The sequence below is a fragment of the Pezoporus wallicus genome, unplaced genomic scaffold (genome assembly GCF_028554395.1).
Source record: "Pezoporus wallicus isolate ANWC-B61680 ecotype Strahan unplaced genomic scaffold, APGP_CSIRO_Pwel_v1 contig_1181, whole genome shotgun sequence".
Classification (NCBI taxonomy): Eukaryota; Metazoa; Chordata; class Aves; order Psittaciformes; family Psittacidae; genus Pezoporus; species Pezoporus wallicus.
Genome location: NW_026641428.1, coordinates 989,498 through 1,497,751, shown reverse-complemented (window position 1 = coordinate 1,497,751; position 508,254 = coordinate 989,498). Strand labels below are relative to the sequence as shown.

At 37.7% G+C, this 508,254-nt stretch overlaps 8 protein-coding genes across 27 annotated transcripts; 4 read left to right on the top strand and 4 right to left on the bottom strand.

Moving 5' to 3' along the window:
• Positions 1-11,694: 11,694 nt before the first annotated feature.
• IFIH1 (interferon induced with helicase C domain 1) lies at positions 11,695-39,798 on the top strand. The gene is given in 18 exon segments (XM_057423714.1): positions 11,695-11,865; positions 11,868-12,168; positions 14,482-14,667; positions 16,625-16,801; positions 22,328-22,408; positions 25,805-26,019; positions 26,889-27,099; positions 29,473-29,655; positions 29,658-29,686; positions 31,200-31,316; positions 31,785-31,908; positions 31,998-32,228; positions 34,253-34,509; positions 35,975-36,124; positions 36,780-36,941; positions 37,263-37,453; positions 39,280-39,373; positions 39,484-39,798. Coding segments are annotated over 18 exon segments (3,045 nt in total). The 5' UTR covers positions 11,695-11,712; the 3' UTR covers positions 39,667-39,798.
• Positions 39,799-45,699: 5,901 nt separating this feature from the next.
• LOC130606965 (prolyl endopeptidase FAP-like) lies at positions 45,700-83,855 on the top strand. 6 transcript variants are annotated; one of them, XM_057423614.1, is made up of 26 exons: positions 45,734-46,050; positions 46,328-46,412; positions 54,044-54,139; positions 55,944-56,038; positions 56,174-56,248; positions 56,432-56,484; positions 57,572-57,644; positions 59,233-59,353; positions 59,913-60,067; positions 61,156-61,259; positions 61,596-61,731; positions 64,253-64,297; positions 64,996-65,100; positions 65,191-65,261; positions 65,850-65,903; positions 66,239-66,363; positions 67,509-67,556; positions 70,404-70,502; positions 71,235-71,304; positions 72,492-72,686; positions 75,268-75,322; positions 77,365-77,464; positions 80,849-80,913; positions 81,778-81,850; positions 82,105-82,178; positions 82,481-82,750. In XM_057423614.1, exons 1-26 carry the CDS (start codon positions 46,045-46,047, stop codon positions 82,490-82,492), a joined length of 2,190 nt encoding a protein of 729 aa, XP_057279597.1. In that variant the 5' UTR covers positions 45,734-46,044; the 3' UTR covers positions 82,493-82,750. The 6 variants fall into 6 exon arrangements, 4 of the variants coding, with proteins under 4 accessions (XP_057279597.1, XP_057279596.1, XP_057279595.1 ...); XM_057423612.1 differs by lacking the exon at positions 82,481-82,750 and adding an exon at positions 83,525-83,855 and having other exon boundaries at positions 45,753-46,050; XR_008974119.1 differs by lacking the exon at positions 80,849-80,913 and having other exon boundaries at positions 45,700-46,050; positions 82,481-82,501.
• Positions 83,856-91,576: 7,721 nt separating this feature from the next.
• GCG (glucagon) lies at positions 91,577-102,970 on the top strand. Of its 4 annotated transcripts, XM_057423616.1 has the most exons (8): positions 91,664-91,732; positions 94,646-94,721; positions 96,253-96,353; positions 96,737-96,898; positions 97,704-97,757; positions 99,018-99,155; positions 101,322-101,465; positions 102,475-102,970. In XM_057423616.1, exons 2-8 carry the CDS (start codon positions 94,677-94,679, stop codon positions 102,497-102,499), a joined length of 669 nt encoding a protein of 222 aa, XP_057279599.1. In that variant the 5' UTR covers positions 91,664-91,732; positions 94,646-94,676; the 3' UTR covers positions 102,500-102,970. The 4 variants fall into 4 exon arrangements, with proteins under 4 accessions (XP_057279600.1, XP_057279602.1, XP_057279599.1 ...); XM_057423617.1 differs by lacking the exon at positions 94,646-94,721 and having other exon boundaries at positions 91,577-91,732; XM_057423619.1 differs by lacking the exon at positions 97,704-97,757 and having other exon boundaries at positions 91,642-91,732.
• Positions 102,971-105,159: 2,189 nt separating this feature from the next.
• Positions 105,160-147,328, top strand: LOC130607053 (dipeptidyl peptidase 4-like). The gene is made up of 27 exons (XM_057423812.1): positions 105,160-105,217; positions 106,954-107,187; positions 107,270-107,362; positions 115,086-115,184; positions 115,751-115,845; positions 115,967-116,041; positions 117,962-118,014; positions 118,114-118,186; positions 119,307-119,427; positions 119,868-120,028; positions 121,922-122,025; positions 125,523-125,658; positions 125,797-125,841; positions 128,594-128,698; positions 128,801-128,868; positions 129,063-129,113; positions 129,649-129,773; positions 130,731-130,778; positions 131,257-131,355; positions 133,363-133,432; positions 134,907-135,101; positions 136,025-136,079; positions 138,111-138,210; positions 139,883-139,947; positions 145,183-145,255; positions 145,506-145,579; positions 146,412-147,328. The coding sequence occupies exons 1-27, from the start codon at positions 105,160-105,162 to the stop codon at positions 146,508-146,510; spliced, it is 2,574 nt and encodes an 857-aa protein (XP_057279795.1). The 3' UTR covers positions 146,511-147,328.
• Positions 147,329-149,703: 2,375 nt separating this feature from the next.
• On the bottom strand, positions 149,704-300,302 carry SLC4A10 (solute carrier family 4 member 10). 8 transcript variants are annotated; one of them, XR_008974121.1, is made up of 27 exons: positions 265,384-265,822; positions 241,609-241,690; positions 230,383-230,529; positions 221,240-221,378; positions 215,991-216,151; positions 205,001-205,189; positions 193,366-193,457; positions 188,728-188,885; positions 187,985-188,072; positions 187,332-187,478; positions 186,685-186,785; positions 185,146-185,320; positions 184,828-184,961; positions 183,469-183,714; positions 172,173-172,278; positions 169,185-169,346; positions 168,825-168,938; positions 168,170-168,331; positions 165,119-165,370; positions 163,777-163,845; positions 161,297-161,470; positions 160,546-160,668; positions 156,918-156,985; positions 155,251-155,367; positions 154,521-154,559; positions 151,680-151,705; positions 149,704-150,826 (listed from the first exon to the last, which is right to left on the bottom strand). XR_008974121.1 is itself a non-coding variant. In XM_057423655.1 (26 exons), the coding sequence occupies exons 2-26, from the start codon at positions 244,519-244,521 to the stop codon at positions 150,760-150,762; spliced, it is 3,300 nt and encodes a 1,099-aa protein (XP_057279638.1). In that variant the 5' UTR covers positions 244,522-244,684; positions 300,144-300,302; the 3' UTR covers positions 149,704-150,759. The 8 variants fall into 8 exon arrangements, 6 of the variants coding, with proteins under 6 accessions (XP_057279638.1, XP_057279637.1, XP_057279639.1 ...); XR_008974120.1 differs by lacking the exons at positions 151,680-151,705; positions 154,521-154,559 and having other exon boundaries at positions 149,704-150,366; positions 150,653-150,826; XM_057423655.1 differs by lacking the exons at positions 151,680-151,705; positions 154,521-154,559; positions 265,384-265,822 and adding exons at positions 244,495-244,684; positions 300,144-300,302.
• A 37,835-nt stretch (positions 300,303-338,137) lies between these two features.
• On the bottom strand, positions 338,138-345,788 carry TBR1 (T-box brain transcription factor 1). Of its 2 annotated transcripts, XM_057423772.1 has the most exons (7): positions 344,944-345,787; positions 344,398-344,552; positions 343,955-344,076; positions 343,451-343,609; positions 342,585-342,646; positions 340,450-340,567; positions 338,138-340,344 (listed from the first exon to the last, which is right to left on the bottom strand). In XM_057423772.1, exons 1-7 carry the CDS (start codon positions 345,633-345,635, stop codon positions 339,724-339,726), a joined length of 1,929 nt encoding a protein of 642 aa, XP_057279755.1. In that variant the 5' UTR covers positions 345,636-345,787; the 3' UTR covers positions 338,138-339,723. The 2 variants fall into 2 exon arrangements, with proteins under 2 accessions (XP_057279755.1, XP_057279754.1); XM_057423771.1 differs by having other exon boundaries at positions 338,138-340,567; positions 344,944-345,788.
• A 3,938-nt stretch (positions 345,789-349,726) lies between these two features.
• PSMD14 (proteasome 26S subunit, non-ATPase 14) lies at positions 349,727-397,899 on the bottom strand. Its single transcript, XM_057423675.1, has 12 exons — positions 397,754-397,899; positions 392,746-392,833; positions 389,779-389,830; positions 374,747-374,818; positions 374,312-374,431; positions 373,249-373,319; positions 372,139-372,289; positions 359,509-359,616; positions 356,517-356,591; positions 353,632-353,757; positions 352,327-352,389; positions 349,727-350,160 (listed from the first exon to the last, which is right to left on the bottom strand). Exons 3-12 carry the CDS (start codon positions 389,824-389,826, stop codon positions 350,062-350,064), a joined length of 933 nt encoding a protein of 310 aa, XP_057279658.1. The 5' UTR covers positions 389,827-389,830; positions 392,746-392,833; positions 397,754-397,899; the 3' UTR covers positions 349,727-350,061.
• A 32,639-nt stretch (positions 397,900-430,538) lies between these two features.
• TANK (TRAF family member associated NFKB activator) lies at positions 430,539-457,757 on the bottom strand. 4 transcript variants are annotated; one of them, XM_057423664.1, is made up of 11 exons: positions 457,639-457,757; positions 456,898-457,031; positions 453,341-453,514; positions 452,644-452,717; positions 450,220-450,328; positions 449,261-449,373; positions 440,948-441,127; positions 440,008-440,084; positions 437,737-437,855; positions 435,250-435,833; positions 430,539-430,970 (listed from the first exon to the last, which is right to left on the bottom strand). In XM_057423664.1, the coding sequence occupies exons 4-11, from the start codon at positions 452,713-452,715 to the stop codon at positions 430,803-430,805; spliced, it is 1,422 nt and encodes a 473-aa protein (XP_057279647.1). In that variant the 5' UTR covers positions 452,716-452,717; positions 453,341-453,514; positions 456,898-457,031; positions 457,639-457,757; the 3' UTR covers positions 430,539-430,802. The 4 variants fall into 4 exon arrangements, with proteins under 4 accessions (XP_057279647.1, XP_057279650.1, XP_057279648.1 ...); XM_057423667.1 differs by lacking the exon at positions 452,644-452,717; XM_057423665.1 differs by lacking the exon at positions 456,898-457,031 and having other exon boundaries at positions 457,639-457,740.
• Between the last annotated feature and the right edge of the window lie 50,497 nt (positions 457,758-508,254).

Here is a 508,254-nt window from a genome sequence, read left to right as displayed (position 1 = left end):
ACCTACACTTACATGTAGGAGTATAGATATATAGAGATATATATATGTATATATGTAAAATCACTTTCAGGAACAACTGTAAACTTTCTTATTACAAAATGAGTAAGCTTAGCTTGTGTCCAAAGCTGACTACATTAGAATAAAATGATTTAAGGTCCATAGGCTTTGAATACAGTATGTACCGTATGTGCATAATGCTTTGTGAATACTTAGATTTAATTTTATTAAAATATTATTCTGCTTCAGATGTTGTGTTTATTTTAGAAGGAATTGAACTTTCTATTACTATTTTCAAATATTTGAAAATGTTCACATGATTTTCTATTCCTAAAGCTTTAATGTGAAATTCCTCTAGGAAAAGAACTGGTTTCAGAAAAGCATGTTAGTGGGGGAGCAGTGAAATTTTAGCTAAAACCAAATTAAACTCTGTTCTAAACCAGTGCTACAGAGTAATGCAATAGTAGTTGACCCTCACGTTAATAGATACGTATATTGCATGTTGGGGTCAGAATGATACATAACACTTTCAGTCATACACAGCCGGTAGATAAATCCAAGGTGGCTGAGCCTTCTGTCATTTAAAATCAGCGTGAGTGTTGAGCTACTAAGGAAGGCTCTGCTTTACCTTTCATATAAATATACAAAAATGAATTAACTGAATACCTTTGTAAGCGAAAAGATAAACCAATCCTTCCCATACAAGATCAAATTTCCTATTGCCTCATACTACTGTTGATTGTTGAAAGTTCCAAATGCTGCAGTGGGCTGATGGCTCTTACTTCTACCATGATGACTGGAGGTCTGCACTGCTTAGTGTTTTGCAGGATGACATCCTAGGTGACAGCGACATTGGGCCAGTCAGAATCTGTCTGCATAGACTCCATTGAAACAGGAGTGCTGCATAACACAGTGAAATAGTTTCTGCTTTTATTTTATTTTTTTAAATAGCAAGCATTAAGAACTTCTGCTTTATCTCAGTCTAGTAACTAATATTAATGGCTGTTACAAAGAATAAGCTAGCACATTTTTTCTAGAAAAGTATTTGTGGTTATGCTACATTTTAAAAAGCCTGGTATAAATTAAAAATAAAATTCATAAAAAAGTATAATGCATGAGCATTGCTTTACAAAATGCCTTTTGTACAGTTTTGTCACTTGGTCATTAATCCAAAGAGACTGAGCAAAACAGGTGGACTGGGAAAGGAGTGCTGGGAAAGAGGAAAAAGCATCAACTATTTCTATTACTCCGAGTGAAGGAAAAGCTCCATCCCTTACTCCTTTTCTTGGCTCAGAGAGACTTTGTTCCTTCACTTCTCTTTGTCTGTATTTATCAAGAAGAAAAATCACAGATGGGGGCAACTAAGGGAGACTTTGCAAATTTACAGAGATTCTAAGTTCCCCAGACATCTGCCAATGAATGAAGAAACAAAACATGAAAGATGACAACTTGGTTGGCTGCCTTGGTTGGCTGGCTGTCCCTACCCTACCAAAGAAACATCTCAGATACCTTCTTTTCTTGTTGAGATACAGTGAAGCACATGAAGACCCACTGCTTAAAAGTTTATTTTTTTCTAGAGACAGGTACAAACAATTGTTTTTTAAAAAGTGTTAATTTTCTAAACAGTAAAAATTGTCTCTAATTTTTGGTTTGTTCTTTTGGGAGAAGGCAAAGAGAAGAAGAGGGCAGAGCTCCCTTTAAGCCCAGTCTGTTTCTGACTTGATAGAAATGGGTCTGTGTTAACCAAATCAGGCTGGGAATGGTAAAAGTGCTACATACCCACACACCACAATACACTGCTATAGAGGCTTGCAGGACTGTAGGAGATAGATACGTTTTGGTCTTACCTGAGCTTAGGAATACCCATCTTGGCTATTTACATTTAAAACCTGTGGCTAAAAATATATATAAATTATAAGCTCTTGATACAGAGAACTATCCTGGAAATTCAAGAATAGCTAATGTAGCTGAAGAATCAAAACAATTGGGACAATCGCTCCAAATGTGAGAGGTGAGATTGTGCAAATCAGCAGAGGTCTTTATGAAATTCATCATCTTCCACCACCAATGGGTCTAGTTCAGCATTTAAAGCAAATGATAGATTGTCATGCTTTTCAATATTTAAACTGTGCAGCAAGCTACACCATGCACATGTTCATCCACATGCACAAATTTACGGTAATACGTGTAAGACCTGTGTCTTGACCTGCATAACACTGTTGTTTCCAGGAAGTCTTTGACCAAGCATGTCTTTCCTGTCACACTCCCACTCTGCTCAGTGAACATATTTTCTGGTCTCCCATTAAACAGCTGCTGCCCATGGATGAACCTGTTTTCCCTTTTCCTGCTGCAGATTGTGTCCTAGCAATCTCTGTGGTGAGCACAGGTCACTCATCAGAGACTCTGCTTGACTCAATACAAGTAACACACAAAAAAACTGGTAAGAACTGCTTTGCATGGCCTTGGGCTGTCTGCTTAGGTGAAGCAACCTGAGCTTTGCCCACAGAGGAACTGTGTGTCCTCCTGTTTGAGAGCTGCTGAGCTAGCCTGGTCATAAACAGGACAATGGAAAACTGGAATAGCGGCACAGCAGAAGGCATGATTCTTCTAATGACCGTTGTATGTAACGCCACTGTCCTGGGTTTACTGCTACTGCTAAACCCAGGACAGTCACACCTGCAGATTAGAAGCTTTGATGTTTCTATTCTCTTCTATTAAATATTCTTACACAGTGAATAGATGTTTATGCAAGTATTTAAGGTTAGTCTCTTCATATGTTGGCTTAAATCAGAAATAATTAATTCCAATGGAGCCAAGAGTTAGATGTTCTCACATTTTTAATCAGACTGGGAACTGGGTCCGGTGGCCACTTCCTCTCCATTCACCTACAGGCTCTCTCTGTATTTATACACAGAATTTTTGTGCCATCAGCAGTACAGTGACATTTTCAGTACTGCTGAAGAATTAAAAATATTATTTTATTAATGAAAAACTAAGAATCTTTCTCCACAAAAACAAATGCACAGACTCCACAAATGTACCACTTAAGTGCAGTATATTTTGATCTAGTTGTACCAGGAAATTACACCTAGCAGTTTGTAATTCATTGCTACCTTGACAACTTTACATACTTGTCATTAAATAATTTTTACATTTTGGGGCACTATTATAGACATTATTTTCCTTCCTCTTACATTTTGCAGAGTCTCAAATTGATGTTATTTGTCACAGCAAAAATAAAAAAGGCTACAATTCCTAGAGTTCTTGGTTCCTGTAGGGCAATATAATCATCTTCAGTCACCTAGAATTGACTAAAATCAAGTAAAATTTTGACAATGAGAGAAATTATGGAACTGAACAGATGATGTATTTTAAAAAGCATTATTAATTATGCTGACATTGTACACAATGTTAGCATCTTCTGATTGTTACAGATACGTTCTGCTGTGTTTTGTTAATTAAGACATTAGGCACAATCAGTTTCTAGCTAGCAAAACTTAACTGATCAAAACCCAAAAAACTGTTAAAGCTGCTGCTTCCAACAAATCTCACTGTTTCTAATAAGTTACTGTAAGACAGTCTCCTTTGGAAAAGATGTTAGATTAATTTCATCTGTGGACACTCCAAGCACAACTCACACTTTCTACTTATGTAAGGTTAAAAAAATCCCTGCATATTTAAACTGACATCAAATGTGATGCATGGAGCAGAAAAATCTGTTCTGCTCAACACAAACAGTTTTTTCTGGTTTTTGTTCAGACAGGCTTTCAGCATTCTTTGAGCCTACATGAAACCAAACCATTACAATATAGGACACCCACAAGAGCTCACGGACAAGCCTCATAGCCAGAAATAAACAGTAGATATCAAAATTTAGTATCTTTTAACATCCTAATCCTTCACAGAGGTTAGAGAAGACATGAGGCAAGCCTAATGGAAGATAACTGCATTTCAAACATTGCCATTTACTCCCCATTTAGAGCCACTAGTTGCCAGCTATTTCCAAGAATGAGAAAGTGGTGGCCCAGCAGATGAGACAGCAGAACTCACACAGCAGGTTTTATATTCAAGGAGGAAATTTTAAGCAACCAACCACACCTCTTCAGTTCTGATTCTCAGTTTGATCTTCTCTTTGACCAATGCTGACATTTCTGAGGCCCAGCACCCTAGCACCAAGCTCTTCCGAGAAGGAAGCAAAGCTTGTCACTGAGCCCTCTTAGTATTCAGGCTATACGTTCACTGCACTACATCTGTTGCAGAATAATGAACTTTCCTTGTAGGAAATTTCTGCCAAATTAATCTTGTGCTGTCATTGGTAGAGCCCAGGTTAATTCAGGTAGCCTTCCCTCCCCTTTTGACAAAGAGCAGTACCGGATTCAGTAGGAGTTAACAGCAGTGTACTAAAAGCATTACAACGACCAACAAACACTGAGCTGGTGCTTATGTTCACCAACAGAAACAACTACAAAGTAAATTGAAATGGGTCTAATAAGCAAGGTCCATGTGCTGAGGCTACTGGTTTGTGGGTTCAGGTTTTTCTGCTTTCTGGCTGTGTTGGGTTTTTTTATTATTTTGGATTGTTCTGAAACTTATTAAATTATTCAAAATTATTAATTTTTCAATTTTTAATTATTATTAAACTTATTAATTATTCAAATATTCGAATTATTCAATAATTATTCAATTATTCAAACCCACATCATTACTTGCAGCTACTCCAAACTGTTGCAATCATGCATTTAATAAATTTCCAGAGTTGGGTGAAGGCATCTTACTCTCCTTATTTGCACATAAGCAGAAATGCAACCTCAATGCTCCCTATTAGTTTACTCTTACCTTATTATCACAAATGCAAACCTCACTAAAATACAGGGGGATGTACTTGTTTGATCTGTAGTATTAGCAGCCGTGCACAAACAGCAAGGGACCTAATCTCATTTTTAAATTTAACACCATTTTTTTAATGAAAATTGTAAAATTGATTCAGAATGGAGGCAGATTTGGTGTGCAGCCATTGCTGTCTTTTCAACGGATGCTCAGACAGAACTAATTTTTAAGTAGCTTCTTACTCAGAATAAAAAAAGAGCATGCAAAAAGTTTTTTAACATGATTACTCTGAACCTAGAGTTTCCTTCAGTTTTATTAGGAAAGATATGTACTTATACAGCTGTCCCAGTGTCACTTATATACTACATCTACTCAATACACCACTTTTGGAAAATACACTTAAAAAAGAGTGTATTAGAAGTTGAACAGCAAATAGCTTAATGGGAGAAAAGCAAACAAGATCCACAGAGTAGATCACGTATGAAAATCAAGACAACACTGAGTTTTATGAATGATATTAAAGGAGCATGTTCAAGAGTTTGTACCTGCCTGCAGCTTCCCTTCTCTCCTTCTGCCTCTTCATACGAGTAGTAGATAGAACTGCATTATTAATAAAGAAACATTTTTCTTCATTTAGCTATTTGGGTGTGTTTTTTTTAATGCCCACGTGGGACATTCTTTGATTACTAATGAATGCAGAATATGGCTATTCTCTTTGGAATGCAAATTAGATGGACCAAATTAAAGCCTCCCACAGGAAGCAGTTTATGCATTATTTACATTTCCTATACTGAAACTTTATGATATTGTAAAGCTGGAAATACAAAGAAAGTTTTGAAAACTTAGTCTACATAAATACTCCAATACTATGAATTGTAGCAAATCCTGTTTGAAGAATGCAGTTAAAGTTATTATTTTGCTTTCAGAAAAGATCGCCTGGAAAACTGTTTACTGTACAAATGAAAGCGCTTGTACACTGTACATATATTTTGTATTTTATGTCACCATGAAAACTTACTTGCAAGAAATCTAAATATGCACAAATAAATGCAATGCACTCATTTCCACCCTAAGCAACAAATGTGAACATTTAATTTGTGACCTACTTGAATTTAGTTATTATGATGCAAACATCACTAACAGGGATTCAAAGAGGCTGAACATAAATCTCTAGCAAAAACGGTGAGAAAAAAAATAATATTTAGTATACTCATAACATCATGGGAATAAACACACAGGATTACATAGGACAGCACGCACTGGCCTGAAGCACGCAGGCTAGAGACACTAAACTAGACCTTTTCAGAAAATCCTATGCACACAGCAATCTCCAGGTATCACATTGATCTCCACCCCTCAAGCAGAACTGGAAGTTATATCCATGTCTATTCCCTCTACCTTCACCGACTGAGGAATTCAAAAATCTAAGATAGCTTCTATTTACAAAATCTGAGTATTAAAGCTAATAATTGCTTCCATTGAAGCCCAGATTTTCCCAAAATATTTTGATCAAAGCTGCTGTCTAAATATCTGTCTTCAAGCCAGACAAATCCATTGCTTGAATCATTTTCTTTTAAAGAATTTAGAGTGAATCATACAACAGGTTTACCAAGCAAGACCTATTCAGCAAGGGATTCTACTGATCCAGATGAATAGTCATTGAAAGGTTTTGAGACAAGATGAGCTCCCTGGGGAAAAGACTTAGGTGGGATTAAACAAACACAAGCAGTTGAAGGCCATTCCACCTGTATTCAAATAGTATTATCTGAGATTGCCTCACCAAAAAAGGCATGACCTATTATGTATGACCATAAGCTTTCACTTTTCATCAAGCTCTTAACACAGAAATTTACTTGTCTGGAATCGTACAGATGAAAAAAAAAAAAAAGCTATCTTCTAAATATAGGAAAATGCAAAAAACTTTTATTGCTTTGAATCATGCACTTAAAAACAAAAGCATTCAACATGCTCTGTCTTATCGAGCAGGAAGTTTAACAATTCTACAACAGCTTCCATTCACAGCAGTTCTTCCAAGCATGAACTCTGACAGGTTGGTGATCCTCTTTTTTCTCCAGCAGTTCAGCATTCCTAATGCCATGGTGCACTGCAAGAACTAGAAGAGGCAGTAACAGGCAAGTCAGTGTTTGGGGATTTTGGAAGTATGACAAATACTATTACAGTAACCGTCCGTGAGATTCAAAAGAAATGGCCCACTTCCATCCTGACAGATGGAGGGACCCACAAGTTTAAATATTAGATGCTACTGCTTCTGGATTTTTAGCAAGAAAACTGATGCCTCAATCTCATTTCATAGTATTAGAGCATGTTCAAAAATTATTTAGTCAACTGATCAGTTCACATCTTGCTACCTATATTCTACCAATAACTCCCACAGTCTACTGCAGTGATCCAGCAACAACTTCCATAATAATAAAGTAACAACACTACTAACAAGCAGGACTATGCACAGTGATAATCTGCAATGGAATAGAAGAGCAGTGATTATCAACGGAAGAATTATGCTTTCAATACTGAGATTCAAATTGAATTATATGTTAATACTAAGGTAAATTATTTCTATAGATGTTTTGACAATTTCATCACAGTTGCATGCATTAAGCTAAACCCACCTTCAGGAATGATAAGCATCCCTTTATGTTCATTTTCCTTTTGAGAAACTACTGAAATTTAATGGAAGCTCCAATTACTAATGCTCATACTGATGGTGGTCAGCTTAACATGAATGAGACCACTCTGTAAAATTACATAGTGCAAGACATGCAAATCAAATAAAGCAGTTATACAGATAATACATCTCCATAACCAGTATCTACACCTCGTTATAAATGCTCAAACAAAACTAGTATCAAAAGTTACCAGTTTAAGAGAATTTAAAATTCAAGTTTCCCGTAATTATCAACAGGTTCAAAGCGATACCAAGATTACACTGAAGTCCTAGTAAGTACAAGGATACGTCTTACATGGATATCATCAGTCTGCAAGTTTTCAATCTGAATGTTGAAAGGGTAATTAATAAAACAATCAGAAGTTTGTAACTGATATGATTTTTAATAGTTTCAGCAATGACAGCAATCAATTGCCTTTTAAAAGAAACCAAAAACATTCAAGTAGCCTGATATTAAACACACATCCCCCCCTTTTTTCTTATTTAAATCTGCCTACTACAGAACCAACAAGTACATTACACTAACTTGCTATCTTGGAGTAGCCTCCTTAACATCATAATTTAATTTTAAAGGGTGTCAGAGTTAGATTAGGCATAAAAGCCTAGTCCTTTCCTCTTTGCACCTCAACTCTTACATACTTTATAACAGTCTTCTAGTACCTAAAGGTGGCCTACAACAAATCTGGAGATGGACTTTTTACAAGAGCATGTGATGACAAGACAAGGGGGAATGGCTTTAACGTGACAGAGATATTCAGGTCAGATATAAGGAAGAAATTCTTTGCGTGAGGGTGGTGAGGCACTGAATAGGTTGCCCTGAGAAGCTGTCGCTGTCCCATCACTGGCAGTGTTCAAGGCCAGGCTGGACAGGGGGCGCTTGTAGCAACCTGGTCTGGTGGAAGATGCCCCTGCCCATGGGAGGGGGTTGAAACTAGATAACCTTTGCCACCCCTGCCATCCCACACCATTCAATGATTCTACGATTCTCCCTCTGAGTTGTATTTTTAAGTGCTTTCACATTTGCTGATGACTCCTACTAGTGTTTCTAGATGTACTGTCAGTCTGTCCTAGAATACTACTTTTACAAAAGATAGCGCAGTGTACGTAAGCATTGTAGTCCCGACCCTGGGCACAAGAAACACCAAATATGATACATTTTACCATCAGGGCAATGACCACGTTACCGGATGCAGGCAGTCCATAAGCAGTGACCCCGCTGCTGCCGCGCTGGGTTTATTCATCACAGGACCCCCGCTCTGCCCACTGGCACAGGGCCCACAGACACCACCGGTCGTTCGGCTGCCATAGTGCAGCCGCTCGCCTCTCCTCGCAGGCCTCCTCCGGCACTGCTCCGCCGGGTAAGCAGCCCGGTTCCGCAGCTGGCGCCGGGAGGAACCCCGCCCCTCCGTCATCCCTAACGGGTGCGCGGCAGAGAGGGGCGGAGAGCCGGGACGGAGCTGGGATGAGCGGGCCCGGCTTCACCGGAACCGCACCGCGAGGGCGGCGCTGCCGAGCCCCGGGGGCAAGTCCCCGAAGAGGGAGGCGACACCCGCCCCTTCTGCGCCGGGCCGGCAGCAACCGCAGCGGCGCCGTCTCCAAGGCAACGCCGCGCCGTCCCCGCGCCTGCTATCGACACAGGCGAAACCGCACCCACCGGCGGCTCCCGCGAGCCCAGAGAGCCCTTTGGGCTGCCTCAGCCGCCCAGCACGTAACCGCGGTGTGTGTGGCGGTTACTGCGTTACCTTGGCGTGCGCTCCACCCGCCGCGTCCGAGCAGTGTGCCCGGCTGCACGCCCGGACTGCTACCGTGCGGGGACGGGAGCTGGCGCCGCGCCTCTGCACAGCCACGGCCGCCCGGTGGGGCAGGCCTGCTGCTCCTCCCGGCCCCTGAACCCGGGGGCTAACCTCGGCCTTACCTGAAAGGGACAAAGGCCTCAGAAATCAGTGGGTTTATGGGGGTTTGTATCCAGCGAGAGCACGGCCATAGTCGGGATATGTGAGTGATAGGACAAACGGTTTTAAACTAAAAGAGGTGAGATTCAGGCTGGACATGAGGAAAAAGTTCTTCACGATGAGGGTGGTAAAGCCCTGGCACAGGTTGCCCAGAGAGGTGGTGGATGTACCATCCCTGGAGACACTCAAGGCCAGGCTGGCTGTGGTTCTGGGCAACCTGATCTAGTTGAAGATGTCCCTGCTCATTGCAGGGGGATTGGACCTGATGAGCTTTGAAAGTCCCTTCCAACCCAGACTGTCCTATGATATTTGTGTCACCAGTGCACAGAGCAGGAGCTCAGCCATCTGTGCAACCTAGCAGCACCTGGAATAAGTACTGATTGGGGTATAAATAACACTGGGCCTGGTTTACCACTGCTACATACATAACTTGGTAAATGAAGCAAAAAACCAACCTATCTACACACACTACACCCAAGTAACCCATGCAGGCTCCTGAGGCCTGACTAGAAAGACTGACATGTCATCCAAATTAAGTGCTGAAGACAGATGGAGGGGGTGAGGTGGAAAGTAGTGAGACTTTCTTTAGAAAGCATTCAAAGGAAAGTTGCATAAAGCAGTATGATGAAATGAGAGTGAAACTAATAAGGAGAAAGCGCAACAATGAAGTGAAAGTAAAACAAATTAAGTTCTTTTACAAGAGAAGCTTCTAACTGAAGCAAGCTCCACCGAGAGCACAATGCTGTAGCACGACAAGCAGCTGAGGGCATGATTTGAGTTACAGGAATGAGGCTGGGAAAGGACCTCTGGAGATACCTGGCTTCCTTCTAAAAGCATGGCATTAAATCAAGGCCCCTGTCAAGTTCTGAATATTTTTTTTGAGGAAACTCCCAATACTGCTCTGGCCAATATATTCCAGTGTCTAATTGTTTTCACAGTGGAGAATATTTTCTCTTTTACCTGGATAGAATTTCTCCAGAAGAAACTTAATCCAGTTGCCGCTTGTGCCGTGTATCCCTGTGAAGAGGGATGCAACTTTTAGGAGTCCGAATGGACCTCCCAAGACTTCTTTTCTCTAGGCTGAATAAACCCAGTTTCTTCAAATACATGTAAGCATTGTGCTGGCTCTTCTCTGGGTCCTTTTCAGTTTTTTACTCTCTCTCTCTCTTGAGCTGTCCAGGTCTGAAACTGAAGACAGTAATCCTGTGTGTTCTCTGTTTACTCTATCATCATGCTACAAACCATGAAATTGAGTCATGAAATTGAGTTACCTCGGAATCACACTGAAGTTCCCTAAAAGCTCACAATATAAACCAAGCCTGCTTCTGAAGCTCAGTGACATCTACCATATGGGGGAAACCACATCTCAATGGGAGACTGTTCCAACAATCTCAGACTATCCAACAAACTCCTCTAGGAAGTTTATCATGTGCCTCCTGCTTTGTATGCAAGGTGAAATCCTTCAAACAAACAAACAAAAAAAAGGCACAAAAATGTAAAAATCTCTTTAAGACATGCCCGAAGTAAACCATTAGCGCATACAAGTAAGCTTTACTTCCTTGATGGCTTCTTGTGGGTGTGTATTCTGCAAAAAGGCTTAACCTGCAAACGATCGAAGACACTCCTGCACCCAAGCGCCTCATTTCCCTGTGGGTGCATACCTGGAGAGGCACCCTGTGGGGACCCCTGACATGCCAGTGACCGGCCTGAGAAACTCATGAGTGATAGTACTCTTGGTTTATGTTTGGTTGTTTTGTTTACCACTGCTACACACACGATTTGACAAATGAAGCAAACATACAAACAACCTGTCTACACACACTGCACCCAAGTAACCTACGCAGGCTTCTGAGGCCTGACAAGAAAAACTGATGTATCGTCCAAATAGGTTAGCTTATGTTTGGTTGGTTTGGTTTTAAACTCGCGGCTTCTGTTAAAGGTTTCCAGGTAAACGCTCAGCAGTAGCAGCACTGCCATGTGCCCGGCCCTGCAGCTGCCGGGAGAGGCAGGCCGGTGCCGTCACATGCCGAACTGGCAAGCGAAACCGAAAGCGGCGCCGGGGTTGGGATAAACCGGGGGTGGCCAGGCGGCAGCCTGAGGAGCCGTGGAACGAAACGGGGCCGCGCTCCTCGCTGACGCCGAGCCGGACCGCCGCCTCCAAAGACCCGTGTCGGAGCAGCAGCAGGCACCTCCCCGCCCCTCCGTCCCCGGTGTCCTGTAGCAGCGCCCCTGGGAGCCGCCAGCGCGGCGATGGCAGCGGAATTGAGAGACGAGCGTTTCCTCTACATGACCTCGTGCTTCAGGCCGCGGCTGAAGCAGTTCATCCGGGTGCAGCCGGTGCTGGACCGGCTCCCTTCGCTTAGCGCGGAGGACAGGGAGAAGGTGCGCGCTGCTGCGCTGCTGGGCTGCAGCGGGACGAGGTGGAAGGGGCGGAGGAGCTGCTGCGGGCCGTGGAGCGGGGACCGCGCGGGTGTGGCTGATTCCACGAGTTCTTGCAGGCGCTTGAGCATGGCGGCTGCAGCATGGCCGCCTGCTACGTGAACCCCAGCCTCAGCCGGCTGCCCTCGCCGGCCGAGGAGGCCGACCACGACCTCTGCGTGCAATTGGTGCAGCTGCTTCACAGCACTCTCGTGGATAGTATGCGGACCGTGCAGGTGGCCGAGAAGTGCCTGCAGATGGGCATCTTCCAGGATGAGGACCTGGATGGTGTAAGTGGCCTGCCCACCAGGCCAGGTACCAAACAGTGCCACAGACACAGGCAGTTCCCAGGAGCTTTGAGGCAGATAAGAAGCCACAACTAGAAATGGCGTTGCAAGTGTAAAAAGAAAAGGGGAGTGCCCAAACTTGAGGTAAAAGATGGTGCTCCAGGTAAGCCAGTGAAGACTTGTGAGCAGCAAGTAGGATGCCAGGTAAGAGCCAGGCCACTGTCAAAGGAATATGGCTGGCTTTGCTGTTATTTACCATTTTCCACAGACTATAGGCTCAAAATATCAGTATCTTCCAGCCCCTGAACCATACCAGAAGTAGTGATGGCCTGTAAAGTCATACAGACTGTTTGAGTTAAAATAATGCAAGTTTCCTTTCCCTTTTTCTGCCATAGTTTCATTAAGGAGTATCATACTAGACACTGAAGCTGAGCAGAAATACCAGTTTGACAAGAAAGCAAAACCATAATGAAAATATTTGCTGGTGTTTACCCCATTTGGCTAAGAATGACTGTCCTGGACTAGTGTGAAACTTAAAAAATGATACCCCAAAAAACTAATACCATGAAACAGAGCTAGAAAAAGAAATTAAAGTAATACTTGCTGTAGCAATAAGGGAGAAACTAGCAGACTAAGCGTGGATTACATCATATTTGCACTCAGCTTTTGCATCCGCTTTTTAGGTAGTTCAGTGCTCCATCTCAGTTAAATAACAGTCATATACGTAACTGGCTGGTGACTGCCGGGTAGCAGCAAGGGCCGGCTGCACCCTAGTGGATGAGGAGCCAAGCATGGTAATGTAGCAGGCAGAGGTAAGGTCCTTTTTGGAGGTTACTGGCTCCATTCCCTGGTAGTGGGTTCACCTGTTCCCTCCAGGGTTGTAATTTTTCTGCTGCTATTTCCATTAAGCCCTTTACAATCCTGCTGGTTTCAACAACAGTGGCACCTAGGCCTTCTTAATATGCTTCTATATTCCTTTTTGTTTACTTCTCCCTGCTCCCAATTCCCATGCACTTTCTCATAGTATTCAGTCTCAGTCAGGGCTTCCCACTGCTGTGCCTGCCTGTTGTCTTGCTAATCAGGATGGGTGATTCTTAAGCCTCAAGAAAATTGCCCTTGAGGACTGAACACCTCTCTCAGGCTGCTTTGTTTTTGGGGTGGTCATTTTGTTTCTCATGTGATCACATGTCAATTCCTGCTCTTGACAACCTTGGAACACTTTTCCATAGCTTCTTTGAAGGTAATAGCCGCTTTCTAGGGGCTTACCTGTTGTACCTTTAAGTGGGAATTGAGGTGATAAAGTCAGTTTAAGAAGGAAAATGTTCCATCTTATGTTTGAGGTCGTGTTAGCAGATTAAGTCTGAGCGCTGCTAAGATATGCAACATCATTTCTCCTTAATCAGGATTGTCTGTTCCTTAAACCAATGTGAACACCAATTATTATTCCATATTAATAATTATTATGTAATAGTTATTTTTATAACAATTGTCCAAAACTATCAGTCTCTCCGGTTACATTTCAGCTCTAATAAGTTTTATATTTCCTATCTGAAACCATATGGGATAAATACAAGGTTGGACAAAACTGTAGTATCTGTCTTCTGATAAATGGCAAGCCCACTTTATACCTTTATTAAGTATGTGTTGTAGTTTAACCCCAGTTGGCAACTAAGCACCACACAGCCACTCGCTCACTCCCCCCTCATGGGATGTGGGAGAGATCTGGAAGAGTGAAAGTGAGAAAAATTGTGGATTAAGATAAAGACAGTTTAATAGGTAAATCAAAAGCTGCACTGTAAGCAAAGTAAAACAAGGGATTCAGTCACCACTTCCCTTGGGCATGCAGGTGTTCATCCATTTCTAGGAAAGCAGGGCTCCATCACATGTAATGGTTACTTGGGAAGACAAATGCTGTAACTGTCAGTGTCCCCCAGCCTTCCTCCAATTTTATATGCTGAGCGGGGTGCCATATGGTATGGGATATCCCTTTAGTCAGTTGGGCTCAGTTGTCCCAGCAGTGTCCCCTCCAAACTTCTTGTGCACCCCCAGCCTGCTTGCTGGTGGGGTGGGGTGAGGAGCAGACAAGGCCTGGACTCTGTGGAAGCCCAACTCAGTAGTAACTAAAACGTTCCTGCATTATCAATGCTGTTTTCAAAACAAATCCAAAACATAGCCCCATAATGGCTACTATGAAGAGAATTAACTCCACCCCAGCCTAAACCAGCACAGTATGTTGTAATGATGAGAGGGAAACGCATTTGTACCTCTACAATTCTTACTAACTTCTCTAAACCATTTCCAAAGTCTGTCTCAGGATTGTGTTTGTTTTTTTATTTTTACCACATCCATACTGTTACTGACAGTCGTGGGAACAGAGAAGGTGCAAGGGAGCTATTGAGCAGATTAGTGCAGAAGAAAGATTGGTTCTCTCGTTTTTTGATTGCTCTGCATGAAACCCAACATGGAGGACTTGCAGATGATTCAAGTGGAAATATAGGAGGTAATTTATTTCACTAGCACTAATCTGTGGGTTTTTTTAATACCTCCTTTCTGTTACTCGGGAAACAATGCAGGATTCTCTCTGCATTGAATTCACTATGACATTGAGACTAATGCTTTCACTTGTCTGGGGATTTCAAGATCAAGTTATTTAGCAGCTTATTTGATAGATTCTTAAACACTTAAAATCCTTATAATATCAGAATTACAAGAGTAGGCATGTAGTTGTAATTAAACTGAATCCTTACCTTTTATAACCTATTGGTTTTCAATGTGATGTTTTTATAATAATGAAAAATATCCTGAAGATTAATTTGAACAAACAAAATTAACCTTTTCTATATTTCTCCGTCAACAAAAGGATTAGTGTTTTCCTTTTAGAATGGTTTACAAATATATGCAAGATTTTAAAGTACGCTGCATTATGTCTCCTCGGGGATAAGACAAGTAAGTCTCAAGACATTCTATGAAATTTACTATGAATAACAGAATAATTTAGTAAAGAGATTATTAGCATAAACCTAAAAGAGCTACGACTTTTAATTCTTGTACAATAATTATGATATTGTAAAATGATCCCAGTGCTCCTCTGGATTTTAAAGTATGAAAAAGGAACCAGCCCCCAAATACTCTATCCCTCATTTTTTTTACAGGGCTTCACGTATGTTTTATAAGATTTTTGAGACTAAAGTTTAACAGATTTCCCATTTAGCAGCTTCAGCCTTCTCAAGTTCACCAGAACTATGTACTTTTATTTGCTGTATATGGGACAATGCAGTAAGATTGGGATAAAGAGGGGTGTGAAGGTTCCAGCTGAGGACAAGAATCAACCTGTCTTCTGCCAGATACAAATAAGCAGATAAGATTGAGTTCAGTTGTTCAATGCAATATGTAAATGAATGCATTTATTCCACAGTTTCTCAGTAATCTTGGGCAATGCAGGCCCCAAGATAGTTAATTGCAGATTATTATGTAAAGCATAAATTGTGTTACTCTTACCAGAGGATAAGAAAGTTTCCATGTACACAGTCGTATATGTGTGCAGATATGTAAATTGTCTGATTGCTGTAGCATCCACTGATACAAGGTCATGGAAGGGAACCACTAAGAAAGGTTCATTGGGTACCTTGGAAGGGGAAGAGTGGTGCTACATTTTATCACTCCAGGTTGATTTGTTACAGTGCTGTTAGCAGGCACCTACGTATAGATATAAATTAACTCTATTAAATTCTTTGCACTTAATTTTTAATTGCAGAGTAATTGAATTCCAAATCTGGCAAACCCTGGAATGCAGTCTTAATGCAGTTTGATTTGGTGGTTTTTTTAAAGTTTATGATTTTTTGAACAATTTTTTTTGCCCTTGGAGGATGCCTCGTTCTGCAAGAGCCTAGTAAAAATAAAAGAACAGAGAAGTCAAAGGGAAATTATTCCATAAAAGATAAAAGAAGTGGAAGGAGGCAAAACATTTTGTGAAAGCTTTCTCAGGTATTCTGTTGTGTGGGTAAGTTTTGATGTCCTCTGTAAGATACATCTGTTTGTGAACTTACAAGACCAATGGAATTGAGAAGGTAGCAAACACAGTCTAGTCCACAAATTCAGTTTTCAGATCTTTATCATGACCACAGATATTTGAGATTTATGATCAACAACTTTATTAATAAATATTTATAAAAATATCAAACTTCCAAACTGTCAGTGGAGGTGTTTGAGACCAGGTTGTGTGAGGCTTTGAGCAACCTGATCTAGTGAAAGATGTAGCTGCCCATGGCAGGGGCTTTGGGACTAGTTAATAGTTGAAGGTCCCTTCCTATTCAAACTAGTCTGTGATTCTGTGATGTGTAAATCAAGACTAAGACCACATGTTATGCTATTATGTGTGTGAGGTTTGTTCTATGTTTTCTATGCTCCACACTAAAAGAAATTAGATGGTTTATAGTGCCTTGAAATTTATTTTCTAGGAACAAAGGATAAACAAAATGGGATGAAGAACAGTACAAACGAAGAAACAGAAGTTACAAGCCAACCAGGTTATGCCATAGTGGAGGATTTAAAGCAGCAGGAAAATCTGAATGATAGTTTCAGCAGTGAGAACAATTTATTGGAAACATCTATTGGAAAGAATTCTGTAGTTTCAGGTATGTTTACTTGTGCTGTACCAGTTAAACTTTAGCAACTGAGAGAACGTTCTTGATGCATCAGGAACATATGGTACTGTCAAGGGGAAAAGAATGAATGAAAAAGTAAATCTTGATTTTTTTGGAAGCAGAAAATGCCATATCTTCCTATGAATTAACAGCAGTAGCAATTTCAAGGGCCGGATCTACAAATTTCTTCAGTTCAAAGAGCTGCTGTAGAACAACTATATGTTGTCATACTTGAACTAATTAATCTGAAAAGTAAGAGCTGGTTCAGAAATCAATTTGCTAGCACGGTACTGAATGGCTTAGGAGGACATGGCCCAGAAATCTGATCATGCTATGTACAGCCTTCACGTAGATGTTTTCTGTATCCTGGTTGTAGTGATGACATTTTATATGCTATGGGCTGATTGATTTTCTTATAATTGACCAACATCAGTGATCCTTCCTTTCCTCTTAAATAGCACTTTTAACAACTTTGTATTCTTTTTTTTATTTACTGTGTGAAGAAATTAGTAATTTTCAAACATTTAATATTTTAAATTTAAACTATTTGTATTTTTAAATTCATATTTATATCAAATTATATGAATATATTAAATTAATATCTTATGTCAGATCTATTCATGGTAGGTTTATACTATCCAGTGAAACCATTAGGTTTACATTGACAACTTCCAGTGTAAATCAAGAGGAATGTTTCTGGACCAGTATAACTGCAGCTGTATTGTCATTCATTCTAGAAGTCTTATAATTCTATACTGGAAAACATTTTTGGTTTTGGTCCAACAAGCAATTTTTGTGTTTATTTTAAGTTTTTATATTTACAGAGCATCAAACAACCTTTGTCATTTACATCACATGCTCAGAAGTACATTTTCTAGTACAAATTTTTAGAAATTGTTATGGCCTGTTGTTCATATGGACCCACTTTTAAAAACGTGCCTTGGGAGTTGATTGCGAGCAACAGCAATTATCGGCAACAATTCCCAGACATAGCTGGGAACCAATGTTTCAAACATATGCTGCATGATTAAGGAACCATTCATATGTGTTACAAGTTCAAATGGAGCTCAGACAATAGTTACAACTGAGATAAATCCTGCCTGAAATGATTTTAGTGGGCTTACTCAGCCAAAAGAGTAAGACAGCTAAGGCTGCTCTTTTTTTATCAAACATGAATAAATAAGAAAAAAAAAATTGGCTCTAAAAACTGCAGCCTTTCAGTGTGCAACAGTAGTAGCCTATTTCTCATTTAGCATGATATTAACAGCATATCACAATGTTTTGTAGCAAGTAGTGAATTATTAACTACAGCAAAAATATCTTGGTTTTCCTGGATTAGAACATAATTTGGCAGTATAAAGAAGAGGTGCCAAATATTTAATGATGATATAGAATGGATCAGACTTTTATCCTCACTCTTTCAATCCTTTCAGGGCAAGGGTAAGGCTCTTAATTACAGCCTCACTGAAAGCATGTTGCTGTTAGCCTGACCTTTCACCTGACTCTTGTCAGGTTGAGGGTTACAGATAGCCAGATCTATTCAATATTAACTAACCTGCCACAGGCTAATTCTAGCCTGAAAACTATGGTCTGCTCAACACTGAACTGTGCTTAAATTTAAAAGACAGTGGGTATTAGCAGTTTGTGCAGTTGAGTGGTCAGAGAAATGGTGTTAAGGGCATACATAGTATATGAATTCTAGCAGTTTGGTTCAGGTTGACTTCAGTCTGGTGTGGACTGTATGCCTGCAGGTGGCTGGAACACACCTAATTTCATTTCAGCTGGCAGGAATTCATTTCTTCTGATCCAAACCAGCTCTGTGATATGAACCAGAGTACTATAAGTGGGAACAATTGATAGGTTCACTGTGAGCATGTGCTTTGAAGTCACACTAAGCTGTCAGAATAGATGCAATGTACCAAGGCTGCCAGGAGACAGTGCTGCATGAAGATGGCTGTAGAGGGTCTGGCTCGCATTGAGCCATCCTGAAGTGCAGTAAGCTTTGATCTCTATGCACTCGTACATACAGACTTAACTGCACTCAAATCCTTTTTCCATTTCCATCCTTTCTGGTGATCTCATAAGATTGTATTTTTAGACCAGGCAGCTGAAAATACAACTGGAGCCCAGATTCTACTTCCAAGTAGGCTGGGAACCCACTTAATTTGCAATTTAATGCTGTCAAGTGTTGTCAGTTTTGCAGCACACTCCCACCATTCCTTCATGTATGGAGAAGGACAATTTTCAAGGAGGGCATATTTCAGGGAGAAATTTTTTCAAGCCACTTGGAATTACTGCTGTGTGCATTGTATCTAGTGTCCTCTTACTGGAGTAGCTTAGGCAGAGGGAGTGTGAAGGTATGAGGGCATTGGGGTCATAAAGATGAAACAGAAATAGATTGCTTAACCTAAGTCAAAAATAGAGACATATTGTGCATGCAAAAGCACAGATAAGAAATTGCACACACAGAAACCAACACAAAAGCAGTAGGTTTGCAGGGTCAGAAGTGAAACGAGTTAAAGCCACAGTTACCTGTATAAACAACAATTTAAATAAATAGCAGGTCTGTTTTTCAAGGCCTGATTCATGAAAAAAGTTGACTGGAACCTGGAACAAATAATTACATTGTAAATAAGACTGGAGATTTCAGTAATGTCTCATGAAATGTCTCTTAATTTTTCAGATAGAAAAACTGCCCATTGAATTGAAAGTAGGACAAATTTTAATAGCCTCTTTATATTTTAGTCCTTCATTTATGTTTTCCAGTGTCTGACACTTATTCTGTGACATAATGTAGCACAGGACAGGAAAGAAAGACTTCTTTAATCTTGCAGAGATCCTTTTTTTTTTCCCCCACTGCATTCCCTTGTCTATTCTTACTTAGTGTAAAGTGACTGAAAATCTTCCTGTGGAATATGCTGCGTTACAATGTGTAAGTAGCACTGTAAGGGAAGACTAGTGAAAGTGGTGAAAACAGCTGTTGGAATAATAACTCTTTCATCTTCATTGCTTTAGAAAGGGTTACTGTTGTATTTATTTATTTATTATAAAAAGAAAGTTGCCATAGTTTACAATGACAACATTATTCTATTCACCTTTCGTTTGGAAGATGAGTATTTTATGTTGTACTTCACCACTGACATTTTCTGTTGAGATATTATTTTATAGTTGTCCTAGGTTCAGCAGTAGCAGTCATTTTTTCTCCTTCTTAGTAGCTGGTGAAGTGCTCTGTTTTTGACTGTATCAGCCTGGGAACAGCGCTGATAACACCGATGTTTTTAGTTGCTCCTCAGTCATGTTTACTCTGACCAAGGACTTTCTGAGTCTCATGCTCTGCCCGGGAGGAGGGGAAGCCGGGAGGAAGCAGAGACAGGACACCTGACCCAAGGTAGCCAAAGAGGTATTCCATACCACAGCACATCATGCCCAGTATATAAACTGGGGCCAGTTACCCAGAAGGGTGGGATCACTGCTCAGGTCAGGCTGGGTATCGGTTGGCGGGTGGTGAGCACTTGTATTGTCTTCCCTTGTTATTTCCCTTATCATTATTATTATTATTATTGGCAGCAGCAGTGGGTTTATGTTATACCTTAGTTACTGGAGTGTTCTTATCTCATCCTGTGGGAGTTACGTTTCGATTCTCCTCCCCATCCCTCCAGTAGCGGGGAGGGGGAGCGGGGGTAGGAAGCGAGTGGCTGCGTGGTTCTGAGCTACTGGCTGGGCTTAAACCACGACAGTAGTGCATGCTGAACATTGTAATTCAGATAATTATGTAAAAAACACTTTGTAAATGCATAGCATCTGCTGCACATACATCTTTCAATGTGTCATTTTAGATGGGAGACCACATGGAGTAGATACATAAAATTTTAATGAAGTCCTCTCTTTCCTATCCACATGGATTCCTAGAAAGTGAAACAAGAGATTGCAGTTCTTTATAGTTTGAATTCCCACTACTGCTATTTAGTAGCTTGTCGCAGGTCTTTCAACATAGATTATAGCCGGTGAAGTTTTCTTCATTTTTCCAGGACAATGCTGTCTTTTAATGTGATATTAAATGCATAAGAGGGAAATCTTGTATCATGATTCTGCTGAGAATATATTTTGATTGCATTGATTTCTAGGAGACAAGGGTTTTAATTTAGGTAGAACTTATCTCTAACCTGAACTTCCCCCATTTGAGTTTAAACCCATTCCCCCATGTCCTGTCGCTGCAGTCCCTGATGAAGAGTCCCTCCCCAGCATCCCTATAGCCCCCCTTCAGATACTGGAAGGCTGCTATGAGGTCTCTACACAGCCTTCTCTTCTCCAGGCTGAACAGCCCCAACTTTCTCAGCCTGTCTTCATACAGGAGGTACTCCAGCCCCCTGATCATCCTTGTGGCCCTCCTCTGGACTTGTTCCAACAGCTCCATGTCCTTCTTATGTTGAAGACACTAGAAATGCACACAGTACTCCAAGTAGGCTCTCACAAGGGGAGAGTAGAGGGGCAAGATCACCTCCTTCGACCTGCTGGTCACACTGCTTTTGGTGCAGCCCCATATACAACTTTCTATATGCACTATAAGCTCAGTTGCAGCTGCTGCATGTAAGCTGACAGTGTAGGATGAGGCAGATTTTTCCAGAAGAACTGTGTATCTCTTTAGATACTAAAAGGACTAAGTTTTGGAAAATCCACCTATGCAAGTTACACTTGATACTGAAAAAAGTCTGTGTAATATATTGATTGTCCAGCAGAGGGAGATCTTAACATTAGAATGTGTACAGTAAACCTGCCAGATTTTATGTGAAAGTGTCCCAGTATTCTCTTGGGTGCAATGGGATTGTCAGTCTCTGATTTTACTTGTAAACACTTTGGAAAATTTACTAATTCCCTTCTGCTTTTATTTACTGGGAACTGTGTTTTACTCTTTTCATGTTACATGAAGAAACCCTTTAAAAAAAAAATCGCAGTTATTATTTTGAATTTTCTTTGACTACAGATGTAACTCACTTGGCTTGCAGGGAGCAGAAGACAATGTCTTCAGTTTTCCAGCAGCACAGTGTATCCGGTAGGCTAACATGTTTTTCCTTTTTTTTTTTTTTTTTTTTTTTTTTTTTTTTTTTTATTTTTGGGTTTTTTTGGGTGTGAGGATGTTGGTTCTTCACTCCTCTGAAAAGTTACAGTAAAACAGGACTAGAGGGGATCATGCAGTTGGTCATGTATGGACCCTTGCTTTCAAGCAAACAGAACATAGATGCCTGAAAAAAAATCAACCATGACCCACATTGCCTTACCTCTTCTATGTTTTGTTTTTTCATCTTCCCATCCATATTTTCTTCTATAAGAAAATTCATCATATTGTTCCAGATTTTTTCTTTAACTGAGATAAAGTTTAATAAAGGTAGTTATAGTTCAGACATCTTTGCGAGACATTTGTCTAGCTTATTTTAACAACTTGGGGAGAAAGCAAACAATATGCTTTTGGTGTTTGTATTTGTATAACACATTACTACATTTTTTGTGCTTTTCTTTTAGAGTCAGATGTCTCTATAGGAGCTGGAAGTGTCAGTTACTTGACGGAAAACCTGGGATGGAACTTTACAAGCAGTGATTCAGGTATGTTTCCCTTTTGTTATTTAGTAATTGCAAAAGGAATTTAGAACAAAAATCAAAAGAAGGCTTTCACTGAACTCTAATTCACAGTACGTAGACGCCAGACTTCCTCTTATTTTGTTGGGAAATAGATGCCATTTTTATGGGTCTGGACTTAAGTCCCAGCCCCAAAAGAGCTAATTTACTGAGATCGTCTGAATAAGCCTCTAGGCATCATCATCGCAGAAAATGGTCAGTGATGCAGAATGATAGAAACATATAGACTATAAGGGACTTTCTGAAGTCATCCAGTGCAGTCGGCTGTACAGATACCGATAATGCTGCCACATATATATGCTTCTTTTCCTCTTAGAGAGGAGCTAGATTGTGCCTGGCACCCACATAGGGTGGGAGGAAATAGGACAATGCTTTAGGGGCATCTAAGAGTGAGGAGATGCATTTCCATTGTACTTTCAGAACAGCAATGAAAGTCCACTTTGGACCCAAGTAGTTTAGTAGCCATGTTTGTAAAAGCAACCTAATCAGTGGAGGTTAGTATCTGAAGACATTTGCAAATCTCGCATTTAAACATATTATGCAAGTTCTTGATATAGTTTGAAACTAAATGTTGGGCTGTGTTTACATAATACTGTGCATACAGTTATGAATTTGCTATAAATGTATATATGCACACCCTGAGCCCAATTAAACACTGCTGCTGTAAAAGACATCCCAATTTTAGTTCTTTTTTTTCAGTCTTAGACCTCAGGCAGGCAGAACAAGATTTACAGCTGTCCACTGTGGTGAACAGCCTGAGCATGCCTACGCAGAATTCAAGAGGAACCGCTTACCTTTTGGAGCTTAGCCTTTATAAGGTTTGTGCTGGGACTGTCTTGTACAAGAGCTAGAAACAATCTGGGTATCTTTCAGGCCATCTTTGCCTAATAATGCTAGTATTAGATCAGCAAAGTCAACACAAATATTATAGATCATAATGCCTGCAAAATGTTTATTGTTAATGGTTTTAAAATAGTTTCAAGCTTTTAAAATATTAAAATCCACGTATTTTTTTAAATACACAGAAAATTCAAGATACGTGAAACCTAAACTGCAACCCTCTAGCTAAGATTTTAGCCTATCTATTGCTAACTCTGAAGAATATACCTTGTACTTCTGCATCAACTGGTGACTCATCAGTCACATTGTATTTATTTCCTTACTGTGTCATATGAAATGTCTGAGCACAGAAGTTTCTGTTCTGTGGACAGTCACACTACATTGTCAGGCAGACACAGGCTACTGGTATGGGGCAGCACATAAGTATGTATGGCTTGATCCTTTAAGATTCCTCTTTAAGATTCCTGCAAAAACTCAGTAAACTGGGCATTGCCTATGTCCAGTAGTCCAGCAGTCCAGCAGAAAGAAAAAACTCACTACATTTATGTGAAGAAAGTAGAATAGATTCCCCCCCCCCCCCCCCCCCATGTTTACTCACTATCTGTTCTGTTGCTTACATGTGGGCTTTAAAAATAACTAGTGAAAAAAATCATGCTTTTTAATCATGCCTGGTAAACTCAGTGAGAGCAACTATGAGAAAAAAGCTAAGGAGATACAGATGGACTTTGTGATATTTATGGATTTTATAATTTAAAATTTTGCAGTAAGCCTGTTCTGTTAACAGAAATGTTTGGATAGTGTCTTAATGCACTGACATGATTTGGATTTTAATGCAAAAAATCGTGGATTTAGTTGGAGTCTTCTGTGCAAGGATTATTTTACAGAAAAGAAAAATGGTGGAATTAGGACAATAGAAGAATAATTATCATGCTTCTTTTGTCCCAGAGAGGCAATTCATTTGAGCCTTGTACAAAGGCAGATAACTTCCCTAAAGTTATACTGTGCACAATGAAAGTTCTTTAATGGAATCATATCCTGTGAAAAGATTCCTGTATTAGCCTTTCCCTAAACAGTGGCTGAGGAAGCTAGGAGAGAGCTAAGTTAAATATTCTTTAGGCCTGGACAGTTAATTGAGGATGTTAAGGAGCTGAAATTTAACCAAACAGATGGGTGATAAAGTGCTAGTTTCAGTATGATTGAACTATTGAATTTAGCCAACCAGAAAGCAAACAACCTTCTTCTTCAAAAGAGAGTACTAGAAGTCAGATAAGTAACATCAAGTACTCTCTGGTGTGAATTTCCATGTGTTCCAGGTAGTAGTGCACTCACACTAAAAGGCAAAACAAGCAAAAAACACTTAAGAGTGGCATTCAGATGTTTCCATCAGCAGTATTTTATCAAGCTTCATTACTTTTTGTTAGTTTAATTTTATTTAATGGAATCAGGGACACTAGAAAGATACACTTGCTTTGTGTGTAATGTATCAGTGATAATAAAATCCTCATGATCCTTCACTTAAGGATATCATCAGGAAATGAAACTATAGGGTTTTCCCCCTCATTTTTAGTCTCGTAGAATGAATTGTGCCTTTTCTTCACTGAGGACAGTTAATCCTCGGAGGGTGATGTAAACATATCTGCAGGAGAAAAAAAGCCCCAAGCTCCTTTAAAATAAATCCTTCTGATATTCATATATGCAACTTCTGACTTCCTAAATATTTGTAAACTCGTGAGATCTTTTTACGGCCTGAAATAATGCAACAGCATTTTCTACTTTTAACTTTTGAACATTGTTTGTTTCACCTGTGAGCCACAGATTTGAACTCTCTGCCACTGCATTTTATATGATAGATGGAAGGTTTGGGCCTTCATGTGACACATGTATATGGCTTTTTAGCGAACAGCTCAATCGCATTATCTGTGAGTCAGTCTGGAAGCAGCGCAATTTACCATGAATAGGTGTGATACATTCTGCAGTTAGCTCTATCTTGTATGGGCAATTGAATTTTCTTATCTGTTTGATCTTTATATTTTATAACTCCCTTCATCATTTTTTAAGTGGTCCCTGTCTCTCTTTCTTTCTGTGACTCCATCCTTTCTTTCATCCTCTGGGAAGTATTTAAAAAGGTGGCTCACAATCAAATAAATTTCCGTACTGATGAAAGAGAACGTCACATAAGATTGGCTGGTTTATAAATGCTGCAGCTCTGAACACAACCTTTGTTGGTCCCAGTGCTACTGAACTGTGTCATTTGAATTCATACATGATAATAGTTGTGTCAACAGAGATGGCTGAAGACGTACAGTGGCTTATGCTGCCTACCCTGGTTGGTGACTGAATGTAAGCAGTTCTGATTCAGAATTGCACAGGTCCACAGAGCAGCATTGCCTATGCTAATATGCACTATTTATTCAGAAGATGTTTCTGATAGGAAATTAATAATTTTCCCTTTGACATTTGTTGAATAATCTGATAAATGTTCTATGCCTCTTGTTTGATACTTACATTTCTTTGTACCCTCAGATGAAGAGGAGAGCAGAGCTTCACCTGAGCCAGATCTGGTCCTGAGGGATTACCAGATGGAAGTTGCAAAGCCAGCACTGAATGGGGAGAATATTATAATATGTCTCCCTACAGGCAGTGGTAAAACCAGAGTGGCTGTTTACATTACCAAAGATCATTTGGATAAAAAGAAAAGAGCATCAGAGCCTGGAAAAGTTATAGTCCTTGTTAATAAGGTATGTTTGTCCATTTTTTAAAAAACAGTATTTTTTTTAAACCTCATGCACTATTAATACAGAACTTGTAAAATTAATATAAATGCATAACTTGGCTTCTCCAGATCTGGCTATGTTCAAAGGTATACAGCTCTAGGCTGTCATCTCCATTGCACCATCATCATGCTGCAAGCACAATTGGTTTTAGTTTACCCCAATGCAAATGCAAATCTAGATTTTCCCTAATAACCACATTATTGGAAAAAGTACAATTTCATTTTAGAATGAATAGAACTGAAATAATATTTTAAAAAAAATATTTTTCACGTTCTGTGTTTGGATTTGGTAGTGAAGGCCACCTAATGAGTCTCACAGTAGTTAGGAATATTCTGTCAGATTTTCTGCTAATTACTGTAATTTTTACAGTTAAATTTAGTGCATATAATATAAAGTAATATTCTGTTGTAACACTGAAATATGGAAATATATTTATTTTAAAATTTTATAAAACCAATAAAAGGTATGGATATCCTTTTGTAAGAATAAAATTGGTACCATGTTGTAAATTTGGCTTAAGAGCCAGAGCATTCGTGATTTGTTTGTTCTTTCTAAGGCACAGTTACGCCAAAGCTCTTGGACAAAAAGGTTTTGTAGGAGCAGTTGGAGGGGAGGGATTGCTTTGAAAATTTTTAATGCTTGGTTTTGTTTTTCTGTGTTTGCAGTTTTTTTAAATCCTACCCTGCAGAGAATAAAGGGGATGTTTGCTCTTTTAGCGAGGTACATTTTGTGCAAAGTGTGTGTGTTCACCTAACAGCATATCTGGCAAACAGGCATTTAGTTTTTAATCCTATATATGTTCTGATTTAAATTCTTTGGAAACTTTTATTCAGGTACCATTGGTAGAACAGCATTTACGAAAGGAGTTTAGTCCATTCCTGAAGCGCTGGTACCATGTTATTGGTTTAAGTGGTGATTCTCAGCTGAAAATCTCATTTCCTGAAGTTGTCAGAAAAAATAATGTCATCATCTGTACAGCACAGATCCTTGAGAATTCACTGCTAAATGCAGGCAAAGAAGATGAAGAAGGTGTCCACTTATCAGGCAAGCTTTTAATTCTAAAATACTTACAGAAGGGCTAAAAGTATGTCTCTATTCTAGAAAATATTAGATTTGCAAAAGAAGTACTTGCCTGGGTGTTACAAAAAGCAGCAGAGAAACCTGAGGGATCAGTCTGTGTCAGTGCCTAGAGCTGACTGGAGTATTGCTTGATCCAAACTAACTACTACATACAGAGCTGCTTGGGTACCCCAGAATTGCCTCCCCTTCTTCAGATTGCTTTTTTATTATTCTAGGCAGAGCACCAGAGATTTTCTTATACTTACTTCCTTTCCACTGCACCAAACTTAATAAACCTACCCAAATCTGAATCATTTGGGAATGCTTTATAGAGGCACCTGAACAGGAACTGCTGACCTGATCACAATTGGGCTGAGTCCCAGCCAGCTTGTGTTATGAAGTGGCTTTTTGAATGGGTTTCACACCTTGAAGTTCCCTTCATAAGGAGCTATATTTTCTCCAAACTGAGATGGCCCTGCAAACAGGGCCATGTTTCCTTGCTGTTACACCTATGCTAGAAAGTTCAGCTGGACTAAAGCCAAGCAAGCCTGAACAGAGGCAGCCCCATTATGATGGCTATGATTTTGTTAACTTACAGCCTATATAAACCATCCTAATTAGTTATAAAGTTTTTATTCCTAATTTCTGTTCATGCTTTTTTCATCTGTTTTTACAGAGGTCTGCATATATATAACATGAAATTCCAGCCTCAGTGAAATGGAGGAGGCTCTCTTAGTTGTGTTTTACCAAATGTTTAACCTTTTCACTAAGGGCTGAAGTCACTGTGTGGACTTTCCAAAAGCTGTGTATAATTTCTTAGTAGAAGCGCATCTCTCGGTGGGTTAGGTTCTTCCTGAGTAATAATAGGAATATGCATTGCAAAGATAATGGTCAAGATCAGAGGGAGTAATTTCATGTTGGCAAAATAACTGAGTAACTGCCAGCACTGCTTCTGAAGTCTTGTAAAAGTAGAAATCTTAGAAATAAATAGAAATTTGGATTTGTAACCACATCACTGCAGTCCAACTGCCTTCCTGAACCACCTGTGCAAAGAAAATCAGATTTCCCCAGTGACATGGCGCACTAGTTTGTTTTCCTACTTATAGTTGTTGGTTTAGCCTTTAAATAAAATTTCCATTGTTCAGTCTCCACCTTTCTGTAGGTTCTTCAGAGGTGAAGTTACATGATATTTTCTCCAGTAGAAACATGAACTGGGAATGTTCTAGCTCTACATTAATTTCCAACATCTGCTTCCAGTTTTTACAAACCCATTGGTAGTGATACAATTTGAGCACACTAATGTGTAAACAAGACCATGGAAATTATCAGGATTAAAAAAGAAAATAGGGAAAAAAAAAAGAAAAGAGAGTTTAACCCTGATCATTGCAGTGATCTGCTTTACAGTAATTTCTGCAAACATTTGTTGAATTGTAGGAAACAGCATCAAATTAGTTACTAGCCAGCTATGGGAAGAGTGGGAGCTCTATAAACCAGTTTTGCTGTTCAAGAAACAGAGAAATATTCATAAGTCTGTCAGATCAGAACCTTAAAATACATGTCACTGGCTGCATATGCAGGTAGATTAAAAAAAAAAGTTTTCTATATTTGTAAGAAATTGAAAACAAATGAAAAATAATCTTAATTTTCTTTTTCATATAGTACTCTATTTGTTGCATGTAAATATGATCTGTCTAAAAGCACATAATACCTGGCTGAATCTTCATCAGTTTGCTCCACTACAAAAGAAAGATGATTGGTAGTACTCCCACCATCTGTTTTGTTCTTTCCAGTGACACATCCATAAAGCAATATAAATCTTTTAATTGAACAGGAATATGGACGAAATCTCTGTGTTGCTGTAAAATAGAAGCATATTTTGATCAGGACAGGTCTTTCTAGAATGTCTAAAAGGTTGTAACGTATTAGGTATCTTCTCATAAACAAACAGGATGTAGTTTGTCAGATGCAGTTGTAGATATAAAAGATAGGATTGAGTTAAACTGTAATGTGTTCTTACCACTGTTTACTAAAAATATCTCTCTGAAATTCTTTTTACCATCAGGGTTTTTTTTTTGCAAAAATAGAAAAGCTTTTTGCTCTTCATGAAATGTGAAACTACTTGACGTATCAGCACTGCAGCAAAACGTCCAAAATCTGTTAAATATATACAACCTCCATCCATGCCTTCCTCCAGCACTACAAATTTCTTAGTAAGGTAGGGCTCAAACAAACCAATGGGTTATCTTCAACAGTCTCCTTACCTGTAACCTGATTTAGTCACACAAATTCTACATTTGACAGAAAATTAATAATTTGGGGCTAATTTTTTGGAGTTTTGTTTTGTTGTTTTTTTTCCAGATTTTTCACTCATCATTATTGATGAATGTCATCACACTCAAAAGGAAGGTGTCTACAACAACATAATGCGACGTTACGTAAAAGAAAAAAAGAACAGGAAGTTGGCAAAAGAAAACAAACCACTGATCCCACAGCCTCAGATTCTGGGACTTACAGCCTCACCTGGTGTAGGAGGTACAACATCTATTCCAAAGCTGAAGAACATATTCTGAAAGTAAATAGCCCTCACACTTACAAACCATGAAAGAGATTGTCTGGTTCAATTAAAACTTTCAAAGTCAGTGTTAGTCTCCAAATACATAAACTGATTCATCTTTTTCATGTGTATATGGGAGTTCAGCTCACACTATACAACAAATTGACCCACTACAAAGTAATGAAAATCCATGTGCAAATAAAGATTACTTTACAGGGAAGTAGGATTATTGGAAAGGAAAGTGAAAAGATTGTCTCACTTGAAACAATATTCTCAAGATCAGAGGTAAGAAATGCAAAAAATTGTGAGGCTTTAGTTAATAAAATATTATTTTTCCACTGATGGATTAGGATTTGCTGTGTATTCCTAAATCCTAGAGAGAACACACTGTTTTATATCTGTATATCTAGCATGACTAAACTGGGCTTTGGCTGCAAGAAAGTGAAAAATAAATTTGAATACTTAAGCAGAAACCACTTGTGAGATACAGGTAGTATACAAATGTGTTTCTTTACAGCAGTTAGCTGCTCACTGAGAGGGGAGTACTGTGTACTTTCATAAATACCTGACTGAAGATAATTGGTTATATTCTATACTTAAACTATTTTACTTGAAATTCAATGGATTTATGTTAGTAATACAGAAGTAGAGTTTAGCTCAGTACTTCTGTGAAAACTCCTGACTAGCAGATTGCACAAGAACAGAATGTGATATTGAATAGGTAGGCGTGTAAGAAGCTTTTAGGTTCTATGGGTGTAGATAGAATTGTAAGGTATTTTGAGACAAAAACTTTCTGGCAATGGAAAAAGCAGAATTCCTTTTCATCATCTCTGAAATCTCAATGATAGGATATTGGGGTTTATATTGAAAGAAATTAAATTTGAATACGCAAACTCTAATAGATAACTACTGCTGAAGACATTAAAAGGTTGCCTTCCAGACTTCCTTTTCTGTTTTCTCTGCTCATAACAATTTTAAGGTTTGCCATTATTGCTTTAGACTTAGTGACAGAAATGTATGTATTTACTTCTTGGAAGAGATCAAAAGCAAGAGAAGTCCAGTTTAGTTGTGCAGTTAGCAAAAACATTTCCTCCATCTTTTCCAAGAAGGATAATTCAAAATTATCTTCTACTCTCCTGACCAGCTTTGACTTTTACGATTACTCACTAGCAACATTTTTTTTTCTGTTTCATTATTGATTTTGTTTGGTTTGTACTCCAAAATCTACTCTTCCAAAGTATTGATGGCATGTTTTCTTTTTAAAAAATACCTGGCTTGTACCCTGATCTACAAGCTTTTTTCCTGTGTGCAAGGATCACTTATGGCCTAAAAAGTGACTTGTTCAGCTTATCTCAAATGCTTTTCAAAGACTTGACCTTTCTTATGATGGTAGGGTCTGAATCCAATTTTTGTAAGAAGAAAATAAAGTTATATAAACCCCAATATTTAAATGAGAAGCTCTGCTGCATTAATTCATTAGATGGTTCAGTAGTTTTCATTAAATGTTAAATAACATTGTGTTTTCTCTCAGATCTGTGCCAATCTTGATGCATGTAGAATCATGACTGTTGAGGAGCATGCCTCCCAACTGAAGAATCAGGTGAAGGAACCTTTTAAGAAGACTGTGATTGCAGATGACAAAAAAAGGGTATGGTTTTTTTTCAAATAAATCACTGTTCTATTGCCCTTTAAAAGTGTGTCGTACAGTATTGAAAACTTTTGGCTAATGCTCTTTTTCTATAGATTTATGGTGCTAAAAGTGCTGATTTTAATATATGTGTATTTATCTGCTGCTTTCCTCTGTATGGCAAAGTAAAGTAAAGTCAAATAGAACTAATTTTTTGCTTGTTTGAGTTATATTTTTAAGATATCTGGTCAAAAGACTTTCTGAACCATAGTTGAAATGCTTGCACTGGAGTAATATTACATTCACACAAAAAAAAAAAGTTGTTTCACAGTATCATCTTTGTAATATTCTGAACTATTTATTTCCATAACTCTAAGTGCACACAGCAACCTTAGGTTTAACATTTTAAAAAATTACTCTGTGTGGTACGAACGAGTGTTTTTGTTGCCAGAAGATGCTTACTTACTCTAGTAATCAATGTATTTCTAGGATCCATTTAGAGAGAGAATAACTGAGATCATGACAGAGATTCAAAACTATTGCTAGCTTCATCCAAAATCTGAGTTTGGAACTCAGCCTTATGAACAGTGGGTGATTAAAGAAGAGAAAAAAGGTAACTGCATAGCAAAAATACCCCAGCTTTGGATTTCTTTGGGCCATCCTATACACAGGCATGTTTTTGTATTTTTTGTTCACTTTTAGCTGCAAAAGAAGAAAAACGCAAGGAACGTGTCTGTGCAGAGCACCTGAAGAAATATAATGATGCTCTCCAGATTAATGATACCATCCGAATGGTAGATGCGTACAATCACCTGAATAACTTTTATAAGGATGAGAAAAGTAAGAAGACAGTAAGGAGTGCTGCTGATGATGATGCACCAGCAGTATCAAAACAGGATGAAACAGATTTATTTCTGATAGGTTTATTTCACGGTAAGTTAGACATACATTGTGATATTTAATATTTGAAATCCATAGATTATGCATTAACATGATTTTCACGGGCCCATTAATTATTACATCCTAGAGGTTGCCATGTTGTTTATTATGACAGTATCTGATGTTCCAGTTCATACAGTGTGGAGTACGTTAAACAATATAGTGTGATCATATCCCAACATGTAGTATTCTTCAGCTTTGGCCCAAGGGCACTTTATTTTTGCTGAAAGAGTATTTGCTGATCATAAGTAAAAACTATTCTCTGCTTTTCTCCAGTAAAGTGTCCCTGAGGACACTCTGATAGATACTTCGAACATGTAATCCAGTAGACACTCTAGAGGGGCAAAATGTTGAGTAAATGGAATATAAAAGTAATGAAATGACACCTTTTATCCAGTCCTTTCTGCCAAGCTTTGTTTGTCTATATACTAAGAGACGAGAGTGATGGTCCTGTGTAAGTTTCAGGTAAACAGCAATTAGTGAGAGAATTAAACAGAGGATTAAATTGCAAAGACCAAAATTATTTGCTCTTTGTTCATACCATTCAGACCACTGAACTAGGATTCATTTATTCCTTCACACAGTAATCTTTTTTTGCCTCTATTTTGCCCTTTACTGCATTTTCAAGGAGGAAGAAGTAGACAAGTTTGCTCCCCTTCCCTACAGCTCCTGGGCAGTACACAGGAAAATAGATTTTACTATAGCATGTACCCCAGCTTCATGTATCCTATGAACTACAAATTCAGAATCCCATTGTTAAAAAATTCAGGAAATGTTAAAAAAAATCTTTCTGAAAAATAGATTAGATTAAATAATGTCATCGTGGTTTTTAATGACTCTTCATACCCATCTCAAGGTAGAAAATTAACTGTATCCCAGCTGAAACCAGGGCATTAGATTGATTTCATTTCTGCTGGTAAATGAAATTCAAGGAACCTGATACTGAAATTTATTTTTTTTATTTTTTATTTTTTTTATTTTACCACTGAAGGTGCCAGGAGTAGCTTTTTAGAATATCTAAAACTTCTCTTTCCAGCTTTAGAGTGGATTTAATCTTTGGGTGATAAACTCACTGCAGCCCTTGGTATGTTTAACTAAGGGGGCATCATGGGAATTTGTTATATCTACCTACTTTTTGTATGTATTTGTATGTTTGATTACATTCTAAAATATGATAAGAATATAGTTAGAAAGCCACTGCCTAAGTGGCGTAGTAGTTTGTGATACATTGACTACCACTGCATTGGTACTACACCTTCCACTAGACCAGGTTGCTCAAAGCTCCATCCAACCTGGCGTTAAACACTTCCGATGATGAGGCATCCAACAGTTTCTCTGGGCAACCTGTTCCAGTAATTCACCACCCTCACAATAAAGAATGTCTTCATAATATCTAACCTAAATCTACCCTCCTTCAGTTTGAAGCCATCATTCATTTAACATTTCACTGAGCATATTGAAATGCCTTTAAAAAGTACAGTACCAGTACCAGTGTGCCCATCCTGGTGTCTATTACATTGCATGCTTCTAGTGAGGATTCCCGCTTCAGTGAATGTCCCAAGGAGAATTTATGTCTAAATTTATAAAAACATTATCAGCTCTGAGGGCTGTGCATATTAATCTGTTTCCCCTTGAAAAACTTCCTGTTATTTTAAAACTGCTTTGCAGAAATTGTAAGGTGTGATTTAGCTCTTTAATACAGTACACATAACTCTGTGCCACTTCTGATGTGTAGACAGTGTTTTTTTCTTTTGCTTATTTTTACCATGAAATATAGATCAAGTGTATGTTTAAAAGTTAATGATGATTTATTTTGATTGATTAGTGTATTTTTAATAAATGTAAACGTACTTGGAAAAATAATTGGTGTGCCACTGCTCTTCAAACTGGTTGCGAATTAGCCATGCTGGGAGTTGTATAGAAAGCTGGCCTTTCCCTTGTTGTTCTTTTTTTTTTTTTTCTAGAGCTGTTATTTTACATGGTTACTTTTCCTTAATTTATGTCTGCTATTTTTAAAGCAAAAAAGAAACAGCTGAAAGAGTTGGCTAGAATGCCAGAATATGAAAATGAGAAGCTAACACAGTTGCGAAACACTTTAATGGAGGAGTTCACGAAGACTGAGGCACCTAGAGGAATTATTTTCACAAAGACCCGGCTAAGTGCCTTTGCTCTATTCCAGTGAATTAAGGATAACCCAAAATTTGAAGAAGTGGGAATTAAGGCCCATTATCTTATTGGTGCTGGACATAACAGTGAAATGAAACCCATGACTCAGGTACAGAACTATGCACTACAGCATTAAAATCTTGTACATGATTTGAGAAAAGAACTTAGTTTAGTACTAGAAAGCAGACTGAGGTTTGGAACCCTGGAGAGCTCTGGTTTCATACCTGCCAGCAACTTACTTTCATAATCTTCAGGATAGATCAATAACTGTCAGAACAATTCTCTTTCTACAACAAACAAGTTTTTTGGTTTTGGATTCTGTGGCAATAGGAGTAACAGCCAGCCATTTCCTAGAGGAGTATGTAGTCAAAAAGGACAGGAGTTGTAATGAGGCATGGGAAGAAGTGAACAAAATTACAGTAGCAAAAATGCGATAGCTAAATGAAATTATATTTACCGGGACAACAGTAATTCAAATTATATTTAGTCCCTACATTGAAAAAAATTACAATGTTGATTATGCCTGTCTTTTTCTGATACCATCCCTTAATCAACTTACACAGGTTTATATGCATGCTTTACACTGACACATAACCATTGAAAGAGTATTTGCTAAAATTTTCCATTGAAATATCCCAATTGATCACTCAACAGTCCATCTAGTACCATTGTGTTGACTTCATATACAATATCTCTGTGATGATTTATACCTCCAGATTAAACATTTCCAAAACAAAATATGTCAGTATCCTAAAACCTCTTTACTGTTCTGCTTTTTACTGCACATAAAATTGCAACCTCAGCATTTTAAAAAAAATGGTGTGGTTTACTGCTGGTCCATTTCCTTCAGCTGTTCTCAGTTTAAAAAAGAGTTAAGAATTGTTCTCTCAAAGTTTCTTGTTTTCTATTAAAATTTTATATTTAATTTGTGCACCACATTGCACAAACAAAGCCATAGCCTGTACATTTTGAAATTGAATATAGCAGACAGGAAGTTCCTGTCCTATGCTCAAGCTTCTTTGAAATACCTAACTAATTCAGAAGCCTGTGTTTTGGATGCTTTATTTTTGAAGTGTATAATTTTCTGTGCTTTTTGTGCTGCCCAGATCACCCAAATTACAGTCCCCATTTATTACTGGGAATTTTAAGTACTTTGGAACTTGACTTGAAAATGCTGAAGTCTGTACATCAAACTGAAATTACCGAAGTGTTAGAAATCCAGAACCTCTGAATAAGTACTTAAAGAATTCAAAAATGATAGAGCAACTACATTATCAAAACTCCTAGTGCCTATGAAATAGGATACAAATCTCCAAGTTTGGTTACCTTGGAAAGTTTGACGTCTGCTCCCTTATCCCTCAAAAAAGGAACTGAACACCTATTATATTCATAAGAACTCTGTTTGTGATCTTGAAAGATGCTTAAATGCAGCTGTTGAAGCCACTTGATGTCTGGCACTCCACTCTGAAATGATTGAACTATATTTCTTAAACCTCTTAATTAGAATAAACTGATGACAGAAACTAAAACTGAAAGTTAATGTACTGAGTTTTAGTTTGTTTTTTCATGTACAGAATGAGCAAAGGGAAGTTATTGATAAATTCCAAGGTGGAAATTTGAACTTACTTATTGCTACTACTGTAGCTGAGGAAGGCCTAGACATCAAAGAATGTAACATTGTTATTCGCTACGGCCTCGTCACCAATGAAATTGCTATGGTGCGGGTATGAGTTTACAGATAACTTCTTTTTTTGAAGTGCTTTTCTGCTTGGAATATGCAAGTGGTAAATCATATACCTGGGGTTTGGAGATAACTTGGAAACACTTCCATGCTAAAAGAGAAAATGTTCTTGCAACAAGGTTCATTTCCAGTTGCTATCCTCAGTTTGTATGGAGTATAATATTTGCCTCCACGTGTAAAGGTATAACATCCATTTAAAGCTGTCTCTTAATAGAAAAGCTATGAAAATATGATCAGGAGACTGGTTGATGTAAAAGAAATTTGTACCACCAACAGCAAAAGGAAATAGTTGCATGTCAGAATACCATTTTTTCCATGTTCTCACTAAATTTGTGAACACAAATATTTATACATTTAATATTTAAGTGTATGTTTACTTTTTGGTGAAAAATAGTTTCTGCTTTGCAAAATGCTATGCTAATTACAAACCTCCTGAGTATTATTTTCACAGATATCTTTGATAATGCAGAAACAGTATGTGTTATTCACTGATTCTTTATCTGTCTGAGTGAAGTGGAAGAAAGTCCTCTGTGGGGACACTGCATAAGGAACAGTACATGTCTTGCCTTACAAAACTAGGAAGACATGTTGTGTGGTGGTGGTGTGCTTTTTATGTTGCGTTCCTTGCAAAATTGCAGGCTCGTGGTCGAGCTCGAGCTGATGAGAGCACCTATGCACTTGTGGCTTCCAGTGGCTCAGGAGCTATTGAACGTGAAGATGTTAATATTTTCCGTGAGAAAATGATGTATAAAGCCATTCAGAATGTCCAGAAGATGCCCCAGGAAGAGTATTTAAAGAAGGTATTTACTGCAAGTCTGCACTTTCCCTTTAAAGAAGAGAAAGAAATACTTTCTATTTGAAATCTATTTAGGGGAGGAAAACTTAAAATAATATTAGTTACTACATATTGCCTTGAATTCTTTGCCAGTACTTGTTTTATAATTTATGTTTTCTGGGCCTTTAGAAAAGTAAGCTTTTCCATTGGTAAAGGTGGAAACACGTAAGTCAGGAAAACAGACTAGAAGCCATATTGTTAATGAACTGGGTAAAATAACTGAAAAAGAAAACTGTTACTATTGTTCCAGCAGAATATTACAGTGCTCTCACTGATCTGTTTCTAGATTCAGAATTTCCAGTGTCAAAGTATAGTGGAAAAAGAAATGAAGGCAACGAGACATCAGCACAAGACATACAAGAAAAATCCTTCACAAATAACATTCCTATGCAAAAATTGCCACAAGCTGGTATGTTCTGGGGAAGACATACGAGTTATTGAAAACATGCATCATGTCAGTGTGAAAAGAGATTTCCAGTGAGTGTTTATGAACTACTTCATCTCTTTCCAACAGAAACAGATTTTTCTTTTCAGCAGGGTTGCACAGGGCCTGTAACCCTCTAGGCCCTGTGAGGGAAAAAAAAGATTATTCCCATATTGTCAAGTCCTATGCTCTGTGGAGTTTAAAGTTAATGAGTTTGAAGGAAATGTTCATTCTTACCCCTGATTTCAAGGTTGTCCTGGGTTTGGTTGGGATAGCGTTAATTTTTTTCTTAGGTGGTGCAATGCGGTGTTTTGGATTTAGTATGAGAATAATGCTGACAATGCACTGCTGTTTTAGTTGTTACCAAGTAGTGCTTACTCTGAAGTCAAGGACTTCTCAGTTTCCCGTGCTCTGCCAGTGAGGAGGGGCACAAGAAGCCAGGAGGGAGCACAGCCTTACCTGAACTAACCAAAGGGGTATTACATGCCTTAGAGCATCTTGCTCAGCATATAAACTGGGGGAGTTGGCCAAAAGGGGCAGATCACTGCTTGGGGATGGGCTGGGTATTGGTCAGTGGGTAGTGAACAATTGTATTGTGCACCACTTGCGTTTCTTAGGGTTTATTCCTGCTCTTTTTTCTTATAATAATAATAATTGACTTTATTTCAATTATTAAACTGTTCTTGTCTCAACCCGTATGGTTTGCCTTTTTCCAACTCCCCTCCCCAGCCCACCCGGCACTGGTGGGGCAGTGAGCAAGGGCTGCATGGTACTTAGTTGCCAGCTGGGGTTAAACCACAACAGGTGAGCAGAGTTTGAAACTTTGGAAAAGGATACAGGGTCTGTGGTAATATTAAGTAGGTCACTTATTATATAATATAGTATGTATTTCACAGTGTAACTAACCAAAGATGAGCACCAGTTAACCACACACTTCCACCAGTAACAGGCCCACGATAAGTGTTTGACTATGACCCGTGACTCAAGCAACATATTGGCCACAAGCTGTGCATTGACAGTTGTATTTTTAGAGGATGTGCATACTGGTGACATACCTCTTTTAGTTCTTCCAGTGTTCTTGCTTCTTAGCTCCACTGCAAGAAATGCAGTCTAGTTTGGTAGACATTTGTGCTAAACTGTTTAACTTTTCCGTGCCATGATGGCAGGAGGTGACTTTTCTCTTACCACTTTTAATGGACATTTAGAGTCCAAGAAAATGTTTTAATTCAACTTCAATTGCATTTGCATACTGTGGGAAATTTGTAATGGGTAGTGTACATTACATATCACTCATGCTTAATTGTCTAACAGACATTATCCTACCAAATTACTGCCTCTAAAGTTTTAGTTTCTTTGAGATATAACTGATCTTTTACAAAAATTTGTAAAGATTTTGTGTCTTTGTGAAGAGTTAGGAGAAATTAGTACCCATATGTTGAAAAAAAATAAAGTTGAGCTGCAGCCCTAAACATAAAACTTTTACCAGGTTTTACCATGAAATTGTCTTGCCAGCTTAATGTTGCCCTTCAAAATACAGGGTAATAATTCTTACAGTCTCTCTGCACAGGCTAGTAGTAACTAATTGATGTAAGAATGTGCTAGATCTATCCCTGATTATAACAGCCTGCTGCTCCTATTTGAAGGTGTTTAAGGATGGGTGCAGCTCCTGAAATGCTACGAAAGGAGGCATGGAAGACACCTGTATTTCACTATTACATAGAAGCATGAAAGGACCTTGCATTTTCTCCATCTCCTGAATGTTCACAGCAGTCACAGTTTATGACCTTTTACATTTCAGATCTGACTTCAGCAATTGTAGTCACTGTTTAAGTCTATATGTAGCAGCGTATCTGATGCACGCTGTCTGGCTGTTTTTCAGAAGTCTTTACCATACAAGAGAAAATAAGATGCTGCAAGATAAGAATGCTGATTACCAGACAAATGGAGAAGTTATATGTAAAGATAGTGGACAAGTGAGGGAAAACTTATTTTCATACTTTTATGGTGGTGGTGGTGTCTGTATTTATTTTTGCCTAGTGATCTTGTCTATTTTATCTGAAATGTAATTTTCATATACTTGTAGGCTTGGGGAAATATGATGGTTCACCGAGGTCTTGACCTGCCTTGTCTAAAGATTATAAATTTTGTGATTGTGTTTGAAGATAAGAAGACAAGAAAAGAAATTTTTAAGAGATGGAGAGAGCTGCCCATAGAGTTCCCTGGTTTTGATTATGCAGCTCATTGTCCTTCAAGTGATGAAGATTAAGGACTTAAAATGAAAATTAAAAGCCTTTCGTCAGCTTTTCTCTTCCTGCTGATTAGAAGCTCCTTTGTCCCATAAGAAGTGCTGCATCACATACTGTAAAAGCCCCTGGGCCTGAGGAAACTGTCTTGAAGAGGGAAGAGAAAAAAAAAAAAAAGGAAGGAGAAGGACGAAGTCACAGGGCTGCTGTTTGCACTCGGATTTGCTCTGGTACTCCATGGAACAAATTCCCATTTCTACTCACTACAGTCCATCAAGGGGTGACAACACTGTCAGAAGTGTGTTAGGTGACCTGTTGTCAAGCATAGACCATAGGACAGATATCTTGAGATGTGCCATGGTGGTCATTTTCTGTTTTTCTTCCTGCTATAACCCTTTTGAAGATAAAATGTTTCAAAAGAGAAGCTGTGTTAAAAGATTAGCTGGGTGTTATTTCTGCATCAGTGTTGCTTCATCAGCATTTTCATGACTGAGTTCTTCCCCTCTTATCTTTAGCCGTAAGCTCATAGGTTTTGACAGACTAAAACTAAGTTTCTGTTAAAAGATATTTCAAAAAATCAAGCCCTTAACCTGACTTGAAATTATTTTACTGTCCAAGAAGCACAATGCCAAGTGACTTTGGGTGTTACTTTAATTGGATTGTTAACTATAATGAGGTATGTACTTTTTTCAATAAATTACTATAATGATTAACTTTTGCCAACTGTGATACTATTTATTCTCTTTCACTGTAAGTATTTTGACAATAATACTACTACAGTTTCACCCTAGAAATTTAAAGGATAGTGGTATTCCAAATGTAAAAATAGCATAATGTATCTCCATATTTATTTCATTGACAGATTTCCCTTTCCCCCTATTTGCAAGTAAGATATTGGAGAGTGGAAAGAGGGTCTGTTTGTTGTTATAACAGTCAGCTTTGCAAATTCAGGATAAAATGGTATGTTTATGAGCATGGACATGTAAATGCTTCAGTAGCCCCAGGTAAAATTTCTAAGTTACAACATAGCTGAAAAGTATATCCCAGCAAAAAAGAATCTTATTATGGCTAGATTTGTAATCGCTGTACATTTTTAAAAGGAATAATACTGTGTACACTTTCTTAAAGTCAGATTTCATTTCATGTTTGCAACAGGACCAGATTTTGGGGGTGCGTGGGATTTTCTTTATATTTTTGGCTTTGTTTCGGGGGGGGGGTCTAATTTCTGACTGCAATTCAAAGAGCAGCACATTGCGGATATCACCAATTTGATACAGGCCATTTTGGGATTAGAGACTTATAAATGAATTACAACATTATGAAATGAAATAAATATGCATGCTGATGAGTTTTCACTCTAGCAGTCTTGTAGATTAGAAGTCACTTAAATTACAGAAATAGTGGCTGGTTTATAGGTTGAAATTATTCCACAACAGTGATTTATACCAATAATTACCTTTGGACTGTAAAAAGAAATCAGGTGTGTTGAGAGTTAAGAGATTATATATGCGAAGATGTTTCAAGACACAGCAATTTCACAGATATTTTTGAACAATACAACTAATTCACAAAGGCCACTGGGAGACAAGGAGTGTAAGCAGTTTGTAATGTATGTGTTTTGTATTTGTGTATATCTTTTTATAATGCTCTTCTTACCTTTATGTATTGTGCAGGGCAGAACAAATATGAAATTGTCACCAATTTATTTATTCAGCATTAGATACTTAGGTAAAAAAAAAAACGTTCCCCTCATCTATTTTTCTTAGGAACTAAGTTATTCTCTCTTGTATTGTAACACTTTTGCTTAATACTGGAGCTTTTGGCTCCTTCTGGAATCTGATGATTTTGCATTAAGTTCTGGGCAAATTTTACACCTTTTACACACTGATCTAAGAATCTATTTTAAAATGTCGGAGATCACACATGATTGTTATTCAAGATGTAATTTGCTCATGTGCATAGTCCTATCAAATATACTACAAATTCATTATTAGAATAGTCTCTCTTGGTAAATTATCATCATCCAGATCATCTCTGGATTTCTGTATTAATTAGTTGCTATAGTTATGTAACTTAATCACTGTGCATAGCATTTTCAGGAGTCTGAAGTAATTTCTTCAGCACTTTTAAAGAAGCATAAAACCCTGGTTGAAAGATTCTATTGTTACATAGGTTTCTGCTGGGTCCTCAATCAAATAATTTTCCATGAGGAGTAGATTTTCTGATATCTGAGCTTTTGACACTTCCCTTTATTTGAAGGAACAAGAGCATATGCAGCTGGATTTCTTCTATATTTAAGTGCAACAGGGTTGTATCGCAAACATGCCTAGTCTTCTTGTAGTTCACCAGTGTGCTGCTGGTACACTCCCAGTTCCTAGCGTGACTCAGCCACATTATCACCAAAGCTTAAAGAGTGTTTGCACAATCTCACTTCAGCATAACGCATTATGAACCTCAGATGAATCCTTCTGGTGTGTAGGATAAGGAATTTCCACTTCGAGTTATTGTCTCTGAATGGGGTTGTAAAGCATGCCTATATTGTTCATGCAGGAAGTATGAAGTTGTAAAATACAAGCTAAATTGCCATATTTTATCTGCTAGTTACTTTTGCATTTATTGCATTTATGGACCCAAAGTCCTCCAGGGAGTGTGACAAAACCTGATTGTATTTTCTACTTACAGCTTTTATTTGTTCACAAATGCGGAAAGAAGAAAAACTATTACTTGCTGGGAATTTGTCTAGCTATGTGTATGGCTACTTAAGAACTAGTTAAGCTTTAGTTACATTTTCATTATTTCATCAACTTTTGTTCTGATGTCATGCACAACTTATATCTGTAAATCTTCGTGTCCTCATCTATGAAATGTAAATACTGAGCAACCTTAGAGTAGTTGCATAACTGGTTGGATAGCTGCTGTACAAACTGAGTATGTTTATCTGTTAATGTATGTGTTATCTGTTCCATAATTTTTCCATTTCTCCAACTGATTCACCCTTTTTCTAACTTTGTTACACTTTTATTTCTATCTTACATTATGGAGTTCTAATGTTGCAGGAGTTAGGAAAAGCTTTGGCTGTTGAAAGAATTGCTGTTTCCTTACTCACTGGTGCTAGCATAAGCAGTTCAGAGAAGGGAGTTCAGGTGTTAAGAGCAACAGATACACAGAATTTGCCAGGTAAATTTTGATTTGCTTCTAATGCTGCGACCTTTGTGAATCTTACTACAGCACATGCCCAAATAATTAGACTTCCAAATTAGAAACAACAAAACAAAACAAAAACCAAAACCCACAAACCATAGTATGCAGCATATAGTAAGTAAAGTCTTTTAGATCATGTGAGTTTGAAGCATTTCCTTTGAGGCATTCTTTAAGTATGCATTTATTAGAGGAAGCTGCAGATTTGGAAGTGAAAAAAAGCCTGATCAAAACCTCTGTTTGCAATTTTGTGATGTTCTGGTTGTCAGAAATAACCAATGGTGGTAGGAAAAAAATCTATTTCTCTGAACTGTGTTATTGAAAATACACATGGCAGCACAGAATGCTAGGAAATAAGTAACTGTTTGGAAATATGAATAAGAAGCACGAGTTACATGGGGAAAAATAATTTGTCACAGTCCTTTTCTGTTTTGGGAATTTTGAGTAGCTGTGGTTTATCTTGTTAGGAACCTATTGTTTTTGAGCTCAGTTCTGCTCTTCATATACAGTGTATCAGTAACAATGTATTTTAGCCTTTTCAGCTCTTTTTCCTTGTATGGCTTATGTCAACAGAATGGATCTTACTCAGAAGCTTCATCTGGTATAATTCGTACTTTGTTGTTGTGACAAGAACTAGGGAGAGCAGGAAACAGGGTTTATGGGAAAACAAGACATGTTTCATATCACTTTTTCAGACAGTTGATTTTACTATCTTTTCAAAAATGCCCCCACCAAGGCTAATATAACATAAGGAATGTTGCCAAAACACTGCCCAGATGAGCTGCTGCCTAACCAAGGCTGGTGTAATGGTTAGGGTTCAAATTCCAGCCCATACTGCTAGGCTAAGGTGGTAACTTCACCATCTTTGTTGGTAATACACTGAGATTTATTTCTCTGGAAAACATTAGTCAGACTTCTGCTGGACAGTTTCATGTGACAGGGAACCTATTTAATCTCATTTTTGATTTTCAAAGAAGCCAGAGGGGTCTACTGAATTTCAGTCAGATATGGGTACTTGGTTCCTTGTTAACCTCCTCTGAAAAATCATAGTCCCCGTGTCTGACTTCACACAGAGGCACCACCATTTTGCACTTCCTTCCTCACCCTCTTATTTTTCCCTTTTTGGTGTTAAGCACAGAAGAGAAATATGAAACTAATGCAGGGAGAAAGGTGAGGTCGTTCAGCAGACTCCACATGCAAAATCAAGAATGCTGAAGCCCAACCTGCGACTTCCAATAAGTGGTCTTTAAGTCTCATGTCAAATCTAGTGACTGTTCTGTTGGTTTATGGCAGCCTTTGATGATTGACATTTGCCACGTAGGCTGAGGCAGCAGCAAGAAGGAAGCTGAGCCTGGCCTGGGGGTGCGGTTGGGACTGGCTGCCTGGAGCAGTCTGTGGAGGCCAAGCAGAGGAAGGCCCACCGCCAGGCACTGTGTCTTCTCTGGCATGGGCACCATGTGTAATGGCTGGGAAGCTACAGGCAATAAGTGGACAACAGGCTTTGTGCTGTAGCTTAGTTCAGCTGCTGCCATACCTGATGCCCTTCTGTACATAACACAAAGCCTGAACCCATGGCTGTGGGGCAGAAGACCCTGCACAGGTCCTTGGTTGGTTGGTTGGTTTGTTTGCTGGTCCTTGGTTTCCTGACAGCACATAGTAAGAATGAATACTTTGAAGAGTATGATACTGCCTCCCTTTAGGTTTGGGGGGTTTTGTTTGCTTGTTTGGGGTTTTTTATCGGTAGTTGGTTGGTTGGTTGGTTTTTTCTAATACATCTGAAATGCGTGGCCTAGACTCATCCTCAGGTTAAGTATCTGAAAGAATGATACTGGCTCTGCGGTAGGAGGACTGGAAGGATTTCCTTTTTGAGACCATCCTTCTGAGACCTGGACATCGGTAATAAGCTATTGTGGATTTCAGGGCATTTGCAGATGTGCTAAACAGCATCCAACCTCGCAGAGCAACGCCAGCAAGCCTGAAAGCATGGGCGGTGCTGGGGAAGAGCAACGAGTGGTGAAGGAAGGATCCGACAGCGCAGAGCGCTCCTGAGGGACCCGGCTACCTGCGGGATAAGGGGCTGTGCGGAGCAGGCTCAGCGCCGCTAGTACCCGAAGACATGGTGCCTCCTTTCAGCCGTTTCTGTCTCTTTTCAGCCCGGATTGAGCCGCTACGGTGCGCACTGCCGCTAGGGGGCAGCGTGCCTGCTTCCCGCAGACCGTTAGTCCCCCCTTCCCGCCCGACCGTTGCTGCCCCCTCACAAGCCCCGCGGCCCCGGCTGGGGGGAGCGGCCTCCCCTTCGCCATCGCTCCCCGGAGCGGCTCTAAGTCACACCGGGAGTAAGGAAACGTGGGTAAAGTCACCCTAATGAGCACGGCATGCTGCTGCTTCCCTTCTGGAGCGATTCTTCTCGCTGCAGAAGTATCTCTTATGTAACTTGACACTGCGGTCACGAGAAGTTTCCCGTTTTCAGTTGATCTCATTTCAGTGAGCTAAATAAAATACGTGCAGTTGGTGGTTGAAGCACTGTTTCAGAATTTGCACTAGGCCTGTGGATATTTACTTCTCTGCGTTCTCCTTACATGGCCTAAATAAGTTTATCGTTTTCTGAGAAAAAATGTAATTCTCCTCACATGTGGAAGACATTAAATTATATGTTTCTGCTTCTTGTTTTGCATTCTTACGCCATCATTTATTATTTCAGAAAGTAAATATACATGAATTATATCTAAACAATAAAGCTGTGGGTTTTTCTTTGAACTTTGCTGTAGAGAGCAGAAATAAGGTCATGATTATGTCCTGAGAATGTGAGGATTGCCAAAATACACAGTAGATACTTTTCAGAGAAAAACAGTGCATATCAAGTAACTGTTGAGTCATAAAACCCTCAAGTTAGTGTAAGCAGATGTTGGTTATAGCTCACATTGGTGGGAAGTATATAATCACCACCCATATAGCCACCCACTGTCCATTTCTGGTCCTAAAACTTCCCCAAAAGCGTGTTTCTAATTTTATGGAAACCTTTTGAAATTTGGCATAGTTTTCAAAAGTATGTAGGGGGGAAAAAAAAAAAAAAGGGAAAAAGTCTGCCAGAGGTTTAGCCTCCAACTGTGAAAACCGACACTGCCTTTTCAAACTCCTCTCCTAGATCCACTGACCAACACCCAGAAGAGAGAATTTACATTCTTTTAGAATACAGCAGGAAAATGAAGGTCTGTATGCTGCCGTATTCTGCGTTTGGTAACATTTATATCTGTTGTTCTCAACTGTCAGCTCTGTCACATCAGGCCAGGCTCTGATGTGAAAGTATTTGTTTTAAAGAAAAAGGAAACGAAAGTACTCTCAAATGTTTTGCAGGGACGTTTTTGCTTGTTGCTTGTACGAATTGCAGCGGTTTGAGAGAGTGGAAGGATTTAATTATCTAGAAGCCATAGATGCGTGCTTCAGACGATATTAGAAATGTAATTACTGTTTGTTTCTGTCCTACAGACCCGGCTAAAAATAATTTTTGGCATGGTTATATGCCTTTTGCTTTCCTTATTACTGATGTGTATTATACTGCTTCCATCAAGAGGTAAGGCATTTGTAATGTTATGTAGTGCAAAACACAGTATCTTTAGCTATTATGGTTTCTAAAGTTCACAAAAGTTTGTTAAGTCTTCTGTAGGGTTGTCCTGTCTTTTCAGACTTGTTATGGCTTTATCACTTTACAAAAATGTACTGACAGCTGAATATCCTGAAGGTAGGATTGAAATGCCAGCAGATGCTGAAACAAGGAACTCCTTGTAGTGAAAAGCATCTGAATTAACTTTCTTGTGCATGATATATAATATTCTTGGAAGGACTGCAAAAATAATTCTGAGATCTCATATTTTATTATTTTTTATGTTAGAGGTGAAGAGACTCTCCCAAACTGTTAGTAATTTCCTTTAGCTTGGTGAACTTGTATTTGGTTTTAAATTGTTCTGTAATAATTACAGAGGTTCTCTATCCAGTTACAAGTTGAACATTTTGTTGCAGGTAGGGTATGATTGTGAATATACGTAATATTGCATTTAAAAAATAAAGTCAGTGTTGTATAAAATAGGGATGCGCAGTTTGCTCTGTTTATTATTGTTATATACTGTTTTATATATATTTGCTCTAGTATTATTATGCCAGCTGTAGGAAAATTAGTCCTCTACAAAAGTCTGAAGTGCATGTGGTTTGGAATTTAGAGGTTGAGTGGCACTCTCTTTATGGTAATATTTTCTATGAGAGATGTATTAAGGGCAATATAATTATTTATGTGACCCTTTCACTGTAGCAGATTAATTGAATGCCTAAAATAATTAAAATAATAATAAAAAGCCTTCATTCCACTAACAGTATCTATTTAAGGGGTTTTATTTTTTAATTATTATTCTTTGTTCACATGTTGTCAGTGTGACCAAGATTAAGAAATCAGTTTTGCATTTAGAACTAAGTGGTGCAAAATCAGTTATCTACTTGTCTTATGCAAGTTAGACACTGTAGGTAATATGCAGGGTTTGTGAAAGGTGAAATCTCTTTACTACTTTGTATTTCTGTGGAATATAGTCATCATGGGTTGTTTTGTTGAGAGAAGAGATGGAGGTTTCTGAAGCAGTTATGGTTGATCCTGTTATGCAGCATGTGAATATGAAGATAGATCATATCAAGGATAGATCATGGAAGGTACTGTAGGAGGAAGTGAATGTGTTTTTCCCTTCTGAGGTTATCACATACCAGCTCACTAGTCTTATTCTGAGCCTCTTTGGTACCTGGGCCATTACAAAGAACTCATTTCGTCTGTAGTTTCTTGGAATGGTGACTTTGTGTCATATCAAACATCACGTTTAGATTCAGTAAGATGATAAAGGATTTATCTTTCCTTACTGAATGCTTTTGAAAAAGTATTTTAGACAATTGTGGATTAAACAACAGATGATCTTAAGGTCCTTTTCAACCGTAATGATTCTATGATTCTATGTTGAACACAATTATATCGAACACATCTGATTATGTCCTTATTCACAGGTGGAACTGCAAGTGATGCAGTTACCTGTTAGAATGCCTTTTGAATTCTTTGTAGTGTACTGATCAGTTGTTAATGGAAAAATATGAATTCATTTTGCAGTTATAAATTTTGCAAGTCCAAGACAGGAAATGGCTACAGAAATGGAATGTTGTTTGCACATTCCACCTTTGCTGCTGTTTAACTGAAAGGACGTGGCAATCTAGAAAGACAATTAATTGCATATGATGAATGTATAGACACAGACCAACTAAACTTCTGCGTAAGAAATCAGCAAAGAAACATGTCATATGTAATTCTGAAAGAACTGGAAGAAACATTTAGTTCTGGTTTTGTCTGCTGAGTTTCTAGTAACTTCATATTGCTCAAACATCTCAAGATGTGATAGCTGGTTTTGGTTTACACATGGAAGGGTATAAAACCGTGAAAAATTCTCAAAAGTTGTAGTGGAAAACAATTATCTGTTTGGAGATGACAGTCAGGGGGAAATACTTAGTTACAGTTATACACAGTTTCTGTGGGGCTCAGAAAAGCAAGATGGGCAATCTCAATATAGAGAGTGGCATCTATGCCTAAGAAATTAGTGATGGGGTTTTGACATTTCTTTGAGCTAGGGATGTGCTGAGTGGTTTACCTAACTATGATAACCCAGCTCTAAACTGTTCAGAAAGGTTCTTTTCACTTAAACACTGCCGTATCTAGACCAGTTCTGCAGCATAAACAAGAAAAAAAAATTTGCCTGCAGCTGAAAAGCAATAGCAAAACCATAGGCAGTTACAATTAATTGAATGTATTTCTCAGGCACCAAATTAATCTTTTCTTGTGCTATTTTTAATGAATATTCAGAATCAGAACTGTCATGGTTTAAGCCTAGCTGGCAACTGCGTACCACATAGCCACTTGCTCACTCCCCACCCCGAAACCCAAGTGGGATGGGGAGGAGAATCAAGAAAAAAAAAGGCAAAATCCGTTGGTTGACGTAAGAACAGTTTAATAATTGAAATAAAGTAAAATACAATAATAATAATAGGAAATAAAGAGGGAGAGAACAAACAAAAAAATCATAAAAAACAAGCAAGTGGTGCAAGATACAATTGCTCACCACCTTCTGACCAGTGCCCAGCCTGGCCCCCAGTGGCTATCAGTCCCTTCCTGCCCACTGCCCCCAGTTCATACACTGAGCATGTTGTTCTGTGGTATGGAATGCCTCTTTGGCTAGTTCAGGTCAGGTGTCCTGGCTATGCACCCTCCTGGCTTTTTGTACCCCTCACTGGCAGAGAGCATGAGGCTGGAAAGTCCTTAACTTGGGTAAGCGCTGCTTAATAACAACTAAAACATCAGTGTGTTATCAACATTATTCTTAACTAAAGCCAAAAGAGCACTATACCAGCTACTAGGAAGAAAATTAACTCTATCCCAACCAAAACCAGGATAGTACATGTCAATGTTTCTGTCTCCATTGTACACCTAGACCTGAGACCAAGCCCCTTCCTCTGATGTTGCAGATCAGATCAGAGGCCATGCTTCTTAGTCAGGAAGTGGAGCAGCCAGTTTCTTAGGAACAGGTGGTGTTCTTTGCTACACACCAGCCAAATCCATTTTCAATAAATTCTTCCCTGTGTTCTGTTGCAAAGTCAAGCAGGATTGCTTCCATCATTGTGGAGCGGAAGAAAAATGCTTCCAGTCAGGAATTTGGTTCCTGGCATTAAAGTCAGCTAGAGACAATGCTCTTTGTTCCTGTTTTCTGATTTAAATGGGTGTCAGATATTTAACTTAAAACAGAAATAAAGAGAAATTCTCATCTTCTTGGCCATCTATCAAAATTGGCAAGTGACAATTCGAGATTATAAAGTCTCCACTGTTGCTGAAGTTTCTTGTAACTGAAAATCTGTAGATTACTGTGACAGTGTGCTTCCATAAAGATCTGCTGGTTCAGTTTTAGCTACAAGTTCAGGCTCAGATCTAAGTAAGCCTAGCTGCAGTGATCCGTATGCTGGTGGCAGGGAGCTAGCATAAGGTTGTTAGAACAAAATAATAAAAAACAATATTAAGATGGATTAAATTAATTCATACCTCTTCTGTTTGGTACTTCAGACTGCATTAAAAAAAAAAAGTAGGAATTCATGCTAAAATCTTTCTTGATAAACCCTATATTCTCCATTAGTTTATATTCCCTTAAGAGGGTTCAGTCCGCTATGCTTGTACAGCAGCAGTCTGTGACAATACTCCTAGGACTATGAGGTTGGGTGGGCCTTTTCTTTCCAAGTCTGACTAGTGGTTTGAAGAAACTCTTTGTCACTTAGATTCTTAAATTGGCATGAAGTGCCAAAACTGCCAAAACAGACTCTATTAGTTTTCTGTGCATTAATTTTCACATGCTGGTGGCAGAATAAATACTCTGATTTAGGACTATTTTAAAGAGGTTACTAAAACAATCTTTCCAAGTCTATGCTTAGAAATGCAGTATGATGGCTATGATCCAAGATTAAATTTTTATACTAGCTTTTCTTTATATTTTCTGAAAACATTATTTTCAATAACTGAAAGGGATTATAGTGATTCTTTCTTAGTCTATCATTAGAGAGGAGAGCTTTTTCCCTTCCCTAGACCCTTAGCAGTAGAGAGTTAGAGTCTGTAGTAAACTAAACCATTCTCATTCTAGCATGCTTTAGCTTTCTGTACACACTTTCTGTTCCTAACAAGAGCTGTATCATACTGAGGAACATGACTTGTTCAGACTTCATCTTTTCTTCTCATTCCAAAGGGTGTTTTTGAAGTAGCTTTCACTGGGAAACCAGTGTTACACCTCACAAAAAAATGACTGAATGTGATGTGGGTATAGAAATGCAGACTGAGCTGATGTGGAGCTGAGTGTGATCAGAAGTTCTGGAGCAGGATCAGGAGTGTTGGAATTAATTTCTGATGCTGAACTGAGCTGTGGTCTCCTCAAGTGGAAGGCTGTTTTCCTGTGCATGTTGAAGGAACTTGTGCTTTAGATATTCAGCATCAAACAGCAGATATGAGAATGGACAGTCTAATCCAGAAGCAGAATATAATACTGTGATAACCAGTTTGCATTTGCAAGGCATCTTGCCATGTAGCAGTGGATGCTAAATAAAATACATGTAAAAATACATATATATTAATTGCTTACAAATACATATAAAATACCTATATACAATTACATATATAAAAATAAAAAATACAGAAAACTGAATACTTATTATTATGCATACTTTCTTTAATTTGGCAGCAGTAGACACTATTTATATGGATGCACATTAGACCACATTGTAGAATAAGTCAACAGGGCTTTGAAATCTAATGCAAGGGTTGTATTGGTCTAGTGGTCTTTGAAAGAGAATAATCCTGATAATACAAACAGAATTTCATAGTGATGGATTGCTGTGCATAAAGTTAATCTGAGCTTAATATAACTGAAAGTTCATCCTTTTGTGTTTTATTAAGCTCTCTCACAACAGTGAACTGAACAGTAAAGGAGAAGGTGTCTGTCTAAAGCCAGTAACATTTAGTAGATGCTTACAGGCTTTTATCACCATGATTCACATGTATGTCGAATACACTCAAATGCACAAGTGAATAATTATGATCATGGAATATATAAAGCAAGTTAACTGATTTGGTGCAGAAAGAAATAAGAACTACATGCTGTAAATGGATGCAAATGGACCACAAAGGATTAAAACTGAGACAGTGGGGTGGTGAAGGGAAAAGAGCAAAGCTGAAATTTGGTAAGTTTTCATTTCTTTGGTTTGCTCAGCTATTTGCTTCCTTCTCCCTTGGCATCTTTTTTCATCTTTATTTCATAGAGAAACAAAACACAACAAAAGACTTTACCAGGCTCACCAACAGCCATCCAAATCAGTGTCTGTAGAGTGCTACAGACATGTAAAGTAATCTTCATGTTAGGGTTTATTCTGTGAGCAGTGATTTTGAATACTATTATTGAGCCAGTCTTTAGTTTTAGAAGAAAGAATCAGCAACAACTATAGAAAACTATTAAAAATGGTGCCTTTAATTAAAGCATTTAAAACATTTAAAGATAGCTTCTGTTGCCTAGAAACAAGCATTCAAAATTACAAGTAATCAAGTAAGAAATAGTTGTGTTCACATTTTTTGCAGTCCACTGGTAGAAATTCAGATAGGAGTGGACACATTTTGAAAATCATTAGCAGTCATAATAAATTATCACAGAATATTAAGTATGTATGTGAGATGACTAACAGAGTAAAAGTTTAAATTAGAGCTGTGAAAATTAGACCAGAGAAGAGACATTTGTGATATTGCTTGTCTTTTTAGTAAAAAAATCATCTTAATCTGAGGGAAGGAACCAGGAAATTTTACCAAATTAAGGTATCAAAAAGGACTGCAAATATAAGCCTCCTATACACACAGCCATAGAAATAGATCTTAACGGTGGATTTCTTTTGCAAATAGGCATATTTACATGGGGAATTTAAACTGGAAGCTAGTGATAAGTAATAGTATAAATAAAAGTGAATTCTTGTTTGGAATTATTTTCTATGCATTTTTTTAAGAGCTTGACATCTTCTATGCTTATCATTAACATATCAAAGATCTCGAATATACAGTCACGGCATTAGCTAGAAGAATTAACTTCTTATTGAACTTCTTGAGATATTTTCTGGACATACTGCTAGCTCAGAGTCTATACCAATAGGTTTTTGCCTGTGGATTGGCATTCAGTTTTATTTCTCATGACAGCTTTCTTCTGCATTAGTGCAGATAAGGCTAGTGTCAACAGTCAACCTGACATGTGTATTCTACAGTAAGTAATAGTCACTTACCAGAAGAAAACATGTATTATCATTATAAAGTACTATGGAAGAGAATATGAAGAAACATTTCCCAGGAAGTCACTGTGATCTTAACAGAGGAGGCAGCTGTAATGAGGAAGTGATGGAGCATATGAAACCTGAGGGCAACGAGTCATCTTGATTATCTGGCTGTCACCTCATTGCTCTGAAGGAACAGGGGAAGTGGCAGAGATCTACTCAGCTGCAGTGTGACATCACTATCTCTGAAGACTATGGCAAAAGTCCCCTTGATTTTAAAGGAGGAAAGAATAGAATCCAGAATGCCTAGACTTAAAAGCTGCAATTATTGTGGTACTGAACGTTAAAAAATGGCCTTTATCAGAAATGTTCCTATGTCTTTCAAGGATTAAATATTTTGAGTGCTCTTTCTCTTGTGAGCTGCATAGGTTTTTGCCTTTTTTTTTTTTTTACATTTTTGCAAAGGAATTTTTTCACTTTCATGCACTTAGCAAACCAGCATTTTTAACATTACCCAATTCCCATATAAGTGTTTGACCTTAAACTTGTTTTTTAAATTCTGCCCTAGCTTACGGTGTTTAGCGCTGGGAGGAAATATAGTCAAACAAAGGCCACAAAACCAGACACAATTTTATTCCTTATTTTTATGCAGCTATCCAATATGCTTACAAACAAAAGCCACAAAACCAGACACAATTTTATTCCTTATTTTTATGCAGCTGTCCAATATGCTTACAAATCTAATATCAGAGTACCTTTCTTCTCTCCAGAATCATTGCCAATTTTCTTTTGCAGCATGAAATTAAAAGTTGAAGTTCAGGTTCATTCATTCCTTTTCAGCTTTATCAGCATACCTTCATTTATTATTTTTTCATGTAGCTACTAAGAGAAATATGTGAATGTTGATCATTTTGGAAGCCTTATCTCCATCTTCTAACTCTGGTTGATGAGGTATTTATGAAATTTGGCAGTAGGGGTTTATAAGTACATCCTGCTGTTTGAGTCTGCTGAATATGTGCAAATTCCTATTAAAATAGTTGTCTCTACATACCACACAAGTTCATGAAACCGTGCTTTAAAAAAAAACTTTGATTTGTCTTCTGTGTGGAAAAGGCTCTTCTGGGACTCACAGGGTCTACAAGTAAATATATCTGAGTGAAAAAAATGACTGGGTGAACTAAATTAGTTTGTGGTTTTGTGTGGACCTTACCAGAACAGTAACAGAAAACTTTCTGCTGTGCCTACTTTCTGTGTACTTCCAGGATTATGCTATCCTCACTATTCTCTGGTGCTAAATAGAAAAAAAAAAACACTTCACACCGTTGTAGTAACAGAAACTTTCTATTGTCTTAGTTGTCAACACAGATGATGGACCCAGAGCCCTTACACTGGAGGATTACCTGAGTGGAAACTTCCAATATAAAACATTTTTTCCATATTGGGTGTCAGGTAAGTAAAACCTTTCCTCAAAAGTACATAAGCCTTTTTAATATGTATTTCCAAACTGATTTACACAGACGCAGAAATGTATTTTCCTTCCAGCTTTACTGTGAATGAATGCTAACTATGAAATTAAACAATCTGCTAGTCAAAACTTATGGTTGAAATTTACTATTCTGTCAGTCATTCTAGAAATTCCAGGTATTTGGTGTTTCAACAGACATGTTTGAGTCAAGTATAATTTTGCAGAGGCTTTCAGTGTTTTATTTCTTTACTGTCATATTCATTGCAGTAAGTGAAAGAAATATATCAATGTGTCAGCAATCTTCTTCTTTGTGTTTGTCACAGCCCTTTTTCACTTATCATTTGTAATAATTGAGGTAGCCTATCTTACAGGCCCCATTCTCCTTTGTTTTCATGAGTACTTAGCTCTGCAATGAGCCCAGCCGATTTTGTCTCATCTAACAAAATGCTGATACTGCTGAAATTCCAGAGTTCCAAAGAGCTGCACAGAAAATAAAGTTGAGTTTCTGAGTGAGTGTCTTAAGGTAGAAGATAAAGACATGAAGTTAATTGCTGCTGAGATACGTGTCTGTGCATGGCAAGCACCCAAAGGCTTGAGCTAGGCTGGGTTACATTCTAGTACACACACTACCACTCCATCTATGCACTGCTTCAAGCAATTGTTCCTGACTCAAGACAAGAAACATAGTGCCCATTCAGATGCGGTCTTACCGAGTTAGTTTTTACCCACAATTTTTTAACTTAGCTGAAGCTTTCCAGGGCATTGCTTGCAGCAGTTCAAATTTTACAATTAATAATTTGAAGCATATTGACATCACTTGTATGATATAAAAATTAGGTCACCATTTGTTAGAATTCTGTCTGAATGTTTGAAGTATGTAGGCAGCATATCACCTAAACCTAATATTTTCCTTCCCTCTTTATATCCTTCACACTTAGACTTATCTTTCCTCTTAACAGTCACAAAGCTCACACAAAAGTCATGCCATAGATTCCATAGATAGTCATGCCTACAGCATTCCATATGTCTATTTTTCTTCTGAAGCAAGGAGTTAAAATTGACTATCTCTTCCTAAGAGTGCCTGAGATCACCAAAAATGCTGTTAACACAAATCACAGAAGTGAACTCAAAAGATCCAAGGGTGATCCAATTTCCTAAAAATGAACACCTTATACAATGTTTCAGGCTGCCTGTTAAAGTCTCTCTTTCTTTAGCTACACCATGTAATTCCTTCTCTCTGTTTCTAGCAGCAAAAATAATAATGTGAAATTAAAATTCTGACCTTCATTTTCTATCAAACCATGGCTCAGGTCTTGAGCACAGGTTGGGTTCAATTCCATTTGCTTTGAAGGTCACTCATCCTCACTGTGTGAGTAAGGGGAGTATCATTTACATAGTGTCAGTTACATGATACCGCTGTTATCTGTGGAATCTGTAGAAATGCGAATGTTCTGGTTTTCTTGAAAACAGCTACATTATGATACTGACCTTCTAATGGGTCTGTCAGTGGTATTCTTGATCAATTACTAAAATGTGGCATGTAATCATAAAGTTAACTAGCTGATTCTTTGTTCAGTGTGTCATATTGACAACATACTCAAGAACCCTGAAAGCAGTTTGTTGACAACTCTGTACTTTGGCATCAATAGGAAAAAAAAAAATTATGTAGATGCCAAAAGAGTTTGCTCAAAGCCTATTCATTGACAGGAGTGTGAATACTTTGATAAATGGATCTTTTCTGTAGTATCTTCTGTGCAAGGTAACAGCCCTTTTATCTTGTTTATAAAGACAATGAATATCTTCATCAGTCTGCAGAAGATGACATTATACTCTACAATGTTGAAATGAACTACCCCACTACCATCATGACTAACAGCACAATGGTACGTACCATTCCAATTAATAAAAAGGCAGCAAAATGCCGTTGCATTTCAAGTACCAGTTTAAAAGTGAGTGGATTAAAACTCATCAAATCCTTTTTTTTTTACTAGAATCTAATCTACTTCTGAATCTTTCAGAAACAAGTGAATGCTTCAAATTATGTGTTGTCATCTGACAAATATTTCATAGCTCTGGAAAGCAATTATTCAAAGGTAATTAATATACCACTTCATGAAATGTTTGGTTTCATTTAGTATTTTGTTTGTTGTGGCTGCTACAGATAAACCTTTCTAAGTACTTTCTCAAGAAATGATCAGGCTATGAAAAGACAGCTGATTACTTTTAGATTATCTTGTCCAAGTCAATAATATTATTTTCCTGCTTAATTTTCGCAGCTGTGGAGATACTCCTATACAGCATCATACCACATTTATGATCTCATATATGGGTAAGGCCACATATCTCTTACAGGGAACTATGGTGAATACCTTGTAGTGATGTGCTTGCATTTCCACTGAAAAACTCCACAGTAATGTGACTACCACCTTGCTTTGCTTTTACCTGAATCTATCAGGTTGGTTGCTTGACAAAAATGGCCTTTAAGAAAATCATACAGTCCTTTCATCTACTCATCTAGGTATCTAGATTGAGTTATATTTCATGCCCTAAAACTTTCACTGCTTAAGATTCTCATACATTTTTCTTCTTTGCATAATTTTCTCCCACCCTATCTTGGATGATTGAGTCTACTTCAGCTTCACACCTGATGTCTCCATGTCATTCTGTTGTCTAATTCATCCTTTTTGTGGTTGATCCAATCTTTAGCTTTCCTAGAACTCTCACATTTCCTTTAGTGCTGCAGTGATCTTGTAACAGTCAGTCCTGGGTTCCTCAAAACTTTACAGCTTCTCCCATGGTATTTGGTCTCTTTCCCAAGATCTTCCTCAAGCCACTACTCTTTCCTCCCAAGTTTGAAGGAGGCCACCTGTCTCCCCAGTGACCTTTTATACCTTAAGTAGTAATGTGACCAAATGCTTCTCAGTTCTGAGCAAAAGGGGCTGCACTGAGCTGCTCCACTCATGCGAAACTGTTGGTTCAAGGTGACAGGAAAAGATTGCTGCAAGCTAATGTGAGTAGAGAGGTGCTGCATGTGGGTCCTGATCCTTAACAAATGTTGCAACTGCTGCTGTTATGGTTGCCTTAGCATGCAATATCCTGAAAGCACATTTCCCAGTAACTTGCTGAGGCTGCAGATGGAGCAAATTACTGTAGATGGTTATGCAGTATTTAGAAAGAGGTGAGGCTGGCTTATTCGGCTGTTGAATGTTTTCAAAAGGTTGAGTTGGAAGGCTTTACCAGCACTGGTGCACACCATCACATTACTGCATGTCTCACTGCCTGCCTTGATTTTGCATGGCTCAAAAAACAATCAGCTGTTAGAAAACATAGCCCTCCATGAATTTTATATGAATTACAGTATAATGATCCATTTTCACTGTGTACAAAAAGTCATCTCAAATTCTTTCTTTTTTTAGTGGTTTTGTAACAGAAAATCAGCTTCCACATAAGATTCAGTATATATCCTGGTCACCCATTGGACACAAATTGGTCAGTAAAGATAACAAAGCACTAAAATTATTTTGCTTTGTGTGGCTAAAAAACATTTGTTTGCCTTTGGTTATTATTTTATTAGGCTATATTTTTGACAGGACTGTGTAATAACTTTGGTTGTAAGCAAGACTGACAAATAAAACAGTTTTAGCTTGTTAAAATTTAGCTTGTCTGTGTCTTGATAGAAGGACTGTGTTCTCAGCTACATTGCGTGTTTCAGTATGCTGGCCAATCTCCTATCAAGAATTGACCAACATAATTGTATATCAGCTTGAATGTAGTTTCAGGGCCTGAAAACCAATGTGTTTTCCTTTGACACTGTGTAATACATGTGTTTACTATGGAGATTTAAAGGAGCAGTGTTTAAAATCTTTTCTAAAATTTTCATCCTAGAAAATGGCTGTCAGGTTCTTATTACAAAGAATGTTATTTTCTTTTCCTTTTAATAGCTACTTGATTATCTCAGTAATGATAAAAGACCTATTGCATAGTAATGAGTTTATAAGCTGATTTTATTCTTGGGTCCAAAAGATCAGCCCAATAACAATTAGTGTTTTTTAAGTATTTACCCAGATCGAAAAATATTTGCGCAAAAAAAAAAAATTAAATATCAAACTCATTTCAGAAAATACCCAGGAGTGTGCTACATATGAATGGACAATTTATTAGGAAAATTTCTCCATGTTCTAGGAGAGTATTAATTCTCCCAATTTAGTTAAATATTGTCATTTTGTTATCAAGAATTCTGAAGGCAGTTTCCTATCTTCCTGGTACCAGTAGTCTGTGATGCTTTTATATCCTTGTATCAGATCTGAGAGTTTTAGGAGTTGCTTTTAAATGAAAACATTTAAAGCACAAAGTAGTTAAATGTTACACTGATGTTGCTAACAAATGCTAATAGCTTCAGAAGGCGTGATTTTCTAAGAAAGTGATGTTTCTGTTGCTGGTTTCTTAACTACATGTCCATTCATTTGATTGATTGAAATTTAGAGATATACAAGTCCTGCAAGCATTTCTTGCAAGAACTGTCTTTAATAACTAGTTTATTAGACAAGAACAAAATAACCCAGAGGGAGTAAAACATTTTTTTGTCTCATCTCACATCAGCTAGGCCTTTTGACAGATTTTTAAAAGTCCAATTATATTCATTTTAGTCATTGTGGTTTGGTGGTTTTTTTTTATCTTCTAGTTTTGGTGGAAGCAGATAGAGAAGTCACAAAACACTTTGTCTGGGGGTCATTTATAAAACAGAGCAATTTGAATGAGTTTTTGATTATTTTTTTCTTCCTTATTTTCCAAACCAAAACTTGCCACAAAATCCCCTGAAGTTATTAAATTCAAAGGAGCTGCTAAGGATTTATTCTGACATGGGTGAACATAGAATTTGGCCTGTAATGTAACATTTATTTACTGAGGTACCTACTCTTGCAGAATTTGCAACAGCTTATAGTGTAGCATTTATTTCCCATTTTGTATTCCTTGTGTCTTCTTGTTGGTATAATGTAAGAGCATCGGCTGCAAAAGATCTTACTCTAACCTCTCTTACTGGTGCCTATATTCATAAGAAATACTTTCTTGTCTTTAGGTATATGTATATCAGAATAATATCTATTTGAAACGAAGTCCAAGAGAGGCACCAATTAAAATAACTACTGATGGAAAGCAGAATGAAATATTTAATGGGATTCCTGACTGGGTCTATGAAGGTAAGTAAATCTTGAAGAACGTCAACTAACATGTTAAATGCTTTGTTTAGATTACCTGGTTCTCAAAAAATCCAGTCTAAAATACGTGTGATGATACACTATTTTTGGAGCCCTAAAGATTACTGTATTTCCATATTTTGTTTTCCATACAATGACTGCATTTTGTATTCATAGTGTGTAACCATACTCCTAGGTCTTTTGTTACTGGAACTATATCAGACCTTATATACTGGGCTTCCTTCTGCTGCACAGGTAGTAGTTAGGCATTCAGCTTTAATGGAACTTTTAATTTTGGTAAAAATTTGGCATTTCAGTGCATAAAAAAATAATTTAAGAAACCCCACATACATACAGGAAAAAAAAAAACAACAAGCGAGTTAAATGGGATCTCTGTGCCTTTTTGGGAGTTCTTAAGACCTTTCAGAATTGAGATGCATTGCAATATGTTAAGTGTTATTTATTTAGTATAACTCACTTTATATATCTAAGTGCTAAATGCTAAAATAGATTGGAATGAGAAACAATGATAAACTATTATGATTTGGGTTTTTTTCCTCAGAGGAAATGCTAGCAGCAAAATATGCATTGTGGTGGTCTCCAAGTGGAAAGTATTTAGCATATGTACAATTTAATGATACTGACATACCAGTTATTGAATATTCATATTTTGGTGAGGACCAGTATCCTAGAAAAATAATTATCCCCTACCCAAAGGTATGTTTTATCGTTCTTTTGACTTTCTGTTGATAAATGAGTTATGGGTCATTTGATAAAATTAACTGTGCTTTAAAAATGGTAATATTACAGTGGTTAAATCCATTATGTCCTAAATTTATTCGGCGGGGGGGGGGGGGGAGAAACACAAGGAAAAAAGCAAAAAAACTTAGGCCACGTTCTGAAAAGCTATAGGTACATTCAAAACTGTAGATATTTAATATCAGTGAAATAAATGAAATTACTCATGTAAGTAAAGAGCATGTGTGAGTGTATGCTTGCATGGTCAAGTCTTGTTTTTTCAATTCAGTTTACTTATTGTGATGTGTTAACTATGCTGTTGTTATTTTTCATTACAGTAAATTTTGAAAAATAAAGGCTATAACAGCTTCAGTTTATTTGCACACTTCATAGTGCTTTTTGATCTCAAGGGGATTTGGATTTTAACTGCTTTCAAGTGCCAGATCTAAGGCAAGAAGGTTTTGGTTTGGCATTTCTTCAGCATGTTATTAGCTCTCCTGACTCTTGTCATGCTCATATGATTGCAACTGATCATGTTAATACACCTTAAGAAGTTACTCAACTGTCAGCTGGGTTGCAGTTCTAAAGTAAATCTGGATGTTTTAAACCACACATGGAGGAGAATTAAAAAACTAATAATGTATGCAATGAATAAGCAAGCATGAAATCAGTTTAAGCTAAACCATTTTATTCCACAGCTGGAATGTCAAAGAGCAATTGCAATCATATGAATATACTCCTAGAGTTTTATACCAAAGTAAGCATGTGTGCTGCACAGATCCATAATGGAAATTCAGTGGTGGTTCCCATCAAGTACATTTTCTGTAAGGAAAGGCACTAAATTTGACTGTTTAAAAGGTTTTTGTCTTTGCGTATGAAATGATGCAAAGTACCATAAAACTGTTTTAGTGACATTGTGAGATCTTATAAAACTGTATTTGCCCTGTTATACACAATTGAATATGTATTTTGCACCTTGCCTCCTTTCCTCCAAAAAGTGTTGTTATTTTCCTCATTCTGAATTGTTCAGAGCCTGATTTGAATAACCTGATACATTTTCTTTGAAGGCTGGGGCTAAAAATCCTACTGTTAAAGTGTTTATTGTAGACACTATTAATGCTGAAGCATTTGGTCCTAAGAAGGTGCCAGTTCCTGCAGTCGTAGCATCAAGGTAGTGTGCCCTCAAATATGTCTTTTCTTTAAAAAAAAATAAAATTTTCTATTTGTTTTCAATGTTTGAACTTCTGAGTTGTTTTCTGTTTCTAACAGTGGAGTGCCATATTCATCTCCTAGATGGATCAGAAGCTAACTAGAAATGCATTTTGATTCTCTGTCCAGATGATTCATTGTTGCAAAGGACAAAAAAAAAAAAAAAAAATGCCTAAGACACTGGAAGCTTTGCTGTTGAATCCACAGAACACTATGGGGGATACAATCTGTAGCAGTGCTTCTATATTTTTGTTCTTTAATAACCACTTTTTCTTTCTTTTTTTTAATTATTTTTTAGTGATCACTATTTTACTTGGCTTACTTGGGTAACAGATAGTCGAGTCTGTGTGCAATGGCTAAAGAGAATCCAGAATTTTTCAGTCTTAGCTGTTTGTGACTTCAAAGAGAATTCAAATACATGGGACTGTCCAGAGGTAATATAGTTATAAATATAAGTTTAACATTGCTGAAATTAGCATTTGATTAGGTGGCTTAGCTGTCTATACCTGTATGTAAATCATTACAGATCTCATGTACAGAAGCCTTTCTGAAAAAGCATTTCTTTTAAAGACGTTGTAAAGCCTGGAGACTGTAGACACTGATAAATCCATATAGAACCTGAAGGAAAGAATAACTCTGAATTTCAGTAACTAATACAGAAGTCTCATTTATAGTCTTTTAGTATTGATGGTGTTTGCATATCTTGGTTTTAGAGTTTATGGCACAGAACACTTATAAAAACTAACATTAGGGTGAAACCTGGAACTAATGAGAAGTAAAAGGCAAGAATACTTATAAAAGTGTTCTGTATGATTGATAAATTGTAAATTCAGAGTTGACACAAACTTTCCAAGCTGAAAATAATTTTTATTCCTCTATGATATGACAGTTGTTGTAAATTAATAAAGAAAAAAACAAAAAAACAAACACCCCCCCCCAAAAAAGGGGGATTTTTTTTTTCTAGGATTCTACTACAATCCACCAAAGAACCTTAAAACAAGCTTAACTTTAAGCATGTAAGCAGTTTTATTTATTTCAGTATGTCTATTTATGTGTTTAAGATTAAGCATGTGCTTAATTGCTTTTCTGGAACCAGACCAGAACAATTAACATCTTGCAGGACTGTGTTATTATCCTTGTTTAATTGCATTTCTCCATGAAACCTTATTTATGGAGTCACTACTGACGTTTCTATAACTCTATATTTATACAGTGATACAATGCTTTTATCACATTAAAGTTTGCACAAATGGCCAATTGAAGGAGTGTGAACAGATGGGAGTGCTGCATTAGCTCTATTTGCTGTTAGAAAGTATATCTCTGTGTGTTTCCATTGGCAAAAACAGTTCTCTTGTTGATTTCAGATTAAATTGAGACTAATGCACAATAAATGTGCTAGGCTTTATGTGCTTGAAAATAATAACAAAATGTAATCTACAAGATATTCCTAAAGTGTCGATTCATCAAAAATGTTCACGTTTGAGTCTTGCTCATGTGAATAGACCATCGAAACCAATATGACTTCAGTGGAACTATTCATGTGAGTAAAAGCTAGGCATGTGTTTGTGAAATTGGGATTTCCTATGGAAATGCCAGTTCTCTAATTAAATTCTGTAAATACTTTAATAGACAGAAAAATCCCATAGAGGTCAATTGGACTACTCAAACGAGGGAAGTTAAATATATCCTTAATGGACTATGTCATCAAGATCGGAGCCTTAATTTAAAGAAAGGAAAATAAATTTAGGATGCAGATATAAAACAACATATCCTATTTTTCTTATAAAAGAAATAGAGTCCATCTTCTGAGTTAATAGCTCAGTGGAGCCACTGTGAAGTACTAAGCAGCCCTCTAAGGGGCAAGTACCTGCAACTTTTTCTCAGATAAATCACTTTGCAGGGACTAAGTTTAAAGGGAGAAAGCATGATTCTGAATGTTAATGAGACTACACTGCGAATAATAAACACAAACCATAGTCTTTAGAAAGCAAATTTGTTGAGTTTATTTCAGACAGTGAAGAAATACTGTATTCAATGAACAGCCTAAAGTTTGTAAGATAAAAAAAGAAATACAAATATTAAATCACTCCATCCAACAAACAAGATATTATACTCTTCAATGAAAAAGTCTTAGGAAAGTATTGAAAATGCACTAGAAACTTTAGAAGTAAAGCATAAATAAAAATGTACCTTCAGCTGCAGGAGGTTCTGATCCATTTATGCTCAGCAGAAGTCTTTTTTAAAATCAGCTTTAAGAATGTTACAAGAGCTTGAGACCTGCTAAACTTATATCCATAGTCACAGGGTATGATAACCTGGTTGATTTTTGCTGCCTAACCCTTAATTCATTTTCTAAATACTTTATTTCTGAGATTTTTTTAAACTGTTGAAAATCAGCTCCTTTAATATCTCTAATCTGAGCACCAGGTACAGAGACCCTTGATTTCTATTTACTTAGATAAAGTCTTTGGTTTGTGGTTTTAAGGTTTGTTTAAAAGATGTACCTATTAGTCACATTATCTGTGTTATAAATCAACATTACAGCTTTGAAATGAAAGGAAATATGTCAAATTAACTAGATGAGAATCTAACACAGATTTTTAATATTATTATTCCTGAAATTATTTTACTCAGGCTTTTTTTCTGAAAAATTCATGAGATTAAGTAGTTGTTAATTCTTGCTTTCAGTGAAAATGTTGCATAAGGTTAAAAAAAATTACTTCAGCTTTTATTTAGTTCTGATGACAGCTGTTAAAAAAGAAAATTTTAACATAATGGTATTAATACAGTAATATTATTTACCTCAGGAAATCCTCAAGTCCCTGAACATTCACAGCAAGTGTCCTAAAATACATTTTTACAGGTGGCTGTTGATTTTTTATTTTAAGATTTTGAATCTCCATAAACTCATTCTTGAATTTCTTAAAAGATTGTATATTTGGTTTTGTTTTTCAGAATCAACAGCACATAGAAGAGAGTCAAACGGGATGGGCAGGCGGGGTATGTTTTCTTGTTGTATTCCATTTTGATTTAATGAAAAGCTACAGCTTTCTGCATATTCACAGCAGTGAGTTGAAACATGAAGCACCATTCTGTGTCATACAACACTACTGCTTAAACTTCTTGTACTGTAGGATTGAGACTTTATTGCTGTGCTACGCCTAATATCTGGCTACCTCCTTTCCGAGTTTAAAAACTTTTTCTGTCCCCTTTTGCAAATTTTAGACCAACTGATTAGACACTATACTGAAGGGAGGCAAGTAATGACAAGAGGTAAATTCATACTGCGGTGTAATTCTTAGAAGCATCCTGGAGACAAAAATAGATGTAGAATTTCTCTGATGTCATCCAAGAGGGATCAGACATACCATAGCATTTTAAGAATAAAACCTGTCCATTCAGAACACAGTTTCAGTGCCAAGTGCTGCACAAGCTCAGTTAAAGAAGAGCCTTCAAGGTAAAATATCCCACTTAAAATGGTAGTTGACAGTTCTCTGTAGTTACAGTTTAAGAAGTCTGACATAACAGGTTAGAAGTTGTAGTATGTACTGAGTCCAAGATTGAATATCATAGGTAAACACTTGTGCAAAGTACTTTGTCCTGTCTGATTGAATAGTCTTGTTACTTTTAGTGTATGTACTATAATCTGCTGATCAGCTTGGACAGTCTTACTTACCATTTTCCCTCTATTGTTTCAGTTCTTTGTTTCTGCACCACATTTTACATCAGACAGCAGTTCATATTACAAAATTTTTAGTGACAAAAATGGTTATAAGCATATTCATTACATCAATGGCTCTGTGGTAAGTCAAGCAAAGTGTTCTATATTGATCTACTGTAAATTCCTGCAATAATTCTACAATATTCAGTAACTTGTATGTCTTGCTTCACAGGAGAATGCAATCCAAATTACAAGTGGAGAATGGGAAGCAATATACATTTTCAGAGTCACAAATGATGCAATGTAAGTAGCATGAAGAAGAGAATATGTTGTGAGTGTTGTCAGTAAAAGCAACACTTAATCATTTGAACACCATTTGTTAACTCATGAAGTTTTACCTAGGTATAATTTGTTTCTTATCTGAATGTATCCACAACAAATTTGTATGCAGGCAATGCACAGGTTTGCAAACTTTACTTATGCGATATTCTTTGTAAATTTTCTTCATTTTTCTATTTTCAATCACCAATCTTAGAGATACTTTTTTAGAAATACTTAAATTTAATCATGTGGTGAACCCTTAGACACTGTGCATTTACTTCTCTTTTTATGGTCTCTCAGCTTACTGTATAAGTAGATATAGCTTACATAATTACATAATTGGAGAGATTAGCTTGCGAGAATTAAAATAGAATACCTATATATATGGTTTATTTGTCATCTAATCAGAGTTTGAGCAAGATGTAAGGTATATAAGCTTAACTTACTCTTCCACCACATGCAGAAATCTCAAAAAGTCTAAGTTAACTTCGAAAATGGCTTTCTATCTTGATGCTGGTTCATAGGTCATCACTTTACGGATTGTTTACTAACATATAAATGAATTTACAGTTTCTATTCAAGCAATGAATTTGAAGGCTATCCAGGAAGAAGGAATATTTACAAGTAAGTGTTATCAACATTATCTTAATGATACTAAGTTCATAGAAGATAGCTCTGGATTTGTTAATAATTTAGTTTCAAAACGTTTAAAGTACAATTTCATAGGCTACTTTAACTAAATCTTGACCTCAGATTATATCTGAAAATTTAGGACAAATAGCATCTAAATTTTACATATACTCTTGGGAAAAAAAAAAAAAGAAAGGATAAAAAGGGAAAACATTTATTTTTAAATTGAACTGTTCTGAAAATACAGTGCCTTTGTTCTAAAATGCAAGGCAGGCACATGTGACTTTAGTTGTGGCGAAATAAATATTGTTTTGGGTTTTTTTTCCTAGAATCAGTATTGGAAGTAGACCTATCAGAAAACAATGCATTACTTGCAATTTAAGAAAAGAGAGATGCCAGTATTATACAGCAAGGTTCAGTGAACATTCTAAGTATTACGCCTTGATCTGTTACGGTATGTATAGTATGGGAGCAAACATATAATCAGTTGTTCTTTCTATTTTGTCAGGGTTGTAGATAATACTGATTATCCCAAATGGTATCACAAATTTCACAATAACCAGAAAGAAAGTTTTCCATGTCCGAAACCTTTGCGAAGATGTTTCAGAACACTGAAATATTTTCACTTTTTTTTTTTTTAACAAAAATACTGGGATTTTTGGAATTAAAAACAGATTTTTGAAAGTCCTTCATGGCCCAAAACAGATTTTAATGTGTCTCATCAAAATCATGTTTTTCTTGCAGCAACTAGAGCAGGATTTAGAAACACACATATTTCCAATTTATGTGATCAAAGTTAGCAATTAGAGACTATTACAATATGTTTCCCAACTGGAATTATTAAATTTGTGTCAGCCACAAAATGTTGGATATTTACCTGAGAACATTCTTAAGAACTGAACTAAGAAAAATTCAGCTCATCAAGATGCATGATCATTGAAACTACTTGTAAGTTTTAAATGAAGTCTTAACTCTTTTGAAATAAGTTAGGTGATTTCAGTGGTTCAACATTTTATCCATTACTGTAATCAAATAACAGTGAAGTCTGAAGTCACAATTCGAGAAAAGGAAAGAAAAATATCCATGGTTTTCCTTTTGCATACTTCATCTAAATTTTACTGTTCTTCTGATTTTTTTATTGACTGATCATCTGAAGAGTTCCCAAGAACTTCCACTGAGCAGAGAAGCAAATGTAGCAAATAATAACACCTTTCAATCATTCTTGCACAGAGTAGTCAGTGAGGTCATCACCATATGAAAGCCACTCACCTTCACAAATATGATGTGGCGTGTTCTCAGAAGAATGTTTCACATTGTTAATTCTGCATGCACCTTATATAATCACATCTCAGGTATTAACTAGATGTCAGTTCATCTGTAGAGAGGAAGAGTTTGTTAGTAAATTTAAAGTTGTTTTGATTATGCTTGATAAGCAGCTGTATGTATACCTTATTTATTTCATGTAGCAGGGACTAGTGTGTTTGTGTATCAGCTCTGACCTCTTTAACACCTTTCAGTTACCAATCTTAACGTAATATGAACTCCATCATAAAATTCCAGCTTCAAACTATAAACTGCGTTCTTATCATTCTGTGACAGGTCCTGGGATTCCCATTTCTACTCTTTTTGAGAACTACGGTAATAGAGGTACTGCAAATATCTCGCTTATTTCTAAGCAATTTTTTTTCCCATTGATCTTCACTATGCAGGTCCTCTAATCAATATTTGGATTGTGATCAAGAAGTCTTTCATCTTGTTATCAAAATACCTAGTGTCTTTTTAGATTTCTAATTAGTGAAAGCTAAATATTAGTGAACTCACTAATCCAGCACTTTTATAGCATTCTGATGTTTTTCCTGTTTCTATCCTATGGATGCAACATCATGAACATCAGCAGCTCCTTGTCTCCTAAATATTGAGTCAAACTTTGTAGAAAAGATTGTTTTGATTTCCTAACTATTCCTTTTGACATTTGGATGAACACAAGACTTTCTGAGAGTTTTTTTCATGAAGCAAACCTACCCTGTACAAAATGCAGCAGTGTACTATTTAGATTTTGCAGTTTGAGCTATTGTGCTGTGCTAATTAGAATTTGGATCAGTGACTTGCTCTTCAGCCATCAGCAGAGATGTCAGGGAAGAGCAAATGCTCTTTCAGATGATCAGTTTAAATAACTGCTTCAGACAGGGTGAATTATTGATAAAAGATGGGAACTCCAGCAAGAAACATTCAGAACCCTCATTTTTTAAGTAGCCTTTTAGTGAGGACTGTTTGCAACCAGACCAAGCAGAAACTTGCTAACCATGAAAATATTAATTACTGTGCAGTGACTTTTCTCTCTCTGTCCTTTGTTTTTCCCTAAAAAACAATCTCCAACTTACTCAGTCCTGAAGTGTTATGAAAACTAGCATGGTCCTGTAAAACACCTCAGTGATTTGGCATTCCTCCTTTCTTGCCCAGTAACCAGTAGAAATGCAGTGACATTTCTACTTCCAGGGTCTTTACTGCCAGGTCAGCAAGTATTGATAACCCACTGTTCTCAGTGTTGTCTGACCAGAAGACACATGAGGAAGACAAATGCTGCATTACTGTTAAGCTAAATTAATCAGTGGTGATTCATGTAGAAGTCAGTGAATTGCAATGTAAGATTATTTTGACTACAATAGGAGTTGCTACATCTTAGTTTTTAACCAAACTGTTAAATGTTTGCAGATGGAAAAGATTGGTCAACAGCTGTTGCAATTGTGCTATAAAAACACTATGTTATTCTGGCATTTCTTTTGCAGAAGTTTTAAATAGGTTTAACCATTTAGATACAGCTAATGCATGGATTTTTTTCAGATTTAATCCATTGCCATAGCTCACTGTTTTCTATGATTCATTATGACTTTGTGTATCAAGGGCCCCCACTACTTCCTTATCATGGAGTGCAGCGAAGTGCCCAACTACAGATACCTCTGTTTCTTAACCTCTGTGCAAAAGAGAACAGTTTCATTAATGGATCTTCACCACTGGTTTCATGACGCCTCACTCTGTTGTGCTATTATTCTTCAGGAATAAAAGCAAATTCAGGCTTCTCTTTGACTTTTTTCATGACCTTTTTTGGTTTAATTTTCTTTAAGTCCCTTGCTTTCCTAATCTCTTATGTGATGCAAAAACTATTTTTGGTAGATCCATTCTCATTGCAGTTGGCAGCATTTTGAAAATATATGAATTTTAGTAGGCATGCAGTTAAACTAACATACACTTGTTTGGGAGCTGCTTCTAACATGCCTGCAATTTGTGGCAGTGCACAAGTTTCAGGAGTTTTGAGGGGAAGTATTGAAAAGGTTCAGCTGAGTCTGGGTGAGTATCAAGTGCTAGGATGATTTTTCAGCCATAAAACCCCACTTGAATCTGCAAAACTTGTCAAGATTGAAAGAACAAACTCCAGTGTTGTATTTTTGGCATGTTCTGTATACTGTCTAGCTCAAGAAGTGCTAAGAGAAGTACTTTGAGGGTTTGTTTTTTTTTTCTGCTTTTCCAGAAGCAGGAAGTGGTTGCTATTGAAAAAAAAAAAAAAATTTAGAAAAAGAGGCAAACTAACCAAGAAGGATTTCCATCAGTTCTAAAAGATTCTTTCATTTTTAAATTGAAGTTGAAAGTCACTGATTTCCATTATGTACAATATTCTTCATCCATCACTACTTATGGGAAAGCACATAAACAAACAATACCCAGTAGACTCGTAATACATAATTCTGCAGTCTATGCTGGAAATTATGTAAATTTTAAATAGTAATTTGTAAATCATGTCACTGTAAAATGGGTTTAAAGCAAGTAAAACAAAAATTTAAAATATTTTTTAGATTTTAAAGTAGAAACAACAAACAAAATAATACCCAATAAAACAACAACAGAAGAGGTTCACTAAGTGTGCAGTAATATGAACAGTTGTACATTAAGTTTTGTGTACTGTACAATGGTTAATCAAGGGTTTGCCACAACCCCTTAAGAAACTGAATTTCCTGCATTAGCACAGAAACAAGATATTCCCAAACATCTGTGCACTTCACCATACTGCCCAAGTCTCAGAGGTTAAACTGGTGTTACTGTGGTAAGCAAGGAAGGAAATACAGAACTGTGTTTTACAAGATGGGACAGGTTTTGCATTTACAGCTCCATATTACAAAACTGGGATGAAGGATCTGCAGGAGAAAGGAGTTTATTCATAACATCCAGGACTCTAACACACAGAGGCACCATGTGAAATGATTTGCATTGCAAAATGTACATCCTATTGAAATCTAATGAATATTTGTGTTCTATACATGTGCCTTGCTTTTATTTACCTATGTGGTCAAGCCCAATTAGAAATGTCTGAGTTGATTTCATTGCACTGCTTGTAAAACGCACATATTTCCTTTCTGCTCTAATAACACAAAAAAAAGGAATCTTAAATAAGGAAGAGGAATTAATAAATTAGTTAATAATTCAGTCATCTCTTCTACTTAGAGCTCAGAGTATTGGAAGACAATTGGGAATTGCAGTCTGCTTTGCAAAATATCCAACTGCCAAAAGAAGAAATTAATAAACTTGAAGTGGATGGTATAAGTAAGAATTATATATCATTATTATACTTTTTATTCATACCATTTTAATATTTTGCCTTCATTTTGTTATAGTATCATTTTTCTGTAGAACATTCTTGTTAGCCTGTCAGACTGGGAAGAGGAGGGCTGGTTCTGTCCTGTTTGACAACACCCAATTTGTCTGTGTCTCAGGGCATCTCTCAGTAAAACAGTAGTTAAAATACATCTCTGCTTCACAATGCTTTTCTTAAAAAAAAAAGATATCTTTAATACTATTGTAAATATTGTGTAAAATCATTATAGGATGGTGATAATAAAATGTGAAATGTAAACTGCTGTCATGTGTTATACATTATATTGACTTGCATACACTGTTGTTTCCATAGTGACTTTATAAACAATATTCCATGGTAATGAGTCAGTATAAAGTTTCCAAAACTCATTTCTGATAATCTTCATAACAGTTACATTCCTAGTTGTGTTTTTCTAGGCACCTGGAAAACTGTGAACCTAGAGTTATGTGAAATAATAATTTTATGCATAGCTAAATTAAAATAAAAGTTGGCATTTTATTTCTTCAAAATTGTTCTTCAACAACTCAATACAGTTATTTGCATCAGTTCTGTGATTCACAGTTCACATGTTTTGTAGTTAGTGCTGATTCATTTTCATATACTATTACACCAAACTCTGGATTATGCTTGGATGAATCATTTTAACCATTAACAATATAATTTTAATATGTCTTTTCTAGCTTTGTGGTACAAAATGCTTCTACCCCCCCAGTTTGATAGATCCAAGAAGTACCCTCTGCTTATTCAGGTGTATGTACCATTTCCTTTGATCATTGCTGTTTTGTTAGAAAACATACTTCTTATAATTTAACGAAACCTAAGACTTTTGCCATATTTAACAGAACAAAAGAAAAAAACACTAAGTTCTGTTTTGTTTATTGTGATGGATTTTTTAATATATTTCTGGAACAGTAATTCAATTAATGGAAATCAATAACATTTTTAATGTTAATCTTAGCAGAGCAAGGATTAGTTCCTCAGAGTCAGGAAAAGGATAAAAACATGCAGGGTATTGCTTGGAGTGCTTGGTTCTCTTGCTGTTTCTGTTTACCATGAAGCAGGCTGACATTATTGATTTCAGCTTTGCTAATGCGGAAAATGCAAAAGCCTGCTTCATTTATTAAGAAGAAAAAAAATATCAAACACCCCCTAAACAGTGCGGACTGGCTTCTTTGACCAGATGTTCTTTCTAAAGAACATTTGACACAGATTTAATTTATTGCAGGCAGGAAAGGCAACAAAAATTGCAGTGGTGCTAAAAATTGAGAGCTGAGTGGACATCATTTTTTACTAATCAGTGATGATCCAAAAGTCCAAGAATGCCAAGTATTTTTGACTTAAGTTTAGAATAGACAATTAAGTCAGTTGTGTCTCAAACATATAATTTGCATTAGGCCATTCTCATGAGGAATGTCTCTCCATTGCTCAGCTATGTGGGGTGTGTTCAACTGCAGCTCCAACAGCACATGATACACTCTATTGAAACAAAGGTGGGGATGTCCAGAAAGTGTAAGGAGCTGTACTTTATTCTCCTCTTTCCTCTGGCATTGCTGAGTGCATGTGGGGGTCAAATAGAGAAAAGCAGTGAAAACTGGTGTTACACCTAAGGAATTTGAAGAGAAGAAAAAGGCATGACTATTCCCAGGATTACCCTTGTGACAAGCACCTGATGCTGCACCCCTTGGTCTGAGCTAAAACTAACAATTTGTCTTAGGCATAAGACCTAAAGGATTTTAATAGATTTTAGATGGCAAAATCTCATAAATATATGAAAATGGTAGTTGAACTGCTTGTCTACTGAGCTCTCTGAGCCACAGCCATGTAACAAAATACTTGTGGAGAAAATGTAAGAAGTACCTATAGTTATAGTCCAGTATCCAGTAATCATATATAAATTTAATAATATGAGTTGAAAACATGTGAATTTTCATCCTCAGGTATGGAGGACCCTGCAGTCAGAATGTAAAGGAAACATTTAGCATTAGCTGGATAACGTATCTTGCAAGCAAAGAGGGAATTATTGTTATTCTAGTGGATGGCAGAGGGACAGCTTATCAAGGTGACAAGATTTTGCATGCAGTATATCGAAGACTTGGAGTCTATGAAGTTGAGGACCAAATCTCAGCAGTGAAGTAAGTAGAATATCTCCCTGTATAACTGTTACATTTGCATACCTACAAGGAGTAATGTGAAAAAAAAAACAACTGAATATGCTACTCAGCCTTTCTTCTGGAGAGCTGAGGTCTCCAGGAAATAAGACGAGAAAACTTGTAGAAATAAAATATCATTGAGGTGCTTGATGTCAGTGAGATTTTGTGTGGTATATTAAAGTCATATACTACTAAGTCCACATTTAGACCTCACCACTTCCATTTTATAAGAGCTTCATCAGAGGCTTCAATCCTAAGCCTACAGAAATAAAAGTGTCAGTGGTGAGAGGTAAGCCTACATATTGTCCATTATTCTTAAGTTTTCCCTGTAGAAGAAACCTACCTCAGTGACAACACTTATTAGCCAAAGATCGTAGTGATGTACCACAGTGATTAGCTAAAGGTCAAATGTGAACTTTGGAGAAAAAAAAAACTGAATCCTGAATCAAGCTTCCTGAATGTTGTTTGGCCATACAAACTTGCCTTCCATGCTATTTTAGGATAGTTATGAACAACAGAAAGTGTCTGAGGTCCTCTGATAGTTGTTCCCCAACAGTGCTCCTTTTCATAAAAGTGCTTAAAGTTTTCCAAGAAAAAATAATTCCCTAAGCAGAGGTTTTGGGAGGCAGTGAAAGCTGAGATTTTGTAAAGAAAGGCTGCCTGAGAAGCTTACAGACGCAGTAACACTGCTGAAGTGAGCATTTAAAGAAGTTTGAACTCCAGAGATGAACGCAAAGCAGGAATAAGAAATTTAGTCTAGCCTATGGTCTGGAATTTGGCCAATCAGAGCATGGTTAGATTTCCAGGTGCAAGAGTAAATACACTCTTTCCTTCAATATTAGACCTGACTCTGAGTAGCTTAGCTAGAATTGGGATCTAACAGCAGAGGTTCCATCAGTTTTCTCTACTTGTTTGAGAACACAGCCTGTATTTACAAGTGTGTGTGAGAAAGGTGTCTATTCCTTCCTTTTTCTGCTTTGTGATAATTAATTTCCTCCTCAGTTATATGAACACACCATTTTCCTTTTCTGTGATAAATGAAACGGAATTGCTGTCATGTCAGGTTTTTCTATTCATCTATTATTTGATTTTCTTTTTTAAAACTTTTAGCAGAAATGGCATATTTTAAAATATCACCAGAGAGATAATTTTTTTTATTACTCTGAATTGTCACTCAGACATAAAATGTCAGAGACAGGGAACCTAAGCTGATTCTGCATTTGTAAAATCTGCTGAGACAGGCTGTGAAAAAATTACCTCAGAGTTCACACTTCCCAGTTTTCTGTCAGCACCTAGACTAAGTTTTTATTCCGTTAAATGTACTGCATTCCATCTTCCTGATGTAATTCATGGTTTAAGATGTATGATTTTTAGAGAGCATACTATAGTAAGTTCTTGGAGGGACTTTTGCTGTAGGAGGAACCCCAGGGATTAAGACAGCAATATAACAAACCTGAATCATTTTTTGGCTGTTTGAACTTTGTCCCACCCAGATAGTATCCCATATTTTGGGTGTTGTCAGTTGTTCATGCTTGTTATAGTAAAATAAGACTAACATGTACCCAAACCTATTTTGTTTATCTGTCACTCTCAAACCTTTGTGTTTTGCCTTATCCTCTTTTCTTTGCTGTTGCTAATACAGCTCTGGAAATAGTCTTCAGACTCTGATGTGGGATTTTTGTAGGACACCTAATATTTATGATTCTCTTTGCACAGTTTGACTACTGACTGGATAAGGTGCATCTTTCATCTGTTTAAAGCTTATTACCTACTTGGATTATTAGAAGATGCCTTACTCATTATTATTTTATATTATAATAGCAGTATGTGCTCTTCACTTTTCAGGCACATGAAAAGAAAGCTTATTCATTGCTCCAGGGAATCCCTAATCTCAGAGGTTGATATTGTGCCTCTTGAGGGATCAGAGTATCAACCTATAAAGTGACTATGTTGAGCATCTTGCAGGATAAAGTCTGAATATTAATGGCAATCAGCACCTTTGGCATTAAAACAATGAAAATGATAATAGCCTGAGAGAATGTAGAGCTACAGGAAATGAAATGTGGTTATTAGTAGAAATACACAGTTTGAACTTTTTTTTTCTGCACGTTTGTGAGTGTATGCCCGTACATGTGCATATACACATACATATGCACACGTACAACGTGAGTAGAATGTGTGATGTTTAACATGAGTATCATGTATGGTGTTTAATCTAGCCTGGACTAAATATCCAGATGGCTTCTAAGGATAAAAAAATAGAACTTTTTTGCCAAAAAGCCAGTTGGTCAGAGTCCTTATCCACTGGAACAAAAATTATTATGAAGAAAGTATTAATTTCAGCATTTTTATTCTTTCAAGAAATATTCTTCCTTTGTCTCTGAAATATCAATTAATAGAATAACTCATGCTTTGTAGAAATCAGACATGCTATGCTAATTGTCAATTTGCTTAACTTAGTCTAATGTTTGGAAAAAAGTGAAAGAGAATTATTTTTTACTATTTTGTAATAGCATTATCCTTTGTAATAATGCATTTGTTTCTGTGATTTTCTTTTTCACAGGAAATTTATAGAAATGGGTTTTATTGATGAGAAACGAATAGCAATATGGGGCTGGGTAAGTGGTTGGGTTTTTTCTATCTTTAAATAATTCTGCAATATTTTTTTTTATTATTCCTTATTCTGCCCTAGATCCACATAAAGTTTCTTCTGCCAGTGTCTGATGATATTGCCAAAGGGGATAATTCCTGTTGGTGACTATATCATGCAATTGAAACCGTGCAAGCTTCCAAAAAGGGATCTTTGACAGCTCAAGAGGGCATACTGAGAAGTCTAATACATTGTTTGGACTTAAGGAAAATTGAGATGGTTTAATTACCTTTACTTTTAACTTGGGGACTTGCTAGCATGGTGTCAAAGTTCAAGTATGCTCTTTCTGATCTGAGATTAAACTATTCAGAAAATGAGCGCTTGCATTTGTCTGAATCACTGTATACTTGGCTGGCTTTGAAATAGTCAGTATGGATGAATGTGGGTCTTAGGGGTGTACAACGTTGACAGCTTCACCAAGAAGTAGAAAAAATGAGTCTGTATAGGAGTCATTCAAAATAATCAGCCAATCTATTTATCATCACTGATTTTTTCACACACTTTTCTTTGTAAAACACCCAGAACCTTGTATAGCCAGATGCACTGCAAGTCTTTCTTATTAAATGACCACATTCATGTACCCTAAGGCACTGAGAAATAGAGTAGCATAGCTCAACTACATATTTTAGTATAGCACTGCATTCTAATGGAGAAAAATAAAATTTTGGAATAGTTGGGTTTTTTTTTCCTGTGTTATCGACTTCAAGGTAGGACTATTCATAGAAATGGGATGCAGACATACTAGTGGTGTTATGGGAAAGCTGAAGTCAAAATAACTTAATGTCTAGATCAGTTCAGGTTTTGAACTCTCTGTTATAGTGCATAGATTTATCTGCCTGATCCTAATCCTCTACTGTTTAGCCTTGTGGACTGATTTTTAAAATATCAAATAAGCAATCAAATGAACTGGAAAATATTATTGCTTCTATTAGCATATTTCTCACTGTCATTTCAAGCTGGAATGTCAAGAGGAAGGAGGGACTAACTTATTTTTCTACAAAAAAATGCTTAATAGTCTTTCATGTGCTACTGAAGATGTTGATAATCTGCAGACTTCTTCATGAAACACCCCATATTTTTATCCTTCCATCCATTCCAAAGTAAACAGTAACCCATTATTTTTCAAAGACCTTATACAAGTATTTTCCAACCCCAGTTCCACATCCTATGGTCAGCCAAACAAAATGATTTTTATTTACAGAATTTCCCTGTCTCAGCAACTAGCCCCACACAGTTGCACAAATCTCTTCTCATGTCCAGGTGTACTTACTACTTTCCCTGACTTCCAGCTATGAACTTACTCTTCCTTGCTGGGTCCCAGTTTGAGGAATCAGGGCAGAAAATAACAGGATCAGTGGCAGACAGTAGGCAGGAATTGCTTCAATATCAAGTTCCCAAGTAGCTAGCTGAGCCTATTAGTACTGATGATGGGGTTGGTTCAATATGCCAGTGATTAGCAAAAGCTAGGGAGTTTGTTAAGGGAGGAAAGAACTTGTAAATCTTCTTAGGCATGAAAGGATGGAAGACAATGAAAACAAGTTGCCACAAGGCAAGTTTTCTTTCAGTTTTAGGAAAAAAAAATTAATATGAGAGTGATCAGTGTTGAAACATCTGGTAGAAAGACTGTGTAATGTGGATGTGACTCTGATGAACCTCATTTAAATCTGGTTAGCCCTGTTTTGAGATAGAGGTTGCAGTGATTACCTCAAAGGACCCTACCAACTTAAATTTTTCTATGATTCTAAGCAGTAATGTGAGGAGTATCCTGCGTTAAGCATTGAAGAAGTAATAAAAGAGAAGGGATTCAACGAAATTGTCTAATCTGTCTCACAGGAAATAATATCAGATCCATTTGAAGTAAATAAATGAAAGAAATAAAAAGCTTTTGTTGCTTTGTCTTCCATGAGTTCAAAGCAAAATATTTACTTTGGAATTGATTTGTGTAAGTTCAATTCAGAAAAAAAAAGCCCAAATCTTTACCAACTCTTTTAAACTGTGATTTCTCCCTAGTCCTATGGTGGGTACGTGACTTCTTTGGCACTTGGATCTGGCAGTGGAGTATTTAAATGCGGAATGGCTGTGGCTCCTGTTTCCAGCTGGGAATATTACGGTAGGGAAACTTGTCATAAATACTGACTTGGAAAGCAAGATGTAGCATTTAATGACTTTCTAAATTAAATCATTGCAGGAGACTGGCAATATGAAACTTAAAGCACATTGCAATTACCTAGACATAAAACTCTTAGGACCTTAAGTTTAATGTTTTCCTTGCTGAAAATAACTGACTGCAACTGGCAGTTTGGAACAGACTTTGTCACATAGAAGGTATGCCCAGATAATTCCATATGCACATCTGAAACCCAAAGTGTGTAAAGCCCTCTTGATAAACTGCTATACTCAGGAGTGCTCTCCCTAAAAATCCTGTTAAAACAGTAGTACTGAATTCAGAAACAGCTGAAATGATTTTTCTGCCAGTAATGGAATCACAGTGCACTTCAGCTTCATATACTGCAAATTATCTCTGTCAGGAATGAGTATCTCTGATGATTGAAAAGTTATTTCCCAAAAGCAGTGGAAAAGAAAGGGACTCAGTTGTATCTGATGTAATTTTTTTTTTATTCAATATTTTCCCCTTAGATGTTTCTCAGCCACACTTCCAGTGTTGCTGTGTTATGAAACATATTTTTATTTATGTTTATTGACTTAGGCTCCAAACTGTTCAGAGGAAACAACTCTGGGAGTATACTCCCAGGGCCTTACTGTGTGAATAAAGAAGGCACACACTCATGCTTACTTACAGACCTGTTAAGCTTTTGGCATGGTGTAAAGGAACCTTAGTGTAAAAAAGAATCATGGCATGCATGTTTTCAGTGAGCAAAATGTAGCACTTTGAACACATTTACTTAGCATATGGTCGTTTGCTAAGAAGTCTTGGTTATGAGAAAAAAATTTGGTTAAATGGGAAAGATTCCTTCCCTGACTGCTAGCACAGACATTCCTTGTATTTATGGTGTTTTGCAAACAAAGGGGAAAACATTTGTATGACACAGGAAGCATAGTCTTCGTGTTTTCACTGGCATCAAGATTTTTTTAAGACATTTTTGCTCATGATCACAAAATTATTTCCAGAATGCAGGCATAAAGCACTATTTTTGCAGAAGTCCTTCAATAAAAGATTTGTAAACATTTGTCTGCCGCAGAAAATATATGGACTCAATCAGAGATCAATATGATCAGATAAAAACCGTTTATTACAAAGCCTTAACCCCTTAAATACTGTTTCTTACATGCAGTTACAGTGATTTGGCATATTATGATTGGATACATGTCTTGAAGACCCTTTGCAACTAACATATAATAGGTTAAGCACAGGTGTGGGAACTTGACCTCGAAAGCTTGTCAACAGTCTGCAGTTCTCATTAACTCAGTGAAATCCAGCTTCTTCTTGTCTTGCTTGTTTAGGCTTCCTCGGGCCTCTCATGGCCTTCCTGTATCTTTCAGGATTTTCAGAGTTTATGTACCAATTATCCATTCTCCTGTGAGAACACTGCCTCCACATTTGTCCAAGCATTAAAAATTGAATTAAGTTTTTAGTTAAGGTAAAACTTAATTGTACACCATTGCAATCCTTGCTTTAGATGAATTTTCATGAAGGAGTTAAAGAATCTTGCTAAAAACACATTGTCAAATCAAACAGGCAAATGTACCTCCACTAAGGAAGGAAGGAAACAGAAGGAAGTTGTGAGTCATAAGTTTTGGCAAACAAATCATGTTAACATTAGGGTGAACGGCGTTAGGGGCAAAACCACAGGATGCTACATATTTGAGTCTCTAAGTAGTCAGAGGATGTACTGGCCCCTAGAGCTTCTAAATTCTCTCCCACCCTCTTTTAGATGCACAGATCGGAGTCTGGGCCATAATCTTTTCTCTGAAACCCTCCCACTCACCTCCATTTTGTGTCAGAGTTAATAACAGCTGAACAGTTACAAGATGGCAAGGGAAATTGTGCCGGGGGACAATGTATAGTTAAAAGCATTAGATCTGTGACTGTTTTATTAAAATTTGCAATTTATCTCCTTTTTCTTCCTCAGTAATTGACAAGCCAAATCTTCCACTCAGTCATTATAATGCAATTCTGCTGACCTCTGTGGACTTGTTGTAGCTATACTGGTAGAAGAGTGGAGAATTTGGCTCAGAATACTGTTGAAATGCCAGCCATTCAAAAAGAGTCTTTTTATTGAAGACTTAAGCCCAATATGGTTGTTTGACACTGTGTTGACAACAGATATTGCACATTTTCTGTTTTCATTGAATGATAAAGGATTTTCATAAAATATAGGCTACTTGGATTTTTTTTTGGTACTTAGTTTATTACAAATTATCTTCAGGAGCCTTAGTTCACTAATCTGGGAGACACAGTACACATTGTTAGCACTCAGTAGTAACATATGTAAAGGATACATAATAAACCATGGGAGCATGAGTATATTGAGTCATTTTCCATTTCTGGGAGGATTCTCATTTCTACTTTTTAATAAAATGATTCTAATGCAGTGTACCAAACTGGACAATAAGGTAGACAATTACATTCCTTATGGATTTCAATGGCCATCACTTCTCTTATGGGAGGAAAATATTCCAGCTCTTGTCAGAAATCCTGACTCTGTTAAATAAATAAAATTCTTGCTATACTGTAGCTTGACTGCTCAATATGTGTCAGTTGCTCTTTCAAGGCAAGGTCATAAGGAAACTAATGTTCTGGTAGTGACAGCTGCTGCATCAGTTTTTCCACAAATTTTCATAATGGCTCTTAGATAAATTACAAATACCCAGACAGCTCATAGATAGCTGTTCCTACTGATTTCTTGGTGATACTGCTCAGTTATTCACATTTGTTTTGTCAAATCTGTTAACAGTCTTTGTCATAGTTAAAAAAAGAACTGAACAGAGACCTGAACAGCAATTGCACCACTTTTTTAGTGCAAGCCTGTATCATTTCCTGCTCCTCCTAATTCCTGCGTATATTCATTCAGTAGGAAATGGACAACATATATATCCATGTTTACTGTAGTTACACATACACATCCAAGGCTGGAATTCTGCTCTGCTAAATTCTTTTCAAGGTGGCAAAAAATAGGCTGTATCATCTTTTCATCATGCTCCTTTATTGGCTTCTTGGATCATTCGACTGACCTGGAGTTCAACCCAATAGCATAAAGCAATATCGGATAATTACCTTTATCCACAAAACATTGTGTTGGTTCCACAGATGAGTATCAAACCACTATTTCTGCAAGGACATTTTGGAGGATATTTATTTATTAACCTTCATAGTTTATTTTTTAAAATGTGTTTACATTTGGTGTATTATGGGGAAACCAAGCAGAACAGATAGAGTTAAAATAAACAATATTTCATTTGCTACATGTCACTGAAGGCACAAAAATATCTGTACATTCTCTGCCTATAGCTTTTTTCTCCTTTACTATCACAGCATCTATCTACACAGAACGATTTATGGGTCTGCCTGTAGAGTCCGATAATCTTGAGCACTACAAGGTGAGAATTTTCTCTCTGTGTTGATCTGCCTTAAACTTAAATCACACTTCCATGGACAAGTAGAACTGTGAAGAAAGAAAATGACCTGCCAGGTCTCATGGCAGCAGTCCTGTAGCAGCTAAGCTACAGGAAATTCGTATCTCCATAGTTACTTGCAGTTTTGTATTTATAAATCCTAAATATGCTAAATTGAAGGATCCTTATTTTTGCACTTGGACAAGTCAGGCAGTTCTGCCAATGCAAACCATTAGACTAGAGAAGAATTTGTGAGAGAGGTTAAAATGTTGATAAGGCTTTGGTTGGTACTGTTAGCTGTGGTATGCAAACTGCTTCATGTAAATGTAACTCTCTGACAATAATAAGCATACTAAATGGTCAGAACAGCTTCCCCTATGTGGCACAGGTTGCCTTTCTTCTTTTTTTCACATTGATAGACAGTCTATAGCTTCCTCCAGCAGTGCACATACCAGCTCTGCATACAGAGAGAACTGAATTAATGCCCAAAGAAGTTAAGGGACAGACACCTATTAAAAATTTTGGATCCTGTTCTCAGTTCCTATTCTTCATCCCAACAACAGAAATGCTCAAACTGCCTGGTAGATCTGGTAGATCTGCCTAGGAATTATAACATTCAGGGAATGACACAATGGCTAATGCTGTGCTTTTCATGAACTGGCTCTTAGAAAAGGCACTAAATACATATGGTTTCTATTATAATCTCAGGTTGATATGAAGTCACTGCTGTCATTATTATGCCAGTTCAACTGTTTGATTGTTGTTCTACTAGGTAACGAAAGCCTTTCAGCTCTGTGGTTGAGTGGTTTAAATTGAAGCTGCTGAACTGTTCGTTTTTCCTCTCAACAGAATTCAACTGTGATGGCAAGAGCAAAGAATTTCCAAAATGTAGAGTATCTTCTCATCCATGGAACAGCAGATGGTGAGGTTTGCAAATGCAGTACAAATACAGAGCCAGAATCACTTTGTTTGAAAAACATGAAGCATCTTTCTATGCCTTTGATTAGGGTCAGTACTTAGATCTTTGGTAGATTTCCATATGATATAAGATGCTTACTCATTCTTAGTAATGTCAACTGTATCACTTGATAATTAGTGGACACAACTTAATGCACTATAACTTTATGCTTTGCAGTATTTACACATTTCAACAGCCAATTCCTTTTCCTTTTTCAGATAACGTACATTTTCAGAACTCAGCACAAATTGCAAAAGCTCTGGTTAATGCACAGGTGGATTTCCAGGCAATGGTAAATAACAGACTTTTTCATTTTGAACAGTGTTTTATAGCTTTATCAATAAACTTATCTGATATTTGGCAATGTTCTTAAGAACCCAGTTCTACTGAACATGCACCAAAACCTGTCAATTGCTAGTGCTTCTGTTACTCTTCATAAACAATTTCTTGCTCTAAGGATTTGCCTGCTTTCTCCCACCCCCACCCCCCACCACCTCACCCCACTGCACCCCCATGCTTTTCTTCTTGCCATTTGGATGCTAGCAGGATTTCTCTGTTGTCAAGAATAATGTTGAGGCTTTTAAAATGAGCCAGGGAGAAGAATGATAATCCAGCCTCCTTATGAAAGCTGTGATAGCTAGTAAAAGAAAGATGAAGGAGCTGGCTTCTGGGGGCAAAATCATAACTGCTCTGATGGATTCTATCTTTTACTGGACATACCTACCACAGGCACAAGGCGAAACGCACAAAAAGGGTAGAAGGTATCCAAGTAGTATATCCAGCACCAGAAAATACACCAGTTGTCCACAAAACTTGCTTGCAGTGCAGGCAAACACATAAGCAAGAGGTTAGAGGATATAAATGATGAATTTCACGTGAAGCTTTGCTTCTGCACCTTTTTTCTCATAGCTAATGACCAAAGTGTTTGCCTGCTGTCAAATGTACTGGCCTTCTGCCTGAGTCTACTTTCCCAGGACCATGAACCTCCCAAAAAGGGATCACACAGGGATCCCTCTGTACTTGGGGTTTGTAGGCCGTTTTGTGTATTCCACATTCTCTGCCTCCTTCACTGATACTTAGCAAACCATTGTTATTTCTCAAGTATCTGGAATACTGTATAGAGTTATAGTCATTCCAGTTAAGCTATAGAGGAATGGCAGTTATTTCTAAGAGTCAGCAAAATTCATATGTATTTTATTTGCAGTACACGATTCATAATGTTCATGGCCCTGATGTAATGCAGGGTGTTTCGAACAGAATCCCACAACATCTAGCTGAAAGCTTGTTGCTTAGAGCCCAGTATTCCAAAGCAAGACTGTGACCCTAACTGCCAAGGCCATGCAGCAGGTCAAGGCCATTTCATCCCTAGGGGAATCTCAAAGCTTTTTTGGCTGACTTGATACAACTGACTTGTCAGTACTGAGGCAGTAATGATTACTCCTACATTACAGAAGGTTTAGAAACTTTTTTTCAGCAATATGAACATACTGGAAAGTGCTGAAAAGAAAGAAGAGTAGCAAGTCCCTCAGTTTTCTTGAGGCATCCACTTCTATATGGTAATAAAGTTCTTGTATTGATTAACTATTCCAGAATTGAAAACATAACAGCAGTTTATGGCTTTTCTTTTTTTTTTTCCAGTGGTATACTGACCAGAACCATGGAATTCCAGGCCTTTCCAGCAAACATCTCTACACACATATGACCCACTTCCTCAAACGATGTTTTTCTTTGTCAGAATGAGTAGATTATTCAGAACATGCCAAGGTATCTAACACATCTCTGGGAGTATGCAATGATAACTGCCCAGGTTATATAGTTTTCAGGTGAATTGATGACAGGAACTTTGAAGCTTTAAATTGATGTTTACGTCTACTTTTGATATTGTATATTAGCACATATTATGCTAATACATGTTTTGGTACATTTAACACCTGCTTGATAGAAAAAATAAAATCAGAGTGTAAAACGCCATGTGCATTTCTTGCCATCTTGCTTAAACTTACGGTCTGTAATCCAAAGATAGGTGGTCTATCGCAAAGGCACACTGCCAGATGAATATGCTTGCATTTGTTAACTACAACTGTAAAATGGGAAAGGGCAAAGAAATCAGTGCAAGTACCTAATTAGCATCCTAACAACTGGTTTCACAAAGTTTATTTCCAATTTCTTGGAAAGAATCCAAGCAGGGATAGGAACACACAATATTTAAAGATAAAGTTTGGATAATTATTGAGATTATTGAATGCTGTGTTCAAATTTTATCCAACTCTTATTTGAAATCGTGCTTCTGCAAAACTCAAGTGTTCAGATTTAAACATGAAAGGAGGACATTCATGATAGCTATTTCATCTCAGTATTTTTCTCCCTGTATTCAGAATATGTGAACCATATTAGCCTGTTTTTAATCATCACCTTGGCATTCAAATTAATCTCAGTGTCATTCATCCCAACTGGAGGGGAAGGATCAAAGGATTACACAGGCTTTCTTTGCTTTGTTTTCCAGTGAAACTATTTTAAGGAGTCTTTTAAAAATGCTAGAGGCTAATAGTGATTGGAATACTTGTATTCTTTGGATTAGTAATCAACTCAGTCATGTCACAATATACAAATATGAACAAAATAATTAGCAACAGATCCATTGTAAATGAAATTATTCCCTGGTCACATGTTTAAAAAATTCTGCGTTAACCTGCTGCATAAGAACCGTGGTCTGTTTAAGACAGTAACTGATCTCTGCTATTAGCTGGTGAGAGTACAGAATAACCTGAAAAAGATTGTGGAGCAGCCTTCTCACAAAGCAAGCTGCTTCCTAACTGTCAGCCAGAGACTGGGTGCTGCTGCTTTGTGGAAAAGCAAGGGGTTTCATTTGACCCTCTTGACAAAAACATGGGGTTTAGCCAAAATCATTAAAATGTGGAAGTGATTTGCTATGTAACAGCTTCCTTCATTTTGTTAATGGCAATATCAAATCTCATTTTCCACACATGAGAACATTCCTCAGACACATCTTTATGTAAATGTAGTTGCCAAGCTGTTTGTAATGGTTAAATTATACTTTGATGGGAAGTCTTCAGAAAATACTCAATTAGTTCAGTTTTTTTTTTGGAAATGCTGCCAATTACGTGATGTTAATGAGTTTTTTGTTGGTAATGTAATTAAAATTCAACTGCTATAACGGTTAAAGGAAAAATATAGCTCTAACAAACTTAACATTAAGCAAATATAACATGAAGTGGGGCTAATTAGATGTTGATTATATGGTCCTACATGCATTTGCTGCACACAACAGTAGTCTCAGTAATGTGGTTATTTGACAGTTAAAATTACTGAGATTTAACTCTCTATTTCTTAAAATACCACAAAACCATTGCAAAAATGCAATAAAAGAGAGAAAAGTCAAGCTCTTATCACAAATGCCTAAGTTTAGATACCTGAATATGTCTAAAATTGGAGTCTCGAGCAATTTTCAAAAACATATATCAGCCTCCCAAAAATTTCAATATATTAATTTCTCTTTAAATTTCTGCAGCTTCATTTCTATTTATACTTTTGAAAATCCTACAAATTCTGGAAATTTGGCTAGATAAATTGGCCCTTTGTGGATACTATAACTAATAAAATTATGCAATGTTTTTTTCACACCATGCCCACAGGTCTGTAGTCAGAAGCTTCTGGAAGTATTTGGAATGAGGCACATTTCAGGAAAATGTGTCAAATAAAATAACAGAAGGTACCTCTTTCCCAAGGGATGCATTAGCTGTTTCATTATTAATCTGCCCTTATGTCTGTTTGTTTCCTAAGCAAATCAGAGTACACATCTTCCAAACTGTGCAGCATTTACCTTGGCTTTGAGGAAGCAGTTGTGGGGATAAAGCATGAAAAAAATAAGTACATCATGCTGCTGTCAGTTTTGCTTCATTTTTTTAATGTTTTTAATTTATTTGCCTTACACGGTGCTCTTGCCAAAGAATGGGAATACTTCTTCAGCAGAGTGTGACATTTACACTGACTTGCTGGAGCAGTGTCTAACCTGAAAGCTTTATGATTGAGCAATCATGTATTTTGATGACCTGCAGGAAAATGTCCTAAGATACAGTGAGTGTCAAAAAAAAACAACCCTGTAACAGGTAATGTTGCAGTCATTCATTAGAAATGGTGCAGAGCACTTCAAACATACCACTGCAGTATTGTAGAATCACAGAATGGTTAGGGCTGGAAGGGAACTTTGGAGGTCATTCCATCTCCCTGCTCAAGCAGGGCCACCTACAGCCAGTAGCCTGGGACTATGTCCAGATGGTTTTTGGATATCTAAAAGGTTGGAGACTCCACAACCTCTCTGGGCCACCTCTGCCAGTGCTTGGTCACCCTCATAGTAAAAAAGTGCTTCCTCATGTTAGGACAGAACCTTCTGTGTTTCAGTTTGTGCCTGTTGCCTCTTGTTCTGTCTCTGGCACCACTGAAAAGAGTCTGGCTCCATCTTCTTTACACTGTCCCTTCAGATATTTACATTCAGTGATAAGATCCTCTCGAGCCTTTTCTTATCTAGAAAGAAAACTTTCTGTTCTGCACTGCTGTCTACAATCACCACCCATGTTATAAGCATCACCATCAACTTTCACTGGACAGTTATTTGCCCCATTCCTTTTTAACCTAGCCTACTATATGGGCTCTTCTGTAACAGAGCTTAAACACAGTTCAAGGTGAAAGGGCTTGTCTTAAGAAAACAAGTTGAAGCTGACAAAAATATGTTTAAGGTTTAGCCTTACAGATGAATAAAATGTATATATATCTATACTGCAGACATAGAATATGGCATGTAAGAGTCAACAGTGGGACACAACTTATTATGAAACTAAGAAATTATAGCCTTCATGACAAGATTTTCTAAGCTGATGAATGAATATCCTCAAATTTTGCTTCCTACTGTCAAATATTTTAGAGGATCTGGTTTTCAGAAAATGCTGAGCACTTTCTGCTCCTGTTTTCTCTTTCAAATGAGACTCTCACACTTCAGGTACCCCAAAGACAATGAAACTTAAGTCTTCAAATATCTGCCGCATAAATAAGGTATACAAAGTTCTTAAAACAGGACGTTGTTGTTCTGAATTTAGTAGACAGGCCCTAGATAAATAGCTACAGATCGAGTTCTTTACAAATTTCTTTCCACTATGAATCCTATTTAGCTTTTATAAAATAAAGCTAGAGCTGCAAGGCAAAAACTGCTTTATTCCAGGAACCGAAGTGTACATAAATAGTAGAAAACCAGTGGTTCAACTCCAAACCATTCATTCCCAAACACCTATTTTCATCATCTACCTCAGTCATGCTGTGCAAGTTGTGCGTATCAGTGAACATGCAATCCTCATACCTCAAACATGGAGCTACATGTTTTGCTTCACTCAGGATTACTACAGCTGCAAAGAAAAAAAGGCCTGAAAACAACATTAGTAGAAAACCAAGTATAAGCACAGCCAGGCCCAAGAATATGTTTAGTGTTATACTTATTTTACTCAGATATCAAGTCAAATTCAGACTACATTCAATACTTTGCAGTTTGCCAGTCAGTTCCAATTACAAGGCACAGCTGTTTAGAGCATTTTATAGAGTCATTTGAAGGCTCTATATTTAATCTGAATAATTCATACTATTTGCTAGAGCATTTGGTATTACTTTCAATTATGAACATTGTCTTCTCAGAATGTAAGTAACTAGTACAGACTTGGCCAGCTCTTCTGCTTGCGCAAATTGATGCAGCTCCATTGACTTCAAATGGAGCAATTCCAATTTAGTGAGGAGACAGCGTGGGCTACAGCATAGTTACAATAGCTGTCTTTCCTGAGGTACAAACCCATCTGAATCCACGGCAGTAAGCATGGAGCTGCATGCTGTTGTAAGGCTTAGAGACCGGACCTAACCCTCCATTTCAGAAAGCCATTCTTGCTCTCCAAAGTGTATCCATGGAGTTGTATACATAAATATGCACACATTTGTGTGTGTAATGTATACTCACACATGTATGTATCTAACATGATGCGTGTTTTATATATGTATGTGCTTGCACATATTGTCTTCTTATATATGTTCTCAGAAGGAGAATGCAGGACTCTCTTGATTATCATGTAACAAGGATAGGAAAATAAAACGGGCTGCACAGCCCCTGAACTTAATGGTTGACAAGGTAAGGGAGAGAATGCTTGCTGTGCAGTGTAATAAAGAAAAGGGTGTGGGCCTGTAGTCATACCCCAATTCACATCCTTCTCCTTCACATGTTCTTTAGATATGCAATTTATAATAGCATAATAATATAATAATAACAAATATGAAATGAAGAAATACACAGAAAAATGTGGAGGGTTACTTTTTTGAAAGCATATGCTGGGATTTTTTTTTACTTTTTTACTTTCAAAAGTCAGCAACTTCCTAATTCATTAAACTGTTCAAATCTTGACAATTTAAACTTTTAAAATTATTTTTTTCTTGTACCAATAGTAAAAGAGTTGAGAGAAACTTCCCAGAAAATTATGATATTCGGAGCAGCTAGCCAGTTATTGCTAACACATTGGTCTTATTTTTCTGAAAGGCCATGCCAGAACTGTTACTGCTAAAGCATCAGGTTCAGTGTGCAACTGGTAAGAATTCTGCCCCTCGTTGTACCTCTTCTGTAACTTTTCCCACAGATCTTTTGTCCAGTGAGTGCAGTACACTTTCCTTAATAGCAGCCTTTACCTGGTACTGAGACCATGGTGCAGGAAACTTTGATCAACTCCAAATACAGTGAACTCAAAATAAAGATCTTTTAATGACTCCAAGTGAATCATGAAAAACATTACGATGATACTTTCCTGAAGGCAGGTCAACTTTCAGGTTGTGTCTCTAATCTGACTCAGTTTAAGTACTGTCTCATATGTGAATTATAATACAGAGGAGAGTGAGGTTGCCTTTAAATTTTGTCAAAAGGTGCCATCTACCTATTTTATTTTACAATCTGAGAAAAAAATAGTACGTATTCATATTTCATACACTAGTTACTATTTGCTACTTCTGTTTGGTAGCTTTTGCTTGCTGTGCTCTGGAATGTACTGCTATATATTCGGTTATGGCAACTGAAGGTTGCATTGTTCTTGATGGCAGTTCAGTTTTTTCATGTACTTTTTATTGTCCATGTATCACTTGCAAAACAAGTAATCAGTCTCCTAGATTCTAGATGACCTGCTAGATGATACAGCCTGTTTGACAGGTGACTAAGCTGCTATGTCTCATATACTTTTTTCTGAAATCAAGAAGATAAAACAGAGCTAAACAAAAAGAAGTGCCTTTTCCTGGAGGGGATGATACTGTCTTACAGCCCATGTTGCCTGTTTCAAAGCCACGTATCTTTAACTCAACAAGCAGAGAGATGATTGTAGCAATCCATTCCAACAAGTGTCTGTGAGTCATCCTGGTCTAAAACAAAGTCTACACGGCCCTTTGATCACCATCTGCTGTCCCGTCGGGGTACTGCAGGGCTGGGCAGCCTGCCTTCTCCCGCAGAGCCGCAAAGCTCACCAACTTCACGGAGACAGTGCCTTCAAATAGTTGGTGCTGCGCTTACATTTAAGCCGTGATTTTGCATCCCTTATATATCGCTCATAAAATTTAAATAGAAAGTAGATTAAAAAGTAATTCTGAGGCAAAAAACTGCAAAGTATCTCAGTGAAATTGGCATCTCATGAAAATAAGCAGATTTGGGGTATAAGGTTGTTTCCAGGCTTACTTTGCCTCCTTTGGCACCATCTCTTACAAGTTACACAGTTGTCTGCCTAGGGAAGGTTGGTATATGGAGATGGTAATTCTGGTCATTTCAGAGAAAAAAAAATCTGAAAAGCCAAGTTTGATAAATACCCATAGAAGTTTGTTTAGCCTATGTCAATCAATGACTGGGAACCCATTACTTTGAACAGATGTGAAAAATACAATTAAGAGCAGGAAGAAAGAGAACATAGGGATCAGACCATGTGGAAAAGAAGCAGTAACTAAAAAGTAATAAAAAGGCAAAAGAAGGCTCTCAGAAGTGACTGAAGGTACAAACAGAAGTCAATGTTGAGAGGAACAGAAACTGTGCTCTTATGTTTTCAGCAGCAGCATTAGTAGACGCTTGCATTATAGATAGAAATGACAAAAATGCACCATGAATCTCAGTAGATGGATCCAAGAGCAGAAAAAAAATTATTACACTAACACAAGAGAAAAAAATATTTAAAAATTATTTGTTGGACTGTGTAGTGAGACAGTGTCTCCCTAAACAAATATTGTATTACTACAGCGAGGAATTTAGGATAGAGCTATAGGAAGGATCCACTAAATTTTGTTTGCCACTCTACTACTAGGATTATTACATGTACAAGCTGCCTCAATTGCATCATATGCGCTATGCCAATCAGGCTGTGGTAAGCCAGCAGAAAATTCCCTGACTGAATATTCTTTGCTGGCTTCATGGAGCAGTGTTAGGGGAAATAAAAGGGTTTGTTGTAATATGCATGCTTTTTGCCACAACTTAGACTATAGACCACACCAGACTGGAGCACAGGCTGTCATTAACATTCAGGGAGATGTTCACTGTGATTCCAGACCCTTTCCTCTACTGAGCAGGACTGAAGATGGAGTCCTTCATATTTTATCTGTCTCCTGGACTGCCTTACATATGTAATAATAATATTTCAGGGTTTGTGCCCTTTTGCATTTTAAATGTATGAAAAAGTCTGTAAAGGAAAACCTCTCCAGGAATTTCTTGAAGGGGGGTATCTCACTTATTGCTTCATACACAGGATAAAAGACCCGTATTTCTGACTGGCAGATTTTTTCATCTGCCAGAACCATTGACAAATTTTGTGTCAATCTCTCCTCCCTGTGGTCACCACATGACTGAACAGTGCTGCCCCATCACAGCTATGAAATTGTCCCTATGACTGAATGGTTTAGGACCCTGATAATAGTTGCATAGAACCTACACAGCCACAAAGCTCAAATCTGTTTTGGTTTTTAGATATTTTTGTCCTTGTAGAGAATGGAGACTAGAGCAAAAGGCTTGTCTTGCATAAATCTGTAGTATGAAACTCAATTTATAATGAATAATTCTCAAGTGGACATTAATTTTTATACAGTAGAATTTGCGAAATTGGAATTTTACATCTAAGGGTAATCAGACATTTTTGTTAGATTTGACCTGTGCCAGGCTTTGCATAGTGGGTAGACATCACTGCAGTACTTCACATCTCTTCATGTTCGTTATATTTGTATGAGATTACTTGAAGAATCATTCAAGGGCTTTGGGGGAGTTATGTTGGTTATTGTTAACTGTGCATTAAATTTATAAACCTTGATTTAAAATTGATTTAAAAGTTGATGCTATTGATATCAACAGGACTGGGATTCTAAATGTTAAATGTGTCAAATCAGAATTTGGAGAAATTGCTGCCTTAATTCCAGGCACCTTAAGCCTACTGTTTGTCATCCTAATGCCCTTCTGTTTGATATTTATTTCTTTGGACATAGCTACCTCACTCCTTTTGCAAATCCATGTTAGCATTGATGTCATAAAGTAAGCAGAATGAATGTGTGAAATTGCTTGTAAAATTATCAAACGAAATGAATAGCAAATATGATGACTTTTTTTTTAAAGTTGAACAAGGAAACTGTCAGCAATGATGCACTCTCATAATGCTTACTAGAGCTGAACAGTATATATATAAGTCTGTGCAAAAGAGGCAGCTAGGCAGATCTCGGGATCCTCAAGGCTTGTCATAGTTCCAGAAGAGAGAGTAGCAGCTCTTTCTGCAACTGCTACATATCACTTCAAAGTACAAAAAGGTAAGACTGATAAGAACTACCAGTACAATCTGTTTGAGCAGGCTAAGTGCATTATCTGAATTGTATTGCCCAAAGTTTGCAACAGAGGTGCAGGATCTTTCAGCAAACTGGTGTTTTCTTCTTTGGTTATCCTCACTGATGTTTGGAGTTAATGACATCATCATTTTAATCTTTTAATGTATTCAATTAGTTCAACAGAGACTGATCCAAAAAAGAGAAATCTACTGTTTGGGTTGCTGAAGCAATTGAAGAAAGGAAGATTAACCATAACAATATGAAAGACATGCATTGTAGTAAGATTTTAAATTGTGAGATATATAAATTATTGAGTTTTGTATTTTTATCTCCTTTAGCATCTTCTCTAGAAATGTTTAATGCACATGAGTTTAAAAATATTCACTCCTTATATATACTGCCTAAATATGAATCAACAGGGATTAAATTGGCAGAATGCAAACAAATTAAGTGGGTTTGTATAGTCACTGATTAAAAACTGTCCAAGATAGATTGTCACTCCATCACCCTACAGAATGCCACTCCACTGCCCTACTTTTAGATAAGTTTGTCTCAAAGCAACTATTATTTTCTTATCACTAAAATCTGAAAGGAAAATTTTATAACACAAAAGTAAAAATTAAAGCCTTTCAGTAGTTGCTGTGATTACTTTACAAAGTTTAATTAAGTCTTCCATCTTACTATGGAACTCCTTAGACTAGAAGCATTATATTATATAGAAGCTTCCATGAGGCATTATAGCATGCTTAGGTAAATTAGATCTAAAATACATCTACCTGAAAAAAGTGATTTCTTTACAATTAGAAATAACTTGCAGTTTCATGTTGATAGAAATTTATTTTATTAGCAGTATCTACTGGTGACCTGAATAATGTAGAGCAAATAAGATCTTTCTTCTGATCAGGAAGTAACTGATTAGCTAAAATAAACTAAGCATACATTATTTTGCTGATTGTCTTTTTCTCTACAAAACATGTTTGCGTTCCTCAGAATAAAATAACAATTTCTTCTTTAAATACTGTAGCTTCTTTAACTTGTCAAAAAAATGCTGATAGTGGTTTGGTTTACCAATAGCAAGTACTAAACACTGACGAAAATAAACTGATTCTTAATTTTTAAAAGAACATATTTGACAGAAGTTTAATACCTTTTGAAAATGCTTATTTTATTAATAAGGATTCTCTTTCTTGAAATAGTATTGCTTTCAAAAAACATTTATTTATACATCTTTCTTTTTAGTAATCTCCCCAGATTTTGATTTTAAAAAATTTACAAAGAAGCTGAACATGCACTTAATTTTAAACGTGTTTTTAAATCATAGAGTAGCCAGTGGAATTGTTCACACCTGGAAGCTGTATGGGCCTGAGGCATAAGAGTTAGATCCATGATATATTGAAATCACTAAAGATCTGTTTACTGATTACAGTGGGCTTTGAATTTGGTTTATTATAAATTTCTCACAAAATAATAGCTTTGGTATCTGGTATTACTATAAGGAGGCTGGATTAATGACTAGACTTTTCCTTTCATTTCCCCTCAATGACTTAGGTTTATGTCTAACCTGTATCAAGGTTTAACAAAGCTACAGGCAGCTGTAAACTGTTTTTATTTAGTGTTTTAGGTTAAGTAAATTATACCAAACTGCTAACATACTGTTAATCAGGGCAAATTCACTTATTTATGGTGCAATAACCAAACCTTATTTGGTGTCTGAATTAATTCATTGGCAGCCATATCAGCTAGCATGGGGGTCACTACATTACAATCAAACCATTTTATAATCACAGCTGCGTCATCACCCAAAGAACAGAGAGAGCTTTTGTTCCATTGTTGGAAGCCTATGAAATGTGAAATTATGCATTCTTTGGGATAGACATTGGATGTCAGTGTTGCACCACCAAATTAGAGCTCCAAATGAAACAGTGTTTGGTACTACAGTTAGGGATACAATAGGACTAACTATATGGCCACTACAGTATTTTTTGGTACTACAGCAAGATATGCGCAAGTGTAGAAATACAATTTCATATATCAAGACATTACAGAAGGCAGAAAAGAGTCTCCATGCACACTGATGAAAAAACGAGCAACATTGGCAGTGGCTGCTGGTGGAGAGAGGGAAATTGATTCCATTGCTTAATAGTACAATAAACAACAACAAAAAAATATATTCAATTATTTATTTTCCCTGTTTTAAGATTTGATTAATATGTTTTGATTGCTTTAAGTATTTTGATACTGCCACTGAGTTATTCTAGTAAAACATATATTATTCATTAAGATTTCTTTAAAAGTTAGGCCTACCAGAGAACCAGAAGCAATGCACTCTTCCTAACCATTGGTAAAATATCTGCCAACAGTCAAGCTTCGCAGCTCCAACTCTAAGTTATTTTTAAATAGACAGAAGAAACAGATTTCTTGAAAACCTGCTCTGAAGCTGGACAGACTACCAGGGCAGTAAGGTTTTTGATGTAGAAGTTTATTTTTCCAGTGATGCTCATCTACGGCCACCTCTACCCTAAACACCCCCCCCCCCCACACACACATACACACTTTCACTGCTCAGTGCAGAGACAACTCTAAATCTCAAGACAAAGTAATCTGCACCTTCCCTACACATCATTCCTTCATAACTTTCTTATAGTTTCCTCCAGGCCACAGTGTATTTAAATTCAGCCTATTGTGACAACACGTTAAAATACAGAACCGGTATGTTTTTACTCAGACTGCCTTATTTTATACATCATTGAATTTCAGTCAATAACTCCTCCAGGGGAGCTGGAGGGGTTCAGCAGAGATTACATTTAGTGGGGAGGGTGCTTTTTGATTGGGTCTTACTTTGCCATCTATTGCTTTACTTCAATGCACTCATGTTTTCTATCTCCCTTTGTTTTTCAGACTGTACTATAAAATTCCATAGGAAAGTGTCATGGATGGCAGAAGGGCTTTTTCAAATACACAAGTATCAGGCCAAGTACATGATGAAATTATTTCTAGTGACATTTTGCTGATGTGAACTCATTGCAACTTCTGTTGCTTTACAGCTTATTAATATTGTGATCCATACTGCTTTTATAGTTAGAATGAATATTTACTATTCATCACTCAATGAATGTGCATTTGCCATTGAATGAACGGCATATTCAACCTCTTTGTCAAGGTCAAAAGTACCTACCCAAATTTTAAATTCACTTCCTTTTCTGTACATCCATTCCATAAATGTAAGTGATCCAAAATAATTAAAAATTAACAACCTATGCATTTTGTAAGTAGATTTCCTCTCATTTCCTGTTTATTTAAAATATTTTTGAGTATATCAGTCATTAGCTGCTCATAGTCCCTTTTGCACAGGGTTTCTTGACCCTAAAATGAATAGCATTTCTTTTTTCAACAGTTTTTCCTATAGGGCATTATGTGTGAACAGACTAATAATACTACATTAAATAATGAAAATGGTAGCACACATAATTAGGGGATTAGACAATGCCTTATTGGTGACTATTCACTAAAATCTATAACCATACTACTTGCACGAATAAACGAATCGCTAATGCAAGTAAGGGGTAACAGCTTGGCTGTGGATCACAAAAGCATTTGTACAGACTGTAATACTCTAGTTTATTCTGAATAATCTCACATTAATGTCAGTGAAACTACTCAAGTTATTACAGTGCACATGTTGAAAACACATATAATAAGGTAGCCATTTTTCTTACATGGTCGAAGCCAATAGAATGACCTGAAACAGTAAGAATTGCAGCTGGGATACAATATTTTCTGGTACGATTTATGACCATTAATACGATGTATACACCCCATATCTTTTATATCCTATGCAGCTCCATAATGGAAGCCCTTAGGCTGAAATAAAAGTATTATGTCAATAGTGCAAGAAGCAAAACGACATAGCACTGAACACAAGCCAGTGCGTGGCTTGGTAGTTTGTTTTTTAAGAAATCAAACTTATCAATAAGTCATTATTAAGTCTAGAAGCCTAGCACTGCAATTTTTGTTATTTCAAAACAAACTTTTAAAAGGAGAGTGGAGGGCCAGAAGAATGCAGAGCAGCTAATGTGACAGTATTCTTGACAAAGACTTGCTTTGTTTTTCTCTAGTGAATGAGCTGGAAAAAAAATAAAACTAATGCAAATACCCTAGTTTTGAAAAAAAAAACAATATTATTGAAAGAGATTTAATGTTTGCAATCAGCAGAAAACAGAGCAAAGGGGATACAGACCTTTATCCTCATATTGCAAAAGTGAGGATACAATTGCTCTAAGCTCACCTTGCAGTCTAGAATACAGACCAGAACAGAGACTGTATCTTTTGAATGCCTACCCAAGGCACTGCAGTCTCCATCCACTGGACATAGGCCCCATCCTCACAGGGTCTCAATATCTGTAAGTTTAGATCAGCATTAAAGATGTCTCTTTTCAATGTAATTTATTCAGACAGATGTAAAGATGATTACATTTTTCTTTGTTGCCTTATTTCTGTTTTGACAGGCAATGAAAATGAAAAGCATTTATTTTGTTGCTGGGCTCCTTTTAATGATAGTTCAAGGCAGCTGGCAAAATCCTCTTCAGGATACAGAGGAGAAATCAAGGTAAATTCTTTAGATCAAACTCCTAGAAACACTTGGCCTGAACTTTGTTTTCTTATAGTTTTAAGCAAAATATACTATGACTTAAAGATTTTTTTTATACTATTACACAATATTTAAACTACCAGTTTTTAATATTGCGAAGTATAGCACAGAAGTTTACAAACAGGTATTACAAACAATAGCTGCCTTAGTTATCCAAGATGATCTTTTCATTGCGCAGTATCAAATCTGCTATCTTAATTCATTTTACTAGCCAGCTAGTGATTAGTATGTCACTTGCTTTCACTTTGTGAGAGTTTAAAATAGAATTTTTAAGAGAAGTCAACGCACCTGTAGAATGTACTATAACCATTGACAACTAACAATTACTAAACTTTTCACAGACCACTCAAAGCTTCCCAGTCTGAACCATTAGATGAATCGAGACAGCCGAATGAAGTGAAACGTCACTCACAAGGCACATTCACCAGTGATTACAGCAAGTACTTGGACACTAGACGAGCTCAGGACTTTGTGCAATGGTTAATGAGCACTAAAAGAAATGGGTAAGCATTTTGGTCACATTGCTGTAGAAGTCCATATACAGACACAGCTAAAAATCTAGCTGAATTCAATTTCTTGATTTTAACTTCCCATCACAGACCACGTGTAATCCTCAAATAAGTACTTAAGGAAAATTTATATATAATTTTAACATTATGTGCAAAATCATCAAAAGGATTTGGATAAACTGAGTGAATTTTACCTGTGAATTTACACCATCTAAAAAGACTATCTCAGCCTATTCAGGACAGATTGTTTCAGTGACTTAAGTTCATTAGGAATAAGATATGTAAATATCACGTAAAAGTCTGGGCCATTAGGCCTTAATAAAACTTTCCTATCTATGGATTCTCTAATCCTGGAGTTTCACTGTGAAGAGGAAACTGAGGTTTAAGTTTAAGTTGACCACTGGATATTCTACCATTGCCACAAGTATACTCTTAAGGCATGAGTTAGCATGTTTTTAAAATACTCTTTGATTAAACACAAGCTACCAAACTGATAGCAAGAATAATGTAAAAAGATGTAAGTCTATGCCCTCTGTTCTAGAGATCTGCCCACAGAATTAACAAATCTATGACATTAATGCTTTTAAATCTCTGAGGGAGTCTTTAAAGTATAAAGTAACAATTTCTAGATATTGTACTAATTTAAACTCATAAGCCTGAAATTATTTATAATTTTCCTCTATCAGTCACGGTCGTTTATCATAATATTTAAATAATAACCAATAAAATCTCATCAGCTTATGCATGTTCTGCAATGTATTGGTAATAATGATCTAATGATTGTGGAATTCCACTACAGGCAACAAGGACAGGAGGCCAAAGAAAATGACAAATTCCCGGACCAACTCTCAAGGTATTCTAGTCACCACAACTTGTTACACAAATAGATTCTGAGATAATTTTCTGTTAAACAAGAAAGAAAACAACTAGTATTATTTACAGTGTTACCGCAATCTAAGAAATACCTATCAAAGACATCATGGTTTTTAAAAGGAAAGAGGAAATGTCTCTTTGTTATTTATTCCTGTACCTGTGTTCTATAGTTATGTGCAGTGGCTTCAAGGAATACAACACAATGAGAACAGATTCCAGAAAAAGACATTTCAAGTAATAAAAGTGATTTGAGAATAACCTAAAGAGAAAAACTTGGTACAGGAAAGGCTGAAGGAAAAAGAAAAAAATAAAAATCTGTTGAGGAAAAGAAAACATGTGAGAAGATTAATAATAATTAATAATGTTTCAGCTTCAATTGAACAGCATATCTCAACAAAATTAATGTTTCATTTAAAATGTTCCAAACAACTCTAGTTAACATGCTGATAAAAAGTGCAGATGGTACTAAATTAGGAGGAATGGTGAAATCCCAAGAAGAAGAAAAATAATAGACCTAGAGCCCCTGAAAAGTGGATAGAAATTAGCAAATTCTGAAATAGAAATGTTACTTGTGGAAAATATTCCATTATATATCTACTTCTAAGTGGAGCTTGTTCTCCTAAGGGCCAGTGTGACATAATTTGCGCTATGCCAGAGGAAGAAGCACAATGAGGTGTAAGAAAGGCAAAACCAATCATCTTTCTCTATTATGCTGAAGGTGAATAGGCTTGACATTGTTCCAAGATTACCACTTGGCCGGATTGATGATTAAAAGGGTTTTCACAAAACATTCAAAATGTAAATTCGATAGGAATTATGTCTCAACAGACTGGCTAAGAAATAATGAAGATGAAGGTAGGAGTGGCTTAATGAAAATTTTTAGGTTAACACAAGAGATAACAAAAAGTATGTCCGTATAATACAATACAGATTGTTGATCATAGCTAATTAATCTAGCAGATGATCATTACAATGCAGCTATAATTGCTTTCAGTACCTGATTTGATTTGTTCAGAACTAGTTCAGGCATCTCTGCACAAAACTATTGTACAGCACAGGCAATGCCCTCAGAACTGTAATATTACCAAGAAAAAAATAATAAGTAATTTGAGAAGCGAAAAAAAACCCTCTCACTAATAAGAAAGACTAGTCTGGTGGGTGAGAAATATAACTCAATAAAGGTTAAAAGAAAAATTAAGTCCTCATGCAGCCTGCTCCTACAGTATTGCTCTTCTTTCAGCAATGCAATCTCCAAGCGTCATGCTGAATACGAGAGACATGCTGAAGGCACCTATACCAGTGATATCACCTCTTATTTGGAAGGTCAAGCTGCCAAAGAGTTCATTGCTTGGTTAGTGAATGGACGAGGAAGAAGAGAGTAAGAATCCATTCCTATTACTAAATTTTGCTTTGCTTTTGGGGTTAGAAATCAAGTCTGATGAAACCTTGATGTATTTTTGATCATTCTTGCTGTACTTCATGTTCTTTTTTTGTAAAAGAAGATATTCTGTGGGTGTTAGGCTTCCACTTTACATTAAGTTTCAGTACCGATTAAAACAACCTGTTCATTATGCTGTTACAGTCTAAAAGGTAAAGTTATAAAGGTCAACATATCTAAAACTAAATCTCTAACATCCTCTACCTACCACCCTTGCCCCTTCACATAAGGTTGCTTAGAGTCTTCATCTATCACTGAGTTGATTCAAGTCAGCATCATCTTAAATTACTTTCTCTTCCCTTTCACAGTCCATCTTTTCCCCTGTAGTATTTCCAAGATGAAATTTTTACAATGTCATCAGCTATAGTCCATACGCTGCTGATCATTCCCAGCAGTGACTGATGACTTTTTCCCTCTCCCCATGCCCCACAAAGTGTCCCCAAGTTGCTGCTGTGAAAATAACTACAACTTCCTACAACTATGAATTATGTTCTTTTTTAAGACACCTCTACTTCTTCTGCTATAGTTCAGAGCTTCCTGGGTGCAGTGCTCCACAGTTTTGACCTACCCGTGTCTCTGGTTTCTTTCATTAATATCTTATTCTTCCCATACTCACTGCAGATTGCTCAAGCCTATTCACTTCATGTACTCATGGCTTTACACCTTTTTTCATGATAGTCTTACACTTAAAATGTCATCGCCTTCAATCTCATCTGTCTCCAACTCTGCATTTTGGAAGCTACACCATGCACATGACACTCCCCACTTTTTACCTGGTCCATACTTATTTGTGCCTTTAGACTGTAAGCTCTTCGGGGCAAGGATTTCAGTTCATCCTCTGATTATATATTCTACCAGCTGTAAAGTACTATGTAAGTCTCTTGCATTATATAAAAATAATAATAATAACAACAATAAAATACAACCTGTAAGACAAGATTGTGTGTTGTAGTCAAGGAAAACTAAATAGGTAGAAGTAACTTTTGCAAATAATGATGATTTCCTGAAAACACAGAGTTAAATAAATGAGGTCAGCTGTCAGCTATATATAGAGAGAACAGAAAGGCTGGTGCCACTTCATAGTGATGTTGAGATTTGCAGTTCTTTTTCTGTCATGCTTTATTTTCATAAGCAGAAATAGGGTATTTCAGTATCCGTAAGACAGAAATACAACCTAGCTGTGATGAACTGCACTCAGAAACCTAGACAATTAAATGTAGATCATCCTTCTGCTTTCCAATACTTAGTATTTTTTGTGGTCAAACTTGTATATAGCCTTCCCTGAAATTATTGCAGGAAAAGAACCAGTTTGCCTGTCATTGGTTCCAGAGCACAGTGTGCTTCAGCATCAGCACACCTTAATGGAACCCATTAAAATATTTGTATCTTTAATGAGATGAAACAAGAGAGAAAAGTTTCTGAATCAGGTTCTTGGCATAATGGTTTTCCAGTGGTCAAAAAAAGGATAGAGCAAGAATAAGGATCTGATTCCAAATATAAAATGCTTTTGTACAGCATATAGATTTTATACTGGTGTTGTAACTGGGTTATTTTACCCCCCCAAAAAAGTTGCTGTTCTTAATATCTAAACACTTACGCAGTATAATTTTAAGTATATAACTAGGACTAGAATACAATTAAAACAGAAAAAAAAATGGAAAAAAGTCTGAAAATATGACTATAATGCTTTAGTAGTGATATTTCTTAAATAATGATTCTTAGTAAATACACTCTGAATTTTATTGATGCTTAGTCTGCTTGGCACAGGCATTTAAGACACATACATTTTTGCATTGGCATAGGCATTTCAGACACATATATTTTTGCATGTATGGCTTTTTCAGAAATGCAAGAGAGGAATTTAGACTCACCTGAAGTCCTCATACAGTAAAGGGAGACTTCCATGCTTTATTCTATTATGAAAATAATGCCTCAAAAGATGTTCTAATATACATCATTCTACACTGAGCCATAACATCAGGCTCAACACTTAACTCCTTAAAATCAGTGGAAATGTGCAGTGTATTAGAATCCTGTCATAAGGTCCTTTTAAACAGTTTCTTTATTTCGATATGCAAATTGTTTGCTAATTTCTTCCCTTTGAAGTTTCCCAGAAAAAGCTCTTGTGGCTGAAGAAATGGGCCGAAGACATGCAGACGGCACTTTCACAAGTGATATCAACAAAGTCCTTGATGACATGGCTGCCAAAGAATTCCTAAAATGGCTGATTAATGCAAAAGTTACCCAAAGGTACCTAAATTTTGATTGTCATTCATAATATATTGTGGGTTTAAATGTATTTGTTACACATAGAGAAAGTACTGCTATTTTTTCTCTAAACTATTGACATAGTATCTAACTGTGTTACAAACTTTATTACAGACAGTGCTTAACAAGGATAAGACACAGAACTCATTCCAAATATAACTTGCGTTTTCCATCAGTAGTGAACCTATATAATAATTTCCTGTGTAACTTCAGGAGAGGTTTGCCACTGAATATTACCAGAAGTAAGGTCATATTAAATTACTGAAAAACTCTCCTTTGCATGGGCATTATGAAATCAAGGAATATTTATGGGTAAAATTACACCAAATTGATTATTTTTTAAAGACTTTGATATAAAACATTGGCTTAAATTGTGGATTGTCAATGGGGTACTGTAACCTGAGTTCCTGAAAGATAACTAATTAAGAACTCCGCTTTAGTGTGCCTGTGTATAGGCAAAAGCTCTTAGCAAAGCAACATTTTCTACGTGAGGTCTGTGAACAGTTTAATATTTAAGAATTGTTAACATTAACAAAGCATTTCAATGCCAACTTAAGGCACATGTGAGTGCCCAGATCTTTTAAAATGTTGGATATCCACTCTGTAAAAATTAATTACTTTTCATATTTGGACTACTACTGAAGCACCCAAAACAATTAGTTGATCTTCGAAATCTGAAACAACTAATATTGTCTCAAAAAGAAAACCTTTAGAAACTATAGTTAAAATACAGGTTTTATTAATATTTTAATACTTTTTTGTGTGTGTTAATAGATCATCATTGAAATAAACTACAAAAAAAATATATTAGAAACTATCCAAAAGCTTTTCCTTTAGGAATTTTTTTTCAGTCTGTTATTACAGAGAGGCATTGAGGGGTCTGTGCAACTAACATCTGCTAACTCTTAAACAGAAAAAATACGTTCCACACATATTTCATAAATCTTTGGTTGTTTATAATATGCCCTAATTGCTGCTGCTTTTTTTCCAGGGACCTTTTGGGAGAATACCAGTAAAAACGCAGAATAAAAATGGGACAAATGAAGATCTTCATTGCAGCAACTGCCAGTTATTAAGAGATTCTGAAATCTGTATTCTGTCATTTGCATTTGGTGTAACAAAACTATGTCACCTTGCATGCCAGGAAATAATTGTACTATAGTTTAGTGTTGCCAAAGGTTTATATATGGAAAACCTACTGTCTAAGGGATGAGTATCTTAACATCTTAAAATGAAAGTTCCATATCTTTATATTTTCCATTTATTAGGACTGAAGTAACTCCATTTATATTTAATGATAAAATTATTTTTCTAAAAAGTGGACTTCTACACACAAAGGATTCAATCATAAACTGTATGTGTTATTTGTAAGGGGCTGGCAGTTACAAATGCCTGAGAAGTGAATATCCCTCTTAAAACCTTTGTTATAAAAAGGCTAAGCTTTAAGGATATTAAATGATAGCCTTAAATAAATTTTTTCAAGCTTCTCGTCTGTTGACTTTTCATGCGTATATTCCTTGTGCCTCTTTGCACTCCGTTTCATTTTACTCTAATATTTTAGTGTTGCTGAGATCTTGGAAGTGGTTTGTTTGGTATGATAAAACAAACTCAACATTTTGTTTTGTCACATTTTCTCTATAATGATTCCCAGAAAAGAGCTGTGTGAACCTTGAATTATCTTTAGCTAAAAAAGAAATCATATAAGATGAAGCTAGAGGGGGGAAACAAGTCTGCCCAGACAAGTACTCTTCACTAGCATAAATTCTGGTTTCTCAGCAAAATGAGGAGGACAGCCTTGACTTTGATAGTAGTAGAAACTGCCATGTAATTTCTTCAAATTTCATAAGATTGCCAAGTAATGCCAACTCAAATGGCTCTGGGGTCACTTTAACCTGTACTGTATTCTTTTCTTCCTTCTTCCTCTCAGAACTGCTTTGTTCACCATGTATTGTGTTCAGCAACATTGTACAGTAACTTATAAGCACAACATTCCTGTAGCCTGAGCCTTCTTATCATGGTGACAGAACATTTGGCTTGCATCTTAAGTGTTTCCAGCAATCCAAACTATTATACTCCCAGCTGGCCAGGGCATGTTTTTGCAGGTGTATGATAGTAGCTACAGCTCCCAAATAGCCATGGGTGCTGGTACGCGCCTCTTACTTCTGATAACGACCCAAACATCCTTTTCTCCCCTTGCTAGAATAGCATTATGCCAGGTGTCTATATTAAAAGGTCCTAAAGAGCAAGTGGTTTAAGTGAAAGCAATGGGTTTAGCAAGTACCTAGTAGAAGTTGATGTGAAGCAGGAGTGCTGTTGAATAAGAATTAGCACCTGTGTCCATTTGTGTTTTAAAGGCATCTGAAACTTTCACTGAGGTCTAGAATTTCTGGACAAATAAGATTAGATTATTCTCCCAAAGTGCTACAAGAACCAATATTCTGATTTCAGATCAGGGCTGATCATATCCAACTTGGCATCTAGAACAGCTTCTCCACAGCAACAGAAAGCTGTTCTAACATCCCAACTTGAAACAATTAAAACTCAATAGAACCTTGCACTAAAAAAGAACAAAACCAAATATAGCATCCAAAATACCACTGGAAATTAAAAAGGGGGAGAGAAAAATGTACACATATCTGTTATTTATTTAGTCCCACTTTTACTCAGTGGTTTCATTCCAAGTGCTTCTAGAATGGAAAAAAAACTCCAGTTACACAAAGTTGGGTCCACATGGTCAAGGCTCAAATGGTGCAGTTAACTCTTCTATTTCCACAGATTTGAGCAACTGTCTTTAAAATGTCTTATTCCATTATGTCCAGAATATTTAGCGCTATGAAGGACAGGCTTCCTGAGCTACAAATCCATTTACTTGCGATGTCTGTCATCAGTGCCTTTGAGCACCTCCTAAAGATGGCTTTGTCAGCTATGAAAATACTGGTTTCCCACATTTTTACAAATTACATGCTTTTAGGAAGAGAAGAGTATAAATTACTTTCTCAAAGTTATGCAGCTTTTCTGGAACACGGCAAAAATATTTAACCTCTCTAAGTCCCAATCTAGATCACGAATCAAAAGACACCCTTTCTTCACAAATGATATGAAGTTGAGCATGTTCCAGAAGTTCCAAACATGTTTTAGCTCAACAGGACTAGGACTTACACATCCTGAAATCACAGAAAAGTCCATTTGGGATCAAAAACAAGGTATGTGCTGGATATTTCTTATGTGCTACATGAAATTCAGTTAATGTTACAAACATAGGGAAAAAAAAAGTACCAGTCACTTATTTAAAAAGTGTCTTTACTGGACAATAGCTACCCATGTCTGCAGGCTGAGAGCAGAATAGCTGCAGCATTCAAGCCTCTAGAGAATTGCTATTTTATGTCTTAGTTTTAATTTTGTGGTCTGGTAAGGGAGAGATATAATTCTAGGCCTTACATCCATGAATGGTACATTGGTAGAGAAATTCACGAACACTGGCCTGAAGATTCCTTTTAAATAATACATGGTTTTCAAAGTCCTCAGGCAATGGAGCAACAGCTGTCAGTTATCATGTTGAATGCATTGCCTGTGGTGCTGCTGCTTGAATAAGGGGGCTTGAATTTGATTTTGGCAAATAAAGGCAAGCAAGTAGCACTGCTTAAGGGAATCATGTTTCAGTATTACCTATGGGACTATGGTCTCATCCACCGTCAGAAACATTGAACTTTCTTCCAGTCAAGGACCCAAACTTGGTATAACTTTTTAACCTCAAATGCCCTGGTGTGTATGAGGGGTCTTGACTGGAATGCTATAAAAAATGGTACTGCTGCGATGCCCTTCTGCACCTGATGCGAGTTTTACATCTAGAAAAGAGTTAGGTTATGGGTTCCATCTTATTTTAAACATATTGTAAATGTATCATACATGCAGTTTATGGTTCATAAAGAGACAATCTGTCAGAGTACCACAAGCACAACCACTGAAGTCATTTTGGAGACCATGGTTATTTTGATCAGACAGGAGGAACTTGAGTTTTTTTTCAAGATGTAGAGAATTACTGCCAGGAACTATTGCAACTAAATGGAAAACATACTCTGCTAAACTGACTCCTACTGGATCACCCAGGTGGTTCTGAGTACAGAATTAGGTCCCATAAGCCCCTCTGGCACGACCAGAGTCAGAAGAACTGCAGATTATTAGACATTCTGATCTAGGCGCAGGAACTCAGATTTCCAAAGGTACCAAAAACTGTTTGCCCACTGAAACTAGCAGAAGTCAGGCATATGATTTGGCAGTGTAGGGTTTTTTTTTATTATTATTTCTTAGAATTAACCACTGAGAAGGATTAAAACCTTGCATACAATCTCTCAAAACATCAATTATTAAGTAACTTGGCTATGAAAAGCTTGGGAACTTTCAGGTACGTTTTATCATTCCATTTATCACAAGACTGAGATTATAACTTGACTGGTTTATACTTCGAGATGCAGGGATGATCACTACTTAGGTATTTAGAAAATAAAGCAGAGATTGGCTGAATTATGTTGCAATTCCCACTCACTGGGAAAAGGAAAATTCACCCCAAGGCATGGGGAGGTGTTTTTTTTATTGTTGGTAAAATGAGTGAGTGCACAGACTAACAGATAGATATTTAAGAGGGGCTATAAAACAATCTGAAATTCTGGTCATGCATCTCACAGCATATATGGCATACTAGTTTGAAAATTAATGTTGAAGACTTCTATTTCACTGTGATTTTACTTTATAAGAGTGGACTTAACAGTACACAGAAATTACCATTAAGCTAGCTGTGAATTTACACCATGTTACATCTGCCACTGTAAACATACAGAGCTGTATGGAACCACTATCAGGGCAAATTAATGGTATTTCTAAGGTAAATCGCTATAGCTAGCACCATATAAATTTAAAAGTAGTACTAACCACTACCTTCAAGCTGAATGGTACACAATAGTGAGCTGAGCATAACACTACTTAGCGATGCTCAGCTTTTCAAACAAATGCTTTATAGTTTCGATCTCCAGGTTATATTCAGTCTTTCCCACTAATTAGTCCTAATACCTCAACACATACTAAAATTCTCCTTGGAGATGGAATTGGCTGATGTGATAAACCAGGGTCATCTTCAGAGCTAGATTTTAAACTTTTATCCTGCGCTTCCGTTTTTCTGGGCATTTAAAATTCCATTTTGCAGACTTACACATCCACCTCTCTCGTATGCCAACAACCAGTGCCAAATAAATAAATACCAGCCCTTCCTGCAATTTTATTAGTCTTTCCATAACTTGCTTGCCAGAGAAAGTTCAAAGAGCAGAAACTTTACAAGAAATGCTGGTGTTATCAGAGCATTAGGAGCTTTGCCGTTAGCGTTCGAAGGCTTTTCACTTCTGGGATCTCTGTGTGGCCGTTATCTGATTTCCTACAGAAATCTTTTCAGTGTCAAAGGTCCCTCCCTTCTATCGTGCAGCCGTGTCACCGCGCTCCAAGGGTTTGAACCGAAGGAGAAAAAGCAGCTCGCAGAACAACACACGAAGCTGCAAAGCCAGCAGGAAAGCCGAGATCTCGCATAAACCCCCGGCTTCTGGCGGTACTTCCTTCCTGCCAGCGGCTGCCGTCTCCAGCCCCCCCGCAGAAAAGACCCGAGGGCAGCAGCAGAAGCACAAAGGCGTAAGCGTGTGCGATCTCCACACGCACCATGCAGGTGGGTGAGAGGGAAGGGGGTCAGCGGACGGGGTGGTGCTGGGGGTCCTGCGCAGCCGCAGCTGCCGCCTGATGGGACTTCTCCTTGCAGACCTTCCTGAAGTGGTTGCTGGGGATCCTGGGGTTTGCTGTCATCGTCACGGCCATAGCCGTGCCCCTCGCCTTGCTCACCGGCAGTAAGTCAGTCCGCGGCGGGGCCGGGCGGGGAGGGCGGTAGGGCTGGGGGGCGCTCCCTGTGGCTGCCGCGCTCTGGGGATCCGCAGCCGCGACACCCATGCGGTGGGGGCTTTTGCGGAAAGTTTGTGCCGTAGGCGACGGGGCTGATGGAGCTGGAGCTCTAGAGTCCTTGGTCTGGAGCTTGGGTACTTGTTCGAGAAGGTGTCGCACCTGAGGGGGGTGTGTGTGTGTCACTTGATTTCTGTGTAAGTTGGGAAAATACTAGTTCTAAGCATTAAGGTTTTCAGTATTTTTCTTGACTGTTGCAGCTGGAGGCTGTAGAACCAGCAGTAAAATCCCAGTTAGTCAATTTCCTAGGGTGTATTGAAGAGATAAGGTTATATTCCCTCTAATTTGCTTTGTTTGCACAACTTTTTTTTAACGTTGCTGAGTGAAATTATATATACAGCACGGTTCCAGAGGTCAGAAAAGTAGGAAAGATTTGGAATGCACTATTGGACTCTGATCCCTTTACACTTCACAGGTTATCCTTGTAACTCTAGATGTTAATGTGAAACATTGCTCATTAAGCAATGCATTGCTTTCAGCTGGCAGGACAGAGCGCCAGGGTAATCTCTCTTGTTGTGTTCTGGTGAACAGCTGAGCAGCTGCAATATGTAGTACTGCAAACTTATGGAAGCAGAGTTTTCTAGACTAGACCTTTGCTTGTCTTCTGCTTGTGAGGTGCACCCCAAGAAATGTGAAGGTGTGTGTCTTAATCTTGGCAGGGTGTTCAAATGCGGACACAGCAATTCTTTATGTGCACAGAAAGCGCCTCTACATACCTTATGGGCTAATACTTGCATCAGTAGATGCTGACTCCTTTCTGCTATTTTGGGGCAGCTTTTTTCACTTACCTCAATAAATCAAATTTTTGAGGTAATAGAAGATAGTTTCATAAGGTGGGAGAGAAAGAAAAGAGGTCCTGATAATTTACCAGATGTATTTGTGCAGCCTAGTGAAGGTGCGTGTGTCTCACCTAGTTCAGAGGCCTGAACTCTGCTGGAGCTGATGCTTGTCTGCCTTAACACCAATGCCATGTTGTACTGAAAATCACATGTTTTTTCTTCTTTCGTAAGTCGTAGCATAGGAATCTTTTTGCAGTAGAAGTGTCTGCAATTCAGAATCAGTCACTGAGTTATATAGTAAATATATTTTAATTTAACAAAACACTTCTTTTGGATGGCATGCAGAATATCACCATGCTGTCAGCCTTGGCTTGCATATTTTTGCTTGTAAAAGAGTAGGGTACTGTGTCAGCCTCTTTACTGACGTGAAATTAATGCATGGGAAATTACCTGTCACACCCAAGTAGTTTACTAGGTCCCTCTGGATAAAATAAGGATTGAGATGGAGAGGTCCCAGTTAGGAAACTTGAATTCCAGTCTTTTCCCAAATTAGGCCACCAGTAACACCTGGATAACAAATGTGACCATTACAGTTCAGGAACCCCAGGGTGCTTTCGAATTTTTGACTGAAAAATGCTAAACAAATGGGTTTTATTATTAGCAGATGAGCGTATGCAGGTGCTGCACTTACAATTACTCCTTTATATGTCAGAGCACTTAGTCATTAACAAGTTGATTATATGGCTTTTATGAACTCCCTCAGGGTGTGTGAGTCAGCTGAAAATGCCTCCTGTGTCAATACAGGTGCTGGCCTGAGTACAGAATGAAAGGTAGCAAAACTGGGGGGCTTTGGGGAGGAGGAGCACCTCATGTGACTGTGTGAAATCAAGGTCTGCTCTGATAAATGTCATTGTCATTGCAGTCAAGTCTGTTTCATCCGGATGAGTCAAGTATTGTGCAGGGAGTAAAAATAATGCCTATTGATATACACAGATAACTTTGAGTTGAGATTCTTACTTTTGGCCTGCTTAAGGCTCTTACTTAAGCCCAGCTCTTACTTAAGCCCTGCCATGCTTCGCAGTGTACTTAGATTTCATAAGCTTAGACTAATGCATCACAGAATTAGTTTGATAAATGGACTCCAGTGATGTGAAAGACTGAGATTTTGCCACTCCAGAGGAGTTCTGGTTTGTTGGCTGAACTGTAGGCCTGGCACATGGAACTTCTGCTTCTTGTCTTGCAGTATTTAGGGTGGACAAATACTGTAGACTTAAATTTGCAAAGTTTTCGGTGCAGCCCTTCACTAACTACCTTGAGGGTCTTCAGCCAGAACTGTGTAGAAAATTCTATGTTTTTGTTTATACCTACTGCCTATTGTGCCACCTTATTTGTATTTAATAACCACATGGAGCTAGGTGCATCAAATAGTTTAATCTCAAAATAGCCTTGGGGTCGTATTTAAAGTCTGATGAAAGCATTGTTATGCTTTGAGGAGGTATGCAAGTGTTTACCCTTAATCCATGAATATTTTCTGAAAACCTGTGATCTGTCTGATCTTGATTCCATTTATCCCTTTACTTATGTGTCTCCTGTATTTTTTCTTTTTCTCCTGTAAGTTTCCATGCAAAAAGCATATCGAAATGTGCAGTGGCCATACATCTTTATCTCTTGTGTAACAACAGTTCTTGTTCCAGCCAGCTGGGCAGGAAGGCCCAGGGTGAGAGGAAGAGTAGCTAATGCTGACAGCAGGAAGAAGATGGTGCGCTATGCAGTATCATCCTGAGAAAGTCATCAACAGCCTCATAGTGGGAGGTCCTTTACAGTGGTCTGATCACAAAACTGGTTCCTGCATCCACAGGTCTAATTCTCCAAGGGTGAGGTATTCACTAAATGAGAAGGATCATCACCATCATAATTAGGTGATACAATGCTTATGTTTCTATGGTGTGAAGAGGTTGGAAAGGCACAGCAGGTGCTGGGGAACTTACTGATCGTAAGGTGTCTGAGGTTACTTTGTAAGTCTGATGCCTAATTGATGCATTGTGTATTACTAGCAGCTGGTAGAAAGCCACCCTAGAGAGAGGTGTTACTGGCAGCAGAAGACCAGTAAGTTCATGTTGTCATTCTGGACTTGCAGATGAAGAATGTTGGAAGTGCTGAGATGGTTTTGTGCTTCAAGGACTTGGTCAGGTATGTAAGCCTGCTGATTTCCTCACAGTTGTGTTAATGTATAACTGAAAAGAAAAAGAAAGAAAATCTTTAGCTAGCTCTCGTCATTGTTCTGTTGAGGATGGTCATAGCTACAGGCTTCCCTGGCTTACCCTGTTTGCATTCTGTCTTGAACTAAGCAAATTTGTGACTGGGTGGTGTGGAGGAGTATTTCTTGCCAATGTCAACATGCTGCTTGCAACTGAACAGTGTGTTTAAAATAGAGAGAGGCTTCTGGTTGATGCACAGTCCTTGTGTTTGGAGACTTATGCCACAAAATGAATGAATCTGGCAGCTGTGATCTGTCACAGTTTTCTTGGGAGTAAAGGGGTCCTGTATTATTCCAGTTCCTTTAAGTCATTAGGTTTAAAGGTGTTTTAAGCTAGAAAATCTGTAAGGGAATTTAAATCTGTGGATCATAAATTGGTCTTTCAAGTACAATCTCTTTGGCTCTAGGTTCAGTAAGTAAGGTTTAGATAAGAATCTTGAGTTTGTGTGGGATTTTAGGGTTTGGATTTCTTTCTCTTTTTTTTTCCTTTTTTTTTTTTTTTTTTGTAAGAGAACTGTTACATGAAGAGTAAGCAGTAGTTAATTCCATTCAGCTACCTTCAAAGGATTTTAATCAAAATTATGGCTGAAATTCTCCCCAGAGTTGAATGGGGGATATAGAAGATTAATTGCCTTGTGAGTATGCCATAGATTTGTCTGACCAAACAGTCTTTTGGCTTGAATTTAACTGTTCTAACTCTTCTCTTTTCCCTGTGTATTCATGTACCTTGCTCTGCATTACAGGTTTCTTGTAGTCCTCATGTTATGTGGAGGTCTATTACTTTTCTAGTTAGTGAAGGAAAAGACACGGAATGGAAATATTTTCCTGCAGTATGTCCTTGTGTTCTGTAACTGTCATTTAATTCTGGTATGTATCTTATTTCCAATGTTGAGTAATGTAGTATAAAAAACAAATATCTGCAGTGGATTGCTATCTGTAGGACACTTCTGCTATTTTTATTTGCTTGCTTTGCATGACGTGGGGCAAATTTGAGAAGGATTCCAGAGCTATCGATTTCAAAGTTAATGATTACCTCCCTCTGGGGAAGCCTTTGCAGCCCCAGAGTGTGAACTGTGTGAACTGCCCCAGGAGCACTCACCTGTTACAGTGTCTTCTGGGTGTCCCAGTGTCAGCTACTGGATATAGGTGGGATTCTGGGATAAGTGAACCTTGGGAGAGTCATTGTTACTTTCTTTGCGGGAATTCCATTTCTGTGCTGTCACTAACCTTAGGCAGTAACTGGGGGCTTGAGTGCTTTCTTACACACATTGGAAGAGAAACAGGGAAGAAGGGAGGTTTGTAAAAAATAGCCTGAAATGGCACTTACTTTTCTGACTAATTACTGAATCAGGCAGGTTTCCCTTCTTGCATCTCTCACGCTGCTCCTGAATTACATTCTTATATAGCAGATTATTCTTGGTCATGTTCTGCTGTCACTTTAAAACAGCAGTACTAGTTCACCTTTTCTGATTTTTATAATTTCTCTGGCCCTTTCTTTCTTATTGTTGCTGAGCATCATGCTTGTACTTGTCTTTTCTTTGTGGTTCATCTAGACTTTCTTGGTAGCAGTGACCATGTAATAAAGCTTTTGTTATTACTGGTTTTATAGTTTTTTTCCCTTTTAAGTTGGTTATGTAATTTCTTGCCCTTTTTTTATTATATATGGAAATTAGTAAAATATGCCTTGATACTGGGGATTAAGCAATACATATACCAGAAGTAATTTGTCAAGAACTTTAGATTTTGGTATGGTGATATGTCATATAATTAACATTACACAGTAGTTAACATCTTGCTTGCTTTACACCTTCAGAAACCGGCTAAATTTTTCCCTTGAAAAAGGGTGACATTTTCAAAAAGAAATAATCCAAAATGGAAACTAAATTGTTTATCGACCTTAAATGTGTACTATTTACATAAAAGGCTAAGAGCCTTCTTCCCAGAAGGACTTAGGTTTTGCTTCTCTAACAGAGGTGTTAGCACTTAAATATCTCCAGTATATCATTATGACATCGGAAATGTGGATGAGCTGCTGGGGTAGAGATGAGGAGCTAGTTGTTTGGAATTTAGAAAAATAAGTCTGTATCTGGAATAGTGAAAATAGCAAGAAAATTCAGCCTTCGCAGCCTTTCTGAAGAACCTAAGAGTGAAAGAAGCTGTTTTGCTAAAATATGAACACACATTGACCTGTATCCAATATTCAAAGCCAATAAAATGCTCTTGAATGTCAACAACTACTTTATTTTGTCAAAATAAACCTGTTTGACGCTTTTTTTCAAATGGAATCTGAACAAGAAGTAGCAAAATGCAGAATTCGATGTATGCTGAATATCTTCAGTGGGTACCATAGTGTGGTTAAGTAAGAATATACTGGTAATGGCCGATCTTGCAAATGAAGAAAAGATTTCAACTAGAACTTTTATGAGTATACCCTTACAGCTTGGCGTATGTTTTCATATTCAGTTACTATGTGGAAGGTGTTGACAGAAAATGAAATTTTAATTTTATACGCAGCCAACAAATCTTAATAGTGTCCTGATTTTTAGTAATGAGACCTCAGCAAAATATGTATGTCACCAAGGGGAAAAACATTCATCAGTTTGGAAAAATCCCTAAACCTGTTCATCAGCCACCTGTCTTAAATGGCTCCTCCTTTTCCAAGAGAGAATTTTGTTGCTTTCAGAAGCCCCTCTAATTGTAAATGACACTCAATTAAGGAGAGAAGTGATATTCCCAACTAGACAACTGTGCATGAATATCAAATGTACACTTGTTCAAATCCATCAAATTAAGTATTCAGTTAATATACAATAATTAACCTGAGGAATTAATATTCTCACAGAAATTTCAGGAGCATGAAATCTAAACTAGTAAATTTTTAGAGCAGTCAAATTTCAGATTGAATTGAGCAAGCAATTCTTTAAAGCTTTGCTGAGCATCTTAGACTAAAATAATTGTTTGTTATGGCTCTTCTATTGCAGCAATGGCTGTACAGTCTGCACTGTACAAGGTGCTTATTATTTGGAAATAAGAGTAGAACTGCAAAAGCTAATATAAGTATCTTCCTGCTGTGTTCCAGATGTCACATGTACTTCCCCTGCATGGAAAGAACCTGTAAATGTTACTGTAAAATGCTTTTCTGTGTGTGCATCCCCAAGGACTTTGCAGCAGTTTTCTTTCTTATCATAATGAAAGAAGAGGTTATCTGTTTAAAAGTATCTGAAAGACTGGGGCTCTTAGAACTGATAGGAGCAGGTTATTATCTTGGTTGATCAGTCGCCACATCTATACTTGAGTGTTTTTATCAGTTGGTTTTGCCCTAAGTCTTTTGGTTTATACTGATAGTAACAAAAAAGGAATGGTTTAGCTGGTTGAAATAAAAATTGCTTCCCTTCTGCACTGTGTAGACTTTTGTGAGGGTAGTTTTTAGGTTTCTATTTAAAAAAGGGCAGGGGAGATATAGGGAGAGAACTGCACACCTGAATTTGAAAATTGTACTCTTTGTTTTCAGAAAAAAAATCACAAAGACTCAAAGACCTATTATTATTATTACTATTATTATTATTATACTTTGGAAAGAACAGCTTGTGCACCGCAGCTAGTAAGAAAGAAATATTTTTCATAGAAGTTGACTGCAGTGTGCTGGAGCCGATTACCAAACTCATTAACTGGGTTCAGAGTTTCACTTAATCTTTTCATAGTAACCCAGTTAACTTGGCTTTAATTTTGCAGTCAAAATAGTAATGTTTCAGTAAATATTAAGATACCTTGGTGAAGAACATAGAAAGGGATATATATTTAACTAGTTATTTCATCATAAGCTTATCAGTAGGACTTTGTGAGTTTGTGGTTTAATTTTTTTTTTTTTTAAATTAGATCTTCCCTGAAAATTTTACTGCTCCTCAGATTTTTTTACTTGAGGCATTCCTGAAATTTGAATTTAATGATAAGCAGATGATTCACAGCTGAGAGGTTCATGAGCAGGAACAACAGTATTACAGAATATGTGATAAAAATACATCAGCTGCTTTAATTTTAGGATATCTTTTGAGGTCTGTACATGTACTTGTGGATGACCCATTTCATTCACCTGGACAACCTTGCCCATCTACCACTCCAACATGAGCATGTACGTCTCTGCTTTGTGTGACTCACCCTGCAATTGATGTCTAATGCAGATATTAGCAGTCAGGGCTCTGTAGCAAAGTTCTCAGTGTGAGCATAGAAGGGAAAGACACTAAGATCACTTCTTTTCAATTTTTGAGCTTTACGACTATGTGTTTCCTGAGATACAAGGGCCAGAGGTCATCTGTTTATTTTTGTCACTGTCTAAAAGGTATTTTCATCTTCACAGAGAGTTTGTTGAGGGATCTCACTGATAGTTCTTTATTTTATGCTTGCTGAATTTATCTTGCAGAAAAGCCTTAGTGCCTTCTCACTGCTAATACTTTAGAGGTGGTTAGCTAAAACACATCAATAACCAGCAACGAAAACCCACTTATTTTACTAGTCAGGTTGAGAAGCTGGGGTGGAACAAGTTGCAGCAACACTGAAATTCCTTCTGTCTCTTTCTTTCAGAAAGTACCACTGAGCCTGATTCACGAAGAACCTACACTCTGCGTAATTACTTGAACAATGACTATAACTACAGAACGTATGATTTGCAGTGGATTTCAGGTAACTCATTTCTGCATAGAGTATAAATATCTAGGAAATCTACTGCCTTCAGTAAACATATATCTTCATGCTGAGGTAACTGCCGTATCCCAAAAAGATAAGGTATAGTATTTTATGGTGCTGTTACAGAATGGTGCATATCTCAAAGGTTTGTAATTTTTTTATTTTTTTTTTTGTCAACTTAGACGTTTGTGTTCATGTCAAGCTATGTTCTCCTACTAATAAAAGAGCATACTTACATCTATGTGTTTTCATGGAAGCATGTTATCTTCTGAAGTATGTCAGCTTCCTGTGCATCAGACTCTCAGGCAACAGAAGGATACAGGGTGCTTTTCCTTTTGAATATGCTTCGTGCTCCAAGGAGAAGAGGTGCCAGTAAGCAGAGGCTGTGAGTCCCAGGACTACACTCTGAACATTCTTGTACTATAAGCATCCTTTCATTACAAAAGTGGGAAACGGCTTTGACGAGTTTTTTTTTATTTCCCACTAAAAAATGTAAGGGAAAGAGGGAAATAACTGATCAGCATTTTACTTACTGTTTATTAGCAACTTTCTTGTTCTTCTAGGAAATCAGTATCTTCACAAAGCATCTAATGGGGACATCCTACTTATCAATGCTGACACTGGAACATCCTCGGTAATCTTGGCGAATACAACATTAGTACGTTGACTTGTATATAATATATATGCAGATACTGGGAAAGGTATTGAGTTTAATATTTTGTTCTGTGCTTTTCTTTGGGATCAATGCTTAATGTGTTCCTTTTGCTCTTTGTTGGCAGGATAAATACAAGGCAACCACAGTTATATTGTCGCCTGACCAAAAGTTTGCTCTTCTGCAGTATAGCTCTACAAAGGTATGAGGGCATTTCTGAGGATGATACTGGGAAATAAAGGTTTGGGAGCAACTGAGAGGCTTGAAAGAATACAAGGGAAATACAGGGGATGGATGAATGAGATGGATGTCTGCAGAGGAACAGTGAAGTTGAGCAGGCAGAAGGAGGGAAGAGAGACTGCTGTTGTCTGTGAGCTTGGCAGAAGAGTTGACTACTGAAGAAAGTAAGATGGGTAAAAAGTGGATGGAGAAATATCACAAGGAGAGTGAGGCTGAGTGATTCATCTGGGAAGACAGGCTGGAAGAGTAGATGGGCATCACTGTCCAAGGAGTTCTGTGAGTAAGGAGAAGCGATGATTAAATATGATTGTAGACACATGGTTATACATATATGCTATATATATATGCTTATTATGCTGAGATGTTAGGACATAACTTAAAATGATCTGAATGAAAAGCAGCATGTGCTTACAAGAAAAGGTTGTCCTCTTCTGCTTGGAATGGACTCGGGTATCCTTGATGCCTACTGTCAGCAAGCACGTGAAAAAACTCCAGCATAATGCCTCATCCAGGCATGGTGGTTAACTGTTCAACAAAGGTCAACCTATGGTTTAGGCCAGGTGGCATGAAAACCTAGTTCTTCATGCCACATGAGGACAGTTACAGAAAATTAATGGAGACATTACAGTGTGTGCACTGAGAAGCCAGTAACTTTGTTTTCTTTTTTTTAATAGACAGCTGCCTGTTTTGTTTGCAAAAAGTTCAGTGCTGACTTACGCAGTGTACAAATACTCAAGCACTGTGCCACTGAGCTCTGTCTACATGTTCTAGCTTTGCAGTCCAGGAATGTCTCTCTCACTGTGCTAGCCAGAATCTGTGCACTCAGCCATCACTTTTTCAGTTTTAGCTTCCTTGCTAGGTAATATTAAGCCAGTTACCTTTTGTCTTTCCAAATTGTTAATAATTGTCTGGCTTTTCATTGTGTCATTAGTGGCCACAAAATGTTTTGCATATTTCCAGCCACCCTAGACATTCCCTCTACTCATGATGTATTGCTTTATAGTATTTTATCTGTTGCAGTCATAAGAGTTAATTTTATTTTAATGCTGAAGCAAGATCTTTTAACCTTTATGTAATAGTGTGATTGAAAGTTATTAATCTTTACTGCAAGAAAACGGTAACAAAATGAATCATGAGGATGTAGACACTTCTTATGTAATAGCCATCTGGTTGTGTAGTACTAAGTTATTGGTTTATATCTTCATACAAATCTTCCAGAACCATCGTAGAAGGGTAGCATTATTGTAACATGTCAACACCATGGGCTAAATCAAATGTCTTCAGCCCCACATAGTGAGCACATTTAAACATCTGCAGTATCATCATCATCTTTTCTCTGTAAGTGCCTACAGAGTGTTAAGACATTGAAAGGCAGGTTTTTGAAAGAACAGGTTTATTTCTGTGGCAATATGAATGGGAATACGTCACTCTTTAACTGGAGAAACTGCTAGAGAAATATTGCTGGGACTTGTGAGGACTACTGAGTAATAAGATGCCAAGTTAAATAAAACAGCATGGAAAATGAGAAATGAAAACAGCGAGTGCACCAGTAAGGCAGAAGGAGGAGAATTAACCGTGCATAGCTACAATAGTCTGCCATGTAGGTACAAGGATTTCTAAAAATCTGCATCATCTCTGGCCTCTCTGTCTCTGTCCTTAGGCAGTGGCCTCTGTCATAGTATTTAAGTGATGACCCCAGGGGGGTGGCAATTATTTAGTCTCTTCTTAAACCTTGCAGGGATTTGTTACCCTTTTACATTCATTGTGGTTTGTCTGTCTGTCTTAAGCAAAAGCATGAGGAGAGTTTCAGAGGTAATTCAAACTGTAAGGGGTGTGAATCTGGTGAAATTTAATTTCTTAATTTTCATTTTTTTCTTTGCAGTTGTGGAGGCATTCCTATACAGCTTCATATCACATCTATGATTTCAATAGCAGGTCAGTAATTTTTGCACAAGATGTAGTTTTACCAATATTTTCCAATGAGATGACATTTCACTGATTTCTCTTTGCTGCATTTTGGTTTTGTTTTTCCAGTTCAATCTTAGATGATGGACTACTGCCTAATGATACACAATATATATCCTGGTCACCTGCTGGTCACAAACTGGTTAGTAAAGATAAGTGGAACTTATATAAACAGCAGTTTTTGTACACTCACATGGAAGCTCACATTTGTCTGCACCCTTGAGGTTTTGGGAATTTCCTACTGCTGGATAAAGTAGCTGAACTAGTTCCCAAATTGACTGCTGTTGCTGGAAAAACTCCAAAATCCCTGTGTTTTTTGTTTCTTTAATGAAACTGCATTCCTGAAATTAGTAGTGGCCCCAGTAGTCATGAAATGCACAAATGCCCAGGAACTTAGTGTTTTTACAATTGCAGACAGTAGCTCATCCGTTTCAGAGGAGCCGCATTACAATTGTTTTACTCATCCACTGTGATTTTTATCTCTTAATGACATCACAATCAATAAAGTTTTACTTGATGGATGCATGTAACAGGGATTAGAATATCAAAATCTCTCTTGAACTTTTTCCCACTGTGCTTTTTATTTTCCTCCTCTCCATCCCAGTCCATGGTGATGGTGATAGCCACTGTGTTTGCAGGGTTATGGTGAGCATTGGATCTGACTAAAGAGTTGTCACAGGAGCATGTGGCAATTATTTATTCTTATTGCTTGTAGTACAGGAATTATAGAGCCCAACCACATAAGCAAAGGATGTTGAAAAGAGCTTTTTCTGTCTGGGGGCAAAGCTCCAGAACAAAACTGTGCCATTGTTGGAGAGGATGAAATCGGGATGATGAGAGAGGCAAGCAGGTGCTAAAAACTAGAATTTTAAGTGGTAGTGAGGAAATGCACTATCTTTGCAAAGTTTTACCAAAGTACTGATAGTTTTCTTTGAAAGACAAATGAGTGAAAAACAACTCCTAATAAGGGAAAATAAGCTTGTACCTCAGCAGAAAAGGAGTAGCAAAAAAAACCTTTCCAAACTTGATGTGGTACTCATGTCGTTTATCATAGTTGTTTGGTTTTTGCTCCTAGGCTTGAAGTTAGGTTGCTACACATGATTTGTATTAGTAATTCAAGATTGTTACGCGTCAGTGATGTTCAGTGAAACACAGCTTTCAGACAGTCTTTCTCATCTCTTGTAGATTTCCCAGTAGATGAAGCAAAGGAAGGAAGTAGGGTTTACTCTAATAGTAATTGTAAACACAATGATGTTTTGCAGGCATATGTTTGGAATAATAATGTTTATATAAAACCTTCACCGACAGCAGACTCTGTGCAAATCACTCAAAATGGAGAAGAAAATAAAATTTTCAATGGCATACCAGACTGGGTTTACGAAGGTAACTATGTCAAGCATATTTTACTTCGCATAAAACTTTGTTTATTTTAATTATTTTAACTTATTTCTTATAATTGAAAAGTTCAAAAAATGTTCATAGAAGTTCTTATCATTGAAAAGTTCAAAATAATCTGATAATCAACATAATCTAGTCTCTGTTTTAACAGAAGCAGGCATCCTTATCTGAGCTTAATACCTAGCTAGTGTGAGGATCTGAGAATAGAAATGAGTTCACCTAACTTGCAGTACATCACTGTAAGTCAGCTTGAGAATTAACTTCATATGATAGACCTGTAAGCATTGATCTAATGCTGTCAAACAGTCTTCACTTTGGTACCTGAGCTTCAATTGAAAAAATCCTATTAAAAACTGATGAGAACAGTACTTAGGACAAGAGCCAGATTATCAATTATAACCTAAATGCATTTCCATCTCTTTCAGAGGAAATGTTTGGCACCCATTCTGCTCTGTGGTGGTCTCCAAATGGCAATTTTGTGGCATATGCAGCATTTAATGATTCAGAAGTTCCTGTTATAGAGTATTCCTTTTATTCTGAGGACACCTTGCAGTATCCAAAGACCATTAGAATCCCATATCCCAAGGTCTGTGTTATTTATTAAACATGGTTGTTCTGCAGTTTCATTAAGAGAGTAGTCTCATTTAATCAGTTTCTGCTAATGAAAATATTGTCTGTCTCTCCTCAGCAGCTTGCTGTGATTACTCTTTCTGAAGTCAACAGCATCTGGCAATGTTAAAAGTGTTTTATTATCTCCAGGGGAAAGCAAAAAGGAAAAAAAAAGTATGATTTACGGTTTTGTTGTTTCACCAGACAATTTTGAGGTAGCAAGTATGTGTTGGGAGAGAAAAAAAGTCTTCGGAAGTTGAAATTGGTACAGAGCATTTGGCAGATGTACATGGTGTTAGGGTTTTGCATGGTATTACTAGTAGAAACTTCTCAGCTTCAGTGTAGCGTTTTTAGTTGTTGGATGCTTCTTGTATTGGGGTGAAGCAGAGGAATCTGCTGATGGAGTTTCCTTGTCTAAACATAAAGCTCTTTTAGTCTTAGCTGTTAGAGGGAAGCCTTTAGTGTGTGCAGCTGCTTCCCTCTCCCTTCCTCTCCACATGAATTTGTGCCCACTGCTTGTGGCACAGTTGGCACTGGACTAAATAGTGTGAGAGAGTCCAATATGTTCCAGACAGATTCTCTCAGTTACTTCATAAGTGGAGGGTTTCATGTTTAATACAAGATTTACCTGTATGAAGTTTCTTGAAGTTATATGGGATTTTGATTTAGTAGGTGCATCATTGCACTTAAAAGACACAAGTACAAAGTACAGCAATTGCACTATACTGCTAAATCGTGACATAAACATGGTTCTCACTGGGGGTCTCCATAACACGCTCACTGCCGCAGTTCTGGGTGTTCCCCTTGCTGGGAAGGAGTTACATGGGTTGAAACCGTTTCAAGCCCATCACTTCCTTCAGTTCCTTTTGTTCATTGTTTGGTTTTTATAGTCTCTGTTGTGCTGAGGCACCTGTGTATGCTCCCACATGCTGGTCTGGCCAGCTCAGGAAGATAGTCTCATTCTTTTGATTAACTGGGGCAGAACAGCTGATACAGTCAACTGATGGCTCAGCTGTTTGTAAAAAGCTGCCCTCTGGTCCTCTTTGTGCCCAGGGTCAGCTTTCTGTGCAGCAGTCGTGGTCAGTCACTTCCTAACTTCAGGAACACATGGCTTTCAGCTGTCCCCTTGGAGCTTCCCCCAGAGAGGTCACTGTTGCTCACAGTGAGGCACTGGGCTTGTGGACCGTTGCAGGTGCTCTGCCCTGAGCGTGCTGCCTGTGAACAGACATAGATGTGGAATGAGCTGCCAATTTAAATTGCACCTTTGATTATTATAAAACCCCTTGTGTTTGGAATATTGCTTGACTTCTGCAGGGGGATCAACTACAGCTGTTTAACCATTATGATGAGGACTTGACTGGTTAAATTCTAGAGAATCCCTTCTTGGCACAGTTACATTACTGTCAGTAATACTACATTAAAAATAATGGGATATGTGCTGCAGTCACAGCTTTGATTGTGATATAGGCAGCTATTATGTGAACACTTAATGTAGGGTTTCCATGAAGAAGTTTTCTATCTGTTAGCAGTGGGTTTGATTCACCATTAGGTACTGTGTGTGGCATGTGGGATGAAATATTGCCCAAAACTGCTTTGGGTACAGCAAGCCCTATGTAGTTACTGGTGTTTCTAAATGTAGAAGTCTTTCTTATCTAGAGATGCATAACTAACACTTCCATATAAAAAAAAAAAACCACAAAAGATAATTTATGTACTGATCTTAAGAACTGCATTAGGAACTTGTCTTTTCAAATGTTTGAAGTTGGCTGGTTCTACCTCACTCTAGTAATTTCTTTGGCTATCGTTTCATACACTTATTTCACAAAGAATATTCTCTCTTCAAAAGTACAATGAAAAATCTTATTTTTAGGCAGGAGCTACAAATCCAACTGTGCAATTCTTTATTGTGGATACCAGATCGCTTCCTGCTTTCCACCCTGTTGAAATTTCTCCACCTGCAGAAATAATATCAGGGTAAGAAATTTTGGTTCAATGTTTGCTTGTTTCTTCTGGTGGGAGAGGAGGAGCTTTGATGTGTGACCACCTTGTATTCAGTTTACGTGGCAGTTTTTCCCAGTCCTGGGGCTCCGGTAGCAACAAGATTTACCAGCGAAAATCTGCTCAGAGATTATCCTCCTAGTGATTATATATAGATGGCATATTCCATGTATGTTATATTCAGAATTTGACAAGTTCTTGGCTCATCACATTCAGTGGAGTCTAACTATGGTGAAGTCATTTCACAGTACAACTTTAATATGAGCAAGTTTTTGTATAATCAAATTATAATATATGTATTCCAATTCACTTGGGGGGGGGGGGGGGGTGGGAACAAAACAAAACCTTAATGGTAAGTGGAGATTTGATTTTGTTGGAAGCAGACTCCTTGCTAAGGCAAGGTATGATGACTGATCTTCAAACTTATACTCAAAATGTTTGTTTTCTTTGGAAACATGGTGAAAACCAGCACCTCTCACAGTAAATGGAAAATTGTATTTCTCAAAATGCCACTGGAAATGCACAACATGATATAAATGTATTTGTAAAGAGCAGCTAAATTGATTTAAAATGCATGCACACAGAATTTGGTATCCCAGATCCTGGATTTTGTTTCTTTTTAACAGCACTGTAGAAATTTTTTAGAGCTTTGCACTTACAAACATGGGTATGGAAGCATAGGTTAGAGTGATAAACTTCAGGGAAAAACAAGAGAGGTCTGTTAACTAGTGCATAAAACCAGCATTTTGAACATAGTGGCCAAAAAATTGTAACTGGAATTTCAGTGCTATTCCGTTTCAGTCCTCACCATGGTGTAACTAACATCTCTGCATTAAGCAAGATTTTATGAATGTTATTCTTTATCCTTTATGTACAGTAACGCTGCAATAGCAAGGTGTTATGTAGCTTTTGTATGCTTCAGAATTTCAGTGCCCCAGAAGTAAAAGCCCTATATGGTTTGCTCAATTCTGGTTTAGGTTCTTGCTGTCTTAGAGTCACGTTTTATCTTTTGTTCACACCTAATGAAAGCTGAACAATGCTGCTGTGTGACCTGGGGAGAGTAACCATCATCTCCTTTCCAGCCTTGTATCTATTTGGCTAACATATAGCCCTGAGATTTATATGGAGTTAATCCATGTTTAAATTAATGTAACAGTGTAAACAAGTCTTGAATGATGAGTGCAAGGAATGAAATTTCATCTTTCTCACAACGGCTGCTCCAGGTAATGGTTAAGTCTCGCATGTGTCCTACAAATGTTGAGGTGGCCAGAACAAGTCTTGAGGAATTTTGCAAGAGCAAAAGTACACGAGTAGGAAAAAGCAAGTGATGTGCAATGTTGCTGTTGGGTAGGTTTGCTCCTGGAAGTGCAAAGTAATGGATATTTGCATGGCATGTATATTTATACCGCTGTTTGACAGGAAAGGTTACTTTTTTGTGATAGAAAATTCTATTTTTACTCTCTTGGAGCCAGATTCTGAGTAAAACTAAGTTTGAATTGGTGGCATACCTGACCTGCCTGGGTGGGGATTTCGAGGGGCAATGCCCCAGCAAATGGTTGCCTGTTGCAGCGCTATCCAGAGCTTGTATGCACAGCAGTTGCACCTCCACATTTGAAGGGGGCACAGCACACTTCTGTTTCAGAGGAGAAGTTTTGTCAAGAAAAGCTGCCAAAATCTGGAATGGCAGTGCCACACATCATGGTGGATAAAACCTGATATTTTTTGCGCAAATGACCAGCATGAAATCCATGCAGTGTATAAACACCACTTTTAGAATCATGGGTACAGGGGACTCCTGTTGGCTAATAGGAGGATGAGGGCAGTGGATGCTTCTTGTCTGAAGTGATCTGCCCTAAAATCGGGTCCTCTGAGTAGAGAGCTCCAGACAATTATTGCAGGAACATCCTTTCTCAGCAGCAGATGAGTAAGGGCAATGCAGAACTACTGTATGCTATACTTCATTTCAGCTTAGTTAACATTTGAGGGGCTGTTGAAAACTGAAGGTGCACTCCAAGTCCCTATAATAACCTGAAAATATTTAGTATGTTATAATAACAGTATAATAAATAGTAATTTTGTTGGGGGGATTTACCTTGACAGTCCATCTTGTCTGATAGAGGATTTATAGTCTCCAGAATTAACTTCTCTTACTTTGAGGGAACAAAAACTGTGGGGCTAATTCCCTTTTTTTAAAGAAAGGGGAGCCGGGTGTTACAGGTACATGAGGAGCACAAGGTTTGGGTTTGTTGGGTGAGTTTTGTTTTTTTTTTTTTGGGGGGGGGGGGGGAAATCAAACAAGCTCCTGCAGAGTGCTTTTACAGTATTTTTTTGTCAAAAATACACTGTTTGAAGCAGTGACAATAACAATTAAATGACCTACTAACTTCCCAGTCAAATATAAATGCAAAAATAGACCTTTTTCAAATGTGATTTCTAAGCCGCAGTTTAGAAATAAACCTGAAAGTGGTCACCAACCAGTTGGCATATATTTTTAATCCATCCACTCTAATTGTAGTATTTTCTTTTTTATTTTTTCTCCACTTCCCCACCCCCCAGCGATCATGAATATACTCACTCCATCACAAAACTTCCCACACATTTTTGTTAACTAACGGGGGGGGGGGGGGGGGAAGAACATGAACTTGGAACTAAGTCAAATGTGCAAATTCCAGTTAAAAATGTATACTTGCCTTGGAGGGGAGGTTTGTTTTATTTTTAGTTCATAAGTCTTCTAGGAGATAGGAGAGATCTGAAATAAGAAAAGATGAGTACATCTAACAAATCATAATGGTAAACAAAACCACTAAATTTTATGTGGTGCCTTTTTAAAATTAATATATAGGAATATTCATGAAAATTACAGGGTTTTGGGTTTTTTTTTTTTTTTTTAGATACTCCAGTACTTATGTCAACTAGTTGGTATTCTAAAGATGAAAGTAAAATATTCAAATAGTAATAGTTGTTCTGGTATGATCTCTCCCTCCATTCTAAATCATGGAAATAAGTATTAAATTGAGCAAAGATACATATCACTCAGGAAGTCCTTACAAGCAACCAACTTCATGCAGCTAAAGATAAAATTCCAAAGTCTAGGGCCCATGTAACTCAATATTCAGAAGAATTTCCTCTAGGTGCACATAGTACAAGATTTATGAATAGTCTGGAGTAGCTATTTTATGCATTAGATGATAGTGATCTGGCTGTTAGAATTTAATTTCAGTCTTTCTGAAAGGGGTTATGTACAAAACATCTAATTCTTTATTGTGTTAATGAAAATAACCGAAACATCTACTAGTGACAAAAACAATTGATAAGAAAATGCCTCAATTAGGTTTGCATCCTTGTTTATTGTGGAAGAGTAGATAGAACTGAAAATAGCCAGATGAGTCTCATTCAGTAAATTGCTGAATGCTATTGCGTAGTATGCTATGACAGAGAGGATTTTAAGTGTCTAATGCTATTGCCGTTTTCAGGGATCATTATTTGAGTGTTGTAACATGGGTGACGGATGAAAGGATTTGTCTGCAGTGGCTCAGAAGAATTCAGAATTTTTCAGTCCTCACAGTCTGTGACTTCGAAAGTGCTACTGGAAATTGGTTGTGTCCACAGGTAAGAAAAAGGAGGTGAGAGAGTCACAACGCTTGATAAATGAAATTAGAAAGGAGCAGAATATCCCTGTATAATTGTAGAAACATAGCCTGATGTAAAATAAACATAATTGTTGTGGGATTGTTTTTTATTTCTTAGGAAAGACAGCATACAGAAGAAAGTACAACTGGCTGGATTGGCAGAGTAAGTGTTCAATTTCTAGAACTGTTATGTGCTAAGTAACACTGATAATTAAGAAAATTTCACGCGAGCTTCGCCATTTGCAGTGCCTCTTATGTGTAGGTCTCATCCATTCACTTGTTGCATTTTACATGTAAAGGAAAAAATGGTCTCAAATGGAGCTGCTACAACACCCTGCTCCCGTTTTTAAGATTTTGTGGGTCTGGAGTTTCTGAACTCCCAGGCTGGGCTGACAGTGCAGCATGGGCTGGAGCTGTAACTGTGTCCTCTATGACCTGTGCATCATGTTCAGCTTGCCAAAAAGCAGAGTGCTCCTTCCAGACTCCTTTTTTAATTCTGAGCTACCATTTTGGTAGCAGTAGGTAGGGGAGTGAGGGAGGCAGAATCAGAATTCCCTCTGTTCTGGGGGAGTTGTCAGCTATGCTGGTTTGGCGGCTCTCCAGTCTTCCCGCCACCTCTAGAATGATCTAGGGGATAAAATGTATAGAGAAGTTTATCCTATAACCTTTGAATTCTATTGGAGGAAGTGCATAGAAGACAAAATTAATTTTTAGCATTTCAGGTTGCAACAAACCATTCTGCATTGTCTTTGGGGCTTTTTATTTATTTATTGTCCCCCCCACCTGAAATACCCATTGAATAGAATGGGGGATGATGCAAATAACTGGACAGATTAAAATCTTCACCAACTTCTGCTAAACCAATTGCTACTGTCTGGATGATGCTTTCAAAGCTGCCTCACAGTCCTTTTGTACATGGTAGAGAGTAGGCACCTAATGAACTACACAGAAGATCTGGGGGAAGTGAAGCAGAGATGCAAAAGTTCAGACTTGGAGGGAGAAATGAGTTTCAGAGTTTTTGATGAGAACACAGAGTACACTTTCCACTCCCGCATTTTCCACACACTGATTATGCTTTAGTCACTAATTCACTTTTGAAGTCAAAAATGAAAGTTTAAAGAAATGCAAAGAGGGAGGCAACAGCAGGGATGAAATCATCCGCAGTATGAAGATGAGAGATCAACCCACCTGCTGTCAAATTTGATATGGAAAGGAAGGCCTTAACGCTGACACATTTTGCTTCTCTGCAGCAAAGGCTTCACAATTAGACAATGTGATGATCAAGCTGCAGACTTTGTAAACAGTTGTGCAAAATGAGAGGGCAAAATGCAAGTCTGTGCCATTAAACTAGGTTGTTGGTTTTTTGTTTCTTTTAAAGAGACAACCCACATCTTAGGAGCTGTTGGAAGAAAAAATAATCTCACTATATGATTCTTGGATTTCATAAGGGAGTGGAAAGTAGGATTAAAGAGGGGGTAGGAAAGGTATTTTTTTTTATTGTTACCTACGGATGATAAAATGACATTTGATAAGGGAGATTATATATATATATATATATATATATATATATATATATATATATGGGTGTGTGTACGTATATGCACACATACATATGCATACAATTCATATAAGTGTATATGCAAACTTAAGTAAATAGGTGTGTAAAATATAGATATGTAGTTCTCTCTTTGTGTGTGTATATATATATATATAGTGGGTTTTTTTTCTTTTACGCCCTCTTTCTTTTATTTTTTTTTCCCCTTTCCAAAGTAGAGATGAATTTATGCTTAATCTAAGAATGCTCAGAACAGCCTGTGTTACTGCATAAGGCTTCCAGGTCATGAGTTAAGTTAAAGCTTGCCAGTTGAGTTGAAGGAAAGTCACACTTTGAAAAAGCAAGACTGTGATAAGGGAGAAGCTAGCAAAATATTTGCCAAGTTATTTTTTGCAAAAAATATTACTAGGGATGAAGGAGAGATGATCTGGATCACTTGGGTTAGGAAGACACAAGTTGTCATTGCTTACATTGAGTGACCAGAGGCAAGTCCCTTCATCTTTCTATTTCAACCTCCATTTAAAAAATGGGTATACTGTCTCAGAGGTAATTGCATTGTGTCAGTTGCCTAATTAACATTTAGCTGGTTTGGGCATTTATCACAAAAGTAACTTGTATTTCATTCGACTCAGTTTCATTCCTCTTGTTTTTCTCTTTACCATATGGAGCACATCCAAATGACAGTCAGTAGAAAGAATCCATTCATTTCTGTCACTCCCAATTGATAAGTGGATAGTCCTTTCATGAAAATATCATTCCAGTTTGGGTTCTCTGGCATTCTGTAATCAGTTGGGTTTTTTTTCTACTTAGTAGCAAAATTTCCTCTTGGAAAGCAGCTTGAGCCCTTTAAATAAGGGGGATATTTTTCATTTTCAGGCTAAAAAAAAAAAGAAGAAAAAATTTCAAAGAATTTGTTCACAAGCACATTTTAAAATGGGAAATTTAAGGAAAATATATTTGCAGCATTGACATTGCTATAGGTTACAGCTGCATGTTGTCATTGGGCAGAATAAAACAGTGACTTTATAGATGCACATATCGTGTCCTAAAATGGAAGGAAACTAGGAACAATTGTAGGATTTCAAATTCAAGGAAGGTAGGAGGGGACTTCGATCATTACCAGGACTAATACTCAGGAAATTCTGCTATTGAAGGGAGCAAGAAAATATTTCAAGTGTTTATTTTTAGGGTAGCGGCTACGGGTTCTACCTGTGAAGTAGGCAAAAAAAAAAAAAAATCCCAGTATATTCAGTGATATGTTGTTTTAAGTATTGAAACTCCTGTTTAGCAAAATCAAAACTAAATTTATCATTTTGGAGTTTTGTTGTTTGCTTTAATAGGCATCTCTCTTTTGTTCAAGTTTCAGCCATCTGTCCCTCACTTTGCACCCAACAACATTACCTACTACAGAGTCTTCAGCAATACAGTAGGTTACAAGCACATCCATTACATAAATGGCTCACAGGTAGGTAATAAGGTGTAGGACAGCCGCTGCTGACCTGTGTTTCTCCTGGTGATTGAGGAGCTTCACTTTCTACTTTCTGCCTTGCCTTCCCCACCTCTGCAGGCTCCAGTGCCTATTACTGCAGGAAAATGGGAAGTAATCAGCATAGCAGCTGTAACCAGTAACTTTTTGTAAGTATTGTAATTAAGCTATTGATTCTTATCAGGAGGGCTTGTAACAAGGGTCTAAGCAAGCAGGGAGGGAGAACAGGCAGAAGATGTCATTTAACTCATTGAAAATCTGATCTAAACTTGTAAGATAAATCTTTAAATATTGTAATGTACTGTAAATATTTTATCAAAACCAGTATGTTTTGCTTTTATAGGTACTACATTAGTAATGAAAACGGAATGCCAGGAGGAAGAAATCTTTATAAGTAAGACTTTTTTTCTGCAGTACGAATAAAATATTTGTTAATGAAAAAGAAACTTTAAGAAAAAGCATTGTGAAATGAAAGATTAGGATGTTCACAATCTAATACAGGATCCTTTATAGGATATTAAATGGAAATTAGTGTAGGAGTATAAACTGCAAAAATAACTACAATATTTTTCTATAAATTTAGTTAATATAAGGACAATTGTGAAAAGAATTAGCAACAAATCCCTAAAGAAAACCTCTTATGCTTTTTTTGCTATGACTATAATTCCAGTATTAATTGAACTTAAAAAATTAAAGTCTGTTTTTTCTAATTTTTAAATCGGTAATAACTTTACTCCTGAATTTTAACACACACACACAGTATCACAGTATGCTAGAGATTGGAAGGGACCTCAAAAGATCATCTAGTCCAATCCCCCTGCCAGAGCAGGAACACGTAGATAATGTATTTCAAAATCATACCTTAGTTTAGCATATCTTACAAAAAAAAACCAACTTCATCTCTGAAATGAAGCTTGTCTATTTTGCAGAGTGCTCTTGGAAAACAGTCCAAACTCTACTAAATGTGTTAGCTGTGATCTGAATCAAGAAAGGTGCCAGTATTATTCTGTGTCCTTCAGCAGAGATGCACAGTACTATCAACTAAATTGTCATGGTGAGTATATCTCCAATTAACTGACATAAACATGATTCACTGATTAGTTGGGTGGGGAAGTTCACTTCATCAGGATCTTCATATGCACTGTGGAACAATGATATGTGTTGGTATCATTGGATAAATTCATTGGCAGCAGAAAAACTTACTCCTTCCTAGGTTCAAAAGCACCTTGTCAAAAATTACAGGGATAGATCTGTCAAATCTTATCAGTGGTCCTGAAATAGGTGCAAAAGACTCCTGTTCTCTGTGTAGCTCCTCAAGAGCTGCATGGGGAGCTTGTGTCTGTAGAAGGAATTCCCTGTAGAAGGCTCGGGGAACAAGGCAAGCAACAGGCTGGGTAAAGAGAAGTGCTTTATGCATGGCAGTAAAATTGAGATAGATGGTCCTGTTCATAAAAATCTAGTGAACATAGTCATAAGTTAACGCAATGGGACTGTAGTCTGTCTCTGACCTTTAAGTGCTTGTACTAGATACTACAGGGGAAAAATTAATCAAAGGATGGGAAAAATAAAATCTTCTTTGAAATTTCCCTTAAATTGAATTGTATGTTGTTTTTTAAGATGCCAAGGCCTTCCTTGACCTATGGGCTAGAAGGACAGCCAGCCAGCAGGGAGGGAATTGTTCTGCCAAGTTGTAACAATTGGTTGGTTGAAGAAGGCTGCTGTGGTCTCCGTGACAAGGCTTACTGATTTCCAAACTGTGGTCCACAACCAATGGGTAGACTTTGTTCAAGAGTGGAAGTTTAATTCTTCACAACCCTGTGGTTCGCCTGCAAGACACTTTGCATATTTTACAGGATCCTGTGACTTGAGTTTGGGCCCAACTAAAAATCCAGCTTGTGCAGACTGGAGGGGAACGAAATCTGAGCTTTTATGATTCACCCACTTCCAGTTACTTTGAGGGCTGTATTTTGAGACATCATGCAAACATGAAGGTTTCGTGCTCTGTTAACAGGTCCCGGCCTGCCTATATCTACTCTGCACAGAAGTAGTAATGATCAAGGTATGGGATTGTCTTAAAATATAATTTGCATTGACTCAGAAAATTGCACTGTAAATTGCTTAGTATAGTAATTAAAATGTCAGTTATAAAGGGTAAATTTAATTTCAGATGATTAGTATAGTTAACCAGAAGAATAGATTACATAGCTTGGCATACATTTAGTCATAGTTTATTTAATAATATTTTACATTGTGCTAGAAAACAGTGAGTAATGTATGACTTATTTACTGGATAATTGTTCAGTTTTTCTGAAATTGCACTTAGATGAAAAACAGGGAAACCAGCTTTCTGGTTACTAAATTACTGAAGGAAAACTAAATTGTAAACATTGAATCTGAGAGGAAAAACAAAAACTGCAGTAAGCTAAAACTGCAGTGTAGGCTGCCATCATCTCAAATTGAATTTTTAAAGTTGTTCACAACTAAAGAGCTATGCATTTGAAAATAATGTTTAATCTTTTATGAACTGTGTTGTTTAGTCCTCAGATACTTGGAAAACAACACTGAACTGGAAAGTTTGTTGGAAGATATTCAGATGCCTTCAAAAAAATTTGGCTCCATTCTTATAGGTGGATACAGTAAGTTCAAAACCATATGCCTTTCTTTCTCCCTTTCACCAAGTGCTTCAAGGTCTCCTGATGAAAACAATTACAGAAGAGGTGGGTGTAGTGGGGATTACTGCGGTTATTCAGAACTTAAAGGCGAGATAAATTTAGGACTTTTTTCTTCTTTTTCTTTTTCCTTTTTTTTTTTTTGACATCTCCAAACAGTCTGGGTTGTTTGTTTTATTTTTCCAGAAATCCCAAAATATTCTTAACTAAAATATACTTTTGTCCTCCTGTGATACCTTGACGTACCTTAACTGAAAAACAGAAGTCCCTAGCACCACATTCAGTAAATTACAGGAGTAGGGGTGGGGCACAAAGCTCATAAGCATCGTTGAATTTAAATTAAATTATAAATTCAGTTAAATCTTACTTTACAGGTACAAGTCCCTTTGGTTTGTGTTAGCAGGCTGGCAAGTGGAGAAGTTCAGTTAGTAACAAAAAATGTATGCAGAAACTAAATGGAAAAGCTGACAAAATCCTTTAGGCTACGTTTCCACTAGATGACCTTTGACATTGTGTAGGGGAGTATTTGGATTGAACAGTCATGTTCCTAAAAGCGCGTTCATGCTGTAAGACTACATAAACCTTTGAATACAGACTATAATGAAATGGTAAAAAACGCAACTGAGGTGCCCCTCAGAATTTGCATATCTGGGTACAGCAGCTTTCTTGGTATACTTCTAGGCTGAGAAGCCAGCCGTGATAGACAGGCAGTGGGAGGCCTGGTACCTGCCTAATCTGTTCTTGCTGCAGCCTTTACTACTAGCTTTTATCTTTGTGACAAACTTCCTCTTGATAAAAAGAATGAATATTAATAGAATTATATTTTATGAACCGTACTTAGTTCTGTCAGTCATTGTTAACTGCTCTTTTTGATGCCTCCCTCCTTCCATTGTTACCTATCTATATAATAACTTTCTTTATCTTTGTGTTTTCTGTCTTTCTGTCACATTTTTTACTAGGGCTAAAGATGAACTCTTCCAGGCAAGATGGAGGTTTAAAGATGTTCTTCATGCTATCAGTTGTATATTCTTTCTTTTTTCTTATTCCTATTTGTTCTTACTAATTCATCAGGGTAAAAGCTTTTGGGTAAGGGGAATCTCTTTTTTGGTGTCACAAATAGAAGTAAACCCATTTACGTAGTCCTACTTCAGGTTCTGCTCACTAATCCATGTATGTAATCAAAGAAGAAATCTGCTCCTGTGACTATAGAGTATGCAAAAGTAAAACTAGTATTTTCATGTATTCAGTTTAGGTTGTTAATTTTTGTGTGGTTTAATGTCTTACAGAAATTTGTCCAGATATGAATATGCAAGACTTGCACGCTGGCTATTACTGCAGTGCAGTCCATTGCCATTGCTTCCTTTGCAGCACCAGTTCTTTTAGAATTCATGCATGAACAGCCAAGCCAATCATTTTGCAAAACTTACATGGTTTGCATTTAAAATATTCAGCTAACTCTCAGCCAGCTTGGGCGGAAAGAGTAACACGGATGGAACTGGAATCAATGTTTCTTGAGAAATAATAGCTATTTGGATATGTTTCTGGGATGCTTTACAAACTGTCATGCAAATCCTATCTGGCAGGTTCAAAATATTTAAAATTTCTTCTTTGTGTTGGGAGAGGAATTTGAGTAGAGAAACATTTCTGAGCTAGTGTCAGATATACTAGTGTGGAGGCCTACGAAGTTTTACATGTAAGCTTATAATGTAGAATAATGTTACGGGGCAGCATGGTGAGTCCCCTACATTACTGTAGAAACTCCAGTCCCAGACTTTCTGATAGCATAGCTATAAAACATTTTTTTAAATAATTATAAGCCTTAGATTCCTAGGAACATTTACCTGTAGATATTAGGAGAGTTCAGATGAAATTACTCTTAAGGGAGTGACTCAGATGTGCTCTTGTATGAATTGCACTGCATGCCAAATTATTTTGCTGGAGAACTGACCTAAGTCAAACTTCTTTCCCTTTCAGACCTGTGGTATCAAATGATATTGCCTCCCCATTTCGATTCATCAAAGAAGTACCCTCTGCTCCTTGATGTGTAAGTCTTCAAGTTACATGGCAATGTTGTGTTAATAATCACTTTCATCTACTTCAAATGCTCTTAATAAGATCAGGAGACACAAAACTGGCATGTTTTCTAATTACTTCTTGAAGTAGTTTTAAGAGGGAATGAAAAAAATGAAGTGTATCACAATTTGTGATAGATTCCTGTACCCTAAGATGATGTAATGCTTAAGAAGCGCCTATTTTGCTGGTGGCAGAGGCGCAGATGCATTCTGTGTCTGAATAAAAAGCCAGGATGTTAGTATTACCTCCTTCTCTGCTCTTACAGTTCCTTAGATAAAACACTAAATGAAATTATGTTCCAGAATGAAACCCTGGATAATCTGTGTATCCGAAAGCTGAAGCAGTGAGTGTGACATTGCATTTTCTCTGATATTTGACTGCCAGCTGTTGTTGGCAAATGGCATGCTGTGGTCAGGATTGCATTTGTTGGGTTTTTTCATAAATTCAAGACCATTAGCATGTGCTGTTTGGTCCATTCCTCCTTAGCACTTCTGTTCATGACGGTATGTTTCCTTCTAACTGGAGATTACTGAAATTTAGCTGTGCATTAAAATAGTAATGTTAATATTTTCCTTTTTCTACGAAAGGCTGAATCCACAAAAACACTCCTGTTAATTGTTAGATACATCTTTATGTAATGTGATTTGGTAGCACTGTAATACTTTTGATATGCCTGTTGAACTTCTTAATGAGGAGTCAGTGCTCTTTGCTTCTTAGGAATTACTTTGTTTTTCTTTTTTTATTGACTTACCTGGGCCTTTGTCAGGATCGCCTCAGCTTCATGGTGATCAGATATGAATCAGAAATCACTTCAGAAGTGTCAGGATGCATAGTGTGTAAAAAACAAAGCTTGATACAGAGAATTACCAGTTTTTTCTTTGCTTTTAATACTGAGAAAAATGCTTTGTTTTCTTTCTTTTCCTCAGCCTGCATAGGAAAGTTTAGATTGTAGGGAACACTGATAAGGCACTAAAAATGCAGAAAAAGGTCTCTTTCATTTTCCCAGATGAAGGCTATTTCTTGATTTCAGACTTTAACCAAATAAATGATGGGTAACTGGAACAGAAATAGTTGAAGAGTATTGCTTTGAAGCTCAGGTGACTAGATATGCCAACACAAAAAAAACAATTTGATTTGCATTTCTGACAACCTGCTTAAAATCAAAATAATAAAAGTTTCTTATTGGAGCAAAAAGCGGTAACACAAAATCCAGTCTGTTTTCTTGATTAACAGTTGACGTTTTAAAAAAGCGTATTGCTTTTAGTGCGTAGACAAAGCAGCAGTTTGGAGTCGGTGAGTGATGCTTTTCTTGTTTGCTCAGTTTAATTTGTCAGATAATAATCGTCATTACTGGCTGAAAATTGTCAGCAATAATTGTATTTCAAAGGCTTGATACGAGAATATGTGGAGAATTAATGCCTGAATTCTGTGGCATTTTTTCCCAGGTATGCAGGACCCTGTAGTCAGAAAGTGGATTATGTCTTCCGGATCAGCTGGGCTACTTACCTTGCAAGCACCGAGCAGATCATTGTGGCCAGCTTTGATGGCAGAGGAAGTGGATACCAAGGGGATGAAATTATGCACGCAGTAAACCGAAGGCTGGGAACATACGAAGTGGAAGATCAGATAGCAGCAGCGAGGTGAGCTACAGTGAAATGGTCAACATCTGCTCCTTCTTTTCTGTGCTTATTGGGCCGGGGGGGGGCAAAGGTGAAGGTTTTGAACGGTCATCTTGGAATCACTGTCAAAAGCATAACTAAACCCTGCATTAATTCTTTATGCTGAAGTGTGTCATTTGTAGGCAAATCATTGTTTTACACTCAAAAAAGAAGGAAGACTTAATGCTGTAATACAAATTTGTTATGTCTCTGATTTTATAGAGAAGATACCTGTCACATCAGTAAAAGAGCATGCTACCAAGGAACTTGGAGCTGGAAGTATTACTCCAAGCTTTTTAAAGATTTCTGTTGTGAAGCATTTATTTGTATGAGCTACTCACCCTTTGTATCATAGTTCATGTTCATCACTTGGTTTATGCTTGTAGAACCTCACTAACTGAATGATGTCAGCATGAAAATCTCAGTATCACAAAGAAGTATTCTTACAGGGTTTGCTTTTGGGGATTATAAAATGTTAAGGAGTCTATAAACAAATAGCATTTCAGAATCTTATTTTATTTTAAACCCTGGCTAGATCTACAGGTGTTGGCCTGTCCCTTACAGCTGCAATTTGGGTGTTGCTCCTCTTTTTAAAAAAATAGTGACAAAAAAAAGGCAAGGCAGGTGGTGCAACTTAACCTAATACAATACAAATGTCAATGAGTGTAGTTTGAGGGCTTCTACATAGTGTCCAGGGGTTTATATTCACAAGCACAGATGTTTTCCTGACTTTTTTAAAGATACACGTGCCTGAATTATTTTATGTTTTCCTATGCAGTCACTCTGAAGTAGAAAATTACTATTTCTACAATAGGAAGAGGCAGACATGATGGAAAACAGGCATGTCTGTATAATGGCAGATACTTGCAATTTGTTAAGTATTTAATTATTCTGTTTGGTTTTAGAAAATTTTCTGAAATGAGCTTTGTTGATAAGGACAGAATAGCTATTTGGGGTTGGGTAAGTACTCCAATAAGTTTGGTACTTTTTTTTTTACTTAATGGTAACAGCTGTTTGTTGTGGTGGTGTGTGTGTGAGGGTGCTGGAGCACTTAAGTGTGAGGCATCTCTGGGGTCATGGCACAGGACAGTACATGAACTGATGAAGTGCAATGCCTGTATACATTGTCCCTTTGCAAGCGTTAAGGAGGTTTTGAAACAGAAATTAGGATTACTAGAGGGATTAAAAACAAAGGGATACTGCCAAATTCCTGTGTACAAGATGAACCAATATTTTTTAAAAATGACCCAAGTATATATTCATCAGTGTCACTCTGGATTAGTTGAATTATTCTAATTCCTTTTTTTTAAGAAGGTGTAAATTTACATGTGAAGCAGCTGCATGCCATGGTTGTCTTTTTAATAGCAGCCTGAAAATACCAAAATCTGCTATGTTGTTGTGCTTGGCTATATTTTATTTCAGCACTATATTCAAGTAGAGACCAGGTTTCACTGACTTAATGCGTCTTTAAAACTTGTCACAGTAGAGGGGGAGTGTTTAACAGAGTGTACACACCCCTCAGCTGCAAGGCGAAGTGCATATCCAGTGTTAGTGACATCTCTTTGATTCAAACTCTGAACATTTCTGTCCCAGGTAGCTGTTTCAGTGTTTTTTCTGGTCATGGGGAGTATTCTTGCATGTTCTGTTTAAGCATAGTATGCTTAAGTAAATGCAGATCTTGCATTAAATTGCTAGCTGGAATTTGGTCACTGCTGGTGACAAGCACCAGTGAGTAAATTGCTTGACGGCAGGATGATGATGATACCTTTACTAGCTTTTCTTGTTTGGGTCAACATGTCTGTGCTGCATGAAGTCAAGTGTACTAGTATTAACCTTAGTGGGAGGGAAAATCTTTCTGCAGAAATGGAGACTAAATGCATTACCATCTTATTCCTTATGAACCCTGGGATGAATAGTGGAATCCTCTTTGGAGCCATGTTGGATTTATGCATCTTGGATGCTGAACCTGTTAGCAAACAGATTTTCTTTATCTCTTGAGTTTTCAGATTCTCAGGCTGTCATTAGGTACATTAATTTTGTTTGCCGTAATCTCAATAATATCTTAGCAATAATATCTTTACTGTGGCTAGGTTAGGTAACATATGTATATGTGGTTTTAATTACTATGAAGGTGAACTACTTTGCTTATCTCATTGGGAGGACTTCAGTGTGAAATTGGGGCGAACATTTAAGGGCTTTGAACAGTTCCGTTTGCCTGTCATCTGGTTTCAAGACAGGAGTGAGATCCAAAAATTGCTCTTCTTTTTGATGTGGGTGGGCACATTTTCCTAAATAACCCCTTCAGACTATAGTAAGGGCAGTCATTTGGGTGGTCAGTGACATTGTTTAGATATCTTGCTGTCTGGATGCTCAAGTGTGTGTCAGATATTTACTCATCTGTGTATCAAGCTAGCCTATGAGTGATTTTTTTCTGTGCATAGCAAGGAGTGTGTTGGTGCACAGTTCCTCCCACAGACTCTGCAGAAGATCCTTCACTCCCCAGTCACAGTCTTGCTCTCAACGCTTTGGAGGAGAGTTAGCAAGTGAGCTGCCGTAGGCCTGCTCTGAGGGAGTTGTAAATCTTCAGTTGCCTTAGTGCAACTACTCATTGGGCATGTTGTGGGCCTGAGCTCTGCTTCCACCCACTCCCCCAGCACGGAAAGGGACACAGCAGTTCAGCAGTGTCTTGTTTCCTGTTTTTCGCTGCTACCTACGGTGCTACCAAACACTGTCATCCTTAGCTGAGTCACAGTTCAGCAGCGTTTGCACCCTTTTTCCCCAGCAAGTTCTCATTCATCAGCGCCACAGCTGCCATGCACTGTTTGATGCCTTTTTCCCCAACTGAGCAGGTTGGGTGAGATCTGACCCAAATTCAGAATGGAGTTCATTAATATGAAAAACACTGAGCCTATAAATGTCTGATGAACTGTTTAGCAGATGGGCCCCATCCTTTTCTTTCCTACTAAAATAACAGCAATGTTTTCTTCTCAGTCTTATGGGGGATATGTGACCTCCATGGTGCTTGGCTCTGGAAGCGGCGTGTTCAAGTGTGGAATAGCGGTTGCCCCTGTGTCAAGTTGGCAGTATTATGGTATGTGATGGCTTCCTTGTTACAAGGATTCCCATATGTCTTGCAGTGCACATGCTGCAAAGTGTTGATTCATAGCACAGAACTTTGATTAGCTAGTAGATGCCATGTAAATGCCACTTGATCTGTTTTTATGAACTCATGGGTACTGCATTTTGAAATTAAACCACCAATTCCCTAAATCTTATTTTCCATTTTAAAGGTCAGATCCACAGTCCCAGGTAACGTCTTTAACCTCTAATGAAGCAAAACTTATTGTAATTTTGTAGGATTACTGTAATGTGTCTGTGTTTGCTTTCTGAAGCTGCCACATGTTCTGAGCCCAGTATTGTCGGTCAGAAATCCATGGCTATTAGACTTACCTTCTTCAAAATGCTACTTCACTTAGAAGAATGAACTGTGAAGCTTTATATCAAACTTGCATTCTAACTTACTCACTCAAAGTAACAGAATAGGATTTGAATTGTCTTTAGGTTTGTTCCTTTTAGAGTATAAAATTTAGATTTTTATAAAATTAATCTTATGAATAGCTTGATTTGAGGAAAACCTGAACAAGTGGGCAAGTCTGTATGTGCTTCAAGCTTACAGTCTATAAGGCTGTAGTTGCATGAGGCTATGAATACAGTTATAGGGACTCTCCTCCCAGATTAAAAGAATTATATACAGTTAAAAATATAATACCCGCTGGTACAATATGATCACATTTTTACATCTTTTCTGGTTTTGATTTGTCCAAAAATGTTCAAAAAAAAGCTTTTCCTGGCAAACCTCTGCTAAACGAGGCATAATTTATCACTCTGCAGCTAGCACAGAGTCTGTGTAATAGCATATGATATGCTCTGGCTAATTCCACAGATCAAATCGTACTGCCAGGTATTAGCAGTAGTCCATTGAGGCTCTAAGGAAGATTTCATAATGTTTTGGTGTTGGATGTGAATATTACAGCATGGCAGGAATTTTGTGGTGGGTTGGTTTTGGTTTTTTGGTTTTTTTTTATTTAACAAAGATCAGGATCTATAAATTCCACTTTTAGTTGATCAGATAAAGGAAAGGGTTATGGAGGCAAGCATATTCGGCATCAAAAAAAAACCAGCCAGTGCAACAACACTGACACTGATGAGAAGTTAAATGGACATTAGACTATGACAACAGAGCATTGATTTGTATGGCTAAAAATAAAGCAGCAAATCTGCAGAAAAGGGAAATAGACCATGCTGAAGAATCTGGAAAATCAGAGATGCATACTATTTACTGTATATAACATAGAGCTAAGGTGATTCCTAATCTACTGCTACATTTTCATTTTACAGATTTTTAGTAGAAAAATTTAGATAAAATGTGTGTTTTGTCCAATGCTAGTCATTTACTGCAAGATTTTCAGTAATTTTGTTAGGGTTACTGAAAGAATAACAATAAGGTAACACTGACACAAAGTACTTTATTAATATTCAGCATTCAGGTGTCCATGGCAACAAGAAGATTAAATATTCTGAATAATGATGGTTACCTACAAGCCTCATTGTGGAAAACCTGTTTTTATCTTTTTTTCTTCCGTTTTTTTGTATGCATTCTTACTTCTTGTATCAGTGGGTAGACTGGTAGACAGACTGACTGAAAATCAAATCGCAGATTCTGGTTTTGATTTGGTTTTTTGTTTTGTTTTTTTTTATTACAGATTCAATATACACGGAGCGATACATGGGTCTTCCTATAGCAAGTGATAACCTGAACAACTATAATGTAAGAAATACATTACTTTGTTTCTATGAAGTGGTGTTTATATTCTAAACCACTCTGGTTTTCTTTATAGAGTCTAGTTCCTTCCCTGTGGGAAGAAGTAAGTTTTTCTTCTTCCAGCTCTGTTGCATTGTGCTTTTAGAGGCTGTAGTCTCATGTGTTTGGATTTGCATGTGGTAGTTACTCCTTGCTGTATGGTGTGGGTTTTCTGTTGTTTGTTTGGTGTGTTAGGTTTTGGTTTCTTTTACATTCAGCTCCATTTGGCTACTTTGCAGACTGTAAAACAAGCTGTAAAATCTGTTTTATTTTAATCACCAAGAAACAAATTTGTTTTAAAATTTAATATGCTCGTGGGCAAACTATGCTTTATCTTAAACAACATTTCCACCAAAACAAATGTACTCTGGTTCTTTTTGAAATGCAACTTTTAAAAGATGCGTATGGTGTGAACTTTCTTGTTTTGGGAATCTGTGAGCTTCTTTCAGGGAAAGCAAAATCTCCTAAAGACTAGGGAAATTTGACAGGTAGGCAAGACTGTACTGCAATCATAGCAAGCGAATTGCAGACCAAGTTGGAGGTGGAATTTTAGCCCCATCTCTATGAAGGGGCTAAAATCACATGGTTTTCAAGGTTTGGTCTAATCACAGGGTTTTCAAGGTTTGGTCTAATGTTTGATCAGAAGTGAAAGAATTTCCAGGTCTTCTAATGGTTGAACAATACCTGTGGATCGTTTGTCCTTGCTATGACATGATGAATTGTTTGACTTACTGTTCCTTGTGCCAGCTCTTGTTGTTGTATCAGGGGTTTTCTGAAGTAGATGAGTAATAGCCGGGCATAGGGCAAGGCAGCCCAAGCTTTCTGTAAGATTTTGTTAAATTTCAGGTCTAGGTGGAAATACAGTGGCTGTTGAAGTGTGATGGATCTGGGGGGTTCTTTGTGCCCTGGTTTTTGGGATGTTTTACAGGGGTGTTCAGCCATGGTGATGCCGGAACCAAAGATGGGTGATGGAGGCAAAGAGGTGAGGCATTCTCAGTGTTTAGGTTGGTAAACAGGCTTAGAAAACAATTTAGCACTTGTGTCTTGATGCTTTGAAGAAGTAATTGTCATGGGAAAGTGGGGGAAAAGAGTGAGGGTTGTTGCATTGATTTAAAAGTATGGTAAAACATACAAATACATACAGATATGGACTGAAACATCTGTTTTGTCATATCGCTACAGCCATCTAGTTTTGTCAGCTGCTATATCAGATACTCCAGTCAAAATTGAGGTCAATACTAGTGACTGCTGGAAGACTTAGAGCTGTGTCCGTCTCTAACCAGCAAGCTACTCGGGCTCACCAGAGACTGACCAGCAGCCCACAGCCACCTGCCTGCCTTTTCCCAAATTTGTTTCTTTAAGGCAGTGGGAACAGTAGGAGGTCTGCGAGGTAGCAATGTAAATAGAAGTTACTGTCGTCGTGCAGAACGAACGTTAACGCTCTGGGTGCACAAAGTCATTCACCAGCTTCACAGCACAGATGGCAACAGAGGACTGTTTAATCCTTTCAAGCCAGGAGTCGGATTTTCTTGGCATAGTATCCATTGCTGGCAATGGCCACGTTGAAACTGCCAGTACCAAAGAGCTAAAGGTTTCAAATGTGTTACTCAGAGGACTAATTGGGAAGAATGGTGGCTGGATGGAGGAGGGGTAATTGCACAGATCAGATTGTCACACTTCACTGCTGCTTCTAGAGATAGGAAAATGCAACCGAAGCCCTCATTAATTGTTAGAAGCCCCAAATAACATACTACTTGGAATTTACTTTTCCATTTGAACCTGGAGGGATGGAGTAGCTCAAGCGGTAAGTTTCTTGCTTTTCATGTAGCATCAGTGGAAGGGCTGTGGGATTCTGTGGATGCTGAGGACCTTACTGCCTTCAGCCCAGCATGTTCCTGGCTTACAGCCCCTTTGTTCAATGTCCCAGTCCCAACAGCCAGCCTCCTGGCCCCCTGTCTCTGATGAGAGCTGTTTTCTGAACTGAATGTTTTTTAGCAAGTAAATGCAAAAACATGTACTGAAAGCTCTCCTAGCTGAAGCTGTTAGAGCCTTTTTGAACTGTTAACTGTACTGTCAGGTTTGTGCACTGCATCAGATATTCTCTGTCCTACTGCACAAGCTCTCTTGAGAAGTGAAAGGTTGCATAAACTCTGTAGGGTGTATGCCCTAACTGAAAAGAAATGAGACTGTCTACAGACCTGCTTAAAGAAGACGTATGTTGCTAGGTGCCTTCCTAATGCACAGAGTATAATTAATGAGTGAATATTTAGTCTGAAGAAACTAGTTATGGTGAGAGGGGTACACCGTACCTTTGTATTACTGGGACACAGAGCTTCACATTTACTCAAGGAAGAGAATCTGACATGTTAAATGCTCTTTGTCAAGAGACAAGTCTGAGGGATGACTCCCACTCCTTTAAGTTAGCCAATTAGATGTGATTGATTGTGCCTTTTAGGGTAGTTGTGAACTATTAAAAATTAGAGATTTGTGAAAGAAAGGAATAAGCATGGGTGGAGCTCCGAATGGAATTGTGCAGGGATCCTAGGCTGAATGGAGCAGAGGCTGTCTGCCTGGGAGGAAACATCCCTGATGTAAAGACTAAATCATCAGGGCAGAGCTCGGGAGGTCAGATGCAGTAGCCATGTAAAGCATACCAAAGAGACTGTTCAACTTGTGAGAAGATTATTTTGCAGTTCACTCTGAATTTGATATGCTTCTGGCAAGTGTTTGAAACAGTCATAGATTTGGCAATCTTTTTCTAGCAGATTTGAAATGTTCAGTCCTTAAGAACTGCTGCATCATTAGGTTATGCAAAACAGGGTACAATTTTGTAAATATGCCATCTTGTACTGATTTGACATTTGTTCTATTATCTGAGAATATGCTAAAGGGAGAGAGACCTTCAGTTTCAGCCAAACCTTAACTTGTTTGTGGAGTGCTGATAAAATGTTGACTGCTGGGTGATCTTTAGAAGAGGCAGTTACGCTCAGCAGGGCCCAATTCTCAGCACTTGTACACATTACCTTTTCAGATCCTTTGTCCCAGCAGTATAATTGTGGATAGGGTAATTTTTTATTTGCTGTCCACTTCAGGTTTGTTTAGCTGATGGAGTTGTTGCTTTGTGCTGTAACTGCGCCTACCTTGAGATTGATCCCAATCTTGCAACCTTTTCTTTTGGCAGTACTCTATCTGTAAAGCATGTTTTATGGGAAGGGACTCTTACTGTTGAATATGGGTACAGCAAGTGAGACATCACTTGTTAAGTGACAAAAAAACTTAGAAGGTATCATCTCCTTTGTGTGTTCCTTCTTTCTGAAGTATTTAGCAAATAAATAGCTTTATTTTGTTTAAGGCTTGGAGAGGAAAAATAACGACATCCTTTCTCAAACTGCTTTTGGAAAGTTGAGTTCGCAGAAGCATAGCTCAAGTCAGGCTCCCACTCACAGAAGGCTGGCTGTCCCTTTAATCAGCACTGATTTGCTGGAAGAAAGCTTGTAAAGGCAACCTATCAAGTTTCCCTCTGCACATGTAGAAAATGATTCACTCAAAGGATACCACTTAGTTTTTCCTGATTTTTTTTTTGTTTTGTTGGGGTTTTTTGTTTGCTTACTTGCTTGTTTATATCACTGGGCCATTACTTTCTGAGTCATTCTTTTTGTTTGGCTGCTGTACCAATGCTCACTGAATCAAAGGCCTCTCTCCAAATTTTGGCACTCTCATAACTATCTGTTCTTACTCCATGATACCAAGTCATTGCAGTGGATGTCATCCTTCCAGTGTGTGTGGATTACCACCATACATTAGCTGGGATTTCTGGTGCTCTGCAGCCTTTCGCTATTAAAAGAGGGCAATTGCAGTGTTAGGGATTGGAGGGTGCTGTTTTTTCCCCTCTGTATTGAACTTGTTTTTTAAATTTGGTTGAATTAAGGGAAATCAGATCTTTGCAGTGATGAGAGGGTTATGGTAAATCATTCTGCCATTTAATTAATATTCATGCTTGCTTTAAAGATTCATGAGTATACAAGAGACATAAAGAAATTAGAACACTTCTGTGTCTTGGTAATACAATGTTTTGGGGGTACTAAATGAAAATCCATATGCAAGGATACAGCCTTAGTACATGGTGCAGAAGAAATTAAAAAAACTAAACCACAACCAAACCAAAATTATTCTTTTTTTTTTTCCTAGCCATAGTAGCTTTTAAGGTCTTGTAATACAGAGAAAAGTCCACAGGGATTCAGTTATTTTCATCAGAGAATCCTTATAATGCTGCTAATAGAAAGAAATGTAAATCAGTGTATTTTTGCCCCATTATACTGATTGCCTTGTCAAACCCAAAATACCATCTCTTGTCCCTTGTCGTCTTCCCATTCTCATGGCAGAGCACTATCCCATTCCCTTTCCTTTCCCAAATTAAACATCTTACTTGCAATTCTTACTTTCCTCATTCTTTAGTACCTAGTCACATTATGATCAGGTGGTTATTATGTTTTAGGGAGTATGTTGTTACTGTGTTTTAAGTTTCTTGATTAGTTGCCTTTTTTTTTTTTTATCACCGTATTGTCTTTCAGTTCCCAAAATGGAGCTTCACATCTATTTATAGATGTCATCTAGTGTCTCTTCCTTCAGGCATTTCTCTACTGTATTGGGGGAGAGCATTGTTTTAAACTTTGACACCCATTTTTACTTGAGACTGGTGGAATATTAGCTCTGTTGACTTACCTACATGTGAACTAGTGTATGTTTTGGTGGGGAAGATAACACATGTAGGCTCTGCAAGATTTCCTCCTTGCTATCATAGGGTGCACTGTTGCCATGGCAACATTCTTTAACTTGTCTGCAGTCGCACAGGAAACCTATGGCAAGTGGTGTGCTGCAGGCTAACAACATGTTAGCGATGCATTAAATGTGTATCTCACTCGCAAAACTCTTCCCCTCTGGAATTGCCTGTTACTTTGCAGACATAACCCTTGGTAATAATGGCAGATCAGTGCAGAATGGTTTGAGTGCGAGCACAGTGCTGCTGGATATGTGAACATGCTACTTCAGGGTGTGGAGGGGGGAGCAGGGGTGGTTGTTTTTATGTGAAGGACCCCAGACTATGTCAACAGGAATCAAAGTCAGTTGGTAGCAAATCATCTTCTAATAAGTAGCACCTTTTTTCTTCCCCCCTCCTTCCACCCCCCTTTTCTGTAATTTCAGAGTTCAACAGTAATGGCCAGAGCTGAAAAATTCAAGGAAGTTGAATATCTCCTTATTCATGGAACAGCAGATGGTGAGTTGCAGTTAATTAGACATTTTAGTATTACAGACAGGTTCGCAATTCTACTACTGACAAAACAAAACCATGAAGGGGCAAGGCTGTTAAATTTACGTCAATAAAATAATACTGCTTTCTGCAACTGATTTGTGTTTCACTCAGCAGTGCTGGGGAGTTTGCTGTGTTCGTTGCTTTGCTTTTCCCCTAGAGTAATACAGAAGCTATTTTTTGTTTACCTTTTTCTTCTTTCTCTTCCACTTTTCAGATAATGTTCACTTTCAGCAAGCAGCACAGATTTCCAAAGCTCTTGTTGATGCTGAAGTGGATTTTCAGGCAATGGTATGGTTGTTTTGTTTATAATCATAAAAATGGGTTTGTACTATGAGACTAGTAAAAGCTCTCTGTTGTAAGGTTTAAATTAACTGCAGTCTTAAAGTTCACATACTCGTATTTCATTTTCAGTGACTGAAATTTTAACATAACCCATCCATGTATCTTCTGTACAAGACAAAATGTAAAGCAGCAAATTGTATTTGACCCAGCTTACCTAATCTTTCACCTTGTTATTTTTGTGCTCTCAGACAAACAGACAAAACCAATCTTTGCATATACCCGAAGTCCAGTGAATAGCATTTTAGAGATAGATAGCTGAAGTTAAGCCTTCCTTATATCCTAAAGTCCAAGATAATCTGTCCAGGTTATCTTCCTATCCAGAGGTAATGTTTGGTGTTTCTCTGTTGAACTGGTAAGACAAGTAGTTATTTGCCCCTTCTTACGCTGTACATGAAAACTCACAGACTAAGCTGCAAGCTCTTCCTTTCCTCCCTTCTCCCAGCTCATGGGGAGCAGTGCTGAAAACTATGAAATACAGAAGGAAGTGCACCAGTGCGTGGTTGTCATTCAGACAAATACACGGGCCTTACAGGCTCAAGAGATGAGGTGCTGTTCTAAACTGTAGAGCTGCATCTACCCTCCCTTTGGACAAGCCACATATTCATTTCGTACTTTTAGTACGACTAGATGGGGCATCCCACACGCAAAGCGGGGATTGAAGTATCATGCCTCCATGCTGGGCTAATTTTAAAGGGCTGCACATGTTTTTATGTCTCTCTATCTTGTTTGATTTAGATGTAGCTAGAACTAACATTCTCTGTATTTTTCTTTCCCGCAGTGGTACACCGACAAAGACCATGCCATCAGTGGTCAAGCACATAAGCATATTTATACCCACATGAGCCACTTCATAAAGCAGTGTTTCTCACTGCCCTAGCACCAGCAAGTGATGGTACTTCCCTAGAATACTCTCTAGTTAATGTACACTGAGCCAGTATGAATTGAGATAAGGATCAGCTCTTGGGATACCTGTGTACACAACAAAATCCTAATCTTTATAATGATTGATTGCTTTTGTCACGCAGCTACTGCATTTTTATCCATTATGTTTAATTAGGTCTTGTCACCAGAACGCAGGTATGTTGCAGACTTCTGGAAAGCACGGTACTTGCTTGAATCAGTACCTTCTGCTATTTCAGCATAAAACAGAAACAGTCCAGTTTCTATAGTAGGGTAATGAATAATGAAAATGTCACAGAGGAATCAACATGGAGATCAGTTGAAGAACAAATATAATAATGTTTCCCACAAAAAATAAAATTAACCCTGTCATCATTTCTGTGAAAGTACTGATAAAATTTTAACCAGATTTTGCAGAAATTACCTAATGTTTGATCAATTATTATTTTGGAAGTAGTACCAGGAATACTGCAATGTTAATATGCATTCGTATGTTAATATTCTCTATGCAGAATGAAACACTTAGCAGAAAAATACTGACTTGCTTACTGCAGTTCCTTAAGTAAATAATCTCATGTACAGTTGTAGAAGCCTTGCAAGGAAGGCATGTAAGCAGCCTTCACCAAAGTTTTTGAATGATACCTGTTCAAACCAGTGGCACTGGATTTCTTTGTTTCCTATCATAGTACTGTGAGTTTTGCTTACTTTATAGTCAGAAAGGCTGCTACTGTGGAAATCTGCCCTGGTAAACTCTTATCTGGGAACTCTAGGACCCCACCATTGTTTCTCTATGGGAGAAAATCGGTTGGTTGGTTGGTTGGTTTGTGGGGTTTTTTTCAAGTTTCCCATTTACTGATGAAAGGATACATTCCTTGCACTCAAAACATAAAACATTACAATGAAAAGTAGCATTCAAGCAAAGGCTGGACTTTCATGTAACTAACTCTCATGTGAACATGCTGCTTAGCAAACTTTCTTTTCTTTGTAGCCTGCCAGTAACCATCTGCTTTATCTTTAGCATTCCAGGTAGACTTCTTCAGCTGATGATTAGTTTTCTTAATTTCATATAGAAAAGATACAACCCACATGTACTACAAACTGTGCTGCTTTTAAATAAAAAAAGATACTAAGTTATGAATAGGCGGTGTAGTCTGTATCATTGAAAATGCTGCTCAAGAAATGAACTCTTAGAATTTAAAAAAAAAATCACTGTTAATTTTGAGAGAATAACAGTGAAACTTCTGCTTTTGTTTAATAGTATCATGTAATGGAGGGTGACATGATTATCTGACATTAAACTTCTTGTTATTAGATGCCAGCATGCAGTCAGGTATGTATTGTGGGTTACTGGGGACACTAGGTTTGGATGTAAAAGTACACGGATAAATGTAAATACACACAGATAAAGCACAAGGGAGGTGGGGAAGAACATCAAGACAAGTTCATGCAGCTTGTCCTTAAATGAGAAAAAAGAAGGGGTTCATAAACAAACCAAAACCTCCTTGACTCACAAAATAAAGAAGTTTGGGCTCACACTACTAGTCATTCTAATGCAGACTGGCATCACTGTTAAAGCAAGCTCTAGAGGTAGGATGAAGGCTGTCAGTTGTCTCCAAGAGGTTATAACAACCTCATCTCTGATTCTTTTAACTGAAGGGAAAGAAACATAGATCAGTTTGAAGATAGATCACAGCAATGCAGACAGGCTATAAAAAAGATGATCATTATGAACTTCTGGATCACTTGCGAAGCAAGGGGCAATAGTGTCATATAGACCAAAAATAGTATTTCTGTAATCCGACAACTACATTAACTAGGCTCTCGTACTTAAAGAACTACATGTGTTCCCTTACTGTAACCTCTGTCAACTACGCACAGCAAGCCACCACTGTTGGCTTGTTTCATGTTTCAGTGACATTTCACTGAGCAGAACTGCACTCTACAGTGAAGCATATTCAAGTGTCAGGTAGACATTTAAAATACTGTACCATATTACATAGGTTTTCTGAGGTTTGCAGTGTGAAAATAAAATTGAAAATTAGTTAGGATAAATATTTATTTTCACATAACATGTCTTGTGAAAAACACAACAGTCTATTCACATGTACACATAAACTTCTGTAATAAATTACATCCAAGAAATTGAGTAATTTTGACCAGGAATATTAAATTAGAAGTAAATATAGCACTACATTTGCTTTATATTGTGTGTGATTTCAGAACGTTAAGATTAACATTGGAATAGCATTTAAATTCACACAAGAACAGAGTGCTTTAAAATAAAACCACTCTGAAATACTGAACAGAAATACAGAATGCCATTGAATATACTGATTTCTTAATATTCTAAGAGTTGGTCAAGTGAAACTAATACATTTTGATTGTATATGTTATCTGTAACAAAGTCAGCAACATATTAAAACACCACCAGGCTGCTCTCGGGACAAACCAGTATTGAACTTCTATACTAATCTTAAAACAATTGGAATCTTACAGTTTATCAAGTACACAAAACAAAGCATTTTAGCTTAATGCATCAGCTTTTTTTTTTTTCCTAAATTTACAAATACAAACATTGAGTTAAATGTAAATCCTTCTTTGTGTCCATTATATTTTTTTTCCTCCATAAAAATGGCTTTTAATGGGCTTTGATAATGCAAAGTCAAATTCAAAACAGCAACCCTATTAGTTTGCAGCAAAATGCAGTTATCATTTATGGCTACAGTAGTAAAACATCACACACTCTCGCACACACAGAAACATTAAAAGGAATAATTAAAATGTGATGCATCTGAAATGTTGTTTGCATGAAATCTGTGGAAAGATTATCATATTTTAGAAAGCTGGGGAATGCTAGATTCCTGTAGATGAATTATTACAAAGATTACAAGACTAATTCGTATTGGTAGGATTCAAGGTAATAGCATAATAACGAGAGTTATCTTTCATTTAGTAATTTAAAAACTTACCTTAAAAAAATTTAAAAATCAGTGAATTCCAAATTACTCAATAAAACTGTTTCTCCACATCTCTATGAATTCAATACCTAATCTCACAGTCCTTGTTTTACACAAAAGAATGGCATGAAGGATCAGGCAGTAACAAAATCCATTATGAAAAACATCTTTGCAATAATTTTAAAGCCACATTTTACTTTGTAAAGTTGTTTTTATCTTTTAATCAATGTACTTGATGGAATAGTGAAGAACTGTAACAAAATCAACATCAGCATATTAAGTATTATACACTTAATCTCTGAAATTAAGAGGTTTACAGTTGTTGGTAGAGAGGCCAATATAAATATGCCCTTTATGTGGCTGTATTTTAGGCAATGAAGAAGAAAAACATTGGGCAGGTGATATAACTGCATGTGGGATATAGCTTGTATCTACAAATTTTTCTTTATTATAAAATAATAGATTGATTATTGACATAATTTAGTTGTTTGGCCAACCACAGCAACAGTCATACAATACAAGATAAGATACTGTAATCACAGACTGAATATTAAGAAATACCATACCCATGTTTCACACATCAAAGGATGTGGTGGAGTTTTTCAACTAAGGTAAGGGAATGTTCTAGTACATATTTTTAAATATATATGACTATGTTCCAGCTACATACAAATTTGAATATTAAATACACTGTATTAAATCAAGGAAAATTTCACAAATACAGAATCTAACCCTGCAATCCTCATCGCAAGAGTAATCCATGACTTCAGAAGGACAGCTTGAGGAGGAAAGGATTATCCTTGTTAGTTTGTTCACAGGGTCAGATCAGTTGTTACTTTAAAAACTTCTTTAATGTTTGCTGTCAGTTTGGCTTTCCTGAAATCATTTATGTGAGTTAGGTGGTTTTTAATCTTGAATAAAGATTAGTAAGTATTCTCACACAGAAAAAAGTAGTAAAATACAGTACAAACCTACTACCACTAAAGTTGAATTTGAAAGAAAAATTTGCTTATTAGATTTATGGTACAAACACTGATAAATGGCCAGTATCAGCAAAGAACATAAAGACTTTTTGCACTGGCTACTGCAGACATTTACACAGATACTAGATGATACAGACATGTAGACAAGGTGAAATGAAACAAATATTGCACTACATTACCTGTGCTAGTCTGAGATGAAAGACAAAAGTTACACGGTAAATCATATATATTTAGTGGTTGTGGCACTCCTTTCATTCATTTGTAAAAAAATTAGTTGAAGAACAAGTCATAGACAAGTCTCCCGGTCAACACCTTTCCCTGAGTCAGCTTTCTTCTCTTTTCTGATTTCAGCACTAGGAAAAGAAGGGGGAAAAAAAGAGTTACAGTAGCACTACTGTGTATATTAATGATGTACCTGAAAACCAACACTGCACTGATACTTTAATTTTTCTTTCATGCTGCACAGCACAAACTGGGAAGCAAGTGAAAGTTTGTGCCGAATGGTGCAGAAGACATCAGCCAGCATTTTAGTGATGAGATAGAGAACTTAAGATGTACAAACAGACGTCAGCCAGCATGCAAGCAAAGGCAGACACTTTCTTCTTTTTTTTTTTTTGGCAAATACAACTGTTAATTGATTAGATGATGGCAGTGGTACAGTTCTCAGACAATACTGGCATTCTCTTAAATGGCACAAACAAGAGGTCACAAGTACTTCTTGTCTTTAAAATGTATTCTGTTGCTCAATGTAAATTTAGAAGGAATGTCTCTGAACTATAGCGGTGCAAGCCAATTTTCAGCTGTAGTATTTGGCAGGAAAAAGCACGGGGGCTGGGGAGTGACAATATTCCCCATTTTGACCCGTAAAGCCTGAAAAATCTATCAGAAGCCATATCAATAAGAACTCTGAAGCAGAGTTCAGATTTGGATTCAGCTTCCTTCCAGTTATGACACTGTTGATTTGCCTAGAGAAAGCAATATATGTGCAAAGCAGATGATTTTTTTTTTTGGTGAAGAGTGTCCTAATTTAAAACAGCATAAATAAATAAAAAATCACGTTCTCGCAATGAGTTCAGTCACACTAGGAAAATGCAAAGAGGCTTCCATGACATGGGCACATCAAGCCTTTAACAAAAGAGTGGCAGGGTATCTAAAAAAAAGTAAAGATGGTTCTGAGAACAAACCTGTATCAAGCACATAACCTACCAGGTTTCATGGGAATAATTCCTTAACTAGAATGAATGAGAAATAGGCTGTTACACAAGGTTTAAAAAAAGCAAGATCAATTCTCAAATTCTTAAGGTGATTCATGCACAATTTTACAATCATCTGACATTTTTCTTCACATAAAAATTGCTTTAAGGATACAATTCAGTTCAGCCAAAGCTTACTTCTATGCCTGTGGCAGCTTCCAGAGGTGTTAATGGAAATAGCTAAAGAATACCAACTTCTGCCACTTCAACTGCCAAATCTATCACCTTCTGTAGAACAGTGATAGAATTGGGTATGTTACACTTTCTGCACACAAAGGGTATGCAAACAAATTCCTGGGGGGTGAATTTAAAGTGCAGCAGTACAGCAGGCTGAGAGTTACCTGTGCTTAGTAAAAGCAAACAGTGAAGATGCGTTGTTGCCTTACAGTCTTAAAATATTCCCATGGTTTAGGGGCCTCCATGATACCAAGAAAGTCTTCCATCTATTTAGGAAGAGTCACATCCCTGAGCATCACCTGCAGATGTGGGCTTCAGTGTCATGAGAAATTGGAAACTAAGAAAGGACAAGTCCAATAATATACCAGTAAAACAGATTACTGCTGGATCTGTAAGAGACTTGGCACTCTACTCCTCCCTACCAAGGGAGTAGTCTATCAAGCCTGAGATGGAAGGTTTGGGAAGAGGGATTTGCATCCTGCATCTTTTGTATCATCTCTATCTTCAGGTAGGGAAGGGGACTCACACAGTCTACAAAGTGATAGATTTCTCCAGTACCCTTCCTTCTATACATGGTCAAATCTTCTGCATGTATTTTGACACTGCTGTCTGAAGGGCTTAATATTATAAGCAAAGACAGAGGAATAGTTAATTGTATGTACCAAAGAGGGCTATGTTTCAGATAGGTGCCTAGGTGTTCAGTTTTACCAAGACATGCTCAAAAGGAGAGACCTGTAGGGCCCTAGGAGTTATAACAGTGAAAAATTAAGTTTGGAAAATTGTAAACTATGGTTAAACAACAGCTGATTAAAACTGACAAATGCTGCTGTGAGTCTGGGATGTAACTGTCACACAACTGTACTGCTACACAGATGGTATGATAGGTATTATCCATGCATCAGGCTGAGAAGTCATCTGTGTAGACCCTTCGTGCTTGAAATCTCTTTGAAGATGATCTTAGTTTATTATTGGCCAGTCTTTCATTAGCTTTGTCAACTGAATATTTAATTAGTACCAAGAATTTCCAGATTTTACAAATTCCAGAAATCACCCTATGTTGTTAACTGATCAGTGCCTTACATAAAAGCATAGTACAGAATCATAATTTAATTGTCCCCATTTAGTAGTATGTTGGGATATTAGTATAAGAAAGCAGACCTGACAAGAGGAAAAAGAGTATTAAACAGTGCTGTAGCTGAACTTCAAAAGGCATCAGCAAAATTAGTCAGAAAACAACACAATTTTTTTGCACCTATGGTAAGATACCCTTTCACTGAAGGGAATTGTGTAATGTAATATTGGTCAGTTTGATCATTTGCAAAAATTATCCTTACAACTGCCACCATTCCAAGCTTTCTTTTTCTCAGTACTTAACCTAGGATTGAAATATATCTTCATGTAGCGATACATTCATTTAGGAATATAATGTTTCTTTAGCTCTGTCTCTAGTAAGATTTAAGATTAATGTGTTACGGTTTTGCCTATCAGAGGTTTAAAGTTCTTTGAATCTACTTTTGTCTGGGAATCTGAGACAAGCTAGAGCACGTGAAAAAGCAGGTTTCAGATTCTTTAAGAGGTTGTTCCTTTACAACAGGACACTCATACCTAAAATCATCAAACTGTTCCTTTCCACCTGAGTCTTTGTTTTCACAACCAAAGATAAAAGATTGAAAATGAGCTCATTAGAAAATTAGTTACTATTTTACTGCAGTGGAAAGGCCAAATTTTTTTTGCCAATACTGTCTCAGCCACAGTCTTAGGTAGATGCTCTTTGCTCAAAGGATCTTTGAAAATTTCAGCTAAAACCAGTACATGTTTACGTAATCTATTACACCATCAAAGAAAGCAATATGCACTAGAGAAAAACAGAACTGCTGCATACCCAGTGGCTGCGAATATACCACATCAGTTTCTTCTCTTTCTCCAGGCTTTCACAGCCTGGACAGAGAGGCATATAATGTAAGAAGACCCTACTGTACATTCTTCTCCCATGCACCACATGGATTTCACTGTGACATGGTCTTTTCAGCTGAGACTGGAAAGCAAATCAGAACTACAGTGCTATTTTGGCTGTCAGTGAAACAGCATTAAAATGATCACATTAATCAGCTGCTCCATGGGTGTCTGAAATGATTTATCTGGTCATCAGCTGATCATTTTGTTTATGCTATTTACGGGTAGGAACAACACTGAAAGGCAGCATGCCATTTTGGGTTAATAACATTTTAAACAATTTATTTTCCTACAGGATTTTTTCTCTTACTGCATGTTTTCACCACAGATCAGTGAGAAGCTGTTTCAAACATGGTGCTTGTTTTGAAAACTAGATATAGAAACGGGCAGAATATAACTTTATATTTTGAAATATTTGATTAAGAGTTCTAAGAATAAATTCCATTTAATATTTAAATATACTACATCTACAGCTTCTATTTTTAATACAAAATAAATTTTAGATTGTAATATTAAGGACTTTAATGAGTATATTTTACATTCCTATTCAAAATTTTTCATTCTCTGTCCCCAAAAACTACAGAAAGTCAAGTCATTTGCGTTCCTAGCTGAAGTTTGAATTCAAAGATACAATCAAGGAAAAGATTGGGAGATAGGGTCTTACCTTTGGGGAATCAGCTTCTAGAGTAATTAGGAAGGGGAGCTTATGACAAAATGTGATATGAAACAATTAAGTAGAAACAGATAAATTTAAAATCTATGAAGAGGAAAATTTATCTTAGGATCCTACTGTGCTTGCGCTTACTATTATTCACATAATAACTATAGCACAGACAGAACATCAGTGCTTCATTTTACATTTGTCTCGACTAAAATTTAAACGTATTTAACTGTTTTGAGTACAAGGCAAGAAGGCAAAAGAAATGAAAGGAAGTAATGCAATCTTGAAAGTATTTTCACTGCAAATATTAGTCAATTGCATTCAGAGTACTGGGTCCTTCATATAAATATTTCCAGGGCAGTGATGACCACTTATTTTTCAAGGGGAAAGAACAAAAGCAAGCAGAACACACAACAGCTGTTGTGCAATATCCAGGTGTAGGCTGGTGATCCGTCACACAAGCATCACTCATGCTCAACTTCATTTTTCACTGTAGCATAACTAAGTAGCATGCAAATACTTGTGGTCTGGGGTGTTTTTTTTTAAATAAATAGTGCATTTGTGGGTTTGTGAGCTCAGAATATTATGACTGGATGTAAATAAAAAGAAACCTCAAGAAATAAAACTGCAAGATGCTAGAAATCTTTCTAATCCCTAGCACAGTATTCACAATATTCTGATATTGGTTTGACACCAATACATAAAGTACAATGAAGTATAAAAATGTTAAAACCTTTTAGAAGGAAAGCTTGACTCCTTATCTTTTGCATTCTCTGAGGATATCAACAATGTCTTCCACACAGCAGTTTTTGCCATTTCATCCGAAATGTTTATCACAGATGGGTCATCTCTAGGCAAGAATAAAAATAAATACACAATAAAAGAATGAGCAATCAGTCTTTGTTACTTATAAACTATAAAAGTCCTTGAAAATTGATAGTGATGACAGTAAGCGCAATGTAAGTTAAGAAATTATGTTTAACTTAAAAAATCCTGAACAATGACTTAAATATTCTCTTAAATCTTAAAACACCTTCGCACTTTTTAGTATTTTCTTCCTCCAACAGCAATTAATCACAGTAATGTCAATAAAATACGTTGTGTAACTTCCAACTAACAGAGAAAAATGAGGAACTGTGAAATTAAATATTGCCCAAGATATCTCAGCATGCCAGTGGTATAGATGGATTAAACAAGAATCCTAAGAGCTCCTATAACAGTTCACAAAGTACTTATGCTCTGAAACTCCATCTGCTTTTAAAACAATTTTAAAAGCAATCAAAAATCTTGACTGCTCCAAATACATATTTATACACTTAAGAATAATAGTCTCAAATGTTTAGAGGGCCTACTTGTCTTGACTTATATATATATGGACATTCAGTAAGCCCTCAGTAAACTTGTTTGCATAGTGTTTTGGGGAACCACTTTATTAACCGGTATCTTGACTTCTTTTTAGCTGTAGGACTGTGACCCTGACAGTAGAGAAAGTCAGGTACTATCCAGGCAACTCTATCAAAAGAAACTACAGATCAATATAGATCACACCTCAAAATAAATTAAGCTAACCATTGCTAATATAAAGTAGAACACAAAGGTATGGACAAAAGAATAAAAAAACAGACCATTTAGGGTGGTGTGATGCATCAAAAGTAAGAAATAGACTGGGATTTTTCAGAGACACAGACTGCTATTTGCCTTAGGAGACCTTAGGGTAACTTTGTGTTAAAATATTACAGAGAAAGCCACTCTGAGATCGTGTTTCTATAAACTGTCATTAATGCAGAGGTTACTATCACCAGATATTTCAAATCTTTATTAAGAACTTTCTGAAAACTGAAAATGAGAGTAAGTCCTTATGGGCTGGCCATGTGTATTATTACTAGCTATAACATGGGTGCTCGTGGTTTTTAACTTGTGTCAACCCCGCATTATGCTTTATCTACCCTGGACAGATCTTGATTCATTTATTATCTCAAATGGATAGAGTCTTAATTAGAATGTTTTATAATGTAATACTGTAAGAACCTAGCTTTTCTGGGGTGTGTTCAAAACCTTTCCTGGCTCCCTGCTAGCATCAGAGTGAATGGTTTGACCTCCTCTACATCTTCTTTCCCTGCCATGCATGTCAGAAAGCTCGTTATGAATGGCCTGATCCTGCAGTCCTGCCCAAGGGAAAACTTCACCCAATGTGGTATTTTCTTAGGGACCATGAGATCATGTGGAAAGACTAGAAAAGGGTTGAGATTGTTGAATGCTGCAGTATATGGTTCAGTTCACCCAACTGTACTCTACTACCAAACACCCTAACATTTAGTAAGCATTAAGAATAAATATTGTGGCATGTTTATTTGATTTGTTTAATTGTAACTCACCTAAAAGAGGAAAGGTATATTTTACCTGTAATGTCCTTCCAGTGGTAATTGAACAGTTCCTTCCTCTTCCATTGCTAGCATACTTTGCTCTTCCTAAAAGGAAAAAATTTAGATATGAGACACGATACGATGCTGTGAAATTTATGTACTTTAATCCTCTTTCCGTTTAAGTATTTATCTGAACTTCTTAAAATAACATACTTTTCAACTTTCTTAATGTACATACTTGACATTTAAAACCTCTTCTATTTTAAAGTATGTGTCTTCACCTAATGTTATTTTCCAATGCCAAATAGAGGAGACACTTTTGTAACAAGAAAGAGAAAACTTAGCAACACTAAATGAGCAACAGTATGGCAAATTTTAAATACCATGCATAACAGGATACATGCATTGTAATGCTAACATGCAAAAAAACAGGCAAGTCAAAATTAAGGCTGCACACACAGTTTTAATATTGATGAAGTTTTATTGCAGTGAAAGGTAGTGAAACAAGACACCAAAATCAGTTTTCATAGGAAGGTAGGAAACTTCTCTGAGTAACAGGAAATTAAGACCCCTCTACCAACAATCCTTTTGTGAAATAATTACAAATTTAGAAAATCTGTCTTAGGAGGAGAACAAAGCAACACCCCTCAACACCCACGAGCACCCATGTTATAGCTAGTAATAATACACATGGCCAGCCCATAAGGACTTACTCTCATTTTCAGTTTTCAGAAAGTTCTTAATAAAGATTTGAAATATCTGGTGATAGTAACCTCTGCATTAATGACAGTTTATAGAAACACGATCTCAGAGTGGCTTTCTCTGTAATATTTTAACACAAAGTTACCCTAAGGTCTCCTAAGGCAAATAGCAGTCTGTGTCTCTGAAAAATCCCAGTCTATTTCTTACTTTTGATGCATCACACCACCCTAAATGGTCTGTTTTTTTATTCTTTTGTCCATACCTTTGTGTTCTACTTTATATTAGCAATGGTTAGCTTAATTTATTTTGAGGTGTGATCTATATTGATCTGTAGTTTCTTTTGATAGAGTTGCCTGGATAGTACCTGACTTTCTCTACTGTCAGGGTCACAGTCCTACAGCTAAAAAGAAGTCAAGATAATAAAGTGGTTCCCCAAAACGTCCTGCCTGCAAGAACACAGGAAAAGAGTCTGTCTCTCTGACATCAGCACAAAGCTCCACAGGAGGATTCTCAAGGTTCACACCTCTGTTAGGTCAGGGAAACCACAGCCAAGAGCCTTCACATGAATGTAATGGTCAAATCCTGCCCTAAACTGTTGCATTGTGTATGTGTATGTACGCACTATGAGCATAACAAGACGCCCAGAGACCTCCACATCGTTTTTTCCCTTTATAGGGCTTTGTAACAGTTTACCCTGGTGCCTGTCTGAAAGCGTGAGTAGGGTCTCCGAAAAAGAGAGCTTACCATTTCCTGGCAGACCACCCGAAACCCCACATGCATCACACACACTGAAAAGTTGGTATTAGCTGGAAGAGCCAGTTATCCAAAATAGTAGAATTTAAGTCCTCTATGCACAGATTATTTTTCCCTTCTATGTTTTACTACTACAGCTATTTTATAAATCACAACGTTCTTTTTCTCCAAATGGGAGAAGCCACTTTGTTCATTCCTAGCTTGAAAAGACTTAATTGGTTAACATCAAAGTGGCTTCCAAAGGAGGTCTGTGAGGAGAAGGCATGTATAATTTCCACTATAAATCTAAAGCCTTGAAAAAACATGGCCTAAAAATACAAAAACAACTTAAGTGATGAAATGAGGATCCAATCAAATAAGTTTCAGATCTTGTCAACTATATTTCTGAATATTCTTGTGGGTAGAATACTTCTATTTTTAAAAGCCGTGTGATAGCAACTCTCCAATTAATTCCTTAGGCTACATGTCAGAAGTTTTATTACTAGTTAATTTTGTCATTTCCAGGCTTCACAGCTTCCTAAGTTTTTGACAGTTGAACAGTTTTAATAATAGCTCCAAATATTTAGAAATGCCAAAATATGTAAAAATAACCTCTCAAAATAGACAGTGAATGAAATAAAGTAACACCAGTATATTTCCCCAGGTTTGTTTTCTGATGCCATCCTATCAAGCATGGGAAGAAAAGTGACATATAACCAAAACGTAAGGATAACAAGGAAATAGTTCCAGTAACTAGAGCCACAAGAAAAGAGCTACTACCTAGGTTACTTCTGGTTACTCTGAATTGTGATGACAACAGATACTGTGATGAAACAACTCTCTTCAATTCAAGGGGGAACACAATGACTCACATATTTTAATTGCAGATGGTAGTTTTACAGGCACATACTAAATAGTAAATAGTCATCATGATGTTTATCACCTTGGTAAAACGTTTACCCCAAAACGTACTCTATGAAACTAGAAAGTTTAATGTGTCAAGAAAAGCAAAGTTATTGTTCTCCAGCTTAAAGATAAGGCAGTGAATTATCAAAGGTCACAGAAGAATCCTAGAGGCAGAGAAATCTAGTTTTCAGAGTTACTTGTTCAAATTATTAGTTCATGTCCTATTTCTGCAAATAGACTTACCAGTGGGAAGCTTTACACACACCAATTCACTAGTCTTGGATCATATCTCAGGGTATCCCTAAGGATAAATTGCTGATCTAGCCATTCACATTGTCTAGTTTTTGCGGTATCACTGTACCACCAAAAGATCAAGTCTCACAGGTCTTTAGGGAAACTTAGAGGTCATGTGCACAACTGTCCCCAGAGCAGTCCCACCTAGAAGTGACCACAGCCTGCCAACACCACATGCCATTATCTACACCTTCACTTCCCACTGCCACCTCAGCCTCACACCATGCTACCATTTAAAAGTGCTGATGCAGAATACACGACTCCCATTTAAAATAGCCTAGCACCAACGTATTCTACCTACTGCTCCTGCACTTAGTGATTGGACCCTCATTTATTTGGGCCCGATACTGATGTTCTCTAACCGTTGACACTGAACAGGTGGCTGATAACCAGGGACAAAGGATGAAGACCTCCATCCTTTGCAAATAAAGTTACTTAGTATTCCCACAGTTTCATGAGATATTCAAACAAGCTGCACAAAGCAGCAACTAGATGAAAATACCATCAAACTGATGAAAAACTGGTTAGAAGGCTACAGTCAGAAAAATCAGTGTTTCACTGTCAAAACACAGGAAATTTCTCAGTAGAAATCTGTAAGAATCTGTCCTGTATCAAGTTTATAAGAAATGATTTTAAATGCATATTCTTTGAAAGAAGACAAGGAGTACAGATCTGAAACAGTCAGCAGTGCCTCAGGCACCTGAGGACTTTCCTACAAGTTCACCCCTGCACTTCATCTGAGCAGATCTCAGACGCAATCCCCAGGAACACTGTAGATACTATCTTATATGATAGTATGGTAGCATAAGAATCTACACCTATTAGACATCCCCACCTAAGTGGGATTAGACCTATTCTAATTAGATTTGCAACCTTAAAAGGACTTCTGTAAAATAGCACGATATTACACTTTGGATAATATTAACAAGTCTGCCTGCTGCATGGAATATGCCTTATTTACAGAATTTTCCCGAAATTTCTTTTTAATGAAGGGGAAACACCAAAAAAAAAACCCTGAAACCATGACTCACCTCTTTCTCAGCATCTTCCAGTTTCTTTTTCTTGCTCTCAGGCATCAAATCATCTAACCAGCTGAGCTCCCGCTTAGTAAAAAAGAAATCCATGAGTTTTCTGACAAACACCAAAGCTAGGACCTGTAAAGATATTAATTCAAACTATTAAGAAATTAAGCAAGTAAAACTGACAAATATGCTTGTAGAGAATTACTTTCAAAAGTGACCATAGTTTACAGGTAGAATTTCACCCTTTAATTTGGACAGGCCAACAGCTGGTCGTCCTTTGTTCAGAGGAAGTCTGACTTGAAACATTTAACAATCACTGAGGTCAGAGATACCTCTTGTTTTGAATTAGTGAGATAATCAGATCTATTAAGCAGCAGAACAGATTTTTATTGCAAGCAAGACACAGAACTATCAGTAAAGTTCCTCAGTGAATGAACAACGTCCTTAATGGGTGAATGTTCCTTTTGTAAAAGGATTAAGCACTACAGCTTGAATAAAAATATCTTTCTTTTTTTTTCCAAGAGAATTCTCCCTAAGAGAATACACACTTGGGCTATCTCCACACATTAACAGAGTGCAACCCAGACTCAAACAAGAGGTGATGTGTAAAATGTTTCCTTAATACAGCATGAACTGTTCTTGAACACTGAGTCGAAGCAATTTTGTAATTATCTGCCCACAATTAATGTTTTTCTTCAATAATAAATATCCACAAGTAAAATAAAAGTCATTTTTAGAAGAATTAAAAGACATTTCATACCATCATAGGAAAGACAATGGCAGCTCTTGAAACCTTTATAATCCACAGAAGCACAAGACAACTCAGCTGAATTATGGTGAAGAGATGGACCTTTCTAAGAGGAACATGCCTCAGATAAATAAAATCTGGCTGGTGCTTTGCAGGCATCCAGAACAACTTTATCCTGTCAAAAAGCTGAAAGATAAAGTTTTTAAAGTTTGCATCTAAATGAGCTGTAGGATCACCTATGCTGACATTCACACACTGACTGAATATCCTTCATTTCTGGCTCATACTAAAGGCAAAAACTGTGCGGAAGTTTAGGAGCACATGAGTCATGAATCTATACTAGTCCAAAGTATATAGTAGTAAAGGACTCATCTTCTTTTCAGCTGAGCCGAAAGAGTAAGAATTTAGTCAGTCATACTTCTTAAGTTCCTTTCAATTTTAATACACATTTGCTTCCTTACATCTTTCTATGTGCTTAGATACTGGATTCCACTGAATTACACTGCATAGTCATATGCCAAGAAACATCCTGCTCATAACTATATAATATGTTATACATAAAGAAAACAGTTACTTTAAAATAATACCGCTAAGATTTCAAGTCAAGAATTCTTAAAGTTAGGCAAAGCCAGACTTCAGAGTAGACATGAATCAATTATGATTCAAACTGAATGGAAGCTCATTGATCCTGCTGGGCAAACCCACTATTACACCATCTTTCTAATACATTCTAAACTCTGTATTTTCAACAACTAAGCTCTGTTTTCTTTAGCACACAAAAAGCTGATCCTGGAGGGATCTCTTCAGTCTTCTAGCTCCTGTGTGTACTTCAGCAGACACTTTATCCCAGGCTGTTCCCTGTTATACTTTGTTCATAAAACCAGGAACAAAACAAAAATACCCAAACAAACCAACCAACCAAAGGAATGCCAGACAGCCGACTGTCATGCTGTTAGGAATGTACATGAGAGGTTATTGTTTTTCAGACCTATTTGGTTCCGCACTGATCCAAGATTTTGTGTCACGTGCTATGGCACAGTGAAGATAGTAATGCACCATTTCTCCTTGCATGGATGAGCTATGCTATATTCAAACAGCCTTCAGAAATTTCAGGCTTCAGGAATTTTTACTGAGCATGTGCAAAATGCGTTTTTTTTAAAGGCAGATAATTTGGCCAGATTTGAGCAGATTTCTTTTTCACAGAAACGGCAAAAAGCACATCCTCCCACAAAATACATCTTATCAAATCTCCACTCCTTGTCCCAGCTTGGGGGAGAGAGGAAGGAAGGGGGATGCTATCACTTTTCCAAGTAAAGGCAGCCAGATTTTAGCATGCCTTAAAACGACTCCTCAATGGAGTACTTTCTCATACCCTTGTTCTGAGAAACAGCTGAACCACATTAAGCTTAAATTATCTAAACCTTAGTAAAAACCAAACTACACTCCTTAGAATATCAAGGAGTTTTATATCAAACGGCAAGAGCTAGGAAAAGTTATAAAAGTCCCTGAACAGAAAAACACTAACCAAAAACTAAGAGATGTTCCCAGCTTTGCCTACAAATAATAGGTTAAAAAAGGCAAGACATTTTTAACTCTCAGCAAAGAATTTAAATATAATGAAAGAAACAATCGGGCATTTTGTTTGCTCTTTGTATTTGACAGCCTCTTGTACAGTACAATTCATGTTTCCATCATGTGATTGTTCTTTCTCCATTGTCTTGGAAAATGTACACTTCCTCAACTTTCAACAAAAACACAATTGAAAATTTGAGTGTGTCAGGCTAAAAGATTTGACAACCATGCCATTTAACACTGCAGTCATCCAGGAGAAATGGTACACAGGATACCATGACCAAACCTGACCTGAATGCTGGAGTGCCTGGTTTTGGTCAGGGACTCCTTAAGGCCACCGCAGGAATGCTGCCCTTCCACTAGACTTGTCCTTCATCCCTGAAGCCAGAAATTAAGTAGTACAGAACTTGCAAGAGTTCCACTTACCATGGAACTTGCAACAGTTCCATTTTCCTGCCCATGCCCTTTATTTGCACAGGAAATACCTTCAAAATGTTAGCTGTGTTAGTTTGAGGGCAACTCAGCCAAAAGCCTCCTAAAGGCAAAGTTCAAGATCAAGTGTACCACTACAAAGACACCACCCTGGAAACTGAAAAGGCAGCAGGCAAGAGTGAACAGGGAGGCAGGGGAGAGGTAAGAACCCCTGATAGATATCAGTTTTTAGGCTCAGCCAAATACCCTTGATAACAAAGGAGAACAGAAAAATCAGCACCTAAGAAATAAAAAATTGGAGCACATTGCCTAAAGGGAATACTCTATTTAGAGAGAATCCACTTTCTTTTGTAAGTGAGCCACTTTCAAGAATTTAAGGTTGGCAATATTCCTTTAAGAGGATACCCAAAAGATAATAAAATAATGCAATAACTACACACTTTATAGAAAGCATCATCAGTAACACACTCTTCATAAATCCATTTTACCTGAATTCCCTTTAGAGATGAAGCACCCATGTAAAGAAATACTCCATAAAGTACCGGCATAGGAATAAACTGCACAAACAAGCAGAGAAAAGGAAGAGCATATTAAATACCATTTATCAATTTGAAATGCTTCTAGAAAGACATTCTAAACAGTTGAAATTCAAAGTGCCATATGCCTGCATTAATCAGACAAGTTGTAAATTCAGAGTCACTCAATTACAAATTAATAATGTTTCTCAGCATAAAGCAAAAGAAGAATCTGGCTCTATAGTTTTGTTTTCCCTTCATAGCCAGTTATTACAAAATACTTTATTCACTATTAGAAAAATTAACAGAACTCTGTGAAAAAAATAAAGGGTTTGATAGATAAATTCCTTACTTAAAAGACTGCTCAGGAGAGTATCTGAATAAAAAGTAAAACTATAATCCTCAGAAAAATCTTCAAGACATACACAAAATACTTCATACTGCTAAAAGAAATGCTCTGTACTGCAAGCATTTAAATATGGGTAAATTACTTAAGGAATGGTTTTGTAAAAGGCTGTTTTAAATGTTCAGCCTCCTAGTGCAGAGTGTGTAGGTAAAGGAATATTTCCACAGATAAGTATCTGTTTTAAATACTAAATACATCAAATGCATGTTTCATGTGTTTTCAAAGTGAAGATTTATGATATACTTAGTAAAATACTACTGAGAAGTACAAGTTCTAAGGGCTTATTGCCTTCACTGTGACAGCATGCAAGGCTAAAGTCTGGCCTTACTGAAGCCAGTGGCCAGATAATTCTTAAAAAACAGTATTATGAATATAGCTGCCATTACATAGACATATAAGTAGACACCCAGTTTCAGGACACTGGTGAGCTGTGTTGTGTATGCAGGCAGCATGAGCAGATTTCCATGTTTGTTTCCAAGAAAGGAGCCACAAAACTTCTCTTGCAACTGTGAAAATATTTTGAAATTATCTAGAAATCACAAAATGTTTTTAAATTTTCTAAATAAATTTACTTCTTGGTACAATTTAGGCAAAACCATTTCATGACAATTTGCCATGGGCCCAAAGTATAAAAAAAGGGCGAATCTCTATATAGTGCAGGTCAATGGCAGAATTCCTTTTGACTTCAGTCAAGCCAGATTTTCATTATAAGGTTTTTGTTTTAAGAATGTTAGATGACCCTGACCATTTTATTATGCAAAATTAGAATTCACTTTAGATTATCATTGTGTAACATGCACTTGTGAGTAACATGCCTGGAGAGGACACTCATTAAAGAATACAGTAATGTCAGTGAAATGTTCAGTGCAGTGCAGTATTCTTTAGCTTTTCCTTACTTCCCCAAATTACCTTCAGGATACTTGTCAAAAAGACAGATGAGCCCATAAGGATAAAAATCATGAGCCCTGTGACTCTTTGCTCACGGATTCCAAGAAATTTTGGCTGCTCCCCTGGAGCAGAGCACTCTGATTCCAGTTTTAAGCTATTCACATGGGAAATAGAGAGGACAGTAGCTGCAACAAACCACGGCAATCCCATAATAGAGCACACTCCAAGCATGACTGCCACCATGAGTAGGTCGAGATGGTATCCACATCCTTTCTGTTAAGAAAAGTAATGACAAGAAGATATAAAATGGTATCTGAATAGAGGAGAACACTCCTCGCTGGCATTCCTAATGAACAGTTAGAGACAATTAAAAGATTTGTGACTTGTAGCAAAAAATAGCTTTACGTGTTATCCAGGTTGGGGCAGTAGTGATGGCAAACTGGTTATCGAAGAGGAATTACTGCTAGCTCACAAGAAATGCTTTATGTTATTAGACTCATTCCAGTTACAAGTTAAGGGCATATATTATAACTCCACTTTACAATGGGTACCAAATACCTTTCCTGCGTATAAAAGAGATACTAGGAAGACAATGGAAAAGATATATATTTTCTGTTTTAACTCAATCTCTTTTGTGGATAACAGTAAGCAGAACATTCAGCCACACTGCCAACTTGTCACTGCACTAATCTTACTAGAAACTCCATCCCTCATTACATAGGAGCTCAAAACAATATGTATTTTGATTCTTTTCTACACAAAAATTCTTTAGTTAATGTTTGCAAAGTCAGTTTATTCTATAAAGAGCCATAAAACCACAGAAATTCTTTTAAAGTTTTTATACATGGTAAGCACATGTATAGAACTTGTATAGCATGGTAAGCACATGTATAGCACATGTATAGCATGGTAAGCACTAATGCACTTTCATCTTCTCTAAGAGCAGATAGCTATAAATTAAAAGAAATTAAACTATAATTAAGCTATACATTAAACAACAAATCAATATTCATCCTCAGGCACTGTTTTACTAGTTTCTCTATTCAATACTTACAAGTTGTATCAAAAATTCACATGAGAAGTCAGCACAAAACCTTTGGGTTTGGATCATCTCTGTAGTAGTCAAATACTCTATAAATTTACCAACAGGATGATGTTGCTTTGCTTTTATAGTAGGGGATAAAACCCTTTGGTAAAATCTTAAGATACATTTATAAACCTGCAAGTACAACCTGCGCTTGAAAATGACCAATGATATGCATCAAGCCTGGTTGTACAGATACCTGTTACCATAGCTGAGAGGGATATTTCTTTTCAATTTTAGGAAGTATCCAGGACCCACACAGCTGCAAGCAGGCACTCAAGCTATCTTCCTTTAAAAAGTCAGGTAGGTAGTTATCTCCACTTAATTTCACAATATGGCAACAAATCCAGTGTCATGGTCTGATGAAACAGGGATGTTCATGCAAACAATGTGAGCATGTTGAACCATAATTCTGCCTGTAAACCCATGCAAATGCCTTTTGACATAAAAAAAGTAACTAAACTAAACTTGGAAGGGTTTGCTACAGAGACTGCCAAAAGCTGAAATGTGCACTATTCAGAATTTGCTATGGGAAGTATAAAAAAAGAGGGGAAAACGAGTTGGAAGCAAACAAATCATTTCTTTCTGAAGACAACTTTTACTTCTAAAATGGGAAGCGTCTGGGTTTATGAAAATGTAAGCCACATATCAAAATGAAAATGCCATCTTATTTGCTTACATTACTTAAAAAGGGGAATTCATGTAAAGAAAACGAAAAGAATCAACTCCAGCAACCTTCCCTCACTCCCGAAAGTGCTTTTGAGTCTTATCTCCATGACACATCCTGACAAACGCTGTGATGTGTCAAACGCAGATATTAGTTACATGCACAATGCACTCAAAGAAAGAGTTTAATTCTAAATCCTAACAGAGACACCTTTTTTTACCTTCTGACACATTTATGAGGAATGTATCTGCTAATGCATACAGAATCCGAGAGCATTTCCTCACATTCATACATGATCTGAGGAACCTGACATATGGGAAGAAAAGGAAGCATAGCAACAGGTGATGCTACACCAGACCCCAGCAAAACTAAAACGCAGCAAGACAAGGGGGCAGCCAGGAGGACCATCTGACTCCCAGATGCCAGTGCTGAAAAAACGCATTCCAAAGCTTGGCAGCAAATTCCTGCATCTGTCAAGTTAACCACATGCAATGCTATGGATTGACATGAAGAGCCAGGCTGACAAAGAGGGCAAAAAAAGAACATATCAAATGTCACAATCATCCAAGAAGAGGCAGTGCAAAGTGAAGGTTGCAAATGCATTTGCTTAAAGCAACTTGGGATTGGATTGCTCCTTATTAAAAGTATGTCAAAAAAAGCCTAAGCTCACTGCATATACATGTACAGAAACCTGCTGCTAGATTTTGCCCAACAGTTTTTCAGAGGGGTGATGTCCCTTTTTCTCTCTCCATCTGTAGGCAACTAAAGTGTTAGAGAACAGAGCAGGAAGTTGTCCTATGCTTTAAGAACCCATTGTGCCTCTAAAGCTCACTTTTATTATTCTCCCTTTTTTAACATAGGAAGGGCATAGAAGAAATTGGACTGGTAGAAACACAGAGAAGGACAAAGAGAGGAGAGGAGATAATTTTATATCACAACATAACCCCTGAATAGTTTTTCAAAATACAATCCAGTGGAACAAGTCAATACCTGAAAAGGCAATTAATATTATGGCACATAAGGAAATTATTAACTTCCAGATTCTTTCAATCTAGGTGAACGGGTATCCTACTCTATTAAAGCATAAAGGATAGCACTTTCTTGATTGAGAATCTCTGTTCTAAGTTACATTCATAGGGACTTCTGTAAGGCAGCAAATCACTGACACAGGGCACAGGTACTACATGCACCAACAGAGAAAAAGCACAATTTAAAAAGGTACTATATAGCATAAATAAACCAGCATATTCAAGTAGATGAAGGCACATTACATAACCTGGAGCAGAAAACAACAGCAAAGATACAACTTTTGACTGAATACCTTCAGTTTGTGTTCTTTTCTATTGATAATGACAGCTGTGATCTGCTGGTCCATAAAGATAAGGATAGTGCAAAGTAGGGCTGGAATTACAGCAGCTATCACTGTCCACCAAGGATTAGGCCCCAAAGGAGTAATAAACCAGCCACGATCATCTCTGGTGGGCTATAAAAACAGTCATGCATGACCAGTCAGAACTCTCAGAATTATTTGCATTCAAACTTCACAAGAATACACACAAGAACATTATTAGGATATGACTTCCTTTAAAATCAATCTATGTAAGAGCACAGAAAAATGCTAAACTTTCTATGATACCAAACAAAGAAGTTATACAATAAAGTCAAAACAGATTTGGTTGGTTTTGACACAATAAGCCCAGAATTTGGAAGGAGATCTAGAACATTACAGCAGTTTACAATTTGGGTAATTTGAGCCATGTTGGTCCTCACATAGAAGACACCAGGAAGCACGAAAGGGCCTGATGGGAGACACTCACTTACGTGGGCCTCTAAACAGAAAGGTTGTGTAGTACTTGGTGAACATGAAAAATTCAGAATAGTATCACTACTCCCTGATGATAAAAAAAAAAACGAATAAACCCACTATAGCCCAGTACTTTGTCAACATAACAATTCTTTTATCGTTTATCAATTACCTTAAAAGCATTCGGAACTTGAAGTTTTGGTGATGGAATCCCAATGGCATAGTCAATTAAAACCATGGACAAAATAGTGAGAAAAACAGCAAAATCGCTGACAACAGATCGTACCTACGGTTATTGAGAGAAACAGCAATTTTAACTAAAACATTCATATGTGATTTAGGATTTCTTTTTCTTCATTACCTTAAGCTATTTTGTGCTTACAGCTAAAACCACGCTTATTCTGATACAATTTCTAACAGTAAAAGATGTGGTGTCCACTTCACCAGCAGTTAACTGAATTTGCAATGCATATGGAATTAATGCTTACACACGACTAACAACAACTTTTGAATCCAAAAAAATGGCACACACCTTTGTTGGGAAGTATCGGCTAGTTTTGAACTGCTTCAGTGTGGATGACAGCGTTACTGTAGAAAAGAATAAGATGACAGACCAGAAGAGGACATCTGGAACATAAGGGCCATGATGTCCACAGGCTCGTCCAACAAACTCTCCATGAAACTTTTTACATTCCTATCAGAGAGAGCAAAGTAGCATTGTTCTGAAAAACACCCATGCTTACACTGATAGTTTCTTTCCTATTACACACCTAAATTGCAGGCAGATTTTATTACTAGGAATATTATTTTAGATATTTATCGTTTTAAAAATTAAAACTCCTAATGCTTGTATCTACTCTGCATGGAAAACTCTCAAACCCTCAAAAGAATCTCTTTTTTTAACCAGTATTAAATGATGAACTCACTAAGACATATCATAATGTCATTAAAAACCAAATATAATAATGTAAAACCAGATTTATTTCAGACACACAAATTTATTTGCTGTTTGCAAGGACAGATTTGCACTTCTACAATTCTTTCTAAGAAAGGAAAGCAAAGCTCAAAAGCTACCAAGAGGGAGGCTGTTCTTGGTGCATTCTCAAGAACTGATTTTTAGTTTTAACTTCACAGGCCAAGCAATTAAAGAAAAAGGTTTTTAGAATGTACAGTATTAGGCTACAAGACGACCAATCCATTTAATACCACACGGGGGCAGCACATTCCACAAATTATCGTTTTCTTTAAAAGCAGCATTCTGATAAAATGCAGCAAAACCCAAAATGTGTAAGATTCATTCTATCCAATATACTATCAAATACACAGGTACAGTAGAGAACATGTCTACAAAAACTCCAATACCATCCTTAGTTGTCTAAAATCATACCTGCTCCAAGTTAACAAGCAGAAGAATTAAGAGTGGCTCTAAAAATGTGAGCTACAAGCTCTGGATTTGCAATCCTTCCCAAATCCTTCCATACCTATTATTAAGCAAAAAGAAATGCAGCAGCCAGAACTAGAGATTCCAGGCAGCAATCTCCTGCCAGATAAGGATCTTTTAGTGACAAATAAACTAGGTCATTGGCTCATCATACTCATGTCACAATACTGTGGCTTGACATGTTATGAGAAACCTGGGCTTTGAACAAAGGCTGGCTTGAAAACAACAGTTAATAGATTTGATGACTGTGAAACAAAGGAGTGCAAAACTTTTTATACTGGTATAGCAATAAACCTGGGATAAACATGATGCACTTCTGATTGATGAAATAAAGGCTTCAGGTGGGGAAACATTTTTCAGGAAATCCAGAAGAAATTCTCAAGATTCTGGGACATCAAATAGAAAACTTGTCCTGGCCTGAGCTAGACCCTGATGCTGGCACAGCACAGAAATGAGAGGATTTTGCAACCATCGGAATAAGGACTGCCCGCACTCATTTTGTCCTACAGAGGGAAAAAAAAAGCTGTTGATGCTACTGTTCTTTTTAAGAGAGAGTGCCAATCTGTATCTTCAAAAGCCTGAAACTTAAATCTGACACAAGAGGAAGAAATGAGTAGTAAAAAAGACAATGGGGGAAAACTGACCAAATATTTACAGACAAGTAGGTCTAATCTTTAACTGCAATTCTCCAGAACAGGAGAATTGAAGTTTCCTGATGATGCTTACAAGAAATAAATACACGAAAGTGCGAAAAACTTCAGTTCTTTCTTTAACAACCATAGGGACTCATGGGAAAAGCTAGTCAGTTATACTGCTACACGTGTAAACTGAAGTTTCAGTAATAAGCTTTTACAGAAGTTTTACAGGGTTTTATATAATGCAGCCGGTCTTTTACATTTATAGTTAAAACAAAATCTGTTATTTTAGATTTCCTCAGATGCAAATGTACTCTGAAAAACACTGTCAGAGATCTGAGAAAGTGAGAGGAGGAGTCTGCCCCTGCACAGATGCTCTTAGAGTGTGCTGCAATTTTGAGAATATTCATTCTGGACTGCTGGAATCTCTCAGGCCAGCAGTTCTCAACTTCCTCTCTGCTGTTGCCACACCAACAGAGTTGAGGAGCAGTCCTTGCTATCAACACAGGGCAGCCACAGAAGGCTCCTCTCGCTTAACTCCTGATTGGAGGACACCAGTTCTGCATTCCTACCTTTGCAAGAAAAAAAAAAAGCACGTGATGGAGACAGTCCACCGGACTGGCTTTTAAGTGTTTCATTTGGTTATGCCTACAATGAGGTTAATGCAGATATATTTTTGCAAGAAGACTTCAATTTGGTGTCTTTTGCACTCAATTCCCTTTGGCTGTGTGTGTAATGAAATAATGTATCTGTGAGGGAAAGAATCAATGCAGTACTTTAATCAAGTTGCATATATTGCTTTAAGGAAGGCAAACCTGAAGTAATAAATCTTTCAAACCTAGAATGCACCATTTTGAAACAGGCTGCATATCCATGCAAGCCCCCCAAACTGTCTGTAGCTTGGCTATTCCCCACAAAAAAAAAAAACATGACACAACTGACACAGCTAATACTTAAGGTCTATTTAAGAGATAAATTTGTTCACTTAACAGAAATCGTGACAAAATTTCTTCTCCTACTCTCCTTTATAGCCCATCCCGCTGTAAGAATGTTTTAGAGGAAGTAAATGCATCTGAATATTTCTACTCAAAGGGGCTTTGGTTTTGTCATCTGGCAGAATTTAGGACAAATCCATTGTCATTTGACATGTTTAGACTTAACCCTAGTCAAACTCTTGTGCTAGTGTGTCAAGAAGTTTCCAAAGCAGGGCACAAAATGCACAATACTTGCTCTAATGTGTACCATCAAGGGCTGCAAAATGGTTACAATGAGGTCAAGCTACAAACTGTTAATCTTTGTTTAATTAAATATATTTTATGTTTTAATTGAACAAATATGATCAGAAAAAGTTTGGGGTTTTTTTTTCAATATATTTGCTGCTGTAGGAGAGACAAAATTATTTACGCTTATGCCTTTAATTATGAAGTCTCAATATTTCACTTACTGACACAGTTAGGTTCCCCCATGGCACATCAGATGCAGATATATTGTAGTCCTGCCAGTATCGTAAGGTTTTATTGCTAGGATGTTCTGGTTCCACACAATTGCATCTGAAAAGACAAAGTAACATTTTTTCCTTAGTAATAAAAAAAATCTATCAGCTCTTAATCCAAATTATCAACTTTATGACATATTGAAATTGTGCTCTGCTTTGCCAGATAATTTTAGTTCAAAAGAATTCAGGAAACGCATGCTTTGAAGCAGTTTGTAGCTCAGTAGCTGTGCTATTACTAGAGTATAATTTGCCGTGAGGTGCAAATGCATATATAGTACGTAACGTGACATATTTAAACCACTGTCCACAGCAAGTTTTTCTACATATTTTCCTCCTGTTCTATTGATACCTCCAGGCACAGTTTGTAATACTGAGAAAGTGCCAGTCCTGTTCCACCCCCTTATACCTAACACTCCTCTACTACATGGGATATATTTCTCAAAGGCAAACTGTCCGTATCCTCTTTCTCTTTAGCAGAGCACCTTTGCATGCAAAACTGTCAAACTGCCCAGTCAACCATCTCTGCAAGATCACCAGCACCAAAGGTGCTGTGAACTTCTGTGTCCATTGTTTTTTCTTCCCCCACAGCTTTTCATTCTATATTGCGTATTTTAGCATACACAACGTGATGAGGCAGCGTGGGAGGACAATACTGCAAATAGGCAATCTGAAATCAAAATTAAGTCTTTAAAGCCTCTGAAGCAACTGTGGGAAGTTTTTTGCTTAACAAAGCCTTTAAAATATGCAGGATACTCAATAGGTTCCAACATGTCAAGTGTGTTTTGCAGTTCTCTTTAATACCACTTTAAAAATTTATAGTACTATCTATCCTGCCAGCATTTTAATGTGCTTATGATGGCTGTAAATAAACTCTGTACTCTCTGATAAAGTCTTCAGGAATAGCTGGGGACAGGACAACATCTGACTATGAAGCGGAGATCCAGTAAGCATGTATTTGCATTCCAGTTCTAGAAGGCTATCAGTTTATTCACTTACCCGTGCCATCTATTTTCTACATGGCTGTTTATATTTCCACAAAAGGACAATTCTCATCTGATTTGTAGTATTTTTGATGTAAGGAATTCTACCATCTACATTATGAGTACAGAATAGTGCCACTGTATTTTGATTACAATACTATACATGTGACAACAGCTGCATTTGTTATATACATAGAGAGAGATGCAGGTTGTCTTTGTGCAGCTCCTTGCTTTTGTTTTAAATGCAGCTATTTACAAAAGAAAGAACAAACCCTTACAGCCCATCAGCAAAAAGCAATTAAAAAAATAAACTAAAATGAAGCAACAGCATTCACAGAAACAGCGGGCCTGAGCCAAAAGTCCTTAAAGAGGACTGATCTTTCAAATGTATTTAATGTTTTGGATCAGGCCCCAGGTGCAGAACGGATGTGTGCTCAATGCATAGTTTAAAATATTACAGAATGGGTCAAATGAAGCACGTCACAACTAGTGAGCTACAGTTAACGTAAAAAAGTCAACAGTATGTCTATGTCATTGCAAGGGAGTATTTGAGGTTCATGCAACAATACAGAGGTGGCTGTTTCAGGTTACTACTGTTTCCTGTGAGCACAGGAGCTCCCTGCCCCCTGACGTCCATCGCTGTTCGCAGACTGGCCAGATGCTAGGCGATGGCCCATTGGGGTTTGATTACAGTAGGCCAAGGTGACGTGGGCTGTTCAATCACAGTCACTTTCTCACTAGAAGGGAAGACTGTGCATGTCACCAAGACTACATGGTACAGCTACACTTACTGCAAATTGCAAAGCTACATTTAAATGTTAAAGGAGTCAAATTTTCTATTACCTTAGTCAGAAACCTGACAATTGAAGCTATAGCTTAACACAGCTCAAGTAATTTACCTTCAAATGAGATCATCACCCTGTTTATTTCTGTATCAATACCACTTTCCTCCTTCACAGCATTCCAGTCTAGCCTTTAACAAATTTCGCAGGCTTACCAATGGCAGATTGCTCATCAGCAATAAGTGACTTGTGCAAACTCCAATCATGCAAGCCAAAATCACCCACACCCAAGCACAGAATTAGGCCCTAACTGTAAAAATCAGATCCTGCCTTCTACTGAGAAGATAATTCAAACAATGACCTCAGTGGTTTTAAACATATACACAAAAATATATATATATAAAAATTACATAGTTTTCAATATTATGCATCCTTTGGCAATACTGACCTTTTGATGTGAGATAGCACCATGGTATAACTGTCTTCTAGCATCACACTAAACGTTTAACTTTACAGAAAAGTGAGACAGTAAGAAATTCCCTATCAAGCCCAAAACCAGCACAATTGGAGGTACCATATGGTGCCAGAACGTAAAAGATTATCTACCAAAATGTGACATTTCATAACAGATGTAACTGCTTTAATGATGGCTATTTCCCAACACAACTGACCTGTAAGGAGAAACTAACATTAGTGAAATAAACTTTCTACTTTAATCTTTTAAAACTTTGATTCTCTTTCATTGTCATTTTTTACTCTGAGAGGTCAGCTCTCAGGAGAAAAGGTAAGCTAGGCTGAACTGTTAACCACTAACACATCTTTCTACTTACTTGACAAAATATTACTCAGAAGGCTGGAAAGAAAAAAACAGATTGCCTCTTGGAGGTTCAAATGCTCTTGAGTTCTTGTAAAGTTGTTTAAAAGTGCCGAGCACTTGCCCACTACAAGATACATGTGGAGTTTATGCTATTATCAATGAGTATATATATACCTGTAAGTATATTTTCTAAGCAACATATTCAGCTCCAAATACAGTACCAACTATTCTAGAGTGAAAAAAAGTCTCTGCTGCCAATCTCGCAATACACTCATTTTATCACACTGATGACAGAACAATTCTTTTTGCATCTTTACATTCTTGGCTGCTGCAAGACATTCTGATCTCCTGGGAGCAATTCAGATATCTGAACATGGGCACCTACATACCCCATGGTATCTGTGACATCTATGATCAGCTGGCACATATGTGAAAGAGTCTATGGTGATTCACGCTTTTGCTTTCAAGCGGATGAAGGCTGAAATGTAAAATGGCACTAGTTACCCAGACACAGGTCACTCTCTACTGCATTTTAAATGTCCATATTCTGTAACCAGGCAGAAATCAGTGGAGCTTGATTTGTTCTAGGGTGTTTAAATATCTAATACAGCCTATTACAAAGTAACTTATAAATCTGAGGTATGAACCAATTCACACAAGACATACTTCAGGAAACTGCAGGAGAAATGCCACAAGATCAGAACTGACAAAAGGAGAAGGTAAGAAAAATAATGGCCTGAACCTGCTAGCTAGAAAAGTAACTACAGCAAGGAGTCTTTATTGCCATTACATCTTCCAAGATGCTCAAGAAGTCTCTGGCAAATCAAGATGGGGTACAAAGGTAGATTAGAAACAATACACTTCAGGACTGGCTGACAATCTGGTACGATATAGAGTCTGTACCACTCTCCCTTTTACAGGAGGATGATGACTGGAGCTAAATCTTCAGCACCAATCCAACTGTAACAATGTAGGCAGTACAGGTCACTGATGGCACACCCCTTCCCTTCTTAGTCCTTTCGACCTCCCCAAGTTTTTCCTAGCTCTTTTTGCTTTTGTTTCATAAGTCTTAATTTGATAAATTTCATTAACTTGAGGCAGCTATCATACAGTGTGCACCATCTCCTACAACTTGTCCTGTTTTCAAAGAACAGAGCTAGGATCTGATAAGAACAACTTTGGGACATCTCACACAACCAGCAGTGTTCTTTGTTCTGCAAAAGGAACAGATATTGCTGTCCTTAATGGCACTAAAAAGACGGTATGATCCTTCTTTCTATGGACAATCACAGAATCGTAGAATCAACTAGGTTGGAGAAGACCTTTAAGATCACCAAGTCCAACCATTAAATGGGAAAGGGAATATGGGTTAGTAAAATAGGAACCTTTTAGATGTAAAGCCAGTGAGTATTTCCCTCCTCCTTCATAGATTAGCAATAAAAGATAAACATCACTGTTGCACAGCTAGTCAGGTGAAAGGTTCTGCAATAAAAACACTTTCAACCTGACTGCAACTTTCTGTTTACTATAAAAGAAGAAACTTATTCCCTATACCTATTTGTTCAACTGAATTTAACCTGAGTCTGCTGGGGGAATCCCTCAGATTTCCACATCTTACTCCTAGTTCTTCAGGCATGTTCTTCGCCATTTTCTCTCTTCAACCTGTCACGTGCACTCTCCTCCCCATACAGACCTTAAACATGCAGCATGGTGCTAGTCCATTCTGCTGCCATTACAGCCAGTAAAAGAGTTTTGAACAAGAACCTTGTACATTGGTTTTGTGAGTAAATAAAACACACGTAAATGGCGCAGCTTCTCCAAAAGCCCCATGGCCATTCATCCTTAGGCTCTTGCTATTTTTCAATGTGCTGTTTTCAAGACCAGAAGGCACTTACTATTGATTTTTATTCAATTCATAAGGCACTGCTTTGGAGCTCCTATTTTTCCAGCATGTACATACTTCAAGCCACACCTATTTATACTAACTAAGGATCAGATCTATTAAAAGATGCAACTGCAGCTTCTTCATCATTAGCTAACATACCATTTAGCCTCCCTAGAAGAGCAAAATCTCTTTCTGGCTCACTTAAGGTAGAGAATGAGATTTGCTCAATATGAATATTTATCTTATTAAAAAAAAAAAAAAAAACAACAGGCAAGTATGACAACGTACAAAACGTGCTTGTTTAAACAATGTCTTGCTGAATACCAAAGCACATATTTGCCACAATGTGTGCCAAAGGACACAGGGTATGCTCTACAAGTGTTCTATGCACTGATTACATAACAGACAGAATAATAAGATGGTATGAAATGGAAGGCAGCATCACTAATTTTGTTTCAAGGTATAAGAATATATGCATAAGTATTCTTATAACTGCCTTTATAGGGTTGAAGGAAAGTACATCAATAGCAGAATGCTATGCATGCTTCAATTGTCTCCAAATACATCATCTTCATGTGAATTATGGACACTCACAGAGTCCTTCTATTTGTCCAACTACTGCTATGGAAAGGAAACAACGATATCACTGAGGATGACTTTTCTCTGTTATCCCTTACCTACAAAAAAAACAAAAAAAAACCCAAACCTGTATATCCCTAGCATTAAATTTACCATATTCCTTCTCATGTCAGAATTCATAGCGACGATCAAAGTCTCAGTGGAGAAGAGACTGGAAGCAAAATAATTAATACTGATGGGAAATGGACTTGTCAGTTAAATTCTATTCTCAGTATCAAAAAACCCTTTCAAAGTACAGCTGTCATGGCAAGACAAGATTTTTTCTTCATTTATTCATGAGATCTGCCATCCTGAATTAGACCACTGAGTCATTAAGTAGCCCATTTCTGACAATCACGAACATCAGAAGGCATCCATGTACACTATTCTCTGAAGTTGGAAGTATATATAGTTTTGTTAGTGAAGTTCAGGAGGAAGACAGAAAATTCTGTAAAAGTACCTAGACAATGAACTCAGAAGCACAACAATTTCACACATAGAGATAAATCTGAGGGGGTGAAACTCATGTTAGAGTGAGGAAACCTCAAAGAATCAGATTTCTTTGGATAGCACATCAGAAGGAGACTGCTGTTCTGTCAAGGGGAAAGTTCAGAAAACAGATTTTTAATCACACTGGAGCTCTGTTAACCTTGACTTTCACTCATAAATGTTGGCCTTTATTAGCTACCTGGTGCAGTATGCAGTCCGTGCATTCTTAGCAGTACTATGATACGTAACTAACATACACAGACGTTGATGTGCAGAACAGTGTAACTGTGTGATATTGACAATCCATGTAAAACCTTTCACTGAGAAACAGTTCTAGGATGTTGCTTCACCATGTTTCCAAAGTTCAAAGATTCATACACCCAAGGAGAAGAGATTCAGTACAATGCTGGTTCAGAAATAATATAAGGGAACGGAAAAGGAAAATCTATACTCATATTTGAGTTCAAAGAAATCCTTACAGCAACTGGAATTCAATTACATGCCTGGTATCCTAATGAGAAATTCTGTGCTTATCATCACTAACTCTTCTCATTCCACCAGCAGCAGCTTAAGGAATACAGGGTATAAAACAACACAATTTGCATCCGATAATAACGTATTTAGATTAAGTTATTCAGAAAAGAATGATTTAAAACTTGCCTGTGCAAACAGTAGTATGCACAAAATTAAATCTTTGCAATGCCTTCTAGAAGCAATGGTTTCCATAGCCTGCAAAAGATACCAAGATTGACATGATCTTGGCTCCTTAATTACATCAGAGTGGGATTTTCTACTCCTAATGCTTAAGTGCATGTCAATACCAAGACAGATTGCAATATGCATATTACTATGCCAAGAAATCACTTTAAAATTATTCAATGTAATCTGTTAATAATTGAGTAACTTCTGGTAAAGAATTATTAAAAACAACACAAATTCATCACTCTGAAAAAAAAAAAGAATTAATAAAATCCAAACGGTATATGGAGTCCCAAGATCTAAGCAACCTCACACTGAGAAATAACTATCTTCTGTATTCTGAGAGAACTATCTTAAAATGCTTGTATTTTTAAAATACTGGATTGCTATCTAAATCATGTTCCTTTCATTCCATTCCATTCATTCAATGCTTACTTTGTTCTCCTTTTGAGAACCTCTGGTTTTAATCCACCCAGTTGTAGGGTTCTCCTTTCCTAGCAAAAGTGATATCCTAATATTTAAAATTAAAAATCCTAATACTTAAAATTAAGTGAATCCTAAGTGATAGCCTAATATTTAAAATTAAAAGTGATGTGCATCAGTGTTCCAGACAGGATTCACTAACTGGAGATATATTTGCTACAGAGGTAGGAAAAAGCAGGAGGAGGAGAGTGCAGAAATAAGAGTTGCTATGCCAACCCACAAATGCTAATGGCATGAAAAATACAAAAAGGTCACAGAAAAAAAGAAAGCGAAAGAAAAGCCCAGATCAGAGTGTATGTGTATTTCATTTACTAAACAACACAGCCACTGTATTTAAAATCCTTCAAAACAATATAATTTGAAAAGAAATTGCAGCACAGTAGCACATTGAAAATCAGGTTGTCTTTGTCCCTTCTTCTGATCTAACTCTTAAATGCTTTATTCTTTAGAGTCCTTATCGTTAAAATGGTGTTTTAAGGAAAAGTTACATATGAATTAATGGATTGGCCTGCAGGAACACCACCTAATGATTAGGGCAAATATTTCAACACAGAATAGCAAACAAGCATAATAAAGAAAATGAGTTAAAAGTGCATTCAGATTAGTTCTACATTAATTAGATCATGCATAAAGATATTTTTTGGTTTTTTTCGAGACAGAATTCTGTAACAAACTCAGACTCGTATCTCCCACCTAAATGGTAAAATGATAAATACAAATTTTTGAGAAATCTTTTATGAGGACTTTCAGCTGATTTTCAAATATTTGGGTCTGCTTCATTAAAAACAAAAAAAAACAAAAAAAAAAACAAAAAAAAAAAAAAAAAAAAAAATAATTCAAGGAGATGCATGCAGTACAGTCTTTTACATGAAACTCCTGCAACAGAGACTGTTTATGACAGAATTCAAACCCACCCAAAATACAGAATGGGTTTTCTTTCTCACTTGAAATATGGTTCCAATCTGGTTGAAATACCGACCATTTTAAATTACAATTTTCTTTGTTTTTCTAGTACTCTAGTACTAACAGCATGCCAATGACTTTTACCGGGTCAAACTCATGCCTTCTCCAGGGCAAAGGCAACAGTACTGGGATGTAGAAGGACTACCTGAGGACATCATCAGAGTATCCTCAGAAAGCCCATGGGGGAAGAGAGGAGGGCTGGGCCACAGCATACACTTAATGTTTTTGATGTGTACAGTGTCCTGACCTATTTATTATCAACTTTTTGAGTGGGCAGCAGGCAGAACATGGAAAATACAGAAATTCTACAGTATAACCTGAGTTTTCTAGCATAGAGTTGCAGATCCAAGATAAAGTTTTACGTAAGCTTTGGCTGAGCATTCAAAGAGAAATAAGTCGCACAACCTTTTGAAGTTCACTCATCGCTAATTAAAGAACTGCCAAGGCTTTACTAACAATTAAAAACTTGTCTTTAAAATCCCCAAAGAGGAAAATGCAAACAGCTGTTTTAATTAGCAAAACAGCAGATACTAATTAGCTTCTGTAACAGAGTATGCTGGTCCTTTAAGGAAAGGACCAGTTTCAGCCCAAGTTTGCTAGCAATTTAAACTGCAAATAGGACTGGAGTCAGATGCTGCAGAAAAAGCTTCTAATTCCTTGTGAAAGCAATTTCAAGTACACAAAAATGAGATTTTTATTTCAAGTAAGCTTTTATTCCTATTGTTCTTCTCGTGTCTGATCTTTATGGAACTGAGGCGTGTACAGACATTTAAACAGGGATTAAGGGTTATTTGAAATGTCTTTTCTTGTGATGATCCTGTGGGGATGATAACTGTAATATCTTCTGGGCAAATGGCCACTGTGTCTGGACACAGTAATATGTGTGTATCTGCACAGGAAACCCATCCAGTTCAGCAAGCCTGCTGTGAAAGTACGGGTCATTTGGGCAGCCGATGCAGAATTGCTCCAAAAGAGCACATCTTTCTGTTCTCCCAACCTGCCTGGGATGGTTCTGAACAACTAAGAAAAACTCAGATGAAGGAGAAGGGAGGGAAGATAAAAGAGGCTGGAATTATCACCGTGCTGTGTTCAGAGTACAGATCCTTGGAATCAGCACATGTGCTCTTACAAGGTAATTGATGGCATTTCCACCAATTTTAAGGTTAAAAAAAGATAAGCCACATCCCATGAGTTATGTTGCCTATACCTATGTTTAGAGATAAACATTTTGGTATTAGTGGGGTCAGTTGCCATGGACATGATATCAATAATAAAGAGGATATTGCTGCAAGTAGAAGATACAACATAAATGCCAAAAGAGAAATGCAATACAAGAGTTTTAAAGTCAATTTATTTGTACTATCTACATGGAGTGAAAGAATATTTGACACAATAGGTATGAAATGATGGCCTCAAATAACTATAAAATTATTATATCAAATAATTTTGATAGCCATATATGTGTTTGAAACTACCAGGCAGTGGTCAAATCTTTCTTCCAAACATCTGAAAGACACATCTCCTTCAGGAATGGTGTTTGGAAAAATCTAAAACTGTTGTGCCGGTATTCCTACACTGTAGGACATGACAGGTCAACAGCTGTAACTGGAGGAAGAGAATTGCTGCTCTTTTACCATTCTGCATGCTTTGCAGATTCTACATTCAATAAGGAGTTACCAAGGTCAGATGGGAAATAAACGCCACTCTTCAAAAATTAATATGGGATTTTGATTAATGAATGGAATTTTAAATAAAACCAAAACCATTTCTTTGTAAACACAAGGATTGTGATGATAAAATGCTTTCGTAAGATATAGAGAAATGTATGAATGTACCCCCATACAAGCAAGACTGTTAATCTTATTTCTCTGGAATCTCAAGCAGTGTCACAGGATTCAGCTATCCACAAATAAAGCTACATAGCCAGGAATCAGTATTGCTATTTGTGTTTATGCTTTCATGACATATTTTAATATCTCAGCTCTGCCTCCTAAATGGTTTCTGAATAATTTTATGTCTTTGTATAGTATTTCAACACCTGTCTTTCAAAACCATATGAGAACATCTTATTTTCTTTCTCTTTGAGACAAGTACTTTTAAGTAGTTAGGAAAAGAAAACTTAATCCAGAAACACTGTGCTATATGAGGCTCTTCAGAGTAAAATACCAACTTCATAGGATTTAAGTGAAATTAAATGAGACCAGGATATAACCTCACCTGCATACATGGTCTGTTCTTGATGTTTACTGCTTTCTCTTCAAATTAGTATTCCTTTGTCTACTGATTAAACTTTCAGAGATAAATAAGTTTTTCAGCAGGATGAGAGAGTATGTCACAGCAGAACTACAATTTCTGTAATTTAACTTGTTCTGCGTATTAAGGTATATAATGTGCATTCAGAACCAGGATTTTCTAACTATTTTTCTAGTGATAACATATACAAAGCTCAAATGTTTTCTCCGTCACTATGTTTTGTTTTTCCCAGCTTAAAATGCAAATGAGACATTTGGTTGAGACACTCCTGTTTTTCCAGTGAACAGAAGATGTGGCACTGTTCAAGCATTGTTCCTTTTGGGCCCCACCCTGCTCATGAAGAGGGTTCAAATGAGTTCAGTGAAATAACAAAGACATTTCTAGAGGGGAATCTTCTCTGGAAATACTTTTTAATGACATTCTAGTTGCTGAGGTGACCAGGCTTAATTGGCCTCAGGACAGACGAGGATCTTGTCCTTTACTAGAAGGACGTTTTTGTTCTCGTATTACAAAAACAAGAGGGTTTACATCTAAATGAAACTGTATTGATTAAAACCATTCACTTTTTTATTCCCCAGGTAGAATAATACCTGTCAAAACTCCACAAATACACTAAAGCTGCTTAAATGGACTTTTATTAAAAATCTTGTTATTAACAACAAACTGATTATGACAAAATCAATCACTGCTGAGAAGCACCTAAGAATTCCAAATCCACTTCAGTTATAGAAGCTTGATCCTTAACTGTGAGAGAGGTTAAAACACAGGAGGAGGAGTTAAAATACATCAAATTATATCCCTTTTAGTTAGATCAATACTTCAGTTTGGGAGGGGAAAACACAACCCAACAACTAAAAAAACAGACAAATATTATATTAAAATGTTGAAGACCCAATAAAATATTATAAATAATCAGTACATGGTTATAGTAACAGATCATTGAACTATACCTCCTTAAACAAAAATGTGAATAAGGACCTACTCTTTCAATCTGTCTTCCCAGTTGCATGTGTGTAAGCTTTTCCAAACTCCAAGTCAAAATATTTTTCACTTATCTTAAGTAAATGCTTACTTCTTGTAAACATACCTCTAAAAATTACTGCTTCCACATGCCAGCATCATGCCTAACTCAAGAGGTTCCACATGTTAAGTTTACAAGTACTGCAAACCTTTCCTGCTGCGCACTGGTTTGCTTTCCTCATAGAGAAAACACAACATATGAAAAAACAAAAACAAAACCGTGTTAACAGAAAAAAGAAAAAAAAATCTTACTTACGAGTACTTTGTCAGCAGATCCAAATTATTATGCATGTTGATTGGATATGTCTCACTGAGATGAAATAGCTTCTCTAAGGCCTCATAAATGAAAATGATGCAGATAAGAGAAGCAAAAGCTTCTTCAGTAAACCGGGTAATGTAGCAGACTAGGGAGCTTGCATCAGTTGCAACAAGGATGATGCACAGGATTGCAGTCCACAGTCCAATGCTAGCTCTCAGAGAAAGGTATGACAATCCGTACTCTCTAAAAATAAAAACAAAACCCAAACAAAAAAAACAACCCCCCACAAAAAAAAACATTAAACACAGTTTATGTTATGTTTTGTCTAGCCATAGTAATGCAAAAGAGATGCCTCCAAAATTTCCTTTGCCTAGGGATGGATGTGTGATTCTGGGGGCAGTCCGAAGTGGAAATTATTTGCCTATTGTGAACTGAAGACACTGTCAAGTCACCTCTTGACCTGAGCTGTCCTCCAAGTTAATGGGATACAAGAGAGCTCTATCTCTACTACAATGAGCGAACAGCTTTGAGAGTAGTCACACTCATGAGGTATGTAAGGTCCACCCACTTTTATCCCATATTCTGGCTTGTGCACAGTCAGCACCTGCCAATTTCTTCTTAAGCTGCGAGAGTAGCTATAATAACAACTTTCATCAAAACCTTGTATGATTATTGAATCTGACAGTAGAGACTCTGTGTTGCGTGACACTATCACAGAGAACTGAAAGGTCTACCTGAAGGTGAGAAAAAAGTTTTTTGGGGTGGTAAGCAGGGTCTCCTACTGTATGTTGCTCAGGAGATTTTGATGAAGAAGTCCCCGTCACAGCAATGAGGCAGAAAAGCAAATATGACTGCAGAGAAGCATGACGGTTGCTGAGATTCAGACATAATTTTTACCCACTCTGTGGCAGAGGTATGTCATGTATAGCGCATTAACGTAAACATGGGGATATGCTGCTCTGGTATGATGCTTCACCCCTTCTTTGTTTAGGTGGAGGGAGGGCATAATTAGTGATTATTGAAAGACGGCACCACTGCCACTGCACTTAATTCCTGGGTGAGAGGTAAAACCTTTTCCATGAGTTAGGGATGAGAAAAACCACAGATTGAAATGTATTGTCTCAGAGTAGAAAATGATACAATAATAAAACAACAACCAAAAACAACAACAAATCAACCTTTTTGCATTAACACCAATTCACTTTTTTCAATTCCTGTGTATTTTTCAGACTTTGAAATCCTAAGCAGTGCACTCAAAAAAAACCTGTTGATCTCATTCTGCAGATGCTGGAACTTTGGGATCAGTGTCTCTACCTAACAACACCCAAGGGATGATGCGTATCAATCTTCACTTACTTGCAAAATTTGAATAAGATCTTCTCAAACACTAAAACTGGTCCTGTGCTTCCAAGTATAGTGAGAGGCTGCCCGCCAAAGAGGGAGTAGGCAATTCCAGTCATGGATGCTCCAAACAGCGATTCTATTGCACTCTGAATATGATACAGAAAGAAGTGTCCATACATTTTTAAACAGATTCTTTTTGCAATATCTTACTCTGTAGCCTTCTAAACATTGAATATAAACAAATATTTAAAGGTGATTCATGCAACAGTAAGCAAATACTAACCACAAACCTAGGAAAATTCGTTTTAAAAGTTCAGATTTAACACATACTATACGACCTTCAGTTGCTTCTCCCAGCAGACCACCAAATGTGATGACAGGAGACATGCAAGCACAGTAGAGAAATAAAAATGATGCCAGACACTGCAGACTGAGAGCATCCCTGAAGTCACTCCAGAAGAAGGGAGCTTTCCTTTTTATATCTAAAATCAATCCTCCAAAAAATCTAAAAAAAATTAGAAGAGGTCAAATTAATGAAAAAGGCATCTCAAACTTTCTTCCATAGTATTGCTTTAAATAAATTGAAGAGAAGTTATTGTTCCTTGATCAAATGATACATACTCTTACAATTCATCTTCCCAGAAAAAAAGCTTCTAGGAACCCTGTCTTGATAACTTTAATCAGGAAATGGCATTTTTAGAACAAACTGATTTGCTTGTTTCTCTCATAAAATCTTCATCTGATCATCCAGATGCAAAGCTTCTGAACAATTGTTAGCTCCCACACATAAAACCTTATTTATTATGTGGAATAATTCTTTCCATTTGTTTAATCAGCCACCACAGTGCCCGCTTGCCTACATGTCTACATATAGAGTTTCACATTATTTATGAACCTGTTCCTCAATACACTTGATGATAGAATTGAATGTAGGCCACAATTTTCCAAGGACAAGAACTGACATCTTTTGTCATTTACACTATGCTAAATATAATCACATATTTAGGAACAGATGCTCCCTTACAATATAGTTAAAGTAAATATCCCCACAATGCTCTTTTTCTCACAGGCACCCGAAGTATCAGATGTTGCTGGGTTAAAGAGGAAGATAAAGTGCTACCATCTCCCTAAATATCAGAACAATCCTTCAAGCCATCAATTACCAGGTTTATTGGTAAGAGAACAGCTTACAGGCCATCACCTCCTTTGCCTCACTGTGCACACCAAAACTGCAGCTGAATCTTTTAGCCTTATGCAGGCAGGAATTGGCAGCAAAGTAAAAGAAAAGCCTATAGCACAACTAGACTGCACTATGGTCCCCACTAACAGCTGATGCGCGTACACCACAAGATATTAGATGAGAGAACTTAAGTATTCCTTGGGGCAAGTTCTTGCTTCTGATGTGTGTATATTGCAGCCACTGTGGTAATCATAGCCTCATGTACCAGGACGTATCATGGCTTACTGAGGTAAAAAACAAACGCTAGAGCAGCATAACCCAGAAACTTCAACTACAAAATAATTGTAAGCATTCGTAACGCATGGCACAAGAATATTCCCAACTTTTCCTTTGTGCTGTGCAACAGTAAGAAATATTAATAAGGCTTAAGAAAGATCTGAACTTTATAAATAATAGAGAAAGCAGCCTGCAATAAATACAATGTGAAAACTCAAATCCTTTTGTCCTCTCTCTCTCTCTGCAAATTAGCATGTAGTGTCATTTTCAACCATGTGGTTCATGAATCAGGAAAAAATGCCCAAATAAAAATCATATGCCAAGCCAGTCACTTGAGCGAGAACCAGACCATTATGATTCATTTGAAGTGCATCACTTAAAACACCTAAACTCTTGCATATGCTTTCACTAACTTTCCAGTGCGTTGCAGTTCTGGTCCAGAGTGTCCTCCAGGTTGCTCTGCTTCCCCATGGGCTGCAGTTCCATTTGGCACGCCTGGGATCTTGCGCTTCTCCTACCAGAAGGAAAAGATATTTTGCATAGGTCTTAGCAACCAAAACATAATTTTAGCAAAGGAAACAGGCTTTGAGAGTTGAAAGACTAAACATGCAAATTTTATTCTAAGAGAAGTTCTTTAACCAGAACAGAAGGAATTGTGGTCTAAGAAATTTAAAGAATTGATCACAGACAATTTTGTATCAGAAAACATTGTAAAGAGTAGCAAGCCAGGCAGCTTTGATCAATTCTTGCAATAAGCTTAGAAGAAAAGTAAACCACGCCTGATCAACATAATCAAAGATCCTTATGACCAATTACCCTTGAATCTTTAGATACAACTATCTGTCTTCATTCAGGAGCGAATTAATATTGATCTACACAAAATGTCATTGCTATACCGTATGCTTGCAAGACAAGGGTTCTTTTAAAGCAAATTAAACAAAAGAGCACACAAAATGTCTATACAGTGACTCTGATAAATGCTAAACTCATGAGACTTAATTCTACCTAGTAAAAATTCATCACAATGTTTAAAAGTGTCTGAATTTTACAGTGTACAAACCTGAGAGGGAACATTTTTTGGTGGTTCTATTCGAATTGTTGGGTCCCACTCTCCAGGAGGGAGAACAGTAACCTGATCAAGAAACTCATCAATTCCAGACACCAAGTCATTGCGGTCTTTTGCTTTGTAAGCAACATCATGGAACACCTGTGAAAAATGGGAGACAAGTACGCGGGAGGAAAAGAGATGGAGAAAGAATACTCTCATAACCTTTTTCACAATGGCCCCTTTTCTCTGGAACAGAAAGCACTTCATACAGCTCCTACCAAACAATCTCGGCTTCAACTGACTATAGAGTTTCTATTAAATAGTTTTCATAGCAGCTCCAGCTGCCATGGAAAAACATCCTTATGGGTGCTAAATGTTATAGAGGTTCTACAGTTTAAATACAATTCAACTAGAAGGTAACTGTGTAAAATGGAATCTTCTCTTTAAGGATAATTTTGCTTATGAACATTGTTTCTCTTTTTGTTATCTCCTTATGGCAGCATAATCTGGGCTGTTACAGAATCATGAAACGAAGTAGAATGCAATTCTGTGCCTCATTAGAATGATTAGCTACATTTCATTCGGACAATTCCACACTGGAGATTCCATATCAAACCTCCTCAGCCAGTACAAAATGACTAAAACCAAGCCATGAATAAAAATACCTCATCTGTCATTAGTGTTGCAATTGATCTTCCAATCTCATGGTACTGTTGCCCTTTACCCAGTGGTCCAAGAAGAATAAACAAAAATCTGGAAATAAAAGGGAAATTGCAATATTTCAAAGGATAGATGATTGAAAGTAACTATATACACTGCCGAAAAACTTAAAAACTGGACTAGAAGAACTTCTAAGACAAATATTATATATAATCTCCTTCAAGATCCTCACACATGCATTTAAACATGAAGCTCTAGTTAGAAAAAAATATGAAAATAACTTCCAAAAATATACCATAAGCTTCACAGTCAGACTTGACTGAGACTATCAAAGCCTCCTTACATAACCTCATCTTACATAATAAATACATGCAATTATAGTCTATGTACAGAACACATTAATTTATTTAATTCTATTAACTCAATAGAATCAACTATTTTCTGATAGGGCTACTTCAGTGCAATATTGGGGAAGTTAAATTACCCTGAATAAAATGAATTTTTAAATCATTCTTACTCCCATTAGGGCTCTGGATAACATCTACTCTAGGCCTGGGGCTAGTGAGGTTCAATAAAATGTGGAGGATAGGTCCACATGAAATAACTGAAGTTCTCAGATGTGTCTAATAAATGTCTTTGTTAAAGAAAGAACTGAATTCGCAACTCAGTAACTGACAAAAGCTGAAGGTCACATCACCCTGCCTCCACAAACTGAGAAAAACACGAAGAGAAATAAAAACAACTGTACCTCGTTGGAATCGGAACTTCTGCTACTCCTGTAAGCAGCACTGCAGGGGATAACCTAACAAAAGCAACAACCGCACGGTCCAGGAACTCCAGTTCACCAACTAAGATGTTTGATGCTTCAGCTCCAGGCGGTATCTTTTTCATAAAGTGTAGGTCAACCTGGGAAAAGTATATTAAATTATAACCCAAAAGCTATTAACAGGTATTTTTTCCACTATTTGTTGATAGAGACTCTCTGGTCACTGCACTATGATCTTAGACATTTCAATTAAACAGTTTCTACTCTTCTTGTCTGTTGAGTATTTTTTTTAAGTAAAAATGTGTCTCAAAACCAAGCAACTGGTCTTTCATCATTTGACCGATTTTTTTCTTGGAAACACAGTTTACATATAGTAGAATTAATTTATAAAGACAAAAAAACACATTTGAAATTTTGTTAGGAATACAATATTAATTTCCTAGTACTACTTTTTATCAATAACCATAACAGCATCAGTAATTCGTAACAGAATCACTAAGTCATAACAGCAGAAGAAATGAAGACACCTAATTTTTCTATAATTAAAAATTCTGGAAATCATGAATTCATACTTCACAGTTCCCACACTATGATCTCAGTGAGAACAAAACCAGGTTCCACTACACGTAATTTTCCTTCTACTACTCTGACTGAGATGTATTTTTGTTTTGGGATTTAATGAAAGATGGTTGCCCTTCTGCTGAAAATAACTGAAAATAAGCTATGACCATGACTGTCTCAGGAGTAAATTGAAAGAACAAAGCAGAATAAAAGCTTTGGAGATTTAAGGCAGTGATGTTGACTTTCTTGGGGACAGCAGAAAATCAGGAAAAGACAAACAGGTTCACCATGATGTCGCTACATAAACTCAAAGTATTTGCCTAGGAATGTGTTCATTTGTATTTATTTCCTTCGTATTAGTCCAGAGTTTACTCTGTAACAAAGTTCAACATGCAGTAATAGCATATATAATGTATGTTTGATTTCACTATGCACCAGTATTGTCTACATTTCAAAATGCATGAATTTTGTCATTTGCTTTCCTTTTATTAATCTAAACACAACAACAGCAACCAAATCCAATATAAACTGTTAAAGTGGACCATTTTAATGTCTATCTTACAGCCATCTGTCAGTACTAGTTTGCATAGTTTTTGGTAATATTTAGAAAATTGTTTTCTTGCAAATGGCTCTGGCACTAAATCAGAATTCAGATATAACACAGTTGCCTGTGTAATGAAATCTTATTTTTCTGAAATCACAGAGAGATGTCTAATGCCTTCCAAAAGTAACCTAGAACCATGATCAAACGCCTCATAAAGCTAAACAAGCAACAAATCAACCCAGAAGGTTGGAGACCAAGTACTTTTTCCAGGTAAAGTATCAGTGAGCTAAATTCTATTTCCCACTGAAATCACAAAATAAGTCTTCAGGGTTAAATACAAAACCAACACAGATTCACTCTGCACCTAATTTTGGTGTCATAGATCATTTATAGCTGAGAGAAAGGAAGCAGTCTTTCAAGTCTATAGCAATGTGCATTCAGTACAAATTTTACCTTGTGAACAGTTTTAACACTTAATAACCAATGTCTTATGTACAACATGTTACAGTTGTCACCTTAAGGTCCCACTAACATACAGATCACACAATCAAGATTCAGACCTGAAGGAAAACATTCAGTCTTCTCTCTACCAGAAAGTATTTCCAGTTACGTTTCCTGTACTATTTATCATCTCGAGAATCCACAATATTCTAAGTAGTAAAGGGAGCCCCAGTTAAAAGGAAAGTAGCTGGCAGAGTAGAATCAAACTGGGAAAATACACCTGAAACCCGGGTGTTACTTCCACTACACAACAAGAGCGGAGGTGGCCCTCACGTGAATTTAGGGCAAAGGCAGAATCTGCATCTTTCAAAGGCTTCATCTAACTTATCCATCATACATCCCTTATCACAAGCAGTCTTAAGCTGTAGAGACCTCACGTGGATCTTCATCTGCACCCTAACCTGAGCCACATTTCATGACCTGGCACTAAATAGTCCCAGTACGCTCCAAATAAACATGGAACTAAACAACTGATGTGGAGGCCATTCCACTCCAGGGCAACTCAAGGACTGAAAATGGTGGTGGAGGCCTTCCCCAGAACCAAACATAAACTGACATGAAGACAAACAGAAAATACCCAACATCACTTCTTAGGAAAGCCGTGACACATATTAACCAGACTCATTTATAGGCAAGGCCAACCAGTATTCAAAGCAAGTCAATTATTTCACATGGTGTCTGAAAAAAGCAAACTGTCAGTACGGGATCAGGGTTTAATTCAGAAATAATGTTTCCATGTGGAGCATAGGAATGTTGCCATGAGAAGGGACGAGACTACGGACTCTTCATATATTTTGTATTTAAGGACAAATAGGGTTCCCTTCAGACTCTGGTATAAGAGGCAGAGATCAGCCAGATGCAGTTGTAAACTGCCATCCCTATCTTGCTCAGATACAGGATCAAGTGGTGCTGTGACAGATCACCTCCTTATCACCCCCAAAATACAAAGTCCTAGTGGTGTCCCAAGAGGGAGAGGAGTGACACATTTACAAGTTCAACCACCAGAAACTATGTCTCCCTCTCTGTGCTGCTGAAGTAACATTCAAGACAGCATTTAGTGCCATGCCTTCCATTATTCATAAATAGATGCCAATATAATCAACACAGTCTCAGTGCTGTATTCAGATTAAGTCAGCTTTTTGAATCCACTCCAAAATTTGGAATATTTGAAGTAGCCCAAGGGAGAAAGATTAGCAAGGAGAGAATATGTGAGGTAGTCAAGGGTGCTTTTTTGTAGAAGATAAATGAAATTAATATGTGGAACAAAATTAGAGCAAGAAATCACAATACTCAAGAGAAAATTAGTGTACCGCTCTACTTTCCTCTCAATCTGTGCATATAATTCCAATTATAACCATTGGGAGCTATTGCAACAGCACATTTCAAGGGGAAATTGTACTTATGCATCTTCAAAAGGATAAATGGATCTATTTAAAGGCAGTAAAAAAAGATACTTAGATTACAATCCTTTACTGTTATTTTATTCCTGCAAACAAAAGCTGTTCCTTTCATATTCCTCACTTCCTTGTGGGTATCCAATAATGCCAAAGCTAGTCAAAAAAATTACATGTCTATCTCTTCTCAGGCCAGTTTAAATAGGAAGAGTTCTTTTGATCAGAAAAGATGCAGTACTACTAAAGGATGCAGCTTCCAATCCTACTTGATACAAACATCATGCAGCTAGATAACTGACTGGGATTTTGACCCCACAACACTGAAAGCAACTGGGGAAACATGCAAGAAAAGCACTACTGAAAGTCATGTTGTTCCCATTGGGTTGTTATGAGCCTCACCTCTGCACAGCTTAATTTTGAACAGACAGCTTTATTTATATCCTTTACAAAATTTTGTATCTTGATATTCGAAATCTTGCCAAAACAATTAGCTTTATTTAACACTTTAAATACAAACATTGGGAAAACAAAATCATACTTGACTTTTTAAAGCATCATCATCTTAGTTTTAAATAATTTTAAAGTATTAGCATTACATTTTTAACAACTTGTTGCTGTTTACAGATCTCCCTGCTACCTCTGTAGAAATGTGGTCCATATCCACATCCCCAGCCAGTTTCTTCTGTCTTTGACAAAAAGATCTGTTTCTCATCTTTATTTTAGCCATATACCATTCCTAGTCTGGCATGTTCAGTCAAGAATTCGAATGGTGCAAATAGCTACTGCTGCTAGGAAATAAGTCTGGCACCAGATGGAGCAATCACATAACTCTACTTTTAGCACAGTTGCACTAACATTAAGATTCAACAAAGTGCTGTTCTTCAGAATTTTGGTTTAAATCACCTTTCTTCACTTCCTCAACCTTTGTTGTATTAATGTGTCAGCTGAAGTCATCTACCCCTGTCAGGTCTGTCATCTGTACCTAATGTGACAGTTTGTTTTAGGTACATAGAGACTTCTTAAACAAATTAGGATTCTCCTCTACATTAAAACCTAGAAGCTGTTTGCTTTTCTTTGCTATCTAACATTGAACTGTCATTGCAATCTCCACTACTGCACAGTTAACATCTTTTGTGAAGTGTACTGAAATATCTTGGCTTGCCAGAAGAATTAAGTTATAGGTTTACAGAAACACATTCTGTTTGAGACATCTGGAATCCACGAGTTCAGGTTATAAAAAGCATAGTTTGCATCCAGGCATTACTTCTAAAACAGTAAAAACTTGAGAGGTAAATGTGAATTAAAAGAATTCCGAATTACTTTCCTACTTAGGTAATTCTGTTAATTTGTAAAAAATCCCCCTAAAAATTGCACACCTAAGATATTGTCATGCAATAAATTTATCCACACTTCTAAACTGTGATTTCCTGTTAACAGTAATTTATCAAGAAAATGAAAACTTTTTTGTTGTATACAACTGTGTTGCCATGCACACAAAACTAATGCTGGAGGAAAATTTGCACTTCATAGCTTTTGCCAATTCACATGGATTCACGTGATTTAATTTAAAAGATCTATTTGGTAGTCAGAAAGCTCTTTTCACTGTCAGCAAACACTCACCTTGCTAAAGTCAACAGTGCTGTTTTCTCTGCTCACATCATTTTTGTTTTCAATACAGGCTGGAGCAGACTGTGGGGAAACAATCTGACCTGCTAAAAAAAGTACCATTATTACAGACTACTAACAATTACTTCAATAAATAAAGCAACATCCAATTTGTTAAAGACCTACATACATTTCATATCACATGTATATGAAGCATCCAAACATGGCATTTTAATTAAATACTTACTGAGAACAGCACATTCTCAAAATACAGAGCATTCATCATGTGCAGTTAGAAATGGGAGAATGTCATTTTAAAAATGTAAAAGATACTCTTTAATATATTGGAAGACAAGCTTTCTATGCCAATTAAAGGTCATGATTTTTAAGATATTACATTTGATGAAAGTCCCACTATTCACATGGGTTTCTTAGCAATTTCAGGAGCTGCCAATTTTGGATAATCTCTGTCTACAAGAATACTCCTCACTGAATAAAACAGGATTATTAGTTTTCATAAATTCACTCATAATAATGCCCTGTTTATACCAACAGCTACAAAACCCAGCATAAAAATGGGCTGCTATAAAAACAGATGTATTGGAAATCAAGATGATTTGAAAACTCGGTATTGAACAATGTGATTATTGTCTTGTGTAAAACAAATGTTTCAGCAAATACTTTTTCAAAAAATTCCAGTGAGGCTTTAGTACTTTGTAGAAGTTTTAAAAATATCTCAAGATGAGAAGCGGTTAAACATGCCTCAATCTCATAAGCAAACGGTAAAGCCTTTTGACCAATATATTCTCCCAGCAAAAGCTCAAAAACAGGATTAAGCAACAAGTATATGTCACACAAAGCATATTTTTACTTCATGCCAACATTGCCCCCGTCCGCAGTCACAGGCCACCATCCACACACTAAGGGCACACAAACCCCGCAGGTGGACCATTCCCTGCTTGCCTGCACTCTTCCTCCCTCCCTGGCATGGCAGGAACCGTGCACAGCTCTGAACACCACAACAAAGTACAGGAAAAAGTACTAAATATGTGAGCCAACTATCTCTTACTGCCCTAACGCATACCCAGGAATAACTACAGAGTCCAACTGGCCCAGAGTCAGGATCTCGTGCCCAGCATATATTTGTTTCCATAGCAAATAAAGTCTCTCATATGACTGAGAAATGATGATGTGAAAACATTGGTTCTGGTGAAAATCAACCTAAACTTGCACAGTAACTAAGACCATATGTTCACAATACTTGAAGACAGTCAGAAAGTCCTCAGCTAGGCATGTCGTCTGGGCAATTCAAAAAGCCATGGTGTGTCCCCTCACACCACTGCAAACACATGCTTTCAGTTCAAGCATGTCCTCAGCCACAAACAGGAAACAGAACACTGGATCCAGTCTAAACAGGACCAGAAACTTGCAAGAGGCTCTCAGCCACTGCTAAATTCCTTAACTATCCAGATTCTGTCACAGCTGAGCACTACAGTATCCTTGTTTAAGCTGGTCATGAATTCCCAGTTGTATCACTTGCTCAGGGAAAAGGCTTGTTTTCATGAAAATCAACATCTCGTTTTCCACTATGCAAATCTCCCATAACACAAAACAGTTTTCAGACCCTTGTGCTGCGTCTTGGTAGCATAGCCAGAGATATTTCACTTTGATTAAGAAGTACAGGAAAAAAATGTTTTCAAATGTATTGCTAGGAATCTTATTTTTAAATGTATCAATCTTAAAAATGCAAATAGTCCAATTTCTGATCCAGGACAAAGACAGATCACAGCAGGAACAGAAATTACGGCTTTTGTTCAGCACTACAGTGAAATAAACAGAGAATGGTAAAAAAAAGCAGACATGACAAGCATGTTAAACTAACCAAGTAGACAAAAATATGTCAGGATTAGAATTTACATATGGCAAGAACAAAGGACTGATTTCAGAAAGCACCATATTAATGTAACTTAAAGGAGTTCACATTAAAAGACTTAATTCCTTAATGTCACAAGATACAACTTTTGTAAATCTGAAGCTAGAAATTATTAAATATGCAAGATGCCTATAAATGGTCATTCAATTTGCCTTTTAATTAGAACGTAAAGAAAAACACTGAGCTCTATCACTGTTACACCATCACCTTTACATTATGTATCTCCATACACTAATTCACACTGTAATTTTTTCTGTATTGTTTATTTAGCAGATTTAGGATTACTTTTACAGAAATAATCCTGTATAACTATTAAAAATAATTAACACAAAAATTTTATTTCAGTACCACTCTGAAAATTTAAAGAATATTAAAAAAAAAACACCAAACTTTCCACTAATTCTAAAAGAGAAGTCTTTAAAATGCTCAGGGAAAATTCCTCCCTTATCTTACTCCCAGAAAACTGTAAATGTAGTAATACTAGTCCTTCTTAACTCTTAACTTCTTCCTTTTACACACTCCTCCATATTTTAGGATCTATATAAAGAGAAATACTTGTAATAATTACTAATACTAATGTACATACTATATTACAAAGATGTTACAAGAAAGCAACAGAAATAGTAGTTCATTATCTTTCTGCTGCTAATTAGAGATTTACATTTATACTTCTTTTTTCTGGAACCAAAATCTCAAGAAAATGAGAGCAGGGATATCTGCCAGGGAGATAAAAATATTGACCAACAAAGGAGTCAGAGCATGGACCACCTGTTACGAATACTGAAACTTTAACATCATAATTGGAGGTGTCAAAAGCCTCTAAGCAATTAGCATAACAGTCCAAAGGCTAGCTTTTAAACATTGTGTCCACTTTTCTTTTAGGAGAAAAACATGTAAAAATATACATGGTAGGAAATAAAAGCCACAACCAGTAAGTATGTGAAGTTTATAAGAATAGCATATGTTCTTATTCTGTGCCAACAGAAGACCTCAAACTTTGATTTACCCATATGCTGGAGTAATCCGAAAGAACATGAGTTTTACCTTGAGGCAGTAAGAGACGTTTAAATAGCTCTGGATCTTGAGACAGCTTTCTGAATCTTGGAACAAGAAGTTTGGGGGGTTTACTGTATTGAATATCAAACAAAATACACGGTAGAGAAGACAGGTAATTTTACTTTTCACATGACAGACACGGAGAGAGTTTTTTAAAGAGCATCTTAAACTGCAGGAATGTGTTTCTTGTGCAACAGTAAAGTCAGTAAAATATGAATCTGGAACTAGGTTTCTGCATGGCCCTTCATCAGAAAAGTTAACACTAAAAGTACTGGTTTTTTTGAGACAGTTTTGCTCCTATACACATATAGTTTACTAAATGTCTATATATTTTGCACTACGTAGTAGGTAAATGCTATGGTGACCCACTTCCTAGCAGCAGGACTGCAATGCTACATGGTTGGTTTTATATTGGGTAGCTTCCTCTACTTTTGATTAATGAAGTCATAAAAATTCATAATTTAATTTTATGTATACTTTCATACTGACTTAAAGGAGGTATCTTTGGGGTGAATACTGTGAAGCACATGAGTAACTTTCAATGGGTTAGGACCAGAATCACACTGATGACAACCTAGTGAACACTGGCACCACCATGCTAGACTGGCTTTCCAAAGTCATTAAAAACACTCAGTTTGCTAAAGTATGTTGGTAATTATAGATGTGCTTTATTTTCAAGCCCCTTTTAATTTCAGGAACTGATTTTTTTTTGCTCTGAATTAAGGACACAGTTTTTGGCACCACGATGGTCCCAAGAAGAAACAATCAATTCAAGATATATGTGAATGGAGAGCTATCACATCATATATAGACTACAACAAACCAACCTACTAACCAAACCAAACAACAAAAAACATTTCTTCTCTGATTTCCACCAAAATGTCAGCAGTCACCGCAGCATCAAACTGTCTCTGGAATACAGGTATACTGAATCCATGTTTTCTCCAAATTTAACCTTTATGATATAGGAGCTTTCAAAGCACTATGGGCAAAAAAAAATTATTAAACAAACAAAAAAAACCCACCACCAAACCCTAGCTAGGCTTGAAATACCTGCTCTGAAAAAAAATACTTACAATGGTTTCTTACTTCTTTGAGTCATCAATATAGGGTTTAAGCTGGTAAGAATGGTGAGGGCATAAACTATCAAACTCTAAGAGTAAATAAGAGCAACAACAGCCTTGCCATTTATTAAGCTCTTCCATGCCCTGTCTCTGCTAGTTCTATTCCATCTCTATTGAACAAAATTTATTTACGCATTGTATGGGGTAAATACAGTATTTAAGAGTGCAATGTAGTACTTTGAGTCCTTATAAATCTAAAGTTTAAAAACCTTGATTTATCCTGTAGTCCATATAGATAAAGCATCTGAAGAGCTGCGTTCTTTGAGAATCCATCAAAGAGCCACAGAGTTTTGAAAGTATCAGTCAAACAAATGAACAATGCGGTGCCATTAAAATATTCAGCCGCTAAACAAAGGAACTTAATACCTAACAGAAAACCACACCAAAACGGGTGCTAAAGCTTATGTATGTATTAAAAGGCCAGTATCAGAACAGTTTTTAAAATTGTATTTTCAACTGTATACATAAAAAAGAGTGGTTGTTGGGTTTTTTTTTTTCAGATAATGAGGAATCACCAGAGCTTTGACTAGAGCAAGAATTCACATAAAAATATTACATCCTGCAAAGCCAAGCCACTTAAAAATTGCAATCCATCAAAATAAGGTTAATATTTGTTACACTAATAGAAGTTTGCATTTGATGACAGGTACCACATTTTGAGACTATGAGTCCAGCTGAAAAAAAACCCAGAAAATTAATCTCAGCAAATCAATGTCACATGCAACATACTATTAGCTCCCTAAAACTTAAAGCTCAAGACACTCAACTATGTCTACTGTATTTATTAATCAAAACCCAAGAGGCATCTAGAATGCCAATGACAGACAAGAAGAACAATTTATTCAGATACAAATCAAGGTTAACAGGAACAAACTGGCTGCAACTGACACACCAAAGGAAACTGAATCAGAAAATAAGCTGCTTATTTTTCTAGACTATAGGGATTCCTTTCCATTTAGAAAAAAAAAAATCTTATTTGCAAGTCAGCTATTACAATCTTCAGTCCAGCGCAGGGCAACTAAGACGATTAAGGGAGTGGAGCATCTCCCTTATGAGGAAAGACTGAGGGAGCTGGGTCTCTATAGTTTGGAGGAGACTGAGGGGTGACCTTATTAGTGTCTATAAATCTATAAAGGGGGAGTGTCACGAGGATGGAGCCAGGCTCTACTCAGTGGCAAACAATGATAGGACAAGGGGTAATGGGTACAAACTGGAACACAAGAGGTTCCACTTAAACTTGAGAAGAAACTTCTTCTCAGTGAGGGTGACGGAACACTGGAACAGGCTGCCCAGGGAGGTTGTGGAGTCTCCTTCCCTGGAGACATTCAAAACCCGCCTGGACACATTCCTGCGTAACATTATCTAGGTGTTCCTGCTCCGGCAGGGGGTATTGGACTAGATGATCTTTTGAGGTCGCTTCCAATCTCTAGCATACTGTGATACTGTGTGATACTTACTAATGATACATAATTTAAGAGATTTTACAAGAGAAGTTTTACAAATTGATGCAAGAAAATGAATTTACAAAGAAATGGCATTTTTTTCCCCCAAACTCATCACTCCACACAAGCTTCTCTTAAGCATGCTACAGCTGCTGACAAAGGCCTGAGGTATTTTTTCACTATTTATCACTAGACCAAGAAGTTGCATGCTCAAGAAACTGCAATGAAAACATGGGTCTAACATTTGAAATAACCTGAAGCCCAGGCAAGAATAGGTATTTATACTACCTCTGAACCTTCAGGGAGTTTAGAGAACCCAAAGGATAGGAGATGAAGGAGATACAGAGATGAGCCTGTTAGAGACAGACACAATAAAGACGGCAAAATAAAGAAATGCAAAGGTGAACGATACTGGTTTATATGTACACATTTTATCATGGGAACAAGGAAATGTAGAGAAAGAAATAATAAATATCCAATGAAAATGTTTGTAAATACAAGTTACATATTTTAGTACCAAAACCTGTGGATAAGACAAGTTGATTAACTTATATACATTTGAGAATAATATAAAAGAAGAAATAGATCATTAGCCAATTTAAGCTAGAATTAACTATCTTTGAGTTTGCCTTGTCTTCAAGGAAATCTCTTCAAGCAATCCACCTGATCCAGATCCAATATTGCCAGAAAACTTGGGTACATATATGACATTTGTTGTGACTTATTTCCAAAAAAAGGAAAACTGTCACGAACCTAGCAATGCCTCCCCCTACCCTTTTCATATGGCTCCAAGTAATGTCCATCTGTCTCCACATGGTACTACTGACATCAGAGTTTTACATGCTGTAAACTAGCTCTGAGCTGTGGCATAAATGCTTGAACTGTATTTTACTAGAGATCATAAAACTGAGGAAAGTAACAAACACCATCACATAACTGGTAATACAGATTTATTGAGATACTAATGTGTACTGTCCAAAATTAGCCACTGAAGCTTAGTCTTAAACACCTCCATGTGTGCTCATACTGCCATAAAACAACGAAGAAGGCCAGACCAGCCCATCATGCTAACTGAAACAACTGGGAAAAGGCTTGAAAAAGAGCATCTCTAAATGAACTGCCCCTGCCGCTCATGGTGTTAACTCTGAAATCACAAATTTAATATACCATTGCTTTCTTCAAGCAATTTGGTGTATCAATAAACCTTGGAATTTCAGAATTTCTCAAAATCAGACATCATATGTGGCATAATGTAATTTTTACACTAATAATGTGTCTGCTCTGACACCAAAGGAGGAAACACAGTTATAAACAGCATATGTACGGAACAGAAAACAGGCACATGCTCATATTATAGATAAAGAACACTTCAGCAAGGTTCATGGACATACAATTTACAAGTCACTTATCCTGCCATGCTCCTCTCCCCTGGTTACTTCCTCTTTGATTTTAATTATCAAAAAGTCTGTTAGAATTCCTCCCTTACATATATATACATACACACATACTCTGAAGTTTAGACTAGAAGTGAAACAGCCAATCAAAAAAGCTAAAATATTTACATGATGCAAACTTCTTTTTCTAACTACATTTTCATCAAACCAGCTACTTTTTGATGCCACACACACTTATAAAAGGGGAAAGGCTTATGAAATCATTTTAGCACTCTTCCAACAACAGAAAGTTGTAATTTGCAATTGTCTTTGGCTTTTTAGACCATCTTGTGAGAATTTACCGACACAGCTCTCAGGTTTCACAGTAAAAAAACCTATTGATCTCAATTAAAATTGCTTTACAAACCAAACTTTTCAAAGTTTACTAATGACAAATATTCATATTTTACCTGCTTTTTACAGTATTCATGCTAAAATTACTTGTCACCCTCTATTTTGGGTATTTGGTGTCAAATTAGACTTAAAAAAAAAAAAATTTTGCTGCTTTTATGCCAAATTTGACTGTCGGTTTTTACTGGAACATCAAAAGCAGGCTTTTAATTCTCACAGTTTTGATGCTTAATGAAAAGTGAAAGTTAAACACAGCATGGCAGCATTAAAAATGCATGGTAAATCCATAGCACCCTGACATCTTAGCCCTGCAGAGGATGTGAAGAAAAGCCATTGTAAACAAAAGATAATACTACTAAATACAAAGCAAATTAATTAGATGGTCTGACACACTCTTAAACAAAGAAAAGATGGAGGGAGAACATATGTACAACTATCTTCCAGCAAAGATATCACAGTGGTCTGTCAGCAGCACAACCATATATTGAATTTAAGTTTACGTGTTTGTTTTCAGGCCTTGCTCCTGACTATCTGAAGACTGATACATTGATTAGCTGCTATAGTCCAGAACTTGGACAAAGAAGGGGTTTTGCATCCTCAGCTGTACCATACAAAGCAGATGGCAAAGACTTTTGGCTCTGAATCACCTATCGTACACACTGCAGACTGCTAAAGATGGTTATCAGTTAAACTCTGAACACTAAACCCGAATTTAACCCAACTCAGTTCCAGAAATAATGTCCAAGTTCCCCTGCCTAATTTCAACAGGGACAAGCAACTGGCCCACCTAAAGCTCCTGGCATTTGCCATTTCTGAGAACTCTGATCTCCGATAGCAGTGAACTGAGCTGTAAGCTCATCAGTAGTACCTGAGATGATCTGGTTTTCTCTCTGCAGTCTTCTAGGTATTAAGCTTCTCATTCAGAAAATAGGAGCAATACAATATTTTACTATTTTAATGCATTTTTATATTAAAATGAGAGAACAATATTGCCACTGTTTGCAATATATGGAACATTTTACATTCATACATTCTACATAATGTTTGTGCACAAATGGGAGTAAGCAGACTAAAATTACGCCTTCATTGCATTTTACCAGTTGGTCCTTAGGTAACAAAGATGTGAGTCTCAGCTCACTCTTGACAATACAATGTGTTTATATCCTTTTGCTTTGCTTTCTTTTATGCATATTTAGCTGATTTTTCTTTTGCTTTCACCTGATCCAAAGTTATATTTTAACAAATCTTATATGTATTATTATGAGAGGCTTGTACAGGCATCCCATAGCAATCTAAAGAGAAATATATAGCTGCAGTGAGCGTAACACTGCAGCTGAACTCTTAGCATTTGGGTCATGAGGCAATGGCAGAAGATCAGAAACCTCGCAGCTACCTCTGGTCAAGTTTCTAAGAACAGCAGAGTTCCTGAAAACAGAGCATTTCAGCATAGAATCATGCATAATTTATATAACATGTACTACAGCAAGTTACTCAGGGTAAAGAAAGAAGTTAGAATATGCCAGAAAAGGTAGCACTCAGTGTGCCTGAAATTAAGCAGCTCTCCAGATCCATCCCTTTCCCCACTCCTTTAACCCTGGTTTAGCGAGGCAATAGTTGCTACTCCATCCCATGTCCTGCTTGTTTGCTGCTGTCCTGAAGAGAAAAAATTGCGATTCCTTTTAAGAACAAAAACTTGGACTGAATATTCCTCTTCTAAACCTAATGCTAATTTTAGTACAATTCAGGCAAATAAAATAAGAATCAGAATTTTAATGTAACAGGGTAATGAATGGCAAAAGAGAAGCTTAAAATAACCCAACCCCTCTTTGCTTTATTACAGGGCCATCACCTGTTTTGAAAAGGCCAATGCAGAAGATTGCCAAACATGCATTAGCACTTAAAGGATGCAAGCAGAAGAGGAATGCTTTAAACTGATTAAAAAACATCCGTGTCCAAAAAGACTGGGTTTGGAACTGTTCACAGTATTTTAGATAAAACGCTGATTCACCTTTATATAAATTTTCCTAAAAAAATTTAGATTTGTACTGTTTAAGGTGCATTGAATTTAAACTAACATAGTGAAAGTGACCAAGTGATTCTTTTATCCTGGGGGTTGAGTGCTCCTAGGTATCTCTACATATGCATGTGAACTAGAATTCAGTGATTTTTCATCTTGCACAATAAGCACAGACAAACAAAAACCAGTAAGAATGTGCCTCCTTACCTACAGAATCACTTAACCACTGAATATATAAAATTAGTGTGCTTAATATGGACTTAGCTGCTGTCCAGAATCTACTCCGGGTGGAATCAGATACAAGATTTAAAGGTTCCCTGAAGAAACTTACGCTAAAGGAAACGTTTCTGTAGAGAACTGCTGCATCAGCTCCACTAACAGTCAGAAAAAACTGAGCTTATGATACTTGCTTGCCCTAAGGGGTCTTTTTAAGGAGATCTGCTGCTAATTTGTTACATAAGATCTAGTGCAAAAAGCTTATGGAATGCAAGTTTCCATCTTGCATTTTGTGCAAATTGAGAAATAGGAATATTATAGCACTTTAAATTTCTCCTGAATATTTGTTTAAAGTCATCATTCATTCGCAACAATTGCACAAATCAACAGGAAAGTTGCCTTTAAAATGATGGATGTTCATCCTACTCGCTTTTACCCTTGTGCATCAATATACATGATCACACACATCCTAATAAATCATAAAATGATTTGGGTTGAAAAGGACCCTTTAAAGATCATCTAGTTCTAACGCCCTGCCATTGGGCAGGGACACCTTCCACTAGACCAGGTTGCTCAAAACTCCATTCAACCTGACCTTGAGCACTTCCAGGGATGGGGCATCTACAACTTCTGTGGATAATCTGTTCCAATAAATAGTATTTTTTCTTTACTGTTAAAATGATATTTTGGCATAACCAATATGTTTCTATTTAACATCCTCTTCAGGTGAAATTATATGTTGCCTTTAGGTCTGAAAGTCTTCCCCTGGGAAGCAGCTAGATTCATAAGTACCTATTAAAACTTCACATGGCAATGACTGAAACAAATGGTCCTTCCTTGAAACCAAGATTAACTTTTACACCAACAGCCCCATCTTTCTACATCAGCTGCACTACTCTTTTCCCTTCCACCCCACACCTGACAGCACACAGCTGACTCTTGCACCCAGCACCTTTCCTCTGCTATGGTTCCTTCCTCACTCCCCACTTTCCAGGATAACAGGACAGCTCAGTAGGGCCCTAAAGCAGAAAGACAGCAGAAGGGACTGAGATTTTGGTATAGCTAAGGTGATTTCTGGAATAAGAGTCACTATAGTCCAAAGGTTTTCAGAGAAAAGTGGTGTGGGTATTGTGATGATACTAGATACAGAGGCTCAGTAACACTGCAATGTGTAATTCCACTGAATTAATTGTAAATACTTGCAAAATTTGGCTGAAATTTTTGTAACACAGGCCCATGTTTATGAAAATAAGGAAGAGGCAATCAGAAATGATTTTTCATTATGATTAAACTATAGCAACAATACAGCTTATAAAGGCTTCTGTAAAAGCAAGAAATAAAAAGGTTAAGCCAATATTTTACTGCAGAACAACTCCACAAATGTGCTCTCTCATGTCCATGCACTTGATTTTCCAAAAACTGGTTTTCTGAAAGAATAAGGTATAGTTCTTGCAGCATCTCACCAAAACTGTCATCTTGAAAATGTTCTTCTTATTTTCCAACCCCTCAAACTCAACTATGAAATCTGAAGCACCAGCTGAACACTAGGCTAATGCCACAGAAACTATTCCAACAATCCATTCCATTTTAACTAAATAGGTTCAGATAGTCAACAGAAGTAAAAAACAGTCATATCCCATTTCTGGCACTAATGGAACATGTCCACATGTCCAGAGCAACACTGAGCAAAGATACTCAAGCTCAATCTGAAGGATCACAGAGTTACTAGAGCACCACAAGTGCCCCTGAGCTCTGCTGCACCACAAGTAATGTGCCATGCCAATTATCCAGGAGAGAACGGCACACTAACAGAGCTACCTGCTTCCAACACCTGAGCTAGATCCCTTGAATATCTCTGCACAGCTCTGAATTGTGCAGGATACCTGAATTTCTAATTTAAACAGGTGTGTTACTTAATGCATTAGAGTAACAAGTCTCATGTAGCAGGTACCACTTTCACACAGTAGCTTTTCAGAGCAGAATCACGCCAAGTTCAAGCTTTGGGTACGAAGCACATGCAATACTCAACAGGTAGATATTACTGAAAGTCCAAAACACAAACTAAAGCAATGCATTACCATTTTTATCCATGGAATGAGGCTCCGATTGCTTCTTTCCAATATCAGCAAAGGATCTCACAATTGGGATCCTGTTACTCAGCTTCTTCTGGTTTTGATGGTGATGCTGTTTCAGTAATGCCTCGTGCACTCTGTGACGAACATCCTCGCTGAGCTGCCCAGAACCCACCTGCTGGTCCAGAATCATATCTGAAAACATACATAAACATGATAAAAGAGGGGAAAGTGGAAACACTTAAATTTTTCAATTACAATAATAAGAATTAGTCCTTTAACAAGACAAATTAAATGTTAAGTTTTATCTAGAAGTGTTGCACTCTCAGTAAAAATAAATAAATAAATAAATAGATAAATAAATAAGGTTACTATCAATGGAAAAAAGTCAAGCCCTCAAAAGATATGTAGTTCCCAAATTAAGGTCACCTATGTAGCTTTGAAGTCAGTCCCTAAGCGCTCTTTTTCCTTCTTTCCCCCGCCCCAAAAATAAATGCTACCCTATTTGCTGCAAAGGACTTGTACGCTGTCAGGAAACAACAGGAAACAACTTTTTTGTTCCCTTACACTTATCACAGCACATCACACTTTAGCTCTTTATTTCTTGTCACTATAATTACAATACTTTCAGTACAGTCTAAAGAAATTTCAGATAATACATGAAATTTTGCTGCATCATTTGCAAATACTTAATAGGATCTCATTCTACTGCCAGATGTACATGTTCTTGCAAGAGAATCATTACATAGAGGTGTGAGTGAAACAGATCCCCCTGCTAAGAAATTACAACCATTTTTGCAGTCCACCAGCAGAAAATATTCTTACTTATTCATATTCAAAACTACTGGTAAATATTTACATTATATATTTCAAATGGGAAAGAACCACTCAGAATTTTTCTGTGAATTATTATTTTGGGAAATCCTGCTAGCAACAGTAATAACACTTAAGAGAAAAAGTAAGAAAAAAAAATCTGTACCAAAGCAAGTAAAACAGCAGCTAAGTACACACTGTCCTTGTACATCAATTTGAAGAAATGCACTGCACAAAAACAGTGATATAATAAGCTGAGTCAAAAACTCCTTGTACTGAAAATTCAGACACATCATGATTGTGTGCTGCAGTCAGATTCTTATCTGCCAGTAAACTCTGTGGGAAAGCAAGCAGAGCAGGGAGAAAAAAAAGAAAAAGCAGATGCATCATCAGTAGAGACATAATTTGTCAGGTATTTGATAGTTGCCAAGAGCAAGGGAAAGGAAGAGAGATAATAAAAGGCACCCAACAATTATGCTGGTTAAAAGCAGAGTTTAATTGCTAACAGTCAACTGTGCCCTGTGCATACATTTAAAAAACACAGCAGTTTTGCTGAATTCTCAATATCCACGTAACAAGCCAATACATCCTATACATAGGCTGCTTTAAGAGCTGAACAACAAATTTCACTTGCTATGTAGAGGCCACCAACAAATCTTACCTCTATGATCACACACACACACATAAAAAGAGAACATTAGGACCACAGATAAATTCAGCTGTCGGCAGATGCAAACATGAGAGATGTATGCACATCTCACAATGAACAGTAATGCAAAGGTTTTTGACACTGCCTTTGACTGTCTCCAGCAATTACATTCTGTGCAGTAGACAGAGCTGACCAAACAGCTAATACTGAAGAGTAGTACTTCCTTGTGGTATGCCTAAAGGAGTAAAACCTGTCTTCAGGGCGCTTCACCTGACTCTGAATGGAACTTTTATCTCCAGGGTCAACACACCAGCAGGTCAATTACCTCTACACTGGCAGCCTAGACAAACACTGTTATGTTTCCATGACACTTGACTCTAATGGAAGAGACAGAGAGGCATAAAAGCAAGATGAGTGACAGAAAGGCAAAAAAGAAGGTAACACAAGTTTAAGAGAAAGTCTTCAGCAGATTTTTTTGTCAGGAGGAGCCAAGAATTTGCAAAACATGAGAAAAAGAAAAGAAAGCTCCAGCTCCAAGAAAAATGTTCATTTTCCTGCTCAACTCTACTGCCTCTTCAGGAACTGGCTTTGCCCTGAGGATAAGCCCATCTTCCCTTTAGACAGCCTTACTACATGAATTTTCATGTTACAGTTCCCAAAACAGGCCAGTACTTTCTGTAACATGAAAGGTGATCTCTAGAAGATAAAAATAAATAATACATACATAACTTAGGGCATATGTGCTAAAGCACAATTGAATTGATCCTCTCCCCACTCCTTTTAAATTCTGCTCACCAAAAGAAAAATTGTAGAAGATGCAAAACCAAAGATTACCTTCTTTGAGTCGCTCTAAGACAGAAATCAAAAGGAAGAGCTGAAAAAAACGACTCTAGAGCAGCCAAATTTAAAGTTGCAGTCATCACTTTGCTTACAGATCAATGTAACTCTACTAATATGGTGTCATTCCTGGAATTACATTTTCCATAGTAAATATTAAAACATATTAACTGCTGAGGATGATGTCAATATTTAAGATGATTCACTTGAGGAGACACAAAAGCCAGGAAAATCATATCCTTATCCTCTTTCTTGCCTAGATGCTCTGCTAGACTAATTAACAGTCACACAAGCCATGGAGCTGAGTGCCGGTGTGACTAACAATTTTTGTTTCCTGCAAAACTGAGAAGAAAGTGGCTTACCTTAAGTTTTCTCTTTTTTTTAAAAAAAAAACTTCCCCTCTACTTTAGCATCTCTGCCACATGTAAAAAGAGAAGATGCATTCAGATTTGGAAAGAGTGAAGACGTGTTTTCTTGCCTTGATACTCCCCTTCAGTTGTCATTCCTTTAATACAGACCCACTTGCAGTAGCAGCTGTAGGAGTTTAAATGCAGTCAAATTACTGCCAGATTGCTGTATTTTGACCATTTTTTCAAGACATGAACAGATGTGAATAATAATAAGAAAGACTGTCTCCTTCAGCACCTGTCATTATGGGATTCCACTTCAGTTTCTTCTCAAGTTTCTCAACATATCTTTTATAAGCCCAAGCACCTGCAATGTAGTGATAACACTCTTGATTGCAAAGATAAGCTTCAAAACAAGAGCAACACAGTTAAAGCCCAAAAGTAAATGGCAAACAGGAGCATTTTAAACATCTCCTTTTCAAAACAAACTCTATTTCCTTAATCATGTGAGAAGATTCTACATGGTCCCACCAGTTGAAGCTGTATGTTCTTTTCAAAGCCCTGTTTTTGTGTTTTTGTGTCTAGAGCACATGGCCATTTCTCCAAATTCCATGTGACAAAAAGACAGTAAAGAATACAGATCTGAAACTTTACAGCACTGTATCTCAGCTACATTCCTGTGTAGCAACAGAGACTCTCCAGGGTTCCTGTGCTCAGCAACAAAGGTTTAGGGATTGTTTGTTTTAAAGAATTTTCCTCTTGAATGACCTTTTAAATTCCGCAGAGCCAGAGACACAGCTTACCATAAGATTTTTCAAGGATGTTTCACAACCATATGGAGCTTTCAGCAAGATGCAATGTGTGGAATACCCCTCAGCATAGTGTTACCTATTCTACTAATTGCTCACACCTTACCATTTCTGCTGACATCACAAACACTGAAGTAGGATGCTTTTTCCTTAAGGAATCTTGATTCATGCCAGAACCATGAAATCAATTTTTTCTTCAGTTAAGGACAGACATTCCTCCTGCCCTCGTTGTTTGAAAAGATTCAAAGAAACTTGCGGTTTCATATCATTTCAAGAATGTTTTCTTGTTACAGTTACAATACATCATTTACATATAATTGGTTTTGTGAGTACATGTGGGCAATGTGAGAACTTAAACTACTGTAGGAACTCAAATGTAAACCCTCATCACCTTTGAACAATTTACCTCGGATGTGAATTAGAGCATCAGGCAAGAGACACTTCACATCAGTTCAGTACTGCAGCTCATGTGTTGCCCCTCACAGAAAAATGCATCTGTCCCACCTCAAGAGCCAGCAAAGATGCAAAAGCAGGTTGGCCGCTTCCACGCACTCTGGAGATGCCTATCACACACTGCAGTTTTGTAGACAGACATGCAGCCATATCCACATGGAGGCATCCCAGGCCGAAGCAAACAAGCAATATGGAGACACTCAACTGTGGACACAGGTCACAGGTTCACAGTGTGCCCATCACCTTACATACACAAAACTCCCATATAAAACAGAATAAATATATAGAAGGTAGACTGCGCTGTCTGAAAAGAAATTACTAACAGGTAAACAGGCTAAACTGGGCCTGACTTTTGCAGTGGTGAGTAAAGAAACAAGATCTAGAGATGGGTTTTTTGGGTTCAGTTTGCTTTTTTTTTTTGAGCTGTGTACCAGAAGGAATACAAGGTCTTAATTGCTGAGCTCATATTCTCCTGATAAAGGCTGGCACTGACAGTTTACAGCAGAAGAAACTGAACCCAATATATACTGGCAAAATTGCCAGTATTTACACCTTTCAATCTTCCAAATTTTGTAACTGTGCAACTGCAAGACAAAATGAGAGATTAATGACAAAAAATAGAACACATGGGTTTTTGTGTGCGTCATGACTGCCTTGACAGCTGACTACAAAACCTAATTTAAAAGCCAAGGATTGTTCGGTTTTGTGGTTGTTTTCTCTCCCTTAAAGATAGGGGAGAATAAAACACAAGTAAACCTAAGACGGTGCTTTACAGAAGACATTCAGCTGAAATGTTGTCCTTTATTTTAAGCTGTCTCTTATATCAAATATATACTTCCCTAGTGAGTTAAGACACCAGAAGCAAAACTAATTATTAGAATTCTTGGGCTGCACTTGTGAACCAAGACCCATTTACAGTGTTTACAATGGTGACTATAAACAAGGTATCTAAGCCAGTGGATTTAGCCCACTCATCCAAGGAGGCAGAACATTCCAGTGCACTGAGAAACACATTCTATTTCCAGCTCTACCTGAAATTACTTTGTTCAACCTCTCCACTGAATTACTTGAAAGACAAGAAAGTGAACAATCTTTTTTTTCTTTTTAAATTATTAGCAAAGCAATTTTACTGAAGAACAAGAGCAAGTATTTCATAAAATCATAAAATGTAGAGATGAGGCTAAAATTCCCAGCTTGCATCTCAGACAGCAAGCACAGTTCTAAGTCAGAGGTATTCTATCATGCCACAGTGGATGCTACCAAAGGAAGAATGGAGACCTTATAGAACAATATACTTTGCATCTCTAAACAGAGCAAGAGCCATGAGTGATACTTATTAATGTCTCTACACACAAGACGAAAGCTGAGATTGACCTGTGCAATCTAAGAAATTCCCAGGTTTCTGGTTATCATGGGAAAACACTAAACCAAAACACTAGAACACAATTCACCCATGGGCAAAGGAACAAAACCTGACAGGGGTTCCTTTGTAGAGATAATCACTGAATAATAAGCTATAAATAAAGCAAACAAATGGCGAAAACCTGGGTGACTGAGAAGGTGAAAGTTGAACGAAAGACAGGTGTAGGGTCAAACAGAGAAGCAGACTGCTCACAGCCAATTCCATACTTTGTTACAGTGTTGAAGTTAAAGTTACCATACAAGCACTGACAGAAATATAACACAAGTGTTGCAACTGAAACAAAAGGCTCCACGTGAAATAAAATCTAAACTGAAGCCAGTTTAAATATATCATTAATAGCACTTAATATAGCCTAAAGCAAACAGAAGCAAAAGAAGACTTGTTCAGACTGAAAGCTTAACATGATATTACTGAATTCAATAAAACTGCACACTTGGGATGTAATACCCCGAGTTGTTGAGCACAGAGTCGAGTGACCTCAATCACAAGATTAAGCTGTTACACAGACTGAAAATTCGATTGTGAGAAACATACAAAAGACTGAGAAAGGAAAAAAAGATCTCTGGACTGGAAAGCATGGAAATATTTAGAATTTAATTTAAAAAATAAACCATTTTTACATTTAATCTATTTAAAAAAGTGGGACTATCTAATATTTGAAACATGCGTAAGTCCTCAAAGCACTGCTGTGCAACGCTGAGGCCGCAGTTTGTATTTGACAAGGTTTGACATTTGTTCACAGTACACTCTGCACAACTACCAAGAAAACGCAAGATCTGTGATTCATATTGTAAAGAAAGTATTGCCATTAAAGGCTGGACCAAACAGTTTTTGAACCAAACAGCAGAAAATGGCATCATATGTTAAGTAGAAGAACCTTTTGGGTTCATTCAGTGGTTACAATCAAAAAACAGATGGTAATCTGAGAATCTACATGGTTTCAAAGGAATTAAATGAAAATATCAAAAGAGAACATTTTAATCTGCCAACTTGAACAACACTGTGAAGCTGCTCTCTAATGGTGCAGCCAGACACTGGCAAATACCTCCTCAAGAGACAAGTTCCAAAATAAATTGTTTTGATTACATAGATTTTTCAGACTTCCTTTTAGCATATGTTCTATACAGAAGTGATCGATAAAATATTACTACATCAAATGTTCAAAGGAATTCCTTGTGCATGGAGTGCTAGCTTACTGATATAGGAGCCACTGCAAAGACATATGAAAAAAAGAATGTCACATATTAAAAATAGTAACAAAAAACTCTAAAATATGTTTAATAAAAAGCGCATTTTAAAACAGGAAAAATTCAACACAGGAATTGAGCTCTTTTCAAGGAAAAAGTATAATCCATCTTAAAAATATTTAAGAAACTTCAAGAATAAATATGCTGGTTTGCTGCACGATGACAATGTTGGAAATTTATCTCAGAAGTCTCTATTACATTGTGAGTGTGAATTCAGCATCATAGGTACAAATAAGTTCTTTATTGACAAAGAAAATTGGGTGACTGCCCAAAGAAATTTAGATACTTGTAGACCAAGTCATTTTCAATAACACAGTTGGAATGAAAAAGAATCTAATAAAGAATGGACATGCTGGAAGACAAGATGATTTAAAAATTCTCACCACATCACCGGTGCCAAAATATTCTTATGCAGAGCCATCAGAGTTTCCAGGGATGAAATACAAAATGTTCTGGGAGCCATGCAAACAGTATAAAAGACATTTTTCATCTGTAGATTTTGCCACAAGCCCATTAAGGTCTTAAAACATTGGCTTTAATAAAAGAAATTTTCAAGGGCTAAGTGCTGAGAGTTTAATGCCTTAGCGAGTAAGTGTTTACAGATTAAAAGCCTTGACTAAAACAAATAGGAATTCTTTGTCTCAATTTAGCAAGGAAGATTAAGTACACCTCTTTCAAGGATACAAAGACTGGCACTACATTTGCAGAAATGTACTTTGATATTGGAATATAGCCCAGATAGCAAGACATTATCAACAAATACACAACACGCATTTTTCTTCCTAACAAAGTGTTAAGTGTAAAGAAAGTACATGCACAAAATTATTTATTTGCTCTCAAAAGATATGATGCACTATATAATGCAGTAAAACTGTCAATAGATTGCATTAAAAAACAAAACCCATAATAATAAACTACAAACCAGAAGTACAAGAACCGAAGTTAATTTAGGAGTAACACTTAAAACCGCATGGTATAATCTCTTCTGGCAAATTCTTCTACATGCGGTATACACAGTAGCATTGAAAAGAACAACCAAAAGTGACCTTCAGTATCACGGGACTAGCAACCGTGAGAATGGCTAGCAAGCAAAACGAGGAGAGAGGTAGAAAAAAAAACAATTAAGCCAACAGGTGAGATCAACCATTTCTTTACATTCTAAAGTGCTGAGACTGTCAGATACAAACTGTAATACACAGCAACACCAGAAAACAATTTTGTACTGTGAAGCACACAATAAGTAGGACTGTAACTACTGGCAGTGAATAGCAACTGAGTAGAACAGACAAGAAAGGCTTTCCTGAGAAATACAAGTTCTGTCTAATCTTTAGGTCCAGTAGTCCTTTATAAGGAAAAAGAGCAGCCTGTCATATTATTTGGAATAACCAAATTTCTAACATACCTAGCACATGTATCTTGGTGGCATACAGTCACCACTCGTATTAGTCTCCTTCTCCCAGCACTGCTTAATGAATGCTACACTCTTTGTAACATTTTGTAAGCACTGGAGAGAATGAACTACATATGTAGTGTTAGACTAACAAGTTACAAAAGAACTTGATTGAGGAAGAGGAAAACAGCATTAGAAGACAAATAAAAATATTAGAGAAAAGCAAACGGAACAGCAACCTTATTTCACAGGGTCAGAGGGAGAAATCTGTTCAAAAAAACCTAACACAGAACGTGGGCAATTTACAGATTGATTCACTTGCCAGAAGAACCTGCTGCAAAATAATTATATCATTCCATATTGAATTGAGGGGCGGGAGAGGAGAGTAGTGGAAATCCTCTGTCACAGACAAAGCAAGACCCATGCAAATTTATTGCATGTCAGATCACCTTCTCAGAAAGGCATGCCTACCAGTTCAAATAAGGCAACAAACAAAATATACCGAAATCTGACAAAACAACGGGTACTTTTAAAGTGAAAATAGCACATGCCCATTCATGAAAGTCATCCTAAAGCCTCTTCTCAGGACACATTTTCCTAATCAACAAATCAAGATACTGTTGTGAATGCTCAAATCTTTGGCCATGTTAACTAAACAAACAAACAAAATTACTATAGCTAATAACTAGGGATTAAGAGATTATAAACATGAATGCATTGTGGTCTTACTATACAGTATCTTCCAAAACCAGGAAAAAAACAGAAGTTTGTTGAAGTTATTTTTATTGCATTAATCCTTACTTTTTTATCTACTTAATTTTGGAAGGGATCTCTTAGTTGACTACAGAAGAAGTTGCAATTTCTAGATTAAAAATGTAAAGCTTGAACTTGAAAATTCTAATGTGCTATTTTAGCAAAAAAAAAAAAAAAAATAAAAATATCAAGCAGCTGACCTAAGTAATTCTTGATTGTTAAAAATATTAATAAAGCAGCATACTGGGACCAACCATTCTATGACTCTATACTGATAAACTTTTGTTCTTTCGAATCATCTGCTTTTTATTCTTCATGTTTATCTTTTCTCATTATAAAGACAAACTTTCAAGCTCTGATTCAGACCATGATTCATGGGAGAATGGGCTCTCAACACAGAACAGAAACCCACACAAGTTTCTGCAGATTTGGATTAATAATATCTTGCGTCAGTTTGACATAAACGATTTGGGAAAGGTAAAGGCAAAAAGCAGCTACCACTACTTGAGCCAATTTTAACTCCACTGTTAAATATAGCCCACTGAACAATATCCCCCTTACCTGATAATAACTAAATAACTAAAATTTTACCTGGCCCTTACATAGACATATATCACCCACAAAGCAGTTTTCCTGATAATTTTAGAATTTTTTCTTGATATCTTTTTTACCTCTACCTAAACAAAAGTCCAGTATTTTTATTTGTGTATTTTACACTCTCTGTTAACATGCTACTTTGCACTTGTGACAAGGCAACAAAAAGGCCCCAACAGCCACTCATGCACCATTTCTCTGTGCAGGTGCTCCTTCCCAAATTTACACCTGTTCAGTCAAGTTTGATCTTCTAGAAAAGTTTGCAGTACGGAGCATACCATAAATCTAATACTGTATTTGTATTAGATAACGAGATTCATGTAATTTGTATGAAGTGTCAAATGTATGATTTACAGATACAGCATCATTTTCAGAAATGTTGTGAAATAGAGTAAGGTAGAAGTAAGGAAAAACATTCAAGTAGATGTAAGATATGTAAGGAAACCAGTCCAGTAACCATCATGAGTGTGAGACTAGCTCATACTAAAGGAAGATAAAAAGAAAATTAGAGACCACAGATTACAAAACAGTACTGGTCTTCGCTCTATGTCTTCTCTGCAGGGAGGGACAGAGATTTTTAAATAACACGACCAAGGACACAGCACTAGAAACCCTCTAGGGAACATGAACCCTTGGACAGGGTGTTAACATTTTAATGACGAGTTTTAAAGTCTAATGCGAATATGTTTATAATACATATATTATCCTTGTCTTGACAGACTACAGAAACCTACTTTATGTCTATTAACAAATTTATTTGTAAGTTATCTAAATCTAATTAGCTGCTGTATTTAGGAAGGGAAATTAATATACCAGACTATAGCAATGATCCTAACACAGCTACACAACCTTTGTAGTTTTAGGACTCCCTAAGATCATCTATTACAGGTTTGCACTATACAGCCCATAACAACCTGTTCCATTACAGTAACAAATGCACTGCCATGAAAAAAGGCCCCTGAAGTTAACTAGTTATAAGCCTTATGGGAAACACCAGGAACGCAGAAAATGGCATTCAGTCTCAATCTCACTCATACTCTTAGAAGAATCATCCATTATGTTCTCTCTTGCTTTCTGCTTTTAGGGTTCTCAAAAGCTCTAGAATTGCAACTGCCAAATACACCTTTACTGGAAAAAACACACTAAACTTTAGTTAAAGAAATTAACGTACCTGAAAATTGTTTTAAAAGTTACACTTCGTATTATCGTTCTTGGTTTTACTCTCAACTCAGAGACATGGTTTTTAAACTGTGTTACATAATTATGATGCACACTTCCCTATATATATATATATATATACACACATATTTTTTAAGATAGAATGTCTGCAATTAGCATAGCAATAGATTAAGTCTGTGGAAGCTAGCACACACATCATTCACAATGTGAGGTGTCACAGCAAGAGCAGAGAACATGCCAGAGAAATACAGAAATAAATCTCAACTGTCCACTCTGCTTCATTTTAATGTTCCCCTTTACATAAGAATTGATTGTGTAAATAGCGAAGTTTATACAAAAAATATAAATATTTACTAGTTGTGTCAGATATTAGATCTTTTCTAATATATTTTCTAATATATGAGTAAAATATTTCCTAGGACTGATCATTATGCAATAGTTATCTTGTAAGCATTTTATTTTTATTATTTTCATAACTAATAAATGCAGCATCAATACTTACCTGCAATTTCTTCTATGGAATTAGCTCTCATGTCCAAAAGGACTGTGCCATTCAGGATACAGCTCCTCAGCTCAAACAAGCTATGAAGTGACAGCGTGGCAACATAGGGCTTGCTCCACCTCTCTCCACCATCCTCTACATCTTCTTCAAACTTCAACCACCTGTACAAACAACCAATTTTATAACTCCGTTGCTCATAAGAAATTAAGTATCAATTACTTCTACGGATATTGAAAGATCACTGTTAAATGTGTTTGAATTTCACTTTATTCTTCCTTTGTAGGAAATACTAGAATCTTCCCTTGTCTGGTTCTTCCTATATAATGCTGTATTATACCATTTTTGAAGATAAATTCTGATCACACAGATTAAAAGAGAAGCATATTAAGTAATTATTACTGTATTTTACAGAAAATTTGAGCAAATCTTTGGCGTACAATGATATTTCTATAATAAAACAAGTAGTATGAAAAAAATTGAGAATTTCTGGTAGAGAAAAAGAAAAGCTATACATCATCAGAACACAGGATAGAACTTTCTCCAGTTAGTCTTCATTTTGGACTAAACATAACAAAGAGACATATTTCATTTAAAGTAAACATACTGACATATTCACACTTCACAGAATTGCATCCAGTACCATCACCACAAAAGCCTATTATGAACTTGTTTTAAGTTGTTAGTTACTTACCTGCACTAAGCTAATCATAAAGGCAGTTTAAACGTGCAAAATTTAGGCTACTTTTCGCGTAAAAGCTAATTAAAATGAAAAACCTCACAGGCACATACAAGTACACACAAGCAATGTGTAAACACTTGTGAAGTCTTTCAAGCCCCAATTAAGGCCTTATTAAGGTAAAACAGTCACATGAATGGCATGAAATATCACTTCAGACACCAATAATATCATATCTCACTATTCTGAGTCTCGTTCTCCTGTTCTCAGGTTCCATGTAAATCTGCAGAGACAACATGAAACTGGCATGAGAGGATCAAGTCTTTTTTTACTAGCCAGCTGGATGAATTTCTTGCATGACTTTTTAATTTTTTACTAATTGAAATTACACTAAAATGATAAAAGAATACTAAACAAACAAAAAAAAAAGAAAGAAGAAAAGTCTGTTAACATATGCAAAAATGTTTTAAATTAAAGTTATTAAGTCTTTCAAGCATACACAGATGTTGCTGTGTGAAGCCATACAGCCTGCCAGCTTGGCAAGGTCTGAACAGCTACAGCCACAGCACAAGTCACTTGACACAATAGCACGCAGCTATTTCATATGGACCAGGCAGCAGAGGAGCCAAGCTGAGCCTCACACCTTGACAGCACCTTCACACTTACTTCCAGACAGCAGGGAAGTACAGAGCCTTAGGACCTCTGAAGCTAAGCAATTTCCAGTTTTACCAAGCAGCCCAGTAACACACCAAACACAACTGGCCTCTTCTGTTCCCAGCCCACCCGCCTATCTCTGCTCCTACTTGTTAAATATGCCCGTGTACATGTACTCTAGACAATTCTCTCCTTTCAGTCCCTGTGTATCAGACTCTTCCCCTCCTGAGGCCACCCTGCGAGCAACCAATACTTCAGTGACCCCACTCATCATCAGCATATAGGCTCCATTCCTGATGCATTCCATTTCTTCTAACTGTACAGAACATGAAGTTGGAGACTTTAACATGATCTATTTTATAGTCTTTTCTGTCTGCAGCAAAGAGCTGGAGTATACATTCAAAACCCGCTCAAGAGTCAACGTATAAATGTAATCTTACAATCTCCACATGAGTTTTGCCTTCCTATCCCAATTTGAAAATAAACAAGCATATCAGAGACAAAACAGAAGTGACAAACCTAAGTTTTTTGTGACTTAATATCTTTGAAGAATGTTCTGATCCAGTGAAGATGCATTTTCACTTCATAGTTTTTCCCTAGTACATCCATTTATTCTCACTAATAAGTTACTTTCTAACTATGGACAGAGGTTTATTTTCATTAAAACTCAAGCCTAAACACTTTCCTGTTGGTTCCAAAGTGTCTTTCTATTTTCCTTCCTACAATACATTCTTTTCTTTTCCAGAAACATAGCGATATTCTCCCTAAAATTTTCATTTTATATTAGCAGATGAGTCTTAACAGTTTGGGTAAAACTTGCCACAAACCAGGCACTATTTTCCAGCCACGATCACAAGAGGTTATTAGGATAGATTTTAACATGAACTTCTTTCCTAACAGCTGCAATCTGCAACTATACTATTGTGTGTATAAAGTACAACTGGTTTGCGTCAATGTGCTGCTCTACAAGCTTACTGGAGATATTTTTTTCAGAACAGAAACATCATGCATTCTTCACACAAAAAATATTAAAACTGATTTTTATTGATTTTAAAAGAATGTTTCTTCTGGCTTGAAATCAATTAATGGGGGAAAAAATAGTAAATTTTATCACTGTGTCCACATAACTACGTCATTCCATGGATAGGAAAGCCTAAAACAGATCCTGGAATGGAACAGGCTGCAACAGCAGTGCACTTTTTCTTGTTCTTACTAATTAATCTGCAGGAATGCTTTTGCTCATGAGAGATGTTGAGGGTTAGGGGGGGAAACCACCAAGCTTCGGTTAAATCCTATCCATGGTTCCCTTTGATATGTTACTATTTTGATCAAATAAGAACAAAACATCCCAAGTATCTTGAGCAAAAAGCATAAAACCATTTTTTAAAAATTGTAAACCTGAACTGTTTGTGCACTTTCAATCAGACAGAAAATACGAAGATGCGGATTTACTGCATCAGAGTGAACCCACCCCTTCAGTCCATGCAGAGCTTAGTGAAATGAATACAGAATTACTTAGTGCCATCATTCTCATTAAAGACAATTAATGACCTCTATCCTTTGAATTTTAATTCATCTACATGGCATTATGTCCAATGCTAGACAATAAGATTAACAAATACTGCTAGTGGCATTTTTCACACAGGTGGAAAACATGTAATAAGGCTGGAAGAGCAACAAAGGGTGCATCCTTTCCATGCCATGCTTTTAATCAAATTAGTACCTTAGAAATCCTGAATCAACCACTGAAATTGAAAGGGATCCAGTGTATTAGTTTCTAAGTATATGATCTTGCATATTGAACACTGTCCCATTTCTATTACTCAAAGTCTCTTTGCTCTTTGTGTATGATATCCTTATTTCTAGAGTAACAATACCTCCTGATTTCTTATCATCGGCAAGTTTCATTACTACAGTCCTAGTTTTGTCATTCAAGAATAAAGCTATTTATAAAGACTAATTCTTCAGAAGTTAGTTGTCACTACCTTGCACACCAATAGTTTTTAATCTTTCAGCATGACCTACTGCACCTGTTCAGTTAGTTCCTTACCCACTAATACAATTTTACACTAGAACAGTTTAAGTAATAAATTCCCACTGCTGTATCATATCAAATACTTCACTAAAATAAAGATCCACTGTTTCTTTGTCAGAAAAACAAAAATTAATTATCTGATTAAACAGCATTATTGTTAGTCTGACATGATACACCACTGTACTGCATTTGATCCAATTTTCCAGTTAGCTACAAGTCTACAATTATTATTTCCTTCACATATTGCTCTAAGCCCTGCATAGCTCCAAAATCTGTTCATCCCAACCAATTTTATCTTTTTTTGAACAGTGCTGCTGCATTTGTAGTACAACAATGCACCCGAGAGATTCACAGGAAGACAGGATTTACCATATCCATGAAATACATGTTCTTTCATCTCTCTAGGATGGAAATTATTGCACACTCTTATTTGCACAGATAAAGCACTTCGACTCTTGTTTCAGTTTTGAATTTGGTCATTTCACTGCCATCTCTTCCTGTTCTAACAGCCAGCCACCCCACGTCAAATGCTGTCTGCAATTTTTGGATCCAAAGTGAAGATCATTTATCAGTTCCTTCTGCATGGCAACCAAACTCTTTATTTTCATCTTATTTCTAAAGTTAAAGAAATTTTTAGTATTAGCTATTATACTTCACTTTTGTATTTTCTGAATATAGTTTTCTTGGCTGTGCTTTGATGTCCTTTTTCAACAATCTCATCTTGCTCCTGTTAAACATTTTTGATTCTTTAGTTCCCAAACGACAACTGGAAAGGCTGTACATAGAGACAGATCAAACCGTTTATATAGACAGAAAACCCTTTATTTCACCTATTCCTTTCAAATTCTATCTTATTTATGTTAATAAAAATTGTTCTCATTTTTCAGAAACACAATTCTGCAAAGGATTTTTTTTTTTTAGCTGAACTAAAGAAGCTTTTTCCCTACCTAAAACTAACCTAAGCCATGGTGATTTTTATTTTTAATCACAGTAGAAGCTGATACCCTTCTTGGAAGGTTCTATATATTCTTAATCAGTATGAGAACACTGCAGATGATTAACTTGAATAGATTTACTCTCTCTGAATATTAATAAGATTAGTTAGGAACATTACTACATTAATTTTGCAGCACAACCCCCATATGAGAATTTTGTACATGTTAAGATCTATATTTAGCATCTGTCTATGCCTCTTATAGACAGATAAGGAAAGTGAAGGTCATAGAAAATTCTGTGTCCCTCTTGGAAACCTGGAATTTGCAGTAAAACTAAAGGGAAGCTAACAGCCATATTCATTCTAAGCAGCCCACATATGTAGCTCCTCACAAAATCAAAAAAAGGGGGAGGGGAGAGGAAATAAAAACCTCATACAACCAGAAGAAAAAAAAAAAAAACAAAATAACCCAACATTGAATACTCAAAGTCCCAAAATCAACTGTTCATTGATAGCTAGAATATGTAAAAATTTTATTGCTCCAAAGTAATCTCATTCCTCACTTCAATCTTTTTATAATGGTAACTTTATCTGCTTCTTGAGGATTCAAACAGAATACAAAGTTTGAAAGTTTCTCAAAATGATGAGCTAAAATATTAATAAAATCACTAATTTTTAATTTATATATACAGATGATATGTTTACTTTGATATTTTTTCCCCTTGATATTCACTCTGACCTATATTTCATAAATCCAGATCAAAACATTTGGCTCTGGGAAACAACAAATACAGTTGTAATACTAGCAGTCCAAGGATTAAAATTATGGTTTTATTTAAGCTTTATACCCAAAATCTGTTCCTGATCTCACCACAGCTTTCAAATCATTCTTCAATATGCCAGCAACCAATAGCTACAGATAATTTTTAAAAACTCACGAGAACACTCACCTTGCTGTCTCCCTCCACTCCGCATCCTCTCCTTCACGCCAACAAATTTCATCAAGCTCAGTAAAAAGATCATGAGGAATGTGTTCCTCATCATCGTCTTCTGTACCCAGAATAAACTGCACCCTTTGTGATGGGGTATCTGGGGAAAAACAAAAATATAAACTCCAGAACACCATTTTTACTTTTCCAAGCAAGCAAATATTTAAAATTTCATGAGATTATCACTTAGTGCCACACAGAAAATATGATTATAGTTATACTGTAAAAATATTCATATACAAACACCTTCAGACTGAGGCCTCTTTATTTATCATAGTTGTCTAGTCTGCTAATTAAACAATCTCATCTAAAGATAGAATGTGATGTACAGAAATAGTGATTATTGGAACCTGGAATGTTATCTCACAGAAAATAGCACAGACAGCAGCATAGATGTTGCTGATAAAACTATTTTACTCCAGTGTTACAACTACTCTGCCACATCTTAAGTCTAAATCTACAGATCCAGCTGAGCTCACAAAGCTGGTATACTAAATGTACATTCTTTGTTTTACCTTTTCTGCAGAAAGAAACCGGAAAAAAGCTCTATAATGTCAATATACACTGGGAAGTTCAACAAGAATACATCACCATCTACACACCTACCACTCCCTGCCCCTTTGTAAACTGTTTCTACATGGTTAGGCTGTTACAAATGAAGAAGTCGTTTATCTGTCCCAATTTCTCTATTTTACTCTTCCTATCTCAGTCTTCTCTTTGCTAGTTATTTTTCTTCATAACCTTTCAGTGCAAAACACTAAATGCATTTTAGAGAAATACTATTTGTTTTTCACATCACTCAGAAAATTTCCAGAACTCAAAAGGTACCTTAACATACACGTATATTCAGTGTTCATAGCTCAAATTCTGTAAGGCTCTTTAAGAAAAATAAATCCTATTTGTTTATTTAGATGTAAATCTCAAATGAACAAGCTCCGGAGGAAATCCAGTCTCTCTGAAAATACACAGTTCTTTTTTCTGATAATGTATTTTGTATTTCTAAGAGGAACCAAAAGCCCTTTGTAAGAGCTGATAGGGTCCAGGCTGCCAGTCAACTGAAAAATTGATTATCCAGCAGAACAGCTCAGCGATTCCTTGAACACTCTCTAAATGAAGTTCTGTTCTACAACTGTATTTGTATGACAACCTACAGTATTTTCCATATACCAGTGATGAGCATCAACGCATAGGATCCTCAAGCTCACTGAATTTTGGAAAAACTGAGATAATAGACTCACCAAATGCTAGCTGAAGGGCAAATACAGCTCTAATCAAAAATAATTAAATGGGCAACCGATTCAGAAGATTAAATTCAGCAGTACAGATACCTTTTTTGGTAGCAGTAAATTTGCTATAGCAAAAAAATACAAACAGTACCTGACAGTTTTCACATAAGGTCTATTTGCTTAAGCAGAGTGTAAAGATATGGTATGGTCTAGGCTACTTACTCCTTCACAAAGCAAGGAAATGAAACCCAGGAAGAAATACTGGAGAGAAAGGAGAGAAAGACAAGCTCAGATACTACTAAGCTTTAGGGGATGGAACTGCAGGAGGACAGGCAAGAGGACAGAAATCACTAGTGGCGAAGCATTGAAGAATACCCTTTCTTTTGTTACTCTCTCTCTTACTCTTCAGTCCTCTCTTTTCTTTAAGGCCATTTCAACCTCTATTCTAGACCCCCTCCAGCCTCTCTTTACGTATTTCTGTTTACTTGGGGATTTTTTTAATTCTTTATGTTCTTGATATCCACATGTTGGTATGTTCTAGAGAAGGATAACGTAAACACAAACATCAAGATTTAATCCGAGACTAGATAGCATATTCTGGTCAAGAAGGGTGCAACTTGTTAAGATTATTTCCCAAAAGGAAAAAATTCAGTGACATACGAACTTGCAAAGGGCAAGTGCACATGACAAGTAACAGAACATGGAGAACAAGCTGCTTTGGTAGAGAGCTGGACTGCAGTGAGAATCTGAGAATAAGCATTGCCAGGAACATCCTGTACTCTTGATAAAATCAGCACTAGAACTGATTTAGAGCAACAGCTACTATTAAATAATAAATGAGTAGTGCTATACAGCAGAGCTGCAGTTTTATGAAAGTTATGATACTCATACAAATGCACACTTTCAGCGTGGCAAAGAAAGCAGAGGATCAGAAATCTCTTGAAGTCAGGTGAGCAGTAACAAGGAAACATGTTACTGCTGTGACCTGTTCTTACCAGGTCTTCTGTGTAACACAGCTACTTCACTGACAACAGTGAAGAATCCATATATGAAGCCATATAAGAAGCCATATATGTTAATCCATATATGAAGCCATATAAGAAGCCATATATGTTAATCCATATATGAAGCCATATAAGAAGCCATATATGTTAATCCATATATGAAGCCATATAAGAAGCCATATATGTTAATCCATATATGAAGCCATATAAGAAGCCATATATGTTAAAATATGCACTAAATTATTTTCATCCTCTCTAAGACAAGAGTAAAACTAGCTTGTAGATTCTGGCTAACTTTCTTTGCTGCTGTAATTTGTACTGTTGTCTGAAACCTGTAAACCATAGGTGGAGTTTCAGATGCCAAGCTGGGGGGGGGGGGGGGGGAAGAACCAATTGTTTGCTTCATAGTACAATAATTTTATTTCAAGGGCAAACCCCTAAGAAAATTAAACAATAGGAAAACAATAAAATTAAAAAAGAAAATCTGTTGGTTCCACTTGTAAAACTGAGTTAACAGGATTACTCACGTGAGCAATGCCAGATGGATTTGGCTCTTATTCATCAGAGTAATAAATACCAAATATGTCATTAATGTATTATATGGAAAATGAGTAATCTATGATTCAAAAACAGAATGAAAGAATACTTCAATTGCTGACTGTCAAACTATGATAACTTAATCCACAATCTAGAAGCATAATATCTGCAATTTAGGACACTCAATGTTTTTGAAGTCTGGGAAAACAGAAATCAGCCTGAATACTACCTGTGTCTATCCCTATTTCAAGCAGTACAGCCAACATTAAAAAAATCCTTTATATTATTATTGCTATTTCTAAAAAACAATGAAAGTAATCTAGATTAAGCTAAAAAAATAAAAATAAAATAAATTAATGGTACTCATTTGTTACATTAGTATTTCTATAACTGCAGTTATTTTATATCAGAGCACAGATGTATTAGAAGCAATTAGAACTCGAGTTCCACAGAAAGCAGCTGCTGATTCTCCCAAGTAAATGGCCCATCACCAGCTCAGGAAATCCTCCAGGATCAGCTGGGACTGGGCACAAAGTCTGGTACATGACAGGAGCAGGAGTACCACCAACAACAACCAATGCTTGGCTAATGAGCAATCTCAGTAAGGAAAAGCCAAAGCAGCTTCTGTTTGCTGTGGCTCCACAATGGGAGCCTCCTGCCAGACTTTGTGTTCCTCTGGGCTTGCACCCACATCGTATGTGTAGCACTCACACAGATAACAAAACTACCTCTGATACATCAATTTCATTGCCTGCATAGAAAACCTGAATATTTTAGTTTTAAAAATCTGTATAACTACTGCATTGTCAAAAGGGTAAAAATTAAGGCCTGGTGCATAAGCTCTTGTCAAAAGCACAAATTCACACTGGAGTTCAGAGCCGCAGAAAAGTGACTCTGCAGCAACCTGACATACAGCTCACTACACAGGCTCTTTGTAAAGTCATTAGCAACTCTAAAACGAAAGCAAGATATGGGCACAGACATACCAAAAGAGCTGAACTGAAAGCCAGAAATGCTAGTAAGCTGACTCCCAGAGGGCAACACAATGAGCTGCTCCCTGGAACAGCGCTGTATGCAGGTAGCGGGAACAGTGGCCTATATCACCATCACACCTTGCAGAAGACAGGTAGGAAAGAACCATAACTGCCCTTTTCTCCTTTAACATATCCCCAGGTGCAACCACAATTCTGGGTCAGGACTGCTCCCTCTTGCCCAACAGAACAAGGTTTCTGAGATAAGACAGCAGGATCATTCTCTGCCCCTCCACATAAATGCATCCCAGCAAACAACCTGCTCCATTGCACCAGAGTGAGCCACATCTCCTCCTCAGCGAACACCAGGATTTCCCATGAGACAAACCACCCTGCCATCAGTCAGAACTGCACACAATCTGTCCAAGCCATACCACAATAAAAAACACATGGAAAATGTATTGAATTTATATTACAGAAGTTCACACAAGGTAGCAAACATCATAGATAAAATGGAAGGAAGTATTCCCTTGCTTCCTCCTTTGCGACTTCAGCCCTATATGTATAATCTTGTTTCAGGAAGCTCTCTCTGCATTTTCTTCCCATTAATTGTTTCCATCACATCAAGGCTACGACAAATAATCTTATATTTTGGATCTGACAATACGGGCAATTCCCAAGCTTCAATTATCATCTGAAGCATAACTGAAGTTATGGTACTTTATATTAATCCAGATTTCCTGCAATCTGTTCCACAGCTGCCCAAAGATTCAAATTTCTAATTCCATTGTTCAGCAGACAAAGCCTATATAGTTAAGGTTAGGAGTTTCTCTTAACAGCCCTATTCTTTACAAATAATTCAATTTGCACCATTAATACCCCTTCAACATTTGAGGTTAGGTACCAAATTGCCAGCGGAGTCCTTTTATTACGCTTTCTTCAAGCCCCTCTAGTAACCAAGAGAAGTTCCCCTTTGCAATTCATTTTTATTTGCATTACCTTCAAAGAGCCTTTTCTGAACCGTGTGTGCAGTCTTCTGTTAGCATCACCTCCAGAGCTGCTCAGCTTCCCTTGCCACATCCAATAGCATGAATTACAAATTTAAGCCTATTTAAAACTAGAGATTATTAAAGCCAGATTTCTTAACAGAACAAACCAAACCTTGCAAAAGCCCCAACAGTATCTAGTCCTAGAAAACACCACAGGAGAATGAAATCAAACCCCAGTATCCACAGCTGTGTTCACTTCACTCTTACAAAACCTGTCCTTAAAGACACCCTGCTGAGAGCTAAAGTCTTCCTTTTCCAGCCCATTTTAAAACAGAAACATATCTTTAACTCATGAGCGGAAGTACATGAGCAGTTTCACTGATTACAGGCAAAATAACCAGACATCAAGAAAATACTGAATATTGCCACTAAAATCCACACGCATACTGAGCAAGTGCAACCTAACCAGCCAAAGGGAAATCTATTGCAGAATTTCAGCACCGCCATGACCCATAGCACTGACAGAGCAGTCCCAGGCAGCTCGTGGCCATGCAGCCCACCAGGGCTGGCACGCATTGCCCTTCCAACAAGATGCACAAGGAGCTACTCTAGACTAGAAACAGCTTCTTTTTTTTTTTTTTTTGCCAAACTAGTTTTAATTTATATCAACTCCCTAATTCACAGAGCAGTTGAAACACTTGAGCCATGCAAAAAGCTGTGGAGGAGGGGAGCTTAAAGAGGCCATGAAACTGGGTCTTTAATTACAACAGCAGCATTTCAGCTGGAAACAGTAAACCTCTTCAATAAAGCAAACAGTGTTACTGCATTTTTAACCAGAGTGGTAATTTCACTGGATTTCTTTTTTTCTTCCAAAAAATTGTAAGGCAAGTTGGTGGAAATCCAGAATAATGAAATCACTTCGCTTTCAATTTTTACTACCCAAAAAAGCCTCTCCATGAGCAAGCCATGTAATCTGCAAATCACGTGATTCAAAGACACATTGTTATGGCAAAATGGAAACATCTTGCACAACCTCATCTCATCAGGAGGCAACAGACAGACAACAAGAATCAGGTGTGGTGGAAACAGAAATAAAACTTGAGTAACTGATCTGTGCCCCCAAAGGGCACATTACCTATATATTCTTTGTATTATTTGTCTACAAGCTCTGAATCTAAGAGAACACTGAGAATACTCAGGGTACCTTTGAAAAGTGACAGTAGGAGATCAAGAAAAAGCTTATGAGCTGCCGTCAGAATGTTCTAAAAAATCTGTTCTCTGCAAACACTATCTCAGGAAGTAGCTGGTACAGCTTTTCCAGACAGGACTCAAAGAAAGTGACACAAAGCTTCCAGCCGTGGGCATTACACTGAATACAGGGGTCTTCTAGCCATGCTGATGCAAAGAAAACTGTTTAAGAAATTGTTTTTCACTGGGTAGGAACCTGGTGGCACTTGTCCACTGAGTGGGGCCTGCACAGTCTCACAGCACTATGTACTGCACAGCTAATTGAAGCAGTAACAGCAGAGCAAGATCTGCACCTAATGGTACTTCACAGATGAAGTTATAACTTACAAAGTTATAGATTATGACAAAAAATAATGCTTCGCCCCATGCTTGGTTAACTGAGCAGTCTGGAGCACTTCATGTCTGAATATTTCAGGCCTTTACTTGTTCCAGCATCTCTATTATTCAGTTGGTGCATCGTTTATTATAGCTCCTTTCATACTTCACTGCTTCAAAACACTGCTAATTTATTCTCTTGTACGTAGAAATCCAATTTATTTTTCTGACTTATCTCAAGCACGGCTTTCTATCAGCTGCGCCCACAATGCTTATTTTCTCTGTCTTTATTCTTGTACCTGCTCATTGAAACATTTTCTTTCCCTTCCTCCCTCTCAGTTCTCAAGAATACAGCCTCCTACCATTCAACAGAAATATGTTAAAAGGCATCTAGAGAAGAGGCAGCTAAGCATTTCTGCGTGTTCAATTAAATCAGAATGATTCACAAATTAAGGGAATATTTTGGATCCGATCTCTTAGGTAGCAGTACCTCACAGTAAGTTATGCATCAAGAGTAAGAAGTGCATTTGTCTTCCTTGCAACTTCCTTCAGCCTCTGGATACTGATATAACCTTGTGGTCACTGGGAGATGAGAGCTAAGAAGCATTACTGAGGTTTAGTGGATTCAGATTTAGCGTGAGAAGTATCTGTTGCTCCCTCTGAGTAAATAAAAGCATAGAAAAACTATGTTTATATTCTCTTGAAAGGAAATGCTTTTCCCCAGGCAGCACAACCACCTATTTGAAACTCCTGTAAGGAAAATTCACTGTAAAATCAAGGATGTGGATATAGACTATGATTAATCCCTGTATAATTTTGTCTGTCTGTTTGCTCTGTGTTCAACCCCTCCATCACTGTATAACTGTCAGATTTACCTTCGTAAGACAAATCCCTTCCACTGCTGTCTATGCGATGCCACATTTCTGCCTGGCTGGACAGAAGTCAACACTCAAAGTCTGGGTCTCTGGCCAGTCAGTCAAAGGAAAAAACCCTCAAATTTCTCTAAATAGATATTATTTCAGGGTGGAAAAATTGGATACTCCCAGACCTTTCTGAATGTTTGGTAGTTCTGTATTTGGCTTGTTATCACCCAAGTATTTTGCAGAGTATCTTCAGCATTCTGGATCCAGAGATTACTTCTATATCTTATGTGTCCTGGGCTTTTTTATAAAAATAATGATTTATGTTACCTACACACCGCTTAATTCATAGCTGTAATACCTTTACAAGTGAAAATGTGACTTGCAAAAGTGCATTCCTGTTACTTCAAACAAGTACGGCTGTAGAAAAGTGATGTGAACAACATTTTACAAATGCACTTCAAAATGCACTTGCATTTTGCTCACAAATGCTCATTGGAGCATTCTTGAACATAGGTTGATTTCAACAACACAGAGCTGCGTTGATCGGTGCATTTTATTGCACAACTGCCAAAAGACTATTAAGGACACATTCAATCAGGTTTGGGGTTTCGGGCATTTTTGGGTTGCTTTTTTTTTTTGCCTTGGGCCTTTTTTTTTTTTATTTTGACATTAGGAAGGACACAAGCCTAGGTCTCCAGAAGTAGAAAGAACAGAGCTAAGTTCTCAGCCAAAATGTGTCACATACTGGCACTTAAATAAAACCAGATGACTTAACATAAGACATTGCTTCATAGTTTAAGATATCTCACTTCTTGTCTAATGTAACTTTCAATTGTTTCTTTTCAATCTGACATTATATGTATATATGCATATTCTTTTTGAAAACTATTTTAATAATTTATGAACTTTGCTGTTTTACAAGAAACTGGATTCAGTACACTATTGGGTCTTTGTAAATTCAAAATACATTCCAGACAGAAACACCACAGCCAATATCTACTGAGCCTGAAAAAGGCTTGACTTTGTTTCATTCTCTGTAACCATCAGCACTTATAATCTACTTGCTCCAGATCTTTCTACATACATAATACAAATTTCAGATTAAAATGAAGTCTTATCATTACTATTCTGTAACTTGACATTATATTGGCACATTTCCCTAATGATTTAAAAACATTCTTCTGTTGTACACTGACAAATTGTTTTCTATATAGATTTCTACTATACTTTCAACAGTTACTGGATATTTCAGCACATGGGCTTTTTATTTTTGAACAGCAAATAATATTCGCACATGTTTTGAAACAAAGCTTGACTAATTTATTCATTACTACCTTTTTCTGTTCTCTGTAATGTTTTTTAATTTAAAATTTTGAGAATTTTAGGAGTTTTGTATGAGGTTTGTTAATGGAAAAGTATTTTTTCCTGTTTGATCTCAAGTCCTCAGCAGACTCATCTCACAATGGCACATTATGGTGTCATGTAAGGAAAAGGCAAACACAATCTGGATCATAGTTCACATCTGATAAAACACTGCAGCTTCAGTAACATGGACATTATTACAAAACTAAGTCTAAAGAACCACCACTCCAGCATCCAGCACATTATGGTTTTAGAGGCAAATACTCCAGAGCCTTCACTGAGGGCAGCTGGTGCCATAAAGTGCTCAGTCCTTCTCAATGGTGGTGGAAGTCTACCTTTATGAGAACACTTATGGACTGTCTCCTACAGTCGTAGAAATTACTGAGATTTCTCATGTACTGACTGTCACTGTCTGCTGTTCTTCGTGAGAGGAATAAATCTTGGCTCTCCATCAGAGACTGGAGAGGCTCTGGTGGGTTCTCCAAAACCCCACTGCTAATGGTACTCAAGATGTAACAGGGTAAAGTATGCATAATCAATACTGATGTTTATTATTAAAAGATCTATGCAAAGATAAAATTTATCTTACCAAACGGAGGAGACTCTCTCCCATCTTCTAATCCTGAATCTCGCTCTCTGTCTCTCTTTCTGTGTTTATGCCCACGGTGCCTATGGCGTCGGTGACTTTTTCTTCCACCCAGTGGCACATGAACTCCAATGAACAATGTTCGATGGCCTATGGGGAAAATAAAATTACGTTTTAAAAAGTGGCTGTGGCAACATAATAACAATATTAATAACCATAATAGCATTAGTGGTATAATAATCATTAGAACTGCTTAATCATATAATATTGATTATTCTAATGTCATAACGTTATTGACTACAGTAATGATGATGCAGTGGCACATGTATACAATCCCTTGATAGAGGTCATGCTTGATACAATCCTTATGATGCAGTGTCAGATTTTTAAAGTTTTTTCTTCAAATTTGCATTTCTGTGTGTGAACTTTCATTAAAGCTAGACAGGTGTTCTGTAAAATGTCTTCCAAAACAGTAACATGAAGAGACACATGGATCTCTCTGCGTTGAACATTTGGTGAAGTTGCTGTTTGCTTTGTGTGTACAGGAACTTTACAAAACTCACTGCTATTTATGAGCCAAACCTTGACAGAATTCTTGTGGGAAATTAACCGAAGGGAAAAGAAAAAAGAAAAAAAAAGAACAGAAAAAAAAAAAGATTACTTAAAAAAAAAAATAAAACACTCTGAAAGCTAGACTGCAAAATCCCCATACAATTTTATGCACTCACTTAACAAATACATTGCTGGTAGCTTAGGGTGCTTTCGTTTCTTTTATTTCTTAAGATACATAAGAAGGTATATTGCCATGCCTACCACCATCTTTGAGCCTGAGGAATTTTATGTTGCTGATCAAGCCCAAAAGATTTAGCTCTTAGCTATATGGGATAACAGGATCAGAGCACAGTAAATCATTTAGGAGGGGGAGAGCAGAAGGGAAGCAAGCACAAAGTACCACAAAACAGAACAAATGGGAAAGGAATCATGACTCAACACAGGCAAGTCTCCTACAGTTACTCAGCAGAAAGACACAGTCCAGATTACTCATCTCAAATAACATTTATTTTCTCCTTGAAATAAGCATAACACAGCTAGCAGATAATTGCTGCTTTGCTGTAATCATTCAGCAGTGTCAATCATCTGAGAAAGGTCAAGAACATTAAGCTAAGGTAGCATGTGATCTCTAATCCCATGGAGACTCCAGCAGGGACAGAAAACAGAGCAAGGCAGCATTTGTCACAATACATCAAAGAAATACAAAGCTCATAGGAATTATCTGCAAAGGTGGAGCCAAAACAAGCTGGAGAAAAGGCCTGGACACCCCACCAGTTACCTCCTCAACTCTGATGCATGCAGAGGACACTACAAAGCAGAGGCATCAATTTTTAGGAAACTATTCTTGTAGAGTCAGGAGAGTTTTCAGAAGCAAAGACCATGAACTGAAATTGTTGGGGATTTTTTAATACTTATTTATTAGACTCCTCTTTCTTCGTGTTTATTACATTTAACTCAAGAAATGGTTTAACAAGAACTGATGGCTTTGGTATATTTCAAATATATTGCAAGGAAATATGTATTCCATAAAAAGAATACATTAAAAAGATACCAAAGGACAGTAATGTAGTATTCAACACTTCTTTGTCCCCTTCCTTGGGGAGAAAAGAAACCCAAAATATTTTGAAAGGAATCGGGTTATCTTCCCTAAGATTTAATAATTTCCCGAGGTGCAGATAGATTGCTTTTTTAATTCAGTAATTTAATACGTTCCTGCTGCTTTGTGATAGAAATGGGCATGATGATCCTTCAATTCATGATTGAAGTTCTGTGCCACTTCAATGCTCAGGCTGTACCTGCATCAGGAAATGCAGGTTCAAGTTCACACGCATTAATTTCCAGGGCTGAATCCAAGACCCGAGTCCAGACTGTTCTTTATTCAGTGAACTAGAAAACAGGCCCTAAAATTCCAGAACATTCATCTATGTCTGAATACCACAACAATTTTCCCTATGCAGAAAGAATTGGTTCACACTGAACACAAAAACAGGAACCTGGAAACCGAAATGGATAACCAAGAAATTGCAAAATGGATCTTCTTCCTTCTGTGTGAACCTACTGAGGCCAACAGAGTACCATCAAGGTATAATCTGAATAAACAGAGAGAAGAATCTAGACTCTTGCAACAAGGTTCAGTGAAGCCCTACAACAGGTTGACTTTTTACAAGGGCATGTACTGACAGGACAACAGCGAATACTTTTAAACTGAGACAGTAGATTTAGATTAGACACATGGAAGAAATTCTCTACTATGGTGTTGGTGAGACAATGGAACAGGTTGCCCAGAGAAGCTGTGGCTGCCTCATCCCCGGAACTGCTCAAGGCCAGGCTGGATGGGGCTTTGAGCACTCTGGTCTAGCGGAAGGTGTCCCTGCCTGTGTCAGGTGGGTTAGATATCAGTGAGCCATAGGATTTTATCCTACGGTCTTCCTGAGCTTTTTCAACTAACCTTACCTTAACATCAATAGAGTTTTATCATGGAAAGACTATAATCTTGTTCCTGCAAAAATGCACTCTGAACTAAAATACTGATTTATTCCAGATGTGCCTCTAGGAAAGCCAAGCATAAACAAGCCAAGATTAAGTATTTTAAGTATTAGGATTTAGGAGCTAATAATTTTTTAAAACTGAACCTCTGAGAAAATAAATTATTATAAAGTATTATCTACAGTCTGAAAGCTTATTAATGAAATGCAATACACGGAACTGATCTGCTCTGCAATGTCCCCTTTATACAATCTTACCTGTTCTCTGTTAAACTGCATAAATATTGCTTTTTAAAAAAGACTGGTTTTAACCAAATTGCACATAGCTGGGGAACAAAATCCAGAATATAAAGTTAGTTCAAATCCATGCATTTATAGCATAAGAGGCTTTGACCCCTTGTGGTTTACCTTCAAAGCATCAAAACACTCCTTAGGTAAAAATCTTTTAAGGATTTAAGGCATAATGACCATTTTTATATAGTGTTCTAACTTTTATAGAATTATATTAACAAACCCAAATTATATTATAAAATGTTTAAAAGGAATCATGTTAATTACATTTAATTTTCATACAGATGAAAGTATATAATAGCATATGTAAAAATCAGGATTTCCCCTAAACTTTTGAAGAAAAAGTGTACTGTGCTATAAATATCTCCACTTTGCGGAGGCAAGAATTCTATGCCCTAGAGAAGACAGATATGAAATATGCATTATTAATATGAATACATCTTTTAGAGACATTTCTCAGAATAAAATCTAAGTAGAAGGGTTGTTTGGGGTTACTGTATTCCAAAGAAGAAATTTTTACTTACACCTAAATTTTATTTTAAGGCCCCAATATTAAATTAACAATCTAAAAAGGCAACCTCGGAAAATAAAATACTTTCGGCACAGCCCTTGAAAATTACAGATGTAACATCTAAAACTGATTTTCAGAACCTGGCATTCTGGGTCATTAAAACAGAAGCTTGCCCTAGCCACTTATCTTATTCATTAAGTAAATGGGAAGGAAAGGAAATGTAGTGGGATTTCTAAAGCCCTGAAAACATGCACCCATTATAATTTATGGCGCTTGATGACTTCACTTAGGAACTTCTGGAAATCTCATTAGAATTGTTTGAATGAATGTGACATTGCAACAGAAAATGGAGATTGAGAGAAAGGGATTCTAAATGTTTCCCTTAATTTAGAGGAATTAAGATCTTTTTAATGGAACGCTAAAAGTACACATATTTTTTGCCCCAGTGCCTACTATTCTTCTTCCAAGCACAAATTTAACACAGAAAAAACACAGCCATCTGGTAAGAAAAAAAAATACAATCTACATTCACCTCCCTGCTTCCCCACCAGTAAAGGTTCCACAGGCCTCCATGCTACACCATTCATGTGGGACTCAAGCAAGTACTTTAATTGCTCCATAGTGAAGGTGATAACTACCGCATAAAAAAGTGACTGCCCTGGATGTGAATGTTTGTGAGTGCCAGGCGCACATGGTACATCTGCCTGCGCTGCCTTCAACCTGGAAGGTTCTGAATCTGTGTTAGGCACCTACTGAGACCAAGCCTTTCAGATCCCTGCTCACAGGCATGACATGAAGGGGCAGATAACGGAACAGATGGGTCTTGAAACACCTCCAGAAGGAGGAAAGGCAGACTTCTGTGACCTACTAAGGAAACACACTGCAAAGTCAAGATGCCTTGAGAGAGAATACTTTGCCAGTGGTTTGAGCCAAGTCTCAAATCACTGCTGACCTCAGCAGGACTAGAGGGCTTTCTTCCTCCTCTGGAAAGAGTGCTTTGAAGCCTCTTTTATGTATTGCCAGCTACAGCTAAACCTAACGCAATTTTCCATCCTCTCAAAAATCAACAGTGAGTAGAGACAGAAATCCAGCAGTCCTTCCTTATAGAAGAAAAAGTGATTATAGTGAATTGTGTAGGAGTAGACAATACATGACTCATGATTCGTTACTGTAGTGTAGCAGGGAGGCAGAGCTAAAGCGAAAGCAGAAAGAACAAAAACAATACTTCCTAAACCAGCAGTTACATTGCTGTTTGTGGTTATGGTCTGCTCAGGGGACATTTTTCACCTTTTTGCCATGCTGGGAGGAACTGCCAAGAAAGCCTTCACAAAATTTTTACATCATGCATGCAACTTATGTTTTAGGTTAAATTACAGCAGAAATTATATAGAACAAAGAATAAACAACATCCCTGGCTCAAGCAAGCATTAAGGACATACTGAATATGGAGGATAAGCGCATCTCATTGAAGTCATTAAAGTTAAGGACCTTTTAAAGAGCCCTCATCAATCATTGCCATCCAGACAAATCTCTCCTTTTAACGAAACATTTTTCCATTTTGTGGCTGGGTTAAAAAGTCTTTTTAACTGTACTTATGTTCATTCCTGATTTCCTCATGTTGCTCCACAGCAGTTCAGGTGTGCACAGTCCTGTCATGAGATCAGGTCTCAGACCTTGCCAAAAACCTCAGCAGACACAGAATGTGAACATGTCCTGCAGAGTTGTTCATGAATCCTCAAGGCGAACCATCTTCCCACAAACAAGGGACAAGAGACCCATGTGAAGCAACAATATGAAAACAGGCTAAGAAAATTGGGGCTGCTCAGCCTAGAGAAGGAAAGCTGTGTGTGGACCTCCAGCAGTCCTCCAGTATCTGAAGGGGACCTACAAGGATGCCAGAGAGGGATTCTTCATCAGGAACTGTAGTGACAGGACAAGGGGTAATAGATTCAAACTGAAACAGGGGAGATTTAGGTTGGATATAAGGAATAAATTCTTTACTGTGAGGATGGTGAGGCACTGGAAAAGGCTGCTCAAGGCCTGGAGCAACCTGGCCTAGTGGGTGGTGTCCTGGCCCATGACAGGGAGGTTGGAACTAGATGATCTTAAGGTCCTTTCCAACCCTGACTATTCTATGATTCTATGATTTCAGGTGATTGCAGGGCAAGAGTGCAAGCATAGCTCAGGAGAACGCGAGATCTTGACAAATATTGAGAGACACAGCAAAAAGGAGTCAAAAATAGAGAAAGATGTGCCTTAGAAATGACAAATGGAACAAACTAGAGCACGTAATACCTCACAGGCAACAAAATGAAAGAATTTCATGCTTACAAAGCTGACATTACAGGCATAGACTAACCTGAATCTTTCTCCAACTCTTTACTTCCACACTTTATATTCTACCCCTCTAAATCTAACAAACATTGATACAAGGAGCACAGGTAGGTGTGCGTGCACATTAGGATGAATGGGGCATCCAAGGGAAGCAGAGGCAAGGAAGCTTGGAGAGGGGATCTGTACTGATGGGGTAAAAAATTATTCACAATAAGCTATACCAAGCTGTTAGTAAAAGGGAGGGGAGATCTTGGTCAGTGTTCCTGTCTAGCCTAGAAGAACTAGTAACTGACTTGCTTCTACATGGGGGCAAAGCAGAATCAAAGCCGGCAAGTTAATAAGATTTATCTCCTCTCAGTCCTGTGAGCTGCTATTAACTCTCAGGTAAATAATGTTAGTGGCAGACAGGTCCACTGTCATGTTATTTCTATTAATAATATATGGCGATTTTACATATATTGACCCTAACTGTGTATAGTGAAATTGTCATCAAAATGATTTTTTTAATTACTGTCACAAATTGGAAGAAATCTAGAAAGTAATAATAACTAAAATAGCCATTTTTAAAAGAGAATAATTAAATACTCCAGGATTTCTCTTTTTTTTGTCAGCAGAACAAAATCTACTACCTAAATCAATCTTCATGCAGGCTGTTAAATACAAAGTATCGCTACAAGCATGCTTAACATTTTGAATTAATTTCTCATTTATTAAGTTTAAATCCTCAGCTTTTGCATCCTATTCAGGGTTGTTTATTTCCTAATTTAGCTTGAAGTCTTTTGCGACTTTCAGTAATCAGTCCACATAATCTAAATTTTGTCAAAAGTTTCAGAATGAATAATCTGATGTACAGCGATTTATATACTGCATACGGCATGTTATGTATCCTGAGAGACATGAAAGATGACAAACTTGATTTCCCATGAGACAAATTTTTCCCACACCACTTAGACAGATAAAATGTATGAAACATAAAAAAGCTTAAGCAAAATCCTGACTTCTCTGAATCAAGGATCATTTTGTGATTTCCTCCAACAGAGCCAGAATTCATCCCTGAACCTCCACATAATAATGCTGTCTTCAGTCATCTCTCTATTGAAGCTTCTTCTCAAACCACAGCAGTTCTGAAATCCTGCCACAAAAATCCGGGATCTGCAGCTGAACACCACTAACAAGGACAGCCATGGAACAGTCACTTTCGTTCTCAGGTAATATGGTGGCTGTAAGCAAAATCCTTCAGTGAGAGTGCACTTAGTGCCAATCCTTTTGCGCACCTATATAGTCCAAAAGTTGCAACACATGGAGATCGATCCAAACATTATTAATCTATGAGAGAAAAAGTAGGTATATACATTTTGTCAGAAAACTGTTACTACTGAACATCCACTGAAGCAATGGCAGACAGCCAGAGATGACAACAGGGAGTAAGCTGAGTGCAACTGTGCACATCTGTTTATGAAAACTTGCCTACCTGCTCCCAGTTCAGGTACATGTACAACCTGTCCTTTTGCAATTAAGTACTTTACTATCCAGAATCAATGCCCAATTCTCATTTAGGAATTTCACCACTGATCTGCGCACATACTGAAAGATAACATGCAAAGTATGTGATTAAAACCAGGAGAGACAGGCTTCTTGGTTTGCTTTTAGAAATGCCTTCTCTGTCCTTTCAATAATGCAACAGTCAGACAAATGATCTCTTTGGTATTAGTGACCGATCTTGACCTTACAATTCAGAACAAAAATATAGAATCATAGAACAGTTAGGGTTGGAAAGGACCTTAAGATCATCTAGTTCCAACCCCCCTGCCATGGGCAGGGACAGCTCCCACTAAACCATGAGCAAAAAAATGAATTACATGATAAAAATCATCCATGCTGAAAATCTGAATGCCAAAGTTCTGCAAACAGTCTACTTCTGAAGCACTTAAATAAAACAATACAATTCAAAGTATATACTGCAAGCATCATTACTGGCATTAAGACAAGCGCCACACCTCTTCTGTTCCTGTAAGTACTGCAGTTCCTGTCCTGTCTCCCCAGATTTTCATTATACTGCTCAGGGAAGATAAAAACACTGATCAAAAGAGACCAAGGCAAAATTCTGATCTTGTGGATGTTCTTCTAGGCAGCATTAATCACCAGGATATTTTCATGCTTTCAGCAAGATTTATACTTATATTTCCTCAGTGGCTGTGCCAAAATACAAATATGTGCTGGGCGAAGAAATTTCAGATAGAAATTTCAGTACACATTTAAATCAGTATTTCTGTCATTTGAATGATGATAGTATAAAATAAAAATATAGAAAAATACTTAAAATTTTAAAATTTCATCAGAAGAAATAGAATAATGATTTTCAGATTTAAAGAACCTTTAGTTCTTCATATGAATTGCAGGTTTGAGGTGTTGTTGATATAAACTTAAACCCTGTCAGAACTAGTCTTTGCTAGAATATTCAGTAACTACCTATTTATATTTTTAAAACATAAAACCAATTAAGTATCTGTCAAAGAACTAATTAGACAATACATATTAATTATCTAATTATATGATTTTTTACTAAGCTATGCAATTAGCACCTGATTATATAATTTCATATTTTATATCTTTTATGTCATTATGAAAAAGGTAAGCTTTCAGCAGAACCCAACACAATGTACATTGGATAAAAATAAGAAAGTGACATTTCTGAGTCACATCCACTGCTTCCAGATGGAAAAGTGCCTCGTTGTCCTGCAAAACAAATGGACATGCTATTAACAGCAACTGGATATTAAATTTTACAATCTCTTATGATCTTTTTATTTCACTTGGTATTTCTGGATGCAGTTATATATTTATACACACACTGATCTGATCTTAGATTGGACATGAAATTTATCTGAGAAAGCTAACCGCATTATGAAGGATTCTATACTGAATGATTGTTAGAACATTAGGGAGCAGTGTGATTTTATTTTAAAGGAAAGCAGACTCATTGGCTAGCTACAAAATGTTTCAGTATTCTAAACAATTTAAACTTACGGAAAGATTGGGGGGGGGGTCACTGTCACGTTCTGATTTCTATTGATAATACCCTCGGAGCAGATTTTTGAAAGAATATTTCACTGGTATTTCACAGGAGCAACTCCATATATATACAAGATGGTGGTGAAAAATAGTAATTACATAGTTTTTTGTCCTGGGTTCAGCTGTAACAGTTATATTTCTATGTGCATAGTGCTGTGTTTCAGCTTTAGCCTGAGAACAATGCTGATAACACACCAATATTTTAGTTGTTACTAAGTAATGCTTACCCCAATCAAGTACTTTTCAGTCTCTCATGCTCTGCCAGTGAAGAGAGGCACAAGAAGCCGGGAAGAAGCAGAGACAGGACACCTGACCCAAACTAGCCAAGGGAGTATTCAATTCCACAGCATGTCATGCCCAATATATAAACTGGGAGGAGTCACCTGGAAGGCCCAGATTGCTGCTCAGGTCAGGCTGGGCATCAGTCAGTGGGTGCTGAGCAATTGTATTGTCCATCACTTGTGTTTATTGCCCAGGGAGGTTGTGAATGCTCCATCCCTGGCAGTGTTCAAGACCAGGCTGGACGAGTCATTAGGTGATATTGTTTAGTGTGAGGTGTCCCTGCCCACGGCAGGGGGGTTGGAACTAGATGATCTTAAGGTCCTTTCCAACCCTAACTATTCTATGATTCTATGATTATTGGTGGTAGCAGCAGCAGTTCTGTGTTATACCTTAGTTACTGGACTGTTCTTATCTCAGCCCGTGCGGTTTACACTCTTTTGATTCTCCTCCCCATCCCACCAGGAGCCAGAGAGGAAGAAAGGGGAAAGTGAGCGAGCGGCTGCTTGGTTCTGAGTTATCAGCTGGGCTTAAACCACAACATTTTTAAACTACATACTTGTTCAAATTTTGAGATGAAGCTTTAGGTTCCATGCAATCACATGCGCAACATCACAGTCATCCTGATTTCCTTAACACCTGAGTCTACCCAGGTGACTGACTTAAAGATGTCATTCTCTAGAAAATTGTACATCTCTATAATGCCACCTTACCATCAACTGTAAAATGACTCAGCAAAAGGAATTTTTGGGGGTAGGATAACCCAACAGAAAATTCTGTGAATCAGCATTATGGAGATGGAGAATGCAGGGAGCTTGCATTCTCTAAGGACACCAGATACAATAGTTTCACTCTGTCCAAAGACACGATCAAGGGACTGAATACTACAGAAGACTAAGCGTTGAGATTCAAAAAAAGGGGTTGCGCTCTTAAGTTCAAAATTGTCATAGCCAGCCTGATCCACTGGTAGCCATTTACCCCATGAAGACACAGAAAAACCCTAAATGCCACTTTGGAAACATGTTACCCGAGATCTACCCTTGCACGTATACAGACTTGCCACAGACTGAGCAGAGAGCTGCCTATCTTGTACATACTACACTGAGCGGCACATCCTTCTGTAAGAGATTACCTCATACAGACTAACACATCCAGGCCCCTTTCAAAATGCTTTTTGAGGCACTGCTGAGGGAAGCAAAACAGGGAGTTGTGCATCATGTTGATATTCACATGAAATCAATATGGCCACCACGTAGCAAAGAACACAAAATTCATACAGCCAGAGTGAAAGGAGAAGAAAAAAAATATGATGAAGTAGTCAAGGGCAGGCATTTAGAAAGCTCAAGTATATGCACAGATAGAGAGAACTCTCTTTAGACATGAGGCAGATAACTTTTCAGATGTAGGAAGTTCAAATACACTCCAGATCTTAGTATTTCACTTTGGCTAGTTCTGGTGGCTGTGTATGACAAATACAAGAACCTTCTACATCCCACCACAAGAAGCTAACAAATAAAACCAGTAAGTTCCAGTCTCTGGGATGGGATATTATATGTGCAACAGAAATTCAGTTTCATCCAGTAGTTATGATCTGGGGGAGGGAGGGGTGTTACACAACTTCATACAACAGTGAAAGTAAAGAATAAGTTTGGGATCCACTAAACAGAGTGAAATGCAACTCTGAGACTATCTGAATTATTAGGCCAATATAATAAGATAGTTCTCACAACTTCTCACTTTCTTCTACATGACGTTAGGTGGTTTCTGGAGTGTGTATTATCAGGTATGTGTAAAATCTGCGTCACTTCAGAATATTTTTGTTCAGCTGAAGATGTGGCAAGGCAACTAGATGGGGATGGTAAAGCAAGCGTAGAAGGCATTATACCCCCTAAATCATCAATCCTGTTTGCATTTACATATTTCGAAACTTAAAGGTAGAAAGACTTATCTAAAGTCATACACACATGCTGACAGGATTTGATTATAGATTACTGAGAACCAGCCAGCTCTTTCCACCATCATCTCTACCTGAGCACCAGTGTGAGAAGAGAGTAGTATTTCTCTTTTTAAAATTAATCGTAGGATTCTACTCTCTTGTTCACTCTTTTTGTACCCATGCTCAAAGTAAGTATACACACTGAAACTGCATTTCAGTACCTTCAGAAAAAAAGAGACAATGTAATGCACAGAAAAACTCTCTCTCACCTTCTAGATCTTCCTTTTCAAAATGTGTCTTGAGAATGGAGCGAGTTCCACCTCTATCCACAACAGCCTCTTCATCATTCCTCTGTAAAACACAAACAAGGACAGGTAAGCTGCTGCTCATTTGGAAAATTTGCAAGCTTGTATAGTATTATGAAACAAAAATGCTTTTAATATTTAATTTTTTCTACTCAGGAACAAAAAAGCTTTTAAGAATATAATTTTTCTTATTAAAATCTATTCTTCATGCCTCAGTTTTTACTGAAGAAAGATTATACCTAACTGACATGTGAAGAAATGTTAAAACCTGCAAAATGATGAATAAACACTGGTTACTGGGAACTAAGAAAAAGATGAGTCAATAGGAAAACAAAACAGATGAGGGAAGAAATGTCTGGTAGAGGCAGCTTTATTCCTGTACTCTTGAAGAAAGGGACTGTACATGTATTTTTGTCTTTTGACCAGGATCCTGAGCTACATATAGAATTTCTAAATCATTAACACAAACACTCCCTATACTTTGGCAAAGCTAGAGAATGATACTCATTGACAACATGGTAAGAAAGAATACTTTAATACCATGAAAACAACTGACTTTGCTTACTGGTGAATTGCAAAGGTTTTGCTTTTCTTTACAAACACCAACTGTAATTACAATTAAGGAAGAGAGAAAAAGTAATAGTAGAAAAGAGAGAAGCTGTTCTTCCTTAAGAACATATATTTCTTGTTTAATTTTATACTGTGATCATACATGCATTTTAGCTATTCTCTACTGCACTGTAAAAGTACCACGTGATGAATTAGTGTATCATGTTTAGTCTAAAAAAATTGCAGAATTAGTTATTATGGTCACTTCTGACATGAAGAAGGGAAGGGGAGGAAATCACATTTCCCTAAGTAGAGAAATCTTTCGGGATTTCAGTAACAGGGCTAAAACAAATACTGGCTTTACTATGAGCTTGACATCACCAATTGTAAAAATACAGTTACTAAGCACAGCCTATATTTCACAACATGATTTAGTGTTGGTTTCCAGTAAGTTATGATGAAGACAAAAAGATGAATTATACAAAAACATGAACTAATGTATCATGAATACATATTTACTTGTCATTAGTGAAAGGGTTTTAGTAAGCAATAATAGAACTAGAACTGCTTGATTCCAGTGTATAAAATTCGTACTTTAATAGAAGTCTGAAGCAAGGGAATTTGAATATCAATGTTACATGCTAAATATCTGAATCTATATATAGAATGAAACCAAATATAACAAGAAATTAACTACATAAGCATCTCTCCTTAAAGAGCAGATGCCCCAGGCAAAAAGATTCACATCTAGAGCTGGATATCATGCATTCCGGATATAAGTTTTTGTTTCAGGCTCCTCTCTTTTTTAAAAATAGCTATCATGCTGTATCCATGTTATACAGAAAAATCCTGGGAATGTGTCAGCTCCAAGCATCTGGGCTGTTAAAGAAAGAAAGAGAGACTTAGAGTGTTACAGGATCTTTACTAGAGCTTTCCCACAGATAACAGTATGTAACTACAATGTGGCAATGAGAAGAGGCCTTCTATTGAAACCGGTTTGTCTTTTAATAATTTAGAACCTAATAATCTATTAAGGTGTACCAGGGCAGTATAATACAAACAAACCATTTTATCATCTTAGGTAAAAATGAATCCATTATTTTAAGCAGTTTAGACACAACTGGGCGTTCGTTACGTTGGCATGATGCCATGCCCTGGGTGAATGGTTAGGCAGGATGCCAAAGTCCATATTTGTACTGCAGCCGTATCAGAAATAGTGTTATTCTAGTATAAGACAGCCATCAGTATTTTACTGATACCGAAAAGGCCTCATGGAAACAATGTTAGGAGAAATTTACAGTGGGGAACACATTAAATCGCTGGACAGTTTAAAGCCTTTACAGATTATCTAAGTAAATTAAATACAAATTAATTCATTAATATTTATCAAAATATGCTCATACACTTTGACTTCTCCTTTCCCATGTGTTCAATTTTCAGCTTCTGGCAATCTTTTCCTTCCCTGCCTCCTCTTCCTGTAATGTCACAGCAAATCTCAGTCTCGCCTCATTCTCAGAAGTGGGTTTATTCCATTAATATTATAGGGAAAAACAGCTTAATTGGGAGTATTGTGTTGTTGCCAATTCACTTGTCAAAGTCTGAGCAAAGACCAATTAAACAGGCCTTGCACTGTACACTCTCACTTCCAGGGAGCAGTATGAAAGCCACCTTGCATTTACCAGTACAGAAGTTATTTCTGTTATTCCTGTACTACCTCCTTGGAGGAGGGGAGACAGGAGGGAAGGGCTCACTATTAGCTTAGTGCAATTAGGTCTTAATCTTAGTTGGAGGTAAACACTATTGCCATACAAGTAAAAATAGAGGCAGATCCACTCTACTCTCCCATGATGTCTAGAGACTAGAAACCTAATTTTAGTTTATAATCTGCTTTTTATTACCTTTTCAGAAAAACTATAAAATCGTTATTTTTAAGTGTTGCAATAAATGAGAGTTTCAAACCGAAAATGTAGGCAAGACTAACTATAGTCATGGAAGATAGAATTCAGGCTCTGGATGACTTTTAATGTACCAAGCAGTCAACCAACCTCTACACTAATAAAGCCATGAATCCACTGCAGTTTTGCCCATTAGTTTCAGCAGGATCAGAAGTAAGCATGAAAACTCAATGCTTTTCACAGCCATGCGATGCTTATTTCAGAATTCTAACACTTCTCCTTTCACCTATTTGAAGATGATGAAGGTCAGAAATTTTACACAGTGCACAAATCTGCTAGAACTAGGGTATTCAAATCATACTGACTTATTGCAGGAGTCTGCAAAAAAATGTATGGACACACTGACCAGGTACGAGTCCTTGGAACTGTCCATTATTGCAATGAGTTGCTTGCTGAGTCCAGTGAACACTGTGGTCTACTGCTTAAAGCATGGGAGAGGGATCCAGGAAGTCCCCGAGCGCTAATCCTGGATCTGCCACTGACTTGCTGTGTGGCCTTGGGAAATTCACTTAATCTCTGTGCCTCAGCTTCCCCATCTGTAAAATAGGGATAATAATACTTACTTACCTACCTTCCTGACCAGGCTGCTCTGTGCTACAATATATTCACACAGCATTTCAGAACTGTAAAGCACCACAGAAGTGGAAAATCATTCAATTTAGGAAACTCTACCCACGTGAAGATACGATGATAGGAAACCACAGACTGACAAAAATCAACATTTAGGCATAAAGTGTTTTGGGTTTTTTCATCAAACCAATGTATATTGATACCTTCTAATACTTCTAAGGTGCACAGCTTTAACAACTTAACTGGACAAAGTTCACACAAAAATAAGCATACTGGGCTTGCATTCTATTAGCCTAATTCAAAAGCAATCTGCAGAAGAATTATATTTATGTGAAGCTGTAATCAGAGCACAATAAACATGGCATATATTTATAAACAACCTAACACTTCTCTCTCTTTTTAATTGTATTTGTAAATATTTTATTGGTTTATATAGTTATCACACCATGGTTTATTTAAATGTAGGTACAAACCTTTTATTTCCCTAAAGCAATAAAATATCAGCAAACACATAGTAAAAGAAATAATGTATCTGGGATAAAAGAGTAAGTAAAAGCTGAGGCTTTCACGTGGAAACCACAAGCTCCTTGGAAACCAGGGCTCAGCAACTCTACTCAGTCCATGATTTCACCTCTTATATTTTCCAAATGAATGCTGAAATGACCTTCACCACATAGCAGCATCTGCTGCACATATTTCACAGAGAAACCTAACTTAATGAGTCTTACAGACATAGTTGTTACTATTTTTGTCTCCTTACACTAGAAATTTAAATACAGTGGTGAGTATAGAAAAGCAGACAGTAGAGTCATCCTCTGCATCCTTCACAGTGCCACCACACACTGTAACACTGAAACATGTATTTGAACAAAATTAAAAGGCAATCAACAACCTTCAAAGACATCTGACTTCCACTTTTTGGTATTCAGTCATGAAGGAAGAAGGTCACCATGAGTGGTAGGAGTACTGCTTTTCAACCTTAGATCAACAACCGGCTTATCAGAGTACAAAGTGAGGCTGCAGCTGTTGCCAGGAATTTTAAGTCAGAAGGAATAGAAAGGCCCATGGTTTAGAAACTTAAATGTCTAAAGTGCCCTTTCTACTAATGTATTGATAAAGATCACTACCCAGGATATTTCAAAGCTGTATAAATGACCTCCTGGAAAGCTTCCCAAAGCTTCCTCTTTAGCTATGATACAGCCCTAACTGTAATTCATCTTGTGTTGCAAAGAGGCTGATCCTTAAACCTGTCACCTCCCAGAACCATGCACTGCCCTTCTACACCTCAGACCACTTAAATTAATGGAGAAACCACACATTTAGAAAAGCTGAGAAGCATCATTGTATGACAGATGCTTTGGGGCATTTTTAGTTATAGCTCTTGGAAATGTTGGCGCTTTCATCATGTGGTAGATGAATGGAAGGAGGAAAGTACCTCTTTTCAAAGATGGATCCACACTAAAGCATTCTTAAATACCAATGTGCTAACGTAGACACACTTGTAGAAGTTTAGGATATTTCTGGATGATGGAATTAGGACATACTCCACATATTCTAAATGACAAGAAGGTAGATTAAAGTGTAGGTGACAATACACAATTTTTATTATATGTATTTTTATGTGTATTTACTAAAAAAGGAAAACCAATGCATGATCTTAAAAGACACTATTGCTTGTATCATAAAAGCTACCTGAACATTACACAAACATCTACTGAAGATCATCTGCGCTGATCACCACCATAAATTAAATGAATAAATGAACAACAATAAATACACATTAGGAAACAGGAAATTGTTTGGACAATAGAAAATTATTAAACAGTTGCAATAAATATGTCTCGCTGACCTTCCCTTAGTAGGTACTCTGCTCCACCCGTATAGTATTTGGTGCCAATATTTTGAACAATGGATAGCACTAAAATTTTCATTTTACATGGAAAACCAGAAATTACTCATTTTCTTAATCCTTCTTTCTACCTAATTTTCTTCATACCTGGCTACTTTTATTTTCTGTCTCTGATATTTGGTCAGTGTTTTCAATAAACTGGATGATTGATTTACTCTGAAACACAACACAAAAAACAGCTCCAGAGAGTATTAATATTACAGAAAAATTTTCAGCATTTTTATACCTTCAGGTAAAATCCTTTTCCTTTTTAATTACATTCTTAATACACCCACAGCACAAATAAAAACATAACCAAAAAGAATCCTTTTTGGTATACTTTTATACAGCAGAACAGAAGCCATTTTGATCTTTTCCTCAGTAGAAATTCTGTATGACACACCTGATGACTCATAAGAAAAATAATCATGGTATTAATTACTTCTCCATATAAGCCACTTACTGATGATTAGACAACCTACATAATTCTCCAATGCCATCTGGAACTCAGGAACACCTGTCAGCATAAAATATTAAATATTGCATTCCTATGAACAATAGAAAGCTATAATATAAAATTATTCTAGTTATTTCATATTATCAATAAACACAAATTAAAAGATGGAACTCCGTAATATATTATAAAATACATAATCTGAAATAAATAAAGTCAGTGGTGTAAACCTTGTGTATTCAGCTTTCAAATGGTCTGTAATGAAATTCTAAACACTTATCCAGAGATCACATACACACCGTGATTGCCTTCCCAGTCTGAAGATATTCCAGCATTATTGTTTTGTATTTATTTCGCAGACCCATGACACAATATTTCTATTTTTAAGATCCTTTTGTCAAGTTCAGCTTGACATTTCAGAAAAAAATGGCATTATTAAAAACATAGAAAAGTGAGTTACTGAACTCAGGATCTGCCAAGAGCCTTTTGGAATTATCTTGTAAAGATAATTAACCTAAATGGCTAAAAAGCTGTTTATATGTAGATGGATGCTTCCCTGTTGTAGGATGCAAATCACTGGTGACTGCCATGTTCAGCCTTGTCCTTTAAACTGCCCTTGAACACACACAGCCACACAAAACTAGTTCAGTGTACAATATGTACGCCCACAACTTAGATGCTACAATTCTCTTCACTTTCTGAAGACAAGCACAGGGAAGAAAAAAAAAACACCCTAACATCCAAACTTTTTTAATAGAATTGCATTTAATTATTTATATTACATATAATCATATTTAGAAATCTTTCGAGGTATGAAGTACAGTGAATTTTATCTTTCTGATTAAATATAATTGCTTTTCCGTTCCACTAGCTTCACTATTATCACCCTTTTCCCCCTCTATCCACCTATCAAGGAAGACCCATCAAAGCACATTTATAATTCAATAAGGTCTGGGTTTGTGGCAGCTTTCTGCAGTAATCACTACTAGTTACCATAAAGCACATACTCCTTTTGGTTAGCCCTACTCCACATAGCCCAGGCTATGCAACAAAATAGAAAGCAATTAGTTTTCATTCCAGATTTGCATCTTCCCCAAGGCTGCATTTCATATGCATAGAAGCACCCTTCTCTGCCTCTTTTTCCCTTTTCTCTTTACAGCAAAAGCCAAGATATTGTTTAGCATGGCTTAGTAAAGAAATACCATCTTCTTCAATCCTGCTAAAAATTGCACTAATCAGCACTAGCTCCAAAGAACTCATTTGCTACTGACCTGAGACTAAGCACACATTTAATGTAATAATGCAATCCCCGTAACATGTAAACATAGATAATCACTGCAGACATTAAATCTAAGTACATACTATTGTTATAAAATTAATGATATGAAACGCATGCAGAAAATGCACACACAAATAACACAAAGCAGTTCTACAGACTAGTAAATGCTCACAAATATATGCAATCCCTGTGTTTATCTATTTTGAATCATCCTGTGCTAGTTATTTACCATTATACGCAATACAGCCAATAAGAACTGATGCATAAATGGATGCATAATCACTAAAATATTTCCCTATCATTTGATAAGGAATCTTCTTTCTTAGAAAGCCATGTTAGGTAGAAACAATATTTTGTACATTTGCAAGGCAAATATGTTACGTTATCTATTCTTCATACACCTATTTTACTGATAACCGCAGCAACAAAAGGAGGGGAGGGGATCACAAACACACAATGTTCCCACTAAGGCTCGATAAACCTGTTGGAGCATTGGATATTATAAGGAAATAATGAACTTTTAAATTCTTTCTGGATTCCAGTACCTGTTTGAAGCATGCGCATTTAATTGCAGCTGTGCTTGTCATCTTTTGTATGCCTCAGAGTAAAATTATCAGGTATGCCTAAATGATGTGAGCGCCTTACAAAACCTGAAGAAGGCACCTAGCTTATGGTGTTTTTATGAACGCTTGCAGTCATGTTAAGATTCCCGTAACTTCTCCCCTTCCTTCCTACTATATTGTATCTGCTGGTTTTGTAAACTAATCTTTCTTCAGTTGCTAGTCTCAGCTAGACCTCCAAATAAATAAAATAAAGTGTTCCTTGCTGCTAGTTAAGCTGGGTCACATCTGCATGACTGAGATTTTATTCCCTTTGCTTCATATTTTTCTTTACTACACTGTCAAATATTTACAAATTATGAAGGCGAGAACAGCACAGAATTCAACCTGAGGCATGGCTATTTTTTATCTCTGTGATTACTATTCAAATGTCTTGCGTCATCCCAGTGAGTCCCGTTAGCTGAAATCCTCTTTTCTCATTCACAGCAATGGCTCTCTCAGATACTACAGAGAAGTCCAACAGCATGAAGATGGATGCGAGGACTTTATCCAAAGCCCAAATGAGATTTACTTTTAGCATGTCTAGGCTCTCTCTTGGCCCAATGCCAGGTGAGGACAGATCCAAAATAACAGCATTATTTCCATGTAGTTAAACACGCTGAGTTTAGCCCACTATGCAACAGGATATTAGATGCTGGGCAGCAAATAGAAAACCGTAAGTTATGTTAATTGCTAGTTTCTTAATCAGCATTAAGATAAATTGGTTTTAAGTTAGATGCATTTCCCACCTCCTAAGATCTGCCTTCAGCCTCGGAAAAGTTGACGTGTTTTGAGACTTCTTTACCTAGAACTAGGGTCAGAGAAAAGAATCATAGAAGGCAGTCTTCTTGCAGCAGCTACTCATGTGGAAGTAGCAAGTGCAATGAAGAAAAGAGGTCATGACCAACTTATCAGAATCTGTCTTAGCAGCTAGAACACAGGAGAGAGGTCTTTCTTTACAGCCACAAAAATAATGTAGTCTGGAGTCTGCATCTTTTACATACAAATGTATGCCAACTACAGTTCAACACATCACTTCTGTTTCTCAGACCTATCCACAATTTTCAGTTGACAAACACTCTTGACAAGCACAATACAAGGATTAATTCCATAAAACTTTTGGTAGCTAACTGAAGTTGCCTTAACCAGAGATGACATCACCATCCACTTTTTCAATAATCAGTGCAAAGAGATGGGTGCTTCCACCGGATACACAAGATCTTATGGGCTGGAAACTGTTGAGACTTAGAACAGTCAAATTACGACTGTCTGGAGAGACAGGGTAGTAAACTAGACGGATTGTTAGTTTGATCAAGTGTGACAATTCATATGTAGCCAAACTCATCACTAACCTTCCAAATAAGTTTGCCAACACTCATGATACTAGTGCTCAACCAGCAGCAAAACCAAACCTGAGGTGTTGAAAAATAATATGGCCCTTTCATCATCCATTGTCAGAAAAAAAAAAAAAACAACTCAGACTACCATACAATTTTCTGTTGCATTTCTGAAGATTAAATTAAATTCCTATAGTCTTTCAGACTTGTCTTCTATATGATCTATTACTCTTCAGAAGAGAAAAGATGATTGTGTTTGGTTAACTTGGGTTTTTTTAAAATTGAAACATGTAAATAACTTCCTTGAAGACAACTGGTAAGTTTTCTTGGCCAAAATGTACAAATTCAAATGGAGGGGTTAGTCTGAAGAATTCCCAAATCACCTATATCATCATGGAGTAACTTCAGCAGAAAATCCACAACAAATGACCCAGTACTTTTCATCTCCAAAGATTTAGGTTGATCTATGTGATCTTGTTGTCATGAATGATTTTGTTACCAATGCAACAGTTATTGATGTGATTGGGGGAAAAAAACAAACAAACAAACAAACAAAAAAAAACCCAGATTTGTATCACCCAGAAATATTTGCTGCATACAAACAAACTGTTAACGGAAAAGGAAAGGCCTTTTGCACTGCCTATATAGTCACAGCATAAAACAAGAAAAAAGTCTCCATCTCATAATCAGACAATGACATTCTGACTGTCTTTGCTCTCATTATTCATCTCTCTCAGGGCATCAAGAAGCCATGGTGACTGGGGAGGGCAATGCCAGAGAAAACGGTCAGAAACCACTCTATTCACAAAGATAAAAAATAATTGTGTCCTCCAAGCCACTGATGATATGATCTGCTACCTGAAAGTTCAGATACTCTAATTAATTCACATAGGAATTATGAAAAGCAGTACACAGTGCAGAAGCAGTGGGGAGAAAAGCAAAAGGCAGAAAACAAGTGAGATAATGAAATTGATAATGTGTTCTGAGAAGTAACAGGACAAATAAACAGATCTGAGACACCAATTTTGAAGTTACTTGTGCATCACTTCTGCCCAGGAGATGAAATACTGCACTGTAAAGAGAATTTTTATATCAAAGACTCACTGAAAATATATTGGGAAAGTGATCATGACAATGGACTAGACAATGAGGTATCTGTACAGTTTAAAAGTCTGGACAGCACAAGTGCACAAGATACACATTCAGGAATTTGAACTGCACTGCCAAAAAATCAAAGGTAAATATGAATTATAAATAGTACTTCAACTGGTCTTCCTAACTCTTAGAGATCTAAGAATTAGACTTGTACATATTGCACATCTGCTGTAATCTGGAAGCTTTAAACATCATCACCTCCATGACCTTGTTGTTCTAGACTAGTTAAGATATTTGACAATAAAAACAAGCAATAGAAAGTTAGAAACAACTGATACGGCTTTAACGGTGTGCTTTATATAGAAATTACAGAACATAACTTTTAGAAAGGAAAAAGGACAAGTATTACTGTATAGTAGAAAGTAAATGTGAACATGGCATTACCAGCTTATACATGTTTTGTGCTTCTGTATTAAAGGATTTTATTGTTAGAAAAGAGCATCATTTTCATTGTCTATTTTCTCATAATGCTACTCAACCGACAGACTCATAGGCACCTGCAGATAGAGAACAGCAAGGGAAGATAAAACCATCAGAGCTTTGAAAGGTATTAGCTAACCTCTAACTACTCTCTTCCTTCAGAATTTAGGAGTCTTTCTGGTGGTGATAGATACAGTATTTTGAATAGAAAGGCTGTTAGGACTGCATTCCCATTTTGGTAATGGTAAGGAAACTTTTCCAAAGCAATTTTTTTTTCAGCCCTTCTCATAGGCATAGTATTTACTTGTTTATATATTTACTGGATAACTAGTATCCCATTAAATTTCACCTTTCAGACTCCATCTCCCTGATCTAAGTGTCCCCAGTGTTTAGTATTTTGAGAAAATGGCAGAAATTACTAGATACCAAGTATTACTGGCACAACACAAGTAATGAGATTTCTGAATTACATATCACTACTTGTATTTCACTATACTACTCTAAAGTGAAAATAGTTAAAAGCACAATGATGAAAAATAATATTCAGCAGATGCTTTTCATAGCCTTCCTTGCCAAGACAACACCATCTCCTTGTATTAAGGAATTTTTATTCAGTATTTATTTAATTATTATTTCTTTTTATTTGTTAAAGGATTTCTCTGTGATAAATACAAAAAAGAAAATTTTTGTCATATAAACATTATGCCACAAGCTACTTGTAATAAATGAAAGACTGAACCAAGTTTGTATCAGGCTTAGCAGAATAAGCTCCTCCTCTTCTGGCAGGATCTCAACACAGGTACTAAAATAATAATACCTTCTGATCTGTATTTGGCCTTATAAGCATCCCTCCTTATACCTGCAAATTCTGCCTACCTTTTCTTTAACTAGCATTGTTATTAAACACACCATGTGTGGAGAATGAAAAACTGTCTGTGGGCTCTGTTGCTATATATACTGAAATACATGCATGATGTGATAGTCAATACTTCAAATAAATTACCATATTTATAACTATTTCAATGGTCCTATAAAAGACACATTACAGCTTCTAGGCATACAAACAAGATATAGCCTTAAGTTAAGAATTCTTGGCAACTTAAGTATAACAAGATGCTCACAACTAACACCTGCCCAGTCATTAACAGGCTATACTTAACTTTACAGACTACAGAAGGAGTTTTGAGGAGGAGCTTCAACAAAGATTGGGCACATTAAGAGCAAGTGTACTAATGACTGTAAAATGAACAGCATTGGAAATCAAAACCAACACTACCAGCAGAGAAAACACAAAATTCAACTTTGTTATAAAATCTCTCCCTTGGAAGGGAAAGGGGAAGGCAAATTTAATGCTTTTCAAAGAAAGAAGTTTGTATTTCAGAAGATGAGTAAATAGACAAAAAAGCAAGTGATGCAGGCAGAATGGTAAGTGAAGATGATATTAACACCAGTAATTAAGTAAAGCAAAGCTGTAAGTAGTAGCGTCAGACAGGCAGATGAGATCATAATAATCACAGTGTTGAGGCAAGCAAGCCTCCAATCTGATTTATGGCTACGTGGACAAACAGGAAATGACAGACCTTGGAACTGCACAGTGCAAGAAAAGCACATGAGGAAAGTAAAGAAAACTCAGTAATTCTTCCTGATATGATTATATTCAGATGACCACGAAAGACCAAGAAAATTCTCTGAGATACGTATAGTTTAACTGGATTGGAGGAAGACCACTAAAAAGCAAAGCAGGGATGCACAAAGAAGCCATGTTTATGGCTACATTAGCTGAAGTAAGGTGTGGAGGAGGATGCAAAGACTGAGGATGGATTCTTGAGAGATCTAAACACACACCTACAGACAAAAAGAGGAAGAGGGGCAGAGAAGACCCACCCTATAAGAAACTGAAAAGAAAGAGAATCAACAAGGACAAAATGACAAATGTCGAAGAACAAGAAATGACAAATATCTAAGAACAACAAAATCTAGTGAAGACTACAACATAGCATCGCAGAGAGATGACAGATGGAGTGGAGGAGAATAAAGGACTAGCCTGGAAATCATCCAGGAAGAAGTGGAACATTAGTGAGACAAATTTCTGTGCAAAAGTCAGAAAACAGAAGTGAGCAGTTCTAGAAAGACAAGTAATTAAGACAATTGTACAAAGCATAGTCAGGGTATGGCGAGATGAGGGAGGTCTAGGGGTAAAATGCTAATCTGGTGAACAGAACCTTCTGAAATTGAGAGTTGTTCTGTGTTGGGTTTTTTTAACATGAAGAGACTCGGATTTCTTGTGTATGCGAAGCAATTCAAGAAGAGAAACGGAGATTGGAAAAAAAAGAACAGCAGAAGGTCAGAAGGTGAATAGGGATAAGGATGGGTTCATTGGAACAGGTTCAAAGACTACAAAACAAAAATTTAATGTCTGTTTAACTAAATGAAGAGGAAGCTTGAATTTCAACATTGGTTGGTTTTAAGAAGTTCACATGGAGAGAGAGGGGAATAGATAAACTGAACGGAATGTATATGATTAATAAAAAAAAATACAGAACTGGCAAAACTGCAAAGAAAGATACTCATAACAGATGATAAAAATCCCAGAGATTAGGAAATGCAGAAAGTCAACAGAATCAAAAGATTTTCACCAGAGATAGTCTGCAGTATCTCTGAAGCATGGCAGATGGCATTAGGAACTGAGAAAGTGGATACTGGGAGTCAGCCAGGACCATGCATTGTCAAAAGGGTTTGGAACTGTATGAGAAGAACAAAAAAATCAGAGCCTGAAGGGAACTGATAAGCTGATAGAGGAAAGTACAGAGGAATAAAGGAAATATGAGCAGAAATGATGTTATTAAGATAGACAAAATGAAAGTTTTGCAAAGTCCCGTTTTTGGGGAGAGGCAGAATAAAAATGGTGAAAGCGTTTAAACAGTTATCACAGAAAAGGAACTCAAAGAACAAGTGCAGAGGAAAGACCAACTTGAGTGTGTAGCTGATTTGGCACAGTTATACAACTCAAATGAGAAACAACAGCACCAAGGCAGCTATAGAGTTGGATGGACATCCCTAAGGAAACTGAAAAGTGAGAAATTATGAATGAAAGTCAGACAGATGAGAATAGGTAGAGTTGTGTGCATACAGACCATAAAAACATCAGCAAAACAGACAGAAGGTAATTCAATTGTTAAATAAAGTAAATTAATAAATAAAGCTGGGAGCAGGCAGAGCTTAAGAATAACAGCAGAGAAGTACCAATTTCCCTGACCTAAATTCACAGTAGATATTGCTGAAGGTAACAGTCTCCACAGAAAGGATCACAGATGATGCCATGTTAATAAACAAGGGAACATACTTCCGTGGGCTGGAGGGAACAGTAGGAGGTAAAAAGACAACCTCCAGGTTCTTTCAGACCAGTAACATTCCAAAACCATCAAGAAAATAGACAGATAATGGAGGAGATGAGGAGCTTTGCATCTGTGGGAAAAAAAGAAGTGACAGGAACACCAGAGAGGAAGCTGAACCAAAGGCAGCTATAACTCAAGGGAGGAAGGACAGAGTATACCAAAGGAAGTGTAGTCTGGGCACAGGCTGATATAAAAGCAGGAAAAGTATCAGAAAGCATAATCAAGTACCAGTAAAGCAATCAAAAAAAACAACAGAAAGGAAACACTACTGTCCTGATTGTTGTTTTCATATACCCTGAAACGTCTATATCTGAAGCTGTTACATATACCCTATCTGACACACATTAGTTGTTTTAACAAATCACATGGTGATTTAAAATTCTAGTTGATAAGGATGATTTGCTATGACGTAGTTACACTAGAAGAGTATTTAATCCACTGAAGTTTATATTGCATGCCAAGTCCATATAAGCAGTACCAGTTGAGGCATTTTATACTTGTATACTCTATAACTGTATTAGAAATTCATGCCAAACATACACTAATAAATCTTTAGTAATGCACAACTGGACTAATCTGAGCCCTGTTTTCCCAGGAATTTTAATTGTATTTATGGATCGTCTGCCAGAATAGCATACTGATTGCCTAATTCTTCACAAGACATAGTACACAAGAGAGTAAACAACATCCCTGGTAAAGTGTTATTCTGCAACCTTGGATGATCAGATGTCTGGGTTCTTTGGAAAGGAGCGTTTGTCATTTTTTTAAGAAGCTTGTATTGTTACTTGGAGCATACTTATTCTTTTCCAAGCTCAACATCACAGCTGGCATGTCTGATACTTATCTTTAGTAGAAGATTTCTGAAGTCAAAGGACTGTAAACAGAAGAATGCCAGCTAATGTATTTTAAACCATACCTATCCCAGGAAGTTACACAGGGCTTTCAGTCCCCAAACAAGGGTGCAACCAGGTGTGCTATATATGGGAAACACAGACTGCAGCTAACACTTAAAGTTCTAGGAGCTGATCTGCCTGAGAAGAAGAAAAAAAGGAAAAAAATAAAAGTGTTACTTGAAATTCACTCCTTCCCTGTCACTCTGCTGCATTATTAAAGTCACAGATACGCACACTTAAAAAACAAAGGGGCATCAGCACTTAGGAAAAAATTAAGAGTTATGTGTAATAATTTTTTTTTTTTAAACCTTTATGCTCTGGTATCATTTCACCTCCTGGTGTAAGCCTGGAAGAATTCAAAACTCAAGGAAACAAGTTTGTAATTCACCAAGACTATAAATCCATTTCCAATTGGAATTCTCAGTAGACCAGATCATGACAGGGATGTTAATCCCCATTAGGTATGCGAAATCCTACATTAACTTGTACCTTGCACAACTCCTGTGTGATCAGCAGGAACCCAGCAGGATGGAAGCTAGTTATGATTCCAGATATTTTTTATTTTAAACTGTAATAGTGCAATGGACTGTAACAGAACACTAAAAAGCACACACCATAAGAGCTTTCCTGTACTAAGAAAAAGAATAAGAGTATTTAAAACTGCAATAGTGTAGAAAAATTCAGTAAGAGACTAGAAGCCATAACAGAAAGAACTGAAATGTCCCTTGAACCTTCGAACAGAGACAGGCCCAAAGCTTTTGTAAGACCACTAAAGACTGAAACTACATCTCCCTGTACAGTTTACGTTTAAACTGAAGAATTTTTCATTGGGGGGGGAAGAGAGAAACAGAAAAAGCAAATGTCCCCGCTTCTTGTTTTAGCAGTGGATGTAACTTGCACAGGGCAGTCTGGAAACCTGCCCATCCACCTCACAATCACTGGAAGGGGCAGTTTAGCCTAAATATCACACTGTCTATGTCCATTTACTATTCACCTGCTAAAAAATAATAAAGGGTGGGAGTAGCAAGTGACATATTTAATTACTAAGTAAAAGAAGTTTCTCCTTTTCAATATCATAAAGATCAAGTCAACACATCCTGTGCATAGTTCCATTAATAGATACTACTATTATTCCCTTGGAAAATTTATTCATGATTATTCTCATTCTTGTTCATTTTTCATTACCCTGAATCACAAAAATAATGCCTGTGCCAGAGAACAATAAAAGACAGCAAAGGCACGATGGCTTTTTTAATCTGTCCATGAAAAAAACTGAAACTATGTGACATTATTATCTTGCATCTGACTTGTGTTTAAAACACTTTCTGAATGTTTCTGCTTCCTCAATTTTCCTGTTTCTGAAATGCTGCATTACATGGAGATCCAGCCAGCCTAGAAGTAGGCTGGTAATAAATCTGCATATCCTTCCAACAGAACTACTCTCAAGGTATTTTAGTCAACAAAACCAGTTTATAATCCCAAATTCTACAGGTGAGAGACCAAATGTGGCGTGTAACATCCTTCCTTGAAATCACCTCGCATACCTTTGAACTGGATTACTTGAACTCACCTTTGAACTGGAAAACTGCACATATGATGTCAACTACACCAACTACAACAAATCTTCTAAAAAGATTTCTTGTGTTTGTAAACAATCAACCAATAGCCTGTTGCTAGCAATGGGCAGATTTAGAGAAACTGTTACGAAGAATAAAATTGCAGGACACGCAAGTAAGCATGACATACTGGAAAACAATTAATCCAGTGGAATGTTGCAGGGAAACACACATCAACTGACAGATCTGAGGTACATTTGCAGTTCTGCACTGACATTAATCAAGAGGTCCCCTGACAACAGACCAGGAATCTGTAAATACACATAAATTCAAACTGAGCAGAATTGCACTAGGAACCTGAATAAGCAAAGAAAACCCTGCCTTCATTAACACAGCCAATCTCCCAAAGTGAGGGTTACTGAGAATGGGGTGCTTCTTGCCTTGGAAATGATGTAACCCCCTGCTGAATTTCAAGAAGGGCAGTTTTGTTTCACAACAGTCCTACGTCACTGTCCATCACTATGAATACCCCAGTAAGTAAACTGAAAACCAAGAGAGGAAGATACATGGTGATAAACATGCTGGAAAGCAGAAGCATCCATTATGGAAACAGCATCAGCTTCAGGGCTTAACCAATTTACTTTACAGGATCCCTGCTGCCCAGTTCTCTACAGAAGCAGATGCCAAAAGTGTCCAAAGTCAAAGAGCCTATCTTGTTTGCTATGACTGAATAAACAGTGCAAGAGATTCTTCAGGTCACCTGAAGAAATTTTATACAGTGCACATTGGAAGATAAAAGTGCTATTCTCTATGTTCCTATATTAAATTACAGATTTACAGGTGTGCACAGTATAGCCAATCAAAGACAGGAAAATTAAAAGGAAATTAAACTAGAAATTGACAATGACATTTATATGGACGTAAAAGGAGGCCCATATGGGAAATAAAGTCTAAGCGACTGCCAAGGAAATTTGTTTACAGCTGATGATACAGACATAGCTAAAACCATAAATTTAATCCCTGTCTCAGCAATTGCAAAGGATAGTAAAAAGGAAACAACTTTACAGTTCTTATCTGTTGAAGCAGACAAGAAAAGGACCCTGAGCATGCCTCAGATCTGTGGTGAGGTTGTTGCTACTGTAGATGCTCGGGACACACGGCAGTGCTAGTAACTACTTCTGACAGCACAGATTACATCTCTCACTGACACCACAGCAAATATGCAACTTTGCATTAGAAGTTAGATGGCTGAGAAATTTCAGCATGTCTGCACCGTACAAAATAGCAAACCATTCCGGAAAGAGGAGGAGGAAAGCAGGAGGCAGACTGGGCAATAACCAAGCCCAGTGAGTCATTGCAAGATGCTCATTAGCAGAAATGAGAAATTCACCCATGACTGCATCCAGAAAGACTGGTGATGGTACACTGAGATCTAGCAGAGGGAAGAAGTCTGGCAAAGGAAACAAGGAAACCAAGCTCCTGAAGAGGTCATCACTTCCTTCCAGAGCAAAAAAAAGAATGCCAGGACAGTTTTTCGTTTCCCCATGTCTCATATTTCATGTAAAGTTAGGTAAAGTTTACCAGCAACATATAGCAACCTCCACTAAATTCTGTGCCCGGGTGATCTAAGGATTTATATTTTTGACATGTATTAGCACAATTACCACAAATGATACACTAAAGTTCCAGCCACAGTTACCAGACACAGTTTCATCCTTAGTAGCACTCACAAATAGGCCTATACTCGCCATATGAAATCTAAGCACCTGGGAATAATCTTCAGCAGAATATACAATGCCATAAGAAATCACTGCATTACATTGTTACAAAACTCTCATTTTGTATTTTCCATACATATTAGATTTTCCTAATGTTCATTGAGTGTACACTCCATTAAAAATGTTACATGGCAGTCAACATGAAGGTAACACCACCCACAACCTCCACTTTATCATATACTAAGAGCTGCCTAAATTTAAATACAAAGTTGTGATATGCACAACTACTGCTTAAGACACATGTACGTGCACAAAGTCCAAAATTTTATATTCATCAAAATTTATTCATGGTACAGAACTTGAAAAGTTAGGTGAACAACGGGGAGAAGAAAAGGGGAAAGAGCAGTCTGATTCCAACACACACACACACACGCACACACACACAGAGAGGTTTTAAGTATTTCAGATAACCTTAGCAGGAAAACAGAAAATGAAGACTTAAATACCTTGAAAAATTGAACTAAAGAATGACAGTGGATGGTGTAACTGACCTGCATGACTAACTCTCAGACAGAAAGCCCCTAAAGCACAGTTAACCCCCTCACATAATAAGCTTGACATGAGGTCTCTACCATGCAAAATCCCATCTCCAGAGCAACTCCACACCCGAATGCAAGTACTCAATTGCAGCTCCCCTTACAAATGCAAGTACAATGTATTTCTCTGCTTCAGGATTCAAGGATTCAGGTACAAAAAGTGACACTGGTTTTCCTGGAAACTTTTTGTCACAGGATTTGGACCTACTTGTTAGAATAGCTTTAACTGCATTAAATGCGGATGCAAACCTTATGGATATGCTTTCTTACACGTATTTTAACGACTCTGTGTGCCTGCACAAAATCTTTAAAAAAGAGAATTTAAACAAGTGAACCCATTATGTTATCAGTAGAGAAAAGGATGAATCTTGAATCACTGAAGTCTCCTATACATATTTTTAGTTTGTTTAAGCAGCCTGGGGGAAAAGGGGGAAGCTATTACAAAAATGAGCAAATTTTTACAATACCACAACACTCCCTCATGCCACTTAATGCCCGTTTTACATTTTCATTCAATGCACCAAGCTGAATATTTTCTGTCACTTGATGGCTGCTGCATCAGCTGAGCACATTTGAGAGCTCTGTGCATGCTCTAAGTTTCTACTAGAAATTAACAAATCATTTTTGGCAAGTTGACTAAAACAAAACTTACGAATCCCTGGAGTTCAGGTTCCCCATAGTTTATTTTTTATCACAGCAGCCTTCCAATATCTGAAAGGGGCCTACAAGTAGACAGAGAGGGACTTTTCATCAGGAACTATAGCAACAGGACAAGGGGCAATGGGTTTAAACTTAAACAGGGGAAGTTCAGGTTAGATATAACGAAGAAGTTCTTTACTGTGAGGGTGGTGAGGCACTGGAACAGGTTGCCCAAATAAGCGGTAAATGCTCCATCCCTGGCAGTGTTCAAGGCCAGGCTGGACGGAGTCTTGGGCAACATGGTCTAGTGTGAAGAGTCCCTGCCCATAGTAGGGGTTTGGAACTATATGATCTTAAGGCCCTTTCCAAACCCAAACCATTCTATGATTCTGTGATTATCAGTGATAGCATACTAGATAATATCTTCTTACTCATAGGTCAAAATATTAAAGCTTAACCTTTCCCCTTAGGCATTAGTCTTTGTTTGTATCAATTCGCACTGGGGGACATAGATTCCACATACGACATTCCAGAACAACAGGAGGTTTCATCACTAAAAAAAACTGCTATGAATTAAGCAAAGCTATTTCAAAGCTTTTCTTCTCCATAAGATTACTGGCAGACAGTATTTATAATTTTCAGTGACTGAAATCCTTATTTTTCAAGGATTCAAGTTTCCTGCATTTCACTGACCAGTTAACAGACAATCCAAATTTCTTTACCAGATAATGTGATTCTGCCTCTCTACTCAGCCCTGCTGAGACATAACTGGGGTACACTGTACAATTCTGGGCTCCCTTCTTGTAAGAAAGACATGGATGTAATGGAGTAAGCCCAGTAAAGAGCCATAAAGGTCACAGAAGAGGAGGCCAAGAGCACTGGGACTCAGCCTAGAGAAGGCTCAGAGGAATCTTATCAGAGCGTATATAAACACGACTGGGGGGGAAGTAGCAAAGGCTTGACCAGACTCTTCTCAGTGGTGCCCAGTGACAGGGCAAGGGGAAATGAGCACAAATTAAATATATGAAGTATCACTTAAGAAAAAAAAAATGCCCTTAATGAAATGGAAATAGCAGTATTACCCCACCATATTATCAGTCACATCCTGTAACATCTTACTGGTATATACATTTTTTAAATTACTCCAGAAAGTGATGCTCTCCCTTTTAAAGGTCACACTGAAATCAGTATAGCACAATGAAGGCATTAGGTAGCTTACTCTGTAGTTTATGTCGATCTTAACTAGTAAGTGGCCTATTGGAATTTACCAGAATTATGGTCACTTTCCCTACTACTTCCTCTCAGGTGGTCCCAGAATTTGTTGGGACTAAACGACTATTTAAAATTTAACAGATTACTGTGGTATTATTGTTGTTATTTGTCCACATTTTCATACTGCATCCCAGCAAATCTCCTTTAAAAGGTTTCTATTCAAATGATAAAATAGTGATATTCTTGAAACACTGAATAGAATAGAGCATTCTTGGAATACTAGTCACTTACCTATGTATTTTGTGACCTTACTGTTCACTATTACATATTTATGCTATGTTACTTTATGTTTTAGACCTTTCTGACATGCTGATTCTAAGACCTCTATAATTCAGGTTATGATGCCAAGTAACTTGGTAAAAGTACTAAACAAGGAGAATTTGACCACAGAATGGGATCATCTCTTGGGACGAAGACTAACGTAGGACAAAAGGACTTGAATTCTTTCAACTCACTCTGAAAGTACTTTTTACTTCTTGCGTTGTTTTGCTAGTTGTGAATGTTTGGCCACAATCTCCTATTAGTCCTAGTACTGCCATTTCCTTAAAAACTGGCACTGTAACATAGGAAAAAAAGTCAGCAGTGTGGATTCAGAACATCAATCAATAATAAGTAAAATCACTACACAACTGAGTATTGACATGAGTGTGAGCATTCACATTTTTAGTAAAATACACAGATACTGGGCTTCTTGCCAAATTCACTAGTTAACTTTATTCCTAAAACATCCATACGGAGCTCCATTTCCTTTAAGACCTTTATAATCAAGTTCTGTAAATTGAAATGTTTAAAGACAGGGAAACACATACTCGTGGATGTGTATTCATTACGCGTAGTCATAGGGAGAGAATACTTTAGTTAGGGTAATCCTTTTTTACATAGTATTCTTCAAACACTGACAATTGCAATCAACTTACTTCGAAGAGATGGTATAGTTAAGAGAAATAAAAGAAACCCTTCTTGTTGATACCAAGACATTGCCACTGGATTCAATTACTTCAAATTTGTACAATATGACCAAATATCAGCAAACATTTTAAAACTGTCATTTTATTTTTTTTTTTGGTGGGGGGGGAGGGGGACGGCACATTTTTAAGCAAGCAAAATAGTTTGTAGTTTTAAGTTTTCAGATCTCCTCAGTCTGATTCCCTGCTCTCATGTGTAAATCTCTACCTTTTAGAAAAGAACCTCACTTCCTTAATACCTTCCTTTGGGGTAATATTCTTTAGTCCACCAAAATTAAGGAGGACCTATAATGGAACTGAATCCTTTAAGTGAAAAAAAACATATCCAAATTCACTTGCAATAGTCAGTAAAATTATTGTTCAAAAATGGAATGACCTAAACACACACTTCCTCAGGTAAGCATTCTTCACCAATTTTCCTCTGTAAACACAGTTTCTACCCTAACCACGCCGCAATGGATGTTTATCACGCAATTTGGAGATTATTATCAATGATACATTTCAGAAACATGCACAGAACAGTTTGCAGAATTAATATAAATGATGAAATGGAGTCCAGGATAAGCACATGACATACTGCTATAGCTTCCAGTTATGCAAAATTCCATAGAGATCTAATTATTTTCAATGAGCAAAGGAGAGTTCGGAAACAACTTCAAAATGCATGTAAGTCAAGATTTTAAATTACACTTGAATAAAGAAAACAAAAAAGCTAGGGGGAAGGTTCGTCCTAATAAAAAGTCCATAAATACCCTGCAAAGCACCAAAATACCATGAAACCAATACTTTCAGGAATTTCATTCCAATGCCAAGGAACAGAATGTACTCATTGTGACTAATACATTAAAATACTGAAAATGAATTCTAACAGATTAAAAAGATCTTGTAGCAAGTGAAAGGTATAGTTAAATCATTCCAAATCTAATCAAGCTTAATAGCAGGGCAGTCTTTCTCCATTATTAATAAGAACGTAAGCTGGATAAGTACACTGGGAAACTATAAATTATGGCTAATAAAAGTAATACAACACTTTTTTACAAATATGTTTTTAATTAAAAATGAAAAGACAGCCTTTTTTACTGAAGCAATTTGTTGCACGTTCTTAAGTTTGATCTTCTGTGGTCTCCCGCACACATATATTTCCAGCAGAATGTTATTAAATGGGGGTGAAACCAGAATACAGTTTTAAACGCAAAATCAAATCCACATTTTACATGTTTACATTTCTGTGTGGAAATAAGAAAATATTTTTAAATCTTGATCACTTAATCCTGTGCTTTGAGGTCAGGAATTATCACTCACCCCTGCCAATCTGCAGTCCAGTTTTATGTGAAAATTGTTGTTCTACAAGGGTAAAGCAAGTGACAGAAAAATTGCACACTACTTTCAGGCTTCCTTGGAGCTTTTAAAACACATGGCCAAACACGTTGCCATGGTAATGTTCTGCAAATACATCTAGAATTTCTTAAGATGGAGCTGAATATCACTGTTTTAAAATAAACTTCTACAAATTTAAACATAATTGCTCTATGATGTATTCAAGGGAAACAGTGGCTATTATCTAGCATTTGTAACACCTAAAGTTGTAACCGGATGTCCAATTACATTTTGTGCTCCACACGTTAAATCAGGCCACTATCTTCCTATGTAAAATACCCACATACCTGGGGTTTTATGTACTCTGACTGTCCTATCCATCACCACAATGCATTCGCACACACTTTTGTATCAGCCATGCAATAAAGTTGGCAACAGTTAAAAACAAAAATGATGAGACATGCTTAAGTAAAATGAATTTGGTTTTAAACAACGTTCTAAATATTTAAGTTATTCACCTTCTCATTTACAACCCATTAACTATTAGTTTGTGTCACTAAGTGTAATAATTAAAAAGAGGAACGTTATCATGCCAAACTTCCACTGTTATGCTCAGTGAGCTATTTTTAAACTGATCTGAAATGAAGCAAAAAAGAAAAAAATCCTACTACTGCAAAATACAAAAAAAAAAAAAAAAAGCAGCAAGATCTGTGCCTGCAGAATAGCTCAGTCCTGTTACACAATGTGATACGTTGTTTTAAATAACCTGCCACTGTAGGTAAACAGTTGCCTTATACTGCATTACATATCACAAACACACACATTCACTATAGCTTTGTGTGCCATGTACAGATAAAGCAAAGCAAAAATGCAATGCAATCTTGTAATTTTACTTTACAGCAGAGGTATAACCTTTACCCTGAATTAGTTAAAAGAAATCATATTCACAATAAAAACAGGTTGAAAATGTATATGGAATAACCTTACATTGTTCAAATAGCAATTAACCACACATTAGATTTCCAAGATATACATTGCTCTGCTTATGTAAACAGTCTACCCGACAAATCCTGTAGCAAATCCAACATGAAACAATTACACAGACAAAGAGATTGTAAACGACCTAAAACTGTAAAACAAACCCTTGTGTTAAAAATATTAGAATAAACTATAGGGTCATACCTGATGACTTAGAGACTGTAATGTCTCACCGGTTCCAAGCTGCATGACCTTTCTATTTCCAGAGACCCCCAAAAATTGCATTTCCTGTCTTACAGAAGTACATCACAGACCCATCTACCTTTCAAAATCTTCAGGGCTAGTGAAGAAAGCATTAACAGCCATTCTGCCCATCAGCAAGTGCTCGAGTCATTACCCTCAAGATATCAGATCTTAAATATAGTTCCCTCCGTGCGATTACAGACATCCAGTAGTCAAGGAGGCTGACACAGCTATATCACTGATGCTGCTAATGCCATCTGAAAACAGTAAGCTTACTGCTTAAAGCAATCCTGCATCATCCAAACAGAACAAGCCACATCCTTCAACTCCTCACTTGCGTTTTTTATAAAATCTAGCGCTGCCATTATGGATTTTGTTTTCATCTGTGGTCAGCTAAAGGAGAAATTAGATATTATGCAACCAGCTTTGCATTAACAAAAGAAAAACAGCAGATGAAGTGACATATCGAGGTTATCACATTTTGCTTGCATGACCACTCCTCAACAAGCACTATCACTATTCAGAAGCAGCATCACAATCTGATCCAAAGGAAAATTACCAGAAAGAAATTATAAACAATTCAGAGGCAGCAAGGCATTTAAATACCTTTGTGGTACTAAAACAGCTATTTTATGCAGCCTTACGAATCCTGAATTAAAAACATTGCTTGCCTAAGAATTTTTAGTGCTTATTTTCAAATAAATTGCATGATCACTGCATTGTTTCCATTACTCCCTGCTAGCAGCCAGAAAACAGCATGCCTTGAGAACATGCCAGTATTATGACAGCAAAAATGTGTTTTGATATCAAACAAAACAATCATGCATGGTTCTTTTCTGATACAAGAGACCTTTCAAGCTAACAAATGTATAGTATTCTCCTTAGTCATTTTTAAATTATTAAGACTACAAAGTAATAACCAGATTTTTATTAAAACACATACTTGATGCAAATTAATTATCATAAATCACTATTTATGTTTATTGTTGCTATTATTATGGCAACAAATTTATGCAAACAAAAACTTCACAGAACTAAGACAAAATAGTCCCACCAACAAAACGGAAAAAGTTATCATTTAACAGTTCCTCTGCATTCCAGACCCACAGAAAATTTACTGATGTTCACGCACTGAGAAAGTCCTATTGAGGCACTCAGTCCATATCCTTAAACAGAGGAACATCCCCTGAACACATATTGAAATATATTGCTACCAGTCGAATTTTACAGACAAATAAAACTTGGAGGAAAAAAAATCTTCCTGATATAACTACAGCTTGCATGTTATTTAAATGATTCTGGATGCCCTTCTTACTTTGAAATATAAGCAGAAGCTGAATCTAGAAGTAAATGGTTCTAAATTAATTCACCCAGATCCTATTCTGTTAGTTTAACATTATTATTATATAGTTGTAGAAGCTGGTCTTTTGAGTAACTTAATCAAATTTGGCTTATAGTCATTCACATTATGGCACTGATAAAAGCAAACTGGTCTCATCCATGAATATCACAGATTTTCCCTTTGAGAGAGAAACTGCTTGGCGTCAATTTTTAATTGATTCACTTTATAGAGCGTGCAACTGCCTCATCTACAGGGAAAAGGAACTCTCCTACATTCTTAGAAGGTCTCCAGTGACATGTCCAGCAGCCCAGCAGAGGCTAGCCACCGAAGCCCAAGGAAGTTTTGAAGTACAGTAGGGAACCATATCAAGCCAGACTTAATGCTGCTTTTCATATTTTCCAGAAAGTTAATCTTGAGACCCAACTACCTGATGCTATCGTCTTACATCAGCTGATAACGGCAGTCAGGGGGCCATTTTGTATATAGTGAATGTTCATTGTGAAAGCTGCCACTTTTAAAGGTTTCCCATAAAAACTCATGAATTCACATTCAACCTACAAAACAGTACCAAATCTATGTGCACAGGATATAAACGCACACACACAAGGAGACAAAAGGCCCTTTAAAAATGGAAAGGAGTGATTTAGCAGTAAAAGAAGGAGAAAATATCTTTCCCTACATCAGTATTAAACAAGAGTATCTCCCAGGGTAATATTTTTATTTCCAAAGATAATTTTATAAAAGATAATAAAACACCAGCATTAAATCTTAATTATTCCTATGCAAACATGCAGTTCTGCAATACTATATTCTGATCAGTAGCTACTTACAACTACATAAGGGAGTACAACCTTGTATCTATAAGTTGCTGGTAACCACTTCCAAGTCCCCACAAACCACCTAGCTAGAATACAAAGGCTAGGAAGATGGTAAGAAGTGACCACATAAAAAAATGTATTTTGCCAAGACACCTTTCATAAATAATACGCATGCTGTCTTTGTGCAAATCTTGAACTATGTAACTCCACCCAAAGAGTGAAAAACACAGAACTAGGAGCTTTAACCACAGCTGCCAGAAACATGTTATGTCGTTTCTGCTCACAAAGAATGCATAATCTCTGCCCAGCTGGACATCTGAGGAATTTACAGGATCATAGAATACTTAGAGTTGGAAAGGACCTTAAGATCATCTAAAATCAATTCAAAAGCTAGCAGAAGATAAAAGACTATTTTCCTGAATTAGGTTCAGATCTCAGTACAGATTGTAAATGCACTCAGAAATATACAGCAGTATGATCATATTTCATTTATATTATCCCAAGTAGGGGAATCTTCTCCCAGAAGTTATACCATGTCTTTCCTCATATCAATACAATTACTCTTTTGCAAAAGTGAAAATTTTAACATTAGAAATGTTAAGAGAGATGGCATAAGTACAATACTATTTTATACAGTATAGTTATTTATTCTGAGAGGTGTTCAAAGCAAGAATATGGTAATCCATTCGCTTTAGAATATCAACAGGTACCACTTTATAGCATACAAAAGTATTACTCTCAAATACAGTTCGCTTTTGTTTCATTTTATTTTTCACACGCACAGGAAAAAAGGGAAAAAAAAAATCTAGAAAGAGAGAAAAAAACAAATTCAGACTTCCTGTGGATTATGTAAGGTGAAATAATGGTCACTTCGAGTCTATTATGAATCAGCTTCACATAAAAAAACTGACCTACGCAATAAGTGAGCTAACAACAGAAGCCTTGTCAATCAACTGCTTAATTTAAAGTCATGTTTGCTGGTGATAGAGAGCACTTGAGATCAGTGAAAGGTATGACAGATCGTAAAAGTAAGGTGAGATGACACAGTGCTGTACCAAAAGAGCTGGAAGAACAATACTAACACATGTTCCTTGGCATCATTTGGGGGGATCAATTTTACTACATATTTATTAATGACAAGAGCACAAGAAGTATTAATAATACAAAAAAATCTTTTTGGGTTCACTCAAAAATTTCTGATATGGGAAATTGCTGCTCATGTGAGGAACAGAACATCACCAGGAAGACATGGATTACCTTTAGGAAAACTGGGGTAAAATTTAATAATGTGAAATGCAAAGATGTGAACTGATTATTAAGTTTCTGCTAAGAATTGAGAGCTCAGCAGCTGAAAATCACAGTGGATGAAACTGTGGGGACAAAGCTGATCACAGAGTAATTATGAGCTACCAATATGATGTCCCTATGGAAATGGAATGAAATTTTAAAATTATCAGGGAAGATATTTCTAGCAAACAGACATCAGCATTAATGCAATAACACAAAGCTCTATTAAAATCCTACTATTCTTGATTCTCATCATCTATGCCTAGAAAAGGAATTTAAACTGCAAGGGATAAATAAAGGCTTCTACAATGGTCAGGGAAATTTTGAGAGGAAGCTGAAAACATTTGCTTTGTTTAGTTTAATGAAAAAAAGACCAAGGGGAGATCGCTGTAGGTGTCAAGACCGAGATGCCAATGAAAAAGAAATAATATTAATGCAAAAGAAAAATCCTGGAACAAGCACAAATCCATACAAAGCTGTCATTAATGTTTAGTGGGTTTTACATTATCAGAAGTTGAAGGTTTGCAAGAGCAGAAAATCAAACTGAAAGAGCAAAAGCGTGTCTTTCATCCCTATTTCTACTAGAGACGATCATGAAAACACAGACGATTGAAGAAAAAAAGTGGAAATTCAAGGTACAGCAGAACTGGTACCAAGAGCAGGACCTAAGGAAAATGGGGAGACTGCCCTGGTGCTCAACAATGATTGGAAATAAGTTTGTAACTCTGAATACAAAACAAAACAACTAACCAAAAAAAAAACCCCCACAACTTGGTAACAGTTGGTTTCTCCTGTACTAAAAACACTGAGCTTTTGTCTCAATATCTAGAATGGTATTAACAATATAAATAGCTCAGCAATTTCCTTTAAGCAAGATAGTTCATCAGTTCTTAAATTTCGTCTGACTGCTCAGATCAACACAGATTAAAAAATATCTTTGTACTTGAGTGGAATAAGCTCAAAAGTAACTAATGATAGCCCATTCCCCTTTAATCCTAATGACAGGACTGTTTCTATTACCTCTCTGTAGTCTACCTATGTACCTCTTATTTAATTATCCCACGAAATTATTGAAGTTTTTTTTTGTTATAAAGTGTAAATACCCCTCTCTAGGCAAACAGGAAAACCATTTAGAACATACAAGCTTAGATTTATTTACTTGCTATGTTTTATGTACATATTTACTACATTCTCACAAATGAGGTACTGTTCCAACACTGTTCTTTTGTGATTAGTTCCACAGGCATTACATAAGTCTAATCAGGTCATCTGTGGATAACCACAACTGTGGTTAAAGGAAACTCAAAACCTTTATAAAACAAAATAGGAAACAAGCAAAGGCAGACCTGAACCACAGCTGCATAGTCAAAACCTGAAATGAACCGCTTGCTTCCAATACTTCAGCATCAAAACCTGCTTTTCCAAGTATCCTACTGTCAATAGTGTTGTATCCTAGCATTAGAACTCAAGTTGTATCACAGGTCAAACGCTGATGAGCCACATCACTGCATTACATGTTGCCGACAAATTAGAATAAATGTATAATAAGCAGTTCTAAAACAATGAAAAGGAAGAACTATTTCTATCCAGTATTTTACCTTCAAAATCAATTTCAAAATGCCTGGCATACCATTTCCCAGAAGATAATGTAGAAGAAAGCAGACATCTTTTTCTCAGACTGCTGAGAGGCAGTTCTGTACTTAGAGTGTATATAAAAGATGGCTGCTTATAGAATCACAGAACAGTCTGGGTTGGAAGGGACTTTCAAAGCTCATCAGGTCCAATCCCCCTGCAATGAGCAGGGACATCTTCAACTAGATCAGGTTGCCCAGAAACACATCCAGCCTGGCCTTGAACGTCTCCAGGGATGTCACATCCACCACCTCTCTGGGCAACATGTGCCAGGGCTTTACCAACTTCACTGCAAAAAACTTCTTCCTCACATCCAGCCTGAACCTCCCCTCTTTTAGTTTAAAACCATTACCTCTCATCCTGTCACAAAAGGACGTGCTAAAAAGTCTCTCCCCTTTAAGAACTGAAATGGCACAACAAGGTGTCCCTGGAGTCTCCTCTTCTCAAGGCTAAATAGCTCCAACTCTCTCAGAATTTCCTTCTAAGAATGGTGTTCCAGCTCTCTGATTATTTCTGTGGCCCTCTGCTGTTCCCTCTTCAACAAGTCCATGTCTTTCTTTCCTGTTCTGACCACTCCAGAGCTGGATGCAGTACTCCAGGTGGGGGTCTCACCAGAGCAGAGTAGAGGGGCAGAATCACCTCCCTTGACCTTACATTTGCTCTTGGAAAAATACGGAATATAAAGACTAAAAAGTTCGCAGTCACGGATTTATTTTCCTAGCAAAACTATATTTATGTAAATCATGTATTCTAATAAATTATATGTAAAATCAATTGAAATTATAAATTTTATGTGTGTCTAGAAGGTAAACGGGTCCTATTTTAAATGACCATGCCTTTATTTTCTGACTTTAAAGAAGGCAAAGCTTTCCACCTTTTTCAGCATCTAAGCAGTACTGTAACACATGCCACAGTCTGGGAAACCCCTTGTCCTTTTACTCACTAAGAACATGGCTGAGTAAGAGCCTAACCTGCAACCACTGGGGATGCTAGAATTGATTACAGGAAAACATTTTCACCTTCCATCCTGAAGATGGAATTTGGATGCGTTTGTACAGCACAACAGAATTTTATTTTCCTGATAAACAAAGAAATAAAAATTTCACAAAAAAATGCTGGAACCCTTTAGCAAGTGCTTCCACTATTTTTACAGACAGAACAGCAGGACAGGCAATGCTGCTGTGGGTATCTCTCAAATATTACACAATAATGAAATTGCAGCCTAGTTACATTGCACACCTCATAGCTTGCTTTCTTTTGACCCTTTTCATCTCTCTCTTGTCCCTGAAGAGGAATAAAAAAATGTTTAAGAAAATTTTGTCAGTTCACTAATCCTAGCTTCTCATCCGCTTCAGAATAGATCTGACTTTTCTAAATATTTTGCATTAAAAAGTTCTCTTTCAAAGAAGAGAAATGCTAAAATTTGACATATAATTACCATTATCCTCTCTGCTAGCAGAAAATTATGGCAAAATGCCAACTCGCTTGTCTCCTACAGATAAGACATTTCCAAGCTTCCATCCTTCCCTTTAGAGAAAACAGAAGGGGAAGACCAGCCAGGAGAAAGCCTTCCCTGTCAGCTGATCCTGTAAGAAATAAAATTAATATTCTCCTAGCAGAAATCATTTTCCTCTGAGCCTGAGGTAAATGATATGCCTTACCATATGTTATGATGGTCCTTTCAAGAATGACAAATTTGATGAATTTTTCCTGGATGGTCTTTCTCTCATCCAATCTCTTCTCATCACCTCCAGCTTCTGCTGCAGGCAAACTCTCAAGAGGCATAAATCAGCATAGCATCGCCAAATTATATAACTTCTACCCGGTGAGGATTTAGCCACTTCTATTTCAGACTTAGCACCAAAAAAATGCCTGTGCATTCTTCAATAACCTTTTCAATGTGTGTAGAGCTTTAGAGAATTACCCTGACGCATTGCTGAGCTTTGACATCGATATGCCCAGTGTGAGCAGAGAACTAAGTCATTTTTCTTAAAGGAAGAAGTCTGAGATTATGTCAAATTATATCATATTCAGAACTAGCACTAAATCAGACAAAACTCTGCTGCAGTTCAAACAATGGGAAAAAGACAAAAGAGAGTTTCAGACAAGTTCCTCTACTGTATGTAAAACTATAAGCATACTATACTTTTACACAAGCTCAGCTGTGCCCTCCTCCTCATTAATTTATCTATACTTCTAAGCAATCAGAATGAATGAATACCTTTACGAATCCCCAGGTACCAGCTTATTTGCGCATCACTTGTGCACCATGGTCCTTTCAAAGTTTTATCAATAAAATATAGACAGGCAACATAGATATAAACACAGATATTTTTAAAATCCATCCATGCATACACTCCTTTGCTATAAAACATACTGATTCTAAATGAGAATGATAATAAATAAAGATTAATTCTAGCCAACATTATTCGGTCAAAGTGCATACAAAAATAAATTCGCTGGATACATTACTTACTCCAAAATTTTCCAGGCTGCTTTAAATGCTTATTTCAATCATGCAAAACAAGTGGGTTCATATGCTTAAGTATCAGAGCATAAACCTAACATTGATCCTATGCAAAATACCCTTTGGAGTCTTAGAAGACTGTAATATGGGATGAGAGTTTCAAAGGTTGTGAAGAAAAGCCACTGCTTTGAAGGAAAGCTATGGGCAAAGAGCTGTTACACCAGTATATTTTAGGATTAGGTTAGTAGCAGTCTTGACAAAAAACATATGACAGGAAGAAAGCAAGACAGTAAAGAGTGCTTTATAAATGCAATTTATCACATAAATATGTAATATATTAGACAGATTATTACCTAATTTTATCACCCCTACAGCTAAAAAAAAATAGTAATAAATAAAATGATCAAGCACTCTATTCCAAAATCAATTCTGAAATGTGAGCTCTGAAGAAAACATTTGTTTTCTGGCAAGCTTAAAAGGGTGCACACAGACAGCAAACAGACTAAGATTAACTGCACCAGCTCTGCCTTGCTATCCCCTCTCTAGGAGGGGGACACAGAAAAGCTATTGAAGCAGCACACCTCACTAAAAACTAAACATCTTTTTTATGACTTTGCAAGGGCAGGCATCCACAGCCTGAACAGGCACTGGGTTAGAGGCAGCCTCCCTCTGGTTGTTGTAGGAAGAACACAGAAAGGGCTGAAGAAAGAAAAGCCACCCTAAACAAGGAGCAGGCCCCAAAGCTCATGTTGGGATGCTATAGATTAAATTATAAAATTAGGGATACAAACTATAGAAACTAGACAAAATCATATATATTGATGTATAAAACTGGAGAAGAAGGTATCTTTTCCTAGAACAATTCAAAATGCTCTAAAAATCTAATTGCCTGTGTACCTTTCTTTTTTTTTTAATATTTAAAACACAATTTTACACTCAATAACACAAGGACATAGATCAAAATGTTTAGATCTCAAAAAAAAAAAAGCCAATGATTGCTTCAAAGATAAAAACTGGGATGAAATACCCAGTGGAACATGCAGAGTCTCCCACAGGAGCTTCAAAAGTCAGACACTGCCAGCTTTTATATTTAAACTGCCTTTCAGCCAAGTACTTCAGTGCAAAGCACTTGTGAAAGAGTAAAAGTGTAAAGGACAAAGAAAGATAAAAGAACACCAAAATGCAGAAAATGTAATACTTAGACGCATTCCAGTAAAGGGGACTTCACCAGTTCTGAAGGGAGTTTGGTGATTCCATATATGCTTGCCTTACTGTGGTAAGAAATGGGAAGAAGAAAGGAGAGGGAGAGGAAGGAGGAGAGGAAGGAGGAGAGGAAGGAGGAGAGGAAGGAGGAGAGGAAGGAGGAGAGGAAGGAGGAGAGGAAGGAGGAGAGGAAGGAGGAGAGGAAGGAGGAGAGGAAGGAGGAGAGGAAGGAGGAGAGGAAGGAGGAGAGGAAGGAGGAGAGGAAGGAGGAGAGGAAGGAGGAGAGGAAGGAGGAGAGGAAGGAGGAGAGGAAGGAGGAGAGGAAGGAGGAGAGGAAGCCTATTCTTGTGAATACAAAGACTGAGGGAGCTGGGTCTCTATAGTTTGGAGAAGAGGAGACTGAGGGGTGACCTTATCAGTGTCTATAAATATATAAAGGGGGAGTGTCACGAGGACGGAGCCAGGCTCTACTCAGTGGCAAACAATGATAGGACAAGGGGTAATGGGTACAAACTGGAACACAAGAGGTTCCACTTAAACTTGAGAAGAAACTTCTTCTCAGTGAGGGTGACGGAACACTGGAACAGGCTGCCCAGGGAGGTTGTGGAGTCTCCTTCCCTGGAGACATTCAAAACCCGCCTGGATGCATTCCTGTGTAACATTATCTAGGTGTTCCTGCTCCGGCAGGGGGATTGGACTAGATGATCTTTCGAGGTCCCTTCCAATCTCTAACATACTGTGATACTGTGAATACTAGTTCTCTTAAACACTGTCTCCCACTGTAAGTAAAGAGAACATTGCAAACACCACAGTGAAATTATAATACCTGAAGTGCAACAGCGCATCTTCTGGAATAGCTCCATTGTAAAGACTCTTAAATAAAAATATTAACTATGGTGCTATGAAGCCATCAACTCTGGGTTGGGTTTTTTGCTTGTTTCGGGTTTTTTTTGCCAAAGGTGCAAAGACTTTTATTTCTGTGATTCTTCATAGTAATTCTCTCTTAGGTATATATATATATACACACACCATATATACACACATGAGGACAGTGAATCATTTCTCATCCTATACTACTGCATGAACTTGGCCTGCCTGAGAGTAGCTGTTGTTTGACAGTCTAAAACTTAAGTGATCAGATCTATCATGGTTAAATACACCCAGGATAATAAACGTCCCCTTTGTCCTGAAAGATATATTCAGCAGCAGCCATCTCCACTTTTTCTTTCTCCCTCTCCCGCAGAGAGGGAGAAAACCAGTGATGGGACCATCTCCCCAGAGAGTGACAGCAGACAGACAAAAGATTCCTGAATTAGCCAATTTCTTTCCAACTCTCATCTTCCTCCAGTGATCACCAGTGGAACCACCATACACATCCACCACCAGCACGGCCCTGTTTCAGGCCTTGTAGCAGCTCTCTAAAAGACTTAATGTTTCCTAAGTTGGTGGTAGATAAAACAGGTGAGTTCAGAAGGCTAAGTGAGAAAGAAAAGATGTCAGTCAGTTCTGCAAGAAGCAGTCATTACATACTCTCCACTGCTCAAAACCTTTTTAAAACTTCCTCTCAGGTTACAGCTGTGAGCCAATTTCCATGCAAATTTCAGGGAAAAGGGTAACTATAAAGAAAAACATTCTCACCACAAGACAGTTGTCTGAAGTGAAGCAGAAAATGTGAAAAAACACATGAAGGTTTGAGTTAGCTCTAAATAGCTGGAATCCTAATTTCATTAAATACATGTAAGGAATAATATTTTTGTTAGTTCCTCCCAAATCTATTTTTCAAGAACTTCTTGACTGCTTTTCAAGATAATGTATGACGCCACAAATTCCACCTCAAATATATTTCAAGAATTACTGTGTTATTTCAATAGCCTGATTATTCTCAAATCCCTATATACTACTTCTACATAATGATTCTTCATCAAGCCATCAACCCAATTTTTATTTTAAGGGTAAGTTCTGCAGTTTAACATGCTCAGTGTTGTGTGCAAACTCAAACGAGAACAGTATGGAAAAGGAGAATCATGAAAAGAAGCATTCAAATTTGCTATTTAACACACATTTCTAGTAAAAATTTTGAACATTTCACCTATCTACAGCATTTTCCAATTGCTGGTCAGAGACAATGTAAATCTCAATCACAGTCTCTGCCTTAACCTACAAACAAGTGTATTTTGAAAACAAATATATGGCAGCCAGCACCCACTTGGCAGTAAGGTGATGAAGACACTTGTAATGGATGGGTACTTAGCTGAGTGTTGATTCCCACTTGTGACTAAGAGACATACCAAAGTACATTTTTTGTCAAAGTGTATTTGGTAGAGTATATGGCAGGAAAACACAGGCGTGCAGTTGTTCTGACTTTCGTACTTGGCCACACCACGGTGCCTGGCCAACACTCTCAATGTGGGCAAAAGTGAGATCATGAGAAACTGCACGGCCCGATCACAGAGCTGGCATAAAGCCCGTTGTTATTCTAAGAGTTTAAAAGCAGGACCCTCTTGAAGCCAAATCCAAAGCCTCACCTATGGGTGGATGCACCCCATAGGAATTTTCTCAACTACCTGAGACTCCTGGTATTGGCTGCAACGGGGTTTCCCAGCCTGAAGTGTGGGCCTGGATGGTGATTAGGTGGTAACTGGTGATGTATTTCTTCTTAAAACTCTGTTCTCTCTATACAGTAACAATTTGATGCACTGCTGATTTTCCTCTGTGCTGTACATATATATGTATATCTGATTCACTTTACTGTACTTATTTACTATATGTACATAAAGATATGTACCTGATTTGCATTAGTGTGCTTATTCGCTTTAGAGTGCTTGTTTAAATAAACAGTGCATGTTACACGCTAGTGCGTGGTCATTTTATTAAGTACCCTGCCTGTTTGCAGAACAACACCTGTATTGTTTCATAAATTCTTTCTCATTACTAAACTTCTTACACAACTCGTACAAAAGCCAGTTTACCATAAATCATTTTAAATACCACAGCTATAAAATGACTATCCCTATAACTAACTCATTCAAGAAAGTAATTAGCAATAAAAGATTACAAAAACTCACTCAATGACAGGAGCAGAAATATTTAGAATAAATGCAATAGAAATAAGTCATGCTAATGTAAAAAAAAGTACTTTGTATTATGAGCCAAGTAAAGCAGTTCAGACTATATCATATAAAGGAAATTCTCATAAATGTTTCATTTTTTTTAAATTACTTTCTTACTTCACTCAGCCTCCAGCAGTCAATAGACCATAGGCTTATATCCTAAGTCATCCTTGACAAGGAAGAGACAAAAGTAGCTGGGGAAACCAAATCAGCATCTGAATTTAAGGTAGTATTCTAAGTGGGTCTGTTGCCTCTTTATCACCTTGAAAACCAAAAAATGCCTTTCATCATTAAGAGAATCAGAATTTGTCTAACTTGAAGAAATGAGTTCTTTATTCAAACAGATGCTCCATACATTCACCTTATTACTGCTCCCAAAAATATAATGCCTAAAAATGCATTTTAAGTAAAAATCTGAAACTCTCATTCCTAGCACCATCATAATCTATTTCAAGAAAAATGCACTGCTCTCCCTTGCTCATGTTCTCAAGCCCCTCTACCAATTTGACATTTCTAAGTCTAAGCCTATTTTCCAAGTCATCACTATGACCTTTCTGCAAAGCCTTACAGCCACTGGTGTTCATAGCTAGATGGCATTATGCCCACACAGAAACCTGTCTATCACTTTTGCTACTAGTAAGGGTCTTTCAAAAAGTTCTAGACAATTTCAAGCTTTCTAGAGACATTTTCATGTGTCTTAATCACACAGGATATTTTGCAGCACTCCACTCAGAGGGTGCACAAGGCAATGCCAAAGGATAACCACCAGCCTCTCACATGTTTCTGAAGCCAAAAATTCTCATACACTACCAAGCACAACAGGCCATTTCTGGTCAGAGAAAGCACAAAACACATTGGCATAACAAGAGAAAGGCCTATTTCCACTTAGCTAAACCTTTTTTGCAGTTTCGTAATTTTTCTTGTACATAACTTAACCCAAGATATACTGAAGTTCCAGCATCTCTCAGAAGTATTAAAATAGCACATTCTTTTTAAAATTCATTTTCAAGCAGCTTAAAGAATTAGTATTCAGCAGTTATCTTTCTGATTTTAATAGCTCAAGTGCAGGGGTTTGGTTTTTATAAGAAATACCTGTATTGCATTTTATATGAATTATCATTAAGCACTTCTGACTTGAACCAGTGCTACCAGTGAAGCACGAAAGGAGGTATAAGGCACAAAAAGCAGAAGACAGAGCCAAGGACTGCCTTTGCCTCATGACAGCAGGAGAACCTGGACAGATTCAGGAGCACCTGGTGTCAGCAGGGTCCTGATTTCTGTCAAGGTTCATCCTTTCTTTCCTCCCCAAGCAGAGCCATTACAGGGTGCTGCTCTTGCTCCTTGCCCAGCAGATTGCTGCCTGACCCCCCATGTTGAGCACCACCCCACAACACGGTCTGTCAAGCTAGTCCATATACTAAATTAACAAATATACTGTATTAATTATTCATACTGTCCAGTCTGACACATTAGATTGAATGTCATGGTTATCCTGAAGGTGGAATATGTTGAGTTTTACATAACAATCATTAAATGTAGTGAACTAATTAAAGTATGTTAATTAGGTAAGAGACAAAAAGAACTTAGTATCGGGTAGAGACTGGTCACTGTTAATACCTCATGTTGTGTTAATACCTTGGCTGTATTTTTATGCTTAATGAGCAAAAGGAAAAGCTGATTATTCAGAGAGCACAAAAAAGATCACATGTGTTACGTGTTGGAAAAATAGCCTCAGGTGACAGAGGAAATACATACCAAAGGAACTGACACTCTAACAAAGAAAGTATCATTTCAAAGCCCATAAACAATGTGCTGTCACTGGGAATTTTGCATATTCAGACTCTAGGAAGCAATACTTAATTGTTGTTGTTGTTAACAAAATGGAAAAAATCTGATTTGCACAACTTATTTGTTCTCCCTATACTATGTAAAAATTTTTCCCAGGTTTTTACATTTACTTTATGAAAATTGAGACAAAGGCTTTCATAACAAATGTTCTGGCTAGAAAAACAACTGAGAAGCAAGAAATTATTAATTAAATTCCTACTCACATAAATGTTGGTGGGAAATATACATGCATATGCCTGGCACTGGGCCCATGTAATGCTCTACATGCAATTAATACATAATATGGGCTTATGCTGAAACTTTTATTTTTTCATCCCATGTCTTATCCCCCTGCTTTTCACTTGATTTGAAAGGGCATGACCACACCTAGAAAGTGTTTTGATGTACGTGTTAGGAGAAATAAAAAGAATCCAATTAGCACTCAATAAAACAAAGGCTTGTACTTCCTTCAGAAGACTACCGGAATACTTACAGTAACAAAGATGACAGGTACTGGCAATAGTCAACTACTTGGGACAAGAGCCTCTCTTTTTTGTATATACATACAAATTTTATTATATATACAGATATATACATGACATATATATGTGTACTTTGTACATATGAATATTACATATGTATCTATATAAAGATATATATATTTAGTACACACACACACACACACACACACACACACACTAAAGTTTCATTTGTGGCTAAGATTCTCCTTGGTCTCAACAAGGCAAAGAAACTTAATGTCTAACCAGAGCCTAAAGCCAGCCAGGGTGCTGTTCTCACATCATATGTGCTCACCCACCTTTCTCAGTTCTTCTCTGAAAAACACGTCCAATGACACAATGACAGTACAGAGATGACTACTGCTTTGTTTTCTAGCAATACTGTAACACCAGCCACCCTTGTTTGTTCCACTTTAATATGAGAGATACAGGTCTGCTTCTTCTCTGACTGAAAGAATTCAGTCACCTCTAGGAAACAGCCCCAGTGTAAACTCTCCTGAGTAAACACAGCAGAAGCACAATGTCATGCTGCTGCAGCAAATGTACCTACAGCTCTGGGTTTATTTTTTCCACACAGAGTCAAAAACACAGGAATCATGTATGCAAATTTTGCCCTAGTGCGTTTTTCCATAGCGGGATGGTGGCAATCCTTCAGGCGAGGCTTTAAGAGAACTGCTGGAACCAGCTCAAACTCACAACAGGCTGCGAGGTTCACAAACATTATTACACCCAATGCTCACTGCTTAAGTGTAAGCTTATTAACAACAACTTCTGAGCACTCAGTTGCAAGGTCTTTCACTTCTCCCCAGTTATAACCTTTCTGAGAAAATTCAGTCCCAAGTAAACTTCCTTCAAGAACATACCACGCCACTGCCCAGCACTAATAAATACCTACCCAGAGAGGATAACACAGTAAGTATGCAGGGCAGACCATATTAATGAAAGATACACTCAAATTCACAAGAACCACAACTGCTGTGTAAAGTTTCTTACCCTAAAAATCGACTGAGGTGTCTCAAGAAACAACTTTTTTGCTTATGGTTTGTCCTCCAGAAGAATTTGTGGCATTGGAAGCGCAGAGCTTTTGTCAGGAGAAAGTTGTAATATTTCCTGCAATGCATTTCTGTAATACATGAATAGCATAAACTACAATTAACTTCTCTACCAGTTCATGTATCTCTACTGGCCGAGTATTTCCCTCAGCACATTCACCCTCTCCACTCCCTTCTCTGCGCTTCACGAAGTTACCTGCAAGGAACAAGGGCATTGATTTAATGAAGCCTTGTAGATACACAAAAATCAGAACCCTGAACCAGCCCAAGGACAGATCATTCCCACTTCCGTTTCTGTTCATGTTTTGCCAATACCCATCCTTTGACAGGTGTCCTAAAAGTATTTTACAAATCTCAATAATTTAGGCTGTAGGTCAGGATTTAATTTCTTGAAATTCATCTTTTGTATTTGACTTAAAGAGCCTAGGCAGGTAGAGAGAGATGTATTCAAATGCTCCCCAAAAGTCTCATTAAATCCAGACAGTTAAGTGGTCAACAAATGAGTTCATTTAAGACAGAAGCTATGACAAACATAAAGCTTTAGAGTTTAAGAAGAGATGATAACAAAGTACTACTGAAACCAGGAGCTGAAGAGAATGATTTAGGATGGTTTAAGCAAGTATAATTCAAAGCAACATGAATAAGTTTTCCATTGTAAAATTCAAGTTAAACTTCAGCACGAACTTTCAAACAAGACTGGTAAACACTGTGGAACTCAACAGATTAAATGAAACTGAAAACCCAACTTTCCAGACACCTAGAAGTGCTAGACTGAACATGGTAACAATAAAAATATATGGTAACAGCTGACTCTTCCCTAGTAGAATTAGTAGAAACAATAAAGAAAACCTCTGCATTATCAGAAAGTAAATATCCTCACTCATCCACTTCCCAAATAATGATTTACTGCTATTCAACTTTTAATTGTAAAAGGTAAGAACATTTCTGGCCTAAATGAATCAGGTAAAGAGACTCAATCAAATAACAATTTAGCATTTCAAGCTCTTCATTAGGGACTGTAGCAATAAGACAAGGGGTAACAGGTTAAAACTTAAACAGGGGAAGTTTAGATTGGATATAAGGAGGAAGTTTTTTACTCTAAGTGTGGTGAGGCACTGGAATGGGTTGCCCAAAGAACTTGTGAATGTTCCATCCCTGGCGGTGTTCAAGGCCAGGTTGGACAGAGCCTTGGATGATGTGGTTTAGTCTGAGGTGTCCCTGCCCATGGCAGGGGAGTTGGAACTAGATGATCTTAAGGTTCTTTCCAAAGCTAACTATGATTCTAAGCAGACACTTCTTTGTTCATTCCTTAGCAGGAGATAACCACATAAGAAAAGAAAAATCTTCCTTGATAGGTGACACAAGTTAGAAAACAAATCTAGTCTTGTCAGCAAGACAAGATGGAAATTGAGAAACACTGCTGCAGGGATTTATATGAGGCTCTACAACTTCAGGAAGAAAATTAAATTTGGAAGTATTTCTGAATGGTCATGAATAACATGTAAAATCAAGGGGATGAAGTTACATATTCAGGAGATTTTCAGATGTCATTAAAAATCAATAAGCATCAAAATCACTTAGGCAACATTAAAAATATCTCCATCTTCACATTTCATCATCTAAATTTTATAACAGGGTGCTGGGAATATGCCAAAATCTCTGTTACTAGTGTATCAGAACAATTACTGCTGTGATTCTTCTACTGAAAAATTACAACTGCGATATTTATAACATGGAGACTAAATATAAGTAAGCCCCCAAGCAAAAATACATTATTCAGATGATGTCTTTCACTGCATTTTTTGTCATTTATTGTAATAACAGTTGCCCTATTTTCAGAAACTTTATATCACTCAGCCTTAACAAGTCTTTTCCAGGGAAAGAAAGACTATTAAATCAATTTTCCAATCATAACAAGTTGGAGAAAATTCTGGCTACTTAAGCGAACATATTCCTTTGATATGTGCTTTTCTTTCTTTTAAAGCCTTGGTATTTATGCTAGGAAAATGACCACATTTTCCCTATGTAAACAGTAATTAAGCTAATGTTTCATTTCTATTTTGAAACTATAGTCAATAATCTGCTGTCAAATCATGAACAGCAAACAAAACTGTGTCAGTTCAAAAAATAAACCTATGAACACAATAAGCATGTAAAGAGTATATACTAGTTACTTGAAAATGCTGCCCCTTCCTTCCACTTCAAAATTTGACTATCAAAGTGTTACATTTTCCCTGTCTACCTAGGTTACTGTAGTTTAACGCAACTGATGATGCATGGGTGCAATCCCCCTTTATTGCTAGCTGTCTCAGATTATCTTCATTTAGGCCATCCCTTGCCCATGATCAATTTCTTCAAAACATTTACAATCAACTAACTGAAGACGGTGATCCTAACTGAATCAAGTATAATGTAGATCAAAGACCGAATGGTTCTGTGAACAGTGTGAAAGCTCCAGCATTCTTTCCTAATGTAGATCACTAAGTGCTTGAGGAAGGAGTGTAAAAATAATTGTAGCTGGAGAGAATCTGATGACAGAATGAACTCCCACAGTAGATCAGCCAAATCACGCACCATTACAAAATTCTGCAGCGCCTTGTTTAACTGAAGCATCTCTACCCTAAAAATCATAGTTACAACACTACACCTCCCTTATGCAATAAAAACCTGCCAACAAGAAACATGCCAAAAAAATAAAATATTATTAAAAAAAAAAAAAGCAAACCACGCCACAAAACAACCTCACAGGTTGAAATGTAAGAAAGCACTCAATTATGTTGTCCAATTTTAGTGAAGGAAGATTCTATCAATTACTATAGTAACTGGATGAAGTTCTGCGAATTAAAAATACAGAAACTAATTAAGCAAATTAACACAAAAAGACTCTCAACTCACATTTAATCTATTATGCAACTTTTTCGATGCATTATGCAACAACATGAAACCTCTGCAATGCATTAGTAATCTTCATCTTCTGCATGATACCGTAAAGGTCACTTGCAGATCCAGCTATGATTCACTGGGGTGGATCACTCACTTTGGAAGTGGGAGATATGTGTTCAAGTGCTCTCACAGATGCTGGAGAGAAACTGCAACTAGATCACCCATGCTTTAAGGGATTACTGGGAGGTAAAAAAATAGAGTCCCTCTACTTTTTTTCCTGTTTGTTTTACAAATCCACAAAACATTGTGGAAACACCAGTGGAAATTACAGCAGCAATTCAGGTACTGTATTTCAGAAATATGACCTGAAATTTCCCTACACTCTGTAAAGAATAAGAATTATGAAATATGGATGCTAATTACTTATAATTTTAAGTCTGTCATACTGATATACTCTGGTTATAGTCATCCAGAAGATGTTTTCAAGCCACAAATGGACCATCAAGCATGCACTCCTATTTTAGTCTATGCTCACCTTTGCTACCTCTGACTTATACCTCTCAATATACAAAAAAATAAATGAGAGAACAGGGTGGGTTTTTTTCCCCAAATGAAAACCAGTAGCAGAGAGTATACCATTAGAGGGACCACAAAGAAAGTACGGTTTGAAAACAGACTCATCATTGCTGAAGGGGATGAAAGCTAAAGGTACCTAGAGAAACAAGCATCTTTAAGCATTTGACTAACCAAGCATCCAGCAGACTTTGCCACAGGCATCTTGCCTGCATAACTCTTTCTCCAGGTTCTGCCCTTCTGTACTGTGCCCTAGGCAAAGCAGATCAACTTAAAACTGATATAAACCTTAAATGAGCTTGTAGGTCATTTTACTTAAATAGTCTGTCTTAATCTTGTTTTGCAGTTAGACTTTTAGGTATTTTCCAAAAAAAGAGATCTATTTTCATTGGTTAATAAAACACTGGAAATATAGTGAAGCAGAAACCAAGACATATTAAATCTGGTCCATTTTTAAAAGCCAGGAGGATTCAATATACGCTTACATGTTCCTTACGTGACTGCATATTACCATTTGTTCAGTCTTAATTTTGCATTATTTTGTCAGAAAATCACAGCATTTAACTGCTACTTGTTTTTTTGTTGGGGTTGAGTTTGTTTGGGCTTTTTTAATCAGATTAGTTGCCCAAGAGTCTCAAGTTCAGTGAAAATACTATGCCAAAAGTAGTTACACCTTTTTTTTGAAATCTCAGTCGGAAATTCCATGTATTTTTGATGTCTAGATGTCTTTGAAATTTGCATACGTAGCCCTTAAAATTTCAGGAGTCATCTTCTCCAACATATTCCATGTACATATGTGGAAAAACGGCTTTCTTGCTTTCTCAGCTCCCAGCTGGGTTCTCAACTTTGAATAAATCCTGAACTGACCTATCAATCAGCTCTATCACACATCTGCAAGTAATACAGTCTCGGTTTAGCTGGCTGAAAGTGCAGACAGCTGAAGCAGCACAAAACCCAGTGATTAGGATGCCGAGTTTCTAAGTTAATTTCGGGCTGCTGCCATTGTAGCTCTCAGCTGTCAGGATTAGAAAATCAATATTGTACAGAACCATATGCACAATCACGATGAGTGATAATCTACTCCTGATGGTGGGGCACAATGGACAAAGAGAGAATCAAAGAAGAGTAGAAAAACAGAACACAAAATGAAAAGGATAAAGATGTTAGCATATGAAAATGAGATGCTATTACAAGTTTGTGTGAACTGTAAAACTACTACAGAAATACACAGACAGAAATCACGTTTTCAGCTTTTTTGTATAAATCTGGGGCATCTCCATTGGTTTCAATAAAGTTACACTGCACTGCACCTTCCCGAACAGTATTTAGACAAGTCTCATCATGCAATAAACAAAAATACGCATGGAAAAATTCCGTATCAGGACATTTCTTTACTATAGATAAGATTCAAACCCAGATACAGAGATACTGGTAAAAATTCTGAGCTTTTTAGGCCCAAACTTTTAAACCTGAGCATTAACCTTTAAAACAGAATTAGAAGTCAAGCTTCATTTGTCAGCAAAACACAATCCAAAATGGAGAATTTTATTACTTAATCCTGACACAGGGAATATTTTCTTAGATTTCCTTCTTATGAATTCTCCAACAGAGCATCTAGTCTTACCCAGTCCTGCCAGGAAAATGTTTCATAACATCTCTTTTCTACAGATCTTTGCATCTGATTTCTATTTTAGCATCCCTGAACACTGTTTGAAATGTTATTTTTAAATACTTGCAATGGTGTACATTAGAAACCTGGTTTTCTGTCTCTCCTGATAAATCCGAAGATATATGTGAAGTAACAACCATGAATTTTGCATGCAGTGGTAATGTCATAACAATCAGAAAAAAAAAATAAATTGCTGATTTTCCAACATATTGCGTGTTTATGCACCTGAAAGATAGATCTTACTAAGAGTGTGCATGACTGAAGTGCTTGATACTAGAAACCAGAATTCTCTTATATGAAATTGCAGACTAAATGGACACCAAAAATTTATCTCGATCTCAGTATTCAAAGACTGCAGCACCAAAACTAGAGGGGAACTATTAAACTACCAAATTTTGTAACTCCCAGAAATGCTACAATGATGTTTTCCCATTACAATAGCCATGTGTTTCCATCATCCAGGCAAGCACACAATAAAGATGTGAAGAAAGCATGCAGAGCAGCAGCAAAGAGACAAACTAGATGCCATCTAGGGCTCACCAGTTGAATTACTCACAGCTGGTAACCAAATGAATCAACCAAGCAAAATCCAATACAATAGTCTGTCATTAATACAATCAAAGTGAAAGCACTTGGCATCCATCATCAGCTCCTCTGATGATTCCCTGGCTCAGTGGCAGCCTTGTGCCCTCCTTTATAGTTCATACTTGAATCTGTAAAAGAACACACAACTATTTGCCCATTGTAAAAAGCAAGTATTTGGCATATCCTGCCAAGTTGTACCCTATAAATTGCCAGGCAGCACATTCCAAAAATTCAGCAAACAGGAGGTGCTTTGGGGAAGAAGAACAGCAGTTTGCAAGGTTGTGAAGATCTCCACATACAGATGGCTCATTTGCTCGCAAGAAAATGTGAATGCATGGACAGAGATGAAAGAGGTTCCTCTTCCTTTGCTACTGAAGACAGTAAGAATACAGTGTGACAGACCTCTCAAGGATCATTGCTGCCCACTGCTGAAACAGAAAATATTTCATGAGTGCTACATTTTCCTCTGTTTGGGACTCCTCAATCAGGAACATCTTTCTCCTGAAACACCAAAAAAATCCAACAGAAAAAACATAAACTCTTCAGCACAAGAAAATAAAGACAGTGCATGGGAAACCCCAATTCATCTTGGACGAGTTACTATTTTTAAATGATCTCATCTACAGATGAACAAGTTATTGGTAAGATCAAAGAGAATTACTTCTCTTTCCACAAAAATACCCAAGACGTAGCCCATGAAGCTAACAATAACAAACCCTATTTCATGGACCCCAGGAACAAAAGCAAAAGCAGAACTGCAGAACTCTCTTAAAATCCATATCTTATCTCAGGCTGCCCCATTACTTGCCCCTTTTAGTACAAGTTAAAATGGAACTAGCAAATGGTCTTTCCTCTGGTATTCAGTCACAGTTTCTGGTAATCGGCAGTTTAAAGTTTTCCTAAGATGGTGATTGAATTTGTTGAATTAGGATCACCATGCTTAATTACCTAATTCCTTTTTAACCTATTTACACTACTGGCCTCCGTAATATCCCACATCACTTTAAGTTTTGTACTTGAACTCTATACTTTGTGGAAAGTGTTTCTCTCTTGTTTTTAACTTAGTGAATGATAATTTTATTGAAATTCACTATTTCTGCTATAATGAAATAGTTAGGATTTATTCTGTATTTACTTTTTCTTTATTTTTCATGGTATCTCATCCTCCATCTCCTCCTCCTCATTTCCAGAGCAACTCCTAATCTACATAGCTTTGATTTGAACAGAAACTATTTTCCCAATAGTAATGAAAGGTTGAATGACATTACCTCAAAATATGATCCAGACTTTAGAGTCCTAAAATTGAAAGCTCAGGGAAAGCCCTGTCTCAGGTTAGCAGCACTCAGTACTATCATCAATGGCATCACTAAGCTCAAAAGGAACATGGTCAGCAGGTCAAGGGAGGTGATTCTCCCCCTCTATTCTGCTCTCATGAGATCTCACCTGCATCCAGCTCTTAGGTCCTCCAACATAAGAGGGACATGGACCTGTTAGAGCAAATCCAGAGGGCCAGGAAGATGATCAGAGGACTGGAGCACCATTCCTATGAAGAAAGTCAGAGAGGGTTGGGGGTGTCCAGCTTAGAGAAGTGAAAGCTCTGGCGAGACCTTAGAGCAGCCTGATCTTATACACAGACAGTGCTTTGACAGGTTTTTTTACATTGTGTCCACATTAGCAGTGACTTGACTGTCACCTCCCCTTAAACACAGGCATGCACTTGTGTGAAGCACAATCCACAGAAGTGCAGGAGTAAACGCCCAAGTAGAGAACAACATCAAAAAGGAGCACAACCTGGACAACAAACATCCTAGACAGCAGAGAGAAAAGCATCCTAGGGAGAAATGGAATTTGTTACAGGAAAAGATACGATACTGAAAGCCAGCTAGAGCACCTAAAAAGCAAGAGATTGGCTGAAAAGATGGGATTTAAAAAGAAGCACACAAACGATGATTTCTGGATTATCAAGATTGATGTTTTCACATTTTCCATCTCCACCATGAGGGCTGATTTGATACTGAATTTTCTTTTAAATTTCTTGCTCTTTTCATTATACTCACAATTCACATGCATGTCTTAGATCACTCATGTTCACATCTGTTATCTTAGCACTTCCAAATGATAAGACACTTTCCTATCATTTCTGTTACTAACTCTACCAATCAAGATACCTTAAATGAAACACTTAAAAATTGAGACTGTGAAGGAAACCCACTGCTGTGAATTGAGTCATCTTCCCATTCCATATAAGAAAAGGAAAGACACTTCTTTTTCTCTTTTTTTTTTAATACCATACATATTTTTTACACAGTAGAAGATGCTTTAAGGCTTGAAATATTGTAATAAATCTCCATGTGATTTTAGTGCCCTGAAGAAGTTCGGTCATCACAAAACAAAACCTGGGTTTATGTAATTCAAATGAAGTACGACTAGTACTAAAACACAGTATTAATAACAAAACCAAAGGAAAAATTACCTAATCTTGTATTTCTTGAAAGCTGGTAACATTCAATTGAATTGAATGTTTGCAACCAGGCAGAAATTTTAAAAAATATTCCCATTATAATGAAATATACTTTCATATTTCCATATATATGGCCACAAAAATCCATAATACCCAAGAAAAGCCTGCTGGAAAAATGCTGAATGTTAGTATTAGGAAAATAATCATTTATGGACTAAAGAAAAAAAGAAGTCAATCACTCTGTAATTACAAATCAATATTACATTCCTATATAAAAATATAGCAGTAGCAGAAATAAACCTGCTCTTAATAATGAGTTATTAGAAGTTGTACGCTAACTGTAAAGTATTAACAATACTGTATTACAGCTTGCACAGACCATTTATCAATTCTTTTGGTTACACTCAAGACAATCTTGCCAGACATAATTATGTCTTTTGCTTTTTAAAGAATATTCAAAATGGAAATATTATATAAACAGGTATTCCTGCAATCACTGTGAAATGAAAAATTTGAGAATCAAATATCAAAGTATAGCAGAATAACAGTCTCTGGGTTACAGTATTTGAACAAGATTAATCACAATCCTCTAGAATTTTGTAATCTCACATCCATAAACAGCACTTCCCTGAATCCATAAAAGTTACTATTTGTTGTGTAAGAAAATTTAAATTTTTATTGGTTCAAAAAATGTAAATAAGAGCCTAAATTAAGAGGTATTTTTAATTGTCCATTCACCATTTGTAACTATTATCTGCACTCTTAACAGCAAACACTTCATGTGATTACAGCCATAATGGTTATGCTGCAATAGCTCAGTTATTTTCATGAGCAATCAGGAGAGCAACAAACTAAAGAAAAGAAGCAGATTCTATTATTTTTGCATTACCAGAAACTTACTTGCTTAAAATCAAGCCAATAAACAAGTCTGTTATTCACATGTGTTCCGGCCTAGCTCCTGAATTAGCCAGTAATGGACCAGAAACCCTTCATGACAGGCCCTGCATCCATCCAGGACAAAAATACAGTTCTCGTCTCAAAAGGTTCACACCTTTTTGCCTAAACAAATAAACAAAAAATACAACCACCTAAACTTGATGTCTCATTTACAGCATCTTATCCATGCTGTAATAAACTGCTGTGTTTATTCTTACATGATGCCAAGCACAAAGCAGATTACCCCAATTTTATCAAGGGTAAACCTACCTAGCATTTATGTAAAGTCAGCACACGCAACTAAGGAATTAAAAGAGAAGGCTCTGATGCTACCTACCTCACAGCAGGATTTTTTACAGCCACTCTGTATGCAAGCCAAGGGAGACCAGATAGACACAAACAAACATGAAATCATAACTTCTGATGAGTGCCAGAGTTTGCAATTTCAGAAGCCCATCAGTCACCAAGAACTGGTTTTATAGATATTACCTTTTTATAACATTATCATTGAAACACTGCTCAGAATTTTTATATGCCAAGTTGCTCTAAATACCATGGTACTTCTGGAATCACAATTTCTAGACTTCAAGATTAAAAAGAAATGGTTTCAGAATGAGAACACTTCTTTCCTACCAGTCTTTCTCAGACTCTACACTGGATGCTTCATTGAAACCTACATTCTTTGTACTGAACTACCCAAGGCACACAGGTAGTATGAATGTGCGCAAGACTGGATTGTACAGGTCTGAGTCATTCACACAAGAAAAAAAAAAAGTAAAAAAATACATAGCCAAGGTTTACACATTTACATGCTTTGATAACAACTTTCACTAAATGCCTTCACTTTAAGATTTCTATACTCTTCTTTGACAGCTTCTTTTACAAAACTCTGTCTGGTCCCTTTAACTTCACTTTTTTTCACAGACATACATAAACAAGTTTCATACTTATGGAAAAACTGGGGAGGAGGCAGGGCAAAGTAGCTTTGGGATTCTGAGCTTTTTGGCTGTAACTTCTTTGTACTTGCAAGCTATAATCCTGTTACCATGTACGTATCATTGCAACTGTTAATGGGAACACAGTTCCTGTGGCAGAAGCCAGTCCAAGGCAAATCCCTCTTCACGGGTACAGCTGAGACAGCCAGTTCTCAAAACCAACTCTTTTCCTTTGAAACCTGCTTCTGGCAGCTGCATACCTCTTAAGTTTCTCTTCAAAGTGTTTTCTTCACTCCAGAAGTAGCTGCAGCTTTCTGTTGCTCTGGGCAATACTGGTTTGCATTTAGAAACCTCTCATCTACTTTTAATTATGGTCGGGCAAATAGGAAAAAAAAAAAATCGCATGTTTTGCTGGCCAAAGTACATCAATGCTGATACAGCAACACAGTCACAAACTTTTCGACAAGATGAAGTGACACAAACACAATCAAACTCCACAAATTACAGATCACTGGAAAAAAAATTCAATCTCTCCAAAACCAAATGTTTTTTTTTCTTTAAAAGTTTCTTTAAAAATTTTTAACCTTTTATTCCAATGTTATTTTAGAACAAAGTCCTGTGAAACATGAGGTTTCAGTGGGTACTTCAGAAAAGGGTTTCTCTCAGTCCAGTCCATTACAGGATAACAACTGGCAGGGACAGATTCCAAAAGCAAGAGGCACATTTGATGCTAGTGAGGAAAGCCAGCTGTATGGCTACAGGAAAAAAATCCTTTTTATGAAACTGGTGAGAATAAGCATGAAGGCTTATGCACTGCACTCAAAATACTAATTTTGAGAGCATATTCACCTATTCTGGATTCATTCAGTTACTTCTCTCAAAAAAAAAAGATCTAGAATTTACCTATTATTAGAATTTTCACAAGATTCTTGGATGAGTATTAAATACAGCTTTATGAATGCTTTTACAGTTCATTGCCACTTTTAATTTCAAAGCTATTCCAATGTTGCAATAAAAACAAGTGGACATAGTTAAGTATTTCACTACAACACAATCATTAAGAGGAAAAACAGAATAAATTGGAAGCTTTCTAAAAGATAATTATATCATCAATCAAGTTTTAAGTTTGAGCATTTCTATCTTATCTTCAAATAAAGGGAAAGGATGACAGTAATTGAAGAAGATGAGTAATATGGGTTACAGTCGAAGTTATGAAATTTTCTGGAAAAAAAAAGTAAAGTATGTTAAAGTCTCAGAAGAGAGCAGACTTGGAGAGACTGCATAAACATTTGTATTAATGATGATACTCATATGAATCTCAAACAAGGCAGCAGTAGCCTCAAAAGAACTGGAAACTAAGTTGTTCCTGAGGACTGCATAGATTTGGGGGTGAGACGATGGAAGGGAACGCTACTTTTATTCTATAAATTTATTTTAAACACCAGTACATATAATATCCCTTCTGTCAGTGCAATAATACACTGTTCTGGGACACTGTGGTTCTATTTTGGTACTTACCTAAATAGGTCAAAAAGTGATTAAAAGAAATTCTTAAAGCATGCTGATTTTTCTGAAAAAGGATACAGGTTATCCACATTTTCATGAAATCAAAGCTAGAAGAATGCCTACCTTCTTCCACAGGCAATATGAAATTATCATTTTTGTTACATTCTTCATGTTACAGAGCATACCAGGAGAATACATCCTCTCCCTTATGGATTATCACATCATAAACTTCCAATCTTTTCAATTTTGTATCAATACACTAGAGATGCTTGTAATGCAATCTCACAAAAACACTGTTCTGCATTCTTAGCAGATGATATCCAACTTTATCCATTTCCCACTTGGGCAGAAGAGGTGAGAGGTTTTTTGGTAATAAGGACAACAGTGGTTCAATCACTTCTGTATGGTTATTCAGCAGTCCTTGGGAACAGCATACCTATAAGCTCAACCTTGAGTCCCAAGGTAAAGAACAAATCTTCAGAGCAAATGGGCGCCTAATACTTTTCACTCAAACTCTCATCTTCTCGTTATCATCACTTATCTGCAGTTCAAATGAAAAATACCAACTTCTTAGATTCAGCAAAACATATTTATGGATTTAGCAAAAAGCTCAAGATTTGCATTTAGTTTACAGCTGTTGCAATAGGCTTTGACTTGTGAGACAAGCAAATTAAATAATTAAATAAGAATGACATCTTCAATTCTACTGAGGCAGGCCTTGAAAAAAGATGTGTATTTCTAGATCTGCAGTTAAGACTTTATTGATAGTTGCATTGGAATTTTGGCAAATTCTTCAAGATTATTTTAGACTTCATTATGCTGCTTAATTCCAAATAGAAAACTTAAATCCTTTTCGGTATATTTCAGTATACATTTCCAAAAAAATAAAAAAGGTCAATATCTTAATTTAGGAGGAAACAGATCAACATTTTTCTTAGTTGAATTTTAATAATCTGACTGGTAGGGTTCCTGTTTGGCTCTTGGGAAACTGTCAAGGATACAGACAGATGATGGATTTATGTTGAAAGCAAAATTCTTTTTCTAGAAATACACTCAAGCACAAATTTATCAACTGCATCTTTGTTCCAACCAGTTCTAGGAGAGACTTCAGGATCTTATCCTGGAATTATTTTTTTCTGTTTCATCTTACAACAAAAATATAGCTTTACAGAACGAAACAGATCCATCTTAGTATTCAGAAGCTTGATGTTTCGGTCCAGTAACAAAACTGAAAATTTTACTGTACCTTGCAAATACTTAACACATCAAAATAATGCAGTCGTTTCTTATTTCTAATTTGTTTTCTACAATTATAATTCCAACTATTCAAATTTACCACTAAAATTTTCCTGAACACCAAAATTAAAACACTTGAGAAGAAGTTATTTTTATTCCCTTATGGATTCTATTCTTTGATTCTATAAAAAAAACAATATGAAAACTACTAGTCAGTACCAACTTGTAATCTGATACACAACCTCCCTGATTGTACCTTTATTTCCTATCAATATTTACAACACTATAAACATCCTTAATTCCAGACAACCAACACAGTGTTTTCAGCATTTTACTGGGAAAGATTCAACATGAAATCACATTCTTTTTATGGCTGCTTTCTTCTAACATAAAAACATGTACACATTCATATACCGGAAAGGAAGTTTACATGTACATATTATCTTCCTCTCCATGGCATTTTGTTACTGAATTTAATGAAATAGTTTGACAGACTAATTACAGTTTAAGTATCTATTTTCTACTTTTACCCAAATCTAACAGCAGGGTTTGGGGTTTTTTTTCCATCCTTACATAGTTTCGGCACTTATGAATATCTAATGCAATTGTTAGTGACTGATACCTGGAACAATCCCTCAGAACAGTGGCTTCAGATCAGTTTTTTCTTAATTTAGATGATTTTGACTACTTTAATACAAGTTTCTATAAAAAGGTGCGAAACCATCCCCATCTCTCTCCAGAATGCAACATGAACATGTAATACTTTCTGGCATTTTTCAGTTCAACAGCTACCAAGTGATTGCTCTCAGTGAAACTTGTCCTGGAACTTCCTGCAGTCCCACTGATGCAGACAGATTTCTATACTCTTTAAAAGCAAACAATGCTTCCTGAAGGCTTAAAAATCTACATCTAAGATTAGCATTTTGCAGATTAGCATTCATAAATAATGTTACATTTTATATTGTTATATGGTTTTAAAACCTGCTTGCAACCACAAAAATCAGATGAATAGTAGGCATCTATCTTTCTAATATAGTCTTTGAATGTGTTCATAGTAAATGTAAATGTTTATAGTAAATTCAAGATTCAGGAGGACATAACTGAAGTTATCAACATTTATAATCCAGATTTATTCTAAATATGCTACTATGCCTATTTCTTCGTAGCAAGTTCCTGCTCCATTTCATTTAAATCAAGAATTTGCAAACCTTGATGTACCTTCCACATCTCCACAGAATTCCAAACCCTATTTATAATCAACTTCGCAATGTCTCATAAATAGCTAATTAAACAAAGTGAAAAGGGTCCAGCAGGTGGACAGGGAAATCAGAAAAGATATGGAAGAATCCTTTCCTGACCCACCTGTACAAGGGCATGAGCTGGCCTTCCTGCTTCTGTTCCTCTGTGACTTTCCCCATGCTGTAACCAAATCAGTTTTCCCTGTATGAAACTTAATCAGCTCTCTCTTCTATTTCATACCACAGCCAGCTACAACATCTTCGATTCTCCAAGTTTGCACAAATCTCTCCACACTCAAAACTTTACCCTTATGTCACCCTGCAACTTCTTTTCCCCTGCCCAAGGCTCTTTTCCTTCTATTTTTACTAATTGCCTTTATCATGTATTCCAACTTTCACCTTGCCTATCCTAATCAAGAGCCTTGTACAATCATGGTTTATATTAATTATGTTTAAATAAGCCAAGCTTATTTTTCATTTCATGAGAATAACTTTTAAACTCCACCAACACTGAAAATTGTGTTGAACACACTAAGTCCTCCATTAAATAACTCCGCCACTAACATAAAAATGGCATTATTATTGCAAAGAGAGTCTTGATGGCATTATTGTTCAAAAGTTTGGGATTTTTACAATGCAGACCCAAATATGTATGTTACAGTGTATTACAGAAATGAAATGAATGTGCTATGCCTATGGCTTTCTCTTCTGACATCAGATACACAGCTAATTGTTCAAGACAATTTAGAGTGGATTAAGTTTTCCCTCACCTGCTTAAATCCTCTCATCCACTGAGGTTGTAAACATTACTTATTTAAGAAGCATTAAAGGTGTCAGTGGAAGTATTTTGTTTAGAATTGATTCTATTTTTTTTTTCCAAAGGAAAGATACAGTTATTAGCAGAGGAAAGTGGAAGTGTGTGTTTAACAAGTAGAAGTCGTGGAAAGAACTCAAACCAGACAGAGACACATTAAAGTAACATGATTTCCACACAGGATTCATACTTTTTTCCTGTTTTTTCACAAATATGTATCAGGCTGCCAATTATCCTTAAACAGTAACACCACAGTATAACATATGATCCAGAGAAATCTTTTAAATCGTGACATTGGCAAATATAAGGGGGAGGGGAGGTTCTTAAATAAATACGTGCCCTGATTGTTACTTCATTTCATTCTAGCGTTTTCCTGGAAAAAGATTTTTTTCTTTTCACTCAGAACACGGAATCAAGCAGTAAAAAAGGGAAATCCTCAAAGCAGCAATTCAATCTTAGATTTATACTTACAATTAGGTTTTGGGGTTTTATTATCAACGGTGTTATTATCTCAGTACTCCTGTCTTGAAAATGTAATACTGCTTCTGCATTTTTCCAAAAGAAACACAACATTCCTATAGTCTCTATAAACTTGCCTTAACTGCTGCCATAAACCTAAATTTCGATGAACTGAGAATAAGTACTGCTATGCAAACTGTGGGCTCAGGCTCTCCATTCTCACAATGAGCAATACATTTCATCTGCAAGTATCGTCGGAGGTCTCACTCAGCATCAACAAAAGCAAGAGAATTTGGCCTGTTAGTGTGAGCAGCTTCCCACACTCACCTGCCACATTAAAAATAGTTACTACCCAAGATCTCGCTATACCATACTCCCACATACGGAGGCCTATGTAGTAGTAACTGCGTGCCACTTGCAGCAGCAACAAGAGTACTCAATTACAAACGGTATCTTACCTATAGCATACATAACATACCATAGTGTATGCATATACATTACATACATGTACCTGTGGGCGTACATCATCAATGTCATGCTTTAAGGTCTTGTACCTACCAGAATTTTAAATAAATAAATAAATAAAACAAAACAGCTTGAAGGTGAGAGAAAACTTGGAAAGGAAAAGTCAACTTGGTTTTATATACATGGGTTTCACTGTTAATGTTCAGAAAACACAGGAAAATGACGCGCCCAGCACAAACACACTTAAGAAAATACCTGCACTTGGTCCGTATATGCTCCTTCTACCTGAAATATCCCTGGTTTAAAAGCAAATTTTGACTTGCATACAAGAGAGACCCAGAAAAGACATAAACAAATACAATACAGAGTAACTTTCGCTGTGAACACACTGCCTTAAGTGACCATTTGCAAAACAATTTACGTGCAAAAAAGTACACATGTATGCAGACAAACTAACCATATCTGGTCCTCTGATTAGAAATCAATAAAGTATCTTTGTGGAGAAGATCTGGAGCTTGTTTCTCCCGTTCTGCAAACACATGATGACTCCTCAGCAATCTTTCAATTACTCACAACTATTTTAAAGCACTGAATAATCATACTGAAAAAAATATACTTGATGACTGATAAATAAAACATTAGATAATACAGTAAGCATACAAGCCTGCAATTTGTTACCATATTAGTGTATGTATTGAACAATAAAAATAAGACCATATTTGCATTGTCAAAAGCAGTTTAAACAAATTGTTTCCAGGTGAACAATTTCCTTTTACATTTATTTCTACAATATTGCACTTACAGACAATTTGCAATAGAGTTTTAATAATTTTCAGAGGAATTTGGCCACACTGCAAAAAAAATGAGAAGCAGTATCCCAACCGCTAAACAGAGGTGCTGTGGCTGTGTAAATCTCCTTGTTGAAACAGTTCTGTGAAGGGAGACTGGTAAGGAAATCGTTTAACCCCCCCTCCCCTCCCCAGACCACAGTATTTTATCATTTTGCTAGTTGCTAGGGATCGGGGGTTTTAATTAAACGGTTGTATAATAAATCAATAACAACACATGACTAACACTACAGTAAAAATAGATTCCACTTTGTACAAGCTGCGGGATTTTGGTGGGAAATTATATTGAGGCTTCACAATCTCCGAGCACCATTAGAAGATAAAATTAATCAAGGACTACATTTGCTATCTTTTTACTATAAATAACAATTAAACTGCATCATGTGTCACAGTTTCACAAAAAAAAAATAAATAAACACACTTGCCATTAGACTAAGCCCTTGAAGGAAAAGAGCTCAGCTAGGAGCGCTTCTCTTCAGACCCAGAGTCCACCAAACTGGGACAACATTTAGGAACAGAACTGCATTCGTCTTACAGCTCAGACTCCCATTTGTTTGTTTCAAGTAAAGATGAGGATTGATCCCTAAAACAGAAGCACTTTAAAGGTACCATTATGTCACAGCATTACCTCCCAGGCTAAAAACACTAACATTAGCTCCGATTCCTGCTCCTTAAACTCTGCCGTGACTCCAGGTACAAGACTCTCAACCATGCAAAATCCACTTCTGCCTTCATCACATGCAAGGCTCTAGACACCAGCCAGGCAGAGACTGCCACAGCACATCCACACACTTAATCACTTGACGCAAGAAGAAAATGCCACTAGGACTGCAAAATCTCTAAGACTGAGGGAGCCTATGCCTTCTACCATCACTGTGGCAAGAAAGCAACGTTGCCTTGTTTACCTGCAGAGGCCCTGTCAGAAACCGTGTGAGTAAAGGACAGAGGAAGAGGGCACGCCATGATATATATTACATGGAGTACAGAAGTCTCCCTTTCCTACTTGAAGCAAGCACAATAGCTGCTTAAGTAAATGGAGGTGGGGAACCAGGACACAAACTTAACAAGCAACAGCACTGATGGGGACCTGCGGCTCTGCAGACAGATACTGCATCGGGCAGGGTGCCGCCAGTCAGAGCTGCAAAGGGAACTGACAACAATTCTCCCCTCATCAGCACACAAGAAATCCTATCTTCTTTGGTCCTCTCAACCACAGCAACAGCCTTTTTTTCCTGTGCACAGCCCTGGAGAAACAAAACTCCAAACCAGACAGCACAAGGCAATCCTGTACATCGCACCTGCTAAAAGCTAATGCCTCTGACTCCCTGTGCAGAGGCCATTGCACAACCAGAGACAACACATATTGGCAAAGCAAGACCAGCACGTAGGCTGCTAGCAAGGTATATGAGCAAGAGCGAGGCTGCCACCGACTGCAGGCTACCTCACTGGTGTGAAACACTGAGGACTAAACCTTTCACAAGAATCAGTGATCACAATGGAAACTGGATTTACACTGAATTGTCTCTCTAAGGAAAGGAAGCGCACAGCCAGTCTGCCAGTGAAAAAGACGGGACCTTCTACTTCAGCACCAGAAAGTGCAAGAGCAGCGAGTAACAGGAATTAGGATTCACAAAAGGTATTGAGAGAGCAACAGGAAAAACTGTCTCTGCCACAAGAAGAAAGGAGATGCCAGGGATAACCTCACACTGTGTAGCAACCTGCCACCTGACTGCAAAATGGACCATGTCAACAAATGATGGGAACAGACTCTACAGAAAACAGGCTTGCCATGAGTGCAGCTCATCAACCTGCAGAGGCTGAGACTTGTCTCATTCAAGCTTTGTCAATGTCGTGCTAACACAGATCCATTGCAGAAGCCAGGGAAGCCTCTGCAGACCTATGCGGTGTGCTCACAGGGATGTGTACGCCTGTCAGACACTAGTGTATGCACATGAAAGGCTTCTCCCTGCTCCAGACACAGTGATTTCCAGTGCAAGGCAGGAACCACCATTCACAAACAGAATCTCAGTAGGCGACGAAGATCGACACCCACCTCACACTTTCTCTATGCCTGCAAACCCTGTGTCTGACGGAAGCCAGGCAGGGAAGAGGGTCCGCACTGATAGAAGGGGTCCCCCACTAACTGATCCCTTTCCTATTTTCTGGAGAAACGCTGCCCAGCCGTAACAGTGCAATCACACTGTGCTCAGAGGCAGGGGTGCACCCCGTACCCCCCCACACCAAACAACAATAACCCCCAGATTACCAACTCCACCACTGAGCACAAGAAACTGCGACACCACGGCACGAAGCGTAGCCGGGAATCCCGGGGGAGAGCTAGACCCCGCGATGCAAGTGCCAGACTTCCGCACATTCCTCTGCGGTCTCCAGGCAAGGGAGGGCCGGGAGCTGCAGGGACAGTCCCAGCCCGGAGCGGGACCCCACGGCGCAGCCCTCAGGTGCCCGCTCCCCAGCGCTGCCCCACCGAGAACGGAGATGTCAGAGACGGGGGAAGCAGAGACAGGGGTACCGAGAGGAAGCGGATGTCTGAAGCGGGGGGAGCCGGAGGGCAGGGTGCTCACCCCGGCGGGACACACACACACACATACACACACACACACGCACAAACACACCCCGCTTCATCCCCGAGCGCGCTGGCGCCCAGGCAACCCCGCCGCCGCCGCGCCGGCCGGCACCGGAGCGAGCCAACCTGTTTCCACACACACCCGAGAAAACAGCTCCGACGCCCAGCAGAGGCGGGCAGCAAGGCGGCCACCGCGACCCCTCCCCGGCTGCCTCCCTGCGGGGCTCCTCGCACCCCCCTCCCGCAGCCGCGGCCGCGCTGCGGCGGCCGTACCGTGGGCAGCAGCGGCTCCATCTGCGCCCCTTGGTCCTGGGTCTCCATGCGGCGGCGGGGCCGCGGCGGCGGCGGCGCCCTCCCCGCCGCCCGCCCGCCGGGGCGCGCTCCCGGGCGCTGCGGGAGCCGCTGGGCTGCTCCGGGCTCCGCGCGCCGCCGCGCTCCCTCCGCGGATCAGGTGGCGCGGAGGCAGGAAGCGCGCCAGTCACATGGCTCCGCGCCCCGGCGCGGGGGGAGGCACGAGCCGGATCCACCTGCGGGATGCGGCCGGGTCCAGCTGTTGCTGCCGCCCGGGAAGGGCGGCCGGGCCTCGGCCCTGCGCGGCCGAGCCTGAGCACCGGGCCCACCGGAGCCGCTAGTGCCTCCACACGGCACCTTTGCTTGGGTCGGGGATGCCGGTCCCTACGGCCGAAAGGGGAGCGGGCTCCCTCACTGAGCCCGAGGGAGCGGAGGGACCGGACCCCCGAATCCCCGAGTGCCGGGGATTCGCAATAGCAAACCTGATCAGGACACGGCTTCCGAGTTTACCACTTCACATCAGGCTTCAGGCACGGTCTCCCCAGGACTGTTGCTTAAGTGCACTCATGGACCAAGATTTGTTCCGGTCTAAGTCGGCATCCGAAGTACACTGAAAACCAGTGATCTCTGCCTGGACGCTGCCAGGCTTTGGCACTTAAGACACAGGCTGCATCTTCAAAATAGAGAGGTGTCTGTGATCTGAGCGGTTTTCCACTAAAATAACTCCACCATCCCCTTTTACCTGCAAGTTACAAACGCATACCCGATTACCATTTCCTGCTGGATACAGTTAATTCAATGGGAGTACTACCCCTTTCAACCAATTAAATCATCCAAGCCAGGTACACCTTTAACTTATCCTGGTCTGTCTGGCTCTATAACTCAACAGCTACATTCAGCCATACCAAAATCCCAACAAGCTACATGAACAATTGCCAAAGCCCACATCTGACTATCCAAACGAGCATAAAGATAGTTGAGCCCCCACACTACTTGTACTATTAAAGACAGGTACAATGGTGCCTACCAAGACAGCTGAGCTACAGAAGTTCTCATATTCATCACTTCCCAGCACATCTCCCAAAACAACATTCCCATCCACACCTGCGGGCATAAGAATAAAAATGAGCAGAGACCTGACTAGGAAAACTGAGCTAAAAAGTAAATCTCTGTCTCCCTCTTAGCATTGATGGCCTTGCCAAAGCAGCAGGCCATCCCCTACATTTCTGATAGCCTTTGCGGTCTAAAAGTAGATCAACAAATAGTTTTTTCTAAATCTGATTGAATTTCAACTGCCATGAGGCATATTCTTCAAGTCTCCTAAAGATTTTCCAGGTTGATTTGTACATCAGTGTCCTGGGTTTAGCAGTAGCAGTCATTTTTTTCTCCTTCTTAGTAGCTGGTGCAGCGCTGTGTTTTTGACTTCCGGCCTGGGAACAGCACTGATAACACTGATGTTTTAGTCTGACCAAGGACTTTCTGAGCCTCACGCTCTGCCAGGGAGGAGGGGAAGCCGGGAAGAAGCAGAGACAGGACATCTGACCCAAACTGACCAAAGAGGTATTCCATACCACAGCACGTCATGCCTGCAATGTAACTGGGAGGTACCTGGAAGGGCACTCACTGCTTGGTTGGGCTCAGTCAGTGGGTGGTATCGTATTCTCTTCCCTTGTTATTTCCCTTATCATTATTGGTGGTAGGGAAGAAGGGGGGGGGGGGGCGCCAGAGGGGAAATAGACTGAGTGGCTGACTTGCCGACAGGGTTTAAACCACGACAATCAGGCAGAAAGCTGAGGAGGTAGTATAAAGGAAAGAGAATTCAAGCTGGTTCTCACAAAGGAGCAGACTATTTTTCTGAGTCACAACTGAGAATCTGGTCTCAGTACCAAGTAATACATACGCGTAACACTGTGTAGAAAGACAAACAACACTGTGGTCCAGATTCTGGGGCAGAAGCCAGATGCATATTTTCATAATATGATTACTGACCTATGGTAATTAACATAGGAGGCCATTCAGGTCACTAGAGGTAAGGCTGTGTCAGCATTTATGTAGTAAAACCCTATTTGTAGGAGCTTATAATTAAGCTATAAAAGTCATTATAAAGCTGGGAAAGGAATGTGTTTAAAGAAAAAAAAAGATTTAAAGTGAATACACCACTTGTGAAACCAAAAACCTCCAGTGTACAGGCAGCAATTTCAATGAACATTAATATAAGCATCCTAAGTCTTCTCTGCCTAAATACCTCGAGCTTGCCCAAGAGCATTTTTTAATATCATACTGCAATACATCAAGCTCAATGGCATTTACACATCTTTCACTCCCCAAAAGATTCCCCAAAACACACTCATTCGCACATACACCTCTAAAAGCAAAGCCCAAGGACAAATCAGATTTTACAAAGGCTGTGAGGAAGTGTATCAGCTTACTGTGCATGACACTGTTTCCCAACATTTCACAGCGAGAAACAGGATCAAGACCACAAGCACCATTCACACAAACTACAAGTGAGGTTATTGAATGGGCCAGCAAAAGAGAGTTAGGATCAGTGATGTGATTGCAAAGGTTCTTCGCCAGAGTGCTTTACAGTCAGGAGTTCACCATTATTGAATAATAGACAAAATATGGAAAAACTCTGTTAAATATTCTGTATTGTCCTGCTCCGCTCACGCAAAAACATCACAGACCTCCATAGCTACAAAGCCACAAATTAATAGCCAAAGTGCAAGCAAGTCATTCTTTTCAACAGCTGTGGCAGTACGAAGATCCGAAATGTTGAATTCAAAAGCTCTAAAGCTAAAGGCTTTCCGAATACAAAAGTGGAAGAATATAAAAGACTGAGCTGAAAGTTCTATTTTCAATCAAACGTGACTAAGCTACCAATTATTTTAGTAACTTCCTAGCTGTATATCACACCAAAGAGAGAAGAAAGAGAAAGTAATATTTATTCTTCAATTGCTTATAATTGAATTTAAATTTAAAGTTGGCTTCTTTCACTGTTGCATCTGATTTGACCCATACTCCCAGACATGCCCAGTAATTTTCTCTTTTTCAGTATTACTCTATTACAGTAGTAATGCCCCTTCCCATCCCAAAATAATTAGTTTTAAAACACAGAATCATGGAATGGTTTGGGTTTGATGGGATCTTAAAGATCACCTAGTTCTAATCCCCCTGGCATGGGCAGGGATGCCTTCCACTGTACCAGGTCATGAGCCAGAGCAGGCTTTAGCATCAAGCTGGAACTACACAACTAGATGATATTTTCAAGCTTTTGTACACGAAGGTTAAGGGAAAAAAGTAAGAGGGGTTTCTCAAGTCATCAAGAATTCAAGAAACTTGAAAACAAGGAGAGCGGTTGTTCTGAAATCATGACATGCAGATACACTTAAGTTTTAAGATTTTAAGAATACTTAGGATATGCTATTGGAATAGATACTTTTGTGACATGTTTATGTCAGACTCTAATTTTGTCTTTATATATATCTCTAGTGCATTATATAGCAAGGGCTTATACATTTAGTTTTACAATAATAAAGCTCGTATAGCAAACTTCAGTGGGAAAAAGGGGAAACATTTTTCTCATTCAATAATGTTCTGAACTGAGGTTAGAAACTGACCAGATCCCTTTCTGGTGTCATCTTTCAGAAGAAAACAAAGATAGAAAAGTTGACACTTATTCTTCTCATTCCTAAAACTGCCTCTTATCCCTTTGGCCTGCAGCAAGCCAGTAATGCACGTGTTTTGCAGAATGATGATTAATGCTTTAAACCCACTTAACAGAGGTTTCATTCCTTAAAATGTATTCTCAAAGGGTATGTTTTATATATAAGGAGAAATACATTCAGAAGGCTCAGCGCATTCTCAAAGTAGTTTGGAAGGATATATAGCATAGACTTTGGAGGCATGTGGCATATACCTACCTATCTGGGTTTGACATTAAAATGGTCAGGGATGTAAATAATTCCCACTGGCTTACACAGCACAGACATAGCTCTGTATATACAAAAATAGACATAAGATACAGCTCCAAAATGAAGACCTAAAAATTACAGCGTTCAAGCTCATGAGAGATCTTGCAATACTTGCCTTATTATGTCTTTGTAATATAAGTTCTAGTTTCTTACCTAAAGACTTCTCCCTAATTATTAAGAGTGACAGGTAATTCGTCCACCTAAGTTCCAAGAAGGTATTCTGATATAATAAACAATGTTAATTGTATATGTATATTTTAAATATAAATATAAATAAGCTGTCACAGAAGCCTAGGATGACTTATTGACCCAATCCCACTCACATTTTTACTGTCATACCTTTCTGTCAGTTTTCATTTTGTCATCAAAATAAAGCTATGATTTAAAATAAATTTCTCTAAATACAATTTCTGTATTCATGTTCTAGGAAGACATCCTGGGTGTGTTGGCTGTTCTCCCAGTTTAGCCATAAAATATGTTACTCTACCAGGATGGGAGAGGTGGGGGAGAACTGCTGCTGAACAAGAATGAACTCTTGATTTCCACATAGTAGTCAGTTCACAAAACTGATCACGAGAACCACTTACTTTAAAATGTCCCCATAATAGAAGTATGCTTGAAACCTACTTCACTCATTTACATCTATGTCCAATTCTCTTACCATGTTCTTAATTCCAAAAAGAACCTGCACTCTGTCAGACTTAACAAGGTTGCCAGCAGATTTTAGAAGCACAGTGAATAATTTCACACAGTTTTCAAAATCAGAAAGGACTAGGGTGAGATCAGTTTGCCCTCTCTTGATTCTTGCCTAAGGTCGAGCCTCAAATACACTGGTAAATAAAATACATGCACAATACACATTAATTTGAATGCTCATATTGTGCATGTTTATCATAGAAAATATTTCTTTAATGTAGGGAAATCTTTTTTTGAAAACTGCAGGTTATTTTTAGCTTGTTACAGGTATTTCTATTTCAAGTAAAATTGCAAATTAATTTCTAAGCTTTAGAGGGAAAAGAAATCATCAAGCAGCCACAATCCTTTTCACTTATGGTACAAGAATGAAATAGTAATGGGTGGCCCTCTCAAACTGCATTTTATATTAATAGAAGTGAACTACCTCGATATCAAAAGAAACATCCCATCAATATAACCTATTCCAAAGAATTTTTTTTCCTGGCATTAGAAAAACTGTTCTGACAAGAAGGTAACAAAGCAGGGTGGAAAGCAGCAGAAATTCTGGCAGCAGTTTTTCCTCTCTCCATTCTTCCCCCTGTCTGAAAATAAATAACCGTCTGGATCATTGTGCTGCCTTTGTGACAGGTGGTACTCAGTTATGTTTCTCATTTCATTGGAAAGCAGTAATGGCTCTTTCTTATGCTAATATACTCTGTCTGAAATTATTTGACTCTAAGTTAATTCATTTGAAATCTGATCCAAAAAGGTTCAGGATATATGCTTTGATTGTGACATAACCTCTTTTTTAATACTGGCATCAGAAGGAAAAAAAAAGTATTCTAATAATTGTCTCACTAATATAACCTCTCACATTCTTCAGCCAAAGAAAGTAATGCCAATGAAATATGTCTGAGTCCACAAGCCCAATCCTACAACTCCTGTAACAGACAATCTGTGTTGCTAAAGAGCACCAAATATTCAGTTGTTTCCTTAATTTTCCCCACAAGGTATCACCTACCAAAGACTATGAATTTTATGGTATTCTTCTTCTAAGATGGGCCTTTGAATTTTGCTACTTGCTAATATTAGAGAATACTATTTTAAAATCTAAATAATTAAGAGTTGTTAAAGACTCTACCTAATAAAATAATACAATACATAAAATGAATCAATACATTAGCTTGCTAATTACTAAGATAGCTACCCTTTCTAGGCTTATTTTTCAGGTGAAAGAAATTCCTCAAACATGTCGATTTAATCCAACTTTCTAAATAAAATACATTGAATCAGGCCCTGATTAGTCACTGACCTAAATAATCCCTGAGAAAGATTAAGCTGCCTTAATTTAAAACCTGCAAGGGAAGAATAATACGCTGTTTGCTCAGTTATTCCAGCAGCAAACTATAACTAAATGTGTATCTTGCAGACATAAGACAACATTTGCCTAGACCGAACTTCAGGTCCTTGGATCTTGTTATGTCTCATTTCCAGGCCAAGAAGACCTCTATTTTCTCAATACAGGCAGGTTCTATATTAATACTTCTCTTCCTTTACAGTGCTTTTAATTCCTTACTGCAGAGGAAGACTGCACCACTGTCATGGCTCTTCTGACCTATTCCGATTTGCACAGGAGCACCACAATATTCCAAAACTTGGCTTAACAATGTAGCACTCAGGAGACAGGCTATATGCCTTTGACCTTTGGATCATCTCCTGTTTTCCACATCATGAAACACGATCATTCCCTTAAGCACTGAAGCACAAGGAGAGCTCCTAGCAGGGGAATCTACAGGGTCAGATAATAGTTAGAGGGAAAGATGGGTAAGACTGTCTGTGATTTTATTTGTTTGTGATACTTCAAATTTGCAAATACATACTAAAGTCAATATTACGAAGTGCATGTACCTTTTACCTTCTAAATCCTAATCACATCCTCTGTCACTTGCCTTAGACTATAAGCACTTCAGCAGGGGGTCTGTCAGCCTCTATAGCAGACCAAACAAATCATGCGGCCTGTGATCAAGCAAAAGGCACAGAACTTCAGCTTTTCCCAGAGATATTCATGTAACTATAAAAGAACTATTCCTCGAGACATGTACAGTTTACAAACAGTAATATTTTGTACATACATCTAAGACACCAGGGCTATGTATTTTAATCCCAGAAACAGAAGCACTAAGCTGTGAGAACTAGACTGATCTGCACTCAAGCCATGTGGGTCCTTGAAGCAGTGCAGAGTTTGTGTGGTGTCGTGCCTGAGCTGTTAGATTTGGACAGGGAAATTACACAGATCTTTAGCTTTGTCTCACCCGACTAAAAAGTTAAAACTGCATTATCTGGAATACCAGACCAGTATTTAGTTAATGTGGTGTCATAGTCATCACCCCTTCAGGGAGTCTCAAATATGGACTTTTCTTACCCTTCCTAACACATACACTGAGGGTTAATTGCTCCCTCCCTTTGACTTAGCATGGTCCCAGGCAGGGTCTCCACTATTAGCTCCAAAATCAGATTAATATGGAATTATCAATGAGAGTCACAACAAAGACACAGTTAGTAACTTCTGTCCACAAGAGTAAACTCCAGATTTCCACACAGCTTCAGTAAAAAATGTACCCTAATTAATGCCTGCAGTTGAGATCCAATTCTCAAAAATTCATCACATGTTCAGAGCTAAGCTTTCTTAGTATAAAACTGAAGCAATGCCTACACATTTTAAAGTGTCGCAATAGTAGAAATGTTTGAAGTCTACCTAATTAAATCTTTTACGCCTTTCTTATGCACCCTCCACCTTCATAATTCAAAAACCAAAATGCACTCGGAAGGTTGCCAGCCAATTTTAGTAGCAGAGTGAACAATTTCACAAAATATTCAAAAATCAGAAAATGAGAAGGCTAGGATTAGTGCCTATTCATCAGAAAAATGTGCCTTTAATAGATGGCTTATTTGCAACCTTTGCAGGTATTTGTATTTCCAGTAAAACAGTGAGTTAATTTCCAAACTTCAGGAATAACAAAACAATGAAAGAAGGCATTTCTGTAAAATGGACTTACATTGATGCAAACCCAGCCAAGCGTAATAATACCTCACCTCAAAACTTTTACGTTTTTAAGTTTGCACTGATTACTTTTTTCCCGGTACATTTTGAAAAATGCAGTATGAGATGTGCTTTGGTGCAGAAAACAAGTAATGTTTTTTGTTTCTTTGCAATGTTTATGAATGAACTAAACTAATGTTTAATGGAAGGGCTGCTGGCATGAAGCTTTTGTAGGGAAAAATACCCAAACAAACCAACACACAAACAAAAAAAAATCCACACACAAGGTAATTTCTTAATTAAAATTTTTTAAACAAAGATACTAAGGTTATAAATATTCCAATAACAATCCCACTCTAGGTTGTATGTAACACTGAAGTTCCTCAGTAGTCAAACCATTGCTACAGGTAATTTGTGGATGCCGGCAGTCTAGCTCCCTCTCTACTCTACCCACCTTTGGTAGGAGCCTGACGCTAGTAACATCTTGTAGCAGATGCAATTTTTTTCTCCTTCTCTGTGAGCACACTCAGAGATACCAAATACAAATGAACAAACACTAACTCCTACCACATATTCTAATCATGCATTCCTTCCAGGAATGCTTCAAAATACCACCTTTGTTGGTTTTGCTGCTCTCACCACTACATACAGGACAAACATTCGCTGTGTGCTGTGCTAGTATTAACCTACTAGTGAAACAGAAGTACACATTCATCTTATTTTTCCATGTGATACGTTTCCAGAAAAAAAAATCTCTTACCTGAAATCCAGAATCCAGGATCCTGAGTGTCTTGCAATTTCACGAGACCAGCTGGTATAAACTGGCACAGCTCCAATACAGTCAAATAGGCTTTTGAGATGAAGTGCATTCCTTACTGAAGTACCCTACTCAAAACAAAAATAGGGATTTGAAAAGAATTTCCACTGAATTGCAATTGCTTCTTTCAAACACAGTGCAACACTTACTACAAGGTAGTAACTTTCTCTTTAAAGATAAACACTTAACTTGAGCTTTTAATTCTGCAAAAAAACCAACTTCATCCATGTTCCCCAATAGGCAGGTAATTAGGACACAGAAAATGAAATCTTTACGGAGTTACTGGCCTCACTGAAGTCAATGATAACAATTCCATGGTTTTATAAGAATTTCACAGCATGAAATTTCCCTTAGGAAGGCTACATAGTATGTGGTAGAGCCCTATTTCATTATGTTTGATAATAGTGACAATAATATAAAAGTATACTGGGGTCCCAATACACAACTGTTAATGACATATATTCTGTAAGCTACAACCATACTTCAAAGCATTTGTCCAGAAGCATTCCATAATGAAATGGCTGTATTTGTGGGCAAGGGAAGGGCAAACACTGTCATCCACCCTAACATTAACAAGGCTTTCAATGCAGTGCCCCCATCACATCCTTGCAGGGAAACTGAGGCAGTACTAACTGGATGGGTGAACCACAAAGTCAGTGAGAAGCTGGGCATTTTGGCCCAAAGGCTACTGATTGGTAGTTCAAACTCTAACTGCAGCCAGCTAAAAGTGGTGCCCACCTCCAGTCAGTCAGTCAGTTTTGGGGCTGACCCTAATGCCTCAGGTGTTTAACATCAATGACCCACACAATGGGACAGAAAGAGCCCAGCTGGGGCAAGTGGCTGACAGACTATGGAGGACCAGGCAGCCATTTATGAAGATCTCTGCAAATCGAAGGCATGGGCTGACAGAAACCTCATGAAGTTTAACAATAAATGCAGAGTTATGCATCTGGAATGGGTCAGCTTTATGGGCCAAATTAGTGATACTACAGCAAGCAGGTACAGGTATGTGATTACTCCCCTCTGCTTAGTACTCACTAAGTCACATCTGAATAACATGGCCCCGGTGTTTTGCCCCCAGTACACAGAGGAATATCAATAAACTGGGCTGTTCAAATTGTATCTATATATATATTACAGCACTGGCAGCCTAAAATTCGAGGTGCGAGCTAGACTCATTTTATAGTTTATAGAGAGAAAAAAGCCTTTTCTCAGCTATAGTTCATCTCACCCTAGGGTAAACATTTAAGGTGAATCATGATCTAGGAGTACCTGTTCCTCTCCAGTCACTTCAAAAGGATTTCACACAAGTTGCTTACATACCAATAGACATTCAACACATCTAACTCTGCCATAGTAAACCCCCAAAGAGTCTTGCATTACACCTGAAAAAAAGAGAGATCATTTACAGAGTAAATATCAGCATAAAGTCTGAGCTCCACTTTTTATCCAATTTCAACTGAAGTTAAATACACCAACCACAGAACTGAGCTCAACACTTTTGCTTGGGAAAAGAAACCATAACTGAGCTCAAATACAATTGTACTTTCCTCCTCAAGATGAGGAAAACAAAAGATTAAACTTCCAGGTATAAAGAAAAAACTGAGAAGTATTAATATGGCAATATTACAGGGATTATTTTTGTATTATTAAACACATAGATAAAATTACTTGTGCAAACTCTTACCAGAGCAGTAGAAAACTCTGATAAGAGTTCTCAAAAAATCTTATCTACATGTTTGTGGATCTCTAAGACAGTGAGTGTGGGGCTTCTGTACCTCATCTATTTATAGGGTCTTTAAGCCCATTAAGAGATTTAAAAAAGACAGACAAGCCATTTAGCACATGTAATCTCTTTGCCATTTCTGCAAATACTGCAGTATTTGTAGATTTGTAAGTGTAAGGACACAGGTGTAAATCCACTCCCTAGCCACTGCATTATGCCCAGAAACGCCTGTACTAATGCTCTGGTCTGAGGAATCATTGCCTATTCCTAAAAGTAAGCCAATGTGTTGACACAGGTAAATATGTTACCACCTGCTGGCAGGACCAGAAGCTGCCTAAACTTCCAGAATCCCACTAATACTGTAACTGCACACAAGAAAACGCATTAGAGTGAAAGTGTGAGGTTATCAGGATCACCTGAAGCTTCAAACATAAATATCACACTGACTGAACTGCGCTCCTGGAAATGTACCTTGGGGCACTGCTGCGTAATTTGATGTTGTGATCAGGTTGCAAGTCTTGAAAACAGTGATGGACTGATTAAAACCTTGACCAAAAGTATATCATAAACTGTGCTCAACATCTCAGTAACTTGGACTGTGGGACACAAATGTCTAAGCTGTCTAAAGGACAGAAAACTGCAGCTCATCTCTGAGTGGTTCCCACTCTGACATGCCCATAACAAAGCAAGACTATTGTACCATTTCTCCCCCAGGGCCCTGGTTCTCACAAAGAGGAAACTATAACATGGGGAAGCTGTAGTGTGCTGCAGCCAAGACATATGGGACACCAAGAGCATAGGACTTACCTCAGGTACTCCATGAAACGCTCAAAACAGAGAGACTGGAGGGTGTGTAGAGGCCAGAGCCTTCTCACAAGAACAAATCACTGCCGTACCCCAAGAAAGTCATCAGGATAACACTACAGGTTCTCAGTTACAAGAAATTCACACCTCAATTATCTGGCATCATACCTGTACCACTTTGTAAAACCTACGTTTTGCTTGAGTTTTGCTACCTCTTGCTAGATCTAGTGAAAAGATTACAAGTTCAGAAGTATATCTGTTCTTTACCACCACACTAAGAGAGGTGTTTCCTCTCCATACACACTTTGGTTTCTCTCACATCCTCAGGCCAAGCTACAGCTACACAACTGGAGTATGTTTAGTCACTTGAATTGTGTTCAGGGCTGGCAGGAGGTTAACTTGTTTAGGAAAAAGAGCACCTTTCTGCATGTCAATGCTGCTAGCATTGGAGATCATTTATTTTTTACTATATTTCTTGGTGTTATTTCAGATAATGTATTTCTGTTGTTCCAGCACAGATGCTCATATCTGAGCCATGCCTAAATTACTAAGCTAAGATAACACTGGCAGTGGAACTGTGGTAGCACCAAGCATACTTCAAGTTTGTTCAATAGCTGTCCTCCCCTGCAGGAAGTGGTAGTATTGCAAGTCTAATTACCGTAGTCTAACTTCCATTTACCTAGTAATAACTATGAAAGCGTAATAGATGTAAAGTATATTGAGCATAACCAAAGAGCATGTCCATGTAGGATCTTTCAGGATGCTTTGTGTTTTGAGACCAAACAGAATGAAGATCACGCCAGTGCGTTTCCGTATGATTCTGCAGGTCATCTTCAAAGATTTCAAAAATTACTGAAAGGGGGTTTAACAAATTCAGCACAGAAACTTTGCCATTTCCCTGTGACAAGAAAAATTGTAAGGATGTGTTGATATGTGATTATTAATATTGTATTTCATTCTAAATTTTAGTAACAAAATTTAAAGATATTTTCTAATAACAAAAATTGGAAAAAAACTGTATCTCAAAGAGAAATCTAGCCCAAGATACCCTTGAGCCATCTCTTTTTAGCTCATGAACAAGCCCTCAGGTAAGAAGAGTACATTTTCACCTTAGCTGATTGCTGCTGTTTGTCCAAATCGCAAGACTATCATCAATCAGAAAATAAGTTAATACCTAGAGGTAGTAAAAAACAATTTAATGGAAGACATTTTTCTCTTCTTTGTGAAATGTCTGCAATAAATTACCCATTTTCCAGGCAGAACTGTTCAGGAATGACAGTGTGTCACCAGGTTGGCTTAAATATGAGAAAATCATTCACACTGTGGAACAGTAAATACCTGTTTGGGGATACGAAACAGAAGGAAGATAAAGAAGATTCTCCAACTATGTATGAATTTTCAGAATTTGCTGTCAGGAAAGAAAGAATTCTGTATCCAGATTTTGTCTGTAGAAAGAGAATGAAGAACCTCTGACACTTAAGGGGCACTGCCACCATCTATGGTCATTTAAAGCAATTGTGATTATATTACAAGTACAGCTTGTCCAAATCTGCAAAACATATTTTGCACAGCTTTTTGTACCTCTGCAAAGCCACAAGCCATACAGTACAGAGCCTTAGAGTCATGAAAAGGCAATTCCACATTTGTCTGACAATCCACACTGGTGCACTATCTGAAGCATGACACGCAGAGCTACAAAAGTATGCTAGTCGTGTAACTATAGATGGAGGCCTGATGAGTTCATCAGAACACTTGACATAAGGGCCTTTGTAGTAACTCTCATCTGCCACTGCAGAAGAAGCAAATATCAAAAATACTCCCATTTTGAATAGGAACTCAGTAACATATGAACATATGAACAAGTTTTCCTACCATATATAACTGATCCTGAAACTTGATCTAGAGAGAAACGTTACAACAGGAACCTTGTCTGGCATCCCCCTAAGACTCAGACCCCCTGTTTAACAGGGACCATTATTTTTATATTTTAAAAGATCATTTTTATATTTATTTTTTTAGATGGACATTTCTCTTTCTCATCCCAGAAAAATGCAACAAAAACATACAGTCTTTGTGGTATATGAGTGCAAGGGATCACATTATTAACTCCATGGCACTATTATGGGATGTTTTTGACAGAAAATATATTGGTTGCTGGTTGTGTTTATGATACTTGCTAGCTACTGGCCAGACACTGCAAAGGAGGTGATCAGCTTGCAGAAGACCCTTTCCATACAGCTGAACAAGGTTCAGATATGGGAAACAAGCATGAGTCATTAAAATTCTGAAGTCTTACCTTCCCATATCTCAAATACAGAACCAGTGAGAAAGTTAATGCAAACCACAGAGTTGAAAGACCCTGGTGGTAGATGAAAGTTGATTTACCATTCTCTGATAAGCTCTGTCCTATGCTCAGGACACAGTAGTCTTCTACAATTACAATTCTGCCTTAAGCTGTGCTTGGACATGAAGTTAAGGTTTTTTCCCCCTCTAAGTTTAGGTAAATCATTATGGAAACTGTCAACTTTTCCAGGTGAAGCCAGATCTTGTCCGGCTGGCTCAGTTTCATTTAACTGGAAAGTCTTACCTGCCTTAAAGTGGTGTGAAGAAACAAGGCAGTGCCACAGCATGCACATGAAAGGTGGCAGAAAGTAATGCTTGCCACTAAACTCCCACACCCATCCTCTTAAAATTCTTCTGTACCTAACAATCATCTGCTAGCTGTGAAGAGAAATAAGGTATTACTCTGATTAGTAATACAAGTCTGATTAGTGACTAAATAAATAGGGCATTCCACTTGTATACACAATTCAATGTCCTGTCATTGGAATGCTTCACTTTTAAACACATACTACAACTATACCTCCTGCACTTCAGGTCAGAGCCAAGAGTGCAGTCATGTCCTCAGCACACTGAATGACGGCAGTGTGCTAGTCTTGAGCTCCAGTGAAAACTGTCAAGCAGAAAGTGCAGCTAAGGTCAAGTCCCAGGCGTTTTGTTCAAGTAAAGTACAGATGATCTTGACCTCATAAGAAAACTGTAACATGTAACATCATGTCATGAACTACTCACAACAACAGCATTCCTTCAGTAAAAGCAGGAACTATTTTTTGAAGGAAAATTAAAAGCCTTTGATCAAACTGTACCTTTTGAATAAGTAGGAGCAGGGTCTCAACTAACTTCAAATTGTACAAAATTTCGCCAGAACAATGGAGTATTGCAAAATATGAATTGCTGCCCACAAACAATTTTTAGAAACAACATCAAGGTTGTTCAATAGCACTTACAGCACTGGGGGTTTTCTACACCTTCTCTGAACTGAACAAACTAAAAAATTTCTTTTTAACTTCACATTTATGTAGGATTTCCAGACGAATGGCTTTGTTTTAATAAACTGAATGTGCCAGAAGCTAAATAGTAAAGTCAATTAGTTAAAAAAAAAGAAAGGAAAAAGTCAGTTATCATGGTCAGAAAAAATCTCCAATGGTTTCAGAATGATCCCTAGCAAAACTTAAGATAAATTTCTCCTCAAAAATAACTGGAGGGGCAACATGTCCAAGATATGTAATGCCTGTTACAGGTTTGCATCTACAAAACCTCGCTTCCCAGCCAAACAAAAGCCCTCTCATATATGAACTAGTTATTCACTTCCTCCTGAGTTGAGAACCGTTTTGGAATGCCTCGTGTTGCCAGTGACATGGGCTTTAGTGCCACTCAGCGTTCAAATGGCACAACTGCAGGGAGCTGGTGTGCCAGAGCAGCCGGTAGCGTGATGTGCAGTGAAACGATACTGTATTGATTCGTAGAAAATAGCTGCATTTTAGAAGAGAGGATGGTGTTGATGCTTCACTTAATCTCATCCTCGGCCTCAACAGTTCTATTTTGGAACAGCGTGAGAGCCACAGTGGGGTTTTCAGAGGAACTGGACGTTCAGTTGAAATGATACATGAACTGGCAAACTGTCATGGCCATAAGAAGAAATCAACAGCAGAGAGGCACAGTGAAAGAAGTCCGCAGGACACAAAAGACAAGACAAAGTCAGAGGGAGCAAGAAGAAACATTCAGTAATTACGTGCAAGTGAGAGAAGGACAAAGTGAGCACAAAGAGAAGGGGACAATGAAACAAGCCCTTAGGAAGTCAGGTGGGCTATCATAGTCTTTTGGCTCACATGGGGAAAAACTTTTCACCAAAATGCAAATCTTGAATTCAGAGGCATTTCAGCCTAAAGGGTGAGAAGGAGTCCCATATACTATGTTCATTATTATCCTTCTTTTTCCTTTACAATTCCCATTAATTAATTTATATATTTTTAGGTGTTTGTTTGTTTGTTTCAGCCTGAACACCCCCTCGGAGAACAGACTTTTGAAACACCTTGCCAAACCAAGGTAAGGGTTCTGCTATCAATATCCTTTGTGAGTGAAAGGCAAACAAACAACTCTCAGAGAGAGAGGAAAAAAAAAAATTACCAGTTCTATCAACAGTAATTCACACAAAGAGAAATATCTTATGAGAATTTCCCATAATATGAATAGGAGTTACAATCAGACCAAGCAAGATATCCTCCCAGGCCAAGAAATGTCAGAAAATTAAATAAAATACAAACAGAAACAAAACCCGAGTAGGAGATACTGCTTATTGTGAAAGAAAATGTTTGCCCAACCAGAGTAAGACAAAGCTGAGAAATATACTGAGAATCAAGCGAGCCAAGAACATCATCCAATACCAGAAACAGAGACCACATTTGTATGAGGATGCTAAGGCTGTCCAGAGTTGGACACTGTCACTCTCTGTCCTGCCAGCCTCACCTGACCTGCTCAAATGCTAGTTCTGATGAGAGGTGAAACACCAAGGGGCTGTATTGTGAAAACTGTTAGTTCTAATGCATCGAGGTATCATTTTCCCACACAACAACTAACATGCCACATTGCAATAAAGACAATTCCTTCAGCAGATCAAGCCATCCAAAAATTACCAAATCTCAGAAATACAGACAAGCCCAGAGAGTCCCCCTCAGCTGGCCTGAGGACAACGCAATGTCTACCAGAGGAGGCGGGTTGCTGCAGTATGGCATCACAAAAGGGTGCTGAAGGAACACAAACTGTCTGAGGCTTGTATTCTCTTTTCTGCTTGAATTTATGTAAAACCCCTAATGAATAGAAGTTAATTAGCTTCACTTAAGACTGATACACAACTACAGCCATAGGGAATAAACAGGTTCAGCAGCTGCTGTATTACTCCAACTATACTGTAAATTGCTGCATGCTATTAACATGCTCTCCTGGCTTCAATAAAGAAAATCTTATTGAAATCTGTAGCACACATTTCCTATTTCAGTGAGACATTGCAAAATTAAAATGATATGTAGTAAAAACAATATGTGTGAGCCACCTGCTTACTGTATGATAGAATAGATTGGCATAGAATGACAGCTGCTGCACAGCCAACATTTCAGATACTGTACTACCTTGCCAACTGGACTTAAATTCACACATGATTTCCTTGACTAGCACTGAATGAATTTTTGCTGCTATAAATATGCATTGGCAATTGTGATGAATCATCCTGGATACTAAGGGTCACCATTAATTCAGCTACATCAAGAACTGTATCCAGTGCAAAAAGCCACCAGAGCAGATACTGGCAAGTCAGGACTGTTTTGGTGACCTACATGTAAAGAACATGCCTTGACCCACGAAAAAGAGTTGCCAATAATGAAGATAGCTCATACAGAGTTTGCTGGATACTCACAGTACAAAATGCTAGATATTAAAACCAAAGAGCTAATTAATCATTGCATGCCTCCTCACACTAGCCTGGAGTCCATAAGAGTTACCATGATGACCTTATGGTCTTATTTAGGCACCTAGAGCCAGATACCCATAGCCTAAATTCCACTAAGTTCTTACACCTATCCTAGGCCTATTCTACATCTGCATTTTGGTTTTAGCAGGATCGAAGCACATGTCACAGCTCTACCCTTCAGCTGGACTTTCTGGGTCCCTCTTCAGGCTCATGTGGTTCTCAGCACTGTGCAGTCACAAAGGTTTAATGAAAGGCAGTCAATATCAAATAGATATTGCCTCTAATTCCCACTGATTTCAGTTAGAAGCATGTGTCTAATTACATTTGCAGATGTGCTTTTGCTGATTTTATACTGAAGAGATGCCTAGAAGCAGGAAAGTTTTCTTTTAATCTAACTTTCAATGCTAGCAACTTATGTCTACAGTCACTGTTGACAGGAGCTCTAACAAGGAACCACTGCTTTAGATTTCCCTGGTAATAAAATATTCTTTGCATGTGTAATAATAAATAGTCTGGGTCTGCAATGAGAAATAATTTTATAGGGATGAATGCGATTTACAGTTCTTCCACAAGCGACAATACCACAGTGTTCATAAAAGGGCAGGTTTGGGGTAAAATCAGTAATCTATTTTAACCAATTCAAATGCCAATATCCCATCTGCTAAGTCTCTTTATTTTATATCAGTCTGCCATTTTCTCTTAGTGGTAGCATCAATAAACATTGTTGGTAATCATCTGCTTGTGCTCTAATGTGGCATATTCAGTTTCACTGAACAAAGCCAGGCTGAAGATCTCCAAAGAAAAAAAAAATAGTAGTGACTTGTTTAGCTGTGATTCAGACCCATGTCTCTCATTTAAGAATGACTCAAAGTTGCATCATCACCAAACCTGAACACAAATAGTTTTTATCATATACAAATCTAAATGCTAATAGCAGCTACCTTTTATTTATTCCAAAGAAATTTTCTACTCCATTTTTTTCCCTTGTTTTGCCAAGTGCAGTGGAATATTTCGAAAAAGAAACATCAATTTGAGGAGTTCACCAAATATTTGTATCTGATGACATGTAACAGGATTCCAGCTGGAGAATACCACTTAGATTTAAGAAAGGGTTTGTTTTGCTATATCTCCTTTCAGATGGTTTAGGAATTCACAGATATGAAAGGCTGGATTACACAGCCTAGATTCAGCCTTCCTTTAGCCGGTATTTGCTAAATTCTCAAATACAACTAGCACCTTCACAGTCTGCAGCCAGAAGCAACCTAAAACACTATTACAAAGGCAGGTTTTGCTTCTCTGGAATTGTAAAACTATAGTTATAATGGGTTAATTATTCACCAGTTACAATAATTTAATTAATCGCAGCCATTCATAGATAAACAGGCATGATAATCAGTGGTGGAAGGAATTATAATAGACCACTTACTCTGAAAAACCTGGAGATGATAAGCCCTGGCTTGCATAGCAACTTCAAAGCCTTACAGTTTTTGAGTTCCCATCAGGCTATTTGAGCTTCTGACAGAGGCAAGGCAACAAGAAACTTGCATCCTTCAGCCTTAAGAGGCTTATCAGTAAGACAGGCAGGATCTGAAACTGTGTACTTGTGAGATCAACCCAATACACAGATTGCCAAAAAGGTGGAAACTGGAACCCCAGGCTCGCAAGGAACCCCCCGGAAATTTGCTCTTTCTTGATCTTTCTTGCTTCTTCAAGCAAATTATCTCCATTAGAAATGACATTTCCAAAAAATCTTCGTTCTCTGATGTGAAAATGTACCATTACAGATTATTATCATGAGGCAGCTTGTCTCATGGGTCACCAGTCCCTGAACAGCCCCATGCTACTGGAGGGTCTCCACATGCAGAAGTGGGAACACAGAACTCAGCACCACTGAGGAACAGGAGCTGCAGGGCAGCTGGAGCAGGCTGTAACCTGCCTGCTTGCAGGGCACAACTTAGGCTAGCTCGGCATCAGGACATACCCAGTAAAATATAAGATTCCCATGCCTGTCAGCTAATATTGTACCCTGCCCTGGCATCATCATGGAAACAGCTATGCTTTCTGAAGGCATCATCTTTGACATGAGACGTAAAACCACACATGTTTGTTGTTTCTATATTTGACATATAGATCTTGAGACTGGGGAGGAAACAGTAGGTTCTGCTAACTGAGATCAGAAAAGTCTTTTGGGAGGTGGCATGTGTAAAACCACGTCCTCAGAAAATAAGTTTAGCTTTTAGTGAAAACTCTGATGTTAAGAGCACTGCTCCCCCAAGTGATAAGAACCCACTTTTCAAAGGAAAAACTGAAAAAGTACAAATATACTAAGTTTACAAATTGTTCTTGTACATTTGAATCATCTGTATAGACACTGATGACAAAAAATACATGCCCTCAGCACAGAACTGCTGTTAAGGTATCAAAATCACCGTAATGATTTATTACATTTATTTTTCAAATAGAGGTATTTTCTTGAACACGTAGAAAAAAAATATTGGGAAAAAGCAAATTTATTTGAAATTTCTAAGCCAAAATGCTCAAATATTGCTGATATTATATAATTAATTTTGTAGGAGTGACTTGATGGCATGCAACATAACGGATTATTTGGATCACAGGCACTGGCAGCCTTGCTGTGGTCCCAACTGGCCTGCTGCCTGCAACCTGGGCTATACATTTTTTGTGCAAGAAATGAGTCCTGCTTTAAAATATTACAAGGGTCTGAGATTTACTCTGGCAGAGTCAGCTACATGAGTGTTCATACACAATGAGGTATTCCTACCAAACACAGCAGGAGCTGGCGCACGGTTCGGTGGCCAGCCCCACGAGAGGGCCCACTAGCACCTGAGGAGGCTCCAGGAGCCATGGAGAGGAAGAGCAGTTCATGTCAGAAAAACAGCAGTAGCACATTTTCCCTATCCCCTCCCCAGTGAAACGAATGTATCATTAGAAGCCAAAAAAGAAATCTATATTAAGATACTGCTAATGTTATAACAAAGTGACACAAACAAGCTTTACACCACTAACAACTCACCTTCTTCCTACTGTAGGTATTTATAGCAATCTCTGAGATTTTACTGATATGCCAGAGTCCATTAATCCTGTTGGTCCCTCCCCTCCACCCTCAAAAAAAAAAAAAAAGGTAAACAAAGAACAAAGTGAAATCTTCAAAATAGAATTTCCTCCCCACAGTTTATTTAAGTTAGATATTTAGGACTGAGCTTATCAAGCCAACTGGTAGGCATCCTGCGCATGGCATAGCACCTAGCACCAGCTCTCTGCGTGTGCTGAATCATGGCGACTGATTTTACAGGAGCCAGTGGTATGTTCACATACCACAAAGCAGGAACAAACCTTTCATTATGACAGTCTCTTAAATAGAAAGTTGTTAATAAACAAAGCTAAAACCAAATTGACCAATTATTTAATGATCTTACAATAAAACATGCTGTTACTGTAGTTGAGCTAGCACAGCACAAGTAAATATCTCTAAAAGAAAAAGCAAAGTCTTCTATGACAGAAACCAATTTGATATGGAAATGGGTCAACAGTTGCTTAAGATGTAGCACAGTTTTGATTTGATCTGCTATATTTGGACTCTGTATGAGGCGCTTCCAGTAACATCGGTATTGCTTATACATGAGACTTTTGCATAATCACTGTATGAAGCATTAGAATTCTTTAAACCGAGAATGATTTTTCAAAAAGACTATACATATCTATGTTAATAATGTGGATACAACAGTATTTGCTGAAGGAAAAGAACAACTGTTTTCTAAAACAATTAGGATTCGTGATATATTGCTTGGCAGACTATTGCTCAGAAGCCCACACAGTCTTTATCCAGAAGCCCAAATGCATCCATGGGCAACAAGTTATGCTTAACACTGAGCTCAGAATACATATGGGTCAAACAAGGAATAGTAAAAAAATTATTGGACATACATTTATTTTACAAATTAAATCCTGTATTTGAAGCAAACTGGTTTTTATATTGTTGTTTTTCAGACATGATCACAGTTTGAGTTCTTCTTGTCTGAAGAAAATAACCAGATTCCATTTTAAGATTTTTCTTTTAAGGATATTGTATAACCTTGTACTTCCACACACCTCAGCTGTTAGCTTTCCAGCCCACCTTATTATTCCTATGCAGTCCCTAGTAATCCTTGTACCACCACAGGAATTAAGTTAATTTCACTCCAGAAAACTATAAAAGATCATTTCACCATGCTTACCACATTAGGGAACCTTTCCCAGCCGGCACTGATTTCTCCTTCTTTTTACTTGCTTGACCTCCACTCACATATACTACAGATATAGTCACATTAGTTCTTCTTCACTCTTGTGTTCTGCTGTCTGACCTTGGGAAGAAGAAGACACGTATGTAATAACAATGCATATAAGCATTCACATCCTAAAAGCCAAGTGCAGGCATTGAAAAATTAGTTATTGATTACTTCAGAGTGATCATACAAAGGAATGTGACTTTGGTCACAGATGGGAGTCATGGTAGCCCTCACAACATACAGCCATGATTAGCTGCTGGGCAAAAGCAACCTTAAAACCACAAATTATAGTGACCATTTTCAGTTGCTCTCTGTATGCTGCTGGACATTGAAAGAGGACACATTCAGATTATGTTAGGATAAGTCCTAACATTAGCATGTTATCTCTGCAGAGACATAAATGACTTACTGTAGCCATAGTAAGCCAGAGGTTTGCTGAAATCCAGGTCTTCACACAGAAAACAAAATGAGACAAAATACCACACTATTTCTGATTAAAAGTAAAGACTCTAAAGACAGTCTATTTGTGATTCATAATAATGACTATAAAACCAACATGACTTATACTTACAGGGGTTACTAACCTTTACAGAGACCATGTCAATATCCATTGGATTCCATTTTCCATTCTGTGTCTGATATACCAACAAACATGATATTCTGAGAACAAGTCTCCACAGTACATGCCTCTGCAAGGGTACAGCCCATTCAGTTGAAGCATATTTTAGCCTAATAATTCCTATAGTATATTGCAATTATTAGGCTAACTGCTATTAGTGAAACCAAACTACTCAATCCTACGTCTGGCTCTGTAACAGATGTCACACGTAATGTTTAACAAGTAGTTCATGTCTCTTGACACCATTTTACCACTTGTAAAATAAGAATGCTTTGGGATCGTTGAATGGTAGGCATTACAGAAGTAGAAAGCATTGACTATTATTTGTTGTATTATTATTATTATTATTTAATGTAACATACGGATGCAAAATTCTGGCTTGTTTGACCAGAAAGACAGCCCTATATGTTTAAAATTAAATTAGCATAGAAAAAAATTAAGCAAACAGACTATCTCAAATAGGAAATGAAATAAACAGTATGGAGCTCTTTAAATACATAACAAGTAATCAGCGAAAGGGCTGTGAACGGAACCTGAGTGGGAAGCTTGTGACCAGCAAGGCTGATACTGCTGGAAGCCTCAATGAAAGTTAAAAGGCTCCATGACTAGGCCAGACTATACAGGCAATTAGAAGTGCTGAATGTTGCCAAGGCATCAGGCCAACAAGAATTACAACTCAACAAACTGAATGAAGGAGAGTGGGGGGAGGGAAAAAAAAAAAAAAAGAAAAAGAAAAAAGAAAAAAAAAAAAGAAAAAAAGGCTTTAATTAAATATTTGAGATCTCACAAGGGATGGGGAAAGTGCCAGGTAACTGGAAGATGGTTAACTAAACAGAGGGAGTCTGTTCGCTCATTAATGCGTGGGGGAATTTACAAGTGTAACTTCTACTACCATTAATTGGAGCTACAGTAAATGAGTGATATCAGTGTATACTGGTGGGCAAAGGCTCCTGTTACCTAGACTGGTCTTCCCTGGTAAGTCTTTACTGAAGAGTTATGGGTTAATTTTTGGATCTGAATGAAAAAGGTCACTAAGATGAAACTTCTTAAAATATAAGCCTTTAGTACTTTAAATGCAGGATGATCCCAAAATAAAGCAATATTTTCATAAGAACTTTTCTTAGCAGCATTTTTTCAGAATTGTGCAGATTTACTTCCCTTTGCCCTACACCTCTGAAATCCCAAAATAACCCTGTGGGACACGCACCAGATTCAAAGTGGATGAAGAATCTTCATTTCTGCAGTTCCTTGTCAGAAGGGTCACTAGTTGAGATGATTTGATTGTGCCTGTGCTGAAGTAAGACAAGGAAATGAAGCCAGCAGGTCACTCACCCGCAAAGAAGCAGTAGGGAAGAGGCGAACAGAAGTACTTGTGAAAGGACCTAACATTGGCAAGGGTAGGGAAAGAACTGCCAGTGTACTATGTCACTGGACCCAATTAGAAACTTTATGGATGTAATTATTTCGGATAAGCATATATACATTTTTATGCAGCCTCAAATTCCATGGTTTTCATATCTATCCCATATCAAATTTTAAATGCATGCTAGTTGTAATACACCGTTTTACCATTCATTGTTCCTCCATTAAATCCAAAGTTTCGTTCAAAACAAAAGCTTAGGCTTCATCGTTCCTATAATACCACAATGAAGTCAGAAATTATTTATTAACCAAAAAAAGGGTTTTCAGCTGCAATCAGGAATTTTGGAATATATAAAAAATAGTTATTTTTAAAGCCCATGAATACAAACCAGAATTAATAGCTTTAGTAACTCCTTCAGGTACATGAAATGGAGAAATAAGGTCCAGGGGCCCGTATTTTCTCAGTATTTTTAACTGAAAAGGAGAAACCATTGGATTTTCAACACATGGCATTAAAAAAGGTGCAGAATTCAGCATCTGTTCTCCACGTGACTCTAGATCATGGGATGGTTTAGAATAAGGAATCTATTAAAAAAAAAAAATCAAACAAACAAGAAAAGCTCATGAAGGTGGCAGCTAAGAAGGGTACAGGCCTTCATAGTCTTGAGGCCACATAAAATCTTTACAACTCAAACTGCCCTCAGATATTCAAGAACTTGGTCTCTCAAGTGAAATGTGTCTACACAAGCACATTTTAGAAGATTTTGTTTTCTCAACTTTTACTAATGCTTTACCAGAAGAGTGGTCAGGTAGCCTCCTCAATAAGCCCAAAGTTTCTGAAACTTACAGACCAATTTGAACTTGCATTGTTCCTGTAATGAAATAAAAGTCCAATATACCTTAAGGAGTAAAGGAGAGCATTAGCACACTGAATTAAAATTATGACTACCACTAACAGTAAATGAGATATCCGTTAAAGACACAAATCATTTCATATCAGCATCACAGGATTACCTTATAAAAAGGAGCAGCTAAGAGCAATTTGCTTTCTCCTCTTGCCTACCCTCATGAAAATATGAACATCTGTAAAGGACAAAACAGAGCCACATCTACAATTGCTGTGAAAGAGAGCTTATTTCAAATGTACATCCTGTATAGCCATAACAGAATCAAATATTAAACAACAATAAATTCAGCCATTATTTTAATATAAAACTTCAATGCTGTTACAAAAGCCAAAGTCAGTGTTAATAGCCAAATCTGTTAAATTTCTCAAGATTAATATGGGGAAAATGGAGAATTTCACATTAAGGTGGTGGGCTATATCGTAGCTTAATTTATAATTTCCAGGCGTATAAGGCAAGCATAGACAGACCATATGTCTTTTCTTGGCCTTTAAATGCTCCTATTTTCCACTAGACTTGCCTTTTTCTCCATCTATTGGCAGCCATACCATTTGCTATTCAGGTGATTGGCTGTAATGAGCCAACTCCTGTTTCCATATGAATAACCACTTTTTTCCCCAATTACTTAAGCTGCCAGCAAGTCACTGGTGTCATGTTCTTTGATGCAAATCTGACTGTCAATAGAGAACAGGACTACATAAAGAGAGAATTTATGATGATACTCTTAGCTTAATATTTTTCATAAATGCTACTCAGTTTAGCTTCCAGGGAACACAGGGAAGGCAGCAATGGTCCACAGTAAGAAGTAAGAATATCTTTAATTGGCTTTGTGCTCCACATGCCCTTGTAATCAGCCTTCCCATATGGTAGTTTGAAATAAATTTATCGATCTCCATTTATGTATTTATGTCACTTTAAAAGGGCCATTTTAGTCAATATCAAAATCTATAAAAATTTCACATTTAATTTTAAAATTGTATTTTAAAAGTTAAAGCACTAAATACATAGTTTGGTATTTACAATTATTGGAAGTAAGCAGACACACAGAAAAACATGGGGAGCAGGGAAGCTTCTGAGGCCAGCGAACACCAGTTATTAACAATATGATAACTAAATATATAATTTTAACTCACTTTTTTGAAAGGTCACTTTTTATTAATCTTTTTAAAATGGGCTTGGATATTTTTCACTTAAAGGGAAACAGCTTACATTTTGCAAGCCAAGGGACCTTCTATTTGAAATCCACCAGGGTAAGTGTGATCACAGGGTAAGGGGCAGATCCCTTCCTGGAGTTGGCAGGCATGATTGCAAACACCACATCTAACAGTAAATAGCTACAGAGGAAAATTCTTCTCCGTTGAAAAATTGCTGTATTACAATTCCAATGCAAAACAATAAAAGCAACATTACCCAGCATTCAATGCCTAGTCTATTTACTACCTACCTTCAAACCTGTATCATTTCTGGAAGCCTCTCCAGAACTCTATGAAGTAGATTTTCAATGTGTTGCCCACTTTTTCCAGGTGATTCCAATTAAACACCATTTTAAACCCCGGAGTAATTTGCTGACCACCTGCTTCTGCAATATAGATACCAGCAGACAACCTAAAGAGAAAGACATTTTTTAAGTACCTGTTAGAAACTGCTGTTGGCGCTACAAAACTCAGGTTCAGTTCTGCATGTTCCCAGGTACTCTCAATTGGGACTTCACCCATGAGCTAACTGGCTCCTGCAGGAAGATCTTTTTTAACAACAAGTGTCCTAAACAGCTAGTGCTCTTTTGCTGAAGGGGTTTCTGGGCTGGGATTTTGTTATCATTGACAACACAATAATAGATTATTGTTTACATAAGATTGACAGCGCTCTTTGCAAAGCTGAGACAAAACAAGAAGCCAGCAAAGGGAAAAGAAAAATTATTTAAGTCTGATAAGAATTACATCATCTTTGATTTACAAACAGAAAAGGTCCTGTCTAATCTCTGTAAGGGAAGAAGAAGAGAAAATGGCTGCTGAACCTGAAATTCATTAGTGAAATGCATGTAATATCTAAATGAAACACAACAGTACTGTTAAATGCAGTGTGCCTAATTAAGCTGCAAAAATGCAAATACCTTTTTAAGTTTAATGTTGCTGTTTAATGACAACCTGGTTTTATTATTATTAATAATAATAAAATCTGGTTTTAAATACACACATAAAATCAGAGCAGCTCACAGGTTTCTCTGATTAGTCTGGATGAGTAATGGATTTGACTGTGTACTAAGCAGTGTTTTCTCCCACCATGCTGAAATAGCACATAAATAAAAACAAATTAATATTGTAATTCATTAACTTTGATGCAGGAGTAACTACAATTTGTACAATAATTTTCTACATTTTTTTCCACCAATGCATTTTAACAGGTGTTTTAAGATCATTGGCCATTATGAAGTATATACTCAACAAAATGCTGCCACAAATGCTAAAGGAGCATTGCTGATCACGTACCAGGTCAAAGGCATTTAGACCCTGCAAGGAACAAAAAAATGCCCAATTGGTTTTTCAGAAGTTAAGGTACCTGCCTGCTCTCTAGTTGCCTAAATGCTTTCAGATCTCTTAATAAATACTAATGGACTAATACAAGGCACAGACTAGCTGGAGCCTACATTTGAAATCTGCTCTCAAACCTCATTTGCAGATTGGCCAGATGGTAATTAGTGTGGAGGTGTTCTCCAGGCAGACTTGCTTTCAGGGCAGAGTTTTTTACATTTTATTGGGGTTGGGGGAGGAGAAAAGGAAGTCTCCCCCCCCCACCCCCAGTTAAGATTAGTAACAGCCAGGAAAGGGTGAATAAAAGCTGGGCTACAACAGAATATTCTCTAGTTTGTTATATTTAAGAAAGTGGTTGTGATTTTATCCAGTGAGACCAATAAACAGAAGACTAAAATAAAAAGGCAGAAGGCTGTAGTGTCAAAGTGCTGTTAAAGTACATGAGAAAAGCAATCCACTTGGGGTTCATTGTAACACTTCTAATAATGAGCTTCCCATATTTAGACACAAGAGATAGCAAATTCAAACCCCCTGGAAAGGATACAATGCAGTTATACAACAACATAGCAAACTGTATTTGTTTTGTTATTACTACCTATGCACCCTATGGTTTCTTTAGGGAAGATGAGATGATATCTTTATACTGTGGTGTGTAAAATAGTCTGAAATCTCTCTTTGACACCACTAACGTACCAAAATCCTTCCCAATTTGTGAAAGACCTCCAAGTTGGTGCTAAGCTTGATCTTAAGCATCACTAAAAAAATAATATGTTTTGTTACTGCATTTCTCTCTGAGAGGTTTTCAAAATCCTTCCAGTCAGTACATGAGATAGGATACATATTGTCGGGGATAAGTTGTTAAAGTGAATTTGAAATGTGCTTCTCAAAATATCGTTTACACATTTACCAGATGGTAAAATAAACATGTAAATTGTTATCGAGTATACACCAACTTTATACTACAATTTTACCCACTGTAGAAATGGTGTAAAAATGTTGAATATAGTGTTACTTGTTCATTTAATAGTTTATTAACATTTTAAATACATTTGGAGAATAGGTTAACTTTCAAAGAAAAAAAGATTACTTACAAAATCATCATTTTAAGCCATTCATCAGGCAAAATTAACCTACTTGCTTCCACATTTATCATTTACCTCATCAGTAATATGATTAGCATAATTACAGTTGGTTTCTAAGCATTTGCCTATGCGTAGACGTTACACATGTTTAGTGGAATGGGTTTTAAAAGATAAATTTAAGTTAGACAAACGGCTAAAAAAAGTAATTTTAAAGAAGTAAAGTATGTATCTTAATTAAAGTAGCTGCTATTAGACCAACAGGTCACTTTGCCTCTGGAATTTGCTCTTTCATGAGCCACCATACATGTTCAGAAATATGAGGGCATGAACACTTGATGTATGATGGAATAGAAGGTGTGTGCTAATGAACCCCCATGAACTTCCAAAGAAGAGCCTAATGCATGCACTATTTAGCAATATGCAGGAATTAAAGTCCTCCAGGTCAAAGAGTAATCCTTGTCCTTCTCTAAAATAAAAGGGCCTATGCACGTAATCGCTTGTTAATGACCCTAGTTGGAAGACAACAGGTGAAGGATATTGATGGAGGACTGTTACTTGTACTACCTATGACTGGTCTCTCATTTTGCAGATCTCTTTCTACCAACCCAACACACCAGTTACACTGTGTGATAGGACTTTCTTTCCCACCTCTCTGACTATGCTAGCTCCTTTTCTAAAAAAAAACACTTTGTTATTTTGCTCAGATTTAGGAATTTCCCTCATCCATGAGGACATATATCCACTTGGCATATTTTGTCTCATGCACCCAACAGAATCTGAGCTAATTACCCCTTAAAAGTGAGCATATCAAGTAGTCTTCAAAATACCCAAGGACTTTATTGGTCAATCCACAACAGGGGCTTGGATTCTCACCTGAGGTTTGTCTGAAATTTTTTTTTTAGAGGCTTTTCATAGCATGTAAATTCAACCTCATGCCAGCCATTACCATTAAGCTCCTGTTTACTATTACATTGTGGCTTCACTATTATGTGCCCTCAGCTGTAGGGTGTTTCCACATAAATACAAATAATACATGATTCTTGAACGTAATAGCACAGTTGACTTAAGAGATAAGTTAACTTTATTAGTGAATTCTGGAGGAGCTTGCACATCCAACAAATATCCTATATTAGTAGGTGCCACAACATATAAAATTCCTAACCAAAATTATTTTTAAAGAATGCCCACCCACCTAACCCCCCCCCCCCCCCCCCCCCCCCCCCCATACAGGGAGCTAGCACAAAAGTAACAGATAATAAGCTTTAACAAACCTGTCTGTTTTCTGTGACTGAAGCTATGGGAGCTTGTGATTTAAGACCCAGAAGCCCTGCTGAAAACCAAAGTGCCAAAAACTGCTCCACACTGGGTCCTTGATCAGGGCTCCAGCAGGATCTTCTAGGAGAAGATGAAAAACCAATTTGTGTGTGGGCATTTTTAAAACACCACTTGGAATTTGCTGCTTTACCAACCTACCTTGTGGATTACACTCTGCAGCTGAAGTATTTTTAAAAAAAGATAACGAAATATTTGATGATATTGAAGAAATTGCAATAGGCTTTCATATGGGATTAAATAATAACTTCATTATATACCCCTGAAATCTCTGGAAAGGGCTGGTTTAGAAACCATTAGGCAGAGATGTGAATTCAAACTTTATTGTTTCAATAAATAATTTATTATTTCTTTGTTATTTAAAAAAATAAGCTAAGTGGGATAGGGGGAAGATTGACTATGCAGACAGGAGGTGTTCCACAGCACACATACAATTACAGTACCCTTCTATATATGAACCAAGAAAAATGTGGAGAAGTTTGAATATCTGACTAACAAAATCCTTAGTGCATTCGAGTCATGTCTTGGCTTTGGCATAGAAACATGTACTATAGATGTACTATAGACTAACACACTAAACACAAGGGAAAACTGATGAAGAAAGCATTGTCTTCAGAGCCTGAGCCACAGAGCACCAAACACCTCTGCCAACTAACTTTGAAGCAGAGCCTGAGCCAACACTTCTATAAAGGCAGGGTGAGCACTGGAAACTTGTAGCATATGCTGCTATTTACATAACTAATTGTAGAATGCACAGTCAAAAAACAGCCTCTAGCTTTAGCATACATGTGCAAAATAATTGATTTTATTATGTACAGAAAATTAGAAACTGTCAGAAACAAAGCCACTAGTAACAGCCGCGAGGAAGGATTTAGAAGATGCATCTCCTCGATTGCGGAGGCCAGTCTTCACACAGTTGTGTGGTGTACAGCCAAAATATAAATCTTGACAAGACTCAATGACAGCTGATACCCTAATCCAACCTCTCAGTAAAACTGACATACACACACCATAGTCCGATGCTGGAGATGCTCAAGAAAAATATTCCCTGTCTTAGACGAGCTGTGGTTTGTCATTGTAGACACTGTAATACAAGATGAAACTTCGCAAAGGATACTGTAAATATAAGAATAATAATATAATTTTACATGAAAAAAAGGAAGAAAAATATTATGCCATAGAATAAAAGCATTAGTCAAGCTGCTCCTAAATCTCTGATGAAATACAGGAGGACACCAAGATGTGTGGAAAAATACAGAAGATGAACTAAAGCTGTCTACTCTTCTGTGGAAAAAAAACCAAACCAAACAATCTAATAAAATGCATAAACCTCAGGACTTCTCAGGCAAAACAGTTTCTTTGTGTAACCCAGAAAAAGTGCCTATAGGTTCTCAAATGTTCTCCTATTAGACAGAAATAACATGATTTGAGACAAGATTTAATCCTATAGTCTTTATTGGCTAGACATGACATTCTTGCAATTACAGAATAGAACAGAAACTCCTACAAGCTTAAATGTTTTTTATAAAATGATAAATTTCAAGCAGGTTATTTTAAGATATCCTCTGGCCGGTAGTCTTTTGGAAAATGGTGTTTAAATTAAATAAATAAATATATGTATGTAAAGCTATGAAGAATCAAACTTAGATCAGCAAAGGCTCCATAGGTTGTAATGAAACACCCATAAAACTAGTTCACCTGTTACATTCTTCTTAATAAAAACAGAAACAGACACCCTGGTTATGAAACTATAAATGCTAAAAATATTTACATTGTTGATTCTTATGTGCCATGTCAAATGCTTTATATGAGTTAAACCCTTCACAATCACAAGAAACTGTATGCAAACATAAATTACGACATTTGGGTACAAAAGAGAGCAGCCTTGCATCGATCTCCTCTTCTTCGCTAATCCTGAGCAGGGCTTTCCTTGTTTAAGCATCCTCCACAGAAGGTGTTAAAAGGAGAGAGCACTCGTCTACATGCTCAAGCTCTAAACAGAACTAGCCGTGAGGAGCCAGTGAAGAGCACACCCCCACCCCCACTCCCACCCCCCCCCCAACCCCCCCCACATCCCCCCCCAGTAAGGAAAAGGATGGAGAAGAGCAAGGCAGAGGCTGGAGCTCATGCAAAGCTTTGGAGATCTACCAGGGGAAGAGATCAGAAGCTACTTCGGGACTACTGGTGTATTCGCATCAGGTTGGAGCTCCGCTGCTTCATCACCCAGGAATAAAGCAATACATGCATTACCCAAAACAACTCTGTGAGGGCAAGTTTTGGTTATAGATAAGCCAATCTCGTACCTACCTGCCCGTGAAAGAGATCACAAGCTTCCTGCTGTCCTGCCCTTGCACCCACCAGCCTGGCAGCCTTTCGCATGCAATAGCATCGTCACCATCTAAAGTGACTTACGGGAGCCGAACTGATGGCAAAACAACCCTTGTGAAAAGGGTTGGGTACACAGAACTACACTTAAAATCTCCTAGATCCTTACCCTGAGGCAGCTGTAGATATCAAGATAAAGTAAAAATTAAATATAATCACTGTTTAGCACAGGCTGTATTCAGCACAGGCATCGCCCCTGACCTTATAAAGCTGGGAAATGTGACCACAGTGACAGATCTGCATTTTAATTACCAAGGGGAAAGAAAACATCCCAAACCCCAGAGCAGGTAACACTGCTGAAGCAAAATAGACATAGGCCCTGATCCTGCAAAGATCTATGTGCATGTGTACACTAAGCTTTACACTGTCACAGGACAATTAGTTGTGTTGTTTCTGCAGTTATAATGTGTCTGGAAAATAAGCATATACTGCTAATAGACTACCATGGGGTTTGGCCTTTTAGATTACATCTGTCTGAATGGTGTACAGGAAAATATATTCCTGAAGCAATCTTTTATCCACATGTTTTTAATGTAAATTTTAATGTTCATTTTTAAAAGCCCATTTTTAATTTCTGTTGTTACACCTCATGTTACTTTAGTTTATGTCTACTTATATAAATGAATCAGTTTGTGATTAAAAAAAATCTTTAAATTTTTCATCTATCTCGATTAGAAAGAAGTTATAAGTGAACAGTACATGGAAACAAAACTGATACAGAAATCTTTAAAATATGATACTGGATGTTAACATCACAGGGGTTTTGTGGCATTTAACATAAAGGAAAAAAATAGAGCTAGACTAGATAAGTCTGCAGAGAACATGAAAAAGATTTGGGCATTACAAAATCCCAGACATATACAAGAAGGACTAAAAATATCTGATTAATTTTTTTCCAACTTCTGAATATTTCTTTTATAATAATAGAGTTGGCCTAAATATTACTCCTAAAAAAGGACAAATTCTTGTAAAACACATACCAAGCAAACTGGTTTTCATTTAATTGTGAAGAAAACTAAAGCATCAAAATCAACCTTGACAATAAGCAAAAATGAAGCTTCGACTATTTTTATAATATAAACAGACAGAAATGAAAATGCAAGTACAGTAAGATATCAGTTGATGTTTTTGTAATTATTTTAACACAGGAGAAACAAATGTGCGTATCAAATTGATACTTGGCCCTCTTCATTCCATCAAACAGCACCTGCTTTGGCTAGAGGAAGCTATCAGATGATACAAATCTGTATTGAACCACTGAAGCCAATGAAATGACATAACTGTACACCAGTAGAGGATTTAATCCACACTATTCTGCTCTGCAAAAAAATACTACTGCTCAATGAATATCTGAAATAAATGCTTGATAATGTGCCCAAGAATCAAACTGTAAAAAGCGAGGAAATCCCTTGGAACCACCAGACTGAAGATTTCTCGGTGAGATTTTCATCATTTCTAAACACAGGCAACTGAACCACTCATGGACTTTGAAAAATGCTACTACCCCTCAGCACTTATGCATGATGTTTTCCATAGGAAATTCAGGAACAGCTAATAAACAGCTTTTACCTCTTATTCAATACCTTGCATCTAATCCAAGTGAAATGTTCTCTTCTCCTAATGCAAGAGTAAAGTAAGCTACCAGAAGAGAGCTTACACCAAGCTTAAAGTAATGCCTATGTACAAAACCATCATGCTCTAGAAATATAGTGGTGAGGCAGTGGCAACACAGGGAGAGGTAAGGTGCTTTAAGGGTTTGCTGAAAGGGGACATACATCATGGGAAGCGGTTATTTCTCTGTGTTATTGAACCACAGATCTGATTTACTAAAATGTAGGCACCAACCACAGAACAAAAGGTAAGATGGGAGGCACTGCTGCCAAGCCCTCGGGAGGGAGCCTCAGATGATAGAGGGTGAGCCCCAACTTTCCCCAAGGCCAGAAGGCAGCCACCAAATTTCATCAGTGTCTCCAGCAGGAAGTCTATGGAAGACGGAGATGTGACAGTTCAGCTGTAGTCCACTCCAGATAAATAACGCCTCCCCTTCAGCAAACATTTCCACAAAGGTAAATAAGCTGTAACCAGGGTGTTGATCCATCACCAAAAGCATTTGTTAGCTTACATTTCTGATTTCAGCTTAATTCCTGGTGGGTGGGTGTCTCCTTCTAAACTAGGAGACAACTTTCAGCAACCTGAAATTTCTCTCAACTGAAAATATTGGTGTTGCTCTCTCACCCTTCAGTCCCAGACCAGTATTATCCGCTGCTGTTTCTTCTAAAGCGGTCAATGTGTAACTAAATATAATTCAAGGAAGAAGCCTGTGTAGAAAAACTAATACCATAGCACGGCCCATACAAATTAAGATGCGACTTTTAGAAAGTTTAAATTATGTGTTAGTGCCGTCACTAGCAAGAACAACAGCAACAAAAAAAAATTACAAAAACAAGCAAACAAAAAAATATATTACAAATGATTGAAGTGTGAACCCGTATGATGCGCTTTGGTAACCCATCAATGCAGTGTTTCTACTATATTAAAAAATCAAATTATTAAGTGTATTCTAAATCAGTCAGTCACTTCAAGGTACATGACTATCACAATTATTGAAAAAGGCCTTGATCCTGAAAACATTTATGTCTGTGAATTTTTAGACAAGTGAATAGTCTTTGTAGGACTGACCTCTTGCTTTACGTTGTTCACACATATGAACTTGCATGCACGATCAGAGACTAAGGCAGGAATACACATTTACAAGCTATCAGCATTTTACCTAAAATGTCTCTTAAAACAGATTCAAAGTCATTACCAGCTGTTTCTTATTTAAAGCTTAAGAAATAAATGCCTGTTAATATCAGTGTAACAGTAGAGGTAGTTTATGCACGGAAGTAATGTGCCTGAAGTTTTCATCCATTCAGCCTTCAGTTTGGAAAAATAAAAAATAAAATTGACCTAAAAAGTCAGCTGAAGACCAACAAGATCATTTGTACTCGTATCAGCCCTTTAGCATTAGAAACACTGCAGCTATGAGAAATTGCAGTGATAGCATGAATAAAACATCACAGATTTTATTGCGTAATATATTTTATAAGGCCAAAAGTTACATCTAATCAGCAACAGCAGCCTTGGATCTTTATGAATTCATGGTTATTCTACATCTGTAAGAAGGAAAATAGTACATATGCTCAAAAATTCAAGAGTTACATATATGTGTATATATATTTCAACCCATATATATTTTTTCCAGCTGTATATATTTGAACAAATGGGCAGCTTTCGAGTGATCACGCTCTGAAATAAGCGGTGCTTTTGTTTGTGCATTCCCAGATTAATGTGTACTCTGATAAATGCGTGAAATGTTATCACTAAGCCATGCAGCTCTCTGGACCCACCACAAATATATTACATCTGTTTAGCTGGAAATAACAGGGTACTGAATACAAACAGTCTGCTGCCTTCTACCTACTTATCACTCCTCTATTTCAATCCTTTTTCTTTGCCCTTGCCCCTGTGTCTTAGCAAGTGACACATTCCCCACTGGAGACCACATTCATGACAAGTTCTAATACCCAAACGAAAAACTTGTGTCCATTCTGCACAGAAACAGTACCTGGAAATCATAACTTCCATGCAAAATCCTTTTTTCTGCTTTTCTCAATACACACACATTCTTTTTTTGTATCACAGCAATTTTAAAATTGTCCTATGCAATTTAAACAAGATTTCCAAAAACAGTAACCTTTTGCAGGGATAAATCAGAGCATTTCCAGTTGACAAAGTAATTTGCGAAGGACACACATAGCACCTGAAAAGACAGACTGCGAAGAAAACCATTTTAACTATAGCAACAGCACTCGCTGCATAATGTTATAAGGAAAATTATACAGTTAGGTCTCTTATCAGACTTATGAAAATTCAGATTTATGCCAGTTGGGGGGGGGGGGAGGGAGGGGGGGGCAGAGAGGAAATCATTGTTCACCACATCTCCCTTGAGCACTACCTAGGGGAGGGGAGTGATGACCAGACAGCGAAAATTAAGCAGAACATGTCCCACCTTACGCCTATTCTGCCAATCTGTCACGGTTGTTCTTCTAGCTCCATAGGTTTACATCATTTTTTTTCCTATTTTTTTTTCTTTTTGCTGACAAGTAATACAAGACAGATTCTTGCCTTCTTAGGATCTTGCAATCTAGTTTAGACATAGCACGTCAAGTGGTGATGAAAGAAGGTTAGGGTGGGTTTGAAAAGATGAGGATTCCAACAGTAAACGATGCAGAGACATCAGTTTGGTAATGTACACATGTTTTGCATGATTCATTGGACCAAAATGGCCAAAGGAACTTAAAAAGCTGTCAAAGGCATCTTTACCTCTGACCTACCTAGTCATCCATCTGCTTCCTCATACTGTCAATCAAAACCCTCCCATCCTTATCACTATTCTATTACACACATTTTCCACAACCATTTCTCCTCCAGCTCTTAAAAAATATCTTAGCAAACATTTCAATCAGTCATTAAAAACCTTGTTAAAATATGCAATGTGTCATCAAATATGCATAGCATACTCGTGCAAAATCTGCACAGCGTAAATCACTGTATTACATTTGCTATAGTATTAATGTAAAACGTGGTAGAAAGTATTACCGGTAAGAACTTGGAATTACTTGCTACACATCGGAGCTTGATTTTCTGTTATATCAAATAAAGCAAAGAAAGAGCAATGGAATAGATTATTTTACACAATCATTATATTAAAACCCTGTTCAGCATGCCTAGAATAATTGTACAAATTATACTTCATGTAAAATTCATGCAATTAGTTGCTGTTTTAACAAATTCATACAGGGGGGTTTGCTCTGACTAAACCAAGCGCACCACAAGGCTACCATCATTTCCATGTACCGGGTCAAAACCTGCACGTTCGATTCCAGGTGAACGCAAACATTTGAATGTGTCAGTAAACATGTGGTTATCAGACATACAGGTGCACCTCTGATAGTCATCTAAAAAATTAGAATAGTAATAAAGTGACCTACCGATAGGAAATAGCCTTTTTTTACTTCTGCAGCCCTTATCTCTTCCAGTGTCTCGCAGAAATAGTTACGAAATTACCCTGTCGAAATAGTTATGGAATAACATCAACCACACACAGAGGATAGGATTTTGTTCAGACCTGTCACACGTTACGTATTTATTCCACACCTGCTGGGTAACCCCTGCAGAACACGACCCAGCAAAACCACTTCTGAACAGGGCTACCCGCGGTGACCGTCCGCCTCTGCAGTGGGCTCCCCTCGGGAATGTCGTCGGGTCTCCGTCCAGTCCCTTGGCCCTCTCGGGGGGTAATGCATTGGGACGGGTAGCGGCGGAGGGTGGCGGGGGGGGGGAAGGAAACGTGAGGACGGGTTTTGGTGGCCGAGAGCGGGAAGGAGGGCCGAGAACATTTAATTTCCTATAGCCTCGCAGCCCGGGAGGAAGCCGGGCCAGCCCCTCTCCTCGCCGGTGAGGGGGCAGCCGGGTCCGCGGGAGGCGGAGAGTTGTGGGCGAAGAGTGGGGCGACGCGGGCGGTGCCACGGCCCGGACCCGCCACTCGGTGAGAGGCGGATTGGAAGGGCGCGCACCTCCACCGCCCCGGCTGCCCGAGTTTCTTGAGGGGCCCTCAGCCCCTCGACGGCCTGGTCTGCCCCTCCCGAGGAATGCGGCCCCTTTTCGGCAGACGGGTCCCGCCGCTTGAGGGCCGAGTTGCCCTCGGCCCCCACCGCCGCCTCGGGGACAGCACCGTGGGCCCGGCGGCAACCTCAAGGCAGGTACCGGCCCGAAGGCCGCCGCTGCCGTCGCCACAGGCCCGCTGCAGCCGCCACAGGCCCGCTGCAGCCGGCGGAGGCGCTGGGGCCGCAGGGACGCCTCTCAGGTCGAACCCCGCACCTTGTGGAGGAGACGGGGGATAATGCAGAGAAGCTCCTCAGGTGTCCCCTGTCAACACCGAGACAAGACAAACCCCCCGTGGCGGCTCCTCACCCGCGCTTACCCCGGTGACGGATCAAGACTAAAACTGGCTTTTTTACCCCAAATATCTGCGCACCTCGAGCCATGCAGGTGCCGGGGGATGACGTCTCTACTAAAGCCTATGGGTACGTGTTTTTTAAAGGGGGAGAGCGTCCCTCGAAGGCCGGCAGAGAAGGAGGTGGTGCCGCGGGAGCAGGGGCTTCTCTGCCGCTCCTCTGCTCCGCGCCCCCAGAGAGCCCGGCCTGGCCCTTCGCTGCGCCCCCGTCCCGGGAGAGCTGCCGGTGGGCAGCGCTGCGCCCCTCTGCTCTGCTCCGCCAACGGGGCGGCTCCCCCGCAGCAGGGAACCTCTGCCGCCTCCAAAGTGCTGTCAGGGGGTCTAAGAGTCAAAGACGCATAATTACAAACATCTAAAACCCGAAGGGGTTTTATCTCCCGATGTCTCCGACTGCAAACCTCCACGCTTGGCCATGCGGTGCGTAAACTCTCCCCTATGTCCCCTTTTCACCTGCCCTAAAAAAAAAAAAAAAAAAAAAAAAAAAAAAAAAGAGAGACGAAGCTGGGGGGCAGCTAAGGCAGAACTGGCGTCGCCCAACTTGGGACGTGCAGAACGGCAAAGTGCTCTCCGACACGGCGTGAACGTTTTGCCAGGTTTATTTTACTTGTTATACACAGACGATACAAACGGGCAAAAACCGAAACATTTCTCAATGGAGCATGTACTGGTATAAATTATTCAGTTCCACAGACGTAACAGAACAAATATAAAAATCACAACATTCGATTTACAGAAGAGTCAAAAATATACACACGTTTATGACCCTGAATTTCTATTAGGAAATTTCCCCGTCGAGTGTAATCTAAACTGAATACTTAGCCTGATGCATATTTCAGTTTGTAATTGTGTCGGTTTGTTTTTTTTTCCTCTATATAAAAATGCGTTAATTGTATAGATTTGCTACTCAAAATTCGAAGACTTACTATTCTGCTTCGCCGGGGGGACAGACCTGGAGGGATATTAGTTCCTTCATGAAATTAGTAACAGGTTTACAGGAAAGATCGCTCTTACTTTTGATGTGCATTTGATTCCCCAGGAAGTCAGATCTCGGTTAGCTACTTTATGAAAAAGTCAATTCCAAAACTAAATGCAGTAAAATATACAACTCACAATTCATCTTCACTGGACTACACTATGGTTACCAACAATTCAGTCGTCTATATCTTTTTTTTTCTTTTTTTTTCCCTTTTTTTTCTTTTTTTTTTTTTTTTTTTAAGATTATTCATTACAAAGATTTACAGCAATATAAAGAAAGAGGGGAAAACTGCAAAGAAATTTGAAAAGAGTTTGTCAGCATATTTGGCACCTGCAGGGACCAGTAATGGATTTGGCACTTGGGGGCGGGGGGGAGGGGGAGGAGGAATACCACAAAAATAATAATATTGCTGATGTCGAGCTATTCCTTTTAAAGAAAAAATACAGAGGCAGTTAATTTTGCTTTTGGAAGGCGTCATGCTACTTTAATCGACTTTCCTACGAGACGTATTTCTGTTCTTTTGAAGGGAAAGCTGAGCTATTCTTTAGCTGTGTTAGCCCAGGGCACGGCGTAATTATTTCATGCGAAGAATTGCAGAGAAAGTGAGAAACCCATTACTCGCTGCCGCAGCTACGGGCCCGCTCTGCACTTCCAGAGGCATTTAGAAAGAGTGTTTACCGGGGGGGGGGAAGGTTGCTGCGAGGAGGGGACACGGGGAGAAGGAGCAAAGGTGGAGGGAGAAATTTAAACAGGATCTAAGTTTTGTGACTTAACGATGAAAACAAAAAGAAAATTCAAACAAATAAGAAAGCAACAGAACCAAAGAAAAGTAGTCGGTTACAATAAATTAAGTACTATGTACAGGCATTTCACAGGCTCTTTTCCCCCACTATTACTGTTATCCCCTAGTATCCATCCGTGGTAAAAGGAAGGAAGCGCTGTACGGTTTGAGAGTCTAAGCATCCTACTTATCAGTGGGTTTCGGAGCAGCGGTGCCCCCCGCGCCCCCGGGCCGGGCCGGGCCGGGCCGGGCCAGGAGCGGGGCGGGGAGACGGCGGCAGCCGCAGCTCTGCCTCCCTGCGTGCCTGCGGGCCGGGCCGGGGACACGGATGGGCAGCTAGGGGCGGGGGTCAGTGCGCTAACGCGGAGGAGTTATTGTGCAAAAGGACGGCGGGGCCGGGCGGCCGCGCCTAGCTGTGCGAGTAGAAGCCGTAGTAGCCGATGTCCTTGGCGCAGGTCTTTTCGCAGTCCCGCTGGGTGAGCACCTCGCTCTTGAGAGGCGAGGAGCTCTCGGACACCGGGGTGTCCGACGGGGAGATCCGTCTCCTTTTGGCCTGCTCGTAAATCCCAGAATCGGTGGAGTCGATGGACTTAATGGACGACGGCGTCTCGATCCAGCTGGAGTCGGACAAATCTTTGGGCTTGGAGTCCTCTGCGCCCGGCAAGGGGGACCGCTCTGGGGCCAGGCTCTCCGCCTCCTCCCCCAGGTAGGGGTTCCCGGCGGCCATGCGCGCAGCCGCCGCGCTGTTAGGCCAGCAGGAGAGCACGGAGCCGGATTTGCTGCAGTACTGCGGGGGGCTGCGGGCCCCCCAGCCAGAGGGGTCGGCGTAGTAGCCCAGCGGTCGCCCGGCACAGCCGGCAGCCTGCAGCGGCAGCGCCTTGACGCCGGCGGCCGCGTAGGAAAGCAGCGTGGCCGCGTTGCCGGCGAAGTCGGTGGCCGTGTCGTAGGCGGAGGCGGCGAAGTCGAGGCGGTTGTTGGCGGGCGCGACGAACCAACGCTGCGGCGAAGGGGCCCCCGGGTCCTCGGCTTGCTGTGGGGAGAGCAGCCCGTTGGTGTGGGGCACGCTGCGGTCGGCGCCGGGCCCCGGGCCGGCTCCTGCCCCGGGGTGGAAGCGGGACTTGGCGTAGTTACTCACGAACTGGTCCTGGAGGAAGGAGCCGGCCATGGCGTAGCGGGCCCCGGGCACAATTTGAGAGCGGGGTGAGTCGTTGGGGGAAGGTGTCAGCCGGTCCATGTCGCAGCCCGTGTAGATCCTGCCCAAGAGAAGGGGAGAGAGCTGGGTGTCCGCCGCAGCCCGCCGCCCTCCTCGGGGCGGCAACCGGACTACTGCAGCCCTCTGGGAGAGACGGGAAGGGACCGAACGGGCCGGCGGCTGCCTCAGCGCGCTCCTGTGCTGCCCGCGGCCTGCGCTCCGCTCCGGCCTCGGTCTGCGGCGCTGGGAGCGCCAAGGGCCTTAATAGGGAAGGGGCAGGGAAGGCACGAAGAGCGCACTTTCTGGGACCGATTGGCCATTCAGTGACGGGTGAGAGATCTCTTGCTCCTGCCCGAAACCGGCGTGAAACCGGCGTGAAAACCCGAGCCGTGACACATTGACCGCTCCCGCCATATGCGCACCAGGCAACGCGGTCATTTGCAGCGAACAGCGTGAATGGCAGACTACGGAATTCTATCGGCTGTTTATCACTTATTGGGAGTCTCAGACGAACCATCAACATTATACCGAGTTTAAATTAAACACCTACTTGAAGGAAATGTAAAACCAGACACATCCAGTGTTCCCTGCGTGGCCTATATATAATTCTCCCATGCTGGGCTGCAATTTGCGATTATAAAAACTTTAATGGATGAATAACTACTATCTGTATTTAATTCAGGCTAAAACTGTGCTTTAATTAACCCTCCACGCCTCCTGGAATTTCTTATCCAAAATAAACTTGGCCCTTAAACAAATTCAACGTGCTAGACAACATTGAAGCTTCCCCCTCCCCCCGTCTCCTTTCAAGTGACTCCCTGTAAAGGTTTTTTTCCTATTAAAAAGGGAAAAGCAATGGCAGCTGGGGGCGAAGGCCATGCAGCCTTCCTAAAGGCCGCGCATCTTTCCTGCAGAGCTTCCAAGTGAGCAGCCATGCCCTGCGTCCGCCCTTCATGACACGGGAAGGGACCGAAGCTCCCTTCCCACCGCCGCCCGGGACCCCGACACAGCCGCCACGACCCCCGCCCGTAGGGGACAGCGCCTGCATCACCAGCCTCTCCCAGGGGAGAGTCTGTGCTCGGCTCCGGGCCCCCTTCACACTAGTTCAGGCCTCGGTATCGTTTCTACCCTTGGACTGAAATCCCGCTGCTGGGGGATGCTGGGCCGCCGTCGGAGGTCAGGGAGCTTTAAGCCGGCGAGGAAGTTACGCGCAGGCTTAAGCACTCCCAGGGAGGCCGCTCCTCGCCGCAGTTGAGAGAGTCGAAAGGAGGTTTCCCTCTCAAAGCCGAGGCTTACAGAGGGGCAGGTTAGCTCAGAGGCCGGTCAGACTGGCTGCCCTGGCTCGCCGCTTCCCGCCGGCCCATCTGGGCAGACCCTGCAGGCGGGCGGCCCCCGGCCGGGTGTCCCGGCGAGCTGGGGAGTCGGGGTCTGGTGCCCCTCTAACCGCCTTAGGGGCGGCATCAGCCACAGGTCCCAGAGGGACACTCTTCGGTGGGTCTGGCGCCTGGGCCTGAGCGGGGACAAACCGCGACCAAAAATCTTCGGAGGCCTTAGCTCCACCCTGAACGGGGGGAGAGGGTGGGGTAAAAAAATATAAATTCCAACCGCAGAGAAGAACAAAACAAGACGAAACAACTTTTCTCCGGACGCGGGTTCTGTGGACCCCGGGATTACCCGAACCCTGAGGGGTACTCGGTGACTGAGCCCGGTTTTGCCCGGGTGCCTCTTTCGGAGCCTTTGCGTGCAGGTGAAACAGAAACTTGGTCAGGGTCGCAAAAATGCGTGCCAGGAAACACCAGCAATAAAACCGCCAAAGTGCAAAAGCGAGATGTGGGTGCGGGCAGCACAGCCCCAGGCGTGGAGGTGAGCGCAGGCTGCGCAGGACTGCGCGGAGCGCTGCCGCAGGAACACCCTCTCCGCGGCCCTGCCAGGGCAGCCTGCGGGTGCCTCCCTCCCGGAGGGCTCTGGAAAAGCCCAACACGGCGCGTTTTCGGTGTGAAACGAAGCCAGCCTGCATCCCAAAGCTTTTCCCTGACGTGTGTGCAGCGGAAGAAGGGAAATAAATCCTCTTTACTTACGTGTCATAATTGTCTCTGAAACCTTTTGCGAAAGGATTGTGGTCTATTTTCAGCTGTGTGATCTAAGGAAAGAAAGGACCAGAGTTGTGAAAGCCTGAAAAATACATCCTACTGCAGCCAACACATATTTAAAGTCAAGCTTTAAACCAGTCGGTCGAATTGCCTTTAAAACGTGAAAAATAAAGATCTGGTATGCTTGTACATATCAGGGTCTAATTTTAAGATGTACTTTATTGGAAAAAGTACGGCAAAAAAAATATTTAACCCCATGTTTTGAGATGTGTCAGTATTGCTACTGCATGGGTATGAATATATTTAAATCCAGAAATTAGGCAGACCGTACCGCAGAACGGTAGCTAGAGTTTACATTTGCATCGAGCAAAATAATTGAAGCGAGAATGTGGACTGAACATATGTCAGTTGAAAAAGGGGACACCAGTCTGTAGCAAAGCCAGACCACTCCGAAACGTAGCCAGGCATTAACGAGCTTTTAATTTGAGGAAGTTGCTCCGTCACCCCCGGCGCAATCAATGAGGTTGTTAATTGATCTTTGCAGGCTTAAAGCTTAAGCTAACAGCTAACTGAGCTGTTTCCGACTGGAAGAGAAGTGCGGCGAATGAACGCCCAGCTCCGGGCGGAGCGGCAACACTGGTGCAGGGCACCCGAGGCAGGCGCGGGCAGCTCCTGCCGCGCTCGGCGCTCAGCAGCCCCGACCAGGGCAGGGTGGCACAAAGGGGCAGATAGGGATCCCCATCTCCCGGCGCCGCAGACCCGAGGGGGAAGTGCCACGGCCTCGGTGGCCTCGGCGGGATGCGCTGCAGAGAGCGCAGGAGACCGCGAGAGGAATAAACCCGGGAGCTCTTTACATCGGTGTTTTGGTAGGCGGTGACCGCTATGAACTGCGTCTCGGGGAAGGTGAAGGTCTGCACTCTGCCCGGCTGGTTGGTATCCTCCGTCCCGTCTTCGTTCACCTCCACCACATGCAAGCGTGGCTGGTACTTGTGGAGGGACTGCAAAACCACCATCTGTCGGGCAGAGGAAAAGCAGGGAGGGGGCCGAGGGCAGAGGAGGAAATTAGAGCAAGAAGGATGGGGAGCGTGATGCCCGCAGGCAACGGGACCCCGCTGCTACCTCCCCGGGCCGCCTGCGGCTGGCCCGGCCAAGCCGGGCCCACTCGGGCGACGCGCTCAGGATCAGCGAGACCCGTGGCAAAATTAACGGGAGGGCTCCCCACCCCCCACCCACCCCCCCCGTTTTACTGTCACCTAACTACACGATCTAAAGAAATACACGTTCTTTCCGTAACTGTAGGATTTTGCCTGAAGCAATAAAAATAAGCCTGGCAGAGCGGCTGCGTCTTCCCCACTAACCTGCCCGTTGTTGTTTGATGCTCCTTTATTGTTTGTAAGTTTTAGCTTCCCAAAGGAGATTTCCTGGCGCATCCAGTGTGCTCCCGTGTTGGGGGAGTCGGGGTGCATGTACACCCGGTTTCCTAAGCAAAACAGCGAAATACAACCACATCACAGCTCTCGCGGACACCCCGGTTCTGCCACCGCAGCAGCACACGAGGTCGAAGGATCCCGTTAAGCCAGCGGCATTTTACTGTCAAAACCCCATTTATTTTCACTGCGGACTAAACCAGCGTTTTCCGAACACCTCTTACTTTCTTTTCCACCCTCCTTTTTTTTTCTCAAAAAAAAAAATCATTGGCTCATTCGCGTTTAAGAAGTCGCCAGAGCCAGTCCACAAAGGCTTTAATTAATCATTCTCACCTACATATGTGTCGGGAAAAGTGTTAATTGGAGAAACTTGCCTTGTACATTGGTGTCCGCCTTGCCGCAAGGAACCCATTTGCCTCCTTGAAATCTCCAGTGGTTTGGATCCGCCAAAATTACATCCACAAAAATATTGTAGTGAGCCGTGGGGTCGAGACCAGAAATATTAAAACTCAGGAAAGGGAACATGCGCCTATAAAAAAGGAAAGGGGAAAATGAAATATAATAAAGGGAAGGAGGGAAGCAAGCCCCCGGCAGCGATAGGCACACGCGGCGGAGCCAGCCCGTTGTGTTTTTATTCTCACGGCTCCCGGTAGCGACAGGGAGATAAAAATCAAAAGAAACTCCCTCCCCGAAACGTCGAGCTTTCCGCGGGAAAGGGATGAGGGCAGCGCGGACCCGCGGGAACGCTGCCCCGGCGGGGACCGGCACCGGCGCTGCCGGCTCCCGGCGCCCGGCTCAGGGGCCCCGGCGGGCGGGCGGGCGGCTCCCTCGGGGCGGTGGAGGCTCCGGGCGGCTCCCCCGGCGGAGCCTGCAGCTCAGCCCCGACCCCCGGCGAGGCGAGGGTCCGCGCGGTGGCTTACCTCCCCTGCTTCGTGATGATCATCTCCGTCTGGTGCCGGTGAAATTTCAGCCAGAGTGGCCTGTTGCACAGGTAGACCTGAGCCTTACCGGGAACCAGCCCCGGCTGGGTAGAGGAGAACTGGTAGAAAGGTGCCCCTTGGTAGGAATGACCATACTGCTGGGGGTACGGGTAGCCCGCCGTGGGGTAACCTTGTGGAGAAGAGTTGGACAGGAGGCTGTTGTAAGCTCCGTTGGTGATCACAGGATGGTGAGCCATGTAGCGGCTGGGGCTGGCGATGGAGAAGGCTGGGTGAGCAGGTCCATGCTGGCCGGGGTAAGGGAACATGGTACTAGGAGCAGAAGCAGCAGACTGGGGCTGGCTGGACTGAGAGAGCAGATAGCGATCTGCAGCAGATCCATCGAAACTGTGACGAAGCTCAGAGACCCCGTCCAAGACGGGAGAGAGTTTATTTCTCTGGACGTCCCCTGGTGTGTCCTTGGAGTCAGGAAAATTGTCTGTATCTGACTGATTCGTCATCCCCCTGGTAATTTTTTTCAAAGGTGAACTTCTCTCCAGGTTGTCAGTGGTCGAGATAATGGGATGATCATGCAAGGCAAGCTCAGATCCGCCTGCATGTGGGTAACTGCTGCTCACATTGAGAAATTTCTTGGAGAGCATGATAGAGGGAGAAAGACAATGCTCCAGCTGCATAGCTCTAGCACCACAGTAATAACCCTTCAGTCCCTGGATCTGAAAGGGCTCCTCAGTATCAGAAGCTAGACATCCTGGGACCCTCGCTAGGCAGAAAGCAGCACTTCATCCACCAAATGCTTCCCAAACGTTTGCTTTACTTTTTTTTTTTTTTTTTTTTTTTTTTTTTTTTTTTCCCTTCCCTGGGAGAAGAGATTGGCCAATTGACACTATGCAGCAATCAGGAAAGACTCACTTTTGATCTCGCTGCTTGTGGAGAGGATGAAACGGCTTCTGCCATTGGTTAACCGCTGACAGTAATTTAATTAGATAGACATTAATTAGGATAATCACCTGGCTCCTGGTCGCGACGATCATGGCAAATTGAAGGAGATGATTTTATTGTGAGATAGAAGGAAGGGGGAAGGGAAGAATGTGTTTGCTGTAAGTGCTCATTATTATGTGACCTTTCCAGATTTTTAATTTTTTTTTTCACTACGACTGGAAAATAAATCCAAACCCCTGCGATTCCCCAAATGTGCGCTGGTGTCCCCTGCCTTTGTGTGCTAGGGAGGGGACGTGGGCCGGGGACTTCGGGGACGGGCACGGGGGGAGTGCAGAGCCGGGCCGGGGGCCGCTGCCATCCGCTCACCTCCGCGAGCTGCCTCCCCTTCGGGGCCAACCTCCCCCCCCCCCCCCCCCTTCCCACCCGTGCCTGCTTCGCGGGGGAAAATGCACAGCTGAAAGCGGTCGCCCATCATCTCTTTTTAAGTTCTGAAATAATCGTAAGCCCCGCAAACGAAGTGCCCTAATGTATTTGCCGCGGTGTTTACGGGTTCTTTAGTACATGAATATTTTATCTGGGAGCCGTAATGCCAGAGATTACCAGCAAAGCAGGGTGGAAGGCATCCACCTACCCACCCGGCGCCCGGTTCCTCTCCCCTCGCTGCCTGCTCTACCTCCGTGACTCAGTCCCGCAGGCAGCGCCGGGCGGGAGCGCTGCTTCTGCAGCACCGTTTGTAGTGAGCCATGAGCTGCCTCGCCCGCGGCTCGGCCGGCGAGGCCAGGGCGGGACCGGAGAAGCCCAAACCACGGTAGTGCTGCGGTATCAGCCGCCGGCCCCCTCTGCCCGGGGCGCCCCGCAAGAGCCGGCCTCTGGACCCGAGCCCTGGCTGCGCCCGCCCGGGACCCCGTCAGCTGGAGGGACCGGCCAGCGGGTCCGTTTGAGCCTCGGGCTAATTGGAAGCAGGACCCTCCGAGACGTGAAGATGCACCTGAGGAGCTCAGGGGACGCGTTTGCCACTCCGCCTCTGCCAGGCACCAGTCCCGGTTTCCATTCTAGGCACACTTGTGACTTCTTAAAAGCCCCGTTTTTTTGCCCAGGGAGGAGCTCTCCCGTTCCATTTTTCCTGGTATTTTCCCCTCAGCGGTTTGGACTACAGGTATTTTACAGACCACATTTCTTTCCATGTGACATCAGCAGCCAGCTTCAAATTCCACCCGTAACAGAGCCTGGGCCATTGCATAACAAACCCAAGACCAGTGTATAATCATCCGAAGCCAGGCTGAAACTTTGCAAACTCATATCCAGACAAGAACAGAAACAGCATGACTTGTGATAACATGTATTTCAACACTCTGAAAGTCCACAGCCATTTATTTTTCCATTGCTTAGCCGTGAGCTAGTTTGGTTATTTGGGGTTTCACAGAAGCCAGCATACATACACTCTCTGCAAGAAAATTATTCTAATAAAATAATTTATGAGGCCAAAAGCAAGCAGTTCACCGTTTTACACACAGTTGGGTGGTACAACACATGCAACTTTCCATGCTACACCTTCTCCTTTTGGAGCTAAGAAAATAGTTTTATTAGTAGAAGTTCTAACTGGTGGCTCTAGCACTTGTTTCACCAGAGTGCTCACCCTCCCCTTTCCTTGCTTGAAACCTATGGAAAGGTAATGGACTTTTATAGGCAGGAGATGGGTCGAAACAGATAAACCCGAGGAAACGCTGCCCTGAATTTCAGAGCTACACCCATATAGATGCAGAGCTGCAATGAATTCAGTGGTACACTGCCAATCACATGGAAGTGCTAATATATGCCAAAAATCTTCAGTGCACAACTCCTAAACTGGTATAATAGGGGGAAATGCCGTGGCAGGTGGTGTTATAGAATCGTCATAGAAAGAGGGAGAGAGGTTTGCTAATACAATATGCCCATCCTTCATGATGACAGGTGATGAGGGGTCAAGCTGCTAATGAAGGTCTGCTCCGTTGCGGCTGGAGGCTCAGAAGGTGGCTGCTTGAAAACCTCTTTCTTCTTCCAAGATGGTATATGGACTGCTGCGTTTCAGGTTACTGCATATACACGTTCTTCCAAATCCTCTGTGTTGCTCCCAAAGCACTGGACAAAAATGAGGAGAGATGCCCCAAAAAACCCAGCCTTTTGATTATTCATGAAACATCTCAGTAAATGGAAAATTGCGCCTTCAGTTCAAACTGAGGAGTGGATCGAAAGCAGGGTACCACAGCACAAGCTCATTCTACAGGAGATACACATCCCCAACAGTCTCCTTTCAGCTACCCTCTGCAAGATGTAGTTGTCAAAATTAATTTAGAATATGCAAGACTGGCTGTTTGTCTCCCTGCTTACACTGGCCTTTCAGGCATGTACACACTGCAGCACTGCGATAGCTCCTCTCCTGTTCTGCAGTACCATGTTACCCCACGACCTGCCAAACTGTGGCTCCCTCGTGGTGCTACACGTGCGAGTGGGAGTAGGGAGTGGCAGGGATGCAGAGCCCCGCGGGCAGATGAGCCTGGGGCACGTCCCCCCATGATCTCCTGCCCCATTTCACCCTGGGGTGCACACATGGGACAACGGCATCCTCGACGATACGCAGGTTTTCAGTGAGCATCACCAGAAAGCACTTCCATTTGACTGTATGCTGGCAAATGTGGTTTGGTTTGTCTCCATTTTCCCAGCCTGATATTCTACTGCCTACTGTGGGGGCAGAGGGAAGGCCATAAGGAGGGCAGCTGCAAAAATCTGCATGTTCCCCTCTGAAGTTAGTGCATGCTAAATATACTTTCAGAGAGTGTTATTCTAAAATAGTAAATTAAAAAGCCTAAATAAGAAATTCCAAACAAAAGAAAAACCTTTCAATGGGAATGAGTAAGTAAATAGAAAATTACTGGGCACAAAATGGAAAACAAGACAATTGTATGGGTTATTTCTTTACTATCAAGTAAGAAGTAAAATAAATTGGAAAAAAAAAAAAAATCTTCAACACCAAAAGATGGATCTAGTTTTAAATATTTGCCTGCCACAACTGTTGCCATTTACTTAAAAAAAAAAACAACAAACCAGTGAACAAAATATTGTGACACAGAAAGAGAACACTTATGCCCAGACAAAACAATCAAATCAACCTCAGTACCACCCAATACTTACACAAAAAAACCTAACCGGGTCCCCTGCCTAAAATCCAAAATCACTCCCAAGCCCAGGTTTTTGGCTTTGCCTGCTTAAAATGAAGCAGCCAACTCACATGCCTTCTTGCAAGTTTTCCCTCTAGTCAGTGGAAATGGTTTTAAATGTGGTATTCCAGTTGGGACTCTTTCCATATATTTTCATATATGGACATCTTGTGTACGTTCTCTTTCACAGGAGGGAGGGTTCATATAATCTAGAACAGCTTCTATCACTTTAATGTTTATTCTCAGAATACTGCTATTTATGACACCATTTGTGAAAGTTGTGTGATTCAGTTATCAGCATAACTGAATTCATTTTCTTAAGGTCAATTGTCTTCTGCGAATATGAGGGCTTGAATAATATTGAAAGGGAGCTGGCAGGGGAATTTTCAGCATTTTGGGTTTTGTACATCCTCCGAATTCAGCGCTATGACAATTTTGATTTTATGGTTTTTTTTTAATCTCTATGTGAGTATCTGGCAATCAATGGGAACCAAATTTCATTAGAGAATTTTTGCTGTCCTAGCAATTCAGCTCAGTAGTTTTACAGTGGGTAGAAATAAACCTTTACCAACATTTCTCCTACACTGTTAATTCCCACCGTCCTTTCTTCAAAAAAAGACCTTCCAGAACGTAGACAGGTTTGTAAATGTATTTTTATTATGTTGCAACAATCAAAATATATATGTACTACTGATTTTTCCCCCAAATATTAAATGAAAATGTAATACATTTTTGCCCACGTTGTGTTCTTGAATACTTTGGAATCTGTAAAGACCCTGACATAAAGAAACCAAAGAAACTGAAGCAACTGCACAATTAGAGACTGAAAGGTGTTATAGTGCTGCACTTACATTGCAAATGAAGTCAGATGTCTCTTCCATCAAGTATAGCCTCAACAGTCTCTGTTTTGTGAGTATTAGAAACAATAAACAAATATACACAGAAAGCATCACAAACAGTAAATTGGTTATTTAAATACAACTGTATCCAACATAGCAGCTAAACACTGGACAATGTTTGAGGTCATCAGCACATCCACGTGCTCTTCTAAATGACGTTTGGGGTCCTGAAACACAAAGGATGCCATGAGAGAAATGAACGAAAGACATCTCTGAAAGACTTCATTTACTTCAGGTCTATTTAAGATGAGTGTGAGTTAAGGAACACAGGCCAGTAAAGCTCCTAAAATGTTTCATTCAAACAAGAGCTAGCAAATGACTGAATTTCCATGAGTAAGGTTTTATTAGTCCATACTAAGTTGAGAATAGGTTTAGGAAGTAAATTCCTGCCCAGCATCTGAAGAGTAACCATGACAGCTGTGATTTTTTAGGATGACACACAATATGTAGAACTTACTATACGTCTTACTAAGGCCAATATTTTAATCTCAGTTCTGGAACACTGCAGTTTGTTTTGAGATCATTGTACAAATGGGTGTTTTAATCCTGTAAAGACTCTAGCATGATTTAACACAGTATTTGAATAGTTGACTGCAAAAAACTTAGAATACTTATACCCATAAAAATTACTATTTTTTTTTAAAACACAATGCTATGTTGAAATGTTCAAAAAAAAAAAGAATGTTAAGCCTGAGCAGTGCTCTGAAAATACACATCCCCACACACTATTACTCAATTGATGTGGGCATTTGTGGGCATCTGCATAGAACAATAAGATTATTTCTGGTCAAAATCCATGCTCATGCACTTCTTCGGTTTCAGAATTCGGATTAAGAAATTAATCTCCAAATACTGCAAAATTACAGGCACATTAAAACCCACATCTTTAAACTTTACTGAAGTATTACTGTAGCATTCTTGTGTGTATAAAAATTAAAATATGGAAAACAATCGTGGGAATTTGAAGTTTTAAAAAAAGAATTGCTGTCAAAATCTAATGAACCTATTTAAATTCACACAAAAGTGCACTAGAAAATCTGTGTAAGCTGTCCTTCTTAAATAATTTTCAAAGATCATACAGTTCTTCAGTATTCTCTATGTTCCTAGCAAATTATGCAGCTTAATAACATCCCTATTGTGAGCAGCTGTTTGTTTGCAAAGCTTTTTATACAAGCTGCATAAAAAACCCAAATGGAATTACTTAACTGAACAATTTTGTAATTAAAGAATTTTATCAGGAAAAAAAATTTCTTTTTAATGGAACGCTATGGAAATTTTTTTCTTTTTTTCACCTATGCATAATGATTTAAAGAACTAGTGGAGCTCAAGTTCTGTTTGAGATGACATCATAACCCTTAAAATACAACCCCTCTTAAATATTTTATACATATATTTATGTATGTGTAGGTGGGCATAAACTCTATTGTTCTGAATGATACAGAAATACACAAGCGACTGCACAATAGTGCAGATGTGTTATGACATTGCTGCTAGAAGCTGACACATAAGAGCAATCCAGAATCCTTTAAATTCTACTGCTACTAGCAATACAATGAATACTGGTTCTTTAAGGACACACTGCATATTTTTAAAGCCATTTCTTGTTTCCATTGCCCTTCTGGAACTTGAACACCTCTTACAAACTTGCTTTGCTCTCCTCTTGCCCACCAAAGCACATTTCCGCAACCTTTATATTCAAAACAAATGGATAAATAGTTTTCTGTCAAGTTTTCTACAAGGACATTACATTCCCATACACTGCAAAGGGACAGAATGAATTGAGTGGGTATTTTCAGTTCCAGCTATGGTCCTAAACATTTTTCCTTCAACATCAATACAAAGAAATGCAGCTCACTTGCATACGTGCGTATTGGAGCTGAACACCGACTGTGTGTTCATGAACTAAAGATAGGGATAAGCCGGTTCTTCAGCCATCATAACGCATGAACAACACTCCCACCTTTTCTCAGTTACTACTATTTTTTAAGCCTCCATACCTTTGGCCTCTCTGACAGAGACTTGGATATCTTTATGCCTCTTCTTGCAAAGAGGTAAAAAAGAAAAAAGAAAGGCAAAAAGAGAAACTACCAAATTTCACCACTGCTCCTCAGCATGTAATACAAGCACATGTAGAACAACTTGCAGATATTCTGCCGATATTCTGTCAAAAGCCTTGTTCCTTACACAACAGTCTTCGACAAAAAGATATTACCTGGAGCATTGAGAATATCTTGCACATAGAACTAAAATCACCTATGCACATGTAAGAAAAATTAATATTTAGAATGAACGAAGCATATCATTCCACCTCACTCTAATTCATCACACCTCACCTGCTTGCCAACATTTTTTATTGCCAGCTGTTCAGGTGTCATCTTATCTTCTTCTTCAACAGCCTGTGAAAGAAACACAGAAAAGGTCAGTGTTTCAGATTTCATTTACTTGCTCCCCAAGCCACAAGACTCTCAAAATACAGTTCTCTAAAAAAAAAATAAAATAAATCATCAAATGACAATACATTTCAGAAAGTCAAAAGGAAAGGTACTTCAGCTTTTCAGCAGACGTGGTTTTAATTACTGAGTGCTAGTGCAAAAGATCAAGGCAAATACTCATGAATGGTTTTATTGTCAGATATTCACAAACCTGTTTTTAAGCAAAAATCTTAAATGCACAGTATCAATAGTTAAAGATAGTTGAAGATAAACTAGAAAAGCACAACCTAAATAACATTACCTACATTGTTTCACTTACTGGAGACTTGATCTCAATAAATCCTTATACTGTTTAAGGTCACTTATTTTAATACATTTTTATAATGTTCTGTTGCCTTCAAACACAGTGTCTTTACAAAGTAAATCCACTAACTTATCTCGTAAATGGAATATTGAATTTTGGTTTTTAGGACTTTCAGCAAATTAAAACAGAATAGCACAGGTTTACTACTCAGAGTGCTTGCTGAGATCTAGTATTAATTAAAAATATTTCTAAATGTGAGTGCTAGTATTAAAAACAGTACAGATAACTCCGATTCCTCTTTTTTACAACAACAATACTAATTTTGTTGTCTAAAAAGTACTTTGAGGTCTAGAATGTGTTCTAAATACTTAGCATCTATCTACTGGAATGACACAGATAAATAACCTTTATTCTGCTACACTGGTCAAGTAGTTCGTGACTGAGGGAATGAAGAACACAACATTTATTTTCATCTACAATGATCTTATATTCTCTTCACTAAGTAAAAACACAATGTAATGACTCACATTTCAACGCAAAACATGTAATTAAATTCTTTGCTAGTTCAGGGCAAAAAGTCAGATGGTAAAGGCTGAAGAGCTAATAGGCAACTTCACACAGAAACTATACATAGTTGATTAATAGGAAACACAGTCTCCACAAGGCCATTAAAGCCACACTTGTGCCTAATTTAAGGAAAACCCAAGAAACTCTTTGCTGAAAACAGATTATAAAAATCAAAATCCCACCAAAAGAGTTCCTGCCACAGTTGTCTAGTCCTTTCACAAGTCATTCTGAACAAAGCTTGTGATAATCAACTTCTTACTTCTGATATTAAGTAATGAATTTCTTCACTTCATAAACACAGCTACAGTTAAACTTTCATTATGGGATACAAGTACCTTGTTATAATTCTTAGCTAATTCTAACATCTCCTTCACTACTGTTTCGTTGAGTTTGCAGTGTTCACTGTAGTCTTGAAGTGTCAAACCTTCCATCCAACTCTTCTTATGCAAATTTAGCAACATCTGCAAAACAAAATCTCTTTAGAGCATTCATCATAAAATACATTCGTAATACTGTGAAGATCTTGGACAGAAAAACTAAGTTACTAATAGTAGGAATAATAAAAATCATTCATCTTACAATGGTTAAACACAGGAAATACAATAGTCAACTAGACAGGCTGAGAATATTGAGGCTATTCAGCCTGGAAAAGAGAAGGCTGCGTGAAGACCCCATAGCAGCCTTCCAGTATCTGATGGGAGCCTATAAGGATGCTGGGGAGGGACTTTTCATTAGGGACTGTAGTGACAGTACAAGGGATAACGGGTTAAAACTTAAGCAGGGGAAGTTTAGATTGGATATAAGGAAGAAATGCTTTCCTGTTAGGGTGGTGAGGCACTGGAATAGGTTGCCCAAAGAAGTTGTGAATGCTCCATCCCTGGCAATGTTCAAGGCCGGGCTGGACAAAGCCTTGGGTGACATGGTTTAGTGTGAGGTGTCCCTGCCTATGGCAAGGGGGTTGGAACTAGACGATCTTAAGATCTTTTCCAACCCTAACTATTCTATGATTCCATGATTCTGATAGAGCAGATAAGAGATTTTGCATAAGTTTTTAAAGACCAAACTCTTTGAACCCTAAATATGAAAATGAGGCATGGAAACCAGGGCCACATTACCTTTGACAGGAATACTTAGGTTTTTCTTTTGGGTTGTTTCGTGGTTTTTTGTTTTGGTTTGTTTTTTTTTGTTGGTTTTATTTATTTATTTATTCTGTAGCTGAGAATGCACAATTGCATTGTAGGAGAGCTAACAGAACTGTTTTAACTGCCAAATAAGGAATTGTTGAAGCTCCTGGCCTATAACAAAGTTGGAAAATATTTTAATGCTTGGATTAAATGCATGAAGTAGTTATTTAGGCTTCACTGATTATCCTGAACTATATGCAAGCAGCTGCCACAGTTGTGAAGAAGTGAACTTCAAAAGAAACCAAAGCATGACTTGCGTGTATTTGTCCTCAGACAAAGTAAACAGCCCTAAAAACAACATGATAAAGTGATGCAGAGTTTTGATGGTGATAAACATGGGGACTATTAGAAATATCTGAAATGTTTTACTTGACACTCTGATGTTATTCTTTAAAGAGTGAAGGAATAGCTACAAAGGCAATTTCATAATTTTCATCAGTAGAGAAAGCGTATTTTGTGACTCTTCTGCACAGTTGAGGACTGTGGGGAGGACCCTTTCAGCAAGCAGTTTCAGCTTTCCTTTGATCTGCAAATATTTACTATAGCCATCTTTGAGAGTCCATAAACTCTGCAATTGCTACCACCTGAATAAAAGTGCCTGTTACATCCTATACACAGTTCCCAAAGAAACTTGGCTTTGGAACATACGAGCCGAGTTGAAAGTTTGTGTCATAATTTGTATTAGCAAGATCTCAGTTACTGACAGAAGGAGTTGTAGGCAAACTGCATATGGACAGTTTAGCTAGGCTATCTGGGTTTTGTAATTATGGTTTGGTGTGATGGGCTCCTCATCTAATACATGAAGCATGTACTTTTACTACAGATGGAGCTAACAGATCACCACCACCATGAGGGGGTTTTGAGATATATATGAACCTGCCTTATGAAAGATGTGTGGAGATAGTTGCCGCCTCACACATTAAAGTTTTCCTAACTCGGTCAAGATTATGCTCCTACTTGCAAAGGTAATAAAACTTACATATGTAAAGCCATTAAAGCAAATGCACACTTGGAACTCAAGAAAGACTGTATTGGCCACACTTGTATCTGAACAGAAACAGTAACCTCTGCAAGCTTCACAGACATTTCCTGAGAAAGCTGGTTATGTTGAATCAGCTACTATTTTCATTAACTGCAAGATTTTGCAATTCAGATACTGTCCATAAAAAGGGTTATGCATTTCACAAATTCTTTTCAACTCCCTGACTTGCATGGATACTCTTTCATTGTTCAAACTTGAGTTTTCTTATTACTTCTACCCCTCTGAAAGTCAAACTAAGAAAACTATTCTGACTATTTCACCATGAACTCCCAACTTACCAGCTGGGCTGTTTATAGCCCTTACAAGGCCATGAACATACACAGGCATAACTGAGGACAGAATCTGGCTCTTCAAGAATTAACTTCCATAGGTAAATAAGCTTTTTTCTTTTTGCTTTCTTGGTTGAAACTGTCAACCTGTATTTTACTTGTAATTGAGAAAGTTTGACACAAAAGTAACTGATGCTATTTGCTGTCACTAACTGCACAGTATTTTTTCTGTAAATGCAGGGCATCACCACTTCCTGATGCTCGGTGAAGTCTTGGGAAGCTCTATTCATACCAATTTGAAGCACCTTCTGTTGAAGTGATTATAGACAATTAAAACCTGAGATTCCTTGGTTATACAGTTCCATTTTGTAAAATATGGTCTTCTAGCTTCAGGAATTCCAGTCTGTGAAAACCTAAGGCAGCTAGTGTGTCTTTCAGCTTGAAACTCTGCACAAACCTGTTAAGTGCAGAGAACAGCATGAGAACTTTCCATAAAACACAGGGACAAAAATGTTGTCAAACTATTTATATAAAAGTTTAGAATGTGGTTTTGGAAGGTTTCGACATCATGACTACCCGTGTTTTTGGAAGAGAAGACATCTATTCCAGGAGTTAAAACATCTACTGAAAAGTATCAGCAGTTGAAATCAGAATTTTGCCACAAATCTTAAATACATAGTGTATATAGTGTTCTTTGTCCTCTGAATAAAAGCTAAAACAATTACCTTCTGTTCTAGTTCATTCTTCCTGTAGTTGATGGTGATGGAATAGTAATGTCTGTTTAGTCCATGAATTAGTGCCTGTAAAATTCAGGGGAAAAGGTTACACAAAAAATTATCCCCACTGAAATGAAGAAATATTATAAGGGAAGAGTTAATTAAAATATAGCCATCATCAAACATCACTTAAATAAAAACCACAAAGAAATAAATACACAGAGACTATAAGCAGGTATTAAGTAAATATACCTGTTCCTATTTCTCGTCAGTCTCTGACAGTTATACTTTATATTTCTAAACCACATATTTTTTCACACAGTAACAACTATCATAGGAAAAAGTGGTAACTGCCTGCAAACATTTGACCGATACATATGCACAAACATATTTCTCTCAAATCCTTCCTCTCTCAATAAATTTGGTTATCACTTCCATTAAAATAAGGCTCTTTCTTTTACAAACAAAGGAATGATGGCTATCTATTTACAACAATTGCCAACATTCCCAACTTAATTCTCTAAGGTACAATACAAAGAGTACCTGAAACGGTGATTAAACATGTCTGGTATTGGTTAGATTATGTGCATCAAATTAACCTTGTATAGTAAAGCTAATTCTATTTTTGAAATGTCAATTAAAAAAAAATTAAAAACCCACCAAACCTCTCTCATTATAACTATGCCCTTTGCACATTTGGCCTTAAACTCTTAAACTTGTACATCACAATCTGATTGACTGAGATTAGGTTAAGTGACAGCTACCTGCGTATCTTCTATTTTGCTCATGTGCATTGCATAATTTATTATGTGCATTTATGACTTCAGGGGGAGCTGGATTAATATTTGGGGGACACGGCAGCTTAAGAAAATTCTATAGTAAAACATCACATCTAAAGCTGTTTATTTTTCATGTAAAATTTTGCACATGAAGTATACATTTAAAAATGAGGTATGATAAATCATACATCAAATACACAGAATTAGTGATAAATATTGTTTATATTTAAATCATTGCACCTATTTATGTTTAAATATATTCTTTAGAGCTATACAGAACGTGTATTTGCATCTTATGCAACTTAATATTTCAGCATTCCAAAATGATCTGTATGAAAGCTGAAAATGTTCTCATACATACATTTTTAAAGAGATTTCTTCTGTAGACACATATACAAAGATACAAAGCTACTTTAAGGGTTACATTTATGAGAACCAGCAGTTCCAGATTACCATTACTTGTGCCACTTACTGTAATTAAAATTGTAAAATAGAGAGTTTATCATCAATAAAGTAATTTATGGCTGAAACTATTAGCAGTAAGTAGTTCCACTGCCATCTTCTTATCCCACTCAAAATGACTGTATATGAGGTTTTGGGGTTTGTGTTTAAATTCACTTGTAGATGCTTAGGGAGTTTTCCACAATTCCTAAAATTTCACAAACATCTTTGTCTTCCCCAACTATCCTTTCTCTTCTGTCTCCTCTTCTGAAACCACTCCTTAAAACAGTGGACAAATGCAAAAGGTAAGCAACTATTCCACTTCAATCCTGAAGAGTAGTTGTAGTTTAGCCACTGCAACAGGTTAAATGAAAGCCCACAGAACACTTTAAAGCAAAGCTTGCTCTTCATGTTTTGTTTTGTTTTTTTTTTTCAAATTAAGAAGGTCATTCCAAAAAGTGTTTCAAATCACACACACAAAGAGCAAGTAATAAAACTGTTGATAAGGGAACCCAGAACACCCCCTCCCCCCCCAAAAGAAAAAACCCAACCCCCCCCCCCCCCCCCCCCAAAAAACCAAACCAGAAAAAGGCATGAATTCAAACCATGTACTATTCTTATTCCTGAGATTTTAATTAATGTCTTAAAATCCTTGCTCCTAGCCCAGCTGAAATCAATATTAAGTTTGCTGCTGACCCCCACCGGGTCAGAATTTTATTCATAACCTTAGAATAAAAGCAAAACAAACTGCAAGAGCCCTTACAGAGTTTCATTCTAAACTGTGATTTTTAAGCTTAACACTGCCAAATTGAGAAAAACCCCACACAAACAAAAAATACCCACTCTAACAACAGAAACCCAAAATTTGCATGGCCAAAATGTCATGTTGTAGCAACAGTGATTTTAAAATAATGAAGTTAAAACAATACTACAGGGGTTTACAAAGGAGATCATTGCACACAGTCCAGAGAAACCAGTTAGAAAAGCCCTGAAACATGCAAGCATGGGCTTGCCTATATCCGATCAAGAGTATTAGCTGCTTATTTCATACTCATGATAGTTTCCAGTTTTTACTGATTCAAAAATCAAAAGTCAAACACAACCATCTCCTGAAGCAGACACTCTAACTACCTGATTTTTCTGGCTAGCATTCTTGTAAAGGGTTTCAATGCATTAGTAATAAAAACAACTATCTTTTGTAAGACAGGGGTATGGTGATGACTCTACTACAGCAGAAATTTAGCCCTTTTTTAGTTCTACTGTGACTAGTGTAGGGTCTTTTTCTTAGCTACTTATCTCAGAAATATTACTTTTATTGTTCAAGTAATGGATACATATTAAGCAAGAGCAAATATAAGCATACAGTGGAAGGACAAGATTATTAATGATGAGGGAACTTTTTCTATAATAATTTACCTCTAGAAAAGCCGAGATGTTAATAAGCAGCAATTTTAAATTGCAGCACTGAAACCAGTATCTACATTGCGTCACATGACATGACATCAATTGTCACTTTTAAAAGTCTGCATTTCCATAAATCTGTACTTTAACCTTTGCTGTATATACTTATACATACATTCACACTTAGGTAGCTAATTTAGGGCTCAATTTTAAACCCTTTACATATACAAGTCCATTGATGAATCACATCAATTATAAATGCATGCAGAAAAATGCTAGAGAGAAAAATAAACAATTTGTATCTTACTGGTTTTAGGTACTTTTCCCCAAAACCGTGGAATTAATCTTGCAATTTACAGGACTATCAACACTAGGTTTACCTGGATAGATGGCTTGTTTAAGTGACCCAGATTTGAAGTTGTTTGTCTTGGTTCATGTCCCAAGACCATCATATTAGCATTGATCAGTCTGAAGGCATCAATAACAACCTGTAAAAAACAAGATGTCAAGTCAATTCTTCTTAGAAAATGCAACTAATAGTGCCAAGCAACAGTGGACAAGGCACAATCAACTCTCATCTGGTTTTGGCCTTTATCCAGAAAATCATTTAATTATAATATTAATAAAAAAGAGCCTCCTGCCGGCTATGCTATCAGCACAGTACACTACCTTGTACTGTACGGTGACACCAATTATTACCTTTTCCGCAGAGCTGTAAGTTTTATATACATGATATCATCATACAACATGGAATTTTTCTGTATGCTTACTCTAAGCTTCAACAGTATGCATATGTTTGTCACCTAAATCTTACCTAATCAAAATGAATGACAGAGAGAGACTAAAACTGAAAGTGAGCACAAGCTAAGGGACCAAGTCTAAAGCCCAGTCCTGTCACATCAATTATACTACCACAATACTTGAAATGACAACAAAATTATAGCCAGCAAGGAACTTGCCCCATGTATTCCCTTCTAGTCAGATGCTTTTTGCTTCTTGTGACTACGAAAGGGTCTATAAACTGTCTGATGGATTAAAAAGTCCTTGTCAGTGTCATGCTCAGGAGTAAAAAACAGAGTAAAAGTAAACCAAGGTCATTTATGATTTAAAGGTACACAGTAGGTAGTATTCGGTGCTATTTCACTACAAAGAAAATAAAACCATCACTGCTTTTTGTTGTGTCCTGTGCTGAATTTTTCCATTAAAATCTTTGGAAATAGGATTTCATGGCCCCACACAATAAAACCCATACCCCTATCCAAGACCTGCGAGATGAAACAGAACTGACAACATACCAACAACATACCCAAACCCACCCTTACTGGGTACCTGCCATTACAGGTTTGTAATTTTACGATAAATTTGCTTGCTTAGGGCCCAGTGTTTTAACTGGACAAGTGCCCATACAGCCTTGTACATCCACAGAAATAGGACAGGCACAGTTCGCAGGCATCTTGTCTGCATATGTTGGAAGAGTTATTCCAGTTCATTAAACCAAACACTTTAAATCTCATTTTAACATCTTTTCTACAATCATTATTATTCTCTTCCTCTCCATACTATGGGCTGGACACTAACAGATGCATTTATATGGCTGGTTTGGTATTTTGAAGACTTAGACCTAAATCAATTTTTTTATGTTGAACAAACAAATCACTGACACTGAAAGGAGGCAGAGAAAGCTAGAGTCTCCACTTTGTGCTAGCATTTTCCCCTCCATTTACACCAATATAACTAAACACATATGCAATTTGGTAGGATTACAACATAAATATTGAAGTCATTCATGTGGAAGTAAGGTTAATTGGCAAGTGTTTATAGTGAAAGAAATTACCCAAGCATAAATTGCAAAAGACTAATAACTTATCACCTGTTGTATTTACTTCTGAGACCCAACCATTTCAGTTGTGTTGACTCAATGCCACTAAGGGCTATTGCCTAGACCCTCAGCTGACTGGCCAGACCCATCTGCATGTGTCACATCTTAAAACTGCATGTATAAAATGTACCAAATAATCTTCTTCATTAAAAATGTTAGGTTGTGACCCAATTACAGTGAGTTAACAGTGACTTTTCTTTCTGAACATTAATCAAACCAAAACACTATTCAGATTTAATATGCAGCTACAGCATGCCATCTGATACTAATGCTACAAAAAAGGAATTAAAATTTGAAGAAAACTTAATTCTCAAAAAAATCTGAAAGTTTCTATATATTTATACATTTTTTGTGGTAACATACAAAGCAATTGTATTTTTTCCTTTTTTTTTTTTTTTTTATTGCTAGTAGATTTTTCTCCATCTCAAAACCACTCCTGACAAGCTTTTCTATGTGTCTGTGTTCCATTTTAACCAGATGCTCTAATTTATGAGCACCTGGAAATGCCCAAGTGCAACAAACAGGCAGGATAAATTAAAGAGTCAAGGAAAGCAAAAAAATTCCACATCACAAATTCTCCAGAGACTATCTAAATAAAGGGAAAAAAAGCCAAGCAAGTAAAAATTTATCCTGAGGAGCAAGGAACATGAACTTGGCAGTATACTATTATCACAAGGAGCTGCTTTATAACTTACTAGTGGCCATGTCTCTAGATTTGAGTCTAACTGAAAGAACTTCACTACATAACGTTGAGCTTATCCAAGAACGAATGCCATTGTCCAGCATGGATTTGTTTTGAGACTCGAGTCATAAAAATTACATAAAAATTAATAATAAAAAAAGTTGGGTTTGATAATAAATTCAACATTGCAGTTGGTGCTCTCAAGGTTATGTTTGGATAAATTTCACATTAAAATATGAGAACTAGCTGCTAAAATATTTCTGAGTGATACTGAATATTACTCTAGCATCTTAGTTCTGACTAAAGTAATTTTTGCTATGCTTCAGGTACTATCTGTGTGGAAAAGGACTGCTCGATCTATCTGTCCTCCTGAAGGAATGAAATGCAAGTATTTCCTAAGTAGAACAAATATTAACCTAACAGAAAGTGGTATGAAAAATTAAAATCACAAATATTAAGCTTTAAAAATGGATGAAATTGCAATTTCTACAATCTCAGAGGAGCACAAAAAGTGTGTGAATTATATTTCTTGTCTCAGTCGCACTGTGACGACCAACGGTAACCAAATACTTTAACTACACTAAGATTAAAGGAATTTGCTGCTATCACTATAGCAACCATCTTAAAGAAACTAACATGCTCAACAACCTGGCGACTAAATTTAGAGCTAACACGCAATAAAAACATAAATACAACAATAAATCCTACATATTCATTTTTACGAAATGCAATTGATTTTTTCACAGTGAACACAGACCAGCCCCTGTTTTAGAGGATTATCTCAAAATAAATAGACTCATTAATGTCCAGTGTACTAATGAGCAATGGGTGAAGTAGGTGTTAATTATGCCACAGTAAGATTCAAGAAAAAAGCCATGGTGAGCACTTGGAGGTGTGTACAAGCCAAAGTCTCCTCTCCATGTTTGGGCATTTTGAAGTAAAGCATGATGCAATAAGATGACAGCAACATGGTCACCCCGTATTCTACAATGGAAACTTTAGACACAGTATTTTGAACAAAAAAACCCTTCCAAGGATTAATTAAAAGCAGCATAAAACGCTACTCAGTTACTTAGATTCTTGTTGTCAGTATTTGTCATCCACAAATTTTAAGCTTTCATTGCACTTAAACTGACTAACGGAGCATGCCCTGTTTTAGTAAAAACTACAAGTTCCAAGCTTCATGCTAAATTCCCTTTCTGTAAAAACATTAAAAAGTTAAACAAAAGTCTATGCCATTGGGATATTTTCCAGAAATATGAAGGTAGAGATCTTCTTTTCCAAATTCACTTCCACAGTGCAACTCTTTCACCACTCTGACCATTTAATTTTTCCTAGTATAAGTGTCTTCAGACTTTTCAGAGGTCATTTCCACAGCAGACAGCTTATAACAAAACCATTAGCAGTTTGGCTAGCTTAAGGAAACCTCTTACTTTCCTTTTTTGTTTATTATCACTGCATGAATCTGCAGCATATGAGAGTTTATAATTTCTCAGGCTTGTTAAATTCATGTTAAAGGTCTGTTTTCTTGTTGAATAAATTTTGTTCATATAATGCTGCCTATTTCATATACTGAGTCTTTAATAGCACCTTTGGTCTATGCGCAACTCACAGATCAAAACAGAGGACTAAAATAGGGGTTGATGATGCTATTTACATGTGTGATTCCTGCTGTCTTCTTGTTAGTAGCTTTAATATAATAGAAGACCTTGTCTGTTTTGTAATTAACACATCTTTACTGGAGAGATATTTGGAAGTGATTGCTGTGAATATACTGGTTAGTAAAATAAACACAATCACACACCACTTTCTGTTATCAGACAAATTTGTGAATTGTACACATTATACTCCAGATCAACAAACTGTGATATAACAGCCAAGTAGAAGACACATTTATATAACCCTTTATTTTTCTGAAAATATGTATTCAATCTGACCTTGCAAATATAATTAGCTTGTGGGATGTGTGGATTTCAGTACCATGGATGCTTTACTAATTGCAGCTCTTGGAAATAGATACTAAATATTTGGAAGCTGCCAATACAAAATAAAAACTGCATCTTTTTGTACATCTGTCTTAGCTTCAAAAAGCATAATAATCTAAAAAGACAATAACTATACAGCAATTTTTTAAGCATTTCCCTGGGGTCAACAACCCACAGTAGAGCCTGCATAATGTATTTTTAGAAACAAAATTTACAATTATCTGCAGTGTATTTAACAAATTTGAGGATAGCTATAATTAATATGATACATAGTTATTCACAATCTAGGACAAGCACTGGATGCCTCAATTGCTTACTACATAAAAACCTGGCTTTTTCTAGTCTACATAGTTATTAAAAATAATGGCTTGATTAAAATTTAGGATGCTTAGTATCCAGACTTATTTTAGCTGCTTCTGAGAAAGTGAATGCCATATAAATATTAACACGTTTTCTAAAATAGTCTTCATAAATTTGTGGGGTAGTTAAAAAAACAAAACACAAAAAAGAGAATTTCAAGAGCACTTTACAGATTGAATTCTTAAATGCCACCAGTATCAAATCTACCAACAATACTGAAAGAAGCAGTCCTGTTGTGCAAGACCCACTTGTTTCAATGGTAAACTTCAGTTAGAAATAAGTCAGCCTTTTTTTTTTGTTTAAATTTAAAGCATTTCTAACATCAATATTTTTTCCAGTGAAGAATCTGTGACATATGGTGACTATCTTTAAAAATGTATTGTGTCCCTGGAATTCAAATAGCAATGTATTGTTTATGCCATATGTTTATGAACAAACATACCAGTACTTAAAGACAACTCTGTGAAGGATATCATGGGGTTATGCCAGGTGTGGCAAAAGAAGTAATGTCCCATCTAAAATCTCTTTTATCACCTGCAACTGACCTGTTATCAACTGCTTAGTTTGTTTCTGGATTCTTTAAAAATGAAATGGAACATGTGACCTGAGAAGTGCATCTTGGCTTTATGACCATTTCGTTATTTATGCTGCCATGCACTGTTAGACAACTGCAAGTGAAGAACATCTTCTGTCCCCTGTAAGCCCACAACATAAAAAATTCAAAGAAATCTTACTTTTTATGCCATTTCCAATGAAAAGCACTAAGAACTGAAACTGACTCATGCCAAATGCATATCACTGAATTGCTGTGATTGTGAGTTTGAAGTTTGCAACATGGAAATTATTTATAAAATGTCAATTTTAGCTCCGGAAAATATATTCCTAGGAGTATGTGCATTTTCCTTTTCCATCCTTAGAGAATTGCTTACTTGTGGTCAAATCCGCAATACAACTTCAATATCATACTGGGAGGAGAGAGAACTACAGTATAATACATTTATTTTGACAAGTGAGTGCATGCGTCCATAACTCCCAAGTAGCAAAACTACAAGTTTTAAAGCTATATGCCTTAATGAAGGAAGATAAATGGACTATTCTACATCCACCACAGCAAAAGGAAATTAAACATTTAATACTTTTCAACAAGGAGTCTTCTTGGAACTTTTTTTGTCTCAAGAAAGGGCATGAACTGAAGTAACCTATGCAAATTTTGGTAGGTTGACATACATCACTTAATTGGACCACAGCAAGTTCAAAAGATGTTCCCTAGCAAATTTTAGAACAGCAGCATTGATGTTAACAGTTTTGGCATCCCAGAAAAAATTACTAATATGCAAAATGTTATTCTCAATTTGTGCAAATCTATTAAAAAAAAGCGCTGATTTTCAAACAAAACAGTAACAAAACAGTGGTATACTGGCAGTAGTAAAACAGTTCAATACTCCTTAGTTTATGCCTAGGTTTAGAAAAACACATCCTGAACTGAAAACACTGTAGTGCAGATGCAATTAATCTCTTACAAATGTGATTCTTTAGGAAAAAAAGAGCATCAATCCTTATTGAACCAACAGTAATCAAGCCCAGCACAAACATAGATTTACCTCCTTCTTCTCCAAATCAGTCTTCTATTGAAACTCATTTTTTGCCTAGATCAAGTCAGGATGTTTCTGCCTCTGATATGCACGTTACTGCACCAAATGCTCTGTTCAGTCACCATTTAGAAATATCACAGTACTGTAACACTATCTAAATATACTAGACATTATACAAAATGTACAGAAATGTACCCTTGAAATTTTAACTTTACAATATGTAATTTTGGCTATCTTCTCCATTTTAGAATCTTCCCTTTACAATAGAAAAGTGTTAGCATGTCCAGTTCTAATAACAGAAGTTGCTCCAGGCATAAAATACTCCAACATAAAATTGTAGGTATCACATGTTTTAAAACACATTTTCTTGTAAAATATTATCTGCATAATAATTCACAATAAAAAGACATGTCTCCAAAGCAATAGTGAAGAAATAGTCAATTTACTGGCTTGTTAACACTTTCAAACTGTACCCCAATGACTGCTGAATTCACTTGTGTCTGGGGAAGATTTATTAAGATAAAGGTTACTAAGACAAATGCATGAAGTGGGGAGGGGGAGTTTGGTATACAAAGAAAATCTTGTTAGGTGGCTCAAATCTACTCACAAACTTAATTTTTAATGGGCTATTTTAAATGACAAATTTCAGGGATGACACACCAGTCTCTCCACACATCTCAAGGACTGTTCTTTTTCCCTGTCTTCTTAAAAAAGTCACCATCTCCTCCAATCCTGAGGTTAATTCAAACAAACAAGGGAAAAGGACAGGTTCAAAGTAGTATCGCTAATAAAAGAGTGAAGGTCCGAAAACGTGGCATCATTCGGAAAACTAGCATAAAACATGTTCAGCTGAAGAATATTCTCAAGGCTAGATGGCAATTCCAATGTTCACAGTAGTAATTGTTAAATATGTCCGCTTTTGGTTTCAGTCTTTTAGACTGTCAAGTTACAAAACCATTCACCATACCGATTTGTCTTTCTAAGATGGGAGGATCTGCAACACAAAACCTGTTTTGGAAAAGGAGTTAGTTTGCTTTTCCCCACAGCCAGAAAATTGAGGTAATGTAGTGTATAGAAAACTTCATCTAAACTGGAATGTAAATGTAGCAGGAGATCTCAAAAGTATTTACAAAGCACTATTCTTATGGTCAGCACTCAACAAAATGACCATCTATTACTCTGGAGAATTAAAAACTGAAATCGGGTATTAACAAAACCATATTGCTCATATACACAACTACTTACACACAGGTTGTCACCTAGATTTGGAAGTATCAATGGGCAAAAAAAGAGGAAGAGAAGTGTTTTATGGAACAGGTCTCCAGAGCTGGTCATCCAGCAGATGGAAAACAAAGCTCTGATCAACCACTGATTTTGCAGGAGCATTTTATCCTATGCCTACCTAAATTCTGTCCATTTTGAAAAATGGACAAAATCTCATTAGCACAGTAAGAATTAAAAATATGCTGGAATGCTACATTTCAAAGTACAGTATTTGAGCCACCATACTTTTATGATAGGTGTAGACTGCTTTACCATTCTAAATAGAAATTTAAGTATTTGAAGATATTTTTCTTTGTTAACATCTTAAAGGACTTTGAGATCTTCATCTTGCTCAGGATGACCCTGGCTTTGGACAAACACACCTTTGCTATGGACCTCTGGCAGCAACTCCACTAAGCTCTCGTCTCCACAGCTCTTTATTTGTACAAGAAGGATATAACATCTTTGTCACCAGACAATACCTATTTTAGGACAAATAATACTTTATCTCCCTTTTTTTTTTTTAAACATACAATGTAACTGTCCCTCTTTAGGACTTCCAGAAGCATCATAAGAATATTTTTTTCACACTTTAAAAATGAGTAAAGGAACAAATGATAAAGTCATCACATTTGTTACTCCTTTTAGAATAAAATTCTAAAGATCTCATAAATCGAATAAAAGAAAGCAACTTACAACTTCCACTGAAAAGAAACTGCTTCAACAAAATGGTTTCAGACTACAGCCCACATTCTGGCTAATACATGAAGTATCAAACCTTCAATTCCAGAAGAGGTTACCTGGACCACAGAATAAGGTTCGTCTAAGTGTATGCGGCAGGACACAGTAATAAACTGAAATGGGAGCTGCTTACTGCAGAAAAAAAAAAACCAAACCAATAAACCAACAACAACAAAAACCAAACTAACTGCAAGAAAAATAAAGTATCAAATAAAAATACAGCAGGTATTTCTAGGAGACTGTTGCATCTCAAGGCTCAAGTGGACAAAATCCTAAGTGAGGTGGTCTGAACTATGTTGACACTATCAATGCAGTGGACTAGGCCCACAAAGTTGGACTACATGATCTCCTGAAATCATTTACAACTGGAATGATACTGATTCACTTGGCTACCCAAACATACATGTTTTTTTCTCATTGTATCCTCTGAATGAGGGTAAGATAAGGATAAAATACCACTGTAAAAATCTTTTAATCAAAGTGGCAGGATATGGTTTAAGCACAAGATAAAGATGCATAGCAGATTTGCTTTAATCAGTCAGAAGGTGATTAACATGCAAAGTAGAATTTATAAAAAAATTATCAGAAAGACAAGTCTTTTCCTCAGCAACCTAAAGCAAAACAAAACCAACAGATCTTCCTACAAATAATTCTGACAGTACCTTGCTAGAAAAAATTATGGTATAATGGACATCAAATTTTTCTGTATGAATAAGAGATTGTGCTACATATCCTACGAAGCACCACAAGCTCAATAAATTACTCAGATGTACAAAATGGACTTGTGACAAATTTGGATATTTTACTAATCTTTATGCCAGCAATTATTAATCACGGGAAACCAGTGAACTACCACAGAAAAACAAACTGGTTCAAATGGTGACTCTTTTATAATAAAGATTTAAATTTTAAAGCAGTTAAGAAAAAAACAAAACAAAACCCCAAAACCACCACATTTTTTCCTACTGCCAGTGGAGTTAAAGATACTATGTTTACAGTAAGTTTAGTGTAGTTATATTTTCCTTAAGAGGTGAGGAACAGCTGTTAAGTTAAAGTCCAAAAAAATTTATTTTTAACTTTTGGCAAAGGTATATAGCTCACTGTACAGACATTTCAAAATGTATGTGGGAAATAAATATGAAATGTCAATATTTAGCTTGCTGCAGATCTTTAATGAAATTACTGCTTCTGCGGAATATTCTAAATATGAATTACAACTTCCAGTGCACAGACTGGAACACTGGAGGGAATAAAAGAAAGGTTTATTAGTAAGTACAAGATGAAGCAACAGCTAGCCAGGTTGCCCCACTGGCTATATTTCAGCAGGTTTTACTTTGACTTCATTCATAGTAATCAAACAGCTAAACAAAAAAAAAAAACAAAAAAAAAAAAAAAACAAAATAAAACAACAAACCAAAGATTTTTCTCTCTGGGTCCCGATAACACTGACCTTCAGTTAAAATTCACTGATCTGTTGTTAGTTTATTTCACAGACCACTAGTACATTGTTAGCCTAAAAATTGCTATATGTGGTACACAGTCATGAAAAAGCATACTGCATGTGCAAGAATATGTATGGAAAATAATAAGATCAGTATTTAGAATTACATGCCCTTCATGTGTCCTACTATGTTTATGTAATAATATCAGTCTTAAAATGGCCATTAAAGCACTTGGCATTTAATCCACAGATCTATAAGAGGGTTTTATTTTTCTATAAGAATTTTATATGACTATTTTTGCTCATTTGCTTTAGTAAGACATAAAATAACTTCTTTTTTTTGTTTGTTAACTGATAAGAATTGTATATATTCTAATCTTTAAATTACAATCATGCATCATCACCATCCCTAGGTGTTTGGAACATGTGTGTCCAGATGAGGACAGCTAACAAAGAAGTTAAGTTTTCACTTTCTAGCAGTAATAGGGCAAACTGCTTTTTAATGCTTTAGCCAGTCAAACTGAACCTGAGGTTTCTCATCAGAATTCACTTCAACTTCCTGACACATGAAAATAACCTCTGCCCTGGTTATTCTTCACCAGCACAACCATGACTGCTTCACTGACTATAAGACATAGCAATTTTATACGGGCATGGACCTGCCCCAAGGCAGGTTTAAAATTAGCTAATGTGTTATTTTGGAATTTGTTTTTAAATACATCTAATCTCAGTCAAAACACACCATATTAAAATCTTCTATGCCACATGTTCACTATAATTTTTTTGCCAGACAGTTATGCTAGTAAAAGGTATAACGAGGAATCCTGGACTCAATAGCTACATACATGAGCAAAAGCCCACCAGTATAGTGGCAACTGCACCAGCAAAATTACCTCTGCAAGCAGTTCTGCTTTTGTTGGCACTGAGAAAAAACAGGTACTTTTCTGCAATCATCTTGGCTTGAGTTACCTAACATATGAAGAGGCACTGGAGGCCATACTGAGGTGTCCATGCATATGAAGCAGCCAAACCCAACCTAAGAAATCCCCTTGTGCTCTAATGTATCTGTTCTCTCAGTTCATTTAAAATCAAAACAGGTTTTAATATCAGTGATCTTGCCAATCAGGATCATAAATCATACGTATTCCATAGCCTAATCTCACTCCCCAAATCATGAAATTAATTAGTAGTGGAATTCATAATTTGGCGATTCCTTTTATTTCAAAGCTTTTAAGAATGCACTTGCCAGAAAAATGACAGATGTAAACTTTCTTTTTTTTTAATGTGAAACCTGAGACTATAATTTTATCTGACTGTAGCAGCTAGACATGTATGAAAAACAAACATTACAAGACTTCCAGTTGTCTCAAGTACTGTCAGGAATGACATAAGAGTAAGAGCTATGATCGAGAAATGTTTAGATGGACAAAAATTTATTCGCATTCAAAATAAACACACAAAAGATTATTTACTTGAAGAGAACAAAGACCCTCGAAGATGACATCTGTGTCAAACAGTAGCAGAAAAAAAAAACAAAAAACAAACAACAAACAACTAAAAAGCATTTAGTGTCCTTTAGTGTCCAAGTGTGGTATAACAGTAGTATGACTTACTGGGAAGCTTTTCTTCTTGAAGGATTTCATAGCTATTAGGTCTGAACTAATTATTAGTGTAGCCCTGAAAATTGTATTTCGACAAACTAAAGAGAATCCTATTTCATCATTTCCACTGGAGTGGGAAAATAAGAAAAAGCAAAACGAAAAAAGTTATAGAAAAAGTCAGGAGCAATTAAATATTCTACTGTTTGGTCTCCCTCCAACCCCCTCAAAACTACCTACATTTTTTTCTACTCATTATGCAATTTAAAAGGGAGCAAAACTGATTTAGATGTCTAATAGCTTCCAAAAAACCAGAAGCTATTAAATTTTTATTTCCTGTTACATAAACAACTTTGCTATGAAAATCAGAATTAGAAAAATCCCAACTGAAAATGCAACTGTAGCTTCCAAATACTCTATTATGAAATAAAGGGAACCCTTAGTGAAATTGTTTGGTAGCTTTAATATGATCTGTCTCACAGGAAATATGATACTACAGCTTTACAGAAGATGAACACTTCCTTTTAAAATATTTATAAATTTACATTAATATCATCCATACATACCATGACGCATTTCAATAATTATTCTACAATACAATGGGTGCATGCTCAAACAAAACACCTCAGCAGTATTTTAAAGCAGTAAACCACCTAGCCAATTTCTGTACATTCTGTAGTTTTTCTAATCCACTCTCCCTGTGGTTGAGCAAAATCGAATTGCCTCTCACATTTGCAGACAGCTCTGTGAAGGTGATAATAGAGCTGCTCCCTGCTGTCATGAGGCAGGAAATAGGAAAATGGCATATGGGGCTAGAAAGAAATAAAAAGAGAACTAAACAAGAACAAAAGAGATTTCAACAAAGGACAACTATAACCCAATATGCTTTGCAAGTTAATCTCTTTTCATTATCATTTAACATACTTAATCATTCATCTGCACACTTCTCAAAAACTCAAATGCTTGAAACCAAGTCTTCTGTAAAGTTTTATTTCGCAAAACATTTGCAATAGAAATGATACTAAAAGCCATCATATGCAATGCCTATAAATCAATGCCTTCTTAGTGCCCATGATAAGGGGCTGAACCTATTCCAATCTGTTAGTAATTGATCTTAGATTTTGTGGCTGAAATGTAATACCTGAAACAATGCATACTTGGATTATCAGTTGCATCCATGTTGAATGACACCTGAACAGCAAAATATTAAGGGAGGATTATGACTGGCTATGTGTACTCAAAACATTGAAGATGCCCAGTCTATTTAAGGACTACTGATGTAAGATGCAGAATAAACTAAAAATTATCTTTTCATTTACAATAACATTTTTTTTTCTTAAAGGCCTTGGAAAAAGATCAGGAACTTGCACATATTTGCAGCACTTCTATATTAAATCTTCCTGAAGTTCCTTTAAAAAAAAAAAAAAAAAGAAATAAAAAAAAAATAAATGGCAGCAAGCCTACTATACCTTTCCTTTTACACTCTGAATGGGATCCACCACCACAGCAACAGCTCTTTCTGATAAGGCTTCAAAGCTCTGCTGAGTATTGATATCTACACCAGACAACCAACAGCCAAAGCCAGGGTGACTATGATACCAACCAACTACCATCTCAGGTCTGAAACAAAAAAAAACACGAAACAAGACATCAAGATTCTTAAAAACAAAACCACGCAACACAAGAAATAGTAATGTATCGGGGCATAAATTAGGATGAGCTGTGAAAAAAACACGATTAGAAATATTTAAATTACTCACCATAGTATGGTGAAAACATGAATAAATGCGACAAAAGAGGGCTATCATTAAGGGATGCACATTAACAGTGGTAGATCATGCTTTCAGTTTTTCACCCTGTTACCACACCTTTCCTGAACCAGTTTTTACCCTTTCAGCACTTGAGTAAATATCTACTCTTTAACTCCTTGGCGTCGAGGGTTGAATTTTCACGGCAGAAAGTCCATTTCAGACATGGACAACGGGAACCAACAGTGGGAAAGGATTAAATATCAATTAAACCAGCAGTAGAACTAGGAACTCAGTCGAAAAGCAATTTGCACTGTTCTGTTCAGCTGCTGAGCTTTTTGCTAACATTAATTTTGAAGTTTTTCCCACAGTTAAAGAATTTGAGCAAGCAGGCGACAACTGTTGAGAGGCAGGAGTGAAATAAAGATTTATTAAAATACTATGATCTTTCACAAAATTATTTCCCCTTTTCATTAAAATTGCTCATAAGTAAGTTACAACTTCATGGGCTTTATCTTAATTAAAAGAAATCAAAAAATCAATCTTGTAAGCAGATACGGTCTAGTAACTGTCTATACTAAATTGAGCAGCATTCTAATCTTTCTGTGCAATAATCAAAGCTGTAGGTTTAACATCAGTAACAGCCTCCTGACAATCGAAACACATGAAGTGGACTGAATTACATGCTATGCTATTTACCTGATTTCTGGGCCAATTATTTCTTTTTAAACATTTCTAATAGCCCCTAGATCACTACTGTTGCGGGAAGCCAGCTGTACCTCCTAAACAACATGCAGGGAGTAACTGTCAGCCCTCTTTAGGGTTACTTACCTTCCTGTCTGTTTCAGCATATCCAACATTTTTGCTTGAAATACAGGATCAACTGCCTCCACACTGACACCCTGATATAGAAGACAAACAAAAACCACAGTAGTTCTACATAAAGCAATATTTTTAACTTTTTCCTTTCCACAAATTTAAACACCATTCATAAGCATCTGCCTATGTCGGGCAACCCATCTACATTAAAACTACCTGACAGAACACCCTTAAATGTAAAATACAATTTTTATAAATGTATTTAAATGTAATTTTTAAAATGCTGAAAGAGGAGTTTGAATTACTATTTAAGTAATCTCTACTATGAGTAAACATGATTAAATAGGTATAGGATTTCATCTTTTCCTTCTCTTTTTGTTCTGCAGACTCTGGCCTGTGGTATCTCTACAGGTTTAGTCAAGATTCTGTTTTTCGTAGATTCTAGTTGTACTATGCACATGCACAGAATAAACCCAGGATAAAATAATTTAAAAATTTCAATTATAAATTCCAATTTTACCCACTGGTTCATGATCTCTCTAAAATATCTTTATAATATGAATATCTTACTCAAAATTAAAATAAATAATCTTTTCACATCACAAAAATATTATTTAAGAAACATATCACTCTAAGATCTCTCAAAGAGAGCATGTCTGAAATTTATCTATAGCACCATCACAACTGAGGGCATGATACACTTCTAATCAAACCTTTTACATTTTGAATCCTTCCCTTGGCTCACAGTATGAGTTCTTCAAGTTATCAACTTATAAATCTTATAAGTGATGCTATACCAATATATTTATACATAAAAATATAATATCTCCATATATCGTTACACACACTTATGTACTAGTGTTTGCTAAAAAAAACAAAGCAAAACACCTCTGAATTATTTTTTTTACTGAAACACTTAAATCTATTAGACATGTTCGAATTATACCTCATACATTATACTTTAAGATTGCATGAATGAGGTAAAGCACTAAAAGCTTCTAAAAAATATTCACCATACAGAAAAAAAAACAGAGAAGCAAACAAAATAACCAAGGTCTAGCAGCAAAGAACTCACCGTTCCCGACTGTGGCATTGCAAAAACATCAATCACTCTCACAGTGTAATCATCAACAAATTCCCCGAGCATCAGACCCATAACTTCCATAGGGACACCAGCACGGCCATGCTTCAACATCTGGAATTAAGACCAAATGACACTGCACGTTTAACAGGAGGTTCAAGTTTGACTTGGGAAAGTTCTTTCAGCCTTTGTTGATAATTTGCCTCTTGTAGCACTTTTGGAAACTGTAAGGAACTATAAAATAGTAAAAAGCCAATAAAATAGAAGTAATTAAAATCAGTTTCTCACTAAGTGTTCCAAAGAGCATTAACTTATTTTAAAAATTAGTCTATCCAGCACATAAGGAGCACAAGTCCATAAACTTTGGAAAAGTGTCAGGTGCCCTATCTCCAACAGTATACACAGATGCAGTACACACAGAACACTTACTTTCAGCAGTGCAAGCGAAGAGATATAAACCTGTTCCGCTGTATCGACTGCAGGAGCATCTGTCGGTGGCCCCTATGAAAGGAATAAATAATTATTTTCTACACCGTTGTTGTTCTGCAGTTTATAATAATTTTCTTTTGTTTTTCCATATTACAAAATTTACAGGAAAATGCATACATAAGTGTGACTTTGTGTGTTAGATACAGTTCTTGCAAACAAAACCAAAAAAAAGCACACCCAAGCCTCAAACGCTTCTTCACAGCACCTTCCTTCACTAACCTATTTTGTAATACAAGTCACCTAGTCATCCTTCCCTGTTTCCCCCCACCCAAAACAATACCAATCTAAAGAGCAAACTTATCAAAATAATCAAATAAACTGGCAACTAGGTACAAACCTGCTACAAGGCACACAGGCTAAGAGTCAGATAAGTTTCCATTATTCAGCCTTGCCACAATGCTAACCTTCCTCAGCTGTAAAATACGGCCAGTTCTCCAATTAACTATGTGTTTCTTACAGTGGTGTGAATGTAAATGCTGCTGGGCTAGCATGATTAACTGGCACCAACACAAACAGCAATTTCCCTTTGCTTCATCAGCTTTCAGCTAAGGAGGACTTGCAGATAAAGGCTATGGGAGTACTTTGCAGATACACTGGTACAGTGAGAGAAAAAATGGACCTCCGATCCCTAGGTGGAAAAGCTGTGAACAAAATACTTTGCTCTTTGCCTTACAAGTAGTTATTCAAAAATTAGCACAACTGTCCCAGGTGTGAATGATTGGTTGAAACAGGTTCTGTGTACTGTTGAAAATGAAAAACACAGGAGGCAGCAATTTAAACGTCCCTTTCTCAAGAAGCAAGACATATTGCTCTTACTTACATAATTTCATACAAGCATACCTCCTTACTGCCAATTAACAGTACATTCATTACTTTATTACCAAGTTGTATACAACAAATTTCCATTGAAAGGACAAAAGGTTACTTCTGTACTAAATGATGTAAACTTAGAAGGGCAACAAAACAACTATGAAATATGGTAAAAAGATACTCCACCTTAAGATCAAAGAGGAAAAAATGTCTTTTCAGAAATATTTTAAGATTTAGAACTTTGATTACACAGGCATAAGCAAAATTTGGGAAAAAAAGTTTTGAGTAAATTCTGGATTTTTCATTTCAAGTGGAAAAATTTGGTGCAACATGCCTCCACACAACATCAAACAGAAATAGCAATCAACACAAGCTATCACCTCCAGAAGATAACCCCAGGAATGCAAGCAATCAGCATATTAAATTTGTATAGCAATTGTTCTTTCTGCATACTTTCACTTTTAAACATACAGAAAAACATCATCTAGTTTTCAGAATGCTTTAAAGACAGTAACAAAATTCAGCTGTTTTTATTTCCCCCCTCCCCATGTCAATTAATTCCTTCTCTATTCGCTCCAGATTCAATCTTTATAATTTAAATCCTATCTTTGTATTTTGAAACTCACATAAATGCATGGATCTGTGTCAACCACAACTGCTTTCTAATACCTTCAAACCTTCATTTCCAACTTTGATACCACGGATCACCACCTTGTGCTATTTGCTTTTCCTTACTTCTTACTACTCACTGCTAATTCTTGTGACTTCGGCCTTTCCATCATCAATTTTCCATCAGGTTTAACTTTTCACTTTCTACAACATCCTTGCCAAAGGTCCATTTTTAATCAATTCCACCACTCCACTGGCTATTTCCCTGACTAGCCATAGCCCAACAGTGAGATGTTCCAGTGGAGAAGTGTTCCTATAACATTTAACAATGAAGAACTACTCTAGGAACAGCTCTTCAAAACATTTCAGGTGCACAAGGCACCTGAACCGCTTATTCCAGATTTACTACAAATTGTTTGACTGACAAAGTTTCAAACACCGAATGATTTTCTCACACTATTACTATGGAGTTTCCTCCATAAACATGTAGGTTCACTTTCTTAACTATATCTCCCCTGCTTTAAGTCTATTCTAAATTATCTTTTCACTTAGAAGCTTTAATACTTGGAAAAGCACAAAGACTCATATTTCTATTTGATCACTGCTAAGAATAAAGGACACGTAAGTTGCGTTTTAATTAAAAAAACCCAACATCCTAGTTTGAAAACAACCCCCTTTTTCCACCCATAAAGCTTTCTTCCCATTTTCTACCAGCTCTAGACCAGAGAGAGTCTGAAGTGAGGGTAAAAGTACAAAACCAGTAACAGTCTGCTTTAGGAAGAACCATAATATCTACACTGTGATCACCATGCATACTCTACATTTGTCCAAGATTTTAACATTCCATTGTAAGTAGGCATCCTATTAAAGCACTTTTTTTTTGTTTTCCTTTTTTTCAAATAGCATTAAAAAAGGAAAAAAGATCTCCCCAAAACTAGTGTAAGTAGTTCTGTGATTTCTGAAAAGCTAATGATAACATTTGATTGAGACTAGCTTCTCAAAAACTAGGAGCTTGAACTAAAGTTTATTCCACAAACTGTGTCTCTTAAGCAGGCTCTCCTGTACAGGACCTTTAACATCTGTTAAGATGAAGATCACACTGACACCCTTCCTCCAGCCAAGGCATTAATTTCATCTTTGTCCTGTATGCAGACAACTGTGTTCACAGCTTGTAAGAGTTCATCCTTCATAACTTTGCCCATTTTAAGATCTATTTAAAAATCAGTCAGTAGATTCAACACTGATAGGGAGGACACAAATATGAGTACATTTTGTTTCTGTAACAAGGCAATTAAATTACCTTCCTTTTTAAGCAAAGGTAAGAACTGAAGCAGGGTGTTATCCTACTGTACTCATTCCTAATCTTTCCTTCTTTTATTATTTCTATACTCCTTGGAGCTTTCAAATGCTCATTTACCTTGGTGATGGTCCTGAAGAGGGAATAGTACACTAAATTGTTTGACTGACAAAGTTTCAAACGCCCAAATAATTTTCTGATTGTTACTATGTTTTTTTTTCCTCAATAAACTTATCAATACTTCAGGCATTTGATGAGAAGAGTAGGTTCTTCTTTCAAAACTTAAAGTTCTCCTGCCAGCATCCATAGTCAACAATTCATTTTCAGAACAGGCAACACTGCTAATTCATAAAGGAATGCCTCATTGGTACGAATCAACTTGCTTAGTTGTGGAGTTTTGTTTGTTTGTTTGTTTTTTAAACCATAGTATTCACTGAGAATGATTCTGCTCATTAGATGTGAACTTAAATACATAGTGTTAGGAAATATTAACTGCAAACTTCACTGTTCTGTTGTAAGCACATGAATGATAGCAAAAATAAAGATTAGCTTCCACACTTATATAACCAGACAATTACCTGAAATCTTAAAATTTAGCTAATGGTAGCATACAATACAAAAATAATGTAGGTTTATTCATTCTCAGTCTTACAAAATACAGCACATACTAAGTAATTTTTTGGTCACAGATACTTCTTTTGTGAAGACCTCGCTATATCCTTTCAGTCTGCTCTGTTCTCCAGATTAATTATAATTAACAGCACTGTACCAATTATGTGTATTAATTCTCATGTTAATATTCCTTCCTTTGTTTGAATATAAATTAGAACGAGGTGCTCAGAGTTCTGAAATTGTTCTGATATTGTTCTGAAGAACCAGTTCAAGAATTTTGAGGAGGAAAGGATCCATATGTCAAAAACTATCAAGAATCGACATATAAACCAGATCTAGTTTAACATTCTTTTTCTACCAAACATTAACTGGCACATAAAATACTACAAGCATATATTTGTCTTTCTACAAAAAATTATAACCCCAAAGTTCAAATTCTTAACCTAAAACTTTTAACAGTTAAAACAGAATAGAACTTGGGTCTTCCAAGTAGTTCACTTGGCTTTAGAAAACGCCACTTGAAAAACAGACTTTAGGAAACTGTAACTGCTTTACTTCAATCTCTGACCACTTCCTTTTCCATAAATGGCTGATAAACCAACAGAGTCTTGAAGTGACAGTTGCAGCTCCTGCATGCTAGCTGCACAGTATGTGGGAGCTAGCAATGGGTTACATGTTTTGAGATTTCTTTGGCCTGTTTCTGCTAGTCTTCCACAGAAGTTTATGTATTTTTTTCATTAAGCAAAGAGGAAGAAAGATTTTATTAGCTAATCTCTACATGGAGGCAAAGTATTTTACACTGACCCTCCACAGCATGTGCTGTTATCACTGTTTATAAACTTCGCTGCCTGCCAACTTTAACAAAGAACCACCATCCTTATGAAGCAGAGCACCAAATTAAATTAACTGGTGTCAGAAAACCAAACAAGAAAACATTTGTATCTGCAATGCAAGAGATATGCTTGTATTTTTGGTTACATTGCAGTATTTAAAGGTCAGACAGCTCTCCCACTGCACAGAGTTCTGTAAGTCTGTCCATCCCACTGCAGAACAGCAAATATTGCCTTCCTTATGCCTGCCCGCAGCTTTTTCTCCAGGGGACTGGAGAAAAATGCAATCTGAAAACTACAAGGAATTATTATTTTCTCCAAGCTTTCCTACATAAACTGGATACAGAGATTAATAAAATTCAAAACCTGTTCTCAAATAATAATGTTACTATGTTACTTACTGAAAATGGATGTTTTTCTGAATCAACTATACATGCTGTCAGTCAGGGAAATGAGCTGCCTGGTGGCCAGCCATCTCTTAAACCCCAACCAAATTCTGGTTTTGTTTTTTGTTTACAGTGGCAGAATTCTAATTTTAATAATAATTAGTAAAATTAAGTTACCACTATTAAAATACTTTTCTTCCCCTTACATTTTCTCAGTAAGACTTGTAATGGAAAACTAATCATGTTCAAGATATGAACAGAAGATTACATTGTAATATTAAATTATGCATGATACTATTTTTGTTTCAGTTAGGGAGATGATCCAATATAAAAAGCAGCCCTTTACTTGGGCAGCCCTTGTTGACGAAGTGTTAAAGGCATTTGCCATTCTAACAGGATAAAAACTAACGCCTTGAAGTGTTAGCTACTCAGGCCTTTTAGCAAATTTGTTAACACTTTTAGGTATATTACTCCACCTTTCTCTTAGTGTGAACTGGTATCAATTATTTAGCCAATTTTATTATGTTATTAAAATACCTGCTGATTAAATGTGAACTAAAGTGTCATTTTAGAGCACTGCTCTTTATTTGTACTATTCCACATTTATTCAAATAGGTATAGAAAGTGGACTTGATTAATTACACAAGCAACTGAGAAATATTCCACAAATGGATCCCCTTTCTACTGTTTAAGTGGATCTTAAACACTGCTCTGGTGTCACACTAATAGTGCAAAAGGCGATTTTTGAAATACATCATAGCTATTTCAACAAATAAACACAGTTTTGCAAGGGTAATTGTACTAAAAAAAAAAAAAGGCAGTGAACTTAGGTGCTGTAGAGCAAATCTAAACTTTATTGCAAAAAACATATTTCTGATTAAAATATAAGAACTGCTACAATCATTACTACTTTATTTTTTGCAACTGGAACAATTCAAATGTGAACATAGAACACACAAGCGAACAGTGACTGCTATAGTGTTTATTTCTTTCCCAGTAAGGCAAGAAAGAACCTTTTAATAGTTTAATTTTGTGAGTATTAAACAACTAGTGTGAAAAACAAGCTGCATGTAAACTATTTCTACTGCCTCTGCTTCAATGACTAGCTGAGGCAACCTGTTATAGGAGGTGTTAATTGGCAATAGGAGTACAAGTCAGAAGCATGTTCCCCATCGTCCTAACCCAGCAAGGCTAGGTCATTAAAGTGGAAATGAATTCTTTCATGCCGACTTAACCCTTTCAGTACATATTTTCAGCTGTTACATCTAAAGACTATTGAGAAAGATTAACTAATAGAAAACGGAAACCTACAAAAAATTGCATTACTTCTAAAAAAGTATTCACCCTCCCCCCCTTTTTCTTTACTTCCTTTCTTTACCTCCTCCAAGACAATTATTTCAGGTAATAATAAATTTTATCATGTAAGTATGGGGGGGTGGGGAGATGGAGGACTGGAAATAGCAACTGGGGTATAAATGCAACAACAATCATTGTGAAATAATAATTTATCATATTAAAGGATGCATACAAAGATCAGACACTTAAAGAGAGCTTACAACTACCATTTCATGGAGGTAAATCCAACAGTGAGCGTATAGTTTAGTATGGGGAGGGGGGAGGGAAGGGGGGGGAAACCCCAAGCATTACAAAGTACTACCTGCAGAGAGGACAAACTCAGACAAAGCAGTGATAACAAAAAGACCTTAAAAGTTCACCAGGGTACCACTGTTCATCTCTACTTACCCTTTGTCAGTAAGTAGCATAACATGATGATATACTGACATAAAGAATAAAGAATTTCTTAGATGAGCATAATGCTTTTTACTCATCACTAAGCCTAAAAATCTAAATCAAACTGACTGTGGAGCAGTTTTTCCCTGTATTGAGACAATACAGAAAATACCAATTTGTACATATTCCATCAGTGGAAACAGCAAAGGGAGTTAAGCCACATTCACAGATCTCAATGGTTCTAGCAACATTGTCATGACAAACACCAGAAGCCATGTATTGCATTTTCAACAGTACAGGAAGTTAACGTGATCAGTCATGACACAGAAAATTATCCAGTTCATTTAAAAAATTTAAAAAAAAATTGTAAGAGTTCATAAAAAGGGAAAAATATATTACTTTGCACTGTGAATCACACTAATTACTAGCAACTGGAAATTCTATTGCAGTTTTCACACTAGTACACACAGAACTTTATAGTTAATTCCACATCAACAGGATTATATTTTGAAGCTAGCATTATGTCTAAACAGTTTGTATGTTTAGGCCCATTTTTATACCAATTATAATCAAGCATACATAACAGACCACAAAATACCATAAGTCTCAACAAACAGCCTAGACTTCTGAAAGGATCACATTGTCTTGTTACACCATATGTCAGATGAAATAAAAATTGTAGAAATATGTTTAGTCTCATAGACAGTCTCAGACTCCAGAATGGAGTGGGGATACTAGGGAAATATTATGGCACCAACTGGTACTTTAAATTACAAATACCGGGGGGGGGGGGGGGAGGGGAAGAACCCACCAAAAAAAAAACCAAACCCAACTTTAACAGGCTAGACTAGAAAAGAATAAAAGAAGAAAAAAAAAAAAAGCTCCAGTACATTTTACAAAATCCTATTTCCTAAAAAATCTGTATCCAGGTTCATGTTTACAACAGAACTCTATAAACAGCAATACAGATGGACTTGGAATATATAAGGTTTCCCATCTCCCCTCCTTTAAAAAAAAAGCAAAACCAAAAAAAACAACCCAGTTTTGAGCAGTTGGTTAAATGGGTTGGGATCACCAGTTTGCAAACACCTCTTCAGTGCAGAGCCAAAACTCTACTGCTTACTTTTTCTGTTTGTTTGGAGGGTTTGTTTCTATGGGGTTTTTGTTGTTTTTTGTTTTTTGTTTTTTTTTAATTAAGCAAAACTTCAAACAAAAATAATCTCTAGTTCACTGGGAATCTCCACAGAGAAACTCAGAGTTTTAGTTAAAGAAAGAATGCCACTGAAGTTTTAGGTTATGTTTCTAATCTATCCATCTATCAGTAATCTCTTGTGAAGTTTCATGGAAGAGGTATAGTCATCCACCAACATGGGTGCATGCAGGATTTCACATCTACCTGTAGGATAGATGAGCAAAGCGTATTACAACTGCCAAAAATTGTCAAAAAACTAAGAGGTGTTTTACAGAAAATTAATGTTTTCCAATACTACCATTGAAATGTTCTTGTAGACTGAGGCTTAAAGCTTACTAAGAAAAATATGTGTTTACCAGGAATTGGCTAGCTGAATTTATTTATATGTGTTTACCAGGAAATGCTAGCTGAATTTATTTTGAGGTCCGATAAGCTTAATTTTACCACAATGTACTTTACAGAAAGTTATTCTACTTAGTCTATTTTTTATTAGAAATCAGTATTTATTAACCAATATTAACATGCATTCATGATACAAAATTGTTTATATACATATCACCTTGATATAATTTGCAGTAATCAGACTTTTTGCACTGTTCCCAACAACTCTTGCATGAAATGGCCTCTTAAGCGTAATCTTCCCTAGTTCTAGTGCTTTTTCTAGACAAATTCAAGACAAACAAAAAAGCATGGGAAGGTATGCTGCATCACTGCAATGAATATTCCTTATTATCAAGCATAAGGATAAGCGGGACTACATGATCTTTAAAGGTCCCTTCCAACCCAAACCTTTCTAAGAGTCTATGACAACATTATTGTTAACAAAAAGCCATAAGATCCTCAGTAACATTGTACATATTTTTGAAAAGAACTGTTTTTTCCAACCTCAAACTACTGGGTAAAAAGAAAATCCAGAAAATACGAAGGTCAGTTTCACTCCAGAATAAGCCCAGGACTAACCCATTTTCTATTCCTAGCACTATCATATTGGGTAATGGGCACTGGGATTTAGAAACAAGAGCCTCAAGGCAGATAACAAGTCAGCATTTGCAGATTTGGTCTATCTCTGGAAGTCTTGTTCTAATGCAGATTTTTAATTACCTTATTCTAAACAGCAGCTCTGCCAAGAAGGTAAAGTAGTCCTTAGCGGGTGCTGTCTGAGGTCACCCTAAAGTACACTTCGTACGGCAGAGCAGTTACAAGGGATTTACTCAATATGTAAATGAAAGCACTCGGCTCTTTCTGTATGCCTCTTCCCTGTTGTGAAGAGCTGGTCCTCTGGAGACAAGCAGGTGAACTGGAAGACTCAGTGGCAGTATGTAGGAAGGTGAGTTGTTTGAAAAACAAAACACACACCCCCAAAAACCAAACTAAACTAAACATAAAACAAAGTCAAAACCCCATACCACTATTAATACATCACTTCAAACTTCCAGGAAAAAGAGAAGAGGACTCTTCAACACCACAGGAATTAAACAGAAGCTCTTGTTAAAAAGTGATACACAGTAGCACTATAACTTGGAATATTAAATAGCATGGGATTTCAGAAAGAAGAAACAATTTCCAAGAGAAATAAATTAGATTTGTAACTGTAAGAGGGCTATTTCCTGCTTACAGAAAGGATCATTACAAGTGAACAGGTGTAACACAAAAGGCACAAAGATGTCTTCTCTTATTTAGGCTTCCCCCTCCCCTTTCTTTCTCATTATGGCTACACTCATTTCCTTGTCCAAGCTCCTTTGTCTCTTCTGGGGAAAGTAGGCTGGTTTACACTAGCAATTAAATTGAGGAGAGAGAAGCTAATTGCCTAATTATTAGAAATAAGGAAGTTGAAGATCTGAGGCCAAGAGAAGGCAGGTAAAAATGATCTCCAGAGTTTACAGGAAAATCGCAGATCAGAGGAAACTGAAAATGCCCAGGTACAACCCACTAGCTTTGTTATTTTTAGGTTTATGTCTGTTTGCAATTAATATGCAAGGTATAGCTGTGGTGCAGCTCATCATAGCTTACAACGGCTTTTATAACACAAAGTATAAACCATGTTGTAAGTACAATCCTATGACTGTTCCCAAACCTATTCTAGCATGCTTCTCTCTCCCTCTTCCATTGGCACTTTTGGCTATAAATCACACTACAATCACTCAACCATGTTTCAAATGTAGGAAAACTACACCCAGCTTTTAGCAATTCCCAATAACTTTCAAATAAGCCTACACCACCCATGGAGCTATGATCATTTCCAATATAAGCAGACTCAGGCTACATCATATTCCCTAGATTTCATATGAAGCTTTCAGTTGAACAGCCCTGTATTAAAACACTAACCAATGCAGTAAAATACTTACCCCAGACCATGCAAGTAAAAAAGTTTCTATATCTAAGGTATATTTTTTTCCTTAAACCAAAATCATATATTTCTACAGAAGATGGTACAGGCAATCTATAAAGTCATTTGAACTTTTTATGGGAGTTAACATTGGATATTTTTAATAGATAAAAAATGTTTTGTCACTGAAAAAATGTTTCTAATTTTTAAATGGGTTCACAGCTTCTGAGGAAAAAAGCAAAACTGAAATAACCCACCCAAATTGTACACCATCTCATCTACTGGGAGGTACATTGGAATTCCAGAAATACTAACATTCTTAGTACTTGAGAACTTTGCTGGAAAATGTCTTAGAAGCAATGGCACGGAAATTATTCACAACTTTAAGAACTTTAATTCAGATTTATTCCCCTTAAGGTATTCTCAGAAGGAATGTATGAAGCTTCAGATACATGTGAAAAACAGACAATAGAGTATCACCACAATTCAAACCACAAAGCATGTACACCCAGGAGATACAGGAAGGAAAAAGTCATTGAGACAGTAAAACATTCTACAGCTTTCCAAAGGAAAGAAGCACTTCATTAAATAAAACACATTTGCACCCTTCAAACTAAAATCCAATGTGGTTCAAAAACCAATGAACTAAAACAATTTTCAGTAAGATGTTATGGTCTTGTTTTGTTTGTTTTTTTCTGGTTGGGTTTTGGGGGGGTGTTTTCTTTTCTGGGGGTTGGAGAGGTGTTTATTTGGATTTGATTTGGTTTGGTTTTGAGGGTTTTGGTTGGTTGGGTTTTATGTATGGTTTTTGATTGGTTGGGGTTTTGAGTGTGTTTATTTTTGTTTTATCACATACAGAATCTTTGGACGCAGATTAGCCAGATAGAACACATCACTTACTTTAGGAGGCACATCATCTTAATGAAGTAATTCAAGATAATTTGCACTTAATTCTTAATTGGGAATGATATACACTAAGCCTGACCTTCCTTTGCCTGCCAAATCACCAACTCTTATTTCTGAAGCTCCACAGAATAAGGAGTCAGCAGTGCTCTTTTCTAACAACCATTCTGACTAGATCAGCAGATGAAACATAACTTTAGATCAGTAGCAGGTCTCCCAAGTTCCCACGGTGCCATAGATGTACTAAATGGGACAAGCATATTCTAAAAAACCATGATAATATGAGGGAAAAAGGTTCCACAGCATCAAGCAGTACAATGCTTGAAACCTCACAATCAAAGTGACAGTTTTCAAGTGCCATTTACAATGCCCTAATCTGGAAACATCCCAGCTAACCCATCTGATCAACTATTTCACAGATGGAAGCACTTGATGGCTAATTGGCAAGTCCATTATTCAAATAAACCAGCTATCTGCACTTCTATTTTCTATATTCCAAGTCAAGGTGTAAACACTCCCTAGAAGACACAGGTCATTTCTCTGTCTCTCCCTCCCTTCCCATTTGGATTTTTTCCCTTCCCCTCTGCCATCAAATATGTTAAATCAGAAATAGAGAATCAGTTTTATTTTCCATTTATTGCACTAGAACAGTTGTCTGCACCAACAGAGCAATGTAAATGAGTATTTAAAAAAAAAAAATCAATCAAGTAATAAAAAAGAATTTCAACATGTTTTAAAAGTGTCATTATTTCACTGCTTCCTATCACATCTGGATTCATGGACAAGAACTTGGATTATTGTTCTGAAAGTGTTGAAGAGAGAGAGCTCTGCTAAAAATGCACTTTATTTGCTCACACTCTTTAACTGTATCCAGTAGGATTGCCTAATAGAGGCATATGTGGCACTGTAGCAAACAATAGCTCAGCATACAAAATGAAGAGGAGTATTGCTCCAAATTCCTGCCTGCTACATAAGTATAATGCTTTTACGTACCCCACAAAGCCTGTTAATTTCTCTGCAGCAAATGTACAATGCAAGTGAAGTATTAAATCACTAGTGAAATTCTGTGGTGGGCAGTATTCCAGGGTGGATGAACAGAGAGACAAAGAATGAACCAGGAGGATAACTAAAAAACATGACAAGGGGCAGGAGGAAGGGAGGAGACCATACAAAAGAAGGAAAACAAGGGCATTGCCAAAATCTGAACTTCCATGAACAACAGAACGGAAATTAAAGTAATAAGCATTTTGTTTGGCACATTACAACACTTTCAAACTTCTACCATTCCCCCATACCTTTTTTTAAAATCACTCAGGTTTTTTATATATATTATCATAGGGCAAAATAAAAATGGCTACAATACCCAGCAGGCAAAACAATTTCTGCATAAAGTAGTGTTGCAAAGAAGGCCTTATCTACTACATCAAGTTCAAAACTAAACATGGGTGCCTTCCCACACAAAGAACACAAAGTTAATGACCAAGTTCACTGCCAGGAAATACTGCGGATGGCTTATGTGATGCCAAAAGCTATCAGATTCTCTTCCCTCTTCTCTTGTCCACCTGCTGCCTCATGAAGACAGGCTCTTGTTCATCTAAGACTAAAAGAGAGGAAATGGCTCAAAGTTTCTAAGCCACAAAGTCAGTGGAGAGAAAGTTTATTGTTGAAATATCACCTTAAGATCACTTCCTTAAAGGTATGTTTATTAGCCATATAAAGACAGGCTTAGGGTCAGTGGAATTCAGCACAATCCACCTCTGGACAATTTAACAGTGAAGACCAATCAGCCACTCAACAGCATGCTCAGAGAGCAAGTATTACAAAAAGAAAACCACCATGAAATCACTGAAAGGATTTTTCAAGTGGAATACAAGACACAAAAATACTTGAAAGTTGTAAAAACATTAATCCAAAGAGCACTTGGGACAACACATTGAGTTTGGAAGTGAAGAAAAACAAACAAGAAGAGCTGTTTTTACCAAGGTGAATTAGTAATGAGTAATTGCTATTGGAGAAACTAAGGCAAGTCTCTGAGAAATAATTTCTTGGCAGAGATCAAATAGGAACTGTGCTGACCAAGCATTTGCTGTTACTTGAACGTTAGTTACAAAGCAAATCAAACAGACTGTTAGCAGACCTTATGTGATTCACTCCTCTTGCTAAGCAAATCCCCAGAAACAAGAAAAAAATAATCCCCAAATTGTTATAAAATTACTTTGAAAATTATTCTCTTTCTATGAGACTATACACACAGATGATTCTTATGTCAGCAAGAATGACTCGGATGTTTTTACTATGCTCAACTTTAAAAGCAAAACCTTCAAAGAGAGAACAACTGTGACACAGCAGTAAGAAAAACAAAAAGCTTTGTACAACTGTTTAAAACCTTCTCATATGAACAAATGGTAACAACTTTGTTTACTTTCTAGCAGGACAAAGCACATCCAAAAAATATCCAACTTCTCTCTTCTACCTCAAAGCCAGTTGAATCCAGAATCAGATATCAATCAATCAATACTCGGAACAAAAGTGATCTTTGAAGATCCATTGAAACTGTATTTTGAGGACTTATTCTTTTTGAACAGCCTTCCTGCTTATTCAATAAACCAAAACACTACAAAAGTAGCCAAGATATCCAGTGCAAGCAGCAGCTTGCATGAAGAGCAATTCAGTTTTCTGCCCTTATTTTTTTTAATCCAACACGTACTCATCAATTAATTTAAGAACAAATTCCACATTTAAACACAGAGCAGTTCTGCAGACCAAAGCTGCTACAGGAGTTCTGCAAGCTTTTGAATGTTATGCTCTATTGTCTGCCACAATCTTCTAGCAAGCTTTAAGTTAAAGCTGAGAAATTCAGAAAGCAGCAGAGAGTTAACTGTAAATTTGAAAAACAGCTTTGATATGCGTCAAGTTCAGAGAGGACTAAGAAGTGAAAGCTCGAGTGATTAGACTGCGCAGATGTTAAAAAAATGAAGAGTCATGAAGCAGGCTGGCAGCTCAGAGGAACAAGAGAAATAACTGTTTAAGAAAGTAAAACTAAAAATAACTGAGGACTGCTTGAAGATTCGCTAAGAGAGCGTGAATAGAATTTCAGCTATAAAAAGGAAAAAAAAACTATGCACCAAAAGTTACAGTTTATTTGGCAAAACACCTAGAGGCTGTAAATCAGCCTACAATATTTCACCAAATGCTTCAGTATTAAAACAATCCTTTCCCTAGTTATACTGGACACGAACACACTACATACAACCAAAAGAACCTGTGGGTTTAGCAATTTCAGTCATCCCAGAAGCAAACTCACACACACATCATGAAGCCTAAGACAAACAGAACTGATTCCTCCAGGACAAGAGTCTGTATTCTCAATGCAGAACAGAGCCCTGGAGGCAAATGAGGAAAGCCGAGAAAGGCCAGCTACTATGGCCAGCCAGGACTACAAAGGAAATTACACCGAAGCTCTTTCCTTAAGGAAATAATTCTTCCTACAAGCTTCAGACAAAGAAGTTCCTAATGTTTGGGTGGTTTTTTTCTCCCTATATCCACAGTAGTCACCACAATGTAGTAAGATCAGCCTGGTTTAATTTTCAAGACCACCTGCCCTATCAATAGGCCGAGAAGTACTAGGACTTGCTCTACTGGTAGCAGAAGTCATACAATGTGTGTAGGTCTCACACTGGAACAAGGGGAGCTGCCAGAAGGCCTTTTTGCTGTGAGCATAGTTACAATAGTGAGGACTACAGAAGAAATGAAGAAACAAACACACGTATCTGTAGCTGTAACTACCTGCAAGTGATAAAATTAACTCAAATTACATCCTAAAATTTACATATACTTCAGTGTCTTACAATGCCAATCATGATGTGATCCAAGGACTTAAGTACATCATTTATGAAGGAGCAAGTGGAAAAAAAAAATATGCACCAAAGGAGCTCAGCTATTCAGAACAATCTTTATGTTCTGAAAATCCATATAATTTGAATTTTTTTATTTTATTCTGTGTTTCCAATGTTTTTCCATCCAAAATTTAAAATGTTCAGATGCCAAATGAAAGGTTTATAAACATTCTGTAAACTCAGCACCAACACAAGAGGTCATACTGACAAAAAAAAAAACCAGTCAGACTGTAACAATAATTTGCATACACTTGCATAGCATCTCTAGAGTCAGAGATTATTACTATGAACCTTTTTTTTTCATGTTGTTTAAATACAGTAAATGGAATATTTCAGAATTTATTAAAATTAGAGAAGATATTAACAAGCTATATACTAACCTGTCCCAGCCCCGGCATACCACCTCCAAGTCGCAGAAGTCTATCCATATTTCTAGAAAAACAGAAACAAAGGAAAAATGTTCCCAATCTCTGAAGTGTTTACTAAATTGCTATCTACATAATTCACCTTCAGTCACTCAGTATGTCAAAAATATTGGTGGTAATTACAACACAACATCAGACTTCCTGTTAATTAACACCACATATTAATTCAAGAAGCTGTCTTCCATGCTAATTAACAGACTTTGTTTTATTGCTTTGGTTTTGGGTTATCCCCATTTCTGAAGACAAGCACTCTTGACAAACTTTTCAAAACTTTCCTCTCATTCAATTAATTGGGGGATTTTTATTGCTTAAAACAGCACCTACGTCCAGGAAGTGCCTAAAACTTATTAGATATACAATCAAGTTTACCCCAATTTGTTCAGAAAGCATCAATAAAAACGTGAAAGTAAGGATTTTAAGCATCCTCATTAGTAAGTTCTGTGCTAATTAACTTACAGCTTGTCAGTTATTATCAAAACTCCATATAAAAGACACTGAGCAGATTATGGATCTCTGAATTATCATCAAAAGCTTTTTTTTTTAATGAACTCATTATACTAAAAAGAAATACTGTAAAGTAAACATTTAATGTGTATATAGTTAGAACACCAGTGACAATACTGTCATTTAATACATTTCCAGTGTTGCATGTGCCATTGCTTTAGTGCAAGATTATTCCAATCAATGCAACTAACTCATTACTTAAAGGAGTAAAAAAAAATAAAATAAAAAAAAGCAGCAGCTTTTCTACCCTGCAACTTTCAAAGGAGTGACCTCCAGGAATAAAAACTATTAAGGTACTCAACTAAAAAAAAATTACACTAATGTTTATTCACTTTCTGTTGTTGAAAAGCACTCTAGCAATCTACAATTTAATTGTGTATATCTAAGTAAAGGTTTTGTCCCTGCTGTAACAGACCTTTATCTTGCTTACTTATCTTTAGTTTTTTAAAACTCAGTGATAAAGCAAACAAAAAACCTACTGAACACTACTTTTTAAACAGCTGCTTTCAGCAAATAAAGCCATTTCCAAAGGTTATAGAAATGAGTAAACTTTACTGGCTTATTTTATTTGCGAATTATTAGAAAATACTAAGTAATCAGAAACTTAATTGCACAAGTCTTCATGCAACACAACAAAGGCTGTTCAGGTGATACAAAAGCAATTAAGAAGTAGTAACAATACTTCCAATAAACATACTCCAAATGGATGTTACACATAACAGAATTATACACATAATTTCAACAGATGACATTAATATTAATTCAAGAAGCTTTTAAAAAAATTAGTTATGCAAAAGAACTTTGAACTTCAAGAAAAATAATTTGCTTTGTGTACTGAAAGTGTGTTGAAGGTTAATGTCATCTCATTATTCCTTTGAAATTTGCTACTATTTTTTTATGGCTAGATACTAACAGGCTTTATTTTAGTTGAAGTTTGTAACAGGTATTTTAAGCTTCTTGATAACACACAAACAGGCAGTATTTGAATTTACCACTACACAAGATTATCTAACTCCTACTTTATTCATGCATGGAACTTCACCCATTTCAAACAACAATATCTAAGACACATGGATCTATATCACTTGCTCTATTTGCTAATTTCACTTTCCTAGTTTAATGCACTAGCAAGCTATTATCTTCGTATGATTCATTCGCTTGATTTTGTAGAACATGCAAACCCAGCAACTGGGGCCTCAAATAACATCAAGTACTTTCTTACATCTAACTTGGCACTATAAGAATTAAAAGGGATTTATTAAAGGGTCAGTGGCTATGCTTTTCTTTTCAGACAATCACTGAAACCAAGCTTCTTTATTACAGGCAAAGGCTACACATAAAGCATACATACTTTTCTATCCTGAACTATAATAAATTCCAAATCAAGTTGTAGGATTTCCATTGAAAGGTTAAGTTGCTGTTTAAAGCTATTATGTAAGCACATGGTAAATGGCTTCAAGTCACAAGTACAAAGCAACACCAACTTCATTTTACCCCTCTGTGGTAGATACTCCTCCATTGAAACCCACAATGACTCATCTTTCATGACACTAATGAGGGCTGAAGAGTAGCTGAGAATTAGATTTTAGTAACTAAAATTATGATCAATCATGGCTGCACATTTATTTTAAGAAACTCAGTCTCTACAACTGGTAACCATAAAACTGGTCTTGCCTATAACTACAACTTCCATAAGATGATGAGGTGTATTACCTCTGTACATTTAAGAGGTAATATTGAATAACAAATCTTATACCTACTTACATTTCACTTTATTAGTGAAAAGACGTTGTTATTTCTAGTTCATTCATATTTACATAATTCATTCCAACTTCTAACCCAACCGAATAAATAGTACATAACTTATAAAAGCATATTTTGTCATATTAAAGTTGGATTAGAATAATTGGTTACACAAACTGAAACAAGAAAATCTCATTGTCTTACAGAACTAGAGGGATATAACATTTCCCACCCAGCACAGACTAGCCACTGAAAGGAATATGTTCTGATTCTCAAGACAACAGCACAAAGGAAAAAAAAAAAATAAATATTCACAAACCAGTTCTAGATGTACAGCAAATTATTTCACTACTGCTGTGTTCTGACTCTGGTTAGAGTTCTGGCAACTAATACTTTTCTTCCTTATTTGTAACTGAACATGGTTTAGTTAGTTATAGTATATTTATACCTAATCATATTTGTTTACTCCGCATAAAGCTTTGAGGAATTTAGGCCAGTGTTCCAAATTAAAATAAATTTTAGTTTTTGTTAATCCACTGTGCTCAAGTATTTCACCCATAAGTTCAGTTTATGAAAGAATGCTTTTGTAAACCTTCAAACAGCTTGAGCAAAATTTTTAGGTCTTAATTAAGATAACTTTAACATTTACAAATAAAGCAAATACGCATTTCTAACCTGGTGCTCAGAAAGAGGTGACAGCAGACAAAACTCAGCAGCAGCTCCCACTTATTGACTATAAAGATGATGCCAGGAAGTCTCTTACCTGTAGAAAAAATAGAAAGGAGGGAAAGGGCAGAAACACGGTAAAATTTAGAAACAGTAGTATATGTAAAATGAAATGTTACACTGATGACCTACAAAAGGACAAAGCACCACTGAAGAATAACCCAAAGAATGCCTTTTATTTTTTTTCCCCTCCTTGTACTATGTAATTCCTGGAAGCTGTACATGCCATGTCTTGCCTAAGTATCTGTAACACTAAAATAAGTACCCAAGTTTCTCAGAATTCCATGCAAGAGTGAGGTATTTTAATAACCTGTTTAAGTAATTTAATGCTAACAAATGATTAAAAATGCTGTTGCAAACTGGAACTATGATCCTTTGTTACTAGTTTTGAAAATTTTGCCATAGTTAAGATTACCTAAGCACAAAGGTAAAGCACATTCCACAGGTATGGAGAGTTTTCCTATTTGCTTCTGCAAGACCAGTTGGCTTCACTGGCAATGTCACAGAGGCCTTCAGGTTTGCCTAAATTCAGGTTAAGAAAAGGTGCTTCACATGCAGTTTAGGAGTTAAAAGTCTCCTCCCCGAGTATTGTGCCCACTAATTCAATCCACTCAACCATTTGTAGTGCAGTGTTTTAAAACAGATCTGTGAAATGATCTGTGGCCATGATTTGATAGACATTTTTTTCAATGTCAATGTTAACATAAGGAGCAGTGGGGAAGCTGCTGCTGCTGCTTACCAACTTGATGCTGCTTTCTCACTACTGCCAGGACAGCCATTTGTGCAGCCTTGCAGTAAACTGATAGGCTAACAAAAATGTTGGTTTTAACCCTCTTCACTTCACAGAGGATTCACACTGCATCCCAGAAACAGTTGTCTTGGCATAACAGAAAGAGGTCTTGGAAAAGCTGATTGCTTCTAACATTAATCCAGACCTCAGAAGACGTTTATGTCAAATCATTCTTTAAGCTGATGCTGCCCAAAGAATGTCTCTGGGGTTGGATTTTATTTATTTTTATTTTATTAGGAACAGAGGGAACTTAACAAAGACCATCCTGAACCTTAAGTACAAGAAGAGGAAGAACAAAACAGTTTCCTGGTGCTGAGAGGCTGGGATGGAATTCCACTAAAAAGTCAAAAGAAAAATGTGACTACATTTCTGCTGGCTCTGAAAAAGGAAATGATCCAGATCAGACAAGACAGGACCACAACAGCAGCAGTTATATTAGCCGAGGCTGCAACAGAACTGCAACCAGTTCACAAGTGGGCTTCAGAGTTGCAACCCAATTCAGTTTTAGCCAGCTGGCCACCCAGGAGTCTTGCACCCCCTTCCCCACTTCCTACAATGATATTAAAGAGAGATGTCTGAGAGCTTAGTGGGTTGCCTGCGTCAGGCACACAACATTGTAACTTACAGATGAGAATTTTTCCCCTCTCTGCTGCAAAGTGCAAAAGGCTCGTTTTAATTACACACTTATCTGATGGTCTTCCCCCTATACACATACTTAAAGATATATATAAAAACCACGGAAGACTAAACAAACAGTTCCATATCAGAAAGTTGCAGAAAGCTGCAAAAAGCCAGTTATAATCATAATAAACTTGCACTTTAGTGGGACAAAACACAACCAAACAAAAGACCCTAGCTAAGTAGATTCTCTGTGTATGTCCATGCTTGAAACACCTCAGATAAAAAGCCCTGGACATAGGATGGTATTTAAAAAAAAAAACCCAACCTCCACTGTAATTTTTTTAAACTCTCCTGGCTTCAGAAGGGAAAAGTTTTTTGCTATTAATCATGTGGTATAGTATATACTTCATATATATATATAGTATATATTTTATGTCGAAGTATGCACAGAGCATCTTACAACTGACCTGAAAAAAGACTTTCTTTTTTTAAATCATGTCTAATATGTGTTCATAATACTACTGTTAGGTAACTAACAATTGGCAAAAGCTGTCCATTTGGAGAGCTCTGGTTCACCATTCAGTTGTTGCTTGCTACTTTCAAGTCACTTGAATGTTCATTTAAACGCTGATTTTTAATAATGAAAATATTTTTAGTAAGGTAACATAGGGATGAAATTATATAAGCGCATTATGCACAAATGTATACATACACACAGGTATAAACCGATATCTACTGTGCTTATACTTGACAAGTTTCAGGACATATTTTGAAACTGACTTGAAATAGTCTTAAATTACTGTATCTTTTTGCATGAGACAAATTTCACACTACAGTGCACTATTTTTATCTAGCATTAACATTCCATGATGCAGTCCCTCAGGGAAAGAGGGTTCTCCCAGGTTGACAAATTCTGAGATATTACAAAAAAAAAATAATCAGAAATAGCTTCAACATACATGGAAAAACACTGGCTACTAAACTACCCAATTAGTGGACAGAGTATCAGGCTAGACTTGGGTGACAGCAATTTATTCCACACTTTGCAATTTGTACACTGAATGACTTAGTGCAAATCATTTCATATTTGGTAATTCAGTTTCTTCACCTGAGTCCACATACTAAGCTTTTTATAAGCACTTCCAGATCTCCTGTTGACAAATTCCACATAGCAGATGGATTAACAACTTTAACAGCACTTTAAAAAGTGGTTTAAAGCTTTTTGCTGCAACTATAACAGTTTCAACTTCACTAGGGATGACAAAGAGCTATGAAGGTAAATTAATGGAGAAACTCCATCTTGCAGAGAAACTTCATTTCACCAAGAACAAAACCTCACTGCAGATAAAGTCACCAAATGCTGAATAAAAGAAACTTCACATGTGACAAGGGGGATGGGTCTATGTTTCTATACTTTCTGTATGAAAAGAGAGAGAAAAAAACCCACCAAGATTAATTTGTAGTAATCTGTTCATTAAAGCTAAAGATTAACCATGCCATAAACAAATGCAGTCTCAGTAGTGCAAGTCCAGAGCTACATGACTATTTTGCTTCCATAACGTGCTTAGCTCTGTAAACCCAATGTTTCTGGACTGTACAGACCTGTATGTCAATAGACCTGAGCTGACTAGAAGGTATGCAGCTTAGCTTCTCAGACTCTGCCTTCTGATTTCCAGAAGCACAGCAAACCGAGTTCTAACTCTATTAATTGCTGAGCTAGAGTCATGAAAGTAACCCAGACCCAAGCAGGCTACTCTAAAGCTACTTAAGTACATCCACACCAAAGTTGCAGTTAAGGGGAAAAAAAAAAAAAAAAATCACAACATCACAGAAACCCACAAAAATAATTTTAATTTTATGCTATAAATAAAGTAATGAGCTTCTCTGAACTCTACGTAAGTGTGGGTACTGTGGAACTATCCCCTGCCACAAACTCACAGAAACATAGAATAGTTAGGGTTGGAAAGGACCTTAAGATCATCTAGTTCCAACCCCCTGCCATGGGCAGGGACACCATACACTAAGCCACGTCACCCAAGACTCCATCATCACACCAACCTCCTATTATTCCTAACTACCTGTTTTTTCCCATCATCCTAGATGTCAGGAGATAATTGTAGCTACTGTCAGAATACACTCCATAATGTTTGTCGAGGTTGAACTGCTTCTAAGAAAATTTAGAAGCTAACATTAAATAATACCAAAATATAAAATACTTTTGAACTATGTTCTAACTTCTCATTTTCTTAACCACAGGTATCAAATTAATATCCCTGACATGGCACATTAGAACACCTGACAGAACACAAATTTCCCATAAAGCTATAGGCAAAACCTAGCTGCTCAAAGACACACTGATTCAGAAACAATTCATCTGCAGGCCAATTTCCTGATTTCTTCACAATCACTGGTCTTTTATGTTTCCATAACACAATCTCACAAACAGTGCTCTTCTCAGCAGAATATTCTTCCAAGCGTTCTCCCCGTGTGCAAGCATTACAGCACACCTTGGGCTCACGGGGATGAAAGCTTTTAAGACTAATACAAAGCTATGAGACCTTTCAGATAGCCTAGTACCATTTCGGCTACATACAGCTTTCAAATATATTTGCATAAAATTTTTTAAAAGTCAAGCTGAATCCTTGTTGTTTTCCTGGTTTCTACAGTGTACTGGAAACAAGTACAATTTTAAATGATGACATCAGCATACACTCATTTATCAACTATTTACAAGTATCCAACTACAACACATGACTTGTTCTGAAAACGATACTTAGGTCTGCTGTATACCAGAAACTGCTCTGTTAATTCTGATTATAGCTCTATTTCTACGCAATTGTGCTTCATCCTTTCTTACGCGGATTAAAGACTCCTTCTCGTGTCCCAGCCAGAGCTCCCCCTCTCCATGGGCACTCGAACCACACACCGCCGGGCACTGCTGCAGCGCTTCACTCCAGAAGCAGCGGTTTCAGTCCGCGAAGTCCCCAAAATGAGAAGCGACGGCTGCGTCCGGGGTACAAACCCGCGCTGGGGGCACGGCCCACGACACCAGCCAGCAGCTGCGACCCAGGCGCTGCCGAGCGAGACGCGACGGCTGCTCTCGGCTGGGAGGGGAGAAGCAGAGCCGCCTGGGCCTCTCAAGCGCTGAGGCCCAGACGGGCCGCTGCCCTGCTCCCCGCAGCTCCCGAGGGCCGTGCCGCCTCCTGCCGCCTCGCTCCGCCTGTTTCCAGCCCCACCATCGCTGCCCGAAATTGCCCAAACTTTCTCCGGTCGCAGCCAGCACAAACATAGGCAGTCATCGCCGACCCCATGGGGCCCTACGTGCCTCCCGCCCAGGGAGCAAACCGGCCCCCAGATCTGCTCCGTCTTCACTCCCAGGGAGGGCACGCCACCGCTGCAGGGTCGTCCCCCCCTCGCCTAAACCTCGGGCCCCAGTCCCGCCGCCACCATGCAGAGGCCACCTCACGCCGCGGCGAAGCCCATACAGGCCGCACCGGGCTCCCAAGAACGCCAGTGCCGAGGGCGCCAGTCGCGTCGAATCCTCACCTCTGCGCGGAGCCGTTCCCGGCTGCGCCACCTCGGTCCGGGCCGCGGTGAATCAGCCGGATTTCATTCAAACCAAGTCCGCCCAGGCCTCCGCAACCACTTCCCGGTTCAAAGGGCACGTGGCTGGGGCTTCCGGTCCCACAGCCCAGGAAGTGCCGGGGGGGGGGGGGGAGGGAATTGGGAGCCATGGCAACGGTGCGTGCCGCCGATGAGTCTGGGAGCAGTTGCGGCCGTTAAACCTGCTGTGGCCCGGCCGCAGGTGGCCTTGGCAGCCGCCGGCTTCCCTCGGGGAGGTGGAGCTAGGAGGGAGACCTCGCCCGATATCTCGGTGGCGCTGAGGCCGCAAGTAGCCGCGGCGGTCCTCGGGACCGTGAGACTAGAGGGCGAGTTGAGGCCGGTCTGGGCCTGAGGCCCCCTGAGGGCCTGGCGGCGCCTGTAAGGAAGAGCTTGAGAAGCCGCTGAGGCAGGGGTTCGCACCCGCGTTTTGCTGTGTTTGCTGGATTGTGCGCTAGCAAATCTGTAACACAGTTACTTCGAGGTTTTGGAAGTGGAGGCCTTCAAACGCTGCTTCTTAGGTGTCAATGGAAAGTGGTACAAAGCCCTTAAACTATGAAGTGCGGTGGGTTAATGTCCGTAGCTCAGAAGCAAATTGCAGTGGAATGGCACCTGTGCGCAGAGAGCTAAGTGACAGGATAGCAGAAGAACCAAGGCATGTGGCATCAAATCAATGAAATAATGATTATGTAATAGGAACAGTATGACATGTACTCCGCAAAAACAGTATTACAGAAAATAAGAAGCATTGAAAGAAGAGTAGAGAGAATGGTCATACCAATAAAATCAGCATAAGCAGAAATGGAAAAGTGAGAATTTTTGCCATACGTTGAAGATAAACAGGAGATTATCAGATAAAAGCATGCATGGTGATGAATGATGCAGAGAAGCAAACTGGAATTTCTATTACACTTCCATTAAGAACAAAATCTCTTGTAAATTAGAAGAGGAAAATGCAAGACTGAGGAAATACTTTTTTTTCAGACAATATGTGAACAGGTCGTGGGACTCAGTGCCTCAGGAGCTTATTATGGTTGAAACAGTGCCATTTTTTAGACTTTCATTTATACCTAGTTACTGAAGTACTACAAGTATTTTAGAAAGTATTGGACTACTTAAGAACCTTTAAAAACAATTTCTTAGGACTGTGAATAAAGGTTCCAAGAAGAACATTATGGTTAGTTTTTGAAAGCTCCTTTAAGGATTGAGGATGTATTATTAGAAGATGGTCCACATTTTCTCCTCATAGACAACTACACGGAAGCAGGTGAAAAGGTAATATGTTATATAGTTATAGGTTATGTAGATATAACCTCACACCAATATAGTCACCCCTTCCATGACACTTTGACAGACTTGGAAGTCTTAGGGTTTTATACCATGATGTGTAAAATGAATCAAACAAAAGTGAAAGTCTGTTACCATTATAATTGCTGCTCTACTCTTTAAGAAGGACAATCTTTTTTTGGGGAAAAAAAAAACAAAACACAAAAAAACCCAAACCAACAACAACCAAAACCAAACACACACACACACCACACCCACCCACACACGCACAAAAGGCCCCATCAGTGTTCCTATAACTGTCTCTTCCATCCCTTTTCAGATCTTTACTAGTCTGTAACAAGAGTTACAATTCCCAAAAGATTCTTTAAAAGCTGAAGGCTTAAAATGTAGTTTATGTTGTGGCTCAGGCATTTCTTTTTTCTGTTACTAATGCAAAACTTACTGGTGCAGTTTATTGTTGCACCCACAGCGAAATTGTTCAGAAAAAAAAGTGAAGACATACATGTGTCTGTCTGCATGTGTGTGTTTATTTACATATGTCTCATACAAAAGAAAACTTGCACCCTGCTTCAAACAGGCTGTTATGTTCTTTCCTCGTTTAACCTGGCAAAACCTAACTACTACAGTCTTGAGACTCTATTTTCAGACTCCTGCATATTTTAATGATCCAGAAGTAATTAAAATAATTATGTGGTAAAAAGTTCTTTTTTTTTTTTCTTTTTATTTCATCAATGAGGTAAAGTACTAGTTCAGTCAACTGAAATGCATTGTATATTTTCCTGATTTGTAGCATGGTTTTGAGAGCAATCCTTTATTCCTCTGTGTTCACTGGAATTCTAACAGAATTCCATGAGAAATACTAAATATATTTCGATCCTTACTCTGTAGTCATGTGTCTTTAAGCACTTCTGATAAAGAGAAAGAAACAAAAATATTTACAAAAAGCATTCCCCTGTGTTAATGTGTATGGTAAGGAAAACCACCATAGTTAGGTCTTTCTAATTTATTTCTAATCACTGACTTATATGAGCTATGTTGTTTCAAACCATGTGAGGATTTGGCCCTTCTTCATTGAAATACAAAGTGAAACAGACTTTCATTGTTAGTCTTAATTACATTTCAAGTCATAGTATTGACTTTTTAAATATATACATGTATTGAAATTTTATAAATAAATATAGTTACAGAAGAAGAAAAAAAGAGAAAATAGGAGAAATATTTACATTAGAAAGTATAGTGAATTAATTGGATATACAGAGGCAGTATCATACTTGGTACTTATGACAGATGGCATTTTATATTTTTATATAAAAAAGATATATTCTTAATCATATATGTCAAAGAAAAGAGACCATATGTTGTTAAACACTTCCAAATTGTCATTTAATCTGAAGGGCACTCTCTTGCATACTCCTGAATCCTTTATTGTTTTGGTCTAACCAGTGCTAATCCATTGAATATTTCTATTAATTGCTTTACTATAATGCAGTGCTGAGTGAAAATGTTCAAGATATGTTCCCCTCCCTTTTTATTGCTTGGGTGGCTGTCGTAAGTGGTAGAAACTTCTTTCAAACGGACCCTTACATTCTTCTGGTTTTCCTCATAGTAACCTATCCTTGCTTGTAGTAAAGCGATCAGTAGGGATCAGACTTGCAAAGAGATCACACCTTTTTTTCCTGACTCCTCACTTCTCTGGTGTGTGATTTTCCCCCCAAGTCTGTTTGTGATTGGGTTAAAGCAGCAATTTTCCTGCAGGTCTGTAATTAATGAGTTTAATTTTACAGAGCTGAGTGACGAAATTGAAGAGCTGTACGTAGAATATGAGGAATATAAGGAGCGATTGGCCACAGTTTCCTTGCAAATCGTATATATAAACAAACAGAATGTTGTTAGTGCTGGGACAGGAGGAAGTCTCCAGGACTTTGTTATAGTATTAAAAAACAGAACAAAACTAAAACTCAACAGAAGATACAATTTTAGAAAGTCTAGGATATAAATGCACTCCATTTGCATTGTGGATTGGACAAAACATTAGAGTTGTGGACAGTTACATTTTCTATGTTTAAGCGTGTAGAAGAGAGCATACAGAATGATTATACATTGGGAGTCGAAGAGCTGACATCATCCTTGTGAGGGGATAATAGAATCAGCAGCAGTACACTTGCTCTTTTTTTGGTTTTGGTTTTTCTTCTTAGAACTATGTTTGCTAGTCAAAACTAAAAAAGTAGGAGAACAGTAGTTTCTTAAACTGAAGCCTTTTACCCTGAGAATGGACTGGAGCTCTGCCTTGACAAACCTATATATGGGAAAATGGTTTCCTCTGTCATACTTGGCAAGCACTCAAAACAGTTACAAGTGCTTACAGTGACCCCTGTGACATCCCCAACAGCTTGTAAAATGCCTGATGACTTTTTGCTGTATACAGACTAATAACAGGTCTTGTCACAGACAATGAATAAAATTTTACAAGATTAGTTAAAGATAGTATATGAGTGAGATGACTTTTTTTAGTCTTCTCAGCAATTCTGCAATCAGCTGCAGAAGGCTGTTAGAGGTTTGAAAGAGGCTTCATTAATCATGAAACATATGATTATTGAAAACGTGCAAACAAATCTATCTCTTCTAGAACATAGACCTGCCCATTAAAGTATGACAAGTATAAACCCAGATTAATTTGGGTGAGAAGAATGGTAACAATGTATTTGGATATAATCCATCCCCATTTTGAAAGAAGAGAGTATTAAGAAAGCAAACCTTCCCTACAGTGAGTCATAATACCACCCCTCCCAGATGGAGCCAAAAGATCTCGTTTATATTGGAAGTTTCAGTATTCGCCAGCCAATACAAGTTTCATATACAGTCCTAAAGGAAACTGGACTTTTGTCTTTTTATGTCTATTTAAAGTGATGGCTGAGTTGTGAGAACTATCTACAAACCATCTGGAGAAGATAAGGCCAAGAAAAAATCAGTCTTGCTGGAAATGCCTGTGTTGGGGGTGTCAATGGAAAATTTTTATGAGGAAACAGAGAAGTGGGTTTGTGTCCCTGGCAATTGCAAAGGTGCTACTCCGTGAGAGACAGATTATTTAAATAACTGTGTAGAAGACTGTAAGTTGAAGACTGTAAATTAAGAGAAAGGTGGTACGTAAGGTGGACATACTGTAGGGTTTTTTTCTGGATTACTGTGGGATGGAACGATGTTCCACCTAATTCTAATTTTTTTCCTTATTCAGTGGGAGTTTTTCCTCTTGTGACACAATAAAAATAAATTTCACACTTCCTTTAGTACTTAAGATATTTCTGTTGTTGGAATCAAACATTCCTTTAAAAAAGTGCTGTGTAACTGGTAAATTGTTTTTCACCAATGTCAGGTAGTGAGAGCCAAGAAATAAAGACAATTTCAATCACTTCTGTGGCTATGTCTGCATTAGAATGTAGTACAGACTAGTAGGAGCAAATCTGTAGGGCTAAAGAGGGTAACCATGTTTTATTTCTTTCATCATTTTTTACTTTGGATAGCTCTAATTGAGACCCATAGAGTGAATGCAGTGCCCATTTGCAACAAAAGTGTATTCAGCATATTCCTGGTGTGCAGTTTTTCATCCTGGTGTGCAGTTTTTCATACGAAATAATCCATTTCCAGCACTCCCAGACAGTTTCACGGGCAAAACAAAGCATCAAAGTGTGTCAGAATGAAGAGTTTTGCTTTCAGGGCACACCCTGAATCCAAACTTAAACCTTCACATAGATGCATGATATGGTTTTTTTGTGGCAAGAATTAACCCACAGTATGGAAAGAAAACATGTCAGAAAGCTGCAGAAAAGTGAAATAAAACTGAAGAAGGTGAAGTCCTCCACATTGCTACACATGGGATGCCCAAGGCACTGGGTATATACAATATGTTCTATGGAGAGCCCGAGGGACCTGTAAACTGCTAGATAAAACCCATTCAGTGAATATTTTGATCCTCACAAGAGTGTCACTCGGGAAAGGCACATTTTTTTACAAGAAACCAGCTGCCAGATGAGACCATTGACCATTGTTAAGATCTTTAAAATAAAGCCAAGTAATGTGAATTGGAGCAGTTAACAGATGGATGAATTACTTGTGATATAAGTGATAACCAAGTCAAAGCAAGGTGAGAAAAGGACTTGACATTGCAAAGAACAGCGGATATTTGCAGGGCTAGTAAAGACTGCTTCCCAAATAAAAGTGTTAGCTAGTGGTGAAAGAACTGGAGTGTATCTAATTAAAAATGCATACCAAAGCATAAAGAGAGAATACAAGGGTAAACAAGTGGCAGAGACCAGACTTGTTTTCAATAGATGTAAAATCAATCACAACATGGTGAAAAGGTCCTGCACAAGAGGTTCAGTGTCCTGTATACAATGAAAGCAGCCATTTTGCAGAAAATAGATTGCTTTCAACTCAACTTGTAAAGATATGCTAAAGAAAAGCCATCCATGACTATCCTGCTGGAGGACATAATGATGGTGACAACAGTGCAAGTAATTATAATGTCTTATTAAAGGATGGTAAGGATGATCCTATTCTATGAAAACAGATTTTCCACTCAGCCAGAACTTTTTCCTTTGAAATTGCCCCACAAACAGGGATGCAATTTGTGCATTTCTCTAATGACACAAAAGAAGAATTTCTACATAGCCTCATTCCACAGTGCTTCCATAAATGAATTAAGTGTGTAGAGATTACATTAATAATCAGAATAATATAGGAGAGACTAAGGTATTTGCAGTCCTGGTACCTCTACAGAACAGGAATCTGTTTATATTTCTGATTTACAGAAATATACTTTACTTAGGAAGTGAAAAAACTTGCACTTTCTGTTTAAGTAGAATTAAGTAGAAACTGGACCTAAACACAAAAGAATGTATCTGATTTACGCACAAAATCTGTGACTTCCACATAATCTTCCTCTTCATAATTATGCAAGCTATTGATCAGAAGGTGTTGACTCTTCCCTTTAGGATGGTTTCAGTTCTTGCAGTCCACCAAGATACATCCCACGGCATTTTTTCCTTTCACTGTCCTGACTCTTTCTTCCAGCTCCTCCTTAGTAGAATTCTGTGCTATGCTTATAAACATTAAAGCGTGATGGAGCCTTATTGTGTTTGGAAATTTTCTGAGATAATACAAATTGTAAACAGCTAGCTAGATAAGCTTAGATATTTCTCTGTCTTGGTTGGTTTAGAAAATACCTATTTTATTGATCAAACATATACATCAGACTTCAGTTGGTTCAGCTCTTTGTAACATAAGGCACTATTAGAAGGAAAAGGAAAATAAAATACAGCATAATTTTTTCTTGACTATGCATTATTCGTACAGTTGTGATCATGTTTTTTTCTCTGCATTGATCAGAATAAAAATATTAGAAGCAGCAGAAAAGGTTTTTTTTATACTTGTAGCATCTGAATTGTCAGAAATATGATTTTTCAGGGTTTTATTCTACTGAATAGGCAAGCTCCTTACAAACATTGATAAAATTGTAATTTGGATAGGCAGAGTACTTGCAATTGGCAATGAACTATTACAGGTAAGCCAAGATCCTTATTTTAGTTATATTGGCCGTGTGCCATAAAATCATAGAATACCATAAATAAATACAGTAGCAATTTATCTCATCTCACTAGCTATCTTGATTCAGTTGATTTAAGGTTATAAACTGACTTTAATTATATGTTGTAACAGTTGGTATTTGGAGACCTAAATATTTGGAACCATGTGGTAGCTGTTTGAATCTCCATTGCAGAAATGATCTGAAGAAGCTCTTAATACTGCCCAGATATTTAATTTCAGTGATTTTTTTAAAAAATCATATGCTTCCAGATTTTTTTCTTCATCTAGGGAGTTCTGATTCTTTTAGCTTGAGCAACTAAGCACTTTCCCCCCCTCCCCCCCACCCCCATCTTATTCCAGGTCCTGAGTTCAGTCCAAGCACCAACTGAACCTGAGTTTTCATTGCAAAGGTAAATGTGGAAATATGATCCATTTCAGCTATTTTTTGCTAAGATAATAAAACAGTAAGACATCTCTATCTCTTGCAGAGAAGGCAGATGTAAATATTACACTTGCACATACTACTTTTTATTGAAATATTTGCATATTTGTCATTTGAGTTCCTGATAACTAATGAAGCAGCACTCAGTATCAGTTAAGGCATTATTAATGTGTTCTGTGAAAAGTTCATGTTAATTTTAAATTAAATTAAATTTAACTAAATTTAGTTTATTTTAAACCATATTTTATGATTGTATTTCAGATTTAGTTATTCTGCTAAAAAATAGGACTTGCTCATTTATTCTTGCTTTTAAAGTGTTGTCACAGCACTGTCTAAATGACTAAAATTTTGTTTCACTGATAAAAAATGTATCTAAATCCAGATAAGCAGAATATCACATAGATAAGCAAAATGTTTGAGGCAAAAGTAAATACAAAAAAGCTGGTTGTAATTAAACAAAAATATTGAAACTAGAAGATGAAAAATTGATATTCATTAAGTTTTTCAAACTATTGTATTGCTGGTATCTAAGTTGTTGGGTTGTTAAACGTAATACAATACACAATATGTAGATGTGGTTTTGAGCCTTTTGAAGATCATGGATTTTAGTTAATATAGCAGAGAAACTTTTCCATAGTCTGCAGTTCACAAAGTTGACTCTAGTGCTTTAAAAATGCTTTAGAGTTTTTGAGTAGTTTTGAGCACTGTTTAAAATATCTGAAATACAGTATGATGATTCATATGGTATTCGTGCAATAGAGAATTTTGGGTGTAATAAATGCAATTGTTAGTCTCAATAATCTTTTCCTTACAGTAATTGCACTCTGTAGAAACTACCTGAGGGCATTCAGGGCCTTATTATGTTTGTGTATTTTGGAAGCTTGGGGATTTTGACTAGTGTTTGTAGATTTAGAACTCCCACTGTGTTGTCCTTTCTGTAGTACCCTGTTCAGCACCTGTCCAACAAGCTAACATAATTACTTGCTTCTTTCAGTTTAGTTTTATGCTCTGTATTGTGAAGAAGTTTCCCTTCTCCACAAAAATTGGATATAGAAATTAATTGACATATTTCCAAGTAACCTGAAAGAATCAGTTTAAGGAAGAGTGATAATCTCATCTAGCTAACAATCAATCATTTTTTGTATTTAACATCCTTCACTTGCTGTTTTCAGCAACTCTGGACAGCCTCTGAAAGATCATCAGTCCTTTGTTGCATATTTCTTTATGAGCACAGATGCTTACAACTTCTATTGAGTGACTGTAAATAACGTCATTTTTAATTAGAAATGCGTTGATTTAAAACTGCCTGCTCATCTTAGCTCCATCTTTCAGGTAACTGGAGCTGCTAATTACTTTCAAAAAACCTGGTCAAATGGTCACTATCTGAATTTATTAACCACTAAGCAAAATATGTTTCTCTCTCTAAAACCCAGGAAAACTTTAAAAATATTTTTAAAGGTCAAATTTTGTGCTTTACTTTACCCATTGACTTTGTTCTTGGTAATAGAGATAGGATTTTGTAATAGCAGTAATACATGAATAGTTAATATTCTTTAAATGAGTGGTAGGTAAACTAGCTCTGTTCTTTTGTAATGGAAGATGGCAAAATGTGTTCTTAATGGTATACATAAACAGTAACCTTAAGGATCTCCATCCCACTCAAAAACTTTCCAAAACAGTTCATTCAGATTTTCTCCTTACAATCTTTTATGGTTTTGTTTCTCAAGTAAGTAAAGAGAAAAATAATCCCCACTAGTGATCATCACATGTAGGCTGCCAAATAATCTGTTAAAATAACCACCAAAATCGCGTATACAGTCCAGGTCTTTTAAACTATGTCTTCTGACACTCTGCATGGGACACACTTTTTAAGGAAATATTTTCTAGCTTTAATTTTGAGAAAACAAATCAAATAGTGTGAATGTTGTCCAGTCTAGATCTATACTTTATGTAACTGCTACTGTTATACACACAGATACTTAAGTGACAAAATTTTATAAATGCAAACCACCTTTACTGTCTTGAAGCACAAGAATAGGTTGCCTGCTGCATGAAAAGTAACCATGCTTCTAATTATTTGAGGATATCTTTGATATTGCAGTCATTTTTTAAACAACCAGTAGACTTAAAAGTTGGTGAGCTATTTACAATATTAACATGGTGTAAGCCTTTTATTTTATAGTATTTCTTTCAGCTCTTCTTCATTTTCTGAATATTTGTTAAATTTTAGTCACTGCTTACCAGTAAAATTCTATCTAGCTTTGATATTTCCATTATAATTTAAAATTGGCTTCAGACTTGACTGATGTGGATTACATTAATGTAATGAATGAAGCAGTGTAATGTTTTCACACTCATGTGTTGTTACAATTATTATGTGTTGTTACAATGCAGGTAAGTTTTGTTCCTTGTTACTTTTAGCATTATGCTTTACTATACAAATAGAAAAATCCCTTAAATAATATCAAGTCTTTCTTATGACAGAGAAGGCAGCTGCCTCTTATACATTTTGAACAAAGTGGTATTTTTAGGGAAGAAGAATCCACTCTGCTTAAATTTGGGCACACAGATCTATAGCCTCTTGAGGTCTTTGTCATTTTGCCAGTTGAATAAGCAGGGTGGGATTTTTTTTTTTTTGTGGAAGCAGCTAAGAGTGCTAAATATGCTGTTTCATAAAGCTTACTAAAGAACGATGGGTTTATTTTATTTTTTACATCAACTGATGCAAGTAGGAGGGGAAGACATATTATCAAGTAGGATTGCACACATTTTTTTCATGTTTGCATGGAGTATATACTTATTATTTCTTTAGAAAAATATGGTTAAGATAGATCTTCAAACACAAGGAAATGTTGTGAATAATGCTGTCTTTCCCTTTTAAGAGTTGCAAACATGTTCTGTATGACTGGAGGCATCTTGGCATAAACCATTCTACTATGACCAAGGAATAAGATGAGTGTTTGGTTTTATTGGTCTGTATTTGGTCAGTATTTGTCTTTAAAGCTCAGAAATTCCAGAGTGGCATTGTCAACTCATTTGGCAGTCCACTTATTTTAGACCAGAACTGCTGTTACCTTTAAGAACTGCATATAGTAAAGGTCCTGACTATAAACAGTCATCACAATTCTATGGTATGTTCTGTAATAGCTAAATGCTAATTTTTCTTTTAGTTAATTCTTCATCTAAATCATGATATTACAGTCAATGGGAATACTATTGCTAGTATCAGCTAACAGCAAGAACTTTTTTTTTGGATCCTCTGTGTATTAAACTATTACAGCTAATGTCTGTTTAGCAGGTATGCCTCAATGTAGACAATACCATTCCTCTGTAGAGCAGTATGTTAAAAAATGAAGTGATGAACTTTATCTTTTATTTAGATGGAAAAAAAAAAATCACAAGATTATTAGTATTTATTACCATTTACATTAAATATCTATGCTACTTCATGCATTTGTTCTGCAAATGTTGGTGAAAAATAAGGCCATGCATATTCCTACAACAAAGCTGTTCATTGTATAATTTAGTTTTCAGCTGAGTCTGAACTTACTGCAGGTGAAAATAAGATGATCCAGATCTGTCAGCACTGATATACATGTAGGTGGTTCCATTATTATAATTTGTGAAATGCTCACAAGCTGTCTTTGTGAGGGTGCTTATATGGAGTAATGTATTAAAAAGAAGCAAGATGTTCAACCTTATGATGGCATTGCAGTTGTGCAGTTTGTGTAAAGTGATTAAATGTTCCTGAAATACACATGAAAAGTTTTTGAAGAGGAAAATTGAGTGTTGTTATTGTATGATTTTGTGTGGAAGGTAATACTACATACTTTTAGAAGGAATTGTCTGCTTTTTATTTGACAGATATGTTTCAATCAAATGGAACTTATAAGTATTTATAAGCCAGATGCTCTTTTCATGAGCTGTAAGTTACTATAACACTGTTGTTCTTAGATGGAACACTGGCATTAGTTGCAGAACTGTCACTCTTGAATAAAGAGTCAGAGTTATTGCATTAATACTAATAGAGTTTCAGGACTTTTTTTACTGTTTTGAGAAGACCACTCTTCTTTTTTCCATTTTTTCTTATATTTTACTTTCAGCTGTGGTTTAAATTTGCAGTGATGAGCATGTGTAATATGTGTAATAGGTGTTAGAACCAGTCCACAACTCTGATTAAAATAAATGATTGGGAAAAAAACCCAAACCTTACTTAAAATACCTACTTTTGAGAAGCTTATTAAAAATAAGTTTAAAAAGTATAATATGATAATGTAAGTGGGTATAAACCAGTACTTTATAAGCTGAATTTCAGTCCTCTCCCCTCCTCCCATGTTCAGAACAGTAGCAAAATGATGCTTTTATTAAGAAGTTTTATTAAGACTGGCTGATACACTTAGAAAAAATACATGAGGTTTTGGACTCATGGCCTTTTCGTAGAGTCATTCGGTTTCATTTACTTCCAGTGAAGCAAAAAGGAAACAATTATTTTTGAAATTACACCAGTTTAAGTTTGCGCTCTTGTAACTGTATGGATATGCTATTTCAGAGCTCTGCTTGGGATGTTTAGTCCACATATGAATCTATGTTTGAGCTTGAATAAGGAAAAGGGCCAGCTCCACGTACATTCTTTATGAAAAGAGAATGAGCTGTAGTCATGTAAAATGCGCCAATCCTGTGAATGCTTAACCATATATCCTACTTCAGTTTTGGATTAACAGAATATTCCTCATCTGTAAAAAATAGCTTAATGGGCACCTAAACAAGCAGGGTATTCCTCATCATGTGAAACTAAGGGCAAAGAATGTATTATCTATCCCTGAAAACAAAATTTGTGCAGTGAAGTGTAATCAACTGTATTGATTAAAATAAGGTATTGAAAAAATAGCTTCCAATTGTGTAGCCCTTTTTATCTACCTGAAATGTGAATATTGGAACCATCAATTTTTTATAGAAATAGCAGCTCTGCTTTTCTCCTCTATTCTGGCCAGTGTGCCATTTTTGAAATATTCAAACAAAGAAACCACAAACCGCTAGTCACACCACAATACCAGCTTGTGTTTACATTTTCAGCTCTCCAGATCATGATCCTATTGAGTGCACATAGAGCGAGTGCGTGTACACGCGCCCATCCACCATCAGGAGAAACGAAACTGTAAACACAAGCTGGTATTTTGGTAGGGGCACACTAATATGGCGGTTGGTGGGGTCAGAAGGTGGAGGGTGAATTATGGATCCAGAATTCCCTTGTATTTTTCTCTTTAAGTCAGGCTGCTTGCACAGTAGTTGCTTTTCAAACTGAAATGTTTAGTTGTTTAAAAAAAGTAGGACCTACTTTCATTAATTTTAAACTACGTATTCAGACTCGAAAGAAGATGGATGGAAGCACTAATACTGGACATATTTAAACTAGACAATGAGTTAGAAACTATTACAGGAAGTTCTGCTTGCATGAGTGAAGGGTGGGCAAGAATGATCTCCCAGATTTTACCATTGATGGAATTCTTTGCTGAACTCCCTAGCGAATCATATTGCTTATTATTAAGCTAAATGCTAAAGGAATTCTTAAAAATAGTATGGTAAGAGAAAAGTGACTTGTCTTTACATTTGGAGGATCTACGATATATATTTGAATATAAACTCTTAAGGTATAGAGCATTTGAGGGATAGACTGAAGAGATTAAATGCATTTAATTAGTTATCTCTGAGAACTTCTTATGTTATCTATTGCCTAATTGAAACATGCCTGCAAGATTTTTTTTTGTTTGTTTATTGTTTGTGGGTTTTTTTAATCAATTAAATAGTATTATTTAACTAAAGCTAGAAGCTAGAGTGCCTGAAAAAACACTTTTACCTGGAGAATATTTGCTGGTTACAGATCATCTGTTGCCATTAATCTTAATGGAAATCTCATATTTGCAGCTATTTGAAACTGATAAAACTTCCTTACTGACCATTTGTAGCCATTTTATCCTGCCTTCTCCAGGTAAAAGGAGTATTGCTGCAAGAAGGGGTATATTGCTATTTTGAGATAACAGAACACTGGAATGCATGATCAAGCCATGGCTTTAAGGAGCAGAACAGAATATGAACAAAAGGGAGGCTGTTGTCTTCAAAGGGAAAATAGTCTTCCACTAAAACCTAACTAGTCTGATAGCTTCTCCTAGGGTGACAGCAGCATGTCCTAATTTTCAGTCCCATCATATTAGCATGTTGTGTTAACAACAGCATTTCTGAGCTTTAAAAGCTACCTTTAAAAGCTACATGTTGTTCTTAGTTCCATAGTAGACATTTAAAGCATTGCAAAATAAATCAGATTATAGATACTAAAATAGCTGGTTTATAAATTGTTAAAAAATAAATAGCCTTAAAAATAGTAAAAAGCAGAAATCTTTTTTCTTTCTCAAAAATTATAAATGCATTTTATTAGTTGCAAGTTTGGTTACTTAGCACACAATGCGCATATTTACCTTATCCCTTTTTAAAAAACAAATTGTACATTAGAGGGAGCACAGGACTTTAAAAAATAAAGCCAACAGACCAACCAACCAAGCACAAGCTAACACAAACCAAAACAAAAACCCCACAACAATAGGCTTTGTTGTGAACTGTCTACAATTTATGGAAATTACATAACATCTTAGTTCTTAGTACATGTCTGGTTCAATAGAGTGAAGAAGTCTGTTCACCTGCAATTAAAGGACTTGTGAAATTTGATATGTATCTCTTTTGAGCATTTGGAATTGCTAACTGAAGAGACTAAATATAGTAATTGCTTATGCTTATAATTATGGTGATCCTTTTGAAACAATAATATTCAGGAGACTGTAATTCAGCCACAGGATCTGAAAAGATATCACAAAGTTTTAAAAACAAACAACAAACCCAAACAGGCTCTTAATGTAATTTAGCAAGTCTGAAACCAACATATTTTCATCTGCACCTTGAGATAGTTCATAGAATATCAGAGAGAGATTGGAGAAAGTGCCAAAGAGGGATACATTTTCTTTCTTACTGCTGTCACATTTGTGCTATTAAATCACTGATATTTTTTTCAGGTAAACTTTAAGTTATTTGTGTGAAAAATCATTTTTAAAATTTTATTTAATGGAAGTTGAGATTCTCAATGTAATCCATCACACAATATTGGGAAATTTTCAGTAAAATCATGACCAACTGCTGACAAACAGCAAACTGTTGAAAGCTTAGTGAACTAAAGCTTTAGTAGAACAAGTTGGTAGTCGGAGGGAGGTCCCATCTTACCCTCTCATATAAATAAATGGTTGATGTTCTTTTGTTTCATCAAGTTTCTTGTCTGTCATTTTTTGAAATGTAGATCCCCTTTCCTTCTCGCTGGTACGTACCAAGGTATACCTTGTTTTAGGGGTGACTTCCATCCATCTAGACTTGCTACTTGTTTCTGTGGACCTTTCATCTCACTTTGATCTCTCTATTCATAGCCCGAGAACCCATTTGACAGCAAAAAAGAGCTAACCTATCAAAGACTTATCTAGCCTTAAGATAACAAGTTCCTGTAGGGCAGAGAAATAGAGATCCACCAGGCAACCCATCAGTACACAAAGATATGTAGTTGTCAGAGATCTGCTCAGTGTTTTTCCCAGACCTTAAGGGAGAACTAGATTGCGAGAAATGATGAATGTTTCCCCCATATGCATGTTTTCTACTAGTAGCCACTTTACTATATTTTACTCTAAAACATTGTGTTTCTATGAAATCTTGTCCATCCAATCCATAATCTTCTGATTTATGGCTTCATAATTTTCTTTTACAGAATTCCCACAGAATTCTTATGGTATCATATGAATGAACATTAGATATTACTAACCAGTAAAGACAGTGTAGCTGCAGTAGTAACTATAGCTGTATAGCTATTAGTAATACAAAGCTACAGCCCTGTTTTGTAGCATAAATTCCTTCTTTAATACAGAGCAGGAAAAGGTAGAATTGGGAAGATTATATTTCTGAATGCCACAGCCAAGGGAATTAGCAAAGATCAGTCACTCTTCAATTCCAGTTTAAAATGCACCAAAGATTAAAAAAAACCCAAACAACTAAACTAATGAGAAGAAAATTTCTAGAGTTGGTATGTGATTGAATCATTGGTGTGAATAGAAACCATGTAGCCAGATCCCACCTATGCACACTTTTGCATTCTGCCAACACACTGCAATGACAATTACACTGTATTTATTATTATTAGCATAATTTTTAACTGTCAAACTGCGGATTGTCTTTCATATTTACTATGTGTCCATTGCATATGTTTTAATGTAGTACATGGAAGAAAATTGCTTTGAAGTTATCTACATAATTTCAGATTTGATATTCAAATTTAGAAGTAGGACTGAAAATATGCATGAAGTATATAAATAGTAGATAATAAATAACTTCATAATCATAATATATAAACTGATTTTAACAGTATAGCACTCAATAGAGGATTACTTTCATAATTATTTAACTGAAAAATTTCTTCCACAAGAGCTATTCTTTTAAAAGGCTTTTACTGACATTTCAAAGTAATATGATGTATATTTGCATATAGTAAACAGTTAAACACTTTACAAAATGTACCACATTAAATTTACAATTAAATGTTTTTTTTAATATTCTTTCAAGGGTCAGATTAAATCTTGCATGGGTAAAACTCTGTTCGGCATCAAGTATAATAAACTGGTGGACTCACACGTCGTATGCCACATGGTTGAAAATACATTAGATGAAGTAAGTTATAACTACTATTACTATCACTGTAATTGCTGCAGTTTTGGGGTATTTTTCTTGGGGGAGGAGTATGGAATGACTTGCCTTATGTTTGTTTTGAGGAAGTTCCTTCAGAATTGGTTCTTATTTACAGTAAATCCAAGGCTGTGGTTCCACTAAAGCTGAAGCCAATCTAAATGTTGATTGCTGCAAACCCTACTTTTGGCCATATGTTACCACTGCTTTCCCTTGAGCTCTCTTTGCTGTGCTCTTCTCTAGCATTTTCATTGGCACCTTCATTCATCTGACTTTAAACTGAATCTCTTTTAGCTCAATGTCATGCTACTAACCCAAAGTAGTATATTTATAATACTGGCTTTCTGTCTCTTTGGCTTCCCTATGGGGTCAGATCAATATTTATGCCAGGAAGGCATGCAACCAGGTTCAGAAACAAAAAAGGATCTCTTTTGATAGTGGCTTGTTTTTAAACCACCTAGTTGTATTGTCAGGATGCATTCTGAATAGTATTCTGCCATGAAACAACTCACCTCTGTGGGAAGGCGGTGGGGGGACGGAGTCATCCAAACAGTACTGCTAATGCAAGGGAGTAGGCAAACATGCTTGGGAGAAAGCACACTAGCAGCTCTGATGCAGAGTGGTTCAAAGTGTCATGAAACTGCAGCTTTACCTAATAAAATTGGATACTTGGCTATGTGTTGCTTGGAAATCGTCAGGATATGTTAGCTTTTAATTTCAAACAATGTCATGCTTCTATTTAAAATGAAGTAGTGTAGTAGTAGGTTAAATGTGTTGGTTTAGGTGGCACATTGGATGAGTTTGACATTAGTCTTGTAACATTTTTCAGTTACTAAATTATGGTACACTAATTGTTGTGTAATTAATGGGTTTAAAATATTTAAGAGTGGGAATCTGAACCTGATTTCTTCACATCCATAGAAGTTCTGTTTCTCAGGATTAGACATACTCTCAAACTCCCTAACACTCAGGAGTGACAGCATCTTACCACAGAATTGGTCACTCAGCTGTGTGTTATAGCAGTAGACCCCAGCAGATTTTAAACATTTAGATCTGTCTGCCATCAAGGCTTTCTTCTTATGTAAGAAAGGTCCTGTTACTGCATTAGTTGTTCCAAGACTACTAGTACTTCTAAAGTGAGACAGAGAGTCTTTTTAAAGTATAATACATAAAGACTTATTTTCAAAGTATTTACAGAAACTCAGTAACTTCAATTGTGCCATATTAGATGTGCAATATTGCATCATTTTAATTATCTTGAAGCGTTGTTTCTAAATAGTATTAATGAGGTTAATATCCATAAGAAGACAGATTTAGAATCTCATTGCTAAAACTGGTCAAATAATTCATAATGAATTATTCACCTTGTTTTTTTCATGAACTCTTGGTGAACAGATTGTGATTTTCTCAGAATGATTAATTATTCAAAGTTATTCACCAAAAAACTTAAAATTCTTGGGCTCAGTTTCTTGGTGAGCAATATATTGTGAACATCTGACCAGCCTCAGTATTACAGATCTTACAAAAGTGGGCTTTTTTCCCATTGTGACCTTTCCCGATTAGTCCAGGTCTCCCTGAGATTAAATACTTCTAACTTTTTCTCTCATTCCCTTTAAGGAATATACCTTTAAATCAGACAGATACATCCAGTAGCAGTCCTAAAACTAATACAGTATTGTCTCTGCCTCTAAGTTATTGAATATTGTATTCTGTACTACACATTTACCTTGTTTTCCATTCTTATCTTCAAGAGATGACTCATCATCAGTTATATACAGATGATGTGGGTTTATATATTGAATTATACATTCAAAAGTTCCTTAGAATTAATGCTGAAAACATTCTGTATAAGTGAATATTATTGTAAATTGCTTATCTAAATGAAGTGAATTAAATTTAACATGTTTTAATATTATCTAATTTGTGCACTATTAAGAACAAGGCTTTTTTTTTTTTTTTCTGTAGTAGTTTATATCCATAGGCACGTTGCTTTCTCCAGCTCTCAAACATGGAAGTTATCAATCGCCACTGTGATTTCTTCAATTTCTACAAAAACATCTCCAGTGGAATGGCTACGGTTGCTGAAACAGCCATGGATTAGCCAAGGTTTTGCAAATATTATCCAGAAATGTTGGTTCAGTCCCACCTTCTACTACTTTCCTGATAGTTCTTCCTTTCTTTCTCCAGGAAAATCCAATTCTAAAGTTCACTCTCACTGAGGAGCAATTCTGTCTTCCAATGATGCAGTGTTCTGGAGATTCTTCTTGTGGCTCTTGTTTCCTGTAATTCTCCTTTCTTTTTATTTCTAACTTTCATAAGCAATTTGTTCTAGAATGTTAAAATCGTGTCCTTCAAATGCAATAATACAGAATCATCTTTTAACATTGGAAGACTCCATCTCACTAAAAGTGCTTAAACACTATGAGGAAAACAAAAGGAAGAAAACAAAGCCTTTTTTTTTTTTTGTGGTTCTTATTAATCAAATGGAAATAACCAACACAGACAGCCTTACTGCCACAGTGACTCTTCTATTACTATCACATTTAACTGACTTGTTCTTCTTCAACCTTTGCTGTTTATAGCTTCTCTTTAGTAACGTCAGGAGAATGTACTTGTAAAAGTGCATCAAATTATCTTTTGCCCAACTGTACTGACGTAAAAATTAAAGGACTGCTTTCTACAATACAAAAACTGGTGGACAAAGTTCTGAAATTAATTGTGAGTGATTTGTCATTCATATCTTTTGTCTCAGAAACATGGAGAAGAATACAGTAATGATAGAATACCCGGGTAAAGCTTTCCAATTAACATCAAAATTGATTTCTTGTAGTTGTTTCCTATATCCCCCTATATTCTTTACTTTTGTCTACTCCTATCCCCTCAGTATCCCACGTAATCCTTAGATTACCCCTCTATCTTAAAACCTCTGAGATATCCTCTGTTTCTTTGATGGGACATCCCCAGGATATTTCTGATTTTTCCCATAACCTCTAGTTTTGAGTTCTGGCCTGCCAGGTTGGTAAGAGATATCACATGGTGAGAATGGTTCAGGAGCTGATGAAGGCTTTTGAGTCAACAAAATGGTGCCGTATAAAGCAAATAATGGTTGGCTTTTTTGTGCCTTTTCCCTAGTATTAATAGTCTTATTTATAACATTGAAAACAAGCAAACAAACCAGTATCTTAATGTATATTTCTAAGTAAAAAATGGTTGCACTTTGCCAACATACTTCCAAATTATTAAGAGATAGGCCAAAACACACGCACCCTTTTTCCTTATTTTCTGGAGACCAGAATTTAAAAAAAAAACAACCACCACCACCTCATCTCCTAAAGCAGGATAAATGCACACATAAAAATGCCTGAGTAACATGGTACTGTTAAAAAAATAATACTGTTAAAAGGGGAAATATATATGTATACATACTATTTGCATAACTGTACATATAGCTGTATCTGATGCAAATGTTGTCCCAGATGATGCAAACCATACCCAAAGCTGGGAGAGAACAGAACTCTCCATGCCATGCATGCAGTTGTATAGCACTACATGTTTTCCAGTGTGATGCTTTAAGTGAACTGAGCATGAAGGCCCAACCCCTGTTCTCCTTAATCGTAAAAATAATCCCATTATTTTTGTTCTGAATTTCCTGGATACAGTTGATTCCCATGAAACTGTAATCATCAGGATTATTTTTATTAGGTTGTTCCTTACATTATTTGAGATTATATGTTCAACATTGTCTAAGGTGTTCTTTAAATTTAACTGATTAAGCAGATTTATGCCATCATTAGAACAGAAGAAGCAAAGTTACATGACTGCAAAGCATTTTATTTTTATGGATTCATATATATATATTTACAAGAAGGCTTGAAGGCCATTCCTTGTCCAAAGTAAAACTTGAACAGCAAATTCTTGAATGGGAGAAATTATCAAGATATTTTATATAAACATTGGGGTACTGATTTGCGTAATTGGTATGAAACTTTAAAACACAACTTAAACTACAGCAGTTTTAAAGATTAATTATGTTTTGTGTGTTTATGAGACCCTGGAAGAAAATAAAAGAGTGGCTCAACGAAGGTATTAAATAAGTGTTTGCAGTCTGGAAAAAGGCACTGCAAATAGTAATCCAGACAAGCGCAGAGATGGGAAACTCATGTGACTGTAAGTACTGCTTGTTGGGCAGCCTACAAACAGATTTTCCTGCGTGTGTCCAGTTGAACTAATACTTTAGTCAGGCTGGTCTTCTTTTTGCCGTAGTCGACTTTAGATGAGGATTTATATCATCCTGCCTTTGGGACCCCAGTATTTTGAGGAAGAATATCCCTCCCAAAGATCTGACTTTTTTAGGATCTGTGAAGATAAATGTCTATATATTCCAGTTCTAGATGAAACCCAGAACGTATGGATCTGTTTATATCCCCACTTCTCTCTAACTCGTGTGCGATATTGATTTAATGATGGAACAGGATCGTGAAGAATTACATTCTAGATCTGACTATATTTTCTTTGTCTGACGGGATAGTCGGGTGCTGTTTAGAAAGCCGCCGTTGGACTTGGGTAGGGAGAGCCTCTTTTGGAAACAGAGGGGAGGGGGCCGTCAGATTCCAGGCTGCTGCGTGACTACTGAAGTAGTAGTACGGAGCAATCCCTGGCTGCTGCGGTGGCAGGTGCTGCTCAACAGGGCAGTGCTGCCGCGCCCGCCGCTGCGGCGGGAGCCTCTGCTCCGCGCTGCGCGGAGCTGCTGCATGCTGCCGGCGGGCTCAAGCGGCGCCTGGGCGGGAAGGACACCTCGCTACCCGCCTGCGCCGCCTTCCCAAGCAGCCTCTGTTTGGATCCGAAATATAGCTCAATGATAGCAAGACAAAGGGTTTCAACTCCAAATGTAATTACTGAGTAATAAAATGGAGAGGGATTGGCATAGGAGAGGGAGTGAGAGCGGACAAGGACGGCAGTCGTAGGGAGGTCCGGGGCAGGCTCCCATCGCACGGCCGGCTGCAGTATAGGCGGGCCTGAGGCAGGTCCTGAGGCACCTGCCCCTGGAGAAGAGAGAACTGCCTGGCCTGCCTTCGTGCAGAACCAGCTTTTTCTTCCTAACCCTAAACACTCCAGATCTTTATTCGTGAAAACAGGACTGTTAAAAACTCACAGATTATCTAGAACGTAGCTAATCACCCCACACCTGTCCTAGAAGAGACAGACACTGGGGTAAGCGCTGGGGACGGGCTGCTGTGAAATGCAGCAGCCTTGCAAAGCCTTCCCAGCTCCAGCCTGCTATTACAAGAAAAGGATCATGTGAGGACCCTTTGAAAGGCAATGTTCTGACTAAAGCAAGCAACTGCATTAATTGGGAGTCTTGTATTCATACATGCTGGGCTAAATAAAGCAAGCTGGTTTGCTGCAGCAGGCTGGGGAAAATACGTTAAAAAATACATAAACCTAATCCTTTCAATTACTTTGTCGTTGGTTAGAGTATCCACAAATGCACAGTCCTAAGAGTTCCATATAGCAAGGAACATTTTTTCAGGGAACAGGATAGGCATCCTAAACTAAAATTAAAATGATCCCTCCCCTCCCCCTTTTTGGTGTTGGTTTTTGTTTTGTTTGGTTTGGTTTTTTTTTTAATTATTATTTCTTATGGGGTTGGGGGGGGGGGGGTATTTGGTTTTGGGGTTTTTTTTTGGTTCTTTGGGAAGCTGGGGGTGGGAAGGGAAGCGCAAATTGCCATGATTCCCTACTTTCGAGAGCTGAAGCTACAAGGTATCCCCTTTTTTTTCCATCGCCTGAAGTTAACTTTCATGATGGAGACAAACTCGGCAGGACAACAAAGCTTTGATCTTTGTGTGAAGGAAGAAAGTAATAGAGTGAAAGTCTCACCAGAGGGTAATTATTCTTTGGCCGCTCAGGCAAGAAGTTCCCTGTCACTGTTAAGGTTAATATTAAGGTAGCTCCGCTATACTTTCCCATATTAAAAAAAAAAAAAAATCCTCCCCAGAATGTTATACTATTAATTGCCAATTTGCATATGTGTGCAGCTGCTGTTTTGGCTCCGATCTTCCATCCGATAAGCTTGCTGGAGGTATCACAGAGCACTTGGCAGCTTTCCTATTTGAAAAGAAAGCCTTCCTAACTACAGAACAGCTGATAGTCTATCAGTGATAGACCCTGATGGCGTGAATTACAATTACACTACTTTTCACACTAAATCTGGGTGATAGCTACTTGGAAAGAAGTTTCATCATTTTTTACCACAAACTGGAAAAAGAATTACATGGTCATGCTGTGCTTTTAAAGGCAGTTTGGTTCACTTTTGTCTATTTAACACCTAATTCCGAGGAGTCCATAGGCATCTGGAGATCTGAACGTCGCGTAATGAATTCACTGTTTAGATGGGAGATTTTTTAAATCTACCTCAAATTACATTTATTAACAAGGCGAGCAGGAAGTGTTAGAGTTGTTAGACGCTTCATTTATTAAATAATTTGTGGATATTTTCAGTTGTCATATCTAGAGTCATGGGGGTTTACTTATTTTTTAATTAGCAATTCCAAAACAATGCTACTGCAATTTAACAATTCATCACGTAATCCGGGGCTGTTCAGTTCAGCCACTAATGCTAGATAATTCAGATTGTTATTTTGATCTGTTTATAACTCATTTTGTTGTGATAAGAGAACTGCTGCCTTGAAATTAAATGGCACGGTTTCCTATGGACCTTGTTGCGACCTAGAAGCTAACTACATCGTCTTTGTCTACCTTTTCACATTATACCTGGTATAGTAAAGCAATAGTAATTTAAAAATTTCTCTTATTTGTTCCCTCACTTCATGAGAGGTCCCTGTTTCACCTTAGTGTGTTTTCATATACCACTGCGGAGGAGGAGGTGGGAAGAAATGCAAGTGTCAAATTTAATTGTAAGAGTAAGTCACCCACATTGCTGCCGAGGTCACGATGTCTAAACTTTTTCCTTTATATGCCAGCAAGTTAATTTAGCAATGTGCTGCCCTGAGAGTTAAATGTAGCTGTTTAAGTATCTTAGAAAGGCATGGTGGAAAGCCTGACTCCTGACGTAGCTAACCTAACAGAAAATAGACTTTGTTTTCCTTTTTTAGTTGCTTGCTTTATTAGATTTCTCACTCTCGCAGATTATCCAAAAACTACCCATTGATTGATCGCCCGTAGAGCTGCATTTGGTGTAAAGAAAAACTTCACAGCTTTATTGGCTCCCAGGAGACAAAACAAACATAACAAGATATTCGTATTAATACAAACAATGCAACAAATGAGAAAATCATCACATTTAGATCAGACGGTAAAGTCAGTCCAGTGTACATCCCAGCCCGTGCTTTACTACGCTTGGCGGCTCACGGAGTCACCAGCGGGCTCAAGCACGGGTCCCCGAGGGAGCTGCGTTGCTGCTCACAGTATCTCAGCACCGCGAGCAGTTAACCTAAGGAAATGCCACCAAATAGAAGTTTAAAAACCCATTTAAACGGCATTTTACTTCAGTTTTGCGACTTTAAATGTGAAGGTTGAGACTAGTCTTTTTCTTCAAAGGTGTTTTGAGTGTTGTTTTTGTGTGTGTGTGTGTGTGCGCGTGCATGGACCTGGAAGCTGTTGCTCATTTTTTAGGGCACCACACATCTAATCGTACCAACGAGTTTATTTTGGGAAGAGAAAGCGAGGAGATTCGGACTTTCTGACATTTCTTCTGAAGACCAGAGGACGTGTCCCTTAACTCTTGTTTAAAAAAAAAAAAAAAGAAAATCCAAAGAACAGTTTTGTTTTAAAAGAAAGATACTTCCCCTCTCAACACAAACACACCCACACACTCCACGAACTTTTTGTTTTAAAGAAAGCTAATGCCCTCTTAGCTTCGTCTCGACAACATCTCAAGGAAAGGGGCAGATTTTGAGGACAGTGAGACAGTGAGTCCCTCTCTGTGCTATTTTCTACAAAGTCTTCACTAAAAGGGACAACCAGGCTGTTCTACAGTAGCATTTTCTTCACTGGCATTTTCTTACAGTAGACATTTTCTTTACCCTTTGATGGAAAAGTCAGTTAGGCCCAGTGGGAAATACGGACCTCCTGAAATGATCATCCTGATCATCTTTTTACCCTCACGCAAAGGGCTGGGTGATTGCTGTTCTTGCCATTCGGGCAATATCTTCACTTTGACAGACTGACTAAAATCAAAGTGAAGCTGGATTTATTTGCTACACGATTCCCTAGAAGCCCGTAAAACATTCGACAGTTCTAAGAACTGCATCCATTTCCAAGTCATTTTCCACAGGATGGTGGCGTCGGGAAAGGCTGAAAGGACAAGACTGCCTTTTCTTCCTGCGCCTGTAGTGGCTGCCGGGCGGGAGGGCATTACTTGTCATTCGTAGTATTCGACATGAAATAAAAAGCCAGGGTAGCTTATAAAGGTTTACTGCACTTACGCCCATTACCTGGTAATGAGTTCGAGAGCTTGAAGGCATGGCTACAACCTCCCTGCTAATACCGGCTGTATCGGCCTTTTCTCACACTGACCGTCGGTCCCTTAAGTTCCCGCTAAGCCGCAGCTTTGCAAGCGCACATGGCGCACAGCGTGGGTCCGCGGTGCGGGTCGCGCTTACAGTGCTGCCTCTGTGGAGAGCAGGTCCGGAAGACTTACGCAAGCCTTTAAACAACAATTAAAAAGCCCCACGTAAAACTGAACTAACTTCAAAATAAACATCTTCTTCTTTTGCAAGAGGCACTGACAGACTACTACTACACATATCTTCGAATAGTTGCAGTTGCGGTCATGGCATATAACTCCAAGTTATCGTTACACAAAGTAAATAATAATAATAATAATAAAAAAGACAATCTTTTTAAAACCTTGCTAAGGTGTAGGAAGATATTTCCTGACCACCTGATAGAGTATTTCCTATTACTTTCCAGCTACGTATTCTTCTCAGACTTATCTTGCCTGAAATGCGTGCGTGTATACACGCAAAATTACACGAAATAAAAACTTCGGAGAATTGCGGGGAATGGCCTGCTAAAGGAGATTTTAGAAATGATACTAAAGAATGGAAGGAAGTTTTAATGGTAGAAGGAAACCTTAGAAGGAAACCTTAGAAGGAAACCTGCTGTTCCTGTTACCTGGACCAGAGGGTTAAACCTGGCAGCTTTATGCTGGAAGACTTTTATCATTCTTTGAGTACTTGGGGGACACCAAACTCCCTGAATAAAGAAATCAGATGAAACCCTTATAATTAGGGATATTCCTGTCGCGCCTGTCTTGTATCACTTGAGGCAACTGGGAATCTATAAGCAACAAGCTTAGTGGTCTGCATCAACTGCAGTTAAATGGACACATGGATAAGAACTCTATTAAAAAATCAGTGTATGCGATTTTGGCTGCTGAGTCTCCGTGGGCTTTCACATCTCGGATGGCATGAAGCCCGAGGTTTCTCTCCCGTGCTCACATTGAGCTTGGACGTGGCTTTTTTTGCGCCCCCACCCTTATGTCCAGAGTTATGTATATGTTTCCACATATTAAAAATGTAGTCTACACTGCTCGAATTGGCAACACAATCAGAGCCTCTCCAGACGTATCCATCAGCAGGTCTCTGGGCGCTTTGAACAGTATCGCTCACGCCAGCTAGTCCTTGGTCTGGTTCCGTACTGGGAGAGAACTTGCGTTAAGACTACAATGGTATTTTTCTCCTGCTCACTTCTCATTCTGTACCTCCTCCTCCAACTACTGTAAACCCTTTAACCCAACAGAAACCTCCAACGCTCGACTGTTGATAAATTGATGGGTCGGATGGCCTTTCTACCTGTTTTGTCACCGCTGGAAAAAGTGCTAATGGACATTTGTAGATAGGATTCTCGCCCGACCCGGAGGCTCAGTTTCTGCTGTGCAGGCACGGTCTTGTCACACAAAGGCTCGACTCCACACCCCGTCTGTACGTATACTCTTTTGCATGCACACTGACCCTAGGAAGAGTTTGTGTGGGTTTTTAGGGCACCTGTTGTAAGTAGACCTTCTGACAATCTGAACGACTTGTTTCATTCCGTTATCCCGTGTACGTGAGGAGTAACCCGTGTCCATGAGTCTGGTGGCGGCGAGAAGGGCCGTTAATCAATCACAAAAAAAAAAAAAAAAAAAAGAAGTCACTCTTTGCTGGCGGTCAGCTATAAAGAAGCCACTTCCGATGGCAGCACACCAGCAATGCCGGGAGGGTGGCAGTGCCGCTGAGCGGGCTGCCCTCCGTACACCCAGCACTACCCAGCAAATGAGCCGACGAGCTTGTGGGCAGGTACAGAAGCCCTGGCAGGCGAACAAGAGAAGAGATTATTTTTGCATATCTTCTGTGTATCTCTAGGGAATTCAGTGGCGTTCCTGATCTCGAATGCTTGTAATTAAGAGGGTGGCATCTTTGGGCTGGAGAATTCCGGAGAAAATCATTTTCACAGCACCTAGAGGGCTTGATGTCGCGCTTGCTGACAGATGGGAAACCTTTATGAAGGCTCTATAACCTTTTGCCCTGGGAGACTATACTTTTTGACACTGCAGGATTGGGAAGATATAGATGTTTTTACTCGAGTGATAGTGTGGTGATTTTTTAAAACAACGAGTCATTTATTAAAGTATTTTAATGAACTGTGCAAATAGCGAAAACCTGACAAAGCTTGTGTCACTGCTGAGAGCGAAAACATAACTATTAACCAGAGACTGTTTGCTTATGGGGACTTTTATATTGCACAGAAATAAGATATAGGAAAATACTAGCAGATACGATTTCATGTTTCATCTTTGCAGATCATGACCTCAGGAATGTCATGCCACTTCCATTAATCCTTTTCTCGACTTAAAGAAGCCTGTGAATATGAATAAAGTTGTATTTAAAAAACGATAGAAAGAGAGAAAGAGAAAACAAGACTCATTCACATTCCGAGTCTGCTTTCTGTCTCACACGTATTACATTTCACAAAACAGATAGAAACAATAGAGCTTATTAAGAAAAACTTGTTTTGAATGGCAAATTAAGCATAATGAAAATACACACGTTTTTACAAGTAGTTATTTTGTCACCGATTGAATATTTTAAACCTTTTGAAAGTACGTACTTATCTCTGCAAAATGTTTTTCTTTTAGCTCATTTTCACCATATCACCCTGCTACATATATCTATTTAAAATGTTTAATTCGGTCAGCTCAGAGACCTTGATAAGCACAGCACCATGTCTGCGTCCAGACCTTAACCAATGGGGGTGCCCTACCTCAGCTATTTATGAGCAGTACCAGTGCTGGCTTCCAGGCTGAAGAGGCTGATGTACGGAGCAGTCCACAGTATGGCTGCTTAGGAAAAAAGAAAGTGATTATTATATTCGAGAAGCTATTCGTATTTGACACAAATACATTTTCAGTGCAGCATAAATCATCAAAATAGATATAATAATTTGTTACCTGTTTGGAAAATGATGTGAAATCGAGAAACACTCCAGAAAGCTTTTAATGAAAAGTAAAATTGACCTAGTGAAAAGTCAGCTCCTCCTTTTCACATTTATGTACAGTTTTAAAAAATTATTATAGATAATAGCAAAGAAAGGCAAGTTTTTATCTCCACCCTCCATATTTCTAAATTCAGAAACACGGGAAAAAATAATATACTTAAAACGAGGGCACAGGAGTGATCTTATATTTTGATTTATATTGTAAATCCATTAAATCAGCATTCCAGATTTGCACAAAGTTGTGAATCTAGTGTTATAAAATCTCTTCAGACATAAAGCACTTGGATATGGAACATTAAGGTGAACTGCATTTTTCTACTTCTTAGGTATTGCAGTGATCTGTGAATTTATTTTTGCAGCCTGAGATGTCAGTATGCCACAGAATCATGAAAATCTCACCATCTGTATGCTCATGGACAATCTCATCAAGTACACTCAACGACAGACTTAGAATAACAAAATATAAATGCTATTACTACCGCCTGGCCATGCACGCACTCAAATCTATTTTGAATAGCATTCAACCTGAGTTATCCTGCTGCTTACCTTAGGCCGAAACCAGTCTAATCCTTTTCAGTGTTTGCTTACTCGCATGAATCTTGTCATAAAACAGGCACATGCTATTTGAAATAACACTTGTTAAATTAAATGGGAGGTTACAGAGAGACGCATGTAAGCTCATTTTGCCGACTGCTGATCCATAACCCAGTGAAGGTTCAGGAGTCAAGCAGTGGCTTCACCTGGCATCTTACCTAATATGCTGGGCAGTGTCCTTCTGGATATGTGTTACTTGTCAGTGCCAGGAAACAAGACTGTTTTAGTTGGAGCTCTGTTATAGCAGACACTACATAGTTTAGATTAACTCCTTTCAGTAGTACAGCATCAATGTGTTATTCCCTTAACATAAAACATACAGATTATGTAAATCTGTAATAAATACTATTTTGAAGTGTATAGTAATCAGAAATCTTTCAGGGCAGGATGGAATGGAAACTGAGAAATATTGGAGAGTAAACATTCCAACGCTCATTCCTCTGCTTCTCCCTGGCAGAGTGGAGCACTCGCTGTAGCTGGGCTGCCAACGCTCCAGCACGAGGGTTTGCCCGGTGAGGCCCACAGAGCATGGACTTTCTGGGAGAGCTAGAGCCAAAGTGATCCCACGCAAAGCATTTATCCTCTCTCTGCAGACCCTGAAGCCCTGGTTGCAAATGGGAATAGCTGTTCCTTGTCTGAGGGAAGTCGGCCCTTTTCGTATCAACTCAGGAGGTCAAATTTGGTATATGTGGTCATTCAGGCTCGCAAGGCCAAGTGATCCGAGAGGCAAAAGGCAGCGGTGGAAGAGAGGCCATACAACTTGCTTACAATCTGTTTAGCGTTCTGGACTCTAGTGACTGTGCAGAGCTAAGCAACGGAGCCCATCACTAATTGGCACAGCTCTGCATTTCCCTCACCTTTCGGGCCTGGTCTGGGGTTTTGGCGGAGGTTGTCTCTTATTAGGGAACACTGCTACAGTCCCGTCTGTCCTCTTGCAGGGAAGAGGGAGCCGGGATGACAGCCTAAAGAACCCACAGGACTTGTAGGAATGGCTCATCGCCTCTTCCCCTTGCGGGGCGCACACTGACGGGCTCTTGGAAGCCTGGGCACCAAGGGCGAGATCTGAAATCTACCAGCGGTACCCCCAAGCCGGCCGGGTCTCCCGGCGCTGCACGTCCTCCGCGCCGCCCCGCCGGAACTCCCCTGGGTACCAGCCCTGCCGGGTGTGATGCTGGCTGCTGCGAGGGGCCTGGCTGTGCGGGGCTTGCCATGCGGCCACAGAGAAGGAGGGATCGCGGCAGGCAGGCGGAGGGAGGGAAACCAGGGAGGGAGGGAGGGAGGGAAAGAAGGAAGGAAGGAGGCCGGGCTGATTAGCATGCAGCAGCGCTCGCAAGCCCGGCTCCATTGTTTTAACACCTCCCCTCTCCTCCGCGCCAATCTGTCACCGTTCAGCAGGCGAACGCTGCTGCCTCGAATGCTGCTCTTCTCAAATGAGACGGATAATTAGCTGCCCCGCACGAATGGCGCACTCTTCTCACCCCTGATTGCTATCACCTTCTTGCTCCTGGCAGTTTTGACACCTCGTAATCAGCCTGCTGCTTTTTCTCTTTCCCTATTTCTGATTTTTTCTCTCCCCCCCCCCCCCTTTTTTTTTTTTTTTTTTAAATGCAATCCCAGTTGCCATTTGGATTGAGACTCCTCTGTTGAGTTAACCTTGTATGATTGCGGGGGAAAGGGGAATGTACGGTAGGGAGGGAAAGAAATCGCCTCCTCTGAGTTTCATCTGCTGAGTGAACCATGGGTGGGGGGGTAGGAGCATCTCGGCTTGATCCTCCAGTGCTTTTGTTCGTGAGAGGGAAGAGCCTCTCCTGAGCATCCTCTGAATTAACGTTAGCTCGGGTGAGGAAGGATCATGCGTAGAGACTCTTCTGATCAGTTAATAGAGAAAAACCTGTCTTTCTACTGAGTTGTTTAGTTAAATTCAGAAATACGAGGAGGGGATTTTAAAAGTAAATTCACACTGCCAGGGACCTCCTTTTTTTTTTTTCCCCCGGGTAGACAGGGAAGGCAGGTAACTTCTGAACCTCTTAGAATAAATTCATGTGTTTCATGGGAGTCAGAAGAACGCTCTGATTGGAGTGCGAGGTGGCAGAGGGAACTTCTTCCCTTCCAATTCCAGAGAAATAAGAGATCTCAGCTAATGCTCTGGTGATTTCTGAGAAATCTTAAAAAAACAGAGGACTCGTGGAATCTGTCATAGGAGCATTTTCCTCTCCTCTAACAAGCACTGACAGTCTAATTACTGGAGCTACGAGCAGCTGTCGAGTTAGCCGGGGAAACAGAGCAGCTACATGTGTTCTCCCCGGCCGCCGGCACCGAGCTCTTGCACCGGGCTGAGCGGGTCGTAATGCCCCAGTCCGTCCCTGGGCAGCCGGGGGGTGGTTTGCTTCCTTCTGCCTTCCCTTCGGGTCGGAACGAGAGCTCTCGCTAACGGCGGCCGCCGGCCCCGGGAAGGACTCCGCCGGCCCTGAGCGGCAGGAACTCGTCAGTGCCCCTTGGCATAAGTCTGCTGTTCGGTCCTTCCCCTCAAGTATTTAGTAATAATTTAGTATTATTATTTTTAATGAAATCCCACCTCCCGTTTGGATTCAGCCTCCTCTGCTGAGCTGAGCTGGTGAGGAAGGGGGAGCGGCGGGAGGAATGCTGAACCTCCTCTAGTGAGTGTAATAAAGCAGATGTCCCTGCTGGCAGCAGCAGCCTCCTCCAGTAAAGTTGTATGAGTGGGGCCCGCTCAGGGACCGCACTCGCCTCCTACTTCAAGCTGCTCACAACTGCTTAGCTTGGTATTTATTTATTTATTTTTAAACCAGAGCGGTGCCCCTCGCAGTGGTTTGATGGCCCAGCCTAACCGGACACCCTCAGGCAGCAATAGTTTTAAGCATGCAGAATTAAACAGCTTCCTAAGACGCCGCACTAGGCAGGAGCCCTCATAGCGGGAGAGGGATGGGCTCTGCGTGAGACGAGGCTTTGGACAACTGTCTGTGTCGTCTTGTCGTCCAGCCCCCTTCCCCCGGCCGCAGAAGCGGGGGGGGAGCATGGCCCTGCGGGAGGCGCGGAGCTCTGGCAGCCTCCACCAACAAAGACCCGCGGCCCCGCGCGGGGCTCCCTCCGCGCCAGCCGAACAGCGTCCGCGCACGGCGGGGAGAGGAGACACGACGGCGACGGACACACAGAGATGACTTTATTTTCTTTAAAGGTGACTCGCAGTTTGTTCAGTTCTTAATAACGTGAGCTCCTGAGTTCGAATTTCACGGTTGAGAGGACAAGTCGGCTTTGTGTCGGGCTGGCTGGAGATGTGCGAATCCCCATCTCTCCTCCCAATCCTGGAACTTCTGTCTCCCCCAGGAACCACCCCCAGCCGCGCTCGCCTGGGAGGTACTTCACACGCTGCACGGCGAGCCCGGGGATGAACGTATCCTCTTCTGCGCGGGATACCGCCGGGGTTTAGAGCTGTTAATAGTAACAAACTCTTTCTCCAGGTCATGGAGCAGACAAGCCCTGCGCACTGCTGTTTATTACAGTACGCTCTGTTGACAGCCAGTCACAAACATGAGGTGTTTAAAATAGAGGAAATAATTTTAGAAAAATCAATTTCTAAAAATGTGCAGGTGTTAATTCTTCCCAGAAAGTGTCACCTGCAAACAAATCTTTAAAACGAGAAACTGTTGTGTTTTGCTGCTATGAAAATATTAATGCTAATTATCAAATATCAGGACTAAAACCTATATGCAGGTCAAATGCAAAAAACTTCTAGTTGCTATGATCAAATGAAATTACTTAGTACCCCCCCTTTTTAATCTGATCCTAATAAACCCAGAAAATGTGCAAACTTTATCAGAATACAGTGTTTCAATTAAACACAAATTTAAATTGCATTGAGAAGGCCATGAAGCTTATTCTAGTTAAAAATTGAGTCATTGAGATTTCGGTGATTATGTTTTTCTTTCTAGGCTGTAACAGACTTCAGCAATCCTTCATACCAGGCCAGAAGGAAAGGTAAATAATCTTTGGTATTCTTAGTTTTAGGGAAAGTTTAATCCTTTCTCACTTTATCCCTCATAGTAATACAACTTTTTCCGTGGGTGTATTTTCACAGATTATTGATAGAAAGGTACACAAAATAATATTTCTTTTTTTTTTTTTTTTATAACATGTAACAGATATCCATAAAATTGCTACTGATAGATTTTGGCAAATGGGTAATTTATGTGCTGTGTTTGATTACTCTCTCTAGTAAACAATTCATCTGGGAGAGTCAACCATTCATTTATGTTACTAATGAACAAGCCTACTCTAATTTTGACATACCTGGCATTCAGTTACTGAGATGATTTTACAAGAATCTCAATTAAGAGGTTCGCTACTGTAAGTTAAATTTGGAATTTTTGTAAGAGAAATGAAAAATGGGAGTCTACTTCTCTTCCTGTTTACTTCAAGGAGAACATAAATCACATCACTGGATAGTGAGAAAAAACATCCTAGCATTACACCGGTTTCCCCAGCCAGATTAAGGCATTAATTCTGCAAATCTACACTCATAAATTAAAAGGAAAAAAAAGAAAAAAGGAGAAAAAAAAAGAAAAAGGTGTTTAACATCACTCTTGAAGGCAATACTGAAGCAAAACAAGCAATAATGTGAATTACAATATTGAAGTGACTGACAGTTTCATGTTACCTTGTCAAAGGACAATTAAGAACTTGCTTATCTGACACACCGTTTCAGTCATGAGTTCTTGTTACAAGAAGTCTTAATTCTTCAATTCTTAGCGTATCTATTGAATAAAAAAAAAATCAAAATATATGCAAAACAGTGAACCATTGAATTCTCATACATTAAGACTGTACTTTAAAGTGGGAATTCAGATGCCGAAGAAAATCTTCCTTAGATGTCATAGATGGTGGGAAAACTTCTTGACAGAATTCGCATATTCCACACTGATTCAGTTCAGAGGCTGTATAAGATTGTGCCAGCAAATCATTGTCTTCAGGCTGCCAAATGAGCTAAAAGAAACAGAAAATGATTATTGCTGTGGTTTACTATGTGGTCTACATGATGCTGTGGTTTGTATTTATATAGGTGCTCTTTACACCTGTCTGGCCAGAGACATAAACTAGAGAGTTCTCATTTAAGAAAAACAAGATAGGACTTAGATTTTTTTTTTGTTTTTAAGTTCTATAAACATACTATCCTTGCAAACAATTAAAATGCCTCGGTATATATTGTTGACAAATACTGCTATGAGCAAAAGTCTGTAATACCAGCCTATCTTTAACTTTGCATTTCAGTATTTTACTGTAGAAGTCACAGTACATAACAGCCATTTAAAAGAAATGAAAACCCACATTTTTACCTTAGGAAAAAAATGTTTCATGTAAGAGTTAATGTGAATCATATTTTATTTCTATTCTTACTGACACCTAATTAGTTTTCAGTTTACTTACAAAATGACTAGAGCAATGTCACACAGCCTCACTTATTTGCTCTGACTGCCTGTTAAACATATATTTGTCTAAAAATTGTCTAAAAAAATCTCTTTAGGAATTCCTTCTGCCATAACATCATCATACTCATTGGGACCACCTGAATATCTATCCATGTATTCAGGCAATTCTGTAAACTATACTAAATTTGGTTCAGCAGCTGTACTGCTCTTGGTCCCTGAGCTAGTTAAAGTCAGCAAGCAAGTCTGTTTACCCGACATTGGAGTTCAAGAGACTTCAGCCTGATACATACTCCTAAGTTATAGTGTGCACTAATTATTTAGCATCATATCAACGAGGAATCAAAAAGTCTTTTATCAGTTTTCAGGGTAAAGTTAAAAATTAAGTTTCACTAGTATTAGCAAACCAAGATAAAATTGTTATGTTATATGGCCAGGATGATTAAGTTTTGAGTAAACTGGAAACTAAATGCATACTACTGTGATGACAAAGTAGACAGAATGGAACCAAGCTGGTTTGAGCTCTATGTGGGGATGGAAACTAGAAGAGAAGAGCACCCTACAGTTTCTTTTGGCTCAGTTCTCTCTTGCTTCAGTCACACATGGCAAAGCAAACAAGAATACTTCAGAGAATAGTTTCTTTAGAAGTTTTAAATTTCTTGCTATTGATACTTACCTACGAGTTTCACTTTTTAGCTCTTACTCAAATTTCATCAAGCCAAGTAGTTAGAATATATTGTTTATTCCTCCTGTGATAACTCACTGTACAACTAACCTGGCATTCATTACGGTTAAACCTTCTTTTTAAACCAGCTGAACTTCCTGAAATTAATTTCCTGCCCATTCCCTATTTAAACAGTGTTTAGCTTATCAGATAGCAATAGCAGATTTACTGTCTTTCATTATGGTCAGCAATCCATATAATTAAATTGACTAATTAGTAATTAAGTGCAATCACACCACTTTTTTTAGCTCAAAGAGTCTACTTATTGTATGTTGCTGGTGTAAATTGCATACTAAATCTATCTAGACACTGACACACTTAAACATCCCTACAGAAATGTGTTTAGAATTACTTGTTTCTAATACCTTATGATGTAAAGCACAATTTGAAAGAAAATAAAATAGTATTGTAAAAACCCCACAAAGGACAAAGTTAGATTTCTAATCTTGAAAGCACAACAAGGGGAGGTACTCTTAGAGCAACCCACTGAGGCAGGCACTTAACTTCTGTTCCTTTCTTTGAGTGTACTTAATATGCTTTTCAGAACAGGGATATATTTAAGCAGATGTTCCATTTCAAAAACATTAATATTCAGATTAACATCAATAGACTATAAATCTGCTTTAAAAATCATGAACATTCTTAGAACAATTTTTCGTGGTAACAACCCCCTCAAACTGTGAATACCGATAAACATATGCATCTATATGCAAGTCTCAGTTAAATGTAGTCTGTAAAATCCTAGGTCCACTAATATCCATGTTTATTTTAATCTGCTGCTCTTTTCAGTCACGTTTTTTTTTTTTTTTAAAGTTACATCCTGAGAAAACAGGACTGAGTTTTCACATTTAGTATCCACATAGAAGGAAAGAGCTAAATTTATTATAGCAACTGAGAGCAGTTCCAAGAACTTACTGTTGCCAAATCTATTTCATTTATGGGGTTTTCCATTTTATAAGTTAACATATGTAGTAAATACTTGAAACTTTTTTCCATAGTAGTTAAAAAAAAAAAATCAGGTATGTAATTCCTCCCTATTGGAGCCTCACCAGCAGCAGGGATGACAGAAGCAGTAAGCAGTGTAACTAACCCTTAGAAAGATGGTAAAAATACTAAGAACAAGTTTATGAATAAGTTTTGCTAAGACTAATATAGTTGAAAGGGCATGTATGCAAGTAACTTTTAAACAACATTATTATTTTGAATTCCATATATATTACCTGTGAATCAAACCTTTAACACAATTAACAGTCAAAAAACTAAAGCTGAATCCAATTCACTCAGAAAAATACTTAAAAGCCTCTTCAGAAGGCAGCTGAATAAAGGCGAGGGATGTTTAAATATACTGACATATGCAGACATATATTTATGAATTCTAAAGTAATACTGGCTCATTTCAAGCAAGCTTCTCGATAAGGTATAACATTCTAATCAATGTCCTGTATGTGCTACAGTACTATTGTAGATCTGACTTACAAATACTGAAATGGTTCACCATTAGGTTTCTCTTCTCCAAGTGTTAGCATTAATACATTTTCCTTCAAAAAAATACATCATCAAACCCAAGGCTTATTGCTATTCAACCACAATTCTCTACTTTTTAAGCTGTATACTCCCCTCTCAATTTATAATCACATACCAGCTGTTTCACTTTCTGTAATACACAATGCAGGGTGCCATCTATTGAAAACTGAATACACAGACTAACTAGTAAAAGAATTAGCTGGAGAGGGAATACATAAAAAGAGGACAGTAACAAGCAATGGAGTGAATGCTTCACAGCTCCACAGGAATTCTACCAGTGATAAAATAAATGGTTTGATTTGTTTAATTCAGTCATAACTTTAACTAAGGACCCAACGGAAAATAAAGCACAATAAAATCTGTGATTAATAAGTTGGCATAGAATTGAGATCTTCCATATTACAAACAAATATTTAAAGTACATTCTGAAAAATCAGGCTTATAGTTTAAAATACAATAATGAAGAACAGCAAACATTACATGCTATAAAGTTTTCATCCAGAACTGGTTTGCAGTAGAAATCTAAACTGCACTATGTTTTAGGAGATGAAAACATCAAAGCTATCATGTCCTACAAATAGCTTTCCAAATGCTAGTTTTGCATGTCATGCAGCGGCAAAATCAAGAGGTAAAGCACTTCTGCTGCATGTGCCTTGTCATGACAAAGAACACAAAACTACATTAATGTAAATAGTAAAAATCTGCCAAATCCATCCTCTCAGAATTTCTAAGTATCGCTGTTTGCTTATACCTGAAAACCTTTCCTCTCACAAGATGTGAGAAAAGCCACAGAAATGTAAAAAAAAACCCCAGTCTGCAAGGGTCCATTATCATTTTGCCAGCAATTTCATTTGAGAAAGGATTACAAAAAAGCAGCAAAGTATTCAGAGATGTGATTGTCAGAACCTGCTGAAACGTTTTTCTGCATTACAGCAGGTGGACATTGCTTTCAGAAGTTCCCATGGACTTCAAGTAGGTATAAGTGAAATTCAAGCCTGAAGTACATACATAAACCTAAAACAAAGTATTTTAGTGAACTTTCCTTCATTTGAAAAAATAAATAGGCTTTCCTCCTTCTAAAGTATGAAGGAAAGAGTTAAGTTTTCTTAAAGGGAGGAATAAGGTGCTGTTTATACCTCACAGAGATAAACAGTAGATCATTTTCCGACAGTGAAGTATTTAACTGTTCAGCTTTTTAATAGTCCATATTCTCTGCTGTACACTAAGAACAGTTAAAACAACTATGTGCCCTATTCAACTGAGATCAAGGGTAGAAAGAAAGCAATCTAGGGGGCAATTTCCGATTAACGACAGCTTTGAAATATATAGAAGCAATTAATATCTAAATGAACTGAAATTTGTGCCAGCATATCCAGTGTCTACACCTGTTTAAATTCCTGCCCTTTCACAGGAGAAGTGCCTTGTGCACATTCCACAGTATCAGGAAGAAAAACTGACAAGAGAGAATGTCTTAAAAAAGACTGATGAGATACCCCATCGAATATATTAATCCTGTCTCAAAGATCTTTGCAAAGTGGTTGACTGAATCATTACAATTCTTTGGAACGTACAGTACTTATTAGAAAGATACCTGATGAGGACCTCTGATGACTGTCCCAGCAGCTTCTGAAGATGAAAGAATTACTTCAGGTACACCCTGGTCTGTGTGCTTAGGTACAAATGTGAAACCAGTGTCTGTTGTTTTTAAACATATTTTGTCATGGGTATTTTCTATGGACATGTTTGCATAATCTGGGCGATTTGTTTTGTCAACAGTAGTTAAACTTTGTAAAGCTGAGGTCATGAGATCAACTCCATGAGCTTCAAATGAGTTAGGTTCCAATTTACTGAGGTTAACAGCACGGTCTCTAAGCTCCAGGTTAAAATGATGATCTTGAAGCATGTTTTCAGCTATACCAGTACAAGGAATTGCTGGTTTTTCCTGAGTGCTCTGCAAGAAAGCAGAGTCATTGTCTGTAGGTGGAAGCTTGACATTAAATTTAGAAAGTGATTCTATAGAGGAGTTGTCCTCATCTTGGCCCACTCCTCTTGGTGTGATAGATGTGATGCATGATGCACCTCTATTTATATCCTTTATAACCCGAGGCTTAAAAAGCTCTTCTGCTTGTTCATCAGTTTTATCAGTACACTGTATCGGCATGGAAAACTGTATTTCTGCAAAGAAAGAATGAAGAAAAAATTAAATAGTCCACTGAAGTATAGTTATTAAAGGCATGGTGTTGGGGTATTTTTCCTGAGAGGTTCTTGATAGTCCTTACTGGCTTTCTAAGCTTTAGTTTTTCTCTTTGAAATCAGCTTGAGGCATAGCTCTCTTTCACAAACATTAGCTCTGACACAAAACTATCATAACAGAAATAAAAGGAGGTAATTCTGTTCTAATAATTGTATTTCTCTTTGACTTATCACTGTAAACATTTTCCTTTTATTGAAAATTATGTTGTCCCATACTCTTTAACACATACTTGCATATATTTACTGAAGTGTTCTGGCAGAAATAGAAGCTGGAACCAAAACCATTTCACATGGTGCCAAGAACATGCTAAGCACCATAAGCACAATTTTAGAAGGTATTCAGGTACCAAAATCCCACTGGTTTCCAAATTTGATAAATACTTAAAACTCGGTAACTATTCAGAACTGGGACCAAATTTTCCCTTTGAGAACTCAATTTTGTAATGACAGGACAAGGGGGAATAGCTTTAAACTGAAAGAGGTTAGATTTAGACTAGATATAAGGAAGAAATTCTTCACTGTGAGGGTGGTGAGGCACCGGAACATCTTGCCCAGAGAAGCTGTGGCTGCCCCATCCCTGGCAGTGTTCAAGGCCAGGTTGGATGGGGCTTTGAGCACCCTGGTCTAGTGGAGAGTGTCCCTGTCTGTGCCAAGGGGCTGGAGCTGGATGTGCTTTAAAGTCCCTTTCAACCCAAACCATTCTGTGATTCTATGATTTTCAGCACTTTATTAAGAAAAATGGTAATAATACACATGGTTACTCCTAATCAGGTGAGAGAATAACTTCAGTACACATTTACTGTACAGCAGCCTTCTGACATCACTCAGATATTGTAGTAAAGTGGGCCACAGAATAATAGAAATCAAGCAGATTGAATCTTTATCATGTATAGCTTTTCACACTGTTGAGGTTAGGCACTTATTTAAGGAAAATAAATCCATTCTGAAATAAGTTGCCAAGCACTCACCCCCCCAGATTCCCACCCCTAAATAATAAATAAAGTTTAGTACTGTACAATCAGAATATAACCATACAGTTCAGACATAGCAATCTGAAGCCACAAACTCTACATGAGCACTTAAGGTAAAAAAAGTTTAGTAATTATATAACCTAAATAAGAAGCAAGTACTGAAATCAGCATCTCTTGCTTCAACCATGTAAGTTTGGCAGGTGTTTCTTGAGATCACCTAAGCATCTGATCCTGCTAGCTTGTAAGGAATACCAATAATAGCTTACATTCAATATAACGTAAGCATTAGCAAAACTCGACATTCAGGATCTCTTCCAGTTGCAATAAAAATCAAGCCTTTCTTTTGTTTTCAGGAAGTGTTGGATTAAACTCCTGTCCCATATAACAAAACAGCATTCAAAAGTCTGCACAAGGAAGTCCAGAAAATAAGTCCTCCAGCTCTCCTCAGTCCAGCAGTTTTCCTCTAACAGACATGGGGCTAGAGACATTCATAACAGACATCTTTTGAACTGACAGCTAAATTAAAAGCAAGCAAGTGCTGTCATTCACACAGTATGATGGAATATCACATGTAGTAAGTGCTTGCCTCTCACTCCAAGGGACAAAACAATTACAAGAGCCATTGATGTGATGACTGTCTTTTATAGCATGTGATTTGGAGCATTCGTCATAGAATGCCAAAACTGGCGGTGCGTTTTCTTGGTGAAATACTGAGCACCATGTGAACAGACTTGAAAAAGGCAGATGGTAAACAGTGGAAGTACTTCTATGTATGTGTAATTTACAGTATTTTCAAATATAAAGCAAAGCTTTCAAACAGTTGAATCACAATAAGAGCTTAAGTATGATATTACCAGTTTCAGGTTCTGGCTTTATCTTAAATTTACTCAGTTGGTCTGTTTGTTCTCTGGCTAGCATACATATTCGATGCCACTCTTCTTTCATGTCCTGGAAAATAGTCTCCACATTCTCCCTGGAAGATCAAAATTGTAAATCAGTCAACCAATTCAGGTTGTTGTGACCTTAATCTAGTCACACCCACAAACCAGAGAAAAACAATAGTGTAAGCTACTTTTCTTGGATACCTTGTTTCTCGACATATGTATACATATTTTTGTTTTCCTCAGTAAAAGCAAGCAGAAAAGGGAAAAGAAAATCTCATCAAAGAGCTGTTTAGTCATATCACATACACATACATTTGAACTTAGGGCCTGACTCTTCAACGACCCCCCCTCAGAAAATCCAGCCTTTACATTTCCCTCAGTTCTCTCAGGTATTTTGTGGAACAGCTTATCTTTCACAAGGATACTGTTTCCATCTCATTATAGGGAAAATAAGCTGCTGATACTTCTGCAAACATTAATTGTTTACCATTCTTTTCTGTGCATTTCAGACTTTGCAGGACAAGGAATACACAAGCATTTATTACTGCTTCTTCCTTCTCTGTCTACCTGACATTTTGAAGAGGGACTTGTGAACTCATTACTTCTTTATTTTATGCAATATCACATGACTTTCCCTTTTATTTTGATTTTTTTTTATTATATCTTTTCCAGAGTATCATATGGACATCCCGTATTTAGTTATCTGCACTGAGAATAGAAAAATAGTTCTTCATGCTAGTGTGAGTTTTATTTGCCTAAAGGCACTAGGTTATTCAGTTATTGATGCATCCATAAAATTCCATTGCAAAATTTTGATAAACTTGCTGAGTGATTTATATTTCTAAGCACAATATAATGGATGATATAAAATGGAACTTCAAGGATGAAAAAGTGAAGTTGGATTTGAGTTCTTGTTTGCATCTTTGTACCAGAAGAGCTCAAAAGGGATTTTTCTTTGATTCAGTGAATTGTTTTCCTCTTTATTGCCTATTCATATATATCAGGAGTGTCATGGCTGTGTTCTTACTTCCATTGTGTTTCTCTTTCTGAGGACATAAATGTCTATTTGTAATTCATTTGAAAAAAATCCCAAATCTACAGAAGGAGTTAAAGTTGCTACTGTTACCACTTACATTCTGACCCTTTTTCAGGTGTTTGATAAATAAAGAATTAAAAAAGATTCTTGTCACAAGTTCCTAATCAGAGCTTTAAAATATACATATGATTAGATGAATCAATCTTAATTTGCTAGACTTTTGTGATACTATAATCTTACTAGTGTAAGATTACCAGTAATCTTACCAGTCACATACCTCTTTCCAAGCAAACAGTAAAGTAAGGGAGTTACTGGAGAGCAGGGAGACAGAAGACAGGTAAAGGTTTTTTATTTTTAAATCAGTATGAAGACAAAAAGTCTTTAAGGACAAAAAAGTCTTTATCACATCACAATCTTATTCCTCTCTTTCTTATCATAAAGCAGTAGTGACTCAGACTAAAGATCATGTAGTTTATCTGCCAAAAGCAGATGGCTAGTCAAGAGCATAAGAAGACAGCAAGAACTGGTGATACTTTTCCCTAATACTCTCCTAGCTGCACCTTAAAGAATCTTCAACTTGACCTCAGCAAAATTGTGAAAAGTGGTATTACTGCCTATCCTGTGAAAAATGCAAACTTTAGACTTTGGTCAATACTTTCCCCAAAACACAGGCAGAAGAGGGAATACTGGCTTAGGAAATACACTGCTTTTGGTCCCTTGGTCATAGCAAGGGCTGGCTGGCTTCAGCTTACAGATAAACCTGATTTTAAACTCTCTCACTTAGGATGGCTCATGCTGACTATTGTACTTCCTCCTGGCAGCGCAGCAGGCTCCTCTGCTGTGCTGCCATCAGTTAATCTGTTACAGTTGTACCTTCCTGCTCTGAAGAGAGTTAATGCTTACCCAAAACCCAGCTTTAACATCCACTGCCGTTTCCCAGAGAGTTTAACCTCCTGCTGAACCAAGTGGCTATTTTTCTTCCTCTCAACTTATCCCTACATACTTGCAAAGCCTCAGCTATGATTCCATATAGTTGCCGGCTTTAACACCTTCCCACATTGGCTCTTTGACCTCTACTCCTCCCCCGCCCCACCTCCCCATTCATTTTTTAAGGTGCTGTATAGAAAACAGGGAAATAGCTGGTCTTATTTAATAGCAGAAAAGACAAAAGCAAATTTCAAAAACCGTGCTACAAAAGCATTTACCTTTCAGACACAGGTGAAACACCAGAGATCCCTAGAGATAATTCAGGCTTATCTGGAACAACTTTCTTACTTTTCACCTTGAAGTAAAATATGAAAATATTGATCAGCGGTAAGCATATTAATTTTGCTCTTCACCCTGATCTGAATAAAAATATAGTGGGATCCCTCACCTGGTCCTGGAACCTCTCAAAACTTTCACAGAATTACAAAAGCATTTTTTTACAGTTTCTGTGAAATTCCTATTTTTAGTTTAACTCAGCAACTCAGTGTGGCATTCTTCTGCTCACATTTCCCTGAAAGGAAACTGGTTCTAAGAATATTGCTTGACTGTAATTCCATTTCAGTCACATATAAGTTAAGATTATGTATTGTGTATAAGCTTGCTAGTGAGGTATTTAGCTACTTTAGCTCTGAAAAACCAATATATTCACTGAAATTTTCAATGAGCACATCACAAGCCGGTATGTCAAGAGTTCTAGATGTTTTTTAAGTAAGTTATTAACTTTGACTACCACCTTGTGGCTCATTCTAGTATTACATAGTTTAAAATCCAGCTATCCCACAAGGACAGAATAGCACTCTGGATGCTATTCTGTAACCAAAAATAGAGTGGCATAAAAACGAAAAAAACAACTCAATCTTGGTGAAAACTCCCAATGGAAAATTACAAAACAGAAATGCTAATCTGGTGTTTTCACAAATACTAAATTTTGAGGACATAACATGAAATAATTAACACACAAAGCAGCCAATATGTACTTAATAGTTTGGTGTTCCCTATGTGCTTTACATACTTTAACGATTTCCAAGTAATTATATGATGCTTAAATTTAAAATGATTTCTTATAATAACTAGTATAAACATGTTTGAAAGAAGAAATAATTTAAAAATTGTTGGGTTTTTTTTTTCATTTTATCTCTATATGGTTTTGTATCTTACCTCCCTTTTATCTTCTGGCATCTGTATATCCTTTTGTGCTTCACTTAATTCTTTCAATTTGCTTTTCAGACTTCTTATTGTATTTTCTTGGTTGGAAATAATAGATATCAGCTTCCTTTCCTTTTGATTATTTTTGTCTTCAAGTTGCTTCAATTTCATGCTCTCAATTTCTAACTGTTCCTAAACAAACAATTTTAGAAGCACCAGTACAATTAACAGAACTGAGTCTTGTGGAATAGCACTGTTCAGCAGTGTAGAATAAGCTAAATTAAGCTTTTGCAACATAAATGTCAGTCTTATTTATGACATTAATAATTTTAAACTCATAGTAAAGACCTTCTACCACTACACATAGTGGTAACTCATCATAGATAATTACTCAAAAGAACTGTATGTTCTGAATTTCTGAAAGTCATATTAGTGTTTATAAGAAATAAAGACACTCACTTGGTTTACTTACTGTATGATTTACATTAACATTTTATGTACAAGATATTGTATGTACAATATATAAAATAGCATTTAATTAATTTCAATCTTAAACAATTTTGAAGAAGGTTATATTCTGCTTAATTTTTGAGCAGACCCAATAACAGAATCATAGAACCACAGAATCACAGAATATTGCAAGTTTGAAGTGACCCAGAAGGGTCATTGAGTTCAAGTCTCTGCTCCTTGCAGGACCACCTAACACTAAACCATGTAACCAGGAACACTGTCCAGAAGCTCTTTGAACTCTGACAGGCTTGGTGCCATCACCACTTCCATGGGAACCCTGTTCCAGTGACTGACCACCCTCTGGTGAAGAACCTTTTCCTAATGTCCAGCCTGAACTGAACTTCCCCTGACACAGCTTCATTCCACTTCCTTGTGTCCAATTGCTGGTCACAGAGAAGAGATGAACACTTCCCCTTCTCCAAGCTGAACAAAGCAAGTGACCTCAGCTGCTCCCCATGAACTGCTGCCCTTGAGCCCTTTCTCCATCTTGGTTACCCTCCTCTGAACACGCTCTAATAGTTTGACATCTTTATCTTTCACTGAGGTGCCCAAAATAGCACACAGTACTCAAAGTAGGGCTTCAGTGTAAAGTGAAATAAAAAGCAATGGCTGACCCCAGTTTAACTATCCATATAATTAATGGAACTTTTATGTATGTGGGCTTTTTGGTGGAATGAAGAATATAGCGTATTTTTTTTTAATATGAACAAAGATAGTCCTTGGATAATTTTCAAGAAACAACTTATGATAAAAAACTGTAGCTATGAAAACCTTATAGTTGTCAGTTTATGAAATCTATAGAAGTACTCATCTTGATTTGTATCAAATGTTATAAAATGTGGCCTGAAGCCTAATGTCTGTCTCTGAAAGAGAAGTAAGCCCAGGGGGTTAACTCTGCAAGAACTATAAATAAAAAGCAGTGATAAACACTCTAGGCAGGTAGGGCAAGTTAAAAAGGAAAGCAAATCAAGTGTTTTTTCAGGAGCACTTGCTTTATTTACAAATGGGACCTAAACTGGGTGAGGTTGTGCATTTGGCAGTTAGGTAGGTAAGGACTACTCTTCTAGACAATGACAGCCATGTAGGGATGTGTCCAGAGCTGGTCTACAGAGACACTGACTGGGTGGTTAAGCATGGATGTGTATATGCAGCTGATATAATAGTTTAGCCTCAAAAAGTTATACTAGCTGGATGGAAAAAAAACCCAACCCTACAGAAAATGAGCTTTGAAGGCATTGGTTTTTTTATTTCAGTCTCATTTGTGACTTTGAATAGTAAACCTATAGTAAGAGCTTCAAAGCAGCTCCAGACTTGGATGATATCTCAAGGGTCCATATTAAGTCTCTTCTGCTCAGTAGGTTCAAAATTGTCTAAAAACGGGATGTTTGTATCCCAGCAACTCCTTAATCTTAACCCTTTTTCCATGCTTTGCAATTCCAGCAGGTGGTGTAGGGAATATATGTATAGATCATGAAACGCTTTCTACACTCTTGTAGTGTAGAATCTATATACATCATAGTAGGTAAGAATCCAGGGAAGCAGTTAAAAAAGAAAATTCAAAGAACAAAGGAGAGAAAAAGGAGAAAGACTTTTTTTTTTTTTTTACATATAGTTCTGGATAAAAACCAAGCATAGATGACTAAAGATTTTAGGCTAAACAATCATAGAATCATAGAATGGTTTAGGTTGGAAAGGACCACAAGATCATCTAGCTCTAACCCTCCTACCATGGGCTGGAATGCCTCACCCTAGACCATGTTGCCGAAGGCTCTGTCCAACCTGGCCCTGAACACTGCCAGGATAGAGCATTTACTACTTCTCTGGGCAACCTCTTCCAGTGCTTCACCACTCTCACAGTGAAGAACTTCTTCCTTATATCTAGCCTGAACTTCCTCTGTTTAAGTTTGAACCCATTATGCCTTGTCCTATCACTACAGTCCCTGATGAAGAGTCCCTGTTCACCATCCTTATAGGCCCCCTTCAGACACTGGAAGGCTGCTATGAGGTCTTCATGGAGACTTCTCTTCTCCAGGCCGAACAGCCCCAACTTTCTCAGCCTGGCTTGGTATGGGAGGTGCTCCAGCCCCCAGTCATCCTTGTGGCCCTCATCTGGACTTGCTCCAATAGCTCCATGTCCTTCTTATGTTGAGGACACCAGAACTGCACACAGTTGTCATATGTCATCATCTATAACTGATGCTAAAGCAGACAGATTTCTGAAATGGCACAAGAAGAACACTATGAAGAATTACAATACTATGAGGCACAGAAAGTTGAAAGCAAGTTAAGGAAGTATCTGATCCATGAGAACAGACAATCATATCAAGTGCTGTGGAAAAAAAATACAATCTGTGTTAAGAGAAGATGGAGACATGCATAAAAGTATGCTTAACAAATCTGAAGAAAATTATAGCAAGGCCATATGCTGAACATAGTTTTATAAGTATACCTTTTCCATGTTCTTTAAAGACTACATTATAGTATGGGGAACTGCTTTTTGCCACTCCAGGAATGGGCAGCGATATAGTGTGGGTTCACAGACCCCAAGCTACCTCTCAGCAGTTATTTGGTCACAGGGTTCCCAAACATTAGAATCAAAGAATAGTTTGTGTTGGAAGGGACTTTCAAAAGTCATCTAGTCCAACCTCTCCCTGCAATGAGCAGGGACATCTTCAACTAGATCAGGTTGCTCAAAAGCCCCATCCAGCCTGATCTTGAATGCTTCTGGGGATGGGGCATCTACTACCTCTCTGGGCAACTTGTGCTAGTGTTTCACCACTTCATTGTAAAGAATTTCTTTCTTATATCTATGGCCATTCGATGGTCAAATTTGATTTCCTATTTAAAAAGCCAATGGGATGCAGTTTGTCCTTTGAAAATGATTTGCTGGAAATCCAAACACCCAGGAAAAAGCTTATGTCAAAGATGACACTTGCCCTTGAAGAACAACTCTGCCTTAAAGACAGTAAAATAACTCACTGAGCCTGTGACACAGCATTAGTCTGCACACACATAATTTATCTATTTGTGACTATTACAGCTCCAAGTAACGTGAGCTTCTAAAACCTTTCAAATAATTGGATGGACTGCAGTAATGGTTCTCTTTCCTTTCTCCTACATTCTCCTGCAGGAAGTTGGAACAAGAAACAACGTGAGAAGAGCCATGCAACATGTTGTAATGAAGATATAGCAGTACCTAACTGACGTAAATCATCATTCTCACGCACTGTCAGGGTACACCACCAGGAGAAACACTAGAGATATGACTGCACTTTTTAGGATCTTTCAATAATATAGCCCTTCATAGCTTGATGATCCTACAGTTTCTAGTACTGATTGAGTTTGGATATTTGCAACAATGTGGTAAGATTTATAAACCGGCTGAAGTTTATAAAGTGAATGCCATAATGATTAAGTATACCACACACACTATACCTGCTCAGTTAAGTACTTGATCATACAATGGATTTTTTAAACATGATCAGGTTACTCAGTTTGGCCTTGAATTCTCTAAGGATAGAGACTACACAACCTCTATGGTCAACTCTTTCCAATGCCTGGCTGTCCTCATGATGAAAAGTTTTCACGTAGGTCAAGTCTGAACCCTTCATGTTTCAACTACCCATTGTCTCTCATCCTTTTGCCATGCACCACGGCTAAGACCCTGGCTCCATCTGCCTGTTAACCTCAGCACAGTTATTAGAACACTACTAGCTTCCCCTGAAGCCCTATCTGCTCCAGGTTGGACAAGTCCAGTTTCTGCATCTTCTTCTCACAGGGTATGTACTCAAGCTCCCAACTACCTCAGTGGGGCTTCTGCTGAATTCACTCTAGTTTATCAATGTTTTTCCTGTACTGGAGGTTCCAAACTGCATGTAATGTTCTAGATGCAGTCCAATGAATGCTGAATAAAGTGAGATATACACTTCCCTGGGTGTGCTACCTGTGCTCATGTTAACACAGTCCAGGAAGCTGTTGCCCTTCTTTTCTGCCAGGACACACTGCTGGCTCATGTTCAGCTTGCTGTCTAACAAGACCTCAGCTCCATTTCCAACAGAGCTTGTCCACAGCCAGTCAGTCCCCAGAGTGTACTGCTGCAAAGACAGGTCCTTTTATTTTTAGTGTTTCAATGGCTTCCCAGAATAAACAAATTGTCAGATAGCTTCAAGAATACTATTCAACTGATGTACTGCAAGTAGTCTCAAGGAATATTAACTGTAGCTTTTAACAGTTTAACCACAAACTCTTACTATTTGTATTAAACAGATGAAGCAGTAAGAAAAAAGCTATCAATCCAGAATTTCTTATACTGGGTAGCAGGGTCTAATTAGTTCTACATGAACATGTTTTCTTGTCATAACTACTGACTTTAGTTTCATGTTTTATGGAGTTTACAAGGATTCTGATGTCTGATTTTGTACTAAAAATAGCATACAGAAGAAGATTTACTTTACATTGTCTAATCTTGCTTACTAAGGTTTTCTGTTCGCTGTGTAGCTTCAGGTCCGAAACAGTAACCAGATCTATATTCTACTTACTTAATAAAGTTTGGCCAGGCTGTACTCAAAATGAGACAGCAATTTAGGTCTCTTTGGTCTCCTCAAGCAGGTGACTGAAAAAAATCTGATAATCTTGTATATGGTTTGATACTGAACACTAAGCCAATCTGGTCCACTCACCTATTTCAGTGAACACGAATGTGAATAAAAAAAAAAACCCACAACCCAACCCCCCCACCAAAACATTTTATAACACACTGGCAACAGTTTGACAACAGCAGGTAAAATACACAACTATGGCCACCTACTAGAGAACAGAAAAGCTGACCCTTCCCTCATTTTAAACTTCTAAAATTTAAGCTCTAACCATGCACTTATTACATTAAATCCAGGATTTCTATTAACTTCACTGGAGGACAGTCCACTGAGAAATCCCATTAAACTCAGCAAAAGGCAGTTTTGAAAGGTATTGATAAACCCAGGCACTTCCAGCCATGGGAGAGACTCTGAGTTTTAAGGAAGAACACGAAGAAACAGCAACATTTTAACTTAAAGACTGCAATCACAATTTATTATCTGGAGCTATAATTTTTTTAAGTCTGAAATTTTTGGTGGAGAAGCAGAATAAAGCAGTTAATGCAGTAGAGGACAAGCTATAGACAAAACTTATTTTAGAGCAGAATGTGGATAGAATGTTATAAGAAGAATACAGGATTTCAAAAGAGCTTCCAAATTTCAATAGCTGAAAATGGCCACTACTTTATTGAATTAGATAAAAGACAACTATACTGTGTCAGTGAGAGGATGACGGATTTCTGGACTAACAGATATCAAAATATGTCTGGGGAGAGAGTATGAGGAAACATGAGGCATTGATGGTAGAGCCTTTAATAAATTCCCAGACCTTCTTAGTAATAGTTTCTATGTATTTATTAACTTTCAAGAGCTTTCTCTTCCATGAAGTTGTCCAATTTTCCCTTGAAGCAGGAAGTTCCACTTGACTAATTAGCCTGTGAAGAAGCTGTTTTTATTTATTTTACTTTTACTTCATTTATTCAGAAAGAGAAATGGGTACTCTCAAATTATCTTGATGTGGTCCTGGTGATTTGCTACTTGTTCGTGTTTCCCAGCTTGTTCTGTACATTTATTCCATGCAGTTTACCTTTTTATCCATCATATGTAAAAAATTATACATTGAAAAAGCGCAAAAAGTTGGCAGCTGCCATAAGTGCATATAAAGCATTTATAACAATGCAATTATGTTTCCACCATCTTCAACAGGGATTATATGGTTCTCCTCTCCTGAGTTTATTGAGTAACACAAGGACTTGGGTACAGAGTCTGCTGTATATCTCCATAGCCAGCTCACAAATGGCATGGCCAAGACACAGCCAGAGCTAACAGAAGTGTGTGTACCTCTGCTGTGCTGTCTGGACATCTTTGTATCACTCTTACCAGGTTAGCAGAAGCTTACTAGTCACAACACCAAACATTAGGATCCTCCTTATATCAGAAGGATGTTGCAAAGATATCCACATGCCTCTGCAAGAAGCCAGCCTTGATCCAGTCAAACATATTTTCCCTCAAAGCCCCATGTTCTCAACACTTACGAGTAAGAGAGCTCCTACATTCTGAGTAACAAGAACATAGAGGAGGCTGGGGCAACCTGACTTTGCATGGGTTTAGATCTCTACTGATCCCCTCTGAAAAGACCTTATTTTTATAGCACTATGTTATAAACTGTGGGTTTAATTGCAGACAGACTGTATGGTTGATTCTGTATCAGAAATATTTCTGTTCATGGTACACATGAAGCAAAATCCAGATGAACTACCTGTTGCTGAGAGGTAACTGCAGTAACTGACTACACAAAGAAATGCAGATAAAAACAAATAACCTACATTCCATTATGAAAAAGCCCTTGAAATAATGATTCCAGATTCTCATGCATTGCTTTAATCTTGTGTATAGATCATATAATTTCTGAGTGTTTTCCCATGAGAAGAGCAGATAATACAGCTTATTTTCTCCTATTCATTATATAACTAAGTTATTTAAAACTATTGTTCTTGAGCAAGCATTCAGAAACAAGAGTATGAAATACCAGACTTGGTCAGGTCTGCATGTGCAATTGTAAGACATAATTATTATCCAACTAAAGACACAGAAATACGAAACTAGGCAAAGGTGATTCATCAAAGAATTAACCCTTCAGCTGTGTTGTATGCCAAATAAACGCAGAGACTGGGAAAGAAATTGTATCTGTTGATTACAGATTTTAGTGTGGAAAAATTATATAATACCTTTTTTGTTTTTTTTTTATAAAAAGGAGTGTATATAAATCTTTGGTAACAGTATGTTTAACATGTTTGCAGAGGCTTAGTCTCAAATGAGATTCCTTCAAGACAATTAAGCAAGCATCAGCAATCCAATGAAATTACTTTTAAATTAATATTTCTGATAAAAAAATAATTTCTATGAATTTAGCATAATTAATTTGTTTATAGCTTGGGTTTAGGAAACAAATCCTGAAATGAATTCTTTTTAAATCTAATGCCCGATTTCCTATAAGGGTCTTTTTATGACTCTTACAGGGTCTCCGTTATGCAGATTCATATTAAAACATCAGAGATTTGGTGTTACAAGACAATTCTTAAACAACACAGCAGGATGACCTAGGATAAGAAAAATGCAACTTAGTGCATCTCTGTCCCTGTCTTTTTTCAATATGCAAAATCCATTCAAGGCATTTCCCATCTATTCTGCACTACTGCTTTACTCTCATGCCTGTTACTCTCAACAGGCTGTAGTGACAGTATTAGTGCAGGGAAGAGGGGCAGAAGAGAAATTGTACTAAAACTGGTTATTTAAAAAAACCCCAAACAAATCATTAGCATCACCAGAACAATGGCTACTTCATTTTTCTCTCTACCACTTTTTGAGTGCAGATTCTCCATTCCTTGCAAAAACACACAGGCTGGTTGCAATGTGAAGAGCTCTTTTGAGAGAAAGAGAAGGCCCCATCTTGACCATTGGTTTTGGCAGGTTAAGAAATAAATGAGCAAGTAAGTTCCTACTTTATGATCAAAACTATTCTAGGGAGCTTGATGGCCAAGCAGTGATTGCCCCGGGAAAGATTAAAGGTAGATGCTTAGTTCACCTAAGGAGACTGAAGTGGCACAACACTTGTGCACTTCAGGTGAGGATCTTGTACTAGAAAACGTGCAGTAAAAATCTCACTTCTCTCCTTAGGTTCTCATAGTATAATCACAGCACAAATGTGATCTTATGTTAAACACACTGCAGGCAACCATACCTTCAAGAGTTTTTCTCTTTGCTTTGCTGCATTCAGCTTTTCAGAGAGCTGCCTTACAGACAAGTTGGAGGTTTCAACGTCTTCATGCATTGGAATGTAGGGGTGTACATTACCTTAAAAAAAGAAACAAAAGCAGCTGATTGAGCTGACTGACACTACATTTTTCCCCAGCCAGCTTCTATCTAAGCAAAATTAAAAGAAGCTAGGCTTATATTGTTCTCTATTTTCTTTGAGCAAGCTTTCATATCAAACGAGCAAGAGAAGTCCAATTCTGTGCTAATAGACAATGCAAGATTAAACCAGCAATAAAGAATGTACATATACGCTTGAAAATAAAAGCCAACCACTTTGCTAGTATTTATGAAAACCATGAGTGTTAGGCTAGTGTGAATAAATATTTAATGAGCATGGCAGATTAACACATGGTTACTTTGACTCTTTTCTCTTATTTGTGTAATACAGTCAAATAGTGGAAAATTATCCATCAATGACTATTTGATTTGAAAGAGAATTACTTGTTTGTAAAGCTTGGCTATCCAGTAAGATTAGCATCACAAGACTTGTCAAACAGGAAAACATATAATCACAGCACTCACATCTAGAATAACCTGAGCTAAGCTTAGTAACAGAAAATTGTAGAATATGTAACAAATTTGGTTCTCATTCTAGTGAACAATTTGAACCCATATTTTCATAATTTTTATTGTCTTCAGTGTAAGCAGGTTCTACCTCTGAAGAAAATCTCACAATTTCCTGAAGAGGATAAAGAGAGACCTCAGAAGTGTTGCATTTTATAAATAGATTTTGAAACTGCACATTTGTGTTAACTCTCATGTTCACAGAAAAGTACGATACTGCTTTGAGAGATGTATATTGTAAAAACTGAAGCAACAAAGTCAGAACTACTCATCAATGCAACACAGCATAAAAAGAAAGAACATGCAAACTGGAGTACATACCTCTATTAGCATTCAGAGCAGCTAACTGTGATTTCAGTTTTGCAATAATGTTGCTTTGAAGCTCTATCCTTTCCTGCTGTTCACGTATTTGCTGCATGTAGTTTTCTGTCTGCAAATATAATTTAATTAGCATTAATCTTATTCTGTTTTGACTAGGGGTCTCCTATTTGGCATATAAAAATCAGCTCTGATTTTTGAAGATAACTGTAATTGTGTGAAAGCCCAACTACAGTCACCTTTGACGAGTCCATATTTTTGAGACTACACTTATTAGAAAAGTTATCATAGGAAATAAATCCTGATTTCAGTAACTGCTTCAACTGTGGCAATTGTAAAGGATAGGGTAACTTTTAAGTCAGGATTCTTCACGTAGCCACAGAATACATCAGGTTTAAAATTGGAATTTTAGTATGCTTCAGAATGCTGGTCAGTTAGTTTACCTACAGAAAGATGCAATTCTCTTCCCCCATATCTTCTAACAAATAAATTACATAAAAGTAGGCTTTCAAAAAGATAATTTTAAATGGAAAACAATCGTGCTTATTCCATGCCACAAATATTTTGTAATTAACTTTAACTGCCTATGAATGAGTTTTGCCTGTTCCTTTGAATGTAGTAACTTTTTTTTCTAACCTAGAAAATGGGGGGGGGAAGCAAGCAAGCAGCCCATTCTTCATCTAGCTATACTCCATCTCATGCTATAAACAGGCCACACAGAGCCTAGTAAGACTGCTCACATTCCATCGAAGTGTACAAATACTGTTAGACAGCCAGTGAATTGAACAAATAGTCAGGTGGCAGGAAGATACTAGTATTCAAAACCTATTATTTCATTAGCACATGCCTAATGTTGCAGTTATAGTAGTGCCAAAAACAAGCAAGAAAACTTGTGAAGTCCCAGGAAGGAAACTTACAGGAATCCACTGAATTTTCCTGAAATTAAGAATATGTCTATTACTGAACAGGTCGTGACCTGGGACAAGACTTGGCATTATTTTCATGTCTATTCATAGTTTATCCATACTACTGTCTAATTCTCAAATCTCAGTCACATTTAAATACCACAGCCCCTTACTGCCCAATGTGTTTGTCTGTAAAGCAGGAAGGAAAAAAAAAATCTAGAAGCAAATTGTATTTTAGAAGGCCAGGTAGGAGCTGTGCTGTGAGATTTTATTAAAAAAAAGAGAAAAAAAGTGATCAAAGAGCAGTACACTCCAGCAGCTATAAGAGACCTCATGAAGCAGAAAAATCACTGAGAAGCAAATTGAAAATGTACAACAGCAATGTCTTGTCAACACTTCTGTACAGAGCACAGACATGACAGCTAAAACAGATAGAAGAGAAGATGCTTTTGACAGCCAGTGTGCACAAATTATTCCTTGAGTCAGATGGCAGCAACAAGTTACCAACTAGAAGATCTGCATGACAACCAACCATCCATCTGTATCAAACACCATCTGGCCGAGATGACTCTGGCTTCTGTGTGCTTGACATGGCTCCCAGCTCTAGAGACTGGCAAAACAAGTGGCCTATTGGTAACTTAAGTAGTAAACTGTTAACAACAGAATTGTGGACAATCCAACAGTGTGTGAAGGCCACACAATGAACAGAGAAAGTTACTAGAGTAAAGCACTGTACAAAGGTAATTAAAAAACCAGGGCTTTGGATAAAAAAAACCTGAAAAACACCACAAAAAAATTGTCCAACTAATCATAGAATCAATGCTTGAAAAACTACTTTTGTTCTCTTTTGAAGTTATAAAATCCAGCTAGTGAAAGTTTGATTAGGACAAAGATTTGAACTTGTAGTAATATTTTATGAAAGGCTTTAGTTCCTGATTTTTGAACCAGAGAAAATGCAGAGAAAGATCTTGCAAGCATTTCACTTAACACTGCTTATCTCATACATCTCCGGTTTTCTTCTGTAGACGTTAGAATGGCTGACATTGTACTTCTTAGGCAGAAGTTTCTTTCATGTACTGTTAGATGACCCAGGTGTATTAATTTGACTGGTTTTCCTTTAAATAATTAATAATTCATCATAAGAGACAGAGTTTAAAAGATTCCCAAACATTCTAAAATATGTTGCCTTTGATTAAGTTAGTTGCAATTTTCAGCAGAAAACATATTGGTATGCTACTTGTACTTGTTAAGTACAGAAAATGCTACAGATTTGCACCAGCACTGCTCCAAGAGACTATGAACATAGAAAGACTGCACACTGGCTGACTGCACACAGGACTGATTTCATAATTGTTCTGCAGTGCCTCGGCTAGTTTATTTTGCCATGCAAGGGGATAGCAAGATTGTGCCCAAATATCAGAATATTTTCTAGTAGACCTTTTCCTGCTCCCAGTTTTACTACTGCTTCCATAACTTGACACTCAGTATGGCTCATCTGCCCCTGAACAAAAGGCCAGCCTACCAGTTCTATGGAAGTATCAGAAAGTCCTGCAGCATTAAAAACGTTTGAGCCTTCCTGCAGCAGAGGTTCCATTGCTGAGCAGAATACACATGATCAAATGAGTATGACAAAGCCCAAAAATGACAGCTCTGCATTATGCTGGCATACATGATGAGAAGTTCTAGAAGATTTTCTGCCTGAAGTAATGTATTCCACAACAGACAAAGTAAAAATTCAGAAGTGTTCCTTAGTGGTCAGAATGCCTCTAGAATCTTTCTACTACTTCACAGTTAAAGAATAACTGTTCAGATGATTATTTTTAAAAATCAATACTTATAATAATTTTAAGGTGAATTTGCTGTAAATGTTTCAACACACAAACTCTGTTCTCCTAATAGCTTGCACAGTGCTTAACCCATTAGAGTCTTTGACCTTCACATCAAGTAAACTAATAGTTCATATGGCATATCTTCCCATTAACACAAAAATGATTTAATATAAGCTATTTAATATTTTTTAAAGTAATTTTTTATTAAAACAAATGAAAATTTAAAAAAATACTTCATTAAAGTTAGGTAAAGTTATATACATCATTGCTGTTCATATTAGACTTCATTAATCCTCCAAAACAGACAACACTTTTCTTACCTTTAAAACAAACAAACAAATCCCAAACCCATAAATTAAATAAATTAAATGTCAAAAACCTGAAACCCACCTACTACATTCACAGCCTAAGGAGTCACCCTGCAGTATACTGGCCTGCTTTCAGAACAGCAATTTCCAGATGCACTTGTGAATGGGCTTCATAAGCTTTATTAAGTTGCTCTCCAATTTTGTCCACAATTCCCAATGTTGTTTCATCACTGAAAAGATGGTCAAGTTCATAGACCTGAAAAGTAACCAGAAAGAAAAAGAAAGAATGCTAAAACCCACAAATGCATAACTAAAAGCATATATAACATGATTTGTATCAATATCAAATTCAAGTAGTATGTGCAGTATGTCTGCACATTAACTCATGTAACAGTTTGAACTATAGCTCTGCTCACCTCAAAAATTTCACTCTAAGTCCAGGTATAGATTTAACCAAAAGCTAAATAAAAGCAGATTAATTTTGGATGTACAAAATGTGTAAATGTATGTGTGGTTACAGTATTTGAGCACTGAGACTTAAAATTGATGTAGATCACTGATTACCTGATTTTATGGCATTTCCAACAATTTCATGCTTACTCAATTCTGAAAAAATGGCACTAAAAAAACCCCCCAAACTCAGCTTTTGGCATTAAGTCATAAAAAGATAAAAGCTCAATAACATTACATCACATGGACCTAAACTATTCTATGCCATATTTGAAAATGGCAATACAAGCAACACTACAAGGTGAATGAAGACATCTTTTATCTAAAAATTGGTAGTACAAACCAGTAAGAATTAGCAAGACTTCAGAACTTTTCACACAATACTATCCACTTTTTACATTTTATGAACAATTTCAGTAACAATTCCTGAAGCTACAGCTCATGAACTTTGACACGTAAGACTACAACACTGTTAAATGTCATGGACTTCAAGTCAGAGTGAACTTTGCAAACACAGGTCCTTTGCTTCTACAGTAATGTTACATGAATGTTAAGATTAAAATTTATCATAAGTACAAGAGAGGATAGGTTAAGTGAAGTCTCAAAAAAACCCAAACCCTAAACCCCCCAGGTGTCAGCATTAAGGAAAAAAAGAATTAAAAATAAAACATTAACCAAAAAAACCCAACCAACCGCCCCCCTCCGCAATTCACATCACCTCCCCTGATATTTAAAGATGGTTATCTCACAGTACACAAGTATGGACAGCGACTATCATCTTTCACTATCCTCTGGGATTATTCATAAACCACAGATAATGTTAAAGTGGTGCACTCAGAAAAAGATAAGCCAAGCAAGAAGGGATGAAGATAACTTTTCTTGGACCCTGGTCAAAATTTTAAGGATTGCAGCTTGGAGGATTTTTCACGTTTCCTTGCTCTTGAACATCTTCCATATCATAATGCCTGAATACAGAAATGTGGTTTGACTTTGCTAAAAGGTGCAACAGACTGCTGTATGGATGTTGCACCATTTTGTCCTGCAAACTTCAGTCTGATGTGTGTGTACTGCAAAAGCAATTACATCTCACCTCCAGTGTGGCTGTACTTTTAACAGTGGCAAAGTGAATTCTTTAACAGCTTGGAATCATCTAGGGATCCTGGCACTTGTAAAAATTTACCTAGTAAATGCTGATATCCTGTATGTATAAAAGGTAACTTGAAAAAATTGTTGCAATGGAACTTAAAAGACTCTGTTCAGCTTCTAGCATGGGGAACAGGGTTCAGCTCCATATAACTCATAGAAAATGAAGGCATTACCTTCATTCATGCAAATTCAAATATCAATTTGAAAAACAGTATTTAAAATTTATACTTAACTTCCGGCCTTTTACTTATGGATTGATTAAGACTATGAGTATTAACAAAGAGTTCTGCTCTTATCTGGCCTGCTGGCACCATGGGTAATTGATCCAACAGGCAGACTTGTAGCACTGCACCCGATTTTCTGCTTTGTCAGGGAAAATAAAGAGAATGGTAGCTCCCTGAAATCCAGACCCGATGCAGTTGCAAAGGGGCAGTAAAAATCATTACTAGTGACACTTTTAGATGGAATTGTAACTGGGAGAATTGGTCCTATATTCCCTCATAACCTAGACATTCATTTCTGCTTCCACCTCACCCTCCCCTTTGTTCCAGCACAAGCAGCTTTACTGCAAACCGTATCAGCAAACTAATCCAGTTTAAAACTAAATGCTAGAGGTATTTTTGCTGTTAGTTTTAATGCAGATCAGTTCCACAGACCACTTCAAAAGGCATGGTAATGCACGGAAGAAGCACAGGTGCAAAAACATTAGCAAAAAGTGAACACAGTGTTCAATGTTCAAAAAAAAAAAAAAAAGCTGTGTTCAATGGCAGCACTGGCTTCAAAACTGTAACATGAAGTCACAATTATATAACAGTGATGCAAATCTGCCTTGCCACAGCGAGGGATACTCCTGCCTTACCTCATCTCTGGCCATGTATTTTTGCCACTTACTTGTACTGGTATTAGTATTCCTATGCTTACACAGCTGAGTATGCCAAAGTAACTTCCTCAAAAAAGCAGCAAAAATACCCCTAAAAAAAATCCAATCCCAGAAGTAAAACTGGATCTTGCTCACTGCGCAGCTGCTGGAGCACTACTATCAACACAAGCAGGCAGTGGGAACAGGAGCCTAACCATGGGCAGGACTGCAGTAGTCTAGATTTAGATTGGATTAAACTACTCTGTAGTCACACCCTGAACTGCCTGCTGCTGGAATAAATAACTGCTATCTATCTCACATCCAGAACTCCTTGCAGTTAGAAAAACTGGCTCCTTTTCCTGCTTTTCCTTCACAGGCATCAATATTTATCAGGGAATTTGCCAACTGTTCCTTGTCATTTACCCTTCTCCCTACATCCATCCAAACCAAAACCAACAAACAACCCCAACAACCCTAAAATAAAACAACACCCAAAACAAATATCCCGACTATTTTAATGAGGCTTAATTATGCTGTATCCATAAAGCAGCTGGAACATATTCAGGCCAAAGTTAACAACTCTGATCTTTAGACACTGACACTCTAGATCCTACTCATTAGATCCTAAAGACTTTCACAATTTAACAGCAATATGTAGTCAGAACAGATGCAGCAATACAAAATGTTGCATTTATTGTAACAGGGACAGAATTAGAGAGAGATTAGCTCCAGAGTTTGTTTGGTGAGGGGGGGCAAATGTGAGTACCTGTGAATGTTGAGTTGCCAGAGCTATGGCAGTAAGAACTAGAATTTCATCTCTGAGTGCACACTTTAAAGCAACTGGTTATAATGAACATTGTAAGACAAACTTTTAAGTAAACAAATCCAATGAAACCTGCAGATGCTTGTGAAATGCTTGCTTCAAATGAGAAACATTTTGCTGACATAGGTGGAAAAAAACCCCCAACAAACAGTAATATGAATTTTCTCTGAGTCAAATGCCAAAAGAGCCCCAACACAAAGATTAGCAACATACTGCTGCATACATCCTTAAATCCCAGCTCCACAGATCACTGAAGAGGCACATTCTGAGTTTTTCATAGTGCCTCAAAAAAAACCTTAAATTCCAAAGAAAGAAAGTTTTAGCTAACCATGTGTATATACACATTCATACACATGCCTACCTCTCATAGGTTTACATGAGAACACAAATGTCATCCAGAAGCAACTACTTCGCTACATATTTCTGCTTTCAAAACAGCTTCTTCGATGGAAATATTTTGCAAGTTACACTGCCATCATCTCGGGACCTGGAAACCTGTTGAGGTAATAATTTGTGAGAGACTGAGCGCTCACTGCACTTCGGTATTTGGTGTTTCAGTTTTGGTTTGTTTTTTTGTGGTGTTTTTGTTGTTTTTTTTTTTTTCTCCGTCTAATGGACGACTTTCCCGCTTTGCCCGGCTTCGGGAAGATCCGGAAACCCCTAAAGCCGGCAAGAGCCCCTACTGCCGCCCCAGAGTTACGGCTCAGAGGGCGGGTAGCCCCCACACCCGGGGAAGCAGCCGGTGATAGCAGCGGCGCTGGAGTTACCCCCCGCTCCGCCGCTGCCATCCCTGCAGGCATCACACCGCTTCCTGCTCCGCCGCCTGCCGCCAATCGCCCCCGCTGCCCTCCCGGAGCGGCGCCGGGAGGGTCCTATTCCTGCCCCGGCCCTCCCGCGGGCACCGACAGCACCTACGCGCGCAAACTACGCGACCCCTGCCCCGCTCCCGAAGCCGGGCGGAACAGCGCCAAAGGGGGAATCGGCGTCGGGAACGGGCGGGGAATCCGCCGCCAGCGCCACGGCCCGCACTCCATCACCTGGGCCGAGCTCCCGCCACCCCCGCGGGACGGAGAAGAGCGGTTTAAAAGGGGATCAGACTTACGAGCGCCTTACGAAGCCCTCGGCCTCCTGCTCCTGCCTGAGCACCCTAACCCAGGAACCAGAAACAACTTCCTGTTATGCCACTCCCCGCCCTGTGACGGGGCCACGGTGCTGCCCGCGAGCCGGTCAGGTCAGGTCAGGTCAGGTCAGGTCAGGTCACATAGGGTCAGGGCAGCGGCAGGGGCAGCGGCAGCACCGGGCTGCCCGGCCAGGCCCGGCGCTGCCCGGCGCTCCCCGCCGCCGAGGCAGCACAACGCCAGCCTCTCCTGCTCCGCGCAAGGATGAGCGTCTCGGCTCTCCTCATCTGTCCTGCAGTGCCTTTTCTGACTTGCTGCAGCCGAGCACCCCCCTCAGGCAGGGGCTGTACTGCTGATTCCTGAAGACCCTTTCCTATTCCAGGCTTTCCCTGATTCAGCGTGATTTGTAAATAACAATGTTTATGTTTGTAACATAATTACGCTTTTCATGCCCGGAGTACTTTCTGATTAAAGGGTCTTTTGTAGGTTACTAAGGTGGCATTTCTCCCTTCACTGCATTTAATTCGTGTAGGCAATGGATTTTATATATAAGAATGTAATGGAAACGCAGAGTTTTAATTTTTCTCCTGCTACAAGCCCTTCTCTCTTTAGGTCACGTGTATGAGTACAACGTTTTTCCTGAAGGTGTGTAGGAGGTGGGAGTTGGTGGGAGAAAATGAGGCGTTTCTTACGTACTTGCACAGGGTGCAGTCACAGAGCTAGTGGCAGAGAAGCATTACAGATTTTGAATTGGCCTCAGCCATCTCTGAACCCTGGTGAACATACCCACGCAGCCAGGCTGTGGTGTTCCTTCTGCTAGAGCAGAACTTTCCCCTTTGCACACTCACAGATCAGAACCTGCATTTCAACCTTACCTACCCTGGGTGTGTGCCCTTTGAAGCCCGTGGACTGAGCCTGAACATAGCCACAGGAAGGCCAGGCATTGTTCTCTGTACTCTTTTGAAAGTTATTTCTATTATAATTTAGCTTTCCTGCTAAGTCTTTAACAACCTTTTTGGTCCGTTTTGGTCTGTACTAAGATTAAAGAGACTTACAGGCAGGTAGTTTGATGGGCCAATAAACATACTTCCTGGTTAGCCACTGTCAAGAGCTTCAGGTGAGGTTTCTATGAACTGTTAAGGTTTGGAGAGGGTTTACTGTGTTAGCGTGTCTACAAAAAAGGAGGGATTCAATTTCCTCTTTTAGAGACAGAGTGTTTGAGACATTCAGGTTTCATTCAATCAGTTTTTAGTTTTTTTTTTTTTTTTTTGTGTGTATGGTTTTTTTTTAAGGTAAAAAGAAGCTATTGCTGCTTCTTTTTTAATTTTTACATTTTAAATTCTTATTCAATCCTGTCAAGAAGTTCTGTGCTTAAAATGGTAATGGCTATCTCAGTAATTGAAATAAAATGTGCAATTCTTAAATTCTTAAATTCAGGTCAATGCGTGTAAATATAATTTAACTGTGCATTTAAAAAGGGATAATATGCAGAAAAGTACAAGTAGGTGTTATCTGCTGATAAACATTTATCAACTAAGATTATGGCTACCTGAATTTGAGTAGAGCCATAACACAAATGCCAACTCCAAAACACTATAATTGCATGCTATAAGAAACAAAAGTTTGTTTATTAAATTCTAGAAATGTACTTAATGTAAATTTGCAGTGAAAGTCTCAAACCTGACAAAACAAAACTGGCAACAATATATAAACATGACTTTTCAAATCACATGTATTATTCTCTTAGTACTTTATCCGTAATATTCCTTCACAATAAAGAACAAGAGAATCTGGTCGTTTCTCTATCTTCACTATTTAGAGTGTTTTTATTTACACTTCCTTCCCAAATACAAAAAGACGTATGCTACAAGCTTTACAGTAACCCACCCTGACATTCTTAGAGACTTCCAACCCTTTGAATAAATTGTTACATAGAAGAAAAGAAAAATACCTGTGAAAATAATATAAACTTTATATTGTGTAGCTAACCCGATCTCTAAACTCTTAGAGTGGTTTCCGCTTTACAATCAGTTACTTTTTGTCCTTATCTTCCTCATTTTGCTTTCTTTTTCTTTGTTTTTCTGCTCTCACCTTTTTAGCTTTCCTTCCCTACAGCTATTCCAGTAATGACTTTCTGTCTCACATCAGTATTTCACATTTTTATGTCATTGTTAAGGCAGAATTGCTTTTCTGTATGTAGTCTTCACAAGATAACTGGGAAGAACAGGTATGTATCAGCATAGTTAAAAATTATTTATAGTTAGGAATCTAGTAATCTTAAAAACAGCTGCAAACCAGCTGAGTTCGGGAGTGAAGGCATACATTATTTTATTTCACTTTATCTTCAGACTATGAGAGAGTCTTATTTTGATAAGTATAATTAGAAACTTTTTTCTTTTTTTTTTGGGGGGGGGGGTGTGGGGGGAGAAGTAACGAGTTGGTACCTTTACAGAGTGAAAATGTGAAAGTTTGCTCTGAGTGAGTCAAACAGTTATTTAAATACATCATCTGTACAGTTTACTGATTGACTTTACTCCTGAAATGGTATTTTAACGGGAATTTTGCCTAGTCTTTACTGACGTGTTAATCAGTGTGCTGATTGCTCTTAAGGTAGGCTTGAGCCTAGCAGCTCCCAGAAGGCTGTGTTTCAGTAAAGCTTTGAATCTGATCCCTGTCTCTACAATTTTAAGCTCATAGATACAAATTGGCTTCTACCAGCTGTCAGAAAGGTTAAAATGTTTCCTTTAACTTCTTAATGTCGCCATCCGTTCAGACACTAGGTGGCTCACGTCAGATGTTCAATCCTTTTCCAGAACTTTTAAACCGTGGTCCCAAGGGACTGTGTGGCAGGGTGCTGGATCCTGAAAGAGTCTGTACTACTTTATGGCGTACACAAGATACACCATAAAGTGTCTCTGTTCTTTCAAGATCTTGTTGTTGCTGTTGTTTCAACGAAATAAAAAGCATATTTTTCTCTTGAAATGCCTTTTCTGGTCAGAAAAGGAGAATTGTGTATTAATTTAGACCAAATGTCTCTGTCCCCATGGTAAGAAGGAAGGTGAGGCTGTGAGGCTGAATCTTCTTTCTTTTTCTCCAACAGCAAGAACAGTTAGTTGATGAGTCTGCAAAAACCTTAGTACATGCAGTGCAAATCAGGCATGTATTTTGCCTGTCGTTTGTAATAACAGACAAAACCTGGGTTCCAGAAGCTAACTAAAGAATATGAAATCAAAATGCAGATATACAGACTTGGTGCATTATAAGCAGCATAAAGTAGTGTTAGCAAAATCATGAAGTTTTTAGCTCATCTTGTAATTTTTATATATCTGAATGCTGAAGTTTATAATTTGCTCTTTCCAAAATGTAGAAACCAAAGGTTTGGATTTTCTTTTCCCATCTCTTTAGTAACAGTATAGGCAATTTTTATGTTGCCTGGGAAGAATTTCAACAGTATTATGAAATGCGGTTCTGTACTTGAGTACCACTTACGACTAATATTAGCTGGGAACTTCCACTCAGAAATACCCAACTGATGAACTTCCTTAAATGCAACTGCAAGCACACAATCATTCTCTGAAGCAGAGACTTTAGCAGAAACAGGCTGCAAACTGGCTTTGGATCCAGTGCAGCATTCCTTATTTTTGTAAGTGATACCCATGATTTCTGGAGGCTCATTACCCTGGGAAAAGGTTACCCTCCATGAAAAGGGATTAATGTATAAAAAGGCAACTCTGCATGCTTGGATACATAGCAACTATTGTACTGAATATAATACATACTTTTTAAGTATGTGAAGAAAAAGCCTGTGTTGGTAATGACACCAACAGAAAGCAGCAACAGCTTTGTAGAACTAATGCTATTCATCTATATAGAACATAATCTGTGTTACATATAGAGAGAGTGCTACAAGATGGAGGGTGAAATACTTCTGAGAGAAGAATAGTCAACCGACTGATTCTTAGCTAAGCTCCAAAGGAACTTAATTGTGCAGACCCTTGAGCTCTGTTTGAGTTTTATCCTTATAGTGTATTTTCCCCTTTTCCCCCAAACCACTGTGTAGTGAAACTGAATTTCTGTAGAAAAACATAGGGAAAACACTTACCTTGGAAATTCATTTTCTCTAAAATCGGTGCCTTTTTTTTTGCCATAGAGACAAGTGCTCAGGAGATTTTACACATAAGCATTGATTCGTTAGACCTGTCAGTGTGAAAAAGTGAGATATTTTGATATCAAGTACGTTACACGGGCCTTCTCCTTCTGTTCCTTGCTAAATTCAGTAAATCCTGGTAGGTGATTTAGATAGAGCTATATTATATTCAGTTTCTAATTTAAGAAAACATGATTGATATAAGGAGCCTTTGCAGTATTTGTTGAATGTTGTTTGATTTCAAGCCTTTATTCAGGCTGCTAGTGTGGAGTAAGAGCGGATGAAGGCAAAGAGGAGATGCATTTGAAATAACACATTTAATTTCTAGGGTCTTATGACCTCTTTTCCTCTTCTGCAAAAAGGGGAGCTCTGTGGTGCAGGATTGTCACAGATGCAATGGTATTATTTTTGTTTCTGTAGTCTCATAAAATTCCAAAGTTTGGGGAAAAGGAAGAGATGTGTTGATGCAAAGTCATTAAGTTAACGGACCTGTGTCAATATACCTATGGAACCTCTTGTCAAAACTGCTTAGGATGTGAACATCTGGGATGTGTTCAAGGGGAGATTGGACAAGTTAATACTTGAGAGATTCACTGTGGGAAACTAAGAAGACAGGCAGCACCAATCTCAGGAATTTCTCTGACCTGAAAATAGCTGGCAGCTGGAAGAAGATTCTGAGGAAGTATTACATATGCTTGCCCTGTTCTTATTCTTCCCAGGGCATTGATTTCTAGCCACTGCTGAAGAGAAGATGGGTCTGAACCAATGTGGCATATGTTCTTATGTTAATGACTTCATGCTGATAAAAATGTGTAGGAATTCCTCTATGTTAAACAATCTCCTGTAAAAGACAGGATACTGTAGAAGGATAAGGAACATTAGTAATGCAGAAGCTCCAAGAGATCTTGGAACATCCATTCAGAATTATTTCTTATTGTTTTAGAATATTCATTTGAAATATAAAACCCTTGAGCAGGTTTATTAAAGGTAACCGGTGAATTTTATCTGGTTCCTGAAAAGGCACTGTGAATAGTTCAACTATATTTACAGTTAAATTCTGATGATCTGAAGATCAGCTGCATAATATCATGGCTTTCATTGTTAGAAATCAATCTAACTGCACACAAAGTTTAACAGAAGATATGCCTGTGTAAATACACAGCAAGGCAATCTTCTTCATTAGTGGATTGTAAACAGCTCTTGAGAAAAAGGCCTCACAAAGAGTAATGGTTAGAGATTGGTGCTGGTGACAGCATCTAACCATTTAATGCAGTTACATTTAGTGCAGAAGTTTTGAACTGGGTCTCCATATACACCAGTAAATGTTACCCTAGTTAAAACCTGTACAAGGAAATAAACTTTCCATGCTTCCTCCTGAAGTAAAATTTATAGGGAAAGCTAGTAAAATGCTTTGAATCTGTTTCACTTTTTAAGGAAAACAAAACTTCCCTTTAATTATTTTTACAAGATGATAAAGCAACTGAAAATACATCTGTAAATTCCTCAACACGTGGAGTTGGTATACTTCCTTTCAACATTTTTTGGTTGTATGTTATAGTAGAATTTGGAAAGAAATAGCTCTGTTTCCCTGCACAGTGAAAAAAATACTTTGGAATTATTCAACCCTGCAGTCTTGCTGATACAGTTGTTTCAGCTCTCTGTGTTAATTTTAAAGTTATTTTATAAGTGAAAAGATACCTTTGTGACTTCAACAGGGTGCTTTTCTTGGTTCTTACTCATGGTCATCCTATGAGAGTTTGGTGGGTCTAAGGCTTGACTAACTAGGCTGTGTAAGACAAAATAAGATGTTCAGATGAGTGTTTCTGTGAATTTTACCATGTACAATTACAGTTACTTTCTGTAACCACGTAAACAAAAAAGATTTAAGCCATCATTGAGCAGTCAGGCTACTCAAGTTTTAGCTAAAATTTCTTGATATCTACATGTACCAAAGATAAATCAGCAGCTGTGCCTGCTGAATTTTATGGAAAATCTTTCCCACCTTTAAGCAAATAAAGCTCGAAGCTATGTGTTGGGTAGAGGCTTACTGCGGATTGACACTGTGCTTGGTTGAGTACAGCATCATTGCCTAAGAGGACTAAATGATAAACAAAAATACCAGGCATCTTCTTGCAAGTGATATTTATTCTTACCATGCTGTAAACAGGAATATGTGTACTAAAAATAAAATAAAAAAAAGAATAAAAAAAAAAGGATAATTTATTGTGTGCTCTCAGTTCTAATACAGAAAGTACATCACTGGTAATAGCTCTGACTTTCTGAAAGAGCTGTCACACTTCAAGATTTATTCCTGGTAAAGCAGGGAGAGAAACACATGATCAATGGGTTTGGGCCTTTTTGCATAATTAGTGGCAAAACGTGTGCGTGCACGCGCACACACACACACACACACACACACACTAACTTACTTTTTCTGGCACAGCTTCAGTCATCTTTTACACCAGCTGCTAAGTCATTTTCAAATCTGTAGCTGCTTCCTCTGACTGAAAACACACCTGCTCTTCTAGCATTGTACCCATTTATTGTTGGCTTCCTGGAAGCAAAAGATGTAAGAGAATTTTGGCTTGTATTAGAGATCTGAATAAGCATGGGATAACTCCAAACTGCCATACTCCTGTAGTGCTATTGTATGTTACTTTGTCTGTATTAATTACCACTTCCCTTCAGTAGATACACATTGAAGGCCTAGAAAAAAATGTTCTAAGCGGCATTTTTCTCATATTATTTTCTGTCTATACCATTCAGAAATATTCTTATTTGAGTAGGTTTTGACCATTGCTATACTGTTAGCATACACCTGCCACTGCTCTTATATTGCACTGCAACCAGTTCATTGTGTGTTGAATCCAATGGTAGAATTCTACACAGAAAAACTGAAAAATTCTTTCCTGCAACAGCGAGTAACAACTGCACTTCAGATCACAAAAGGGAGATCAGGAAAGAAATTAAAAAAGGCAGCTCTTCATATGGGTAATAAACCCAGGAAAGATAAAGTGTTAGATGTCATGTTAGTTGGGAATAAGAAAACAAAGTACCAGAGGCCCTCCTTCCCTAGTGCCTGGCTTTACCTTCCCATCCATACTCTGAAGTACAGCCAAACTGGTAGCTGTCTCTAAAGCTCTCTTTTAGACTATTTGATCTACACTATAGCCTGCGCCTTTTCATAAGGGACCTTAAACTTCTTCAAATTCTTCAGAGGCAATGGGCTGATAAAGTATTTTTCTACCAGTACAACCTCTGATAGATTTGTGTCTTCTATACACTCCTGCTTTGTTGAACAGACAGTAGAGTAGCTACAGACAAGAATCACAAACAGAATTTAGTGTCCATGGTACCAGTGTACCATACTTACAGCCTCTGGTACATAACTTCTTTCCTACACAGAGGATTTAGGTTGTTGAAAAGCTTTAAGTAGAGCTGCTGCCTCTGGGTAATACTCTGTAGTCCTAAATCCTTTCTAGTCGTGTCTCTTGGAGATGAAAATTCAATTTTGCATGGACTATTTAGGGCAGAAGACATAGATTATAATTCTCCAGTCTCAGAGCTATAACAAACCTTGGGTTCTAGCCTCCATTCTAACAATGTTTATATGTTTTATGGCACAGTAAGTAGTAGGTCATTCCCACGTTGCTTTTGACAATCGCCTTTACTGACTGATTTTCTATTTTACTGACGCCTAGAACCAGCCCTCTGAAGATACCATCCTTGCCAAAGGCAGCATCAGCTTTACCTAAACCATTTCTAACATATGTTTGCCTGTTTTGAAGATCTATATTGGTGATAAAGATTTCACAGCCTCCCAAGGGACCTTCTGTTCTTTCTTACAGATTTTTTTTTCTAAATCTCTAATTATTCTTCAGTTGAACCACATTTTCCACAAGGTACAATGAACAAACTGGACAATATGCTCCAGCTGAGATTTTCCACCATAGTTTTCAAGAAATATATGCTGCCTGTTTTATGTCCTTGAAACAGGACAAAACCTTAGGCTTTTAGACAAACTTGTTCAATTATTTGCTTCAGTGTTTTTCTCAGAATGGAAGTAAAACAGAACAGTATGTAATTCCCTAGTTTCTTCTGTTCTTTCCTCTTAAGATAGACATGATGTCTGTCCATTTTCATTCTTTTAGAAGTTCTCCACAAGTTCTCAAAGATCACTGCTAATGGCTCCAAAATGTCTTTATTCTCTTCTCGAAGTTTTCTGAGAGGGATTTCTTCAAGCCCAGCTCATTTGAAAATGTTTTATGCAAGCTATAATTCTAGCCTGTATTCTCTCCTTTTGTCACTGATACTAATTATTTTAGCCAGCTGACTGAGGTTGACCCTTCCAGTGAAGAAAAACTGAAAAAGGTATCAGCCTTTTCAGCATCATCTAATAGTTTCTCTCCACTGACTAGCAGAGTTATTCCCTTTGACTTTGTCTTGCGACAGATGTATTACCAGAATACATCTTTATTCTGCCTTACTCTTGATCTCATTTTGTGCCTTGCCTTTTTTGATTTTGCATCTTTTTTACATTGTTGTATTATTCTTTTACACTCTTCAGAATTTAACTGAGAGCATAGAAAGTAGAACCTTTAATGAGCTTAAGGTAGTTAAAAAAAACTCACTGTTGTTTAGCATGTTGGGATTTTTTTAAAGCACATTTCTTATTTTGTCCCAAGCACTGGGGTGGTTTGAGTTATCTCCTCTTTTTCTAAAGGAGACAGAAAATCTCCTGATCTTCCTCCCCCCCCCCCCCGAGCATACTGGATTTAGACACTTAAAATGTCTGTATAGATCTAGTCCTGGCCAATTTGCAAGGCGTCACACTGTACATTTATGTTAGAGATGGGTCTGAAGCACAGAAATATCTTGTTCACATCAGTGGCTTCTGATTCCTGGCTGATTTTTGATCTGATTGAAGCAGGATGATTTGGTTACTATCTGATTCGGGTAAGTTTATTTTATGCTAGCAAATTGCCTTACTTACCAGTCCTTCTTTGCATGCCCTTTATTATTCTTGTTTATTTCTACATTGTCTTGGGGAATAAAAAAAAAAAAGGAATAAAGAAAAAAGTTTCAGTATGTATTTTTCCCATCTGGTTAGTCCAGCACTCTTCTTAATTAGTAAAATGCCATCCTGTCAGATTCTCTCCTGCCAGGAAGTCATTCAGCTACCAAATCACTTCTTCACCTCCATCATATATTTTAACATTTGAAAACAGCAAAACTGTAAGATATCATACTTTTCCTTGCAACAGAAAAAGCAAAGTCAACTACAGCAATGCTAATTAAGTGTAGCTTAGGATTAATTTGAATTTAAACCAGGCCTCATGGGATTTCAGAGCGTGTACCCAGAGTATCATAAAATATGTAACAGCACTTCTCAATTAACATTCATTTAGTTGTGAACAATAAAAAGCAGCATAAATAGGCACAACCTGTTCCTTACTCTTTCCCCAGTAGTTTATGCTCTGCCCAGACAGCTTTCATTATTCCAAAGGCCAGTCTACAGTAGCAGATCAAGTATCACAGTATTCCATTTCTTGAGTCTTCAACATCTTTCTCCATTATAAAGCCACTTCATGACAATGTACTATTAGTTCATAAGGCTGATATTTGAATACACCAATTATGTTGCAAAACCACAATTGCTGTGTTTTTTTTTCCATTGTGCCAAATGGAATCCCAGCCATTTTAAGATTTCTGCATGGTTTAATTAATTTATTTTTTAAAATTCAACACAAATATTTGTCAGTCAATACCATTGTAGTGATTTTGAATAACAAGGTTAATAAAATTGTAAAATTAAGTGTTCTTTCAAGAGGACAGTCTCAAGGAGAAACCTGAACTACATCTATATTTGCAATATATGAACATAATGTGACTAGTTTGTAAGCAATTAGGAAATAGGAGAAAAATACAAAGTTACAAACTTTCATGGACAATTTTTGCAGAATTTGATGAAAAGGAATTCAATAGGAGAAAATTCTGTATATTCATATCATTTATCAGGTATAACATTTTTCTACCTTTGTTACTTTTTTGGTAACTGCCACAGTATATGTCATATAAATCTGTTTCTCTTAGATACTGTAGGAATTTTTGCTTTTACATAGAAGTAATTTGAAAATAAATATTATCTATAATTACTCCAGCTGGTTATTTCTCCCAGGATATTTCTGCGTTATTCTGACTCTCCTGCAGTGTGGGCTTTTCTACATTTTCTGGCCACCTGACAGGTGTGCTGAGGTGAGCTTTAAATAAAATGGAGCAGAATTAAGAAGGGTGAATCTTCTGTGCATAGAACTTGCTTCCTTAGGCATCCATTTCTAGTTGCTGTTGGAGTCTCTGAATCAATAAGGGCATTCTTACGCAGCAACTCCTACTTATGTGGAAATAAGCAAGGAAAGACTAGGTGATTGTGGCTTAGCACTGGGTACCATTGGCTCTATAGATGTGACTGTTCCAAGGTATGAGAAAGCTGGGTAAGCTCACCATATAGAGATATCAGGTTTTAGGTTTTACCACTAGAGGCCCATGAGAGAATGAAAGCAATTATGGGTTTTCTTCCATCATGTTAGCTTGTGAGAAGTGTTTTGTGCTAGTTGAACAATACAAATTCTCTTTGAGTAAAGACTATGCCCATAGTGTGCAGCCAGGCTAAAATGTTTTGCAAATCTAATACAAAATGTAATAATAGTTCACCATAATTCTTATTTATGCTTAAACCCCAACTAAAGAAACTGAATATACACAGGCATCACTTCAGTACTCCAGCAAATCTTTCTTCTTGCTCCCAGCAACATAGCTGTACAAGGTTTCAGCATTTCAGCCAGTAGCAGAAACGCTGTAGATATTCCTCGGTTCCCTGAAGCTCACCCCAGCATACTTACACTGTTCTCTCAGACTGGATTCACTCCAAGAAAGAAGTATAGCAAAGCCAGTATTTTAGAACATGGAAACAACCTCTGCCCAATTGGTCTTTACTAATCACTGTCTCTTTGGACAGCATTTTGCTTCCCTAAGTGTTTGTCAAATATGTGCCCCAGGCATGCATATTTGAACAATACAGTTTTATTTGGGTATTGAATAACATACTACATCTCATTAGCAATAAGCTGCTTTTTCTGACAGAACATAAGACTTATTAAACATGACTGTTGGGTTCATTCAGTGTCTAAACAGGACCTTGCTGCAAATCCCAATCTACTTGAGAAGACATACAGTAAAATGCCATGGGTAATACCTCATTATATCATTTGGAATAATGTTAATAAACAGCAATAATGAATTTTTTGGCCTCTTTTCTATGAAAAAAATAAGACCGTAATGTCTCACACTACAGGAAAAAAACAGTAACTGACAAGAGGTTAAGATGGGTTTACAGTATGATGAAAAACGTTAATTATGGAGAGATGTCAGACACCAATTATTTCATCTATAATAGTACTGTTCTGTTACATTGTAAATACAGCTTTCACTCCTATTCCTGTCTTTGGCAGCCAATTAATATGCAAAGTATCTTAGGAAGGGTCCTGTGTATTCAGAATTCTTTTCCAGCCGAACTGAGGAATGCAAGGTAAAGCTTCCTTTCTCTTAGCCAGACACTGATTGCCTTTCAGCATGCATTGGTCTCTCTGTTTGTTCTTTCTCCCCCAGAATTATTTCCATTCCTTCTAGATCCTCCTGTCTTCATTCTCTGCTGCATCTGCATGGCTTGCAAAGTTTTGCAGTTTTTGCTCTGCCTTTGCCCAGGTTCCACCAACTCTCTCTAACTCAGCTACTCTTTCCTATGTCTTTTCTTATACCTCAGAAACCTTCCATCCTTTCAATTCTATGGCCACCATGACTTTTCGCAGTTAAATACTTGTTCACAATGGCTTGCATGTGTCTCTAGCATAGGTACTCCGGCGTGACAAACACCAGCCCCACAGACTAGTAGCAAAAAGAATCCTCAGCAGTTTTGATAAGGAAACAAGAAGATCTTCTCATTTTGCTACTTCATTAGAAAAATACATGAAGAGGAAGACTGGTAGAAAAAGTAATATGGAAAGCAGGAATTCATCTGCCCTGAAAGAGGTGACCAAGGACGAAGAAAACGTTGCTATAACAAGGGATTCATAGGTACAGACTGAGATATATGTGGTGAGATGATCTGTACTTAGATGATGAATCTGAGTTTTCAACAGCAACCTGGAATGAGCCATGGCTGTTGCCAGCTTTGAGTTATTTCTAAAGAGCAGCTGCAGTTGTAAAAAATACTATTTGCCAAGATGCAGGCTTGCTCATGACTAAGAATAACAAAGGACACTGGATTATGGAAAATTAAACCAGAAGAGTCTTAAAGCAAATTCTAGCAGTATTTAGAAGGTAAAAGAGAGGACTACTTGGATTCCAGCCTGTGTAGTCCTAGTTACCTGTCTGCTTGTCCTTATCTTTTCCATGGCATGCAAATTTTTCACTGTCCAAATCTCACCCTCTTCGCAAAATTCAGGGTAACGTTCAGACTGAATCTTTAAAACCATACTGCATTCAGAGTAGATTGGGTTTTTAACCAAATTGTTCTTGTTGTTTAAACCAGTGAGTTTTCAAAACAAACTGACTTGAAAGCAAACATCTATCTGCAGTCTTTGGATGTCTGAAGGCCCTACAAATGTCAGCCTGGCAGAAAGGGGGTAGTGAATATACAATAATTATATTACCAGATTTATTTATTTTATCAGATTTATTTCTCTTTCTTATCTCCATCCCTATTTCATTTTGACATCTGAAAGTGTTTGGCATCAGGGTAATGTTAACCCCCCCCCCCCCAACAAACAGCTTGCATAAGATTGATTGAACTGCTTCTGAGAAAACAAGAACTGACTTGAACTTTTTTTTCTGATTGAAAAATATGGCATTTACCGGAAGCTTATCCAGCTCTTCTGGGATTTCTCCCATCTGTGCTGCAGGTACCATTTCCCTATTATTTTTATCTTTCTGTTGCTAACGCTTGAAGATGAGCATGCATACGTTGCTAGTAAGCATGTCTCAGCTAGCAGCTACATAAATAATACAAAGAATAAAAATAGGTTACTGGAAAATAACTAGTATTTAAAAGATTTGAAATGCTGTGAAATGCAAAAGGTGTTTTGGGAAATTATTAAAAATGCTGTCCTCTCATGACCTTCATTTTACTATTTTTCATACGTGTGTTTCATAAAACAGCATGATTCATTAAATGCATAGTTTGGCATTTGGGTTCACCTTATGTTTTTGAATATCAAAATGACAGAGATTCCACCTCAGCAGTTTTTTCTTATAACATACTTTGGATAGAAGCTTACAGATGGTGCTTCTTGATTGCTCACAAATTCAGGTTTGTAGTTTTCCAAATAATTCTCTGAAGTCATCTAATGGATGATTTCAAGATTTTGTGTCTGGTCATTGAGGCGATGGTGAACTTCCAGATGAATCACAGAGTTGTTTAATCATAAGGAATAACGCAGAGCCCTGTAAGTTTTATTTGTGGAACCTATTCTCAAATTAATCAGATTTTGCAACTTTACGGTTTTGTAACTGGGATTATCCCTTATCTATTAATAAATTTACAGATCATAGCTACCCATTTACAATCCCATAACTTTGGCAATTCAAGCACAAAAAAGAAAGTGTGTTGGAGCTGTGAGCATGGAGAGGCTATCAAGGACTATTGAAACATTGCTTGGACATGCAAGGATGCAATTAAGAAGACCAGAGCTGAGCTACAGCTGAAACTGAAAGGGATGGGAACAAGAAAAAAAAAACACAAGCCAAACAAACTTGTGTGAGTGTGCTAGCAGCAGAAGGAAGACATGGGAAAATACTGCCCTTTGATGAATGGGGCAAGAAAGCTAATAATAAAGATGAAGTTCAACACCACTGCTGTCTTTGCTTCTGTCGTTATTGCAAGGTCTGCTGTCAGGCCTCACATGTCCCTGTTCCTAGCAGCAAAGTTCGAGGGAGAAAATTTGTGTCCACAGCAGACAATTAAATCAGAATCAGGTTGAGTAAATGTGGCATACATAAATCCATGGGACAGATGGGATTTATCTGGTGGTGCTAAAGCGGTTATTGTTTTCAGTGTAAGGCCTCTCAAAAAATCTTTTGTAAAAGTTGTGATGATTAGGGAAAGTTTCTGATGACTAGCAAAAAGACTAGTATTATGCCCATTTTTTGAAAGGCAAGGAGGAGGATCTGGTGAAATACAGACCCACATTTCTGCCCAAGGTATAGGCACAAGATATTTATAAACATGTAATTTCTAAAGAGATAGGATGATCTAAGCCATAGATATTCATAATTCTTTATTAGTGCATTTGAGTAAGTTGGTTTGGGCTCTTGATTTTCTTTCTATCATACTTCTGCAAAAATTCCTTTGAAAATGTCTTCACACAACAGCTGACTTCCACACTGAGTCCTTTCCGCACAATATTGATGGCCAGGTGTCCTGAGTTCAGCAGTTGCAGTCATTTTTCTCCTTCTTAGTAGCTGGTGCAGTGCTGTGTTTTTGACTTTCAGCGTGGGAACAGTGCTGATAACACCGATGTTTTTAGTTGGTGCTCAGTAATGCTTACTCTGACCAAGGACTTTCTGAGTCTCATGCTCTGCCATGGGGGAGGGGAAGCCAGGAGGAAGCAGAGACAGGACACCTGACCCAAGGTAGCCAAAGAGGTATTCCATACCACAGCACGTCATGCCCAGTATATAAAGTGGAGGCAGTTACCTGGAAGGGTGGGATCACTGCTTGGGTTGGACTGAGTATCGGTTGGTGGGTGGTGAGCGGTTGTATTCTCTTCCCTTGTTGTTTCTTTTATCATTATTATGATTGGTGGTGGCAGCAGTGATTTGTGTTATACCTTAGTTACTGGACTGTTCTTATCTCAACCCGTGGGAGTTACATTCTTTCGATTCTCCTCCCCATCCCTCCGGGAGTTGGGGGAGGAAGGTGGGGGGGGAGTGAGTGAGCAGCTGAGAGGTTCTGGGTTGCCAGCTGGGCTTAAACCATGGCACCAGGGGCTACAAACTGGTTACTAGGTGGGCATCAATGTCGATATAATTTGTCCTTGGAACTATGGACTTAATACCTGTCATTGTTCAGTAAATAATTTGCCTGGCATTCTATTCACTATTTGTCATTGGCTTTTTTTTCCCTTTCAAAAAGAAATGGTTTTAAACAAGTTCTTCTATCATCACTATCATCTGACCTGCACCTTTGGTACTACCTGGGAAACCTTCAGGCAGATGACTTTCTGATTTGTTCAGGTCTTTTTCCCCTGTACCAGTGAAGTCTACTCAAAAGACTTCTCATCAAAATAGTGCTGTAAATAATTGTCCAAGCTAGAAAGACTGACTACACAAGATAGGTGATAATGGTGGTATGAATTTATTGTATGATAAGTTTGCCTGCTATAAGCAATCTCTTTTGCAAGGTCTATTGCTGACTAATTCAAGTGCTTTTGAAAACATTTCCTTCACACTCACGCCACAGACTCATCTGTTAAATATGAATTATGTTGTAGAGAAAATTCTACATGTCAATTTATAATTTCTCCTCAATACAGCAATTCATCATATAATTTTTATTAAGATAACTTTTTTGTTATTTGCAAATACCTTTCTATGCACATTACAATGCAGGCTCTTACTGATTATTCATTACATACCATGTATGCTGCTCTACTTCTGCTACTCTTGAAGTCTAAAGTTACTTCAGTTACTTAGAAGCCATGGAGATTCTGACGTTAATTTAAATACTAAAAGGTCTAGTCTTATGAAGTGCCTGATCCTGTGATCTTTCCCAGATGGGTCATTCTTATTTATATGGTTAAGCTAAATGTAAGGAAAGGGTGCTACCTTTACAAAGCCGTGAGCAGTACATCTATATTTCTTTTAAAAGAGAAAAACACATGGATCACAAAACATATAGTATTGTTTTCTCTTCTGTCATTCAGTAGATTGTGCTTATAATGTTAAAACTTTATGTATGACTTCTATTTCAGCTTCAATTAATTAGAGATTTTTAGGGCCTCTGTATTAGAACAGTCATACAGGATGTTTTACATCTATATTTGCGTGTTCTAATTCAGGGAACTCTAATGTATCAGTATGTCAGAGACTGAGTATCATCTTTCTTATTTGAAGTTATACTTTTGCCATGAATTTGACTTTGCTGAAGCATATGTCCAGCTGCAGCAATATTCATATTTCAGATGAAAAAATATTACTAGAAAATTATTGTTGAGATTTTAATTATATTTCTATGTTATTTTATAACTAGAAATAGGAAGAACCATTTACGATATGCTGCATTATGATAAATTATGAATAAAATAATTTATTGGATCGGTCACAAATCTGAATGTTTTTGAGAAGAATAAAGAGAGTTTTATGATTTGAATTTAGTAAATACGGCCAGTAAAGTTTAGCTGTTGAAAATTCGTAAGTGATGCAACGCAGAAATGCCTCAGCTGTGCTTCAGCAGTTTTTTAAATTTTTTTTTTTCCCCTCAGTCTGACACAGTGGCTTAGAGGCAGTGAGTGAAAGAATATTACTAGCATAGCAAAAGTACCTTTCTTCAGCACGAGCCACAGAGGGTGACTACTGCAGGAAGTCAGATGTGTGGCTGTATGCTGAAAGCACTTCTGCGGGAGGAAGTGCAATAGAAGATTTATAATACAACCTATTTGCACAAAGGCAGTAATTAATAGAGAAAGGTTCTATTATAAACCGTGGATATTCATAATAAGCCGTACTATTTCTTCTGAAATGGCTTGTCTCTAAGTACCTTTATTTCTGTACTTGAAAAAAAAAGCTATTGTCTTGAATGAAAATAGTAAATAAATAAATAAAAACAAACAGAGCAAAAAGAACTAAGGTATCCTGTAAGATACAAGAAGGAAAAGGTTTCATGTCTGACAATAGAAGTAAAGTCTAAAAAATGATACATGGTTTGGTCAAGTTTTGGTCAATGACGGTGAAGATTTTTACGGTCAGGGTCACTTTTTTCCCAGGGATGTGCTCAGGTCCGGCCAAAATAGCTACATTTCTTGGCATTTCACTTGATATAATAAAATGCTGCAGGATCTCCCTCTCATTTCTCCCATAGCACACTTACTAGATTAGTCCAAACTCCTCAGATCTGGCAGATCTGGCAATTAGGCTAGCAGCTGTCTATAAAACACCACTGCAATTAATCTAATTTTGAGAAATGAGTTATCTTCATTCTACAGCAGGAAAAAGCCTTTTATAGTTAAGCATTACATATATATTTATATATTCTGTCAGCATACCTATTTGAGTTTCTCTGTTATTTCTCAACATATTTAGATTTTAGATTATGAGTTTTGAACTCTTTTGAACTAAGCAAACAGAAATGTCTTTGCAGCAGTCTGCTGCTTAAGATGATACCATGTTCTGTCCTGTGAGTGAGAGAGGAGGAGAAGGTCATACCTATCCCATAGCATTCATCTGAGGCAACTAAGGGATGTTTGTCATAAACTGAGTAAGGATGGAGTAAGTTCACTAAAAGCTGGCTGACCAGAAGAATTAGCAGAAGCTGAGGAATATGGGTTACTATTTTCACAATGCTTTAAAGCCAGGTAGCCATGAGAGATTTAAACTTCCAGCATAGTTTTTCCTATTTCTTGCTGATGTTTTTTTCTGGCTTCTTCAGTGACGACCATCCATAGAGTCACTTAGAAGGCTGCCACCATTTCTAGAACATATCTAACAGAATACTACTAATATATTTTCACTCTTCCAGGATTACAGAAATCTATATGCAACACTCTATATACAAATCTATGTATATAAATCTGGAAAGCTTTGTCTTATTTGGTACTGTGATGCTATCATTTGTGCTATTGGATATAAAATTTTTAGTACGTTTCCTGTCCAGAGACTGTTGAAAGTTTCAGAATGGCAGATGGGTGCTTTTTTAGCCTTACAATAAGAAGTAATAATCAGCAGTACAACACTCATTAACAGGTTTCTGTATTTTTTAACCAAAATAACTACTATTGAAATATCAATATCTCTTCATTGGATTAGCTCATCTGCATCTCCACAGGCCATAGATGTCCTTGGCCTCTTTTTTTTTCTTTAAGCAGATGGCAGTCACAACTGCTTTTTCATCCACTTGTTCTGTATTTATATATTTCAAACAGATTTTTAAATGGTTCTCATGGCCTAGTGTGATAATTTAAAACATTTATATAAAAAAACATTTCTCCCTCATGTTTTGAATAAATAGAAATAAAACATTCTTCCTTAGCTAAAACATTCTTATACTTTTTTCTCTGTAATTCTCTGGGATATAAATTATCCTCTGGATATCAGATCTTTAGAGATACATGGAAATTAAGGACAGAACTGATCAAGTCAACTCTCAGGTTCATATTTTCTTTTCTAAGTATGGGAATATCAACCAAGCAGGCCTAGCCAAAAAGATGAACTACAATGAAGAAAAAATATGTATCTCTAGCGTACAGACTAACTTAGGGTGGAGGAGGCCTCTGAAGAGCATTTAGCCTAACTCATACTCAAAGCCTGGTAAACTTCTAAGTTAGCTCTGGCTCCTGAGAAATATATCTGGTTGAGTTTCAAAAATCTGGAAAAAAAGGCAATTGCACAATTTCTCTGAGCAGCCTGTTCCAGCACTAAATCGCTTCTCTAAATCTCCTATGTCCTTGCTAACAGAGCCTTCATCACTGCGAAGTCACAACTGCTAACTCATGTTCCACTTGCTCACCAGGACCCACACCCTTTTCTGCATAGATACTGTGTAGCCAGTTAGTCTGATCTTTCTTCCCTCCACTCGAAGCTTCTCCCTTCCTTTTCCGGTAACATTTCACTCAGGTCTGATTTTTTTTTCATTTAAGGGACTGCTGGTTCTGTAAATATAAACTTACCATGTTTGTCCTCTCTCGGCTAGAAAACTTCCTGTTAAGCCTATGGGGTTGTGAAGGACTGCAAGGCCACTGCATTTAGTTCTTCCTTGGTGAATCCTGCAAAAGCTTCTGATCTGAAGGAGCTCAACCACCTCTCTGAAGATGAAATGGGAACCTTCATGTGCTCATGAAGAAATGCATAAACATTCTGCAGGTGTAAAATTTATTTTTAATTTGCAATGTAATAACTGTTTAGAGTCTAGAAATGGTTCTGGGTTTCTCTTCTCATAATTCACCTTGTCTATATTTTGTATATGTAGCTTCTAAAGGTGTTCAGGAGATTCATCTTAGAAACTGCACAGGAAATAAAATCAGCATGCCACTAAAACCTTTAAAATAGATTTACTTATGGAGAGTAAAATGGAGACAGTGAAAACATTATGGCAATAAGAATGTTCCATGAGTAGTGGTAGAAAAGGAGCAGAAAGGCTATTGAACTAATTGTATAATAAGTTATTAAAAGAACTGCTATGGTGACAGATGGAAATAAACACTGCTGCATGAATAATAATCATGTTTTTCCCTACCCAAAGATCAACTCTAGACATTCTGTCTGAATTAATTTTCCTTTAAATTAAGAGAAAAAAAAAAACCACCAGAAAGAAAACAAAAGAATTAATGAAATTCCTGCATATGTCTTCTCTGTAATATGCTGTATTAACTTCCCCCCAAAATGTAGGCTATCCTTGTGTACAAAACATTTAGAAATGTACACGTGTATCACATAAAAAGCAGAAAGAAACAACGTAACTCCAAATTACACCAGTAAGAATTCAAAGAATAATTGCAGCTAAAAAAAAAAACAAACCCAAGACAAAAACTGTCCCCAAAACCTGTCAAAAAATGGATTCCTCACAAGAAATTAATTACAAGAAACAGAAGTACATTCTGCATAGAAATTATGGTCACATGAAAATAGAAGCCACATACTGGTACCTTTATGTATGCTAGTACTCCCCTTCTGTCTGTATAAATAAATGACCCTTGCTTTCTTATTCTCTTCCTCTCTTCACAGTTTCTTCAAATCAAATTAAGATTTTCAGGACACCCAGTATTGTTTTCTGTATATTTGTACAGTATGTGAACTCTCAAAGTCTGAGACCTCTACTGTGCTGTCATAACAGAAGAACTGAAGTAGTAATCATGCTAACGAAGTAGGGGGGTAATTCTGTAATTTTTATGTAAGTGTAACTGACATTGATTCTGAAATAAGTTCTGCCAAAAAGTGATGAATACAGGATTAGGCGGGTGGTACTTTAAATCTTCTCTGTGTCAGCTCCTTTGTTTTCCAGTTGCCAAGGTTTATGTGTTGCTTATTTCATAGTAGGAATTTATTTTCCATTTTGCAAAGCACTAAGCATATTCTTTGGTCTAAATAAATGAGTTCCAAAATAGAAATATCCTTCAGATTTTGGCTATCAGAGACATGCACTGATCTTGTTTTTATTGCTAGGTGGATGGTTCAACTCAGATTTGTTGTATTGTTACGTCTTTTAAGCCTTTGAGGTTAAACACCTGAAACTATTTTAGTTTCTGAATTGAGCAAATATAGACCTATTGCAAAAAGCAGGTATTTCATGTACCTGGAGGTCTGAAACTATTCTATGTGTTTGCTAAGTAATTCTCATAATTTTTCCTAAGTGTAGCGTATGGCAGGCACGCTTGTAAACATACCCTAAGATGCCCTTTTTATTGCTGAGTTCTGAACTGAGCTGCAATTTCATTTACATGTATTATTTTTAGATGATAGCCATTACAATTGCATTCATCTTTTAATATTACCTATGACAATAATGGTTATTTGAATTTGCTTTGAAAATTTTGGGACAAGTATAACCTGTGTTCAGCTGTTGGTGTGTACTCAGACAAGTTCAGCTTGGCCAAAACTGTTTTCTGAAAGCACAATGGATACAAAGTCTGTCATGAGGTAAGGAGTCACATCCGCTCCACTTTCAGCATAGGGAGTGAGCGGGGATCTATTTTGGAATCATGTTAAGTATGGCTGAAGAGCAGTCATGTGTTAGGTGAAAATACCTCTGGAGACAGACTAAATCCAGTATGTGTAAGTAACCTTCAGGAGAAATTTAGCACTGTGCTGAATGCCAGTTGGGACCTGGGCACTAAACTGTGAGAATTAGGTGTTGAATATGTTGCACAAGTCTTCCTCTCTAATGCAATTTTCACTCAAAAAGCGGCATTGAAGTCTCACCCTGCATTTGTGCATTGCAAGGTTCAGATGTTGTTTGTTACTCAGGAGCTCTTGCTTCAGCAAGCTTTTTGGGAGAAAAAAACCAAGCTGTCTTCAACAAGATTCAGTTAGGTAGTCCAACAGTTTTGTGGGTGATTTTTATAGACAGTTAGACATGCTGGAGATGTAATTTTGAGAAACCAAGAGCTTAAATAGTCATACTGTCACCACAGGCTATAAATAATACCTCTTTTTTTTTTTTTTTTTTTTTTTTTAATTTGAGAAGTCTTCATTGCTATCCAGCACCAGGATTAACTTTCTAGGTGACCCTGTAGATTTCTTTTTCTCCTCATCTTTCCCTTCTCCTCCTTTTCCTTTGCTGATGTTTCATGCTTAAGCTCTCAATTTAATTTAGATAGATAATTCTCTAGTACCAAATAATTCACTCTGTACTGCAATGTTCTTTACACATTTACAGCACATACAGATGATGAATAATACCATCATCTTTCAGTGAACAGCAGACTTCTAGTTTGTATACACAGTACAAATAAGCATTTATCTAGATTTTATATTAAAATCAAAGGAGAAAAATAGGCTTTTGAGTAGCTACTTTACAAAGTAAAAAGAGAGGCCTCTTGCACCTGCAGTAGCTCTACAGCATAAAATGTTCTGGCTTGTCTCTAACTACTGTAAGCAAATCCTTGACTATAGCTTTGAGTGGTGGGAGATCAGTACACTTCAGAAGAATTGATTAACCTTTTTCCCCACTTTGAAAAATCCAAAATGATGATCTCCCTTCAAAATTAATTTAAGAAACACATATATTTCAGAGGTAGCTCAGATAATCTTCAGACACGTAGAAGCTTAAGAGAAGGTTGAACTGTAAGTAATCAATTTGTTGGTGTTATTTTGTTTGTTTTATTTTGTTTGCCTGTGAGACAAAACTCCAGGAAGGAAAAAGCCCAGCAGATCAGATTGGCTTGGTGACCAAAAAATTATGATCCTGTGATATGATGCAGACATGCTTGGCACCCACCTTTTTTAGGATTGGCACCCACCCTTTTTAGGATTGCTCCGCATTTAGCAATACTGCTAGATTCTGAAGTACGTTAAGCTTCCTATTATTATTTTCTGCACAATACAGAATTACATATCCATAAAGACACCAGGACTGAAATCATCCATTTGTAATTAAAGTAGAACTATAATGCATTTTCCCCACTTCCCACATACCTATTTTTACCACTTTCCTTGTTCTGACTCACAGAAGATGTGAAGTGCTGAGGCCTTGCCTAACATACTGTGTGCCAGGAAACCACTGCCCTCCCACTCGGTTTGCCTCTGCACAGGAAGTACTGCGCAAGCGAGCCACTGCCATTGTGAACTGCGTCCCGAAGTTTGTCATTGCCCAGGATCCAGCTCCTAAGTGCAATATTAAGTCCTCAGGACTTGATATATTGCTACTAATTCAGATATTTATGTTAATGTATCCTATCTACTAGCTAACTTTATTCTCAGAGATCTCTAAGTACTGGATGTTGGGGGGAAACTTTCTGTACAGATACCACAGTTGCAGTCACAATAGCTGGGACACTACATTTGGAAAATAAGAGAATGAAGAAGGGGACAGCACATTTACATGAGTAAAAGTGCCAAAGGAGAAAGGTTGTCTAAAAATCTGTGTGCCTACATTTTAGGTATTTCCTTCCCCCACCATGTTAGAAGCTTATATTCCAAAGTTCCTCCAAGAAATCTTCCTTTTCCTCTCTCCTTACCCTTCCTCAAGAACTTATGCTCTATTCCTGTGTTTTACTGTGTGCAAACACTGGGAGAAGTAGTTCTGCAGTTTAGGGACCTGAGTGCACATCTCCCTTTTCCTGCTCTCTTCACTATCTCAAGTTTTCTTGCTAGTCAGAAGAAACCATGCAGTAGAATCATAGAATCATAGAACAGTGAGGGTTGGAAAGGACCTTAAGATCATCTAGTTCCAGCCCCCCTGTAGCTCAAGCCTCTGTGCTCAAATCTCACAGCTATTCAGAGGAAATGAACTTGGTCTAAAAACTACTGGAGGGAAAGACCCACCCTCTCAGTTCTTTGCTAATTTCTCTTTAGCATTTATCCCAGAATCTGAGGTCTGACCTGCTCATATTTTAGCCTTGATTTTTACTGGAATCATCCTGCCTAGACCTTGTCAATTTCTGACTGCTCTTCACCTCGGAATCTTCTGGTTGACTTGACTGAAACTCTCTAGCACCCAAACTGGGCTATTTGTCCTTGACCATTCTGTGCTTTGAACTGCTGCTTCCTTGTTCTCTCCAGTGTTTAGCTTTGATTATATCCTGACCTCAGTTATGCCTAGTTTGTGTCATGGGACTAGAAGAAAAGGAAAGCAGAGGAGATAGGATGGGAAGCGGTCCACAGAAAAGTTGTACATCTAACTCTGTGTTTCTTACTTGATGGATATAATGTTCTGTCAAAATTTTAAGACCAAATCACATGATTTTGTTCTTTGTGTTTTATTTGAGGGGTGAAAATAACACTGCTTCCTCTTTCTTGATATGCTGTACATTGGTATTGGTCAAATTCTGTATGTGGTGTTGAAGAGAAGTTCAGAGATGACTCAAATGCAAGTTGCTATCTTGTGGTTATTAGTATCACTTTGTCCTTTAAATTTTTGCGGTTGATGAGGCTCAAGTAAAGACATATTCTGGCATATCAAGCAAGTTGGACTGAAATGCTGTTCCAACATACAGGATTTAAATCCTAATTGTCAATGAGCATCTAATTTGTATATATTAAAGAATTAATTAAAAAAAATATTTAAAGTAATGTCATTTGCTGATATTTGCCAGGATTTCATGTCCCATGTGCTTCCCCAGAATAAATGATGCAAGATAAAATACTCTCCAGAGGAAAATGTAGTCAAGCTTGTATGTATTACTGCCCTTCAGACCCTAAAATCCTGAGAATTTTTTTATATTAAGAATGTCAGCCTTATCTTCCCCCAGTGACTTGTTAGGAATTGGAGCACTGGTGAAATGTTGGTATCACAGCAGAGTGACATTGAAACAACTATATGGTGTCTTTAGTTGCAACGAGTTGGCCAGAGGAAGCAGATGTTGCTTGAACAGTGTAGAGGGTAAGCACATTTTGTAAGAAGGCCTCGAGCAAAACCAAAGATCAGGAGGTAGAAACACAAGGATCCTTTTTTCTCAACTTTCTGTCTTTGCAAACAAAAAAAGAAAACCATAAAAAGAGCAATTTAAAATGCAGAATATAGATACAGAATGCAGCTTTCTGTTCTTGCTGTGTGTATTAACAGCCTGCTAAGCTTTGACAAGAGTCATCCTGAGCTTTGAATTCAGGTTTTAGCAGAAAAATAAATAAAACAAAAATATCCCCAAGCACCTAAACTTTCAAAGCAATACGTGGGATATAGCTGTAATGCCTTAGTATTTTAAAATTGTTTTCATCTGAGATGATTCAAATCTATGACTTTCAAGTGGACATGGGAAAATACAAAGTGCCTTTCCCATAATTCCCTTCAGTTTTGAGGTCTAGTTGCCCAGTTTTATAAATGTAAAGCCCAAAGGCAAAGAGAGTTTACTACATACACTGAAAAAATTATCAGCACAGAGCCCATCCCTTCAACAGATTGACCTGAATTTTGCAGAGCTATCCTATGTGCCTCTGGAATTCACCAAAAATAACTGCAATTAATATTTCTTCTGCCATATGCCATCTTACAGTAAAAGAATATTTTATTATCACCTTGTTTAAAATTAGGTTTTTTAAATTGATGATCGTTTAGAAAATAAAAGCATTTTTCATGCCTGGCAAGAGGTGCATAAACAAATGTATGAAGACCAGTTGCATTCAATTTTAAGATTTAGTAACTCAGATAATTATGCACAACTAATTAATTCCAAATCTGTTTATCAACAGTAGTCTCTAGCTCTAGCATTTCATCCCAGAGGCATTAACAAAGGCTTATCACCTGCTTTCTTGTTGCATTTTATCTCAAAGGCAAATCAATAGGCAGAGTATGGAAAAAACGCTATTCCCACAACTGACGGTTTACAAAACTTGCAAGAACTTCTAATATCTGTTACCAGTTAGTTTTCCTGGCTTAAGCTAAAATAAATCATAAATAGAAATGGGATGTGTTAAAAGATCATCATTTCTACTTCTAGTACATAGAAAAGCCATGTGAAAAGTAAATTTGAAATACAAAGAAATATTTAAAAAATTTAAATAATTGATAAAGTATTAGGCTGTCATTGGCAAAAGTGTTCACAGTGCGGTACTTGTACAGTGTTGTGGATGGATTAAACCTGCCTGTCAAAGAACTGTGCTTACACCATTGTTTATTTTTTTTACTGTGTCATTTCTGGTTGACATTCTATTCTTTAATTTTTATTTTCTTTTTCTTATAGTGCTTTGAGGCCCAGAATTTCCTTCCGTATTACTTGTACCACAGTAGAAATGTTACCTAACAAAAGCAGGGGTACACAAAGTGCTTCCCATGAATTTTTTACCACGTCTTTCTCCTAGTTTGTAGGATATTTTAATATGGGAATAATGTTTGAGGTCTCAACCATTCCTCTAAGAAAATGTACTTCTGCACCAAGAGGTTTATGTTTCTGTTCATCAATATACCTAAAGCATTACTACATTAAAAAACACTAAAAACCAAACAAACCCCAAACCATATTTCTATAGATCTAACCTGCGGTACATAAGGTTACCAAAGTAAGCTGACTTCAATATGTGCTTGTGGAGTCTCTTCACTGAACCAGGTTCCTAGTGTCTTTTTAAGCACTAAATTGTGATTGCACTAGTAGCTATGGCTACATAAGTACAATAGTTTTTCAGAGAATCCATAGATAACATCCTGTTCCTAATAAAATCAGTTACATAAAGTGATTCCAGCATGACTCGGAATACCTATAAAATGTGACTGCCATGATCCTGCAGATACTGATAGGCTGTATTTACATAGATATAAAATTAGCCATACACATAAATGCTGACAATGTTTGAACGACTGTCATAATGCTATTGTTGTGCTAGTGATTTTTTTGTTTTATTTTTTTTTTTTACCAAATCTGTCACTACTTTTTATGCCTGATGTTAACTGGTTGTTAATACCTCATTCCCTTTCTGAAATATACTTCCTCTCCAGAAAGATCAGTGCTTATGCATGTTTATTAACACAATTGTGTGCTGAGGTATATTTCTATTAATATTGCCAAATCATATTTAAATAAAGTTTTGCAGTAAGATGTAATTGTTTCATCAGTGTATTTTAGTTATTGATCAGTAGCAGAGAAGAAACTCCAGTTCAAGGAGACAGAAATACAGACTAGCTGGATTTTATTACAGGTATGAAGCACATTCCGCTTTCCAGATAAACTGTATTTACCTATATATCAGTCATACCTTTAAAATTTGTGGACCAAAGCACAGGAAGAATTACGCACTGTGTTCAGAGTAGTAAAACATACAGTAAGATCAGCAACAAAGAAACAAGATAGTTCCAGAAGTACATAGTGTATTGTCTGCTCACAAGAAGCTATAGGTAAAGAGAAGTGACAGTCAAGGGTTAAATTATGAAATTTTGCAATTTATTTCTTATGATTTATGAGATTGTTAAATGTCAGAAAGTGGAATTTTTTTTTTACTATCAATATAAAACTGAACATACTGTGAGACATAAGGTAGCAGGTGTCTTGGCTCTAAACTATCAAGTCTGTGGGCATTCTGTTATAACAGGTGCTCCAAAAATTTGAACAGATTTTAACAAGAGCTGTATGGGCTTTTTAATTAGCCTGGTTACTCAGCATGTGGAGAAAGCACTAGGTATGTGCTTAAAACATCATTGTATCTTGCAAACAAATGTTTCACATACCCATAGTCATTCTTTTGGTTATTATATTAAAATTCATTTCTATCTGATGATTTGAACCTTGCATTCGTTCCTCTTATAATATATCCTACCTGAAAAGAATCATCATACTAAGAAAAAAGTGTTGAATAATGTATATTCTCTTTGGAAGTAAGCATTAGAAATTTAGTTTCACCTGATACTTAGCTGTGATTTTACTTGGCATTACAGAACTATGAGAGGGTACATAGCAAAGCAATTCTCTGCTCTGAATCTCGTGGTTCTAACTGCAAAGTGTCTTCAGATCCAGTTATGCTTCCATTATTTCTAAGTATATCACAAAATTTTTTAGAAGAGACAATGCAATAAACTGCAAAATCAAAACAAAAGAATTAAAAATGTTTTTACTTTGCAATCAATATGATTGGTTGGATATGATTTGATAGTTATGATTTTAGAAATTAATATAAATGCATGACTAGAGCATGGTAATAATGTCATATAAATTTATTTGTATTATAATGTTGGTTTAAAAAGAATTAGTCAAAGGATAAGTCACAATACGGGGGTACAAAAAAGGAACAAAGCAATGGCTTACCTGAGATTTCTGTGCAAATTGTGGTGAAAATTAAGATTTTAATGTATAAATGTTTTTATCTTCACACAAAAATTATTTTACTAGCTGTGTCTGTAATACTGACACAAATGTCTTCTGTCGGCATTCATCTAGAGACCTTGGCGTCTATAGTGATTTTGTTTGTTATAAAGTTTAATATGGCATATCTTAAATTACAGAAATATTTTTTAAGACAGTAGAGATTGTTGAGATATTATGTGGAGGATTTCACACTTGAAACAGTCATGTCAAAATATCTTTAATCATTTGGCCTAAGAATAAAAATACCAAGACACATTTCAATCCATATAAAATATGCACTTTAAAAAGCATGCCTAATTTAAAAAATGCTTATATCTGCATTTTTTTAAAGGAACTTCTCTCTTACATAAATTCATGCAAGAAATGTACGTTTTGTGATTTCACTGTGAATTCATTCTCTTTCCTTATGCTATTATTTACTTGTTAGAAACCAGCACACTCATCGTTAAGAAACACAAGAATAGTCAATAATCATTTATTGGCTGAAGTAATAATTATTACCACTCTCACTGTACTTTTTAAAATATAGAAATCCCAAACAATTTATGATCTTGATGAATAACAAAGATGGGGACATATTTATGCAGTGAAATGAAGGTAGTACTTAATACTGTAGATGCTAGTTTGCAAAGGTAACGATAGTGGTGAAAACACAGCAGAACAAGCGTTAGTATGTGTTAGCCCCCCAGAATCCCCATAGATTTTGTAATCTGTTTTCTGCTGGAGGATAAGACCCTTGCCATTGCATTTCTGTTAGGTAACAGGATAACAAAAGCAAATTAAAGCAGTGCATGTTACCATCAGAGCTGAGACTGTGACTTGAGCATTGGTTGCCTTGGGCACTGAGAGTAGCTTGATTTCTGACCCCAGCAGTTCCCATCCAAGCTCCTGCTTCTGCTCCTGTACTACAGACCAATCTCTCAGTTGTGCCAATGCTATTGATTGTGGATTATGTCACAAGGTAAAGTTGCTTCTTTCAGAAAGTGGATATGTTAAGCCAATAATGCTGCTGAATATAATATATTATCAAACTGTGGTCTCATTTTGCTGTGAAAATATAACCTACATACAAAATAAATCTGCTGGGAGTCAGTAGCAAATCTGAAAACAGTTAAATGGACTCTGAAACGACATATAGAAAAGATGACTCTGTCAGGGAGGCTTTGAAGTGGTAATAAGTTTGAAAATGCACTCCTACTGTTTATTACCATAATTTTTCCCTCAAGTAAGCACCTTTGTTTCAGTTTTCCAAGGGCTAGAGAATAGTGACCGCTTTAGCACAGCTTTTCTAGATTCATCATCATGCTACATTATCTGCATAATCATGAAAATTGAAATCAGAAGTATCATCACCCCTGCCAGAGGTTGATTTGTATTACTGAAGTGGCACGTAGGAAAATCTGTAATGAGATTCAGGTAGTAATGGATAAAAAATACAGCAAACGAAACTGTAGGAGGATGGCAATCTAAAGTTGGAAATCATTACTGTAATAGTAAGTAATAGGGGTTATGAGATGAAGCCATGTGGAGTTGCAGCAACCTATTTCTAAATTTGATAGTGCTAGTTAGTTAATGATCAGAACTAGAACAAGCCATTCTTTTTAGGTCTGGAGTTACAAACAGGAAGCCCATTTGTCAAAAGTGAGCTATGTCTTAATGCAATATTTTTGTTGCAAATGTGGAAGTTCTAATTGGATTCATTGGTTGTTACATTAAGATAGATGCTAAGTACAAGTTGCAAAGTAAAATGTTGTTGGAAGGTGATTAGTACATTTTATAACATTTCTGTCATACGCCGAGATTGATTTTATATGATACAGATATTTGTACTAAATATAAATATGTAGGTTGAAGTAAATGCAGGGAATTGGACAAGCAGAATAAAGCCAGCACTAAGGATTTTATCTGTAAGGCAAAATTTGAAAAAGACTTCAGCTTTTACAAGTTTGTCCGTGGAAGAGCCATGGCAGATACAGTTTTGTAATAAAAACCATGATGTTGTGCATCCCATCTAGAGAGCTAGAAATCTGGCTAATCTATTTGCCAGTATACATTCTGTGTATGGCAATTCCATTAATTAAAAGCCTTACAGCTATAAACCATAAAGATTTAGGACCCAGTCACAAAAATAATTACAATTCTTGGTGATATTAGTAGTTCCATTAGTTTATGTAAGCACAGGAGAGCAATTTGGAATTAAATTAAGGCATTAATTTAAACATTTGCAGAATTACAGTATTTGAAGCAGCTCTTGAAAATTTTGCTAAAAGCTATTTGGTCAGGTAAGAAGATGTCATTTTCAAAGAAAAGTTAGTAATTATGTAGGTCACTGGAAGAGATATTAAATTATATGCTCCACAGTCATCATTGTTTATTTCCCTCTGAATTTCACCATGTCACTGACTGCTCATTTTCAGGGAAACATATAGGCTTGCTAAAATGTGCCCAATTTTGGAAAATTTCAGCCCCAAAACAACTCTTAAGGGAAAAGCTGTGATTATGAAGAGAAGAAAAAATTAAATTCAAAATGAAGAGTTAAGACAGTAATTACAGATTATCTTTCTTTTTTTTTTTAACATTTAGCTTGGCAGTTCTCACTATCTTTTATTGTGCAGTGTCTGAGGTCAATTAGGATTCAGCTGATCTTGGAGTCAGTTGACAATGCTGTTTGTAATTAGATAGAGGAAAGGGAAAAGGTTGATGTTTTCTCTCTCTTTCTCATTAGGGCTGGCTGACTGAGCCAATTTTATTGCTATCTTAAAGGCAGTTAAAAAGGTCATGTGACTGTTTCCTAAATGAATTGTTTTGCAAAATGCTGTTGTCGTTTTAAGGGTACTCCATCATTAGGATGGATAAATGGTTCTTATTAAAATTTTGAAGTATGCAGTTCATCACTTTGATAGACAAAGAGGAGCACGTGGATTGTTTTACTTTTCACACACTTGAACTGCAAGGATTCAGAGTTTAAACAAGTGAGTTGAGTTTTGCAGAACCTGAACTAAAGGGATCACAAAATCAACCATAAATTTAGTCTCGAGTTTTTATCTTCAACGGCTACTAAATAGTACTTTCTACAGAGTAATACAATTGACAGGAATATTGCCAGAGCTTTCAAGTCTTTACCTGAAACTGTGCTGCTTGAGGGTTGTTTAATAAACATCCATGATAGCACTCACACAAATGTATTGAATTACTGTACAACATTCTAAGGAAAAGCAGTTAGCAGGTAGAACTGATGTATATTTTAACGCCCTTGAAACACATTGTAAAAATCTGCGGTGCATACTGCTGTGATATAACAGAAATCATCTTAATTTAGTAATAGCTTTGTAATTTTAATCATAGTTCTTCTGTTAATATTGCAGTATTTATTCATGATTAGTGCAACACTGACTGCACTAATATTAAATTACAGATGAAATAGATATTACTTATCAAAACATTTAGTAAAATTATTTAATCATGCTTTTACTTTGATAACTGTATTTGGATAATAATCAATGCTTATACATTTATATGATATGTATTATATCATACATTATAATAATAGAAGATAAAAGAAAGCAAGCCTCTAGTTATGTAATTTGAGATGAATATAAACTACCAGTTGAGAGCATACAAGAGAAAAAAGGGAAAAAGCAGCAAAGAGAAAATAAAGGAGAAACTGTAAATGAAACACAAGAGGGAAAGTCCCAGCAGTTCTAATTAAAGATATTTCAATGTTAGAACTACAGCATCCGCCCACATGTCATTCTTGCATGACATGTAACAGAAGATCACCACTTCTGTCTTCCTTGTACAAAATAATTTTTCCTTCAGTTGCTTATCAATAACAGCAAAAGTGAGAGTTTTTGCTTAATCATATTCATAAATTGTGTAGAAAAGCAGTAATTGTAGTAAATCTGCCTGTAACCAAAAAGTGGTTGTTAAAGTTACTTTCAAGGAATACTGCCAGCCATGTATTATCCAGTATTTTACTGTCTGCACTGATTTCCTTCATCAAGTAAGAGATAATGGAGCAGCCTGGAGAAGGTGACTAGCTCATTGCATATGTAAAAAAGTAAAATGCATGTTTCCTTTATTTCATTCAAAGAGGACAGAAGTGAGAACAAAAAGCCAAGCATATTCATGACAGTGGCAGATGGCGCCAACCTTGCACAGCTATTTTCTTTGATTATTGGCTACTTATTATACTTTTTGAAATGAGAGACAAAGCCAGAAAGCTGTGGTTTTAGAAGAAGATAATGACATCGCACTGACACAGGTCATCGTCCTGAATATCACATACAGATTTGTTTTGGGTTTCTATAGAATTTTCCTCGATCTCTCCTTCCACTTCGTGTTTTCTGTAGGAAACTGCCTAAACTGAATACAGATCTCAGTATGTTCACACCAATATTAGGCAGAGTTTGAGATTAGGTGAAGTAAATGTGCCTGTGCCATGTTAGAACACATTTAGTTAGTAGTCTTTAGAAAAAGAACTGTCTTTTTCTTTTCATAACTCACAGTAGTCGGTATCTTCCTTGCTTAACCACTGTCCAACAGTGAGTGTGGATTTTAAAACTGGAATATCCAGTTCTGAGAAGTACATTTTACTGTGCTAAATCATACGGAACTTGGCACAGCTTTGAAAAAAAAATAATGCTGGATTCAGAATGGAGGCATTTTTCAAAGTGTCTAAGTAAACATCAGGAGGTTTTTCAGTACTTTTATTTTTTTCTTTCTTCCTCAGAAAATCGTATTGCATAGTATGGTCACAGTTAGATACATGTTTAATGAAAACAAAAGCTACAGCCAAATTAAAATGAAAGAGAAAGGAAAGTCTACCAAGGCCCTGTTTCTGATTAGTGATTCTAACACTCTTTCGAACAAGAAAAGGCTGGTGGAAAAAGCAACATCTTTTCCACAGAGTGAACGAGCCACATTGCCTTTACAAAGGATCTGGACAATTAATAGGAGAGTCTGGGGACCAAGCACTGAGAACAAATGAGGTTTTTCCTACCCAGGAATGTGACCAGTCAGGATCCTTTAAGGAGTAAATTTCTTTTGCCAGCAGTAGAAGAAAATTCAAGCAAGCATGAAGTGGATATTGAGCTCAGAGACAGCCTTCACCAACAGAGAAAAAAGTGTCACTGTCATTTCTTGAGCAAAGGGGACATTAAAAAAAAAATAGGCTAGTTGGATAACGAGGTCTGAAGAGATATTTATTCCTGTTTATAGCTGCTTGAATTTGTAATTCATGTGTCTTGTGTCTTGAAGCAGTACTTTAATGCTAACCACATTACAAACCTATATGTTTATGCTGGTGTGACTCTGTTGCAAAGGAGACTATTTACAAAGGGAAACATCACATCACTGAGCCTGTGAACCTTTATTATTTGTTTCAAATAATTATTTCAGAATTGAAAAGCTCTGTGAGTTGTTCATGCTTTAGTCTTAATCAGTTACTGTTTTAGATAGTGCATGGTCAGAAGAATAAAACAGAGTCTTGGAAGTGATACGGTTTCTTGATAAATGATAAGCTTATGCCATGCATCATCTAAAAACCAGCTCTACTTTCATAGTTCCTCTTTTAATAATCCCAAGTTCCCCTTTAATATGATAAATACAGCAATGAGCTTTTAACATATAATAGACATTTTTGTGCTACTCCCTTTCCTCATGGTTTCTTTGAACTGCTTCTGATAGACCCTCAGCATACAAATGCCTTCTAGCAAAACAATGTAATCAGGGATTTAATTTCATATTCTGGGGCTGTGGCTGTACTCTGCTCTAATATATAGTTGCGCCCATCTCTTTTCAACTGCCTCCACTCTTCATTACAGAAGTACCACCTTAAAATAGGAGCATATAGAGGCTATCTTGTTCAACTTGCCCTTGCTATCCTAGTACTGCAGCATTGTCCTTAGTAGTAGTCTTGGTAGTCTTTGATGACACAGCAGAAAAAGTGGCTATGGATCCTTCTTACTTTGCAGTCTTAGATATAAGAAAGCAACACATGGTTCACCCTGTAGTAGTTCCGATTCCTGGTGAATCAAAAGGTTGGCGTTACCTATTCATTATGTATCACTCCTGATATGTCTTGGGGGTTTTGTAATATTATCACTGTAGTGTATTTTGTGTAATGTTGTTGAAAATTAACGCATTCATTTTGAAAATTATTATCCCCACTAAACCAATAGATGTACAAATGCAAAGGTGCAGTGTGGCAGAATTGTCAGAAAACCTTGACAACAAATCTGCCAGTGTTCTCAACCCAAACTTATATACCATATATCTGACTGAGATGGGAAAAGGCAAGTTATGTGGTAGCCCAGACATACAGAAACACAAGTATCTGTCTTAAAAGTAAGCACACATGTAAGCCTTAAAACTATTAGGAATCTGGTGCATTTTCCTGCAGTTTCTCAAAATCAGTCATTTTATGCCTGCTTGGGTTTGTTGTTTGTTTGTTTCTGCTATAAATTTCTTGATTCTGTCTTTCGGCATATGACGGTACTAAGGCCAGCAAACTGAGAGGAAGAATGCTCTTAAAGCATTTTTTATATGTAGAGTTGAGTCTTGATTATAGCATATTCTTCCTGAGCAAAATAATGAAATAGCTGTCTAGCTATTAAATTTAAAAGGGATGAAATATTCGCAGAGGTACTTAAAGCTGAAAATTTAAATTGTCAGAGGGAAATAATGATTATGAAATTTGACTGAAGATTTCCAGAGAATACAGTCTGGAATACAAGGGATCACTCCTGTGTTCTGCTGATGAAAAAGGAGAGTATGTAAAGTTAGGATCATTTATGTTGAAGAGGATGGGATAGAAAGCATGGTTATCCACAATCCATAAATAGTGAGGTAGTGAAAGACATTGACTGAAGAGCAATGACTTTATATTAGAAAGCACATGATGAAGTACATTTGCTGGGCCTGCACTTACATTTTTGAGGCGCCTGAATGCTGATTGACTTAATACTTATTGACGTAAGTAAAAAAATGTAAACTTTGACCTTGCATTTCCCATTACCATTGACTCATGTCAACTTTATGTTATGTGTCTTCGGATAAACAAACATATGCAGTCTATCTCTGCGACTCACAGAATCATGCCATTCACGAGTACATAGTACTGTATGATGGATAAACTGTCCCCAGGCCATAACAACATTAAAATCCATAACATTGCTGTTAAAAATTAATGAACCTTGTCTGAAAAGCCAGTTTTCTTCCTTTCAAGCAATATAATGGATCTAGGCAAAAGATAAAACTCACAGAAGCTTTTATGTATTAAAACCTGAGCCAGTTGGCTGCCTTGGTTAGGGTGACCAAATGCCAGCAAAACCAAAATCTTCACTTGCTTTTAAGACCTCATGCTGAATGAGAAGCTGTTGTTGAGACACTCTTTGCAAGCATTTTCATTTCCTTCTTTTTGGACTCTCAAGAGAACAGAAAATTTAAGAAATAAAGTGTGTCCCTTCAAGATCAGAAAAGCTCAGAATATGCATACATTGAAGAACTGAAGGTGATCAAACTGAAGCATTGAAGCTATGAAACTGTGGAGACATTTGCCCCTATGAAATACTGAACTCTCTGAAAACTATACTAGGTATTTTCTGTCACAAAAGTAATATGAAATTTCTTTGTATTGGATGAGCTCTGTGCTATTCAGGAGTTTGCTCTGTGAAGTAGTTGATGAGGCTGTTGCTTGTAGCCCTTGATGGATAACTAATGTAAATCTCACAAAGCAAGTATTTCTCAATATGCCTTCCTAGCCATCTTTGCAGAATACAGGTGTTTGGAGATCCAAAATCTAGCCAGCATAGAAAGAGATTTCTTTATTATGCAGAACTGTGTCACTGGGTAGGAATAAAAGGAACGAGATATGATTGTTCTTGGTAACTTGGTATGTAAAAATATTGCCAAGATTATACATCGTTGCATGTATGTGTTAACTATAGTTACCTCTGTAAATAGAGCTGTACTTTTTCTGCAACGGGAATTTATTCTAATACTTTTATACTTTTCCTTCCTTAGCGGTATAATAGCTACTGTGCCATATATATAGAAATTACTCCCAAGAATGTAACAAGCGGGATTCACACATTTAAATGAATTTAAAAAAAAAAGCTGAACTGTTTCCAAATTCTTCTATCCAAGCATCACTTAAGAAACTGTTTGTTCAGTTCAGTTTCATCTCTGCAGCTGCCAAACCACTTCAGTTCTGCCAGCTCTGCTCTCTGATTGCAAAATAAAGGGTGGTCACTTCACAGTGTATGCAAGAAATATTATAATTTTGTGAAAATTATGACATTTAAGAAATCCTTTCAATAGTAAATTGGTAGGCTATCTTGCTACATGCCTATTTAGCAATAAGAAAAAAAAAATCTTTTATATTTACTTCTCCATGCCTTCCTATAACATTAGTGAACATAGTATAAAGGGTTTGCATTTTCTAAGACTGATGAATTTTGCTGCAGCTTACATTCATAAATATTTTTGTAGTATAATAGCCTGTCAAAACAAATCTGTTTTCCTCATTTCTGTGTGTGCAGAAGGGTGTCCTTACTGCTTTTTGTCCATTTCTAAAGATAACAATAAGACAATAGCAATTGCACAGCATAGCAAAGCTTTTATCTTCTCTTTTTTTTTCAGCTTTTTTTTCCTCCCCCCCCCCCCTTTTTTTTCTTCTTAAAAATCAGAGGATGTGTGAAAAAATGAAGCAAATACCCCCCTATTATAGGAAAAATGTTGCTATGTAAATGCATTAGCAATTTTCATAGCTCATGTCTGAAGATCGGAGTCTCCTGTGTCCGTACGGTGTGCAGAAACACAGACGTAATACACATGAAACCTCAACCTGTTTTATTAGGATGAAATTCAGATAATTACATTAGATTAATACTTTTTCATATACACTTTTTGAATTTTTCAGGAAAACAATCTCAGTGGGTCGCTAGTCTTTAAATGGAAGGTCTCTGCCTGATGCAAAGTAAAATATATAACTCTACAATATCGTTTTTAATCTCAAATATAATATAAAGCAAAACAGAGGGAGAAAAAACAGTAAGCTGCTTATTGATAATTTTACTTAAGTTCCAAGTTGTTTTATTCTCAGGGAAATAATTTCCCTCAGTTGAAGAAGAAATTAAATTGTACTTAGGAATAAAGAAGAAACATAATTTTAAAGTTTTTGTTTTAATATTTTTTTCTTAATAGTAAAAATATTTAAGCATGATAGAGAAGAGTTATTAGAAATAACAAAATATCAGAGTGTCAGTTTCTGGAATATAGAAGCAAAAGGGAAGGAACTTCCAGTGATTTTTTTTTAATGGAACAAATTTAAAAATGAGAACTATTACAGCATTCTGATTTTTCCTATGACTAGCATTATATCTTATACAGGGTACTGTTTCTATCAGAGCGTGTTCTGTGTTTCTTCCATGCTGACCTGTATTTTGCTTGGTGGGAAATATCGTTCTGCTTGAAGGAATTCGTTATTGGATCAGGAATCATTTTGAGAGCTGCTTTTTGTTCACCTTGCCTTATCACTGTTAAGTGCTAAAACAGACTGTAAGGCAGTGCCAAACTGTAATGGTAGTGTCTTGCACCCATTTTCTACTTAATGTGTATTGTAATTTACCTTAATCCTGAATTGAATTTAATATAAATAAAAATTACAGAAACAAGTATTGCATTTTTTCACTAAAATACTTTCGAGAGGGACAGACAGTATATTTTTCTTTATGTTAGCCTCATTACTAATATTTGATGTAAGTACAGATACTGAGAATTAGAAGTAATACTAGCTTGCCTCTTACATGGGATATTATGTAAACATTAGCATTTGTTTGTCACTTACTATTTTCGCATATACTTGTGCAGACCCACTGAACCGAATATATGTACAGAGATACATCCTCTGTCAAATCCTTAACCCAGAGAAATATATCCTTTGCAACACAGCTTCATGCCAATCGCCACTTCAGTAAATACTGCCACATCATGATGACTGCTCTCCAGGAATTAGCAAAGAGTTTGTTTATAATCAAGTTTATCAATATTTATAAAGTACTGTACTTAAGGGGATAATATATTGATAAAATACAGTTCTAAAATGCATTCCATTTCCACATTATATTTAATGGCTAAAAATACATGTAGTGGGTGTGGAGTAATAGGGGCCATACCCCGCCCCCACAAACAGTTTCTTTATCACCCCATCTGCTACCCCAAATGCTAACTCTCAGGAACACCACTGCTTTGCAGCATGTTTTATTATTCAAGCTTTGGTGGGAGGAGAGCTGCAGAAAGAAAGTGTTAACTATAGAGAAAGAGAGGGTCAAACCAAGACCCAGAATAAGCTATATTGCTCCACTAATGCCAGGACAGTGGCACAAACTTCCGCTGGACCTGGACTGGCTACTAAATACCATTAAATTAGATCAAAGCCTGCTAGAAAAAAAGGAACAGTGGGAAGGAGGTCTAAACACATTTGTCAAAGAATTAATAAAGAGGCTAAAGGTATTTACGTAGGCAGGGAACATATGGAATAAGAACAAGGAAGACTTTGAGAAGAAATTATTTAGCTCCATTAAAAGAAAAAAAACACCCCAAAACCCCAAGAAAAGAGAACAAAGATGAGGCTAGGAAAAAAAAAAGAAAGTTTACACTGTTTTCATATTGCCTTTCTGTTTTTCCAAAAGGAAGCAGGAGGTTGGGACCTGATCCAAAGTGCACAGAAGTCAAGCAAAGATTTCTATTGCTTTGGATCAGGTACTTTGGAAAGAAAGAAATGCTGCTAAATAAGTATCAAATACTGATGAGTGTTAATGAGGGTTTAAGAGACAAAGTGTCCAGTTTGAAGCACTTATTGGCGATGTCTACACTATCACCACTTGCCAAAAACATTTCCATCATTGTGCTATGGTTAAGCTTCACAACTGACTTCCAGTATTTTAATCTAACCCAGCTCAGAGCAGGTGAGGAGCTGGCTGAATGGAACCCATCGAGATGGTTTTGAGGATAGCAACATTGTTTATAAATGTAAGTCAAATTCAGTAAGAAATTTCATTTGAAGAAAAGTCTGTCAGGGAAAAGGCAAAGGGGAAAGTTAGAAAATTGAAGGGGTTTTAATATATTCAAAATTGAAAAAAAAGATTTTTGATATGAGTATTTTTCTTTTAAAATTAGTCTACTTTTGATAGAAAGTTATTCAAATGGAAGCATCCTGAAAGGGAGCAAAATATTTTGTTTTAGGACAATTGAAACTGTTTAGTACAACAGAAAATTAATGATTTCTCTGATTATGTGATTCATCTGTCAATCTGTGAATTTCATTATTCACACAGCTCTCAACTAGGTAATACACTTCTAGCCAAAATGGCTAGCCAATATTCTGGGCCTTTTTGGCATGCATCTATTGGGATGTGATGCTGACCATATGAATCATGTTATCTTTCAAAAAATTCCAATGATATACAATGACTACATATAGATCTTCTTAGAATTCAGTCAGAACAAATAAGATACAGTTTTCATATTCCCAGTTGCAAGCAAGACAGTGTTCCCTGAAAAGATACCCTATTTCTTGGTTGCTGGTTTGCCATGGGAAGTTTATTTATTTATATATAGGTATGTATGTATTTATTTATTTATTCTTGGTTGCTTTCTCCTGTCTTTAGGTGTTAACATATGTGTTTATGTTTACAAATTAGACTGACCTTTATGCTAAAATGTACAATGCACCAATATACCCAAAGGTTTATATGTTCAGTGAAAGGAAACTGTAGTTCCTGGCCCTGCAGTGATTTTTCATCGAGCTGAGATGGTGAGGAATAAAAGCATCAACCAGAAGATACATTAATAACTTTCCCATATGTAGTTCTCTGCTCCTGTAAAGACTCTGGTGAGTCAGAGTCAGTCTCAGATGGTAAAGAGTCAGGGTGATGGTCTGTTTCGACTGTGCTGAAGCAGAACCCAGGGTAAAATAGAAAATCTACATGTGGAAAAACCACAGGTCACTATTAGAAAGTATGGAAGGTTGTGTCTTGATGTGAAACTGAATAGCATCCTTTTATAGATACCTCAGAAACTTTTTAGTTTTCTGGCATTGGATAATCAAATCCTAGTGTAATCAAGCCAGTTTTCAATTTTCCAAGCGAAAAGATTCCATGCAGTATACTCGGCAGTGATCCTTTATGAGGTACTATAAAAAGCCAAATTCTGTTTTATCTATGTGGCCTTTCCTCAAGAAAATTTATGCTCTCTTGCTGTTTGAAATGTGTTAGCTGACACTCTTCCTCATCAGAAATGGCTGTGGACTGAGTCATGATCAAGGATGGGATGTCTTATATTGGGATGGCTGCAGTAATTCCCTACCCACACTTCAGGAACAGTTCAGACACTGATGTAGCAGCTACAGAATTGCAAATAAGAGCTTGGCATTTGTGTAATAAACTTTAGCAGTTCAACAACTGCTTTCCGAGAAGCAGAGCCAGCTCTGTAGTCAGGGTAAGAATCTCTAAGAGAAGCAAGAAACAGGGGTGCAAAACACTGTAACTTCCTCAACTAAAGCCATCCCCCACTTACAGATCATATCCCTAGGGTATCTTGACTGTTACGGTGCATATACAGCAGGACATTTTGGAATGAAAGATTGTGTGGTATGAAATATATTTTATTATTAATTGAATGAAGAAGAGTTGGAAGAAACTTTATTAATATTCATACAGTGATATTGCACATGCATAGTCTGATACTCAAAGTCCAATAGAATCATAGAATCATAGAACAGTTAAGGTTGGAAAGGACCTTAAGATCATCTAGTTCCAGGCTCCTGGAATAGGCAGGGACATCTCACACTAAACCATGTCACCCAAGGTTCTATTCAACCTGGCCTTGAACACCACCAGGGACGGAGCATTCACAACTTCTTTGGGCAACCCATTCCAGTGCCTCACCACCCTCACAGTGAAGAACTTCCTCCTTAGATCCAATCTAAACTTCCCCTGTTTAAGTTTGAACCTGTTACCCCTTGTCCTATAACTACAGTCCTTAAGGAAGGGTCCTTCCCCAGCATCCTTATAGGCCACCTCCAGATACCGGAAGGCTGCTATGAGGTCTCCATGCAGCCTTCTCTTCTCCAGGCTGAGCAGCCCCAACTTTCTCAGCCTGTCTTCATACGGGAGGTGCTCCAGCCCCCTGATCATGGCCCTCCTCTGGACTTGTTCCAACAGTTCCATGCCCTTTTTATGTTGAGGACACCAGAACTGCACACAATACTCCAGGTGAGGTCTCATGAGAGCAGAGTAGAGGGGCAGGATCACCTCTGTTGACCTGCTGGTCACGCTTCTTTTGATGCAGCCGAGGATACAGTTGGCTTTCTGGGCTGCGAGTGTGCACTGCTGGCTCATATTAATTTTCTCATTGATCAACACCCCCAAGTCCTTCTTCGCAGGGCTGCTCTGAATCTCTTCTCTGCCCAGCCTGCAGCTGTACCTGGGATTGCTCCGACCCAGGTGTAGGACCTTGCACTTGGCATGGTTAAACTTCATAAGGTTGGCACCAGCCCACCTCACAAGCATGTCGAGGTCCCTCTGGATGGCATTCCTTCCCTCCAGCGTATCAACCGAACCACACAGCTTGGTGTCATCAGCAAACTTGCTGAGGGCACGCTCAATCCCACTGTCCATGTCAGCAACAAAGATGTTGAACAAGACCGGTCCCAACACTGATCCCTGAGGGACACCACTCGTTACTGGTCTCCAGCCGGACATTGAGCAATTGACCACAACTCTTTGTGTGCAGCCATCCAGCCAGTTCTTTATTCACCAAGTGGTCCACCTATCAAATTGGTGTCTCTCCAATTGAGAGACAAGGATGTCGTGTGGGACAGTGCCAAACTCTTTGCACAGGTCCAGGTAGATGACGTCAGCTGCTCTACCCCTGTCCATCAGTTCCGTAGCCCCATCACAGAAGGCCACCAAATTGGTCAGGCAGGATTTCTCCTTAGTGAAGCCATGTTGGCTGTCACCAAGCACCTTGTTTTTTTTTCATGTGCCATAATATGCCTTCCAGGAGAATCTGCTCCAAGATTTTGGCGGGCACAGAGGTGAGACTGACTGGTCTGTTAATAAAAATAAAAAATAAAAAGTAAATTTGACACTATAGGGAAATCTGAGAGTTCTTAGAGCTTCAAAATTAAGGAAAATAGTAGCACATTGTCGCAGAGAACAATGTTAGGGTTTTACAGAAAAAAGAATTAATCATACTGGACACAGTTTTGAGTATGGCACAAATACAGTTTTGCAAAATGTCAGAATCATGCTGCAAATACATACAATTGCAGACAATGACTACAAAGAAGCCTCCCTGGTTACCTGGAATACTTAAGCCTGACATTCCCAACTCAGTAGGGAAGGACTGAGACTCACAAATTGTCTGCTATCTAATTGTCTCTTGGCTCAGCCTGGAAAATGCAAATAGAACTTGACTGCAAAAATTGGTTCAAGAAGCCCTAACAGGATATCAAGCACTAAGCAGTATACAGCAGATGGTAAAAGATTTTTAAAAAGCAATGTTTTTGACGTTCACAATAGACTAGGAAGTTGAAAATGGCAGGTGGAGCAGGAACTACAACAGGTTATGAATTGTCAATAATTTCCTTTACAGTGGCAATGAAACTGCTCTTGAAATCACCAAAAGGTTACAGAGATACGCTGTAATTGGAAGACAAATACCTCAAGTGAGAACTGACACAAAGATGTAACAACTACTAGAACTGCAGAGGAAGAATATAATTTCCGAATTAGCATTTATAAGCTAATACAGAATTATGGTCAGTCCAGAAAATCTTGGACCTAGATGCACTTAAAAGAATGCACAAAAGAAACGCAGGCTATAAATCAAGAGAATTAAACAGCCTAAATACTTAGGAACATACTCAGTAGCAGAGCATTATTGTCAAGGCTGTGAGCATCCTTCCTTGCTGTACAAAAGACACAAAAGCTATGCCCCAAGATGCATGAAGTTTAAAATCAAAATAGGTATTGCAGTGTAGAAATAAACAGTCTATATTGCAGGAGGCTACATTTGAAGAATACACAGGGATGCAGAGGACATGAATGTGTACACAAATAAGTCTGGATTTTTACCTGCACTGGATGCATGTTTTATTTACCAGCTATCTCTGCTGACTTCTTCACTCCCCAGTAGAGTACTAAGGAAATCAGAGGCCTGACTCCCACCAGCATACCAGTTGTAAAAATAAACAATTCCTGATAACAAATAATAACTGTTAAAATGTAGTTGGATTTATTATTTTCTGTCCCCTTATCTGCTCATTATGGTAGGCAACATTCTACTTCCCCTATGCTTAAAGTCAGCCATTCTGTCTTTGGTAGAACAATTATACTGACAGCAGAAATTAAAAAAGAAAGTGAAATTGCTGTTGTCAAGCTGATACAAAGTGAATGGAGGATGTTGGACAGCTTCAAGGAAATGCAAGAGAAAATTAGACTGGAATTGTCTTGGTTAGTCTGCATTTAGATAGCCTGAAACAGTGGCATCAGAGATAGATGTGAACTTTCGCACTCGTCTTAATGGAGCACTAACTAAAATCATAATTATGACAACTTTAATGCTAATAGCATTAACTGTTCCATTTCTGAACCATATACCCCATCTATCCATTACAGCACCGCTTCATTAGTGTTGAGCTGACTTGATATACACTATATATATACTAATGTTTGATTCATCTTGAATGATTACTTAGGAAAATACTGCTAGAGCCCACAGAATGTCCAAAAGCAGAAAGGAACAAGGGAAAACATCACGGTCAAACATAGAATTGCCGCTTTCAGATATCATTCCTAGACTTTTAGCTAAATAGCCCATTGGTCTCTGATGTCAACCCGTCATAATATTGTTTTTCCACTGCAAGGAAAGTCTGATAGATTTGGCCTTCGCTCCCCCATCTCTGATCTTCTTGTAAGTAACTTTTTAAATATTGATGTCAAAGTGTACAAGTTAGAAGTCAATTTGAGACTTCAAAGAAAATCCAGCAAAACTGGTATCCTGATAAGGAAGAATGTCCCACTGTTATAGCTTAGAGAGACAAGGGTGAAAAGACCACAGCCTCAGAAATCTGATACTTACTAACTCTGTGGGGTTCTAGCTTTTTATTTTTTTTTGGAACATTATGTAGTAACAATTATGTAGTAGAGGTCAAAAATTCCATTCTCTCACCTCATCTCCTGTAATTCTAACAATAGTAGTGTATCAAAACAGTCTTCCCGCTCAATTTGCTCATGCTCTGGAGATAGACAGCTTATTCCTACTCATTTTTCAGTTCGCTGTTTGCCTGACTCCCTTAGCAGGTGGCAGAGTCCAAATTGCAGGTGGTTTTTCAGCTTTCATTTAACATTACAGATAGTTTTGACAAAATTCCTGTAAGTCAAGTCAAACGAGCTTGTCCAGCAGCAACCTCAACATGGCACAGAAAGGAGAGAGAATAAGCACTGGTTATTTGGATCTCTGGAAGAAATCCCACTTGCTGATGATGTTCTTTAGGATGCAAGGTCTCTCCTGCCCAAATGAGTTAGCAGGGAAGAGGTGACAGACCATGTTAATGAAGAGAAAATCTTAGGTGATTCCCATTAAAGTCAGTACTTTTCTGTCCTTTCCACAATATAGTGACTCCCTTAAAGACCACTTTTATATACGTGTGTGTGTGTATGTATATATGTATTTATATACACACATGTAAGCACAATAAATGCGTAGTTCTTGGAGATTCCTTTACTCCTCAAAAATTGCAGAAGAAAACCAAGGTGTTTGAATTTAGTGGGTGGAAAGTGGGTTAGAAATAGGACAGTTTACCAAATTATGGTGGTCCCATCCCACAGACTGTTGTCCTTTCTTTGCAAGCTGTATAAATTCAGCCTTCAGCTACATTTCCAACTTTGATTCCTTGTCACATTTCTCATTCCTGTCTCTCTGCTCAGCCAATGACAGCACTGCCAATCCCCCAGTTGTTAAATCTATCTGAAAGCTTCCCCCCTCCTACTTTGTATCACCCTAAAAGTGATTTTTGCAGCCTCTCCTCCAGAAAGAGTGAATTTGAACACAAAGATGGAATATTTGAGCCAACTAGAGAAGTAAAATGAGAATCCTTGAAGTCTTTTCTTTAACTCATGTTATCCAATGCACATTACAGGAAGGAGAATGTCCCTTTAAATAGTTTGGGAGCCCTCTAGTGATTCTTCCTGTCTCTCACGGAACAAATTATTAGATCCACCCCCCCTACCAGTGGAGATAGGTGGAGAGGCCTTCCTATACAGCTAACAGACCCAGTATTTGCCATCCCATGGGGCTGTTAGTTCGTATCCATGGGAGTTAGTTCAACACGTCCATAATATGGCACAGAGAACCAGAATGAAGTGCTTTACTTTCTTCAGTCATCTCTGTTTGTCCATTTTATTCATCATTTCTATTCCTGTTTTGCAAAGTTGCAAATTCTGGGAGATCAGAGACTTAAATCTTGGCAGCATTTTGTCTTGGTTTGCAAAGGAGCTTTAGGGCAGAACCCCAAGTACACGTATGCTTGTGTGTGCTGCAAACCCTTCCTTCTGGGTTGTCAAGAATTAAAGCATAAATACTGAGCCTCCGGATTATGGTGAGAGCTAAACCTTTGCCATTCTACCACTACAAGCCATAAGCTCTTATAAAATATATTTTTAGGAGTCCTATTGAATAGCACAGTATGTAGCATAATGTAATCAATACAAGAAGCTGCATATAAATAATCTGTTTGGATTCTCACACATTTTAAGATGAGAGAGGGCACCATTCCCAGCAGTACTCCCCCCCTCCCCCAGAGTTCACACCTTTTATGGGGGAAAATGATTGTAAAGTATTCATTTAAGCCAATAACCAAAGCTTATGTTATTCATTTCTCGGTGATATACATAGTGCTCTTTTTGTATACTATTAACTGTGGACATATGTTTTTCATTTGACTATGTTACTTACACACACAATTCTTTTAAAAAATATGTAAAATATAACAGCTGCTGCAAAAAAAAAATATTTTTAGATCTCTGAAGTGCCTAACGAGCTGCAGTGCACAACAAAAATGGTTTGGTCTTTGTATCATGCCCATAGTAAAATACTATGGAAGAGTTTAATCCATTGGGTCATCTCCCTGGAAGGGATCAAACTGACACAGCTTTAATACAATGTGCTTCTGTAGGGTATATTCCTTGGCTGTGACAGCAAGGTCTTCATCATTCACTGCATCAAATCAAGATACAAACAATGGATCAGCCAACTTTTAAAACAGCAGTATAAAAGCAATTGCAAAGGCACCAACTGCATCATCTGAGCTCTGCTTTGACATTGCTGTTTTCTGATGGCAAAAATATACCTATTTCCTGCCAGTGTAAGTGAGAGATTAAGGGGTAAATATAGAAAAGCTAAAGTTTGCTTTGGATTAGAAGTTTTTTCTTTATGAATTATTGAATAAATCAAATATCCTTGGTTCTCATCCCAACAGAGTGCGATGATTGCTAGCTTGAAAAAATGTAGCAAGAGCAAACGTTGGCAACAGTGAAGCATTATAATGTGATGTCTACAGAGATTTAGAGATAGGAAGTTACTGTCAATGCTATCAGTGTTGGTAGAACATATTTAAACTGTAATTCTACCTAGATTAAGGTACATAAAAACAGTGTTCATGGCTTGAAAGCAACCAGTGTGAGCTTCTTTTAAGGAATTAATTCCACCACTGGTTAATAGATAGATGCAGATTATTCCATTGCAACACTTTTGGCTGCTACCATGTGAAGGAATGGCAAGTATGGAAAACTGCCAAAACTGAATGTCTTTTTCCTTCTCTTCCAGTTGATAAGACAGGAGAACTAAAATGCTTCTTTGAAATCATCATGTGGTATCTGGAGAGTAGGATGAGAAAACAAAATCTTCTTTATGAATATCCCAGCCATACAGTGGTAAGAGAACATGCTGGGGAGGATCCTGCGCTCTGACATTCTCTGCAGCATCTGCAACACCATTCTGCAAATTTTCTGCTGCCATTTGATGGGGAGCCATGGTCTTTACTTGCCATGGTCTTTACTTGTTCAAAGATGCCCAGAGTGTTTAAAGCTGTACGGAGAGTTCAAAGCTGTGTAGACAGTGTCACTGAAGCACTTTTATTCTGCTTCAAAGGTACCCAGGGTGCGCAAAGTTGCACAGACAACATCCTTGAATCACTTCCAGTCATCTTATATGTCACAGGAAGTTGCAGTAGTGGTATCCAGCTGGCTTTCAAAGTGCTGGTTTTACAGCAACAATTTCACAGTATTAACTTTAAAATTGTTGAAATTTACCTTATTCCAAAAGTTTTGTTTAGTTTCATGTGGATATCAGACTTTTCACAGATCAGTTAATTTGACATTTGAATCCTCCTGAGGCTGATATTGCCCTGGAAGTAGGGTAGTCAACCAATCACTACCAAGTTTTAGAACGGGAAGATTTCTTGGGAATTTTGGTTTTACTTAGAATCTGAAGGCCTGTGATCACATTAAGGATATTTATTGAGGAAGAATGGGTGACTGGCTTTGCACTTTTTATACTGTATTTTTCAATATCAGCAGCCTTGACAGTTTCTCAAAACAAGCTTTAATGCCACCAAGAAAATAATTATGCTTTTCTTTGGTATCTGAAAATTTATATGCTCCATGTGTTCTTATTTTAGCTATGTTTAAGTAGTCAGTTGATTCAGGCAGAAGTGAGATGGTGGCACAGCATTTCTTGCAGCAATCTTGCTGTGTAGTCATTTTTGCCATTAGGCAATCTAGTTTATTAGTCACTGGAGAGGTAACAGTGAAGCCATTGTCCATTTCTCCATTATTTCCTCAGTAATTACAGGTTTACAGTACAGATAGCTAGCCCAAGTTTCCTTACAATTGCTTTCTCTCAAGAAAAAAAAGTTTGTGTTACTATATGAATCTCATATCTGGTGGCTGCATTGTTGGACAGGGCAGTTAGATAATTAACAGGGATCAGTAAGTGTCTGTATGATCCTGCTATGCTCAAAGATGTAAATTTAAAGGACTTAAGGGGAAGGGAGGTTCCTCAGGGAATGTCTGTGCTGTGCAATTAAATGCTGTGCAGATAACCCTGAACTAGTGCTGACCCATCTACAAACTGACCAGCTGCATCAGCATGCATTTGCATTTCAGTTAAATCTTTGACTCCCAGTAGTAAGCCCTGGCTCCAGCTCAGTGCCGTGGTGATGCAGACATACTGCTTTTGCTTCCAGATCAGGAGTTTGATCTGCTATGCTCTGTTGTGTGGGAGTCACTGAACTCTAGTATGGCTTCTAGCCAATGGAAAGTCATCTGTCATCCTGAATTTTGCATGAGCAGATTTTCCAATTTTAACTGCTATTGAATTCATACCTATACCTTTGCTGCTTCTCAAAAGTCTGAAAAGAATGGTAGATCAATTTGATTTCTATGCCAAACACACATGCTATAGCAGCATCACTCATATAGATTCAGTTAACAAGATAGGAAGAAGATGAGGTAAAGCTGGCTATAAGGTTTGGCTATAATTCTGGTGGAGTTTGATAAACTCTGTCAGTGACCTAGTGTGCGTACTTAACCTGCATGATGAACTTCCTGCACTAAGTTAGAACTGGATCTAATTTGACCTCAAGTGAACACGCTTGGCTACAGGTGTCTTTTTGCAACAGCAGCAATTTGGAAAAGAGATCAAGCTTGACAGGAAAAAGATCAGGGATAAGGTTTCCCTTTGCAGATTGCAGCTGAATCCTGAACTAAGGAACTAGCATGATTGTGCTATGCTCAGAAGGATAATACAAAATGGCTTGTCTTTTAAAATGATATGGCAATTGGTATTTTGGCTTTTGGTTTTGTTTCTTTTTGGAAAGACAAATTGTGTATAAATTTTTAGTGGTTTTTGGGTTTACATAAGGGAAACAAAAAGGTAGGCGAGAAATACTTGTGTTCATGGGTGATTTCTCAGCTCTTCTGTTTCCTACATAAAATATGCCTTGAATGTTTTGCTAGAATGAAGCAAGACAAAGGGAATTTGGAATGAGTCCGTCCCAGCAAGTGAATGTGCTTTATTCTCAGTTTAGTTTAAACGATACACAGAGGGGGTGAAAACTTAACTAGGGTTTGAGGACCAACGGTATAGTGTAAAAATCTGCACTAGGAGGCAGCCGGTAATTGATGTGTTGGATGAGGTGTTCCTTGTCATTCACAAGTTGACCCAGAAGATTCCTGCACAGCTTTTGAGGCAAGGTTTATGCTTGCAGAAACTGCTTAGCCAATGCTGCCTCTCCTGTGTAAATACATGAATGAGAAGGCCTTGCATGAGAAACCCTGTACATGAGAGTGGTGGTGAACTACAGTGATACAGCAAGCTGGGACAAAGAAATCTCTTAATTTTAACAGCAGTATTGCTCTGACTCCAGGCTTTTTCAAAAGTTGCATTTTAAAGCAAGGTTGTTGATTTGATTTCATTTCATTTCATAGTAATTTTTCTAGGGAAGAAGAAAGAAAAATGAAATTTAGCTCATTGTCAAAATAAAAAACTACAGTCATCAAGGAAACAAAATAATTTTTGAGACCTTTTGCTTTTTTAAGTTGCTGTAATATAAAATTGTACTAAAGGTCATTGCTTATTGCTCAACTTTCCTGGCAGCACCACATACTCATGAAATAACACTTCAGATTTTGAAGTGAATTTACCCCATTCGTCAGAACATTTACATCCAGGCCTAGAATGCGGGTAGGAGTAGGAAGCTGTAAGTCCCTTTAGATTCAGAGACTAAGAATTCTCATGGAAAGAGCATTTACCTCAAGGAGGGAGACCTTGAGGCAGTCCATGACTCTTTGGCAGACCTACCTGTGCTATGATCACCGGTCCGAGTGTATTCAGGGAGAGACTGGTGGTGGCAAGCAAGGATCATCATAAGAAAGTTCTGGATCATAGTAAAAAATCAGAAAAAGTTCTGGTCAGAGAGGAGTTGAGAACTACTGCATAAACATACTTGAAATCTGCATTGTATTTACTTTACAGAACATAGTTTCAGCTCTCAGAAATGAAAATTTTATTACTTTTTTTTGGCAAATGAAGGAAGCTGAGGCAGTGGAACAAAATTGTGCGTCCAAAGTGTCACAACAGGGAAAACTGGAAAAGTTTTTTTGCAAAGGAAGATAGAAAAGTGCTAGAAGAAGCAAACATTCCAATGGTAAAGTGTGCACCAAAGTGTGGAACCCTTGCTAGGCTAATCCTCTTGGCTTTCATATGTAGACAGTGATGAGAGACAAGATCCTCCAGAATAAGAAAAAGAGCTTCACTTCTAAGGGAGGTTTTTAATTTTCCAATAATTAAAAAGAAATTTTAGGGAAGACCTGATCTTTGTAGCTCAAGTGAAAAATTTTATAATTTCCCTCTTTGCCTCTTTCTTTTCATCCAATATCATAGTATCATAGAATGGTTTGGGTTGGAAGGGACCTTAAAGATCATCTAGTTCCAATATAGTCTTACAAAAGAGTAGGTAAATCTGAGAATCTCAACTTTTCCCCACTTTTCAAAACCTCAGAAAGTTACGTTAGTGCCCAAACCCAGATCACAATATCTTCACTTTTGAACTGATATACTTTAAGAAGAACAGATTTTGTGCCAGTTTGCATGATTCATTTTAAAGTAGGGTC

Coding starts and splice junctions, on each gene's coding strand:
- SLC4A10 (XM_057423650.1), bottom strand. CDS start 265,464: ATGCAATTTTTGGGGGTCTCTGGAAATAGAAAGGTCATGCAGCTTGGA. Junction 169,347..172,172: donor GGGGGAACCTAACTGTGTCA/GTAAGTGAAATA, acceptor TCTCTCTGATAG/GAATGTAAAAAGTTTCATGG. Junction 163,846..165,118: donor TTTTGACAAGTATCCTGAAG/GTAATTTGGGGA, acceptor TTGTTTGTGCAG/TTTATTCCTATGCCGGTACT.
- GCG (XM_057423616.1), top strand. CDS start 94,677: ATGGATGGCAGAAGGGCTTTTTCAAATACACAAGTATCAGGCCAA. Junction 96,899..97,703: donor ATGAGCACTAAAAGAAATGG/GTAAGCATTTTG, acceptor ATTCCACTACAG/GCAACAAGGACAGGAGGCCA. Junction 101,466..102,474: donor AATGCAAAAGTTACCCAAAG/GTACCTAAATTT, acceptor CTTTTTTTCCAG/GGACCTTTTGGGAGAATACC.
- TBR1 (XM_057423771.1), bottom strand. CDS start 345,635: ATGCAGCTGGAGCATTGTCTTTCTCCCTCTATCATGCTCTCCAAGAAA. Junction 343,610..343,954: donor CATCAAACAACAACGGGCAG/GTTAGTGGGGAA, acceptor TCTGCCCGACAG/ATGGTGGTTTTGCAGTCCCT. Junction 340,568..342,584: donor TTCAGAGACAATTATGACAC/GTAAGTAAAGAG, acceptor TCTCTTGGGCAG/GATCTACACGGGCTGCGACA.
- LOC130607053 (XM_057423812.1), top strand. CDS start 105,160: ATGGTCTCATCCACCGTCAGAAACATTGAACTTTCTTCCAGTCAAGGA. Junction 120,029..121,921: donor TTAGAATCCCATATCCCAAG/GTCTGTGTTATT, acceptor TCTTATTTTTAG/GCAGGAGCTACAAATCCAAC. Junction 138,211..139,882: donor GTCAAGTTGGCAGTATTATG/GTATGTGATGGC, acceptor TTTTTATTACAG/ATTCAATATACACGGAGCGA.
- TANK (XM_057423663.1), bottom strand. CDS start 451,220: ATGAAAATAATGCCAAGTCTTGTCCCAGGTCACGACCTGTTCAGTAAT. Junction 449,374..450,219: donor TGCTCTGAATGCTAATAGAG/GTATGTACTCCA, acceptor TCTTTTTTTAAG/GTAATGTACACCCCTACATT. Junction 437,856..440,007: donor GTTTCACCTGTGTCTGAAAG/GTAAATGCTTTT, acceptor TTGATCTTCCAG/GGAGAATGTGGAGACTATTT.
- LOC130606965 (XM_057423612.1), top strand. Junction 46,413..54,043: donor TATACTGCTTCCATCAAGAG/GTAAGGCATTTG, acceptor CTATTGTCTTAG/TTGTCAACACAGATGATGGA. Junction 70,503..71,234: donor ACTTGAAGTGGATGGTATAA/GTAAGAATTATA, acceptor TGTCTTTTCTAG/CTTTGTGGTACAAAATGCTT.
- PSMD14 (XM_057423675.1), bottom strand. CDS start 389,826: ATGGATAGACTTCTGCGACTTGGAGGTGGTATGCCGGGGCTGGGACAG. Junction 373,320..374,311: donor CAATGCCACAGTCGGGAACG/GTGAGTTCTTTG, acceptor CTTCTATATCAG/GGTGTCAGTGTGGAGGCAGT. Junction 372,290..373,248: donor ATGCTGAAACAGACAGGAAG/GTAAGTAACCCT, acceptor TTTTTGTTTCAG/ACCTGAGATGGTAGTTGGTT.